The 576,716-nt window shown below is 42.4% G+C and overlaps 5 protein-coding genes and 2 long non-coding RNA genes across 18 annotated transcripts; 3 read left to right on the top strand and 4 right to left on the bottom strand.

Annotated features, from left to right (window-relative positions):
- Positions 1 to 23,712: 23,712 nt before the first annotated feature.
- On the top strand, positions 23,713 to 24,576 carry LOC136010883 (uncharacterized). The gene is made up of 3 exons (XR_010611045.1): positions 23,713 to 23,777; positions 24,366 to 24,407; positions 24,504 to 24,576. It is a non-coding gene; the product is annotated as an uncharacterized LOC136010883 (long non-coding RNA).
- Positions 24,577 to 116,869: 92,293 nt separating this feature from the next.
- Positions 116,870 to 124,499, top strand: LOC136010882 (uncharacterized). Of its 2 annotated transcripts, none has more exons than XR_010611043.1 (3): positions 116,870 to 117,031; positions 117,196 to 117,321; positions 122,360 to 124,499. It is a non-coding gene; the product is annotated as an uncharacterized LOC136010882 (long non-coding RNA). The 2 variants fall into 2 exon arrangements; XR_010611044.1 differs by lacking the exon at positions 122,360 to 124,499 and adding an exon at positions 119,465 to 119,895.
- Positions 124,500 to 133,026: 8,527 nt separating this feature from the next.
- FGF12 (fibroblast growth factor 12) lies at positions 133,027 to 363,448 on the bottom strand. 4 transcript variants are annotated; one of them, XM_065674239.1, is made up of 6 exons: positions 363,358 to 363,448; positions 363,097 to 363,254; positions 215,505 to 215,615; positions 207,428 to 207,531; positions 142,206 to 142,404; positions 133,027 to 133,538 (listed from the first exon to the last, which is right to left on the bottom strand). In XM_065674239.1, exons 2-6 carry the CDS (start codon positions 363,107 to 363,109, stop codon positions 133,420 to 133,422), a joined length of 546 nt encoding a protein of 181 aa, XP_065530311.1. In that variant the 5' UTR covers positions 363,110 to 363,254; positions 363,358 to 363,448; the 3' UTR covers positions 133,027 to 133,419. The 4 variants fall into 4 exon arrangements, with proteins under 4 accessions (XP_065530311.1, XP_065530310.1, XP_065530309.1 ...); XM_065674238.1 differs by lacking the exons at positions 363,097 to 363,254; positions 363,358 to 363,448 and adding an exon at positions 278,516 to 278,870; XM_065674237.1 differs by lacking the exons at positions 363,097 to 363,254; positions 363,358 to 363,448 and adding an exon at positions 235,727 to 237,002.
- Positions 363,449 to 388,602: 25,154 nt separating this feature from the next.
- Positions 388,603 to 451,790, bottom strand: MB21D2 (Mab-21 domain containing 2). Of its 2 annotated transcripts, XM_065674236.1 has the most exons (3): positions 414,863 to 415,360; positions 413,871 to 413,970; positions 388,603 to 392,303 (listed from the first exon to the last, which is right to left on the bottom strand). In XM_065674236.1, exon 3 carries the CDS (start codon positions 392,299 to 392,301, stop codon positions 391,039 to 391,041), a length of 1,263 nt encoding a protein of 420 aa, XP_065530308.1. In that variant the 5' UTR covers positions 392,302 to 392,303; positions 413,871 to 413,970; positions 414,863 to 415,360; the 3' UTR covers positions 388,603 to 391,038. The 2 variants fall into 2 exon arrangements, with proteins under 2 accessions (XP_065530308.1, XP_065530307.1); XM_065674235.1 differs by lacking the exons at positions 413,871 to 413,970; positions 414,863 to 415,360 and adding an exon at positions 451,580 to 451,790.
- A 32,562-nt stretch (positions 451,791 to 484,352) lies between these two features.
- ODR4 (odr-4 GPCR localization factor homolog) lies at positions 484,353 to 501,646 on the bottom strand. 4 transcript variants are annotated; one of them, XM_065674232.1, is made up of 14 exons: positions 501,471 to 501,646; positions 499,726 to 499,860; positions 499,172 to 499,300; positions 498,700 to 498,795; positions 497,486 to 497,592; positions 496,769 to 496,805; positions 496,487 to 496,627; positions 495,787 to 495,882; positions 494,845 to 494,910; positions 493,055 to 493,183; positions 492,354 to 492,444; positions 490,604 to 490,789; positions 486,547 to 486,639; positions 484,353 to 485,473 (listed from the first exon to the last, which is right to left on the bottom strand). In XM_065674232.1, the coding sequence occupies exons 2-14, from the start codon at positions 499,822 to 499,824 to the stop codon at positions 485,406 to 485,408; spliced, it is 1,338 nt and encodes a 445-aa protein (XP_065530304.1). In that variant the 5' UTR covers positions 499,825 to 499,860; positions 501,471 to 501,646; the 3' UTR covers positions 484,353 to 485,405. The 4 variants fall into 4 exon arrangements, with proteins under 4 accessions (XP_065530304.1, XP_065530302.1, XP_065530301.1 ...); XM_065674230.1 differs by lacking the exon at positions 501,471 to 501,646 and adding an exon at positions 501,327 to 501,433; XM_065674229.1 differs by lacking the exon at positions 501,471 to 501,646 and adding an exon at positions 501,236 to 501,320.
- A 96-nt stretch (positions 501,647 to 501,742) lies between these two features.
- TPR (translocated promoter region, nuclear basket protein) lies at positions 501,743 to 543,977 on the top strand. 3 transcript variants are annotated; one of them, XM_065674226.1, is made up of 51 exons: positions 501,743 to 501,911; positions 503,506 to 503,610; positions 504,036 to 504,109; positions 505,576 to 505,672; positions 506,020 to 506,123; positions 506,776 to 506,940; positions 507,733 to 507,825; positions 507,946 to 508,026; positions 509,417 to 509,504; positions 510,000 to 510,140; positions 511,359 to 511,450; positions 512,288 to 512,485; positions 513,000 to 513,107; positions 513,731 to 513,957; positions 514,642 to 514,805; positions 515,198 to 515,337; positions 515,436 to 515,584; positions 515,872 to 516,034; positions 516,442 to 516,576; positions 517,312 to 517,452; positions 517,604 to 517,772; positions 518,207 to 518,373; positions 519,365 to 519,517; positions 520,253 to 520,369; positions 520,957 to 521,160; positions 521,254 to 521,438; positions 521,944 to 522,091; positions 522,491 to 522,628; positions 523,340 to 523,471; positions 523,740 to 523,870; positions 524,236 to 524,446; positions 524,818 to 524,964; positions 525,405 to 525,603; positions 526,294 to 526,499; positions 528,278 to 528,339; positions 529,252 to 529,460; positions 529,765 to 530,037; positions 530,870 to 531,018; positions 531,879 to 531,962; positions 532,389 to 532,589; positions 533,856 to 533,987; positions 534,526 to 534,613; positions 535,080 to 535,264; positions 536,666 to 536,734; positions 537,851 to 537,945; positions 538,583 to 538,689; positions 539,512 to 539,607; positions 539,812 to 539,968; positions 540,633 to 540,751; positions 541,227 to 541,325; positions 542,409 to 543,977. In XM_065674226.1, the coding sequence occupies exons 1-51, from the start codon at positions 501,761 to 501,763 to the stop codon at positions 542,462 to 542,464; spliced, it is 7,104 nt and encodes a 2,367-aa protein (XP_065530298.1). In that variant the 5' UTR covers positions 501,743 to 501,760; the 3' UTR covers positions 542,465 to 543,977. The 3 variants fall into 3 exon arrangements, with proteins under 3 accessions (XP_065530298.1, XP_065530297.1, XP_065530296.1); XM_065674225.1 differs by having other exon boundaries at positions 534,526 to 534,616; positions 537,854 to 537,945; XM_065674224.1 differs by having other exon boundaries at positions 534,526 to 534,616.
- On the bottom strand, positions 541,114 to 560,451 carry PRG4 (proteoglycan 4). 2 transcript variants are annotated; one of them, XM_065674227.1, is made up of 12 exons: positions 560,388 to 560,451; positions 559,702 to 559,800; positions 557,684 to 557,806; positions 555,113 to 555,232; positions 553,695 to 553,799; positions 548,013 to 551,960; positions 546,913 to 546,999; positions 546,482 to 546,621; positions 545,545 to 545,701; positions 543,974 to 544,153; positions 543,649 to 543,774; positions 541,114 to 542,766 (listed from the first exon to the last, which is right to left on the bottom strand). In XM_065674227.1, the coding sequence occupies exons 2-12, from the start codon at positions 559,793 to 559,795 to the stop codon at positions 542,663 to 542,665; spliced, it is 5,184 nt and encodes a 1,727-aa protein (XP_065530299.1). In that variant the 5' UTR covers positions 559,796 to 559,800; positions 560,388 to 560,451; the 3' UTR covers positions 541,114 to 542,662. The 2 variants fall into 2 exon arrangements, with proteins under 2 accessions (XP_065530299.1, XP_065530300.1); XM_065674228.1 differs by lacking the exon at positions 557,684 to 557,806 and having other exon boundaries at positions 560,388 to 560,450.
- Between the last annotated feature and the right edge of the window lie 16,265 nt (positions 560,452 to 576,716).

Below are 576,716 nucleotides of genomic sequence, written 5' to 3'. Positions count from 1 at the left end.
TTAGACTTGAAGCTCCCTTTCATTCCACCCTGTGCCTGAATTTGTCTTTCGTATTAACTACTGAGTTCAGAAAGTGCCTAGAAAAGGAAGCAGGAATAACATATAGATCATCTTAGAAAATTCCCAATATTTTTCCCCATGTTCCCATATAATTGTTGTGTAGACCAACAGGAGAATGCTATTCTGCATCCCTTTGCATAGGCAGGGATTGTTCCATTCCACCCCCACTATGTTACAGGTCAAAGTCCAGAAAAGGTGATGATCTGTGGAAGTTTGGGAGGTGGTAGTGTGTTCTAGCAATGCAGCAAGCAAGTTGTTAGGACTGTGTCCAGCTGTGGCTTGGCCTTGTCCTGTGATCTCAGTCAATCATTTTACTTTGTTTTGCCATTTATATTTTGTTCTTTATATTGAGACCATAAGTTCTGTATGTTCTTGTTAGGGTACTAGATACTAGAGAGTATCTAGTGCAGTGATTTTGTCCAGAGCAGTTAGATGCTCGTGTGACATTGCTAACATGCCACACAAAAGACTCAAACAGCATCTCTCCCGAACTAGGAATAAAAGTAGCTTGGACTATAACTTTTGGTAATACTGTGTATTCAAAATTGAAAGTTATGGGAAGAAGAAAACTTCTTTCCCTTATCACTCCTCATGGGTGTCCAGACAAGCAGATAGTCTCTGTTTAACTGTCTGTATGAGTACATGAAGGATGTTCCATACTGCCATTTCCATTAATTGTTCCTAATGCAAAGAGGAAATGTTAGTAGTCTTTCCTCTCTGGCGGTAAGGTGATGCGTGACCTTCTGTTGAAGGAAGGAATGAAGGAGAAAAATGTTAAGAGAGGATGATCTACTGGGATGCTGTCATTGGTAATAGCAGTGACCTTTTCCCTGTGGTCAGCAGCTGGCATCATGAAGACAAATTACTTCAACTTGCAAATTTAAAGATCTTCTTTATACTGCGTGAGAAAATCTAAAAAACCCACCAAACCCTCCAGTCACCAAACAGTATTTGCAACTTCAGTCAAAGTTTTCCAATACCTTTATGAAAACAGTTGTGCATTAAAATGTGAGGCACCTGTTATAATTTGACACCTGAAACTGGCTGGTGATGGATGCATTGTAGAGGATTCTAATTGCAGGGTTACAGCAAAATCCTCTGTCATTCTCGTGAGAATGAGAGCTACTGGGAGGATCCAGGCACTCCTGTCCCTAGGGGTCACTGTCACTCAAAGAATACAGATTGTTTTTCTTTTCTCTTTTTTTTTTTCTTTTCTCTCTTTTTTTTTTTTTTTTTTTTTTCACTGAACCTTGGAGTCTCTTTAGGAAGGATAATCGGTGACAGCACTTGTGGCTCCATTTTATCCGGACCCATGTTCACTTCTAGCACTATACACTCATTAGTACCTTGAGGTCAGTGTAAAATAGAGTCTGCAGGATTGCCATGGCAATAGCTGCAATTCCTCCCATGTGGTTCCAGGTGACCTGGAAGGGCAGCTGTGGCATGTTCTTTCTAATTTATTGCTCAGCCTCATTTTCTGCCTATAGAGTTTATAGGAAAGGTTACTCTTCACATCTCATTTCTTTAACCTTGTCCTTATTCTCTTCATTGCAAAGCAGAAGCGGGAGCAAATGGTCAGGTAATGTGCAAAGAGAAAGAAGAGCAAATATTCTTGAGAAGCTATGGACCTTCTCTTGTTTTAGATGTTGATACTGGATGCCTGTTAGGAGGTTTCTATGGGAATGCAAAGGCATGGAAAGTAGGACATGTTGTGCTCAAAGGTACACATGGAGTACTCAAAGCTAGCTCGAGACCAGAGCAGTCCCTACCATTAGCAGCTTAGCAGCTGGCTTTGATCTCTAAGGCACAACATGTCTGCTCGTAATTAAACTGTGGTGTGTGTAAGCTGTCACTGGAGTGGAGCTGACCACACCAGATCCGTCCTAGCTAAGACTGCCACTGCAGGTGTACATGTAGCTCTGAGTGCACTAAGCACAGACCTGCACCATTCTCCCTGCACATGGGGCAAGCCAAGATCTCAGCATTCAGCTCTAGGCTACTCTAAGAGATCACACGATGTGGTAGGCAGAATGCTCAATCTCTGGTGTCTCATACTGCGAGATGATAGTGTTGCAAGTGCTTTTCCAGGGTCAAGACCTGCCTAGAAATACTCCCTGTAGAAAGCATCCTGTTAATTTCACCAATGTGACTCATGAGTAAGAGCTACCATTGCCAAGCTGGCCAGGTTACACGGCTGGGATGCATGTTTCAAATACTGTGATGTGTGTTCATCCAGTGGCTTGAAGGGATGAACCTCTCTCAGGAAGGAAAAGGATCAGTCAGCAGTGTGGTGCTTAGAACAAGCTGCAAAAGAGTCCAGGTGGGGATCCATGTTAATTCTCTTACTTTTGTACTCCCCCTCATTTTGCCTTTAGCCTTTAACACTTTTGTATTTCTGGGTTTATTAGAATCAGTTGCCTTAATATTAAAACACTTTCCATAGCTGAAGGAGTTAACTGTTTACATTGAGGGATATTTTAAATCACAGGGAATACCCTGAGAGTCACAGAGTTGATATTTAGCTGGTCCTAAGTACTGAGGCTTAGGAAGTCTCCAGTGCTGGAGCAGTCAGTAAGGGTCGCAATGGAGACAGATTTGATTTTCAGGTTTGAGGTGAGACACAGGTGATTTGAATTCTAGCAACATAAAGTGCATGGGAAAGAAACCCTAGTGTTTTAAGGGCTTTTATATGAGAAGACAGAGCCTTGACAGGACAGTCTAGCTGGCCACAATGAGGATGATGTTCTCTCCTAATCAGGCACTGGTCAGGGGTATTCACCATCTGAAAGTATTTACTCTGCAAGTGTACTCTGCAAGTATTTAATTTAGTAAACAACCTGAAGGTGAAATGCAGGCAGAGGTGAATTATGTTAGTCTTCATTGCTGAGTTGTTTCCTGCCACCCAGGGAATTATTTTTCTTATAGTAAAATAACTGATCATTCCCAAATGCATTACTTGAAAGGTCTGAAGCTATGTGCCAGGAAGTTGGAGCTAGTAGAGATCTCCAGGATGGGGAAGGATGGGGTTCTCTGCAGGATGGAGATATTTATGTGTATGCACTTGCATTATTTCAGAGGGAGCAATGTTCTTTGCCTAAAATTTACCATTGAAAGGCTCTAAACCGAATTTCAAACTGGCAATATTGTTTAAAAGGCCTTGCAGTCCCTGGGGTGACTCAAGTGAACCTTCTCCCTCCCCCCTTTTCCCTGTCTCTCACATCTCACCTTGACTGCAGGCTGCTGGATGTGACTGTGCAGGGAAGAAGAGGAGAGCAGGGGATGGCTTATGTGACAGCAAAGGAAGGCTGCAGCCCTGGGGCTTCTCATCAGCTCTCCCAAGGTAAAAGGACTGGTATCAGCTGCAGGAACCCCAGCCTCTGGGCTGGGAAGGGAGCCTGGGGACAGAGCTGCCGGGCTGTACCCTTTTGGATGATGCTTCCTGCCGTAAGCTGCGGCTGTGTGCACTGCTCAGTGCTTGCTAACTTTCTTTCAATGAATGTTTGTGCTTCAGTGATGAGAAAAGCAATTTCTGTACAAACCTGTAAAGCGTCTTGAGGGACCGGTTATATCGAAGCATCTCCTGGCACTGCAAAAAGTAGGACAATACTCCTTTTCCTGTTAGATTTTTTTACTGTGAATGGATTTTGAAGACAAAAGCTGTAAGTGAGCCCTTTTTCTTTCCTGTTTAGTATCTAAAGATCTATGCTGGTGTGAAAGTCCGGTTTGTGCAGGATCCATTCCAATGAAGGGAACTTGGCATAAGTACTGCAGTATCATCCCTGTTCTGCAGTAGACAATGCTGTAAGAAAGTGAAATTCATTGTCTGCTCCCGGCAGGAGCTTGTCCATCCATCTGCTACCTATTGTTGTCTGTCTGTCTTAGAAATTTAAACAGCCACCTTCTCTGTACTTGTCACATAAAGGCAGTAATAATAGTAGCCTTTGACATGTCCAGCCTTTTTCTCTCTTGCTTTTCAAGGCTTTGTTAAAAGCAGGGCTTTTCTGTCAGGGAGAAACTAGAGTAGACAGAAACTGTGTTTGGATTGTGACACGTTTCAGGGAAAAGGTCTTTCACATGGGGGAAAATCCAGGGCCATCTGTGGGAGATGGTCATCTTTGGGGGGTCAGTCCCCACCTGGCCCCCTGGCTGAATAAGCCTTTCTGCCCATCTCCCGTGGGTTGCACTGGGGGCCTTGGGGTCTGCACTGCTCTAGGGCAGCAGAGCTGTTGTGAGAGAACAGTGTATGTTTCACAGGGGGAAATGCAGATGTTGACATAGCCATAGCTGGGTCCATGGATTTTTTAGAAAATGAGGACCAACATTTCCATATGGTGGCAGGGAAGGGGCCCTGTTCCCAGCTCTGGTGTTCTCAGGGCTGCCCAATTCGTGGAGTGGGCACACAGCTATGCTTCCCACCAGCTGCCACTCATGTGTCACAGTCACTTTGGACTGCAGCTACAGCCTATAAGAGATGGCTGCAGTGGCCTGGCTTGCAAGGAACAGTCAGCAGTTTATAGCCCTGCTGGGAAAAGTGATGCTCAGTTGCCATGAGCCATTCATGCCTGCATCTCCTTATGCCAGAATACATGGCAGGGTGAACCTGTGATTTGACTTTATGCTTCCATGGCAGAGACCATCTCCCACTTCATTGCTTGCTGGTAGGGTGTGGCTGGACAGCAGCTGCAGGGTTGCAGTGGAGAGTACCAGGGGTGCCAGGGCACAAAAAAAGAGGTGGGAAACCAGACCTTTAAAATGGGAGAAAGCAAATCTCTCCTTAGCATGCCCCAGTCTCTATGGTGAATCCTTTGCTTGGAATGAGTGTTTTATTAGATTCTTGTCTCCGAGGACAGGAAGATGGGGGTGAAAAAACACAAGTCAGAAATCAAGGCTTTCTGCTCACTGCCTTCAGCAGAGAGTCTTGCTGAACCCCAGTGATCCTGATACTCTGACCTGTGGGGGATCTGACCTCCCTAGGGAAAAAGGAGAAACTGTCTTGGCTGTGTCTCTGGAGTATGACCTACAGCTGACCACAATCGCATCAGGCTTGTAGGGGCTCAACCTCAGCAACTATTCTTTATCAAAAAGGTAATTTCCTGGGTTGTTCTGTCAGTTTAGAAGTGGTTGCATCACTTGTAAGTGAGACTTGTGGCTGAATTTTGTAGGAAGAGTGCTGGCAGCTTGCATCTCTCTCATTCCTACTAGAGGCATGCAGAGAGGCAGGGACTGTACAGATCCCCCTGGGAGCCAACAGATGAGCCCTTCGCTCAGTGTGTTGCCTTTGCTTTCTTTCCAAAACCTTGAAGCGAGCACACTGGAAGGAAAACTTGCTAAAAATGTGGCATCATAGAACAGCTGCAAGCTTCATGGGGAGGCTGATGGCAAAGGAGTCTCTTAACCATTGTGGTCTTGGAGCTTAAGACACAGAAAGAGACTCAGGGCTCCTGGGTTTACATCTTGTAAATTACTGACTCCAAGTAGGCCTCCTAAGAGACATGTAGTCTCTTTTTATTATTGAAATATAAAATAAGTGAATTATAAGAGTGGTTAGAAGATTTAAGAGAAATTATGATGTTGGCTAATGAATAAACAGTTCATCAAAGAAACTGACTATTGAAGAGGTTGGATAGACTTGGTCTGGCAGTGCATGTATCAGACAATAAATACTGGCCAAATATAAAAAAAAATCCTTTAAAAAGCTTGTTAAAGCTAGAAACATTGATACAAGAGGCTTGGTTCCTTTGTGAGGTGGTTAATCCTTAGTTTTTCTGAACGGTGCTAAATAAAACTAAAAGGCCTAGGCAGTTTGGAAAGACAACTCCACTCCAAAGGATCCAAGAACAAAATAATACCAGTATTTCAGCTTACTTTACAGGAAAACATCAGTAATATACTGCATTGTGACAAAGTGACAGTCAGAAAGGATATCAGATGGAATAAGAAATATGCTGACCCTAACTGATATTCTTACTTTTGGTGAGGTCTTTCCCAGCAGATAATTTCACTTTGCTCCCCCTAGGAACAGCTCTTCAATAAACAGGATTGCAGCTTGGCTCTGGCTCCAGTTTTCAAAGGGCTTCTAAGACGGTTTTGTAAGAACTGGGCTTTGAGGAATTGCAGCCTACAAAGAGCCATAGGCAGATACAGTATAACACCCCATGGTAAGCCAGGTCATAGTGAAGCTTCTGCAGCTGCAGGTGGTCCTGAGTGTTGCTTTATATACCAGAGAAAAGCTTCATGCTGAACAAAGCTTGCGGTAAGTAAAGCTTCCTGTGGTGTTTTGGAGCCAAAAGACCCCAGTGGCTCCTGTCTCTCAGTTTTCACTGCTCAAGTAATGTGTGACTTTCTCACAACTCCCTGTTTCATTTGCTTCTTACCTTTGGGAAATTCAAGTCACTCCATGACAGATCTTGCTCTAGGTGAGATCTTGGCCTAAGCTTGGGCCCCTTTTGCAAGACCCAACTGTTCTTCATAATATCCCATGATATCCTTTGGATGGGTTCAATTCATAGGCAAACAAATGTGTTTGAGTGACCCTCTTTATAGCGGCCAGTAAAAATGTGGGTAATATCCATTATTGGAAACCATGGGACATTGTGTACCTGGGGGTTAACACAGATTTCACTTCTTTAGGCACTAAGACAAAAGCTTTACAAGGATCAGGCATTTTGCTGCCAAATGAAAATTGCTTGAAAAATATACTTAGGACATTTGAAGAGTTTTGGTAATAAAAAAAGACATTTAATAAAGAATACTTTGCAGTTCTGTAATGTCTTTCAGCAGTGGAGATTTACTGTCAGGGTGCTGGATGGATATTACAAAAAAGGTTTACTAGAAATACAATAGATAATAAATTAAAGAGATTAAATCTCATCCCCGTGTATATGTGTTAATAAAAGATCCTTGTAATACTCCTGAAGTATATGAAGTATAAATAGCAAAGGTATGCAGTGGAAATAAAATATTGTGACTAATCAGTGGATTAATGCATGACCAGTGTGAACAGAGCCCTTTTGGCAGCCCACATGAATCCCATCAGAGCTCACTGTTGTGAGAATAAAACTGACTTTGATATGCAGAGCTACAAAATATCTGAATGCTATTCCCTGAAATACTGTGCATAAAATCAATTCCATTATTAATAAATGACCCACGTTTTCCACTCTGAACCCAACTAATTTTCTGGGAATCCACTGACCAAGTAGCAATATAGTTTCCAGAACAGAAAGGGAAAAACAGGAACTGATTATATTGGTACCTGTTCCCTCGATACTAAGAGGGTAAGGGTAGGTCCATAGCAATATTAACCTTTCTGGGGAACTTGACATAACAAAAGATTTCTATACCTTACTACCTGTAAGTACCTAGCTCCAATGCATTGTCCAAAATAGTTTTAGGGGATAGAAAGCTCATGCTTTAGCCTCTAACAACTTTTAATGCTTGCTTTGTAATTCCTCACATAGTAAGTCAACTGGAGATTGCCCTGCTTATTTCTGACAGCACATGCTTTCTTAGCAGCCTGTTTTTCTGTGGCTTTCAGGCATTTGTGAAGTGTTTCTATTCTTAACAATGCAATATATAGAACTGGAATGGGTGTCTTCCCAAATTAATTCTTGAAGTCACTGCGAGGCTTTTCTTCATTTTCTTCTATGTCCTTTTGGATAGATTGTCTCTAAAAGATGGGCATACGCACATGTACGTACACACTTGTATATACAGATTCACAGACACATATATAAAATTCAATATGGTCAAATGCAAGTTTTAAAAAATATCAAGTCTGTTACTCAGAGATCATAAGAGGATTGAAATTATAAGGCTTTTTTAAACATATGTTATTTCTAATGTATACTTGCTTCAGGCTGCTCTGCGCAACCATGGAGATGAGAGAAGTACGAGAAAATGAAAGCCAGAAATTTTTAAACAGGATAATTCTAGTAGCTGGGGTTGTAAGTGGCATATTAGGAAGTCTTGTAACTTATAGACAAATTTCACAACAGTGAATATGAAATAGATTTGCAGAATGCTGTTGTGTGACCTTGGTTAGCTCTTCACTGGTAGCAGGCAAATGGCTATGAGCTGGCTGTATTTCTTATGTCTCTGTCTTATTCTGTTTATGATCTTGTAGTTCTTGCATAATGGAACAGAAAAAAGGTGTCAAGTTTTCTGCTTTTGAGAGGCACATCTGCAACAGTAATTCACTGATGAACAAACCAGGAACAAACCAGGATAGCCTGAAATGAAACAGGACCAGAGCAGTGATATTTCACTGGGGTCTGACTGCAGACACCAAGTGTTACATCAGTCTTTTAGAAGAATACAGATCTAGGAAACTTGGACAAACATAGGCCATAGGACTTGAGGAGAGGGATATGATTTCAAAGCAAGGGTGTCTGGGGTTAATACTAGAGGCTGTCAAGCTTTGAAAGAATATATTCGGGCACCTAGAGAGAGACTCCGAGATTTGGTGTTTAGGAGGTGTTTACTTCATTATTCTGACTGGTGGGAGAGGACTCAGAGATCATCACCACTGTAGCAGGTAAACCAGAGCACAGACATGGATAAAGGGTGTCCTACCCTGAATCAGGGCAATTTTTTGTGCCAGGTAATGGCTAATTGTGTTTAGAAACCTCCAAGTGTGTTATGCTCTGCAGTGCAAGAGGCTAATGGGCTAGGAAAAAGTAAGCTTAAGACACTGATGAACTGGAAGGATCATGGAATGTCTTTACCATCTAGTCCTATTTCTGCAAAGAAGGCAGAGCAGCCTTCAGAAAACATGCCTGAGAGAACAGGCTGGTGCTGGATTCTGGTGCTTCCCAAGGAGACCCATGTCCCTACCAGCACCAAGGTAGCAACATGGGCTCCCAGCCCATGCCAAAAGCTTTGTGGGTGACTCAGTAGCTGTGCCAGCCCCACACCAGCTCTGTTCATTTGCTGCTGCTCTTTGGAAGGCTCCTGCAGAGCTGAAGCACGATGGTGCTGAAAGCACCAGCTCGCTATGAATATATAAGTAGCTCAGTGCATTCAATTAACAGAAAATTTGGTTTATCTCATTGCTGAACAATTGCAATGTGGAGAAATTTAATTTTATGGTGGCTGAGATCCTTTTGTGTGCAATGACAAACTAAGGAAACCCCAGCAGTACAGTTATCTGTCATGGAGCTATTTTACAATTCCTTCTACAATATAAATGACATAGTGAAAAATGCCGTTATTAGTTTAGACGGCAACAGTTCTCTTTCACCAACAATAATGGATTGAAAATAGTTGTGTAGTCCGTGCAGTGCCTGGTCATGACAGAAGGTCTCCCTCTCAATTAAGTGCAGATAATTCCATAAAAATCCAAATCTTCACATGTCAGGATGTCAGACTCTCTCTGGCCCCAGTTCCCAGCAGAGAGAAGGATGGAAGTTGCATCTAGTGGGGTGGTTTGTTCTCCTTCTTCTGTTTCCAAGACACTGACTGGGAGAGCTTCAGTTTCAGGGAAAGAAATGTGAAGTAAAAGCCTGGGGTGGGGTGGGGTGGGATGGCCGAGGTAGCTAAAGGCACAGAAAAATTTTCCTGTTTGTCTGGTTCAGCTGTTCTGTCTCTGGAAAGTGCTTGCCTTCAGTCCTGTAGTTCTGGAAGAAAATAAACCCTTTCACTCCAAGGCTTCATCAAATCATGTAGTGGGAATGATGAAGCAGCTTGCTTTCTCTGCAGTTCATTTCATTAATGTCTCCCAGAGTTTCTTCTGAAGTTATTGGTACTGACAATTGTCCTCAGCGCTTATATTGGTTGTTGTTAAAGACTTCATAATGTTTTGCGGTTACTTTTTTCAATACTATTACAGTATTACTGCACCCAGGCAGGAAAAGTGATGAGGATACTGGGAAGATTTTCCCAGTATTTTGTAAGTAATATTTGTAAGAGACGTTACCCTGAATATCAGCACCTAAAAGGAGAAATTATTTAATATTTCTTCACTAGTGGCACTGTGTACAGAAAACAGCTCTGATCAGAACCAATGGGTTCTCCTTCCTGGAAACCTTACTTTCAAGACAAGGCCACAGACATCAATCCAGCCTGTAAAGTTTGGATCTGAAGTCTGCTGTCAGGGTCATAAGTTTTGGCTCTTTTTCTTATTATCAATGGACCAGCCTCAAAGTTTGTCCTCAGGAGCTGTTGCAGATCTCAGCTTCCCCTGACGCAGCAGTCATGCAGAGCTGGTGTCCATCCACAACCAGAAAAAGAGACAGAGGATCAGAGGGCTGTGCCCTGGGGGTAAGATTTGTGAAAGAGGGGGAAGAGATCAGAAAAGCTCTGTGGGGAGTGTCCGTGTAGGTGGAGTTTGTTCTCACTGATATCTAGCATTTAGAAATGCTATTTCAAAGACAGTTTGTACAAAAATACAAGCATTCAAATCTGTCTCAGGCTTAAACTTTTCAGAAAAAGAGGTCAGAGGCGACATTCTTGGAGCTGAAATGGGAAAGAGATTTTTTGAGAACAAAGGCATCACTTACTGAATGATGTAATATTTGGTAACTTCAACTAATGTTGAAGACATAAATTCCTGGTTAAATGAAAACTGTAAGCTCATCGGGGAGATTATACAAAATTTATCTGAAGATGAGGGGAATCTTAACTCTTGGCAGTATTACTTAAGCTCAGTTATGAGACACTGGCTAGTCACAGGTATTCTGAATGTTTTACAATTCTGTTGGTCTGCAGGTTTGGCAGATGATCACAACAGCTACTTCTGGCCTGGGAGTTTTGTGCTGTAATTGTTTACAATGCAATGACTCTGTGGAGAGATCTCTGAGTCTCCATGGCTCTTCAACAGAGCACTTCTGCCAAGCAGCGAAGAATGTCCTTTAAATATGCGTTGAAGAACAATGAAGGTGTCTTGTTGGCAATGCCTGATATATTAGTCTTTGATAAGGGATGCAGGTCCCTTAAATTATTTAGATTAAAAGGGCATTTAGTTTGTCTGAATGTCAGATCTCCTGGGTGAGAGCAACTGATTTATTTATAAAAAGAACTGCATTTAGTGTGTCTGGAGGGAATATTGATTAAAGGAAATGTTGTAAAGGAGATACAACACAGGACAGGATGGGAGATGACCGCCAGATTAATATAGGTTAATTCTGAAAGGAACAAACAATGTGTTCCAAATAATGAACAAGGATGGAAGAAACCAGAGAATGCTTGCAGAGCTGTTATATGTGTCATTTGTATCTCAGACATGTTGGACTTTTCCTTCAGAGATGTGACACTCAGAGAGATGTGAGGGGGAAATCTCCAGCTCTGTGGGGGCTCTTTGAGAAGCAGCCACAAGAACCTTCCTAAGCTAGGCTTAACCACTTGTGCCAAGGCTTGCTTTTGGGAGGCAAGATGTGATTAAGTGTGGGGTTACGTTGTGAGGGAATGCAAGAGAGGAAAACATGAGCATGCAGAATATATACCATGATATTTTGGAGAAACTGGGTCAGCCTCTGAATCTAACTTGCATGATCCCACTAACTGTAGGCTCTAAGGACCTCCAATGTAATCTTGTGTTCATCCTTCCCACACTTTCTTGGAGAAGCTGTGAAGTGGTGTCATCCTGGGGACCTGAATGGGGATCTGTGGCTTATGCCACACTGGTTTGCCCCATGTCTTCCACCTGATAGTTTTCTGAGCTGTGAGTTAGACAGTTCTAAGTTCTGGTAGTTTCAGGTGTGCTTCTTATACTCTTTGGACATCACTGGTTTATTACCTTTCCCCTAACACTGTCATATAGCTCATAAGTGGCAAGCGGGATGGGACAACAGGTGTCATATGTTTGCTCATTTTTTTTCTCTCTGGTTTCATGATCTCTGAAACTTTAGAAGTCTAAGGAGCTTTTTCTTGACAGCTTGATGGAAATCTCCTTTCAGGCAACTATACAGACAGTAAAATGTAACAGTAAAAAAACCTTTTTTCAGTAAAGATCCTTTCCTTCTAGAGTTTTCCATTTAGTTCCATTTTTGAGCTAGTTCTAAGCATTTCTAGATTTTCACTGCATAGAAGCCATATTTGTAGAAATATTCCTATGTGAATACTCTTCAGGGAAATAACCTTTTACTCTGAGAACTCCATACAATGGTGTCCTGAAGGTGCCAAGGAAATCCTGACCTTTCAGTTTCCGGCAAGAATAACTGCGAGGCTGAGACATTAGTCTGTTAGCTGACACAAGTTTCATCTCTGCTGCCTTTTCTACGAATTTGTGGTCCTGGAAGTTTTTATCATCCTGTGTATCATTTATGCAGTTTTGCAGTAAGAATGTAATTTACTGAACCTACTTCTTCTGCAGGGTACTACCTGTTCCTGCATGCCAGGAAAGAGTAATCTTTATGTGAATTACTTTGGAGGTTGTCAGGCTGTGGTTCATGGAACCCCGTCGATCTGAGGATTAGGTTTTACAAGACCATGGAAAATAACTTGGAAAAACAAAAGCTTCCCATCTGTAGACTGAAATTTGTATCTCCAGGGGGCCACATTTCCATCTGAACATTTTTAGGAGTTTACAGCTGTAAAGAATTTGGAAACTTCTCTTGAAGAGTGATCAAAATGGAAGCTTAGCAAAGCTGATTTAGAATTTCAGGAAACTTGTTAGAAAACCTCTAAATTCCAAGCTCTGAAAAGCTCTGGTTTACATGTTTGGTAAAGCCAGGATGACTGTTGTGTACTGATGGCCTAATGAACAGAAGTAAGTGTAGAAGCAGCTACATTTTTCTCCTGAAAATGCTCCCGTAACATCTTTTCAAGAAATTGAATAGCAACCTTTTGGTAAACAGGATGAAGGAGGTTTTGAGAGAAAGGTCTGATTTCCCAGAATTTGTGGTCAATTCTAAGTACCTTCCACAAGCAATCGGCCTCAAAGAAAGAAAACTGGTAACACTTTGCTTCTGCTGGGAATCATTTACTCAATTTGGGTACTGGTTATAATGAAGATGCTACTGTTAAGTCAGGTAGGAGATTCCTGATCCATATGCAAGGGACTGGATCTTAACAATTTAAAAAACAAAACAAAACAAAACAAAAACCCAAAACCCCAACCAAAGAAAAACAAAAACAAACAAACAAAAAATAAACAACTAAAAAGACCAAACCCCAAAAAACCTTCTTTCACCTCCCAGAACAGCAGTTCCTGAGGCAGGCCATACCACTAGTGTCCATGCATGATGGAGAAAGTATAGCTGGGTATACTGTCATTATTATTTATGGTATGGGGTGATCTCACAGCACCTGGAACATAATTATTGGAGCAACTTTGATGGGATATAGGCGTTTGCTGTCTTGTGGAACAGTACATTGCACACACTGACACATTCAATCATCAACATCTAAGACATAACGTGTGTGTATGCACACAATCAGTCTGCACTTGTGAATAGAAACATATTCTACTCTTTGAATTCTGATTCTTCATATATTTAAATCTTCAATAACTCGAGATCTAGTTCTGATCTTAGTGACCAAATATGAATTTGCTCTACAGATAATTATGAAGTTACTCTGGTTTTAGATTAATTTGACAGAAGAATCAATTATAGTGAAATTGCTTTGTGAGTATTTCTTGTTATTTGCAGGGCATATTTTCAGTGAACAATATACCCAAGCTATGCAGAATACCAGAAGCACACAAGAGCATTTCTAAACAGAATAAATGGGCCCTGGTGAAGCACTGAACTAACATTCCATTTCTGCTTAGATCCACCTAATTCACTGCATCATACAGTATATCTCTGGATATATGATGAAATTTTTGAAGACATACATAGAAGCAATTCTAAAGGTGATGTACATGAATCTTCAGCAGAGTCTGGGTCCTTAACTGATATTAAGACCTTTGAAAATTGCCTTTGATATTCTGAACAGAAAGTCAAAGAGGGTATTTTTACTTATAACTATCAAATGACAGAGCAGGTATAAAGATATATTGGCATTAGCTAAAAGGGAGACATTTGCCAACAAAGCCTACAAAGTCTTCCTTTGGTTTTTATTTATTATTTGTCTTAAAGGTTGCAGGAATAGATGGATAGAGGATGAATCTGTCACTTTATTACCTGAAGTTAATCAGATTGCCCTATCTCACCTTGAGGAAAGCCTGTTAGCCAGCAATGCCAGACCTTTGCTCTTCTGTTTCTGAGTGTCTGTAATGTGGTGCATAAATGCCTGCTTCATTTTCCCAAACCTATGAAAACCAGCTTGATGAAGGTGGTGGGGGGAAAGACAAAAGAAGGAATACAGATTTCCTTATTTTGTCCTTCTGAGGTAGAAGCTTTGCACTGCCCTGCAAGTCAGCTGGACAAGCTATTGGATTTGTGACTTCCAAGGGGTGCTGGCAGCTGGTTTGAAATATCATTAAAATGGAATTGTGATGTGAGGTCACATATGGGGGAGGGTAGATAACCTTGTGAGTACGGCATTGAAACAGGTGGGGTTGGTGTGGCTCATGTGAAGGCGGCATGACTCCAGGAGGGAGAGCTGTCATAGGAATCATAACAAGCTGACAGTTTAGCACTGACCTATGCATCTGAGAAGGGTTCAAGACCCTCTGAAGTGAGATAGCATGTGTATATTAGAGGGTATTATCCGCATGATGATCTAAACCCTTGGGTAAGTGGGTTTATGTCTTCTAAAATGCTTGGTTTACAACAACCGTTAGAACCTGGGACTTCTCTTCATTATAAACTTCCATCCTTTCTTTGGATTTTACTTTGGTTCTCGACTTCTGTCAAGAAGTCCAAGACTTATAAAAACTGACACGTTCCTCTTCTATAAAAGCCACCAAGATGTATGCTTTGATCTCTTTTCACTTTGCTCCAGCCCTTGAGTGAGGGTCATACTGGTTTTCTGTATCTGTCTCCCAATATCTGAACTCTACTTGCAAATACGCTATTTTCCTCTGCATGAAAATTTTCAATTCAGATAATGTGTCAGCTTCCTCTCTTGTGCCTACTTGGTGAGCTGAACACCTCCAACCCTCTTTAGGAACAATGGGTTTGTAGTTATAGTCCCTGTGTGCAATATGGAAATCCAACAAGGAGTCAAAGTCTTAGCAAGGATTTTCTTATTCACAACCACTTTATTCTTCGAAAGTATCGAGGAATTTATAAATGTGTATGTGAGGGAAATAACCAGTCTTGAGAATAGCCTTCCACTTTGCCTCTGAATTGTGCTTCCCATCATTGCCTGTAGGTGAAGAAGTTCTTTCCTGATTTTGCTTCTGTCTGGCTTAGTATTTTAGTGTGTTAATGGTATGGTCTCTATCAAAAGGTTTTTAAAGCTCCTTTTCTCTCCAATTCTGCCATGTGCTTGAAAAATGGAAATTTCAGCTTTCTGCTTGTTTGTGTGAAGACATGAGTGAGTGTGCGGCTGAGCTGCCTGGTGGCCTCTCAGAGAGTCCATCTCAGCAGCTCAAGCATGAAACACACAGGATAGATGGATAGTACCTGGCACAGTAGATTAATAATACCAGGTACTACCTGGAGGCCATGTTTTGCTAGTCTAGCACTATCAGTTAAGGATATGAAAAAAAACCCATACTTTATCTGATGTCAAAATATCAGCCAAAACCTAGCAAGGATATAGGTATGCCAATGGGAGATTACACCAGCTATTAAGTAGGGAATTGATTTAATGAATCAGTAGTGTGGCATTCCTGTCCAGGCTCAAGATCAGCAGTGCTGTGAAGATGAGGGCTGCTTTAACCTTCAACAGAGGTCAGCTCAAGACAGGACTGATACACCCTGTAGAAGCAGTGAAATGGGGTTTTCTCCATGTTTTACTTGATCACATTTGTGTTTGGAGTAAGGACAAGGCCTTACACCTTGATCTAGCCCTTACATCTAGTAGTAATACTTTTTTTGTTGTTAGAAATATGTCGCGTAAACACATGGAATCTCATCCTAGCTGCTCCTTACTACAGAAAAATAGATTAGTGATCTCTTGAGAGGTCCTTACTTGTCTATTTTACTACTGACTGACCACTTCTCTTTTCTACTGAATATGGTTGCAGCTGACATTTATCTGGAAAGGAATAAAGCAAGCCTGAAGGGACAGGGCAGACAGCTTTCATCTGCATTCTTCATAGCATATTTCTGTGCTCTGAAGGAAGGAAATAGGCACTGAATACAACAAAAGTAGGGAAATGCAAATCATAGCCTCTGCTCCCAAACCCTTCTCCCCACCCGGTGAGAAAAGGCATAGGGCTCGAACCAGCAGAGTCACAAAGAGATGGTTCTTTAAAAATGTCTTACAACTCTCATCAGAGAATCTGATCTGATCAGATCCAGAGAATCTGGATCTCTGCAGGAAAATGCTGGTATCAGATCTCTAGAGGATGTTTCATTTCTGTAATTTGGCACCTTCTGGTGACTACTGCAAAATCGTACTGTTTATTTTTTAATAAAGAAAACCCCATGAAAAAGGCATAGGGCAGAAAAGCAGCTGTTCTGCAACCCCTAGAAAGTGACTTCACTTGGGTTCTGTGTTGGTTTTTTGTTTTGGGTGTTTTTTTCCTCTTTCAGTGGGAGCAAAAAGTCTATACCATGAGGTATTAGGAGAAGAAATTATAAGCTATTTTAAAATGAGATACAAGAGTCAGGAGAAAACAAAACCAACCAACCAACCAACCAAACAAACAAAAAAAAAACCACACAAAAAAATAGAAAAACAACAACAACAACAAAATTCCAAACCAACTGATGGAACAACTTATGAAGGTTTGAGGAAGGAGGAGGGAAGAGAAGGAGTAAAACCTACAAGATGGTCCAAAGACATGGCACAATCAGATGAGCTTTGCTTCTTTGCTTAATCTCGAGGCTTAGCTGGGAACATTTTGCATGTGTATCTCCAGCTATATTTTTCCTTTATCACTTGTATGGTAGGACTCAAACAGGCCACTCTAAGGTAATATGTTTTTAAGCTAGTCTGGGACCAGAGCAGGGCTGAGATACCCTGTTATTCACTAGAAAGTCTCATATTGGTGTCTGGAGCTTCTGCCTCTGTGTAGAAGTTATTTAATATCTGTAAGGTTCTTGCAGAGCTATTTGATCACGGACACACCTGAGTCACCCTGCAGCCACTGGCATGGTCTGTCCCTGAAAACCTCCTGCTGCTGAAACAAGCCTAAAGGTGTGTTTGTAGATCATTGAGTGCCAGAGCTGAAAAAGGGGTACCTGGTGGGAAAGCAAAGGGCTAAGCGGAGTGAGGCAGTGTGGACAAACAGCAAACAATATGGCAAAACTCTTCAAATCCCACTGTTGACATCCTCAGCACTGCACTCTGGCTAACTTCCCAACTCATGAGATCCAGGGAGCAGCAGGACCAGGGGAACTGTGGATATCCCTAGAGAGATACAGAAAATATCTCACAGCCAGAAGCAGCAGGGTGTCAGGACAGGATGTGAAGATTAATCAAATGAATATCAGAAACTGGAATGTTTTAAGTCAAGTCAGTTGTTTACAGCTGAAGTTAGAGCCTCTCATCAATTCTCTAATCTGGGACAAAGCCAGAGCATGAAAACCTAATTGTTCCCTCTAAAAACATGCTATCCAAAAAAACAATTCAGATGCTATTAGTAGGTATAGAGAACAATAAATAATTAAGGCTGTTGATTTTAATACTTCAGACTTGACAGCTGGAAATAGAGTGTTTACAAGCTGAGTGAACTAATATCCTTAAAAGAAAAGACATACATATCCTCTGTGCAGTGTAATTTTAGGCTATTTGCATATTTTGTCTTAAAGTAATCTGAACAGAGTCAAATATGATGCTCATCTCAAAATCTGTGAGGAAAAAGGCAAAGTGGCTGCTGCTGCTGCTGCTATCTTTTACAAACACCAGTACCCCCAAAGCACTTTGCAGACCACATGCCCACAAATCTTCTGGCAGATAATGAAGAAGCAATATGCAGCAGTAAAATGAGCAGATGTCTACAGTACTGAGAAATTACATGAAGTTTAGTAAGGTGTCAAGAATAACTTCACTCACTGTCTTGCAGACTGTAATTTTAGGCAAGTACAGCATAATTACTGGACAAAAGTTGCAAACTAAAAAGCACCCATTCTTTAATTTAAAAATGCAATTACTGTAGCAATTCTTATGAAACTTTCACACTCATATTCTGCTTGACTTACAATAAAGCCTTACTGGTATAAAATTTTCAGTAAAGTAAATTTTAGAGTTACGTATACTACTAAACTCAAAATTTCCATGAGGGTGATTGTCATCCTCTTTTCCAAGACACAAAAAACATATTGTGGGTGGTTCTGTCTAGTTGTTACAAAACAGCACATCAGAGTTTCATGAATTTCAAGCCCTTATGGTTACTTGCAAGTCAACCATAAGCCACATACCAATAAATAAAATATTTTAGTGGATGCAATGAATAGAATTGAATAGTAGCTATACATACAACTATCAATATCAGACCACAGCCCTTGAGAAGGAAATAACTAATTATTGCAAGTTATCAGCTTGTGAATGATTAACGTGGCTGCAACTTGGATAAGACATTATGTTTATTATTAAGAAGTCTTGCATTGGTGATTATGGCTTTGGCACTGGAGTAAATCATTCTTCTGAAGTAACTGCTGCTTTATCAAAAGTACTCTTCAGTATATAAAATAGCCTAACAACAATGCAAAACATGTATGAGACAAATGATACCCTGCATCCAGAAAGTTAGAAGGATAAAAAGTCTTTCCTTGCCAAAAGTGCCAGTAATACTTTATTGACCACTAATCCCAAAGAAGATTACTATAACCTCATTTTGCCACTTGCTTCCATACTCAGTGTTCAGCTGGTGTTTAGGGAGCCACATGTGAATCATGGTGTTAGAAATGAGCAATACATATAAATCAAATCCAACAAGGACACATCCTGAGCAAAGCCCAATGTTATCGAGTCATGGATGATCCAAAATTAAAAAAATTCATTCTGGGAAAAAAAGCCCTCATAACTGGATGGGGTTTCTTCCTTCATGTTTGAGGAAAAGAAAATAGAAGTGTGACTCTCCCATTCCCCATGAATGGACATAGGTTTCAATTCTGTCAAAGATTATCCTACGTAAGAGAGGAAAGGGTAACTGGATTGTCTGACCTGTCCTGATTTTTCTAGTGATTCTCAGGGAAAACTGGCACATATGAAGCCACTACACTGAGTTATTCCATCTGCTGGGGTCTCTCTAACCAGCGCCAGGAGTGGCAAAGCTAAATCCTTGTCTGGAATCAAGGATCCAAATGCTTGCATTCCTTTCTAATGGAAAGCAAGGTAAAATATCTCTTTAGTTCAGGTCACTAAGTTTAAATATCTAAATTAAAGTCAAAGAGATCCCAATCTAGCAGTAGACACGTTCCCAGCAAGAAACAGCCCTTCTTTTTCTGGCAAGCTTCAACGCCAGAAAAATAATTGACTACAAAAGCTGCAAAACCTATTTGAAATGATTTCATTTCAAATCTGTTGAGAAATCCTTTCAGAAAGACTGAGCAGGTCAGAGTTACAGGGGCAGAAATATCTTCTCTCAATAAAGTCCTCCCTATTCTTCAAGACCTTACATATGCACCATTATATACTCAATTTGCAATTTAATTTAATTTACATGCCTAACGATCCGGAAACACAGGAACACAGTTATAGGCAAATAGAAATTTTGGCAACATTCACGAAATAAAGAATGGTTAATCAAGCAGATGCAGAAAAGACAAAGAAGATAAAGAAGGCAATGAGTGTTGTTTCAGAAGCAGAGCATAGACCACTCTGAGAGTAGATACTTGGTCAAAAGGATGAGAGTCCAAGTAACTTCTGAAAAGCAATTTCAGATTCCAACCTTACATCTGTTGTAGGTTTTCAGTATAACAATGACTTTCAACCCTGATTGTGCTTCAGTTGCACAATTTGAAAGGGAAATAACTATATTTTTTTATCATATCTGTTCCAAGTCCTAGTTCAAGATTTTTGTCATTTGGTTGGTGTCTTTGTACCATAATGCAAACAGGGTTCAAAAAACTTTATACATAGCCTGACACAACTCTCCTGTTTTCTGGCAAATTTTGCAATGATGCAAAGCAGTTAGAAGTTTAGCAGCATGCCCTGTAGAAACAGTTGTAACACATTGCATGAGTCTGAAGGAATCTGGACTGTAAAAGAAGACACTGAGTAGGTTGCTCTAATCAAGCCATGAGGGACTGAAGAGTCATAACATCTTCTAAATGAGATCTGGAACAAGGACACATCCACAGAGCACATCAGCACGTGCAGAGTGAGTAACTCAAGATGATTTTTATTCACTTAAGAGATATCCAGAAATAAACATCAGCAAAGACTGACAATTCTGTTGCCTACTAGATGGCTGTTGATGGTGTGCTCAAATATAATATTGCAATTCATTACAGAAGTATTTTTTCTTTAATTTCCCACTTGATTAAGGGAGAATTTAAGTTTTATTTTGTAGCTTTCACGACTGGGGAGAGAAGTTTTTAAAAGAGAGTACCAAAATCTGAAAAGCCAGGAAAATCTTAAAATTAACTAGTGTTTACTGTTGTGGCAGTGTCATAATTTTTCAACCTAACTTCATGTACACTAAAACACACTTTTGGGGTAGACAACCCTTGCAAGAGCTGGAGTAAATCTTTGTAGTATAAACGTTCACTTCTCAGTACAGAGATCTGGGGCCTATTAATGGCTTCACCAGGACCATCAACTCACCCAAGAAAACTTGCTCAGATCAGAAACTGAGGATGAGATGGTAAATCCTCTAGGAATGACCCCTGAAGGACAGTACCAAGGCATAGGAAGAGGGACCCACACTTTATCACCGCTTTCATGTACTGAATCTGACTTCTCACTTACTGATTTTAAAAAACAAAGTCCTGATATACTCCAGGCTAAGTGGGAAGAATAAAAAAGGAATTCTTACAGCTATGGAACTGCTATGCTGTAATTTTAGGAATGCTGCAAGTGTTTATTTGGCAGCATAAAGTTACTCTTTATTGCATCCATCATCAGTTTCTTGTGCAAATGAATTGCCTTTGCTTTCTTGGGTTGAGGCACATTGTTGGTAATTATATCTGCAGGAACAACTGCAAATAACATGCAAGCTCCCTTTCTTCAAACCTCAAATCATTTGCTGCTCTAGGTTGGTTGTAATGAGGTTGCTTAACTTCCCCTTTGTTGTAATGTTTTATTCTCCCCCTTTTCTATATCCTCTCATTCCAGGGGAGAAAGAAGGTAAAGGGAACCAAAGGGAGAGATTTCAACAAGATCACATCTGTTAGTGGGAGAAACATTACTGGAATATTGTCTTGTCATTTGTTAGATGGTGCTAATGAAAACATTATGCAATTTGCTGTGGGATAAGAGAGGCTCGTTGCAGACACAAACAGATGTTTCAGTACCAAAGTGAAAATGCTGGAAATAATTTTAGCTGTAATTAAAGTAGTGCACATTATAACATATTTGTACTTTTAAGAGTGTCTTGCAGCATTAACCTTGAATTATATGATTACTTTATAATATGTGGAGCATTGTGGGTATTTACTCTAAGAAGGGTGAAGACACCACAGTCTGCTTGTCTTCAAAGGGTTTTCTGTAACTATTCAGTGCCATTGCTCCTTTTTAGCCATGGCCCCACTGCATGTTTTAAAACCAGTTTCCCTCCCTGCCTTACCAGTGCCATGATCTCCCTACAGTAATGTTATGGCTGAGGAGACATTCCTTTCTGCTTCTACCTGGTGATTGTTTCCTGCTCTGAAGCCTTGAGACTTATTTGATGGCCCTCATAATTTCCATCCTGCCTAGCAGTAGCGGCCATTTTCTAAGATATCTCATGTATCATGAGGGATGAGTAATGCCATTTAGAGGTTTTTGCTGAGAATGAAGACATTAAGAAATTAGTCCTTTACAACAAATCACTCTTCACCTGAGAATGACGGTCACTGCTCGGTGTCTGAGCCCCATGGTCTGAGTATGGCTGTCCTATGTCGAGAGTGCACCAGCCTCAGTCATGTCTACAAGAGATGCTCACATTAATAATCCCAAATGATATACAGACTCTGCCAAAGCAAAAGGGGTGTTCTTTTGTGCTGGGAAACAGCAGTGTGAGTTATTGTCATGGAGGGTATATCCTTGTCAGCCTTAATGGTAATTTATGTTCCTGGGTCAGGCATTTACAGGAAGTCAGCAGTGTCAGCAGCAGATGAATCAGCAGAAGCTGCATTTTGGGAAGTAACCTCTGAAGCAGGTCTGGAACCCAGAGGCTGTTATGCCTTCTGATGGACTCAGAATGATGCTCTGACATCCATTAGTGAAAATGGGGCAAAACCATCTCTCTAGTTTGCAGGTCCAGGGCTGGGAGACTTCTGCTTGGCCCAGGTCCATGCAAAACCCATGCTGTTGGCAGTGCCAACCGCAACAAGCAGCGCAGGTGGGGAACCAGTCACAGTGGTTGTATCTGCAGTGTAACACAGCTGTGGGACTCTTCATGTAGTCCTCACTGGGGCAAAATTGAAGAAAAATAGGATTATGTACTGAATCTGGGACTGCTGAGAAAAAGCATTCCCATCCTCACCTGAGTATGGATATGTCAGCAGTGCAATATCTGAGAATAGTTTGCTGACTGCAGAGCTTACCCTTCAGGGGCACCACACTGCACAGGGCAATGCCCAGGCCATAGCATCATGAGAATAGATGCTTTCAGTTTAAGATCATTGTTCACTGCTCTCCCACTAAACCTGAAAATGCTTTTCTTCCTATTGCTGCCTGTGTAATAAAAGCCTGAGCACTATCCCAGCAAATGGAAACTTCTCTCCTCTTGTGTTGAGATATAGAGCACAAAATCAAAATGGTTGAACAGTGAGTATCCAGAGAGCTGAAATAAGCAAAAGGGCCTGTGTAACACATACAACTTCACCCTGTGTTGGTGTGGGTACTAATCTGGTCTAGGTTTGAAGAGTATCTTCCAATTTCTTTCTGAGGATATGTAGTCTGTGATGATGATGGCATTCTTTTTTTTTTTTTTTTTTTTAAGGTAACATTTTTTTACTTCATGTCAGCTGAATATTAGCAACTCCACTATGCCCCGTTTTAATGATAACGGGTGGTATTTGCTTCCAGCATTAATGGGTCAGTTCCTGGTTCAGTGTTAAACCCAGAACCGCTCCATTGAAGAGTTCCTTCACACCAATACTTCTGCCTTGTGGAGGAAAAATTTGTTGTATTACAGAAAAAGGTAGAGAGGCAAAGGACAACTGAATTAGAAATCCTGATACAGGGGAACAAGTTGCATGAGATGCCTGTAATGTATTTACCAGCTGATCTGGTAAATTGGGAGAGGAAAAGAACTACCTTTCTGTAAATACTTTTCAAAATAAAAATATTAAAATGTCTTTAGAAAATCTGGCATGTGATTCAGAAATAAAAAAAAGTTCAGAAATAAAAAAATAAATAAATAAATAAAAACCCAAAACCAGTAATCAGTAGGTTAATTTTGATGTTGATTGTTTTGTGGGGAATTTGTGCTGGCCAGGGATGGATCCTTCCAGGTGCATGTGGTTAAAGAGCAGGCATTTGGGTGACTGTACTAATGCTAAACTGCTGGCCTTAATTTAAGGTGAGGCTGGGGGCTGATCCTTAGGTTAGTGATGAATAGCTACAAATATGACCTGATCTTTAAAAGACAACAGCAGAAGAAGGACTAAAATGCAGTTGTTCTGGTAAAAAAGTGCATGGGCTGGTTAAGTGTACCATAAGTGTAGTAATCAAAACTTGGGTTAAGGTGTTGAATTTTAAGCTTTTGTAGGCTTTCCTTTTTTCTCATCTTTGACTGTCATATTCTTCTTTTAAAAGAAACAGTTACTCCAAGTTCTTTCTAAAAATTAGGAATCCTTCATTCATCTATCTGCAGTGACAGCATAGATCACTGAGTTCCTGAAGTCCAAGATAAATAGACAAGTTAGTGTAAAGAACCAATGTAGCTGCTAAGCCAATTTGCATACATCCATACATCCTTGCATGCTGAACTCTCTCCTTTCCTGCATAATAACCCTGCACAATGCAAACTAGAAAACTGGCTGCAACCTGTATTATCCTTACTGTGCTTTCAGGTCTTTCTAACTACTACAGTCCAGCAGATCTGCAAATTCAGACTTACACAAATGCTTCATGTAATTGAAAATCAGTCACTTAAAGGCCAGTGGCCTTAGTAAGAAAAGAAAAGTAGAACCATGTCCCTTCAGAGTTCAGTGTGGGGTTGTTCATTCACTTGGCTGTGCCTCCTCAGCTCTTTTCAATTGCCTCTGCAGTCTGGAAGGCCTCACAGGCTGCTTGCTTTTCCTGAACAAAAGGTAATAGCGCTGCTCAGCCTTTCCTCTGTATTTTGAACTTGGTTGGTGGTGATATTTTACTGAGATCTGCTCGATGTGCTGCAACTTTGCTGGCAGGATTTGTCCTCTGCTGTCCAGCCTGGCCATGACCCTGCACAGTTGAGAGCTCTCTAGATGAACTGAGTCAGCCAAAGGTAAGAGGCAATCCCCATAGGTGGTCTAGGATGTTGCATACAAGAACTCCTGACAACCTCCTTTTCCTTCTACTAGTCGTTCAAAAGGGAGTGGGACAGAGGATGAAGGAGGCTGGGAGGTATAGAGACTGTCAAAAGTGAAAGGCTGATAGAGATGGCGATTATTATTTGATGGAGAAAACACTGAGGAAGAAAAAAAAGTGTTTTGCAATGAGAGACAGTGTTAGTATAAAGCTGGGAACACATTTAGGCTAGGAATTGCAGGGAGGTTTGTGTGTGGAAGATGAATAATCTTTCATGCCAGGTTAAGTAGAGCATATGACCTTGGAATGCCTTGCACTTGAAAGATGTGTAGTAGAAATAGCGCACAACTATACCTACTCACCAGGTGTAATAGATGCTAGATACTTTCCCTTCAAGCTGCCCTCCAAGTAAAACTCTGTGACCAACTGTTTGTTCCAGAGTAAGTGTAAGTGAGGCAAATGGGCTGGTTGCCAGTCAATATAAATCTGAAGAGATTACCTGAGAAAAGCAGAAATCTCAGTTGAATGTTTGAGGGTCTAGCTTGCTGCTGATTCTTTTCCCTCCTCTTAATATGCTCCAGAGCTAAATATTTTCTCTCTGAATATGGGAGGCTGTTTGTAGAGTACAACAGCCATGAGTTGTTTGGCTTATTGACATAGGCCATCTTCTCTATTGCTATGACAACAGTGAGGCTGAGAGAGGTGTCAGAGCATGCTCCAGAAGAAGACACAGGTATTGAAGCCTCCAGCCTGAAATCATCAGAGATCTGGGACCCAGTCTGTGTGTCCTGGCACAGCTGACTTAATACTTTCTGCTCCTGTTACACAACCAGGGCTTACCATGTGTTTTCATGCCTGTGGATAATTGTTCTGAGCTTTTTTCAGTTGGCATTTGTGATTTCTGAACAGTTACTTAACTAGAAAGCATCTGCTTGAATGCTCTGTTAAAAATGTCTTCTCTGTTGCTTCATTGTTTGCTTCTACAATTGCCAAACTTCACTTGAGACTTCAAGAATTCTTGTAGTCATCTCTATTTGATTTTTCGATTAGTGCAGCCTAAGACTTTTTCAGGTGCTGTGCAAAAATAGTTATTATTGGAAAGTGTGTGAGAACCAAGGACCTTTTCTTTCCCACTGCTGCTACTAAGATGAAAAGAGAAATTAGAAATGTTAAACTGGAGCGAATGTTTCCCCTGGACAGCATTTTTCTTAATTCTTTGTCAGCCTCATTTCCTATTTCCCAGACTGTTCCTCAGTGATTTGGCTTACTCAGAAACCAACAACAACTTAGAGCAGCTCCGTGTGCACAGCTTGAAATAGGTTTTTATGATACAAGGATGGTCTATGCATTCTTTCCTCTGAAAAACCAAGTGGAATAGGGAGACTGTGTAGGAGGATGCAGCCAGTCACTGTTCCAGTGTCAAGGTTAGGATCATTGAATAACTGGGTGGTGTAATTGGTTGCAATGACCCTGGCCTACCAGAACTCCCCTTTTCAAGACACATAGTCACCATGCTATCATGCCCTTTCTTAAAGGGATGCAATCCAGCACATTGTTGCTAGCAGGGATCTGGTTTACTCAGAAGCCAAAGAACTGTGGGAGGAATGAAATTTAAAGCAGGGAAAGAAGAAATGCTGGCAAATTCCAGCATGTGTACTAGAGATGCAGCTAGTGTCAGTGCCTAAAATGGATGGCTTTATTATTCTGCCTATTTGAGAAAATCGGAGTCAAGTCTGGAGCATTACTTCTACACCCCAGTGTGTGGCTCTGGGTTAGACCTGGAGATCTAGAGTGTGTCTGCAGCAAACTGCTGCTTCTGGGAATGTCATGAATTCCTCAAGAGTGATGGTGCATGTTGAAACATTCCCTTCTTTGCCTCTGAGTCAAAGGGAGCCCCTAACCTGTTCCTTCATTTGTATCCATATCCAGATGATGAGTAGACAGTGTATTACAGACAATAATCATAGGGGGACCAAAGCTGATGATTATTGCCTTATCTGACCAATTTCTCCTAGGTTCTCTGCAATCACCTTCTGTCCACTGAGTTTCATTTTTGTATATTTCTGCAGTGCTCATGACCAGCAAGCAGGACCTTTATCCTAAATATTTCTCTTTGAAACAGAGTTCCTTACTGGCACTCTTTCCCACCTCCTGCATTCAGTCCACCATCTTCCCTGCTGCTTGTTACCCTTTTTACAGTATGGCTGAAATATCAAAGTATAGCTTCGTGTCAGAGACAACTCTTTGTTACTAAGGTCATCCCTTTTTCTGTCTGAGTAGGACACGGGCATGAGGAGATGGACTTTAATTCACCATGCGAGGGCTGAGTTGTGCTAGAAGAGGTCAATGCATTTCAGGGCAAAGGTATTCCTAGAACAGCCTCTGCCTTTGTGTTAAAGCTTTTCTATCTCTCCCGAAACTTCAGGGGTTTAGCCAGGAGGCTGTTAGGAGAGCAAAATACAGAGAAGCATTTCCAAAGGACTGGTTTCTTCTGTACACAGGCAGGGACACTCTGTGTGTTCAAGACCTTGCTCCTGGACCAAAATACAAGACAACCTAGAGAGATGTGGAGATCCAAATTCCTTTTCCTCTTATTGAGACAGCATGAGAATCATAACCATTAAAACAAAACATGCACCATCCTTTGAGTATTGACAGGGGCTCTGAGCTTTAAAATGGGAGATAAACTAAAGGGAGACAAAGAGACAAAAGTAGCAGTCTGTGCTCTTGTGATAACCAGCCCTACTCTTCAGCCTCCAAAGATTTGGCTACCTTAGGTAAGTAGCTCAGCTCACAGTGCGCCCTCAAACAACCCTTCTTACTGCATGCATCACATTCCTCTCAGGAAGCTGTTCGAGGGTCAGTCAGACTAATTTTTCCCTCATCTTTCCTTTTCTTCTTAATAGAGAGGGAGTTAAACGGCAGAGTGATAAGCAGCAGGTCTGGCTGGATATAAACATAAGAGAAGGCTTTGAGACTGGCTTATCTTATCTCTCTACACTCCCACAATGTCTAACAAACCACAGAAATGAAAGCAGAACCAAAATAGCAATTTCCCCCCCCCCCCATGTCTTTTGTCTAACGTTCAGGGATTTAGAAATACACTTTGAAATGTAAGGTTAACTCTCAAGAATGAAGATCCCTGCAGTAAACAGCAAGCTGCTTGCAAAACGGCTCTTTTCAGTTGTATGAGTAACTGTTGCCTTGAGATGTTTGATTTTTGCCCATTTTACTACCCATCCTAGCAAGATACTTTCTAACCCTTCAAACCTTCTGCAGGTTTTGCCCCTGCCGTTGGTGACAATTTGAACTAAAATCCCCCAAAAACAGATCTTTGAGAAGAATTCTTTTGGGTGAGGAAAGTGCGTGGCTTTTAACGTTACTGTGATACTTGCTGGTTTTATTTTTCCAAAACTTGACTTCTATCCCACTTTCCCCTCCCCCTCTCTTTCAGATTTTACCCCTTGTTCATGCAAGGAACAAGTGGAAACATGAATAAAGTGGGTTATGGAAGATTACTGCAACTGACAAAGAACCCAACCTGTGCTGGAGTTTAGTTAGAAAATTTATAATTTCAAATTAATTTCATTAATTTAGAAGCATGACTCAGTGTTTTTGAACACATCTTAGTTCAGCAATAATATATTGTTCAGGTAATCTGCTAATAGCATCTATAGATTGTTGAAACTGAAAACAGCCTGTTTTGAATCACTCCCACCCTGCCCCCTTATAATATTGCACTGGAGGTATTTGTCATGCTGTGGGAGAGGAATTCACAAAATTGTATTTCATGCTGTAAATTACAAACATGATAGCAGCAGTTCAAGATAGCTGTTTTGTGAAGAGTGTCACTGGGAGGATTACTTCAGGTTCTCACACAGCCTGATTTTGGTGCTAGATTTTTTGCCAGTCATTCACAGACTGATTTAAAAAAAAATAATAAATTCTTAACAGAAAAGGAGGATGGAATTTGAAACTAACTAACTTTTATCTTATTTGAAATACACATGCAGGTATTGATAACTATTACATTAAGTGTCTCACTCCTCCAACAAACCATATGTTGCAGAGAATCTACTCATCCGCTTGCCATGCCTCCCACTGTGAGTAGGAAATCTTTCAGGCTTTATATTTACTGATAGGAAATGTCAAATACTCCAGGCTTCCCAGCAACAAGCAGGAGCCCAAGAGGCTACCTCCACAACCAGCTAGCTTGATATCTTTGTCTTTCAGGTGTGTTGTATCTGTTAGACAAAAACGGTAGTGCACATCTAACATACTATACTGCTCCTCTGACAGCAGTCGAGCAAGGCCTTTCCAGCACAGGCGTCTCTTCTGTGTTTCTTGTTCTTTCTGCTCTTTGTAATCTACAGTGAAAAGAATACATTTTTAAATATCATGGCATTATTTAGACTTTCACCCTTTCATCACTTTTTTTTTTTTGTTTGTTTGTTTGTTTTGGGGTGTTTTTTTGGTTTTTGTTTCGGGTTTTTTTGGGTTTTTTGGGTTTTTTTTTTTTTTTGCAAGGCATATTCACGTTTCTATTACTTCTTGCCCCTGTAAATATCTAGCCAAATGTTTTCATAGCCAATATTCCACTAACATATAATTTGTGGGTATTTCCTTGGCTTGCTACTGAAACATTTAAACTTCCAGGCCTGCTAATTTGAATCATCCCATAATCGCACCTTACATGGGATACAAGAAGCACTACAATTTGCACTGTCTACTGTTGTGTATTTATGTAAAACTTCTGTGTTTTCTGAGGGTATGGTTTGGATCCAGATCCTCTTCTGAGAAAGAAATTCCCTTCCCTGCAGTTGGAGCATGTTGGCCCTGGTCCATGTCCCCTCATGAGAAAGGGCCTTCAAATTTGTGAAAAAACAGCATTTCACATAAGGATTTTACTAAAGCTGTGGAGTTCTGCAAAACCACCACTCTCCAAGGGGCAAGAATTGTGGTTGGCCAGATCTGAGTAATACTGAATTCTAAACTGATAGATTGATTTAAATATGCCTGTATTAAATAACAAGTTTATAGCCAGGGCAGACACATGAACAGCACGCAAATGTCACCACTGTCTTCAGCAGCAATAAGAGCATTGCTCTTCCTTCCCTTTCTCCCATCTTAATCCTTTAGCTCTGACTCCCTACTATCTCTTGTTTTTCTGCTGTCAGTTTGCTTAGGTTGTTTTCTGTTCCCAGAATCTTCAGCATCTACACAAGACTGTATTTCTCCCAGTAAAGGGTAAAGTTGTATGCTTCATAGAGAAATGAGGAAATGCTGCTCAGGTTTGACAGTAAAAGCAGTTTGGACAATGGGAGAGAGCAGCCTTGTTGATCACACCAGAACAAAACTCTTGAAAGAGGCACTGACTTAACTGTATAGTCTGTTGCTGATCATGGATGGTTGCCCGTGCCCTGTTGGGAATATTTAATATATCTGCTTTAAGGCTGCATGGGGACCTGAGGTTGGTTAGTCCTATTAATAATGCATGGGATGGCTGGACTTAGGTAATAATTATGCACAGAGTAGAGTGCAGTGACATATTGGTGCAGAAACGATTCCTGTAATAGGCTTGTTCCTTTTGGCTAGATCCCTTAGATAGCTAGTTTGTTTGTTTGACAGGTTTATGCCTTTTTTCCCTTTAGTTTTTCATTAAAGCCAAACACTTTTGCTGAGCACCTGTACAGTGTTCAAGAAATATCAGAGCTTTCAAGGGGAATGGGGAGGTGACGCACTGCCCTGAGGACTGTTTTTGTTTGTTTTTTTGGCAGGAAACCTGTCCCCACACATCCTTTAAAAGAGTGGATTTGTTCAAAGATACAAGGTAGAATACATTACCTCCACATTTAACAAGTGTAAATAGGAGCCCTTCCTGCTGCAGGGGGACCCTGCAGGCAGCTCTAGGAAGAGGAGGTGGTGTTGGTGCCCACTTTTTTTCACCTTGTCCCAAGTGCCCAGGGTGGATGGAACTTCCCTATGTGGGATATGCAGGGAGCCCCTGTCTTGCATGCTCTTACATGTAACAAGGTTCCCAAAACCAAATTGAATGAAAAGACTATACTTTTTAATAAATTGGGGGGGGGGGGGAGGCAAGTGAAAAGTGAGGGATGGCAGGGCTGGTATGGTTTGTATTTGAATTCTTGGAGGTAATTATTGACATGGGAATAGCCTCATCTTAAGCAGGGTGGTTTCTTTATTTGCAAGTTTCATGATAACTCTGTTGCTTTATTTATTCATAAACTGCTGACTTTAGGAGACAGCTATGTCTTGAAAGGGTGTGATCCACTGTAATGCATTCAACCATTTTTTTCTATTAGCCAGCTGAAGTGGTTTATAGAGAAAGGGGATTTTGATCATTTAAATGATCATTTTAAAAAAGTCTATATGCTTAAGCATTGACAACAGTCTCACCACTGTGGGGGGCAGTAATCGCTCAGTAATTCATTTTTTATTTTGAAATTTTTGATTGCATAAAACACATTTTGCTTTCTCCTACAACGTGTGCTGTTTTTTCAGAGCATAACTTTCTTTACAAAATATATTGGTGATCAAGAGCTCTGGCTTATTTGACGGAGCTCCTGATATGACACACTCTCCAGGTACACCAGCTTTTGATGTTTCTCCTTCGCATTAGCTTCGTCATCAGTTAGAGCACTTTATCTAGAGAAGAGGATCTAGGAATCCCATGATAGTTTGTCACAATCTGTCAATCTTCACTTAATTAACTTACCACTAACTCTTAGCAGCTTGTCAATTCTCTTTTTCAAACAACATTTTCATGCTGGATCCCTCAAAAGCCCCACAGCATGTTTAATTGAAGATATGATAATTGTAAGTTACTTTTCTGCAGCTCTTTAAAAGTAAAAAGAGAAAAATATATTAAGGCTGAGTGATATCACAGGAAAAATGTCCACTTTTTGTTATATATGCTACCTTTAGGTTGAGCTAAAATGCTACTTTCATAGCTCAGCTGAGGGTGGCTACTTGATTTTTTTGTACCTCACTGATTTTTTTCTGAATGCTTCAGAGATAACATTCTTTCCCAAGTCAAGCAAACCAATAGAATCATTGCATAGGCAAGTAGAAGGAAGAATATTTTATTCCTTTTGAGCTTTAGATTCATGGCATCTAGAGTATTTTGACTTAGATGCCAAGTCCCTGTGAAATGGTCAAGAGCAGGGAGCTGACAGTAGTGTGTGGATCTTGCAGCTTGTCCCAGGATGTCAGGCTCCTTCTGCCCTTGCAGTGAAAGACATGGTATGTCCTTTGCTGAGCACTGGTGCTGCACTGTGTCCTCTTCCCCCACATCCTTGCCTATTCTGTTGGTGAACCTGTTGCTGATCTATTTTTTGACCAGGCAGGAAGTAGGTTTGTTTGTGAAAAGCTAAGCACAGAGAGTCAGCCAGAGAACTCTCAGCACAATTGTACCCATCAGACAAGTGAAGGCATCTTGTAAAGTGGTGAAGGCAAGACACCAGGCAACACTGAATGTCCCTAGTTTTCCCTGGAGTCAGCAGGTTTAAGATAACTTGATCCACAGGGTGGTTGTTGGGCTTAGTCTAGATATAGCCTCATTGAGAGATACCCTGCAGGGGGAGACTGTGGCTTTGGCTTCTCATAATGGGAGCTTGTTGCAAACTGCTAAGTCTTTTGTTTGAACAGTAGGACATGCCCTAAAGCTCTAATTTATCCCATTATTAAAGGCAAAAATACTACAACATTAGCAGGGGATAAAGTTGTGTGTGTGTGTGACTTTTTCATTAGGCAATTTATTCTCATAGTAGAGATTGCTGATAGTAAACAGATGATAGTCCTGTTGCCTCTAGTTAGATGTTAGCTCTCATCCCTTCATTTATAAAGCTACTTTTTTACTGAAATCCACACCAATATACAGCTACCAGTAGACATGGAATTAAAGTCTTTACTGACATGAGCTCTGAACCTGTTAGATTTCTATTTCGCAGGACCCTGGTACATATCTATGATATCACTGCATTTATTTTATTATTTTTTTTAATCCTAATTTCTATCCTATTCTTTAAGAATACTGTTGAATAGAATTTAACTCTGAACAAATTGGTAGGTGGAATAATCTCCATTGGTCTCCAAGTGATTATACATAGATTGGGTTTCAGCCACTTGCTACTGGAATATCCCATAGAGATGTATCCAACCTCCCAGGAGCTCAACTTTATTGCAGTTACTCTTTGCCCTCTGCCTAGTAAGCAACCCAGCAGGAGTAGATCTGTAGAACAATATGGTGCTGAGGAGCTGATGTCTACTACATGCATTTTGTAGCATGTGTGCTGCAGTTGCCTTGTACTACCTCTGACCTAGTCCTGTACTAGGAACACCTATAAGCAGGTGAAGAACACAAGTGTGTACCTGGAGCACATTTTACATTCTGGTTTCATTTGAAAGGAAACCCGTTCTTGCACTTAGACACTGCTCCATGGTACAGACAAAAGTGTGGTAAAGAAGAATGGGCGGGAGATTTGCTTCTAAAGCGTATCCTTTCTCTGACTAAAATATTAACGGAGAAACTTCAATTATGTTTTGAAATGTTCCACAATGAAAGAGAATCCCTGTGTACATGACCAGCTGCTGCTTTTTACCTAGAATAAGAACTATACTGCTTCTGCTTCATTTATTTGCATGCTGCCTATTCTTTGAGCTCAAGGACACAATGCCTTTGCTTACAACTGAATGACCAGGATGGCTTGGGAGCTTTGAGAGGTTGTAGGTGAAACAGTTTGCTGTATTATGACCGTAAGAAAATGTGTTTTGTGTCCAGAACAATTACTATTAGAAGGAGGTGTTTGAGGGGAATGTTCAAAACCTTCTTTTCAATGACAATGAGGTGCAATGAAGTAGAATGTTAAAGTATAAACCATCTTGAGTGAATTACACTGCTGGGCTTCGCTGGGTTTTTTGTTTGGTTTTTTTTTTTTTTTTCCTTGCCCATAAGAGTGGGGCATAGGCTCTCCTCTCATCCATTACGAGTTCCTCAAATGACAGCCATTCCTATGGGATTAAAAGTGCACTGAATCAGAGATGGCTAAAAGTTTTTATTACAAGCCCTAAGGAATAGCTCTTCTGAATAGAGTTTGTTTTTAGACCAGCAATGTGTGAAAAATCAGCCTTGGGGGCTGTTTGCAAAGGCATTACAGTCTGTGAAACTTTTCTAGCTGCTTGCATTTGCATTTCACACCCATAGAATACAAAAACCTGGTCTTGTTTTTTGGTTTTTGGTTTTGTCTTTTTTTTTTTTTTAACATTCTTTAAGGGTAACAGAACTTAATGCTGGATCTGGGTTGTTGTGCTAGGCTTGATATTGGGCTGAAGAAGCTGTCATTGCACTTAACCTCATCCTTCAGTGCTTGTTGTTTTGGGGTTTAGTGGGTTGTTTTGTGGTTGGGGGGGGGGGTGGGGGGAAGGTGTGTGAGTTTATTTGGTGTTTTGGTTTTCTCTGTCTCCACACCAAAAAAAATTATCTGAGAAATTCTTCTGCAGCCTACCAGACCTGTGTGCCTTATGGCTCCTCTGAAGTAGCTGGTGACCAGGAACTGTTATACTTGCGCTGACTCCCATTCCACAAGCACAGGCACAAAGCCCTGTGTACTGAGGTGACCAAATCAAGACTTCCTTTGCCACTGCTACCACTAAGTTACATCACCATGAATCCCAGTAACTTAACAGTACAGCTGCATCAGCTGTTGTTCCTTGGAACTATGATATGGGCTGATACAAAGGGTAGCCCTTATGATTTACAGTGACATCCAACCAAGGCAGTGTTGCTGAGCCATCATTCTTCAAGAGAAAACTGTATAGAACTTTTTTTTTTTTTTTTTTTTTTTTTTTTTTAGGGCAGCTCTTTAAGTGCTCTTCTCACTTGGCTCCATTTTCTCCAGTGCTAAAATGCAAGTTTAACCTGACATGGTGTGGTGAGTGGAAAGGGTTTTCAAGATTAAATGGAAATGCTTGCAAAACATGCTGATATTTCCCCAGAGACCTTACAATAGAGTGCTAATGCCAGGCAAGAAAACCCTAAACCTGTGACTTGTGATGCCATGTCCTCTTTTTACTTTTTTGCTTTTACTTTGCAAAGTCTCATTCGGTATTTTTTAACATCAGGGACTGCCTAGGCAAAGATTTCAGTGAGCAAATTGCCTGCAAAGCACCTTTTCTCCAGCAGTAATTGAAAGCTGAGTGCTGACATCCTTTAGGGTTAATTCCCTTCAACTTACTTTGGGAATCTGGAGAGTTTGGAGATGTACTAAGTACTGAGCAAGCCATCAGAAAAATCTCACGTCTAAAGGCTCATGGAATAAGAATGGAGCAGGAGTTACAAAAACCTTTTACTTAGGACAGTACTGTGACCTTTGATTTCTAAAGTAACTTTCCAAAAGGAAGTTGTGCTCTGAATTACTTAAACTGTCTTCTTGCCTCTCTCCTGGCTTAGCCAAAAGCCAAAGCATGCTCTGATGTTGGCAGTCAAGCAATAGTAATATTTTTTTAAGGCTGATCTGTTCTTGAAATTTATTCTATTTTATTTAGTATACTGGGCACAAATAACCTCTTAATCAAGGTTAGTACATGGACATCTTTTGGTCTAGCCATCTTTTTAGTGGAATGGATTAAGAATAGTGTCAAGCATGATTTATCTTGCATTTTTTGCTGTCCTTTTTTCTCCCAGTGAAGGAATACAGCATTCTCTTTTGCTAGTAGAAAAAGGATTGCCAAAAAATAGCAGCGTCCGCAGAACCAAAGCATCTCTCCAATCTTTTTCCACCTAGAAGGAGGTGGGTGCCTCCTTCCCCCAGGTGCCAGTGCGTGTCTAGCTGAGAACCAGGTGTATGCCTGCTCCTAGCCCCTGCAGCTGCTTTGTCTTTTTGAAGAACCTGTTTCTTTTGAATCCATTTCAAAGCCCCAGTGCTCACAGAGACCACCCTTCTCTGCCTTAGCTGCAGTTACTTCTAATGAGCTTTTTGGCAAATTAACCACTCTGCAAACCTTAGGAGATAATCATAGCTTTGCAGCAGTTGCCAGTCTTTTGTTGATGTAACCCTTGTATTTTGCTGAAACTCTTCCATATGTATAGAGAAGTTTCTAGAACATATTTTAAAACAATGGCAGCATAGTCTAAACTTAGCCCCTGAATCTGAAGTTCTCTGAAAGCCACTCTACAATGGATAAAAATTGGGTTCAGATTTATCAGTTTTAAGCAGTAGCTCTAATTCTTTCTTACTACAGTAGTTTCTGATTTTCACTGTTGTTTTTTCGTGACAGAACAAATAAAACAGTCTTGGCTCATTCTGAGAATTGTGCACTATGATGTACTAGTGTTATTGAATATTTAGGGCTCCATATTACTGTCAACACTAGTTTGTACTGCATACTTGAATGGACTGCAGCTACACAATCCGGTCCCAGTAGATTTAAAATCCCCTAGCTTGCACACAGCTCTAGGTCAGAGTCACGCGTGTGGGCAACAATTATGCTGTGTTCCTCTGTGAGCTTGGGAGAGCTTAGGCTGTTTAGGGATGAGGCATCATCTATGTCTCTGTAAATTGTTTAGCTCTTTTTTGCTTTGAAAGAACAATATCATTTGTGAGTTTGAGTGTCGCTATAGAAAATAGCCTTTGCTGCTCTGGGGTTGCAAGTTGAGATATTCTTCCATGTAGGGGTGGCTTTGCTGGGAGAGCTTGCTGTCAGGTCTGTGTGGCAGAGTAGCTGCTTTATGAAAGAAGATTTATCTGCCTCTATGCTACACTTACAGATGTCCTGGTGCCTGTTTCTGTGCCACTGGTTCAAATTGGCTTCAACTCAGAAGGTGAAAGGAGTTGGGGTTTTGGATGGGAAGATAAGAGACGTGGATATTGCCAAGCTTAGAGCAGGTGGAACAGCCATCCTGCAAACTAGTGAGGGGAACCAAAGCAGTCTATATGAATTCTGAGTTTTTTCCACTAATTATTATTATTATTATAAATAAGAGGAGATAGATGTGCCTATATGAGAAAAGAAATACGATACAATCACCCCTGCAGGAAGAGGGAACTTCTGCTCCTAAGCATGGTCTGGTGCACTGTATCTGGTACATGGATGTCTCCTGATTGCAACTGCATCAGTAAAGGCTGAATGCTGAAGAGGCATTGAAGGGTTCCTGTTGTGTTCTTGGTGGTGAACTGGCGGTGACCCAGGAACTGCTCTATGAGTTTAGAAATTAGAGGATGTAAAGTAGTCTTTCTCACTTAACGTATTTTTCAAATTCCTGATGGCTGCTTCAGTAAGAACTACAGAAATCCCATTTTAGGAGAGGGATAGATTTCTGGGGATTGTTGCAAGAAAAATTTGGGAATAGCATTTGAGCTCATAATCAGCAGGTACACAGATCCTCTTCAGCAGTGATGAATGGAATGTTTCAAGTTTCACCTGGAAAAGGAGAAACTAGGGACTGCTATTTTGGAGACTGTCACTAAAAAATATTGATCAGGACTCTGTTCTTGAAAAGTAGGGCCGATTCGGGATGACTCAGGCTTTCCATTTACCTTCTGAAATACAAAGTACTCTTTCGTAAGTAGAGCCTTGGGAACTGTCACACCTTTGGCAGAGACTTCCTAACAGGCTATCTAAGTTCTTGTTTATAAAGGTGACATTTTTATAACTACCTCATCCCCATCCATCCTTCTACCTCTGTGGTGGAGCCTTGCCTAGGTGTGGCTATAGGGTAGATCTTAGGAAGAGCAGCTTTCTTGTAGGCAACTAATGTCAACAAGTTCCACTGCAAACTAATTTCACCACAAACAAACAAAAAGTAAACTATGTAACTATATTAATGGGCAGAAAGCATGACTTTTTCCCTTTTTTTTGGGGGGGGGGGGTGGTGTGGTGTGTGTTTTGTTTTGTTTTTTGTTTTGTTTTTTTTTTGGTGAAAGTGCTGAAGATTCTTTTAAAATGGATGCAACACGTCTTCCTAAAATTGCCAGTTATCCACAGACCCCAGCCACACTCTGTACTCTGGCTGTGCAGAACAAGGGCTGTTCATTCTCTCAGTTCTTGATGTCTGGGTAACACTTGTCCTTGAACAAAAGGTAAGACTTTCCTGCTTTAAAGGGAACTGTCTGCAAGCCCATCCTTGAACAATAGATTTCATACAGAATTGAGATTTCTGTCAGTCACAGGAATCTGTGTTACAGCAGCACATTCAGAGCTTTTGCTCTTTTCCCTTTACCAGAGAAAGTTGTTATCTTTTCTTTAACTTCTTGCTAAAAGAGCAAATTCACTTGAATGTGTGCTACTTATAAGGTCCTTTAAAGTTGTTATGCCAGTGAAAAAATCGGGCAGTGTCCAGACCTGGATAGCATTATTTTTTTCCCCTTTTTGCTCAGAACTTTAAGCAGAAGTGTCAAGATTTATTAACACAGCCTTACTTATGGCAAGTTTCATCAAACTTATGGCTTAAAAATGTTCTCTAAATTTTCAGGAAAAATCTACAACCAGTGATTGTCAAAACAAAATATTCTGAACTGTTTTATCACTAAGACCTTTGAAAGTTTTTGTTTGTTTTTTCTTGTTTGCGAGGGAGCGTTTTTCGTTTTGTTCAGTTTTCCCCTCCAGTTTGACTGAGATTAACTTTTAAAGGCCAGGGGAACTCTGAGAAAGCTGAAGCCCTCTGATAAAATGTCTACATTAGCAGTACTGGGAGCTATGATACAAGAGGAACAGTTTAAACTCTGCGAAGGGTAAAAAGTAATTTTTTGTACAGTACTCTGTAGTGCATGTGGCAAACCTGTTGTTGAAGTTTTGACACTGTTTGATTTTTGTGTTAGCCCTTGTGGAATTAAGAGCCAGTGACTGTGGTCCATGCTGCTGCACAAAACAAGACTGAAGCTGACGGTGAAAAATGTAACCCTGAATGTGCAGAAGTGTCAGTCTTCCCAGTGTCTCAAAGTCTTGGTCTTTCACAAACACAACTCCTTTGAGAAGAAATTATTAGTGACCTGAATTACAGATGGTAATTACCTAGGGTCCCAGCAAGGAGACTATGTGGATGAGGGTGAGAATTGGGGTCCAAATATTTCTCTAACAAAATTCCCATCTGGCACTGAGCTGCTTTGCCTGGAGGTGCCTGCTGAAAATTTCAGTTCCTGATTTTTCTTTTTCTTCTATTCCCCCTGTAAAACCTTGGATATTTTAAGGATTTTTCTTTCATATGTTTGCAGATTTAAATCGTAAGAAGAGAGATGCAGTTCATGAAAATCTCTTTAGCAGCCTGAGACCCATAGCACAGAGACACGATACCTTTCTTAGAAAGGTGTCATGGGAAATCCTCTTGCTGAGTCATCTACTGTTCAGATGTGATTTATTATGCAAGTATCAGTGAGGTGTCAGAGCCAAGGCTTTCTCTTCATCTAATAGCTTCAGAAACTGGAAAGCCCAACTCATTTCATTAGCAAGGTCTGGGGGAGTCTTCGGCTTCAGCCAGTACCCTCAGTCACCTCATCCCTTTGTCTCTGCCCTCCCTTTTATCTGCCTGGTTTCCTGTAGATGGCATTGCAGGAGAAAGGGAATTCAGATGGAAAAGTAGATTTATTTATTTATTTGTTTATTTATTTATTTACTGCTGGAGAAGTTGTAGGACCTGTTTTGCATTTTGATGGTGCTCAATTCTCATCCACTAGATGAGCACATACAATATTAATACTTCCCATGTCAGTCTCAAACAGGATGCAAGTAAGTATTTCTTCTGAACAGTTTCATTGATTAGTTCTTCATCTAAACAGCTTTTCCAGCTTTTTGTTGTTTTTTTTTTTTTGTTTGAGTAATTTGCCAATGTTTTCCCAGTATATTCATGCTCATGCAGGGGGGAAAAAACCTCCCCAATCCTATAAGTGTGCCTTTAGGTATAAAAGGACGGTGGAAAATTCAAACAAGACCAAAAAAAAAAAAAGAAAAAGCCACTTTGCCCTTCTCTCTTTTTTATCTCCTGGGTGTTTTGCTTGGAGTTTTTTCTTTAAATGTTACTCATTTAGATTGCAAGAACAACTTATTCTGCTCTATTTTTTTTCTAGTTTATTTCCCTCCTGCATTGGACAGTACTATCTGCATAATCAATTTCTCTTTCAGTGTAGTAATTCCTCTTTTTATGGGCTGGCCAGGCAAACTGTGAAGAGAAAAAAAAAAAAAGAAATGAAGAGAGGAAAAAAAAGAAAAAAGAAGTAATTGCTTTTAAGGCTGCCCACACTGGCTGCAGGACTGTGATGAGAATTGTTGTCTGGGGAATTCAGTAACTGCCTGGTAGTCCTCTTAAAGTTCAGTGCACTCTCCAAATGTTTTCTTTTTAAAAGGATTTGGGAACCAAGGCCTGTGAGCAGGTTTCTCTACCAGCACAGGCACATGGTACAAGCCTTTTGACAAATGATCAGGCTGTTGCCAGGCAGACTGGATTTTCCTTTCACAGTTGTACCTAAGCCCTGTTCCTCTGAGAGCTAAAACCTGCCTTCTGACTTCCAGCACAAGTGTATTCAGTGTCTCTTTCATACATCATTGTGTTTTAGCTCCAACAGTTGTTCTTCTCTTTTTACTGTTTAATCCTGAAGCAAAGGGATTGCATCCCCTCCTAGCCTTCATTTTGACAAGCTGAATCAACCCAGCTCATTGAGTTCTTATAAAGCAGTTTTTCCATTACTTAAACCATGCTAAGAATCCTCCTCCTACTCTCTTCTAGAATGAGCTCATCTTTTCTAAATTGTGCTTGAACTACATAAATCTTGCATAAATATACCACAGGTGCTTTGTATGAGGTATCTAGCACTACTGTGCTCATCTAGCCCCTGTACTTCCAGGGGCTGAACGTCCTCTGAAGGTCACTGTGATCCTCTTCTGGGATCCCAGTGACCTTTTCTGTGGCTTCATTATGATAATTCAGTTGTCATAGGATCCACATCTCTTCCTCCTCAAACATTTCCAACTACAAGCTTGTAGCTTATAATGGAAATTCAGTTTTTATCCCCAAATGAATCTATTTTTGTTTTAAATCTAAATTTCGCTGCTGTTAATTGACTACTCAATGTCATCCATACCCACATGATGCTCCAGTCCTCTGCTTTCCTGTTAAAGCCGACAAAGTTGGTGTCATTTGTAAATGTCATCTATGTACAACTGTTCTCCTTGTTAGGAAGTAATTGGAAGTTAGGCTGGGAAGTAATCATTGCAAATGCAACCTACTGCTTTGGTAAAAGTTGCAGCATCCGGCTCTCCTTTGCATTTTTTGACAGTGAAAGATGTTGGGTCGGTCAAATGCAAATTCCCTGTGGTTAACGTACATTGTTTTTTTTTTCAGTCTGGTCTCCATCCACTCACAGTACGTTTTGCTTCAAGACCTATTCTTAAGACCTGAAGGTTATTTGAGTCAGCTCAATAGATGTCATGCCACACAGATTAGTGTGTTTTTCCTCTTAGTTACTTACACATAGACGCTTTTCTGCAGCTATAATGTTATACCTATAAATGCAGGAACTTTTGGAAGTTGTTATAAGATCTGCTCCTTTTTCTGCTGCTGTTTCTGGGAGGGATGGTTGTCCTATGACAGTAGAATATTAAGATTAATTTTTAACATTTTTTTACAGCAATTTCAGCTGTGGTAATTTATTTGCACCACCTCTGCCACCCCTTACCTTTCCATGTGTTTGCATGGTCAAGTTGTGTGTACAGTGGGTTTTTTCTCCCTGCTATCCAACCATATAAAGGTTGGATAATTTAAATTCAATTTAAATAATAAGGCTTTTGTTAAGAATAATATTTTTTTTTTAGTCCTACCTTTTAAAAAAGACATCAAAGTGGGACTTGTACAACACAAAGTGTATTTCTGTGATGATGCGTTTCTAAACTCTTCAGGTGCTAACCTGTGTGCTCTGACTGCCTTATTCTGTCCAGGGTGAAATGCAGTTAAAGATTTTATGGACTTAGCAATCTTTCCTGTTAAGGAGGCTTTATATAGAAATTGAACTGAAATTGAATAGTCCCACATGCACAAGGTCAGAAAGACTTCACTAAATGGCTGGCTGCTCTGCATTGAAGTTTTTGCTTGAGGGAGCTGCATGAAAATAAGTATCTGCTTTCACGTAGCTTTGTGAATGTGATCTATTATCTCTGTGAAGGCTAGTTGGTAACAACAGAGCCACTGTGTGTCTTGCCTAGTGCAAGTCAGCTGGTACTCTAAATTCACCCAGTGGCTCATTCTTCAACACTCACAGTGTGTAAAGGTGGGTGGACAAGTGGTACAGGTTGGTCTTGCTGTGTGCCACCCCTGCGGGGACAACCTATGCAGGGTGACTCCTGGAAGTCCAGGGTTTGGCCATACCTGGGGTCTGGCAGTGACATGCTGTTTCAACTCTGGGCAATAATACTGCGTGTGCTAATGTATGGATTTCAAATGTGCTTGTTTGAGGTGCAATGCTTTGGGACAGGAGAGCCTGCAGAGACTGAAATCTTTGTGAAATATAGTATTAATTCCTCTTGCTCCAAGAGCTTTAAAAGTCCAGGCTTAACTCAGGGTCCTAAGGTTTTAAGTATGTCACCGATTATTCACGCATGTTCCACTAAAGGGAATGGTTTTGACAGTTTAATCTTCCACATTTAATGCACCTCTAACACAAGCTCAGCTGTGCTGCACGAAGAAGTTGTTAGCTCTTCTCCTTATTCATCTTTTCCCTTCTTTTTTCCCAAGTGATGGCACTTAGGGCTGGTCAAGCTGTGACTTTAAACCAATATATTAGCAAAGACATGGGAGTGAAGTTTAAATGAAACTCTTGATATACCAGCAGCACAGACATAAGAATAGGCAGAGGTAAACAACATACAACCCTACTGGTTTAACCCCTCAAGACACTCTCCTGTAGGTACAGTCTCACTCAGCGGTGGGTAAGAGAATTGACCCTGACTTCTTTAGAAATAGAAATTTGTCCCTAGATGTGTTGTGTGTTAAGATCTGTGACAGGTTTATAATGTGGTCCAAAGAATAATCAGCTCTCTTTGAAGAAAGCAAGAATGCTTTGAAAGTAGGAACTGGTTATTAAAATTAAGTTTAAGAGGTTTCCCATAAGTCTTTCATGTTTGTTTTCGATGGTTTCATTCTGGTTTCTGGTTATGTCTTTCAAATAAAAATTATTTATTTGATATATTTATTGGTGCTCACTATTTAATTAAATCTGTTTTCAAGAAACACTAGACTTTGAGTAATGCTTGCAATAAATTCTCTTCTTGCATTCTTTGAAGGTTTAATTTGAAAAGATTCGTTTGAAAAATCAAGCAAGGTCCAATGCTGACACTTTGGACAAAGCCTGTTTGTTTTCTCTCTGATTGATGACATTATCTTTCCAGAGCTGCTGCAGCTCCATAAGGAATGCTGCTTGTTGTATGTAACATACTCTTAGCACCCTTTATTATTTGGTTGCCATTATTGAAACAACTAAGAAAAATAATGGCAAAAAAAGATTTTTTGCTCAAACATGTTCCTTGATACAAATTTTCAAATCCCTAATTTCAGGCTCCTCTGTTTTCAGCAGACCTTATATGTGGCCATATAACTGTGGAGTAATACTGAGCAGTAAGAGAGAAGAGCAATTTAGGCAACTTGGAAATGGTGCATACTGGAGCTAAGCTTCATATTAACTTTATCTTTCTACTTCAATCTCCTTTTCATTTGAACTTGGCAGCTGCTGCTTCTTCACCTTCTATATAGGCATTGCTTCACTTTCCCAGCCTTGATCCACCTCTCTGCATCTTCTGGTACACCTCTTCCTTGCAGTGTTTTGGAGGGTGCACTCAGGTGCTGGAAACTTCTGATGCTGTGCACCCTGCTTGAAATTGCTTGATTTTTTTTTTTTTTATTTTTTTTTTTTCACCCCAGATGTATAAAATTCAGGCCTGGGGACCATTGGCTTCATTACCAGTGGGAAATCTCCTGACTTAAGCCAACTAAAAGAAGCCCAATCTTCTTTTATGTTAATCAACAGTTTGCTTTGCAGCCTGGGCTGAGGAAGTAGTGTTGTGGTTTGTGCAGAACTATAAAAAGTCTCTATGGAAACAAAATATATGAAATCTGGGACAGTTCCAGCTTTTGTACTTTGTACAGAGAACACTTGCTATGGATATCAAAGTTCAAGTTTTCTTCATTTAATTGCTCACAATTCAGACTAGGTAACTTGGCAGATTCAGCTGTATATAATCTTTGGCCAGGCTTTGCTTGGTACATTGTGTCTTGATTAAATTTAGCATTGAGAATGGGGACACTTCTTCCTGTGGTCTTCTCAAGGCAGTTGAGAAGTTCCTGTTGAAGCTGACACCTGATATCTTTCATGGAGACTGATACTTGTAATTGTGACTCTTCCTATGTTTAAGGCTTTATTGCTGTCTGTATGGGCAGTTTGTTTCTTTGAATGAACAATACAGAAAGCTTACAGATTCAATGTAAAAGCTTTAGTGATGCAACATTCTCTTTACTAAAGAAACAATCAGCAATGTCTTGGGCATGAAACACATCTGGGTTCCTCTGACAACAAAGTCAGTTTTCTTCCCCACCAGATTTTGGTCTGTGGACCACAAGTGCCAATCTGTGGAAGTCTCCTTATTGCATGTTCTATGTGGAGCTGGTAATCTTCCATTTACACTAATGTTCCCTACTCTCCATTGATTTGGGGGTTTGGATTAGTTAGTTATAATGGTATGATCTTCTCTTTAGATTCCAGGGGTGGATTTGGGCATCAGTCACCCCTTAAAAAGTAATATAAAAAAGGTAAATCTCCCAACTTCGTCACAGTGAAGGGACTGACACCTAAATCGAACCAAAAATGTCTTCTCTAACCTTTACCTTACCCAGAGGTTGACTTAAAAATTTCAGTGTTCACATGGATAAATGTGGTAGTTTCTTCACATCTGAGTTTAGAGACAGTTCTTGAAAGGCAGAAGAGGAGGATGTCTCCTGTATGGTTTTGGCGTTTCTGTGTGTGTGTGTCTGAGTGCTGCCCAGGTGAATGGTCTCTTCCAGGGGGAGCTGGGTGGTAATTGGCATGTACGTAATGTTACTTGTGCTTGACAAAATTCTGGCAATGGTGTGCTTTGCGCACAAACCAATGATGTAGGAGTCCCAGCTTCTTTCTCCAGGTAGGCAGCAGTACTCAGTGGCGTGTTGGTTATGGGTGCTTGTGTTTGTATCCTGTGTGAATCCGTATGAGGAGAATATCTGGTTTTGGCATTCACATCTTATTTTCTGTCCTTTCCCCACTGCGAATGTACATGCAGATAAAAGAAAATGCTAACTAAAACATTTTTCTGACCAGCATTAGTCTTTTATTTCTGAAAGGCGAGAATGAATGAAACCCCATTCCAAACTTCCTGACCAGATGTTGCTTTCATTCCTTGGCAACTGCTGTTGATGTTGCTCAAACCAGTATTAACAAAGAGGAAAGTCTTTCTGGGTTGTTTAGTCTGTTTATTAGTATGCTAGGTCTGGCTATAAGCTGCTTTCTTCCCAGCCTGTATCCTTCCCATTTCCCTTTTTTCCTTTTTGTTGGATGGGGATAAATTGGCAATTGAAAAGTCAGAAATCAATTCCAGCTCTGTGGACCATGTGTTTTACTAAAAATGTCACTTAAATGCAAATTCTTTTGTTTTTCAGAAGGCTAAAAAAGATTTAAAAGGCACTTGAATGGAAAGAGTAGGTTTTTTCATTATCTTTATCAAATCTTCTATTTTTTTGTGGGGTTTTTCTGTTTTCATTTGAAAACACTTGAAACTGAAAACTCTTTACCACAATTAATGTGCCTTAATCATTCATCTTGGCAGCATCTGTTCTAAGCCACTGCTCCTTCAGAAAAATGTTATTCTTTCATTGAAGGTAGATTTCTAGTACTGGCTGTAGGGGATTTCTTTTATTTGGTTTGGTTTGGGTTTTTTTTCCTCTTAAGTTTTCTTGCTTAATCTTGGAAAATATGGAAGTGTTCCCCTCAAACCTACAAGCATCCTACAATGACAGAGATTCCAGTGGATCATGCTAGGGACACATCATTAATATATATTAGTCAGACCATGTTCAAATTTTGGAAGTTGAAAAGCATACAGTTCAATGTCAAATTCTAATACTAATGCAGCATTAAAGCTCAGTGAATTCATTTGATAAATGACTACAATTAGTAAATATGAGTTCCATCGAGGATACACGTTAAAGCTGGTTGCTTTGGGGAATTATATGTCAAAGATATATTGACCTGGTGTTGTCTCTGAGATGCTCATTCAAAACCCCTTTTTAAGACCCACAGGGAAACTAGAGGAGCATGCCCTTCATCGGAAATGTTTTTTTGTGAAAGACCAGCTTATTGAATACAGAGGGCTCATTAGTGCAGGTCAAATACTGCAAAGCAGCATTTGCAAACATTCACTTCTATTCAGCAAAGCTGTTTGCTCCAACTATGTTTATCCTTGTTGTTTGCTATTCTTGAATATTTGCACATATGTTCTGGGGAAGCCTGCTGTTCCTGCCGATACCCGATCTGCATGCGAACCAAGGGATGTGTCAAATGAGCGCATCGCCTCCCGATTATTATTCTCCAGGGTAAAAAAATAAGCAGAGCTTTCATCTTCTAGTGAAGCAAAAGAATGAAGGACTTTGACTTTGCTTACTTTGTTAATGGATTAGACTGCTGTCAAAGAAGCCTTAAATCCCTGGAAAAAAATAGCTATGGCCTGTTAATCAGTGTTGCCCTGCTTCCTCCTTCTGAGTGCTCTGGTCCTGGTCATCTGTGGATCAGTGGTGGCTGACAGGATTGTTTGCTGTGGGGTTATGTTTTGTGTCTAAAGAAAGCCACAGTGAAGTATGGAGAGCTGAGGAGTAAAATAAGAGTTTTGTCAGTGACACTTCCCTTAGGAGTGTTCTAAGAATGGGGTAAAATGACCTGGCAGATTAGACACAGACATGGATTTTTCCTTCTTGCAGAGTGTGGTCATCCCAATAGCAAACTTGAGAGATGGTGAAAGAAAGACCAAATATTCTGGGGGGAAAAGATATGTAGGTCATGTCTGCTAAGTGGTACACTGCCTTTAAAAATGTCGAGACTGGAAAAAGAAGTCTCAAAGTTACAATTCAGTATTGAGTAAGATTATTCTTTTGGTGTGAGGTTGTGGATGTGTGGTCTTGTGAATGTTGAGCCAAACTGCAAGGTGCTGCAAGACCATTATTGTTTCTGGTTCTTGTGTCCATGTTCCTAAAGGATCCTGAGAAGCTGGAGAACATCTAGAAATGTGGTATGCAGGTGATCCCAAGCTGATGAGTCCCCAAAAGTGATTTATATGAAACTCTGGGGTTTATTCTTTATTCAAGAACCTCAGTTTACAAACTCCTGTAGTAGAAGATAATGCCAGATGGTGGTAGATTTAACTAGGCTCTTAGGCAAAACACTGGAAGCTGGCAGTTGAATCTAAGCAAGGAAAAAGCACAGAATGTTAATGAGTCAAGTATTAGAACAGTTTACTTAAAGCCATATTAGACACTCCAACACTTGTCATTTCTACCTAAAGCTTTACTGCCCTTTTCAAATAAGAGAAGTGAGGGACCTTGCATTCAGCACTGGGAGCTGACAGTGGTGTGCTCACTGTTGCAGGAGCTTGTGGCTGATCTGTGTTTCTGGGCTTGTGCTTTAACACAGAAGACAGGGTGAGATTTGTATTATGAAGGGGAAGTATGATAGAAAAGATAGGAATAAGCAACAAATCTTGTTTATTTTAAGAAAGAAAAATTATATTTCATAAGCCAGGTAAACACTGTGTTTACTAATTCCTCAGAGAGATTGGAGATTGCTTTTAATCAGTCTTTGACAGCTATTTCACTTTTTATACATACAGTTTTCCCTGTTTTCTGTGCTAAGAAAACTTCCACTTAGTTAAATGGGGTGATTCATCTCCTGCATGTAGGATTTTTTTCCATAGCTGGAGCTTGAGAGATGTTGTGAATGTTAATTGATCTAATCAGGAGCTAGGTCCTGATCTTTAGGAAAGAGGCCTCAAGAAATTAAAGTAATGGGTTATGCCTACAAACACAGCATGTGCTGCAAGTCAAGCAGGTATTCAGGCAGTGACCTGGTAAAAGGAAAGTTGTAATCTGATTTAATTTCTTTCCAGGCAGTTTTAAACTCCAGCAGGAAAGGTGTATGAAGCATTTTTATTTCTTATTTTTATGTTTGGAACAGGAACTCACTGTAGAGGTAAATATATTGAAGGTATTGATCTGAAATAAAATCTTTCTAGTGAGAAATGGAGAGGGAGGGGGAAGATAGACAACATCAAAACTGAAAAATGCAATGTTGGCCTTGAGCCCATCATCCTTGGCTTCTACTGAAAAGAAAAGCTTTCTGGATAGCCATGCGCATGGCTTAACCTGATGCTGTGTTTTAAGTCCAGTCAGTAACTCAGAACCACATAGCTGCTTGCTCACTCCCCACCTTCCTTACCCGCCCCCCACCCCCCCAGCTCCTGGAGGGAGGGGGAGGAGAATCACAAGAATGTAACTCCCACAGGTTGAGATAAGAACAGTCCAGTAACTAAGGTATAACACAAACCACTGCTGCTGCCAACAACAATAATAATAATGAGAAGGGAAATAACAAGAGAAGAGAATACAACCGCTCACCACCTGCTGACTGATACCCAGCCTGACCCCAAGCAGTGATCTATCCCTTCCCGGTAACTGCCCGCAGTTTATATACTGGCATGACGTGCTGTGGTATGGAATACCTCTTTAGCTAGTTTGGGTCAGGTGTCCTGTCTCTGCTTACTCTTGGCTTCACCTCCTCCCTGGCAGAGCATGAGACTCAGAAAGTCCTTGGTCAGAGTAAACATTACTGAGCAGCAACTAAAGCCATCAGTGTTATCAGCGCTGTTCCCAGGCTGAAAGTCAAAACCACAGCACTGCACCAGCTACTAAGAAGGAGAAAAATTGACTGCTTCTGCTGAACCCAGGACACCTGATTTTATGAGAAAGCTGTCTTCTGCATGTTGATGAGAATTGTATGTAGTGGCATTTCGATATGTGTTCCTTTGTGTAAACTGGGAGTAGTTCAGTTGACACGAGAAGTGTCTTGGGAAGAACAAGTTGTGACATCAGATGAAACATTTTGAAATTTTTAACTCAACATTGCTTAGGCTGGTTCAGTTCAGAGTATGTCAGAAGTTATCTTCAAGGCAACAAGTTTTATTTAAGCTCTGAATGAACACTCAATGAAGCACAAAAACTATTCCCTACAGTTTTCCCCTGTAAACACCTGCAGTCTGAATGGAGGAGACTGATGGAAGAAGGGGAGGGAAGCTGTAGAGGTGTGATCTTAATCAAGGCTGTCCAGGACCCCAGTAGCAGCTGGGGGTAGAATCATTCTCCTTGGTCCCAGACTAGCATCTCACTCAGCAGAACAAATGCCCTCTGAAAATTGATGCATTTGGTGGATTGTTTGGGTTTTTTGTTTGTTTGGGTTTTGTTTTGATTTTATGGTTGGTTGGGTTTTGTTTGTTTGTTTGTTTGTGGTTTGGTTTGGTTGTCTTTCCCCAGAATACTTTAACAGACTTATTAATAGAAATCTCTGGTTTATCCACGTAAGATCAGTCAAAGGGGCTCTTTCCAGACAGCCCTATTTTTTTTTTTGTCTTGATAGTGAACCCCTGCACAGCCTAGCTGCTTGCTTGAGTGAGTGAGGGGCTGCATAGCCCAGTGAAAAGACAAAGTTAATTGCCTTGAAGATGCACCACATGCCAAGTTTAAGGCTCCTTGTTGATGCCGCAGCTGGGTCAAGGGCAAGTGACTCCTTGTGCTCCCAGTTGTGACACAGAGTACAATGTGCCTCATGGATGTGAAAGCCCTTGTGCACACAGACATGCCTGTCCCTGTACTGGCACCTAGAAAGTCTAGAAAAATCTCAGGTTTTGCCCCTCTCCAGCTTGTGTGATGCAATGGAATGCTGCTTGGCAGACTGCCTGCGCACACACTGGTCTAAATGCTGCCACAGATGCCAGGATGAGAAGGAACCACAAGCTGACAGGCCAATTTTGACCAGTGACCCATCTTGTCCTGCCTTCTGGCCCTCCTGGTGCACAGTGCTGTGGGCTCAAGGCTGGCACAGGAACAGGAAATTTTTCTCTTCATTATACATATTTAGTAGCGCATTTGTGTAAGGGGTGGTTTAAATTTGTTTTTGTCCAAAGACTACTTTATTGTTCATCTAAGCAAGTAGCCTTTTGGCTCACTTAAGTGGTTTATATCATTACCTATATAAATTTCGTAATTGTTTTTACTTCACAAAATTGTGTGTCATGATCTTTGCAAAGATTTATACTTTCATCCAGTGATCTGAAGTCAAGGCAGAACTGCTAAAAATTCTCAACTGCAAACACAAGATTATAGCGTCATAGAATGGTTTGGGTTGGAAGAGACTTTAATGATCATCCAGTTCCAACCCCCTGCCATGGGAAGGGACACCTGCCACTAGACCAGGCTGCTCGAAGCCCCTTCCAGCCTGGACTTGAAGTTCCAGGGATGGGGCATCCACAGCTTCCCTGGGCAACCTGTGCCAGTGCCTCACCACCGGGAATCCCCCCAACTCCATCTCATCTGTTTTTTTTGCCCATCAAGGCATGATCAATAATATGTAAGCCCTCCCATACAAATATTCATCTGTGTTTTAAAACCTCATATGAAGGATATGTTGCAGCCTTTCTTGTTTGTCTTGTTCCCAACAAGGGAGAGAGGCCCTACCAGCATGGGTGACTTCCCCAAGGGTGTAACAAGTCGGCATTAATGCAGAGAGATGGAGCAATAATCTTTCATTCCCCGACCAGTCCAGCCTTTTATTCCTGCCCTTTCTTTGATGTTTGGGGATTTTTATATAAATTTTACAACCAGTGATGCTCCATTGCTCTGGCTTGGACATACGGTTTGTTGTTATAATATTATGATTATTTTCCAGGCAGAACTACCTTTCTTTACCTAAATGCATTTACAGGTAGAGTGTGCAATTTCTGTGGATGGCCCTGTCTTTAAAAGAAATAAATGAGTTCATACTTATTTCAAAACACTTCTTTGGAGAGGCTGAGGGGAAAACTTTATTGTAAAGCACCTTTCTTTCTATGACGTAAAGGAAATGAGGCGTAAAGCAGTACAGTAGCTTATATAAAGGCTTATTTGTGTGTGGAGAAATAATGTACAAGAAAAGTTACTGATTTCCCAAACTTGCAAGAAAATTCTTGTCTAATATCCAAGACTGAGTGTGCATAAGTGAGAGCAAAGCCTGTATGAGGTTTTACACCCACCTTCAGCTACTCAGGGATTTGAAAGCTAAAGTAAAAAAAACCCAAATCCTTTATAACAGAGACCCTACAGATATTGTTGCTCAAATATGAAGATATGCGATCCTAAATAGAACTAAAGGGAAAAAAATTGAACTCTACTTTCATGGCATAATGATCAAAACTGGTGACTCTAAGTCCTACGGTGGGGAATGGCCACTGTTAAACTGACTTCTCCTCACAGGCGTGCTTTGCAACACCTCCGCAGCCCATTTGCTGCTTGCATCTCCCTGGGTGGGTTTTGCTTGGTGCTGGTGTGAGTGGGCAGACTTCAGGCTCTACCCACAGTTTGCAGCAGCAGGCAAGATCTTCCGGTCTTTTCCTACACAGGGATTCATTGCCAGTCCTGCAAAGCCTCCAGCACTTCCATTACTCTGTGCCCTACACCCAGCCTCTCTCTGCGTTAACCTGCTCCACCCCCACCCCCCACCCCCCCCAAGTCTACCTTGTGCTGCATCCTCTGCAAGCGTGAAAGGGAACGTGCCAGCATTCGCCGGTGCTGCAGGCGGTGTAGGGAGCAGCACAGGGTCTTGCTGCGCTGTCCCGAAACCCCGGCAGGGCTGTGGCAGGGTGGGAAGCGCGGCCGGCCCCGAGCTCTGGCTGCGGCTTCCGCGGCGTTAAGGAATTCGCCATCGACACGTGCTGAGCTCAGCTGGTGCACAACACTGATCTAACCTGTGGAGTGGTTCCCCTGAGCTGCGGAGATCACCTTCTTCAATCTCGGTTCTTTTTCTTTTGCCTTGCAAAGAGGGGAGACCAACAAATTAGAGAAATACCCTACCTCTAGTTGTTACAAAGAATTGCAGCTAGCTTCCCCTGCGGGAGGGGAGACGGGAGGCATGCCTGGCTTTGCGAAGCCTGGTCCATTGCGTTCATTAGTGTAACTCCTTTGCTCCCAGACCGATACAAGCAAGCATCTGTTGTGAGACAGTCCAGTGCTTTGTTAGAAATAGATAGCTATGGAGTGACATGGAGAATGGGTCTTCCAACTGCTGTGTCATCTGTAGACCTAAGGCTTTAATTGTTTTCCCATGCCTTCTTTCTGTTGGTGACTGCTGCTGGGGTGCAATGCTCAGAGTCAGGGTGGAGGGGTGGCAACAGTTGAGTTAGAGATGTGGGAACTTGGATTTCTTAGGAATAGGAGCCATTGCTGCCCTTGGAAAAGTACTGAAGTTTACACTTTCCTCATTGTTTCTATCAGCCGGTATCAATGTCACGGGGGACAGTTGAAAGAGACCTCTTTACAAAATACTTACTTACACTGATTTTTATTTTTTTGTCATTTGATATGTGTTGAACTTTCAGAAAGTTGAGGAACAACTGTAGCTCAATACTTAATATTAGGCTTATCAGTCAAATTCAGGTCAAGTCTCCTTGGAGAAACATTTTTAATTCTGAGCCACCCTATACCCCACCACACCCCCTTTTCAGAGCTTTTGCAACCAGCATCATCATCTCTTGGACACTGTGATTAATCTGAACCCTATTTCTCTGTCAGTGACAAGCAAGATTATGTTGCATTTTATTTCTATTTGGTATATAAAAGGCAGAAACAAGGAAAGAATAGTATCGCATATTGTTAAAATTTTGAAAACACACACTACTGGGGTATCTTATTTCTGTATCTGCCAGAAAACAGTTCCTATATTAGCACAGCTTTAGTAGACCTGTGTGTCAGTTTGGTGGGGAGGGAGGTGTATACACAAATTGTGCTAAGGAGCCCTGAAATAGTCTTAGTTTAAATGCCGAGAAAAGTCTGCCTTCCATGCCTGGATGTTTGTATGCAGGATTTTGGCTCATTTGTCTAATTCAGACCGTGCTGGTGGATCAAATGCTGAAGCCTACTTTCACTGAAGTTCTGTGCTTTCAATTTGTGCTACCCCAGAAACATAGGAGATGTAAAAACGGGTTAAAAGAGACTCTTGTCCAGCATTTTAGTTATGTTTACATTTAGGGTTTGGGTTCATTTAAAACTGATTTAAATGTAATTTATAAATCTCTTGTACTATTATTCAAAGTAATGAAACCAGCAAAATGCAGATCTCCTGTGCTAGCCCCCAGAATGATTCAATAGTTGCCTCCTTCGTGGGTAGTTTTTAAATGCAAGGATTATTGATTTGGCTGGTGGGATGCCTTGCTGTGAAGTGTGTACAAGCAGGTACTTAAGCTGTATCTATAAAGGCTGAAGCTGTGAGCTGCAGCAAATGAGTTGGGTTATATTTTTGTGGGTTTCGTTTTGTTCTACTGGTGTATAGACAGTGAGGAGACTTTTCACTGATCTGAAGATAACATAATCCTTGTCTTCATGAGTTCTTTGGACCGGTACACAGCTGGTGTTCCCAGTGATGGATTCAGGAGGAGGGAAGAGGAGCTGTGCATCTTTACAGCAAGAGGGGAAAGTAAGCATGGGATGGAGTAATCATGCCATAATCCAGGGAAAGTGGTTCATCTTGCAGTGAAAAAGATGAGACTGTGCCACTTATTACCTGTCATTACTTGCTAAAATAATTACTTTTATTTATAAATGAGATTCAGAGGAATTCAGCTATGACTTTAGTGACTTTATTTAAAGGCATGAAAAGGACTCCGCAGAGAATGCAGTTTGATTTTGTGTTTGCACACTGCTAAGCCTGGTGAAGTCCTGACCCACAGTCAGGCTTCTGGGTCCAATCTCAGTGGTACTAATTCAGAAAAGCAGAAATGAATTGTAGCTTTTCATCTTGGGCATCATCTTCCAACCTCTGCAAAGTGCCAATCTGACCTAACCCCATCACCACAGATAAAGCCTTATGTGTAACCAAGTGGTTCCCCACCTTGGCTGGTCACCACGCCAGCAAAATGTGGGCCATGCAGTATAATGTGGGCCATGCAGCCCACAACTCTGGGCTACTTCAGAAGCTGGAAAAAATTTTGCTGGTTGAATGAAGAACACCTTAACTTCTTGCCTTGAAGCCAAATTATATTGATTCTCATTCTAAATCAGTTCCTCTACATGCTCTGACATAAACAGAGGCAATGCTACAATACTGACAAGCAGTAATACCAGAGCATCCAGCTCTGGAACAGGACTCTGAAGTCTCTACTCAGCTGTACATGACACAGAAAGGGATGATGAAGCCTCAGGGTCATCTTCTTTGATATCCCTAGAGCATGCTTTATTTCAAGGGACTTGCCTTGGATTTAGTTTCTATGAAAATAAGATGTAAAAGTATTCTTTTGGGGCCCTCGGGCTATCACTGAGGTTTGACATGAAGCTAAGGAGCTTTCTTTGGGGTGCCAAGAGCCCTGGACTGTGTGGTTTGTCCAAGACTGAATATAGAGTTCAAGCTGAGTTTCATTAAAAAAAAAACAAAAAACCAAAAAAAACAACAAACAAACAAAAAATCATGTTTGTTCTTACGGATTGCTTTGGAAATCAGTTTTCTGGTTTTCCTTCAAAAAAACCCCTAGTTCCTGTATTAAAGACTTTTGAGATGTTTTCTTTTCACTGAATGACAGAAAAATTTGCATTCCTTTATTTTTTTTGGTTGCTTTTTCCCCCTTCTCTAAAAACAACATCATTTTGAGCCAGCTCTGCTCTTTCCTCTGTCACAAGGAGGTATGTTTCAAGCACTTGAGGTAAGAGTGATAAGGGAAGTATGGGTCATAGCAATTGCTCTCCTTATGCCAACTGTGTCCTGCAGGAGATCAGGAGCTGAAAAGCCAACAGTGTGTTTATTTTGAGATTGCACTGATATTAAATCAGTCCCAAGCATACCCATCTAAAGCTGCCAAGCAGGCTTGGTGAGGTCTTAAGTGGAAATTACATTAATATCAGTAAATGAGAGACTGAACTATCCTCTTGACCCTGGCAATAGGAGTTAACTTCACTTGAGTGAAGGGGACTGGTAGTGGTTTAAGACTAATGGCTGGGGTATGTGAAGACGGTGGCTTCTTTACAGAGTGGCTGAAAAGTGGAGTCCTGACTCTTTTTGCCCTGGAGAAAGTCCTTGGGAATTTCTGTGGTTTTGAAAACACTTTCAAACTTATGCAGTGTGTGCTTCAGTTTGATGGCGAAACCCTGGGATGCTCCTTTCCCTTGGGCTACACCTACTTGAGCCTAATAAAACACTCCTACAGTCAAGAGCCAAAACAGCTACTGTAACTGCCCTTCTTTAGGAGCTCATTTCAGCAGTAGTGAATCTGTGGTATTTGATAGGTTTGGTAGAACAGTGTGAATGAGAATGTCATACGAATGGTGTTATTAGTAAAGTGCTCTCACCAAGCTACAAATGTCTGTTTTCTCGTCCAAGACTTGCAAACTTGAAGAAAACTTTTTACCAGTCAAAATGTCTCCAACGTATGACATAGAGCTTCCAGCAAATGACTTCATCTGGAATGCAATGAAGTCCTGGATGACTGCACCATTTACAAACTGTGAAAAAGGCAGTAATACACGTTTAATTTTTTATCCTGTTTTAGTTTTGTTCTATAAAACTAAATGTGCTTCATTTTTAAAAACCTCAGTAATTCTAGCTCTCCTATCTGAAATGAAGAATAATAATAGTATTGAAACCTTGTAAGCCTGTGTTTTTACCAATTTATAAAATTGCATTAAAAATTATGAGCTTTTCCAGAAGATTAAAATGTTTTCAAAAATACTCTAACCAGCTGGCAAACTAATTTCGATATTTGCCCAGTCATTTTATTCGTTAATAAAATTGGATTGGGGAGGGGATGATGCCAAAACAGGGGAGAAATTACAAATAGGTTTGGGGTTGTTTCCACATGAAGTCTGTTTCATCCTGAATTGGGCCACTCAGTACTAGTGAGTTGTGCTTCCTTTCTGGATGCTATTAATAGCAAAGACTAGTCAAAATATCTCCTGTAATATACCTGTACAGCTATAGCTCCCTGCTTTCTGGCCCTCGGACTCAGCACATCTTCTGTCCCCAGATCTAAGACGTAGCCCTGAGACTAATGCACTTGCTTCCCTCTCCTTCGGGGCACTTGTACTTGGGTGTTCTGGCATCACAGATGCAAGTTGCCAGCTGTTATTTTCTCTAAAATCTGTATGAAATCAATATGTCCCTCAGAAATGCTGTTACTCCTGACATAAAAACAAATGCCATTCTGCTGCTGTGGGAAGCTAAGATTCATCTTTTGAAGAGAGCTGTCTGCCAATAGCATTTTAATACCCAGAAGAGGTCACCAGGATTGGGATGATTGAAATTTTCACTTTCAAACGCGTGGGGTTTTTTTCTTTTCTGGTGTTAAGCAAAAACATTTCAAGTAAGCCTTGTAAATTTTTGCCAGCTTGAGGCAATCAGCTCCTTTAAACTATATTTCCTATTTTTAAATACCATAAAATAGAAATAAGCACATAGGGACATATACAGTCCACCCACTACTGATGTATATCTTCGTGGTATAGGCATACATTATATACAGTCCTATTCATCTGCCAACTACTCAGTTTAAAAGGCTGTCAGACTTTCCTTTCTAAATCAAATTTTGTGCAGAGAATTATAAAAGCCCAGCTGAGATATGAAAATAGAAGGATTTTGCCAATTAAAGAAGAGCATCAAAACCAGAGACAAAAGGACACGTTTCTGGCTCTTGTTTTTAAAACTTAAAGCTTTGAAGCCTCTAGAACTTCTAGAAGAGAAGGATCCCAAAGGTTTGGTCCCTTTTTACAATTTCATAGTTCTTGCCAGTCAGAACCCCAGTGCCAAGCAGAGCATGGTGACCACGGGCCTTAGTGCAATGAATGAAATTAATCCTTTGGCCAGTTAATTGACATCAATTTTGACTGTAGCTGGACCCTTCGGTCCTGGTGCCAGCCTGTTAGGGAGGAAGTAGGAGGCAGCAAACAATAGGCTGAAAGTAGACCTGGGGGAAGACCTGCAATACCTAAACCCAAGCATTAACAAAGATAGGATTAGTTACGGGGAGCAAGGTCATTCCTGCAGTTTTGGAGCAATTCCAGCAGGAGATTCTGCTGAATGCTAGTGGCAACGTACAGACAAAATCTGTGATTTAATGGCCATATTTACTGCCTTTAATTGAATAAAATTCTTAGTAATGCTGAGAGCTCCTGATTTGGAGATCTGGAAAATACTCAGCCTTGCCTCTGGCTATTAAATTAACTCACAAATATATCTTTCATCCAAAGAATGCCATTGTATTATTTACATTCCAGTAACACTGCAGTCCTAAATAAAGCTTGGGATACTGTTGTGTTGGATGCTGTATGTGCTTCTAGCTAGTTTTATAGAAACACAGCAGTGACATAGGCATTTTAATGCACTGGTAGAGGGTGTGCCACATGCACAGTGGATATGGAAGTGGGGCCTATAATGAAAGGGTGCTAGTGCCAGAGAAGTGAAGGGCTGAAGACAGCATCAGAGACAGATGCATGGTTATTCCTGGATTGGGGGAGATTAAAAATTGTCCAAAGTCAGGAACCAGGACAGCGACCCTTCCCTTTCCCCCTTTTTTTGGTAGGCTGCTGAACATTTTCTGTCTTTCTCTAAATTCTTGGTTCTGCCAGAAGCTGGGTAACTTTGGAGTCATGCCACATCTGTAGAAATAAGGTCTGTTGTTTCAGGCTGCTAGATTGCCTGTAAAAGGAAGCTTAGCAGGCAGTGAATGGGGTGTTAGGCAGACACGGAAAAAAATCAAATCAGTGATGGCTGCAGTTGGTTTCATGCTAGTCAGAAGATTGCATGTCATAACTCCCTATGGAAGCAGCACAGAGAGCAGCCATGAAGCACTTGAGAAGTGTTAATTGCTTTGTGTTGTCCTGCATGCAGGACAATTAATATGTCATTATCTATAATGTGTTTGGTAAAATAGGGTGAAAGTCATCAGATGGGAAACTGAGGAAAGTGTTTCTCATTATTTTTAGTATTGCACTAGCAATTATATTGGTATTATAGAGAATTTGGTATAGACCCTACACAAATTCTCTTCCGTCTGCATGTTCTGTGTCTGTGCCAGTAGCACTGGGGGCCTGTCTGGGTCTCAGTTGTGTGGCATTGGGCACACAAAAGCTTTACTTTTTTGCAGTCCGTCCCAAACCTAGCTGCAGTTACTACAGGTTCCTACCAAGTTCAACTATCCCTATGGTCAGGCTCTAAATATCAAAGAAAGCTTTATGCATAAATTCCAGAGGTGAGCTCGGGGAAGATAGATCCAGGCCAGCAGTGATCCAGCTTGTAGAGTTTACATGCTTTGGTTTTGCATATTAGACAAGAGGTGATTGAATATTTATTTCCTGGCTGGTTTTGGATTTTAAGAGTGTGCTTCTGGCCTGCCTCTTCTGGCTGTGTTGTGCTGCAGAGATAATTAGGTAGCTGTGGCATTGGTCATCTAGGTCAGCATGTCACACACTGCATCCTCTTCTGTATACATCTATATGTATTTTCTTCAGGGTTATCACTGGAAATTGTGTAGGAAATCTTCTGGGTTATCACTGGAAATTCCTGTAGGGGTGAGGATAATCCCTGTTTTTTCTGTCTGTTTCATATGTAGTATTGATGTTCAAAAAGCACTGGCTCAGAGAACGTGGCTCTGTGCAGCATTTTTTGTACTTGTCAACAAAGAAACAAATGGACATTTGTCATTAGCCTTGGGTGATGTGGTCTAGTGTGAGGTGTCCTTGTCCATGGCAGAGGGGTTGAAACCAGATTATCTGAAGGTCCTTTCCAACCCAAACCATTCTATGATTCTATAATTTACATGTTCAGTTTCATTATTTTGAAAATCTGATGGTGTGTGCGGTTGTATTTTAAATCTGTGTCTATAGATCACACTTTAGCCCATTGAAACTGAGCTTTTTGACATCCCTGCATCTTGTGCAAAGCATTTTTCAGTAGTAGTCAACTTATCCTCGCTCTTTCTTCCCTCTTTCAGACTCAAAGTCCTGAAATAATTGGTTTCATATATATTAGCAGACATATGCCTGAACGTTTTTTAACTTGTAACATTGTCTTAATGGTAGAAGTGCTAGCTTAGTCAGTGAATACTGTTGATACACATCATTGGTGCATTGCATTGGTAGTTTCAAATACTCTAGTGACCAAAAATAAATAAATTTTAATAAGTGAGACCTAATCAGAGGGTGTTTTCTTATCCCTTTTATTGCTGATGCAGCTTGTTTGTGGATGCATGTGCAATACTGCAACAGTGATCTTTCCTACTTCAGTCATTGTTTATCATAGAATCATAGAATAGTTAGGGTTGGAAAGGACCTCAAGATCATCTGCTTCCAAACCCCCCGCCATGGGCAGGGACACCTCACACTAAACCATCCCACCCAAGGCTTCATCCAACCTGGCCTTGAACACTGTCAGGGATGGAGCACTCACAACCTCCCTGGGCAACCCATTCCAGTACCTCACCACCCTAACAGGAAAGAATTTCCTCCTTATATCCAATCTAAACTTCCCCTGTTTAAGTTTGAACCCGTTACCCCTTGTCCTATCACTACAGTCTCTGATGAAGAGTCCCTCCCCAGCATCCCTATAGGCCCCAAATCATAAATCTACATTATTGTCCCTGCCCATTGCAAGGAGGTTGGAAGCAGATGATATTTAAGGTCCCTTCCAACCCAAAAGAGTCTACGGTTTATTTTAAATTAATTTGCAATAAACTCAATAAGGTCAATATGTGCTTTCCTGTTTTATGTCGAGCCCAATGCTACAACATTGGAGCACTTTCCACAGCTGAAGAAATTTATCTGCACAGTATTCTAGAGGATGGAAACATCCCTGTTCCATAGTAGAAACCCGATTTATTAATTTCTTCATCTGGAAAGCCAGGAGATTTGAGTTTTGTTTGGATGTTCTCCCTGGCTGGAAGTTTTGTTGGTTTGTGTTGTTTTGGTTTTGGTTTTTTTTTTAATATATCAGTCTTGAGCTCAGCTTTTCTGTTTGGAATAAGTCAGAGCACATAAATACACTACCTTCATAAGATCAATCTGACTGTCTTTTACAGCAGTGTATGTATCCAATTTATTGAGAGAGGGAGAGGATATGACAGACCTGTTAGCTTCCTGGAAAACTCCCATCGGAAGTAGCCCTTCTAAGGAAGAGCTGGAAGTGCCTGCAGCCTGTGGGTAGCTAAAAGAATGAAAAACAGTCTGGAAACCACCTATGAAGAGTGAGCCCCCAGTGATAGGGGCAAGCCTGCCTGCCCTTAATAGCTTCTGTTTGATTCTGTCACTAACAGTTTGGCCCTTGTATGAGAGGAGCTCAGTGAGTGATAACCTCACATTTTGCATAGCACTGATAGAGAGAGATTATTTCTACTGGGATAAGAATAATTCTGACAGTCTTATTGCTGTCAAGTAAAAATTAGAGTGGCCCTGAAACTGGAAGTCTTAGCCTGAGGTATCTACTAATTGATGCCCAGATGGAAAGGAACCCTCCATGGACTGTAACTCTGTCAGGAATAAAACAACTTACCCAAAGTAATTACACAACTCAAAGCTAGACACAGGCCCCTGAGAATGAGATGATCTGCTCTGCTCAAGCAGTTTTTCAGTCGCAAAGAACTTTAAAGGGCAAAGATGGTACAGGTGAGTTTGGCATTTATAGAAATAGCTTTTATTCTCAAATTCATCTTTAATATACAGTGCCTATAGCTATAAAATGGTTTATAAAATTGCAATACATGTATATCAAATATTCATCTAAGAGTCCTTACAGACACATAATTGATAGATAAATTTGGACTATCTTGCACCCTTAAACCCCTTATTTTCTTAGGAAAGTCGATTGCATCTTTCCTGGTTTTGGTAAAATTCTCAAATAATATAAATGACACTTTCTTTAAATTTTAGTAATGCTGAGCATGAGACAGACTGCTGAGTAACTAGTTCTCTTTGAAGGAATACTCTGCTGTATATAATAACTATAGACACACACACCCTTGAATAGATTAACTCCTTTCAGTCCCAGTATGTGATAGAAAAGCAAAGAGTTTAGAAAGGTTGTAGAGAAGATTATCGACTTTCATGCTTCAGTTGAAACTGAAGCTTATTCTACCAAAGTTATTCCAGCAGCTCATTTACAGGAAAATTTGTGTGTATTTGCTGAGATATTTTATTTTCTATCTTTCCTATACCAAGGCATTCCCTTTTCCACCCTTCACACTGAGAAATCTCTGGAATGCAGATTGATCTGGCTTTCCAGTACCTTTTTTCTACTTCTAGCATACTAATTAAATCCTTATAGAGCTTGTCTTTTGCATTTTACTTCATTATTTAAGAGTTTATTTGTGCTATCTGCTTCTGACCAGTTTCAATGACTTTGGGAACTGGCATTTCATCCAGAAGTGTGCATCATTGCAACCAGTTTCTGTGCATGCTAGGGGTTCTGGCTGGTTGTGTGTTTGGTCCTTTTATTTCTTTTTCCTGAGTACTCTGCTGCCAAAAGTGACAAATATGACTAAATAGTGACATTTGAATTTATTGGTACCTATGCCCTCAGGCAGGACAAATTATCTCTTTTGGGGAAATTGGGACTCTAGGAATCCAGAACAAAATGAAAGAGAATTGAATTATGGATGAGAGGCTATTTGACTTACAAATCCTAAATCCAGGGCTGCAGGCTATGAAACTAGAATCATGTGTCTCATGAGAGCTGCCCTCACACTTCCTGGCTCATACTGGGACCTTGTTCTATTTTTGTCAAGACATCTTTTTTCTGGATTGACTTTCCACACTCATCCTGTGAAAGCTTTCAGTAAGATCTTCCAATCAACCTGGAGTTTTCAGGTTTCAGCACGGCAATGTATTCATACCACCTCTCATTTCTATCCCTCAGAAGGTTAAAGCTCACAGTATAAGAACTGCATAATAGATTAACAGATGCCAGAGGACAAGGCCACAGGCCAAAGGGAACAGTGCTAACTGAGATTTTAGGAGCCAGTTTGGGAATGAATACTTTACAGGACGGGGTGAGATAAAGCTCCAAGAAGTCTTTGTGGTGCTTACCAAGGCTATGTGTCCTCCTAGTCTTCCCTGTGTGTTTGTCCCTGAATCCGTCCCCATGAAATTGCAAATGAAAAAAAAAAAAACCAAACCCAAAAAAACCCAGCAAACCAAACAGGCTATTAAAACTCGCTGTACGTGCATTAAAAACAAATCAGACCATCCCAGCTAGGGAAGGTAATTGACAAACTCAGAGTGCATGAAATCACTGCAAAGCTGAGAGCAAAGTAAGAAATGATGAAAATATCATTCTCCAACCTATGTGTTAGTGATGCATTCTGAGCCATGAATGCCAAATACTGAGCCAACAGCTGTAAATCGGATTTATAATTCAGGGCTGAAGCACCCTCTTTCACCCTCTTAATAATTAAATAAAAAATAAAAAATATTAAAGAATAAAAGATCTCTTCGACCTCCATGAACTTGAAATTTTGCTTGTCTTTTCACTAGTGAATTATCTTTACCAGATATCCCTTAATTAGACCCCTAAACCAGCCTTGTCCAACCTTTGTTTGTCCTATAATCTGCTATGCTGTTATACTGGTGGTGCTCTACAAGATCTTCTCTCTGCAGGACTCAACTATAGTTGTCATGTCTGAGAAGAAGCAGAGGAATTGGGATGGAAAGATGAAAAATAAAATTAACTTTCTTCTGTAAAACAATGTTAAAAGGATGTGATGGTAGATATCTCTTCGTGTTGTGCTCCTTGACTACTGCTTTTCCCAGAGTCTCACCTAGCATAGTATTTTCAGCATGAAACTGGTGTTCGTTAGTCTTGCATAAAGCTCTTTGGAGATAAGGATGTGAGCATGACCACACTGCTTACAATAAAAATATTGGTCTAAAGGGAAAAGTCTGTCTGTAGCTTCTCCTTGCTTTCTCACTATAAATAACTCCTTGGTTGGGCAGCTTGGATTTTGTGCATCCGAAATCTGGATTTAAATGTTCGACCAAGCTTTGTAAATGCTGATAAAAGTGGTTTGTAGGATATACAGCAAGTAAAGAATGTGGTTCATTCAATACGGTGCTGTATTAAGCTAAGCAGCAGCAGTATACACTGTGTACTATCTGTGTGTTTGAATCTCATCAACAAATAGTCAGCAAATAAGGTTTATTGCCAGGCTAATAAACTGTGTCCCTCAGGCATTGATTGAAGTCTTCATTACCTCAGCTCCTTCTCAGTCCTTTATGTATTTGTTTACCCTGATACCAAGACAGTGTCTGCATTTTTATAGCATTGCTTATTGCTCATTTAACTCCTATCGCCCTCCTCCAAGAGCCATTACTAACTTTGGAGCTTGCTCACTCCTTCCATTTTGTTTTGCCTAATTTGACAGTGATACAATGCCAAGGTTTGCATTGTCATGTTTGACTCCTTTAGGAAAGCAAAGACATCAATTGGGCCATCAATTGCTTTTCATCAGGTCTTTTCTCTACTATGTCACCTTGCTAGTCAAGAAGACTTCCACCAATGCTTTCCAGAATGGTGTGCTGCTTCATAGCTTCCAGATGAAACTGTAGCACTCTAATATTTCAAGGCTTGGTGACTGGGCCCTGAAAAGATGCAGAGTTATCCTCTGCCTTCAGACACATATGATGAGCTTGTTAATATTTGCAAACTCAGTGAGCTGCAGTTTTAGTGCATGAGGAGCTCATTGCCCATATTATTCACTGGTAAGAAGGAGGAGGATCAGTTTTCTTTGCAGAAAATGCTGGTGAAAATCCAGACAGGTGGTGTCTTCTCTTGTGTATTTGGTAAACCATTGTAATTCATCTGCTGAAGCTTTCTATCAAGAATTGACAGGTTTGGGAAGTTAATGTTAACTTCCAAGAATCTCAAACCTAGATGGTGAAACAAATAGAAGTTTTACCAGGAAAAAAGTCTCCTATCATAGCAAAGCATGCGTATGCATGATCTGCATATGCAAGTTTTTGTATCCTGCTGGTTTTCTTGCTGGGAAAATCCTATCCCAGTGGAAAATGATTCACAGGTGGTAGTGACAACTCAGATTACTCGTTGCTGAAAGTGGGTGATTCATCCTTAGAGGTGGATTGGACAACAAAGTTCTGGGGCAAAGCTGAGCAGCATTTCCAAAATGGAGGACCAATTTCAACTATGCTGGAGGTTGGATGATAGTGGCACCCACTAACTGCAAGTATTACTAGTTCAAAAAGTCTCTTGTGTCTTTCCCAAACTGAAGGTAAAATTGCTCATTAATGAAAAATGTTTCTGCAATGTTCATACCAATGGGACTTTTAATATGGATGATTAAATAAAACATCTTATAGGGTGCAGTGCGCTTAAGCTGTTCTCAGGAGTGGACACGGTCCATTGTGTTTTACAAAACTAGAAAACTTGAAACATTTTTTTATTGTCTTCCATAATACAGTACATTTAAACTCTCTCAGTTTTCCCCATGGTCTTTGCTCTGCTGACTTAATAAAATATTTGTAACGAACAGAAGTATGGATGAATGAAATAGTCAGGAAATGTCTTCCTAGTGCTCATAAAAATGGAGAAATAGGCATAAAAAAGCCCATAATGCAAAAACACATGTTTTCTTGCCGGCCTTCAGCTATGCATCCATGTTGTATATCTGTGGGCTTGAAGAATGCAGATTTTGTTTCCTGATCAAAGCTGTAATGGACAGAGATGACAAGGTTCACAGGCCAGTGCTGCTGATGGCCTCCTTGTCTGCAGCACTTTGTAGTCAGAGTTAGCTCTTGACTTACTGCCAGGGGAGAGATGGGTAGTCAGCTCTGCCAGCCTAAGCCTTGAATGGGGTGGCTGTTACTCTTCTCTGTTGAAATGCCTTGCTGGTTGAGTATCTACATGAAGCAAAAACTTTGGAGCTGAGAGAATCCTAAAATTTTGCCTCCTCCATATCAGTTCAGGCACTGCAGATATCAGACAGATGGATGAGCAGAATGGGTTTATGTTTGAAGCAGTAGATGAGAAAGAGACCTCAGTTAATTTCCTTTTTCACTTGTGTGCCTAGATATACAATTTACTTGTAACCCAGTTTCTTCTCTACAGTATCTATGCCTCGTTTCCTCATCTCAGCAGTCTCCGTAATCCTACTTACCTACTCCTTGGGGGTCTTATGGATGTTAATATTGATAATGCACTGGGTGATTCATTGATGATCATGGACAAGTATTTGTGTCAAATACCATTAGCTCAGTCCTTCTTTTAAGTAATGTTTCTCCAACTATGAGCACTGATGATGGGACTCCGTATGAACACAATTTCTCTGCCAGATGCCACAGAGATCTTTAATGAAAAGCTAATGACTTTTTCAAATGAATTTAAACAGCCTAACAATGAGATGTGACAGAGAAAATTAAGAATGTCATGTTCAGAGGCTAAATGTATGTAGGATATATAATAGGAAGTATAAATGCATCGTTAATTTCAGATTGCACATTCAGATCCAAACTACATCCAAAAACTTCATTCAAATAGCTAACAAAGAAGACACAGAGGTGTGCTTTCATCCTTAACAAAGATGGAGGATATTTTTGCTTAGATCATCTGAATGCTTTCATCTTCAGATACTGCTGGGTTATAGCTATGGTTTGATTACTTCTGTGAATTGAAAATAAAGTGTTGTTTTCTAGTTGTGGATGTGAAAAGAGTCATTACCTGGAGCTGCTCAGTAATCAGCGCTTTTCAAACTTCTTGGGGCATGTTTTGTTACAGAAAAAAAAACCAGTATACATGAGCTCACAGGCTAGACAGCAGTGTAATTACTCTCTCTCTGAGATTTTTTTGTAGGGGGAGAGAAGAATGGGGGATTTTACAGCATGCTCTCAGGAAAGGTGACATTTTACTATGGCTACTCGACTTCCTTTGCTACAGGAAGTGAAATGTTTCTGACAAATGAAAGGTGCTGCAATTTGAATGTTGGTAGAAGGAATTTAGATCTGATACCTCATTCAGGTAAATGAATGTCATTACTCCCTCCAAAAGCTGTTGCTACTCCTGTTCTGTAACCTAAGCTTGAAAATATATATGGACTAGGCAGCACCCTGTAACTTAAGCTAAAGAAAAGTACACAGGTGAGCAAAGAGTGAGTCTTCTCTGGAAGTAACTTAATGTCTTTTAAAGTTTACTTCATTAAAAGCTGCCAAATGCTCCTTCAAGAAAAAATCAGTCTAAAGAAATAAAATATATAGAAAAGATGTAACTAGGAGGACTTAAAACCAAATCTATTCTTTATTACCTACGTCAGATGTTAAGTATAGGATGGTGTAATGCAGGGTGCCCAGTGGTGCCTTGTTTGTGGCTTTTGAAAGACCAAAACATCATCTTGATTTGGTTTTTTTCCCATTACCTACAATAGCCTGGAATTTCTTTTTCTGTCTGGTATCGCTTAAGTTAGCTCTGAAACTCAACCTGAAGGTGGGATGTCAGATAAAGCCAGATGTGCATCAGCACAGAAAGCAGTATGCATTTGCTTTGAAGGCATTGATTGATTGCAAATACTTTTATTAGAAAATGTGTGGGAGTAATTTTCTTAAGATCATGTCCTTTTGGTTATATTTTACTTTGTTGGTTTTAATTTTTTTTTTTTTTTTATTTTATTGGGTAAGAAGTGAGAATGACCTCTATTGATTCTTATTAATTTAATTTTTTTTACCTCTGCTTCAAGCTGGCTTCTTTTATGCTTCTCTGTTTTCTTTTTTAATTGTTTGAAATAATTTAAATTCAGATTCTATGTTGTTTATTCAGCTTCTGTTCATTGCATTGTGAGCTTTTATGTGTATACCCTACACTGGACTTATCTTGACAGTGGTGGGAATAAAGGAGATTTTAAAGTCACTCAACAATTTCTTAGCAGCTGTTAAGACAGAGCGCTGCTTCTGCTCTGAAATCCTCTAGTTTCAAAGTAATCCTGGCCCTGAAGATGTATTCACAGATAAAAGCTGCAGTGAGATTGAACACTTTATCTCTCTGAAGTAATGTACTGGCTATCACTTTTCATGTAGGTTTTTTTTTTTTTAAGCTGGCTAAGCCTTTGCTATCTATTTATTTATTTATTTCCCCAATGAAAATGGAAATGCATTTAAAGCAGCTCAGAAAAATTTGATCATGGATGAATTCTGGCATGTAGCTAAATCCAAATCTGGAAAGAGGGTGTTTCTTTGCTGCCAAGGATGAGGTGTTTGTGCTGGCAGAGGTGGATCATTTAACAGCAATGGTTTGTTTGGCTGTTGACATATGGAGTATGATCTGTTGATGTACACTCTTGTTATGGTGTAAAGCACTGTCGTGCTCCAGGGGCTGGTTAACAAAAAATTGTATCCAGGAGTAAATAACATTAGAGCCTTTGGTTTACCCATATGGCTGTTTGTTGTTGGGTGGGACATTGTGTGTCACAGAAGCAGAGCCCTTTTCCACAAAACAACACTGACAAAGCCAAGAGAATTTGTTGGCCATGTGGTTTTTGTCCACAGTAAATGCAGGGTAACATGACACATGAGTTACAACCAGACATGTTTATATTGCTGACAATCAGCTAATATCAGGCTGTTTTGTTAAGCTGACATACCTTATCAGTGTGCCTTGATTCACACTAAAACCCAGCAATATTTACACTTAGCCAACTTCTAGATGAAATGCACAGTTGATAATGTCATAGATCTGCTCCCTCTAATGGAAAATGGGTGATCTTTTACAAACCCTAAAGCTTTTGACTAAGATGCTAGAGTGTGAAATCGATCATCCCAAGTTTCAGGTGAATTAATTTGTCTCTGAGCCACATACAAAAGTGGTCAGCACAGAAGCTCTCTGCTTGTGTTATCTGAACTCTGCTAGTTAATGACTGGAGGAGTGTAAGAATGTGGGAGAATCACAACAGTTGTGCCTGTGCTTTTCTTTCTGGGAAGTAAACCACTTCAGTTTTCTCTGAAGACCTAGAGGTACATAAAAATGGCATAAAAGCTGCAAAGAATGTGCCCTCTCATCCACTCATCCCTCAGAAAGGTCCAGCTCAAGCCACAAACTTTTAATCCTTCCCACTGGCTTAATTTATGGTGCAATCATTAAGATGTGAGGGATTTAGAAGGGCTGGGTCTTAGTGGGGATTCCTATTCCTAGGGTACGTAAGTTTAGTGCATTAATGGCTCCAAGTCTTCAACCCTTATGCGAGTATACATCTATGTATAAATTCATCATCCTGTGGACACAGGGGGAGCTACTTCCATGGACAGAATCCTGTCTTAAACCACCTGTATTGAGAAAAAAAAAAAAATCAAGATATTCTGCAAGTATGAAGAGCTGTACCCTTTGTTTCAGTACCTAATAAATTGCTGAAAACTGGGGGTTGAGCTCTCAGGCACTTCAGCCATGACTAAAGAAAGCAAAGGCTCTGTTCTCTTCGTCTAGTTACACTGTTATTGTACCACAAGGCTCTGTGAGCTCCCTGACGCACTAAAGCATCCTTTCTGCCCTGTCAAGGTGACAGAATCATTACTGCTAAAAAATTCACTTCCCATAAGATATTTAAAGGATATCCAGTTCATTCAAATGTACCAGATTTAAATGTATCTTAATTTATGACTGTGTTCTAATCACCAGAAGATTATGAATATAATTAAAGATAATGAATGGCTCCATTAGTCTTTTGCTTGCTTTGATAATTCCTTCAGACAGACACTTCCTTTGTCTATGTGGTCTGGAAAGATACCCCAGCAAGGGAAACTTTTGTTGAAGCAGCTCCTCACCCTGGAGCTTAAGAATTGTATTTAGTAACAAAACTGGGACCAAAGAAGAAAGAAGGAGCAGACCTCTATGCTAAATAGTAAGCAAATAAATGCTGAAGATTCAGGCAGAAAGAACCGGTCATGTCCTGCATGGAAATCTTTCAGCTCTCTCGCTGTATGCTGATATTTACATGTCATGCTTTCTAAGCTCCTCAGAAAACGTACCCCAGAAGACATTCCTGGCAGCTTTATAATATTTAGTGTCCCTCCTTTACTTTCCAGCCATTCCAGACTGCTTGAGGCTATGCAGTCTGTTTATTTGGCACTTGGAGTTTCCATCTCTCATCTAGTTACTGAATAAGCCTGATACTGTGAAGCTTATATGTTTCAGCAGCATTGCAGACTTCCACCGGCAGGGCTGCAGTCAGCTGAACCAGGGCTGTTATGACTACCACGGGCATGTTGCATTATACATGCAAAATGTACGTGCTGAACTACCTCTTTCATAGTAGTATTTTGCTTGTTGGGGAGTGGCATGATGGTAAAAGCAGGCATAAATTTGAAGTTTCTTGTTGAGGAAATCTGTTGAGCACTGAATTGGAAGCTGTCTCCTGCTGTGGTCTGCAAGTTTCATGATTTTGCTCTTTGTCATGACCCACATCATGAATGAAAACTTGGAATAAGACTGTTCTGGAAGGACTCACTTGAAGGAGGGAGGATGACAGCAGAACCTCAGAAGCTGTCACAGGCTTTGCATCCATCTGGTAGTGGTTTTTCTAGCTCACCAGGGCAGCAATGATGAGCCAGCACTTTTGCCTTGCTATACTTTTATGAGACTAGCAGAAGATTTTCATCCTCTGTGCATTTTCCATCCTCACAGCATTTTCACTCAGGCTGGGCTTTAAGTGTGTCTGGACACTGGCACTGCAAAAGCTGCCACTAAAGGCCTTTCAAAATTTTCCCAATTACTCAGGAGTTCAGGCCTGTATGACCGTCACAGTACAAATGAAAGGCAGACTGTGTGCTGCACCCATGTATCTGCTGGGGCTGCCCTTTGCTTCTGTCAGGTTATTGAAACTCATTCACTGGACTGCAGATCCTATCCAAAACACAGTCAAGAGAAAGAGAAAATGTAGCCCTCGGGATGTGCCTGAGATGGAGCATTTCTGGTACCAAATAAAAACTACGCCAGGCCAGAGAGCAGGAGGTGCTGCTAATCTCTCTTTTGACACTATCCCTTTTGGGCTGTGCTCAGCAGATGTTTATGACTTAAACCTGTCAGCTGCGGTGATTCAATACCTCAAATCTCTTTCAAGGCCTGGCAGGAAAATTTAATATTTCTGGATTAAGGGGTGTCAAGTTTGTTCTCCTTGCACAAAGATAACAGATGTGCTGTGAAACCCAGAGCTTCAGCGATACGATTCCTGGCTTTTGATTTGGCAAGTTCTTGTTATTAATGCAAATGCAAAGAGGTCTGCTTAATATTATAAAAATATGCAGGAGATATCTGTTCCTATGGCCATGCTGAAATCACACACTGGAGTCCTGTTAACATCAAGGGAGTAGGGTTGGACCTGCAGCAGTGGATATTAACTGAGTTAACAAGCTGGGTTAAGTAAGTTCCCCAAACAAAAGCCGGAATTTAACATTAACATGTATTGAGGTTTTCTCTTTGCTGTTCTTCAAAGGGGAATTTTGAATATGAATTTGTCTTTAAATAAAAAACTTCGAAGTTTTTTCTTCGATAGTTGTATCTATCACAGACTATGTTATTTTAGCACACCACTGTTCGGAGTCTACAGGCTAGTGGGGATGCTACCTCCACCTCTCTGAGGACAGCTACAGATGTGTGAGCTTGGGGAAAGATGGAAATGAATGGTAGGAAAGAGTGAGTGAGGCAGAAACTGAGACCACTTTAATAATGATCTGGGATGCCACATCTTTGACCACAGAAGCTGTCTTGAGCTTGCATTCCATGGGTTTTGTTCTGTATGTGCTAATATTTTTGAGGTGTGGGGATCTCAGCAGTTGAGCTTTCAAAGGAACAAAACTCTTCGTGAAATTCAGTGTTGCAGAATAATTTCTCTTCTTCCCAGAGTCCATCATCAGCTGTGGCAAAAGTGACTACAGCTCTGTCATCCTCCCTTCTTCAAGACTTTTTCAAGTGAATAACCATGTAATTTCCGTGCTTATAGAGAATAAACGTTATTTATGTTGCAGTATTTTTTTAATTCTAAAAATACTTAATTTTTTAAAAAATATTTTTTAAAGGTATTTTATAACTTCAAAATGCAATTTTAAACAAACCAGAGACAAAAGCATTTAACAAAACAGAGGGGGCTGGAGTGAGTGTTGGGCTTGACTTGCTGGTGAACTTTTCTGCTGATGGAGCTGGAGTCACATTTGTCACAGCTGATAATGGACTCTGGGAGGCAGAGCAGGGCTTGTGAACAAATTTCTCTAGAACGCAAGAACGAGTGAGTGTTTTCTCGAGGAAATACTGCCCTGCAAATTGTCAGGACCGTTCAGTTGTTGTGCATAGCTCTACCTACTCCCAGACTGTTTTCCTTCCACAGGAGGTGCCAGAAGCGGGGGCCTCGCTTGCAGCATGGTGCCCCGTTTTCCAGGTTTGCCTGCCACACTGTTCAGCTGCTCTGACAGTTGATTAATGTCTCAGCTGTGGAGTGACAATTCTGCTTCACACCTTCATCCATCATCACTGCACCATTTCCTAGGGGCCTCAGGACCCTGGCAAATTGTCACATCACCTAGCGGGGACTTGCTGTTCTTCCAATTGTCTGTCTGAATAAATGTCCTGTTTTCTCAGAAGTTGCATGAGGGAGAAAAAGAAAGGGCTGGAAAACAGCTCAGATGGCTTCCACCGGAAAAGGAGACTGGCATGATTCAGGAAGATGGCTAATTGGCCTTTTAAAGCTGTTATCCCACCCATGTTCCCAGGGAAGTTGCTGGGAGTGCAAAGGCCAGTTCCTGACTCCCCATTCATGGGGATGGTCTGAGGTGATTTTTCAGGAGAACTTTGGCAGGGCTGGGACACAGGTGTGAAAACTGAACCCTGGTGCAGAACCCATCTCTTCCTTTGGACTTCTAGGGATAAGAAAAAGGTTGATCTTTTCAGGCTCATTTTCCCATTGTAAGTTGGGGGTGATGGAGAGCAATCTGTCTCCACTGCAGGAGCTGGGAAATGAGACTGAGTCCCCTCAGGGCAGTCCTGGTAGTGTGAGGGAGTTTTATTTGCTCGCGGTGTAAGACTGGCTGTGAGTTCCTCTGAGCCACTCAGGCTCTGCTGTCTGTGCAGAAGAATAAGCTGCTGTTAAGGTCTGGCATTTATTTTTTTTCACTTTAAAAACAAAAGGAGCTCCCCCCATATCCTTCACAATGTCACATTGTGATTTTACCTGGAATTGCTGCTCTTGCCTACTGAGAAAGCAAGATGAAATCAAGTTGAGAGGTATTTATATTTTTGCCTTTTGGGCAGATATGTGTGGCTGCTTGTTCAGCTTCTTTTGTTCTGAACCAACAAGGACCACTTCAAAGAGGGAATGGGAACATGTTAACAAGAGGCCCTTGTCTGCTGCCTGCTCAATACAAGAATGCTGCCCGCCTGGGTGACAATTTCCCAAGGGCTAAGCAGACAAAGGTGACTTGTTCTCAATATAAGTGCCTCACACAGACCTGTTCTCCCTTTATGCCAGGATCAACTTAAGCACATCTCAAGTTTGTGCCACTTAGTAGCGCAGAGTTAGGGGACGATCAGTCTCCTACCACCCGACACTGGTGAGGAGCTGCTTCTCCAGGTCTGCTCCCTCCTGAGCAGAACCACACAGGAGCTCACCCACCATGTAGCTTGCTCACCACTTCAGCATGTGATTAAGGAAGGATTAAGGAAGAGGAGCCCTGAAGGAACAGTCCCAGAGCCATAAACCTCTGTGTTCGGAAAACAAGGATCAATTTGTGGTATCTGAAAAAGAAACATTCAATTTTCTCTGATTTATGGCTACAACCACCAAAGTATCCCCCATACAAACAGTTCAGCTTGTCAGTTAAGAAGGAATCAGTGTACGTGCACAGATAGGTGAAGTCACAGTCCTCCTGACAGGTACGTCTTCAAATATACACAGGAGCAACTGACCAGAGCTGCTGAAGCATCTCATGCTTCAGGGGAGGGACTGGAGTTGGTTTCAGCTGTCCAGGCAGACTATGCTGTCCTAAATTGAAACTGCCGCATTTGGGTGTTATGGTGATGAATCATAATTAGCACTAATACCGAGGATTCAGTCTAGTTTGAGGCAGATTCAAGGGAACAAGAGTATTTTATGTGCAGATCTGTATTAGATGCATTTTAAAACTGCATACAGTATTTTTAAATTGATCTTGGATACTGGCAGGCATTCTGGTACCCATCTCCTTCTGCTTGGAGATTGCTTGTGACCATTGACCTATTACAGGTCTGTAGCGAGACGTGAATTAAGTAGCTCAAGTATTTCTAACCTTCTTCAGTGTGTCATGTGCTTCCCTGGACTATGGATGTACGTAAGGGAGAGCCTTATGTGAGGTACCAACCACCTATGCACAGGTTGGCCTCAGGGGTGTCTGGCTGTCTGGGAGGATTTTCAGATCTAGGATTTGCCCAGGAATACTTTTTTGCTGGAAGAATAGAAGAAATAGCCTCTTTAATGTTTGTATCACTCAGAGTTGTTGAGTGATTCAGCTAAAGGTGCAGAAAGCTCTCTCCTGACAGGGCTGGTTGGAAAGGGGCAGTTCAGTGTGGGTGTGGTGGACTGCACCTGCAGGCATTGCTGTCTGATTAAACCGAACTCTAACTGCTATTAGGAAGTATTAGCTTGGTTTACTTATTTTGTTTAATTGTGTGCTGTAATACCTTGAAGTGAGCCAGTGCAGACTCGTGGCATCTCCAGGACCTGCTGGTACTGTGTCTCCCACACAAAGAGTCAGTGTCGCTGTCAGCTGAGGGAGCTTGTAGAAAGGAAAAGAGCCCATCTGTTCCACCTCTGAGTCCTGCCTGAGCATTACTCAGCTGGGGAGACTTCCCACTTAGGGGGAGGTGTACTATGAATAAATAAGAATAAAATCAAGCATCTTGTTTTAGGATGGTTTGTACAACAGATCAGACTTCTTTGCAAAACTTACACCTTCCTCTTTCATCTGCCTGGGAACTCTCTGAAGGAGACAGTCCTAGAAGGACATGTGCAGAGCAAAAGGGAAAAGTTAATTCTGAGCAACCCCATTTGAGCACACTCAGAACATTTTTCCTGCCTTCAGACAGCTCCCCTGCACTGCCTGTCTGCTCCATCTCTTGGTCTTTCAGCTCTGCCAGAACCAGTCTGAGCCAAATCTTTTCCAGAGAGTGGATTTAATTTCTTTTCTGATGCCACAAACTATTACTTCTGGCTGTCAGATCCAAGCTGGGTGTTCCTCTAAGCTAAGAAACTTCCTCTCTCATCCCTCCTGTGGGGATGGATGTGGCTGTTTCTTCCTCATCAGCCTGTAGCTGCCCACAGAGGAGAGTCTTGGGGGTTGCAACTCTAACACTACCTTCAGTTCTTCCGTGCCTTCCTTTCCTCACTCCTCAGTCATCCTCTTTAATGTGGGCAGCACATCCCAAAGCAACCACTGGGTGGGAAAGTTTCCTTACCAGGACATCAGCTGAATGAAACCCTATCTCCCCAACAGGTTTGCTTCAGGGCACACCCAGCATATTCTTCCCATTTTATGAGTGCAAGTGCCAACAGAGCTGCAGGCAACAGCTGGACAAAGCAAAAGCAGTGTAATTCTTTCGTAAGAAAACTTCTGTCCTTTTCTCAGCCAGTTCTCTATACACTCCCTTTTTCCATTAATAACAAGGTTGACATTTTTGGCGCCTTTGGAACTTCTGAAGTTTCTGTCTTCACTTTCATACTTCAACTGTTGTTTGAAATAATGAAAGCCCTAGAGTCAGCTGCGTGTCTGAAGGGAGGTGTCACTTGCGTACCAGAGCAGAGTATCTGTATTGGGGTATTTGTAATTTGTTCGAACTAGTGCCATCTACCTTCATTTAGAAACAAATCGGAGCATGTAAGCATGCTTGGTAGGTTATGGTGATTCCTTGGCTTTATTTTAAGGGAATGCAGAAATATCCTCTCTGATGCCTGATATTTTTATGTGTATATTACAATGGGATTTTTCTAGAACAACTGCACATGCTCTACCTGTTCATTCCTGGAATCAGTGGGGAAGCAACAAACATCTGTTGTCCACATAGGAAGGGAAAGCTCCAAGCAATCCCTCTCCCTCTGCAGAAAAGCTCACTTGTGTTCTGTGCTCCTCTGATCAGGCCTGGGACTGACAAACTCTGTTGCTGGGTTTGTTGCTGTTGTCATTTCTGTCTGTGTTTTGAATTCAAAGGCTAAACCTGATTTAAATCAACCACAGTCATATGTAATCAAAGCTAAAATGCAGGTTCCTATCTGCATTAAAGCAAGTAAATAATTCAATGATTTTTAAAAATCTTTGCCAATGGGTCACTTCGCATTTGTCCAGCCAGGGATGATACTGTGAATCTAAACGAAGCAAATCAAAACATGTGTGTAAGCATTCTGAGTGGGACTCACATGAGAGCATATACCATCTGGAATCACAGTTGCTCTCACAGCCAGAAGGGGCAGAAATATGCCATCAAACAGGAGATGCAAAAGTGAGCCACAGGAAGCTCTTTGGGCAGCAGTGTAGAGGTGGCTTCTTAGCTTTTCCATCTTGTGACCAACCCTCTGCCCTTTGCTCTCTGTGCTGCTTTTGTCTTGTGCCAGGTCACAGTCACCGGTCCTTGCCTGCATACATGTGACAAGCATGCTGGCAGAGGGTGACAGTTCTCCCCATGTCGGTGGTACAAAACTAAGGTCTGTCTTGTATGGGCGGCCAACAGGGTAGATGCCACAGCCTTTAACTTCACCCATGGGCACCCCTACTGCCTGACCTTTGGAAGTAATTCCATGTGCTGGCAGCAGAGGCAGGTAGCCACTGCTCTGAGCCCCACATGTGCGTCTTGCAGATCAGAGCATCTCGGTTTGACCTCTAGCTGGACAGGGAGTATATGGCAAGCTGGCAATGGGAGCCTGCCCATCATCTGAAGGCACTTTCATATCCAGTCACCACATGGCACAGAAGACATGTTGTGCAGCTTCAGTGGTTTGCTGAAACAGCATTCTTTAACAAAGTAATTTCTTGCGCACAAAATGCTAAAGAATAGTGAGTGTAGGCTGGGTTTGTTGTCTTTGTTCCAAACAGTCTTAATATCAGACTCTCCTGGGTTATTTTGGGGTCCACCTTTATGGGTCTGTTACCATCCCAGACTAATTCTTGTCTGTCTGAGTCACAACCTATATGATTTTGGCTTCCATGTGGCTTGTTTGCTAGCACCACTACTGAAAGATAATGAGGTGGGTGCCTTGTTAGACAAAAAGCCTTGATGAAAGAATACTGTACTTAAATAAGCTGAGAGCATTATCACCACTTAGAAAATGCTTGGAGGAGTGACAGCATATGCTGTTCTGTCATTAAAACAAAAGCTGTATTTCAAAAGCTTTTTTTACCCCAAAGATATTATGCAGATAATGCTAGTCTAACAGGAATGCAAAGTAGAACAGCTGAACAGAATAGCTGCCACCGAGAGCGGTGGGGGCAGGTGACTGACAGGGAATACAGATTTCAGTGGGATGCATTCAAGAAGAAAGGTGGCAATATAATTTGCCAGAGGCCTCCTGGAGATAGTTAATAAGCGCACAGAAAACTTCATTTGCTGCAGAAATAAATCAGTACAGAGCAAGGTGAGGAGTACCAAAATTCTTTTTTGGCAGAGAGATATTGGAAGGTGCTTTGGTATATCTTTTCTGTGCCAGAAACATCCCACCTTCTTGCTGGATTTGGATTTTACTTGCTCACTGGAGCAGGTTGCTCTCTCCTGTGTACCCCCAGCTCTCAAGGGAAAAGATGAAGGAGCATATGGGCAGAGCTGTCCCAAGGAAAGATCCTGAGGCAGAGCCAAGCCTGGTAATCTCTGAGCTGATCTTTGTTCATAAACTCAAGCTGGAGGACAGAATAAAGTTTGAGCTTTGCAACTAAAATGTCACAAATCATACAGCATAGAAAACATTTTTTCTCAGAAAGCTTTGTAACATACAGTATTATTTAAAACAGAACTTGGAAAACTCAGTGCAGCTTAGTCCACTGCAGCCCTATGAGATGGATGGTTCCAGTTCAGACTATCCTGATAGGAAGTTACTTCGGCTTTATCCAGATTTGCATGCAGTGCATGAGTAGCTTTCAAATCCCCATCAGTCTCAGTGGAGTATGTTGTATGTAGTGATATCTTGCTATATCCAGATTTTCCCTGACATAATTTTGCTTTTAAGTCACACAGGATAGAAAAGGTTTGAAAGTTTACCTTACCTTGATTCTCACAGAAGACCTTACATGATGTTAAGCATAGAATGATACTACACACAAATAGCTGATTGCATAGTTTTCCCATTGCCGAATTACACATGATTTCAAACACTTGTGACAAGAAAAAATGGGGAGACCCATGGGGAAGAACTGAGCTACCAGGACTGTTGTGGTTGACACAATGCTGTGCCCTGCAGCTCCCAGAAGCACATATGTGTCCAGTACCACTCCGTTTTCTGTAAGTTTTCATGAATGATTTATATGGAGCAGGGTCCTTTGAAAATGTGTCTGAGCTGCAGCTGAACAAAGGAAATGAGAGTTTTGTGGGGTTTTGTGCTTATGCTGGAGCTGAAAATGAGACAGCATTGTGTTAAATGTATGGGAACTAGGGCTTTTCTAATAATCACCTCTGCTTTGTTATTCCCATGAAAAACCTTGCCATGGCATTAATTTGTTAGAAGATTCACAGAGCCAAAAGCAATAGGGGATTCTACCTCAGCCAGCATGATTTAAAATAAGTAATCATTATCTGAGGGCATACTAATGGTAGACTTGTGTTAAATCAGATCTAAGGGGTTGCTGCACTCCTGGCCAATCAGAACTGACCTGCAACAAGCTGTTCAATCTGAATGAGAGTTTGGGTCATCTCTCTTTTTGCTATCCTTATAGGTGAGATTTTCAGCTTAGTGCTAGCAGTGTCCGTGTGCATTCAGATGACTAATAAGCACTACATAACTTGTCTGCTATGGGCTAATTTGGACGGCTGGGGAGAAACTTGCACTGGATTAAACTAAGCATCTCTAGGGATGCTGAGTGTGGAAAGAATTACTGATAAACACTGATGGCACAGGCCAAGGGCTCATGTGCCATGAGAGCAAGGGTGTCCAGAGCTACTCAAAAGAAAAAGCTTTGGCAGAGCTGAAATTGCAAAACTGCTGCAAAGGAGGCAAAGGGAACAGAAATATGAGTTTAAGGAAAGCTTTAAAAATATATTGTTCCCAGCAGTGCAATAGCTGAATGCAAAGGAAAAAGGTATTTCTCCTTTGCAGGCTTGCTGCTGAATGTGGCTTTCCAGCCTCTCCTCTTCTCCAGATGCCTTGACAAATACTGGTGTCAGTAATGAAATAAAAGAAAAAATTAAGCTAAAAACTTGAAGTCCACCCTGTTTGACTCGTTCTGATTTGCAAGCCCAAGTAGCTCTGAGTGGTGAAATTAGACAGGAAAGTAAGAAAGTGCTTTGTGTGATGCTGGAAGAAACACTTTCATAGCTTCGATTTAAAACATTCCCAACTTGTTTCACTCCCACAAGGACATTTCTGATCTGCAATAAATGGGGGTAATGTTACAGATCTTCAAATTGCTCCCAGCCTTTTGCCAGGTGAGAGACAGTTAAGAAGTCTGTTAAAGACAATTTAAAAGCCATGGTGGATTTTTTCTCTTCCAGAAGATGACTAATACATCACTGTTTACAGCAGAAGAAAAGTGAACATGAGAAAGGCCTGTGCAAGTCAAACTAAACCATGAGCATAGTCCCTTTGACTTGTCAGGCATGTTTACGTCATCCTTCTCTCTGAAGAGTCAGGAGATCAGACCTATGGAGTGTACTGAAACCAAGACTGCTCCTTTCCTCTTTCCACAGGGAATCCATTTTCATACCATTTCTACATCCCTTCAGCTTTCCTAATTCAGGAGTGCTGGATATGCAGCCTTTTCCTCTCTTGAACCCCTCTCCTCATGCCTCACCTCTAGACTCTTAAATGTGTTTGCATCTGGAAGCCCCTGTTTTTAAATTTGATCATAAAGGGGAGGAGAAAGAGGAAGAGCATGAGAAACTTGTTAAATGAAGAAGAAAATCAATTTTGCATTTGTCACGTCTCAGCAAACATTTATCCAACCCTGTCCCTCCCCTGCCTGTCAGTACAAGGCACTGTGGCTTTATCCTTTCTGCACCTTTTCAAGCTGGTTGCATCAGGAATGTGTTGCTTTTCCGTGCGCCTGACCTCTGAGTGTGGACCTGTGTCCTTGAGGTATAAGGCAATTTAAAAACTCCTCTCTGCACTTCACAGAAACCCAGTGAGGTTTGTATCAGCTTAGGCACCAGGCTTGATGAGTAACATCTATTCTCATCATGGGTGACACTATCAATGTTGCACACTGACACAACGCGAAACAAACCAGAGAGGGTTTTGTGAAGTGAGGTGGTGAGCAGCAGCACACTCCCTTTTCCCTGCTGTGCTATGGCCAGGCAGGGCAGCCCCAGCAAACAGGGCTGGAGAAAGGCACCATCTGATGCTGCTCTGGTTGTGATTTGAGCTCCAGGGGAAGATGGTCTGATAAAGGAGATTAGGGGGCTGAGAATGAGCAAAGGATAGCTGGGAAAGCCCAAGCATGGCATCTGCCAAAGGAGCTGGAATTTTGGGACCCAGCACCCATGCAGGGTTTCTTCTCCATGACCTTGCTCTTAGCCCTTCTTCTTTATCCTCACTGAAATTGTCTGAAACTGCTTCTTTTCCTTTCTTTCAAGGCTCCCCTCTGTAAATGCTTAGCGTTAGAGGAGGTGTGTGCTATTGTGAGTTACAGATGACTTTTAGCTTATGCTTGAGCTGCCAAAGGGGTTTCTGCAGGGATTAAACACTGGCCTCCCGTCAATCCAGATAAGGTAGGTCTGTGTAGTACAGCCTGTGGGTTCTGGTTTCCTTCTATAAAACCCCACATGTGACACAGGGAGCAATGTGTGCTTGTCAGAAGGTGGAATATAGCAAGGTGGAAGGCAGTCCTACGTCCCAAATTTCACCCATGCTTGCTGGGTCTCAGTAGACTGTTGTGGTATGATGCTTCCAAGAAATCTGCCAAGCAATGCAGCTAAAGAGCCACAACCAACTAAAAGAAGACCTAAACTTTCGTTAGTGTCTGCTCACTAAAACAGAAGTCTAAGAAAATTTCCATTTTGGAAGAAAAACCAAAGAGGGTTTTCTTTATAAAGAGATTTTTGCTACATTTATGAACTGAAAATGTTTTGGGAAAAAAAAAAAATCCTGAAAAATACATCCATCTCATTCTAATGAGAAATGTGCTAAACCATGAGAGGTAAAGATAAACAACAACATTAATACTGATTACTCCTCCAGTTCTGGCATGAATAAGATATTCCTCCTAGATGGCTGGAGTAACAAGAAATACAGCCATGAATGCCTTTTTTTCTAGTATTAGTTAGCTTGTTTAATTTGACTTGTCTGCATTACCAATAGCTATTCATACGTTTTACATGGTTTGAAATTGCTTTGTAAGCTTCAGTTTTTATCAATGCTCAAACAACAGCAGAACAAAGGATAACTCTTTGTGGTTTATTCTTCTGCCAAACATCAGTTCCAAAGTATCAGGGCACTTAAGCAGTTCCTGCCAGAGTTTGTGTTTGTAGCTGTGTTATTTGGCTGATACACAGCTGTAAATGAGGCTATGAGAAATACTTCGTCAAGATGGCTTGGTTCAAAGCCATCTTCTCAATAGACGATGATTGTTATACTTGGGCCCAGTGCCCAGAGGATGCAATCTTACATAAGTAAATAAATATTGTGTCTGCTTTTCATCAGGGCAGAATGGCCACTGGATGCAAAACTTTCATAAGGACTTGATTTATTTAGAGCATAAGTAAAATTTCTAGAGTTAGGAACATCCTGGGTCATTTGAAAGCTTTGTCTTAATGCACTAGAAAATGATAAGAATTTTGGCTCTCCTTAAACTTCTGAAATTCAGAAGCATTTGTAAAGGTGCTCACCAAGATTGAACTCTTTGGTTCCTCCTCCCCAGAGAAATGAGAGTAAGACCTATATGCTTTGTCTTCAATGGATTTATTGGTATAAGTGTCTGAATTTCTCACGTTGTGTCTTGATTTAGAAGGATGTTCCCTTGTCGTCTTGTTATTTAGAGAAAGCATCCCACTCATGCAGATTTGATAACTAGAAAAGCAGGATTTTATGCATAATACTTTGCACAGGTGAAAATGTCAAACAAGGTCTGATGTGGTGGCAAATCCAGGTCTCTGTGTCCTGTTGATATGCAACAGTACCTGTTCTGGATGTACTGTGAGGCAGTAGCGGATGGAGTGTGCTTGCTGGATGCTACTGTCTTTGCAGCCTTTAACACCATCAGGTCACTGATGTTCACTGGATCACACAGCAGAGCATGGACAGGTTGCTGCTTCCATTGCCGAGGCATTTGCAGCAGGGCTGCAGGTATGTGATCTTCAGCCTTTCCAGCAGCCTGCTGTCCAGCTCTGAGATGGGCAGAGCCACAGGAGAAGCAGAGTCCATGTTCTCTGAGACACCTCTAATGTTTTATCCCAACCAAGAATATCATTATCAAAGAAATCCAGGGTCAGACTAGATAATAAAAGTGATTGTTCCTACCTGAAAGAAAGGAACAACCATTTTTACGACATGGTCTGACCTGCAAACCAAAGGCAGGAGAAACCTTTAACTATTTTTACCTTTTTCAAGCTCATAACTTTTTTTTCTTTTTTAGCTAAACTTGTGTTTGAAGTAGCTTGTGTTTTTTTATGAATCTCTGCAGTTCCCACTCGCAGACTCCACAGATGCTCTGTTCCCATGGTTATTTACCTGAACTCTTAATCATCTGCATCTCATCTCAGTCTGAATTTTTCTTCAGTGACAACAGGATCTTATAATTTCTTTGACTTCTGATCATGCAGTCGGATGTCTGACCCCAAATCTAGTTTATCTGAGCATTCAGCAAAACTAAATAGCCCATGGTCACACATTCCACTTGCTAATACATGCTGTTAGGTGACTATTTCATGAGATACTCCTTAGTATGTGGTCCTGATGAGCCACTTCTTCTCTGTAAAACATTCAAAGCCTAGCCTTTGAACAGTGGTCCTCCAATCTCAGCATAAAAATATCCACCTCTAGAAATATTTAGAAACACTGTAAAGGAAAAGGAAGGGATCTAAAGGCTTGTTTTGCAGTGGAAGGATGTTGGTACTGTGTTCTTTAATGCCACCAGTCCTCGTAGCTATTATCCCCCCAGGTTACTGCTGGCATTTCCCTCTTCACATCAAGGAGTGAGTGCCTTGGTGCTTCTTAGCCACATAAGCCCAAGTGCTTCTGTGATTTAAAGAGAGCATCTTTATTTACTTTTCTTTTAAAGCAGACAGATGGGGATTATTCTCCTAACATCTGAACTATTTCCTTTGATTGCTTCTTGCATCAAAACCTCCTCCGTCATAATCTGGGAAGAAATGAACCTCCCAGAGATTCCTTTGAGGGGAAGAGAGGCAAGGATGCGTGCTGGGGCCTCATGCTGGGAGTCCCAGCTAGGTGCTCAATGTCAGTGTGGCTCTGATGTGCTGGCTGGGACCGGAAGGTGTCTGTACCTCAGCTCTGACTTCCTGAGGCTGTCTGCTATGTAAGCTTGTTACATGAACTGTCTGCCACAAAGTGTCTGCCCCTTTCCTGTTCCACTCTATCGCAACTGTTAAAAAACACAGGTTAAAAAATAACTACAGGTAATTATTTGAGAAGTGTTTGCTGCTGTAAAAACTTTCAGAGAAGACTTGCAGAAAGGCCTTTTTTGGTTCTTGAGAATCCAAACTGCAGTCCTAGCTCTAAGGATTAATTTATTCAAAGACAAGAAATAACAGCTCCAACTGTTGTTTCTCACTCAAAGGTCAGACTTCAAATACCAAGTCCTAGCTACAGACTTCTTTCTTACTAACAAGCTGCAAGGCTGTCATTCTTTGAAAAAAAGTCAACAAATAATTTTGTATAGAGTGTCTGAAAGAATGGTATTCTTTACACAGGCACTTTCTGAACTGGAAAAGGTCACATTTTGCCTTCCAAATTATTTCTGATTTATTCAGTTGCCTATACACGTAATAAACAACCCCCAAAATAGAGTGATTTTAAAGGAAGAAGTAGTATTACGACTGTATTGAGTAACATCTCATTAAAAAAAAAACCAAAACCCCACAGCCCTCACTGTGTAGGAGCAACCAGCAGAGGCACTAGAAATTGAACCACGTAAGTTGCTCTGAAAACACTGATTGCAGCCTGCTGAAGTTTGCTGCATCTCTGTTTCTGTGGTATGATGACAAGCCACCTACTCGATATACATCAGCTCACTTGGAGAAAGCAATTGACTGTCAGAGAAGGATCATTATTTAAATGAGTTCATTTTCTAAGATTATGTCAAGACAGGAAATTGCCAGAAAGTGTGAGTGAAAAGCAGAGAAGTTCAGGTAATCTACATCTGCAGGCAGATTGTTATCTGCATCTCTTAAGTGCATATTCCCCTTTGGTGTGGGCTGTGACAGACCACAACTGCTCTGGAGCAGATGCAACAAAAGCACAAGACCTTCCATGCACACAGAACAGAAAATGAGCCCATTAACAATATGAGGGCTAATCAGAGGAATGATCACCTCGCTGAAGATTTACCTTTATAAAACTATTTTATTCACTGGTTATATCTCGTTCTGTCCCATTTTGGAAGTGCTCTGCTCACATATGTGATTATCCATTTTGCTATGATATTCAGCTCTATTTGAGGTGTAGTCTTAAACGCAATGATCTGGATTAAGCTATTAAACCTAAGAAAATCAAGTTATTTCTTCTGTAAGTCATAAACTGACCTTTGATTCTTATTTTTTTGAAAGACTCAAGCTCCCTAGTCATACATTTACAATACAGAAATTCCTTTTTTTTTTTAACTAATGATTTGATTTCCTTTGCTGATATAAAAAAGTAGTCTGACAACTTCTGTTCTTCTAAGCACTGCCGTGTAAGCCTCTTTAAGTGTAACCCCTCTGAGTCACATCAAATGAGAATAATTTAGAGATAACGCCAATGAAAACAGACTCTTGTCAAAGGGTAATGGTCTCCTGCTGTTACATGAATGCAGGGTATTTATCAGAAATAAGTATCAAAGGGAAGTGAAGGAGCTACATAATGCAGGGATGTTGAAAAAAGATCAGAGCTCTAGTGCAATCACTGCCTTGTGTTTGCAAGGGGAGCACACAAGCGACACAAGATTCACTGGTGTCTATGGTGCTTGTGAGCATGAAGGAACTATGCATCTAACTGCATATCCAGCATAATGACTGTGTTTCATGATGAACATTTTCAGGTTTTGATGTTAGGAGAACAGCTATGGGTCTCTTCTACTCTGGTAGCATGGTACCAGAGTAGAATTCACCAACCATGTTATTCATATTTTTCTTTTTTCTTAGGACAAAGAAACACAAATGAAATTCCTGTTAGAATGCGCAGACTGCTGTGAGGACAAGGAGGAATACAATAGAGCTTCAGCTAATAGAATCTTTGTGGAGCTGGTCTTTCTTGACACAATAGTCTTTCGTAGAGGCACTCCATATCTGTTAAGTGGCCCAGCAAGGGTCGCAGGCAGAGGGATGTTGCTACTTGCCCTTCTATCAGACAGTCAGCAACAGAGTTGTTGCTATCACTGACAGGGCCAGGAGTCAGTGCTTTAGGGGGCTTATTGGGGCACGGCTTAGCATGACACATCTGGCTCTGAATGTGTCCATTCAGAAGAGAAATGAAGGAGCCTGGGTTTCCTCCAGGAACTCCAGGCAGAGTAGCTGATCCTGCACTTGTGCGGAAACATTAGCTACCATTGTTTTGAAAGCTGTGTTTCATCTCTCTTGCCAAGCACCTGTCATTTTTGGAGCATTAATAACTGTAATAACAAGCAGAAATGAAACTGAGAGGTCCTACATTGGCAGACTTTTAAAGGCAATTCAATTCTGTATAGTGACTTTCAAAATTAATTTATAAATATTTAAAGCTATGAATATTTCGGTCCTTTCATTGTGTTAATTATTTAGCTATAAAGCACACATCACACTCTTTCAAATGATACTTTTACATATACTTTTCAAATACTCTTCAAATTACACTTTTAAAGTATTTTAAAACATTTTGAAAGCCTTAGTCTGCAGACTGCAGCTGCAGCAGCTCAAGATCAGACTGTGTTTTGCAAGTGTCTTTCCCTTTCCAGGGAAGAAGGATGCATTCATTTTGCATGCTGTGTTTCTTGCATCTGCGAGCTGGGTAACGATTCCAATCACACAGGCACTGGCTGGCCTTCTGCTTTTGCAAACCAAAGCTCAGCATATTCTCATCTAGTGGCTTAAGAGAAATGCATATTCAGGAAACAGTACCTGCCTCCTTGCTAGAGACCACATTTTATACTCATGGCCAGAAGCAGTGACAGCCTTCCTTTGCAAATAGCCAGACCATCAAAGATTTAGCAAAATTTAATTAATATCTTTGTGATAAATGGGCAGTATCACAACTCAGACCTTCTGATTTTCTCCATCACTCTTGTATTAGGAGAATAAGTAGGTCTTTCATAATCAATCTGCTGGAGCACAGACTGAGGTTTTATTTTAGGCATGTGGAGTATCAAAACCAGAGGTATGCAAGTGCACCCATAATAATGGCATTGCAGCCGGTCCATTTGGAAGCATTGTTGACTCCATAAAAAAAAACGATGTAGTGCTGAGCTAGAGAAAGCTGAACCACAAAATCTCTTAGAAATATGCTTATTATTACATTTGAGAAAGCACATGCCACATCCAAGAGGAAAATACATGGAAAGAAGAGACCTGGGGCAGATACTGCACAGCCATGTTGACACAAGTTGCTTTATTTCTCTTCAGAGACTATAGAGGAAAGTTATGGCAAATAAAGGCCTAATTTAGCTTCTGCTAAGTGCCAGAAGTTGGATAGGGTGAGGATAAATTCCATCTTCCTTTTCTGTATTCCAGGTGTTTCATGTTCATGTCTTTAACAGAATTCTCTGGTATCAGGCACCCTAGAAATCGATGAACCTTACACATCTCACATTTGGGCATCCAAAACAAAACTGTAGTGCTGTCTGCATCTTTGAAGTATGTAAAACAACAGGGGGTAATACTCTGTTATGATAGAGCTGCTAGCAAAGTTAATTCATTAATTTTTATGAAGCATATAAATCCTGTAGTGGGAGAGTCCTGCAGGAAAGCTAATGAGAAAATTTAATATGGCTTTGGGGCCAGGCTGATGGGTAGGGAAGCAAAACCTTAAGTCATATACCAAGTCTCTCTTCAAGGAGAAGATAAAGATTATATTAAATAATGATTTTCTTGCTAATGAGAATTGCCATTGTGTACCTGAAGCAAACGCTGCAATCAGGATTCTCTTTCTGCAGCTCATTTTGCTGTAGACTCTCTAGTAAAAATTACCTCCTGTGCCTTGGATCCCTGCTTTACAGAAAGGGGATCACCTTTAGTGCTGGCTTGATTTGTCCTGTACTGTTCTTCCAATCAGAGAATGCTGCTTTCTTGAAATCAGGCATTTTCCAGGAATTTTGTAATTTCAGGGGCCTTTCATCTAAAGTAGTTATGCAGTGCAGATGACCTGAAAGCCGGTTGCTTTGATTATAATGTGAAATAATCAAATGCAATTGCAGCCTTAATGATAAAACCTTCAGCCACTTTCACCAACAGCATATAGTTCAGTGCCCGCCTGGACAGACAGGGTCCCTGTGCACTGTGTTCAGTGCAATTGGAGCTGTGGACTTGAAGTGCCATGGTGCTTCAGTGAGGAGAGAAAGGAGAGCTTATGTGGCTGTGACACGTGTCCCACTTGTGCTGCTGCTCCATAGATCAGGTCTGCATGGGCATTGTCATTGTGCTGCTGCCAGCGGTATGTGGTGTTTTCTGCAGCATTTCAAGTCTCAGCAGCAGTCAAATTCTTGCTCTGCTTAAAAGTGACCTTAAGAATTCAACCCAGAGCCAGATGCTGCTATTTGTGCCTCTGCAGGGATTCCCTTCTCCCATGAGAAATGCTGGTAGCTGCAGGGCACTGTAATCTGCAGAGTGATGGAAATTTTGCTCACTCCTGTTGAGCTCATTTGTGGGATCAGGATGATGTTGTTTTATGCTTAGTGTTTGCAGAATTTTTCTTTTTCTTTCTATTTGCTCCCAGTTCTTTCCAAATGTGTTTCTCTGTTAGATGTGACTTAATACTGCAATTATCTATGCTCTGATTTGTCTGGGGTTACTCTGGGGTTTTGTAATGGGGTTACTCTGTGACGATGAGTGTCTTTTCTCAGCTACCTCTTAAACTGCCCTTCCAGGTTCATTTGTCACTGTTGCAGGAGCCCCATGGTGCAGCAGACTTGCCCAGCTGGATTTGACATGTACTGATCCCATTCTCTTTTTTACCAAACAAGTTTTGCTTGGCTCTGTTTCAGTTCTCATTTTAATTGGTTTCCAACTTTTCTGGGAGATTTTCACACCACCATCTGTGGGACTTGCCTGAGAGCAAAAAAGAGTCTGGACAAGTAATGGCCACTTCCCAAATCCAATCCTTATTTTATCCCTGTAACTGATCATAAGGACAGTAAATCAGGCAATTGTCCTTGAGTTAACAGACCGATTCCTAGGAATACAGTTCAGAAACTTCTGGCTATGATGAGGTTAATGTAGCAGGATGTAAACCAGCAAATGTGAGAAAAGCTTTTGAGGGAGAAAGAAGGATGTATTTGTCTTTCCATCAAGATAATCCTTAGCTCATGTACGCAGTACTTCAAACTTCAGAATGCATTTCATCCCAGGTCTTTTAAAGTCCCTATGTGTTTAAGAGCTGCCTTTAGCAGAGATTCAGACTGCTCAAGTCACCTTTTTTTTCCCCCTCTTTATTGTAACAGTTTTGTGGCATTTCCTATGTCATCTGAATGCATGTCTCATTGTTGAAACACTCCTTCATGAAGAACTTGCCCTGATAAGCCAGGTATTCAGCAAGGGAAAACAATGATCATGAAGAAAAATAAGAGTAAGCAAATTTGCCACCTCCTTGATGATGTTTCACCTGACTCAGCACTGTACAAAGGGTTTCTGACAGGAGTAACTCTATAGCACTCAGGTTACGGAGGCCTTGGTAGAAATGTGATGCAGCTATTCATGAAACCTGTGAAGTCTCTGGATTCTAAGTGTCAGTCCCCCAAAACCAGCTACTTTTCAAGTCTTTCTTTTGGGATGCAAATTTTAACCCCAGGGGCCATGAACTGCACACAAGTCAGATGGCTGAGCAAAGGAAAAATACTTCAAAGGCTTGCAGTCCTTCTTCAGGGGAATCTGAGCTTCTTCTGCTGCTCCCTTTCCAGATCTCAGCAATTTTAACTGGCTGCTTGAACTTTATTTTCTAATCTCAAATCCCATGTGAACTAGGGCCAAGTGTAACACTTCAGAGTAAATAAAAACAGCTATCTGCCACGGGCAAAAGAAGGATATTTTGTTTTAAGAACTGCCTCATGGCCACCACAGTGCAACTTTGCCATGTAGGGAGCACCTTCCAGGCAGAAGAAAAGAGGGGAGCAAAATCACATCCAGCTGTTAGGGTTTGCACAGAGGTAGTGGTGTGAAATCATGGCCTCCTTCCCATGTTTGAGGACTGGTGATGGGAGACACAGGAGAGCCTGGTCACTCCCCTGTGGTGGTAATGGTGCTGCATGGCACAGCTGACAAGCATCAGCTCCAGGGCAGCTGTGGGAGCAGAGGATAGGCCTGGCAGCTGATGACATTTATTCCCTTGGACCACGTGTATGCTTATACAGAGCCAAGGTTTCTTCTGTTTTGCCAAGGGGTGCATAATGCCACCACAACCCCCACATAGCTTGTTGCCTAACCAAGGATGCAGGCTTTTCTCCGTCAGTCTTCTCCATCAGTGCTCATTCCTCCCTTAGCCTTCATAGCCCCATCTTCTGCTCAGCAGAATCTTTGCTGTTTGCAAGCTTTTGTGTTGTGGAGGACTGAATTTCTTACTCCAAACAGTCCCCATTCATTGCTCAGGAAAGAAGAGAAAACAGGAAAATGGGGAAGTGCTGGGAGAGCTGACAGTTACAGACTCTCAGCTTTATGGGCTCCCGAGCTCAAGGGTCTGTCACTGGGACCACCAAAACATCTATTTTGTCCCAATCACAGGAGGGCGTATCTGAGCAGAGTATTACTGAATGTGATGGAGGACAAAGAAGGATAGGGTCTGATTCACACTTTGCTAGTTATTAAGGGTGACTGCTGTCTTGAGGAGAAAAAGAGAAAGCCTGGCACAGCTCAGCTTTTTCCCCTATTTTTGTTTCACTGCTTTCAATTCACTACCCAGGCTGCTGGAAGCTGATAATAAAAAAATACCTTCTGTTCCAGGTACTTGTTTTTTTATCCATTGCCTGTGGTATTGAATATCTCACCCACACTTTTGAACATCAGGCAGGTTGTGATACCTAGCTGCATACATGTATTCAGTTGGCACCATTGCAAGTGTTTAATGCCATATGTCTCCCTAAATATAACACAGGAAACTATGTTCATGTTTGCAATAAGTGGTTATTTTTTTCTTGGTAACGTGACAGGATCAGGTTTTAAATGAAAGAAAGCTGATCACTTGTGGACAGAGATGATGTTCTTCAGAATTGTTTGTCCGCTGGGTGTTTGTTATCATAATTACATTTGTTGTTTGAGTTAAACAAAAGCAAGCTTTTCCCCAGAATTAATTAGTCTTCATAATTAGAAATTGTGTTTCAAGAATACATTCAATTTATATGATAGAAATTACCTAGATTATGTTTTGCTGACAGCTATCGGAGTTGGCCATGCATACCTAATGTTCAGAGATATTTTAATTACCTTACTTAACTAGCATGCTCAAATACTCTAATAATTCCATGCCTTGGAGAGCTGCTGTTGGCTGAAAGCTTTTTATTGAGCTGCATGTTCTCATGAGCAGAAAAGTTCCTGCTCCTGATATTGCTCATGGATAGACAGAGTTGCTGAAAACAATCTGAAGGCAAGCTAATAAGGTTGGAAGCCCTTTCAACTAAACCTGGTGTAGATGATTTATGTATACAACTGGAGACTGGTTTATAGACAACTGGAGACTAGTGGAAAGCAACAGATTTCTAATATTAAACCAAAACATGCTTAAAATAAGTGTTCCTTCTTTAAAAAGCACAGGATAATGACATTTTCTCCTACTCCTGGCAGCTCTTGCCCTCTGACTTGCCTTTTCTCCTTTTGATCAAGATGAAGTAACTGCGGCTTTTGTTCTTCTTCCATTCTCTGCCTTTCTTTGGTATGGCTGGAGTCTGACTCCAGCTCTAGTACGCACCTGTATCCTGAGCAGAAGGCCTCATCTTGTGGGGAAGCTGCACCAGCCCAGGCTCCAGCACATGTGGACAGACCTGCTCCAGCAGCTGTTCACTCTGCGTACCTGGGCAGGCAATCTGGGAGAAAACTGGTATCTCAAACTCAGCCGGTCTATTCCCAGTGCTGCCTCTTTGCTTTTGCCAGCTACACCATGAAGTAAACTACATTCTCCCATAAAATGTATCATCCTCATTACTGCATGGAAAGGCAGCCATGGGACAGTAGGATTACACCAAAGAGCAAACAAAAAGGTGACATGAAACACACAAAACTCCCTGTGGGACACACTGGTGGTTTGGCCCCTTGCACTGAAAATCAGAGGGGCTCTCCTGAGCACCCGTATGGTGCTTTAACCTCATTTTTCTAGATCAGAAAAGTATGATTGGTCTTAGACATGAGAGTATTATTCAGATCTTGAAGTGCTCCTGCAAAGTTATTCTAATGTAAACAAGAAAGAAAGGACTTCTAATTAATTTCAAGCTATGAGAGACACTGTGCATCTAATTGTCTATTCTAAGGTTTTTTCTTTTTCTTATATATTTTTTCTGGATCTGATAACTGCTTTCTTATTTAAGCTTATGTCGTATCAGAAAGATATCTCTTTATGCAAGGTATATCCAGCAACATCTCCCCTTATTAGGTTTGATTCTAGTTTGGGAAGAATGCAGCTTATACGGTGAGCTAAAAAGCTCCATTTTAAGCTTGCTCATTCCTATCCAGTTAAGTACTTTGCCTGCAATTATCAAAAAAGGGAGGGTAAATTCCCCAAATCCTGCTGAAAATCATTCAGCCCTGTGATTAGTCTAGCCTTAGATCTAGCCTACTCGATCAAAATAAACTTAAGCATAGGCTTATATACCTGACGCAATCTGTCTGTCTGTATAGCAAAAGACCACTGAATATTCATTGACATTGTACTGGTACACACTGTGTTTTTTAAAAACGACCTTCCTACCTCAAAAAAAATATTGTAGTATATTTTAGTTGATTCAATAACTATTGCATTCAGCTGTATATAACTCAGTCAAGGTGCTATGAATATACATACAGTGTAAACTGAAGCCAAGGTAGACACAGCTGAGAATTGAATTCCCTGATGAAGCAACTTGTTCCTAAAGTCCTTATTCCTACCCATTTATTTTAATTGATTCCAGCCTGTGCTAAGATATTTTAATGGTCTCATTATTCTGAACTTCTAGTAACTGACTTTTAAAGGGAACATATTTCACAAAGACAACTTCAATAAATAAGATCAAAGCTATTCTGGACTGACTGGTTTTGGTTTTGTCCTTTGCAAACAGAGGCATACACCTAATGCATTTTTCAAGAGTAGGGATTAAGGGAAGTCAGCATTAACATTAAAGGTAGGGAAGGTTGGACCATTCAGTAGTTTGCTTTCCAGATGTCAGAAATACCATGCATCTCATTTTCAGTTGTGGGACAGAGGTTTATTAAAAGCACAGGTGGAGCTTTAAGTATTTAATTCTCATTTTGAAGACCTCTTAGATTATAGTACAGCGTCTCCTTTGCCTGTTTTGGAAGTCTGACCTTTATTAGGAATACAGCAACTTGAAAGTACAAAACAGCATAGGAAAATGCCAGGCAGTGATAATGTTGGGTCCCAGAGCTACTTTTGTAGCACCTGTGAACAGCAAGGAGCACCAGAGAGGCTGGAGAGAATGGTCTCTGCAGTCAGGAGTGTGCAGTAGTGACAGCTGGAAGGACTAGGCAGGAGAAATTACCTTGTTATTTTCCTAAAGAATACAAACAGCACTTGTATTGGTGTGTGGGAGCTCCCAGGAGCACAACACAGTTTTGCAATCAGGCGTTGGAGAGGAACACTTAGAAATAGCCTTGCAGTGCTGCAAGTGTTTTGATAGCCTACACGGGAGAACTCATTTTTCATTTTTCTGCATAAAAGGAGTCATTGGGCAGTCATGGGAGGCTGGGCTTTGCCAGTATGCTAGTTTTTAATCTGTCCTCAAAATAGGCTTGCTACTTGCAAATGTGATACTGATGGAAAGGTTTCTGGAGGAAAAGGTTTCTGCACAGTCTTCTATACAGTTCAGGGACTGACACAAAAGTTGCCCAAAAAGTGATCTTTAAACACCACCTAGATACTTGATTGCTTCTATTTTTTTTTCCTATTGGGATTCTGAGCAAATTGCTGCAACATCTGATACTAATAAGCAGAGAGATCAGCAGGATATCAGAAATGGGGTTTGTGCTATATCAGATGAGATCTCAGAAATTCAGAATTCCTCCTTTTTTCCTAATAACAGATCATATCTCTAATAACAAAGGGCATATCTCCATATCCCGTTGTGAGAGAACAGAATTTAATATAGTTTGTGACCAATACTTTTGTTTTATCCCAGTATTTATAGGTTTATGTCTCAAGTGCACTTTTCCTGTTACTCTTATTATGTTCAGCCAGGTCTGTGGCTACTCAGCCAGTGCTGGGAAACTGGGTTCATGAAGTCTTCAAATTTCCCCTTCTGTAAGGTAAGAGTAATGTTAGTGATGTGGACTACCCACCACAGGAACTGGAAAGCTGATGGTTAATTTTCATAAATAGCTCCAAGGCTATAAAGCACCCTGTAAGTGATAAATACCAGTGTTTTTAACATGGCATTTTTGATGGCCCAGGCAGTTTCTCCACTGAGAGGTCCAGCAATGTCAGCCATCAATTTAACAACATGAATCTATCAGTACAGTAATACATTAGCTTCTAGCAATGCTATGTCCTCCCATTGCCATTACCTTGACAAATCACTCAGTTCGAGATGCTGCATCAGACATTATTTCTCTGACGGGTAAACCAGGATGCTTCATAAATGTGTGTGGAGGTGGAGGTAGAAAGCTCAGTCCAGGGAAAGACAAGGTAACCCAGAATGCCACAGGGAGGGACTGTTCCCTAAAGTGATTGCGTGGTGCCCTGAGACATTGCCCCATCTATCTTAAGAGGGATATATGCCAAATGATACGCTAAAAAAAGTCTAAGTTAAGAGTGGGCTGTGTGACCCTGGAAGCTAAAGGAAGTGGGAAGGACCCCAATATTGCTTACTTACTTTAACAGGTTAGAAGAAAAGGCTGCAATTTTAGGTTTAGGGAAACTTGGATTTTTCAGAGTTTGGAGGGGGGCAGCCTTTGCTGGCCTGGGGCTGGGAAGTAGTTGTTTTGTGGTCTCACATGGAAGGCATAATCTCTTTGCTAAACCTGTGCTGTATTTCCCTCCTCTGGTGGAGGAGATGCACAGGTGCCATGAGATGCACAGCTGTGCTGAGCAGTGGGCCACTCTAACTGTCCATAAGCAGGGGAAGGTCAGGTAGGAAGTATTCCCGTAAGACTTAGCACAGAGAAAGATTCAGATCCTTGTGTCCCGATATTTCTGAGTTTATCAAGGGTGATGGCCAGAAGCCAGGCTGCATGTGTGGCCATGCTACAAAATCTGGACTAACTCCTCCATTAGTGAACAAAGTTTGGATGGAAATTAGCTTTGCAGCACAGCTAATCTCTGTCATTGTGGTTAACTCCTACAGCCCACTGCAGCTGAAATAATTCAGCCAGTGTGGGACCCAGACACTGGAGCGGCTTGAACATCAGCCAAAAAACCTGACAGTAAATCTCTTTCAGTAACTTATGCCATGGACTGAGGTTTGATGTGCCCCACAGCCTCGGTTTTTGTTTAGATGGTGGTTTAGATGGTGGCTCAGCAGATGGCCAAGGACCACAAATATATTTTTCTCTAAGCACATGTCCAGTCCAAAAAACCTGAAAGTACCTGGTTTTCTGCACAAATCCCAACACAGTTCAGACCGGATTTTTTCTGAAGCAAAGGTGTAAATACATGAGAGCCATGACCTCCTGTGCTACTTCTTTCCATCTCTAGTCAAAGGATTTTTATCATAGGATGAAACAGAGCTATGTGTATGTGTGTGTATTTGTGTAGATTTATAGGTACCTGCTTTAAAATAAAAGAATCTGGGGCCATGTTGTGTCCATGGAACACCATGTCAGTAAACTTCTTAGTTTTGTTTGCTGCAGAGCCAATTTCAAAGCCAATTTCAGTGCTGAAAAAAGTGATCAGGGTTGGTTTGATTTGCAAGTTGTTCTCTTGTGTTCAAGATAATACTTCAGGTTTCTCTTTTCAAGTCATTTTTCTATTTCCTAAGTGTTATCTCTTATGTCTTCACATCAGAGCTTGAATGATATTCATTCTTTTGGTTCAGGTTCAGATCCTAGGAGACTTTGCAAAACCTGAGTATGTGTGAAGATTGAAGTCCTGGCTGCTTGTGATGTGGCCAGTGTGATGGTAATGAAAGTTTCTCCCTCTGCCTGGAAAAGCTTTATCTTTTCTGCAGGTGAAGGACTAAAAAAAAGATCTAAGTTGTGAATTTAAACTGCAGCAGTGTAACTTCCTTCTCACAACCCACATTAGTGTGGACATTTACACCATAGACACCGCAACAGTGTTTTTCCTGGCAAAGATGTATTCATACTGACAAGAAAAAGAGCTATGCTGAAAAATATCGTACATTAGAATAAAACACACATATGGGACTTGTTCCTGGTTTGATGATAGGCTTCCTGGGTTGTGGAAGGCAATGTGTGTAAGACAATGAAGAAACAAACTGTTCCTCCAAGGATGGGTTTTGACTGTCCTGTGCTTTTATGATACCCTCTGTGAACACCACCGTACTTCACAAGAGTGCAGGAGCAACACCTGGCACAGCTGGCAGCACTGACTACCTCTGCCTGCTCTTTGCTGGCAGACAGTTTACTCTGTCATCCTGGAGCTGACCAGAGCTGTTGTGGGTGTGTTACCACAGTGCCAAGTCGGAGTTAGAGCATGCTTATGGATCCCCTGGTGCAGGCAAAGCCAGTTCAGATCAATCAGCAAGGTGCATGGGCTTACATGGGAAAAAGAGACTTGCACAACTGTATCCAATATGGGGTAGTGGAGTATTACACCAATTTAGTGAATCCCAAAGAGAAAACATGGACTTCATTCTGCAAAACTTGAAAACTTGTTTAACTTGAGCCTCCCAGATCGTCTTCCTGACTTTAGCAGGTCTGCTCTCTTGTATGAAGCTGTGGAGGGAGTATTAATGTTTGTAAAGATGAGCAGTTTAGGCTAAAATCCAGCTAAATTGTATACAGTTGAATCCCAGTTAATGAGCACATGCAATTTTGTGTATGATATTCTTTCACCTTTGTTTAATTACCGAAAGCACTTTTTACAGGGAGAAAACCTCTTGAGAACAGGAAGAAAGTTTATTTTGCAGTCATTGCCAATTAAATATTTTGGTCAAAATTAGATTCATGCTACATTCAAGTTGTGCACAGAAACATTTTTGGGGGAAAAACCAATTACAGATTTTTTTCCAGTTTCCTCAATCTCTCAGCATAACAGGGAGATTAACATTCTGAGTAAAGAAACCCCAAGCTAAAATTGTAATTAACTCCGACATTGCATGTAATATCAAGAGAAAACTTTCTTATTGTGTATGTTGTCTTTAATCATAATTTAAAGGTTCAGAAAGGGGAAATTAATTATTGCTTTTACATTGAGATTGGCAAAACTCAAAACATAAAGCTGATAGAGAATGCTCTGGAGAATGCCCTACCCACCATTCAATTTAAACATCATCTAAAAGCCCAGCCTCCTGATGAGTTGCTAAGATTTCCAAATCATGATATTCCCTTGTCATTAAAAACACAGTGTGAGACCAATTTCCAGACCTTTTGCAGATGATAATATCCTTCAGTAACCTGAAATGGAAATGCTCAGGTCATCATACCTGTCATTTTAGAGTAACTCTCTTTGGGGTGGTCTGCAAATGTGAATTTATCTTTTCAGGATGTGGGTACTATTGTGGCACAGGTCTGAAAACTGCACTTTTAGGCATGATCTGAAGCTATTTTGGCGTCAGTGCTTGTACGAGCAGGCCATAATCTTTGCATCAACACTGTGTTACCCTTAATGCCATGCTGTAGACCCTTTAAGCACTTTGGCAGAATAGAAGAGAGTAAGAATGCAATACACATCCTAATCAGAGACTTGCAGATCTAACTCTGTGTTTATAGTGTATCTGCTATTGTTTCTTTAGTAAACAGAAACCACTTTTAATAATTATTCCTTATCAATAAGCTTAAATACATTTTACAAGTCATAATATCCATCACATGCTTAATTAAATGAATTAGGATTTTTTTTCTTGTTGTTGTTGCCAATTATAAGTGATCTTCAGAACATTCTTGAAGTTACTAATTATAACTTATCATTGTCTATTTGTATAATGTCTAAGCATTGTGGCACTGAAGAACAAACTAATATAGTCAAATAAAGCTTGTATAATCACATATCCTTAATACTGTGGAATTAATAAGGGTTATGCAAGTCAAGGTTTCCAATTAAATGAATCCTGGAGAAGAATTTCTTGAGCCCAGGAGAATTTTATTTCAGATTTGAAGAAGAAAAAAGGGCATTTATCCTGTGGGTCTCCCATTTCAAAATGTATCATTTTTTAATAGAAAATACATGTCCTATGTTCTGCGTTCTGCAGCAGTTTAAGATGAAAGACAGGAATAGCACCCGCGAAGAAGTGATCTGTAGATGCTGGGAAGATGAATATTTATTATCCAGTTGAGGGAGCATTATAATGTTAGACCATTTCAAATGTTCTAATTCAATACAGGTGATCAGTGGTATTTTTGTGGGGTTTTTTGTTTGGTTGGTTGTTTGCTTTTTGCGGGAGGGTGGTTTTCGTTTTGTTTTGTTTTTTTCTTTCTGCTTTTTAGTGAACTTCAGAGATTAATTTCAGGGTCAGTAGAAATTTTCTCTCAGTCTTAGCATGATTTCTAGGAGAGAAGGGGCCATATCATAGGAGCTCACCTCTCTGCTGGCAGCCTTTTGTGATACTGAGCAGGTTTATGTTGCACTTTCAAGTACGACAGGTACCTCTAGTCCTCCACACTACAAATACATCTTTACCAAGGTGCATATTTCTCACTGTGAACGCAGGCATCCCATCATGAAGCCAGGGATTTTGCTATTATATAAAAAAAAGAGGGGAAAAATAATAATAAAAAAAACCCGCAAAAAAAAAAAAAAACAGAGGTATGCAGCATCTCCAACCATTAATAAGCAAGACAGTCTGTGAAGTGGTTCTGAAGAAGTGGTGGTCTGAGCTCCATGTGTCATGTCAAATTTCAGCTGCATTTAATGTTTTTTGAGAAGTCTTTCAGCAATGCTGTATTATGTGTAGTTTTATGAATTTCTCCCATCTAATTGTGCAGGCATTTTGAGAGAAATGCCTGTTGCCTTCTGTGATGCACTTTATTACCTGAATATGCATCATTCAAACCTGTGTTTCCTTTCTTTTATTATTATTTTTTCCAGTTCAGGTTCAGAAAAGCTAAAGGTAGTATCAAGTGTTACTACTGTATCATCTGCTCTGACTGAGCTGCCTCAAAGACAGAACCAGTTTCTCCTAATAACCAATGCAGTAGCATTTTAGCCTGGCTTCTATTTGCTATTTGGCAGTATCTGCTTGTGCCATCACCAGCTGCTTTTGTTTCTGTCCTATTTAAATTGATAAATTGAATCTTAAGCGGTTCATTCTAAACTCCAGATGTAATGGACTGAGTTGAGTGTTGCCCATTGCTGTTGAATCACAGGCATATGCCCAGTGCGCGGAGGTAAGATTATGCCTCTGGCACCAACTGCATCCAGAGCAATCCTCTCATAAGGGACAGAAACCAGACCACATTCAAAGAGCTGTGATATTAAGCGCATGGTCAAAATCAGCTTTTGGTGTCCGTTATCAAGCTATCAACTATTAGCAGGGGCAGTTTATTTTTAGGCATGCCAGGCAGACAGTGTAACACAGAGCTGCTGTCACATGGATCAGCAGGGAGCACAGGTCCTGGGTCTGCGTGGGACCAGTTGCTTCTGCCTGAGAGCAGTCTGCCTGCAGGGAGCGCAAGAGATGGGCAGGTCTCAGCTCGGGACACTCTCTGCAAAGATGATGATGTAAACTGTCCAAGGTAACATTTTCCATCAGACTGGCCATAGCATTTCCACGAGGGGTATCCTTGCTGCAACGTGGTATCCCTGATGGGGGTGTGACTCCAGACTCAGGCACTGCCACCACCTCTGCTCTCACAGTTTATCCAGACCTTGAAGCACCTTATAAAGTTTTCCCTGAGTGCAAATGATCAAGGACACCTCTAGCAGTAGAGCACTCTGGAAAGCACAGACTTTCAGCATTTCACCCTGGGTAGGGTGTTGTCAGCACAAGTTAATCTCTTTCAACACAACTAGCACTAAAACCACTGCAGTCACCAGCAGAAGCATCAGGAAAGGATACAGCCATCTAATGCTACAAGCTTTCCTCTACTTTCACCCCCTGAATAACAATGCAATTTGCTTAAGGGGAAATGTAGATTTGTGCTTGATCCTTAGCATTATTATCCAGGGAAATTTATGATAAAGCAAGGGAATGGTTCTGTGAATATTGTAAGCCCTGGGAAGGAGTTTTCAGTCTGTAGTTGACACAATTAGTTTCTGGTGAGCTTGAGGAACTCGTTGTTTCCCCCACTTCCCTCTCCCCCTTCTCCTTCATGTTTAGGCTGCATTTTTATGTCCTGGTTGGGTGGGTGACTTCCTAGGAGAGATATTATTTCTGATTAAGGATAGAAATGCTAGGGTGGACCAAGGTCTTACTGTGTCAGAGCAGTGGTAGGGCTGTGCTACATCAGTGTGCGTTACCATGCTAGTGCACAGTCACTATCCTGCTTACTGTACCTGCTGTAGAACTGCTCCCATGTTGCATGACAGATTTTTTTATCCATGGAAAAGTCTGTCTATTTTCATTGATTATTGTGATATGCAAACATTTGCAAGTATCACCTATAGAAGCCATATATAATGTGTTTGCAGCAGCCCTACATTCTGTTTACAGGCAGCTTTTCAAAATGAGAAAGGACATGCTCCATCATCCCTAGTGCCAGATGCTGCAGGACAGAGACGAAGAGCAGGCCCCAAGCCCTTGAGTGTGCACCCAAAAATCAGTATAGTAACAGCAGCTCTCAGGCTCTTCACAAGTTGGAAGTAAAGGGACTGTATCAGATTGTTTTGATTTCACCTGTGGTGAGATCTGAAATTGATTCTGTTAAAACAGTAAAAGTATCATTTGAATAGTTGCTGTCAAGAAGTAAATATTGGTCCTTTTTTCCTAAACCTCTCCCTACAGATGCTGAGAGAAATTAAGTGAGTCATGAAATACAGAAAAAGCTCTTGGATGGCTGGCTAATGAACATGGATACCTTCGATCAGCAACTTACTCCAGTGAAAGGGAGTAAGGGAGTAGGGAAACATCCCTGTAGCTAGCAATCAGTACAAATTCTGACATTGCACAAAGCTAGAAAATACTGTAAAAAGCAGAGGAACCTAGAAAGGTTTGGCAGAGCCCTGTGAGAAGAGATGTGACTCTAGGGTGGTGGTCATTAAAATTTGGTCCACAGGTCTCTCAAGTGTCCTGTTAGTCCTAAGGATGTGCAAAGAAGACTAAAGACAGGAATTGGTCTTGTATTTACCATCATATTCCTCACCTCCACTGGGGAATAACTGCAGATCAGTAAATCTCAGAAGCTGAATGTTCAGGAGTTGGCAAGGAATGTATTTCCTTTTTTTCCCCTATGGTCTTGCTCACCCCAGAATCAGTCAAGAAGAACCTACGTGAAAAGGCAATGAGAAAGGGGAGAGAAAAGGAGGCATTTAGCTTGGATCCTGGCCAAATAGCATGTGTGCCCTGCATCACCAGGGCTGAAGTTCTTCATAATATGTATCTTATCCTCCCTGGGGCAGTGGCCGCTTTCCCTGTTTTCTTAATCCTTTTGAAGACTAACTAAGCACATTATTTGTGCCAAGCCCTCAGAGGAGGAGTGGAGCCTGGGATGCCACTTCAAGCCATAGGATAAAAAGGGCTGAGCTTAAACAGTTGGGCTACACTGAAGTTCAGTGCCCATGGTCATTTTCTACTCCCTCAGTAACACCACAGCTGTAGGAATGCACAGCAATCAAATTCCATTAATTCCTTTATAATGAAGCTCTTGATCTACAAGCCAGGAGCCTGGTTTTCACTTGCCAGGACTGTGCAGGCATTTGTCCTGTTTTCTAATAGAAATGACTAGGCAAACTACCCCAGCCATCCCCATTATCATTTTTTCCTACCACATCTAGCTCTCTTCCTATTGCTTAGCCACAGTTAATATTTCATTCAAGCTGAGATGTGCAGCTTATACATGTTTAAGCATATATATCTACATATATAATCATTTCTCTTGGCAGGCAACAATTAGAAAAGTCTCATGGAGAGTCCAGAAGACCACTGCTGATGACATTAGCTGTGTTACCTAGCAGTAAAGGAGACCAACTCTGTCTTGAGCTAGGAAACAGCTGACTCAGGTGCTGTTTTGAATGGAGCCAAGCTCAATAGGCACCACAGAAGAGAGGAACTAAACAACAGGAGACAGTCTAAGAGATGCAGATACATCCTTTGAGGACACTGTTTTGAGCTAAGGAGTTTTTGTTTGTTTTCTTAAGGCACTGGATGAGATTTAATCGTGTAAGAGTCAGTGTCTTACTTAAACTGAGAATCAAATCATCACTGGCAAGTTTGTTATTTTGATGGTCAATCAATATTTATAAACAAGAATTGTCTGTAAATTAAGAGCTTAATTATCCAAGAAACACCAGCAGCAAATTTCTCCCCAATATAAATACATGGGGATTCCTGAGCTAATACCCCCGAGTTGTATTTTGCCCATCTTGTTATGAAAAGAATACTTGCAAGTCTTCTCATAAAGCAATAAATTACAAATCAATTACATAATACCCCAAAAGAACAGAAATGCAAACCCAGGGGAAATGCCTAGACAGAAAATGGTAGCACTGGCTTCCTTCCAGTATGCTAACAGATCCGACGACTCAGGGTCATGCCACAGCAGCCCACTCTGAGGGAAACCTTAAAAATCCTCAAAAAGACAACAGAATCTGCAGAAATGTTGCTGTGAAAGATTCAGTAAAATATGCAGTATTTAAACCTTAATGCAGAGAATTCTGCAATGACCATTATGTAAAGAGGAATGTATAGATATGTACAGTGATTTATTTTTTCCCCATTATTTTATTCAGAATTACATATTTATGAATATAAGGATGGATGGAGGTCAGAAACTCTATCTGTTGTACGCAAGCAAGTCAAATGCCAAAGCCAAGCTAGGCACATTGGGATGCCAAGGGTCTTCTAACAGATTCAGGAGCTGTAGTCAAGTCACGGCTGCCAACTGTTGGTCAGGGAGGTTTGAGCTCTGGTTTGCTGGATTTATTTTTCTCTTTGAGCACAGTTTGGGTTGCATTGACTTGGTGGGGCTGCAGGCTGCTTATTACAAGCTCACACATCATGGTAGATAAGTAACAAGGTAATTCTGAGCGGATTGAAGTTGCCTGACAATCACTTGGACAATCTCTGATGATCTTCCATGTCAGGATGTATTTCAAGTGTCCTGTTTAGATCCTCTGACTATCCAGTGCGACGGGGCTCAGTTGCTTATGACTGGGATAGATAAATAATTACTGCAATTACACTCAAGCCTATGTGCTGCAGTTCTAATGAGACATATTTGCATCTACAGTAACTGAGAAAGCCACCACAGATAAAGGCCAACTACAATTAGCAGCTCACAGAGCTGCCCCTCAAGCTGGTGTAGACTATTCCTCTGGTTTAAATAGTTAAGTAAATTTTCCTGCTGGCAGCCTCAGCTGACAGACGATGCACTATCCTGCTGTTTTCTCTTTCTAAGCTGTGTATTAGCAGAGTCTTGCAACCACAGGTGAGGTGAAGCTCACTGATCTCTCATGCCTCTCGACAGGACCAGGTACATGAATGCGCAGGACTACTTAGAGTGAAATCTGCATTCTGTGAAGGAAAGGATCAAAATGTCATCAAAGCCAAAAGAAAAAAAAATTCAGGGAGAAAACTCCAATTTAAATGAAATTATAGCAGTAGCCCTAGATAAATGTGAGGGTGGGTTGGCAGTAAGTTTGGAGGCATTCCATTTACTGATTAAATTTGCTTTTATACGTATAGCCATGCTAAACCCCAATTATCGTTATTCAAGTAAAGCACCCTGATTAATCAGACCTGCCACATTCATCTTTTTCCAATGCCTATTCCACATTTATCTGACTGGCAGTGACTCCTACAGAGGAAAAAATCACCAACTGATTTAAAACACTGATTAGTTTTACAGCTCTTGTACTTCTAACCTGCATGTAGAAAGCGTTAAAAGCAGGCCTCCCCATTTTGATCCATTCCCTCCCAAACAAGAAAGAGCAAGCTGTGAGGCACTGTAATATGCCTTCTCCCGGGGCTCCTGGGAGCACAGGGCCAGGTTTGGTGGCATGCCCATGGCACAGGTCCAAGCCGGGGTTTCTTCCTTGTTCCATAACTAATGTTGTAAAAAAGTGAGATGCCCTAATATCACTAATTTTAATGTGGGTGACAAAGCCTAATTGCAGGGGTGCATGGTGAGATCCAGTGTGGGGATGAAAGCAGGAATCTGTCTTGCGATGTAGGACTATGCAAAACATAAAGGCACAAGGGATAGAAGAGAGTTTGAGTGTCGCAGACAGACATGTAGCACCAGAGCTTCTTTGAACAGGGCATGCCCCTCCATGGGGAGGTTACTGCACAGGAGAAAATGAAATGAGAGGAGAAGTTGTTGGGAGCAAGGCTGTGTCTGAGCTGGCCAGCTGTAAGTTATAGGCAGTGGAGGAGCAGCTGGAGACCAGCTTATTTGATTGATCTGCACTTTATTAGCACTCCCGTCCCCTCAGGTCTGTCATGTCATCCTGCTCATATCCAGTGATAACCTTATGCCAGGGGAAGAGAGGATGTTTTTTAATAAGGTATCTCAGAAAGGCAGTTTTGGCTTTACCAGCAGTGGTAGCCAGGCTGAGTGATGCAGGCTGAAGAAACACCCAGCTGAGCTCTTTAATTGTTTCTGGCCACTGATTGAATATAACAGCCTGTGGATTCTCAGGCTATTCCCTGCCGGCTGAAATGCCTGTGGAAGTACAGACTTTGCCACTACTCAGATTTCTCTCTTGAGCCAAAGGAAATCTTTCCTTTATAGTTTTCTTCAGCAAGTGAGATGACATCAGCTCTGTGGGTGGACAAGCGTATTGAAAACCTGTCAAAATTCATAGTATTTTCAGAGATACAGTGATATTCAAGCTAGAAATGCTTTTATAATCAGCTAGTCTCAACTCCTTCCTTTCACAAATGTTGGAGAATCTCACCCAAGCACTTCTACAATTTCCACAGCTAAAAAAATTGAATCTAAAGAAGAGTTCAAACATTCAGCAAGAAAGGAATTAGTACTGGAGCAGACAGATGAGATATAGAGTAAATTCTCCATGGCTTATTATTTTTTTCTTACAACTGTGTGACTTTCCTTATGATAAACTGGTACTAATCAGAATTATTTTACTGATCTAAGATGTGCCAACTGGCATCCTCTGGTCTGTATTGCACAGAATATGAATGCTTTCTATGTTCTACATTTGGCATCCACAAATCTTTAAAACCTAGGATGGGTGGGAAATGGGTTTGTGGGCTGCATTTTTAATGTGTGACAAATCTGCTCACCAGGATCCTAGCAACATACTAGGGAAAGTCTGGATGCTTGTATGCATAAGTTTGGCTACAGATTAACTATTGGTCATGAGATATGTCCGGAGAACATACATAAATAGGTTTCACAATAACCAGTCTGCAGTATGAAGAATGATTCAGAGGAGGCCAAAAATTGGTTTTTAGTCTGCCTTTGATCTTTGGCTTCACTGTGTCTTCCTCCTGCAAGTAAAGAGCACAAGGTTGTGTGCTTGCTTTATTAAACAATTCCAACTTTCTTTACTTCATATACAGAATGATTATGGCCCTCCTGCCCTCTCTTGTTTCCCAGAAAATTTTCTTCCTTCAGGTCCAATGGACCACTTTCCAACATTTAGACTCAGTGCTCCAAAGCTGCCCCTATATTTAACAGTTATGCAGCAAGATTTTGAAAGTTAATAACACATTGTTATGGAGAGTAAAAGCACTTGAAGAAAAACATGAGAAATTATGCACAGATCAGAATTTCTGAAAGATTTTGCAAGTTCATAAAGCCTTATAAATACAAAATGGGCTTCTCAGGGGAACAGACTGAACACTTCCTGAAGCCAAGAAAATCACCATGTAAATAGTCTGAGCACAGCAATGCAAATGCTAGTAGCCCTCTTCTCAGGGATCCTATCTTTCTATAAGCAACCACCAGCACAGCTTGTATCTTTGCTGGATTTCCCAACCTGTTTTTGAAGAGCTGCTGACTTCTACAACATGCACAGTTTTGCAGTTCCCTGAGTGTCAAATCTGGGATGGAATTTCCATCCACCCTTTACTGCATCACTGCCAACTCCACATGGTTTTTGATCTTTCCCCAAGCCAACCTTGCTTGCTACACAGCTTTTCTTCTCACACTCTGAGCTGGGTTCAGACTGCAATCTCAATCTGTTATTTCCTTGAGGGCAGACAGCCCAGCAAGGGGAAATATTTTAGGACTTATTCCTCCTTATTCCTTTCCTTTGTTTCAATCTGGTATCAAAACCTCTCTTCAAAGCATCTCTCCTGCCCTTGGCAAATATTCAGAATAATTGTACTTTCTCCCTCTACTCTGGAAAGATTCTACTTTTGTCTCTGTAACTCAGACATAGGCAAATATCTAATATTAGGCCTGTTGAAAGCACTTCTGTTATGGCTCCACAAAGAAATTCGAGGTAATAAAGTCAGTAGGACTGAGGACTTTGTGACGGTGGTGAGTTTGGCCAGGTGCTATGTGCCATTATGCCATGTGTATGTAGAGAGATTTCACTTCAGGATAAATTAGCTGTGACAAAACTATGTGATCAAGAGATGAGAAAATCTTGACTTACTCAAGACTCAGGTAGTAGAAAGTCCTCATTAACTTATGGGAATATTACACAAAATATCCAGGGCCAGATCAGGAGATGAGGGTCTTTGGATCCTCCTGGTGAACATTGTGTGAATAGTAATGCTGCTAATTAGTTAAGGGAGATGCTGTTATAAATAGAAGAGCCAACTGATATTTTTGTGGCAGATAAGCTGTATATGAATTTAGTAATTTCCTGTTTAAGAGCATGGTGACATTTATTAAGCTATTTTTAATTGTTCATTACAGATAATAACTTGGTAAAATAAAAAAAAAAAAAAAAAAGAAAAGAGACAGCATTATGGATGAATCAAACTATATGTTTATCAGAAACTAACATCAACTAAAATGCCCCCGTCAGGCTGGCTACCAGGGAAGATTGCCTAGGTAGCAGACACATGTACTTTTAACCAATGCAACAGTGGTTTTCTGGCTGACACAAATTTTGAGCACTCACATTTCTCCTCTCATCATGTTTTTTTTTTACTGTAAAATGACTTCCTTTACCTCTGTCCATGGGACAGGGACAGCGGGACTTCGCTTTAGACAGGGAAAAGAGATCCTCTGCAGAGCCCAGACTTTGTTTTGAATTGCTGTTCTCACTAGAAGAGTGACACATGATACGTGAAATAAAATCCTATGTCAGAAAAATCTCCTGATCTGTAGCACGTGGGGAGTTGCACCAGGCTAACAGCTAGTGCTTCATTGCTTGTGTCCAAATGTTGTTGCTTGACAGTAAATTAGCTGATACTAATGGATAGCCAGACTCTTCTGGAGTGAAACATTTACAAGAACCAACGTGCTGCCAAGTTTAAAGCCTGGGAACACAAGGCAATTTCAAACCTGTCATTTCCTTACAGAAAGGGGATTATTGCTTTGTTATCAGTAACAATACTATGTTTCTTGCCCCTTGAATTATGTAGGCCATATCGGATGGCCACGGGTTATATTGAAAAATGCATCTTTTGGGTCTGTGTGTTTATATAATGTATATATGTCTATAAACTTCTAGAGTGGAATTCACTGGTTATGTGCATACCTAGTGCAGTTCACAGACCACATACATACAAATGTCAGTACTTACAAATTTGCCAATTGTCTTAGGCAGCCTCTGTAACAAAGATTTATTGTTAGTTCAGTTCCCACTCTTTTCGTCATTCAAGGTGCTTCCCATGATAGGCATAAGGAATCAATGCAGCATCTGAGGCACTGATTGAAGGTAAAGTAGGCAAATACCCTTGATTTATTCTTTTGCAATGAGCCTTTGGCTTGCATAATTGAACTTTGCTGCTTTATTCAGTGAAAGGTGCTCTGAGAGCCATCTCTGTAGTATCTCTATAGCTTGTGCTTATTTCTGTTCATCAATACATAAAAAATCTGGTAGATGATAAAGTTGCCAATTCACATAGTGCGGATTGTGAGGTTGCATCAAGGAAGAGGAAGTTGATCCTTCTTTAGCTGTAGGCAAGATGTCTCATGCTTGCTATTTGGTTTTGCAACATTCTGCAGTTCCTGACTCCTAGAGTGTACATACTGGTGGTTCAAGAAATGCATTCACATGTCTGTACTGAAGTAAAGTGAGAGGTGCAGGTGGGTTGGACCTAGTTTTTTAAAGTACTTGGAATTTTAAATCAGAAAAGGTGTCTCAGCCATGATCTGGCTTTTCAGTAAAGCCGTGTTTCTGCTGCTTAACATCCCTTTTACTATTTAAAGAGCAAGAACCATAGTGAACAAATTCATAGTAAGATACTGGTTTGTAGAAGAAACCATCTGCAGTCACAGAATCATTTTCAATATGACATTGAAGTGTACAGTGATAATAAAATACATTAATGTTTTGTTCCTATATGATAATCAACAATATAAATATTCTCAGGGTGCTCTGCAGTCTTTTCTTTTGCACATTTATTTCCTCTGCTTCATGGTTTTTAGTTACACTGGCCTGAAAAATCACATTATTCAGAATGTGCATATTTCTCAAGGAACTGTTTTGACTTGAATGTAAGTTGCTTTCTTGCAGCTCCTCAAAAAGCTGAGAATGTATTCAGAGTATCCAAGGCTAATATTCTGTAGTTTTCCAACAGAGGTTGTCATCATGATCTACAGAAAACAGCATCCAGCCTTACATGAAATATTACAATTATTCCATCATCTTATGTAGTGAAATAAATGTGTGATGTATCTACACATCTATAGTATATGCCTATACATACATGTCTTTGGCACTTCACTTATATGTGTCAGTTAAAATAATGTGTTTGAATATTTAGACTATAAAATTGTAAGGATTCGAACTTTGAATAAATTCTTGTAGTTAATATGCATATGCATTTACCTTTGCAGGGCAGTATCTGCTTAATAAGATGGTGTTCTACTGCAGAACTGCCTCTGATTTACAGCAGCAACAGTGTGCTGATTGACTCATAGCAATTGAGACAGCAGGTCTGGTTCTGTCATAAGATCTAATGTATTTCTTTTAACCGTTTCTAAGTGCAAGACAGCTGCATAGGTCAGGAGGCATTGGCATGTTTTAGAAGGGCATTCCCTTCATAAAAACAGGTTTAAGTAATGGAAAATCCAAATTGCTTGCTGCAGAGGATAAAGAGAGGCTGTTTGGAAGGGTCGTTGTTTGAAAATTTCTTTCAGGAAGCATTTCATCAGTGAATCTTAAACTTCACGGCTTACTCTAAGCCAAGCAGGAAAAAAACAAAATTTTTCCTGTCAACACCTTGGATTAAAAATAATGAAACAAGAATTTGTGGCAGGTTTGATTGTTCCTCAGGTATTTGTAACCTCTGCACAGAGTGGTTCTGGACATTAACTCTGGCAAGTAGCAGGCTTACCACATGGGGAGGCTGTGCTAGCCAGACATATATGGTCCCCAGTAGGCTCCCTACCCAAAAAGCCTGTGCATGGCAAGGTCGGTTTGACCTTCCTTAGCTGTTAGCTGAATCAGTAAATACAGCATTACAGAGCTCGCAAAGCAAAGTAGCCACACAGCCTGCAACGGAGGGAGAGAAGGAAAATAGGTTTGGAGTAAAACTATTATTCTTTAAGAAGTCTGTAACAAGTCCTACCTATAAAACCATGACACAAAAATGTTTAGTAGATGTTTTCATCTCCCATATAAATATCAAACTCACTTGTCTATCACACAGACACACAAACACAGCTTCTCTTTTTCCCAAAGACCTATGTTCATGTTAAAGCAGATGTACCAACATTTGGATTCACTCAAGATTAGCAGGAATAGCATAAAAATTACCAGGATAATACACCATCAAAGCAAGAATTGCATTTTTATGGCTGCATCTAAATATGTCAATCTAGCTGATTGTGTGATTTTATGTGTTCTAGGGCTTTTTCTCTTGATATTTCATTTTGCTCAGACCTCCAACTCTCCAATCATGTGCGTATCTGGAAATGGGGGGAAGTGCTGTAAGAGAAGTTATAGCAGAACCGAAGAGTGGCTAGGGCTTGTCTTTCCACTCAGGTCCCAAGAAGAGTATTGAAAGGAGGCTGATGTGTCTGCTTTTTGACTCTCCAAGAGGCTGTCAGATGTGAGTACCACTTTGATAAAGTCACATTACTTGGTCTGGTCTAGTAAGTAAAGTTAGAAATCAAATGTGCAGTATTCTTTCATATTCATCCAATCCCTCATTACTCTCGTGCCTAATACAATTGTCAATTCAGTTATTCTCACAGTGCTGCCTTGGGGCAGAGTGATTCTGTAATCCTAATCTTGCAAAGAGAGAACTGAACTTCAGTCATGCGGCAAAGGTCAGACAGGAAACCCAGAGATAGAAAAGGGAGCATGACAGCTTTTTAAAATCCTTAGAGACATTCCTGATCATCAGACTAATACTGTAGGGACTGAGGATTGAGCAGGGCAGGCACACAGGCATGGAGCTATGACTCATTCATCCTTTCAGTGCCTTATGTTAATGGATATCTGAGTGTGAACCAGAGGTGACAGTGGTACCAGCTGCATTCCTGGGGTATGTATAGGTGACACTTGCTTTTCAGTTTAGGCACCCAGGATAAGGATGAAGCCTAAGTATTCCCTTGGGTTTCATTTCAAAGGTACTTCTGAGGGATCCAAAGGAATTGTGGTGAGAAATGACAGCAGGGAGGGCAGAAAGGAGAACACGTAAAGAGGGCATTCGTGAAGGAAAGCACAAGGTTTTGGAAGGAGGCATCCAGCCTCACTTGATGTTGGAAGAAGCTCCCAGTGTTGCAGCTGTAGCTCCAACAGCTCAGGAGTGAAAATGCTTTGCCTCTCTGGCACTGAACTTGCTTTGGATTTATGCTGATAAGTGCTGAGAAGCAGAAATGACGCCATCTTCTACTCTTCATCTCTCTTGAGTCAAAGGATAGAGTTACCTTGGGTCTTTTTCCCAGCCCACCCCCTTGCTGCTGCCTTGTGTTGCCTGTCCTGAGGCTCCTCTCTTCCCAACCATTTTGAACCCAATGGCAGATGCTGACAAGTCTGGATGATGACCCATCTTCTTTCAGGACACACTTTCACTGGAGAATGCCAAGACATCTTGGGCAGCACTGCCAGTCATTGTCGTGGTTTAAACCCAGTCAGCCATAAATCACACAGTCACTCTCTCACTCCCCCCACTTTTTTCCCTCCCCCTACTCCTGCAGGGATGGAGAGGAGAATCGAAAAGAACGCAACTCCCACGGGTTGAGATAAGAACAGTCCAGTAACTAAGGTATAACACAAATCACTACTGCTACCACCAGTGATAATAATGATAAAGGAAATTACAAGGGAAGAGAATACAACACCTCACCACCTGCTGACCGATAACTTGCCCCACCCAGACCGACTGAGCACCGACTGACACCTCCTCCAACCCCGCAGTGAACTAGCCCTTCTGGGTAACTCTCAATTACATCCCGGGCATGATGTGCTGTGGTATGGAGTACTTCTTTGGTCAGGTGTCCTGTCTCTGCTTCCTCCCAGCTTCACCTCCTCCCTGGCAGAGCATGAGACTCACAAAGTCCTTGGTCAGACTAAAACATTCGAGCAGTAACTAAAAACATCGGTGTTATCAGCGCTGTTCCGAGGCTGAAAGTCAAAAACACAGTGCTGCACCAGCTACTAAGAAGGAGAAAAAAATGACTGCTACTGCTGAACCCAGGACGGTCATCACTCCAGTCTGTCATTAGCAGCTTAGCTGATTCCAGCATGCCTCTTTGGTAAGTGACAAGGTAAGCAGACAATGCCAAGATGCATCTAGTCATCTGTGATTTCCTCAGCATTACATTATCATTGCTTTGTACCCCATTCCATGGTTCTTACACATAGATATCTGATTTTCACTGTTTTCAGTTTTCTTTGCTGTTGTCAGGAATCAATGTAGCTTCTTGTGAATCCAGCTAGACATGGGGCAGAGCTGGGAGGTCATGTCATAAGATTAATTTTTTATTTTGGTCTCATTCCAAGTTCAAATTTTGTTACCAGGATGGAAATCAAATATGAATACATAGATCTTGAGTCTGTCTTAATTTTTTGAGATATCTTAGTAGATATGCTCCTGCTTGACACTACTATGTGAAGAATTCTGCAGCAATTCTGTATCTGGATTTAACTTCACCTTTTAGCTGGATTTAGCTCCGTGGCCCACACCCCATCTTCTTTTGTAGATGAGGGGAAATGCACGTGTCTCAAAAAGTAGTCAAAGGGGTAAGTCTTGTTGCAGTGACTGTTCAATACTTGACACAGATAACTAAGTGCAGTGACATAGCAACAGTCCACAAGCTTTTTATCTCACTTGGTCCACCAGGAAAGTATGGGGGCTCAGCAGGGTGGGCTACAGCCAAGGCCATTCCCTGGGACATCCCCCTGCCCTGCAGGTAATTTCAGGGTCTGCTCCCCTGTAAAGCTAGCAGAGCAGATGTGTGAGTGTGATAGCACACCCTGAAAGACATCAGTTTTGTTCCTTTGCAGGTGTTTTCTTTTTTCTTCCTGTGCTATTTTTACTCTGGTTTGAGCCAGTGTTTAATTTGCCTCTTTTTATTTCTTGTCTCTAATGGCAGCTCTCTCTTCATCTCACAGTTTCGCCTGATCACTTTTTCTCCTTCTTTGTTAGATGTCTGGTTTCTCATGTTCTACTTTCTTCTCCCCGGTGTATTCAGCCTTACGCACTTCTCTGCACATTTTCATGTGTTGTTTATCTGCAGAGCTCCCCAGGACATGTTCATTGGGTGATTTACAAGGTAGGGAGAAGGTTCCAATCCTGCTAGCTGCTTGGACATGTGCACAGGGAGAGCCATTTCCGTGAGCAAGGAAGATCAAGAGACTAATCTCTACTGAAGAAAGATACCTTAGTTAACCCAGCAATGCTGAGCAGTCAGTAAATGGAGCCTGCTGCCTCTGATGTTAATTGTGCCCTTTTAACAGCTACCTTTTCGCCCTGCAACCCTGTTGTTTTATTTCCACTGCAGCAGCTTTTTATGGTATCTCCTAAGAGAAGTCTCTTGAGCAAGGCACTGGGATAGCAGGTAGGAAAACTGCACCTGTCAGTTCAGAGCTAATGATGTGATCTGGCTGATTGTAGGAGAAGGGTCTGTGAGAGGCCACACACAACCTCCATGGCTATGCAAGGGCTTGGATCCAGGTCACGGGACCCAGTGGACCACTGTTTTCCTTTTAATCAAGCTGTTGTGAAGGTCCCATGCCTTATTCTTGAGCTTCAGCCTACCTTCTCAACCATTGAACCTTCTCTTTGGCTGGCATGTCTCCGTCCTGTTGTAAAGTGTAAGGATTAGATGTTAGGATTCTGTGCATGAGAGTTGGAAGGAATGAAGTCTAGTTCCTATGGGCTTTGCCATGGCTGGCTTACCACGTTCCTAAGGAAAAAATGACCCAAATCTGGCTTTTTGATTGCTGTCTCTCCCAGTGTCCCATTTCTGACACCTCTGTCCCTGTTTGAATGGGCTTTTGAGGTCTCTTGTACCCAGAAATTATTTTCAGAAGATTGATAGGAACTCACTTACCCACCTGTCCTTTACCACTCCAACATAGTCGGCTGAAGTAAGCACTGCCTTTCAGCCCTCTAGCAGCAAGCAGACTGAGCAAATTCTCCCCACCAATTTGCAATTAAACACCCAGGGGACCTTCAGCTAACACGCGGCTACGCACGCTTGTCTTCAGCTGTGGCACCTCCCAGGACAGGTTGTCTTAGCTTTTGAAACCTTCTTCAGACAGTAGGTTCCTTCAGACAAGTCTGTTCCTGGGAGTCTGCAGGACCATCCTCAGTCAGTTCCCTGACTAAGGGCTTCCTGTTTTCCCGGAGGCTCTTACTGACCTGCTGCAAGGCTCCAAATTAACAAAATTAGATGGAGGGAAGAAGGAAGGCTACACATAAGTATATTGCTGGGTGACTACATACAGCTGGGATTTAAGTTCCTATCTAGCCAGCTCACTCATGCATGCATGTATTTTGGGTTTTCAAAGAGTGGGAGTAGCCTGGTCAGATTTTCCTTTTGCATTTTCAATTTCCTTCTCTCCACCACCACCAAATGCCTATATCTAACAGAAAAAGACCAGGACAGTAGTGTGTGCCTGGCAAAGATCTGCCTGATGAGTGACCCCCTGCAGACTACAAAAAAAAAATAGTAAATCAATCAAAAGCCTGTTTAGTTATTCTTTTATTGTTTAAAAGTGTTGAAAGCTTATCCCAGAAGCAGCCATTTAAATGCTCTTCCAACCCCAAATCCTGCCAGGCCAACCCTGAAGGAGCTTTCCATGCCATTCCTGGTGGTGTTGGATCACCCTTCAGTGATGTTGTGTGCTGTGTTGGCATGGGATGGTGCAGGAGGAGTTGCATGGCACTGCAGCCACCTTTCTTCAGTAGACGTTAGTCTCTTGATTGGCCTTGCCTGTGGAAATGCATATCTGCGTGCATATGCTCCTGTGTGACCTGGACCTCCTGCTGGAGGAGTCAATGCAGTCCTATCACCTGTGGGATGGAGCTGGTTCATGCCCTCACTAAAGAGGAGGCTGGGGTCTGACCCTCAACACTCATGAGCTGGAGCATAAACACTAGCTGTCCAGATGGTTAAGTGGGAATGTTTTTTCCTATTTCTGTGGGAGTTTTGAAGAATTTGTAAATTATATTCTTGCTTGCTGTTTTGAAGCAGAAATTAAAATATCAAATGGTTGATGGCAGATTTGGAAAAGGAAAAAAAAAAAAAAAAACCCAAACCAGGACAATCTCAATATTTCATCTTTGATTTTGACTTTTTAATATTTTGTTTACTTCTTCAGAAGCTAAGAAACCAGTTAACATACAGAATTAAACTGTTTCTTATGAACAGAAAGGAACAAGTTTCTTCCATCTTCTCTTTCCCACAAAAGGCTTAAACTTATGGCAAATAAGCATTAAAAAAAAAAAAAAAAAGAAAGAAAGAAAAAAAAGAAACAAATTGATGTGTGAGAGAAATCACTGGTGACTGAAGGGGGCATTGGGAATGTGTTGTTTATATATCCACTATATCATGAGCCAAACCTAAGAGTCAAACTGAAAGACGTCCAATTAGTTAACAATCTGTCCACTTAAGTACATTTGAAAAAGTCAAATACAAGCAGATAGAAGCTGGGCTCACCACCACCTCTGCCCCAAAATATCATTGTTCATTCTTGTAGCCTGGCCAGGGGCCAGCTACTTTTGGGCTTTTAGCCACAGGGTGCATTTAAAAAACATTCTGTGCTCCTGTTTTCTCATCAGTTCAAGCAAAATCATTGTAAATAACCATTTTTAAGTGTGCCCACATCCAAACAGAGTTTGTTGTTGGGTTCTTTGGGATTGGTTGAAGCAGGGAGCAGAAAGGATGAGTAGCTACAGAGCAGAGCACTCAAGACCCTCCAGAGTCTTCCCCTGTAAACATCTGCTCAAGCCTGAGGGTGTTTATTCCTGCCAGGATCAGGCACTTCAGCAAATGAGGAGGGGAGGTTCTTTGAGGTCTGCACATACACTAATTTATTTCTGGTCAGTGCAACCACTTGACGGTGTCAGTTCACCACAGCTTGCTTGGGGTTGTATGAAACCCCAAGAAAGGACAAAGTTGTTGTACAGAGATGTAGAAATACCCACCTGAGAGAGGCAAATCTCTAAGGAAAGCCTCTACTTGAGATTGTTTGACCATTGTTTTTCCCATGGATCTAGGGACAGCTTTTTGTGAGCTTCCAAGCTAACCTGAGTGCTGTAAGGCAACATATTACCAGTGAAGTCCTCTTTTCTTTCTTTTAAAATGTCTCTGCAGGAAAATAATAAAAAAATAAAAGTAAAAAAAATAAAATCAATCACCTTTTTTTCCTCTATACAGAGGTAGCAAGGAATAGTTTGGGTGCTTTCTATATGCACGAGTGTTTTCCCTTGAAAACAGTGAAGTAAGACAGTAAGCAAGCAGTAGAAAGCTAGCTCTCATTAAATCCGAAGCCTCTCAGCTGTTAAATTAATTTCCTTTGCCCTCTTTGCTTCCTTACTCTCTAAAAATCTTCTGCATTTTGCAGGGCCCTTTTGCTGTGTATGGAGGGGGAGGGGGTAGGATAGAGGTGGTGGTGACTGCTGAAGCACGGCAACTACTGAAGCCACTGCACTGCTCTACTCTAGTGCTTGCTCCCACTTACTGTCAGTTTCGTAGCATCTCTTGGGATTTGGTACCCCTAGATCCACTGGCATATTTGATCAGGAGGAGAAATAGATACCAGATCCCTTTTCTGTGCTTGTGGTATTTCTGAGCAAAGGACCACCCGCAAAGTATATCAGGTGCAATCAGAATGATCCTACTTCATTCCCTGCAAGGCTTGTGCTCCTGCAGTGTTTGTGTGCTCAAGCCTGATTTCCTCTGCAGGCAGAGGACCTGCTCCTCAGAACAGAAGCATTTCCAGGCTTATTTCTGTCTTCTCATGTGTGAGCTATGGGCTGGTTTGATCATATCTCAGTACTCATATATATATATATATACACACACATTTATAGCATGTCTCCATCTCTGCCTATGAATGTGTGCACTCATATGCATGCACTCGCACAAACTGTAGGTGGCAGCTGGAGAATTAGCAAAGACGTTGCTGTGGTCTGTGCTGGTAACACTGTGCACACCAAGCCAGGGGGAAGGAGGAACAAAAAGATGGATCAGTTTCTAGAGAGGAAGGTGGAGAGAGAGCAGAGGCTCTCTGGAAAAAATACCCCTCTCATTCCTCTCACTCATGGGGATTGCAGTATTCAGCTGCTGACAGCCCCCTTGGGAGAGACGTGCCAATACCCTGTACTTTTCTTTATGGTACATTTTATTTACCTGCGTCAGAAGAGGAGGTCTGCTGTACTTATCACCCCAGGGGTTCAGCTGGATACAAATGTTAACCAACTGGAGGAGAAACAGCTTGCTCTAAAGGTTTTATCGTTGTTTAGTACATAGTAAGAGAGTGCCAGGCACAGATTACGCATTTACTGAGTTCCTGGCCCTTGCCTGCCTGAATTGTCAGGAGACAAATTCAAACCACAGTGTGATCAATTTGCTGTCTGTCAGCAACTGGGAACTGAAGGGCAACCCTAGATCGATCCATTCTTGGAGCAGTGTCTTCGTTTCAGAGATTAGCTTGTTTCTGCTGTGCTGTTTAACACTTCAGGTACTGGCTGTTAGAAAGCGCTGCATGTGCATTTGGGCATCACCTTTGCCTGATATCTTACAGAGGGGCATATGAATTTTCCACAAAACTTGCTCTGTATATGTTTAATGCAGCTCTGTATGAGACGGGAATTGGCGACTTCAGTTGTGTGTGCCGTAGCTCTACAATACACAAAGGGTCCCTTCTTTCATTCTAGGCAATATGAGCCTAAATTGTGGAGATTATTCCATGCTTGCCATGAAATCCTGAATGTCCCTGGAATGTACATCCCTACGTGCAATACTAGAAGATGACAATGGAGAAGAGTTTGCTGTGGTCCACATGCTGAGAAGGCAAGAAAAGCTCCTGAGCCATCTTAAATGGCATTACATAAAAACTTGCAAAGATTCTGGTGTTTTCAACATCTGGGAGAGGACTTGGGAATGACACCATTAGTTTTTAAAAATTACTGTCTTTAAAGTCTATAAGAGTAAGAAGATGATGTGAACAGTTTTGATCATTTGTGGTTTGGAAATTGCTGCTTTTTGCTCCTTGGACATGGCCTTAAGGTCAGCAAGACACCAGACTTTTAGACAGCTGCTCTCAGCTGGCCTGATCTGGACCCCAACAGCACCTGGAAAAGCAATCATGGAAGCAGAGTGCCATTTCATGGGCATGTGGTATATTCTCAGTTCTTTGCAGAGAGACTTAGCAGCCGAAAAAGTAGGAGAGAGCTGGGGCCACACACCTGGAACCCACTGGCAGAGGCTTTCAAGGATATGCATAGTTAGATAAGCAGGGCCAGGACAAGTCCTAGTGCAGAGATCAACTTCACCTGGTGCTCCTGCTTAGCCAGTTCTTGTTTGCACCACCTGGGAACTGGATTAGGATCCAGTGTCAGTCCCCTCTCTGCCAAGGACTAGGAAAATTATTTCAATTTCTCTTTTCTTTGTGCACTGACTGCTGCAAGCTTGGGTGGAGCAAGGTGAGCAGATGGACTTCTTTTTGCTTCAGGCTACGGCGCTTATTTATCATCCACCCTGGTGCTCGTGAGACTGAAGGTCTCTGCTTAGGGAATTAACCTGGAGGTATGTACAATGTGGGCTCTACTTTAGTCTTTTATTTATTTTTCTTCCCATTTTGTTTCAGATAGATGTTTTGAAGATGTTGCTGTGTTAATCAAGGTGTTTAAAGTGGAAGACTGCATCTTGCTTGTATCAGTGCAAATGAATGGATTTGTGGGCTAGCCAGGACCTTGTATGAGCACAGTCCCAGGTAAACTTGCATTCATAGTCTGAGTTATTCCTGGGGAATGTTTGTCTAAGAAGGCTGCATTTCAAAAAGATATCAGGACTGAGACACCCCCAGAATCACAGCTTCATCCCCTCCTACCAATACTTCTCTGAAGTTTTCTAATGTTAATAAAAACCCCAGATGTGTAAAATCCACAGCATTGTTTCTTCCTCCCACTTCTCCCCTCCCACTGCCCCCATTCCCTGATGGACCCCCTCAAGTATGACATCAGCTTAAGCACTGTTCATTTAGGATCTTCAACTTTCATTGCCAGATGACAGTGGAGCCAGTGAAGTGTGCTTTGTTAGCTTTGATTATGTTCAATGTGGTGTAGCACAACAGCTGGAATAATTGAGATAATAGCTCATGGTGGGCTTGGGGGAAGAGCTGAAGCAGGGGGGAAAAATAGGCGAGGAAGGAGAATTGGCAGCGCAGGAGTGAGAGTGCTGTAGTGCAAGGGCATTTTGGTAGCCAGCAGGTTTCAGCAATTCTTTGGAGTTCTTGTACCAAGTGGATCTGGTCCAGTTGTCACTGGAGCGCAGTGGTAGTTACATTATCACAGACTGTCTGAAACTCATTTCCCTGTATATAAGATGACACCAATGCTTTTGTCTGTTTGCAAGGCCCAGTTCACTGCAGTGTGAATCTGCTGGTGAATTCCACATCGAAGATTCATGAGATACTTTGAGCAAATTCTGTCCCAAGTCTTGGTCATAATGGAAGTTGCCAGTGATGGCAGCTCTGAGCAACAACTTCTTGAAGGTGGCAGAGAATAAAACTTATCTGAAAAGCACTGTGAGACCTGCCCATGCACACAGGGCTCTGCTACTCTAGAAGCACTCTGCAGGAGCAGCCATTCCCAAGTATCTGTACTGCTTTATATTATTCAAAACCATTTATCGGTATTTGGAGTAAGTTGAAGCCTGCACAGGTTTACTCTGCTTTGGATGTAAAGGCTGTTTGCAAAACCAGCTAAGAAACAGTGGATCCTCCTCTTAGCTTAGGCTAACTGTATGCAGTGCATACAGTTGTCGCTCCATGCTTCCATGACCAAACATCTGTGAGACTATTTTGAGATTTACAGAGGAGAAAGCAGTAAGTTACAACCTCATAACCATAATGGTTGTAGAGCCTTGGAAATCAGTGGTGAGGCATATACTTCAGGGCTCTCAGCATGGTATTATCCCAGCATCCAGTTACATCTAACCTGGCAGTTAGGTTTTTCTGAATGGTTATTAGCCCACTTGCAGCAGTTACCTTCTGTTTCCAGCATTTGTCACCAGCTCCTTAAGAAAAGATGAGATTTGCCTTTTTGATCTTTAAAGGCCTCTTCCAACCCAAACCATTCTGTGATTCAGCTTTTCTTCATCTCTCTGCTGCCTTTCCTTTCCCTACCAAATATGATACACCTATTTAAAGTGTCTACAATTTCAAGCCAGCCTCTGGATCTCAAGTAACTTTTGAGATGCATTCGCATATTCTTAAAGGAAAAATAACAGTCTGAATAGTAACCTGGTTTGGGTGCAACATGTATATAAATATGTATTACAAAGCCCCTAACATGCCACAGTAAACTTTACTTAACAGACTGCCTAATCTCTACAAATGTTAACCTCCAGGTTTTTATTTACTGAGCTGGTGTTTTATGATGCCATTGCCTAATTGAAATGTGTTCATTCCTTTTACAAGTGCCACTGCTAAACATTTTACTGATATATAGCAAGGGAACTTAATGGGATTTGCTTGCTTTCAGAGTAAACTTGGGAGACAGATGGTGTTCAGATAGTACAGATGTGACAGCTTCCATTGCTTTCTTTATGGAGTCTTTCTTGCCAACTAAGCACTTTTGTTTTCAGATAACAAAATTATAACTTTCACAGGCATCATAGAAAAACAGGCAGGAGTGCAGAAGGAAGGAGATTTAGATTTGTGAGTCTTCAGCAATGAGGGTGTTTGCTTCCAAAACAGATCTGGAGGTAGCTGAAGCTCAGTTCTCATCATCTCTTGAGCTCAGGTCATTACATAGAGAGCAGCAGTTTAGATAGCCCCAGTCGTTTCCTCTCCCTACTGCATTGCTTACCTGGAGCTTTCAAAAATAAACCAATGGCTCACTCTTTTGTTTCAGACAGGAACGCTGAAGCTCAGAGAAGGGACCTGAGCTGCACAGCAACGGGAAGCAGAAGAAGGTCTGGGAATAGAGCCCAGATTGCCTTTGTCTAGAGTCAGTGAAGTGCATACCAAATCAAATAATCCTCCAGAGGGTACAGGCAGACCAACCTGATGCTGCTGGTAGAACCAGATAGCAGAGCTAAGTGGCATGTATTGCAGCAGTCAAATCCTTGCAAGGTTAGGGAGATTTAGAACCTCAGATTTGTTTGCAACTTTTTCTCCTTGTACAGTTCAGGTGCTTGAAACAACAGGAAAACTGATATTCCATTTTACCTCATTAATATGCTCTTATTTACTCTGGGGAGAAATGGCAGTGCTATTTTGCATGGATGATAACTAGTTCTTTGAAACTCACTATCTTGGTTATCATGAAGGTGAAGAGCTCAGTAGACAAACTGTAGTTCAGCTCCTTCCCTACAAAATATTTCATGGGCAGTCTTACTGTGATGTTATTGTGCACCTCAGCCAGGGTTGTCCTAGGAGATGGGTTGAAGCTTTTGCCTCAGACAGTCCTTGGAACTCTGCTGTTACTGTGGATACTTTTCACCACCAGCTAGCCACCTGCCATTAGCACTAAATCCCCTGGGAAACAGTGATAAGGGAGACCATGTATGGCACTAGCCCATTCCTTCGGAGCTGTTCACCAGCCAGTGCTTTTGGCAGCATGTACGAGTTAGAGAATGAAATCAGAGCTGCCCTGAAACCCACAGGACTTGCGCCAACTGGGCTGGAGCTTCAGTCCAGAACACTCTCTGAAACACTGCAAAGTGCGACATTTTGGCCACAAGACTCTCTTACTTTTGAATAAAGAGATTTATTTACTTATTTATTTTTGCAATAAAAGAAGCCAATTTCCCTCCATTGGAAGACAGCTGAGTCTGTGCTGCCTGCACTGGAGACTAGGGGCCACTCTCCAAACTCGACTTGCTCCCTGTACTGACAGCAACCCGGCAGGATGGGCACAGTTGGAACAGGGTCCCTGGTGCACCCAGAACAGAGCTGAGCACAGCTGGCAGCTTGGCACAACGCTGCTATGAAGTTTAGGCAGATTATTTGCTGTCATGCAGAGCAGGCAGGCTATCAGCAGGCTGCCATCATATATTTCTCTCTGCAGACTACCTGTGGACACATGACTGGAGGATCTCAGGGTCTGCTATGGTCTCAGCTGCTTCTGGTAGGGTTAGTTAGCAACAATGCTAGAAATACTCAGAGCAGCCATCTGTGGTGAGATGACTCTGTATCTGTGTATTTAATGTGCTTATGTTCATGGGTTGTTTTTAATTTTCATTTCTAACACCAGGCACCAGGGAAACGAAAATCTCTTGTTCAGAGCAAAAGCCGGTTTAGGACTGAGGCTTTTGTTAATCTGACAGTGGCTAGAAATCTTCCACAGTCTCCTGATCTTACTGTTCTGTCTGTGGTGAGGACAGCAGGCACTGAGGACATGGCTTGACACTATGGGTACAATGATGGAGGGGCTATCTGCTCCCCACAACAGTGGACCTGCTGCCAGCTGTTGACCTCACATGCTCCCATCTTGTCCCTTGTGCCAGTACCGGCTCTTGGCTGGCCTCAGAGGAGCCTGTGTTGGGGCTAAACCAGAAAATCACCTTCTTTTGGTTCAGTGCTCTGAGCTGGGGTCAGATAAGGGGTGTAATGAGCATGAGTGACAGCCCCAGCCCTGTTCTGGCAGCAGGCATCTTTGGTTGATGCAAAGACATGGCATGAATTCACTCTGGTTTCAAAGGAAATGAGCTGTCTGAAGTAAATCAAGCAGATTTTGGTTACAACTCTTCCTGACAGTGCAGTCTCTTGCAAATCGTTCTGCTGTTAGAGAGCTGTGGTTTCAATTCATCCAGCTTCTAACATATTTTGTTGTTTATCAGTTTAATTGCACTACAGAGTGCCAATTTAAGTGTCTACAACCCTGAAAGTGCTGTGCCTATACTTCCAGGCCCAATTCCCTCTTCCTCATGCGGGCATGCTGTGTCAAACTAGATAAGTGGGTAAATGCTAAAAATTTAGCAATTTAGCACGTGTACAAAGCAGCCAACTGGCAAGAGCCTTCAAAGCGATAACATGAAACATTCCGAGTTACAGAAAGAAATGTCTGTGTTGGGGTGCTGAAATACGTGTATTTAATGTACTGTTACTGAGGTTTAGCAGCAAACCAGAATGAAAGCTATTTAAACAAATCCTTGCTTCAAGTAATGTTGCTGTAGTCCAAGTTATTGCTCAGCACATCACAAAAGGCAATATTATCCAGCTTTTGTTCAATGCCAATTACTTTTCTGCTTCGAATAATAAGGAAGATATTAAAAAAAAAAAAAAAAAGGGTTTTGGTTAGACTTTAGGGAAAATAAAGTTAACAGACTTCAGAGCACTGTTCTTGGGAAATTCACTGTGATGAAGGCACAAGTACAACCAAAGTAATTATATGTGAATGCTGATAATGTATTTAGTGGGATAGTAGCACTGTAAGAGATGCCAAAACCCTGTTTTATCTGCATCTGTACTAGTATGCTTTTTGAATGAATTTCTGTGTTTCCAGTAGCAAGACTCTTGCGTTTCTAATGAGGCTGTAAGAAGCATAAAGACTTCTCCATTGCCGTGGGGAAGAGGGCTCACGTTAGGGTTTGGAAACAAGTGGTCTTCATTTGAGGTGTTCAACAAGAAGGTCCATGTCAGACTGGGCTCCTGTGTGAATGTGTGAATCCACTGTCTGTGTTGCATCATGTAGGGATGGCCATGAAAGGTTTAGTTCATCAAGTGACTTTTAGAAAATAACTCTTGTAAAGGAGACAAGGTGAGGGGCAACAGACCTAGCGCTCAGCCTACCTTCCTCTGGCAGGTTAATGAGGAAGGTGGAAGTTTGGAGAAATACCTCAGATTGCCTCTGGCTTCATCGCAGGCCTTGACCCTGCAGGGAACAGCCTTCAGCAAGAAGCTTCTGATGGAACACCAGCTGATGCTTCAGTCTGAGGGGAGGTGAATGCAAAATGTGACATCTCAACAGCCCATGGGGCCCACATTCTGGGCAAATGTCAGAGAGGGAGAAGTCAAAGCAACCTCCATTCCTGTGTTGCAACTGGCCAACACATTGAGGGCACATGATACTGTACTGCTCCATGTGCTGAGGCAGTCAGGGGACCGCAGCCATATGCTTTTAGTCACAGCCTGTCACCTCATCAGTTGCCCTGCAGTGCTGTGGGTGAGCTGAAGAGCCAAATACCACCCTCACACCTTCCAAAAAGGGTGTGTGGAGCTGCTCCTTGGAGGCAAGCCATACCAACTCAGCGATCCCTGGGTCTGCTCCAAATCCCAGCGAAGGTGCAGGACAGGTCCCTCACTGAGGGTATCATCACAGAGCGCACTATGGAGCTCACTGCTGCCACTTAAGAAATCTTATTCTAGCAGGAAGTTGCACTGCCTCCCAAAGCAACAAAGTATATATGTGCTTAACAAACTCAAGCTTTGCTCCTTTCACAAGCCAAAATACATTGTTTCCATGCCTGCCTGGGTTCTAAATTAGCGGAACAAACGTTCATTTAAAGTGAATGATTTCAAGTCAGAGGGTTACAAATCAGAGACTGTATTTCTCATTAGAAGAATTCTGTTAACACCAAAACCTACTACCTAGATTTTCAATCTCCTATAGACTGAGCCAAAGTTCTCATTATAAAGTGGTCAACAGACAGTATAACCAGTTCTGGCTCCACATTATACATGTCTAGACATTGCCAGAGCTCACATCTTTACTTGGCCTGGAAGCAGCTGGACTCAGAAAGAGCTGTTTCTCTGTTCTGCTGCACACTGCAGGGACCCCAGCAGCTGTAGCAAAAGGTGCCATTCAGGTATTGTCATAGGGAAATGCAGACGTAGGAGAAATGGAGGAAGGAGTGGCTGTGGTGTCCTGTCCTGAAGGGGAAATGGAAGAAAGGGACCAGGCAACATTAGCTGAAACTTCACACAAAGCTATTTAGAACCTTTCAACTGCTCTGCCTCAACTGCTCCCAACTCTTTTGAGTTTCTGCTATCTTTTTTGCTATCCTGCCAGCCATGCTTGCTTTCATCTGGGCCAAGAAACAGTTTTTGCATGGAGGTGATCCAGTCCATAGTTCTCCTGAGGAAGTGTCAAACCAGGCAGGACAGCTATTTGAAACAGGTTATAAGAGGTTACCTCAGGCAAGTACAGATGTGTGATGAACACGTTACTCCAAAGGGAGTTCATAATTTGATACAGACCTTTGGAAGAATCATTACAAGTTCCAGGCGTGCAAATTAAAACTCTGGATGCTTCAGATCTGATTCAGACTGCTGCACAGTCAGCAGGAGTCTCTCACTGCCTCTAGTGGCTTTTTAATGTGGTCTTTATTGAATAAATAATGAAGAAATAAACCTGTACAGAATCTGATTACCTGGTCTCCAGCCTCTGGATGAACTCTCTGCTGCACCATGGAAATATAACATTGGCATGTGAAATTCCAGCAAACTAGATCAGCATTTGCATTGCCCAGCTGGGTACCTCTAGTCGAGCTCGTCTATGACTTCTGGTGATCCTAAGTCTCTAGTCTCTGTTATGTAAGAGCTAAGACTATGATTTACAACTGTCCTCTCTGCTTTTAATAATCCACAATGATATCTTTTTAACATGAATGCTAAGCAGCCGCAAGTGCCTGCACCATCTGGCAAATCTGCACCACAACCACTCACCCTTTCCACAAGTCACTGTGACACCAAGACTGCCAAGATGCTGCCTTGAGATGATCCAAAGGATCTCTTTTATTTTAGTAGCACAGCTGTTTGTTATTCTGTCCAGGAGCAGTAAAGCTATCAATTGCACAGAAGGAGAACATTTTGAAGCGCTCTGAACAGCAAATAATCCTCTGCTCAGGATATTAAAATATCACAAGCCACAAATTTCCTAGTGTTATTACTTTGTAGCTGGCATCTGTGTGTTTTAGCACCCCAGTCTATAGGTTGAGAAAGTGACATGCTAAGCCTCGGATAAAAGGTACAGATAGCCTTTTGCAGTCTGCTTCTGGGCAGGAATTGCTTTTGCAGACCTCTCAGATATATTGACCTACAGTTCACTTCCATGTTTGAATGGCATGCATTCTTCACCATAATGAGACTGGATGTATCAGGTGGAACCTTGGCCACCACATCTGACACAGGCCGTCTTGTGACAAAAAGGGTATCTGCAGCCAATCCTTTCTGCATTTTTTGACCCATCTGCTTTTTTGGACCTTGCAGTAACTGCAACAACTGCATGCTCACACTAGGTCTTTGTCCTCAACTACTCAAAAGTAGTTTTTAAAGTGCTGACCAAGTCAAGGTCTAAGGCAGCCTGACCGCAAGATGCTCTGTTGTTATCAGAGGTCCCTGAAGAATCAGATCCATGCAGACATCACATGTACTGGTACAAAAGGTATTTCTGAGGAGGCAGGAGAAGAACATGGCTATAGCTATATATAGACAGGCACACTCTCCCTCAAAAACAAAAAGTTATGCTTATAGTTTGTCCTTCTCAGTACTTCAACCAGCAGAAAAATGCTGGTCACACTGCTAGACAGATCCCACAGATGTGAAAAGGAGCTTCCCTTAAATTAAGATAGAGGATGAGTGGCATTATCAGGCATTAAGGGAGTGATTTTGGAGACAAAGGAAAACAAAGTCCTGCACTGCACTGTGGACAGATACAGTAGACGGCTTTGAGGGATACACAAAAAGTGGCACATAGTGGATACAAGGTCTCTATTTTAACACCAAAAGTCTTCACAGGTCTTCCTGTGATCCTCTGATACTGTGCAAACATTTTCCAGCCCTGAAAATAGTGGTCAAGGTTTGATAAAATGTGTAACTCATCAGTATGTGCAGAAGCATCTGCAAAATCCAGATGGGAAAATGACCTTGGTTGCTGCAGTTAAAGAGAAAATGAGGCTTGGGCCAGATTAATTCCCAGGGTTGCACATTGATTTCATTGGAGTTGCCTTGAGGACGAGTTTGATTCTCAACTCCTTGAAGTTTCTAAAACAAAGCAAAATCCAGGTGGGTGGCAGTATGGAACTGATGAGGCTTTTCTTTTGGCTGCTTGGGGTGTTTTTGCCAATTGTTTTGCTGCAAGCTACCGTAATGTAAAATTCTTTCCTGCAGATCTGTAGGAGCAAGCAACAGTTTTACAAAGAAAAGGAAAAGCCTTCAGCTGGAACCAGCTCATGCTGCCGTTGGAAAGATTTTATTTCATTGATAGGCTTATCTTTCTATTTAAAGTACTCTCAGCTCTGACTCTCAGGAGTGCATCTACTTGGTCTCTCTCTGAAGCCACCACCTGCTGGTGTGTTTGCAGAAGCTTCTCCCAAGGAACGTATTTCTGAACAGAAAAAATGTTACACTGAGTTAATAATAGATGGGCTCAAGCTGCAACAGTTAAAGCTAAATTTCTACAGTGATGTGAACTCCAGCGTTTGTTCATGTCTAGAACTAGGTTACCATGTTCCTTGTTAATCAGATATATCCAAACCTTTACTTTTTTCTTGTTTTAAATGCTACCACTTCATAAAAGGCCTATTCAGTCCCACAGATGGAATAAAATTCTGAAACAGTCCAGTGTTTGTATTGAGAGATCCAAGAAAACTGAGATGATTTAGAAGTTGAGTTTGTTTTTATAGGAAAAAAATACAGAAGGGGAATCCAAAGGTGGCAAATTTGAACTAGATCCTCTTCCATGGCAAATTCAGGTCTCCGAGGTCTCACAGGGAGCTTTCATTGGGAACCTCTGGTTCCACACACTGACTGCACAGCCTGAATTCAGATTAAGGTCCTACATTGCAGCCCAGTGATCGTGCCAGGAGAATCACTTGAAGTTGCTGGTGAAGGGCAAGCCTTGCAGTGCCCTAAGTGTGAACTTGTGGAAGTTTATTATATATTTATATGAAAATGACCCATCTGAAACCCAGAGGAACTTTTGTAGATGTATGACTGAGCTGGGAATCACCAGAGTATCCATCTATTTGTGAGATAGTGTTTCCTGCTCGCACACCAGAAGTCGGTCTTCTCAATATTAATTCTGATTTCTGTTCTGTCTGATAGCAGGAGCACACAAAATAGTGGAAATTAAAAATGAAATGCAAAGTTAAACCCACCTCTTTTTGAGCTTCAAATTGAGTTAATATCAAGTAAAGTTTGAGCTCTAAGCCCTGGCTTGCCTTTTTGTTTAACAGTGAATTGAGTGAAACTATTTCAGTGCAGTAAGTTGGAAAATGAAACTAGTAAGGGGCAATGTCAGAATCGCAGCATGCAAGTGACCCCTCCAAGTTGAATAGAAAGCTCTTTGCCTTTGCAAGGTCCCGTTATGATTCCCATATGATCAGACCAATTTATAAACCAAAAGGTTGTGATCCTTGTAACACCCCTGCAGCAGGTGGAGACTTCTGGTGCTATGACCATGGACAAGAACAGTGTAACAGGAGGGCTGACATCTCTGCATCTCAAATTTTGGAGTTCTTGATATGATGTCTGCACAAATTAGGGTCTTTAGAAGCAGAATCACCCAGGCCTTGTTTCCCTGTCTTTCATGGTATTCTGGAAGAGGTGTGTGGAGGAGCCTCTCTAGGTCAGGCCATCAGTTGAAAGCTGATGTACTTGTCTTGGGATCCCACTGTGCCCAAGTAGAAACTGCTCTGCCTTGTTCGGAGTGGGATGTGGTGGGGACTCAGCAAGGATGATCTTCCAAGGAAACACAGACCCCTGCGAAAGGACAGCATCAGTGCATGTAGGTGCCAATCCAGGACCTGGATATAGAGATTTAAATGTCACCAAAGTCCTGGTGTAGGGACTAATACTAAGATAGAGCCACTGATTACTTTTCTTCTCACAATTTTTCCGAGAGCTCAAGGAATTAAAATTCACCAAAGCCTCAATTTCTGAACAATATTAAGTCTGAGACACTTTGACCTTCACAATGTCATTTAGTTTGTCTGTCTGATCAACATATTCCTTCTCCCCTGTACTGCCCCTTCATTTTTACATCAAGCAATGAGAAAGGTAGTAACCAGCTACCTAAGGTTCAGATTACACACAAGATTAGCACAGCAGAAGCATACTGCTTTCTTTTACCAGCTCTGCTCAGTATTTAAACTGAGATATTTAGTTCCCATGGGGAAAATTGTACTAGAATAGAAAAAGGCACAGCATGCAGCTATTATTGGGGCAGTGATTGTAATGAGCAAGGAAAATGGAACAATATATAACCCATTCTTAATAGACTCTTGGGAGGGTTATCCTCAGATCCCACACTCAATTTTATTTTTTTTTTTTTAACATTTGATAATGGTGGGTTTTCTTTGTTTGTTTGTTTGTTTTTTGTGTTTTGGTTTGTTTTTTTGGTTTTTTTTTTTGGTTTTTTTTGAGAGAGAGTGGGAGCCCAGACCCATTTGTATTGCTCAGTAAACATTAATGGCATTTCCCAAAGATTAATCATCCCCATGCCTACACCAGAGTAGGACAGGTCTGAATGAAGAAAACCACACCCTTCTCTCTTTCAAGCAGCTGTTTGACCAGAGATCTGTCCTTCCCAGAAAGCCATAACAGGTGGAATCCTTCTGCACTGATCCTCAAGTTACCTCTGCTGGGAAAGCTCTGGAGCCTGTGCATGCTTTTCTGCACTATAACAATCCCTAGCGTTTACATGGGTGAGATGAGCCCTGGACCTCCTTTGCCAAAGAGAAAGTTCCTTGAAGTCCAAAAGAGAGGCAGGCTGGGAAGATGTCCAACTTTCTGTGTATGTGGTAGCTACACATGTATCATGAAAAGAAATGCTCTGTCTTGAAATGGTAGTTACTTAGCACCATGGTTTAGCCCCAGCCAGTAACTGAAGTTTAACTTTGTGGTCACAAAGGTTTGAGCGCTTTTGAGATATTGACAGACTTAAATGTATCAGGTATAATCAAGGTGTCAAGAGAGGAAGTTGGTTGGTGCTATGATTGTTGCTAAGCAGCTGAAGCAGAGCAGTCAAGCTTTACACCATGCTGGGGTGGGGCCTTGCTGCCTTTTACTCCATGGAAACAGCCTTCAATCACCCTGGAGGCTGAAGGTTTGGTAGCAGGATAGGGAAGATATGAATGCCATGGAAACCCCTACCTTCATGGAAACCACTGCTTCACTGAGAAAGTGCAGTAGTGTCTCTTTTGATTTTATTCCGAGGTGTGTGTAGTGGGTCATCCCACAGCAGTAGCTAAGATTTTGTTTCAGTTTTTGGAGAGGAATCTGTTGCTGAAGACGCTCACTTGTATCTTTTGTTGTTCTTTTTTATTTTCCCTTGATGGAAAGTGACATACAAACTGAGCTCTGCCATCTAGGACCAGGGCTAAGTTATGCCAGTTCATAGAGTTCTGATGCTAGGCATGTTTTGGTGATGCCCATCTTAAAAGTAGTGTATTTTAGCGTACGCCCATTAGTAAAGGTTGGTTTTGTTTGCTGTAACTAAGGAGAAATTTGTGCCTTCTTTTTTAGGAACTTTAGTCCTCAAAAAGTGTTTTTTGAGGAGGTACATGTATGCTGCAACTTTGCCAGTGTGAAGCCTGGAAGGACACTCTATTTCCTGCTAGTTCTAATCAGTCTGGGAGCTTATACCACCACTTGCTTCAGCTTTGTTCAGAGAGTGTAGCAAAGATGTCTTTCTGGGGCAGTAACATTCATGGTATGTAATCAATCAGCACAGTTTAAGATGTAAAAGTGTAAAGTGAGGCCCGTGACAGCTTGAAGGATTGCATGGGGCTTTATCAGCGAGACTCTATCACAGTGCAAACAAAAAAATGTTCTTGATGGAAAACTTTATAAAGTTGCTTTGCTGAGTGTCAGCTTCACTTTATAGCACATTGGCACATGCCAGTGCTAACACTTGTAGCGTAACTTGCTGGCGGAGTATGGTGTGCTTGTCGTCTGGTATCTTTTTCTGCATTTTTTCCTAGTAAATTCTTGATGGTCCAAACTAGGGCCATGTTATCAGGCTGCGTTCTTGATGTGTAGGTGACAGGAGCAGTGTTGCGTAGCATGTACCGCTAGAAGTGTGCCTACCTCACAATTAAATAAAACAATGGTGAAACAAAAGGAACGCTTTAGATGTACCCGTATTTCTGTGCTGTTAAGTGTTTGTAGCTGCTGGACTTCTAACATTCAGGTTCTTCTATAGCAGCATTCGTTATCCAGGGGCAAAAGTTTGCTGCAGACTTAGCAGGGTTAGCGGCTACTATGGGCAAGGTGCAATGACAACATTCTCGTTTTTTACTGTTTACTTTTCTTAGCCATTTTTTGTGCTAGATGTTTGCCCAATGCTATTGGTAGGAATGGAATTTGTCCTGGTAGTATCATATTTAGGCTAGACAAAGGTTGTAGTCACTATAAATTTAAATCGAGCCACAGAGCTCCCTATATGGTTATGTTACGTATGGCTAAAGAAAGAAATCAAAGAAACATCACTCATCAGGACTTCGACACTGAGCGGTAACAGAATGAAGCAATGAAGAGACTGTAGGAACAGCAAAGCTTGAAAACAACCCCATCTCTGTGGACACACCTTTTCCCTGAAGATCGGGAAATGGCAAATGGATAGTCAACAAAACCCTCAGCACTTTCTTGACATTCGGCCTAGGGAGAAAACTTCAAAGCACTTAAGAAAAAAAAAAATGCACAAAGCCCTATGTGGTACCTGCGAGCCATGGATCTCTTTGGGCTACCCCAGGCATCTGGAGGGCGTTGAGGTGCCAGGACCAGTCAGGAGCTGGTGCATATGGACGCTGTGGAGCTGGGCTGTGCAGCTTTACTAGGTTTTGGGCTATGCTGATGTCAGGAGTCCCTGCATTACACCACAAGCTGACTTTTGCAGCTTCCTTAGAGGTCAAGAAGCGCACAACACTAAGGTGTGTGGGAGGGTTTTATCACGGTTTATGCCACCATAAGTGACTCATTTTTTGCGAGGCCTAAGTAGGTAGCAAGGAAAGCCCATGCTTACTCACAACACATGGCAGAAGACCTGCTGTGAGTTAGCACAGACCCTGGGTGTGAGCAGGATTAATGAGCTCTCCCTGTAGGTCAGCTCAGTGAGTGTCACATGAAGGTGACATGAAGCTCAAACACAATGGACCAAAGGAGCAGATTATTTTGACATTTGGGCCTGAATGTGGCATTTCCAGGGACACTTGCAATGATTTGGCTGGTTTGGGTTTCTCGTGCTGTATCTGCTCTAGATTAGATTACATCATTGACCTTGGTAAGTTGCCCATGGCTGAGGCCAGAAGAAGCTTGTGCTACTAGGGTGTGCTGTGAATGTTCTTTTCCACTGTAGGTACTGGGCTTTCCCTCCAGGACAGCTGAGAAAGGCTGTGGCTCAATGTCTAAACCATGGCTGGGGTGTTTGGTGCCTTGGTTAGTTCAGGGACCTGCCAGCTCAACATGTGGGTCTTAAGGCTCCATTTCTATGAACATACATCTCTTCGGTGAGTCAGCAGCCCTCTTGCTCCCCTCCTTAATTTGGGGTGCTCTTCAGTTTGTGAGAGAGCTGAAATGTAGATACTATCAGGTGGTGCCGGGGTATGTTCCCAATATGAACATGCATTAGTGATTTTTCTTCTGTGTTGTGGGATCAGGGACTCTGAAGAGGGCAGGCATAAGTCATTCTGACATGACTACCAGCCCCAGATAAAACTTTTTGGTGTTTGCTGTTGGCACATGGGCACCAATGCCCTCTGTGCTCCTATAGCATGGAGAGGCTGCCTGTAAGTGCAGCATTAGGCAACAGAGACTCATTATTTCAAGGTTTCAGCTTTTCAGAATACAGGACATACTTGAAATTCATTTCTTCATGCTGATCCCGAGATTCTTCCATAACCTTGACATTTGGCTCTTTCCTTAGCTTTCCCTGCTTGCTCTGTGCCTGTACAGAGCCGCTCACCAAGCCCTGCCACATATCAGAGCTGGCACGTGCTGTATGGCTGGAGGCACTGGGGTCAGCAGCCACTTTGCAGGGAGCACCAAGGCCAGCACAGGCACTCCCTATCTCTTGCAACCACAGCAGCAAAGTCACTTCAACAATTAATGTGGTATTTGGTATTTCATGTACACCCATAATTAATGAATGACACAAACACTCCCACCTGGCTGTTTCCCCTTATATAAAGAGCCACTATGACCTGTTACCTCTCTCCAGGCCCTTGAATGTTTGCTTATTCATCTCTCACAGGAGCTATAACCACGGCCTAAGCAGCAAAAAACTTCCCAGGCACCTCAGCCAGGGCAATACCTGGTTTTGTAACAGGAATTGTAGCCCCTCTATGATTTGCTTCTGCTTGCAGGCCCTGGAAGCCAAACGTGGTCAGAGACCAAAGGTAAAGTGTGTTGGCATCTGTGCATATTGTCCTGTTTCAGGCTTTGCCCCTGGGAGCAAGTGCATGTGGCTCACTGTTACCCCCAAACTACACGAAGACAAAGCGCCAGACAGGGAGAGCTGTGCAAAGCCCCACTAATGCCCTAGCTGCTGCAGATGGGCTCAGCACTGAGCATCCCTCAACTCATAAACCTCTTCCTTGCCTTTCCCCGTCTGTGAATTTGTCACCTCTGAAGCGCTTCTCCAGCATCTGCAGCCCCAGCACTTGCAAGACAGGTACTCATGCCCATAGCCAGGTTGCTCCACCGTTTCAGGGGTTCTCATCCCATAACAAGCTTAGCAGTGGTAAGGCTTTGGACTAGAGGTGTTTATAGTCTCGGCTTTGAACATGTGTAAAATGAGATGAGATGTGTGTGGAGCCTTAACGCTTAGGGAGCACCCAGCTGCTAGAAGGAAACAGCAGCATCTCCTCGCCCCGGCACATCCAGACAGGCACAACCACCCGTGTTCCTGTAGCTGCCCCCTCCCCTGCACACCCCACCTACTCCCTCCCCACACTCCTCTTCCTGTTGCTGAAATCCCTGCCGCCCTCTCACATGCCCCTTCATCTCCATCTGATAGCAAAGATTTCAGTAGCATTTCTTGCTCTGTTTAGTATTTAAAGCAGTCATCCCTCCTTTCCTTCAACTCTCCCCTAATAAATATGATCATTTAATCCTGTGAGATCTGAAAACCCATTTCTGAAATTCCCCTGATATGTAATACAGTAAAACAAGCCTATAAATATAAATAATTATGATAAAAAGGGATAAAATGCCATACTTGGGTCAAACATACTCACACAGTGACACTAGCAACAAATAACTGTGTAGTGTTTGAACGTAGATGGAATGTAGAGTAGCTAGTTGTTGCTCATAACTGTCACACTCCTAATTTGGACAGGCCATATTTTATTGATAGCAGAGCAAACACAGTCATGATCCATCCCTACCTTTCCTGCTTTATGGAAAATCCCATCCATCCCCCGTGAAGTAGGGATTTAAAAAACAGTGGCGTGAACATGAGGTGAAAATATAAGATGGAAGCACAGTCCCAGGCTGCGTTTCCCAAGTGTTTCTTGCACATCATATGCTAAGTTCAATTTTCCAAAAGCTTTGTTTTATTTTTAAAGGTAACATCTTTATTATTATTATTATATTTATTAGTTATTATTATGCAGAGATGAGATTTTTTTTCCCCCTTTGATCACAGAGCAAACAGTTTGCTTTTGAAAATGTTAATGGAGTCCTGATTCAAAACTTTTTTTCTTCATTTTTTTGTTGTTTTTGTTTTTTAAAACGTTGCAACAGGCAGGATCTGGGATTTGATTTCCTCGTCCTACACAACGAAAGATTCTGGAGTTCGGACTCCTAGCCACTACCAGTAGGTCCTGCCTTGCTCAGTTGTTGTAGTCTCAGTGTGGTTTCACCAGGTGGGGTGGGTAGGTGGGTGGGAGGGGAGGAGTTGGAAGAAGGGAGGGTATTTGTCAGCTATGTCGAGTCTTGGTTAACAACTTTGCCTCCATTCATGGTTGGTGTCCCTGAACTTTTTCTTGAGCGTCCTTGTTTTTCTCCAATTTCATGCAGCGATGGCTCTCTGTACATGCACACTGCAAACAGAAAAGACACTCATTAACAGCTCTGAAGTCACAGGCATTAGTGACCATAATGAACTATTTCTTTGTATCTGAGGCCGAAATTCCAGCCTCGATGCAAAACCATACACACTTACAAAAACCTCAGTGACCCAGCAGGAGAGCCTGTTATCAAGCAGGATGTCACATGCCCTTGCTGCCAGTCAGACCTCTTTTCTGTCTCTGGATTCTTCCAAAGGCACAGATAGAAACACAGGATTCTCACAGAGAAGTCTTTCTAGGCTTTTGTGCTTTACTGTTTTTTTTCATATTATATTCATACATATAAAAGAAATCTTCCAGTTCACAGCACTGTGTATTGTCTTGAGATACGGCTAATGGGCCCAAGAATTACCCTGTCCCCACCTGTTAATCTCCAATAGAAAGCCCTTGAGAGTCTTGAATCAAAACTATCCTTGCATCTGAGCCACCTAAGCCTTCTGGGTCTCAAGTAAGTTCTTGACCTGGAAGTGGTGCTCAAGCCCATTTGGCAAAATCAGCCAAGAGCTGAGGTCTCTTATTGGCACTTCTTGGTTTTCCCCCTGTAAATGAAGACAGTCAGCAAAGGCAAGGCTGTGAGCAGACACATTGAGATGAGTTTAGTGACAGCAAGCCAGGAGCCATCCCAGCTCTGTGTGGTCACCTGACAGCACCTGAGAACAGGGTGGAAGGAAGGCATCTTCTCTCCAGATGATGGGTAAGCAATGTGTGTCCTTTAAAAATGTACTCACTGGAACCTAGACAGCAAGGACAGCAAGGTCTGTCCAAGCCATAGCATATCCCCCTGTCCTGTGCAGCATAAAGCATTTATCCAATTCACCATGTGGACTAAGTCCTTGTGGCTGTCCTCACGCTGTGTGAGGTGTGCCAGAGCAGGGGCACACACTGAGCAGCTCACAACAAGGGGAACATCTCTGATGAGCTCATTGCAAATGTGGTGGGGTGAGGATGTGACTGAAACAGTGAGACATCTCAAGGGCAGGCACATTGGAGCTGAGAACTTATGGCAGGTCCAGACTGCAAACATCATTCCCAGATCTTTGCAAATGTTAGGATAGAAAGAAATGATTGTTTACTGCTTCATTTTGAAAAGCCATCAGGTCACAAATAGCACAAAGCTCAAACACAGGAGATAGAGCTCATCAGGTTTTGTTCCAGGTAATCAACAAGGACAAAATTGCAAAAATTATCTGAAGAAACAAAAAAATACCCCATGTATGAATCTGTCATGTAAGCACTTATATTTATAACCTCCCCTGATTTGCAAATAAATCCTGACAATTAGAGGCAGGTTGCAAATGACATTATTGCTCTGCATTTCACTTCTAGCTAGATAAACAGTTATAGTAGTGTGCAACAATAAAGGACAGAGATAAAGTGCAGTCAACTGTGTATTAATAGGAGGGATATTGCATTGAATACATGAGCAGTGAAAAAATATTACTTTTCCCACAGAGCATTTTTCATGCAAAGCTTTCAAAGCAGTTTAAACTCACACACGCTAGCTAAGCCTCCCAGCGTGGCTGCAAGGCAGGCTTGCTCTGCAAACTGTTATTGCTACTGGAGCCAATTTTTTATGAAAATGAGAAAAAACAGAAAATGAATGACATCCCATGGGTCTAGGCCTGGATGGGCAACGCCAGGCCTGCCCATCAGCTGGCCGGACTATTGATGCTGTCTGCCTGCTGCAAGGAAAGTGTGTAGCATGGTAGCAGCAGCAGAAGGAAAAGGACTCTCACATCCCCTTTCAGCGGCTGAGCTGCCCCTCACACCTTGGTGAGTGTCACTCAACAACCTGGCAATGGTGAATTTGTCTGTTATGGCAAAGTACCTAAGACCATCTCAAAGAGCAGTATGAAAAGGTTAACAACTGAGGAAAACATGTGTCCTTGTGATTTCTCAGCCTGAGTTGCAGAGCCTTTTGTGACACTGAGGATGCACATCACTTCTGTGACTGAACTAATTCTCTGACATGACATATGCCCAGCAGAGCTGGGTATTTGTGCCAGCATTGCCCCAGTACCCCTAACATTCCATACACAAATTCCTGCCTCTGGTCTAGCGCTGTCTTCACAATCTCTCGGGTTGCAAGCTGGAGCTAGGGGGACCATCATGATTATCCCTGCACATGCTAAGTTCATCTCACCCACACCCATCCCCAGTACCCTACTGAGCTGGGCCAGATGCTTAGCCACAGCAGTTGAGCCTGTGCAAAGTCCCTAGCAGCAGCACCACAGCAAAATGCCTTTCCTCAGCTCCCTGCCTCTCACCACAGCCTTTGGGCAAAAGTGTTAAGCTGCTAACAAGGCCCATAGAATAACAAATATAAATCAGGCTACAGAAGTAAACAACATTTGCAGCTAAAAATTAAGGAAACTCTGTACCTAGCAAGCAAATAATCCAGGAATTGTAGGTTTATCTTCCAGTCTTGTGCATGATACAAGTACCGACATGGGGCACGGCTGGAGGCTGCTCACATAATGCTTTTCAGTCGGAGCTGTCAAAGCCTCTGTGCCAGATAGGCTGTGCCAACAGACCATGCCAGAAAATCTGTAGCAGCATAGGACAAGCATATTTACAGTATTGATCTACACCTACAGTACCAGTGTACACAGTATTTATATGGCATCATGCACAAGATGGTGCCTGGATATTCTCCTACACAAGAGGCATGTGCTGAGCTACGGTAATTGCTCAGTGATGGCTGCAAATCTGTGCGCACTGTGACATGCAGGCATGTGCACACCAACACACAGGTGTGTATGCACACAGCTGCACACGTGGGGTTTTAAGGACAGTTTGATATGTTGTACAACACAAGCTATTGGACTGCAGTCTGTTACTCCTTGTACTGAGGAAGCTTCAGTGTGACTCAAGCATGGAGGTGTTAGTCATGGACCAGGAGGCGGGGGGTGTGTGTGTTTGCAAATGGATTGTTGTGAGTGCTCAAGTCTTCTCAGTTTAAAAGAACATCTTGGTGGTTCAGGACTAGCAGCACTCACTGGCCGGTCTGTCTGGGGTCTCTGTGGGTATGTGAAGACACACTGCCCGTGTCACCTGCATCAAGGTAAACTAGCAGCAGTGTGCCTGTCAGTATGCCCAGACGCTTGGGAGGTCTGCTGGTGCACACAGCAAAGGCAGCTTTGGAAGGATGAGCAATTTGGCTAGAACAAGAGTCTCCTCCCTGCTTTGCCTTGCTTCTCCCACCCACCCACACCCACACACCAAGCCAAATACAGCCCTTAATGTCTGAAAACCAAGCTAATGCTTTGGAGCTTCAATCAGATAATCAGCTCCTATGTCCCAGATTCTAATCAACACATCCATATTCATGCTTTAATTGGAAAGTGTTGTTAGCTTGATCTGCTGAACAGCCACGGGCATAAATGGAAGGGGGTGAGCAACAGTGGAGCTGTGCCCATATCTGGTTCTTGAGGCTTTCAATTCCCTGCTTCCCTGTCAACCAGCAGTGCCTGCCATTCACATGCACAAGGAAACAATTCTGCACAAAGAAACAACTCGCAAAGTAGGCAGGCGGTAAATGGGGGGTACAAGTGAGGGGAAAGAGAGTGACAGGGAGCATCCTTCCCAAAGGCGAGGGTATGGAGTGGGCTGCCTGTCACCGAGGAACAGCTCAATCTCTTGCCTATGCGCTGGCAAAGGATCCCAGCCTTATTTCTGCTTCCCAGGCACGGCACTGGCACACCACCCACACAGTGAAACCAAATTCACCCTGTGCTGCTTCCCTGGGTGTCAGCGACTGCCTGAGTTTGGAAAGAACACACCATTTGGTGTCCTGATCCTAGTATTTCTCACTTGGCAACGCTGCAAGTTGAGGAGGTTCAGGGGATGCAACAAACTCGATTTATTTCCCTTAGAATACAAGGAAAAGCTTATTAAAGGACCTTAGATATATCCTGTCCACTTAGCTTCACTCCTGCCTTTTCCTACCCCAGATCCTAGTGAGTTAGAAGGAACCAAATTTTTATGAAGTTGCAGCTGAGCAGGCAAGCAGGTTGTTAGGCAGGATCACAACACACCCCGATAGCATCCTGGGCTGGGGTCTAGGCAGGGCTGGGCTGAGAGCACATCCTCTAGCAGGCAGCCTGGGAGACAGGCTCTTTCCCTTGACAGATGTCACAGCTTTGGGTGTCGGTATCTGCAGTAGCGGCTGCATTAGCTAATGCTTCGGTGGAGAGAATTAATTGTCTGAGCAGCAGCTAGGAGCAGGAGGGAGCAAGTGATTATGTACCCTCGTTTTCTGCCTCTAATTACTCTGTTCTAAACCCAGTCCCAGCTGATGCATTTCAGAGGCATTTGAGCTCGTCTCTATCTGGTGGCTAAATGTGCAGGATGCTGCCAGATGGAATCACAGTTTGTTCAGATAAGAAACGCAGCACAGACAAAGCACAGGATGACAAAAAGCCAAGCAAAAGCAGGTTAAAATATATTGTATTTGCCATCTAGTAAGATTATTAGGAGTTTGATAGATGAACAAGCGGGTGTGGGATAGAAAACATATCAAAGCCTTCCCCTTTGACCTCTTTTGGATGTGTCTTAAAAAACAGATTCAAAAGAGGAGCTGTGCTAGCAAAAACTGATAAAGACTGTGCAGCTCTATTGGGGTGTGTTTTTTTTTTTGGGGGGGTGTTTGTTTTTTTTAAAGAACACTTTCTAGGATGCTCTGTTCATTAAGGTGATACCTTTGAAGCATTTTCACTAGGCCTACCGCATCTTCCTACTCAACAGTGTCTCATACTTCTTTACAACATCCAAGGACTCTGCTTTAACAAAACTGGCATGTTGCATCCCTGGGAAAACACACTGGGAAAAATCTGGCTGCTATTCCATGCACAAGGGAACACGCATCAGTGGTAATGAATGGATCAGACTAGTCATTGACAGGTGACCTTCATATCTGAGGTATGTTCACATCATGAGGGCTGAAGCATCATGAATTTGGAGCTAGGGGCAGCTCTGTTAACTCAAAGGAAACGTCTTCTACTTTCTGTGGCCAGATTTGCCACCTCAAAAGCATCCTGGCCTGGGTCAGGTGAGAAATGAAATGTAGCTCTTTTGGGAGAGCTATCTTGAAATGATGTCTTCAAACGTAAGGAAATACAAATAACAGAGCACATCCACAATAAGTATCTGATAAAATTATCACCTAAGTGACTGGAAAGTCTTCCGTTGTTTGAGATGGGTTTATATATTTAAAGGAACAAGAAGCACTGTGGACCACAGTGTTTGTCCAGCACTAACCCCTACAAGCAAGCACTTAAAGAGACTGAAATAGGTTTAAAAGATTGCTAGTTCTCCAAGTGACAATTATATTGAAGTTAATTTCTTGTGCAGTCTGGTTCAACCTATACATTTGCACTTCAAGGGCTCATTTAGCTCAAATGATCAGTGATCAGAAATAAAAATATCAGAAGAAATGTGTTGCGTATGTGTGTTTTTAACCAAAACTGGCACCACACAGTACATTAACTGCTGCCTGCCAGGCTGTTTGTCTTGGCTTTGCCTGTGCACAGATGGAAGAGGAACTTAACGTTTCCCCTGTTATTACTTACCAAGTTTTTTTGCTTTCATATTGATTAAGCTTAATGCTATTCCCCAAAACAAACAAATCCTACCTAAACCAAACCAAAAATCCCTCCTACCAGCCAAACCCCAAAACTTTTCCAGTTGGTAGTTAGCGACTTTTGCACAGAACACATCCAGTATCCTGACAATCTACAGGAGTCAAAACAGCCTGTGGGATTAACACAGCATAAAGCTGTAGCTACTAAAAGCCACAGATAGCACACATACATACCATTGTATATATGCACATGTAAATATATGTAGTTCTTAGAAATTATAGGGGAGGATATTTCGTATTTATTCATTAGTTTACTTCCCATCTGTAATTTTGAGGAGAGGACTTCTGAATTCAGAAGGAAGTATGAAGCAAAGGGAGTCAAATGAGCTTCAGGAGCAATGTCGGCTGTTTTGTGTTTTCTTTCCCTGCAAACACTCTCTCAGCTAAGCTGCTGCATGATTTTTCTGCACATGGCAAACAACTGGGAAGTATCATCTCAGAGATAATTGCCTTTGAAGTGGTGGGTGAAGTGATTCCTAGCAATGTCACACCTCTCCTTCCCAGGGGACCAGATTCCCCCTTGCATAGATTACTGTGTCAGCCATCATGTGGCAGGGCTACTGCTGGGGGTGGTACAGAGCAAAAGGAAACCTGGGCACATTACTGCAGACAGAAGCTGCAAAGTACTGGCCTGAATAAGCAGCAAAGCCCACATGCTGGGGCATGCCACAGGATTTAGCAGAAGGAACATGCAAATATAGCCGAGGAGTGCTTTGAATACTTCATTAGAGTCATGACAAAGAGAAAGAAGCTGTTAAAATAGGGTAGGAATTTCCCCTTTTCTGTAACATCTCTGCTTGCAAGATCTGTTCTCAGAGACTTTGATGGATGCAGCACAGAGAAGTCACGTGGAGCTGAGAGCGTTTTACTCTAACCATCCCCACAAGCCTCTGCTACCTACAATGAATCTCAGGCTTGGGAACAGAGTCCTCTGTCTGGAGTCACAGTCCCAGACAGCTGAATGCTTTGGGAAGCTGACACGTGCCTTGCCTTGGGAGACTGCCAGCCCTTTGATGCAGCAGTGCTCACAGAAGCTGACTGCAAAGATGTGGAGGAGGGAAGGAGTGGAGGAGCCCTTAATTTGGCCGCCAACTTCCAAAGCGCTCACTCGCTCAGGAGGTTGTGACAGCTGTGATTGAAGCAAGCGTAGGAGGATGCAACTGCAGGAAAGGGAAGCTCTTGGGCTGGCCTGGGTTTTTCAAAATGAAAGCCAGAGTGGCATTTGCTGCAATGAGAACTCCACTGTGGGTTAGGCATCTCCAGTAAGCCAAGGCTTTCCATGAGGAGAGCCAGAGGAATGGCCTAGTTTAATGCATGCAGAAGACAACTATTTGAGCTATTTAACAGACACCACACTACATCAAAAAAGAAGCCTGGATTCAAAGGAACCCACTGATCAGTGCCAACACTCAGCCAGGCAGCAAAGAAATATCAGAAGGAGCTGGAAACCCAGTTGTGACAGCTAGCACTTGCAGAAGACTCTCCTCCCTGCCAAGGAAAGAGATGAGCCAGAAGAGAAGCTGGTGAATGACCCCATGCCTGAAATAAGCCCCATTGCTTAGCAAAACTCAATAAGGGCCCAGGGCATCAAGCACACTAATGCCTCAGATAAACAAGAAAAGTCTCCCAGCTGCAGAAAAGCTGCTGAAAACAAGCATAGGACAAGCGACCACAGGCCATTCTCCTCTCCTCCAACATCTCCATGTCCTCTGCAAAGGCCACAGACACTCTAGGAATGCTGAGCTGAATTTCTCTCATTGTATTCTGTTTCAGTGGTCCAAAACATGATTTCAGCCTGACTTCCTGAACTGGCCTTTCACTCACACATGCACACTCATCTGCTCCTGCACCTTAGCTGGGAAGCTGTTAAAAAAGCCGCTAGTGGATGGACTTAGCTGTGGCTTCCACCTCCTGTGAGCAGTGCCTGTCAGTAAAGCATCAGTTCACTCCTTCTCTCCGCATGTCCAGCCTTGACCCCACAACCAACATGCGGTTAGTGAGAAGGGGCACACAACTTCACAGCTGAAACCAGCCCCAGCTTGATGTGCCCCTGAGGTGGCCATGGCAGGACTGAGTTGGGGTCAGAAAGACATACGTATTTTGGGGATCAGAAAGCAGCGCTTTTTCCAAGCAACAGAAGAGATCTCCTTGTTTCCAAAATCAAGTTAGTGCTTGTTAAGTAAGTACTAGGATCATCACACTACATCTCTCCATTTGTCAGCCCATAGAAAGCAAAATACCATGGCAGAAGCCTGTGACACATTTCAGTAGTGTACAGTCAAGCAGCAGGAGGGCAAAACTTCTACTCTATGGCTTTTACTGAAGCCTTACATGGTGATAAAGACATACATCATGACAGCATTTTATCTAACTTTGAACATCTATGATAAGATTTCTCTACCTCTCCAGTCTTTGCACATGAGAAAAAAAAGATTCAAGTCATCTTAGGGTAGACATGCAAAGCACATCCACATCTGTGCTGGTAGAGCCCATTTCTCTTCTGCTACATCAGCAGAGCGTCAAAGTCTAAAATCAGATGAGATAAATCCTATTTCTACTGACTCTACATGGGACTTGAAACCCACTGAATGACATTGAGAAAATTCTCACAGAGAACCCACTTTATGGTTACTGCTGGATCAGAATCCCTTCAAACCGCTAGCCACTCCAGGGGCTACTTTCCCAGTAACATCTCAATAACTTTCAGTTACTCAGTAACTTCCCAGTAACTTTCCCAGTAACTTGCTGGCATTTTAAATTCATCCTTTAGCACCCCAAAGCTGAGAAACCCTTTTGGGATGATGTGCAAAGTTTATTATATGGGAAGAAAAGCATATGAAATATAAGAGTGCAGCCCACGACCTTCCTGAGATGTTACAAATATTGTCCTTGCTTTCTGCTCTTGCAGCCAACACCCCCATCCAGAAAGCCCCGAATCTGAAGTTGCAAACTCCCCCTTCCCATGCCCTGCTGATGGAGGGAGTGGGCAGATTCCATACCTTCAATGGGTTTGGGTACAAAATGTGATGAGGGTTTGGTTTTTTTCACTCGGTTTCCCTTCATAATTTGACCTTCTTTATTGAGTCCCAGGAACCATGCTCGTCCGGATTCTTGCTGCCGGTACAGCGTGGAAGAATAAATAACGTAGTAGTTTTCAAAGACAGATTCCTTAAATTTGCACTCTGGTGTGAAAACATCCTGCAGTGAGTGAGAGAGAGAGAGAGAAGAGTGATAGAAGGAATTAATCACTGATCTCCTAAATTAGGCATCACTGAATGATACACGATGGTCATGCATTGCAGTTAGTTTAACAATGGAAAACAACAGGCATCAGCAATACCAGTTACCAGCAATAACACATCTAGAAAGCTCCCCACTGAAAGGGAAGGCTCTCCTTCACCAGCAGAGCTGTGGTTCGCAAAACATTCTACAGTGAACAGTCATAAAAAATGTGCAGGAAGTCAGAAATTTTCCAGGATTTAGACTGAATACTAAGCAAAATTAAAGAAGAGAGCAGAGAAGCAGAGACAGCCCTGCTGTTCATTGGCTGTTCCCACTGCCTTCCCCAGGCTTTGCTCTTACCTTCCCTGTGATGTGCAATTGTTGTCTAAAATATTCAGGCTTCTCCAAACTCTTAAGGGCAAAAGGCAGTTTATTAGGAACATTTAAGTGGATTTAGAGAAACAGGAGTGCAAAAGCTAGTAAATTATTTTCAAAAGTGATGGGAGGAAATGCTGGCACAAAGCCCAGAAATCATTCAATAAAGAGCAAGAAGTAATTTCAAAGATCTCTGACCCAAATATTTCTTCTGATACTGAGAACTGGTCCCACACCTGCCCAGGAACAGAGGACACATCCAAGTCATCCCCAAAGTGTGTGCTGGCTGTGAGAGTGGCTGTGCCTTTGCCATTTGCACTGGCTTTGTATAAAGTCTCAAGAAGAAAACTACACTCATCTACGGACCAAAATTTGTCCTGTCTCAGTAACTTTTCATGATTTAACAACAGGGAAAAACTAAACCTCTTGTAAAAGAGCTAGCTGGCAGGGGAGCTCTGTGACAGTGGGCTCCCAGACCTTCACTGAGTCAGATTTGGTTGTTGGTGGGTTGTTATTTTTGCTTGGACTTTGATTCTAAGCAGAAAATTCATCTTAGCAAAACAAATTTTCCCACTGGGTTCCTTAAAGCTATGACATTATTGCAAAACAAAGCCCAAGCCACAATGAAGGAAAACTGTTTTAACAGAAAAATTCTTTCTTGTAAAACCCCAACTAGGTGTCTCAGAGCCCCATGAGAGAAGACAGGTGCTGGTACAGGTAGGTGATGCTCTTTTCCAAGCCCTTCCCACTCAGAAGTCTTTGGGAGCTTCTCTAACCTTGCTAATGGAAAACCCATGACCAACATCTGAGCAAAGCATTTGGAGTAATGCCACCTACCTACCACAAACCTCATTTAAGAGTGAATATTTTGAACATTCAGCAACACCCAGGTATGTTTGCGGGTTATATAAATTGTTGCTGGTCTGACAATAAATCCAGTGTGCAACAGACCTACAGAGCCAGGCAGGCTTTAAGCCACAGAAGACAAAGCACAACAGAAAGTGCAGAACTATTCTGCACATGTGAAATTTCCATCCCTCATTAGTGTCACACAAACACTGTCAGCCGAACAGGTCATTTTGCCCTATCTGAGGGAGTCTTCCTTGCTGGAGAAATAAATATTTTAACAAGAGAGTGAAACAAGTTAAGAGAAATCTAGATGACTTAGAACACTACAAAATAGTGTTTGACATATCTTCCCAAAAGATCAGTGTTTAAGCCCTCCTTAAATCTGTTCTTTATCTCCAGGCTTTGTCTTGCCTCTGAAGACAAAGCCAGGCAGTTTGCTGCAGCTGCCTAAGAAGAGCTGGCTCAGGGACTCTCCTTGGCATCAGGCACAGCCAAGCAGCATGTCCTGTGATGAAGTGCATCTCTAAAACCAAACCGACCTACTCAGTCCCCTTTTCCATGCCTTCATTACCCAATGAATATAGACTTATTAAGAAAATCCCCTTTAGGGGGACTGAAAAGTTAGTAAGCTGTGAAGGACAGCTACCAACCTGACCAAAACATGGAATGTACTGTGCATGAGCTAGATACCCAAATTTTTAGCATGTGTTTTAAATTCAGTGTGGAAAAGAGACTATTTTGTATTTTCAATAAAGAAGAAATATAAAAGCCAATGCATTTTGAAAATGTAATTTCAAAAAGAAAAAGAAAATCTAGATTTTTATCTAGAAGTTATTATAAATCAAAATTTCAGATAAATATCTATTGTAAAATACTGCATTACAATATTTTACAACAAGCATGTTCACAAAAGCAGCTGCTGTACTCCATATCCACTTGTATCAATAAAACATCAAAATTACTATATTATTGTAAAGGAAATGTATTTAAAACATAAACATAATGAAGATTTAAGAAAAATAAATTAAAAATAGTGATTTCATTTAAATGTTTTAAGCTCCTCCACAAGCAAGCAAAACTATTCCATTGTTTTTGTGAGTTGGCTGGTTGATTCCTCATCCCCCACAATTCAGTTGAAATAGCACTTCAGGACATTAAACCATGGCAACACCACCAAGAAATATCCCATCTCTGTCCATTTGGTAGTTTAGAAAACTCACAGATTTGACAGCTAAGTTCTAGTTAAATGATGTCATTTTTATTAATTATTATTATCCTTCTTATGTATATCGCCTTACCAGCAACAGCTAGAGTCTCACTGTGCTATGTAGGGACAAACACATGCCAGAATGCAATTCATCGTCCCACCAAACTGACATATCACTAGGTCTCCACAGGTTTGAGCACCAGAAATCTCTGGTGTGGTCACTTCCACGTGCAGAAAAGACACAATGAGCAAGAGGATGAAGAAGGAAAAAAATGTTGACCAGAAAGGAGATGGGACAGACAAGCAGAACACAGGCTACTCTCCCAAGCACCAGCTGGGATATTGGAGTGTCTCCTAAAACATGCGAACATTTAAGCTTTTCTTCATCAACATCTTTGTGGTAGCCAATGTCAAGCCTTCAGCTACATCACGTCACTTAGGCTTTTTGCATATGTCTTTTGTTAATGGCTTTGGGGCTACCAATAACAAAACCCTATTGAGATATTAATGGCGGAACCTCTGCAAGATTTACAGTCAAAACTAATTCTGGCAAATATGTCAAATTAGGTGGTTACTTCTGTTTCAGTTGTCTTGGGCTGAGAAGAGCTGGGAAGAAAGAGGAGAGTGCAGGTGATCATAACAGGCTTCACACTAATAAAGTAGTTCATAGCAGCCACTACTGGTTAGACTGAAATCTGAGATAAATGCAGGTGGTTTGGGAAAATCACTGGTCTGTTGGCCAGACCTCTGGGACATGCAAGCTTTTTGCTTTGTTTTCTTTTGCTTTTTAAAACGAATTTGGTGTTGACAAAATGTGTTGGATGGGCAGACCTGGAGTCCAATATTTCCTCTTTATCCCACAAGCACAGAATGAGTAAAACCAGCAAAGGAATCCTCAGACTGTGTCCCCCTCGTGCTTCTGACAGGACATATGGACATCTTCCTCCAGGGGTAGTGGTATGGTAAGCGCTGGGGTCAGGAGCACCCACTTCACCTCACTTGGTACAGGGGCCTTTTGAAACAGGCTTTTAGAGAACCCCACCCAGTTATGTTTCCAGCTCTCTCCCTGATAGAAATAGCATGACTACATACAAGTAAGAAGACAGATGGCTTCATCTTTTAATCACTGGTCTTTTATCAGTCTTTAAACAAATAAATACATCATGACTCCCTTTTTCTGCACAAACTCCGTGGAGCCCCTGGCCCCCTCTCAGCACCATCATGCATTCAGCTCACTCAGAAAACCCAGTTATCCTCCTTAAAGAGCATGCTTGGAGGGCAAAAAAAAAAAAAAAAAAAAGAAAAAGGTAATTTGAATTTGTCTGGCTTTATCTTCATGTGAAATACGTGACTTCGACTAAATCATTTTTAACACAGACTAAACAAATACATTCATTTGTTTACTATTTGGAGATCTAGAGCCCAAGGTATTGTGTCAAATGTCTACAGACATTAACTGAAATCAGTTTGAAAAAACATCTTTTTTTTTTAATTCTTAAACTAAAAATCTGTATGAAATATTTGTAAAAGAAATGTTGGTAATTTACACGCAAAATGATTAACATCTGCCTTCAACCTGTTTCTGTATCTCAATCAAATCTCTTGAACAAAAGGCAATTCTAGTAAGAAGAGTAATTAATGTGCTTTGAAAAACAAACATAGGTTTGGTTTGTGTTAACTCTAATTTTATCGGAAATTGAAGTCTAGAAAAAACGGTAGGTCTCATGCAGAAAATAAGGGAGACCACATTTGTTCATACTTCGAATCAAAGGGAGCTACATAGATGCAGCTGCTACTATGTGGGGGGATTCAGTGTGTCAGACGTGCTCAGGGAGGGTGTAAGGTACCATGGATTGCCTCAAAATTTTAGAAAAAAAACCATGTTTCACTTATCCTTGATCCCAGTAATGTTTTCTGCATCTGTAGATGGAAATGTGGACAGCATTTCAAGGCACAAGTTAATCTCTGTATCACTTGGGCCAGTCTGGTTCTTCAGGGAGGTATTGGTAATGTCTGGCCTCATCTGCCCCTTCTCCCCCGCGGCACAGCTTGAGAAGGCTGTGCTTGACAGTTTGTGAGAAGAGAGCCTTTTTTTTTTCTGATCTACCTAATCTACCTCAGCTTTAACCCATCTTGGTCAGGTAAATCTAAACCAGCCTCTTGGCCTTGAACACAGTAAGTTTGGACTCTCTTTTGCATTTCTGCAAAGCTGGAAAAGCTCCACAGACATCACTGAAGAAGCACCACTGTCAAACCTGTGGATGGGAGGCATGCAGAGTAATCAGGAAATGCACTGCCACCCTCGGACATCTCAGCTCCTTCAAGAAAATGCTGAGCCAATGGTGCCACATCCCTGTCACAGCACTGCCAGAGCAGTGGACAGCACTAGTATTGCTCTGAGCAAGAGAAAACAGTGTCAGCCCCTGCCCATACCAGGCTGGGAGCATCACTGCCACTGGCACCCTAAGCATCCTCAGCTGGGAGGTGCGAAGTAACAGTCCCCCATAAGCAACAGTATGGTGCTCCTTGGCTCTGATTGCAAGAGTGAGAAATCTGCTTTCTTGTTTGTTTAGTCCAAGCTCTGGTGGCACAGAAGCCCCCTGATGTCCCCAGACCATGGCAGAAAAGGTGACAGGTTTCCATGTGCAATGCTCAGGGACAGCCAGGAAGTCAGTAGAAGACTGTTACTAGCTGCTGCATTCAAACCCAGCTGCTCACTCAGTGTCCCCCTGGACTGGACCATTTGTTTGTATTGTTTGCCATTTCCCTACAAACATTCTCAAAATTGTCAGATGAATTAAGATATCTTTTTCTTTTTCCCCTCAATATTTCCTTTTATTATAAGCCAAAGGAGAACGGTAAATATACACATCCACATGCAAATCTAATGACTTAATAAATTTAGTCACCGAAACTAGCAGCAATAAAAGGAAAAGCCCATTCTGCAAGTATTTTGTGCCACGGTTTAGGAAAGGGATGTGAATTATGAGTGTTGAAATATCTAACACACTCCCAGAGTAACAGTTTTCCTTTGGTTACAGCACTTACGTGTTTCTCTTTTATGTTCTGCACAATTACTGAGCCAGATCTTCAGATACGATAAAACTGCACCAAAGTCTATGGTACTGCAGGGCTTCCCTCCTAGGGAATCTGGCTCAGGATACTTACTGGTGTTAGTGTTAACACTTAGAGCTCATAAAGTCATTTAAAACATATTAAGTAGGAATCATATATATCAGCACAGCTATCAGCAGTGGCATTTCATTGTGGTTGTGGAGGCAGATCATGGAACAACTGATTCGTATTCACTATGTCTGTACAAGAGCTGCTCAATCCCAGTGGAAAGGATGGCAACACAGAAGAGCATCTGCTTTATGGTGCTCTTAAACTGTAAAGCCCATTCTACATTCCCCACTGACCTCAGTCAGAGCACAGCTTAATCAACACCCCTCTGATGCCAACAGCACCGAGGTTTAGAACTGACATCAACGTACATAGACCTGTGTGGATAAACAAAGACATTGTATTCTTGAAGGTATTTTCTCTTCCAGATGAAATGCAAATTCCCAACTCCCATTTAAACCTGGGAAAATTCAGGATCCGAGAATCTGTGACCACAGACCTCACACAAGTGCTACTTATTCACAGGACAGGTTTTTAACCATGTACATTCTGTTCACAAGACAAGCTCTGTGCTGATCACAACAGCACCCCCACAGGCAGCGATGCCTTGCATACAGCCCGATGAAGTTCAGTGTCCTCTTGCCTCTGCATAGCTTCTTCCATGACCTAGGGTTGCCTCTGTCTGGAAATGCTTTAAAATGATTGTAGCTGAGCTCTCTCTTGGCATGTGATCGAGAACCACAAATGTGCATCCAAACTTTACATCTCATCACATCTTTGTCCAGATGGCAGGTGATATTCTACTGTTCACACTCCATTTTTCCTCCCCCTTCTAGTTCCATAAGAGATTGCTGACAAGTCTTCTTGGTGGCCTTTTTAGAAGTAGGAGAGAGCAGATACGTTTTAAAATAACAAGCTGCTACATGGGAGTGTACAGCCCTGTTGCAGAGCAGAGATTCACTTGATGAGACAATATGGTATCTGCAAGTATTCTGTATCTGCCTGGACCATCTGTGGGCTGGAGGGAGCACATTTTCAAATAAATCACCATCCCTGCAGGTCTGGTTCCTACCTCTGGGAGCTGAGAAGCAGCATTAGCAAGCAATCTAACTTACTGCCTCTGAAAAATATAACTAGAGGGCTACCTGCCTTCACTTTTGTGGGAACTCTGTGCTCAAGGTACATATTTGTTCATCTGGCTTCACTTTAAACTACCCAAGCAAGAGGTAGAGTGCAGGTCTGCTAAGTCTTGTGAAGTGACCCAATACTCCTAGACAGGCAAGCCTTTGTAATTAAGCTGTAGACCCAATATTCAGTGCTGGGCAAGCCTCTGTAATTAAGCTGCAGAACTTTTATATGTGGACACAAGCTGTCCCAAAACACCTTTTCATGCTCAAGGACTGAATAAATTACTCCTATCACCACAAAGAAAGTTTGTGAATGCTAGAGACAGAAGTGTGATTGCAGTGTTGACATATCCAAGACATCTGCCTGGGCACATAGCAGAGTACTGACCACAAGCCATGGCAGGTTCTGTAAGACACATTGAGCTCCATTCTGCCCCAGCTAAGCAATTACCTAGATCAAAATGAGCTCATACAGATCTACACAAACCCAGGCTCATACCTGGCTACAAAGCAGATGAACCTAATGAGTTTGGGGAATGTAAATTCAGACCTGTCCATACCACCATAGCTCAGTATTGTGGTGGTCTGTTTTCAGATCTTGGCCTCTCTACTGTGCAGGCACATTTTTATCAAGGAGTTAACAATGATAAAAATGTCCAAATTCACTGTTTTGGCCTTTGGCATGCTGCTCATGCAATCCTGATAGTAACACAGCTTTCAACTTAATGAGTGCTGACAAGAACATAACTTGGGATGACTCTTCAAGCTGGGCTGTTCACTTTCACACCTCCCTGGAGAGCCTGGGTAGGCTGGGTGAGAGATCAGGCTCCAGCAGTAAGATCTGGGTACCAACGATTGCATATCTCTGTGTATGATGTTATCCAGGAAGTCTGCACATTGAGCAACTCACCCATGCGGCAAACAGAGCAAGTGACATATTTTTTCTTTCATTTCACTTTTTCTTAACGTTAGACTCAAACTGAAATTCACGGTTGGATGGAATAAATTTCCATCCCTTCTTTCTAAAATATAAGGTATATTTGGATTTTAACTGCTTTTTAATTTTGGATCTTATATTAAATATTAAAGCCTTTTATAATTTGGAGCTGTTATGAACTGGAGCAGTGATCACAGCGCAGCAAATTCACATGGCACTGGGCCCATCCAGTTCAGCATCACTCTTCTAGGAAAGCAACTGCTTCCTACAGGGGGTGGCTGGTGGTGGTTCTGACAGCATTGTCTCTGGTATTGCTTTCCTGGCAGCTTGGGCATCTGCTGAAACCCCAGGATAATTTCTAACCTGGGAATCCCAATTCATCCATTGTCTTCTCTACATTCTGTTTTTCTGACAAAGTGTCTGAAATTGGTAACAATGTTACTAACTCTGCTTACTCCAAAACAGTATCCAGAAATACATGTTTGCATTCAGACAGAATGATCATGAGACAAGATGGGCCAAGATGAAGATACGTTAGTTGTATACAAGAAAAGCAGTTTTCCTAAATTAGCACCATACTGCCTCATCTACTAAAGCCTGAAATAACTGTGAAGAAAAATAATACTGTAAGAACTCTAGAAACACAGCCAGATGGGATGCTTTGAACCTGTGACCTCTCTATGGGGCAAGGAGAGTTTCTTGGCATGAATTTGAGCCTGAGCACAAAAAATTAATTTGTGGCCTTTTGTTACTTTTGTGATTATTATGGTTGATAGTAATAACGATGTATAAACTAAAATAATTATTATGTATTTATAAACATGATATTGTTTTCTTGTGATAATTAAATGAAACTTCTTAGTGGAAAACCAGCAGTCAATATTAGATTTATCATGCTACTGCTTTTTATTAAAGTTATCCTCAAAGGCTCAAAACACAATATGAATCTTTGGGCATATAATAAAAATGTCCTCACCATGACAAGAGTACAAGGAAGACCTCTTATTTTCTATATTTTTGTGCTGAGATCCTGGGTACTGAAAGACCAACTGGTTTGCCAGGTCTTCTGTAAAACAAGAGGTGTCAGATCTAGTAGAGAAACTTATTTCCCCTGGGTTCCAGTTCAGTTTCTTAGGCAAACGCCCTCTCTTTTTGACATAAATGAAATAATACAGTTATAACAATGTCAGGGAGAAGGGGACTTCAAGTGAGTCCCAGTCCTTGTAAAGCAGAGTCTCTGGTGGATGGTGTTTTAGCACACAGACAAAACCATGCCCTGCACAGAGTTCAGGTCCAAAGAAAGAAAATAGCCTCAGCTCAATTTTCTGTGTAGTTCATTTTTTGAAGTAGCACATCACAGGGGCAGAAGATAAGAGGACTTTCCAAGGAGCTCACCAGGCCTATTACAACCATAGGCTGCTGATGTCCTGAGATAGCCTCTTTGCTTTGACTCTTAAATTCAAACCGTGAGACTCAGTGGAAACACACCATGTCCAACACTCTCCCTATCTTTCCTAATGCTGGAAAGATCTCTCCTGCATTAAACCAATTTTGAAACTGTCATGACCAGGGATGGAAATTCAATTTCTTTGCTGCTAAAACTTCCATCCTGAAAATGAGTGGTGCTAGATTATTAATATTTTGACAGCTTAGTGACAGGTTAGCTACAACTGGCCAATTAACAGAAAGCCCTGTGGTCTAAAGCATCAGCTGGGGCTAGGTTGAGCTGGTGTTGGACAGGCAGAATCTTACAACCAAGATTAAATGTTATGAAGTGTGACAATTTATGTGGCTTTTCCCTCCCTCTTGTAGCAGCTGCTGCAGTGCCTACACAGAGAAAAGGAAAGATTCATGGCATGTTCTTGGGTGGAGGCCAACTCTGCTGCCCACTGGGAGTCAAAGGGAACCCACTGAGATCTGTGCTTCAAAGCCTGGGTCCCAGAAATGTTTCTACTGAGAAAGCCATTGGAAAAGGTCAATGGTGTTTCTTCAACATCTGCCAGATTGACCTTGAGGTGTCTTCCACATCTCTGCTGGGGGCTGCTTTACCACAGCCAAGCAAATGACATGCCCGGCACTTCAAACTCCTCTGCCCATCATTCCAATCACCAGTGAAGGTGGGTATGTGCTATAAAGGACTGTGAAGAGAGGTTGCAGGCACATTTCTCTTGGTCCTGAGCATCATTTTCTGCCAGGGGAGAGAGCTTGTTGGTGAACACCTGTCATGTAACTGACGCATTGGATTTTAATTTCTGAAAGCAGGATCCTCTGCTAGTCCTGACTCCTTCAGGCTCCATGCCCTTGAGGGATTCGTGTCCCATCTGATAGTCTTCATACTGCTCATTGTGTATTAAGATTCTGTCTTTGGTTGTATACAGTAGAGGGATATTTAGCCTAAGGAATGAATGAGCCTCCAGAGTCTCAGAACATTTTTGGGGGAGAAAGAAAGAAGAAATAAAGTGTTTGGCCATTTGTTCTATTTTCTTAGAATTTCAGAAATCAGCCAATTTGACTGTGATAGAAGTACCGTCCAGAAACTGACCACAGTAACTCTGCATAGCCTGAAAGAGTTGACAAATCTCACAGCTAAAACAACTTCACAGAGAAGATTGGTTTTATTTATACCTTGAATGGATTTCTATGATACGTATGTGCTGACAACATGACTTGTTGTTTCTCTGTTAGTTTCCTTTGATGTGAAATAACTCGTGGACAATGCACAAACATTTGGAATGGACCCAAACTATGCCACAGCTTATTTCTGACTGTTCCAGTATATGCAGCCAAGTAACCCATTGTAGCTGAAGCTTTGCTTCCCAGGAATCAGACAGATGGAATTATATCATCAGGGATTTTGCAGTAGTGGCTATAGTGAAATTTTTCACTCTGTTGCACACTTTGCTAGAGAACTCAGATTAGCTTTGGCATACTGATCCTGTTCAGAAGCCAGCTAATGACTGCAACTTCCAATCTAAGATAATATAGTCACTCTAGAGAGAGTAATATAATACACCAACTCTGTTTGGCACAATACACAGTAAAGCAGAAGACCATTTTATTGTGTTACTAGTGTACAGAAGACTGTGCAACTGTCTTTAAATTATATGACCCAAAATACACCAACAAAGCCATCCAGAGTTGAAATTGTTACTTCTCATTTGTAGCTATGTCCTGGGTTCAGCAGTAGCAGTCATTTTTCTCCTTAGTAGCTAGTGCAGTGCTATGTTTTCATTTTTTGGCCTGGGAAGAGAGCTGATAACGCCGATTGAGCAGTTGCTGCTCAAATGTTTGGTCTGGCCAAGGACTTTGTGAGCCTCACGCTCTGCCAGAGGAGAAGGGGAGGCTGGGAGGAAGCAGAGACAGGACACCTGACCCAAACTAGCCAAAGCGGTATTCCATACCACAGCACGTCATGCCTAGGATGTAACGGGGAGTGACCCGGAAGGGCTGGGACTGCAGGGTTGGAGGAGGTATCGGTCGGTGCTTGGCTGGGGGGAGTGGGGTGAGTTATTGGTCGGCTGGTGTTGAGGTGTTGTATTCTTTCCTCTTGTTATTTCCTTTAGCACTATTATTATTGGTGGTACCAGTAGTGATTTGTGTTATACCTTAGTTACTGGGCTGTTCTTATCTCAATGGGAGTTGCATTCTTTTTGATTCTCCTCTCCGTCCCTCCAGAAGCAGGGGGAGGGCAAGAAGGGGGGGAGTGAGCAAAAGAGGTTTGTGGTTGGGTTTAAACCACGACAAGCTACTTACTGCAGCAGCAGTCTCAGTGAGATCCAGGATTTACAATTGGATCTGCTGACATTTGATTTTGTTTTACAGAGGCTGTGTCTATAATGCAGAAGCAAATCTCTAGAGTAGTGGAAAGAGCTGGACACTCACACTGTACTCATTTCAGGATGAGTTTGGTCTGGTCTGGTCTGGCTGTCATGTGGTCCCATGATCTGAATATCTGGCACTCTAGGGGCACACCCAGAGGGTAGTTTAGATTTATCCAAACAGAATCTAATTTGCACATCCTAAAACCACTCTCTAGTGCAAACCAAAGAGCTGTATGTGAGGGTGACAGGAGGGATTGCTTCAAAAATGCAGTCCTGGTCTGAACTAAAACACTAATTCCAGTGATAGCTGGGGATGGATGGATGGATGGATGGATGGATGGATGGATGGATGGATGGATGGCTGCCTGCCTGCTATGGGGTAGAATAAAGTAGGCATGTGATAGATGTGAAATTGGTGATCTTTAAATGAAGCCAAGGGCCCTGTGCGCATTCTGATCAAAGCACACCGTGGAAAGAAGGATGTGAGCAGCATGCTGTAACCTGGGCACTGCCTGTACAAAAGGTCATCTTCTGCCATGCGGAGTTTGCACTTCAGATTGTTCCTTTATGATCTGAAATGCCTCACAGCCACACATAGGAATGAGAAGTCTTCCAAAAGCACTTACCACTGACATCCACAAAGTGAAACAGCTACATTAGCAATAATAACAAAAAAGGTCAGTTTTTAAGCCTGCATATTTGAATCTCAGTACCTTGCTTGTAGAAAGCCTGGGGTTTACTACATGTCACAGCTAGATCCCTTAGAAGTCTGAAAATACTTTTCTTAGCATGATAAATGTTAAGAAATTTTGTTCATCTGTTCTAGCAAACATATTGAGAGGTGGGAAGGAAACCTCAGGGATCTCCTGACTATACCACTGAAGAAGGAATGTGTCATTACTGCTGTCTACTGAAAAAAAACCAAACAAATACCATGAAGGAGAAACCATTTGTTCATGGGCATAACAGTCCTTTCTTACAATCCACAATATTTTAGAGTTTTCATATGTTTTCATCAATGTTAAGTCCTGAGTCATTAATGCAGCAAGAACAGAACCGAATCCTCTAAAAATCATTAAAGCCGCACTACATATTCTGTTCAAGGAATAAACACTGATTCATTAATGTTTCAATTAAAATGGATATGATCACTTTCATAACAAGGGAAACGAAGGAGAAGATTATAAGCCCTGTGGGAACTTAGCATCTGGTGCTAGGAGAAAAAGACATGAAGAAAACCTGTGTCTGATTTAACTCAACCAAAGGCAGGGACTTCATGCAGGCAGAATTGAGCGAAACTCTGTTATCTGATGATGTGCTCATACTAATGGACCCGAACAATCACTTCTGCTCCTATAGTTTAATAGTGCTGGGGTCAGCAACAGACACAGTGTCCCACCCTGTCCAAATTTGTCACACAGGGCAACAACACTGTAGCCATGAATGGCTGCCAGCATACTTCACAACACAAAAGCATTTGGAAGATGAAAACCCACAAAGCAAAAATTCAATCAAGCAAGTGGCAGAATGCTTATAAAATCATTGGACCTTATTTACTAGTTTTACAGTACTGCATCTCTACTGACCTAACCAAAGCATATTAGCAAACTGCCAATATACATAGAAATGCATGCAACAAGCCTCTCCACTTAGAGGAACACAGAGAAAGTAAGAGCACCATGGGGATCGTTTTACTTAGAAGAGGGTAGTAAAAAAGTATGAGACGTGAGGCACCAAAAAAAAAAAAAAAAAGCTGAAGCTGTGAGATTTTGCTTTTTAAGCCTTTAACAGACACAAATGTTTTCAAAAGTCCACTTTCTAAATTTAATTTTCTATAGAAAAGTCTTGGGTTTTGTTCTTTTGGGGTTTTTTGTTAATGTAAATTTGATAAAAAACGAGGTGTGATAATCCTGGCGTTACACATTTTCAAAAGCTATTTTTCAGCTCTAGCCTCTTCAGAGGGTGCAGATAACATTTGCATGGATACAAAGCCCTTGCAGAAAGAATGTTCCTTAAGGGCAGAGCTGGCGGTAGGGTTTAATGTGGTAGGAATTGAGATTTAAAATCAGCAGCATTCACATTAATAGCCATTAAATTATTTATTCATATCAGGCTCTGGAAGTCTGAAAGACTAGGTTGTTCTGAAGGGCTCCTGTCTCATAAACTTTGTTGCATGACTTACTTTCAGCTATCATTCTGAGGGATGTACATTCATTTTTGCAATTCTTGACCTACACTAAAGCCTTTTGTTCCTTCTTTCTCTAGTTTTGTGAATGGGGAAAAAAAAGTCTGTGCACCCAAGTAACATTCATATCCAGGAAACAGCTGCCATTGTGTGGCACAGCCCATGCTTCAACGCAAAAGGACAGAGAGCTTGCAGTGTGGAAGAGGACACCTGAATTATTCGATCCAGTCCTTGCCATGGCACAACACCAGTTCTCAACAAAGCTTCATTTATAACCTTCAGATTTCTTTCCCCCACAACTCATACTACAAAGCTCTTTTGGAAGCCAGCTGCAACAAGAGCTGTGTATCTTCTGCTTTCCAGCCAAAATCTAGCCCAAAGCCCCCAGTGACACAGGCATCAGGTTCAAGGGTCTCAAGGGGCTGCTGTGGAAAGACTCTGCAAGGAACACAAGTGGGCTTTTCAAACAAACCAACTGCCTGCACCCCACCAGCCAGCTGACCACCATGCTGCTGCTGGCCTTCTCATGACCATGGGAAAAGCAATGGGAAAAGCCCATGCCTGTGAGGCCACAGGGGCAAGCAGCAGGGCTACAGAAAACTAACCTGAGCTGCAAAAGACGCCAACAAAATGGTATTCTGCAGTAAAAAGTTCTCAGCCTTTTTTCCCCCCAACTCGTGTCCTGAGCCCTAATGTTGACCTTGATCCATTTAATTACCTCCATAACCAAATTACACTGTAGCAGAATGTAATTATGCAATCAAGTAATGAGCTGTGGTTTTGCTCTTGGTCTTGTATGCAAAGCCACCTTTGAAGAGGGTGATAAAAGAAGTGATTATTATAAAAAGGACAGTACAACGCCATGTACCAATTACTGGCCATGAAGCAGGGGACAACGTCTGCTGACAGCACTGATCCATCAGCTGCCTTTCATAGGCAGCTGGCAACCTTTTGCATGCGGCAGCCTCTCAGCCAGCACTGTGGGTTTCATCCCAACGCCAGACATACGCTCACAACAGGCATGCTGTGTGACGGGGCAGCATTCCCGAGGATACCGACTTCTCCAGCACATCATCTCTGTTTCAAACACACTTATTAAAACTGACTTAAGAACAGCTATACTGAGCCAGTCCAGCAGTCTGGAAGTGGCCAGCAGCAGCACTGAGAGAAAGATGTAAAAGAAGGGCAATACTGTAGTGAAAGCTCCTTGCCCCCAGCAGTGGGGAGCTTGTGCCTGCTGGATCCAGTGACAGTATCCTGGTGCTTAGGGAGAGCATCCAGCTTCCCATGGGAGTGCACAAGTGTGGCAGGCCTTGTATGTTCAGAGCAGGGTGTGGGAGCTGGTGTAGCTCCCCAGGGAGAGGCAAGAAGGGTCAGGTCTGAGCCAGGAGAGGCTTTTAAGGAAACCTTTACTGGAGGAAAGCTTCCTGAAGGGGCACAGCTTGGAAAAGCAGCTCCAGCATTGTACTTCACTGCCCAGCTCAGGGGAGGTTGTACCCCTGTCAGATCCTGGCCTGTAGAGAATTCAGCTGTGTTGAGATTTTGAGGTGGGTGGGAGGAAATGGCAAAAGAAAATAAATTGCCAAACACAATTTTGACCACACTTATGCTTGTGTGTGTCATGTTCGACTCACACTTACACAGGCAGCTCAGTAGGACAGAAACAGGATCAACCCCATAAATGCCAGAAGTAAGGGTGGAGGTTAGTTCCTTTAGGGAAACAACTGGTGCCTAACAGCAGAGCAACTGAATATTTTCATTTTCCTCACTCATTCAAGGGTCCTATGAGGAACAGAGAAGGTCCCACCACGGTGAAGAGGTAAAGGATACAGAGAAATTAGGTCAGTTGCATAAGGTCCTTGGAAAGGCTGTGTCAGAGTCAGAATCTGGATTTTCTGAATCCCAGCCCAGTGCTTTTAATGTAAAAGCTTTTCTCTTCCCCGTTCAGGCCAGTATGGGAAGGCACTGTCATGACAGACAGAGGAGGATCCGCTGTAGCCACAAAACTGCCCTTTACATCCAGTCTGCAGGAAAGCTCCACCCGACAGCTCTTTCTGAACCCAAGAGTCCTGGCACTGAGGCACAACATTGCCACGGCCCATCTCTTTTTTCTGACTCTAGCAGTAGTAGCATTAATGTTTGGGAAACACAAAGTCTTTCAGCAGTGATGCTGAACACACGCACATCAAAAAGCCCCAAAAGGTCTATGGAAATGAATTCCCTATTGTCAGCAGCAGCTTCTCCCTTTGCAAAGATAAATAGATTTTTATGTATGCAGTATATGTGCCAGCATGTACTCTATAGCTGACAATGTTCAGCCTCCAGTGTAACTTGTCAAAGCCTGATATGCCTTCCTTTAATCAATGTGGCAAGTTCCTGAACACCATGTGCTTCAAGCAGTGAGCTGTTGTCCCTGTAGGCAAAAGAATGAAGCGCACTGTCATTCTTGCTGCTGCACTTTGACACATGCATCTCCTGGTGATCAAAAGCCAAAACAGAGCTGGATGCAGTTCACAGCTTCACCAGCACAATCCCTCTAAGCTGTGGCTTCTCAAAAGGCCTCGAGAGGAGGTGTTGTAACATCCTTTGGCTCCATGTGAAGACATAAACGAGAGAAAGTGATGACAGGCAATGTGGGATGGCCACAGTGCTTCAAGGGCTTCTTCTTGCCCCAGTTCTAATTGTGCCATTTCTGGCTGTTCATTTGGAATTGAATAGGATGAGGATCATCCCAGCATGACTAACTCATAAAGCAAATTCCACCTGTATAAGCTACTCCACACCCCTGTGCAATGCTAGGACAAAGGATGAATCTGTACAGACAGGGACTAGAATATTGTGGGGTTAGGAGAATTTGTAGCCAGCTACTCAGGAGTATTTATAAGGGGAATTGCTGAAACCAGAGAATTTAAGAAAATCTGATGACCACACAGCAGCCAGGGATACCGGAGGTGTGGCATGCAATCCTGCAGCTTCAGAAGCCATTTGAAAGCTAAAGATGAGCACTCAGGGACAGGGCACCAGGGAGATGTGTTGGCATTCACAGGTCGTGCAGAACAACTGCATTGATTGCAGTTTTGGGAGAAATATGCTGGGGACAGCAGGGAAGCACAGTGATCTCATCTTCATCATACCTGACGAAAGACCTCTCAGGGATGACCCTGCAGCGTGTTTCTGCTTAGTGTTGTTTGGACTGGGAAAAGGATGTGCTCTTTCCCATGCTTTTCAAGATACCAGTTTGATCTAAAATTCCCAAAATTGTCTCTCCAGTCTCACAACATGAGTAATGCCACATCATGCCACATCATACCAACTTCTTCCCCTTCCTTTGATTCATAACTTACATTATGTTTTCCCACTTCTAACTCCTCCTTCTTTACCCCTCACACTTTGTTTCACCACAGCAAGCTTCTGTACCTGAGCCACAGCTTCAGACAAACAAGGTTGCTCAGATATTCAGCTGCTCTGAAGAGTCCTTCAGGCCCCAGTCACATACATTATTCCATACTCTATAAACATTTAGACACAACTTCAACTGGCTGTAAGAAGCAGCTTCTCATTGGCAACTTCCATCATTCAGAAACGTAAGACAGGGAAAAAGATTTTTAAGTGTAATGAAGAAAGGGACATATGATTCTCCCATAGGAAGCTGGCATTAGGAGCTAGAAAGTAACAGAACCAAGGCTGCTGTCAACATTTTGTCCCAACACAGAAAGCCTCAGCCCTGCCTGGCCAGCAGCAAGAGATTTCCAAGTGCTGCACACATGAAAGTAGTCTCATGCAACTGATTTCAGTACATCTATTATACTCACTCTGCTGCAGCCCTGCATCATGGCACAGAGCAGTAACAGCAGAGGCCCCTTGGCTGGCAGCCTAATCACATGGGAAAACACTGGAGCTAGGAGCTGTGAACTGGTCCACCCTGAGCTAAGAGGGCGTCTAGACCCCATTACGAATGGCACAGGGGGTTTCCCATCCCTGCCTTGCTCACATACGTGCAATCCACAATACATAAGCAGGCCTCGTCACCTCCCTATAGCGTTAATGGCAGGAATTTGGGAAGGAGCCCCTGCAGAAGCAGATATTCAGGCTCTGCTCTTCCTAAAACACCCTGAAAGCCAGCAGGGATCCTTCTGGGGGCTATTACACAGCCCTGATCCACCTGCAGATGAGTAGAGTGGTCCCAGAGCTACACCATCTCTACAGCCTCGTGGAAAGTGGGAGTTCTTGCCACACTGTGCTAAGACTTATCCATCCCCAACACTGCCCGTGGGGCATAGAAACACATGAAGCAGGCATATATATTCAGCATGTTCTTGTGCATTGGTGCTGTACAGGTACTGCATAAAAGGGCTGGATGAGTCCAATGCAGGCTGCAATTTAGATACACCAGGCTGACATTTTAGACGCAGCTGCTGTTTGTGCCGGATTCTTGCTACCCTGGATGAAACCTCTCTGCTTCTGCCTGGAGGAAATTTCAGTGTGAAAAAGGAGTGCCCTGACCTGCTGCTGCACTTCTACAGTCAGGAACATTTGGGTCTACCCCCCAGCATCTCCACACCGCATATGACCCTTGCAACAGCTGGTAAGTGGTGCAGAGACATGGCTCCTGCCCAAACACATGACAGCTATTGTTGCTGTCAACTCACTCTGTTGAAAATAATCCAAATGGCAGCAGTAAGAATCTTTGGCCAAACTAGTTAATTTCCATGAAAAAGCTGTTTCCAGTGAAGGGAAGAGTTAGAGGCAGCATGCAGTGATTAATGGTCATAATGCACATAATGGCCCCAGTGCAAGGAGGCCGTCACTGTTCTTAGCAGAAAAGAGCGGAACAGCTCACATGCTGTGCCCTGGCTGCTCTCCTCTGCAGCACACACTGATGGCAGACCCAGAGCTGAAGAGCACTGTAGGCAGCCCCATGCTCACGTGGAAACAACAGTCTTGGAATCATTACAGAATCACAGAATGGTTTGGGTTTGAAGGGACCTTAAAGATCACCCAGTTCCAACCCGCTTGCCACACACAGGGACACCTTCCACTAGACCAGGTTGCTCAAAGCCCCGTTCAACCTGGCCTTGAACAATTCCAGGGATGGGGCAGCCACAGCTTCTCCAGGCAACCTGTGCCAGTGCCTCACCACACTCACAGTAAAGAACTTCTTCCTAATATCTAATCTAAATCTACCCTCTTTCAGTTTAAAGCCATACTCACTTGTCCTATTGCTACATGCTCTTGTACAAAGTCCCTCTCCAGATTTCTTGTAGGCCTCTTTAAGTATTGGAAGGCTGCTATGAGGTCTCTGTGGAACCTTCTCTTCTCCGGGCTGACAAAGCCCAGCTCTCTCAGCCTGTCCCCATAGGAGAGGTGTTCCAGCCCTCTGAGCATCTTTGTGGCATCTTCTGAGCTCGCTCCAACAGGTGCACATTCTTCTTATGTTGTGGTCCTAGAGCTGAACACAGTTCTGCAGGTGAAAGGGAAAGAAGCGTGCCTTGCAGAGTCAAAGCCTCCATGTCCCATCACACCAGGATGGCTCTGTGACAAAGCAGGGGACCTGACAGTTCTAGGAGAAAAGCACATTTTTAGTAGAGGTGCTCTGCACATACAGCAACTTTGGTGCCAGGAGATTACATCATTTGTGCTTTTAGGTTTGATTTTGTTCAAATTCACGTGCTTGTTGAGAGAACGAAAGTGGTGTTGCAGCTTGGTCTGTCTGTGAGGATTCATTGCAGCATGTATGTCTCTTCCACACTTGGGGGCCCAGAAACCTGGGACCAGACCCTCCAGGGAATTTACGATGTCAAGTCATCCCTCCTGTAAGTAAGTAAGGGAGTACCTAGGGCAACGATTCCCAAAGTCTAAATATTTTATTGATGTTGTAGAGAGGAAAAAATAATACACACGTGCACTATCTTCATCTTGGAAGGAAGTATTAAAACTTCATCAGATTTTGAATGTTCACCTTGGTCTGATGGTGCGAATGTAAAGTTGCTACCACTTTGCTGTTTTGTGAAGACACAAGAAGTTGTTTGTGGAAAGTTTCTACTTCTGTGAGGGAAGGGATAGGTTGTGGCTGGCGGTGCCTGATAGCAGGATTTCCCTGCTATTCTGTCAACACAGGTATAATATCAATTGCAAATTTCTATACCTTCAAAAAAACAATAATACACTAGCAACAGATGGGTAAAACTTTTCTGATCTTCCCTGACCTTGAAGATCCCTTGACAAAACTTTCCTCTGTATTTTAAATGCTATTTCTATATTATTGATGAACCCTTCAGTCACGCCTAGTGAAAATCCTTTAGACATTCAGGATATCGGAGATTGGCTATTTGGACAGGTGACAAGCCCATTTCTGCTAAGCCAATATTTTTTAAATCAAGAGTCACCAAGCAATGGCAATAAGAGTGAAAGAAGATGGGAACTGGAGATACCACCCCAGCTCCCAGCTGATTTCCTGAGAGTCCTGACAGCCAGAGTGTGCTCCTGTGCTTGATTAATTTAAATTGGGAGTTTCTGAAAACAAAAATGTCACACTCAGCTTCTAATCAGAGCGTAAAGGTCCTGCAACTGATCAGCAGGCAGGGAACGCTCAACTGCACTGCAAGATACTCATTCTCCTAAGACCTTTGCCAATAACTATATTTTCACTGTGCAGCTTTTTAAACTGAGATAAATAACCTCAACAGCACAGCAAATAACTTCTCACAAGTGGGGCTCCCTACTAGTTACTCCACGGACCTCTGTACTGTGACAGTCCCACTCCAGCACAGCCCCTGCACTGGCTCTTCCTGTGGGACAGAGGTGTAACGGAGCCTGGTGCTGTCTGTCTGAGCATCCCACTGGTCCTTTCAGCTGCTTTCCAGGGTCCCTCTACCTGAGTTTCCATCCAAATTTGGAAAGATGAACTTTTCTTTATCTTGCATGTTCCTGGCCCCAGGCTATCCAGCTACCACAAAAACACAAAGCAGTGGCTAACAGAAATGGTTATTACTAAAAGGTTTCTTGCTACATTACTTTTTATGCAGACTCTCATTTTACATCGAAACAGCCACCTTTTTCTAACGCATGCATGCACACTCAGTAAGCTGTGAAAGTACAACTTTATTACCATGGACTTACCTCAAAGGGCAAAACTGAGCCAACAATCAATTTGGGTTTGCTGACAAAAAGCAAAATGCTAATACTGGTGTTAGGGAATCAAAATGTCACTCCTTAGCACCTGCATGAATATTAATCACCTCATTTTTTATATAACATTTTCCTTTCTCTTGCTTCACAGCTACTTTGCAAAGTAGTTCAAACCTTTCTAAGTTTGGCTGGAACCAATCTATGACATTTTCTGAGCCAGATGTGGTTTCAGGTTTGAGGGTCAGAGACCCTTCGCATTAAAACTAATTGATTTTGAGTAATTTCTTAAATTTTGTCAGCAGTTCAGTAATAAGCCCCAGATCTGTATATGCTTCAGATCTGTATATGTAATATCACTGTGGATGGCTAAAGTAGAAATCTGGTCCTGGATTTTTAGACCTGAAAGCATCAGTCTTTCCTACTTTAATTACTGTCATAGACAGACTGTACCAGAGTACAGTACGTGCTTGGATGCCCATCTCCAAAGGCAGATATTTAGCAGTTTTGACATGCAGTTCATTTACTTGCTAAGGCTATGAAACAGCTTTGGCAACTAGCTCCCACTGAGCTTCAAAGGGAGTTAGTCACCTAAGTAATTTAAGCACATCTGTAAATCCCACAAAGCTTCCATAAGCATCTTTTGACATCCAAATACTACTGGAAATCTGTGCTGTAATGCAGATGAAGTAGAAGACACATGAAGATGCACAAGGAATCTTTTAGTGCTATTAAAGACTTATAAGTGGCTATGATACGTTATACACACAGGGTTCATTAATAGTTACAAGATATGAGATGAGGCTTGAATTCTAATACAAAAAAAACCCATACAGTAAGCAAATTGCTGTGTGCAAAACCAGATCATAATTATTATCCTGGTCCAAAACCATACAAAAATCTTCAGCCTTGTCTGAGCAACCAAAGTGACTACAGGAGAGCCAACCTGCAGAGGCACTAAGCATTTACATCTCTTTATTCACCTGGTCCTGATGGCCCTGCAGCGAAGCCTGGCAGCCAGGGCCAGGAGCACATAATCTCTGCAGTGGAGGCATTAAACTTGGCTGTGCTCTCTCCCACTGTTTGAACTCTTTCAAGGGGAAATGTGCTTCTGTGATTAACTGGGGTTATTAACACTGCTCAATGACTTGTAATTGCCATTGGTAATCAAACAGGTTTCAAAAAGTGGAAGAAGAGGAACTGAATAGAATTAAAACACACACACTGTCTACAGCACACCACCCCAGCTCAGCAATATGCCTGTGCCTGCAGGCTGCTATGCATACACAGAATTTAATTCAGTGATTGCAGATGTACAGATTAGGATAGAATATGATTCCAAACGTCTTTGTTTAGGAGATATTCAAGCAGTCAAGCATCATTTTAATGTGAAAATTCTTGTCATATAACTCACTGACTCCAGGGCCAGGAAGTATCTCCAGAGACCTCAAATCTGTCTATCTGCTCTGAGGTAGGAGCAAATATACCAAAACCAATCCTTACAGATATTTGCCTATGGCCTTACATGTGCACAATAACGTCCAGTGCTCTCTTAGCTACTGAAGTTTTTCCTTCCTTGGTTGCTGAGAGTTAAACCTGTTGGGTTTTGCTATTCCCACAATGGTCACACTGAACAATTAGTCACATACATCCTAAGAACATTTCTGTGTCTGTGAATGCTGCTCTCATACCTATCTGTCATCCTTTATGCCGTTGTGCCATACTTGATCTCTCATCTAAGAAAAAAAACCCAGAATAAATGCACTTCATCCTCCCAGTATTTCATATTTTCCCTCTAAACCTTACTGTTTTCCTCTGGACCCCTTTTTTCTCCTTGTCTTCTTTCTTTCCAGTGCTCCTGTGGATTTCCTAAACACAGAGCTGGCTCCAGTCCTCCACCTGAGGAGCAGAATAACAACCCCTCCTCTCCAACAGCATTCATTCACAGACAGAATGAAATGTGCCTTTCTTATAAGCCTCCCGTGCAGTCTTGACTGATGTTCAATTTGTGGTCTGCTGTAAGTTCCTGTTTCTTTCCTGCAGCGTTGCTGCCTTCAATATTTTTCTTTCTCTATCTGTGCACTTAAGTTTTCTTTCTAGAGCATAACTCATGAGAAACTCATCTTTACTCAATTCTACTCTATTGATTTTGGACTACTTCTCAAGTGTACCAAGGTGATACTTGAATTCTGACTATATCTTTCAAAGTAAATCCCAATTTGGCAAAATCCACACATTTTTTCTAGGAGTACAGTCTCCTATCGCATACACCATTGATGAAAACTGCCTTGGACCGGATTCAAAACAAACTACTCCAGACTCCTCAGAATCTGTTCTCCATTTAACTGCAACACGCTGCTATGCAGAGGGTGATTTTTTTAAGTGAATGTCCTCCCAGCTTACATTAATTAAACCCAGCCCCTTTTTCCCCCACAGGAGTTCCCTGTGGAGAGCTTTTAAAAGGTTTACTAATACAATAGTGCATCACATCACCCTTCCTTCCCTTTTGTCTGTTAGCTGTTCTTCCAAAGGAGGCAGTTGCACTGGTTTAAAATGATCTGCTGTAGCATCTTGCGCTTTATACTAATGCAAGATCACAGTCCTGGAAGAAACAAGGAGAGCTCATCACCCTGCATCCTGACTGCAGTCACTGCATAGATGCAACGGGACTGAGAGCAGAGTAAGGCCTGGGGTTTTCAAACTTATATGCTTTTTAGATACATAAATCTTTTCTGTTCAAAAGGATGGGTTCAGGCAGTTAATAATGGCACTGGAGTGTGAAAAAATCAAGGTAAGTCTATAGAAAGTGGATGGACTTTCATGCAGCTAATTCTTTATATAGAGCTTTCTTTGCTGTATTCTCCAGCTGCTTAATAGCTATTTCCCCTTGAAACAGCTCCTCTGTGTCCTTGCTTTCTCTTTTTGTTTTCTAACCCATCTTCAGTTAGACCTTCCCAACCCAGCTCTCCTCAAAGGAGGTTTTGAAAGCTGCCTAGCTAAGTGATTAGCCCAAAGCGCTCCATCTGACAGAGGTGGGCTATGAGACTAGGAGGATGGGTAAGCCCTAAGGAGAAGCAGCAAGCAGGTCCCTGGAACTGGTTCAGATTTTGTTAATGAGCCTGGCAGGTGAATGGAAGAAGCCAAGTGTCTCTTTGGCTTATCAGCAAGGACCCTTTGCCACCTCTAGTTAATTGGCATTTATTGATTTTTCTGGATAAGAGAAATTTCTGTGAGATTCTGAGCAATTTTATGCTGGGGACATGATAGACTGCTGATCAGTTCGGATTCTCCTCACCCGCAGCACCTAAGATTCCACTATTTGCATTTTTCTGTCTCCTGGGCTCAAATTCCAGCCCTCTTTCCAGGGCTGAAGACACACATGTGGCAAGGAGAAGGACTGGAGATAGGAGAGAGATGCCATGTTCTCAAGAGCTTCGTAAAAGAAATCCGAGTGAGCATTCAAGCCCAGGCAACAGACAGGATGTTACATGTACTCGGTCCACCCATATACGCAGAGATGGGCTCACGTCCAAATTGCTGTGGCAAACCCCTGCAAAGGCACAGCCCCTGGTCCACAAGTCTGGGCTGTGGGGATGTTTTTAGAGCACAGGACTGAGCATTGCCTACCCCTGGGTTGTAGCTTGGAGAGATGTAAGAACATACAAGACCTGCCAGCATAACTTTGCATGACTGCATGAGGACTGGAAAAAAACACACCTGTCCCGCTCTCTCCTCCTTATTGCCTCCTGGGGAACAGTTGCTACCTCAACAGCCCTGGGGGAATCAGGTTGTTTACTCAAAAAGAGAGCTTGGGAGCAAGCTGCCGTCTATTCAGTAGAATAACTGGGGAAACTGGGCAAGGGAGCACCATGGAAAGCTAAATTACCTGGCAGCACACAAAATGGGGTAGGGTTGGCAGATCATCCCAATCCTATCTGCTGGAGAATATTCTGGAGAATATTCTTTTGTCTACTCTGAATGTGCAAGCTACAGATGAGATAAGAATACAGGGATGACCCACTCTGGTAGTTGCTGTGCTTTGTTTTTTTATTATCACAAAAGAGCTGATTTTTGCTGTTTGCCACACTAATGGTGCAAGAGGCACCACAAATAACTGAGTTTTGTGAACTCCAAAGCGAGGGTTGACATACAGTAACAAAAAATAAAAAGGCAAAGGAGGAAGCTGACAAGACAGGCTCTGTTCATTTGCTTGACACAAGTAGTCTGGTTTTTAATTATGCATGCCACTGCTTCACAGGGTGCTGGGGACTGTTCCACTGCAGCTTATTCTGGAAAGTAATTTAATTCTCAGTAGCAGGAATCCTCTGCTACTGCACTGCTGCTCTGCCACAGCTGCTAAATCCTTGTTTGAGATTGAAACAGGAACTATCACTGGCATATGAGTGGACAGGCTCTGTGCAAGCTAGGGAAACATATATGGATATACGTGTGTGTTACACGTGTTACACAGTGACATTTATCTACTAGTCATGAATGCTGATTAAATGATTAAACCAACTTCAACCACTAAAATTTTCACCTGTAAGTGCATGTAAAAGCGTATTTGCACAGGCAAATACATACTACAGTGTCTCTGTTCAGCATAAGTCTTGTGGACTGAAACAGTAGATAAATAATGCTATTAAATAAGAGCTGCAGGCTGAGGGCCCTGCAATCAGGGATCCTGTTTCTCATCCTCCAGCAGTCTCCGCTTCAGCTGGGACAGCAATGCCTGAAGCCAGACAGACTGTCAGGGCAGAACAGAGGAAAAAGCATGCCCTTTGAGCTTTTGATAATTTTTACCATTATCTGCAACTAATATTTGGACTTTGTTGAGACTGAGAGGCTATTGATTACTGAAGCAAGGCCAGGTGAGGAAGGAAAAAATACTTGCAAAAATGTAGTGACCTGACAATTCCAAATCACTGCCTCTGGGTGCCATGCTAATGAACGATGGTGTGACCAGTTGTGTAGAGCTCAGCTCAGTATTGATCCTCACAGATTAGAAAATCTTTGTTATGTCTAAAATCACAAACTGTCAAAACCAGCAAGGATTTCTTCAGACTGCATTTTCCCATTTTTATTTGCCATTGGCAAGTCCTAGTTAATATTTGTATTGGACACAGACAACTCCAGCCACAAATTTCATTTTTCAAATGCAAATTTTCTTACTATACCTAGAAGTTGCCACAATAGCTATGACCTGGGGGGTGTCCAATAAAACATCCCCTCCCCAAGCAGCATGACCAGCAGAAGAGCGTGCAAGGTCCCCCACCATGGCAGTAACGGCATTACTTGCCTCAAGAAATATTTGCTCTGCAGGCTCAAAATTTAAAGGTTGGCTTAAATAAGAATTCATTGCATCAGTTCAGCTCCTGGGGAAGCTAAATCCACAGCTGCAGAGTATTTGAACCACCATGTCCTACCACAAAGGAGTACATTGCAGAAAAGGAGATTGAAGTGATGCATAAAAAGGTAATAGATTTTTAAGTAATAGAAGGGAAGATAATGTGGCCTATAAAGGGCCATCATAAAAAACGTCACACACTGACCAAAACTGGAAAATGCCATTGGCAGACCTGCCAATGGCATGTTCCAGCTGCAAGGGTAAAAAAAAGAACAACAAAAGAGAAAGAAAGGAATGTTACCACCCCATCAGATCTTGCCATTTGGGTCCATGTGACTTCCGTGGCTCCATGTGGACATCCCTACTGCAGGGAGGCCCCACTCCTGGAAAACACGAGGCTCTGCCTGAGGAGTTTCTCCCATCCCTCCCAAGCAGGAGTGGGACAGCTGGATTAACCTCAAGCAACACATCTGATGTGCATGGAAACCCTGCCAAGGCAGCCTGTCACTTATTAAGAACATTTGTCAAGGTTGTTTAACAACCTTGACAACAAACCCACAGGCAGCAGCAGCAGAAGGGGCCCTGCAATGCTCCCTGGATTTGCTTTATTAAATGTAGCCTCATTTGATTCAAACATCAAATGAACTGTGATCTCTCCTGTATGAGGGCTGATAGGAAGGGATTGAGAATCGCAACCTGCCCAGGTGGCTGATTGTCACCCATGAAAAATCTTCCCAAATCCACCCCAGAGAACAACCACGTGTGCTGGCAGGGCCCCTGGTTCCTTACTAGTGCCTTAAACCTTCCCTTCTAGCCCCACCCAGGTTGCACTGGGGCTTTGCAAGGAAGATCCTCCATTGCTTTTCAGTCTTTCCATCTGCTGGTGAAGACAGCCCAAGGGGCAGCTCCCAAGATGTGCTCTCCCAGTTGGAGGCAGCAGGGCTAGACTAACTTGGCAAGAAGGTAGGTTGCACGTGGCAAGCCCCTGCAGTTGACGCTCCATGCCCATGCACCCACCCTCTCATCTCTATCAGCCCTACCTGCCTGAGAAAGGGTAATGTGTGACTGACAAAATACCTGTGTCTTGCACAGAGTTCCCGTGGAAAGTCTGAGGTTTGGGTCTGTGCCCTCACTGGGTTTGGGTACTCCAGTGGAGAATGGGCACCCCAATCTCATTGGCTTTCCCCAGCCTATTCCCAAGCTCTTGTGCTACTGTGATACCAACAGCTCCACAAAACAGAATGATTTTCTACTCACTCCTTACGCTTCACTCACTGAAGTCTGGAAAGTGGCTCAATGACAAGCAGAAGGAGCCCACAGAGGGAGATTTTGGATAGCACAGATACTCTAGGCAAAAACCTAATTTGACTTACTACCTGGAAGACGAGGAAAGAAAAACAGAGATTAAAACAGTCCTGACCACCTGAATAACCACTGGACAACAGCTATTCCCAAAGGATTGTCCCTATGTATCACACTGCTCCTCTTCAACACAGACTGTTATTTAAGATGATATTTTTGGTTACTCTTCCTTACTCTTTTTTCCACTTAGCAGACAGTTGCTGGGAATACCCATTAAGAGGCTTTCCCACTACAAAATAGACCAGCTTTACTTACCCTTTAATGTTCCTGTCAGAACACTATCATGCATAACTTGTTGGCAACAAGTAATGAATGGTGTCCAGTCCATTGACAGTGCAGAGGATTAGGAGTCAGAACATAGGTTATACACATGAAGCAATAATTTCCCTCTAGATATAGAAGGTATATTGAGAGTTAATCAATTCATGATTCATAAGTTTTTTGCAGTGTCTGGGTACATTCAGCTATTTTATTATAAGGGATTAATATGTATTGTAACAACAGAAGGCTGGTAATTACTCTACTGATTAAAACACTAGCATAATTTTTGTCCATATATAGGTAGTTTAGCTGCATTGCTAGAAAATTCTGGACATTAGCATGGTTTGAGCTCTGTTCTGTTCCCTCACACATGCTTATCTTTGTTTCTCCTCTCAAATTTACCCTGAATGGAACTATTTTCATCAACCACAGACAAGGAAATCAATGTGATAATGTGTACGAATGATGACTGAGGAATTATTAATTTTATGAACAGAAGAGGTGGGCAAGTGGATTCTCTGATGGATAAATTCTTCTAGATAAAGGATCTGTGTTTAGAATATCCTGTTTGGGAAAGAACAAGAGCTACTAAATAATACTTGGTCAAAATGTTCTGAGCTTTGGTTTTCATTTATATAAAAGTATTGTTTCTTCATGCAGAGTTGAAACACAATGTCTCATTTTTATCCCCTGTAGTCATGAAATTAATACTATTATTCTGGCCTTTGGCTTTTCTTATTATGTCCTTGATCTTTTTAGAGAAGCATTTTGTGGGACTCAGCATGGATATTCTATGACTCTATATCTAATAAGAGTCAATTACATAGTTATTTGTAATTGTAGAAGAGCAGACAAGAAGAACATGGTATAGACACTTCCTCACCATTTGTTCCTAGGCACATTGATACCTCATCAGAGGTGATACTGAAGCGCCTTATGACTGTATTCCCAATTTTGAGATAAGTCACACTCCTGTTTCTAAATGTCTTACTCATTTCTGCCTGGCTAAACTACCATGGTGGTTAATCCATAGTGGTAATCCATAGCTTCCATCAGACACAATAGTTGCAGGCCAGGTCAGGAGATCACAATGGAAAACAGCTAACTCTCTGAGATTTGTGGTTAACATTCTTGGAAGACTTTACATTATGCCAGTTTTCATCCTGACATAGAACACCAACACCTGTGTGCAGATACGTGTAAATCCACCACAGAGTAGGAAGACCTCTAGAAGGGGGAAGAAATCAAAACCTTTTGTCAAGTTAACAGGCAGCTTGATACAGAAAAACCTGCAGAACCCTTCTCAAGATGCAGATAAGGGTAAAAAAAAAGAGAGATTATGGACTTCTGAAGGCTTTTCCGTCCCCAGACAATCCAGAGATCAAAGACTGAGCTATCTCCTCCCTTGGCAGAAAAGGAAACAACGTTCATGTCAGTGATGAATCAGCCTTAGCACACATGAAAAGAGATATTGTTTTGTTTTGCTGAGCTTTATTATGTATGTATTGGGAGAAAATGCAGATTGAAACACTATTCTTCTTGATGTGCAACTAAATAAATATCTTTGTGTTTAAAACACTTTTCTTTATACTTTTAAGCTTGGATAATTTAAAACTAATGCAGGATGTATCACAGTTGGAAAATATTCTTGAAATGCATGATGAATCTTAATACTGTCCATCTCAAAGCAACAGAACTTCACTGGTGGCTGTAAGAGGTACCTGCAAAAACAGGTGCTTCAGAAACCTGGGGGTTCAGCATCTGGATCTATGTTCACATGCTATACAAGCTCTGTATAGCAACAGCTCTGCAGAACCTCATCTCTCTCAGTGTAGACTAGATCAATATCACTATAATGGAATGGCAATGCTTTAAATCGCCTTTGCATTCTCAAAGATCACAGATTTCACTCCCAATCCTGCCCTGTCCTCTTCTCCCCCTCCATATATTTCAAATCCAGGAGTGTGAGCTGACTACAAATGGATATATGCAATCCAGATGCTTAAGTTCTGTAAGGTGCTGAAGGGTGGCCCAGTGACATGTGAATTCCCGTCTCTCAGAAGTGCAGGTGAAGCTCACATTGTAGGCAGAAGAGGGAGGGCTCTTCCCAACTGGCACACTGTGCCAATGACACAGCAATCCCACATGGGAGGCCCGCACACCACCACACCGTGGAGCAGAGATGGAGTGATGGGCAGGTGGAGTCAGTTCCAGTATGGACCAGAGACAGCAAGAGAACAGATATCACGGGTCCTTCATAAGTCCATTTGGGGTATTTGGTAAGACTTTTTCCATGTCACCTAAACAAAAACAAGCTTTTCATACCTCTTCATCTGAAAGTCCATAACAATGTGATCCCCTCCCTGTCCTCTGAACATCTTCTCAAACTCGAAGACTCTAAATCCAGTGACTGTATCAAGCCTCAGGAAAAAAAAACTAATCACTGATCATTCAAGGTGACATCTTTAGTACACTCGAGGCCACTGAGGCTTTTTTGCCTCCCATTTTGTCCATTCACTTTAATGCTCCGCATAAAATAACTCCCATTTTCACTGCGTCTGACCAAGTGGTAGTTCTAGGCCCTTTATGACTTCTTTTTAACCTTGTATTTTAAATAAGAAAAGCGGTTATAGTGGAGATTTGGGATTCTCAGCTAGCAGTGAATGAGAAGGAATAGAGTAACCAGTGGGGCTGGTAAGATGGCAAAGTGGGGAGCAAACACATGTCCCATCCCAGAGGTCAGTCACTGGTACTAAGTATGTGGATTGCAGTGGCCCCTTCTGGGAGCAGTAAGGAAGTATGAAGAGATCTCTGTGGAAGTTATAGGTATTTATGGTTATTTAGGCAGTAACATTGGCATGTATGGCATTGAAGAAGGTATGAAGAGACACAGGACCTGAACTACAGTTTATCCTGCACCAAGACAGGGAGGAGAGCTAGCTGTCCTCCAGGCTCAGCAAGATGGATCAATGGGGTGGTGTAGGCCCCTGCCAGTGATTGCTTCAGGCAAAAGCCATGGCCAGCTTACCACGCCAGGACATGGCAAGTGTCCTGCAGCTGGGACAGAACTTCACTCTGTCACTTGGCTTTACCCTGGAGGGGGATGGAGCCCTGTGCTGATGGGAGAAGAGTCCATTGCAACTGCTTCTGCAGTCAAGAATGATAGTTTAAAATAATGTGTAGCTTTCACAAAACGATGGCTCACTTCTGTGGTGCTCTGCTTGGAAACTTCAGCCAGATACTGCTCACAGGGTGATTAAAGATTAACTGCAACAGTGTTATTGAGACCAGACTTCAGGTTGCGTTTATCCACCTCTCTAGGCACCAGCGAAGGCCATATTTGGGGGAGACAATCTAGTTCCTACAGAACAGTCAGCATATTTTTCAGTGTTTCCTTCTCAGCCTTAACTTTAGGTTCTCACTTTCTCCCTTTCTGACATCATCTGACAGCCGGATCTGCAGATAAAACTGGCCAGCTTTTTGCCATAAGTACAAAGAAAACTTTAAAAGTTCCCTTCATACTTGAATTTTGATGAGGAAAAAAAAGTAGTCTTTGAATGAATGAGGATAAGCTGTTAGGGAAGGAAACAGGAAAGTAATCCCGAAGAGTATTCAAAACCACACTGCTTAAATTTCCATTTCCTTGCAATGAAAAAACAGAAAAAACATTCATTTAATTCTCCTTTCTGACAGCCTAATATTGATTTTAGACTAATTCTCCATATGTAAATGAAGTCATTAAAATCCCCATTCTTTGCAATTAGTCTTTTATTGTATTTTTCTAATAAGCCAAGCATTTGAGATGGGCAAGAATAAGAGGAGATGGACAGGAAAGATGAAGAGGGTTTATGCATTTCCTCATTGATTCAGTGAAGTATCTCATACTGAGATACAATGAGATCCAACTACAAATCCTCAGCCACATCTCAAAGGAATCTGATCTCAACTAGTTTAACAGCTCTTCTTCCATCCAGCAATTTTGCTTTTACACCTCTGTTTCACTATACTCTTTAGCCTTAAGAAATACAAAATGCTGCACAAGATTTACTCACAATAATACTTTAGTTCCAAGGATGTGGTCTAGCCAAACTTTGCCACTGCACTGCTCTCCAAAAGAAACAAAATGGCAAGATATGTAACCACAAGAATATAACGCAGCACTGGGTTGCAGGGCCTAGGATCTCAGCCTGAACAGCCACATACATGATGGTGGGAGTGAACCACCAGCCTTGCTAGGAATATCTGGAACGTTACTGGCTCAAAGCAGGACAAGATACTGATGCATTAGCAAGTCAGAAGAAAAACAAAACAAAACCAAAAAAAAAAAAAAAAACCAAACGAAAAGTGGAAATTAAAGTGAAATCTTTTGTTGTGTGATTTTTTTGTTTCAATTAATTTAATTGAAAAATTATAACATCTCGTCAATTTGTCATTCTCCCCCTGAAGAAGTCTAGTTCTGTGAAAATCAGATTTGCCAACTATAAATTGTATTAGACGGAAGAGTGGAAGTAGCTGCCTGCATCACCTAATCCAACCTGTGGATTATGCTCAGCATGGCTTCACATGGCATTAGTGCCTGTAACCTTTAGACAGTTCCAGTTCTCGTGGGCTTGCTTAAACTGGGAGTTTAAAACATGGGTTTGCACTTTTGCAGCATCTTTCACCCAACATGCCTTATAAATTATACACCTTTTAATGAAATGTGTCCCTGCTGGATGAAACATGACACTAACATGGACTATCATCTATGATCTGGTTCCTCGTACCTCTCAGGTCATTTATATTTGAAGGTGAAGACCCAGCTAGTAAGAAATGCTTTGGACATTTACGAAAGCTGGGACAAGAGGGCCCCTCTGCTTTAATCATACTCAGGATAATACGACTATGTTCTGTGAATATGCTATATTCTATCTGTGTCCCTTACTAAACCAAGACTGGCTTAAAAACAAATGGGGCCTGTGTTAATATTGTATGACACAGTACATTAACTGACAGAGAACAATTCCAGTATATCCTATACAGACTGACTCAGAGATTAAGTTCTCAAAAGCCAGCCTGGCAAACACAACATCCTTTTAGTGTGTATTGTAAAAGGACAATAAATTACAAACATCAATATGGGTAGTAGAAATCGGAGCCTGTGGGGCAATCTTGTGCTGAATTAAAACAAGTATCTCCTTGACTACAGCTGAGGGAAATGGCAGCGGCATCATATTTCATTTTAATAGACTGCAGAGAGGTTTGCCTGGGGAGAAATCAAAGTGACTTGATTATCCCATCATGTTAACTAACAGTTTATCACATTTAGGCTCTGTCCCTAAACCTACTTAAAACCCTACTTATAAGAGGCTTTCAAAAGGGAGAACTGGGTTAAAAAGCATTCAGGATAACCCCTCTGCTTTTACCCCTTATCCTGTGGTGCTACAAATAAATGTCCACATAGTTTTAGGCTTTGTAATAGAAAGAGAGGGAAAGCATTAGAGTAAGGCATGATACTGCAGGACCTGATGCCAGCAGACTGAATTCAATCAAAATTCCTGTTGTTTGAGATCCTGTGAGGACCTGGGTGCAGAGTTCAATCAAGGCTCTGTCCAAAAACATGCCTTTGCTTTCTGTATTCCAACATCCCTTGCAATCCCAGGTGCAATTGTAAACCTGGAGGAGGAGATGGAATTACACAACCTCTGGACTGCTTACCTACCCGCTTGCCACAGAGAGAAACTACTCTGCAGCTCACCATGTCTTCAGTGGAACTCCCTATAGCTTTGAGTTTTGATGCTTTTGTATAGAAAACCCAAGGAAGTGTTTTGTGATTATAAGAAACAGTAAAATAGATACTGCTAAAAACAAATAGCATTTCGAAGCCAGCTTGAGAAGAGCACAGGCAGTGTTATGTCTTGGTATTTCTCTCCAAGAGGGAGAAGGAAAGTTTGACATGCTCAGACGTGGATATTTTTCATTCCCTACAAATTAGAACTCAAGAAATGTGGGGTTTTTTTTTTCTAGGAAATTAGCATCTTCACTTGTCTATTTTCTCCCACAAAATTTTCACTGAGAGACTTCTCTCATTTTTCAGACAGTTCAGATTCTTTTGCTGTCTCCAGCAGTCAAGGCCAAACACATGGCTAGTCCTGTCTTTGAGGGAGCAGGAGGGAGCCAGGACACAGGTGGTTCCTCCATGCTACATCCTGTCAGCTCATGTACAGAAAAGACAGGATCTGTGCCAGCTTCTCTCACTGTCTTTCTATACATCTATTTTGGTTCTTAGGCAGCATCCATAACCATGACAACTGCCTGCCTGCCCAAACTATCAGACATATGCAGAAGCTGTCTGGTTGTCCAGGAAGCAATGCTTCTAAAGAATAGATTGGCTAAAAGAGAGGTGGAGAGCTGAACTACCTTAACCACACTGCACAATTCAGCCCATCTAATGAGGAAAGTGAGTGGAAACAACTCTGCATTTCCCACTAATGTTATCCCACTGCAACACTGGTTCCCTGCGGCAAGAAAAAAGCCATAAGCTAATGTCACAGCAAAGCATTTCCAACGCTTTCTTTCAGGCTCAGCTTATCACCATGACAAGGATGACTCATGGAATCTCCTCCTTGCAGAACATTTTGGAAAATATGGGAGCTGGCCAGGTCCAAGGTCTCTGTCAGTAATCAGAAAGTACCGTATATCTGGTCTCATCCTGATCTCTAGCAGTTAAAGCACCTTAAAGCTCAAAGCACTTTCATCTGTCTACATGTCACAGTAGAGCCTCTTTACTTTGCTAGACTCACTATCACTTTTCTATTTTCATGTTTTTAGATGCATCCTATTGGAACAAACTCATATTAAGCCAATGTTATCTATAACAGGGCAAAGCAAGGGCAACAAAACAAACTGTCAACAAACTGACAAAAGAAGGTAAGCACAACTATGAAGTGTATACTCTATTTGTCCCATGGTTTTTCTCTTCTGTCTATTCAGCAAAGATAGGCTAAACTGACACACAGGCTCCAGGATTAATCTGTTCATTACACTTGAGCAGAGAACAAAGTTACATAAGGAAGAAGCCTGCTGGGGATGGATATCTTGTACTCCTGGTACTGACACTGGGAGAAGTTAGAAATTCTACCTTGCAAGCCTCAAACTGTATTGATAAATGGCCTGGAGTTGCTATCCTGGACTTTCTCAGTTAGATTTGTTGGCACAGCCCGTGCTGTCAGGGAGAGTACTTTAGAATATGGGATGGCTATCCATCAGCTTGGCACTGCCACAAATCTTGCTCAATTCTGAGCTATGAGGTGGAAACATGGGACAGGTGATGAGGCTAAAGTGTGACACAGTACTGGGGACTACCCGCAGCATGTTTTTTGCTATGTGCACATCTTAGGAGTAACAAGCTGTTGTCCCTTTTGTTCTTATCCTCATATAATACAAATATGAAAGTAGAACCACAGCATTCAGTGCCAAGATACTAGTGTTTTGCATTCTCTGAAGTCCCATTTATCTAATGGCATTCATCTGTGCAGTGCTGATGCCTCAGAAATACTGAATTTTGCTGTTGTAGGTGAAACTATTATTAAGGTTCTCCGACAAATTCCATGATAAACCCTTGTTTTCAGATGCTTATAACTTTGCCACGTTTTAACCATTTGACTGATAATTTCAACTATTTCAAGATGAATTCACCTGAAACTTTCAGCTACGACAGCTCATACATTTTCAGTAAAAAAAGTAAGAAAAAATATCCTAACTCTGCTTAAGTTTTCTTGCAGAAACATCCCTCATCCTCATCCTTCAGAGTAAAAAATATTCACCCAAGATTTAGTTAAGCTGATGATCTGTGAAAATGAGCAGTTCACACATGAGTACAGGGGAGATGTGCTGTAGTTCAAGAGCTGTTATTTCCTACTGATTCTGTCCAAACTGAATGCATTCCAGTGAAGAAATTCCTGGCAATTTCAACTCTGGATGGTTACAGGCTGTGCCAGGACTGCTCTGAATTAGACAGCAGAGAGGTTTCTTTTCATCTATCTTCTCTGCTGGATCCTGACAAAATGGAGGAGTTGGCCAATTTGAATACAAATCAGAGAAAGTTGGACCAGCAACCAGAAAGCAAGACAAAAGGAAATGTGGGAAAGGGAGGAAGGCAAGAGGTAAACTAGGACTGACTGGGCAGGGATCAATGAAGGGAGCTGCTGAGATTATTCAATTTCAGAGGGTAAGATAACGGAAGAATTAGTACAGAGACTGCCAGGATAAAAAAGAAAAACAGGCCAGGAAGAAAGCAGGGCTGGGTTGGGAAGGAAAACCACTGTCTCTCAAGTAGTTAAACTGATGCTTCCTATGAACTGGAACACTTGCCCCAGGAGACACCGAAACAGCCCAGTCTCAATACACTATACTGCCTCTTGGCCTGGACTACTCTACCGCAATTCCAGAGGCTTTTGTTCAAGACCCTGATCCACTGGATATTTATTTACACAAAGTGGAAGCATGCAATCAAAGTACTGGGTTCAGCACTTTCAACTGCTGTTTCACATGTTCTGTTTTGAGATTCAAGTATCGATGCTCTCAGCAGAATAGGGTCTACCATACCCTGATAATGAGCTACCCAACAAGAAGTGAACACAGTCTCTCCTCCAGGATTTCGGCTTTAATCTAACCTTGTAAAATCCTTTTCCATGTCAGGTAAACCAAGCAACACTGCCTGAATTCCCATCGATTCACAGAACAGCAATAAATATTGAAGAACAGAAGGATGATTTTTTAAAATCAATATTCACGTTTAAGAATGACATCTAGCCCTCATACAAGCTTCTGCGGTGGAAGGCCACAATCCATGCATGGCTTGCACTTCCCTGCAGTCAAACCAAGATAGCTCAGGACAGAGCACATTACTTCTGCTCACAATTCAGGACTGTGTCAAGGGAACATCACTAGAAACAGCTTCCTCTAGCACAGCAAACTTTGCCACTCAGCCTCTTACAGACTCCCTTCTCTAATGCACATGGGTCTGAACTGCAAAATACTCCCAGCTGAGCTGATGTAATGTTTTTTGCATTTTCTGTCTTCTATGGATGCTTTCCTACACAATTAACTCACCAGGTGGATATTAGCAAGAGGAATTAAAACAAACCAGGGTTATTTAAGTACATTAAGTAGAGCAGGAAATCACTGGTATCCATAAGCTCAACAACTTGCAGAATATTAATCACTGAGCCACAAGTGAGCTGAAAACATCATAAACATCTGTATCTCTCAGCAAAGTGCACAGAAACAATGGGAGATGCAAAGAGATGAGCAGGTGATTAACTTCATTTGACTTTGGGAAAAATTAAGTTTTCTAAAATAGTGTTCAGGTGGAACTGCCAGCACAGCTCCCAGCCAAGAACATAACCCCTTATAAGTCTCTCATGCTATATGAATAAAAGGTGTGGCACACATATGAGGTCCCACAGGTTTCTTGCTGAGGGGCTCTAACAAGCGGGTTGGGTTCAGGTACCAGGCCTGGCAGGACACGGGACTCCACTGTGCCTTCACCTAACAAGAAGAAAGCTCTCCCCATATGGCAGACTGAGGAAGGATTCACAAACTCTTTCCCAAAGCTGCGGACACACCTGATGGATCAACACTGCCATCCACTGCTTTGGCAACAGCTGTGCCACGTGAGCGCTTACTGTGCACCCAGATGTGTCCTGTATGCAAAGGCAGCCTGGGCACGGTTGGGAAAATTCCCTCGGTGTTACGTATGTTTAAAAGGAAAACAACATCAGCCATTTACAGGGGCTTACACTGCAACATCCTTTGGTAGCACTGTGAGCCACGTTTGGCAGTTTCCTTCCTTTTGCGTGTTCCAATTCACTGGCAGCATCAGACAAAGGTGTATTTATAAGCACTTTTGCAATTTTCCACGGGAATACTTACAGGGGTTTTGCCATTTTTTATTTTCTCCTCAATGTCATTTATAAATTACTTCAATTTAAAATAAAACAATCTCACCATAATTGGACTTCAAGCTATAAAAAATGGCTATTCTAAGACAGAGGAAAATTACTAGAAAGAAAGCACCTTCCTGGTTCATACTCTCCAGTTCCTGGCAATATCTCATCATCCCTTTCACAAGTCCATCAAGTTTCACTTTTAAATGAGTTATTGAGCTGGATTCACTGCCAGGCAGTGACCATTTGTTCTTGTGCCAGCTTTGGCCTTCAGCACAAACATTGCTGGTATTTACCCCCTGGTGTTAATTTATACAGTAATTACAATGCATTTTCGTCTTCCATTTTGCTGGGGACTAAACAAATCTGTTGAATGCAGATCATATGAAAAGACCTTCTTTGAACTTGCCCTGCTCCATCTTTTTTAATACAAATAATCAGAAATGCATGCACAAGTTAAACCGGGTCTCTGTGATGACTTCTTTATCATTTCAGTACACCCTTAGCTCCCTATGGATAATCTGTGCCTATTACTATTTGCACAGTCATTTGGCATTTTCTGAGTTGCATTTCACTGATGGTTCACAGTTGCCTGATGCAAATTATCATAGAATGGTTTGGGTTGGAAAAGACGTTAAGATCATCTAGTTCCAACCCCCCTGCCATGGTCAGGGACACCCTTCACTAGGCCATGTCACCCAAGGCCCTGCTCAACCTGACCTTGAATAATACAACCAAGGTTTAAGCTGTTGTTTTCAAATTCTTATTATTAGGCCAATTTTCTAATATCCACTTAACATGACAGGTTTCTGTGTAACCGATGCTTCTCTAACTCCAATGCCCAGAATTACACTGTTCTTCCTATGCAATATTCCAGCAGCCCATTGCAGTGACAGCATCTCACAGATCTGGCTTCAGTATGCGCTGTCCTCACTCAAATTTCATCAGCTTTGCAGCTGGGCAAGACTCACCCTTGCAGCACAACCTGTTGTCATCTCCACTCCAGGCATCCTTACGTCCTTTGCAATCCGCTCTTCTATTAATCTTGCCCTTCTCAATTGGACTAATAACGCGTGTGACATGATAGCAAATGCTCTGCTGAAATCCAGATAGATCTACTGCATTGCACCTATATAGAAAGTCAGTTATTTTACAAAGACCAGTATGACAGTAATCTGTACAATCTACCTTTATTAAACTCTGGTAACATTTTCCCTCATTATCTCCATCGTTATTTAAAATCATTTAAGATTCTTCCCTTTTGGGATAACAATGAAGTCAAAGGGGTGAGCCTGTATATGCCCATAATGCATATTTTGCTGACTTTTAAATAAAATTCCTGTACTCCCCAGTATGAATTACATTTCAACACAGCCTTCATAAAACTGTACCTCAATAGAGTCGCAATTTGGTTTGTCAGATCCTTCAGCAGTCTGATGCACCATTTCCTACTTAGATGCAGTTGCTTGATTTTTCTTCCCAGGTACTCATTACCTCCACCCTCTCTGGCAACACCTTCCCTGCCTAGCAATGAAAAGCGCTATTCCTTCTGTTCACATATTTGGGGATCCCTTTAAATCACTTTCAGTCTCTACTGGCTCCTCCTCACAAATTAGGTCTACTTCTTCTTTCTTGCTGTAGTCTTAATGGCTAAATAGCATTTTACTCTATGTTGGTTTTGTTTTTTCTCTCACTCTCCTTTTTACACTCTAAAAAAAAAAAAAATTTAAAATGTAACTTCTCTTTATATTTGCAATGCTCATTTCTCCCCTATGTTTTCTGGCCAGAGAGTAGTAACTTTCTTTGGTGAATCACATTTTGTATTTTTGTGGACTTCCTGCCTGCATCAAATATCCCCATTTTTAGCTTTCTTTGTATGTGGGGTTTAAAAAATTTGTTAGACTAAGTGTCTTTAGAAGATCCTTCCTTTGTATGGCACATTAATTCTACAGGTTTTCTTCCTTCTTTCATGGAGAAAAAAAAAAAATCCAAGCCACTTTTACATTTAAATCCAAGGCTCTACACCCTAGTTTGCCTCTATAACTAGTTTCCTTCACTTTAATGAAATAATAAATCTTAGTTACAGTTCTATGTTTAGCCTTTCATTTAACTTAAATTGAAACAATTCATGATCTGTCAGCTGAAGGCTGCTTTCTATGTCTAAGTCTTATAAAATCACCTCAATATTTTGCAAATCTGCATTGCTTCTTCTTGGTTTAATAACTGTTTGGAAAAGAAATCTATGACTTATCACATCCTGGTATATCTGGGCCCACCATTAGGAGCAATATTTGTTCTCCAACATCTATTTGGAGAATGCAAATCTCTCAAAATGACGTAATTCCTGATGGCTTTTATCTCACCAATAATATGAATGAGATTTCTGAGTCTCAAATATTACTTAATACAATGAAGCACCTTTGTTTTGTAATTGAGTTTAACCTAGAATAATTTCATCACAACATTACAGACAAATCTCATTAAAGCAGGCTGAGTACGTATCTCTGCACCTCCACCTTCAGCAGAGCTCATTTTAAAAGATACTGACAGTCCATATCCTGCTTATTCCTGCTGAAAGAGGGAATTATTTTCCCTGTTAATTCCAATTAAAATAATTAAATTGTGCAAGCTATTGTGCCCTAGCAAAGTTCTCTGTGCAGTAATACTATGGGTGCCTTCAGCTGCTGAGACTGGGAACCAAACAGTCCCGCTAGGAGTGGAGGGAGGGGTACCCACCCCATGACAGAAATCCTTGTCTACTCCTTCTCCTGACGGAAATCTGCTCTGAGGCTCAGGGCAAGGACACCTGTTCCACAATACAACCATCCTGGTCTGGAAACAAAGCAATTTGAACTTCCCTTCTTCAGTGCAACTACAAGCCCGTTTCAATCACGCCGATATAAACCCAGACTGACTCGTGCAGTGCTGTGGTGAGTAATTCTCACTTTCCCCTGGTGAAAATAGAGCTGGGGTTGTCCTTTCTGCCTTCCCAGGGAGATGAAGAAGGGAGGTGCTGAGGCATCAGACTGAAACACACTGCTTGCATCTGTTCTGATGGGTAGCTGACAAGCTGGGACAAATCCTTGTCTGCATTCCTGATGCTTTTTTTCAGATTCCCATGTGTCCTAAACAGAGAAGCCCTGTCCCCCAAAAGAAAGCAGGAGGTGTTTGCAGAGCAGTCCCTACTACCTCAGTCACCACAATGCTTTAGCAAGAAAAGCAGCAGCACAGAGGTAAGTAGCAAGCAGTAATTGAGTAGTAAAAAAACCTAATGTGAAGTCATAAATGGACGCCACAGAGCCAGCACCCAGAGCGAGCACAGGGAAACAGTCATGACCTTCATCAACAAATAGAGCAAAAGGAAAACATCCACATTCCCCTCCCTGCCACACTGGAGACCAATAGTAAAAAGTCAGTATGATGGCATATTCTGTTACCCTAATGAGCAAGGAAAACATCAGCATCACCTCAGAGCCAACAGTCTAGAAACTCCTTTAACTTGTAGTTTCTAAGATCAGATGCACCTATATTACACATGAACAATGAATCCAAAATCCAATAGCCTAGAATATATGCAGCACAAACTAGAGAAGGTGCTTGCAGGAAAATCCAACAGGTATAAAAGGTGTGTTAAAAGAAAGCTGTCATTGCTACAGTGAAAAGCTGCCAAGAGATCTAAACAGAGCTAAGATGGAAATGCTGCCAGCATCCTTGCAGGAGGATTGCTGCAGGCTCTCCCCAGTTCCATGACTGGGCTTCACAGCAGATCCAAACATTTTTTTCTGGAGAAGATGGTTAAGAAGCAAAATGGCAGCTTCAGGGCATTTTACTTAAGCACCTTCTATTAATAGTTCATTTGTGAGATAGACAGTTAATTAACACACGCTCACTGGAAAAGAAAAACTTTCTTTAGCTCCCAAATTACTTGTTATCCTTTGCAAATGAGATGGATTTTCCTTCAGTTGGAACAAAACTGTCCCTTGCATGCAGGTACCAAAAGGGAGGGTACTAGTATCCCCTGCCCTTCTCATCCTTGGTTATGAACCAAGTCAAAGGACACACCCCAGCAGCACAAGGTCAGTGATTTAAATCACATATCTGTATTCAATACACACTTGGAAACCTCCATTTTGCAGAGCTAGTATCACTGAACTAATGCACTCCCATCACCAGGCTGGAACTTTCTATATAGCTTGCAATGATTTTTGTTTCCTGAAAACATCCCCATTCTTAGTACAGCACATTACACGCTCAATTTTCTCCCTTATCAAATGCTGATACCTTTTCCTCTCTTAACACACCCCCTGTAACCCAACCCTCAGCCCTGTAACTGTTTCTGTTGCCCTTCTCTGAATTCCTTCCAATCTCTGAGTCATAAAGGAAGATTTATTGGACTAAAGATCCACTTTTAATAATGCCTTCTGCTGTATAATTTCACTGCTGAAGTTAACTCAGGCACCTTCTGTCCTCTTGGACTGTGGCTTGGAACAATCCACAATGGCATGTCTAGGGGAATTTTGCTGAATAAACTCACAGTCACAGAAATGTCAGATATGTAATGGCAGGAAACATCTTTACAGGAAGAACTTGGGTGGCTGTGGAAAATGCCATAGGGGGAAAACAGCAAGATGACACTGCTGACTTTAATCACTTCTGTTGTGAATGTGCCCACAGTGATCAATACACGAATGTGGAAGCAATTACAAGCCATCAGAGTGTAACCCCTGCTCTCCCTCTACTACAAGAATCAGTGGGAGCAGATCTCAAATTGTAATAAAAACTCACAGATGGTTTCTGGAGACCTTTTAATTAACACTGCAGGTTCCAAACTGAGCAAGATAATCTCCCTGGATACTCACTGAGTAACAGCAACAAATAAGCTCCCTTTAAAGGCAGATCATTGGGAATGTTATCTCCTTGCTCTGAAATGAAAGTGCAAATCAAGTGTCAACATTTTTATTATCAATAAAATTGGTACCAATGATTGCAGAATCATCTCAGAGTTTCTGGAGTGCCTGGGAGGAGGGCTGGTGCACACCAAGGGAAGCAACACACATATGAACACATTATTCATTAAAACTTGGTTAACACAAGAACAGCAAGTATTGTCCAAAATAATGGAAGTGCTGCATGGGTAGTGTTGGGCACCAGATAGCTGTACCGGCTCCTAGACCACACACTGCTGGCAGCAAACATTTCTAAGCGCAGAGACACTGGCTTCTCTCCCCCCCCAACCAGCCCATTCAGACTGAATTTCTATATAGCAATAATGACTGATAGTAATTGTCACCAGTGACTAATGATACAGTCTGGATGCAGGCGCCAGCCAATAGGTGGAGATTTATTAGGGTGGTCTTAAGTTGGACAGAGAGGAATCTTGTCACAGAGGTGACAGGTTTTCCATCACATAATGAATCTTCACCACCACCCACTTTCCGTTACCCAGATCTTCTCTACCATTCTTTTCAAAGTGTCCTTCCTGTCACTTTTCTATTACCACTTGGAATATGCAACAGAAAAAGAAAACTCTTAACACAAATGCAAATGTGCAGATTTTTTTGGGGAGGGAGAATTTTTAATTGTTGATTTTTTAATTGTAACCAGATTGCTCCTTCAAAACAACCAGGTCTTTCAGCAAGTTAATAACGTCTATCTATATCTGAGCGCTCTATTAAAATTGCTGTGCATCCCTCTACTTTTTATCACCTAAAGGCTGATACTGCAATATAACAGGCATTCACATAGCATAATGCGTAAAGAGACTCGTACACTTCTGAGACATCGAAGACTGATTATTGCCTCTCCCTTTGATATCTTGCTTCCCCAGTAACTTTTAGTGGTCTTTACAGATGGCTCTGATCCTTTCTGATGGGATAGTTATGTACTAGCTTATTTCAGGAGGTTGCTCTGCTGCTGCACTTGTATCACTGTGTCTAATCTTGGCAACATATTTGCATTTACACTTTAAAGCCATCTGAAGACATTCCTTAGCTTTATTCTATTCTGTGGTCCTTGCTTAGCTTCTACAGCCAGGAAGCCACTTTATCTGAATCAAACAAATGATCTCCAGAGCCACCTGCAAAGATCATTCAAGCATACAAGGGAAGCCTAAACTCAGAGAGGTAATCCCCCCAGGGAGGGAAACTCTACAACCTCCCTGGGCAAACAGTTCCTCACAGTAAAATAATGGTTCCTGAAGTTCAGACAGAACTTCCTGTGTTTCAGTTTATGTCCATTGCCTCCAGCCTTGAAGCCAGCTGAAAATTCCAGCCCTGCGAAAAACATTTACCCTATTGTTTCCCAGGTCTGCAGGCTAATGCTCTCAGCATACATGTGCTGGGAGAAAAGACTACATGAAACATGATAAGCTAGAGAGGAAGGAGAGTCCAATAACTGGGGCAGGAGACTAATGAATATTCATCAGGATTCTGAGTAAAACATAGACTCACAGAATGATTTGGGTTGGAAGGGACCTTAAAGATTTTCTAGTTCCAGCCCCCTTGCCACACACAGGGACACCTTCCACTAGACCAGGTTGCTCTAAGCCCTGTCCAACCTGGCCTTGAACAATGCCAGGGATGGGGCAGACACAGCTTCTCCGGGCACCCTGTGCCAGGGCCTCAACACCCTTACAGGGAAGAGTTTCTTCCTAATATTTAATGTAAACCTACACTTCCAGTTTAAAGCCCCTGTTCTATCAGTACATGCCTTTGTAAAAAGTCCCTCTCAAGATTTCTTGTAGGCCCCTTTAGGCTACTGGGAGGTTGTTATGAGGTCTCCTTGGAACCTTCTTTTCTCCAGGCTGAACAACCCCACCTCTCTCAGCCTCTCTCCACAGGAGAGGTGCTCCAGCCCTTGGAGCATATTTGTGGCCCTCCTCTGGACTCGCTCCAACAGGCCAACATCCTTCTTCTGTTGGGGGCCCAGAGCTGAACACAGTACTTTCCCTAGGTGGGGTGTCTCATGAGATGCTCAGATCTTCCACAGATATCCTACCTGCAATGGTGGACCTGTATGAACTTCCTCTAACTCTGCTGGCCTGCTTTCAAATGAGCCTAGTCATCAGCCTTTTTGTCAGAGGCAGCTTTGCTGATACCTCCTCACTATTTTAGAGTGTGTACCCAGAGGTTATAGAAAGGTAAAGGTTCATTTAGGGCATCATTTTCTGTCTCTTCCCTCCTGCATCCTCTTAAACACTTCTCCTGCCAGAAGTCCACCTAGATGCGTATTTTGTTGCTAGTAGGGATCAGTACTGGATGTACTGGTAAAGGGTGTGGGAACATGACCTACAGCCCTGAATCTCCTCCAATCTCTGGCATCTTTAAGAGTCATCACGTATTATGCAAAGACTAATTTTATTCTCTGTTTTAAATTTGCTAATGTTCTCCTGGAAAATGCTGGCAAGGATGCTCAGAGAATGAGGCTCACCCTCCTCTGAAACTCTTGGCATGGCTGCGTTTCCAAGGACCCACTTCAAGGCTTGAACCTCTCTTCCTCTCTCTTTTTCTGCACTCAGTCAGATGTGACACCTTCACTGACTCTACGGCCTGCGCTTCCCCACTGTGTGCCTACATCTAATTAGTCTCCTCTTTGTTTTGCTCTGTCACATCACATGAAACTTTCCAGGTACCTTCCAAACTGCTGAAAGAGTATAAGCAGTGTACACCGTCCCCCTTGATGGATGGACGAAAACCCTCCAGTCCTGGCCCAGTCACTTCATTAAAATGTTGCTCCAGGTAAAAATGATTCAACCAAGTTTGACAGAGGTCTCACAGCTTGCTTTCCACAGAAAGCCAAACCGGCTGGTTCAATCACACTTTCTATTTTGCAACAGCTTTCTCAAAGAAATCTGGAGGCATTTCAAAACCAAAGGCAATTGGGTGTCCTAAGCAGAAAAGGAGCAGACTGATAACATTACTGAGATGCCATTGTTCTGGGTAATGAAGATCTTCTAGAATAAACCCAACAAGCCAACCCAAACATGAAAATAATTGAAGAGCAGTACTTCCTTAGGAGTGTATATTTCAGTTAGTTGAGGTGAAAAGGGCAGAGTTATTGAAATGCTGAAGGCTAAAAACATCCAGAAACACATTTCTCCTCATTTATTCACCATAATCTAAAAATCAGATTAAATAAATTCTCCTTTGAAGTCTGGACAGTTATTTTCTGCTGACTCCACAGTCATACACTAAATAAATGTCATACACTAAAGAAATATTCAATGGCCCTTATTACCTAGAAACCACAAAAGGATCAAAAAAGGGGAAAAAAAAGAAAAAGAAAATGGATTACAGGGAATACTAAAAAAGGTACCTAATCAGGAAATAGCATCATTTCAAATGCTTTCAAGCCAAAAAATACTGTAACAGGGAAGAAAAACTGTAGATTCTCATTGGATTTGTGCATAATCCTCCTATTTACCAAAAGAATAGCTTCTAAATCTTTATTTTTCTCTAAATATACACATCTGAGGAGTCAGACTATTGTCTTCACCATGTATTAAGCTAATACATTAGCTGATTTATCTAAACGAACAAGAGTCATTTGTAAGCCCACTTTTTCAAATATGCAAATCTGGCTTGTTCCCTCAATATTATCGTTATGACAGCCTCAGACTATTATAATTTACCTACCTAGCATGCACACTGTGTTCTTCACTATACAATCACCCATTCTGACTATGTAAATTAATCTTTGTACTAGTGAATGTGGATTTAGCTTTCTATAGCTGACACTGTAGTTCTACTGAGGCATTCATCCTTCCTTCCTCCTCAATTTTTTCAAAGGAAAAAGTAGTCACTATTTGCATTATTATCACAAGATTAGGGGTAACTGGGATGTTAATTTTAAAAATTACAGTGCAGATGTGAGTGGAGAAAGAAAGCAAGTAAGCAGCTATAGGAAGGCTTCACAGAGCCCACCATGCACTAGCAAGCATTGCATCATTGGCGTCATCATTAGAGGAATCTATTTGGATGGTCAAACTCTGAAGCACAGCCATCCTTTAGTGCTTGGGAAGATTAGACAGACAGATGGCTCCTACAGAGAGATGAGTTAGAAAGATGAAGGGAGGGATATTTTTGCCAGATGAATGCTGCCAAATTTCAAGGGGCACAAGAGATGCCCTGAAGTCTAGATCAAAAGCCAGTCCCCCAGGATCTTCTGGAAGAAAACAGTTCCTCAGTTCAGCCAAGTACTTGACCAGAGGAGTAATTGGAGACACAAAAATTTTCCTTTTGAATTAAGGATGTGCTTGTGTCCTTGACGACTTAGTTATAGTATCAGGCCACTGAACTAGCTAGAGAAATATCCAGCAAGAACTGTGTATAGACATGAAGGGCTCCTGACTCCCAAGTGCTAGCAGTGTATGGGAGAAATTGCAAGAGTGGCCATTGTGGCTTTCTCTTAGAATCATAGAATGATTAGTGTTGAAAGGACATCAAGACCATCTAGTTCCAACCCCCTTGCCATGGGCAGGGACACCTCACACTAGACCATTTTGCCCAAGACTCTGTCCAACCTGGCCTTGAATACTGCCACGGATGGAGCATTTACCGCTTCTTTGGGCAACCCATTCCAGTGCCTCACCACCCTCACAGTAAGGAACTTCTTCCTTATATCTAACCTGAACTTCCCCTGTTTAAGTTTAAACCCATTACCTGTTGCTACAGACCCTTAACAAAGAGTCCCTCTTCAGCTTCCTTGTAGGCCCCCTTCAGATATCGGAAGGCAAAAGCACATTTTCAGTAAAACCCCAAAAGATAAAAGTGAATGGAGAATCTATGCAATGCCAGTGACTTACAAATACACTCAGAAGGCCTCTGTTGGCTTTTTCTCACTTTCTGGAGGTTTCAATGACTTAAGATTCAAGAGTTGTGGGAGGTGAAGTACATTGTTGAAAATTACATCAATGTATTGTTCACAGAAACTGAGAAACTGTTAACCATAAAGAACTTCACAATTTAAAGTGACACTACTAAGAGCAGATTACACCCAAATATTTGAACACATGACTGATGGCTGCAGGCACAAAGAAATGGGAGACTGTAAAAGTGAAGATAAATAAAAGGACATACCAACCTAAACACGTATGCTGCAGATTCTCTTGTAAGATATTTGGAAAAATATGTGTGGTTAATCAGCTTCTTCTCTGAGAGCTGTTTGGCTAAAGCTTGTGCTGCAGAGTGTGGAGGTCTTCACAGCTTCTTGCTGCCCTCAATGCACCCACACCTACTGTGCATAGGAGTCCTCTGCTGCACAGAATAATGGTTTGATTTTTTCAGTGAAGACCCGAGGAAGGAGATGACTCAATACCTTGCCCTAGATTTCAGCATGGTCTATAGCTGCAACTAAAGCATCTATGCTAGTTTGGTTTCTTATGTCCCAGAGACTTCCAGTACTCAGTACCATTAGAGGAAACTTTGAAAAGGTCTCTCGGCTATAGAAAATTTTTTTCGGCCTGTCTGCAAATGAATGTCAGGAAACAGAGCCCTAAATGATGAGCATAAACTTGAGCTTTTGAAGTCTGTAAATAAAAGGGGAAAGAACTGTGGGGATGGTGATTACTTTGAAATCCCACTGAAACCACAGGGAGCTCTAAGTATTTACAGCACCACTGGCAATGAAGTAACTAGGTGCCAGAACAGTGATTTAGCTGAAAAATAAGATAGCTAGTAGCTAGGTTCTGGGTTTATTCTCCCAGGTGGTGCAAGGTCAATTTATTTCATTTTGAAGTCAAATAGTGATTTCCCTACCTCCCTGCACCATTCCAGCTTGGCAGAACTGAAAACCAAGAGCGTCTTTTTGACTTTTATGAAATGATAGAGATATCCGAAGTGAAAGCTGCCTCCAAATACTGCTAAGGTACATCCACATTTCGTTGGTCAAGTAACATGGGGCAAATAGTTCAAACAGGACCACGATAGCTGGAGCTGGAGAGAAATGCAGCTAGATCTGGAGCAATGTCAATGTGGGAAAGCTTCAAGTCTGAGAGGCTCATGTGAGCTCATTTCTATTTCACTGCATTTACAACCCAATAGGAAAAGGACATGTGAAGGAGAAAAACTTTTGAGGTAAAAAAAAAAAAAAAAAAAAAAAAGGGGGCAAAAAAACCTCATGCTGCCATGTAGTCACTCTCTTATCTATTCAAGCTCTTACACAGTGCCCTCAACATAACATCCGAGTGCCTGTCAATCACCTATGCACTTATCTTCACACTGTCTCTGTGGGAGTAGGAAAGAAATCTTATCTCCACCATATAGATGAGCAGCTGAAGCAGAGAAATTAAAGGCTTGATCTAGATACCTAAACATAAGCTTCCAGTGCTATCTAAGATGACCTGAGGCATGCAAGACATACACAGGGCTGGCGGGGGGACACATGACCTAAGGGAGATGCATGATCTTCTGGAGGCTAGGCAAGATACGCCGGCACACTGCAGAGGGAGACGAGTGTCTAGGTTTAGGCAACTGAACTGAATCCTGCCGTCAAGGCATTTATGACAAAGCAGGGAGATGAAGTCTACAAACTGCCTTGCTATCACCCTAAATACAAGACTTACTTTCCATCTGCAAAGAGGGACACAAACTTTTTTTTCACATTTTGAGCAGGCCTGTTCTATTACTGAAGCTAAGCTTCATTTGCCTAAGACCTCCAAAATAACTACTGCTGTCAGCAGCCTGTGTATTGTCTTTTTCCTGGCTGATTGTGAACACACATCCACATAATCTTTCAGTCACTATCAAGAAGATTGCACCCATGGAATACAGAGTTATTATCTGTCTAACTCAATAGAAACACTTAGAATGTAATACAAGGAGCCAGAGTAACTTTCAGAGTGGCCTTCCTCCACCCCTTCCACAAGTCCAGACCTGATGCTGAATGGTGAATCCACCTCCCTGTGACACTATTTACAGAAAGACACTTTCATTTCAGCTCATGGCAAAACCCTGATGACAATTTAAGAGCTTAAACTGAGCTTACCAAGAAGAATGGAAGGATGGTCAAGGTCATCACCCCCATAGGATCGCTATCAGTCTTGACATGTACAGCAAATAAGGTTCCCAAACAGCTGCCAAATCAGAAATAAGCTGTATGCAGAGAAGCTGTGCTGGCCTTGCTGCAGACTGTTATTTTGGTGCATTAGGCTGAGGACAGATTTGCAAAGCCACTCGAGCAATTCGGACATTTGGTTCCCCTTCGAAACAGCTCAGTGAAAGAGGTGGTGACGAAGGACCAGCCTGGCAGATCTGCTTGCTAGAACAGCTTCCTGCAGTGTAATCTACAGCCATGGAAGCATCTCATCTCTCCTATTTGCCCCTGTTGGTCTAGGCTATGTCCACGTGCCTTGCAGGTCCACATCCCAGCTGCTACCCAGAAAAACAGGCTTTAACCAAACAAACCCCAGGGATAAGGCTGGTTTCGATCATCCCTTCTGGCCTCTCTCTGAAGATAAAAGATACATCAGACACTATTCCTTCCCCAGCCACAACAGGTAGCCTCCATTGTATTCACAGCTGCAACAGTGAGCAGAATTTGCTGAACATCTTAATTTACTTAAGCCTCCCAAATACTTGAAAGAGTAGAATTATTTTTATGTTATTATTTTTTAATATATGAAATCTGATTAGAATAATCCTGCAAGGCAGAGAGTGATAAGCAAGTAGAGTAGGTGGAAAAAGGTAATCTTAAAGGAGGAAATTGATTTCCTTCCATTCCTCCAAATTTGAATAATAAACTTGCACAAAGAGCTTCTTTACAAGAAATTCCTGGAGATGCAACAAATTGTGATTAAAATACTTTAATAAATTATTTCTCAGAGCTCCTTACAAAAACAGGTAGGTTGTGACAGAGTAAAAGGTTTTAGACATTCACACTTGGAATTCAGTGGCAAACACTTTCGTGGGGGTGCAGAGAAATTTGAAAACCACTTGAAATTAGCCATTGTCATGCAAGAAACTGAGGCTATGGGAATCTCAGTGCTTCATCCGCTTTTGCAACTGAGGTGTTACAAACCAAAGAGAAGTATGATCAACAGGCATCTTTCATAGAATCATAGAATGGTTACGGTTGTAAATGACCTTAAGATTCTACACCTCTGTTTTCTTGAGGAAAAAAGTGGATAATTCTCTCCTTTATCTGGAAACTTCTTTGAGCTCTTTGGCACAAAAGCAGATCATGCTTTGACTTCACAGAAAGACATGATGACTTATAGTTTTCAAATCAGGCACCATTTTTAACGAATTATCCTTTATTCACCAAAATCCTAAAACATTCCAGAGAAAACTCATTGAAAAATCATATTTTGATGGCTCAGAGAGGAACTGATTTCCTATATAAGTAGTAGTATGAGCACGCACACATTCACTGGACATGACCCAAATGACTGAGCAGACCATGATCTCAGGTATGCTGGGGTAAATACACTCATCTCAGTTTTCTGACCATATGAACATCAACAGGTTTGCTCTAGATATAATTCAGTGGCAAAGACATCAGAAACTGAAATAACTTTCAATACCACAGAAATTGTACCAGTCCTTACATTGTTGCCTTGCTATATGATGCTTTACAGTAATGCTTCCACCACTAAAAGAAATGCGTGGAACAACATTTTCTGTTGAGTCATACTCAATCTACCTCCAAGCAAGAGTTAGGCCCATAGCTCTCATGAAGTCCTTGGTCATGTCTGGATGGGACAAGACACCTTGGAGAGAGGAAGACACAGTGTATGGCACCATACAAGGGCTGTAAAGCATTACTGAAGCACTGTGAATGCTAGACAGACTGCCCAGCAATCCATCCAGATGGTTTTTAGTACCCAACCTAGCACTGAAAAAGAGGTATTTCTTCACAGCCTAAGGACATGTATTCTCAGTGGTCAGATAGCTTGCTAAGCTACCATCTCTGTTACTGGTTTCTCCTAGCTGTCCCTAGGAGTGGCATCTGTGGGAGCTGAATGCTAAGTTAAATGGATCCACAAGGATCACCCTTATGGTCATCTCGGTAAGACCAAGGTGACGTACTGGGTGCCCAACACCTCTGAAAGCAAGGCTTTCAACTGTCTGAAAATCCATGCCCAATTTTGTCACTGCAAATGGTTTTCTTGCAAGACCTGACTGTTCAGCTCCTAGGGGCATCAGGACCTTACAAGTGCTTCTTTTCAGAGCACTGCTGCAACCCTGAGCTTCTCAGGAGCTGATTCCAATTCTTCACCTGCCATCCTGTGAAGCTGACACCATAAACAGCCCCAGCTCCTTGGGTGGCTGAAAAAGAGATATCTTTGAAGCCCTGAGCAACTGCATTTGACATATGGTATTAAGATGTGCAAGGGAAGATGGCTGGCACAGTACGACTCTCCTGTGGTTCTTTTGCCTGCTCCCATTATCCTCAATGAAGATTGCTAGGGACGTAAATGCTGAGGAGCCAGAAAAGAGGTGAAATGGGAAAACAGAGAGAGAAGCAAGCCCTGCCTACACAACACACAGCTTTTAAAGCAAACTGGTTTGCTTGGACACAAGATACTATTCAAACAAGTTGTGCTTCTGCTGACGCATCAGTTCACTGAATAATCACAGTGATACAAAAGAAAGCTTGTGATTAAGGCAAAGAATTAGGATCAGGAGGAACAGAAGGCCTAATCCAGTCTCCACACATGACCTTGTCACATCACTCCTCTATGCTCAGTTTCCCTAAGTATGTGACGAAGCTTCCCAGCATGAGTGGAAAATTATCTGAGAGCGTGGGAGAGGCCAAGAGCAACTCACAGGTAAGTGATAATAGGCTTTTTAAGGGGCCCACACCATTAGCATCTGCAGCCTCAGCTAAGTTTATTCCTCCCACTGCCAATGATCTAGGTGACCCAGACACCCTGGCAAAAGAAACGCATTTTAACAGCTCTCTATCTACCAGACATGTGAGAGCCACAGGCTGGGTCCTGCATTACGCTGACAGTATTTACGTGATGCTCTCATCAGAGATTAAAGTAACACAGCACCTCTCTGACCTAGGCTGCCATCAAAAACTGGTGTTCAGCACGAACCCTTGCTCCTCCTCCTAGTCCAACACTGGCAGTTATCACCAGACTACCCTGCTTCTGATTTTACCTCAAGTATTTCTAGAGTCCTTCCCTTTGCTCTGTTCCCTTCCTGCTCACCACAGTGTATTGGTGCTACAGGCAGTAAATGTAAATCATAAAGCAGGTGACAGGGTTTAAACTGGAAACAGTCTGAAGTGCAATAGGACCACCAATATCACAACAGGGTTAACCAAGCTGCAGTCTGTTCTTAGAGATGTTTTATAGATTTCTCTCCCCTAAAAAAGCTGATAGATGTGACTCCTGCAGCAATCCTCCACTTTCTCCTGCCGGAGACACTATGTCTGCCTTTGGGTTCAATGTTTGCAAGGGCAGAGCACCACACTGCATTTGAGGACTGCAAAAAGCAGGAAGAAGGGAAGCCTTCATTCAAGGTCTCCAAGTTGTTTCCACATTAAGCCAGAAAAAGGGGATGTCTGCTCCCAGACAAGTCTACAAGCTGAGAAGCATTGGATGGCTGTGTCATTTTAGATGCCTTCCTACCATACCAGGTGTCTACGGGACATTGTCATGGTTTAGACCCAGCCAGTTACTCAGCACCACACAGCTGTTCCCTCACCCCCGGCCTCCTTCTTCCCCTCCCCAGGGTGGGATGGGGATAAGAATTGAAACATACATAAATAGACATCCCCTGTGGACAAGATCCTGCTAAGCCTCAGTGCAGATACAAACAGATAAGTAGGAGCTAAGAAGGACATGGAACACCACTCAAGACAGCAGAGCCAGTGCTCTTCAGCTACAGCTCCCAGAGTATGCCAGGAGAGGCAATGAGGAAAAGAAAGGCTTTTGCCCAGCCAAATGCCCATAGTCGCAGTAAGAGGCACAATAAGATGGAAGGTGCTTTAGACAAGCCAGCATAATAGCTGTAAGACTTTTTCCTCTAAAAACTAGGAAGGCAGCAAGTGACATAATGGATCCCAATGGCAGCTGGTTGCACACCTACACAGCACTCATCTCCTGAGCTGGCTGGATCTCTGCCAAAGGTCCTTCCTCCACCCAGAGTCTGCTCTGCCCTATTGGAAACCAAGAGCCTCACTGCAGCTATCTACTTGACATGGGAACAGGCACAGTACAGAAGAGAGGGGGCTGCAGGAAATAGATGGTATCCCCCAACTGCAGTTGGTGACTGTTCTCCTTGGCACTAAGTACAGTTCAAAACTCAAAAGCCATTAGCTGCCCCAGCTCCACCAACAGTGGTTATCCAGTGTCAGGAGGAAAGGGGAACCCTCTGCAGTGCACATGAATCAACTCAGAGCAATATGGGACAACGTGGTGGCCCCTCAACCCACCAGAAACAGGGAAACAAATCACTTTAAAAGGCACACGATCTGTCACAAGTACATGGGCTTTGAATACTGCATCAGAAATACCAAGAACTGCCCTTCTCAACCCCTGCTTGCTTTAGAGAGATTCCTGCTGGGGAAAGCAATAGCCAGGCACAGCCACTGCACTTGTGGTTATGTCAGAACTAGGCTATATCTTGTTCTTCATATAATTTTGCACGTGCCTAGAAAGTTGGACACTATCTTTCTTGGTGCCTCCTCACCTAATGGCCTTGTTCAAAATCCCTGAGGTTCTATTTTCCTTTCTTCTATTTAATGCTTACCATGATCTATCTAGAGGTGGAAGAGAAAAGGCTATGCAGGAGATTCATGCTGATTTCTGTCTCAGAGCCTTTAGAGAGAAGCAGACAATCTTTGTCCAGCTGCAGTATTTCCTCTGCAGTGGTCTGGACAGGCAGCAATTGGGAGTCTGTATCGTGCGCGTTTGTGCATGCAACTCCCAACTGCTGCTATCAATAATGCATTTAATGCTCAGCCTTCAGAGGAGCTGACCAAGGAAGCTTCTCATAAAGAGAAGCCAATCCTTCAGCCTTCTCAGGAGGAAAGTGGTGAGGAGATAGGAAGACTCACCATTGTCATGCCACATCTTATTTATGTCAAAAGGGAGTTAAAATTTCAGAAAGCTTTTAGAGTGGGGCTAGTGCCTAGGTATGTATTTGGGGGATTAGAGAGCACATTGTGAATATTAAAATACTTTCAACTTTCTGGGATTCATCTAACTTATAGAATAGAACTGAACGAAAATTCAGTGTTGCTTCCAAAGCATAACTCCTCTGCACCTCGGATGACATTGGCTATGTCAGAGATGGCAGGACTCCCTCATACTGCCTCCTTCTCACCTGCAGTAGTCTCCAGCTCTGGGTTCCCCAACACAACAATATGGACCTGTCTAGAGGAGGCCATGAAGATGCTCAGAATGCTGAAGCACCTTTTCTATGGAGACAGACTGAGAGAGTTAGGTTGTTCAGCAAAGAGAAGGATACTGGAAGACCTTACACTAGGCTTCCAATACATAAACAAGCTGACAAGAAAGCTGGCAAGACATTTTTTACCAGGCATGTAGCGATAACACAAGGGGGAATGTCTTTAAACTAAAAAAGGTCAGACTGAAATCAGATATTAGGAAGAAGCTCTTCCCTGTGAAGGTGGCAAGGCCCTGGCACAGGTTGCCCAGAGAATTTGTGGCTGCCCCATCCCTGGCAGTGTTCAAGGCCAGGCTGGATGGGGTTTGAGCAACCTGGTCTAGTGGAAGGTACCCCTGCTCATGGCAGGGTGCTGGAACTAGATAATCTTAAGGTCCCTTCCAACCCAAACCATTCAGTGATTCTTGATGGCTGGGATGTTGACCACCAAACTAATTTGTGACTTGCATGTGCATACAAGGAATATATTGATTTCAGAGAGAGACAATTAATTTAATGTTGTTTAAAAGTTTCAGGGCTTGCCAGAGTTTTCCATGGAAGAGCAATCACCTCCACACAACAAAAGATGCAATCTGGAGTTTATCAGCAGGGAAGAAGGTCCCCTTTTTAATTATGCAAAATCTGCAGGGGATGCCACAAGCGTAAGCCTATATAGTGTCCACCCACCAAGACATATCTTTTGGTCTGCCTATGTTGTCTGAAACACACTGATGTGAGATTAATAAAGAATGGTTATGGAAAAGGGAAAAGGACGACAGCAACCAGGCAAGCAGTAGAAGCTGTTGGAAGGTGTAACTAAAGAACAGCAAAACTGCACACAAGTGAAATTAGTTACAAGAGTAAAAGATCAAGCATGTAACCTAACTGCAGGCAGGAAGGCAATGATACACCATAAAGGAATTAATGAGTACCACTCCAACCATGATTACTTGGTTTTCTGGTCCTATATGTCTACAGATGGCTGCTGGTGCTGCAGAGATTAGAAAGCTTGGAAAAATATGGCTACGCAGGCTCTAAACCATTCCATCTGGGCTCAGCCTCCAGCCAAGTAAGGATTCCCTCCTCCACAACACAGAAGAGGCCATGACTTTACTACTGGAATTCCCAAAATCTCCTGTTTTCTCATAATCCTGCATCAGTTACTATGCCCTCTACTCCCAGCCCCTGTACCACCTTGTGAGGCAGGCAGGCATTAGCCATGGGCAGGTTGGTGACATACCCATTTCTCCTGTCCTGGTCCTGGTCCTACAGAGCAATCAGAACCACTTAAATGGCTCCCAAGCACCAAGTGAGCTTTGTGTGCACATTTGAGTTTAAGTTATTGTTGATTTGTAAAACAACCCACTCTGCAGAGGGTCTATGATTTTGGTTTAAATGACCCACTCTGCAGAGGGTTTCGGATGTTTATTAAACCAACCTGCTCTGCAGAGGAACCAGGTTAAAATAAAGCTTTTATTGTAATGATGATGCCAAGGATCCCTAAAGATCCTTGGACACCTGTCCCTGTGGTGTTGGGTGGCAGAATCTCAAAACTCCATGAGCCCAGTCCTAGAGCCTCTTGTACTGTTCCAGAGAAAAAACCTAACAAAAAAGAAAAAAGCCTTGCAGCAGATATACTTTCATTGAAAATTTAGAAGTTGAATAATATAATTAAATGCCCCAGCAATAAACAACCAGCAGATCTGAAACACTCAAGCTGTTTTCCCTTGAGGCTGACATTTCCAACCTTCCAGGAGAGCCAGGCATATTTTTAAAACCAAGTCAGCCCCAGCATCAGCAGACACAGCGGGTAGGGAAGGATGGGCTCTGCCTTGAATGCACACCGCTTTTCTGCTGCCCTCTAACCCACTGTCACAAGGCCAGAACTGAGCTCAGCCTCAGCCAGCACATACAGAGGACAGACCTTGCAGAGCCTTTTTGGTGCACCTCATATTTACCATGAGACCAGACACAAGGACCGGGCATGGTTCAGGAGACCCTGGAGTGGGTCCAAAGCCGTGTCCTGCCTGCCAGCTCTGCTGCCAGGATGCCTCTCGGCATCGCTGCTGGCTAGGTGCCCCTACGCTCCTCCCTGCTCGCACACAGATTGCAGGCTCCTTGGCACAAGCACGCCAGCCATCCCACGCGCTCTGCAGAGCTAAGCACGCTGTCAGCATGCAACACATCACAGCAGTGACTGGCTGCCAGTAGTACAAACAGATCCATTCCACCCCACTCAGATGAATTCACAGCAAGAGAAGTTGGGTAGGTTTGGAGTTTTCCTTGCAGTAAGGAGTGGCTCTTTCAGAAATGATGCCAGAAGAGGCAACTCAAAGTGGGTGGTAATCCCCAGGGGCTGCATCCCTGCTGCAGGGGAGACCAGGGAGCACAGATGTAGCAAAGCATTAAGGAGCAATTTCAGCAATTTGCTGAACTAGAGCTTGTATAAGCACATTTCAGGCCGGGTTCATAACTCCCACCAAGCACATTTACTCCACCAATTTCACAAGTGTCCTGTGAAGCGCCATGCTATGTAACTATAGGTCCATAAACCAGCCCTATATCTTGTGGCTCATGGAAAAAAAAATAAAAAAATAAAAAAAAAAATATATAAGCTTTGGGACCTGAACTGGGTTCCTGTAATTCAGACACTTCAAGAAAACTATTTTTGCTTTGCAGGTGCTTAGTCAAGACAGTACCCTTTCACAGCAAAACAGTGATGGCTCAGGCTCCCATCCAGGCTTTTCCACTACAGTTCACTACATTCCCACTGATTCAGCTAGTCTGGCTTGAAGTTGCCAGGTACTTTGAGCCCCTTTTCCTTCTCCTGGAAAGCCACATTACAGTTCAACAAAGTTTCCCATTTTTAAAGTTTTCTAACACTTGGCTCCCAGTGATAATTATATGCACAGTCAATACGTTTTTTTCTTGGGTTTCTTAGCCTATGACTGTCCTATCTCCTGCTTTCACCTCCAGAGCCATTAGGTGCTGTTTGGCAAAGGCATACTATTCACTAGTTTTATCCATTCTATATTTGAGTTTGGTGTTACCAGAAATGAGATCCGAATCACTTAATTAACATACACCTGACCTCAGCCAAACAGGTCTTCACTCAGAACTTCCCTCATTTCGTATCAGTCCTGGACCCAAGAATAACAGTATTTGTCCTCCCTTCACTACAAAATAAGATGTTAATAACAGTCCCACTTTGTGTCCTAGAGTTTTGCCTAGGTTTCACTTGTGGAAAACAGACAATGGAACTATTTATGGACAAACAGACACTGAATAAATAGCATTAAAAACCAAGCAAAGCAGGCTGGAGAGTTTGAGGAAATGCAAAATATTAACGCAGGCAGAGGAACTCAGCTACTGGCCACTCCTGCATCCCTCAGCCAGCAGGATGCAAAGGAAAAGCAATGAAAGGGACTTCTGCCATGACTGCCTCTCCAGAACAACATCATGACAATCACCTTTTGGTTCTTATTTGCTGGAATGAGTGCTTCACTCATGCATCACTTCTACTAAGGGCTTCCCCACACACCAAAATCCAACTCAAATATTGTACTGCCATTGACCATTCTGCTTTAACCACATCATTTTCCCCAGAGTGGTTAATTCATCACACACAACACACAGGAGAAAATTAGGCAAGCTCTATGCAACACTACTGCTGCTTAACACCTGCTCCAAAGAATTTGCCTTTCTGTTTATCTAAGGTTAGGCCTGTATGTTTGGCCTCAAGGAAATCAGAAGGAATGCTGTGCAGAAGATGGAAGCTACAACTGATTCATCTCTGTAATTTCTACTCTTACCTTTCACACAATTTAGAGCAATCCCTCTCTGCTGGTGTTTTGCCCTCCTCCCCCTTCCAACATTAAGGAAACCATGTGGGACCAAAATGCTCAACCAGAATCTAAACATTCGGTCTGATTTTATTAGGAGCGGTAAAGCAATATAAAGCACTCTGAAGTTCTTTCAGAATGGGAATATGTAATGTTTCTTTGGGGAAGTGTCAAAATGAGATGGGTCAGCACCATTGGAGCATTTTCCCCCCATTTTCTTCCAAAATGAAATTTCAGCAAAAGATCATAATGCATCCCAATACTAACAGACCACCCCTCACAAAGGGAAATGTGCCGTCCCTGTGCCTCCAGCTGGCATTAGGTAGAGCATAGGACATTACTAAATATCCTGTGCAACCAAGACTAAGAAATGGCATTTTTATTGAAGCATACTCATTCTTCATTATTTGCACTGCTATTATTTAAGACAAGGAACAGCCAGCTAGGAAAACAGGATTAGATCCTGCTGTTACAGATTTGTCCTCTGAACTGTCTCTTGCTTGAATAGGTGAAAGCTAAGTCTGACCTAACTCATTCCAGATGTCAATACAAGGTGCAGAGCAGCAGCCTGCCTGCAGGAGCCCCACTGTGGTACTGTGCTAGGAAAGCTCAAGAAACACAGGTTCCTCAACAGGATTCCAGATAGTAATCCTGTCCCCAAAAAGCCACAGCTTGTCCCAGCTCTCCTCATCTGACAAGCGGTCTGGGGAGCCCCACCAAGTGAGGTCATACCCATTTCTAACTCTTACAACATCCTGAATAACCCCTGGACCAGTGTGGGCTAGCACTGGTCCTGCCCAGCTTGCACCAGTCACACACAGGAAGGGAGAGCTTTGCTGTGGTGAAAGGAAAGCTGGACCTTTGAAGAGCTTCTGAGAGCCAAGCAGAGCAATGTGGATGGCAGCACGTCTCCAAGGAAAAACGGACCACTTTGTAATTGGTAGCCATGTTTCCAAGTTTCCATGCTACCAGGGTGGTATGCCAGAGTGCCAGCCAGAAGCTGTATTATAGGAATGTTCAATGCAAGGCAGAAATCTGCTCCCAGGGGCTGGCACTCCTCAGCACAGCTGCTAACCTGAGCATCCATTTTGTTCTCTCCGTATTTATGAATAAGCCAGGAAACAAGAGAAGTTTTACATCTCCCAGTTAATGCCTTCACTCAGTGAGCCCCTTTGTCTACTCTTCCTCACTGTTTACTCTGGAGGGAAATTAAAGGCACATTACATTGCGTGTTCCTGCTGCGCTTTGCCTTTGGAGACATTTCTCTCTCTCCACTGACCCGACACCCTAATGATGCATGTAAACTAGGGAATCCCCCCAGCAAGTATCCTTGCTTGCAAAGTCTGCAGAAGGGACCCATCCAGGATACCTGCCTGGCCTATGTGTACTTCTGACCAGATCGACTAGCTCCAATGGAGGTCAATTAGGAATTAAATAAATGGTATGGGCTGGAGCAGGTTGAACACCCCAAGCATATTAGGGGAGAGAATGCAGCATTATTGATTCCAGCCCCTGACCTTGAAACAATGTAAATAAGAGTGCAGCAACCCTAGAGAAGTTCTAGCAAAATAGCTACAGCATTTCAAGCAGATTAAAAAAAAACACAGTTAATATACATACTTCCCCAGATGCTTGTTTATTATTATGCAAGACATGTTTATTATGCAAAATGATAGAGCAGAAAAAAAGAAGAGAAAAAGAAAATGCAAAGACACACTGAGCTCTTAAAGTGACTTGGGTTTTTTCAATGCTGTTTAGATTTTTTTAATTGTGCATAATCATTCCCTTATTAGCAGGAATCTTTGAAGTGATTCAAGCTCCAATTTCAGCATTTCAAACTCAGAGGTTTGTACTGTAAAATCATACTGAGCTCTCATAAGCGACCCATTTTTTTCTCTGTATTCTGTATCTCAGCTAGGGTTTTCTCAGTCTTTCCAATAAATTATGTATCCCATTTTGCCGTTTCAAAAATAATTAGAACTCTGAGCTAAACAACAAGGAATATCTGAGAGCAGTACATTTTAGAAGAAAAGTGTTACGCACTTGGGGCAAAACCAATCCCAGCTGCAACACCACTGAATTATACATATCGTCATATTGAGAGCTGCAATTTCAGTGTACCTGGAGTGATTGGGTGAGCCTGCAGAGGCTCCAAAGCCCCATGATGAGCCTCTGCTCCAGGAGAACCAGGTTTGCTTCTCAGATGAAGCACTTTGCATGCACTCTTCCCCATGCCCCTGTGAAGCTGGGGTGAAAGACAGAAAGCTGGGTGCCGAGGAGAGAACCTTCACAGGGAAAGGTTATACAGGAGTATAAATTAATTTGGTGTTGGAGCTATTAACTCCAGACAGAAACAGGAGAGCATATTCTGTCTTGTCCTGTTAAGATTATGCCGTAAACTCCCTGCAGCAGGACATACCTCTATTGTGTGCTTCCCTGTCCTCTGCAACAGCCAGCCTTTGGTCTCATCTTTCCAAGCCACTGAGCGCTAAGACAGTACAAGTAATACCCACTGCCCTTCATTCATTCTGTATATTTTTACATTTTAAAAGGCTAACAGTGGATCCTCAGAAGAATCATGTCACTCCCTAGAACAGCTGCTGATAACACCCTTCATGCACTATCAGGGAATTTACAGCTGTTCTACATTACTAGAAATCAAATGGGAAGACACCAATGACTCTGCAAGCTTGCTATGAAGACAGTGTTTTGCATCCTACTGTCTGCAAAGCCAGGTGTCTCATATCATGACCTGATTTTTTTTTACCTACTAAGCACCTCCCCAGCAGACCTTAGAGATAGCAATAAGCTAGTCTGGAAAAAAGCCCGAGGTATCTACTGTAAGTAAACAATGCACAAAATTCACAAACAGCTGCTTCCCAAGCAAAGAGGGGTTGGCACCTAATGCATTTAGGCCTCTGAACCTGGCTAGGGATCTGTGACTGGCTGCAACTAAGCAACCCAACCCCACACCATCCCTACCTATCCCTAACTAAAGAGGTGAGGAAACTCACTGCTAAAGGTATCAGTGTGACCAAGCATTTAGGAAGGTCTTGCATGCTTCTGAAAAGAGCTTTCTCCATAAGTTTGGCTTTAGAGGACCTCACTCTGTACTGACTGGCACCAGAAAGACATTTTCCAAGGGCTGGTTATTGTAAAGCCATTCAAGAGCCCATTCACACAAACTCAGAAGGAGCTGGCACAGACTACTTCTGAGGCCAGGCTGATAATAGCCTCTGGTTTGATCCAGGGCAGAGGATGTCAGCCAAGGTCTCAGCTGACTCAGACAGATTAAATATCACCAGAAAAACACCAAACAAAAAACAAAACAAACCCACAGTGCTGATGTGCTCAGTTACAGCAGCCATAATCTGGGCTCAAGAAAAAACAAACAAAACCAAACCAACCAACAAACAAAAACCTCAAACAAACCACATTTTCCTGGACATCTGCGTTTTATCTGAAAGCAGACCTGGGCTTGAGGGTGTTATAAGGAATCCTAGCAGGGCTAGGCCTGGGACAAACAGCAGGGAAGGCAGCCAAGCAGCAGAAAATATTCATTTATCAGTGGATCTGCATGAGTGAACAGTATCTATGGGGAATACTGACCTTTTTGGTTTTGTATTTTCTAGAAATGGAGAGAGAAAAGAGAGGTGTATGCACAACACCAAAGGAAACTGGCCTGAGACAGAACAATGTGTCCTTTGGTGTGGGCAGCAGTCAGGTCCAGGTAGCAGAGCCAGGGGTCCTGCTCCCCCCCAGAGATGAATAGACTTGAGTCCTGACAAAGTAACTCCCCAACACAGTCTTCAAGACTGACACAGCTGTGCCAAATGTGGGGTTGGACTGGGATCCTGGCCCCACAAGGAAACTGCAGCATACAGAAGAGACTACTTGAACAGTGTTTTGGTTTTCAGCTAAATCACAGCAAAAAGACTGAGGCTCTTCTCAGCCATATCCAGTTATTTTATAGGATCCTGGTCTCATCCCTTGTTTTTGATACTATGGATGATTTAGCCCACACTCCCTGCTCCTAACAGGCTTTATCTACAAATTTTCTTTTTTTTTTTTGACTTGGGTTCTGCTCCAAAGCACAGTGAATTCATTGATATATTGCTGTGAGACAGAGACACTAGTCAATAGAAGAAGAAAACACTGTCCAGCAAGTTCCATCTCACTGGAGTAGAGATGGACCAGCAGCATCTATTTACTGAAAGCAGAAACCCTGAATCATATTGAATAGTTTAACTTTTACTAGTTCAGAGATGAATGTCATCAAGCTGTAGCACGTAAAAATGTCCACTTCATTAACCACTGGCCATCAGTGTGTCCTTACCCTTCCCAGATTAACCTTCCTACTTAAAGCAGGAACACTTGCTTGGAATAAGCAGGGCCCATTAAACCACCCTCATATGCATACATGTATGATCTGGTGCCTAACAGGACACCTCATATGACTAGCAGATGTGTTTCCTGGACACATGGTCCTCCTGCTGCCCACCACCTATTCGTATGTCCCTCCCACCCTCCCTATTGTCTCACTATTGCTAGCAAGAGATAGTTTTCCTCTGCATCATCTTTAATCTCTCAGCTGTCAGCTTCGTATTTCCAACCTTCCATTTCTTCTCTTCCCTAAGCCTCACACCTTTCCCTTCCTTGCACTATTTGTTTAGAAAATGCTGACCCCTCATTGCTCCAAAAAGATCCTCCCAGGCTGGATGTGGCTGAGTCACACGGTGCTTTCCTGCAGTCCTCATTTACAGGGCACCAGTGGTATGAGGTGTCTCAGTGCCACGCCAGGACCCTTTCTGCCCAGCACTGCACAAACACAGGGCAAAATATCAGTCTGGACCCTCCTGACTATGTGCCTAAAGGGAAGCAAGAATGATAATGCAGTACCACACCACACTTAGTATTACCTTTTGGGCTCTGATAGCTTTACAAAAAGAGGAAGTTTTCATTGTTAGTAAACTGATGTAATTTATATAGCAGCAGTCATTTAGGTTTATTGGGCTATGAAAGAACAGGAAGCGTCTGGCATCCAGAGAGATCCAGATTGATCTCTCTGTCTCTTCTTGACAAGCAGCCAGTTTTGAGACCTATCTCGCCAGGCATACTAAAACATCCACTTGCTGTTTTCTACCCTGAGCCACTGGGGAGACAGAGCTTTGTTACCTCCTGAAGGAAAGCGGAAAATCGCAACCATATGAGCATGTTTAAAACTGACCAGAAGCAAAGATGGATGGTAAGAGTTAGGAAAAATCGCATACAAGCAACTCAGACTGTTGTCCTTTCAGTGGTCCCATCTCCATTCTCAGGTATGCTTTTAATGCTACATAAATGCCTAGACAACAGCAGAATCACTGCACTATAAATTTACACAAAAGCAGATGAGATTAGAATCTCAGCTATACACTTTAAAGATATCATAACTACGGAAATGAGAAGTGTATTATTAACTATCACTTTTTACTATGTAGAACTAGAGCAAAGTTATTTGAAGCATAAAAAATTCTGGCAAAGGGCTGCCATATTTAATAAATCACTGAATCAATTATTCACTGTGAAAATCAATTACTTACTTCAAATAAGAATCTTATGAATAACCTCATGCCCTTTCATGCCATTTAAGAAAGTTATAGGGGAATTAGTCAGTAAAAAAAATGTCTCACTTATCTTCTATGTGCATTAAAAAGACCACACAAATACAGGGAAATTCTGCCAGTGGAATAGTCCAGAATCATCTTAATGAAGTCAGAGTATTGCTGTGGATTTACACTGCAGTAAAAACCCACCATTGGGGCACCATCTATGATCAGTTATGCAGGCACAATTCAGAAGAATTCTATTCAGTCCATGCCATTTTGCAAATGTGAAACCAGAATATAACCAGCCAACCACACAAACTCCTCTACAACATGAACTACATTAAGTAACTACTCAAAGAAACAAAGTGTATCTTCACAGGTCAGGAATTATTGCCATGAGTTTCCGTGGAGACACTTTAAAGTGAATACTGCATGGCCTTGCAGCAGCTCCCTGGTTCCTGCTTTTGAAGATTTGCTGGTAAGTGACCATTTCCAGAAGACGCTGCAACTCCCAATGCAGCCTCCTTCCTCCCACCTACAAAACCAAAGCACTCCAGGACCCCAACAGTGCAAAGTACTTACTGAGCTGTAGAGATATCCCTCAGCATTCATGGCAACATACAGACCTGCCTTCACCCCTTGAATTGCCACCACACGAAGACCCACAGGAATTAGATTGAAAAGGGCTGTGGAAAGAAAAGAAAAGCAAAGGTTATGGAGACACCACCTTTGTGTGGCCAGTGCTGCTTTTTGCCCCAGGGCCAGCCCACCCCACTGCTGACATTTACCAGAAGATACTGGACTAGAATCAAAAGTCCTGCTTCCAGGTACAAGAAAGGCCTGCAGCCATGGGGCCAGTGTTGAAGGGAAATTTTTTAAAGTGCTGAGTTTGGCTGCTTCCCAGAAGCTTTAACACACCCATCACTCTGATCACTGCCTTTGCAATGCCGAGGACTTACACGTGCACTCAAGCTAGCACATCTCAACAGCTTTCCATGGGCTAGCTGAGCTGTGCTGCCTATGACAAATGCAACAGCACAGCTTAGTGTAGTTCACCTTGAAACACATTTAAACCTAGACGTACTTTCTTGCATTTGCCATATGCTGAAAGAGTATACAGACAGCAGCCACAGCCAGAAGGGTAAAAATTAACTTGACTGTGTGTCTGTGTGACCTCTGCTGTCAAGGGAATGAAGAAATTCAGGAAGAGACAGTGCTCCACCCCAGCACCTGAGCACTGTTGCTCATTTAGAAGCCACACTAGACAGGATGGAAGAGGGTAAGACTTTGCAAGACTCAATTTTACTTCAATCTTATTGATTAAAGCATTGCAATCACTATCTCCAAATTTATTACTTTATTGCTTAATTCCAAGTAGATCCTGTAGCTCACTGAAAGACCTTTCCCAGGAGCACATGCATTAACGTATTGTCAGGCTTTTGCTACTTTTCTGACAGAATGGGCTCAAAGAGGAGAGGACTGTCGGTGTTGATTGAGTACTGAGGCATTAGCAGGGTTTTTTTCTACTGAGATTTCTAGGACGAAAGTATCCAGATGTTGTAGGACCCTATGTGTTTCAGCTTATGAATAGCTAACTAGACCTTGTCCCATGTAGCTCAGGATATGGAAAGACTGTCACAGGGCCAGGCAGAACTGTGAGCACAAACACAATAGAAATACTTCACTCAAGGTCTCTTCCCACTCAACTACCCTGAAACAGTAATATTTTTTCTGGTTCCCTAGTCCTGAGGTCAGACTGCCCCTTCCACATTCATAAAGCATTTCTCATGGCTTTTTTAACACACTCACTTATTTACAAAAGCCTGCTTGAAGCTTTGAGAACTTTGGGGTGCTCAAATTAGCCCAGGGCAGATCTGTGAATGGGCAGAGTGCAGAGGAAAGACTGAGTGACAGAGCATGCAGTGAAGCATTCTTTTTTTCCAGCTGACCCTTAAGGACACTGTCCTCTAGCCGATTCATTTTATAGATCATTTACAAAGTTTTATGCCTGACACATCACACTGCAGCAAGCATAGCACAAAGAGGTTTTCACATAACAGCTGTAGGAGAAACAGTCCTTCTCACTGTGCCATCTTACAGCCGTTCCTTCCCTGGGAGATGGACTACTGCTGATTTAACACCAGCCCTGAAGCATGAAGCTTTCGCTGAAACGGTCTATTCAAAATGCTATAGTTCCTCAGGCCAGGCTACTGTCAATCCTGCTATGACAGGAGGGAGCAGAGTCCAGTTCAACAGGAGACTGGTTAGATGTGCATGTGCTAAGTAATGCATGTATTTAACTCAACCATAAGATGCTTCCCAAGATCCTCCCTCATGTACAGCCTGCGAACTTCTGCAGACAGGAGGAGACGGAAGTTTAAGCTAATATAGAGAAAAGGGGGTGATGGGAGAAGAACTGAAACTGCAGCTTCATTATTTCCTTGCTACACAAGCCTGAACCAAACTACAAAGTCCGATCTAAAGTCCCAGGATTTTTTGCAGAATTTCTTAGAGAAAAAAGGAGAGCCCAAAAGGTCTGTGAAATGTAGTGGGAAACTGGTTACATTCAACTTGAACTCTTGCTGGATTTGCTTAAAGGTCAGAGGTGGATCTCTTTTCAGAAGTAAAACCTCAAGAGAGCACAAGAGACAGAAAGCTACTTTGCTTAAGATATCTAACAGGTGTCTTGACAGAGCTGGTTTCAGGGTTGTCCCCAAAAAGGAATTCACAAGCTCCAGATTCACATCAATGCCCTTTTTTCTCACTCAATTCCCAAGGACAACTTCTTAGCTCCCCTTAGTGAGCTGCCTAAAACGAAGACACCTTGAGTCTAACAGAAACAAATTTAATCTCAGTCCCTTTTTATGCTTTTAAGCATCATATTCAGTAAAATATCAAAACGTGTGCTGAATTCTTACCAAAGCCAATGGTAATTTTTGTGATTTCACGGGAAGATGTCAACAGATGCATATGGCAAATGAAGTCCATCCTGAGTACTGATCTAAAGAGCTGGAGTCAAGGACAGTGCTGCTTTGATATTGTCCCCAGAAGACACAAACACACCCCAGCTACTCAACACTAAAGAGCTGTGTTATAGTGCATTTCTATCATTGAAAAGCTCACTAAGCAAAGTAAGCTTATATTTCTATCACTTCCTCACTACCATGAAGGTCTAAAACCCTCTGCAATTAACAAGTCTATTTATAAGCAATTCCCCTTCCTCAATTTTTCCTCCCACTGAAAAAATGGAGCATATTACTGCTAATAATGAAACAAAATGGGCATCATCATTCATTCCCTACAGCCAATTTATCTTGTATAGAAAACTTGTGACAGACCATTCAAAGCATTCATTAGGCAGCAAGGTGGTAATACCCAGAATTAGCAGGTGAAAAGTTCCATTTGGAAGCATCCACATCTCCAAATCTCTCTTTCCACCTGTACATGCAAAGGGAGAACAGGAACAATCCTGCTGTGCTCTGTGTTACAATATCAAGACCACTGCCACTTCCCAAGCTCCCTGAGACCCTGCTGCAGACCATGGGAGCAACACCCACAATCACAGCTTTTAGGCATGAGCATCTCCTGCAACATAGCACAGAGTAGAGGAGCAAGTGAGCAGGCAGACAAGCAGGATGACATGCGTCTGACATAGGTAACTAGCAGCTAAAGAAGTTTCAGATAGCACATATCTTCCTCTATTAAAAAAGCGGTTTGGGTCAATCAAGATTTTGCAAATACTTAAGAGTTGTTTCTGCACTTCAGTCTAGAGATGTGTTTGAAGAAATTGAAGCCTTCTGCTATCATGCTTCCAAATAAATATTTTATCTTGTTTTAAAATAGATTTAAAAGCTTATAAACTTTATTGTAAGAATATAAAATGAGGGAGGAAAAACCCTCAACCAACCTCAAAAGCAGTATGGCTCATTTTTTGTCAGGAAAAAACCTTTGGTTAATGTGAAACAGCAGAATTAGAAATGGGAAAGAGGACTAGCAGTGGTAAAGTAGGACTGGACACATGATGTGTTGATGTGAAAAAGAGAAAAATTAACAAATGCTTTCAAAACTCTGCTGCAAATGGTACATTTTCTATGCCATCTGCAACTTCATAGAATGAACATACTCTTACTTCATGAGCAGAACACACAAAAAAAATAGGACATATTCAATGTCTGCATATTTTCCTTCATTACATCTTACCATTTTCAGCCATTGGCAGATTTACACCTGATTCTGCTTATTGATTATATTACTTTTAGCATGCTACAGTCCTATACCCTTTGGCCATGCTGTTCACCATTACATTATGGCAGTTTATCAGCTGCATAACACGTTTTTAAAATCTGAACACATACTTAGCTATGTGTCTGGACTAGCTTATTTACAGAAATAGATGAGTAAGGTAAGATGTGCTATATATAAGATGTGGGCTATACGCTCAGCTGATATAAGCAGTAGTAAGTCAGAGGACCTAAACTAATTTATACCAGGTGATTTGTTCTGGATCAAGACATTTATGCTGGACATGAATAAAGAACTACCGAAGGATACAATAGGCACCAGCAGCCTTGGTGCACCATGAGACAAGGAGGTTTAAGATCATGAGACAAATGAGGAATGCTGCTAAGATGATCAACAGGCTGTGGTGCAACATGTGCAGTATTTCTCTCATGCAACATGAGAGAAGAAACTGGGGGAACTGTATTTATTTGCTTAGCTCAAAGAAGGGAACACAATGAAACTTCTCAAAGGAACACAATGAAAAGACAAGAAGCACTAGACAAAAGCCTCAAAGAAATTATGACTGGTTGCATAGAACAATTTGTTACAATGAGAACAGTGCAGCACTGGCATCAGACAGGTTATGAAGCTATGGAACAGCTCATTCCTGAAGACATTTGAAACAATCAGACAAGGCTCTGTGCAGCTGAAGATAACCCATCTTCAAGGAGGATGCTGAACTGGAGACCTCCATAGGTTTCCCAGTCTTAATCTTTTTGTGTTTGTTTCTGGAAAGCCTCAACAATATCCTAGACATGCTGGTCTGTTTCCACTTGTTCAGTATAGTTGACCTATCGTTTATGTACTGCCTATTTGCTAAGGCTTTTCAGACATTCAGCAGGATTACGCTAGCAAACAAAGAAGCCCCATTGCTGTTACAAAGAAGGTTCATTACCTTGGTCAGCCCAGGAAAGAGCAATAATGATGTAAGTACAGCAACAATCAGACCTGAAAGACCATTTGAGATCACTGATGTTGGAAGGAAAAGATACTGCCACAAATAAAAGTGCATATATAACATTACTAAGAACACAAACAAGGGCCTCGTACACCATGGAACTGTGCTCAGATTAAAAGAAAATTATTCATATATCCCAGTGCAAGTAGGCAGAGGATCTGTCTTCTTGCTTACATTAAGATGGCGTGCCTTTAAATGCATGGTATAAGGAACAGATGTCCCAAGCGCTTCTTTCGCGGGAAACTGGCTGGATGCCCATTCAAATGCCATTAGAACTTGGCTTCTGGGGTTTTTGTTGGCTTTTTTGTTTGCTTTTTTTTTCCTTTTCTTTCCTTTAAGTGAGAGGAGGTGGAAAATAAATGCCACCAGCCTCTCAAGAACACACATAAAATAGGCACCAGATAATTAATTTAAAAATTGCTGAAATATTAGCAGTTCCTGGATTTTTATTTGAACTTTTAATTGCATGAGATGTATCTGAGGGACATGTCGCGTCTCATTTCAAATGTTGACTTTGCCAGAATAAACCAACCTAATGTATTCCACAAAAATTAAGCTTCCTTTCATAATGCTAATTAGAATAATCAGCATGTGGCTACAGAACAGACAGTAATGTATAGAAGATGGTGCTCACCACGTATTTAACTGTGCTAAGATGGCTTCTGCATGGAGAATAGATAGCTATCCAGGGTGGGAACTATCCTGATATGGCCATCCAGATTGCCCTTCTCTCCCAGTTCATGTGAGTTAACCAACCCTCTTCAAGGATATGGAAATATTTATCTACTCTTTGATGAGTTCTGCCCTTGCACAGAAATACTGCACAGATTTCAGACTGGCTGACCAGGAATCTTCTGGAGAAGTATTTTAAAACAGAAAATATCAGCAATGTAAATCTGTAAGATGCTCACTTCGACAAGTGAGCTTTGAACTTTTTCTGGTTAAAAATTGAGATGTTTGGAGGAATAGAAAAAGGAAAAAAAAAATAGTGAGTATGGTTTATTTTGGCATTTCCAAAATAAAAAAAAATGTGATTTTGTAACTGGAAGCTTCATACAATATAAAAAGCTGACTCAAAGTGAAGATTTATAAAGGAGAATGTGTGGTAGGAAGTTAAATAAAACTGAATAATGCACATTCTTAATTTCATTTTCAGGAGCCAAACATTATCAAGTTGAATTTCTCTCTTTTGGTATCACCTGAGATCAGGGGATGGGGAATTCTTTGTCTTCAATCTTCTTTCAAAAACTTTACTAAAATTTATGACATGGCCCATGACTTTGAGCAAGTGGCTTGGCACACTTCAACTAGACACCTCCTGTCCTACCCCAGCTGCCAAGGCAGAGCTGCCACCTCACCAAATAAATTTGCACTCTAGATGTGCCCTTCAGCCCATCTATTTCCAGCCAAGATGACTGGATGGAAGTAGCTTACAAGTACTAAGCACTTTGACAAACTGATCCCTAACATTTCAATGAGATAAGAGCTGTTTGGGGCCCAACCTCAGTCATGGGCAGCTAGTGGCAGTTTCTCTCATCTCCCCTGCCAGCCTAAAATATTGCAGAACTGCTCTTACATTTTATTCCCCTGCTGTTTACCTGAATTCTTCCCTGTTTCAGTCTGAACTCATTACTTTGTTGATCAGTTCTCAATGACAGATGAGGGTAATGAATCCCTGTCATCTCTAGCAGCTCTTCCCGTGTCATTGACAAATAGGCCTCCAATGGGATTTCCTGCAGACTGAGAACATCCTATGTCTTTTGTAAGAGAAAGCAGCTAATATGACCCACATTGGCTCATCACCCCCTGACTAAAGCCCACTGAAATCATGCCATGTGTTGGTGTCTGCCTGGCAAAACCAAAAGGCCAGACTTTCCTCATAGGAAGAGACCTGCTCAGTCTCTAATGGAGTAAAAGTGTGTGTGTGGAGGTCCACAGATTCTCCTGCTCCAGCACAAATTAGAAGCTCTGTCATTGCAACTTGCAATACTTCATTTGTTCAACACAAGCATACGAAAGAAACACGAGTAAAACCTGACACTTGCATCTGCCTCAGGCTAAGTTTCAAATGTATGCAGCTTCTTGGGTCATTTCACAAGGGCTTTGCCAGTCTCCCACTATTTCAGTTGCCATCTTCCCAAAGCTCCTCTCATGCATGGGCCCCAGCCTTGAGCTAGATGCAGCAGAGCAGCCACACCACACACAGTGTTCCTGTCACAGCACTCTGCAGCATCTTGGGGACAGGGCAAACACCATAGATGTGGGGCTGTAGCCAAACTGCACCTTTGTCCAAGTGCAACTTCACATGACAACGTGAATCTCCTCTATGTGCGTTGCATCACTTCAGACACCCCTCACATGCAGCCCAGATGATGTCTTCTTAAAGAAATGATGCCTTCAATCCAACCAAGAGCTTCTTTCAGTTAGAACAAGATAAGCCTCCAAATTAAGTAGGTTTCTCTTTCCTAGGAGTACATGCAGTTTGCTTCCATCAGTCCTACCACGCAGATGAACTCATGTTCATCTCTAGTAGTGACTGGGAAAATATCTTCTATGCTGTCTATCTTCTAGGCTATCTGTGATGTCCTACATCAGTGGCACAGGAAGCTTCAAACCAACATAGGATGACACAAATCAAGACTTGAGTCCTACTCTGTCGATGCAGGATCAGAGCTTATCACTGTCCACTCAGAAGCATCCATCTAATGCCCATGAAATGAAGAGAAGCTGTAGAAAATATCCTGCACCTTTTTTAAACTTTGAGAAGTTTTGGTATTGACAAAATCACTTTTGCAAAAGGAAGACTGGCTGTTGCTTTGCATTTGTTTTAACCAGTATGGCTCCTGCACAGAGCATCATTTTTAAACCAGCATGGCTCTGCTGCCTTTGTTGGACTTTGCTGTCCTTTATTGGACAGCATGAACACAATCCCTTTGAACAGTATTTTGGAAGATGACCTCCTTTGGAAAGGTCATATGATGTCCTCAACCTTTACATTAGCCTCAAAGCACTATACTTTAGCGAACAGCTGGTTTTCTCCAGCTTGGAAATTCCTGATGATTGTTGAGTTTTTCAGTATAAAATAGTGAAAACAATTTTCTCCTCTTCTCCTTGGAGAGAGAATTCCCCCTATCCTTTACCCATGTGGCATGTGTATAAATATAATCTCCTTTCTCTTCTGGAAGCAATTCAAATCATGGGTTTTATTCTCCACCCCACCCAGATGGCAGTTACAGAATCGGGGCAGGAGGGAAGAAGATTGGAGAGGAAACATATGAAATTATACAGGCAAGATTTAAAGGGGAAGGATAGATAGAAAAAAATGTGCAGAAAACAGCTGGCTTCTTCGTAATTTCATCTTTCAAAGCCAGGTGATGCATTTGATTGTAACAGGGTTGCAAACAGGGTAATTTTTCTTACTGTAGTCACTGTTTTCGTCCTTGGTCCCATCAATTGTACCATCTGGGTGCATCTGCAGGAAGTATTCCTGCTGGCTGAATAACCTTGTCACAATTCCTTTCAGTTGGGGTTCTGCAAAAAAATAATAAAAATTATTAGATATACCAAGTAGCAAGAGTCCCAATTTGTTTGGCCCCCATTAAGCCCTGAGTAAATGTAGAAGTGCTTGGCAGATAAGACAGCTTTCTGTGATTCCTTTCAAGCATGGTTGTAAAATATTCATATATACATAGACATACAGGCAAATAAAATTGAGATCCGATGAGCAGGTAAAATGCAATGCATAGCTGGTGCAACAGAAACATATTTATGGAACATCGCTTCACTGAAAGTTACGTACCAAATGAAAGTCTTTAGACAGTTTATGTATTCTGAATATGCCACTCATTCAGAAGAATATTTGCTAGCGGAGCTGCAAACAATTTGTCTTTTGTTTCTTATTTTGCCTGTGAAGCCAAGATCCTTATTTTCTCTATGGCTGATTCACTATCGCGCAGTTCCAGTTTTATGCCAATGAAAATCTATTTAAATCACTGGTATTATAGTGGTGTAAAACTAAAGTAACCAAGTGCTTAATCAGGCTGCATGAGTCCAACTGTGTGGGACTCAGGAACAAAATCCTGAAAGGAACAGATGCAAGACACCTCCAAAAATGACCCCTGAAGCATTTATGGGCACCTTAAAACGCCTCTGTTTTAAAATCTGCATCTTCCTCCCCCCTAAAACATGTACTGCATACTCTGGTAGATAGGAATCACTCTTTGCCTCTAGCAGGGTCCTTTCCCGTCTCATCTATATCATGAGCCAGCAATGGACTGGCTTGGGGCTTACCTACTGCTTCTGCAACATTTTATACCTGTGTTGAAGAGGAAAAGGAAAACACTAAAAAGGCAGAAATTATTTGAACTTCATGTGACAGAGGTCTGCAGCATAACAAACAGACAGAAAAATGCATTTTTGTATTACAAAAATAGATTCAATTTTAATCATGCAAGTCTTTGTCACAGGCATTGCTTCTGGAAAGCAAGCCAGCTGGCTACATGTAAACAGATACACTAGCAAGGATGGCAGAGATCTTGCTTGTGTGATGAGAGTTTGTAGTTTTATGTGACCACCCACCAAAAGCAAATAAATAAGACCCAGTTATTGCTGGCTCAATGGACAGGAAAAAATCCAGTGTAGCATACCAAAAATCCTGTCAGCCTCCCGTCTTTCATGCCTCTAGTGAGGCTGTTTAATAAGCCATGGTCATTACATAACCAGTCACGTTGAGTGTTAAGTGTTTCCATTAGGAACCTCCGTCTCCAACGATTTTGCACTGCGCTGCACAACTTCCACTTGAGGCTGGCACTCTCAGCCAGCGCTTCTGCACAGGCAACACCCTCCCCGCAGCAGGCAGGGACCTTGGATGCAGACGGGCTGCAGGTGCAAAGAATTTCAGCTTCAGCAACCCCTCCACCAGCTCGGGGAGAGTCAGGTGTTATTTCACAGCTACAAACCCCACTGAATAAATCGGGATCAGCTGGTTTCTACACTGCCTCAAAACAGTGATTTCATAGCAATGAGAATGTTGTAGACTGCAGGCAGGCTTTCTCCCAGCAAGACAATTCTGGGATGGTAAAATAAGTACAATTGTACTGGCTATCTACTAAAAGCTAATGTCATTCAAGCCAAATGTCAAACTGAGACTTAGCTTGAGCTAAGTGTTTTGCTTTCTTCTTAACAAAATGAATTTCTGTTTTGTTGAATGCAGAAGCTTGATTTAACTTGCTTTTCTAACACGTATATTAAAGCTAGAGGAAATGAAAAGCTGTATTCTCAGGTACAGATGATTGCACCACCCTCCTCAAGCCTGTACCCTTTCTCTCTTTTATCTAATACCACAATGGTGAAGGCACTAATAAGCACTCTCTGATACGAGAGACCTATGTTTTCAGTCTCTTGAATGAGTCTTAGCCTTGTTTTTACTTTCTGGTTAAATTTTAATGCTTAAGTACTTTGCACAAAATGGAAGAGCTCCCAGCAGGAGAGATTTAGGAGATGCTCCTGCAGCCTGAGGCTTTCTGTGTGCTGGGGAAGAGCAGGAGATCTTGTCTGAAGCATCTCAAGTATAAGAGGAACGGACATATAAAACAACCCTGAACTCGTCCCCTTTCTTGGGAAATTTCTTATTTAGCTACAGGATAGAAGGTCCTTCCCTCCTTCTTTGGGGTGCAAACTATACTTCGATCATGCAGAACATTTTGGAACAACATGAGAACCTCTCCCACTTTTTCTAAATAGCTTACCAAATTTATCAGAATAGCACCTGAGATCCCTTGAGGTCACCCTGAACCTTTGTTAGATGCAAACACCAATGCACCAGAAGTCTAAGTGTCACCATAGTAAAACACAGGATAAAACCCCAAGGTCTTTTTTTGTTACTGATCTGACATAGACACACAGTCGGGTACAACTCAAGCTTTAATGACTGATCCTAGGCTTTCCTGCCTAGATTGGAGTAGGAATCTTATCTTACATGTGCTTTTTTTTCTTGACCTGACCTGGTTTTGCTGAGGTTTGAGGCTCACACCCAAACTCAAACTCCAAGCAAACGAAGCGCAGAGCTCTCATGTTCCTCCTGGCCCTAACAGAGTCTGACAGCAGCAGTGTTCCTGCCTCTCCTCACACCTCTTCTGCAGGAGCATCCGTGCTACCCTGGCTCATTTAGAATGCCCTGCAGCATCACCAACCAAATGTCTTCTCCAGACACCAAAGCGTCAGAAATCACTTTGGAGACATACAGATTTCTCCTTCCCCTGTTTCTGCATTTCCTTTTGTCTCTTTCAGCGGGAGAGAAGAGCTAGTGAGCATCTGCACCTTTGAGTATCTGCCTGAACTAAATGCAAAAGCAGCACAGATACATGCACAGCCAGCATCAAGTTCTCTTTTCTAACACAGAGGATGGTTAAAGGGATATCCGAGCAATGGGTGATTTGTCACATCTTGTACAGCCATGTTTACATTTGAATTGGGCTCCCTTTCCGTCCCAAAAATCAACAGCCAGGCCAGGCCCATAGGATCCTAAATCCACACACATCTCCCCACCGACAGCAAAGGAACCAGCTTGAACATAATCAGCTATGCTACAACAGCTGGCAGAGTAGCTGCTTCCCACTATGGAACCTCCTGCCTCATGTCTGGGCATAGAGTGGGATATTGCAGTGTGTTATTCCTACAGCAAGCAGTGTGGCCGGGAGGCCTACAGACAAAATTTTAGGTGAAGGCAGCTTTTAAGAAGAATAAAGGTTTTACCCATCTTTCTCCCCAAACTTCACTACAGAGTTATTACCTGAAAAGGGGAGCGTATAATCACAGAACAGGAGTTTTCCTGCTACCCCAGAAGCAAAACTCTGCACGTGACTTTTAAGAGACTCCCTACTTTTGTCATATCATATATTTTAACATCACTTCTTTCCACTTACAGAGCAATTTTATCACAGCCTTCCAGCATTGCTATCCATTACGCTGTAGCAATCATGTTGAAAAACTCAGTTTGTAGAAAAATCTCAAAAACAGTAGGTCTCCTTGTCAAGTAAGGATGGTGGAACACTCCCATAAGCCAGAACAGAAGGCATAAAGGCAAAAAAATAGACTGAGACTTTCTCACAGTTTTCCAATTAAAAGTGAAAGAGAACAACCCTCCCCAGCAGGCAAGATTCCCAGTGCTTATTGAAGCACTGGGTGGGAGATTAAAACCCCACAACCTTGATATGATACTTTTATTTGTCTGAAGTTCCCTCAATCCTGCTCCAGGCTATAATCAATAAGAGATAGAAGCACAAACAAGCTTTTCTTTCTCTAACCTCCCTCTTGTGTAGCAAGGGGAACTCAGATTCCCTTGCTTTTAAAGGAGCAATACTCAGGATAAACCTATTCCCCCCACCCAGGCTGCTCCATACACTCTTATATTTTGCTGTAGGAGCAGCTTTCCCAGCAGAAATAGAACTGATGCAGACAAGACCTCAGTATCAACTTAGTGTCCCCATAAACACAAAATCAAGTACTTCAGAACAGATTTAAGAAAGAAGTTATAACTGCCTTGATCCCAAAGTACAGGCTAAACACAAAAGATTTCCACACAGAATGTATTCCCAGGGCAGATTCCATGCTACTAGAATTTCCATGCAATATGCAAAGCAATATTTTTACCCTCATTTTATACACAATACTGGCTACTTTAGGATGCTTACTTTGAATAGCCTGTTCTGGTTGCCCTTATATAGCTGCTCAGGGTTGAGGGAACACTAAAGAAAAGCTCAATGGACCTTCTTCTTATGCAGGTGCAGTGAGCACAAATCCTTCAAATGTGGGGCTTCCAAAAGAAGACCATTATGCCCAGGAAGCATTCCCACTGGACACAGCCACAGGGCAGAACAGAGCAATAAGAATAACAGAGCAAGAGCTAAACCACGGTTGCGTTCTTGGTCTGTAGCATCTACCAGTCTAGCTTTACCTAGGGTGAAGACACAATTCTCAGCTGATAACTCTTTTCACATCAGTCATCTAGTGACCAACTCACTACACATATCCCCTGAAAGACATCCTGTTTACTCCCCTTTCCACAGGCCAAACTCACTAGCTCTGCCTGCCCTGCTTTTAACTTTCTGTGCCCTTTGACACAGCTGAGGCTAACTAAATCATGATCTGATTGCTAATCTCCTTGTCTCTACTTACATGGTAATGCGATGCTGCCATTATTCATTTCAGCTATCCTGCTGCTAAGCCTTAACGTCATCTTAGCTCACATCAGCTGCTGTGTTTCCTTCCTTATTGTACAGCTATATGACAATTTTCATTCCCCTGGGGCTTGTCAAGGACATGATAGTTGCTGGGTACTCACACATACTTTGTTTGATCTCCAGAAGGCCAGGGGATCATGTCCAAATCAGTTACTCTGCAGAGTCATATCTCTCACCCTCAAACTGCAGATATTGCTGAAGGTATCTGCTGTGTGTTATAGGAAAAAGAGCAAGATCTCTGGCAGGGACACTGGCCAAAATGCTTCTTATCAGAAATATCACTGGCTCTATAGTGACCTTTTCTTTTAGTTCTGCTCACCTCATTAACTGGAAAATGGAGAACATGCAAGCAGAGTAATTCCCCTTAACGAAAAGAGGAGCTATGAGGTTATGCACCAATGCTGCATTTAGCAAAGCCCCACTGAGGACACTAGCTCTTGCCTATTCCCATCAGCAAAGCAGGAGCACAAACATGATCAGCTCATGTGCAGCAGCATAAACCCATGTGTGAGGAACCCTATGCTCTATCAAGCACCATAGTGTAGCTCAGTTCAGTCCAAATCCTGAGCTCTGGAGGACTAAGGAATCAAGCACAGGACTGATTTCCAATGAAGACTCCATCACGGAAGGGCAGTCTGTCACAGCCTCATTTTTTGCGATTCGCAGAACACCTTTCGTGACAATACAATGACCTGAGGCTGCAGCAAACCAGACCCCGCTTTGCCTTGGGCTGGGAAATCTGAAGGGATTCATCGAGACCCTACTTACAGAAATCACTTTAATCTGAACCCTCCGAGTCAATGGTAGGGATCTCAGAAGGGCTGCTTTGCAATGATCTCCAGAAAAGATGAAGGGCTTAGTGACCTTTCCAGGATTTAAGCCACTAGCTCCAAGGATTCTTGCAACTCATAGCAACGCTCTGGTTGGCAGGCCAGAGGTTGAGGTTGCTGGTGCAGAACTGCTTTTAAATCCGCTTCAGAAGTTACTGTGTTGGGTACCAGCAGTACTCTGTGTTGGTTATGGTATAAACTCTGAAGCTCTTGGGACTACTCTTCTTTGAACAATGAGCTGTCAAACACAGAGGACTCTGCTAGCTCATATGGTAAGCAGCCATTTTACATTCAGCAACCTGCAACAAGGTAGAAGGAAGGTACCTACTGTGTGATTTCAACAGGAGACTTGCCCATTTATTTGCTCTGTTTTTCTGCAGCAGGACATGTTCTGACTCAAAGCCTCTGCCTGGTCTTAGCACAGCAAGGCTGTCAGAGATGCCAGTGCTAAGCTGGTGAAACAGTCCCTCTCGTACCTGCTAAGGACATAGGATTGGCAAACGGAGAAAGCATTTCCAGCCCTGATCTGAACCATGGCTGAATTCTCTGCTGCTGAATACTGCTGATTCTTTTCTGTGCCTGCGCAACAGTTTTGCTGAGGACGTGATGGGAAACACAGGAACTGTAATATATCTCAGGAGCATATTTCACCTTAATGTTCTTTAAACATTTATTTATGGCAATTAAACATTTTAGCCTGGAATTTACACATTCCATTATTCTTATTTTTCCCCATTCAGGATGCAGCTGTCATAATGGGATGCTGATTTATGACTCAGCCAACCAGGGCTCAAATCCTTAACACACCAAATCCAGCATTCAAGTCAGAGCATAAACTGCTCCTAATTTACTTAGATTAACTCCACATTTAAAGTGCCACTGCAGAAACTGCAGTTCCCCTCCCCTGAAAAGGATGGGTTCCAGAATACTCAATAAGCCAAATACTGCAAATACATGCAGACAGAGAAGGGCACCTAAATCCCTCCTGCAGAAGTACAGTATTAATGAAGGCTTGTATTAACTCGGCACAAAAAAGCATCAGTGAGCTCCATGCAGATTACCAGGGTGACAGGCATCAGCACAGAACTCAGGGATAAAGAGAAGATGAATCGCTGAGGGAGAAAAATGTTCCAGACAGCAGCTACTAAGTTCTCCAGGGTGTTTGGAGTTAAGATGAAGTAAGCAGCTGTCTTCAATTAAATGCATCACTGTCGGCATAAGTTGAATAGCTCAACTCACTACAATGATTCACTGAATCTACCTGAACTGGGAAGCTCAGGAATAACAGCACTCGCAGCTGTGCCAGAAGCTGCTGTCCTTGAAGTCTAGGGGTGCATTTCCTCTTGCAGAACACCTTGCCAAACTCTTCCAAGCTGTGACCACAGCAGAGTGTGAGCCTTTAGCAGACAATGCACACAGGTGCCTATGTAGTGAGCCGTGCATGAAGCAGATGGAAACCTCCTGAGCCACAAACAGGGATCCTGGAGGACACTCCAACTGTGCCACTAAGGTGCAGAGACAGGAAATCCTGCTGCAAAGTGCTGAGCGTTTGCAGCTCCCATGGGAGTCAGTGCAGAAAAGTACACAGGCGGAGGCAAGGAGGACATTTCCCAACCGCACAAAATGTTTTCCATGGCTTCTGTGGCTTAACTCCGCAAAAGTGTTCAGAGAAGAAGGACACACTCTGCCCAAGGAAGCCTACAAGCAGGTGGCCCAGAAGGACTGGGCAACGCTGCCTGTAGCATCCTGAATAACACGCAGGGAGAGGACAAATGAGCTGCAGAGCAGAGGGAGGTGAACAGTGTAGGTGGGCATTTGCATTTGGATGCCTCCTCAGGCTGCCTGCACAGAAGTCACATCACCGTGGGCAACAGCAGCTGCTCAAGCATTAGCAGGGGCTCTGTAGAAAAGCCAGGCATCCAGCCCCACCACACAAAGCTGTCACAAGCCCCTTCTGTTTAGATACAGCCATTCAGCTACACAAGCACATCACCCAGCCTGTGAGTAGGATGGAGAGATGTAAACAGACCGACTGACACTAAGATCTATTGCCGATGTTTGTGACTGGGGGCACCGAACAGTTGATCCCAGCTCCTTTACCAATGATGCAGAATGAGGCAATGCCCAGTTCCAGTTCAATGTGATTACAGGGTTGGTGCCACCCTCCAGCTACAGGGAATTTCTTTTGAGAAGAAAATTACTCTAGGACAATAGGGCTGCAAGGCACAGGTGTGCATTTACTTATCTCAAGTGTGCATCTCCACCCAGAGCTAATAACTACAGAGAGACAACTGGTGCTTCCAGCATGCATTACATGAAATAACAGGCTGTGCTGACAGGGATGGCCTCTGTTTGAAGGACAAGCTTCCAAAATGACATTCCCTAGCTCGGGATGGATGACGGGCTCAAGCCAATGACAGTACCTATCAAAGCAATTGCCTCCTGTCACCGTCAGTGAGTCACTAGAGCAGAATGGCACCTTGTAAGAAAAAAGAGCATCCAGAGGAGTGCTTTCCTGTGCTGATGCCTGCAAGGAGGAACAGTAATTAGCACTGAGCACAACTGCCTGCCTGCACCCCCTACCAAGGAGCAGACATGTGCAAAGCTCTGTACTACACCTGCTTTGCTTTTACAAAGATCAGTCCCTCCAGGGAAGTCTTATTTCTCACTTGCTGAGTAGGTGGCACAGCACTGGCATTTATGCAGGCCCTGTCATATCCAGGGATTCAGTTTTACACAGATGTTATTACAAGTCCGAGGTAAGGGGCAGAGAAAGGAGTCATAAAAAGCATTGAAAGTTGGGTGCAACATGGGACAACTGCTATAGGTCTCTCCCAGACCACCCTTTTCCTAGGAGCCGATGGGTGTTAGGATTTAGAGAAGCCATCCTTCAGATCACTCGCTCTCCAAGTGCCAGATCCCATACGACAGCCACCTAAAGTCCAGGACTCAAGGATAAGAAGGTCCAAAGTCTTGGATGAGTTTTCCTAGGAGGCAAATGTCAAATAGCATACATGACACATGAGCTACCCACTCTGCACACAAGCTAAGGACAAGACAGCCATTTCCAGCACTTCAGGGACAAAAGAGGTCCCCAAAAATCACTGCAGGTGAAAACAGTGGGATGACCTAACTGACACCAATTATTTTGGCAGAGGACTGGGAAAGAAAGGACATCTGAAAAGAGGACAAGTTTGGGTTTTTTCTTTCGAGACAATGCTTTGTTTAGAAATGATGTTAAAAGACTTGGAGATGAAAGACAAAGTTTCATTTTAAGTAGAATGAAATATTGTATTGGATCTGAATCCCCTCCTTCCCAGAAACTTCTTTTATTTGACCATAGAACTGAAAAATCGATTCTTCATACAGCTACACTCCTGGGTTTGTCTTTGCCTCCCCCAGGACATGGTTTGTATTGCTCTGTTGGTCCACTGTTTTACCGGCAGTCAAAATTTCAAAACATTTCCCTTTAAAGAGCAATCTTCTACACCAGTATTGACTTGAGCTCGAATGAGGAGAAAACCAAAGCCTGACAGGAACGGAAAGCACGAAGAAGAGATGTAGGGCTTTTCCAGACTTTATGCAGGGTGAGCTTTTTCAGGTAAGGGAATTAAACAATGTGAGAAGTTTAATGGAAAAGAAGCTGTAGCTCCAGCTCCTAAACTGTCACTTTCCAGCAGTCAATGCCTTGGCTGATGAAGGTTAACACATGTTTATAAGTATGGGTAGCAGATATATTATTTATTCTGAGGAACACCCTGCAATTATTCCTGACATATTGTGTAATTAGCCAAAATTACAGCATATTCACCCAGAGTGAAACAGAGGATAACATAAATATTATGTGTAAGCCCACAGTCACAGAGCACATTTCATTTGGGTGTAGACATGACTCCATGAACCATGTGAGTGTGTGTCCCATCATGGGGGTTTCTCTCTGGCCCCCATGGGCTGGACAAAGGAGAAATATCAGAAGTAAAACCCAGACTTTCCCCATGCCAGCAGTGAGAACTCGAGCGCTGCATGAAGATTGAGCAAACAGGTATCCCCACACTGCAGAGCTTTTGGGTCGAGGAATGACCAAGTCCAAAATTCCCACCAGCAAAGAAGAAGCCACAACTTTGCTACCTCCAGGGTGGAAAGGCAGGCTTGGAGGATGATGCTTGGAGATGCCATTTGCTAAGCTTTGCTGCCTGGAGCTGCCAGGAGTGAGAAACAGAAAAATACCTCTGCCTTCTCCCCACACTTGCAGCACCTCTCATCCTACAAACAGGGATGGAGCAGGAGAGGGTTTCTTACAGGGCCACACATCCTAAGGACTTTTTTGATGGATCAGAAATCCTGGGCAATCTTGTGGCTGCACTTCGATGCTTGTACAGTTAGAAAGGCTGTGTTTTCTTTTGTTCATTCCAATGTGCAACATAAAACATCTTCACTGTCAATTAAGCAGATTTTTTCCTGATTTCCTACAAAGATTCAGGATACCAGGAAATTCTTTCTACCTAGAATTTGCTCCATGAGAGGATATAAAAAAAACAGGTTAAAAAACATCTGTCTGGAGAATGTACACCTTGTGTGAGTGCAGGGCTAGGGTTGGACTAGTCAGCCTCAGGGGTCTTCTCAGCCTTGCTGCTAAGTGGCCATAACTTGGTTATTACACTTCTGTGCCCCAAGTTTTTCAAGGGCTCCACGACAGTGTCCTCAGCTTCCCTTACCTTGAAGTGCCCCACACAAAACACCAGATCACTAATAGTCATCACATGAATAGAGCAAACGCCATCCCTGCTGATCACAACTGCCACAGCACTGTGATTTGTGCTGTTCTCAGATGCTAAATGTCTCCACTTTCCCCATCAGTCCAACAGGCCTGAACACTGAGAAGTCCCTCACACAAAGAAAAACATGATACAGAAACAACTGCATCAATCTTCCACCCTCTCTGCATGGCCAGAAAAGTAAACTCATTAAAACAGAAAATGGACAGAACATGCTATCAACAAGCACTGAGCAGAAATTAATCATTTAAGATGCTATCGGTCTTGGGGAGGGTACCTGGTCCTACCAACACCAGCTCTTAGAAGAGCCCTGGGTAATCACTGAATAGCAACTCAGAATAAAATTTGGGTCCCATCATCACTCTGAAAATGTTCAATAACACAGGCAACAATGTAACTTTTTGTTATGGCATTCCTCATGCACTCCCGCAGCATTTTCCAAAGGGATGAGACATGTGAGACTTCTTTATTTAACAGGCAATGAGACTGTGATGTGGAAAAAATAAAGCCTGAATCAGACAGGTTGTATTGTAATGATTTTTTTTGCTCACTGTACTACTGTAGCTTAAGCACTCCTGCAGCAGTTTGCAAGTATTTTTTGACACAAAATTACGTTACTGAATTTTGACAAATCTTACACAACACCCAAATGCATAAAGAAAATGTGCTGCTTGTGCCACTCTGGTTTGAAGAAACATTACACTTCAAAGAGCAAGTTCATGCTAAAAATGGCGAAACCCCACCATGTGGCTCAAAGTTCTTTCTGCTTTCCTTTTGCTTTGTGAAAATACACCTTTTTTACCTTCAGAATAATTCTAGTTTTGCATTTGAGCCAGAAGTTTCCTTCAACCTAATGAAAACACTTGCAGTGTGAGAAAGCCACCAACTGCCTCATTCCATCTAAAGCTCCGTTGTAAGTAAGGATGGTGTTTCATGGTTCTTGTCTCACTACAAACATTTAATTCCCGATATCAGGTGGCCTCGAGGACTCCAGCAAGTCAGGCAGGTTTACCAGCCACACCACTGCCATCCCGGGAAAGAGCTGCAAGCAGCGAGCTCCATCCCTGGGGATGCGTGTGCTCAGGATGACATAGTGCAGATGGAGCAAAAATGGAAAATCTGCCTCTCTAACAGGGCTCCAAACACAGCTCCAGCTCCTCCAGCTGCCCGAGAGCCACTCACTGCCTGAGGGCTCAGGGCAAAGGAACTCTCAAACATGGTTTCTAACCATTCAGGAGCCACTATCGGGCTCTTGCTTTAAAAACTAAAATTTATTTAATGGAAAGTAGAGTTGTGCTTTTGAAGAAACAGAAAGAAAAGTAATAGAAAGAATGTTTAAGGAAGCTAGGAAGATAGGAGTGGCACAGAAGGAAATGAAATAAAACCCAAAACAAATGTTTATACATTTTTAAGTAACGATGTTGTGTATCAGCCAGCAGGCAGACCCCATGCCGAAGAGCATAAAACCAAACTATAAAAAACCAGCAGAGAACTGGTGGTCATATCGCATGCTCTGCCAACTCTTTTAGCCACCATCACAGAAATTACTCACAAAAGCAGGATGTCAGTCACAAGAAGATGCCCACACAAACGTCTGCAGATCAATAACTGAGACGGAGGTTACAGGCAGCCGGCAATTCAAACCTGGATCCGATTACAGGAGCTGTGCCAGGGAAAGACAAGCTCAGGAGTAGATGGATGGTCTAAGCCCCTCACCTGCTAGTGTGTGATCCCTGCACTTCCTGCAGCCCAGCAGCCCACAAGTCCCTGGGGAGCATCCTTCAGCACCCACAGTGTGCTTCCCAACTGCAAGCCAGTTCCTGGAAGCCAAAACCACTGTGTCTTTCTGCTAATTTCTACTGCTTTTCAATTTTCTGGAAGATGTGGACTGGCTGTTTGAAGCCTGGCTTCACTTGCAGCAGTCCCATAATGCCTGACCTTTTGCAAACAGTTTTGCTTTGGAGAATGAAGGAAATGTATATATTTGGTAGTTTGGGCAATATGAGTGGCAACTGCTAAGCAAAAAAACTATCTGTGCAGCCAACAAGGGGAGGGGACTGCAAACTATGCAGTACTAGATAAATATCAATTAAGTAAGCATTAAATATCAATTTATTGATATTGATAAATTATCAATATTATATTGATATAATATTGATATATTATCAATCAAAATATCAATTAAGTATCAATTAAATATCAATTAAGTAAGCTTTAACCCCAACACATGGCTCTTTTCTTCATTCATTTCAATCCAAACTGCTTAAATATTTCAAGAAAATAATATTTTGGGGGTGGGGGGTTGTCTGTATTATGACCACAATCAGTTTTCAGCTGGGAAAGAGGAACAAGTAATGGAATTATATTGCCTCTCCGTGGGTATTTTGCCAGTTCACAGCATGTAACTGTCCACTGAATGTAACACATTCCCTTACCAGATCACGCTGCTGGAGCAAAGGTGAGACAGGAGTGCCACAGGGAGAAAGCTCTGCACAACATGCTTCATGGATGCTGCTGTGGGATAAGGGAGAAGCTCTGTGCTCTCCACCACTGTAGCAGATGTATCTAGCCCTGGATCTTCATCTTCATATCTAGTTCCCACCACTGGAGGCAACCAGCCACATCACATCTCCCCTTTTTTGACATCTGTTAGTGGAGTCAAGCACTCCAAACATGAACTGTCACACTGGAAAGGCCCCAGAAAGAAGGACGGAGAGCGCAGGCAGGCAGCACCATAACCATTCCCCTCCTTTCACCATGGCTGTCCATCTTCTGGCCAGAGAAGGGCCACAGGTTCCCAGCTGAGAACTTCTCTTTAGGAACATGATAGTACCAAGCACCACCCAAACTAGAGTTCATCCTTGTGCTCCCTAACACTGAAGGAAAAGGGGGCACCAATGCAAGTCAGACTCTGAAGAAAGTGTCCCTTGAACTAAATCCAACCTTCCTCCCACATACAACTTCAGGTACAACAGATGCACATGGCTGAGCAGGGAGAGGAACTGCTATTGCTACCTCCACCCTCGCCCTGATCCAAGCCAGGGTCTCCACAAGAGCTCAATACTCCTCCAAACTTAGAGCTCTGCCAGAAGCAGCACAGCCCAATATGGCATCTCCTCAGTGGGACCCCAGGCACAGTGGAGCAGTCATCTCCCCAATGATACTGGGGGAAAGGGACAAACCGAGAGCCATAAAGCAGGTGCAGGAACAGAGATGCAAAGCCCCATTCAGTTTCCAGCACTAACCCTCATCTTGCAGCCCAGCCCATTCCATTGGGAAAGGGTAGAGGGAAGAAATGCCCAGAGCTGCTGCATGGAACCAGCCATCAGCTCAAACTTGAGAATGAGAAGGACTCAGGCCACCACCCTGCCTTCAAGCCATGGCTTTGTCCCTCTGTCACCTTTAGTCAGGACACCCTAGAATGAGCACAGGACAGCAGAAGTGTCTGACAGGTGTCAGTGCATATCCACCTGAATTTTCTCAGCAGCCATGTAAGCTCCATCAGGGTTTCAGAGTGCACCAAATCAGTGCTTGGAACAAGCACACAGTTATTTGCCTATGCTGCAGCATAGCAGCGTGGGGGCTGGAACAGCCAGAGTGGTCTGCTTGAACAGTCATGTTCCACAGCTCTCTAGAAAACTGCCTTCTGGTTTACCATTTAAAAATATGTTGCAGCTGCTATTTTCAGAGACAGTACTGTCAGGACGCTGTAGGCCTACAGTCCTGCTACCATGAAGCAAAATTCAGAGTCCACATTGACTCCCCTCAAAGCATAAACCCTGCTTTAAAAATCATTTATTCCAGGAGTCCTTACTATTTGCATTTACTTTGGGGGGGGGGGGGGGGGCACAAAGTGTGCCTGTGGCTCTACTACAGCTTTTAATAGAGATGCAAAGTAAAACCAGCCTCTGTACAGGACAAGTTATTTCAGGTTTCTGCTACATATCAGAATAGGGCAAAGGTAAAACTGCAGATGTAGTAGTTGCTTTAAGCTTAGACATGATAATGTATTATTATGAATAATATGAAGTTAGCTAGGGAGTAGAAACGAACCATTTATTGGACAGGAGAACAACGTATAAAGGTACTGTTCCCCGATAGACTGCAGCGTGTGCAGCCCAGGTACAGAGTCAATGAGTTTTGGTACAGGTCTCTTCACAAAAGACTTCCAAGATTAAGGCACAGCAATAATGCAGCCATGGCAATGGTGCTTTGACAGTACATGGAACATATAAAAATGTATGTTTATTTAAAAGTTAGTTCTTCAGAGCTGCTTTCCTAGACCTCTTCTGCATTCTTGGTCACCTTCTGCAAGCCACAGAACTTGCAAATACGAAAGGGGTGTCAATCTCTTACATGTTTTGCTTGTAAAAATTCTTGCTTTGATTTTAATAATAAATCATAGCTTGGCTTCAACTGTGCTGGAGTAGGAAACTCCCAGAAATACTGTGCACATGACTGTTCAGAGGGATGGATCAAATAGAACAAATGCCAGAGGGATGAAACAAACGCCTACCTGGCCACTGTGCTATCTGGCATTTCATGGTGTGCCCATGTGCGGAGGGGAAAGAAGGGAAGCCCAAGCGAGTTTGCACTTGCTCCTCAACACAGTGAGACTCATGATCGTGCTTGTGTCTCGCAGAAGTGAGATTGTTACAATCTCTTCAGCTCCCATGGCAGCTCTGCTCTCCACACTGCCCGAGTCAAGTTGTTGAAATTTTTTTGTAATAAATAGCTTATCTGTTAAAATATGTAGTATCTGGTTCTGGTCTGGAAAATTATTCTAAATTCTTGCTGAATTCAGCAAAGCAAGGAAGGAAGGAAGAAAATATTGTCTTCATTTTAGTATTTTTGGAACTGAAGCTTTTGGGGGGTTTTATTTCAGTGCAACATTTCATTTAGAAGTATACCTGAAAGTTAAAGAAAAATACACACGTCAGAATCTTCCAAATGAAATTGTACCATTTTCCCCCTCCAAAAAACAGGTATATCAGTCAATGATAAACTGGTTTATATGGATCTCTTATGGGGAGGAAAAATAATCACTCACGAACCTCTTTTCACCCTGACTTTTCGATCTGGCTGGTGATCGAAGAATCAATCATTTGTATTGCTATAATGGTGAACCTCCTCAGCTGCCTAATGATTTGCACTGCTCCCACAAGCACAGCTACCCCTGAGGCCATGGGGAGAGAAGATATCCACCCCTCTAGGAGCTTGGATGACTTCCACAGATTATTTTGGCATCGACCATATCCAGTCCAGAACTCTACAAAGTGGCTTACTGACGTGCTCACCCACAAGCTGTGTTGTGAAACAGGCTGGTAGCTGAGCTCTCCATGCTTTGGAGAAAGCTGGGAGCCTGCAGTTCTTCACCAGATTTTAGAGACAGAGAGCCCAGGGTTGCTATCTGACACGTGTGTCGTCCCCCCCCCAGTAACCAAGCATAGACACACACCGTGACAGTCACCACATCTGCAAGTCACGAACGCGTGCGATACCACCCCCATGGATCAGTTTGATAAAATGAAACCCATCTGCCAAGCTGTCAGGAGCAGGAGGGAGCCTTTTCCCCCCTCCTGGTTATTCTGGTGCTCATTAGCACTGGCAGGTGCAGAAGGCACTTACAAACACCAATGGCTCACTGATGCCAGACTGCCCCAAATAAGAAGGACATGTGCCCGCAAGGCTGTGTCGCTTCCCTCTGATATTATCTAGGCTCTTGTTTGGTGAGCTACTTGGCATACATGCCCTTATCTCAGCTAGCGCTTCTAAGAGCTCTTGCTGGCCAGGTGATACCAGGATTTCCAGCCATTTCCATTCCCTCCAGCCACTCCTTAGAGATGGGACACAGCACCATATTCTGCACAAGAGCAGGTAGAAGATGTGACAGACACCCCCCCACACACACACACCTTGGCTGGATGCACACCCAGATATGCATATACATCCTATCAAAAAGTGCTAGGATCCAGCCTGAATCCTACTACAGACAGCAGCTATGCACAGAGATAGTGTAGCTGGCATGAGGACAGTGCAGCAAGGTGGGGAGAAGGGGGAAGGAGAGGCGCAAATTCCACAGGTTAGGCAGTATTACAGCTGTTCTGAGACGAACAACTCCATAAAAGCAGGGAAGGACTAGGACAAATTTAACAGGGACCTAAAAAGGTGGTTTTTACCATGAGCTTCAATCATCATTTTCACCCTGCATAAAATCAGAAAGGACTTCAGGATTTAACTCGGGGAATTTAGCAGCTTGCAGAGATGACAGACTTCTCAAATGCTTTAAATCAATCTCTGAACAAACTAAGTCCTTCTGCGCCCTTCGTCTAAAGTTGCTCTTGTATTTTGCTTAATGCTGCTGCAAAAATATCTACATACATATATTTTAAATTCCTAGTCTCCATTTATTATTCAAAATGAGAAATACTGCAAAGGGAAAACATGTTTTAAGTTACTGCCTTTTTTTTTTTTTCCTTTTTTTTTCTTAATGTGTGATGTGTGAGCCATCTCCTTCATTTTAGAAAAAGCCTTTGGATCTCCTTATGAAAAAGCATCCTTTCCATGGAGGAGCACAAAATATGTATCAAATGGGGGGGGGGGGGGGAGGGTGAAAGGTCTGGGTGGGAGCAGGAGAAAGGCAGACTTTTTTTTTCTCCTGGGCTAAAAAACATGTTTGAGACTGAGCTCCACATTCCAAGCTGGAAACTCACCTACGAAAGCAATTCCTGAAGGGGTGGAAACAACGCTACGCAGTGCCTGGCACTGCCTGACCCAAAGCTGCCTGAATTCAAATATGATTTCCCCAAGTAACAACACCAATCAGTGGCTCCATTCAGACAAAACTTCCACCAACCCCCACAGATGCTGTGCCTGATGGTCCAGCCTGTTCACCTTCCTGTAAGTACCCCAGACTCCTCAACTTTGCTGTTCAGTTGCCCTGGCATGATGGAAGGCCACCTCCACCCTGAAACACAGCATCCTGGAACAAGCATTGGGAATTAGGTCTCTGTGTCAGTGAACTGCTTCATCCCTTCATATTACCTTCTATAAAACAGGAGGAATCCTCTGCATTTCATAGAGCTTGTTGAGTACTACAGGTGAAATCACCTTATAAATGTGAAATATTTTCGCAGTTTCTCCTCATTGCCATAAAATAAGGTCATGTTTAAAAAGGTAAAGACAGTTCCCCTAGCATCGTACCATTTCCAAATGGGATTATACCCGGTTTGAACATGGCTGTTTCTCAAGTTCCTTTCACTGACTTGCAAACTACTGAGCCAGCATACCATTAAGTACACAGTCTCTGAGGTTGTGGGTCACCGCACAATGTATGCACATTTCTCTAAACCAGTTTCACTTCATTTGCATGTCATTTTCTATGCCTCTGTATTTCTACAGGTCTCTATACTGCAGAAAAGCCTCTGTAATGAGTAACTTATCTGGGTACAATACGCTCCCTGAAAAAAACAATCAGAGTAGCAGCAAAGTTGATAGCATGCTGCCTTCTGAGCAGCACACCAGGAATGAGTCCAGGAATAAGATGTACCAGTGAAATAAATCTCTATTTAAAAGATGCATAATGGGAACGAAAGCAGACACAGTCCATAGCCTAGGAAAGGACACTTGATCTTTTTTTCAAAGCAACTTAATTCATCTACGCCTTTAATTTCATGAAATGAACACAGTACTGGTTACAAACGATTGACAGTTCTAAAGACTGAACAGCTCTATTTTTACAGCACTGAGTAGCATTGATCCTTCTTATAAGTCAATAAAAAGTCTTCTTTAAGTCACTCTGGTCTGTAAGTTATTGAACAACTTCCAGCATGAAAGTCCATGCAAGTTGAGGGAATTCTTAAAATTCATCAGTTCTTGACAGGCGTTTAGTGAGTCCAAAGGAAGCAGAGTTGAATCTGTGTAGCTGGTTGTGTTGTGATAGGACCAAGAAGCCTCACCAACCTCACCCTGCTGTAAAAGTCACTCAGACTTTAGTGAGACCAAGCATCTTAAAATCTAGTTAACAGGCTTAGATTTCTCAGCCTTTTTTATCCCTTGAGGGACCTCATTCAGTAGCAGATGGAGATGGGAAGGAAAGAAGAATGAGGAAGGATTTCATCAATGACACTCCCAGGTTCCATTCATGATCCTACAAGGAGTGATTCCTGAGACAAAACGACCACATTTCTGGGGCAAGAGCCGTATTTCAGATTGGGCTCACAGTTTAACTAATATTTAACTAATATTTAAACTAATATTTAACTAATATTTATAAACTAACATTTAACTAATATTTAGTTAATATTAACTAATATTTAGGTTAATTAATATTAATTAATAAGCTAGCACTTACCATAACTTAAGAAAATGAAAAAAAGGGGGCAATTCTTTCCCTTTGAATATTTCAAGTCATGTTACATTTCAGATATTTTGCATCCTCTTTGGGTAACTGCTTTAAAACAGACCATTAAAGAGTCTGTTTTTTCCAGCCTAACCCATGCATTGTCAATCTTGAAGCATTTTGCTAGCTAAATATAGTCCCTGCCCCACAGCCTACCTACCAAGAGTGCTGACAGCTAATACAAAGTAATTGTTCTTTCCCCTTTGTTGACAACAGCAAGTGGCATTCTACATGTGAGAGGCTTTGCCCCTATTTCTTTTTGTTCCTCACTTGAGTACAGGTCCTGTATCTCAATCTACAGACCAGAAGAGCAGCCCCCAGCTAGTTCTGACACCTTGCTGTAGAGTCATGACTGGCAGACTTCAGGTGTGGAGAAGGGGCTTCACGAGAAGACTAATGAACAAACAAAATGCATATATGGAAAACATGGGAGGATTACGCAGGTTGATGGTACATCCCAAAGAGATGAGTAAACGAGCATCACTCTTTTTTTAACCATGATACTAAAGCACACCTGAGAAAAGTCCATGTTCGCAGCAGCTTCTTAATGCAATCTCTGTTTTCTTACCTTAATGGTATTCATAGCAGTAAAAAGATAAAGGAAGAAGCCAATAATAATTCCACTGAGAAATCGCAGAATGCTCTTGCCAGGTACTGAGTTCTCACACCTACCAAGGATGGATGAGAACACAAAGCTCCACTCAGAACTGAAACTGTGGGTGCTGGGACTTCATCGTGGAAATGTGAGCAACACGTACAGTAGAGCTGAAGTTTTCTACAAGGAACCAAGTCTGAGCACATACATGCACAAAAAGATAAAGGAAAAAAGGGGGGTGCGGGAGAAGACTACCAAAAAAGCATTTCTGGGTCCTTGCAAGCTCAATATTAAGTGTAACAGCTGTACAAACTGCTGTCTAGTTAGCCTTCTAAACTAATGAAATTGCCTATGCAACTCTGCTTTTGAAGTAACACTTGATGGATCTAGTTATCAAATAACCACCATTCTAATTGTTCCTCAGTTTATCGATTTCCTTGTCACTACGCAGAAAATAAGAGGAGACTGTTTATAAAACATACCTACAGAGAGGTGGAAAAATACAGTTCTGGGTTAAGCTAGCACAGACGAAGCCACTGGGTCTCTTCCGCCGGAGGACCCTCTTTGCTCTCACTTCACAGCGGTGGCCGGATGCTGCTGCAGGCGGGTACCCACCCATCCCACCAACCGCGGCAGGGGAACCACCAGGACCCAGGCAGAAGTTGCGTGCGAAGCAAGCCCGTCCCCAGACGGAACCCAGCTGTGCCGGGAAAGCCCCGGGCAGCGGCAGCCATCCCGGCAGGTCCGCGGCTGCCCCACCCCGCGGAGCCGGTCCCCACTGCCCCGACCCGCCGTACTCACCCGGTCTCCTCCTCACCGGCCTTTTCCTGCCGCTGCAGAAGCGTACTTTGCTGAAGACCCCTAGGACGTGCCTCTCGCAGAGGGAGCGTCCGTCCTTGCTGGGGCTGGAGCGGCGCTTGGAGGCGGACACCCGGTCGCTGTTGGACTCCCTCGCCTGCCGCTTCTGCCGGATCAACGAGCTGGCGATAGCCGCTGCCATCGCCGCTCATGGGCCCCCCTGCGCCGCGCCGCTCCGCTCCGGGGGGCGCCACCCGGGCGTTGGGGCCGAGCCGCGGCCGCGCCCCGCGAGGACGGGGGACGGGGACGCCCCGCTCAACGCGCTGCGGCCCCGAGTCCCGGCGCCGGGGAGGGCTCAGCCGGCCAGGCGGAGCAGAGCGCCCGGGCTAACAACCATGGCTGGGCGTTGGACCCCGCCGCCCATGGGTCTGTCCCCGGGGAGCGCAAATTCCGGCGCGGGCGGCCGTCGGCGAGCCCCCTGGCCGGTTGGCAGTGCCCCGCGGCTTGTAAATCCGGGAGGCTGCTGTCCCACTTGTAATGGTTCGCCAGCGGCAGCTGTGTCCAAAGGATAGGGTGTGAGGAAAGGGGTTCGCGGAGGATCCGCGGGTCCCTGCGGCGCGGTGCCGCTCCTCCCGGGCGCAGGCGGCGGCGCTTCTTCCTGCCGGCCGCCCTCCGGAGAGGAGCCGTGGGGTGAGTCAGAGTCCCCCAAGCCCGCGGCCGGCCCTGGCCCCAGCGCGGTGGCTCCGAGGTGCGGCGCGGCACTGCGCGCACATGGACGCGGCTCTGCTCCGCACCCGCGGCCGGGCTCAGGGCGAGCCGCGCTGCATTTCTGTTTGCACTCCTCCTCTTCCTCTATTCCCCCCCTCACCACTCCGCTCTCAGAGAGGGCGGGAGGGGAAGGAAAAAGCAGAAAAGCAGCCACGAGAAAAAGCACCAGGTCAGCAAACAGGCAGAAAAAGAAGGTATGTAATTGAATTACATTAAAAAATTAAAAATTCAAAAAAAAAAAAAAAAAAAAAAAGAGTCTCCCGGCCGCTGGAACGGGCTCACATCGCCGCAGCTCGGCGCCCCGGGCTCACAGCGCCATGGCTGGCGAAGCTCTCCCAGCCCTGCTCTCCACCTCTGCCCCGGCAGCGGCTCTCCCCGACGGCAGCAACCCACATCGTCCAGCCCGGCGGGGGGCCGCGGAGCTGTCGGCCCCGGGCTCGGCTGCCGCGGAGGGACGGAGGCGGGAGGAGCGATGAAAGGCGGGGAGGAGAGCGGGGGTGGGGGGGTCGGGAGGGGAGGTGCGGAGCTCAGGATGCTCCGCGGTGCCACCCGACGGCGGCGGGGCCGGGAGGAGCCGAGCCGCGCCCGCCACCCGTCTGCATCCTCCGGCCCTGCCCTGGGAGAGGAGGGGGGAGCGAGGCGAGGCGAGGGGAGGAGAAGGAAGGGAGGGGCCGGGGAAGCCCCCCTGGACTCCCACGCCGCGCTGGGCTGCTGCCAAGGTGGCGGGGAGCCCCGCAACCGCCGGGCCAGGCCGGGCCGGGCGGAGCTGGGCTCGGGGGGAATTGCAGCTGCTCCCGCTCGCCCTCCTCTACGCAATCCTACGTGATCGAGGTTTGGATGAGAAAAATCGCGCAGGCAGAGAGAGGCAACTGCAGCTTCGCGGCGGCCCTGCCCCTCCGCCCGGGCAGGGCAGCCCCCGAGCAGGGGAGCCGGGCTTCCCCGGCGCCGCAGCCCCGCCCGGCCCTCGGGGGAGCCGCCTGCCACTTGTGCAGCCACCCGTCCACCTCCTAGGCTTTTGCTGTAGGTGCCCGAGCACCCAGCCTCAGCTGCCGACCTCCATGGCTTTCCCTGCTTCTCCGTGCAAGCAGAGAGAGGACGACAGCCCCGGCACCCCAAAGGCTGCGCTGCCGCGGGGCCGATGCCTCGGCTGGGGAGTCTGCAAGGCGACTGCAGTGGTGGGCGCTGCCGCGGAGGCTGTCGTCAGAGCGGTCCCACGGCAGCCCACCAGTTTATCAGCTGATGCTCTCCTCGGGCTGACCCGCGGCAGCTGGGCGGGCTCCCTCCTATCTCCAGCCACAAAGCTGCACCGAGCAAAATTTAAGGTGCAGAAAAACATCTCTGGCTATCCAGATGAGTAACTGCTGTTGCTGCCCTAAGAATGGTGTTCTACAGATTTCAGGTTCAAGTAAGAGCTAACGAATGTATGTGCAGGAAGTGATGAGCATCTTGCATCTCAGGGGAGCATATAGTGGTCGGAGTGGAGGGAAAGGAGATCTCAGCTGGAGAAAGGAGACCTGCCCCAGGTACACTTTGGTGAATACCAGTGGCAGGACAAGACTAACTCAGTCCTGAAGGTGTACCTTTGAAGCTTGTACCCAGCTGAAGAGGACACTTTAAACCAGTTGGTGACACCCCCTGGGAATTACAAACTTCAGCAAAATAATCTTTGTAACTACTTCATTGCAAGAACTTTATCTCTAAACTATTTTAATGTCTTGAGGAAAAAATGCAACTGAAACAACCGCCCATTATGTCCATAAAGATTAACTAAATTCCAGCATTACTTCCTGATTTTCACTCTTACTCCCTGTGCATGCCAAAATGAAGTGGAATCAGGTTCCCCAGGAGAGAACAGAGGAGGAAGATACTCAGAACCTTTTGGGAAATATAAATATTAGGCTATTGATCTTTTTTTTAACTGCTGCCAACTTTTTTGCGCAGATTTCACTGTCCCAATCAATCAAGATTTTTCTCCCCTTTCCTGCAACTAAAATGCTTCATATTTTAATTTTCTTTGCCAGATTATTTCACCTGACATCAAAGAATGTTGCAGTACAAGGTACAGGCATGGCCTAAAGAAAGCTGTTTGATATCAGAGAATCACTGCCTGAAATGCCAGTGAATTATCCAAAGCCTCACCTTCAAAGGTTATGAGCAAATCTGGTATCTTCCCAGGAAAGAGGTTTTCCATATATATATTAAGATACTTTTTTTTGCCTGTAGTCTTCAAAACACTGGTGAAAGAATGCTGGTTTATTCCACCCCCACATTAGATAACTTTCAGTTATTCAGCATGTGACTAATTTGTTTTCTTGTGTAGCTGTAAACTAGAAGCAGCAGCTCTGCATTTAAAAATTATCCTTATCAGTGATAAAGTTGGTCACGGTATTTTTTTTTTTCCTAGTGATTTGTGAATGTGAAAAGAGAGTCAACTGTAAGAAGAAATCCTTCTCCCAGGTCTCTCTGCTTCTGCAGTGATGGAATTAAAGCAGAGCTTGTGAAACTGAATATAATGTTGCATTTCCCAACAGGCAGGGTCTGTCTGTCTTTAGAGGTGGCCAAGGAGTCCACAGGTTTGGTTCTGAACGCAGGCACAGTGCCATAAACTCCTGGTGACATTACTGGCATATGCATCTGTTCTGCACCACTGTGGATCATGCCCCAGCTTCACCAATGAGAGCCCATGCTTTCATAAACACCAAGCAAACCCAGAATAGTCTTGAGGTGGGGAGCTGAAGGGCAACCTCATAATGCACCTGCACTGTCATTCTTTAGAAGTTACATGATGCGCACTATGAAGCGGGAAAGAGAGAATAGCATTGATTCATAAAACAAACAAGCAAGACAGCATTTTGATCATGCTAGAGAGACACGGCAATGCCCGTCCTGCAGTTTGTGCAGAAAGGCCCCATCCTTCACACAGGAGAAAGCAGAGGGTCAGACTCACAATGCTTATTAAATATCCCTACTCCACCCTAAACATACAGGAGCCTCTGTACTAGCCACTTGCTATTGAAGGAGGCTGATACAAACATTTCAAGACACTGTAATTTCTGAGGTTTTGTTCACTTGACAAATAAACTCTTCGGTCCTCAGTTCTGAGGCTTAAAATGAAGGGCTGGCTGAATTTCAGAGTTTCGGTGGCTTGAACAGAGAAGTGATCTAGAATTGCATTCCCTTACCTTCCTAAACAGAATGATCTATCTAGGTCAAAACGGAGGTTATTGGCATCTTTCCTTAGTGAAGTGTAATAATTCCCGCAGGGTTGCTAACAGAATATCCTGTTTATTTTTCATAGAGCCTTCAAAAGCCATGGGCTATATTCTGTGGATTCAGTCATTAGGCATATCTCTGCTTTACTAATTCTGTATGCACAGAGCAAACTACAGATAGAAGCATATGCAGGTTTTTTGCTGTTTTATCTGCATAGCTACTGAAAATATATGCATGAAAGTTGAGGAAGAGATTTAAATTTCATACCACTTTAATATATATGTGTGTATTGCTGTGGTTGAGTGGGTAAAAGAAAGACACCCATCCCTGGCCAATAATTATGAATGGCCTAATTCGCCATTCTACAGCAGCATAGCAACAAATCTCTTCCAATAGGAAGGCACTGTTGAGTTTGAAAGTCTGCATGCAGACACCTCTTAAGAATTGTACCCGATTTCCATGCTGTGTAAATTACATCTAAAATGTGCATTTCCAGGGCTGCTTATTAAGCAGAATTAAGCCCATATCCATGTTTTATTAACTTATCCTTTGCAGGGGAGCCCCTTGTTGCATGTCTAGCATAATTAAACCTCACGCAGCTTTGGCATTCCCCAGATTCTCTGTGTGGGTGGACGTTTGAAAAAAAAACACGCCTCGGTAACCTGATAGAGGAAAGAAAAGACCTTGCAATATTTTGCCCGTTTTGTGTGCAGGGTAATTCTGTTTACAATGCATGGGTTTATAGCTATGTTTGGATGCCTAATAAGGATTCACATGTTCACTTAAAAATATGCTATTCGTGGAGAAATCCAGCCCTAAAACAGCAGTGGAGTATGAAAACTGGCTGGCTTTCTGGGCTTTTCTCACACAGCTGAGCTCTGAGCTGCCTAGGCCTTTTAATAAACACAGAAGAGCCTGCATCATATGATTGCTATATTAAAATAATTTATTTAATGGGCCCCTCACCCCCTTTTTTTTGCTTCAAAGATTCAATTAAAATTTGCAACTCATCATGAGGAGTATTCATTAGCTTATCCGGTGTCTTTAGAAACAGCTCTAGCCTAGAGAAAAGTGGGGCTTGTCTGTCTTAAAGCAAATGTCAGGTAAGCATTTATGCAGATTGCAAAATGAAACCACTGCTGCATAAACTGGTCACAGGCAGCACCAACACTATGAAACCAAATGGAGCCCAGAAAAAATAAATATTTCTACTTGGATTTTATATGTACATCTACATTTTTTCCTTTTGAAGAGAGGGTTTCTAGTTAACAGATTTTCTTTCTCTTCAGTGACCTATACCAGATGGAGGCAGGGAAACACAAGAAAGCTTTGCTAGAAGGAAATCATGGCTGTCTAAGAATGAAAATGCCATTATGCATTTCTCTTCAAGGAGCCTCCTGCATGACTGAAAAGACTTTGTCTCCTGGGTTCTGGAAGGCCCTGTGGAGAACAGCAGGAAGGTACACTGTCTAGGGTAGATTCTGCTGCCTACGCCTTGCTGCAGAAGGTATCTCCCCAGAATCAATCCTGACAATGAGTAGCAGCAGGGGGCATCTGAAACTGTTCCCACACATGGAGAGAGACCTCCCTGCAGACCGGCCAGCGCCTATCTCACATGTCAGGGCAAGAACTAGGGCTTCTTCAAGATGGGCTCATCTCAAAGCTGCTGTTATTACCCCAGCAGCCCCATTCATAGGCCCTTCTACCATTTCCTTCCCCAGTGGGATCAGTCATTAAGGTTACGCAGGGAGGAGGCCCCAGTGGGGCTTTCACCGTGGAGCAAAGAAAGGATTGTTGCTCTGCTTGCAGATAACCTTGTGCAAGGCAGAACTAAGAGCCCTCTCTTCCTGAACAAGGGACACAAAGCTAACCAGCTGCTCCAGGCTTAGAAGCACCCATCTAAACATAGAATCATAGACAGGGACACCTCAAACTAAACCATGTCACCCAAGGCTCTGTCCAGCCTGGCCCTGAATACTGGCAGGGATGGAGCATTTACCACTTCTCTGGCACCCTCTGCCCGGGACTTGCTGAGAAAACTCAAGTATCTTCTTGTCTGTACTACAGCCGCTGAATTTAAAAGACAGGACAGAAAACTGCCTCCCTTCCTTCTACCCTCCACCTCTTCTTCCTCACTGGGTTTCTCCCAACATCCAGCAACAACCTCCATCCACCCCCTTTAGGGACTTTTTCATATGTGACAACCCATCTAATAGTCCTAAGCCACAGGAACTGCAAGGAACTGGGAGGGAAGGGAGAGCATGGACTTGAGATTTCATCCCAGGTCTTACATCTGCATTCACAGCACGGAAGAACGAGGAAAAGCCAACATGCAGCCTTGTACTTTTAGTGTAAAGCAGGAGCTTGAGGCTGAAATGGGTGAAGTGGCCACCCCCGAACAACTCCTGTTGTGAGCATGGGACTGAATACACACACATCCTGCCCTTCTCTGTCTAAAGCAGAGACATAGTCCTCAGACCTCAGGCTAGCAGCACTTTCATGAACAAGACAGCTCCTACAACCTTCCCTTCCCTAGGGGAGGTCAGCCATCCCCATTGCTCTCTTTGAATCCTACTTGATGACAGCCAGTAGCCTGTTTTGGCCTACAGTTTCAATATTGCAAGAGGTGCCCAGTTTCCATGGACAATGAACCCGGTTGTGTCCGGATTTACATCTCACCCGCTTGAAGGTGATGTGGTCTGGGTGGAGGGGGAAGTGTGACTCCACAGTACAGGTTGAGGCCCTGGGCCCCCAATCCCCTGAGCTCAGGAGGTCTATGGGACTGCCATGCTTCCCCCTCCCTGGGAGGAAGGAAAACTGCTCAAGCTGTAAAACCTCCTCACGTTGTAACCATGTAGCCAAACACTGATTCCAACCAAAACCATTTTCAAGCATGTCAGGAAAAGCCTTTCAATTTAAAGTTTACATCAAGCTGACTTTGCTGAAAGTCAACCAGATCCTTCCTGATTAGATCCTGGCTGAGGCAAAACAGCCCAATTATGTGATTCAGAATGATAAAAAGAAGGGAGGGAGAACAAAACCCCTATCACGTTCCTCCGGCAGGGCTGTGGGACTGTCTGCTCCACAGCAGGTCAAGGTTTGGAGATTGGAGACATCAGCCTCCTTAATGCACCTGTGTTGCACTGGCATAGGCCAAGATGGGAGGAAGGGAGAGGAGCTGTCAAGGAGAAATTACAAACTCCCTCCAGACCCATAAATCTCTCTATCTGCACATAATGGATTCTGCCAGACCTAAAGAGGTCTTGGAAAGTTCCCTGACCCAAAACTTCTCTTGTCCCTTCATCCAGCCTCCAAATTCATAAGAAGTCCAGCATTTGCAGCCTGGGCCAGGTCATATCTCAAATCCTGCTGGGTCAAAAGAGCAATGCTTCAAAGCGCAGGCCATTGCTCTGTCACCCAGCAAAGGCTCCTTGCAGTTCGGAGAGCTTGCAGGAAATGCAGTGACTCTGACAAAACCTTGTACTCCCACTGCCATCAAACTCCGCAGAACAGGAGTGCTGGGACATTAATCCTGGCCTCAGGATGCCTCTGAAGTTACATGCATCCAGATTGCATCTTATTTAACCAAACCTGTTTATTTCTCCCACCTACTGCAAGGGCATACTCAACACTAAATGTAAATATGAGATTACAGCTGTTGTACAGCTAGGAAAAAGTTTAAAGACTCCCTCATCCCCTGCTGACCTAAAGCAATGGGTAAAAAAGATCTGGGTGAATAATACATCACTTCCCCCACACACCGCTGGCCTCCAAACACACATCTTGCTATTTAAATAGTAGTTTATTTCCCTTCCCAGTAATATATCAACTTTTCTATCTCCTCAGTAAAATTTAATCTCATACCCACTCTCCCCAGATTCTCACAGCTGCTGCAATCCTGTAAAGGTACCAGTAGCCTTGAAGAAATCTAACTTTGCCGAGGATACAAAGATTGGTGCAGTAGTAATTAATGATCACAGCAAGTCTGGTGATGAGAATAAACTGAACTGACATGGAAACAGGGCTCATAGAAGCAAGTTTCATTTTAATGCAGCTATATCAAACCTCTGGGGATAAACTATTTAGTCTTTATTACTTCAAGACTCAGCACTATTTTTTTCCCCAGAAAGCAGTGACTCTGGGAATTGGGAATCATGAGAGAGATACATCTGAACAGGACCTTTCTCCACAGAACTGTAGCTAGTAGAGCGCAAGCCCAAGCCCATGGGCACATATGTGGAACAATAGGGAGCAGAAGCAGAAATGCTCTGTCAAGTTTGTACCCAATGCAGCAAACACAAGTATAACAAGAGGCACAAAGTCTGGTTGCCACACTTCAAAATTGTAAGGGATCAGAACATAGCCCCAGAAGGGTCTGAGGTCTACAAAGAATATGAATCTAGTGAGACATTTGAGCAGTCTTTTTCATTGCAGTAATAAACACATCTACAGGGATTCACATGGGGCTACCCTGCGAATATGCTCTTGGTACTCAGGGTATTTAGCCCATTAATTCTGTGATCACTGATAGTCTGCTGTTGCTGAAAATCTGGCCGCAGAAGAAAAATGGTCAAGACCCTCTGTATCCAGAGAATGACAGAGAAGAGTTGGCCCTGACTGATAGATCTCTCACCACTCAATAAGAACATTTTCAAAAGGAGGGGCTCTTTCAGTCCAGCAAAGTCAGAATGAGAGCTGGAGGCTGAGTCAAGGCAAGGCTCATGTTTATTGTGAATAGCAAAGGTAATTCATCAAGAGAATGATATGGCAAGAGTTGTGATGGATTCTCTATCATTTCATCCTAAGAGTCAACCTCTTTCGAAAATAGATGAGCTGATATAATTGTGCACAGGGTACGAAGGACCCTGGAGAGGTCACCCTTTTACTATGCCAGCAGTACCTTCATCATCTCTGACAAGGTTGGTCTGATCCCTGCTTAGGGACCTGCACCAATGGAAATCCCACAGCTCCCCTGGGAATGCAGCTCTGCACCACCCTCAGCTGAGAAAGCATTTGATCCAAATCACACTTGTCTAGAGGTTTTTTGCCCTATTGATATGCCTGCCACAGAGGACTTATTGGGCTTGCTCTGTGCAGCTCTGACTTAAGTGAAATAGGTGACAAGACTGTGCAATCACAAATAGTCCCTTCCAGCTAACTTCAGAGACTCACCCAGAAGTCAGTATTAGAGGTAATATGAACAGAAATCCACTGTGCAGAAAATCTTGGGTTCAAAGTTATGTTTCTTCCCGACAAGGAACGAAAACAAGACCTTTTGGAGCTCACAATGTAATGCCAGAAGAGCAAGAAATCACACTGCTGTGGTAGAACTGGTAGTCTTGCCACTTTCAAGACCAAGACTCAAGTATTTGCTCTTGCACAAGGAAATTGTAATAGCTGCTCTAACCACTTTGTAGGGCTCTGCTGGGGCTTTCCAAGGTTAGGTTTTGGACATGGGCAACCCTGTTTCCTTCCTTTATTCATGACCTCTCTGCAGCTCCTGTCTTGGACAAGGAATTCCTGTACAGTGTGATTTCTTTCCTCCTCTCTGGCCCTGCTTGCTTATCCTCCACCTTCATATGCATGTTTCTTTTCCCACTTAAGGGAAAGAGGTAGTTTCAATTTGGTCTTATTCCATCATGTAACACACACACAAAAAAAAACATTATTCAGTTAAAGGGCTGTTGGAGCCTGCTACAAACGAGTCATTGATTGGACCTGGTGTCCAGAGAATACCCCAGTAAAACAGTAAAAATAAGCAGAGAGAGCAATGCCTTCTATCAAGCATGAAGAAACAGGCAACAGAACCTGCTTAGCTTTCAAAGTCATGTCCTAAAGCCTTCCCTTTTGAATGCAGCTGGGTCCTTCAGGGTGAGGGGTCAGGATTCCTGGAGTTTCCCCTTCTAAGCACACAAAGAAGGCTGCAAAGTTGAGAATTCTCCTTCCCACTGCCCCAGGGACAGTACTGGTTGGCCCTCCTGTGGCACCTAGCACGATGACCATGGCTCATCCTTGCCACCTGCCCCATGGCATTTACAGGAGCTCATGGGCACTCCTGGGGCAGCTGTCTGCTCTGTGACACTCCTGCCCCAGCACAGGGGCAAGGGGCAGCCTCCAGTAGCGAGATGAGCTGGGAAGGCAGCCAGCAGCACTCCAGCAGAAGGTCCTGTAGTGTTGCCAAGTGTTGTTGGATGTAGGAAAATTCACAAGAGCAGTAAGAGCTTTCAGCTTTCATTATGACTGAATGCTCCTGCTCTAGCCTGTTGGAAATATAATGGACTCACCAAAATTCAAGCAAGGTAGTGTAAACCAGGGGGCAAGTTATGTGCACTTTCTTCTGGCAGAAGCTCATACATAAGAGTAGCGGTGCTTGGCAGTTAGAAAATGTACGAGTGTGGGGATGAGGAGCCTGAATTAAAAGCCACTTAAGTGGGTACTTGAGTAATTATCGGGAGGCTTCTGAAGAGACATTTTTGTCAGCAATTAAGGAGAATATGGCTTTGTGCTGCGTACAGGTGGCAATACAGCAGTGGAGATCATCAGCACCCCACACAGAGATGACCAGCTATCTGTTAGCTTTAGAGGCATGTTGGGATTTTCTGCCCAAGGAGCATCCTTCAGAGTAGAAAGAGGACCAGGGCAACAGAGGGACTGAAAACCTGATGCACTCTGCACCAGGGAGAAGGATGCACAGAATATATTTTATGAACCCACCTAGCTCCTGAGGTCCCTCTTCCTCAGCAGAAGTGGGTCCTGCTGGTGTCTCTTCAGCAGCCCCAGAGGCCCAGAATTCCTGGAAAACCTCCCCACCCAAAGCAAGTGAAGCAAAATGTGCTGGGCTGTTCCAGCCTGGAGGATGCCTCCTGTCAGTGGTGTTGGCAGATTGGTTGTGACCTCACTCTCTCTTCCTTGACTGGTTTTCATAAGCCTTATGCAAGCTTTATTTTCCATCTGTTTTGTTTTGGGGATATTTGTTAAAGAATGCCAATAATACATGCTCCCTTCTTAGTGTTAAGAAGCAAGTATATTATTTCTTCAGTTCATTATAGCCGGATACTAATGTAAATTGGTGCCTCTACTAGCCACTCCAGCTCACCTCAAATGCTGTAAAATGTGGGGTGCAAGAAGGTGCCCTCACATTAGAAGACTGATTTGACAATGAAGTCACTAAGAAATAGAGCTACTTTTTAAGTCTGCAGCATCTTCCTCATGACAAACTCAGGCACTTAGTAAAATTAAGTGTGAACCTGTAGCTACCAGGGAAGTGTCTGCCTCCTCATTAAAGATGCAGCTAAAGAAGCTTGAAGACTGTAGCAGTAAAAGGAGCATATGCAACACAAACATGTTTCACAGACACTTCATTACCTTCAACAATTTCCAGGTCCTTGCTTATTCATCAGCAAGTCTTAACTGTTGTGAGCCAAAAAACGTGGGCTGGGATTATTGAAATGGACATAAATGAACCAGACTTTCAGATCTCACTGATGCTCCAGAGATCCCCACTCAAGCTCCAGCCTTAGCCCCTTGGGCTGTGCAGAACATGTGGTGTGCAAACATGCACCAGCTCTTGTCACAATCGAACATGCCAGACTGACTCCTGCAAAGTTCCCCTTCAAAAGAAACAGTTGACATGAGTCAGACAGCAGACAATTGTTCTACAAAAGCCTACGTGCTACTACCACCCTTAGTACTTGCACTTAGATGCCTCCAGTAATGAATGCAATCCTCTCACTTTTCTTTCTTGACCCCTGCCATGATGTAGGGTCTGAAAAGTCTTCTTTCTGTTGATATTTAACCATTTCACAGGGACTCTTGACAGCTTGATTTGGGCCAGGCTTCTCGATTTTGTGGAGGGATAAAAAGAAACAAAACCAAACCACCAAAAACCCCCCAAAACCAACCAAACCACCACACCCTAAAAAACCAAACCCAAAACCCCTCAACATTCCCCCCGCCCAAAAAAAAAAAAAAACAAGAACAAAGAAAAGAGCATAAACTTTCAATCAAACAGAAAATATACCCACAATATTGTACAGCCTGAATGAAAGCCTTTATTTTTAAAACAAAGGATGCTCCCTTGTGTTGCCTGAAACCCTGGCACTGGAGCAATTAAGAAAGTGAAACTGGCTACAAACTAAAGCAGAATGGACATGTTTCATAGATCTTCATTGCCCAGGCAGAAAGAAATGTAAACAGGCATAAATTACAGCAGCCAGAGGACAGATAAGCTGAAGGACAATGCTGGTACAAGAGCAAACGGGTAGAAACTGGCCAAGAATAAATTTAGTCTAGAAATTAGACATGGTTTCTAGCAATCAGAAGAGTAACACGTTTCCAATAGGACCAATGGGCACATTTGTGCTCTCATCCTGCCCACTCCTTTCCAAGGAGAATTTTTGTATGCCTTTGTGAAAATACTGCGTGATGCAGCCTGCAGTAACATGAGCCAAGAGACTCTTTCTCTCATCTGTAGCACCAATAATTTTCGTATTTAAAAAGGTCCCTTTTTAATGCTCTAAGAATGGGAGACATTTGATACACACTCAGTAGTGTTTTTAATGAGCACTGTCCCTTTATCCTTTTCTAATTGTTCCATCTTAAAATATATCTATCCTAATAGCCACACTCATTTAATTGATGATTTAAAGTATGCAACAGCGATTATTGAGTGTTTTTATTTAGTGGTGTCATTAAATAAAGTGAAAGAAGATAAGATCCCATAAAATACAAATGGTCTTACGCAAGTGTTGTTAGGGATGCAATGACAGGAGGGCGTTCAGTCAAGTGTTTATATTGTCACTATCATTCAGACATCAGCTCCAAAGCTTATCCGATTTAAAAGCCACTCCTGCAGATCTTTGCTATTGATTGGTGCAGTCTGCAGAAACACCATTTTCCACAAACTCATTCCAAAATAGGGAAGCTGTCAGCTCTCGCATGTGAGGTCCCCTGGCCAGCTGGTACCCACATCTGTCTGCATGTGTCTTTTCTGCTTGCCCGACACTTTGGGGATACCCAGAATCATCTGGCAGGTGTGTATGTGTGTGTATTCTGTTGGCAGGGTGAGTTAGGCAGAGGTGTACCTGCAGCTCTTCACCCCAGAAGATCACCCCTACCAGGATTGCTGATTTCTGAACTTTGCTGCTACTCAACCTAGTAAAACTTATGTTTATGCTTGTAATTTCTGCACTGAACTGCTACATTGCCAGTTAATGTTGTTTAGAAATGGATTGCTGCTGCATAATGTGCAGCAGAATAACAAATAAATCTAAACATTAGATACATATCACAAATCAGATAATTACTAACCAAGATATTCTTATGAATGCTCAACCTCATACAATGTAATAGGATTCCATCAAAATAGAGCTTGCATTACAATGACAGTTCTGGCTCCTAGCACTTTGGCTTTTATTGTAATAAATTCTAATTTTCCAATTTTTATCTGATCCTCCCCCCCTGCTCCTAGTGGCATAGGAATTATGATTATGCCAGCTCTAAAACTAGACTGCCTGTTAAAGCAGTCTTTCTGTCCAGTTCCTGAGCACAGCAGTGAAGCATTTGAGAATTGAGACAAAAATGTTGCAGATCATCCCCAGTGCCAAGAGCAAAGCACCAAGCTGACAGGCTTCACTTTGACTCCCATATCCACCACTAACCCACAGAGTGACCACAGATGCATATCCTGCTCCCCAAACTCCAAATTCCTCCCATCCATAAAATGGGGGCAATGATACTGGTTTTGTGAGCCTTTCCCATAAGAAAGCTTGTAAATACTTTTTTTTTTTGGGGGGGGGGGGGAGGAGGAGGGGGGATCAGATAGATTTCAGGGTGGGATTTTATAAAGCAGTGCAGGAAAGGTGTGCCAATGGAGGAGCCCCCTCTTCCTCCATGCCAGCACGGGTGGAGCTGTCAGGAAGGGCCCCCCCTTCCTGAAAGGACCAACACACTCTTCAGCGGACATCTTTCACAGCATCCCCTTGGTGTCCAGCTCAACTCCTGTCCACCACAAACTGAGACCCTGTCCTCTCTTACCTCTCTCTGTTAGGCCATAGGAAGAGGCTTGGCACCACTGCTGCAGAGGAGCCTTGGCCCCACCCTCTCCCCTTCACTAGCTCCTCCATCACATTTAGAACTTGCAGGATTTCTGTGGCACTGCTATAAATGACAAGGTTCCCACCTTGCTCCACCAGGACTTCATGTTTTAGCCTCACAGTCCCTTTACATGCAGTACTGTGAGATACATGACCTTGGCATCCCAGAAGCAGGGAAGAAGATAGAGGTGCCAGGCAAGTCTAGGGCACACTTGACCCTATGCCCCAACAACCTGGGTGACCAGCAGGGACCTGCTAATCACACCCAAACCACCGGGGGCCTCAAGGTTGCACCAGCAAAACAATTTTGACTAGTAAGAGATGCTGTTCACGAGTGTCATGGAAGCCCTGTCCTTCCAGCATGCTGAACAGGGCTCAGTCCTGCAGCCTCCCTCTAGCTCCTGAGAAGCACCAGGACTTCACAGTGATGTTTCCTACTCCGAAAGTTCCTTCTCTATCTTGCATAAACAAGTCAGGAATCTAGCTACAGCAGCATAACTGCACCCCACAGAGTTGTGTGATTAAAGCTCTCAGCATATTCCATTTCAGAAGTCTTTCAGGTTTGGGTCTTTTTTTTGTGCATGTGAGATCAGTGAAAAATAAGAAAACTATGTAGTGTTGGACTGAGTTGTCTTTTCTTCCTATGATGAATTAAAAAGCCCAGAAAACAATATTGAGTTCACAGAACTGTTTTGTTTTATTTGAAATTAATCTTGTTTCTTTTCCACATTATTTAACCCTTAAAAGTTGAAAGTTGAGGAAAACCCACAACTTTTAAAACTTTCCAATGTCTTTGGGGGTAGATTGAAAAGTATCTTGGAATTTGTCTCTCATGGAAAAATCTGAAGTGCAATTACATAATGGTATGGAACAAAGTAAAACTCCCCAGGTCATTATTTTATGGTTTGGTTTTGGGGTGTTGTTTTATTGGGGTTTTTGGGGAGTTTTTTGTTAGGGTTGTTTGGGTTTTTTTTTTCCTAAAACTGGGGAAAGATCTCATTTTGCCTCTAACTCCAGTATTTGTTTTTGGAGGCATTCTGCTCACCACTGCATCTAAGCCAAAACTTTCCCAGTTTTGTTGCAGGTGATCTGTGGGTTAGAGCAAGCCCATTTTTGTCTTTTTCCGTATCAAATAGTTTGGATCATGTATTCATAATTGAGACTGTAAGGGGCTCAATTAGTGCCTTTTATAAGGAAGGTGGACAATCCCAGGGCATGAGGATCCCCAGGCTGACATGCAACAGAGGATGACAGCAGAAAGATATGGGAACTGTAGAGAGCTTGCTGTGCAAGGTGAACGGACCACACCAGTGTTGCTGCTGACGCAGAGCAAAAATACAAGAATCACCAATGAAATGAGGACAGAACAAGTCTGAGTTTCTTTTCACCAAGCTACAGCACTGTCCTCTGGGGCTGACCATGTACCACATAGCTCCCCTGCACCAAGAGATGATACAAAATGCCTGCTACCTTGTCACTGCCAGCAGACCAGTCCTGTAGCCTACAAAGTAGTGTGCACTCTATACTGTACAAGATGTTGCAGTTCTACAATCAAACCCATATGGATTAAAGAAAATCAGGATAAAAATCACTATTTATGTCAGCCCAATAGGTACCTGCACCCCTGGATTTACACAGGAAGAACAGCACCAATAATTTTTACCTTAAGCTATGCCCTTTTTGAAGCATCCCTCTCCCATCCTTTCTTTAGTTCCATCATTTTTAATGCCTGCAAGTGCTTTCAGAAAATGCACCAGTTATCAAACAGCATACATGAACAGGATATAAAAAAGCACACAGGCCGGCAAGGCGGGGGGGCCGGGCGGCTGCGGAGCGGCAGTGCCGCCCAGTGGCTGAGCCACCGATGGCCGCCACTGTCGCTCCGCGGCCGTGAAGGCACCGCCGCCCGGTGAGGAGCATCCTGGCTGGCGGGGTTACCTGCGCCGCAGCCCTCCCCGAGTCAAGCGAGAAGGGAAGAAGGAAAGCAAAACAAAAGGGAGGAGGAATAGGGGGAGGGAGAAGGAAAAATGATAAGGAATGAAAAAAAAATAGGAAGAAGAAAAAAAGAGGAGAAGGGGGAGAAGGGAGAAAAGGAGAAAAAGGAGGAAAAGGGGTAAAAGGGGGGAATAAAAGCAGGGGAAGGAAAAAGGGAAGGAAAAAGGGATAAAAGGACAAAAAGGGAAGGGAGGAGAAAGAAGATGGAAAAAAAGGTAAAAAGAGAAAAAAAAGGAAAGAAGGGGGAAAAAAAATAAAAAGGAAAAAAGGGGGAAAAAAAAGCCCAGAATGTAAAGGCTGAGGTAGGGTTTTTACAACTATCTGAAAGACCTTTATTCATTCAAACTGGGATTTCTGCACACCAAGCCACACTGGAAACTTGGCAGCATTCATGTTTCCAGCAGTGTCGTAGCACAGCTGCTGGGCCCAGACACCCCTCTGCTGTCTGCCTGCACTGCAGTAAGTAGTTGGGTCTCACGCAGGCAGCAAAGCCGCCCCAGGAAATTTTACCAGGGGCCAAGACTTGTTGTAAGGTCAGCTGGAGGGAAATGGGGCTGCTGGCAACTAGGAGCTACTCCTCTAAACACCTGCGCGCAAGAGGAAGGAGGGAAATGAGGGGACCGAGTCCCACGGGGCTAGCCAAGGCAGAGGTCAGGCAGCTCGCACTTCCCACCAGCAGAATATGCAGCCCTGTCTTCAGCAAGTCAGCAGCTTTGCCACATCCCAGGTAAAAACCCTGTGATCTGGGTGCTTTCTCTTGAGCAGGAACCCGAAATAAACAGTTTCGGCCCACAAGAGGGAAATGCCCTGGGAGTCAGGGACAGGAGGGCGAGACGCCCAGCACTTCCAAAGGAGGGGCTGCGGGGCTGCCGGGGAGGCGCGCCGCTTGCCGAGCCGGACACCCTGCCGGGAGCCAGCTCCTGCCGCCACGGCCGCGGCTCTGCCTGCGGCAGCACTGCCACCTGCTGCTCACTGGGACACGCTCCCGCTGCGCGGCGCGGCCCCGCCTGCAGCCCATCCGCAAACCACGCGAGTCCTTGCCCAGAGGTACCCACCCAGCCTAGGCTGTTTTGTAAAGTCAGAGCTCTTCCAGCAGTACCGCGGTTCGTCCGGCTGCCCGGGGCCACCACTTGCTCCCGTCGAGGGGTACAGCTTTGCGTGGTTCTAAGTGAGGCTTTTCACTTTGTGTATCAAGCAGCTCGAGCTTCTGCACTCTTGGCAGCTCTCTGAGAGAATTAAAGGTGCCCTGTGCTGCATGTGACAGGTCAATGAGGTGATCTGTTGCACCAACTCCGCGTTACAAAAAAAAAAAAAAAAAAAAACAAAACAACAACGGGGAAAAAAAAAAAAAAAAAGCATCTGCATGTAGTTTGAGTAGAATATTTGGTGAATTCGTGCCATGTAAAAAAACTTCATAGAGGTCAAAGGACAGAAAATGTTTCTCTTTGCAAGTCAAATGCTTGACTATTCTTTTATTCAGGGTGCTTTATTCTAAGCATTTTTAACATGTTAGAAACAGAGCATGTTTCTTTCTGTCAGCAGTTTGGACTAAATGTTTAAATCTCGTTCTTTTCCTCCAAACTTTTTGGCTCTGCACAAGCCCTCAGATCTGTTGTTCTTCCAGCACTAAGTTAAACCACTTCTCCCCTTCACAGCATGCAGCCCTTGTGCTCCATACCTAGCAAATCTGAGTGCAAATTCTAAGCTCAGTTACTTGCTGCTAAATGCAAAGCTCTAAAACTGACACTGAAAATGCCTACTCACCTCTGCAGATCTTGCTCTGCTTTACAGACTCCAGAAAACTAAGTACATACCAAAGTCACCTTCATTCCCCACCGAAAATGCAACCAGCAACAGGGTAGAACAAATCATCCATTTAACAGTGCAGAGCAACACCCTGCAATATCCCTGCCAGACCAGGCAGCGGACAGCACAGGAGAGAGAGGAATTTTCCAGAAAGCAACCATAGGCAGCCAAGTCAGAACCTGACCAGAGCCTTGGAGTGGGCATCATTAAACACCTTGGCCCTGTTATATACCTGATCAGAGAGGGCACATGAGTTTCAGTGCTCTTTTCTATCCTGTAAAGGGTACCAAACAGTTTCTTACGCATCTTCCTTCCTGCCTGGTCTTGGTCGCTGCAAGCCAGGATTCACTCAGAAGCAGGAGGCAGCTGCCCAAAACTGGGCCTGCAGTTGTTTCATACACAAAATATACAACAAAGGAGGCAGCTTTTGCCCCTTTATCACCTGTTTTAGCATAGTCGTCCTGTACAAATGACAAGAGCTAGAAAACTTAGATTTTGCACTTTAGCTGCCTGAATATACAACTAGCAAAAGCTGGCAAGTGCCTTTAGATATACCACCAAGCAATAAGAGACACCACTCACACAGATGTACTACCACATCAGCTCTGGATATTATAACCTGCAGCATAATGTAGGTGCGCATATTACAAAGAAAAACATTAGTTAACTAGCTTGGCCTTAGCTGTATTGCTTGTTCATTTGTCTGCAAGCAAGTTGTGAAAGTCCCTGCTTGCTCTGTTATTCATAGCTGTTTATGTTGCCTTGAGCAGTTCTTGCTCTGCCAGTCATGCAAGCCCAACATTCGTAATTTGTCCTATAAACCAGGAAATTAAGAGAGGCTGCATACAGCTTTCTACCACAGCAGTAATGTCAAGCACTATATTCCATTTTAAAAGGATAAAATGTGTTTGTGTTGTATGGGCTAGTTGCTCGCCTGGGAAAAGGAAATTTCCACAGTCCCACATCCTGACTCCGCAGCAAGCACTGAGAATAGATCATAGGGGCACTTTTTTCTTTTTCTCACAGGAAACAGATCTGCTCTTCAACAGAGATTTGTTCTTCAACAGATCTTCAAAACTTGCAGAAAATGAAGAGAAAAAGGCCACAAACACAGCTATTCCTCTCTGAATACCCGTTTCTCCTACACAGAGAAATGTGTCAGGGTTTGCTTTAGTTCACCACATAACAAGAGCTGCAGAGCCATGGTTTAAATAAGCAGTGGCTTTACTGCTAGCTGCTCTCTGACTGGCAACTGTATTACAAAGTTAGAATGTAGCAGTCACCCACATCTCTGGCCTATTTAAATGGATCTTTAAGGTTAGCTTGCCCAACAAAATTGTATTGATAGAGCCCATTATTTCTAATGCACCACTGCTTTCTCTCCTGGGTACTATTTTCCTTCCCAATACTGCTTGTTTATATAATTAGGCGTTTCCTACCCTGGGAAACAGCCTTTGCAGTGTCATTGATCACAGCAAATAATAAGTACTCGCAGGATGCTGCAAAGTCTCAGTTGGCCCACACTGAGCTCTCCTCATAGCATTTTTTCCAGTAGATTTTGTTTTGAACAGGGTACAAGAACAGCCAGAACAGCCTCCTGTGTACCTGCAGCACAGCCCTGGGCACAGCACAAGTGTAAGATTAACTCCACTTGGAATAAAATGACCTGAAAATAACAGATCTACCTTGTTAGCTTTATGCTTACGGAAGTAATCATGGTTTCTATGGGATAGTTTCATAAGACTCTTCCAGTTTTCACTTTACTAAGTAATTAGAAACTTCCCAGCCAATGCCTGCTACACCAAAGTGAACAGTAGTAAGTGCAGCCACTTTGGCTTGGGCAGGACCCTGGCTCAGGCACGTGGTGCTCCACCAAAAGTGAAAGAGGTGCAAACACTGCTTCTGCTTATGCTGAAGTCTTGGGAGTCACCCAGGACTTACAGAGGGGCTGCAGGGGACAAGCTGAGCCCCACTGACAGATCTCATGCTATTGGGTCTGGCTCAGGCAGACACAGTGCCATGAGCTACTGCATGCTTGCCAGGATGCTAGCAATGATCCCAGCATGCAGCCTGCAGCTCAGCCTAGGCTCCTGGGTTGATGCCACCCTCAGCAGCTGGGCTGCAGATGGTACACAAACCACCTTGCCTGAAACTCATTCAGGTACAAAGCACAGTGGTGTCTTTATCAGATCCTTTAAGAGAAGTTGGCTGTGGGCTTCCTGCTCCTAACCTTACAGTACCTGAGCTGGTAGTTTCTGTCTCACAGCAGGTAAAACTGTGTCCTGCAGTGCAATAAGCCCGTGGCTCCTTTGTGTGTCTGCACAGCTGGAAAAACCTGTGTCCAGGAGAGCTTTGCTTTTGGCAACCCATGTAGGCTCCTGGAGTCCCTGGGGTTCATGCTTTTCTGTCAGTGCCTTTGAGAGCTCATGGCAGATTGGCATGGTGCTTCAGCCCCACCAGTCCCTGTCTGCCTGCCTACCTTAGGATGGAGGGTACTAGCCTAGCCAGAGCTCCTGTCTGGGAGGCTCTTGGGGGGCTCTGACCCAGTGTGCCGGTCTAGAGCAGGCCAGTCTCTCTCTGCCATGCTTGTTTTCCTGTGGTCCCATAGGTGCCATCTTGTAGCCAGTGAAAATTCAAAGTGATTTTTGGTGAATAATTAATTGTCTTCATCCTGGATCATCTTTAATGAATGAAAAGGCTGGAAACCTGCTGAGCACAAGAACATGGTTCCATGATTTTGGCACAGATACGCATTTCTGCAAGTGTTCCCTGAACTCCCTAATGAGAGATTCTGGGGCTGCAGCTTGAAGTCCCTGCTCATTGTCTCCTCCTGAGATCTAGAAACCTGAAAATGCTGTAGGATAAATGCTCATTTTCCCTAAGGATGTCACATGCATCACAAACTGGGCACAGAAAATGCATTTCCCTATGGAAAAGGCATTTGGGTGACGGGTGCAGCGGGAACAGTGGAGAGAAAGAAAACAGGCCAGGCTTGGCACAGATGTTAAGCAACTTATTTTTAAGCACAGGTGTTTGGAGCTCCCCAAGCCACGTGCCCATTTTCAGGCTGTCCCCTGCAGGGAGAGGGGACTCTCAGCCGCCCGCCAGCTGCCATCGCTGCACCGATTCTTCAAAAGGCAGTTAATCTGTCCCTGCCGCCATGCCACCAGCGCTCCGCAGAGTGCATGGCCCATTTATCCCCGCTGGGGCTGCCGCAGCGCTGCCAGCTCCGCCGGGGATTTGGCAGCTGATTGAGAGACTAAGGCTTAGGGAAGGGCTGATGAGGGCTTCCAAACCTGCACAGCTTTCTAATAAGTGTGAGCGTTCAGAACAGAATGACAAATTTCTCGCATCATATCTTTAACAAGGAAAATATACTCTTAAGGGCTCACCTTTCCTTTCCACTGATGGGCCTTTTAGGTGATGGCAGCAGCACCTTCCCCAGACTCAGCATTTTTAGGGACAGAGGGCAAACCAGCTTCAGCTCCTACCCACTTGCAGCTCCCTAAAGCCATGTGGCTGAGCAGCCACAGGGAGGCATCAAGGGGATGCTCTGGCTCCTCATTAAACCAGAAGGAAGGAAAGGCTTTGGGCACAAGTAGTTAATGAAGCTGGCAGCTACGCATGCTAACAGCACCTGACATGTGGATTTGAAGTGCAGCTGCACAAATACAACCACCAGCGCTTTCAGACCCCTTAAAAAGCATAAGCACCTAGCAAAGCAAACACCTGTCTGAAAAGAGCTTAGATAGCCATGCTGCAGAGCAGGCAGCCGGTTTTCCCCATAATTAAGCATATGTTCACGGAAAGCACCTGTGCTCTGAGAAGCCTCAGCCCTTCCCTGATTCCACAGAAAGTGGTTTCTCCTTCCAGCAGCTGCCTCCCACCTGGGTAATGATGAGGTGACATTGCCCTAATGCCCAGGAGGCCTGTGTAGTGCCAGCAGTCACAGCACAGACAGCAATCAGAAAGGGGTTGTTTATTTTTTTCTTTTCCAAACTTAAGAAAACACCAGCAACTTGCAGGTAATTAAAACCTAGAAGCTACAGAGGCAAAAGTGCTGCAAGTGTTCTGGAGAGCAGACAGAAAAGGATCCCATGTTCTGCCCAGCATGCATCTTTTGGACTTAGATTTTATGCCATGCACAGCTGCAGGTTAGGATGGGAAGTACAAGCACCACTATAACATATGGCAAGGAACATTTTAAAGCCATGCTTCTGCCACCCTGATCAGGCCCAGTTTGAGATGGAGGGTGCGGAGACTGCTCCTGCGCAGGCTGTGAGCCATCGGCAGGGTTCAATCAGCCTGCCTTGCTGCAGTATTTTTTGCTTCATTACAGAAATGTACCAGGACACGTAATACTCAAGTTCAGTCTGACTCTGATAGGACATTCTCCAAAACCCACTTGATGGGCTTCTCCTCCCTGACCCTCACATGAATTCACAGTAGATATTCACCATCTGCATTTCTGATCCCCATATTGTACTTACTTTGGTTCCCTACATTGATTATGTAGATATTTATATACTGTCAAGAGCACAGAATTTTGCACAACTGATTAATTCAGATAAGCATTCAAAGCACTTTAACACGTATCACAAATTACATAAAAATGCTCTCTTCAGTTCCTTATTTTGCTTCATTCTATGAATATTACAGTACAGACAAAAATAAAACCAACAAATAAATAAAAGATGGAAACATGGGTTGATATTTTTGGATGCCTCCAGGAATAGCTATCAGTCTATATAACTACTTTTCAAGCTTGCTGAGGGTTATCATCAAAATAAAAGGCACATGCATGCATTTAAACTAGGTTATAGTTTGAAAAAAACTATATAGCAGATCTGTATCTGTATTTCTTGATAGTTTCAAGAGTAAGTAGAAATTGAAATTCATTACAGAAGAAATAATAGCTACAAATATAAGAATATGATTTAGAAAATAATTTGGCCATGCTTTATTGTCAAAGAAATGAAAATATCTGACATTCCCTTCAAGTGGTAGAACCTGGGCACATCAGGGGCTTGGCTGAAAATAGCTGGCTGCTCAAAATTTTTCTGTTCTGGGGATGATCGATTTAGCTGGAAGAATGCTAACTATGGTCCAAGACAAGAGTAATCATAGAATCATATAGAACCATAGAATGGTTAGGCTGGAAAGGACCTGAAGATCATCTAGTTCCAATGCCCCTACCATGGCCAGGGATGCCTCACACTAGACCATGTCTCTGGTGCTTCTTACGGGATATAAGTTTAACTGTAAAGTCCCATGGAGGATGGGTGAGAGGTGAAGTGTTTCTGAACTGAAGGTATATTTGAGCTATTGGTAGGCATATCTAACTATAAGGTATTTATTCTGGATAATAAAAATAGCAGAAAAAAATAAAATGCTTGAGCTGCAGCATAACTTGCACCAGCACAATGGCTGCTCTGGGTGTGTGCTTATGTGACACACACATCCACACTGCTATTGCTGATGGACCTAGCTAGATTAAAGCAAATTATGTAAACCTCTGTCCTGCAAGTCCCCAGATTCAGTGCAAATGTCCTAAAGGAAAACAAAATATAAGAAAAAAGAGATAACTACTACTACAAGAAAGATGGGAAGAGGAATGAGTGCAGCAATTGCTAATGGACGCTCCAGGAGATAGCATCATCATGAAATGTTACTTACAAAGGCCACTCGCCCAAGGAAGGGGCAGAGGTGATGCATTCTGGGCTGCAGTTCCGAGCACTGCACTGTGAGGGACTGGTTAGGTTTCAGGTACAAAGCCTCCAAGGAGGCTGTCACTGCTGACCTAAGATCACCCAAAGCAGCATAACACAAAAAGCCTTCCCCAGAGAGAAATATGACCACCACAGCTGCCTCCAGCCCTCTGACAGAGGGGAACAGCAAGGATCCTTTTGAAACCAAGAGGCACAATTACTCCCAGGCAGCCCTCAGGGGCCTGCTGACAAACATGCCCCACTCTCCAAATGGGAGTGCAGCAGTGCTCTAGGTCAGGGGAGGCTCTGCCCCGCCATAACACAGTCCCAAGTCTCTATCCCTTCTCCCATCATCAGCCTCTTGTCAGCAGTTTAAGAGACTCCAGATGGCTGCCAAGAACTGTAGGCCTGACAAACATCCAGCCACTGCATCACTGACAACCCTCTGTACTGTTCAAAGGACACAGCTGTCCTGCTGCAATGCAGTTTTCCTGCAAGACTGCCTGCAAATTTCCTTCTAAGCCCTGTAAAAGGCAGAAACCTTCTTTGAACTGCTGTGTAGGACAGGCCCACATGACCACCTGGGGTGTCCATAGACAGGGACTTCCCACTTGCTGCTGGATCGCACACTGTGACCCCATCCAAATTCCCAGAAAAAAGGAGGAAACTGTGTTTGATCACCAGAGCCAAAGCAATGGAATTATTGCAGCTCCATATCACACAAGACACAGTTATAGGTCACCTGCACATCATTAATCTGGACTGCACAACAGATACCCTGGGCTCCTGCCCTTCCAAAACATACCCCTTCCCTGCTGGAGCAAGGGAGGCATTTCTGCTAATGCTACTGGCCTATGACACAGCTGGGGAGAGCTCACCACAGGCATTACAGGCACAAATACACATACACACAAACGGCTCACCTGCCATTCCATGACAGAGTGGGATTTGTAAAGCACCACTCATTCTACATCCTTGAACACTTCGGGAAAGGCTGTTTAATCAGTAAAAATGCACCCACATTTTGTCAGAGGAGAATTAGATATAGGAAATATCCCATGGAAAGATCCTTCTTTCTACAAGAAATGTCAACTTCTCTCCAACATGCGAAGAAAAAAAAAAAAAATTTTTTTTTTTTCACTTTTCACGTATGTAAGAACAAAAAAAAAAAAAAAAGCCAAACCCAAACCCAATTGTTGTCTTCTACTGGCTTTCCCCTTTGTTGCCTTCACTAAGGCACCAATTTCTGGAGAACTCTCTGAATATTTGGGAAAAAAGCCAGAAAGCATCCCCATGCCCTGCAGACTGCTGGGCTCAAATTACTTAGTGAATTATCTCTTTACGATTAAAGGATTTTAGCTCATGTTCAGAGATGTTGCAGTCCTTCCCATGAGGGGTCCTACTTGCTCAGATGCATCAGCATTTGATGCAAGTGTAAATGCATGGAGAAAGAGGGACTAGCCACCCATTTTTTGGTTTGGTTCAGTATATTCCTGTCCAAAGATACCAGGAGGTGCTGGATTCAGGCACAGGTTTGAGAGAAGGCAGAGGAGAAGCAGGTATGGAATTCTTCTTTGCCTCATGGATGTATTTGTTTTCTGAATTATATAAAAATATAAACCCCCCTCATGTCCAGAAGAGGTATCAGAAATAACTGATTCCAGAAAAGTCATAAAATCATTGAACCATAGATTATGCTGAGTTGGAAGGGCCTCATAAGGCTCATCAAGTCAAGTCCTCAGAGATCTTCAAGTAGAAGGAAAAAACCCATATATTGTATATCTGTTGCACCTTTTCTCAATGCAGCACCTGTTCTGTATCAATACTTGGCCAATAACTCTGGCTGCTATAGAGGCATACAGTAAAATACCACTTAATGAATTAATTCTAAAGCAAAATCAAACAACATGCTGTACCTACTCAGCTTACCAGGAGGGTCTTCAAGACCTCCCTCACAAAGCCTGGAAGAGATAGGGCATGGCTGCCTCAGTTGCTGCCGCTGGTATCCTTCCAGTCTTGTCACAGCCCAGGGACTTACTTTGCATGATACAGAGCATGTGGGCAGCAGGAAGAGGGGGCTCATGCTCTAGAGAGCCCATCTTGCTGGCTGACATTCCTCCAGCCCTAATGGGATGGGATTCATAGCACTGCCTGCCCTGAGCTTAAAAATAAGATAACTGAGGCTGGTTAGAAAGATTTATGCCTTCCAGCAGGTACCTTGCTTCTAGCCTTTGTACAAGAAATCTCCTGACATAGCACAAAAGCATCTTTATTTTATGGACAGGGTGTCATCTCCCTGTTCACAAGGGCCATCCTAAACCTGGTCAGGTGTCTTTGCTCCACTATTTGCCTCAAACGCTAGGCTGAGCCTGCAGCCCCAGTGGCTAGAGAGCTCCTCATTGTCAGGTTGGCCTGGTTCAATCCTCTCATTCATTCCTGTGCGTTTAACCTGATTGCCAGTGCATCAATAGGTCATGCAGCTGCACTTGGGCAGTCCTATAAGAAGCCTCACAGATTTGGCTTAAATAAGTCCTCCAGAAGCCTGGATGAAATCGTCTTCAGGGGCAAGCCACAAATTGCCTTCTCCAAGACTTGTCCTTTCTGCTGTTCTGCTTTACGTGTCATCTTTCTTTGAAGCATGATTTTGCAGTCCCACTTCCCAGAAGATCATGCATGAGTGTAGATGATCTTCAGACCTCCCATGCCTCAGGCTGTGCTTTCTCCTGCCAAGGCACAAGTGCTGTCTAGTGGGTACAGCAAGGGGCTTTGAGTATCAAATATGTTTTCCTTGGACACACAGAGTTGCTTTGGTCTCCCAAATAGCTGGCACAACATAAATCCCCTTAGCAAGGGTCTGTCTGGCAAAACCCGCTGCAGGCAGTCTGATATCTGGGGCAGGGTATTTATCCTGACTAGTAAGAATGGACTAGTAGGAATGGATTCTATCTCCATTAGAAGATAAAACCTCCACAGCCTGCTGCTAGGTGTGGGTCAGGGTCTTGCATGCAAGGACAGGTAAGTGACCTTGGTTTGCTTCATCATGTGGCCAAATGAAGTTACTTATGAAAGGCTCCACATAACCTTTTGCATTTGTAACCATTTTGCCTCTCAAGTGGGCAGACACAGCTTCTTTTAAGATTCAGACAGCACATTGGTGAGTGCTCTGAATGCGCGAGAACTTGCATTTCTAATGCAAAATGAAAATGCCTGAGTCACCATTTTATCAGGTGTTGAATAAGAACAAGTTTATTTTTTCATGTCTATAATTATACATTTGTAATGGGCTGGAGCAGCTCTCAGAATGAGGGGAAAGATGCTTGAGTGAGCTGTGCTGATGGAGAGGGCCCCTGATTGGACAAAGCAGTGGAAAGAGCAGTGCCGGGGATAAGCAGAAACTGATGCTGCCTGGCAAAGCATGCTCTGCATGTTTCTTTCCAAAGTTCTTCCCCACAGTACAATAAATGTTTGAGCTTTGGGAAGGATCATAAGGACTGGGCAGGAAGAAAACAATGGTTTTGTTTGGCTTGGGGACTACTTGGCAATAGCACTACATTACTATAATTAAATCAGTCCAAACCCAGGCCAGGAATGAGCAAAAACAAACAAGAAACAGCTTCCCCACTCAGCATTTCCTAGCTAGCAGTCAGGCCAGGACTGGCACATTTAATATCTCATCCCTAGAAGTTGTTTCTTCTCAACAAAGAGAGAGCAAACAGAAGAAAAGAAGGAAATACACTGCTGGGATAATTCTTGACATATGGCTATATCTGCATGTAATGTATTTGCTTTTGGCAGTTCAATGCTTGCCATATAGGACGTCTGCTCCATCATGCAGCTGTCGATACTGGGAAAATTAAGTTTACTCTTAATGAAACACCACATCCAATAAGCAATCAGATAGTGTGCTCTCCATCCCATGATTAATGATCATGGGGATATTTGTCTTCTACAGCACTGCTGTGGCTCTCCTACAGCACTGCTGTGGCTCTCCTACCTCTGCAGCTATAGGTCTGAGTCACATCCCAAAACAGGAGGGGCACCTCATCTTTAGATTTGACTTAGCTGTATCTCAGGATAGAGAAGATTTCAGGAGCAATGAATGGAACGTAAATGTCATCAGGAGGGGGGTAGTACTCCATTGCTTCAAATCCAGATAAGCATGGGTAGCTGCTAACAGGAGCAATTCCAGCCATTCCTCTCCCTGTCTCCCACTATACCTGTTCAGTTGCTTTTCTCTTGACAGCAGCAGTCCTTGTGTGGCTACATGATGACTCGGGCGGATTTCACTGAAAATTAACCTTTCAAATAATACTACTAATAAAAAGGGTTAGTTTCTTGCTCTGGCTTACCCCCAGCACTAGCACCAGCATACAGAGGGAATGAAAGTATGTACCCACACATGGTGGGAGCACAGGCTTGCCCCCTCTCATATATGGCAGTGAAGCCACTGAGGAGCTACAGCCTCAGTACCAAACTCATAGAAGAGCAACCTCTAAGTCAGTGCAAAGATTGAACGCACCCTGCAGATCCCTAGCCTGAACCAGGTTTTCTCAACTTCCCTGAATACTCTAGAGACTCATCTATCTTATTTTTTCAATTGATCATGTATTTAAAACAAAATCCAACCTTGTCACAAATAAATGTTCCCTGCATGCACAGGTTCCTCTGGAGAGAGAAAGAGACTTGACAGATGAGAGCTGTAATTCTTTATGTGTGCCTGGAAACTGCTTAGATATTACTAAGTCCATTTAAGAATCTATAGAGACACCAGTGAAATCTGACTCTTTAAAGTGCAGGATCAACCACTTAGATGAAAGAACCTCTATTGTGTCAAGTGGACTTGAGAAGAAAGCAGGGGGGAGTAACCATCCTGTCTTTTAGCAAATGTCTGAAAGTGCTGCGGTGAGAGATGAAAGGAGATCAATAAACATATTACCAAATTAAACTTCCATGGGTAATATTTAGACATCAGAGATGCTGGCACCTTAAGAGGAAGAGAGAAAACAGATCAGAAAAAGAGATAAATATTCAGAAGTCTGTTCTCAGAGAGCCATTTCCAGTAGCAATCATGTTAATTGCACACACAAATTAGGCAAACAATCATGAATGCATTTTTCAAAATCAAGCCCCATTTGTGTTACTCTTGCAAGAGTTTCCAATCAACAGTTTTCCGTTGCAAATACCGAACAGTTTAGTCATCAAAAAGCAAAAGAACAAAGAATATACTGAACACGAGAGGAAAACAATCTCTTCCCCATCTTTCCCACGCTTCTGTAACCAATTCCTTCTGAACATTTAAAAGAACATTTTCTAATGACACAGGCCATAAAAGACTTTGGTTTAATGAGCTCCTCACATCTTAAAAATACAGAGATAAAAATGTAAATGCACAATAGTGTTTCAAGTAACTTTGAAGGGACTATTATCAAAGTATGTGCATGACTATCTACCATCTGACATCCTAACTGCTACCAATATCCTTTATAGAAATAAATAATTGCTTAAAAAGTGTAATTTATTCTTTCATCAGTAAAATCATTTAACTGTTATAATTCACCTAGCTTGAGTAATGAAAATACAGTCTGCTTTCCTTCTCTGAATAAGCACAGTTTTAGCAAATCGTTTAAGCACGGGCTTAAAATTAACTAGCTGATTGAGGTCACAGCCCACTTTGCCTATGCATTAACACTGCTGCAGGTGATGTAGAGAGGATAAGCAAGCCCTAAACAGAAAAAATCCTGTTTTCTCTGAAATCTACCTCCTGAGACAGCTTCATTAACATTCATTATGCAGAAGCCATAAGTCTGAGAACTTCAAAATCATTGCTGTTGCTGATTCAGTGTCAGAAATCATCACTGAGTGAGACTTTCTTTGGAGGGATGGAAGGACAGGGCATTTGTTATCCGCATGTCCACCACTGCACTACCCCAGCTGTTGGCTGGCCACTCACTAACCCTGCAGGCCTTGGCTTACAGGTCACACTTAACCCTTTGAAAGCAATTACCTTCATCTGTTTCTCTTAGCAGGCAGCCAGCATATTCTCCCTGCAAGCTGCACTCCTACTGAACCTTAAATACTTTTACGTGGGAAATTTATAGCACACAGGTTTTTAATGGGAGCTTACCAAATGGCTGGGAGTCTCAAATGCCTCTTAAAGCACAAATCAGGAAATTCAGCTGGACTCTAAAAGTACCATGGCACATATACTGCTAAATACTTAAAATCCTAACCCATTCCCCCAATTCCAGTGTCCAGACAGAGTAATATTAAACTACTTTGAAACTTACAGTTCTTTAGTGGTCCATACAGGTCCTGGGTTAGTCCCACAGCTACCTTGCAAAGAAGGCAGTGTCCTCTCCATTGTCAGGGCAACAAGGCAGAAGGATGTGTGGTGGCACCCAGGGTGGAGTTACATGCAGACACCCGCAGCCTAAATGTCCAACTGAGCAAACTCTCCCTGGCTTCCCCTACACTCGGTGGAGATCTTGTCAGTACACTCAATGGGGTTTAAGCTGCAGCTCGTCTCACCATGCAGGAGATGCGTACTACAAAGGATCTCAGCTGTACCCCAGATATTGATTTCTTTCCTCTGGTTGTGGGGCAGGCTCAGATCAGCTGCACAGATCTGCATAGGAGGGGCAGCATCTCATCCTTCATCCCACCACCTCGCATCAACATGGAACTGGCTCACTTGCTCTTGCTCTGATCCATGGACAGCCAATTACCACAGCCCATAAAGCAGAATGGAGTTCAAAGCATCCAAAAGATGAAACTGTGTCTCAAGGTGATCCCCCATGCTTCATCACACACAGAGCTTTTGGCCCAGCAATACTCATCTCCTGATGTGGCTAAATGGCTGACTGAGGCTGTGTCTACATACAGCTTGAGACACCAATTTAATTATATGCTTATAGGAACCGACAGCTACAGAAACTCATAATTTGGCCCTAACAGCCTATTCACCAGCCTTCTCTCCCTTCTGCACCCCACACGACAACTATCATTTCTCCAGATGAACTGATCCCTGGGGATGAGAGCAGGGTCCCATCCAGGCCATCATAAATGAAAGCAAAGCAAATAAATGACTTGCTTTGTTATTGTTAGTGCCTAAGGCAAGAGAAGGAATGAAGGAATAAGACACCTGCCTATGGCCCCAGGAAGCGGATGGAAGAGCACTGCTGTATGAGGATGGGGAGTGTCACTGCACATGGCATGCCACGAAGACAAGTCTGGCTCAGATCCTTCTGCTCTTCAAAAAGAAACTTCTCATTCTACAGGACATGCTGAGCTTATGCAGTCATGGGGACTTGGATTTATCTAGATTCAGTTCCCCTTCATGGTAAACTGCTTATCAGGAGATGTCTACTTGAGCTTTTTGATGGAACTGTAATTCAGAGATGGGCTGTTTGACAGTGCAACCACTTTCCCCGTCAACTCTAGTTCAGCTCCTGTTGGAGAGCTGGGTGTACAGCAGACAGCTGAAGAGAGGGGATAAGAAACAGGGAAGAACATGAACAGTAAACTTGAACTGCCAGTAAACCCAGCTATATTTTTCTTCCATGCAGAAGAATCAGAAAGTAATTTTTCTGGGGGGAAGGAGGCAGGGAAGAGGGAGGAGGAATACAAAGAAGCATAAAAAGAGGTTTTAATCAGTTTTTTCCATTTACCCCTGCAATGTTCAAGCTACAGTTTGTGTGTGGTGGTGTGCTCTTCTCATTGCAACAAGCGCTTACTAGAACTAAGAATTGTTTAGAGAAAGGCAACAAAGTAAATCAAAATCTCTTCAGACTGTAAGAGAGACAGCTTAGCAGAGGTATTCTTGAGGTCCACAAAATCACAGGTGGCATGAGAGGAGGATATTCACTAGCTCGCTCAGTACTAGGTCTCAGGACAGCATCAAGCCAAGCTAGCAGAAACCAGGTTCAAAACAAAGGAAAAGAAAGGCTTCTTCATGCAACAGGTCCGGGGAAATCCTTTCCACAGGACACTACAATGCTAAAAATGTATGTGAACTCAAGGAGAGCCTGGTCAAGTATATGGAAGAGAAATCCACTTAGAACTTCAAAGTACACTGAACCATGTCTGACTGAGAAAAGTTTCTAAGCTGAAAATAGCTATTAGCTAGGAGAGCATTTGAGGGTCACATCATACTGCTGTTTCCTTACTTTTTTCTGTCTGTTTAATGTGGATGAAGAAAGCCTCATGGGCTAGATGGACACTTTATTCTAGCCCAGTCTAACTGTTCCCATATTTTTCTGTTAATTGATGCTGCCTTTCATATGAGGGTTTTCTGGTGACTTTTTTTCCCAGAGAGGTTTCTTTTTTTTTTTTTTTTGCCAAATAATGCTCTCCAGTCTATATTAAACCCAGTGGAGACCTGGTTCTATAACACAGCAGTATTGTGGATAAAGTGAAGCTGAGTTAGGGAGTAAGACACAGTGACTCCTGGTCTCAAGGCTTAAAGAGGGATTATAAAAGCACTAAAACAGAAGACTGTCCCCTTGGCAGTTAGTGGGGCAACACGTGCTCATTGAGTAGCAAGCACATCTTTTCTTTCCAACATCATTCCCAGCAGTGTTTTACCAGCCAAATGAACATTCCCACAAATAAGAGACACAATGCCTTTCTCTTCTCTGCAGCACTGTGCTGTCTTTCCCTTCTACAGCATGTGAGTAGTGGGGAAAAAGCTAGCAAGTTTGAGAGCTGAGCTGAGTCTGGAACTCACCCAAGTGAGCAGTGGAACAGGAAAGAAAGAGAAGTGATGCCTCCAAGCTCAGCAAGCGGGATGCACACAGCACTTCCTCCCTGCTCTGGGCAGGAGTCAGACCCACATCTGCCTTTCCAGCACACTTCGGGGGTTTACATTTTTCTCTCTGCACCCTGCCAGCCCCTGGTCAGAACAGGATTTTCTTATTAAAGCCTTTTTTCCGCAGTGGACATGTACCTAGGCGATGAGTTCTCCCCACAGAACAGGGTCCACCTTGTGCCGGTACTGTGCCTAGCACAGTCCCCAGCACAGTCCCCAAAAGGCAACCTTGGCTATTCTGCAAAGAAATGTACCTGTCTGGATCTTTCTTCCTTTTTTGCCACTATTAACAAAGGAAAGTCTCTGTTTTGAGTATTTTTCTATTTAGCAGACTATCATATAGAAACTGGATCCTGATCTCTGGGACGTTTCAGCATCCCTTGCTGAGGGGAGAGATTGCCCTGCCAGCTAGCATGTTAGAGAAATATCAACCCAAAGGGCATGGGCTGTGGATGGGCAGGAAAGAAACTCTCATGGGAGTGCTTTCAGTAGGACCCACCACCTGCCAGGAACACCAAACAAGTGCAAAACTCGTTCGCTGAAGTGTTTCCTCAGAAAAGCACATGCTCCTGTTAACTGTGCTTCTTATTAGTGCTTCACATGCCATCTGAAAAAAATTGATTGTTCTAATTTACATTTTCTAACCTTAAAATAAGCCCCAAACCAACCCTGAAAAACAAAGTTGCAACACCTTCTTGGCCAAGGTACTGTGAATGAGCTGCAGGGCAGCAGCAGGTCTCCAGCGAGATGTGGAAAGGTATATGTCAGCCATTTACCAGGTTAGATGGGATAGAGAGGTGCACCTCACTTTGCTGAGCAGCCTGCAAGCAGCTGGGAGATATGAATTATATCACCCTGCCTTTTCAGGTTAACAGTGAGAGCAGCTAAAGATTCATCACAGGAACTCCAGCAAACACAGAAACAGAGGAAAACCTAGTTTCTTTGTCTTATCTATAAAAGGTAAATCCCAGTTATTAGAGAGGCACATCTAAGCCTAACTGCAGGATGTTACACCATACGTGAATATTTATATACATATTTGTCTGATTAACTAATCAAATATTTACAAGGATTATAGCCTGCTTGCGCAGTACATAAACACCTGGGGAAATCAAAAACAATACCTAAGAGTCCCTCCAGCCTCACCAATAAGCCACCTAGAATGTCCCTAAGCTATTTCTAAACCCAAGAAACAGGTAAGTAGAGGGCCTGAGCACACATAGCTGGAGCAAGGGGAGCACTGTGTACCAGGACATAAGAAGGTGTCCCCAGACTGTCAGATCTGGGCTTGAACTCCACATACGGTCAGATGCACTTGAAGATGCTCTGACTGCTACTTGATTTTGTTTATGAAATCCCATGGTAATGCATGCTCCTGCAAGAAACCAGAGCCTGCTTTGTCAGGGCTACCCATACATAAAATGAAGAGCTGCTGTCTCCACCAGCAAAAAACAACCACAGAAGAGTATAAGCAATAGGATCAATAAGTCACGGGAACTCAGAAAAGCAGTGGCAGCACTTTGGCTGCCCGGTCCCATCAGCAATGTAATCATTATTATTTTGTTTGGTTTAGTTTTCATTTCCCATTGTGACAAAAGAGGAAATCCAGGAAATTTCAGCATGGAGGACTCAGCAATACTTTTCCAGTGGTCATTTGTAGACACACCAACATCACAGAGACATTGAATATTGTCACTGTGAGAGTGTCATGGACACTTTAGACTTCATTCTGCTTTTCCAGTTTGAAAGCTCTGTTTTAAGTATGTCCAGCTCCACAAGGAATACTGCTATGGCCTGTCCCTTCCTCATAGCATATTTTGGATCCTCCCAGCAGACTTCCCCATCCTGAAAAGTCACTGGACTAAAGCAGAGCGGAGAATGCTGTATTGGGTACTTTTATCCCAGAAAGAAAGCACAGCATGTCTAGCTGATTTTTTTCAGCCAGTTTGTTAGAAGTCCCCGCTTCTCCTTTCCTCTTCCCCAGTGCTCCCAGCTCCTTTTTCCGCTCCCATGCTCATGTAGCCCTCCCACACTGTCCTCTTTTATTTTTTTTTCACCCATTATGTGTCCAAGTTTTGCATTTTAAACACTTCTCCATGCTCCTGTATGCCCACACACATGCTCCTGCACTTTTCTCCTGAAGGAACAGTCATTTCCCTGCAGGAATAATAGTGTGGCAGTGGCGCAATAAAGCAGTCTGTGTGAGAAGACACTCTAGAAGAGGAGCTAAAAACTTGGACCAAACTGACTATATTTGTCACAACCCCAACACAGGGCAGGGGATTTTCTTGCTCTCTTATCCCTTTGTCCTATGTCCAGGAGGACTAGCAACCTCAGCAAGGAGGTACCAAGCCTATGACCCTGGGGACAAGGTCAGTGCATTTCTCAGATGAAAGACTCCTGACCTACAGCAAACCACAGCTTGTCCCTTGCACAGCTGTGGCTTTATGAAAAGACTCACTGAGAAACCAGCAGGACATGCAATGACAGAGAGCAGAAATTCCCCATCTCGGCTCTGTCAGAGCAGTTACTTCAGTCAACTCGCTTCATACCACTGTACTTACTGTTGCCCACCCATCCCCTCAGCGGCACAAAACAAGCAGATTAGGACTAAGCAGTACGATGGCTGGGCTATGCACAAGTGAGTTTTTAAGTGAACAAATGGCTGTGAATGCACATTAAAGCAGGAAGACTACACTAACAAGGAAGCAACTAATTATTTCATGGTTTTCAGAAAGGATTTTGTCTTATTCTTTCCTCTTATCTGGAACAAACAAAGCTATGAGGGAATAAATGCATTTCCAGAGATAATACATACTTTGGATCCTGGAAGCTTTTGGTGTCGACTTCTAGAAAACAAAACAATGATAATGACTCACGCTGGGCTTGTGGGTGGCTCATCGCAAAATTAGCAGCAGCTTCCATGCTCCCAGCTGAGATTGGCTTTGCTGAGTTGTTTTCACAGATCCCCAGGACTGCAATTTAGCACATGCAAATAGTCCCAGCAGCCAATCGCAGCCACCATACTAGAAAGGCATAAACATGCCTTTTAGAAAAATGCTTTGCCATACAAAACATGATTACCTTCTTCCATGCCATTTCAGGCTATGGGAAGAAATGCTATTTTTATTATTAAACGTTACACATCTCTTTTCCTTCAAGGGGAAAAATCTATTTAAAGGCCTTTTAAGCAAACTCCTATTCATACAGTTGAAAACTTTGTGTACTACTATTGCATTTAGGGAAATGATTGTCCTGCTCAACACTGGTGAAGCTGCACCTTGAATACTGTGTTCAGTTTTAGTTCCCTCACTCCAAGAAAGACACTGAGGTGCTGAAGTGTGTCCAGAGAAGGGCAACAAAAGTGGTGAAGGGTCTGGAGCACAAGTCTGATGAAGAGTGGCTGAGGGAACTGGGGTTGTTTAGCCTGGAGAGATGGAGGCTCAGAGGAGACCTTTCTGCTCTCTACAACTACCTGAAAGGAGGTTGTGGCGAGGTGGGGAACAGTCCCTTCTCCCAAGTAACAAGTGATAAGGCAAGAAGAAACAGCCTCAAGGTATGCCAGGGAGGTTTAGATTGCATATTAGGAAAATTGCTTCGTCAAAATGGTTGTCAAGCACTGGAACAGGCTGCCCAGTGAAGTGGTGGAATCACCATCCCTGGAGGTATTTAAAAGAGGTGTGGATGTGACACTTAGGGACATGGTTTGGTAGTGGACTTGGCAGCGCTGGGCTAACAGTTGGACTGGGTGATCTTAAAGGTCTTTTCCAACCTGAATGATTCTGTGATCCTATAAGAAGAAAGGGCTGTGAGAAGAGGAATGGACTGGTCTGAAGAGAAAATTTAACAAACCAGAATTAGATCATTCTCACCAACAAAGCAGAAAGATTTTAGTTTCTTTAATGAACATGGCTTTTCAACTGGGAACTGATAGCTGTGAATACCTCCAGAGGGGTCTGCTAGAAACAGAAAACAAACCATCAATGATCATCAGAGAAAACAGGAAGAATTTTAAGGACAATGCATGTTTAAAAAGGATGAAAGCCACTCATCTAAAACAGTGATTGTGGTAAGTATTCAAGCACATGATCATCTTAAAATGGGACTAGGTGCATGTCGCTCAGTAGCGCTTACCCTGATCAAGGACTTTTCAGTCTCTCATGCTCTGCCAGTAGGGAGGGGCACAGGAAGCAGGAGGGAGCACAGACAAAACACCTGTCCCAGACTAGCCAAAGGGGAATTTCATATCTGAGTACATCATGCCCGGTATATAAACTTGGGGAATCTGGCTGGGAGCCACTGATCACTGTTCAGGGACAGGCTGTGCATTGGTCTGCAGACAGTGAGCACCTGTACTGTGCATCACTTGAGTTTCCTGAATTTCATTCCTCACACTTATTTTCCTGTTGTTATTGTTATTATTCTATTTTATTTCAATTACTAAACTGTTCTTATCTCAACCTGTGGGTTTTACCTTTTTCCAATTCTTCTCCCCATCCCACTGAGGGTGGGGGAAGTTAGTGAGCAGCTGTGTGATACTTAGCTGCTGGCTGAGGTTAAATTGTGACATGTACAGTTATTCATGATACCTAATAGAAAAGCTAGAAAAATCTTTCATTACATTTTTGTTTAATATTTCCACTCAGACTTAACGGTGGCATAATAACATATGGTGTCTAAATGGAGACAAACTCTTCCTGTTTCCTCAGTTTAGTTTGGGAAATTAAGGAAGTTACACTTTATTCCTTTGCAAAACCATGAAAGCCTCCAGGTGAGAAGTGCCATAAACATGTAAAGTGCCAGAAGAAGTGCCATAAAAGCCAGTCTCTGCTTCAGGATAGTGTTTATTATCCTGATTACAGCTATCTAAGAAAATTCAGATTAAGTTTATTTTGCTGAATTTGCTCATCCACTGAAAGTAAAGCATTTGACAAGTATGACTTGGTATAAGCGATGCTGTGGCAGGACCAAGATGAGTTTCAAGACTCAGAAGACTAGGTGAAGATCTGTCAATTCCAGATGCTCAGCCCTGTAAGCCCAGACATCTGGCTGACAACATTGCTAAACCACCTCACACCCTGGACCTGCACTTGCTTTCAAGATTTATGAAATATTGTATTGCAAACTAAACAATAACATCCTGCGTAATGTCAAAGACTTTCCTTTGTATAACTACACAGAACTGGCTCTATGCACTTTAAAAAGTTATAGGCATATAACTGAGTTCATTTTAATCTATATCTCTGAAATTCTGTATGATGGAAACCAAGCAATTTCACCTAATAAAAACTCTATCAAATCCATCACTTTTAGTTCAGCCAGAACAAATTTTTTTACAAAGATGCACAAGCACTATGGGCTTACAGAAGAGATGCTTAGCATATATCTACATGAGAGGGTTACTTCAGAATAAAGGAAAGTATGGATTTTAAATGCTATAGCTATTCTTGAATGATACCCTAGAGAAGTGCCCCTGTTACAATAAAAAAGACTTTTCAGAGTTTTGCTTAATCCGTTTCCCAGGTGAATTAAACTAAATCAGACAAAGCTATTCTTTCCACTAGCATATGAGCGTCAACAATAGGCACTATCCTGGAACAGCACAGGTACGGAATTTCCACTGGTCAGCAAGTGTTACTTTCTCAAAGACACAACAGGAAGAGGAAGCCTGAGCAAAATGTACACAGAAACACTGTCACACTCTGAACAAGTGACTGAGAATGGAAGGCAAAGGGCCTGCTGCAGGAAGGAAAAAGTACAACACCACTGCTTCTCAGCCCTCTGGCCCACTCCCGTCTCCAGTTCAGTGGCATTAAGCTGCCTTTCCCGTCTTCCACCAGCAGTGCACATACCGCACTCTGAACTGCCACAGACCAGAAAGGGTCAGGAATTACAGGTTTTACTATCTGTCACTTATGTACACATAGCTACTGTTTCCATTAATTCGAATCTGACTGTGCAGTATTTGCTACACACTATAATACTCTGTCTGCATGAATAAACAGCAGTAGGAAAATCTTATAGAGCTATTGTAAGTAAAGTGTATATGAATGCATAAAATCACTGAACAAGCAAAACAAAGAACGCCTGTTATGCTCTTAAGCCAAATGGCCAAAATTTAATATGTGTTTTATGTATGTGATTCCATTTGCATCTGCAGATGAGATGTCTTGCATGTGCAGACATTGCAGACATGTTATGACAGTGCCCCAGATAGTCTCAGAACAAATGCAAAGATGTGTAGTGGCAGTAACAGACAAGCTATTAGCAGAACCACAATCTGATCCTGCCTCCTTAGAGTGCTTGTTCCTGTTGCAGCAAATAGCAAACTTAGCATTGTGATGCCTAGAGAAATATGAAGACCACCTGTGCCAGATATCATTTTAATTTGCCATAAAGCCAGTATCAATCACAATTTTTCCAGGAGTGTCTCCAAATTTCACCAGTGTGAGTCCTGGGGAAGCCAAGTTCAGGCTGTAGTTTCTATATGACCTTATTTGTACTGAAGGAATCAATTTGCAGACTAAGAACTTACATTGAGAAGTACTTTTATCTGAGTGTTTGGGAATAGATCAGTCTCTGGATACAACCAGGTCTTTACTACTGAAAACAAAGCTGGAAAAGCCTTGCTGCTGAGTGTTGTTGCTAGTTGATGTGATGTGAGAAATATCTGTGGGTTTAGCAATGATGCATCCCAGAGGAAAGTCTCTACAGCAGCCAAGGGCAGAACAGGCATGAGGCAGAACCACTCACACAACCAAGTAAGAAGTCCTTATGGAGGAAGACCAAAACACTCCCTAGCAGAAATCTCCATTCTGCTATTAATGTAGTCAATTGGTACTGGGTCTTTTGTACCAAAATGCAAACCACTTAGAGGTCACCTGAAATGGGGTTTAATTTTGATGTTTATCTAGAACTTTAGAGTGTAGTAGGTATCTATTTTGCAATGTGGACTAGGAAGCCAAAATAAAAACTAAACAAAACAAAACCAAACCAAACCAACAACATTAAAAAAAAAAACAAACCACAACAACAAAAAAACCAACAACCCCCCTCCAAAAAAAAAAAACCAAAAAAAACCCAAACAAAACAAACAAACAAAAAAAAACCAAACAAAGAAAATCCTGAAATCTGGTGTGGCAAACCACAAGCAAAGGAGGAAAAAGTGTTAACAGAGAAAACAAATTAACTGAAAAATACTTAAAAATAATCATGATTGCACCATCAAGAAGGGAAATATCTCTGCACACGCAATACAGAAATTAAGATAACAAAGTGAAGTACCTGGAAGATGATACAGAAGAGTGCTGTGCTAAAATACTTGCAAGAAAATACATGAAGGACTAAGAATAAATTTCTTGCTCTGTATTGCTATGAATTACTTGCTCTTCTGTGGTGTCTTGAAGACCCATTAAACCTCATTTTGCTCAAACAACCAAAGAAGTCTGTCCCTGCACAGACTGAGATAAGTGCCTGCAGAACTTAGAAGTGGAGCAGAAGAAAACAGCAGGCTAGAGCTACCTATGAGTAAAAAAGGTGGGAGGTCTTACCATAACAATAGCAAAAACCTTTTCAGGATTTTTTCTAGCATCCAAACAGTACTGCATAGTACTCTACAACTATCCTCAATATTTACTGTTTTAATTTGAAGTATCACACACTAATTTCTGTCAGAATCAGGAATGGTCTGAATCTCTAAGTCAACTCAACACACAAGTATGAATCTGTCTTTAAACATGTGCTTACATCCTTATGACTTGTTTGCATTAAAGAAAACATAGACAGGAGGAGGACAAAGGGCTTCACCAATCTGTCATTCAACTTAGATGCACAAAGTGCCAAACAGTTTAGCATAAATCACTTCTATCAGGATAACTCTTCAAATTGGAGAATCAAGGGCCTATAAGCAGCTCACAGCACTCTACATTAGTGCTGCTATAGTCCATTTGTCCATGGTCCTGCCTCTTCTGTAATTTATAACCCTTTTGTTGGTTTACATCTCTGAATGGTATAGTCCCACAGTGCCATGCTGGGCACAGCAGTACACCTTTAGGGCTGTTGCAGGAGAATGCACTTATCTCCTGAGGCACACTTACATTTTGAAGCAGCAGCAAGGAGATCTCTCCTCCAGCAGGCCCAGCCCACAGTGACCTCTTTACAGGTGGAAGCTTTCATTTTTATTGCACATTTTTCAAGAACATAAAGCCCAGCCTTAATGGAAATGGAACTAACACAGCCAAGAAGAAGGAACACATTTTAACAGCCTGATTCAAAGCAATAGATCACATCTGGACTGCTCAAGCTTGTGGTGGCATGGGACTAGTACCTGGAGAACAAGGTTAGTTGGAGATAACAATAGGAAATCATTCCCATGGGCTGCCTCTTTATAGCACAACATCATGAAATACAGAGACCATGCAATGTTCAGTATCACTTCATCAGAGTGGGAGAGGTAAGGAAAGATTCAGTCACCACATATACATCCAGCATGCTTCAACACAGGATCCACCAGTAAAGTTAAACCAGGTCAGCAGGGGAACTATCAGGACACTATACCAGCTTTGAGTTCACTGAAGTTACAGCCTAGCATGTCCTATGTTTATGCACCACCCCATTTTTACCAGTAGGTTATTGTATACTTTAGTGCCCCAGGTTATCAAATGACACAAAACAAATGTTCACATATATCACTACGAAGAAAACTCCTCTGGTATAGTTTTTCACTGAAAAGAGTGTGTTTAGAAGTGGAAGCTTTCATTTTTATGATACATTTTTCAAGAACATAAAGCCTAAAATTATTTGAAAAGGAAAAAATGCAGCTAAGAAATGTGAACGTATTTTAGCAGTTTAGAAACTATGTATGTAATGGTTCCAAGCACAGCCACAATGTATTCTATTTATTTATTATATTGTTCTTCAAAGCAAGGCAGAAAATGCTTTCAAAGGAGCCAAGTCTACTCTCACAAAGATTTCCAGCGTGTCCCCTATTGCCATGAGACTGTCACAGACAACAACTTGTACATGAGTCTCAGGGGAGGGAAGGGGATATGGAGGTATAAACAGGCAGCTATAACCAGTAAAAAAATTTCCTTAGCAAGGCCAAAAGGGAATCCAGGCTACCTCAGCAACAGTGTTTCTCCAAGCACAGCCTTTCTTTTCAATGTACAGCAAGTATTTATGCAGGAGGCATGGAAATATTTCTCCTCTAGGACCAAGTTTTCACATAAGGAAACAGCACAACAACAAGCACTCTAAAAGACATCCTTGTAAGTATCTGATGCCCAAAGATTACAATTGCCAGGGTTCAATAAGCAGAGCTACTCAAAAGCCAAGTAGGATCTGAAACCCAGTTAAGTTCTAAACAGTAGTGTTAGTGCTGTAACTTCTACAGGTCTTAATAACATAGGACTTCTTTCCATGGGCATTTACCCAGGACTGTAGAATGGGAAAGTCATCTCCGAAAACACACATAGTGCAAATAAATTGCAAACACCACTTAAAAAGCTCCAAGAAGATCACCCTAAAAAACAAGAGCAGTGCCACACTAACGCAAGGCACTCATGCACTTATTCCCCTCTTCATTAAGTGCTCAGGTACAGCTCAAGATCAAGATATAATTCAGCCTTTTATCATACTGCACTCCCCATCCTAGTGCAATGCTCCCTCCCCAGCACGCTGGAAGCTAAGAGAGGTGCTGGGAGTCTCCCAGCCCCCCAGCAGGGGCAGCTGGGGATTTCCCTTTGCTCCTTCTAGGGGCATCCCAACTCAGAACTACATTTAACACCCTCCACCAGAAAAACATCGCAACACCACTACTACAAACACCAGATATAGTGAGCAGTTACAGAGGGCCCAACCCTAGAGCTGTGCAGGGCCATAGGCACTCTAAGGAATATTATCTCTATCCTGACCAGGTGGCCATGGTTAGGGACCCCAGGTGGGACAAGACATACAGGGATCCCGTGTGGAGAAGAGGGACCTGTGAGGGTGTGGGCTGCATGTGGGTTACGGGACACTACTAAGAGTCATATGTGAAGTAGGGACCCGCATGGGGGTTCTGTTTGGGAGGGGGCTGGGGGTGGGGTGTGGAACCGGCTTAAGCATAGGGGGCACATGTAGGTGGAGGTCTCGGGTGGGTGGGGGTCCGGGTTAGGGGTGGTGCCAGGGGTGGGGAAGCCCGGGTTTGCGGGATTCCGGGTTGATGGGAACCCGGGACCGGGGGATCCCGGTACGGTCAGCACCGCGGACAGCGCCAGGTCCATCCCGGCCACCTGCGCGAGGCGCCGGCGAGGCGGAGGAAGAGGAGGAGGCGGAGAGGAAGGCGAGGAAACTGGGCCAGCCCGGGCCGAACGGCGCCCGAGCGGCAGGCGAGGGCGGCGGGGACAAGGACGCGCGCTCCCACCTGGGCTGTGGCTGGATCTCAGACGCCTTCCACAGAGACACTGCAGCATATGCGAGCCTTTCTCCAGGAGAAGCCCGAGAATCCTCATGGATTTCACTTTATGGCGCCCCCCGCTCCACGGAAAAGGGACCGGCCCCGGAGCGGCCGGCTCTCAGCGGCGGGGCGCCGGCCCCCTTCGCCGCCAAACTTCCCAGCCCATCGCCGCGGCTCCGCCGCGCCCGGTGGAGGGTGGGGGACCCCGCCGCTACTTCTCGGGACTTCTCTGCTAGGGGAGGGCTGGCTTTGCCGGGAAGCAGGGCGGGCTAGCTGGAAGGACGTCAAGCCCTAGAAACACTAGAGGCCGTCTCCCAGCCCTGCCCCCTGCCGGCACAGCCCCCGCCGGGGCGGGTGCCGCCACCGGGACCCCCCCTCTGCCGGCAGGCTCGGTCGCGCCGCTGGCGGGGAGGCGGGTGGAGGCTCTGCCGTTCTCCCCCGGCAGCTCCCTCCGCCGCGCTGAAGTTGTCCGTATCCCGGCAGGGAGTGAGAGAAGCGGCCCCGCGTCCAGCCCACCCGCCGCAGGCTCCGGGGCTGCTCTCCGGGGCGAGGCAGGCTCTGTGCGCCGCTGATACTCCCAGCGAGAAGACACCACGTGCAGGGGGCACTGACTACGGCCTTTCCAGGGCTCCCTCCCTGCCTGCCTGCCTGGCAGACACCACGGGACCTACAGCATGGCTGGGAAGAAGACACACCTCTTGTCTTAAATCGCCAGGAGGAGCGCGTGTCTAGAAGCAGGGGTGTTCCTATAAGCATACGCTTTAAACGAGCAAGGCCGCTTATTTACAGACCCTAAAGCAAGAACTTCTTGCAGAGGTCGCTTTACTGAAACTGAAAGTGCATTTTTTTTACCCATGTTTAAACTATGGTGCTTATGAGTTGCAGACTTTGTGTTGTGGGCACAACATTGTTACACCTGCAACATTGTCGCTCCTGAAACATTGGTGAACTTGCAATTGTTACACTTGCAACATTGGGTTTTCACCTGCAACATTGTAATTGTGCTGGCACAGAAGGCTCCTCAGAGGAAATAGTGTATGCAAACACCTCGCAAAGACCTCTTTCACCTTAGCAGGCTCCAAAACTCCACTAAAATGCAGCTGTCTTGGCACAAATCTGAACCTTGCACCAGGGTGAATGTCTGACTGGATTACTGTGTGCTCAAAAGCAGGGTTGCTTATTCATGCATCACATTTCAAAGCCTTCTCTGCTTTTGTTTCTCCTGACACCTGGCAGAAGTGATCAGGCCCATGAGATGGACATTTTTCTAGAGAGGGCACTCTACGAAGTAAAAGGCATTTGGCCAACACGGTGGAGGTATGCGAGAGTGGGGACATGAACTTTGTTGTTAATACTTGTTAGGATGTCTCTAAAATTCAAGCAAAAAGAAGAGGCACAGTCAGCATAACACAGGGTGCAACACGGGTTTGCTCACTCAGAATGCTGTTAAGGATGGAAGTAAAAACTATAGAATACATGGAGATCAGAGTACCAAAAGGCATATAAACCAGGCATAGCAAACGAAGTGCTGTTCTAGTTTGAGTCTATTAAGGATGTGTGGCAAAAACAGTATTTGTGAGAGCAGCTACAGTCTTTCAAGCCCTCAGTAAACATCCTGCAGTTCCAGATTTCCTCTAGAATGGGGGGGGGGAGGAAGGGAAAGTGGAGTGGAAGGGGGAGAAGGGGTGGTGAGAGAGAGAGAGGAAAAAAAACAACAAAACAATTAAAATGCTAAATGTTTCATGAAATGGAAGCTCTTATTTTCCTGTCAGCTGTACTTCATACACGGAAAATAGCACTTAGCTAGAAACAAAGCCAGTAGCATACAGTGCAGGACTGCTAAGGGATGCAAGGTATTAATAACTAATCCCTGGGATCCACACTAAATTCAGTTTCTGTTGTCTGCTGTGACTTGTGCTGAAAATCATCACTCTGTGTCATTTTACACAGGACCTTGCATATGCACCAAGTCACAGCAAAAATCTACATGACTGTACTTCCTCCTCCTCTCTACATGTCCCCACTTACCCAGGATCACTGTTCCAGCTACACACCTTAGCAAACCTGCTCTACAGCCGTGACAGAAGACTACTGTGCCATGTCAGCGCAGATACTGAACTGACACTAAAGCTGTTACCTTTCCCCTTCACCCATAATTGTCCTTCAGGTCTCCACTATACTGGATCACAGAACAAGACTATAGCCCCTCTGGAATGAGGCTAGTAGTAGTTTGCACAGTGAAGCCCTAAAACACAACCAGTGGTTCTTCTATGGTAGTACAAAAAATTATAGTCCTCCTTCTCCAAATGCATCAGCAGCATGTTTGAGATGAGAACAATTCTGGATCTGCCAGATCAAGGACAGTACAGTGAGATCTGAAGTCAAGGTGTTCTCCTTGCTTAGCAGCCAAAATGGAGCTGTAAATAAGGGGGCTCCGATTTAAAGGTGCCAGTACTGAAGTACAGCACCAGGTACAAGGAAAGTGCTGCACTAAGATGTTATGCATATTAAGCTAGCTCAGGAACAGGCTGACATTATCACTTGGACATGCGAGGACAAGTGTATTGGACAGCATAAAGATGTTTGCAAGAAGAAAAGAAAATGAGACTGCAACAGGTAGCAGAATTTTGAGACCTCTAAACACAACTGTTCTTGGAAAATCTACACAAATAAAATAATCCCCTTTTCTTTGGGTGGTTTCCACCACCTTGCAGGCAAGTCTGATGATCCAGGCTTAACCAGGACTTTCGCTGATGTGGGGCAGGCTCCAAGGGGTCAGTTCTTGATGCACATCAGAGGAAAGGTGAGCAGAATCAAACCAGTGAAAAGAATGAATGCTACTTGACATTTCCAGAGAAGGGCCATGAGGACTGAAACAAGCACTTGTTAGTTTCAAGCTGAATAGGTTTAAGGAAGTTTAAGCAGCAAAATGGAAGCATAAAAATGGCAAAGGATGATTCTTTAGTAACTGTGATGTGTATGACTCAAGTGTTTACAAGCCACAAAATACTCAGTAATATCATGTACCCAATTAGGTAATTCTTAACCCAGTAAATAAAGCTTATAGAACTCGAAAAGATAAGTGGAGCTGACATAAATCAAGATACTGCTAGATGGGTTAACACATTTTAATCCAAAAAAAAAACAAGGTAAACCAAAATAAAATTTATTTCTCTGCAAAGGGACAGAGTGTACCTAAACAGTATTTCAATGGGATAAGTGGCACATAAATATTGCTATGGCTGCATTGATAGGCTCACACTGCTAAATAATAATGCAAATAACATCTCAAAAGTTACTATTAAAATGCTACAGATATTTAAACTTTATATTTAAACCTTTGCCCATCCATAGAACTTGGGTATTAATCATAGTGTTCCCGAATAAAAGCAGAGATTGCGTTTGTGGAACACAAAGAAAGCTGTGAAAAACTCATTGAGGTCAGAAGACAGTTAGAGGGAATACAGTGTCATGTGTGTTTCTCCCTTATTAAATTAAAATGCCATTGGCCTTCTGAAGCACAGAATAGAAACGAGAATATGTTTGGGATTATGGAATTTAAATTAATACCTTCTACTAAAAAGAGGAATGCACTGTGCTCTGATCAGAGAAAAATAAGGTGATTTAGCAGACAAGGCTCTTTGCTAGGTATTAAAATAGCATAATATGCATGAGTTCATCAGTTACAAAAGCCAAAAAAGAAAGGAAAAACTACAAAAGCTCAAAGAGAAGACTAGTCAGGAAAGGTGATATCCTTATGTTCATACAAAAGCAGGTAATAATCTTTCAAGGTGTTGGGCCCATGCTGTTTCTGTTTTCACCAGTATTGACTGAACCTGTAGTTCTTCAAACATTGTGCCTGGTATACAGATAAACAGCATGTGCAGGTAGGTTTTGTTTGTGATTATTAATTTTTTTTAAGTCTTTGCCCTTGTATTTTCTGGCCAAACAGGGGCGGATATGATGAGAAATGGCCCATTAACCTCGACAGCTTTGCCCAAGCTGGTGCTGATGCAGATCTGGGAACTTGTCCCTCTGTAAATTTACAAAACTCCTGGTGAGCATTTGGTGCTCATTTCTTGATGCTCACTCCATGTATCCATTTGTAGTCAGTGATGTACATTCTTCAGTGGTGGAAGGTAATAATTTCTCAGTACCTTTCTTTGCAGGAGCCATTTGAGTAAAACCTACCCTCGAAAGGGCCAAAAAATACAACCCTTTTCAACGAAAATAAGTACTTACCCCACTGTCATCAGTGTGCTCTCCGAGTATTTCTGCTTGCCCTTTGCCCCTTCTTTAAAAAGCAGAGCATTGCTGACAAGGAGGGATGGCAGGGTTTGCTTCAGAGGCATACTAACCACTCACACAGCTTCTCCTGCATCCAGCTCCACCAAGGCACAGAACACTCACACAAGCACCAGTGGGAGCTGCAGCACAAAGTTCAAGGGTTTGCTGAAGGTCACACAATAAATTTGTGGCCAAGTAGGGAATCATCTGTCAGCCCTCATTCTGGTGATTTAATGAGAGGATTAGCCTCTTCCTGATCAGTATGAAATTGCACTCATTATGAGGCAAAGATTCTGCTGGAAACTACTATGGAAAAAGTATACCACACATAATCTAACAGCAAATAGAGGGGCCAGGGGAGGGGAAGGGGAAAAGACATAGCTTGATTTTGTGCATCAGATGGGAAAGACTAATTTCTCAGCTGCTTTTACGTGGTCAAAAAGCAGTGCTATTACATAGACAAGAGGGAACAGAAACCATTTACTCCAGCCCCTCCTGGAGAGACTGACTCTCAAAAAACTCAGCCTCCTCCCAGCACATCAAAGCAGATTCAGAAAAAAAAAAGGGATGTCACATAGCCTTGATCATTTAATAGGTTTATCCTCAGACACATGGTAATAAGTACTTAGTAGTTGCATTTCCAGATGTGAAGAAGAAATCTAATATTACATGTAAAAGAAGTTTTGTGTATCAAATGACTCTAATCTGAATTATCGAGAAGCAGTTGTTCTGGATATTTTTCAGCACAGTAACACTTCCTCAGAAGCTGGAACTTCTAGAACTTTTCCAAACATATTTTGGTAGTAGTACCAGCGGCTTGGAACAGATGATTCGGAAAAAGGGGCAGCCATACATTCCTCCATCCACCCACTTCCAGCGCCCAGCAGGTTTGCAACTTCATCATCCACAGGATGTCTTGCAATGTGTTTAGGACTCCTTGATGGATTTTTATAATTGTTTTATGAAGCCAGTAATACCGCTGGTCTTCTCACAGTCTTTTGGCAAGAAGTTCTTCTACAGGTTAATCACATGCTGGGAAAAAGATTTTATTAGCTTAAAACTGCTTCTCAGTCATTTCATTTAATGCTCACCTTAGCGGTTATGTAGTGAAATGGTAATTTTATGTTCTCCGTGATAGTCATGGTTTTATATGCCTCTCTCATATTTCCCTCCTCAGCTGTGAAAATGCCTAATCTGTTCCATCGCTCCCTGGGCAGCAGCCATTTTGCATGCTCCACTGACCTTGTCGCCATTTCCTCTGTCTTTCTAGTTCTATTGGTTTTAGGGTTTTTTTGAGACGGGATAACTAGAGCTGCACACAGTGCTCAAGGTGAGAGCGCACCGGGGATTTCTAGCATGGCAAGATGACAGCCCCTATTTGCTCAGTATACCTTTCCCAGTCATTTCTGCTTCATCTGCTGAGCTAGAACTTTCAGATAGATCCACATTGTCTCTGAGGTACTTTTCCAGAGAGAAGATAGATAGCCCCAATAGCACCCCTTACTGTAAGTGACCATAAACGTATGGGGTTTTTTCTTTTGTTTTATCCAGTGGGTGCATTACCTTGCACTCATCAGCTTATACTACTGTTAGTTGACCAGACACTCTGTATCAGGAAATCCTTCAGCAACTCTTTCCAATCTCATGAAGTTCAACCAAGTCAAGTGCAAAGTCCAACACCTGGGTTGGGGCAATCCTCGGCACAGCTAACAGGTTGGGAAGAGAAGTGTTTCAGAGCAGCCCTGAGAAGGAGCCAACCACATCCTGGGCTGTATCAAAAGAAGCGTGACCAGCATGTCAAAGGAGGTGATCCTGCCCCTCTACTCTGCTCTCATGGGACCCTGCTTGGAGTATTGTGGGCAGTTCTGGTGTCCTCAACGTAAAAAGGACATGGAACTGTTGGAACAAGTCCAGAGGAGGGCCACGAGGATGATCAGGGGACTGGAGCACCTCCCGTATGAAGATAGGCTGAGGAAGTTGGGGCTGTTCAGGCTCGAGAAGAGAAGGCTGCGTGGAGACCTCAGAGCAGCCTTCCAGTATCTGGAGGGGCTTATAAGGATGCTGGGGAGGGTCTCTTCATTAGGGACTGTAGCGACAGGACAAGGGGTAATGGGTTTAAACATAAACGGGAAGTTCAATTTGGATATAAGGAAGAAGTTCTTTACTGTGAGGGTGGTGAGGCACTGGAACAAGTTGCCCAAGGAAGTTGTGAATGCTCCATTGCTGGCAGTGTTCAAGGCCAGGCTGGACAGAGCCTTGGGTGACATGGTTTCGTGTGAGGTGTCCCCGCCCACGGCAGGGGGTTGGAACCTGATGATCTTAAGGTTCTTTCCAACCCTAACTATTCCATGATTCTATGATTTTACCCACTTCTGGTTTTCTTACTCCAAGTGATTTTGTCTCCTCTTCATCCCCTTGCTCTTCAAGATAGTTTAGGAGCATGGTGGAGTGCACAATCCTCTCTTTCCACTGGGAATTTCCCTACCAATTTTCCTGACTGTCTTTCTTTAAAGGAAGCATCCAGTGAGGGAATCATTTTAGAAATCCAAGTCTTTTCCTGCATCCCCTTTACACAGATGCTCAGGGAATGCCAAGAGGTTTGCGTGCATGTGTGTGTGAGAGAGATTTTCCGCTGCAAGAGCTATGCAGCCCTTTCCCCAGATGACCAAACCTGAGTGCCAGGTCCCTGCAGGGTGGGGGGCTGTGGTTTTTTTGCAGATGACTGAATTTCAGGACAAACCCTCAGATGTTGCCACATTTGTCTTTTGCATCTGAAGATGGCAGAAACCACCTTCTGGGGCACCTCTTTGGTGGGTACAATTCCCCTGACAGCTCTGCTTACTGTTTCACATCCAACCAGTCTTTGCAGCCCTTCACAAGGGAAAACATGCAGGAAGGCAGAAGATATCCCCTGTCTGCCAATCCCTCCAGGCTCAGGGGTTATGAGAGAGGAAAGCAGATTAAAAGAGCTGTAATGCAGCCAGTGCAGGCAAGAACTGACCCACAGGGCCCCAGTAATTGAGGTTATTAATCCACAGTAGTCAATGATGGCTTTGCCTGAGGCGTGACCCAAGTTTAGAGGGCAATAGCTCACAGTTGTGCCAGGCTTTTGAGGTGGGCAGGCAAGCTAGCTTGCTGGCCGTCAAAGCTGCCAGGATAAGCCCACTGCACAGCACCTTAGCTCCTTTGCTTTCAGCAGGCAGCCACTGAGCCAGTACTGGAACAGGTGTATCTCCCAGATCCAACCATGCTCTTCGCTTTCTCCCTGATTCACTGCATGAAATGTGAAAAGCTGTCAAGCTACTTTTGTAATCTAAGAGTGCAAATAATCCATCCATATCACAGGGAAAAGTTGGAAGGCTTAATAGAGGAATTTTCTGAGGGCAAGTACAATAGATCATCTCTGCAAGAAATCAACTCCCTTTCCCCTCCATCAATCCCTCTCCTAAGATTCAGGAGTGCGTCTGAGGTCAGGAGCAGCATCCATGGAAGTATGAACCTCCCCATCTGCCTACTTCCAGTGATGTACAGAGCCTTTTACTGTCATCCAGATCTGAAGTGAAATTATTCTGGCATGATAATACAGCATGTGTGGCACAGTCTCATTGAGAAAAGCAAGTATGTGCCTGCCTAATTCCCTTCCTTGGGACTGATGGTACAAGAAACACTTTCTGCTCCAATTCACAGCTTCTCCGATCACAGTGAAGCCACTAGCAGGGGACTATGGTTCAGACCTTCACTCATTAACTGTCCGCTGTGGCTGAAGAGCATGTCAAGACATGTTTGAAACACAGATTGCACTGGCAAGACCACTATCTGGGAACATGTAACTCCCAGCTTCTCCAGTGTAGCATTGTTAAGGCATCAGGGTCTTTACCATATCTACACACAGGTTTGTCCTTGCTGGTTCTGAAGGGGGAAAAAAAAATATAAATATATATATATATGACTAAAGCTAGGTATTAATAATATTACAGGGTAGTTATGCTGCGGCTATGTACATAAATTCATGTTTCAAGAGAACTGAATTTACAAGAACTTTACAAGAACATACTGGGTATGTTTTTTCGAGGTGAATTTAGCTAAGAGGACTTTCTGTCTGGGAAGCTTCCTTTTCTGTCTCATGGGGTATAGACCTCACCAGAATGCAAGAGAGCAAAGAAAGAAAAATATATTTTGGCTGACATTGGTGTCAACAGGGAAGAACTTAGCTCTCATCCCATTAGGCCACAACTTCCACATGGCTGCTGCAACCCCTACAGTGATAACATGTACCACAGACCTGCTTCACAGGACAGAGATTTCTGCTGTTCATAGTATCAGAACACATGGTAAAGGCAGCTGATATTACCAGACTCAGACACTGTCAGCTAAAAGGCAGACCCACTTCCTAGCAGAAGTAAACACAAACCTAAGAAACACGTTTGGGGTTCCTTCTTGCATTTAACTCATGATTTAGGGTCTTTCAAGGTTACTGTTAACTTTTCTCTGCAGCCATTAGAACCAGAAAATATCTAAATAGTTGAAGTTGTCATTCTTACACAATGGCTTTGGGATTTAAGTCAGTCCCCAAATCTACTAAGAGTTAGCAACACCAGTCTGCAGTAACCAGTTACCAGTGACAGGTATCATGGCTGGCTCCCAGAGACAGAAATCATTGCTGACTTGTGACATACTCAGTAATGGCCTTACTCTACTTCTGCTGACAACAGGGCAGTGCCAGCCAAGATGCAGCTTAGACCAGCCATCAGCCTCTGGAAAACTCTTCTCCTCTATGAGAATCCTTCTTTTCTCAGCAGCTGAAGAAACTTCACTTATACTGGAAGAAAAATTCCAGTGAGTCCTATTTCAAAACACGCATAATCTGGCAAAACTGGAGAGGAATGAGAAGTTTTCAATTGAAAAATGAAACACTATTCTACAAAGATTGCAAGAGAGAGGAAATCACAAAAGATGGATGACCAACTGGTTGTTTCGAGAGGGAATTGAAATATGGGAGGCAAGTACTTCTGTGTGTGAGCAGATAAATCAGTCAGCAGGGAAACATGCCCACGGCACTACCAAAGGCCTTGAAGGTCAATCACTACAGTGGCTGTCTACTTCCTGTGAACAAAGTTCAAAACCTGGACCATACACAAGGCACATGTGATGGACCTGGCACAGCACAAAATACAGTTCAGCACAAACTGAAGTGGTACCTGCAGTAGCAGAACAAATCAAGGAAGGGTCAGAGGAGAGTGAGGTGGCTGCAAAGGCTTTACCAATAATGTTAGAGAGCTTGGGCTAGATTCAGACCTGCTATAAAATGATACTGCTCTTTGAGGTCTGAATTTAGTCCATATATTTCAGACACTGATTTCTTTAACAGGTTTTTTTACATGCACTTTAAAGGATTCAAAGCTGCAATGATAAAGCTGAGCTGCTGCCCTGTGAGCATGTGCTAAGCTATTTATGAGTCACACCTTTTGTAATTCTCACCTTAGCTTGTGAATGGCATGTGGCCAATGTACCTTCAGCTAGTCAAGAAAAGTCACCACAGCATGTTATCTGCTAAGGCTACCAGCAGATCCACTGCATCAACTCTGCTGCAGGACATGTTTGACCTCCAGCCAGTCATGCAATATTCTCCTGCCTGTCTACATGAGGACAGCCACAGACATTGGCCAGACAAGTGTCACACAATGGCAGCACTAAGTTTCAGGAAATCCATCCAGTACTTCACAACCTTCAGATGAGAAAACCTCTGCAGCATCAAAAAACTCAAGTGCAGACTTGAATCATCCTAAATCCTCAGTGCTGCCTAGCCCCATGCACCATTTCTGTTCCAGCACAATGGTCCTACCAGGTATACTGGGCTCATGAGTGAGCGGAAACACAAGCATCACTTCCCATTTCCAAGGAGCTGCATCCTGCAATTCAGCAGTAAAACAGCAGTTATGATGGGGCAAAATGTCCAATTAAAGCAAAACAGTTCTAAGCAAATTCTCACATGTCATGCGTTCATCCCTAGACCACTGCCAAAACTATTTCCTTGCAACTGGCATTTGCTTAAACCCCTAACACAGAGGCAACCTCAACTATGCAGAACTTGGGTTCACATAAATCCTCCTTAGGTGTTACATCCCACTGAGAGCCATGAAAGGAGCAACGAGGCCTCCCTTTGTTCTACCTAGTTATTTTGAAGGCCAGCCCCATGTTCAAATAGCCGCACTCAAAGGCTTGACTCACCCTTTCTTAACCATTTTGGTTCCTTCACTGTTATCCTGATCTCAGAGGATTCTCCACCTCCCACTCCCCTTGTCAACCAGCTGCTGTGCACAGATTTAGCAGGATGACTCAGATCTATTCAATGCCAGCTCAGTGTTCTCCTGCCATAGAGCAATCACCACCTATCTCCATGAAGGCTCTCATGGGTCTGGACTGGAGCAACTGTGCCAGGAAGAGGAAAGCAATGGTTGTTTCATGAAGAAAACCAGGACTTCCTGCCCAAGCCACAGCTCTTGGAAACAGCCTGTGCATGGTGGCAGAGCCACAAGCTCCTGAGGGCAGTGCCAAGTGCACTGTGAGACAGTGCACAACATTTCAGGGTGTGAAGAATGGAAATGCAGATTCCCAGAGGGTGTCTTTCCTTTTCTCCTGCTGAGTTACAGCTCCTCACCCTGCTCCCTCAGTCACCCTCCTGGTTACAGTGACAGTTGTCAGGCAAGACCACAGTAATTAATTTCTTTCAGGGGTTTTTCACACTGACTAGGATTGATGGAGATAGCATGTGGTGGCTCGGCCAGCCTGCTGCACAGAAGCTGTGTTTGCGTTGCACTTCACTGAGACTCTGGTATTTACATTTGATATTCCAACTTTTCCAACTTCCTTTATGCCACAATGGACGTTTCATATTCCTTCACAATCCCTTTGCAATTAATTCCATGTCCTGTTAAGAACTCATCCACTAGAAAAATCATACTGGAAAAAATAGGATTAAATAAACAGGTTCAGCCCATGGTCAGGGTACTTAACACTGACACAAAATGCGGCACATAGATCAATAGAAGGCTCTTCCCTTAAGGCATCATATGAAGTTGCAGAAGGCAGAGCAGCTGCCATACACTTTCACAACAGCAATAGCCTTGAATGCACTTTCATGCTAGTATCACTGTCAGGATCTTTCCACCTTACAAATGCTCTCAAAAAAAGTCCTTGGTGACTGGGACCAAGCAGGAGCAACAGGGATGCATGCATGCATGTGGTTCAGTACAGCAGTTTTATAGAGTGGTAGGTCCAGGTGGTTAGCATGCCCTCTCCAGGCTTACTTGGAAAAGGGAGAAAAACTTTATTGCGAAGGTTTCGGCTGATTCTTCTTTACACAAACGCTGTGACCACGGTTTAGGCATCACAAGGTTTACAGAAGTTTTCCCGTTCGGTGGTGTAAGACTGAGCAGCAGACTTTCTGCATAGTTGCAAGTTATAAATGATACTGTTTATAAGACTACTAGCAATACTCTTGCATAGTTTAATTTAATTTAATTGCACTGACATGGGTCCTTGAATGCTGGCAGCAGTAGGTGCCACTGTAATGTGTGTCAAGTGAGAGAATTCAACTAAAAATAAAAGCCCAAGCGGAAAAACTCAACACGCTGAAGCATTTTGTGACAACTCACCCCAGAAGCCGTGTGAGGACTGCACTACCCAAGAGCTGGGAGGGAAAAAAAGCTGTCCATTGTCTAACGCTTGAGAGCTCTTCAACCTACTCCATCTTCAGCTGCTTTCCATTGCTGGCTGCTTTTAACCTAGTTCTCAACCTCCAGAACTCATTTCTGGCTGCAGTTTTCATTAGCAGAGACATGCTCCCCATTCAGTTCCTTCCAGAGATGTATGCTACATCCCCAAAGTGCCTTTTGGGGAAAATTGTCTGATGCACTTGCAGACTAAGGATGCAGTGCCCTGGAAAACAGAGAGGAGCATAGCTTCAGGAGTGCATATTTCCCTTCAGTACTGAGGAGCTAAACCCCACTGGTGAAACTTTTAGATGGGATTGTTCTCTCCTAACCACTGTCAGTTTTGTTTCTAAAACTGATGGGAAAGACTATTTTTAAGGACATAGATCCTTCTTTTCTCTTTCTTTCTCTCTTTTCCTCTATTTTTGGAGAGTAGGTGATGCAGTTCTTCTTTCTCTGCTTTTTCACACCTCCATTTTTGATGCCTTTTTATACAAGCAGCTAGGGAAGAGGCTACCTTGCACAAAAAGGGTCTCTCTGTATGGCAGTGCAATGGCTTCCAAGAACTCCCAGTGATCACAGATACACACCCATCCCCAACCAGCAATGATGATCCTATTGATCCTGCTGGAATCATAACATCAGCTAGGTTAGAAAAGACCATTAAGATCATTACATCCAACTGTTACCCCAGGACTGCTAAGTCCACCACTAAACCATGTCACTGAGGGCCTCATCTGCACACTTTTGAACACTTCCAGGGACGGCGATTCCACCACTTCCCCAGGAAGCCTGTTCCAGTCCCTGAGCACCCTCCTGGTGAAGAAACATTTCCTAATATTCAATCTAAACCTCCCCTGCTGCAGCTTGAGGCCATTTCATCTTGTCCTATCACTTTTTACTTGAGAGACCAGCCACCACCTTTCTCCATCCTCCTTTCAGGTAGTTGTAGAGAGTCCCCCCTGAGCCTTCTCTTCTCCAGACTACAGAACCCAAAATCGAGCTTTCCTGAAATCCCCCTGATTTCCTGCAGGAAAATCTCCTGTTACTATGCAGACAGGCTGTATAAAGGAGAGTGCAGCCTAGGGGTCCCTGCTGCGGACATGCTTACACATCTCTGGCATCTCCTTTACTCTGAGGCTATCAGTCTGCATCTTTCCTTCCCGCAGAACTAGCTGTGGTCTGACAGGATCAAGGTGAAGGTTGTAAATAAAAAGTGATTTTTAAAATGTAAAATGCCTCAGCTGAATCCTCAGTTTCACACCATCTGCCATCCACCTGATCACTGAATCCAGGAAGAGGGTATGGGGGTTTCCAAAGCTGGTGTCTGTGCCCACTTTCCAAAAGGGTATACACTCACTTTTGTTGCCATATGAGAAGTTTCCCTGAGAGCGATGGATATAAACTCTCTCCAGTCCCAAAGCCTTGACACCGTGTCAGCAAAACACTACAGTTAGCTAGTGGGAGACGGGATTTATCAGCTCAAACACCAAGATAACCACATAGCCTGCAGCCTTGAACCAGACTGAGTCCAGCCAGCCCAAAACATAGCCCAAACATCTGCATCTGGCTGCAAAAGGTTATGTAACACATACCCGTGTCTACTGGCATCAGCTCAAAACAATCCTTTGGGTTAGAAAAACATCAATGCCAAAAGATAGATCGGGGATGCTGAGCATCAACAGCAGAGCTGCTCCCACAGGAGCTGTGTACATTAACAAATCCTTACAGTGTGCCTTAGCAGAGACATTGAGATTGGCATTTCCATGCCTTCTTCACAAGAAAGGATATTGCAGCAGGACTGAAATAAGCAAGTCCTGGAGCCTCATGCAAGAAGCCCACAAGGCCACACTCACATGTCTCAAGCTCATGGGGGACTTCAACACTCTAATATCTGTTGGGGCTACTGTAGAGCCCTGCACAAGCAGTCCAGGAAGTTCCTCAATTGTGTGGAAGACAACTTCCTCCTGCAAGTAATAGAGGAGCCGACAAGGAGAGGTGCCATGCTTGACTTTGTGCTCACCAACAGGGAGAGGCTGGTTGGGAATGTGATGCTCCAGGGCAGACTTGGTTGCAGCAATCACGAGATGGTTGAATTCGAGATCCCCAGGACAGCGAGAAGAGCGTGCAGCAAGCTCACTGCTCTGGGCTTCAAGAGAGCAGACTTTGGCCTCTTCAGAGGAGCCTGCTTAGTAAGGTTCCATGGGATATAGCCCTGGAGGGCAGGGGGGCCCAAGACTGCTGGTTGATATTCAAGGATCACCTGCTACAAGCTGCATCCTGACTAGAAGGAAATGGGGCAGGGTGGATGGATAAGGAGCTGCTGAGAAAGCTCAGAAGGAAAAAGAAGCTTATAGTAAGTGGAAGTGAGGACAGGAACCCTGGGAAGAATACAGGGATATTTTCTTGGAAGCTAGGGATCAGGCCAGGAAAGATAAGACCTAGTTAGAATTGATTCTGACCAGGGATGTCAAAGGTAACAGGAAAGATTATGTAGCAAATAACATAAATAGGTATGTTGCAAACAAAAGACAGAGTATAGACAATATGGGCCCTCTCCGGAAGCTATTGGGAGAACTGGCTACCCTGAATTTGGAGAAGGCTGAGGTTCTCAATGACTTCTTTGCCTCAGTCTTCACCGGCAAATGCTCTGACCACACCACCAAAGTCTTGGAAGGCAGATGCAGGGACTGTGAGAATTGAGACCTTAAGACCCACTGTAGGAGAGGATCAGGCTCAAGATCATCTTAGGAATCTGAATGTGCACAGGTCCATTTTCTCAGTTCACAGGACCTGATGAAATCCATCTGCAGGTTCCAAAGGAGCTGGCTAATGAAGTTGCTAATCCACTGTCCATCATATTTGAAAAATCATGGCAGTCAGGTGAAGTTCCTGATGACTGGAAAAGGGGAAATATGACCCCCATTTTCATGAAGGGGTAAATGGCAGACCCAGGAAACTACAGACCAGCCAGTCTCACCTCTGTGCCTGGCAAAATCTTGGAGCAGATGCTCTTGAAAATCATGCTAAGGTGCATGAAAAACAATGAGGTGCTTGGTGACAGCCAGCATGGCTTCACTAAGGGGAAATCCTACCTGATCATTTTGGTGGCTTTCTGTGGTTGGGCTACAGAACTGATGGACAGGGACAAAGCAGTTGACGTCATCTACCTGGACTTGTGCAAAGCATTTGGCACTGTCCCACATGACATCCTTGTCTCTAAATTGGAGAGACATCAATTTGATGGATGGACCACCCGGTGGATAAAGAATTGGCTGGATGGCCGCACACAAAGAGTTGTGGTCAATGGCTCCGTGTCCAGCTGGAGACCAGTAACAAGCGGTGTCCCTCAGGGATTGGTGTTGGGACCGGTCTTGTTCAACATCTTTGTCGGTGACATGGACAGTGGGATTGAGTGCTCCCTCAGCAAGTTTGCTGATGACACCAAGTTGTGTGGGTTGGTTGCTACGCTGGAGGGAAGGAGTGCCATCCAGAGGGACATTGACACACTTGTGAGACGGGCCAATGCCAACTTCATGAAGCTCAAAAATGGTAAGTGCAAGGTCCTACACCTCAGTCAGGACTATCCCAGGCACAGCTACAGCTTGAGCAGAAAAGTGACTCAGAGCAGCCCTGCAGAGAAGGACTTGAGGTGCTGGTCTTTGAGAATATGAACATGAGCTGACTGCAGTGTGTGCTCGCAGCCCAGAAAGCCAACCGTATCCTGGGCTGCATCAAAAGGAGTGTGACCAGCAGGTCGAAGGAGGTGATCCTGCCCTTCTACTCTGCTCTTGTGAGACATCACTTGGAGTATTCTGTGCAGTTCTGGTGTCCTCAAAGCAGAAAAGACATGGAGCTGTTGGAGCAAGTTCAGAGGTGGACCATGAGTCTGATCAGGGGACTGGAGCACCTCACATATGAAGACAGGCTGAGAAAGTTGGGGCTGATCAGCCTGGAGAAGAGAAGGCTGCGTGGAGATCTCATAGCAGCCTTCCAGTATCTGAAAGGGCCCTATAAGGATGCTGGGGAGGGACTCTTCATTAGGGACTGTAGTGATAGGACAAGGGGTAATGGATTTAAACTTCAACAGGGGAAGCTCAGGTTAGATACAAGGAAGAAGTTCTTTACTGTGAGGGTGGTGAGTCACTGGAATGGGCTGCCCAAGGAAGTTGTGAATGCTCCATCACTGGCAGTGTTCAAGGCCAGGTTCCACAAAGCCTTGGGCAACATGGTCTAGTGTGTGGTATCTCTGCCCATGGCAGGGGGGTTGGAACTAGATGATCTTCAGGTCTTTTCCAACCCTAATTATTCTGATTCTATACTCTGTAGTTGAGGTAACCCTAATCTACTTAATTCCTTTCCCCTGAAAGGGGAACCACAAAAACTTTTTTTTTCCTTTAAGATGGCCTTCTAGGCATGCTTACTGCCCCGCCAAGCTTGTGGTCTTACTCTTTCTCAGGGCTTTTGTAAGTTAATCTGGCACAAAAGGCACTGGCTGCTCTCCACTCCAAATCTGTGCCAAGCTGTGAGATGGATGGAGCTTGTTTTAAAACATATCATGTATTGGAAAAGTATACAAAGCTAACAATCATTCTGCTGAAGGTAGCAGCCTATATTTCAAAGGACCTCAGCACAGCTGACTGGAAAAAAAACCCCACCAAACAACCCCACCCCAAAAAGCAAACAAGCAAACCCCCCCCCCCCCAAACACCAAATCAAACAAAAAAAAAAAAAACCACAAAAGACCAACACCCTGCTCCCCCTCCAAAAAAAAAAAAACCCAAAACCCACCACAACAAAACCCCACTCCCTAAACAACAAATGCTTTTATATTTCAAATCATCTTTCATGAAACTCAATTTCTGCAGGATTTGCAATTACATTTTCAAATGGAAAATCCACATATATCTTCCCTTACTAATGACGCATTTTAGGTATGTGAACCCTAAAAATATCTAGTGCAGCCATGCAGCAGGAAGAAGTCCACTCACCCTCTAGCAGTGCCCTTGTATGGCTCTTTTGTGCCTTCTGTGCAATGAGTTTGCGATTTCACATCGAACATCAGACTTCTCAGCCAACAACATAACTTTTAATTTTTTACAGCCAAGGTGCCTCTCAGAGTTCCACCTGGTTGACAACTCAATCAAGACCAGAAGTCCCTACACAGGACACAGTTTTGGTAACACATGGCTCCACACAAGAAAACCCAAGGCTGCAAGCTGAAACTAAACAAAGTAAAGTGTGGAAGTATTTAACACTGAAGGTGATAAAGCACTGGAACAATTTTAGAAGGCGAATCTTCCATCACTAGAAAATTTTAAACCAAGAGGGGATGTTTTCTATATTCACTGCTGCACTTCAAGCAGGAGTCAATTTGAGGTCAGTCCTGTGACTTGCTCTCTACAGGGGGTCAGACTGAGAAGATCACAAGAGCCTCACTGACCCCATAACCCAGGAATTAATGTTTGGGAAGAGTTTCCTGTAAGATCTGTCATAGCACTGCCCTTTAAATCCCTACCTACAGCTCCTCTGCTATGAAGCCACAATGTTATCGAGCAGGTTAGACAGAAAAGGGAAAAACCAAGAAGTCACTGAGTAATGGAGACCAAGGTACAGTGAAAGTATGACAAAGGTTTGAGCATTGCCCCTGCACCCGGTTGAATAGGACCTATTTTGGGCTCCTGGAGATCATGGGAGTTTTGCTATTATTGACTTCACTAGTACTCGCTTTGTGTCCTCTGCCGATAAGTAGAGGACACAGGTTTACATTCTGCAGGACTGTGAAGCCAGTGCCATTTCCAAACACTGAACAGTCCCACTACACAGCCAACTTAGGCACAAAGTTAGCATTCTTGATTTTAACCTCCCAACCAAGCTGCCTTTGTGATTATAACTCCAGACCAAAAGAGACTTCATACGAAAAAAAAGGAAAAAGAAAAAAAAAAAAAAAAAGAAAAAGGAAAAACCAAACAAGAAAAACAAAACAAAACAAACAGACCCCCGAACAAGCAACAAAGCTGCATTTCCCATTATCAGTGTACTGTTGCTTTGCAATCAGAGAAAATAAAAACCTCCATCAGCAGACCTGGCTTTCTCGAAAAGTTGGCTGGGAATTGTATGCGGAATGAAAAACAGACTGCACAAATCCTCAGAAAGCCACCAGAGGGTAGCAAAACATTTTAAAGAGCAGCTAACACAAGCCCAGGCAAATCAGCGAATTTGTACGTGTATCTATCTTCCTCCTTACTTTCTGATTACTGTTACGGTTCTTCAGGAAAGTCACATTTTTATTCATGCCTGTCCATGCCCTTTTCAAAATGCTGCCCTGATTTCTTTGTAGCTGAGAAGGAAAATTCATATTCTACATTATTCCTGTCCTGCTCCTTGGGCAGAATTTTGTTTCTCCCTAATTTTCTTCACAGTGTTTTCATTACCCCCAGGCCAACTCCCTCCTGCAGCAGGCGGCAGGATCCAATACCGTGCTGGGATGCCACAACAAAACAATGGTATGGTAGCACGCCATGGGGAGGTGCAAGGTGGGAAAGAGGGTCAGCAGTGCAACAGTGCAACTAGTTGTTTCCAGTGGTTAGGGGAAACTGGACACATCAGTAAATCCAGGAGCCAGGATTACCGCAGCAGTCTTTCTTATGCAATGTTCAAGTAACATCCAGTCTGGATTGTTCTTGGGGAGTCTTGAGGTTTTTGAGTTTCTCAAAGCTGTGCAAAGTACAGAAGAGGGAGACAGACATGATATTTTTTGTAATGCTTTCCTCATCTCTCCAAAAGCTTTCATTCTCTACTTTGCAGATTCCCAACCCAGTTACATGGAAAGCCCTCAGCTTCACAAGCACCTTAAGAAGCCGATGAACCAATCTCATCCTGATCCCTCTCACATGATTTCTGCTGAATGTTAGGGGAGGAAGACTTACAAGAACTTTTCTTTATTATTATTATTATTATTATTATTATTATTATTATTATTGCTGTTGTTGTTATTATTATTATTATTACTACTACTACTATTATTATTGTATCTGTATGCTAAATTCTCAAGTCAGGGTGCAAGGAGTCCCATTGCCTTGTTTGGAGAAGCTTGAATGAAGCAAGGAGACCAGCCAACAGCTCAGGATAGAGAGGAAAGAAAAAAAAAGGGAGGGGAGTAGGGGGAAGGAGTCTGGCTTTTAAATAGCTTTTTCATGCACAGTCTGCAAGAACAAAAATAGCTCCTGAATATTTCAGTAAATCATTCCCAATAATTAAAATTGTGATGTGTTTACTGTCAATCCCAAATGCAATGAAAGCCATCAGATGTATTATTCACTATAAATTATTCAGCCAGCTGCACTTGCAGAGTTGAAAATTTCCATTCACTTAGACTAAGTTCAAAGAAACCCTCAAGCCCTTAAATCAGAAATTGTTTCATATCAGCCCATTGCTAAAGTAAGACAAACTAACATTCCCCTGTCTATCTTTTCAATTTAATACATGTATGTCTCATACAGTAGGTTAACATTGCAGTGCAGCTGACACTTCGCTCTGATTGTCAAGTTATATTTGTTCAGGGCAGCTGCTTTCAGTGATTATTGCAGATGGACAGAAGTCATTGAATACATTTTCCTCAACACATGTCCTGGATTGGAGTATCCTACTGGTTCTACCCAGGTGCTGTGCCACACCTGAGGAACAGCCCTTTGGCATATTGTCAGGAAGCAGTGGAAGGTAAAGAAAATGCTCTTGCAGGCTTCCAGGGAAAAGCTTCTGCCCCTGTAGAGAACTTGTTATCAGCCCTACCCCATCAATAGTAGTGAGATACATCGGCTCATAGGCTCCCTGAAGCAGACACCAAAGCTGAAGACATCAGAAGCATCTCCTTTCTGTAGCTCTATGAAAAATCTGTTGCATCATCTACATCCAGTCCAGAGCTCACTCCTCCATTACATCTTTCACATGAATTACAAATGTGAAGCAGCACACACTCAGGCAAAAGCACATCCCAGGCAAGATTCAATTATAGACCTTCTTAAAGAAAGCATCCAATATATAAGGGTGTTTTCATTTTCTCATAGCTGAGGCCAGGACACCTCAAAGGACAACTTAGTTTGGAAGCACTGAGGATCCCTGATAGGGTACTCAGAGCCTGGGCACTCTCAGATTGCTATTGCCTGTCCACTGTGTCTGGATGTTTTATGTAAATTAATCTGTTATTACAAATTACTCAACTAAGTTATCCCTAACCTTCAGCCTGAGACATTCTGTGACAAAACAGTGAGCTAAACTAGACATGATTCCAATTGCAAAGATCACTTGTTTTCTTCATTTTTCTCCCAGTAATCTTTGTGCTTTTCATGAAACACACAATAAAGTAGTTGACACTCCAAAACATAACAAATACTTGACAAAAATAAGCCGCAGAATCTGTTTAGAAAAGGAGGGCTGCATTACTTTGCTATACATTTGCACAACAGACTCACTGCACTGACCTCACTGCCAGCATTCTTGTCACTGGCACTGCCCCTTCAGTGAGAAGCTACAACCTGTTTAATGTTTTGTTACACCAAAATAAATACACCTACACAAGGTAACTCTCTCCCTTCTCTAGCCTGCAAAAAGCAAAACCAAAGATTTTCCTGAAAGATGGGCAAAGCGTATGATGGGCAGCCCTCAAATCCTCTCCTGGCTGCTGTCCTGTCAGAGCACCATCTGTAGTACTCCTGTCAGTATGTCTTGAGTTCAATCCATGTCTTAGGTTTCTGCCTTCCAAACTATGGGGAGTCCCTTAGAGGTTTTGTGTGAACACCGACAGCAGTTTTATGCAAATTCTGGGAAGAACATCCTGACTTATAAGACCTGAGAAACTGGGCAGCTCACTATGTGCAAACTGCTGATACTTTGCATCTCCAGTAAATTATTTGGGCAGAGACAGCTGTTATCAGCTAACCAAAGCACAAGGATCCATGTGTCATTCTTAGCCCCTCAACTATGCTCTTCACAGCAGTTTAGGTCTTTATTGATGTAGTTCAATTTCCCTGAACTCTGCAAGCCTTAGATTGGTAATGCACCTACATCAAGGAAGCTGCAGATCACCAATTTTTATGCCTGCTCACAGAGTGGCTTAGGAGGATACAACTTCACGATAAAGAGGATTATTATAGGGAATGATGCCACAGGAATACCTGGAGGATTACTAATATCCCCTTTGGAAAAGATTGTGGTGATATGGGGAAACATCACATCAAAGTCACAGTTCCCTGTCGAGCACTTCTTCCCCTCCTCTGTGACGTGTCACACTGTCATTCCTAAATATCACCTTGATGCAAAGAATGACTTCTCAGGAGGAGTCATAAGCTTGAAGCAACAAAAGCCACCTCCTTCAGAAATACACCCACAGAGGTGTGCAAGGCCAGGACAATCATATCATGTCAGGACATAATTAAAACTTCTGAGTAGTTACAGCTCCTCATTGACAGTCTTTTATGTAACCATTGAAATCAATTAAGGTAACAACCTTTCCCACACTGACGTGTTTGCACAAACATAGAATTACAACAGTGATGGAAAGGAGCCTGGCACACATTTAGCTCAGGGGACAAAAAAGCTTGTCAGGAGGTCCAGAGCCCAGTTTCCAGTCTTGCTGCTACTGGCTTCTGCAGGACATTGTGTCAAGCCCTGAAGGCATGGACACGGGCCAGAAGGTGCTTATACATTAATAAACCTTTCTTGCCTAGCAGATGACCTTTCTTGGCAAAACACTCCCTTCGTGTAGAGGATCAAGGGTCTGCTGTTGCACAACTGACTAGCAATTTTATAGCTCAAGCTTGGACATACTGGCTTTCTAGGGGCACAAAGAAATGACACTATGTCTTGCCTGGGATATTCGTGATTTCCTAATGAACACACTTGGCTGTGGTTTCTCAATTAAGAAACATCCACTCTAGGAGCCTATTTTTTCCCTAAACATCTTTCCGTTCTTGCAGAACCGAAGTGGAAGTAGGCAGTAGTGCAGTAGGCAACTGCAGGTAATGCAATACAGGGCAAGATGCTCAAATCTACAGAATGATAGGAATTAAACCTAAGTTTATATAGACAGACGATACACAGAAGTGCTGTGGGAAGACAAAGGCATTCATTTTGAGACCTGAATAGGTAAGAGCTTTATAAAATCTGGACCAAAGGCTAATAAAAGCAAAAGCTGCTAACAGTAGTTAGATCATACATGTTCACATAAACCCTAACTGGGTAGCTGAAACTGCAAGATTTTAGACAAAGAAGCTTTAGTAGAAATGCTAGTATAGGAAAAATGACTGCGAAAAAACACACAGCACTGCCTACACAGCATTGCACCTTCCCCATTCAGCCCTTAGACCCCATCCTGGAAACGGCAACACAGAAAAGCTAAAGCCTTCAAAAAAGCAGCTGAGCCCACACGGGCTAGAGGGTGTGGACATATCCTGAGGGCTAGACCCTTACACTGTAAACTTTTTAAGATGATGAGTCCTCTTCTGTAATACTTCTGAGATCCCCTCATAATGGAAGTTATCCTACTAGAAAAACACCAAAACAACACACAGCAAGAAGACAGTCCATTCAATTCTTTTGTATTTACACCTTTGCATCCCTGTACTAATAAAGATTCTTTGAGTAAACCTCTTACCACCAGCTTAATATCTCACTCCAGCTCTAGATTCAATTTTGACTCATGTTGTTGCAGACCGAATTCAACAGTCTGAAACAGTGGTTCACACTCAGTTATGGTTCAAGGGAAATCAGAACAAAGCTGTGTGGTTTCAATGAGTGTTCAGTTCATTGGATATCCAGCCTCCTTCAGAGAGCTATTCAGGAAAGACGGAGTTTGTTTCTCACCTACTGGCCAGACTTGTGGTGCAGTGATTAGCTGGGAGCTGAGGCTGAGCAAGTGCCCTCCTCTCCTGAGGGGTATTTTCTATTGCTAATATTCACAGACACATTAGCGATAGAAATAATAATGTTCACCCCTGCTTTAGGGGCCATTTAATGTAACCTTGTAAGTGCATCCAGAGAAATATTGAGTGCCATACATGGCTTACAGACCTTACGGAGGAAAGGCTGCTGCATCAGCATGAAAGTGCTGCATTTAAATGGTTTAGTGGGGTTTTACCCATTAGCTCCTGTCATTCTTCTGCAGATGAGCAACCACCACCACATTACTGCTTCTCCACTCAGTTTGGTCCCTCTGGCTCATCATAGCTGTGTAGATGTTGCTGGTGGGCTTTCACAGTCACAAAAAAAAGTGCTCCCGTCTATGCAGAGCTTAGAGATTTCAGCTTCATGCAACAGTTCTTCAGCTCCATTTCCTCTTTGGCCGAGAACTTTGTCAGACATCACAAGTTACTCTAAATCCCAGGGCAGATCTCATCAGGAAGCAAATTGAGATGTACACTCGCACAGTGGCACACACAGAGAAGGGGAACCAATCACCTATGTCACCTAATATATGTATCCTGTGCCCCTTATGGAGTCATAGGATGTCCTGTCTGGTCTGCAAGCTGTTCTAGTTCTACCTGCATTGGTGCTACATCTGCCTGTACTGGTGTGAATATCTTGGGCTTCCTGGGGAGACAGAAACAGCACTAGACACAAGCTTGGCAACTGAACCTCACCCATAAAGCCTTCCTGAACAGGCCTGTTTTCACCAAGTCAGACAACACACAAGAGGTTTTCCCAGCACTGTCAGCAAATGCTTCTGCTCCTGCTAAAAGCTTTGTGTCAGCCTGAACAGTAAATTGTTATATCACTTCTTAGCCCAGTCCCAAACATCTTTAAGAGTATCACCTCATAAATCTATCACCCATTCTCTGCCTCATTCATTCCAACACCTTCCCTCATGAGCCAGGGACATGCCAGATGAGATGATTCAGAGTAATGGCTGCGAGGTACTCCTCAAGACCCAGCACTTGCCCTAACACACTGCAGTTTTCATTCAACTGTTCTGTATGCACAAAAATAGCAATACTGGTAGGGACCTTGTAACACCCACTGTGTACAGTTTCTCAGAGAGAGAGATCTTCTTTCCATGATCACGAATAGTCCAGAATTTCTGACATGGTCTGGCTGGTATCCACATAGAGAACACAGCTTGTGTCTCAGGGCTGGAGTGCCAGGATGCCTGTCTGGGGGCTACACAAGCTGAGGTATAAAAGGACGTGCACTTAGTCTGCATTCTTACGTACCTGTGGGCCAGTGCAGGTTGAATATTTTTAGCCCTGCACACATCTTGCTTCATCGTGACATTCTCTAGAAAAAAATGCCATTTGGCCTGATTTCCACCCGCTTCCTCTACCCCAAGTTTTGAAATGCAGCAGTTTGGCTGAATGGGGAAAAAAGTTCACATCTCCCACTAAGAAAAAACGTGTGGGAAAAGAGCATTTGCAGAGCATGTGGCATAACAGGAAAGGATTGTCAGATTACCTGGAGAACTGATACTTGCCTCCACTAAAGCTCTATTTTTGTTCAAAGCCCTGCTTGCAAATTCTCAGAGAGCTGATCATACAGATTTTCTCTTTCTATTTCAGATTAACTGCTGCAAAAGAAATGGAGTACCCTCAAAATGTGTTATCTCTAAAGCTTCTGATTCACACATTTGCCATTTGGGGATATTAGGTATGTATGCATTTTTAATGAAGATATATAACATCATAAGAAAAAAAAATACCATCCACAATTTTATCTATGAATTTAGTGTGCAATGACTCCAGCTTCCACAATAACCTCATGCTGTGAGAGCGCTTTCAACATCAGTCTTCAATGCATTCACATCATGCAATGGAGAATCTACCAACTGAGACAGATCACACTCCGAGTTCTTCAAATGCATTAAATCCTCTTTGTCTTGAATTGATCCCATCTCAGATTTGCTGAGAGTTCAGTCTCTTCTTTTTCTACTGCTTTTAATATAACTTTCCAACTGACAAAAACATTGATGTGAAGCTTTGTAAATTAAGATTTTTAAAGACAAACTGGGCCAGAAAAATACCTAAATCTAGAATCTGAGGATAAAACATGATGGCTACAACCATACGGCCTAGCACAGTCTCAAACACAGGTAAAAGTCTCTGTATCACTTATGTTTTAAATTACTGTTTAACCTCTGACAGGGGTACTGAGCCAGTCTGGCACAACACATGGTGGGCATAATACTGACCCACAGCACCCGTGGAGAAACATCGTGTTCACAGGGAAGTCAGTCCCAGACCCACGCCTACTTGAATAAACTATGCCAAAAGTCCTCACACATCTCCCACTGCTCCTTCTCCCCAGGTCCCAGTTTTACTTCATACCGTTTTCCAGAATATTATCTTTTCCAATGTCTGCTTGTACAGACATTGGAAAACAACTTATGTTTTCTTATTCAAGGGTGAACTTCAAAGAAAAAAGGTTACTCTTTAGTAAGCATCACCTTGATGAATAGACCCAACAAGGTCCCAATGAAAAACCACAAGCTTTTATTGGTACTCACCAACCTACCAATAAATGCGCAGCCACAGAAATAAGGATCCTGCTGCCCTTGAAACCTCCCTGAGATGTAGTGCACTCCCTTACACCCATACACCATCAGTGGTCTTCAAAATTATTTGGCACGTGAGACAATGGGGACAGCACCTTCAGAAATACATGTCCAAAGTGATTAGGAAAGCTCCATAGCCAAGATTTTCTTTCTACTTCTTAATGGAGACAAAATGAATTGACTTGTATTGGTATAGTACCAGAGTCAGTCTGTAATATTACACCTAGAAAAGTTTTTATGCTGTATGTTAATGCTGTATGCTTTGCATATAGAAAGCATAGAAATGACACTATGAAAAAAATTTAATTTTTTATGGCCCCCAACTCGAACTTTTTCCTCCAGCAGATGTAAGCATGCAAAGTGGGATCCAAATTTAACCAAGAGCCAACCTTGGCATCAAACTATTCCTGATAAAACCATATGGTTAGAAAGATTTTTCTCTCCCTCCGCTAGCTACCACCTCACACTTTGTAAAAGACATGTCTTACAACCACTATCAACATCTATTATAAAGGCATCTGCCTTCAATGATAGAGAACTGGAAGTGGTACGATGAGCTGCAAAGATGACACAGTGCTTACTGCAGTTCCCAGTGCTTGCTGATGAAAGGCCCCAGCACATCTTAAGGAGCTACTTATGCAACTCTGCTGCTGGCAGTGAGGTGTGGAATACAGAGGTGTGTCTGAGTTGCAAGCTAAGCAGGGTTAAGGGAAGGGATAGAGTATTTAGAAGCATCAGGGGGGAAGTGAGGGTGGATTCAGATTCAGGGAAAATACAGGACTGGGGATGCAGAGACACCCCAAACACTTTCCTGGCCTGCTTCAGCAGCTTCCCCAACAGTCCTGCCTGCCCCACATAGCAAAGAAGGGGCTCCTTGAAGCCAAGCCTGCCCAGGTGTCTGCAGCACAAAGGTAAGAATCATTGCAGACCCATCCACAGTGCTTAGTGTCTCATGCTCACAGAAATGTCACTGGGATGCTACCAGGTACAAAAGCACCTCCAAAGCCAAACAGCCATGTCTGCACAGCACTGAGCCAGGCTCTAGCCATGCTGCTCTGCACAGAGCCACCCCAGTGACTGCACTTGAGGCAGACTCTGTGAGCTGATTAAAGTGATCACAGACGATCCAGACTACTGAAATTTAATTGCAGGAGTAAGTAAGTGAAGCCATTGCAAATGTGACATTGAACAAGGTCCACAGACAACTGCCATGGCCCAAAAATGTCAAGTGCCCTGTTCCACAAACCCACTAGCACAGATCATCATTCTATACAAGTTCACCATAAATGCTTAAAACCAATCCGAGATAAACCCCAAGCAGGCTACTACTCCTTATCACAAACTCCCTTAACTTTAAGCCTTTCATTAGTGTAACCCTCACACTGTCACAATATGAGGCCCTATACCTTCTGCACATAAGCATCAAGAGTTGTAAATAATTTACAAGGGACTTGAATATGCTGCTGTCTGCATGCAAAGGAACTGCTCACACTGCAGCACACATGCATGTGTTGCTACCTCTGGGGAAGGAAGCGGGTGAGGTGGGGGCAGCTGTAAGGTCAAGCTGGGAAGTTGTTGCTACATCATGGCTCTTTGGTGACTTAGATAACAAGCTTGATATATCCAATTTAATCTAGAAAGCAGTGGGTGCTAACAAGAATCCCTATTGCATGTGCAACAGAGAGGGCAAGCACGAGCAAAGAGATAAAGAAAAGGGTTTGTCCCAAGAGACAACCCAGCTGCAGGCTGCATGTCACCCATTGGTGGGAGGTGAAGCCCCAGGACTGTCAGTCCACACCTCTTTGCAGCCAAGACTAGCCTAGGCTGGAGAAAGTGAGAGTGGTCTTTCTTTGAATTTTGGGCTCCACAAAGCATGAGGTTCATGGAAAGTGAAAGAGAAACCATGGTACCAGCAACTTCTTACTGCATTGCAGAATCTCATTCTCATATCTGCTTTCAAAAATTTAAAATCAAAACTACAGTCTGTGGAGCATCTGCCTTGATTTTCAAACACAGGGCAAAGAACTACCACCAAGCTGGATAAAAAGCAATGCGCTTCTAAGTGGATGCCACAGGCTAAATTAATTGAGCCACAGATTACACAGACGAGTACACAAGGCTAGTAGGTGTCATACCAGTGGATTGTACCATTTGAATGGCAACCTCAGAGTCTGGAGGGTGCATGAATTCAGTTCTGCAATAATGATCCTGTGCAGAGCTTTGTGGATCAAAGCCATTAGAGAGCTGAACCCTGGAGTCCAAAGCAAGTTGTTCAGCCTCTGACATCTGCAGCATAAAGCTATATCAATCACAAAGTAAACTTTGTACGGTTTATGAACCGTGCAGATGGGAAGATCTACCACTGCAGTAACAACAACTCATTTTTTGCAGACACGCCTTTTCATCAATGGGAGTCTTAACTAAAATATTGATTTTGTCTTGGCCAAATACTTCTGCACATGAAGCAAATAAGTACAAATTATAACTACTTATATATCCTATATATGGTAACACCATCACATGCTTAGTTACACGTACAACTTTTAAATAAACACAATGGTTTTGTCTTGTGAGTAAATTACAGAACTGGTAGAAGGTTTCCATCGAAGTTTTTGTGAAGGCACTTTTTTCTATTCAGCTCCAGTAATGTAACTTACTTAAAAAACATGTCTTAAAATTACTTGCTGCTTTGATAGGGAGCAGGAGTTACAGAAGCACATCACTCTTTGCTGACTTTCCCTCCAAAGGGGTTTCAACAGGATGAGGAAAATGGTAACTAAAGGCTGTAAGACTACTTGTCCACAGGTACTGCCCAGCTCCTAGCACTTATGCCATGTCACTCCCATGCATAGTAAAACAACAGCATCAACAACAGGTAGAAGATTCAAGGGACCGTAAGTTTTGAGGCGTATCCCAGGAGGCTCAGAAATTGCTTTGCTCTTTCACAATGCTAAGCAGAGTGAGGACAGAGGAATGAAGAGATGAAAGACCAACATAAACTTTGGTGCAAAGTGGAACAGGCTGATAACTGCCATTGCTAATTGCTGTTCCACAGGTAGGAGCTTGGGCAGCCCTTAGAAACACCATGAGCAGCTTGAATTTCTTTACTGCTATTTACTCTTCCTTCACCCTTAGTGATTTACACCAATAAGAGATTAGAAGAAAGGAGAGGCAGCAATAGCAGGAGGGAAGAGAAGGGTAATTAATGCTGTCAAGGCTGAGAAGATCAGTAGGGTCCTAGTGATGAGGGAAAAGACAAGAGGAAAGAAAGCTACTGACAGGCATTTAGTATTTCAAGCACAGAAAGGTTCTTGTGGGTAGGGGTGCCAAAGTGAGACTTGTTCATTATTATGACTATGACAAAGCAGAAAAAACAAAAAACACATTGATTAAAGCAGCAGGCATCTCCCTTGGATGTTGAGACTCAGCAAGGGGCTGCAGCTTCCCAAGGAGGCAAGCATTTAGATTTCAGCTATTCCAAGACATGGACCATATGTTGGGGCCATCTGGAGGCTGCTTTATTTGATGGATGTTGGATGCCTCTAAATGCACGAGGGAAGGGAGCTGAAATATTGGTAACTGATTGATGCTGAAGATACTTAACTAAAGATGACCCCACTTCTTTAAAATTCATGCTTTCTCTAGAGGAGAAGCTCAGAAATAGTCTTCCCAGTGGAGATGATAGCTTCTGTGGCTTTCAAAAAAGCAGCAGCTTCTGACGAAGCATGTAGTCATCATTGAACTGACACAGCTGGTATATTCAGGGGGGTGGCCTTAGCTACGCTTTCAGCCAGCAGTTAACAGCTAATCCACGGCACCAAACGGAGCCTCTCAGTCAGCACCAGACCTGAATTGTCACCACATCAAAAGATACATTGTGTCAATGGATAAAGCCATGGATAAAGCCTATGCTTTCAGACCTCCTTGCTCTTTCAAGCACCTTTTGAGGATGCTTGCCAGGAAAAGAAGCTCTACCGGAGCACCCATTGTAGTGCAATACAATGAAGCAGGGGAGAGGACACCTATGCAGCAGCTTCTGGCTGACAACTCTGCAGCACAGCTCATGAGATATTTTTCTTTCATCCCTGGAAGACAGGATGCCAGGGCCCTGACACTAACAGGTCAGCTAACAAAGAACAAGTCATGCTTCTGTCCAAGCCATAGCAAATCCTTACTTTGCAGTTTAAAAAATAAAATAAAATAAAATAGTGAAAAGAAAACCAACCAAAAAGCCCCAATGTAATCACAAACCAAACACCCAAATACTTTTGAAGGCAGTAGTGTTTCTCCATATTTGAATATGATTCATGTCTAGCAGACACCAGAAATACCCAGGCTGCAAAAGGCCATCAGGTAGGAAACCACCTGTCCAACCATAACTAGGCTCATTGCTGGAACCTGTGCAGAGAACGGTGTTTTGTCTCACACCAATAGAAAGCACAGAGAGCTCTGACTGTGCAATCAAAACAAAACAAGCAAAAGAGCCCAATAAACACATCTCTAAGAGCAGCTTCCAGGAAGCAGCTCGATAAACCACCCTGCACTTTGTCCCTGCCCGGAAAAACAACAGTAAACATCTTTTCTTCAATAACAGAGTTTAGGAAATCATCTGAGTACAAATGCTCACTACACTGAGCATACAGTGACCTCCATGACTCACATCCAAGGACAGAGTGTAAAACATGGAGCCATTCTACAGCTCATCCCAGCAGCCTTTCCCTCAGCTTGCTGCACCATTTTGATAGTCCCTGGGATTATGGTGCATGGTGCACTGAACTGCTGAATTATAACCCCCAGGGCTTGGTAACCTGATGCCATCCTGTTGCGTGCTCTGCTTCTCAGGGAAAAGAGAGACCCTTTCAGAGTGGCCTAAGCCTTGGGAGATTGTGTGCAGGTTTCGCACACTGCTTGCTTGGGCTGAAGAGCAAGATTTCTGATGCCTGATTTCCCTGGTGGGGTTCTGGAGACTGGGAGCTGTCTGACAAATCCTGATTTCTCTTGGCTGTTGCTGAGCAGTCTTTTGTGAGGGCAAACTGAATCAGGTGACAGAGCTGTGACAACACTGGCCAAGAGTCGGCCTCTGATTTGCAGTGTCATAGGGATATATCTTTGGAAAGGATCTGGGGGCAGGGCAACTCTGTTGGGGGACTTTGCCACTTAATCTTTGCCCACAGAGGACCTCAGCTAGCTGTGCAATGGAAGCCGATCTGGTGTCTTGGAGTTGGCAGGGTTTGGCTAAGCACAGGTTACATCTCACTGGATGTCTTCATTAGCAGGCAGCAAAATGATGATGCCCCCTTACACGTCTAGAGCTCAAAGTAAAGGCGAAGCAGAGTCCTTCCAGCCCTCATCCCCACTCAGGCTGCAGCTTGTGCTTTACATAGTCAACTCAGACAACGACTGGGATTTGGTAAAGTCAAGTGACAAGAAAGTACAGAGGAAGGGTTATAAATATGCATCAGAGTCTCAGGCTGGAGATCAAGGGCAATTTTATGAGAAAATCATTTTAGAATCAAAGAAGTGGTGGTGAGGGTATATGCGAATGTGCAAAGCTTCTAAATGGCAAGGAAAAAATCCAGTCCTTCTCTCCTGGATGGGAGCAATGGAGAGCACTGCAACTGTGACCTGACACAGGAACTTTAGAGACTTAAATCTCCCTTTGTCTTCCTCAAGCTATAAGCTTTTTGTGATGGAGGCTGTCTTGAGTATACAATAGTTCACCTGGTAAAATGTTGAAGGAACCCACTGCATTTACTGACAAACTAGAGCAATAATGCAGGTTTGGATGCAGCTGCATGCCTCTATCAGGCAACCACAGTCCCATGCTGTGTGGAAACCAAATACTCATCAATAAGTGATAACTCCAAGGATTCCCACTGCTAGTACTGAGGAAATATTGACAATAATACACTGAAACTTTACTTCGAAATAGGGATTTCTTAATCAGGTTCTAAACAGCTTCAAAGTAAAATGCACAGAAAGAGTTCTTCTGGGATAATTTACTTGAACAGACTTTTGATTAGTCAGCAGATCGAATGGTGATTTATCTCCCCTTGGCCTGGGAAACAAAGAATCAGCACAAAAGGTATAAACCGATAGTAGTGCTTAGACCTCATCTACTAACAGAACAGAGAAATAGTGTTCTCCATGCCAGAAATATTCTGGGTCGTGACAGTTACCAGGAAACACGTCAGATACACTTTGCAACATTAGCTTAGTTTTCTGGGAGAGCCACCCGGACCACTGCAATGCACAGGAGAGTATGCAGGGAAAAAAGTGATGCTGCACTCATTTCCATGGTACTGGGACTGTTAACTTTTCTAGCTCAGCATTATAAACCATGGTGAGTCAGTGTCGGCTTTATCTTTCAAGTAGTTGTCCCATTTCTATATACTTGAAAAAAATTACTAACTTGGAGGAATGCATGGGCTGCTTTTCCTACTGAAAATCAGGCAATAGGCAGAGTCCTGCTCGGCCAGAAGTTCTCCACACATTGTGTATATTTCACTATGGCCACATACTAGCATCAAGGTGCAGCACTTACCTGACTCGGTCAATTATTGGCAGATTTGGGTCTTGGATTTCTTACAAGTCCCTCCTCTAAGCCTCCCACTGCTCCAGCAGCACGTGGGCAGGGTGAGACCATGTGTGCACACAGCTGCAGTGCAAGGATGGTTGGGGCAGCTATTCTCAAGACTGAATTGTCATCCTTTACTATCCATGTGTGCAGCTGACTCTCAAGCATATGTGGCTATTATCTGAGCCCATATGTTAAAACAAGTAATATCTGTCTCGCATCAGCAAAAACCTTTCTCCCTACAAATGGTACACCTGGTCTTCACATTGCAAGGGGATACAAGGGGAGCCATTAACTTCTGTAGGTACAGGAACAAAGTCCATTAAAGCTTACTGCATACTAGCACGATTATCTCCACTATTGGGGGGGTAAACTGAGACACAGAAGGACACATTTTCCTTCAAGGTCATACAGCAAAGCTACTGCAGAGCAGAAACAGAAATCAGTGCTTCTCATTTCCGCCCAGGCTTTGACCATAATTACAAGTGAGAGATGAAATTTGGCTCCCAGTCTGAAGGTTGGGGAAGTTCAGGACCCTGAATCTATTCTTGCTTTTGCTTTCTGCTTCAACGTGTGACTTTGGATAGGTCAAATGTTGATCCTGTTCATTTGGGGTGACTGACCATGCTTAGGTTCCCCATATACGCAAGATGTATCCATTAATAACAGGTTAGGCAGTTTCTGTGCAAATATAAGCATTTTCTGCACAGGGAGGGGTGGTATGTGTGTCTCATTTAGATAAGCCATCTTCTGGTAACAACTAGTTCTTTGTCTGCTGCACCCTGTTAGAGAGCAGTAACAGCAGTGTCCCCTCACCTAGCAGACACCTCAGTGACAGATGAGTTCAGGTAAGCCAAGGAAAACTCAGGAACACAAATCCACTTTATTCACTCACTATGCTCTAGGGAACATGCACACTAATTCAAGGAACAACCTTCCCATCCCTGCCCATCTGATCTGCCTCAAACCATCTCCATCCCTCTGAGAAGAAGCATAGTTCAAAGGATCCTCCTTAGCCAGGAGCCATTCTGCTGTGAACAAAAACTGCTTAGGTAAAAATGCCACTGTTCAAACTAAACTGTTTCAATGGAATTGCTGTTTAAAAGTGAGCTTACAGTTTTAAGAAATAACCCCCTCCCCAAACAAACAAAAAGCTCCAAAACCAACAAAAGGGAGACAAGCTTCTTCCTGCAGCAATGCCTATTCAGACTCCTGCTCGGCCCAGCTTGGAGCAGTGCTTGGATGTGTCACCTGCACAGCCTTTCCTCCGAGTTTTACACAAGAACGTTTCAAAAGTTTCCTTTTACAGACAACACACACCAAATTCTCATGTCTTTGTTTGCTTGGCTGAGTGTTTTTTGCAAGACAGACCTCATGTTTTCTGGCCAGACGGTAGGTCAGATCAGCAGCTCTGCGTCAGTCAGAGTGAGCATCACACACCCGGCAGTGACAGAGGAAACAGATTTAACTGCACACACATTTCTGCGAGATTTGTTCCAAACGCTCATTAGGTCACATACACATCCTTGGGAGATGATAGTCAATATTAACTCCTGTTTCACAGGAAACTAGTGTCATCCCCACTGCAAGGATAAAGCAAAACTTGAAGACATGGGTCTTCTTGCCCCACAGTTCTGGAGACATTCATTTTCCCAGCTGACTGCTATATTTTCACTGCTGCTGAGCAAATTCCAGTTGAAATGAATAGACTTTGGAGTGTTCAACACTCTTGAAAGTCAGCATAGAAGAAATCTTGGCTCTGGTAAATTTAGTCGCAGTTTTGTCTCTGAACATCCTAGAGCTAGGACTTCATTTATAGTACTCAGAATTGCAACGTCCCCATTAAACCTGCCCAAAGCAGTACAGTGAATGAATAAATAAAGCCACTACTGTTTTGTTTGGATATTCTACATAATACAGACTAATACATAGTCCTGAATAGATTACAGACTAATACATAGTCCTGAATAGATTTCTATGAAAACTGGAGCAGAAAAGCATTCAATCGTGATTTTAACATTTCTAGTGATGGAGAGTTCATCATAATCATCAGTATCAGATATTGTTCCCATGGCTAATTAGCCTCACGGTTAAGCTTAAATTTATTTCTGATCAGAATGCGCTCACCTTGCATTTCCAACCACTGGATCTTGCTGTACATTAAAGAGTTGTTCTCCATCTAGATACCAGACAGATCAAATCACTCTGATTAATGAAATTCCTGGAGACTCTCATTATATGTCGATGTTTACTGGTCATTCTCATCCTGTTCTTTGACTTCCCTCCAATACGCTTTTTTCTTCCCAATATCTTCTTTTTGATTACAGGTATCAGAAACTGCCTCAGCTATTTTTCAAGAGATCACACCAGTGCTAATTCCCAAGAAAATGTAATTGCCTTACTACTTCTCTGAATTTCTGTGTCTGCTCTCCCACAGACAGCATTTACCTGTATTCAGTTACCAGAAGCAGCTTCCCAGGCTGGATGTTTGCTTCTGGGGGAGCAGTGGGACCCCTATTGAGCTTGTATTCACAGGCACATGGATGGGAACAGTGAGTGCTCAGATTAAATCCCAAGAGCTCTGGTTCAGCTGACTAGTCAGTGGTCCTGCACCTTTTCAGACTCGCTGTTTCTCAGAAATAGGCCACCCTCTCAATTCTCTGTACTCAAGCAGAGAGTACATTATACTGTTTTTACAAGTAACACTTTACATACCATTTGCTTGTACTAATTCACTGAGCAACTCAATGTCTCTCTGTAAATGATCTGCCCTCATTTTCCTAACCCATCTTCCAGGTTTCACATTATTGAGCAGTGAACAGTCCTGGCCTGACCTCAGACAGACCCCAGCGAAAAGCCCCAAGAGCCGAACCCAGTGTCCTAAATTGCACTTTGCCACTCTAACAGCCACATCATAGTCCCATTTGTAGTTTGCAAAATAGACTCTATTTCATAGATTAAGTTATTACTTTTCAAGACTGCTATAATAATGATACTTAATATTCTGGAGCAATTTACATTTTCAAAGAGCTGCAAAAATGTTAATTAATAGCATGCTTATACCAGTCACCTTAACACTGCTGCTCTGCTGCAACATTCACATTCACGCTCATTCCAAAATAGTATCAGAAATCATTTAACTCCCATGTTCCTGGTAAACTTTTATTATACCAATTATTTGAGCCTAATTTAAGGTTCATGAACAGAGTGGAACTAAGGATATTAATAGGAGCCTTAATAAATTCATGTAATTTCTACTTTTTTTTTGAAAACCAGAGAAAAACTTGTATTACAAAAATCTTTGTATTCACTGAATGTGTTGCACAGTACTATGTTTCCCATGTCATTCATAACTGCAGAGAAACCTGACTTGTAACTGTAATGCAGCACTTCTAAAATTCACAATATTTACTCTGCACAATTCAGCTACAATAACCTTTGAAATCCACTGTAATTGTGCATTATATTGGAGGAGACTGGCACAAATTCATAAAGAATCATCTGTTTATAAGAAAGAAACGTCCACAGGTTCTGGCTGACATGTTTTATGAGGAATATAACACTCCTGCTTTAGGGAATAAACCAACAATCAGAGGTTGGGAAGACACTTTTCCTACAGAAGCATTGATCTGCTGCTATTTTGTGAGAGGTGCCTTGTACCTGGTCAGAGAGATAATGGACAAAACCAACAGTAAATCTTAGCTAGGGTGATAGCTTCCATTATTTGGCACTTGCCAGGCTCATAGCTGAATATGAATTTCATAAACCCTTTAAGATATTTAGATCCAAATGTTTCTACATTGCTTAGCCTCTTAAGAGGTTGGCAGAGCTAAACAAGCACTTTAAGAAGTGCTGGCACAAGTGAAAGTGAAATCACCAAAAAATGTGCCTGCCATAGATCTGGAGAAATGTTGCCAGTGACTCTTGAAGCCTAATTTCATCCATCACCAATAGCAATACACAACAGAAAGCAGCTTATACAGTGCCCTGCTGAGCATCATCTGTTTAGTGTGTATACTGCATTTTTTTTAAAAATGTGTGAAAAATGAAAAACTATTCGGGTCCAAATGCTGAATTTGCAGACTCCAGTATTATGCCAGACAAGATGTTGTTCTTTAAGCTTGTCAACCTGAAAGACTTATATTTAAAGGAAGTGGCTTGCTTGCGTTACAATGTTCGAGTGAGACGAAGTCCATCTGGAACAGGTACACAGCAGGGTCAGCAAGATCAGCTGACAAAAGGGGCTGTGCATGACGAAGACTAAAGCAGCTTGGCCCATTTAAACCCAGCAAAGAAAAATGCAAGAGGGAATATGATCGTCCCTGAGGTATTTATAGGACAGCATTGGAACCCAGTGCAGATAAATATGGACACGAATACACATAACCTAGAAATTGGGAAGTTTTGATCGACACAGGGAGGCTCTGAAACAGTTTCACAGCACAACTACAACTTTTAAGAGGGCACCTGAAGTTCAAGAGTGTGGTGTAGAATGTGGTTTTCAGCACTGGGAGAAAGCTAGGCCAGCTAGCCAAGGAGGTCTTTGCCCTTCCTTTTGCAGTATAATAGCAGATTGTTAAAGCAGAGGGGGATTTTAATCAACCTTCCCTCTCCAAACATGGCTCAGTTTCTCACATATGGGCCAGCCACTGTCTAAACATTTTCTATCTTCTTGGAAACACAAATACTTTTGAGGAAAAACTCACATTGATGTTTCTCTTAAGATAATAACGGCTGCTCTCTGTTGGGTATTTTACAGATTTACTTTTCCTAAATGCTCACTCAGCTCAGTGAAAGTTTGAAAGGAAAAAAGAACAAACTAGGAACTCAGGAGTTTGATTAACGAGGGCTATAGCCAAAACGAGCCAACTTCAAGCAATAGCCAGCACTGCGACTTGCATGCATGCAAATAGGAGTAAATTTTACTTATGTAAAAGCTGAGCTGTCCTCAGTCCTGTGCAGGGGGTTGGAACCACCCCCCCCACCACAACCACCAGCCCCCCCCCCCAAAAAAAAAAAAAGCAGCAAACAAAAATCAAAACCACACACACACACAAAAAACAGCAAACAAACAAAAAAAGCATAAAAAACTCCTACTGCTGCATCAGTTAGCAATATTTGTAGGCTCCAGGAAAAATACATGCAGACAGCAGCAAAGCAGCCATGGCTAAGGAGGTCATTTACTGCAAGAAGAACTGCACCAGCCCTTTGCAGCATGAAAGAAGCAAAGACCCAGCTATGACACCAGCCTTACCCATTCAGCACTTCACTTCTAACTCAGGTCAGATGCTAAAGCACTACTGCAGTCTTACCAAGAACTCCCAGAAAGAGAGGATGCCAGCTGCATGGTACGTGACAGATGTCTGGGCGCACAGGCAGTAGTATTTTCTACTTAAGTGCTTGAGACATGAGGGATCTTCCACTTGGAGATTTCACACTATGTTTATTCTCTGTGCTTCCTCAGGAAACAATTCCAAATACCTGGATCTCGAAATCCCAAATATCCATTGCAATTGATCTCGCTGCACGACAGGCTTTGAATTTGCCTTAAGAGAAGCCAACCTGGTTTTGTCCCTGGTTTTGTCCTAACTGAGGACAGAGTGAACTGAGAAAAAAATCTTATTTGACTACTGACATAGGCTGTGGGACTTGTGCTGAGAAACTGAAGAATTTGCCTATTAAGTCTAGAGAGAAATTTCTCTGAAAAAAAAAAATCAGGCAACATTATCTGACTACTTTTCTTACAACTAGGATCTTGCCGTGCTCTTTCCCACCATAGAGTCTGCCCCATTTTCCTAAACAAGTTATCGTATAGACAGACCCTGCCAGGCCTCTGCAGGCATGCTAAGCATGCCTGTCTGTTTCCTGCTCTTCCTCACTCCCAGGCTCACCAGTGGTGCTGGTGCTTGCTGCTCCTTTCACTTCCTAGCAGAAGAGGCTTGCCTCATGAGTAGTCCCCAACAGTTGACTGCACAAGCCATGGTGATTACAGGGTTTTGTGAAACAGAGCTTTAGAAACTAAAATGTTTTCATGGGCTTTTAAAAGGGATAACACAGAGGCTATGCAACAGTTAAACAGGAAGATAGATGCCTTCTAGCATCCTGCTGGAGAGTTAGAGCCATCAGAGTTTCAGGGAAGTTTTTCATACATTTCTCCTTTTACCTTTTGCAATACAAACGTCTCATTGGCTGCATCAGGAATGCACTCTTTCTTCTCCTCCTCCTAGCAACCTTTTCCAAACTGCCCTAGGCTCCAGCAGCCACCCCAAAGTACAGGCACTAGGCTCCATGGTGAAAGCTGCACTCACTAACATTGAAAAATATGAAATCTCTCAGCACTGCCTGATCTTCACCTGCGTGCTGCCAGTAAAGAAGCAATTGCAAGTATATTCAGAACCCCCTGGTAAATATTTGCGAAAGCCATGGGGAAAAGTGCTTCAGACTTCAACATCTTCTGGATCCAAGCAGGTGGTCCTGTGTTCAGAGGCGCAAACTCTGAAGCTAAGAATATATGTACTCTCTGGTTTATCAGCATGCCTTCTGCTCTGCCAACACAATCTAGAAACGTCAGATGTTACATTTAGGACGATTTTTAGGGCTCAAAACTACCAACAGGTTATAATGAGTAGGTCACCACAAACCTGCAAAAACTTGTATCAATAGCACCACTGGAAAGAGCCTTTTCCCAAGATCAAACATCCTTTCAGAGGTGATGTGGAGAAGGAGCAGGGTCTCTGAAGGCTGGTGTTTTCTTTCAGAAAACCTATCACGTGGCTGAAAGCCCTGGGAAAAGAAACCCTCCCTCATTTTCATAAAGTCTGGGACAGACACTATAGCAATGAGGCCTGCCAAGACCACAGAGAGAATATGATGAACTTAGGAAAAAGCAGTTCATATGAAGATCCTTTTTTACCATGTCATTAGAAGGCTGGCTCTGCAACACAAGGAGCATCTAGCAATCAGTATGAAGTGGGATGACAGGTAGGAGAGCAGCAGCTGGTACCAGAGAGGTTTAAGCGCTCTGAGATCTTTCAGACTGGAACCAATCACACCTACAGCAAAGGATATTCAACCAGCCTCAACTGCTGTCACAGCTCCTTCTAGATAGGCTCACAGTGCTTGCCTGACAGAGAAGAAATCTAGGAGGCACAAGGTCCTTTCATTCTCAAACTGCCCACGCAGCATGGCAGGAACAAGTCATTCATATAGTTTGTTCAAAGTCTGACCTTTCTTCATGGTCACCCAAAATCAGAAACCGCTTCTGAAAAAAATGGCCAGAAACCATCCATCCCAATGGAGTTTCAGTTTCACCCACCAAGGACAGGACTGAAGAGCTCAAACAATACTAAAGCCACTCTGAACCATCAAGGCTCAGGGCAGCAAATAATTATTATATTCAACATATCATAGTGCCTTGGCTTGACCTTGCATGGGGTCAGCCAGAGACTTTTATCTTGTATTTGTCACTATCTTTCTCAAGAAACAAATTATTTAAAACGATTAATTGTCCTCAACGGTAATTAATTATCCCGAAGTAGTGAACAGAAATGACAGACTGATATTTCTACTTGAATCCTCAGGGGAAATTGGGTTGTCTTGCTATGCTCTCTAAACCTGACATAAAGTTAAAAATAGGAAGTTTAATATGCAGTCTGTAGGACTTTTTCTGCCTATAAGGCAATCCCAAGGGATGTCTCAGTTCAACTGCAAGCTTACAAAGTCCTGCTGTCCTAGAGAAGGCAGTGACATTTATTTCCTTCTTATGCAGCCCAGGCTCAGTGAAACACTACCAAGAACCAAAGAGCTTTGTCAATACAACTGAAGATAAGTTACAGCAAAAGCTTTAAACACGTAAGTCATCAGCGAAGCCTGCTTAAAGCCACATGCTAGAAACAGCATAAGGAAAACTAGAGATTTTAATTTATAGTGACCGTCAGGAGCAGATGTCATACCTACAGATGAGAGCCAAGTGGGTAGGCAAGTACAAACACATTCACATTTCTGTTATTAATTAGCCTTGGTGCATTGGAAGCTGCAACTTGAAGAACAAATCGGTTTTGTCTTAAAGGTGATTTTCCAGCTCAGGTTTCTAGCCCTGAAATATTTGTTACGTGGTGCATATTCATTACCTTTTTCACACAAATCAAAAATCAAGACTATTGAACAAATATTTTGGTTCATTCATACAAGCTCTTTATTCAAAGTAAAAGTTGTTATAAGCTCATTTCATCAGTTTTTTTTTTTTAATAAATTCTGAAATCCCCTATTTTCCTCTGTTTCCTTAATAAAGCTACATCCTGAAGTAAAAATGGGAAAATTCCCAAAGGATTAATCTAATTTCACTCCCTGCTGAAAAGACAGTGTGTTTCCCTAGTGCAATTCTAATGAGAATACAACTACTGAAAGTGAACCAAGCCCTCACTCAGCATTAAATCCCCCTGTGTTGTAAAAGCCAAGCTTGCTGGTTGTCAGGTGTTCCTTAAAGTACTGAGAGTTTGTTTAGGGAACATCTATTTTGAGAAAGAGGAAAAAATCTAGATCATCTTAAGTAACAGCACCTCTGTCTCTGGTATTTGTACAGCTGTGCTAGAGAAACTCGACCACTTCCACGGGCAGGCTCCTCAGCAACACCAGCACCTCCAGCTCCTCCTGGGATGCTAGTTCAGGTCTGGCAGGGTTTGTCACAACTGTTACGACTTTTGTCCTGAGTTACCAGGTTCAGGAATATCTGACCTGCCTGCCAGACCTCCTGCAGCACTGCGCTAGTTTAACAAATCCTCACAGAACATGGAGCAACGAGAAATACTGCAAAGGCACCCAACTGAGGTTTGGAAACAGAAATCCCTTTACCAGCCAGGTTTATTTAGTTTGTTTGTTTTTCTATTATTCATAGTCTCTTAAATTCCCATTACTCTCAACTATAGCATAGCAGTTCTTCAGGGTAATGATACAGATTGTTTCCATAACTGTAAGTTTATACCTGTAGCCATTTCAGCTGAAAATTCACCCAACTCCTTCAAGCAAAAGGGCTCCCTGGCACAGGCATACAGCTATTTCTCCCACCCAGCTTTCCTCAGCCCACTTCTAGCTGTGTCAATGGTGCTGCTGCAAGCTGTTTGACACTGATCTCTGTGGCATCCCTTACAGCTTTGTTTTGTCAGAGTGAAGATATATTTCCACACTTTTTGCTCTTGTCATGGGGCTTGGATATGCCTGCTTGAAAAACATGCTTGGCTCTCAGCACCATCACACATGCCACTGCACAGTCTGATTAAAAGCTTTAATACAACAGTAAACACGGGCTCTGAGCAGGCTCAGTTTAAGCCACAGCTTTCAATGTTTATTTCCCTGGGAGGATGGGACCCCAGCCCAGCCACAGTACCCCGTGTGAGAGCATCCAACAACATGCTGTCCCATATGTCATTTCCCATGGGTGTACTGGAGCTGCTCCAAAAACACAGCCGAGCTGCCTGCCCGTGTCCAGCCCAACGTGTGTCTCAGTCATGCTGCAAATGCAAACATGCAGTTGTGCAGTGGCAAAACTGACTGTGGTGGAGCCACTGCATAGCACAGACCCCCATGGCACATCCAGTGCAACCCCCTCCCTTTCTGCTTGGCTTCAGCCCCACAGCTCTCACACCCAGATGTACTAGCTGGGAAGCCTGCAAGGCCAGTGTGGCTGCAGCCTCTTCCAGCAAAAGGCGACCCCTCCTGCACACCTGAATTAGCCCTACTCTCTACCTTGTGCTGCCCCATCCTCTGTGTTAACCTCTTTCTGGAAACAAGAGGTTACAGACTTTACTTGTGGTTTCAGGTTGTTTGTTTTTTTTCCTGTCCCCTAAAATGAAAGGAGCTTTAGGGGGCACAAGCCTTCTGGCGAAGTTTACAGATTGCTTACTACATGATAAATTAATTGTCTGTGCATCCCCCAACTTCATTTCATTTCAAAACAGCACTGTTCTTGCTAGCTAACTTTATTGGCTTTCCTTAATCTTATTGAGTTCATGTGCAACAAAACTTTTGTGCCCACAGGTGAGAAATAAGCCTTTTACTAATCAAAAAGCATACAAACCCCTAAGCTTTTACTATTTGTGCTTTTTCAGGGGTATCATACTGCTATTACTAAAACTCTTGCAAGTGACAAATAAGTTTACTGTTTCAGTTTCATGTTAAGGGAAAAAACGTGAGAGCAAAAGTGATGGAAAAGAGCAATCTTGCCAAAGAAGCTGTCATTTGTTGTGTTTAAATAGCTCTGCTTGTGGTATAAAGCAGGCTACTGCAAAAGCTTACTGCCTTAGTGCAACTAGCACTTTGCTCTTCCATCCAAATGATATAAGCTACAGAGCACACATGCGAATAAATATGCAGGGGGACACCCTTTGTATGTGTAGCAGAGGCAGAAAGGAGATCTGTATTACACCTATGGACACTCAGCATTGAGACCACATTCAGCTTGGAAGCCTCAAAGAAGTAATCAAATCCCAGCCCAGGTTTCAAACTCACTGATCCTGCAGAGCTCCTGCATGCGGTGATGGAGGTAGCTTGCATTCACAGGCTTTTGCAAGGAGATCTACTACAAACCTCTTTACAAACCTCAAATCAGTGGCTACTTTTGAAAACCTGGCTGAAAGACATTGATTGCAGGTCACTGCCCACACAGCTATGGGAACTCAGCACAATTAAATCCTTGGACCAGCCAGAAGCTGCTGCTGCTGCTGTCCCTCAAAAGCAGAGCAGCAGCACTGCATCCTTTACTACATATCACTTGCAGCTACTACCAAATATGGTGCTTTAGGGGCATTTATTTTAAGTGCCATTGTTTTCTGTGCATTAACATATCTCCAGTCAAACCCTTATTCGTCACCACCAGATATGATGAGCCTTGTTACAGCCCAAATTAAAGAGTCACAAGACATTCACCTTTTCCAAGAGCAGCTTTTTTTAACATTTATGTTCAAAAATCTGAAGTCTTTTTGCAGAAATCACATTTACAAGGCCCAAGTGCCTTGCCTCAGCTCAGCTCGCAAAGTTCACTGAAGGCCCTGGGTACCATCACTACAAGTGACAAGGGCCAAAGTTATGCACGCAATTACTTCTGCATGCACACAAAAAGCCCCATGAACCGTCACAACTGATGTCACCCTAAAAGAAGGAAATCTAGTTAATGGCACATTAAGAAGTTAAATTTCATTATTAAAATGTTTCCAGCAGAGCAATTATGCATCACCCTTAGAGAAAGTTGCCAGGAGATAGACCATTAGCAGGAGCAGATCTGGTGATATGGTGTTTGTATATGGACTGGCTGAATCACTGCCATTCTGTGCACAGGTAGAAAGTACAATTGCAAACATCGCTTGTGGACCTAATTACTGATCTACAACAGCAGGCTGATAAAAGACCCTATATGGGGGGGGGGGGGGAGGGAATAAAATAGAAGGCATTTGGCACTTGCAGAATTAAAATTACCCTGCCTGGGGGATGTGGGATAAATAAACCAACTCCACACAGTAGTGCCGAGAAAGAAAAATTCCACAGTGGAGGCTGAAAAACAATTTTGGGTTAATTAACATCCATGAGTCAAAATCTGCCTGACAGCATGAGCAGGCAGAGATGAAGCAGCCTCCCAGAGGTAAGTCAGAGCACTGTGCAGCTGTTCTGCTACCTGTGGGCTTGTGCACTTTGCTAAAAAGCAGCTAGAAGCAGGATACACATTGAATTTCTAAGTAGTTCTTCATTCAATATTCCTCTTTCAGGGACAAAAGTGAAACAGTGGACATATCCAGTTGAACAGTTAGACACTACTTTGTGTATTCATTTCACAGTGAAATGTTTTCAGAATTATCACCATACTTCAGCAGGAAGGAACACATCCCACTGCTGATGACATGATGTGCTGCACCTTCTTTTCCATCCTTCTTGGGTGTCCAGGCAAAACCAAAGTCTCCATCATCAGGTGCTAAAAGTACAAGTTCCTATTATCAGACAAGAAGCCAACTCTTTTTCATAAGGGACAAGGACATACCAAGAAATAACTGGCAATAGGTAGTTGTAGCAAAACCACTCTGAGTGAAGAACAGTAAAAGCTGCCTTTGCAGTTGTTTGATGTTCACACTAATGAACAAGTTGGAGTTTATTTCTATCATCTTTTTCATTCATAGTGGCAGGCAGCTGAGGAAGCACTTGAGTTTTTCATGCATCAGCTTGCAGGCATGTATGCAGTTTTTATGGCTAAGCATTATGTCTCCTACTGTTACTTGTGATCCAGACCAGCTTCATGGTTTTTTGCTCCCTCAAGGTGAAGAGTCTAGCTTCAAAAAGTTTTTGTCAAGCAGGTTGTGAACAAAATTGAAATAACCACAACAAATTAATTGGCAGAGAGAGAAGTTCCCTGGGGTGCTACAAAATGATGAAAATACTACAAAACATTCTAGAGGACAAGAAAGATGTACATGTACATATATGACCAAGTATTCCTCAGCCTTGTGTCATATAAAGGTGATTGTGAAAGCCTCAGTCCCGCAGGTTTCAGACTGACCTTAATGCAAGCTAAAAGATGAAATGTACATGGAGAATCCTGCCAGTCAGGAAGAGAACCACTACCACCCTGCTTCGGATCAAGATTCTCCTTGTGCAGCTGACCTTGGCAGTCACTTGGCACTCACTTTGCTGAAGTGCAAACACTGGTGTCTGACCCGGCAATGTTTCCCTGCAGTGGCAGCAGCAGGAAGGTAGGACCAGGGGGTTCAGGTCTCTGCTTCTTTCAAGATGACCCCTGAAATGCTGAGCTCATAATATTAGCATCAGCAAGCAGGGAAGCCAGCCAAGAGCAAAATGTGTTTTATCTTTCCGTCAGTAATTGAAGTGGGCCAGCATTCAACACCACATTGTGCCAATATTTCTTCGAACACCAAATGGGTACGCATCTTTCAAACTTGGGCTGCAGATTGAACAGACTGAACACTGCAGCTTCTAAATTTCTACTTCAAGCACTGCTCAAGATAGTAACCAGTTACTTGCTCTACATTACACAAAGTTTTCCTGCTGTGGACCAGTTTTCACCATTGAGATAATCAAGAACAGGCAACTCAAGTCAAAATCAAACAGAGGAAGCCTGAACCTGCCCAAGTCTCTCTGTCATGGTTTAACCCAGACAAACAGTGAACACATCAGGACAGTCCAAGCTACATGCAGTATTTGCAATCTGGAGAGACAAAAGTACAGGGTTAGTGCTTCAGAAAGATAAAGTGCTCTTCAGATCAAGATACCCAAAAAGAAACAAGCAAGCTTCGTATAAACAGGTGAGTTTAGCATTTTCTGGGCTCTCTTTCAACCCTTTGGATGGCACAGGATGCAGAAAGGAATCCTGTAGGTGTGTGGGTGCACCAGTAAGACCATCACCATCTTTCACAAATAGGTTCATCAGGATGGCGATACTGCTGAGCAGTTCAGTGCACAGACCCCAACCCCACCCATGCTCCTTGCCCATTATCTGGTCCCGAGGCAGCTGTACAAGTGAGGAAAGGACATCCTCAGGGTCTGCAACTTATCTCCCATAGTTGCAAAGCCTTCAGACAGATTGGCAGCCTGTAAATACAGCTCTCCAACAACTGGTGTTCTACTGGCAATACACTTCTCACAAAAGCCCTTACAAGTTTGCAGATCCTGAATGGTGCTCCAGGAAATATTCCCAACACAACCATTAAGGACATACGTGTCCTCTGCCTGGCAGCTTTCATCAGCCTGAGAAGAGGGGCAGCATTATAACATTCAAGTCAAGCAGGAGAGTCCTCCGTAGGTTACATGCTCCAGGTCTATCAAGGCAGCCCTCACATACTTCAACTTCAGCCACAATGAGCTTTAAGCACACATCGGGAATGTCAGTGCTCATAGGCTACAGTCCATATGTTGTGAGCTAAATGGCCAGTACCATTTGTCTCAACAGAGCTGTCACTTCATATTGTAAAAGAGCCAGGTAATACGTGTCTGAGTGTTTGTAGTCTGCAATAAAGGTCTATGTTTATGAACCAAAGATCCCAAACAAAATTATTAAACAGCATAATTGCCCCAAGAATTCCACCCCCAAAACCAAATCTACTTTCATTTCTGCAAAAACAACTGAAAACTGCTCATTTTGAAGGGTTATTTTGTTTAGAAGGGCTATTTTTAGCTTTTTTTGCCTTCTCAGCTATAGTACATTTCTCTTTAATTAGTTTAGCTCAGCCAGCAAAGAGCAGGACTTGAGCAACAAGGGTCTGCACATAAAAGCTTTTGAAATCACTGGCTGGCTAATACAGTCTGAATAGACACTGCAATCTGCCTGCCAGACTTATTAGAGGGTAGTATTGTGTTCTGTATATTACATTACTATTATTGTATTTTCCAGGAGAATGAACTATCCACTGGTAATAATTTCATATACGTAAATGAGGCTTCTAGGTTCACTTCATTAACACCTTTTCTGCAGCTACCAGCATTTAAATTAGAGATTCTTCTGGACCATGCAAAGGTGCAAGTGTTTACTCAAGGGTCTTACCAGCCTACCAACACAACTGCCTCTGTGTCCCACAGTTCCTGCCTCTGGGGCTTGCAGAAGCTACAGAAATGGAGACCTGACAACTGAGCAGCTCCTAACAGAGATAGGATTCAATTCCCATGTGTAGTGTTGTCTCCTGATTGCACACCATAAGGGTCCTCTGACCACGACAGAAATGTTTTTCACATAAACACCCTTTGAAGTAGATCAAAGTGAATACCAAGTATTTATTGGGTGCAGGTAGCTGTACTAATTGCCCTGTGAGCAATTCTGAGATTTCCCACCCAAATCTCATGCTCAAGTTCATTTCTGCCCTCAGACCTAGTCAGACAGAGAAGGACTAGGCCCAGGGCCCATTTCAGATGAACAAGGTGGACAATGCAGGACTATGAGGAATCCCTCCAGGCCCTGGGGGGCACAGTGCTGTGACACTGGGGGCTGGCATTACCCTTCTACCCTCCTGAACTGTCAGCCTTCCACAAGTGATGCACAGTGCTAGCACCTATGCCTCCCTCCATCATCAAAGGTTGGTCATTTACAGCCCCAAAACCCTGCTCGATGAACAGCACAAGGCAAGATGCAAGTAGAATGGGGTGATCCTTCAGTACAGGGATAAGTTACACTGAAATGGGGCAGGCTAACTCAGAGCAGAGGGGCAAATAAAAATGGCTGTATCTACTCTAATGGCTTGGCTGGCAGTACCTGAGGAGAGGGAGCATCCTTTTGTTCAGGTTTTGTCCCCATCTCTAAAGACTTCCCCCATGTTGAGCCATTCATGCTTTTATGAAAGAGAGGGTTTCACTGCTGCTTTGACGGAGCACTAAGTAGGCTCTCAAACTCCACTATCCTTGAACAGAAAGTTGGGCTGAAAATTGCACAGGCATATCGCTTGAACTTTGTCACTAAAAATCGCTGTAAGTAGCCAGAAGACTCCTCTATTTAAAAGTTTAAGCTTTAGAAACAACTTCAGGGCAGAGGAGGGAGACTCTGTAAAACAGATCTTTACATCTAATGGGGCAATAATTAAATATCTAATTTCCTAATCGCACTTTTGATCTGGTGAGCAGTGCTCTGGGTTAAAAGCACACCAAAACCTAGAGATGTAAAATGAAAGAGCTTAGCATAGGGAAATACTTTTCAGTTTCTGCCAGCAACAGTAAGGATGTGTTTCTTCTGTATCATCCTTCTAGCTCAATGATCCACTTTCTCCAACAGATTCAGATCTTCTCCAAAATCACTTGGCTTCAGCTCCAAACTGAACCCTGAGTTTTCAGAAAATTACAGCACAGACTAGACTTGAGATGATTAAGAGCCTTTCCAAGTCCAAAATTCAGGTAGTTATGCTGTAACAGGCTGTTCTGCTACAAAACCCTAAAGACAAAGCCGGTTTCACACCTAGTTCCCAGGAACAGTACACACTCTAGAAACATACTGCACAGTGCAATGTCTATCTGCGACATCACCTTCAAGAAGTCACGCCGATAGTCATGTGCAATCAGTTGTTACAGATCTGACAGGCTTGACCTTAGTAGCTCTTACATGGCCTCAATAACTGCAATATCTCTGGACTTCAATCTCTAAACATTTTGTGCAGTACTTCAAGCATAGCTCAGGCACAGCATGCCAGCACCTGCAACTGTGACTCTTATTCAGACAAACTGGACCATCTTATTATACTCAATGTTCCTGAATCAAGCAGATAGAAGAGTATTTGCCAGATTTAGCCCAGGGGGGGATGAGTTGAGAGCTCAATGACAACAAAGCACCTACTTCTGAAGATGAAGCAGGCTTGGTGCCACCAGTATTGTCACAGCATGCTGTATCGCACCACCACAGCAAAGGCGTGTGCACACACAGCACTGAAAGCCTGACTGATGTGTCAGAGCAAGACAAGATAGCTTCAAAGCACAGAGCAAGGGATGGATAGCACGTTAGCAAGGAATGAGTAAAATTCAGCATAGACTGCAAAACCAGCCTGAAAAACTCATGTAGCTCTAACCAGACTTTGCACTGCTTGGGCTGGGCTGCTGCTGCCACCGGAGGCAGCTCTGATAAAATAAAACTGGGGTCTGACATTACAATGATGCAGTGCAAACATACCCTGCAGACCGCAGCTACACCAGGTAATGGAGAACCTTCCTTTGGCAGCAAACAGCCTGAAAGGGTAATTAGTTTTCACTGACTTATAACTGTGCACAGAATACTCACTTTCCTAATAACAAGTGCTGCTGCAGACACTGTGCTGCAGCTAAGGGAAAGGCAAAGCAGAAGAGGGATTTGTTTGCAGTTGGTAAGTGTTCTCTCCCCTGACTTTGCTCAAATAGCTACAATTATTAATCTCTGGATTTCCACATCAAAAGCAGAGATAACTAAATAGAGGCAAGGCCAGTTGGAAAAAATAATCTAATTATTCACATTATATTAATTTTATCCAGCTGAGATAGTTTTCTTTTTCAACTGGTATTAAGAGCATACATATCTTAAATAAGTCCTACAGGCAACATATGCCATCAGCAGAGTGCAGCATAGCAAAAAATAATTAAAGTATTTGTTTTTAAGGACAAATTATGTTCATCTCAGTTTTGCTAGGATCGCAGTTTGCACAACTGAAATCAGGCATTAAATTCCACACTGAATTTGTTTCCCTGCTACTAGTAATTCTTTGGATTCAACTCTGTGAGGAGAAAAGCTCCAGTTTATAAGGGAGGTGCGCCATGGATATTATTACCTGTGTGTGCATCAAAGTAGCGCAGTGGAATAAAGCCCTACTGATGCTAGAGTCTGCCCACAGGCAAAAAGCTGAAAAACAGGCACATACTCCAGGAGCTACATTCGTTAAAGCAATACAGGCAGGAATATATTCTTAACCAGGAGACAAAAATAAATTGATGTAATTACTCCAAACAACAAGAAAAAGTCCATGACAAAATGAGAGATTTGCCTCTGTCAGTTACAGGAAAACAGTTTAATTTCTCCTGCAGTCTACTTCAACTGAAAAAGGGGAACCTAGATGAAAAAATTCCCCTTCCCAAATCCCAAAACTAAAGATGTTTCAAAACATTAAAATACTTTCATAAAGCACAGTGTCTGAGAACATTTCACACTGAAATCATATCTCTTTCACACTGCAGCCAGGCTGGGTCTCACAACTCTAATAGCAGCTGTAAAACCTTCTCTATCCACCAAATAAGCACGTTTGTGCTGTTACAGAAATCACACTATAAGGATAAATATGTCCCATGATTAACTCCATAGCACTAAAATCCCACCAGGGATGAATTAGCCAACATTTTTTCCAAAATCTTTTTCCCATTCATCTTTCCTCACAGCATGTGTAGCTTGCAAAAAAAGATCCTTTTATCATCTTCTATAATTGATTTTCACTGAGCTGGACAGCAGAAAACAATGCACCCCTGAGGAACTCATGCTTGGTCCACAGTTAACTGCAGCATCACATATCTGAGACCTCAGCATATTCCTTGAATATGCCTCAGCATATTCAAGTGTGCTGCTGCACTGATTCATCGTCCTGTCATTGAACATAACTAGGTATTTATTAAGAATGAGAACAACTGAATTTCATCTTTTACACCAAGAACTGTCTTTCTGAACAAAAGAGGGGAGCCACTAACAAGGTGCTGGGATATTGGTATATTTCAAATGAAAATACAGAGCTGGTATCATGGTATTTCATTTAATGAGGAAAATGAAGTTTAACAGGAAGTGTGAAGTGTTACAGACAACTCCAGTTTGGTTAGATTTCTCCATTCTCAGCACAAAGTAGGGCTGCACATACCAGCATCCCATGTCCTACAGATTATCAGCAGAGTGTCAGGAAAAGGTATCTAAGTATACACCATAAATATTAGCTACCTGTACCTAATATTCTCATATTCATTTTCTACTTTTCAGGGCTTCCTGAAATTATGATTTCTAACAACACTCAGGGGATTCAATGTTCATTAACCCATCCACATCTCCCTTGATAAGTGCAGGTGCCTTGGACAGATGAAGGCACTACCACATTCCCTCCCACTGGTGAGCCCACTTCCTTCTGTGGTGTGGTACCCTCAGGGGTACATCTGAATTTCCTTACTGAGCCATTTTCCAGTACAATTTCAGGACAGAATCTAAGCTCCACCACCCTGTAGTATCAATGATTTAGAAGCACAACAGAGATGAGCAACACAGGAGTAAAGTCACACAGGTCTGCAACAAAAGCCCTGGTGATGCTCTCTATCCAGAGGATTAAAAACTGTTTCACTCCTAAAGTCAGCTGCTCTGCTGACACGACACACATCTTTGGACCTGATAGCTGCTCCAGCAAGAGTCGTCTGAACCTCACAGTTGGGTAGCTTTGTGACACCAAGAACACAGCAGCTTTGAAACTGAACATCAGGAACAAATGCTCCCGCTTGCTGCTGAAAGCAGCCAGCAACCTGTGCCATGCAATGCTCAGCCTCTACCCTCTTCACAGTGGCCACTCTCAGCTCCAGCTGGAAACATCCTAAAAATCTGATTTCAAACATATCATTAAGCACAGCAAAAAGAGCACGGCTCTTGAAGGCAATCTTGAGTCAAGATCATTTACCATAAGTAATTTCCGAGATGATTCAAATAATATCTACCCTGCAACGAATTCACACCTCACTGCTAACAGGGTGTCAGAGACAGACTTGATCATGGGCACAGGGTATGTTCTCCAAAGCTGGCAGTAGCCATCTCTCAGAAATCATCATGCGCCAAAGGCAACATCTTCCGTAACAAATGAGACCTCCAAGAAATCTTTAAAATTTTATGTTTGTTACAAGTTTAAAGCTTGTGGCTATGTTTTTGGTAGAAAAGATTACAACAGCATACTACTGTGCACATCACTACTCAGGAAAAGAAGAGACGCTCTGCTGCACTGCTCTAATTAATAAAGACTCAGTACCTCCAAGTCCATGGCTACGACAGAACAGCTACAGCTTCCCTCCCCACTACTGCTTTGTAGCTTTAGGGCATATTCAGATGAAGCAGAATTACAGGCCAGAAAAAAAAAAAAAAAAGAAAAAGCAAAAGGGGAGAAAAATGCTATTCATAACTCCCATCTGCACTAGACCACAGTTTAAACCATCAGTTCCTAATCACCCATCATCTGAGACTTTTTTTCCAGAGGACATCTTCCCTTTTGCAGGTACACCATGTGCTTGGCAACACCTGCAGTTACTCTCAAGGGTTCCAACTTGAAAGTGCACATTACTAGGCAACATTGTCGAGGGCCTTATATAATTCCATATATATTTTTACCAATTAACAGCTGCATTATAGCAAATGTAGGTTGAAAGCATGCATACCAATAATACAGAACTAACCATCCCACAGAGACCTGAAAGTTCTCATATGTAAGTGCTTAAATTTCCAAGCCTAGGACATTCAGACTTAGAGCTAACTTTCTGCAACATCACACAAGTTAAAAGCAGATAGGTCTAATTACTGAGCTCATATCATCGCAATTCTTCCCAATTCAGGTGGAAGGTTCAAAACAATATGGAAAAACACACGTGGCTTTGAACATTTGTTTTGTCCAGTAGCCTTTGTACAGTTATCTGCTATAGTAACACACATCTTAGTTCCCACAGCATTGCGGCATCAAGAGAATTAAAGGTGTCACATTCGCCAACTGCCCATATTGAAATCACATGGATGCTGTAAACTTTCAATTATGAGGGTGGAGGAGATAATCCTTAAAAGAACTATTTCAAATACAGAGTACAGATGACATTTCAGAAAGGATGTCTTAGAAGCTGTGTGATGTATCTGTTGTTTTGATATCAAGGTTATTCATAACACTTAGAGACCAATTTCTCAAGCCTCTTAAAAATAATTTTCTCTATTTGTTTCTACAAATCACCTGATTCTAGTTTTAAAATCCCATTGAGAGCCACATAAACCATCAAAGAATTCCTTCTCAAAGAATAAGACTGAGACAAATACGACACAACAAGGCAGCAAGATAATCAAGGCGACCTGTTTATGCTGAGCTGAGGAAACCCTGAGCTGAGGAAACCCAGTAAAAGATAACTTCAATCTGTTCAGCTTTCAGTGAAAGAAAGTTGAGTGCCCCTGAATTGCTTTGCCCCCAAAGGCTGCACACATAGTAGGTGCTATGGATTAGATGATTTTTGCACCATGCACCACGCACCACACTAACTTGAGGTGAGCTCAAGCTGTAATAAGAGTACACTATTCTGACCTTGTGAAAGTGTTAAGAATTTTGGGTTTAGCTATTAACTGTGAATAGTGCCCTCCTAATGCATGTATTTGAGAGGGAGTTTCATCCCCTACAAGCCCTCTACACTGACAGCTTTTGAAACCTGGATGGAAAGCATTCTTCAGGGAGGCAAGAGAGACACAGGATGGCCTGCAGTCCTCCCAGATCCAAGACAAAATGCAAATTTCAGGGCCTCTGAAGTTGGCTGGCAAATATCCAGAAGGACTAATAGCAGCGCTTCATCACATACAGCTGCATTTGAGCAATTCGTTGGAAGAGAGCTCCTCACTGTTCTTCAAAATTATCTTTCTCAGCTTGCAAGTGCTCAATCAGAGATCCCTATGGGGTACCAAGGATGTTGACTCTGTGCAATAATGCTTCACCAACAATTAGAAATGTTGTAGAAAAAGAAAGATCTTTTCTTCTGGATTTGGCCAGACAAGTGAGAAAGCGACAGCACAACTTTGATACCTGACGGGGTGGGGGAGGTGGTGGTGAGGGGGGTGGAACGTAGCAAATAACAGTCGGGATTCAGGATTTGCTTCCTCTCTGTATGTATCCTATTAGGTTAATTTGTTTTATCTGTCTCCACAGTAGAAGGAGGACTAGAACAGAGAAACATGGATTACTCATTTCTGAAAACTCCAGTACTTGTCAGTGCTTCATTCTGGCAGACAGTAACACAGCAGTAATGTGGAGACATCAGTGGTTTTAACATATTTGGGAATGGTAAATAGAGAAAAAATGGAACAACCTGCAGTATTTCCTGTCTTTGAGTCAATGACAGTTCAGAAAACAATATAGGTAAGATTTTACTCTTGTTCTTTAACCATCATCAGGAATGGGTAAGAATAAAAACTTGAGGAGTTAAAAGTGGATTTCAGCATGGGAAAACTGGATGTCCCACATGCTACCAAAATGCCCTTCAAATGTTAACACCACCATCCACATGACAACGTACTAACTCAAAAGTGCTGTGTCCAACACTAAGCCACTTAGAAGCACAGGATTAAATACACATCACCCTGGAGAAAGAGAAAGGTGATGACAAGCAGTCAAAAGCTAGGAACTGTATGTTTAATGAAGAAAGGCACAAGGAGTGAATCTAGGTAGTAACATTAAGAACCATTTAGATGGGGTTTAAGCCAGTTAAAGATACTCCAATGATATTTCGATCAGTTCCACTTGGTAGGGTTCAAAAACTTACAAGATTTTTTTAACACTTTTCATTGCACAGGGACAGTAATTAGGTGGTATATTCATGTGTTAAATCATCAGTTCTGCACTCCTTACTCTACCACCAACTAAGCAAAACCTGAAAGTGCAGCTAATTAAGCAGAGCCTAAATTCAGCATGTTTGGATGACTTGCACCAGTTTTAAGAGAACATTCTATTATTGATATCAAATTTAAACATATCTTGGGCACACAGAAATCACAGTGGCTGGAACACTAGCTGATGTGCCAAGTATTTTTAATAGTAAATAGAAAATCCTAACAATGACCTCCAGTAAACTAAGAAAATTATAAAATTAATCTGTATAAACTGGAAATTCTCCAGAATAGGCAGTATCTAATGTTATTTGCTTTAGAATAAGTACAAAATAACAATTAAACTTTTACTTAACATGATCTTACTCATTAAAATGACACTGTTGATTTTCCATACAAACTTTAGCTTCATACTACATGGTGATTTGATTAACACCAGGAAAAAATATGACATGTATTAATGGATGAAAATCATCTCATGCAGTGGTGACTAAGTAGTCACAGGTATACATGTATGTTTCTGCTGAGGACTTAGTGAGGCTGGTCCTTGGCCCTGTGGTGTAAACATGTACGTTAATGAGTGGAAGAGAGCTTAAGATAATTACTTATCAAACCTGAAGTGACAATCAGTGTCAGACTGCCAAATAACTGAGAAGACACCAACAGGCCTGTGTCGCTAAATAAACTACAAAGAACACAATGTTGATTTCAGTAGTGCCACACACACAGAGCAACACAAATGATGGGCACAGCACCCTGTGAAGCCATCAGGATTGATTTTGTCAGGAACTTCCTGGCCAACATGGAAAACCAGCAGCTGAGCACACTGTGCTGGAATGGTCCGTGGTCAAGAGCTCAGAGAGACTTTGGATGGTGGATGCTGAAGTTAAAAATATTAAAAAATAAAAAATTTAACAAAATAAAAATCAGTGTGTGGCATTTCGCATCAATATGTGGAATTATGATAACTTTTAATGCTTGCAGTGCAAGAAGGATATTGAAAAACCGGATCCAGTGCAAAGAACCACCAAGAGGATGATTAAAGGACCAAAAGCTCAGCTTAGAGAAAGGCTCCAGAAGCACCATCTGTTCTTCTTAACGAAGGGAGAAGGTTAATAGGACGATCTGATCACAGTTTGCAAGTACCTACGTAAGAGACAGAAATTCGATCAAAGAGCTCTGTCCTTTAGCAAATGCATTCTAATAAGAGGCAATACAAAACCAGACAAACTTGGGCCCAAAACAAAACACGTGTACGATTGTTAACTCCATAAGTAAATGCTGATGTTGACACTATTACCAGTACTCATACCTGTCAGTAAGGCTAAGTGCAGGACAGTAAAAGGTGTCCTGGTCTCTCCATCACACATTACAAACACCACAGGATGATTTTTTTTTTTTCGTACTCCATTGCAATGTTCTAGCTAAAAAAAGGAATTAATTCGTAACAGCCAGGGAATTATTTGCAGAGCACAGACTCTGCATCAGCAGCTCTGTGTGTCCTATGAGGCCCTTACAGCAGGAGCATTGCTCCAAGATGGGACCTGCAGCATGCAGTTGGGGACAGGCTCTGTCACTCTGGCAGCTCTCAGGAATGAAAGTTAAAGATGGAAGCATCTCTGTTGTGTCATGGGCTGGCCATCATTCCCCACCAAGCTGGTATTTATCACAGTATCTCATCCCTCAGCATCTCCCACAAAACATGGCTACTGTGGGTAGAACATGCACATTCGCATGGAGTCCAAATCCTATGGAGCTTCAGTGCAGCTCACATCCTTCAGGACCCTGGACCATGCAGCAAGGCAACAGCTATAGCCAGGCATAAAGTGAAGCATCCAATTGTTATTTAAAGTAATCCCATTTTAAGATTAAATATTCATTGCTTATTATCTATTATTTGTTTTAGAAGGATTGGGGGAGATAGTTTTCCTTCAAATGTTCTTTGGGTCTGGAAGCTGAGGGACCAGAGCATCAGCTTCAGCATCCCCACTAGTTCTCAACTTGGACCCAAATGTGGCCTTCAGGATAAATGCATCCCAATCACAGGCCAGGCAGCTTATTTAAAAGTCACTTTGTTAATAACCCAGTAGGGTTAAGGAATAAGTAATTTAACCTCTTCAGCATGTTTTCTTAACAAGATCTTTGACTCCTATGTGCCATAGGTTTGTGGCAGGACATTTCCTCTGGGCCAGGAATAAGACCATAGAAGCAAGGGAAGATTTTTGCAGTGTGGTATAATTTGAGGAAGCCCAAAGGATGCATGAGATGCCTTGGGACTCCCCACCTCAAACCCCAGCTGTCTCACCACATGCTATAAAAGAAGTTTGACTCCAACCTTTTAGTAAAGACCTGTTCCTCCTTCTGTCCCTTACACTATTGCATACCAATGCTTCCTGCCCCACGCCTTGTACATGGGGACTGTTTTTAAGGGAAACACAACTATGGAGCAGAAGCTGATAACCTCATTAGATGCACAAGAAGCTGCTGCTAGCTTTCTAGAGACAAGGGCCTGGGGGAGAAAGCAAGAGACAGTTCGGCTAGAGGCAGAAGCAGCCTGTAGAGCAGTCAGCAGGAGGATGGCTATGTGTAATTATTTATTAATCTAGTTTATAAGAGCCATATCCCAGGAATGGCAGGGGGGAGTTGAACATGACTGTGCATGTGGGTGCCTCATGCAGCAGCCTTCACGGGAAAGGCTCTGCTGAAAAATTCCCAGCACCATCCCTCTGCTGCGCCTGCTGCTCTGCTGCCATTCCTGCACAGAGGCACTGATGTTTTGGAGGGGGAGGGAGCCCATCCCTTTCTGGCAACGCAGGCACCTCATGTAAATTCATTGAATAAATGCAGTCATTCCTCTCAGCTGATCCATCCCCACGTGCGCATGCTGAAGCTGCGCCAGACCCTCAATGCAGCCAACTCTCCCACAGTTCATCACTCTTGAAGGTGAAACTGTCACCCTTATCAGCATTTCCCCCTTCCCCTCCCCTGCCTGCCCCAAACTGCCTTCCCTGAATTTCCTGGCCCTCCTTCCTCACAGGAGCTTTCCTCTGCACAAGTCAAAATGCAACCCAGGCAGAGCCTTGAAAGAGACCTTGGAGAGTAAAGGACATTATAAATAGTTATTTTAAGCTGAGGAAAACTGTATTTCCCTTAGAGGTTGACTTTGGTTTCTTAAGCCCTTGCATTTTTAGGCTTAAATCTGTCTCCTTGATAAAGATCCATAGTAGCTGAGACCCAAAGATGTTTCTGAAGCACCAAAAGACATAAATAACTAGAAACAAAACTGGAGCAGCCTCACTGGGTGCTCGCATGAGCTACAGCTTCTGCAATCAGTCCATGTGAGCTTGTTAGTCATCTGAAACAGCAGAACCCTCAGCTCTTCATCAAAGAGGAAGGCTGTACAGGATTGGATTGAGCTGATATTTTTCCCTCTATTTTGGAGTAACCACCAACTCCTAGCTCTGACCTGGCCCAAAGAAAGTACTCTAAATATATGAGTGTCTGAATGAGTAGGACTGTATTCTGGGCCCATTCTAACCTCTGCTGACTGAGATCCATGCAGGTCTGCAATACCTTATCACATGCCACAGAACTGGACAGAATATGAAACAAATCTCCTTCCTCTAATGGATGTTTGTCACCTTTAGCTGCTGGTCTGACCAGAAGCTTCCATACTAACTATGGAAAGTCAGGGCCTTTAGGCTCTGTTTCCCTTTATGCAACATAGCTACTAGAAGCTCAGAACACAGGAACAAAATACACTTCAAAATACACAGACCCTAAGCTTTTACCCAGTTGTGGATGCTGAGGGCTTAGGTTTACATTCTCTTCACTTCTATTAACTTCAGCTGCTATAGAGGCCTCCTCAAACAGGAAACAGGTTTTGCTTCTCCAGTATTAAGCATCTTAGAAAGTAAAGCAAGGGAGGTACTAACACCACATAGCGAGAGATGTGTCAGAGGAAGAGCTGGAAATAATCTATTATTTTAAAGACCATACAAGCAACTGTCCAGCTAAGGAACCTTTTGGAGACATTTTTCCGGCTTTTTTCGATCTGGGGAGGGAGCAATGCAGAGATTTTTATCAGGCCCTTTTCCAGACTCATATAGCTCTAGCTTACATTCACTGCTAATGAGATGAAACATTACTTTCCAGAAGTGCCTGGTGATTGAGGATACCTTAAGTTGAGACTCTTCACATTCCTTTTAATTGCATTTCAAAGGTTCATCGTTTATTGAAACGTTACCTTTCAAAGCATCTTCAACTTCATTTCTTAAAAGAGGCACTATAGTCCCCAGCCACTAGAAAATTCCTGCCCATACCTTGCCACCTTTTCATTGTACGTTTTCACACCCAGGTTACACAGGGCAGCAATAAGTAACCATATGGAGACATAAATGATAGCTTTGGAAACAGGGTAGTTTGGGAACAGGGTAGTTCAGACATGCTTCTTTAAAAAGCATCTCTGCATTTGCAACCAAACCCAAGATTCAAGCCTCAGAACCACCAAAAGTTTGGCATTACAGCTCAGATCCATTTGGTTCACTGCTTGATTTCCTCTGCTCATAGAAGCAGCCTTTTGCTCCTGCTCAGCACAGGCCCTATGGCACATGCAACCTTAACCCATACTGCAGGAGCCAGGACACACATGCCCCTGCCAGTGGCAAGCAGCCCATGTGGCATCTAACTCCTGGGAGTCAGACCCAGCTGAGCTCCAAACTCTAGGGAAACTGAGAGCCAAGAGCAAAAGTAGAACAACTCTTATGTGGCTTTTTTTCCCTTGTCTTGCGTGTTGTACCAGTGAAGATGTCCTTCGCTAGATCTTTTGAAATCAAGACTGGTTTATCATTTGAAAAGCCAGACTGTGAAACCAGCTAAAGGTCTTCCTGCAGCTCAAGGATGCTTTAACATAGCATGTTGACGTAGTAAGTACCTGCAGGTACATATCGTCCTCTAAGCAGGAAAGCCTATGATACACCAAAAAACAGCCCATAGTTAGTTCTCAGCTTGAGAGTCCAAAAGAAACCAGTGCAGTGATCTGGTTTAACTACAAAGCATGGCGCATCATCTCTGGATTCACCAGTACCAGTATTGTAGTTCTGGTGTTCTCAACATAAAAAGGACATGGAACTGTTGGAACAAGTCCAGAGGAGGGCCATGAGGATGATCAGGGGACTGGAGCACCTTCCGTATGAAGACAGGCTGAGAAAGTTGTGGCTGTTCAGCCTGAAGAAGAGAAGGCTGTGCGGAGATCTCATAGCAGCCTTCCAGTATCTGAAGAGGGCCTACAAGGATACTTGAGAGGGACTCTTCACTACGGACTGTAGTGATAGGACAAGGGGTAATGGGTTAAAACTTAAACAGGGGAAGTTTAGATTGGATACAAGGAAGAAATTCTTTACTGTAAGGGTGGTGAGGCACTGGAATGGGTTGCCCAGGGAAGTTGTGAATGTTCCATCCTTGGCGGTGTTCAAGGCCAGGTTGGACAGAGCCTTGGGTAGCATGGTTTAGTGTGAGGTGTCCCTCTCCATGGCAGGGAGGTTGGAACTGGATGATCTTAAGGTCCTTTCCAACCCTAACTATTGTATGATTCTATAATCATACATATTTAAGAAAATGTGTGTTTTGATCCCATTAGCCTGAGATCAGCACAAATAAAGATATTTATCTGACGAGCTCTTTGGAGTTCTCACTCACTAATGTGGACATCCTTCTAATATTGCCCTTCTGCATATGGCTGCATCTGCATGCTTTGGGCTCAGATGCAACACACCTGCTTTAGCATCTGTAGCTACACCATAATTTCTTACAATTTAAAAGGCAGTAATTCAAGATAGCAAATAATATTTGACCAATGAGTTCAGGCTGCTGCAATATAATTGTTTCCTGCAGCTCTAAAGATACTGAAGGGAAGCAGCACATTTGTAAGAAGGAGCTGAGCCATGTGCAGAGCTTTACGAACCACTACTGTTTGTATGAGCTTGAATGAGCCACAGTCACTTCTACTTCGCCTCAGGTACTGAAGTTAACAGGTCTGAGCTATGCCCCATTTCTGGAAACTGAAGTATCCAGCTTTGCCTAGGTGCTCATTGTTTTCTATGCTTCCTTCTTCCATGCATTAATAAGATCAACCTACTGCCTCCAGATTTCCCCTCAGCTTTAGAGAGTTGTTGCTAAACACTACAGAAACATGTAGACCATAAAAGACTTTCTAGAGAGATGTCCCCTGGAGGGGGGATACTTTCCCTAGATGGTCATATTCAATAACTTTAGATACCTGATACTTGGTCATTTCCAGCTCAGAAATGAGCTGGAAACCCTGAAAAAAATTATTAGAATCTGGACAGGATTGAAAGCACTATCATATACAGATACAAAAAGGGATAGTACTTGTCAGGCATTTGCAGTCTTAACAAGCAAATAAAAAAACCTGACTTCACAAAGGCGTATTAAAGGGAGAAGACTTGACTAAGGTCACAGAGCAAACAAGTGGAGAGGCAAGATTACTACGAGGGTGTCCTGAAACCACCCAGCAGTTTGTTCTCCTTCCCTGCCCAGTTACCAGCTTGCTGAACTTGACCCTTATCCACAATTTCTTTTCAGACCTATCTTATTGATGCAAAAATATAACAGTAAGTGAAGTCTGCCCCACAGCTGCAGTCATCAGCAGCAGCTATGAGATGATTTGTCGCTTCTGCATTCACATTTGTTTGGGGTTCTCAGCTCCACAGAAGTAGCCCAAACAGTAGTCACTCATTCACCATTTGATCCATAAATAGACTTAGCTTGGTAAGAAACAAGTCACCAGGAAAATGCAATTCGGTAGATAGAACCAGCACCTATTACTAATTCCAGCAAACCAAAGTTCCCTTGGCAGCTTCAGATGCTGATTTGTTCATTGTAAGTGCACTTCTGCTCAATATCTCACCTCCATCGTTAAGACCCAACTCAAAGTCATTGTACAAATCTTAGGTACAGACAGAAGAATAGATATTTTCTCGCACAACCAGAGAAGATCCAACTTAGTATCTGCTTCCAGGTGGGATTATTTCTTCACACATTCCCCCAGTGTTTATGCTCAATCAACTGATTACTGTTAGACCTGCAATCTCAACTCTGAAGTGTCGATACAGAGGTCAGCTTTGAACTTACTTGTGTTACTTTATAAATGCCAGAGTTGACATAGAGCAAAAAAAGGCATTATTTGCAATATTGCTCAGTTAAGTTCATTTGCTATCAGAGATAGTTCAGGTAACATTTGCCATCACTACACCCCATAGTTTGCATAGGCAGTGTGGTAAATGCCGGCTGTTGTAGCAAAGTTAATAAGCATGTACTTTTCTTATTACATGTGTGTATGTACACATACACACACACAAAAATTGCACAGAGTAGGTATATTATATTCCTTGGTCACTGAAAAAATAAAGCTGCTGTTTGATACTACCAGAGATATCCGTATTATAAGACAACAAAATAAGTACTAGCCTGAAGCAATTCAGGGTACCTTCCAGCAGTGGTTTTGAGCACTGAAACAGCTTAGTGTACTTCAGGTGCACTTGACATCTGACATAGCCAACAGCTGGAACTGCTGGCTCCCAAGTACTATTACAGGGAAGAAGTGCTCCAGCTGGCTCTTGCATTTAAAAAGCAAGATGTTTGGGGTCATAAATGAAGCTTAATTAGGAGCAACCTTGATTAAATTCACTGGAGGAAAAGGTTCCTCAGGTCCAAGCTGGAAGTTGAGACTGAGACTCCGAACAGATGGGAATGCATGTATCCTGATCAAAGATCATTTTCCTCTGTGCAAACAAGGAGTGGAAAAGCATCTACAATAATAATAATAAAAAAAAAAAAAAAAAAAAAAGCTCTGAGGAAAAGAACATTGATTCCTAACTGCCAGTAAAATAACCTACAGTACTTGCCATGTTTGTGGATGTACACAGGCAGGATCAATTCCCAAGATCTTTACTTGGATTTTGTAAAAAAGAGACGGGCATTTGTTTCTCTGCTCACCAAACATTCAAGGAGCCAGAAAACCAAAAACTGCTTCTGTGAAGCATATTGTTATTTTGAGGCTACATTTTACACAGCTGTGCTGGCCAGAATCCCTACCGAAAGGGCAAGTTTGGAGTACTGGCTCCTTGATTTGGTCCCATCTTCCAAAACTGCAGAAATTGGAATGAAAGCCCTCCTGCCAGGCTGCTATGGAGAAAACAGAGATTTATGCTTTCCATGTCCACAAAGAAATCTGGACCCATCACACAGACCAGTGTCTCTGTGCTCAGACGTAGATCATCAACAGCTACATTAAGCGGAAGTACAAAACGTTTCCCAAAGAGATGTTATTGTTCAGGCACTAAGCTCAACCCTGGATTTTACCTGCTACTATTTTTTTTATTCATGCTTACGACACCTCCACGTGATAGCGGTCAGATCAGTATTATAGTTTTGTTTTAGAAACATCTGATTAAGTTCTGAGCAACCCAACATCTCCGTATGTTGTAAACTGAGAAGACGCCAGTGTTCCCAGGTGCCTGCTGTGTCAACAAAGACATTTGGGTACCATTATAAGTGCCTTCTAGAGCAGGTACCACCTAAAAGTTCAGAAAAATTCATAAACAGTAACTGAACCATAAAGCATCTACAGTAAAACATCCCCTCCACCTCACAGATGGACACACCGAGGTTGTGATTTGCTGGCGGGCAATGTTACTTCTATTTCTGCTGCTTCTTCCAGTTTACAGAATGCCCTAGCACAGGTCACTGCACCAAGCACTTCTCTAGCACAGGAAAGCACTTCTCCCCATATTTCCAAAAGCTTGCACTAGGCCTGCTTCTGCATTTAACATGGACACTGCACATCAAGAAAGGAGCACAGCATCGCTAGCTCCTACAATCATTTCCAAGAGTCTGGCATTCTGCAGGGCTTCTCCTGGAAGCCTGGAGTATGGGGCTGTAACTGTGCTTAGCTTTTACTTGACACATCTAGCTTTCTAAGTCAAAGAGAAAAGTTTAAATGCAGTCTGAGGAGACGCATGCACGTTTATGCAAAAGTGTAGCAGAAGGAATCTGCTTGAATTAGTTTTTAAGCCTCTTTTTGAAACACATCTTCCCACTTCCTCTCCCCTCGCCCCTCCACTCCATGTTAACCAGTCTGGTAACACTGCTAGTACCAAACCAGAGACATGAGACATTTATCAGCAATCATTCTTCCAATAACTGAGGGGCTGTATGGAGACATGCAGTTACCAGAGAGGCACTTACCACATAGCAAAGCTTATTTTATGCTCACCAGCTTATACCCAGATCTCTTTCTCTGCTACAAGGTGTTTAAAGGGTTGCTAACTTCAAATGAAAAACAATTCATGGGTTGTTTTTTTTCTTACAGCATTAAAATCACAACAGAAAGATCCACACACCCAGCATGCCAAGCCAACACACACAGAGCAAGACAACCAAAATGCAGCATTTTCTCATTTGACTTTGTAACACCTTTTTGCCTCAGGAGAGCCTTCCTTTACTCCCTACTTTCCTCTCCTGCCTGGCATATCTTTCATAAGCCCCTCAAGCATTATCCCAGCATTGCTGCTTCATTCTGAAGGTCCAGGAGCCTGCTGGAGGTGCTCAAGGGTTTTAGCATCCCCAGAGGTATACACAACTAGCCTGTAGCTTTCACCCTTCCTTTTCCCAGAGACAGATGTTGAGTACAGCCAAAGCTATTAGGGAAGACAAACCAGGTTTCCATGGTTATGGGAGCCTGAGCTTCCCATCTCAGGAAAAATGCAACGCACGAACCACTCTTATGAAGAAGCAGAAACAAGGCCAGACTTACAGGCAGCTGTGTACTACAGCTCCTCGGTGTTTTACATGCAGGCAACAGAAAAAGGGAAAAAAAAACTTTTCTTGACAGCTTGGATATCAGTGGGCTTAGACAGCAGCAGTGCTTTAAATATATTCCATTGCACCTGTGCTGTGACAGTATTAGCAGTATGGATGGGCAGAGCTGTGCTTCTGGCCTTTGCTCACCTGGGTGAGCCTTACTACCCTCTAAAGAGGGTCACTGCTGAAGGATGAGGTATTTAATACCAGCGAGAGCAAACTGCCAATTGATCTGAGCTGCCTGTCTCGTAGGCAAGGTGAAGAAGGTGAGGGCTGCTCTCTGGGGCATGAATAAACAGGTTGGGCACAAACACCCCAGGAAGGTGGAATTTGCAGGTGTGAATTTGCAAATCTGTCCCATTAAGTTAGGTTTGTGCTCAGTGTGCTGCAAAAATACACACGGTTTTCTCACTCCCCTCTTCCAAGCAAAGCATAAAGCACTTTCCTTCATGCTGTCCTGAAAGTAAAATGGTTTACGATCAAAAGCCCATGCTGCTTCAAACTGAAACACTGATGAGGCCAAGGATGCTGATACAATATGGAAGTGACAACTGCAGAGCTGCAGCAGATTTCTAAGGCAGTCACTCTCCAGGGCACAGAACATCACAGCCTCAATCCCACTTGAGGTGGTGGAATAGCATCACAACCATGTTAATTCCGAGGCAAGCATATTCTTTCAGAGCAGAATAAAACAGATTTCAGGCTTATTTTGGGAGTTCAGACCACGGGATCAGTTGATCACCTTTCCTCACCCCTCTCTTATATTCCTCTCTACAGCTACACAGTGGTCGCCTGACATCGGCTGTTTAAATCAGAGGTGCACAAGCTTAGCAAAACTATCCCTGGCAATCTAACTTCTCTGAACACCACCTTGGAAATGTGGAAATCTTGTGCTGGCAGTTTGTCTGAGCAGCAGCCACCTGAGACTGAAGTCCATCCCCTCACCAGGGTATGGTCACTGCCCATGCACCCCTCACAGCTTATTTCACTCCCCAAAGCTACTCTCACTGCATAGTAGCACAGGGATACCAGCAGCTAATGAATGCTGTATAGAGAAACTTGTCCAATACGGAACCAGATCAAGATAAGCCTATTACTTTTCCACTGATTGTGTCTGGCCCTGATCTGCAATTAACAAATCAATTAAAGTATTTTTTCCCTTCTGCAAAAAGCAAAGTTATCACCATCAATAATGATGTACCCTAATCCCCGGTACTTTCCAGAAGGGCACAGAACAAGGTTTGAGGGGAAGAAACTCAGAAGCATACAAGAATGATGAGAACAAATTCCTCCTATTTCTGGGCATCTTTGGCTGGTTTTGACCACTCGGGGATGACTTCACTTTCCAAAGAGTCATCTGTAGAACATCAGTTTATTTGGCAAATGAGAGTCTGTAGGGTGCAAAAGCATAAATGCACATACAATGCTAAGTTAGTGTTCAGATCCACATTAAAACTCCTCTAAAGCACTTAACTGGAAAACAGGCTTTCAAAGACCCATATTCTGCAGGACAAACAATAATATTGCAATTTCTTTGACCATACACTACTGCTTCTTGCAGCAGACCTAAGGAGTCTCATCCTATTCAGACAAAAGTTCAACTGGAGCTCAGCACCTGCCATCAGGGTGTCTTAGGCAAGTTTCTTGCTGAGGCAGACGTTTGAGAATACTTGAAATATATTTGCCTTAACAAGGGTTATTCCTAAACAATTGGCACCACTCTCCAAGGCAGTACATTATTCATTTAGCTCCTCTAACACACCTGAGAAGGATTCAAAATATACGCATAGAAGTCCTACAGGCAATTCAAACTCAACAGTAGGGATTTGGCCTGTTCTTTCTCTAGTTACCTCAAGAATGATTAAAAAGTCATTACTAAAACTCTGCTGGCTGAACACATCTAAGTGTGATTTGTGAGCTGCTCAAGTTGCACAGTCTTAAATACATGTTTGGTGTTTTTTCAATTTGTCCAGCCTACCATTAACTGCAATAACTTGTGTGCCACTAAATCTCGTCTGCTTGACCTTTTCATCCTCAAATCCCTGCAATAAATAATAAAAAGCGCAGTAATTCTTGCTCCTTGCAGCCATGCCTTGAGCCTTCTCTGCATTCAAACCGAAGTCATTTTAACAACAACTCACTGGAAACTGTTCAGCACACTCAAATGCATCTGCTGCAATTTTTTTTTCTTCTTAGGCAAAGATAGAGAAGGAAAGCCACATGCAGAGGCCTTTGAGCACTGCTGCTCTGCGAGGGACTGCAGGTTCTCACTAAAAGGAAGTGTCCCTTCTCTTACTGGTTACAACTCTTAACTCAGGCTTTGGTCTGTAATTTTCAAGACCCTCTGAAATATTCAAAGGGCTCTGGCTCTCCCAAGCTGTTCCCACACCTTAATAAAGCCCAAGTTGGGAAGAAACTGTCTTGAACTGGACAGAATGGAATACCAAACATCTGTGTCCTCATGCCACTACGCATCCCAGCTATCACCTGGCATTCTAGCAAGTAGGATGGCCTACAAATGAGTGAAGGTGGGGGTTATCAGGCTTGTTTCCTCAAATGACTGCAAAGACTGCAAGGAGAGAACCATCTATCAGATCTAGAGAAAATCTATCAGCTACTTCCCAACATAATCCTTCCTTGTAATATGTTAATAAGAAGCAGTTCAAAATAAATCAATAAAGCCAAGTAACCAACAGTGGAAGGGATTTCCTGGTGACAGAAACATCTATTAATAACTTGTTGGTAGAACTTCAGAAAAGGCCTGGCAAATGTATAAATAGCTATATTTAGTGTCTCCTATTCAAAAATACGCACAAGGATGTTAGCTAAACATCCTTGGTGAAGCAAGGCAAGCTAATCTGTAATGCTGGTCCCAATGGTTGGGAGTGCTGGTATGCTCTTTTTTGTCGTTCACATGGGGCAGGAGATTAGAGTCAGTCCCCATGCGGTTAAATAGCTTTGCAGAAGTAATGCTGACACAGGGCAAAAGAGCAACGGAAGCAGGACTCCGCTGTACCACAGCACATATCAGAGCTGGCACTTCTCCTACTGCTCTGCACAGCAGCCAGTTTGTCTCACCAGGACTTTAGACCTGTGAGGAGACAAGCTCTCCAAAGCATGGCCCTGGATCCAGCTCTCACCCAACTGAGAGCTGGACAATTCCAAAACCAAGCCAGCATTGCAGTATCCATTTAAACACACCAACCAGGTACTCCCACAAGCAATAGGATGCTGCCACAGAGAAATACACCTCCAGAGCAGCTAAGTACGGACTACTGCTTCACAACATTCTGGGCTGGGCAAATGCAGTTACAAACCTGGGAAAAAAAATGAGATTGCACCAGCTTTGGGACCATGTCATATCTATGACTCGCTCTGCAGCAGCAGGACCATCCTCAAGCTCTGCACTGACTCAGCTCACTTTGTAGCCCAGGATAAACCTGCTTTTTTTCCTCTGTCCCTATGGAGCAAGGACCACTCAGTGAAGCATGCTTTGCTTTTTAAGATATCACCACAAGCATCCGGGTCTTAAATTAATACTCCATGGTCCTGCCAACCTACCAAGCAGCAGTTTGTGCAGGGAATATACTATGATAACTTTCTTATATCCACTCTGATCTTCTCACTAGTTTCCAGGCCAAACTGAACACTCAACCAGGTTTTCTGGACTTCTACAGGAAACAGCCTGTCACCTTGGTGTAATGCTTGAAGATAACCAACCAGCAGGACAGATTTACACAAACTAAACAAATCACTTATTCTGGCATACATTGCTTTTGAAGAAAGTATACACAATAAAACAGGCCTTATCTTGAGCCTATTTCTTCAAGTGTTGAGAAGTGTCTTCCCATTTGTTTGTTGCATTTCAATACTATCTGAGCAGAGATTAGACAGCAATTGATATAGTTAACATGTTAACATTACACATAGATCTTTGAGAAATGTCCATCTTCCATACAGAGCAATCAACCATGAGACACTGAACAACTGAGAGTGAGCAGTTTGAATTTAGAGTAAAAGCAAAAACCAAAACCAGCCATGTCTATCTGTTATTTTCTGAATGGAGGAAGTCTAGGCTTTCCAACAAATTACTAAACTGCTACACTTCATAAAAACTGGGGGACCAGGAAAGCTGTATTATCTTCTCAGAGTATATTCTTATATGTGTAGGCTACAGAAATAATCACTGTATTTTGATATAGCCTTTTCCATAACAGACAACACTATCACCTACATATAGATACTTCTGCATGCTTCCATTTCTATTAATTTCTTGGGACTCAAGGTCCTAACTACTGAAAAACACACCCTCAAGAACACCTCCAAATCACTGAGCAGCTCACACCCATCTCCAGCAAAAATACACATTTAAGTCTGCATTATGTAACTGTTCTCCTGGACTCCCTGATTTTCCAGCAGGTAAGTTGTGAAGCTGCAGTTCAAAGGCTGGCTTTGAAGACTGGGTTATGCCTCTGAGAACATAGCCTCCATGCTCACTACCCCAAAGACATCACTCCATCCTCAGAACACTCTTCTGTGTCAGTGTTACTCCTTCAGGAAGGCTGATTGTTGGAGGCAGTCGAAAGCTTTGCAGGTAGGGAAATGGACTCTGGTTTATAAGGACCACAGTACTCCTGTGAGGACAGTCAGAATGCTGACATGTGGAAGAAGAAAGTGGACATCCTAGAGACGTAGCTTTGTCCTAACTCTGCATAAAATCTTCATTTAAGACTAAGAACTGCATCCTCTAATCTCTCAATATACACACAGAAATATTTAGCTACCTGTGTTGATAGCAGAAAACATTCCACTTCCTTAAAGCCCCTAAATCCCAGGAGCTCTAAGTGCTAGAAGTAAGCATAAATACTGTGCTGACTTATTGCTATTCTCAGCTGAGCTTCCTACTGTTTCTTTATGCCAAAGGAGGGCAACAATATCACCCTCACTCAGCAAGAAATCATCTGCTTATGAACCAGGTCCACAGATGCTTACCCAACAAGCCCCCAGGCTTCCTTCATTACCACCATTGAGAATTCCCCCCACCCTATTATGCAAGAAACTCCTCTGCATTTTTCAACTCTTCGAGAGTCTCACCAGGGTAACTGCAATGAAGGACCAAGTAAGACTGTTCTGTCATGTTCAATTAACCCAAAATAGTAAAAAAAAGTTATTTTTTAACAAATTCAGCTGCTTTTTCCTACCAACACACTGCTTCAAACTTCAGGTTCATACCCCCATTCCATGATTGAAGGAAAGTCCCTGGAGAACTACATCTCCCACATTGCAAGAGTCTCACAATGTCTTTCATTAAAGGTATGAATTTTCTGACATTCCAGCTCAGAGTATTGTGTATTTTATTGCTAACTGTGCTAGAATGAGAGTTATCCTAGCACTCTAGAGGGTGACCTTGAGCAAGTTCCTTCTACTCTGTACCTCATTTTCCTCTGTAACACCAATAGAGCTTTTGGCTTCCTTTTTGTAGCAGTGACACCTATGAACACAAGGAGCTATGCATTAACTTAGCACTGTATGTTACACAGGCTGCTGTTTCACCATGCAGACTAACTTGACAGGAGGAAAGAATGGAATCCAGCTGCCAGACTCAGCTCTAGAAGCCATGTGTCATTAAAGGAAATACTAAAGTCAGTGAGAATGAAGCTTTGGGGCTCTTTCGCAATACTTTAAATGTCATCATGTCACCTGAACATCCTTGAGATGTTGAGCTGGTTTTGAACAGAAATATCAAAACAAAGCAATTCAATATTGCTGAACTGACTTCTTCCTAGTAGCACAAATTTCCCATTCCATTTTTGCTTAGTCTGGGCAAAATCAAATATTGAAACACTTGAATTTCCCAGGCAACGGCTCTTTTAAAAGTTATTCAAGTCTATATCAGGCCTGAAAGGCCTCACCTTTGCCAATATTTCTAATTGGCTGCTGAGACAGTTGCTGAATACACAAGGTGAACTGTGTTACCCCAAAAGCACTCTAACACTGCAAGAAGCCGACACTGCTTGTTCCTGGCTGGGCTTTGCAAAAGAACAAAACGGAACACTTCAGAAAAGGATTTTTATTTCCTGAGGCTCTCCCCTGTATTGGTGAAAAGGCTACATTATTCAAACAGACAGTGTCAGGTACAGAGCATTGCGGGCATCTTCAGTTGCACCAGCAGCATAAATATAAATGCATAAGAGACCAAAATGTTGACTTGAGATGTGCCAGTTCTATTGACTGGCACAGGTAGGTGTGCCAGGGCAACATGACAGCACAAGTCAAAGGGAACATGACAAGCAAACACAGGAAAAGCACCACTGACACAGATGCTTATTGACTTGGGTCCCTTGTTCCTCAACGGTGGATGCACCTGTTTAAGCAGGTATCTTTAACCAGCGGTGCGTCCTTGGCAGGGTGTGGTGAGATGGACTCATTGATCCCTCTGGAACACTCATAAATGTGTCCAGCACCCACAAAGCCAAGACAACAAGTACCTGAGAAACCTCAAATATTAAAGAAACACAACTCTCCTAAACCCTGTCTTTCAAAATTCCCAATTCCCTTTCCTCATAAAAAGGTGATTAAAACTAGCCAATTGTCAGAGGTACACATATCTACACACAGCCCTGGGTCTTTTCCTCCAGCGAAGAGCCATAAGAAAAAGAAAGGAAACAATTAGACAAAGAATAATATTGTTTGATACCATTTCTCCATGTTGCCTTTTCTATTGCTGCTAATATTTGTCTTTGAAGATCTTTTTCTGCATGAAAAATGAGATTTATTGTGCACGGAAACTTTACAGATTATTACTCCAAATCCACTACACTATTTTAAACTTGATAAAATAAGGTTACTGTAATAAATCTATAAACCACCTCCAGATTTTAAATTAAGAGTCAGATTACATGTGAGATTCATAACATTTTCAGAGCTCTATAAAGATTATCTATTTTTAAAAAGTATTAAGTAAGTTTTAAGTTATGTTTTAACTAAGTCACTTGTACTGAAGGATTTAGATCCTATCAGAAAGTACATATCAATCAGGCCTTATCAGTAGGAAAAATATCAGGATTATCTGTTGGACAGAAGTTTAGTGTATCCTGCAAAACAGTGCAAACAAATGAACAGGTCCTTCAGTTATAGCTAATGGAAACAGCACATATGCACTATAAAATGTGAAGATGGCAGTGACGCACACTGGAGTTCGGTCACATGCACTTGTAACTTCATTTACCATTCAAGGTAAATTTCATCTGCTGGGTCACACAGCAAACCAACTATAGAGCAAATATGGGATCTCAATCTTCTGCCATCCTAACAAATACAAGCTTGTAAAACAGGTATTGGAGCTGGCAGCACAGGAGGAAAAAAGATGTTATGAAATGCCAGATGATCAGCAATTGTAACAAAAGCAACAATTACTTGGGCTGCTACTTCAGTCCCTTCATTCCTGTAAGGATGCCCCTGGGGGATACAGCACACTCACAGGAAGAGTTCTCAGACTGCTAGTTTTTCCAGTGCCTTCTGCATATTCATCTTTACCAGACACAAGATAAGGGCCTTTCTCTAAGACACAGGAGGGACATTACCATATCATACCCACATCAGACTACTGCCTAAACAACAGCTAACAGGAAAAAAACAACAAAAAAAAACCAAACAAAACATAGAACAAGGCATGTTACAATAGCAATCACCTGGAAGTGGCAGAAAAAAATGCCAAATAAACAAAAATCAAACAACAGAACTGAGGTTTCCTAATATCCTTGTATATCCTGACAAGCAGATCTGATGTGCTGTCATCCTTCTACAATCTTTGACCACCATTTAGGATGCTGCAGCATTAAATGCATGCCTCCAGGCCTGACACTATGCTCTTGCCTTCTGTTACTAAACACTGATGCTTTATTTGTTGCTGAAGTGCTGAAAAACTATTAGGATACATCATCCAAATAATAAGTGGTAAACTTTAATTTTGCTAGTCATGATGACAGCTGGCATGAGATGGATCTCTCCAGTTAAACTCATCTGAGATATTTCAGAGAGCACATCTGAGCTCTGAACTTCAGAAAAAGGAAGAGGGAAGGCTAATGGCACCCTACTAGGCTACAGGTAAACAGATGCTTTAGTAGTAAAATTACTTAAACACTTTTGGATTAGTAGAAGAAAACAGGGCTGCGTTACCTTACCCATCTCTATACCATTCAGCAGCACGGAGGGTTTAAAAGGGATTTCAAGATATAGAAAGACAGAGGTAGGATTTAACCCAGGAATCCTGCTGCTCTGTACCATCCAGTTCCTTATCACCACCAAGACCTCCATCTAAAGCCCCATGCTCTCTGGCCAACACCACATCAAAATCTGAATCCAACCACTCCCAGATTGCAAATGCTACCCAAGCAATGTCTAGCAATGCCTCAGATCACCCCTAATACAACTCCTACCTGAGGTAACAAAGACATGCCTCAACTGCAGAGCATACACACAAATACATATATCCAGGCACCAGCCAACCTCCCATTTACAAAGTGCAGAGCCATACTGATATACAGTCCCCAGGAACTCCGTTAATCAAAGATTTTTGTAGCTGTTCTCCCACTGTGGTGCACAGGCATTAAGGGGCTGAACCCAGGCGATTTACAAGCTGGTGTCTTAGGCTTGGCACGTCTATGTGAAACTCTGGCTTCCATTCCCACACATTTTGCCAGGAAGGGCTGAGCTGAGCACCAAGGGGTTTCTTTTCCAGATGAGTGGGAGCTGATTTATTGCCTCATGTAGCTGTAACTAGCCCCTCCAGGAACAGAACTGACAGTCCAATAGGTCTTTCAGTGAAAAAAAAAAAAAGGATCCAACTCCAGACCCATCCAGATTTGTCTTACATCAAGGGAGTTCACTGCCCATGCTCTGCTATTTTGGGACTGCTCTTTCATCATCTGAGGTCATAATTAGAGACAATCTGATTTTTCATTTTCCCCTAAAGGTAGCACATGAGCTTTTCAGTTCATTAGACTTAGGGCATTCAGAAGCCATTGGCTGATAGCCACCTTGGTCACTATTTCTGGTACCCTGCAGCATCTCTATAAATATACATAGTTCATAGCTATTGCTGCCAGCTGGGGCTATTCTGGGACATGGGGTGAAAATTATGTAGTTCACAAAACAATACAGCACAATCTGGCTTGAGTGATGCCTTTTTGGTAAAGCTGCAAGATAGTCCATCCAGGTGAGGCCAGATCAGCCATCATCATGAAGCTAAGCAATTTCACAAGGCCTGGCAAAACATTTAAGCCAGTAAACACTGGCAAATATATGGACAAAACATTTACAGCCAGCATCTTATGCACAGAAATACACTGTAACACTTGCAACTTCATGACCAGTTCTGTTGAACTGCCCTGGGACATATCATGGAAAAATATAAATTTTCAAGTTTTAAATGAAGCATTACTGTTTGTTCTGCTTAAAATGTTTATTGTTCTATAATTTTTCCCTCACAAAGGAAAGAATTTCAAACCCATTTCAAACTAAAACATGTTACTTATGACTGAAATATTTTTTAAAATAAAAATACACAGGCTTTCCTGACTACGTTCACTGTTTCTTGTTTACAAAGGAAACCAAAATGGAAAGCTGGAAACAACCGTATTTTCCCCGTCAACTTAACCTCTATGCTTCAACAGATAGAACAGCTATAAGGTTGATTTGGGAAAAAAATACAAGAAATAAAAACAATAATAAAGCTTTATGGCCCATATGTACCTCCACCTGAAAAGGCCTTAAAAGCATCCCAGGAAATCCACAGTCCCTCAGAGATCGGTAAGAGTTGACTGTTGTGATACCTCCTTACACAAACAGCATACAGTAAAACTGTTTTGCTGAAAAACATGTCTCAAATCTCAGTTGTGTTGTTCATAACACCACAAGTATTGATGGACTCTCATGGATCCAAGGCAGGACTCATTAGTAAGTGCAGAGTCCAGGAAGCCCAAATGCACATAAAAATATTGTGTTCAATACAATTCAGCACAGAAAAGTTCAGGAAATGGGATTTTCTACCAAACAAGAAACCTGATTTTAGGCAGCTCCCTTGCAAGCGGGAGGGAAAAGAAGAGAGAATGCTTACTTCAGTGTTCCTGACAGGCAGAAGAAAGCCCAGAAGTGTCATATATTATCCTTTGCTAGACAACTGACTTCCCCTAAGGCTGAACAGAAGCCCTGACACTAAGAGGAGGGACTGCCCAGAGGCAGGGAAACTGCAGAAGACAAAGCTTTCACACATTTGAGGAGCCAGGGAGAAAAGCAAAGCACCAAATACACCTTACGGATGCTACATCCAGGCTTCAGTGCAAAATCCAACTTCAAGTATTGATACGAAAGTACAGGGGAGGGACAGAAGTGGGACATGTCCACCTACACAGCCCTTCCTAATATTCTCCAAGCCAATAGCCCACCACAGCCACCTTCAAGATAAGACGGAAAACTACATTCAGGACATGTTCTGTCTGGTTTGGATGACAAATTGCTGTGCAGCTTCCAGGTAATAAAGATGACTTCAGCAGGACAGGAGCAGTAAAGTAGCTGTACACCAGCCTTGCCTTTGAGATTACCAAGTATAAACTCATGCTCCACATGAACATAAAATCATTTCAGTGGTGGTGATGCCAGCTTTAATGGTGCTGAGATTAAGTGAGACTATTCTGGACTTACTGCTCCGGAAAACCTTAAATACAAAAAAAAAAAAAAAAAAAAAAGGGAGCTGCCTGTGTTTTCCTATGTATAGCAGTATGTCTATGACAGGCCATCAATCCAAAAATTCATACCATTTGACTGACTTGCAAAGCACAGAGCATTCTTGCACTAGAACATCTCCATACATGCAAAGCTCAGCAGCCGCCTCAATACCTTGTTCTCAGTTTCACAGATAGCAGCATATGAAGCTAAATTCTGCATTCAGTTCTGCTGCCGTCAACATTAGGGTGGTGCCACAGAAGGGACCATTTAAATAAAACCAGTATCTTCTTACTATGAATAATTCAGATTTAAAGCACATTCTGTTCTTTGTCTCTGTATACTGCCTGTGGCTGCCTGCTTGCATTGCTCCAGTAGGTAAGGGTTATCTTCACTATTTCTGGGAACCTTCTAATCAAAGCAGGTGGAAAATTCAATCCTAGCTTCTTTAAAAAAATACACTATAAGTACAGTTCAGACGGTAAGATGTGATAAGATGCATTTCACTAAGAGATGAGTCTTACAAATAAAACTGGCAGGTAATTTTACATATCTGGTGCTATGTTCAGCAGTAACAGCACAGATATGTCTCAGCACAGAGCCACTTGTTCTAAGTGTAAATAATAGACATTTTTAAGATGAGGTGGATATGCTGACTTCGGAAGATAGTATATAGCAAGTTTATTGGAAGTTGTTAACACAAAAGCCTCAAAGCTGTATAATTTGTACCAATAAACTGCCTTCAAAGTGGCAGGAAAAAAGTAAAAGGTAAATAAGCCATAACTATGTGTTATTTTAACATCCCCTCAAACCAATGAAAAATTACTTCTTCAAACCTTTATTACTTCTTTAGTTAGCAATTAAGGACTAAAGGCACTTAAATAGGTATTACACCATGTAATCAGTATTACTTCTATTATGTTTTCAGTTAGGTTAGGCATTAGAGACCTGGCCTTTGCCTACTGACCAATGATGAATTTACCTACACAAGTTCAAATCCAGAGCAGATCCGCAGACTTCATTCAAAATCTTGACTACAACAGGAGATTCAGGACAGTAATTTTTAAACTTCTCTGATGATTTTTCCCTCATTTCTCATATGTTCTCATATGGCAACAAAATGGCTACAATTTGCAGTATGTAATTTCTCTTCTAGGAAACACAGAGAGGAATAAAATGTTTGAAAAATAGCAGATGACTTCATCAATGCAATTATTTGCTAATGGCGCTGGTTAACAGGCAGTCTCAGAACACCAGGAGCACTTGTCAATACTAAAAAGGAATATGAACTTTAGGGTAGAAAAATATCTCAGATTCAGCCTTCAAGGAGATAAAATAAGCTGGAAATATCACAGAAAGCAGATCTTGCTGAGGAAGTTTATTCTACTGTCAATCCAGTTATACTGCAATGGCTTGTTAGTATCAAATTAGGAAATCCAAGTCTTTTTATGTACAATTACTTTTTTCCATATACTAGAAGGTGCTGGATTTTACATTTCTTCCTCCTTTTGTTTATAGTACTGCTGTTTCTCTCTTGCTTACAGTATGTTGGAGCCACTAGCATTCATAAGACTGAATTTGGGCTTATTCTAAATTAGCAGTGAAATGGATACTTTTGCAGCAGAGCAGGCAAAGTGTATGCAAAGATTCTCAAATAATTACATCTTTCCTAGAAAAAGTTTCAGAAAACTAAGTTGAATCATGAAATAATATCACCTATGATGAAACAGTAATTCTGAACGTCTGGAACGTTTCAGCTGTATATGTTTGTTTCTTACCGTTCTAATGCCATTGGTGCAAGTTATTCTTAACTGAAGGTCAGGCAAGTTTTACACTCACTAAAGTTCTCCCCCAAAGTACACATTCAGAACTGCACATTAATAAAGGATGAAGCTCTGAGAGCTGTCCTTCAAGGCAGAAGTTTATTCCACTGCTGAATTTCATGCAAGTCTGATGTTTCAAACTGCATAGCTACCTGTAAACTCCTCCCCCCACCACCAAGAAATCACAACCAAATTCGATCCAGAACATTTGGATGCAGCTCTTCAATACTGTAAGTAATGATAAACACTCAGATATGGGAAGAGGTAAAGACCGGTATGTGAATAGGAAGGGGCAGGATATAGATTTCAAAACCAGATTTAGAGTTCAAGATTCTCAGTAGGATCATGTCAGAGATTGATGTCAGCTGGAAGAGACCTCAAGGTCTCTAGTCCAACATTTGCTTGAGTAGGGACTATCACAGCACTTGAGCATGCCCATCCTACCAATAACCCTTGGCTGGCTGAACCTAGAAAGAAAAAATAAAATCAGTGATAGCACTTCATGTTGGAATATGAACAGCATAAGAAACTTAATGACCAGATAGGCTTCAATCTTCCTGAAGAGACCTTCTTGCCTGAAAGCCTCTTGGAAAGTGTTTTTGCATTAATAATACATTCTCAGTGACTGTGAAGCAATGCAACTTTCCTTGATTATACCGATAAAACATTCAATACTTCTGTCTTTTCTTCATAATTCCTCCAAGTAGCTATGTTCAGTAAATTAACCTTACCTCTTGAAGGCTGATGGCAGACAAAGCCAGTCTAAACCAGCTTGTCTAAACCACAGAGTGGTGAAACTCAAGCAGCAGCAGCACAGCTCACAAACACACACAAAAAGTTTTCGAAATTAGAAATGCTATTCCATACTTTTCTGATTTCTTACTTTGCAAATGCTATTAAAAATAGCAAGTACAATGCCTTACTTCTGAAAGTACACATCCTAATGAATACACAGCCCTCCCTCAGCCACATGGCTCAAGGCACATCGCAGTATTGCTGCTGCGCTCTATTGAGCGGCCATCATCTCAGGCCACAAGATCTCTGCTGAAACATGATGACACCATAAATAGTTTAATTCAATCTGAAGAAAAAAGCCATAGCTTTTAATGTGTATCCTGCATAAGTATCAAATCATAAGGTTCATCCAAACCTTATGATGGGAGAGAAAACTCAATGAATTAGCCTGACAATTTGTAGTCCTATTGAGTACAAAAATCACTTCAGAAAAGCAGGGATACAGGAGCTATATAAAAAGGAAACATCCTTGTGTCACTGACAGGAAAATAGTAAACTCTTTCTTCAATCATTTTAGTATAACAGCATTATTAAAATCTTTATACTTTGAGTGAAAGCATTAATTATTATGCCTACCAGGAATATTTTTCATTGTCAAATTGCCTTTTACCATGCTAATAAACACCAAGATTTGAATGTAAAAATTAGTCATGTTATCTCATTTATAGGTCAAAAGACAGAGACTAAAATAGTTTCTGCAATTCTCCCTAAATAACTAGGTTTTGCATATCAAGTTTTATGGCACATTGGAAATGAAGGCAATCCAGACAGGATTTGAATAGCTGAGTAGATAAGAAAGAGGAAGATAAAAGCAGATAAAAAAAATCTTGTGGTAAGATAAGCCTTTTGAAAAAACCTGCTTAAAAATCAAGTTCCTTTTTTTAGGGACCCTGGGCCCTAAATGAACTAAGGATGAAGCAGCTGTATGCAGGCCACTACTCAAGGTATTTACAAATTATGCTTACAGCCACTGTTTATATAAATGGTACGTCAGAGCAACTTAATGCTTTAAAAAATCATTTTAACTAACTCCAGCATTTCATTCAGGGTAAATGCAACTTCTACAGCTCCCACATAACCTGTGGAAGTAGAGTGGAGGATTTTGACTGCTTCTTGGGTATTTTAATAATAGTCAGATGACTAAGTCCTCCTCCTATTTTTGAAGCATTTAAGCCTATTACTAGGGTCCTCTTCCTCCTAACATTGTGGGCTTGTAGGTATGAAGGAATATGAGCATGGTCACTTATGTTTCCCTGCTCATTATGAGGCCCATTAGAGCACAGATAATTTCAGGGGCACCGTGTCTACTTTCCCCTGCATCACATAGGCTTGGGTCATCCTCTTATCCAGAACCTGCACATGACTACCCGCAATATTTCAGCAGCCACCTACTGATGGTTAATGAAGGTACCAGACCACTATCTCCTCTTATAGGTGGCAGCACATGGTCAAGGTTTGCTCATTTGCTAGTCCCACACATCAGGTGCTAATACTAGTATTATGCATACAAGACATTATTTTACAAACACGTTCATTAATTTGTGTTGCTATTCTGTCCTCACATCCCTCTCTCCACCTTTTGAATTCAGGCTGGCAAACATGGACATTTGCTGAAGTACTGTGCGAAATTAAGAACAGCAGATATCTTCCCCATCATCACCCTGACCCTCAAGATAATGTTTTACGTTGCCAAATACATGAAGGGACAAAGGCTACTGGGAGATGTCACCAGAAGTTTATTTCCAGTAAGAACTGGGAGGCTGCAATTCTGCTATGCGATATTATTTAGCTTCCTAAGCAGAGTGGGTACTTCCAAACTGTTTGCAGTCAGGTCAGAGCAGTACATGTTACATGTGGAGCCTGCCAGCCAATGGGTGAGTTATTATATTTGAGGGACTAGGTCTGTGTCAACAAGCACCAGTGATGCAGAAGAGGCAAGTCACAGATGTCTAAATACCTTGCTGGGCCCTTAAACCTCAGATCTGGTTGCACAAATAGTCAAATTAATTCAGTTCTTTGTGGTAAATAAATCCCGCCCCAGTCATAAACTGCAGCAATTCATGACACACACACACAGGTTTGTGCAAAGGTATGTTAGTTCTTTGAGTCATATGCAACTGTATAGGTGGAGTTATTCATGCCTGAAATAAAAGGTGAACAGTTAACAGGATTTGGGCTCTGGGACAGCTGGACTCCAAAGAGACGTGATCACCCAGACCTAGGACTGCTCTGCCGGGCTGAACACAGAGCTGATCAGCCAGGGAACAGGAGCTGTAGCCATCCCCCACACCTCCAGACCACACCTGACACCTCTCCTGTGCATGCATGAGTGTGAAGGCACATAGGTGCAGGAAAGGCAAACCAGGCAGGAAAGCAAATTAGCCAGGGTCATTTTTACAAACACCACGAAGATACCCCGGCACATTGCACGGGAATTACCCAACGTGCCTTGTTCTTGCACTGTTGCCCTGTACTGTCACGTCATTTTAGACAGAAATACCGAGGTGGGAAACATCTCCTGGAGATTTTCACTGTTCAGCAGAATCCTAAGACACCAATGGAGCAAGAAACTGGAGGACTAGAAGTTCAAGGATCTGGCATACACAGACACACACAAGCCACTGCCGTGCCTGATGCTCAGTATCGAGGTGGAGCAGTGGGACACAGGTTTATGTTTGCCTCTAAGACTGTATCTCACTTGCTACCCTTTCTCACCTTGTCCACAATGCCCATCTGCAATCATAGCATTCACTGGCTCTTGTTGGGGTTTGATCACAAGTTGTTCAAGGTGAAGATTCTGTCCTTTACAGGTATAGCACACAGACAGCTGCATAGAGAAAGGTGGCCCACAATGCTGAGTCTGGCTGAGGCAGCTGCAGAGCAGCTCTGCTGGAGAAAGATGGAGCATACCACCCTGCCCATTCACATATCCACAAGACAGCAAGATGCAGAGAGCTCAGACCTGTTTGCCAGTCCCAAGAAGGGCAACTCTGTGCCCTAGGTAAACTGTATCCTACTGTTGTTTTATTGGCCTGAACATTGCATGTCTATGAACAGCAGCATTGTGGGTTTTTTCTGCAAAAGGAAAAAGCCTGTTCCCAGCCTTTGTGACTGGAAAGAGAACATGACTCAAATTGCACTACTGGGTGCAGTACTGAGTGGTTGTCTCTCTAACCTGACACTACCATCCAACAGGGCAGAACCATGGCTCCGAGGACTGACAAGAGTACTTCCAGAACTCGGTGGGGTGGCCAACTGTGCTTTCGCTTTGTTGTCCCAGTAGACCAGCTGACAAGTCCTTCTGTATTTCCTAACATGATAACAGCATGCATCCCATGCTGACCACAGCTTACCCCACACCCAGGAAGCAAAACCTCACCAGGGCCACCAGTGCCCAGCACTGGCCTGAACAAGAGAGCAACAAGGGCCCTTGCAGAAGGGCCCAGAGGGCAGCATACCACTTGCCCCTATGTAACATGGAGACATAACACCCCCAGACTCTATCATAGACAAGATAAAAGTAGTAATGTGTCTTTTCTCCCCATCTCTAATGCAAAAAGGCACTAAAGTCTTTATTTTGGCAGGTTTGGTTTTTTTGGGGGTTTTGTTGTTTTTTTTTTTTTTTTTGACAGAAAAGGATTTCCTTGTGTCTTTAGGACTACAGAAGAGGGTATAGCACGTTCAGAGGAAGGAAGCCCTCCCTGTAGCAAGGCTAGCCTGCAGTCCTTCTCTCCATCCAGAAGTCCAAGAATAGTTCCATACTGTGCAGCTTGACTCTTGCATGGCTGATTTGTTTTTCAGCCTCCAAGACGGAACATCATCATGTGATGTTACTTCCCCTGCTAAGCATCTTTCTGACTGTGAAGAATCTGGCAAATGGCCAAGTATTCTTTAACCTCCACGTTAACTATTGTTAGCTTTGGCAAAGCCCACCTCCTGGGATGCCTGGCATGGTATTGCTTACTGCTGCAGCCTACAGGAACTGCTGTAGTGGCGAGATTCAGAGAACAGGGATCAGGTAGCAGATGCAAAACAGAGGCCTCACCCACAATGCCCTCCCTTCCTCTATGGCTTAATGTGCTTTGGGAGCAGCTACAACTTCCAAGCTTCTCACTGCTGGAAAAGGTTTAGAGACAGTGAATGTGCAGAAAAGAATAAATACAAGAAACTGTAAGTTGGCTGAGGCCAAATGTTACTTTTAGACCATCGAGGTCTGTTGGTAGCATTGCAGATCCATAGTGCACTACATTTATCTCCTCTCAGCTCCTAGAAGATAGAGATGTTCATCTCTAGCCAGGTTTGACTTCCGGAAGGTGGCTGCACCACCACTTCCTCCACAGCGAACTCCAGGACCCACTCACTTGCACTCGTACTGCAACAGTCCTAACAGCCAAATCCTGCAACCTACTGCACAAAAACTAGGATATGGTCTTCTCACCTCACTCTCATTAATAAGTCCAGCCAGTGCAATCAGTTACGGCTGCCCTGAGCAGCACCAGTGATGGGTCTTTAGCCCTTTTTTTAGATGACTGCAAAGCGTCAGCACCAGGCACGTTCAGACAACCAAGTTATCCTGGGATGGCAAATCCTAGGCAGAAACATCCACAGCAGTCACCAGAGACAGCTGAATTCAGGGACCAGAAGGTAGGTTTTCTTAAACAGACTTTATGTTGCTTAATATAGCACACACTGTTCTCCAGTATCTGCATAATGCTGAGTTTGAAACGTTCTAAGATTTGCACTGAGGAAGACTAGAGGGGTGGGAGAAAGGCTGCAGGAGGAAGCATTTAAAAAGCAAGGGATGACTTCAGAGAAACACTATATACGAGCAGCAACCTCGTAACACTGGACTTGCAACTGTATTACCTTACTAGAGACTCATTTACATGTTATTTTCATTACTGATGAGGCCTCTGCATTGCAAGTCCACCTATGATTAGTCACAAAAGCTGAAGATGTGAAGGATTTAAGCTGGCTCCTACCTTTCCTCTGAGGAGACATCCTGGATTGTGCCTCACTATACATGGAGACAAAATTTGTTAGATCTGTGCACCATAGGCCTTCTCATGTCACTCCAACACTAAAGGAGTTTCAAGAATTATTTTAGTGCCAAACCAACCGGATCCCTGCCGTGAGCAGACAACTTCTGCCTGCTCATTTTCCCATTGAGATGCCAAAGTTGCTTGTGTATTTCCTTTAAAATCATCTCTACTTTGGACCTGTCCCATTCTGGTGCCTTGATTTCTATTGGGTTTGCTCTAAAACAGACATTTTTTCTGTATAGACAGAGGAAACATGGAGAGTATTTGTTCCCCATCTTTACCCCATCAAGGAAAATCTCTAGTAAGAGCAAACTGGGGTTTTTTTTTGGCAAACGAAAACAGAGTAGTGACTTTTGGGGTTGTCTTGCCCTCTGATAACCCTAACACCAAAGCCAAGAGCCTGGGAACATGGACTGCTGTGGAGCCCATCTTGTAACTAATAAACCCAAGTACCAATAGCCTAACAGGACACCTTGTTCAGCTGCTGAATGCATACTCCGTCAGTGACTGCATCATAACAGTTGCTGTTTGCACAAGATAGGAACCCCTTCTCAGGGGCTGCTTTTGCCACCAGCTAGCTGGACACTTTATTTTGTTGCAGATGTTACCTTTCTGCCGCCTGCACAACACCTCCAGCTACATGAGCTCCATCAGAAGTTCCACGGAGAGTCTTTTTCCTGCTTATCCAGTGCATGACAAGGCACATCATATGTTATACTAAAGTCATAGTCTGTTTCACATCAAGACACATACCAGTAAGACATTCAAAAAAGTAAAGGTGTCCCATCCCAGGTTAACAGTGAAAACAGGGTGTATAGCAAAAAAAAAAAAAAAAAAAAAAAAAAAATCCAAGGGTAACTTGACTGCTGCAAGCTTTTAGTCTAAGTCAAGTCTTTGCAGAAACACTTTTTTAAAAGAGATACTTACCTGTCCTCAAGCCCTGGCAATTCTATTGATCACTGCCCACAAGAAACTCTACTTCATAGGACATACTGCCTCCGTATGATTGAAATAGCTTCCTTCCTTAATCAGCATATAATCAGATATTCCCACACAGGAGAACTATAGCCCTGATTGACAAGATAGTTACAAAAATAAACCTGAGGTTTAAATATAGCTTGCTCGGCTCCCTGGAAGGTATGTAGTATTGTGTTATACAAGTCTACCATTATTTTCCTTGAATTAAGATAGTCCATATTCTCCTACTGCCTTCATCTCTATCAATTAAACAGCTATCAGATTTCTGTTCTACAGGAGAGCTGACACTTAGGGTTACGCGGGAATGGCAACTAGCCTTTCCTCTGCGTGAGCTGACTTACCATCAATATTTCATTGGCCATTAACATGTACAGATTTTGAGTTCATGTACCAGTTGAATGTGTGATGTCTGATGCAGTTGTAGAGGTAGATAGGTAAACAGATGTGCAGGACTACATAAGTAGTATGGAAGCAAAATATATATGCCAAACACGAAGGGGTATATTTGGGTGAGGTACATGTCTTCTTGTATGCAAACACACGAGCTAGGCAGGCAATATTATATGATTTTCTCTTTCTAGGGTGGACATACTCATTGCATTTCTCCCAATCTATCACGATGTTCTGATGTGTTAAATATGCAACGTAATGAGGGCAGAGCTCTGTAGCCCTGTTGTTCTTGTTTTGGAAAAGAAATTATGCATTTTTTTAAAAAACCGTTCCAGTCAGGAAATGCTTTTCATCTCTTACAAACCTCCCGATTGCTGACTAAAAAACATCGGACAGAGCTCATGTTCATTATGCAAATCCTTAGCATTAAGAAAACAAATCACCAACTAACATCTGTCTCACCCTAAAGGAAAATAAATAATTTTTTTAATAAAAAGAAACAAACCTAAGTCCAAACCCAAACCCACCCTTCCTTCCCCACACTCCACCACGCAGCTGACTGAATGCCCGTGCTGGAGCGGGCAGGGAAGCGCCTCCCCGAGCCCGCTTCCCCGCCGGTGCTGCAATGTACCCACCACAGCGGCGCGGCTCGGCTGCTCCCGGCCCCGTGCCGCGCACCCAGCCCGGCCACTGCGGTGCTGCCGCCGCCGCACCCCCCCCTCCCCCCGCGCACCCCAACCCACCTTTCCCTTCCATCGCGGAGCTTTGTGAGCGCCGGGGCGCCGGGAAGTTGCCGGAAGACGCGCTCCCTCCTCAGCCGAAAGCCCCGAGAGCCCGGCGGGCAGAGCCGGCCGCCGCTGCTTGCTCCGCGCTGGGGGACCGCGCCGTCACAGCCTCGCAGCTGCAAGCAAGCAAGCACCGGGGGGGTAGGGAGTGAGCCGCCGAGCCCCCAGCCCCGCCGCGGGGGGCAGCGGCGCGGGGTGCGGAGCGGGGGAAGCCGTTACCTGGCGCCGGCGGGAGCTGTCCCTGGCGGAGCGGTGCTGCGGGGGCGAGTGGCTCCGCGGCCCGCCGCGCTGCCTGGCACCGCCCGCATGCGCGCCCCGCCCGCGCCACGCCCCCGCGGCCCGCACCGCGGCACCACCGGGCCCCCCGGCTGCGGGCTCCGCGGGCGCGGAGGAGGAGCCGGCAGGCGGCTGGCCCGGCCCCGGCCCCGCCGCACAGCAACACGGGCACCGGCACCCGCTGGTTCCCTGTGGGAGCGCTGCCGGAGCGCTCCCGGCCGAGCCGGGCACGCAAGCCCTCCCCCGGGTATACGGATATGGCATCTGTGCGCCACAACACCGAACACCGCCCGGCTGCTGCATGCACACCGGCTGGCTTCTGTAGGTGATGGGTGCATCGCACACGGTCTGGAGGGAACCCCCAGACCCAACACAACACTCAAACTGCTGGGGTCAGAGGGATCGCTCCACTCCAGTCTCCCTGTATCAAGTAAACCAAACTGAGCCCACACCACTTGCAGACATGGAGAGGATCTTTCAGGAGATGCCCAGTCTCAGGTTCAGGCCTTCTTCGGAGGTGTTAAGAATAATTATGCTGATTCATAAAACATCCACCTCGCAGCTAGTTTGTGCTTCTCTGCTTTTGCATCCAGCTGCTGGATTTTGTTGTAACTGCTTAATAAAATAAACAGTCCCCTGCTAACGAGAAGTTAATAAAACATTCATACTGTGATCAAGTCATTTCTTCAGGAAACATAGATTGAGGTCCTTAAGTTTGTCCCTTTAAAGAAGTTTCTCTACACTGGGATTGTTCCTGAAGCTCTTAAATTTTTCCAGATTTTTCAACTTCAGTATGTTGGGACTGGTAAAATCCCATCATAAGCATTCTGTGCTTATTTTTACGATTTGTGGTACTCAAAAAGCAGCTCAAGGCATCCACTGTACTGCAAGCTGCAAATGTAGAGGGTAGATGGCTCCAGCACTAGATAAGTTTCTAAATACAGGAACAGTAATTCTCACCCACTGTTCCTTTATACTTCCTTATGTTTGTATTCACCTTCTCACCTACAGCCCAATACTGGCAAAACAGACAGTGGTTATACATGCTTTTTTTACCCTCATGTTCCTCAGACTGAGCTGCTGTAACCCATCCTGCCTACAGGCTTCCCCATTCCAAAGCAAAACCCTGAATGTGGTTATGGAAGTGAACATTGTGCACATGATCCCGCCTTAGTACATGGTCATTTCTGAACAAAACCTGCTCCAGTCTCAGTTACCACCCCACAAGCTGGCAGAGCAATGAAGTTAGAGATGGCATATTAATCCAAGACTATGTCCCTGCAAAACAAATAGGAACAGCCCAGCTAGATGAAGACCCACCACGTAAAATTAATATATTAAATGGCTTCTACCCATTTACTAAGTCCTATGTTACTGTTAATAACAACATTAGGGTTTTTTTATTTCAGGACTGAATATTCAGGTTTGTAGGTGAGCTTTGAGTCAAAATACACTGTGGTAAAACAGACTTCATGATTTTACTAGAAGGTCAAAGTAAATTTCTATTGTTTCTTCAGTTTCTTTCATTCACTGGTGGGATCCCATTTCCCCATTGCTATGCCTTCACCCACCATCAGTGCCAAACTGATCAGACTACACAGAAAGTCCACGTCTGTGCTTTTTCTAAAAAGCACTGAAACGGTAACTCTTTCAAGGTCTATTAGTCCTTGTCAATGTTCCAAAATTCAATCAGAATATACAAAGTGCTCAATAACTCTTTATCCTGTTCTTTTAAAACTTCTGGACTCATGTTCTCAACTCCCACAGGTTTAAACAGGCAAACTCTCAGAGGACATAAAGGTTCTTGGCATTCAAGTTCAAGAACAACTTTCAACAAGATGAAATGAAGGCAAAGAAACACTGTCAGGTCTACCTGTTAAGGTGCAACTGCACTAGTTACCAAGAACAATCTGAGGCACCATTTGTAATACCAGGCATTGGACCAAGGAACCAAGAAATTCTTTTCAAAGCTGTGCACTCCCTGAAAAGCTACTAAGCATCAATAATTCAGCTTCGCAGAAAAACCTGGGGAACAGGTCCTAGCTGCAGGCACCAGGCTGAGCTCCACTGCCATGGGAAGACTTGAAGACCAAGTTTCCCAGACACAGGAAATACATTTTTCCAATGTCCTGAAAGGTACAGCCATAACACGCTCCCCTTTATCAAAGGTAAGTTGCTTTCTTTTAGTGTTTCCTTTCTTTGTGGAGGTTGTCTCAATGGAGAGGGACATGAATGAGGAATTCATGGGGCTTGCCCTTGGGGAACAAGACAAAAGAAACTTTTCTATTAATTTTTGCTTTGCTTTTGAGCTCTAAAGCATTTCTTCCTTTGAGGTAATAGCAGGCAGGAGCATCGTTCAAGCAAAACATCCAAACCCAGCAATCCACACATTCATTTTCAATCACAGCTTAAAAGATCTCTGCATTACATCCAAGATATCACTATTTCCCTTCCAGATCCTGAAACCAGCAGAAGCCCTTAAGATATATGTTCTTAAAATAAGAAGTCTTGAAGGCTTAAAGAAAGCAGACCCTACCTGTGCAGAACAGAGATGAAGCACCTTCAAGGCTTCTCTCCTCAATACAAAGAGGTAAATTTAAGGGAACAAAACCATCGTCTATTTCCCCTCCCTTGCCATTTACAGGTCACCTTTCAAAATGCCTATCAATAGAAAGGAATACAATATTCCCTGTGCTCTGCTGTAGGTTTCAACTGTGCATCTGCATTAGTGTCAAGCAAGCTGGACTAACTTGAGTTAGATCGCCGTTTCTCCTCTAGCCCCTCAGGAAAGTCATATCTGTGTCTACTGTGGCCTTGCAAGTAACAAGCATCATATGAGGACACACACATTAATGGCATCTCAGTAATGCATCAAGATCTTCTCCAAACCACAGTGAGACAAAGCATTGTGGCACTCAGGAGATGCAGATGTGCTGAAGCTGAATTCCTTCCCATTAACATCTTTTGGGCCAAAGTAGGAGAGCTTCTGAAGCACCACTCTCCTGTACCAACGTCCACAGGGCTGCCATGGGTGCTTCCCCCACTTGTCAGCTGTTTTCCTTGCATCTTCAAGCTTTGGGAGTAAGCCGGAGTCCCCATAAATATAAGAAGGTGGCTCAGTCTAAGCACAACCACCCTGTGCAGACCCTCCTCTTCATACTGCTTCAGTGTGTCCTTGGCTCCTGTCATGGCAAGAAGATAACTAGACAAGGGAAAGGCACGGTTTTTCACCCTTAATGTTAGCACTGAGTAGTTTCTGTAGGGCTGCCAACAACCAGCCTTCTTCAGGGCCATCTCCACTGTTGTGTAATTAGTAGGGCATCCACTACTGAAGACTTGACCACCCCACCAGACCAATTCAGTTCAGGAACAGCAGAGCCTAGAGCTACTCCTCTCTCCAGCAGTGACCAGACAGTGGTTATGGAGGTAAGGCTTCTACCTGGCAGAGAAGAGCTCAGCATGTACAGATGAGAGGGTGCAGCAAGGGCTTAGCTTGGCTGCTCTCACATGATGCTCCAGAGCTGAAAATACTACCCAGGCCTCCAGCTCCCAAGAAACCTGCTGCTTCCCCCATAGATGGTGGATGCTGAGCAGAGCCCACTGCCCGCTGCAATTGGTGAAGCGCACAGACCTGGTAAAGCAAAGTGGCCATTTTGGCGTTGCTGCAGACAGTAAACCCACATGATGATCATACATGGTTTCCCAGCTGCTGCTGCTCCTACCCATCTGCTACCCTGGCACAGTGCCTCCTTCTCCAGAGGGAACCTCCATTCACAAGGGCAGAGGCACCAGTCAGCCTGCAAGGTCATGCACACACATGCTGCCATGTCTCCATAGGGAACTCCTGCAAGAGGCTGGATGTGCCAGGAGGCAGCAGATCACTAGTGGTGGGATTTCATCTGCTCAGTGCCAGTTTCTGGTGATGACCATCCAAAATGGCAGCAAACCCAGGCACACAGACATGATCTCAAGCGCTAGGGGACCTAGTTTCTGTACCAAGCTCTGCACAAAACTGAGCACAAGCCATTTTCAATTCTTCAGTTTGATTTCAAGGGAGTGTTAATCTAGGTGCTAACATCTCAGCCTGCTTCCACACTGCCCAGAAGCCAACTTCAGCACCCAGATCAGACTTCCCAGCTGGAGAAAGAACTGCTTTCACTGCAGGTGACAGGAAGGCACTTGTCCTACCCAGAGCTAAAGACAATGAAGCTTAATCAAAAAGCAGCTGCACTGAGTTCTAGCCAAGGGGGAGGAATAGCTACTGATCTTGATGTTCAGTGTGGGTCTTCAAAACCTTCAAAACAGTGCACTCCTTGAAATCAACTGCAATGGGGAGGCAGGACTCAGCCAAGTGATTCTGGAAGTCCTTTTTTGGACTCTGAAGCATCTATTCTCAAAAGCCAATGGGCATCATTAGCTGTCCATTAGCCAGCAAAACAGATTCCTTTAGGACAGAAAACATAACAGCTCTGTACTACATCAGGCTAAGATGTCCTCGTGCCATGAGTTGTGCTCAAATAAGTGCAAGCCAAAGCAGCAGGTTCCAAGAAAATAGGCCATGACACAGCAGCAGGAAGGACCTCTAATACTACTGAAAAAGTAAAGAGTGCAGCGGGGGGGGAGAAGGGAAGTAAACAGAGACTAGAAGGCTCTAATAATGTAAGTAGAGTAAAATACAAAGAACATTCTACAAGCTTCTCCTACCCAGTCAGCCAGCCTGGATGGGTAAAACAGATAGACATCCAGTCTATCACCGTGTGGATGATGTACATAGCTTCTCATTACAAACAGGAAAACCAATAACTCCTACATCATCAGCTGATGTAATTTCCTTACATCAAGTAGTTTCTAGAAGCATAACATTATTGTATTAAGAGCCAGCGTGTGGCATAAAGACCAAAGCAAGCGACAACCTTTGCACAAGCACAGTAGATTTAATTACAGAAAATTATTGATCAGATGATGTTGAGATAAATCCATCAGTATTATATTAATAAAGAAAAAAGCATTAACAAAGTCCAGAAAGTAGCAAAATGAGGGGGTATTTTGCAATTACTTGCAACTAAGTCAAAAATTACTGGGGAAGAAAATAATGGATGGAGGTAACCATCCTTGTACTGACATAGAAGAAAGTCCTTCTGGTAGAGTACCGCCAGCTTTCTTCTGCTACTATTCTCCATAAACATCCATTATATACACCCATGTACATTAACAAGGGTCTTGATGTTGATGTTAATGATACCTGGATCTGACCGAAACAGCTCAACTCTTAATTTTAGTTTTCTGCGAGGTACTGAGCACCCTGAGTTCCTTGAAGTCCAGGAGCGCTGGCGGCTGTTCTCAGACCTTGCACCAATATGTTTTGTAGTCAGGGCTAGCTCTCAGACTCTGAGACCCACCACAGACTTTTAGTTGTTCAGTTTAATAAATAAATTTGTCATCTCCTCTGCAAGCTGGGGATGGGGAGGAAGCTGTCTGCAATTCTGGTGTCCTCAATATAAGAAGGAAGGACATGGAGCTGTCAGAGCAAGTCCACAGGAGGGCCACGAGGATGATCAGGGGACTGGAGCACCTCCCGTATGAAGACAGGCTGAGAAAGCTGGGGCTGTTCAGCCTGGAGAAGAGAAGGCTGCATGGAGACCTCATAGCAGCCTTCCAGTACCTGAAGGGAGCATACAGATGCCGGAGAGAGAATTTTTGTCAGGGACTGTAGCAACAGGACAAACGGTAACAGGTTTAAACTTAAACAGGGAAAGTTTACATTGGATATAAAGAGGAAGTTCTTTACTGTGGGGGTGGTGGGGCACTGGAATGGGTTGCCCAAGGAATCTGTGAATGCTCCATCCCTGGCAGTGTTCAAGGCCAGGTTGGACAGAGCCTTGGGTGACATGGTTTAATGTGAGGTGTCCCTGCCCATGGCAGGGGGGTTGGAACTAGATGATCTTAAGGTCCTTTCCAACCCTAACTATTCTATGATTCTAAGTCAGGTTGTTTTACCATTATTAAAGTTCAAGACTTTAATATAAAAGTAGAAAATATGAAAATAAGCTGTTAAATGGTGCCACTTAAGCACTAGCCTCTCTTTGTCTTGATTTAAAAAAGTAATTATGTTTGGAATGCTTTCACACAAGGAAAAAGCTTCACAGGGCAGAGGCAGGAAGGAGCTTCCTGCTGGCAACTCAACCTTCCTAAAAGCCAGGTGTTCAAATGCTTGCAAAGAGTAGACTATCTTAAGATCTGATTTGCCTATGCCTATTTCTTACAATAAAAACTACTAGCTCATCTCTACTCCACAGCCATCAGTGGTGAGTAACATTCATGTTCTTTACCTGCTATTTCAAGAAATTTTAAGACTGACCTCTGCCAAGGCACAAATCCCAGAAGTCAATTTTCTTGCCTTATTCCTACCATGTAAGAGCCACTTCTAGAGCACTGAACCCTGTCCTCTGACCTCACAGTACCATGAGATTGCCACTAAGAAGTCTATTCAGTGTCAGTGCAAACCCATCAAAATCCTAAGCATGTGCCAGACTGCTCCAGTGTCCCTAAGGTAAGGGACAGGCAGAGCCTTAGGCACAGTCATCTCCTATCCAGCTCCAACATTGTTTTCACTTGCCTATGTTTACCCTGTTCATTTTAATGCTGTTTTCCAGAACGCTAGAAAACAACAAATGCAATAAAAATCTTCAGAGCCAAGACCATTAGCATCAGTGTATTCATAGCACAGCTTTCCCATGCCTTAGGGAACTGGATCTTTTTGTGATAATTCAAGCTGAAACACAAGAATTTGTCCAGATACAAGAGGCACATAAATGCTGCTTGATATCAGCATCACTGATAGCCATGTTACTAGACCAGTTCAGATCTTGAGTTCCTCTTGGTAGATATGAAAAATATTAAGAACAGAAGAGAAATTTAGAGTAAGTGTGAGCTATGTAATGGAAAACAAGGGCTACAGGAGTGAAGAAGGGAGAATGACAAAAGCAGAGGGCAATCCTACCTGAATCAGCTCACTCTCAGCTGCACAGATGTGAAGGCAAACCCTTACATGTGAGGTTATTTACCTGCACACTAGATAATTACATCAGGCGGTGACATAAACCTTGAGCACTTGAACAGCCATTGTAAAGACAAAGAAATATTCACATGCTTAACCTGAAGTACAAACTCACACATTTTGCTGTGGAAAATGAGGAAAACCAAAAAAGCTGGCTCAATTCTCCCCTGAAATATCAGGCACAAAGGAATAGATAGAATCCACAGAGCACCTTTATCCTGACATGGAAGACTTTGCAGGCTAAGGCTCCTCATACTTGTAGTAGAAACTTGACCCCTGAAGTGAATACTGTAAGTTTCACCTTGTCTGGATGAACCCTGACTCCAAAGCCACTTTAACCCACTCTAGCTTCCAGCAGCCTAACCTAGCCTACCAAGACGCTGCCTGCTTCTACTCTGCTGAGGTCTTACTTACAGAAAAGCATGTATGGGTTGCTTGATTTGCTTATGTACGTAAATAGCAGCCTCCTTGACTCTTGCTTTCCTTGATTGACGCAGTCTCATTGAATCCATCACAGGAGTTTGGGCTGCAACTAACCCAAATGGTATGAAAAACAGCACGCCTGAAAGGCATGAAAAATGATTTTCATTTGCCTGAAAGGATCAAAACCATTTGGAGGCTCTTGCTTGCTTCCTCCTTGGCAGCTGTGGCCACAGTATGGCCCAGAGGTGCAGAGGAGTTCAGCTACATCACCCATCTTTAAAACCTAACTATACACCTTTAACCCTAGACTTGCAAAGCATGACTCTCTAGAAGGAGCTCAGATCTACTCGGTGAGTACAACCCTCCTTTTGCCATAGGTGGAGTAGTCTTAGTATTTTCTAAACATTGCATATTCTAAGTGACAGTTAAATATAAATGTAGAAAATAGTGGAGATTCAAGGAAGAATCTGGGATGGCACTCAATGCAGCCAACAAGTTACTTAAACCCTGTTCACTCTACAGCAGCTCTCCATCTCTGCTCTTGTTGCACACCTCTCAAAGGATGAAACAAAACTTGTATTACAGAATTTGTAACCTGCTGCCAGTTAGATGGTCAAATGGACCACAGCAAGCATAGCACTGAGTTAGAAGAACCACATACTCCTGTATTCCTTTATTCTAGAGTCCAGTATATGTTAAGTATAAAAGGTTGGCTTTCCCCATCATGGATATCAGTCCAAGTTGGGTTTTGGAGGTTTTCTCAAGAACCAAGTCCAGAACGTGTTCAACTTACCACCTAGATGGGATCAGAAAAACTCATATTTTTCTGCCTGTAGGCTTAAATTATAGGTTTAAACTAACCATAGTGTGTGTGTGACTTTCAACTAACATAGTAAAGTACATCAAACTGTTCTAACTTGCTAACGCATAGGGAGTCCGGCTGACGGTGAAGGAACATCATGGGACTGATAACTAAGGAGGCAGTAAGTAACTCCAAGGATGCTAACCTTCAAGATAACAGAGACTGCAATAGAACAGAAGCAAGGACATACCAACTGCTAGCATGGCACTAGGACCTTGTGAGCATGCACAAACACTGAGGTCCCTCAGTAAACACAGTGAGGAAGGCTATCGGTGACCATCAGAGACCCCCACTCAGCAAGAAAGTGAATGAATAATTAGAATGTAGATATTATAATTAGTTCCTGGAAATCTCATGAGTATGTAAATAGTTTCCTGGAAAAGCTGTGAATAAGCATGAATATGCATGAATATGCTAAATGTATAGATGCTGTCAGCAAGTAATGGGTGTGCTCACCTTTGCAAAACTATTTGCATGTGCACCCAGTGCTGCAGTAAAGAATGCCTGCTTTCTAAAACTCCAAATTCAGTCTTGGAGAGTTTTGCAGTAATATGCCCATCTTGCAGCCTTGCCCTTGAAGATCCTGCTCTGTCCCAGAAGCCCTGGAATGGCAAAGTTTTCTAGCTGTGTCAGTGGTTCACATATCTGCCACACAGACCAGAGCTGGCCATGACAGCCAGCTGAGAGGCTATGTCAAGGAGCACACACCTGACACTAGCCATCCCAGCCATGCTTAAACCTGATCTCCATGTGCTTCAGGAGAGTCAGAACAGAATCACTATTGCCCTTTCCCAGGATCTCATTTTCTACTGCGCATAAAATTAGTCTTTCCACCCCTGCATTTCTGGAACCTTTTTCTTAGCTGACTGATGAGGTAAAAGGGTATTTCTGTTTCTTATTCAAAGTGGTTATCTTTCAAAACTGAAATACCAGAACCAAGCTGCAGCTTTAGCAAACAGTGCTAAGAGGACATTCCTCCTGTCAGAGGAGCAGCTGTGCAGAGAATGAATGGTGGAAAGAAGAAAACAGTTCCTTGGGTTTGGTTTTTTTTGTTTGTTTGTTTGTTTGTTTTTGTGGGTGTTTTTTGTTTTTTGTTTTTTTTTTTTTTTTTTTTACAGTTTTACAGAATTTGATGCATTTGTGGTTGGCTTTGCAGAAACACCAACCTTGCACAGTACCATGCATTAAAATAGCTGTGACCTGAAAATCCAGTGACCTATCCAAGGCAAGTGACATGCAGATTGAAGACCTGATGGCATTGTCCATTGTCTCTCAAAAAGCAGGAATGGGCTGTAGATAAGGGGACACTGAAGAGGTCTGCTTTATACTGATTGAAGCCAATAGCTGGATCTGCATAGAGATCTTCAGGATAGACCAGTTTCCTCCCGTTCTCAGATTAGGGAGATACAACAAGGCATCCACAAAGGCAATTTACTGTTTGGATAAGATCAGTCAAGTAAGATGTAAAGGGAGTAAAGAAAGAGCCCAAGGACAGAGTGATATGGGACACTTGCACAGTTTTAATTGGAAAAGGCCGAAGGGGAGAATAGCATCCTCCAAGGGACTTTGCGGAAGACAGTCTTGGTGGAAAGGGAAGAACAGAGGAGGAATATTCCAGGTGGTAAGAGTAAGGACACGAGAGGAACGAGAGGCTGACTGATGAAGGCACTTTGCAAGTCAAGGTGAAGAGATGGGCTGTATTTAGAGAAACATGTGGGAGCTTGAATAGCAAGTTTGTTTTGTAAGGCATAGCTGCCAGAAGAGAGGGTGGACTGAAGGGGAAGAATAACAGCATGGATAGGAATAGATACAGGGAGTCTAGGAGATGGGAGAAGTGTGTCTGCACTCACATCCAAGGACAAGAAAGGAGAGGACATCATCTTGAATTTCTTTTTAAACTTAGAAGAAGAGAATTTGGTCAGAAAGAGAAATGAAGCCAGTGGAGGAAGGTTTGGACTGACTCAAAGTGGCAGGAAGCCAGTTGTGACTGAATCCCATGAAAGCAAGAAAGCTGGAGAAGGAAAACTATTTAGTCAGGAAGGTGGCAAAATTGGAAAAGTTTAGCGCTATCAGTATGGCAATAGGTTTTGAGACCCTCCAAGTGACAGAAGCAGTGGAAGCCATGGGTGGGGTGAAGCAGGCAAGAGATTCCGGATGACAGGGGAATCAGCTGTAGCAATCAAAAGGACAGACAGCAAGGAAACAAGAAGATGCAATGTCAAGGCTGAGAGCAGCAGAAACACCAAGCGATGGGATGTTCAGCCAACTGGCAACAGCCAAAAAAAGCCGGTAGCAACATAAAGTGGAAAAGGAATGGGGTTGTTTTCCAGTGGGAAGGTGTTTTCCTGCCAGCACCAAGAAAGCACTAACTGGCAAACAGCTCCAAAATAAAAGCATTTGCTGGAAATATTTTCTGCTTGATCCTGAAGATTTCCCATGCTGTGAATATCTAAGCAACAAAATTACATTCTCAGTGCAATGCTCAGGATGCCACCTCAAAGGTGACAGCACCAGGTAGGAGTAATGTTGAACTGAAACACCCAGGGCCAGTGCGTGTAGACTCCTTCCCTAAGCAGCCCTCAGTCTGTGAGCTCCAGCTAAGCCATCTCCCCCATTCCCTGGCTGCAGCCCTCCTACACTCATGAAACATTGCAATTCTGGCATCTGCACACAGACATGAGCCATGTTTGCCACATGGAAGAAAGCTCTCATCTCCCTGCCCAGCACCCAGGCTTGCCACTGCCAACTGCTATTCCTCCCCTCCCTGCAGTACCCATTCTCTCCCTTGTTTTTTTCATTCCTTCTTCCCCTGCTTTCAGCTTCTTCTCATCCCTGCACTAGGATCAGCCTCCTTCCCCAGACACAGCTGAGCACTGTTGTCTCGCAGTTGCCTCATGCTTCCTCCAGTGTCGTGATCTAGGAGGGGTAGCACCACCTTAGCTGTAGGTGCCTAGCCCCTTGGCAGGGACCATTCGATACAGTCAATTAGGCATCAGCAGCCTCCCGAGGCCACACGCGGTTGTGCATGAACCTCTGCCCTCTCCTGGCTGGAACCAGAAATGTCGATCTCTGTTTTCCCCCCCCATCCGCAGCGCTGTACACAGCCTGAGCACTTCCGAAATATTTACACTCCAGGCTTATTATAACAGTCCTTGCAAAGTTGTGGGTCTGCATAGGATACATTTTATACCTCTAAGCATATTAGAGTTTCTCAAATGCCTTTTCCATAGCACACTTATGCAGTGTGGTGCCAACATAAAAAAACCCAACATAAATCATGACACTCAGCTATGCATGGAGCTGCTCCAAGTGCACCTGTTATCCGCTAGCCTCTATCTTGCAGCATGCATCCCAAATGCTAAGGCACAACTGATCATCCTTGATTAGGAATGTGCTTATCTACTAGGGTCAGGTTCATAGAGTTGCTCCTTTATAGTCCCTTTAACAGTTCCTATTCCCATGTGCACATGTTTAAGTGGGTCTTAAGGTCTTAATTTCAGGTTTTGGGAGTCTGGGTATACTGGGTGCCAGTTTTTCTGTATGCTCTGGTGCTCCAGGTGTCAGGCAGTCTAAATCACTGCCTTTTGAACCAAATTAGGTAACATGAAGAGAGCCCTCCTTTAGGCACTTCTACAAACACAAGCTCAAGCAGCTTCATTCCAAATCTGCACTGGGGTAAGCCCTTTGCCAGAGATGGGATCAGGACATGGATCACCTCACTCAACTCTCCCACAGCAGTAAGCAAGGAGCCCTGCCTTTGTGTGACAGGCAGGTTAACACCATATGTTGTTCTTGCTGGAGTACATCATTCTTTTTGCCATCCCAATTTGTGTAAATTGGCATCATATATCAGTCCCCTCACGCACACACTTTGTATGAATTCAAGCAAAGCAAATGCAGGAAGCTGTCACACCAAGCCACTCAATAACTGACTTCTCACCTACAGTGAGAAATAACAGGAGACTCCAGTTACAATGCCCATGGCAACACAGCTTTACCACATGTGTGTATTTATTTAAATGCATTACAGATATTGCCATAAACAAGGAGTTCCAAGTACCACAGATGCACAAGGGGGCATTCGCTCATTATTTCTGCCTGATCCTGGCCCTGCAATCCCCATCCTGATTAAATTACTGAGGGTAGGATTACCAGCAAGATAATCAGATGCGGTGTCTAATCTGGATAACCCAGTATTACTGGGCCTCACAACCCAGGATTTCACTGACCACCTAACCAGGGCATTCCAGAGCATTACATCTCATTTCCACCACTTAAAGGATTCAAACATCTAAGAGACTTGTGCAGAGGGAAAGGCTAAGGAGCATAATCACAAATTTCAGTTAAATGCAATAGTTTGCTTAACTACTGTGATTCTGAGAGCCCCCAGATCCAGCACAACCAGGATTTCAGAGCAATCACTTATCTGAGCATCTCCCTGCATATTTAGAGGCTCCAGAATCTACACCTCTGTTTTTTTAATAAAGCCTTGAGATCAAACCCTATCTGTCAGGAGCAGGTGGGTGCAGCTTCATCGGTCTCAAAGCACCAGCATTGTCTAAATAGCTCTTTTTGATCTGAATACCCACCTTGACCCTCCTCCAAGCTTTCTACTTTATTGGCTTCAGTCTTGCCAAACAACATATGTGCTTGTAGGTGGCCATGATGTCTTTTGAGAAGGAGATTCCAAGGACAGGTACAAGATCTAGAAGTAAGGATTACCATGTGCTTGAAGGACTTCAACAACTCAACAAAAAATTTGTCAAGACTTCTTGCCTACCAGCTGCAAGTAATTGGTCATCCCCACTCTTACCTCCCTTCAGCTGAGACTTTCCTCCCCATGTTTTTGCAGGTTTGTCATTCTGGATCAGAAGGCAAGGGCTCAGTGATGCCCTGAAAAGAAAGTCCAGCTTTGGGAATTGGAAACTTGGCTAGCTGCTAGGCTACACAGCAAGCAGGGGTTTGTTCAGCAACGAAATGGCCTCGATAGGGCGCAAAGACAGAAAATGAATCTGATCTTTCACCAAGTCCCTCATTGTTCATAGACAGCATGAGAGGGTATTTTAAAATCTCTCCTGCAGACCTGCACAGCCTGAACTCCTGTTCTGTTAAAAAAAATGAATCACTCAGATGCTTTCATCACCTTATCAAAGTCCTTGGTGGCTCCTGCCTGCCCTCCCATGAAGAGTTTGATCTCCTTTCAGGAAAAGGATAAAGCTGTCCTTTGGCAAAGCTGCTTTTCAGTGAAGTATTGTGCTGGTTTTGTAAGAACATCAGACATCTCCAGGTGTCCCTCAAACAAGTGCCTATCAATAGTTGAAGCTCAGATTTTTTCCAAGCAGCTCGCAGAAAACAGACTGTGGGCATCTGACTTCCATTTGAAGGGCATGTTAGGAATGTGATTCACAGAAGAGATGTTCAGATTACATTTCTGATGCTGCATAACTATGTGGGTCCAGCTTATCTCCAATTACAAAGGCAAACAGGGAGAAGAGCACTGTGAAGGAAGAAGTCAAGCTGAGAACAGATGAATGCGTTGCTGGCTGCCATCAGTCCATACTCACTGCCAAAAGCAAGGTCATGTAATGCTATCTTTCTGCATTGTTAAAAATCTCAAGGGTAAAAGGGCACAATCATTTCAAGAATATAAATGGCTGCGTGAAACAATCTTATCTCCCACCAGAGATGATGACTTGTTACCCAGAATAACCAAATCCTTCAGCAATTATGAAAACCCACAAGATCTGGAGCCCTCATTTGCTAAGCATCAGGGACAGGAAACAGGCACAGCAACTGACCACCCAGTAGGTAAGATAAATACCCATAAGGAAGATCAAAATTTCACAAAAAAAAACCAACCCAAAAATCTTTAGAGACAGCTGCTAGAGCCTCATAGGATGGAGGGTACAGGAGAAAAAAGATGGTGAATCTTGTTTTCATACTTTACCATTAAAACTATAAAGTTGTGAACTCCAGCTTCTGCCCATCTCCACTGATGTGCTAATCAGGCTGTACAGAAAGCGATGATAATGCACCTACTGCCTGTGCCTTAGGGACCTGCCTGAACTTCTTATCTCAGGACCAACAGAACCAGTCTCTCCAACACCTGTTGGATTTACCTCTCTGGGGTTTTGTTTGCCTTTTTAACAAGTCACTCATAGGGAAGCTCTCCCTTGGGCCCACACCCTTAAGACAGCTCACATGAAGGCTTCACTAGGATATCAGACAGTGACTGCTCTCACCTCTATGTGTAGGCTAGTATAATCATACCCTTTAGCTATGCTTATAGGCAAGCAGAGTTGTAATAACAATAGGATAGACATCGAGTTCTAGACAATAATCCTCCTCAAGAGCAGGACATGGCTTTTCCAGGCTAGATTTTTTACTTTAGAAAGACAGGTAAGTGAGGTGCTGTAGCACGGTGAAGAATTGCAACCTTTAAAACACAATAAGCCAAAATCAGACTGCACTGGGTAAGCACGCATGAGCAATGGTAGACTGAAGAGCATATTGGTACATAGTTTCTGCTTTTAAGAAGCTGGAAACTTTGTGGAGGCAACAATGACTTTGAGAACACAGTCTAGGACACTGATGCATTAGCATTAAAAAAAAATTGCACACTTACGCTCTGCTGACAACTCTCATGCTGTTTCAGTCAGTGAAGCCACTACTGCGAGCATTTCAGCAGGGATAATCCAAAGTCAAAATGCAGACAACACTCATCAGGTAAGGATCTAACCAAGCTACTGAATTTGCTTGATCACAAGAGCTCAGCTATTTTCCCAGCTGGGGCAGCCTCCTAGCTTCACAGCAGGCAGCTTTGCAGGGATAACAGTGCTGCAGTCCAATGAACCCAGCACTAGCAGAAACATGGCTCTTCATGCTTATCTGCTCCCAGACTGTGCTCAGGTGAGCACCCCAGAGGATATGTACAAAGTGCATGGGCAATAAGACTTAGCAGGTTTTTGCTCCATCAACTCACAGTGTAAAAGAATACTCCCTTTCTAGCAACTCATCATATAAGCCAAGTAAACATTTCACCTTCCCTCTAAGACACCTCATAAGGGTTTACAACAACTGATAAATATCTGTTGGTATGCAGTTTACTAGTGGTAGTAGTAAAAAATGGTGACTATGTGCCAGGACACATCCTTTCTTTGCAATCTGACCACTTACTGCCCCACAGATGAACAAGGGCAGGTGCTGCAGGCTGAGCCAGTGTTATCACACAAGGAACAAAGAGACAACTTGAGGACATCAGCATTTCTAAGGCTTCTTGCCTTCAAGATCAAGCAGATTTCTCCTGCTCTTCCCAAACCAAGCTCCTCCAGATATCACATGTACAAGGCAGTCACACTAACAACTCCTTGTTTTGTTACCTTGATCCTTTCCCAAGGAAAAAGCGGGCAGCAGGACACTTGCTGCTTCAAAAACTCCTAATATTGCCTCAGACTCTCTAGGCACCCCAACTCCTGGAACACACAAACAAACCCTAGCCTTTCATCTTACTCAGCTCACAAGTTTACTTGCAGCTTTGCTGTAATCTCTAGATGATAAGAAGAAATGGCAAGGTGAAAAAGCTGAGTGCACGCATGCCTCAGAACAGAGGATCACCTTTTCCACCATTTCACAGCTGAGGATCTAGCTCCCTTCTGACCTCAGGGTTTGTCCCCCTGAGGAGCTTTGGGCAGACCCAGCATGCAGAGTTGCTTCTTACTTTATGAACAGATCCATACTAGTCCCACATAAAGGCTCACATACTTTTCAGTCCATCTCTGCCTTTCCACTGATTGCAGCGCCCATCCAATCACCCCCAGAGCACAGAGCCCTATCAGCACAACCTCCCTAATGCCTCCCTTCTTTATAACCTTCCTTTGCCACATGGCTGCTGCTGGACGTACCCCTGACCTGCACTGCTACTGCTGCACCCAGCCTTCCTAAGCAGTCAGCTGTGTGAGTGTACAGCAATGGCCAGGTGTGCCACGAAGGTCAGGGAAGAAAAATAAGCGCAGAAAGAAACAAGAAAACTAAGTTGGTTTTCTCCTTCTATTCCACTCTCCTGTGTTTCACAGAAGGGGAGGGCAGTCATAAAGCTCAGTCATCATCACAATTACTCCAGCCTGCAGATGGAGTAAGAAGGTGATCCCAGACCCCCAGGCTGGCCTGTTGTAACAGTGACCTCCCTCCATGTTATCAGCTGTGTGCTTAGAGCAAATGAATTGGCTTTTTCATGAACAAATTCCAGATCCAGCCACTGGCAATCCTGAGGACATGCAGCTCCTGTTAATCTGGTGAGAGCAGCAGGTGCTCAGCTACTTGGGCAATCAGGCCCAGCTGCAGGCTGAGTGGCTGGTTAGTGGATAACAATGGATGGAACAGGGAGGCTGCCAGAAGTTGTGTAGAAAGATGTAACGCACGCACTAGTTCTGCCTGAGAGCCAAGTCAGGGATATGTGTCCCCTCTTTGGTCTGCATCAGGATAGGAATTTGTAGGGACTAAGCAGATAAGGGGGACAGAACCCAGCTAGCTGTGTTCTGATGTGCTTGGAGATAGCCCACCTGCCTTTGAGTGTATGGTTACGGCACGTTTGTCCCAGAAAGAGTGGTGTTCTTTCCTTAATTTTGGCTGGTAATACCCCCTGCAGTTTCAGCAACAGTTGTTTTCATAAGGTATGCAAACCACAAAAAAAAAAAAAAAAAAAAAAAAAAAACCAAAAACTAAACAAAAAATATTCAGAATCATTTAGCAAATAGAGCAGTTAATCTTGTTTCTTTGCTCATCTGAGCAGGTGTGCTCTCTGGTGAGTGTTAACATTTGCATAGGGAACATTAGAGCAGCACTTAACAGTTTCAGGCACTGCATTTCCTAGTATTGATTGCTACCATTCAAGCCCAGATATAATACGTGTCAGGAGATATAAGCTAGGAGGCAGCTATATCCCCACTGGGAGCAATGATATATTATCACTCTCTTCAAATGAACCTGGAGAAATAATGTATATATATTTTTAACAGAAATCCCTGGCTCTGACAGCAAAGGAATTTCAGTGGCTACAGAACTGCAAATCAACATAATCTCCCTGTGACTAGACTAAAAATCAGGTGCTAAAACTGTGTTATGCATACAAGACATTATTTTACAAACACGTTCATTAATTTGTGTTGCTATTCTGTCCTCACATCCCTCTCTCCACCTTTTGAATTCAGGCTGGCAAACATGGACATTTGCTGAAGTACTGTGCGAAATTAAGAACAGCAGATATCCTCCCCATCATCACCCTGACCCTCAAAATAATGTTTTATGTTGCCAGACTCATGAAGGGACAAGGCCACCAGCAGATGACACCAGAAGCTTATTTCCAATAAGAAATGGGAGGCTGCAATTCTGCTATGAGATATTATTTAGCTTCCTAAGCAGAGTGGGTATTTCCAAACTGGCACATGCCATGCAGTTGAGAGATGCCTGGGTTGGCTCTGAAAGATCTCTTCCCAGAAACAGGAGCTGCTTTTGGTCTAATTAGTGCCACTGAAGGAATGAGTAAATCAGCTTGTGTGAAGAGCTGCCTTGCCTGCAAGCGCTGGATTGATCCTGTGTGGGGCTGTGCCATACATGTGCGTTAGCTCTGCTTGCTGAATGTCATCAGTGCAAGACCCAGGTCTTATTTCTAATCCAAGCTCAGGGTGCTGGGAAGGGGTGACAAGATGCATCACATCTCCTCCTGGCTGGGGATGGCCCTTGGCTCGGGGTCATAGCTCTTGCAGTTCAGAGTATCTTGCCGAGAGAAGTGCTCAATGAGAGAGCGGTGACTATTGAAAGAGAGGTGGTACTTGTATTTGGAGGACCTTTTTGCAGTCAGGTCAGAGCAGTATATGTTACATGTGGAGCCTGCCAGCCAATGGGTGAGTTATTATATTTGAGGGACTAGGTCTGTGTCAACAAGCACCAGTGATGCAGAAGAGGCAAGTCACAGATGTCTAAATACCTTGCTGGGCCCTTAAACCTCAGATCTGGTTGCACAAATAGTCAAATTAATTCAGTTCTTTGTGGTAAATAAATCCCGCCCCAGTCATAAACTGCAGCAATTCATGACACACACACACAGGTTTGTGCAAAGGTATGTTAGTTCTTTGAGTCATATGCAACTGTATAGGTGGAGTTATTCATGCCTGAAATAAAAGGTGAACAGTTAACAGGATTTGGGCTCTGGGACAGCTGGACTCCAAAGAGATGTGATCACCCAGACCTAGGACTGCTCTGCCGGGCTGAACACAGAGCTGATCAGCCAGGGAACAGGAGCTGTAGCCATCCCCCACACCTCCAGACCACACCTGACACCTCTCCTGTGCATGCATGAGTGTGAAGGCACATAGGTGCAGGAAAGGCAAAGCAGGTAGGAAAGCAAATTAGCCAGGGTCATTTTTACAAACACCACGAAGATACCCCGGCACATTGCACGGGAATTACCCAACGTGCCTTGTTCTTGCACTGTTGCCCTGTACTGTCACGTCATTTTAGACAGAAATACCGAGGTGGGAAACATCTCCTGGAGATTTTCACTGTTCAGCAGAATCCTAAGACACCAATGGAGCAAGAAACTGGAGGACTAGAAGTTCAAGGATCTGACATACACAGACACACACAAGCCTGGTGCTCAGTATCGAGGTGGAGCGGTGGGACACAGGTTTATATTTGCCTCTAAGACTGCATCTTTGCAAAGTTATCAGAGCTGTACAGCTAGACTAAATCACCTTCCAGAGCACAATACTAAGGTTCCTTGTCAGTTGGCAGCTGGGCAGGGAATCTAAGTCTGTTTGGATTATTTAAGCTCATCATGTGAAGCTCCTTTTCACTCTTGGCTCTTTTCTGTGGAAGGGTTGTGCATGATGTACTCCTTTTTAGATGGCCATCTTTTGGGGAGGGGGTGTTTTTTGAGCTGTTATTCAGAAGTGGCTTTCAAGCTCCAGCACTGACTGTGTTCAATCAGTTGCACAACAGTGCATGGTAGTGCAACCACAGGTGCCCATGTGCAGGTACAGCAGCACCAGCTGAGAAGCCCACCAGCCTGCTCATGCTTATACTGCCCCCATGCCCTGCAGCCTCATTCCAGCCCTCACATTACAGAGCTTCCACCTGCTCAGTATGCTGGGAAGTTAACAGGCTGGAGGATTTTCTCAGTTTTCTCCATAACTTGCTTTTACTTGGAAGAGCGTGACTTTTGCTAGCATGCCCTGGCAGCCCTGGGTAGCACTGTGTACCAGAACAACAAGCCAGTGCTTCTGAATTATTTACTCTAACTTGCATGAACTTGCACTTCTCTTCCTTTTCTGCACAGTCACCATGATGCTTGTGGCTCCCTGAATAACCTGGAGGGACAGATGAGGTTGCTCTAGGTGATTATAACAACATACATCACATCACTTATCCAGCTCCTTTTAGCAGCATTTAATTTCATTTTAGTTCATCAATGTGTAGCAGAACAATTCTGGAGTTTATTTAAAGGTGCTCTGGAGAAGGCCATGGGCAGGCTGGGTGCAATAGAGAAAGAGACTAGAGGAACCAGTTAAGCATTTCTTTCCATGGATCCTGGGTTTTACATTCTGCCTTCAGTGGGTTTTGATGCTGAATAGAGCCATGCCTTGGGGAGAAAACAAGCGGGGAACTAGTTTTATACTACCGACCTGGTAACATATAGCTTGGTGGATTTACCAGTCATTAGCCATAACATGCTGGTGGGATTCAGAACGTTAGGTTCCATTTCTACAGATTCCTTTAACTGGTGGCCTCATGCATTTCCTGGATACTTTCTGTAGCAACTCCCACCATCATTCCCTCCATTTTAATGACTAGCAGAGATTATATCAGCGCAACCAGTTCAAGTATTCAGCAAGATAACATCCATATGTACTCATAGCAGTCCAGGGGTTAAAGACAACACCTGCCAATCCCAGTGTTGCCACCAGCAGTTAACAGAATAATGTAATGACTATGGCACTGTGTAAAACAACCAAGATGAGACAGAAACATCAGCAAATAGAAGGGACCTCTGGGGTAAGCTAAATGAAGTTTGCAGCGTTGAGGTTTTTCTTGCTACAGGCTTTTTGCCTGTTACAGTGTTGAGTAGTGAGGGGCTAGGGGTGGATTAGACACTCTCTAGAGCCTAAACATCAAAACCACCAGTGTCAGTGGTTTTGACTGCAGTGATGGCTGAACCCCACAACTGAATAGGTCCCTCTGAGCCCTATATCAGTAATTAATAGTTGATGGGGACTTGGAGGATCCTTACAGGACAATCACAGCTGAATGCATATGTACTGGACACCATGGGAAGTAGAGAGGAAATGTGTCCTTCACAGGGACACTGTTGCTCAACTCTCCTTCATTACTTTATGCAGGTGCGAAGAAAATGTAAAGGCCTTGCAGGCACTCAGCACTTCCCTGAGTAGGGAGGCACAGAAATCACTCGGCTCACTGCAGGCTTTCCCTGAGTGCCATCTTTGCCAGGTAAGATCCAGCCTGCTCCTGAAAGCTCCACAAATAGTATCTTGTCATAGAAGTTGCAACTAGTTGCTGCAGATATGGTGGCATTGCAGAGATTGGGGGTCAGAGTGAGGGGAGAGTGTGCCCTCAACCACTCCAGCTTCTCCTCTGCTGTCCTTGCTGGGGTCATCCTAAAACAGTCCTGGTTTCCATCCCACATGGTGGCAGGAGGCAGAAGAGCCCCAATACCTCTCAGCGATAGTGGCTGCTGCGTGCCAATCAAAAGCTCTTACACAAAGGTGCCTTTATGGTACCAATAGCCACGGAGTCTTTTCCTGGTCACTACAGAAATCATAGTGCTGGTGGGAAAGGTTGGACTTTGCAGTGGCCTCCCTGCAGGAACGATTTTCTCCTCCATACTGTTTCAGATCAGCCAAGTGGAGTTACCTCTTGATGTGGCAGTTGTAGGAAGCTGTCCCCTGGCCTGCCATCAACTGCAGACACAGACCCAGCCTGTACCCTGCAAACACAACCCGCTGAATTTTTCTCTGAGAGCACAGACTCAGCTAAGAGCACACTTGCCCTGCAAGGGATGTCAAAGGCTGAGGAGTGGCTAGGTTTGCACAGAGCACCTTGGCTTTTATTCTCTGGTCAGCTGAAGCCTTGAGAAGTGGCTATTAACATAGCAGGTGCATGAGCCTTGGCACACAGGAGGGAGGAGAAGGACACAAGGTTGCTAGCCCTTCGTGAAAATAGACCATTCCTTTCTTCACACAGTTCTGTTGTGACTTGGCTGAACAGATCGTAAAAACCTCTCCCCATCTCACCAGTGTCATGGTAGGGCATAACGCAATAGGGAGCCCTGGAGGCAGATCATTAATGAAAGAAGTGTCTAACATACTAAGCCAAAGCTATGATTTTTACCCACTGAAGTGGACAAAAGTAGCTCATCTCTCTCCACCTCCCCAAAAGAAAGCTAAAACAAGGGGGTCAAAGGGGTTGAGAATCAGGGAGAAAAGTGGCTGTTTGGGCTCAATTCTGACTTTGCACTAGAGTTTGCCTGACGTTAGAATCATGTATCATGTTTTCTCTGTGCCTAGCAAGACCTCAGTTACGTCTTCCATGTTGATGCTCCTAACACAAAAAATTGAGAAGGAAAGACGGACAAATCAGTTTAAAAAGAGCCTATGCCCCTGAATATGCACCCACATCTCTCTGCTAGGCAAATCAGGCTGTCTGGAAACTGAATGAGAGTGTGTTGCTCTACCACAGAAGGTCAGTAAGATAAAAATAACCCCCAAAAGACTACATTCAGCTTGGAAGTACAGTGCTGAGCCAGGGACAGTAATAGGAAAACACAATAATTCCCCATAGTAGCCCTAGAATAAAGTATTATAAATGGGAAAATGGGTAGAAAGGATGGAGGACTATTTTATCACTATTCTAAAAGCACTCAGAAAATAAATTGGGATCCATTTATGGACAGTTCTCAAAAGCCAAAATGTGCTAAATGTAATATCAGCAAGAGTCTCTTGGCCAGCAACTTTTTAATATCTGTGCTTTTTTGCCCCCCTCCCCTTGCTTAGTCTCTGCCCCATAATAGTTATATGCCTTCCTGGAGAGCTTAATCAGGAGCTATTAGAGAGTCACTCTCAAAGTTTTATAATGTTAAAAGTCCATTAGCTCACCCCAAGCAAGGCTGGCAGGAGGGAGATGATGTACTTGCTGAAGATGAACAAGCTATTTGCATGCCGAATATTTCTAATCACTGAGCAATGGCAGGAGGATCTGAATATTATCACACTCAGCTGCCCAGTGACCTTTTGAACACATTGGCTTTAACACGTAACAATGTGGCAAAACATATCCAGCAAACCTGCAAAAAAGGACAAATGGATGTTTTTAAGCAATTCTAGGCACCAACTATGCAGACACTCAGGAAAAAAAAAAAGCAAAGTCTATCTTCCTTTTTCCCTCTGCCACATTTACTTGCATTATGCATGGTTGCTTGTATTATGCATGGGTTAATAAAATATGACAGATGTCTGCTTACTTTCAATCTGATCACAATCAGTTTGATCCAGCAAAGCATGCACACTTTGTTTCATGCACATTTTCAAGTCCCAAAGGACTTTAGTGGGATTTGGGCCCTGCCCTATGACCCTCCAGCCCCAGCCACCACCTCTGGGGCCCTTTTTGTTCAACTACCGAGCTTCCATAAGCATTCATCACTATACAGCAAGCAGATTGGCGAGACACCTAAATAAACCTTCTTTACAGAAACGTTTTCAGAGGCTGCAGCTGAGTGGAGCCAGGTTGAAGCACCAGCCACAGCCTCAGGAGAGCAGAGCAATAAGACCTTCAGGAATCTCTGGCTTTCTAAGGCTTTTAAGTAGTCATTTTTCCCTGTATCCTCAGATTTACCAGAAAATTGAAACAGCTGTTTGGAGACCACTAGCTACTGGTGGATGTTTCATAACGGGACAGCACCTTGCATGAGGCCAACCACCCTGTACTTGTTTCAGAGCAGAGCACCCCCAGGGACAGTTTGGGGATCATTTCATATGGCCCACTGTCCAACAGAAGTTGAGCCGAAGACACATCTCACACCAAGAGCAACTATTGTTTTCAATGCCAGTTTCAGTCATCAAGCTGGCAATTTGTAGCATGCACAAGCTTGTCTCACAGCATCCTATATCCTCAATGAGAAGACCAAGAAGTGGAAGGGCACAGAGCTTGGGTGGCCCTGTCGAGCCCAGAAGCACCATAGCTACCAAAACAAGGCTGCTCTCTACTGGAACAATGCAATCAAGGGAAGTCTAAGAATTTAGATGAAAATTGGAGCTATTTCACAGTGACAAAAGGACAACAGAAAAAAACAAGACTGTTAAAAACCACATCTTTCAACAGCTTTTGGGGACAGGCTTCTATTTTGGACAATGGATGGTTAAAGTCGTGCTGGTATTTTGCTGAATCTCCTGCAGAGTGACTCTGATGCTCAGCTGTGGTTTTCTGGTTAGAGCACAAACATCTCTCCAGGCTAGAGTATTGGAAAACATAGAGAAACCGATTTATCACAGCCAGCCAAAAGTGACTGAGGTTTCACATAACATGCTTGAAGGAGCAGAGACCGCAGGCTCTCACAAAGCTGTTGGGCTGTTCTTTCCTTCTGCTCTAATTTGCGTACCCCCCTCAACATAACACAGAGAATAACCCCCCACTGGCTGGTGGTTTTGTCAGCTCTGGTGTCCCCCTGAAGAAGTGACACATTCTTCAGGGTCTCCCAGAAGAAGTCACAACAACTTGAATCAGCCAGATTAGTTGCTCCCCGCATTGTGCTAATGGCTAGAAGCTTTATGGAAAGAGCAAAAGCAAAGCTTGTCCTAGCAGTAGGACCACAGACGGGATGTCCAAAAAGGCTCACACTGAAAAATGGAGCCACTGAAGGGCACTGTTTCTTCCTCCCCACCTTTCTGATGCCTCGAGGCCAGACCCTCTTTGCTGGGACTCCCCTCCCTTTATAATAGTGTAGGAGGAAGTAATACACAGACAAATAAAGGAGACTTCTGAATATTCTCACACATGCACCAGTCCCTCACTTATTGTCCCAGTCTCTTTGTAACATCCCCTGCCTACAGGGCATAGCTAATGTGCAAAAAAAAAAAAAAAAAAAAAAATCTTATTCCCCATTGTATGGGTGCAGAAGTGAAGCTCCCATTAAGACACAGGCTCACAGGACTGACTTATCTCCTCTTTATGTCAGTAGGGAAGATGACTACATTGCTAGTTTAAAGCAAATCCCCTCTTATTGCAGTGTTTGTCATTGGCCAAATCTTTAACCCCATGGGGTTGGGTGCTCTAAAGTGTTTTTGTGAAGAACTTTCAAGAACTCCCTACTAGGAAAAGCGCTGCAGTCCCCTTGAAACTTGCAGTGGGTAGTGAATAATAATAGGTCATTGATATCTAAACCTACTCACTACTTTGAAATCCCACATAGAGAGGTATGCATTTTGCAAGTCTCTCTCAGCATATACTCAAAGGCAAGAGAGGACAATAGCAGGGGAAGAAAATACAGGCTTCAGTGTTCTCTAAGATACAAAGCACACATCACCTTTCTGGGCTGGCAACCTGCTTCATTAAATTGAGCTATAGTATGTGGAAAGGAGCAAATACTAGACTGAGATTCAAAACCTACTGGAGATTAGGATTCTGCCTCCTTGGAAGACAGACAGTTCAGACAGAGGATATAACATTCTCCCAGACCTACCTGGGAAATTGCTTTCCAGTCCAGTAGAAAGCCAAGGCTGCTCTCCCCACAAAAAAACCCAACACACACATTTTCCTCAGAATGCAGGAAGAACAAAATGGATACTTTTCAAAATGTTTTTTAATTAAAACCAAAAAAAAAGGAGCACACACCAGAGCTTGACATGGGCTAGCCAAACTGCTGGTCATCAGGACGTTGAACTGGCATGAGGAAGGCTGTGTTTCTGCATAACTCAAGAGCACCGGTAAACACTGGGACTCACGGGCAAGTACTCTGCCTGCCAGGATACTGCTGCTTTGTGCTGAGCAGACCTCTCTCATATGGTGACGGGAAAACTTCATCCTGCAGCCCAGACTCTTTTTCCAACAAACAGAAGTCCCAGAGACTGGGGGAAAGACCATTTCAATGAATCTGCATTTTCCAAGCACTTCTGGAGAGGATTCCCAGTCCGTCCTTCCGCCTCCCTGGTAGGTTACACAGGCTTAAATGCAGACTCATCTTTGGCAACAGCCACAGTGGTAGGACACAGTTCCGGTTCCACTGAAGTCAATACATGTGCTTCCCTGGACCATAAGCACAGCTGCACCAGGGCCCAGGATCATTAGCCAATTGTGCTTTAAAGTTAAATCCTCATCCACTCCATCTAGCCAGCAACTTTTGAGAGCTTCTTCAGGCTCATGGAAGTGTGTACCAGTAAATTCAGGTAAATGTGAACATCCTGGCTACAGCAATGGGTGAAGTTTTCTAATATGCCCAAGAGATGGAGAAGCCAAAGGTTTCATTTTAAGACATGACTTGAGCACTAGATCAGGTATTGAAATCTCCCTGCCATCTAATAAAGCAGTTTCCAAAGCTGCTGGTGTGTTGCTCCACCAGCCTGGTTTCTTTACCAAAAAGGCTGGGCTAAAAATGTGACACATTTTCCATACACCATTTTTATCCATTAGAATTTACTAGATATGTGTCTCATTTGTCTGTCAAATATTTAAAAAATACTTCAACCTGCTCTAATAAACACATTGTAAAACATGCACCAAGTTTGGATCAGAACAGCTTCTCTGGGATAATCAGTAAGCCCAAATTGCTGATTTAAGGCCTAAATATCAGTCACTGGCCAGCCAGCCACAAAAGATAACTCTATCCTTGAACTCTTGGAACTATTTTTTGGCTCAGACTAACCCTTGTTACCATACATCTTATCCTACACACAAAAGGAAGGTATATGTGTTTTTCAAGGCTACTGTTGCGCCACAAGTTTACATACAAGCACAACTTTTGCAACTTGAGACCAAAGTAAGATCTCATATGTCCCAGGGCAAGTCAGAAAGTCCACAGGAGTCAAGGGAATGGTAACTGCCATAAGGGATCAGGCCTAATACATGCATTAGAGAAGCAAGGTAGCTCCTTTGCTCAAGGTCTGGCTCATTCATTTTGCACATACCACTGCTTCAGCATCACATCCTTATCTAATGGTAAACCTGTTTCAACAACATGCAATACATATTAATGCAATATGCACTGCAACACACAATATGCATCCAAAGAAATACGCCAATGCAAAAATCTGACTTCTCACACATAGCAGGGCTAACAAGGAAGAGCCTTTTACAAAAAGACAATCAAGAAATCACCTGAAACCATGAGACCTGAGGGGCCTCAAGCAATCTGCAATAGTGAGACCTAATAACAGATGCTAATTCATGAAAGAAACACAAACAGTGGGACTGAGGTAATGGCAGAGATTTCATTAGTGCAATTAACATTTATAATGGTATGTTCTTTAATAGAATTTAAATAAGGCTTTGAATAATTACACACACTAAAACTAACATTCCATAACCTTATTTTGCATGAAAAAGCAGCAGAAACAACCCTCTGGACTGTACAACGTCCAATTACGAACAATTACATTCAAAAAGTAGATCAAAACAGAAACAACTCATCCCCGCAAAAGCTGCATCATCATCTTTAAAGTCAACTTTCTCCTCTAGTGTGAGAAGTGTGAAGAACAGATGAACTGGGCTTCAGCCCAGTAGATTTGGCCTCGTCAAACTACCAGTAGTGCCTTCCAGGCCAGAATCTCTCCTTATTTCTTTAGGGTGATGGAAGCTCATGAGAAAAAAGTGAATTTCCAAAGCAACGGAAGGTGAGTTGCCCCTTCTCCAGGCCCAACAATGTACATAAATTATGGAAGTTTGAAAAAAAATTTACATTACGCTGTGGCATGTGTGTTTACGGTGCATGTTGTCCTTTAGAAACTACTCACAGACAACGGGGCTGGGTGGGTGAAAAACAAAATCAAAGCAGCATACGAAATAGTAATAGACTGTTTCAAAACCTGCACCGTCCTGCAGAACCAGGAATTATAATTTATTCAGATTGTTCTCAACAGATCCAATTCACGCTGGATATGTAAAAACCAAGAGACTAATTCATCAAGGAAAACCAAATGGAAAAATCTGCACACTGCAAGAGTTTTTAAAAATGAAGCAAAAAAAAAAAAAAAGGAACAAATTCCCAGGAAACATTGATAAAAGCTCAGAAAAATTTATCATCAATTCTGAAATGGGGCCTTGTGACATCATCTGGGTTAATGAAGACAGAGATGGACTTCCCGGGATTCTCAGTCACTAGCTGTTGCAACTTTTTGGCTAATCGGTCATCAGGCTGGTTGATGTCCCCTCCATCTGACTGCGGGGAGGGGATGCTGGTGGTGCTGCCCCGCCGCTGGAGCTCTAGCGTTAACCGGTTGGCTGCTTTGACATGTTCAATGGCAGTTCGAAGGTGTTCGGCAGGGTCTGAGCGGACTGAGGACAACTTCCGTGCATGCAGCATGACTGTTTCCTCAGAGAGGTGCTCCAGCATATTGCACTGGGGGATGAAATAGTTAGGGCACATCTTGTTGACCAAGCAGTGCTGGAGATCATCAATGAGACCCAGGAGGAAATGGGCGGCGTAATCCTCTTGGGCTAAGTAGCTGGCTGGTAGCCTGTCACAAGCCCACAGCATCATGCTCCGCAAGTGATATGGACTAATGGCTTTGGGGCGGGACAGCAATTTGATGATGATAGCTTTGCAGGCCTGATAGGCTTGCATGAGGCTGCTGGAGATGCACTTTTTCAGCTGCACTTCACTTCTGGCAAATGAAAGCCTCCATTCATTGTCCTTCTTCCCCTTGTAGGAACATGCAGGCACTAAGTAAAACCCACTTATGACTTCCTCCTCTGTGATTTTCCCATCCCAGAAGTGGTTCTCCATCAGCCAGCTCTGGGCCACAGCTGGCCAGCCTTTGAAGGACACCACAGGGACAATGTCGTACAGCATGCGGCTGCTGCCCACTCCCAAAATGATGGATATAATAGTCCCATTCTTTTCCACCTTCTCTACCTTTGGCATCCCTCGCTGGGGTTTTTTCTGGATCTCAGAGAGGACAATGCTAATGGAGTCATAGAACCAGTCTGCCACTTTTGTTGGAGAGAAGAAATAATTGGTAGCTCCATTGATATGGTCCACTATTGTGCAGCAGTCCTTCCATTTGCTGATAGTTCCTTCATCAAACAGACGCAGGCTCAGCCAGGAGTGGCACAAAGCTGAGTGGCGCATGTCCAGCGTAACTGGTTGGTTGCGGTCATGCAGCTTCAGTGCGGGCACAAGCAGGGTGAAGTCCATGTCATAGTCTGTGCCTCGTGCATAAACATTCAGCTCATCAAGATCAATGTCCACCACACCTTCCCGCACACCTCCTGAAAGCAGCAGGTACTCATTGGCTACAGGCAGCTTCTGGTCAAGTTTCTGAACCATGCCTGCAAAAGAAAGAGAAGTTCTTTCAAGAGAAGGCAAACAGACCTGGATTTACAGGATTTAACCAGGATTAAAACCTATCCCATACCCAGCAGATAAAAAAAGCAACCAGAGGTATCCATCCCTGTTTTGAGTGACACAAATGTACACCACATGCAGCACTCAGGAACCTTAAGCCCCACCTGACTCAGAGCAGAGCCTCCCCTGCATTCCTGTACAGGTGAATTCCATCCTAAACATCATACTGGAAACAATGGAAAAAAGCAGAAGCCTCTAGTAAAATACAGCAAAGCTACTTTGAGAACTAAATTTATTATCTTAAATACTTTCTAAACCAGTTTTCCACCATATTGTCATTCAATTCCACGGTATCCAAATGCTTCCCCAACGCTTCAAAAAGGAAAGAGAATATTAATTGACAGTATGATCTTATTTCAATCTGGTATAAGGAAAAAGCTAGACTGGCATCAGGGGGTTGGTTTGTGCATGAGCAAATGAATTGCTACAAATGTTACTTCAAGCAGGTCTGATTTTACAATTTGCTTTACATATACTGATGAACAAGGCAATATGAATAAAGGTGATATATCCTCCTCTTAGGGGGAAAATGGAGACAGGTTAAACTATCAGGCAATTACAGAAGCCAGCTCTGAAACTGGTTCTTCAAGCTGTAATATGGTATCGTGCCATAAAATATCTGATCAGCTCCCCAGAGCACAGACATGAAGACAGATTTCTAATTTCGTCACCAAAACCAGACACTTCCCTTCACCCTGCACTGCCCGCACTAGTTGTGCAAAGCCATTTTTTTCACTGTGTGTTCTATATATACCACTCTGCTCACAGAACATGAGCAGCAGACTGAGAAGAGACTCCTCACAGTAGCTGAGATATTAGCTCCTCATTCAGTGTTCAAATCAGTCTTAAAATTGAGCTTTTCACTTCAGCTGCTCGGTACTCTGATTCTGCTGGTCTGGGCTGTTTCACTACTGGTGTTTGTCTTGTGGTTAAATGCTCTTGCTTCTTTCGCTGCCTCAGTTTAGACAACACACCTAGGCCACGAGGGAAGGAAGGCCAGTGAATACAAATAGAGATGCTGAATCTCTTGCAAGCACTGCAAAAGGGATATATCATTTCTTCCAAGCACAAATGATAAAATTGTTGTTGGCACACATTACATACTCTAGCTTTCTAAAGGCACTCTAGTTTGTTTATATCAAAAGCGGTTAAATGGGACCTTCCATTACAAGGAAGCAAGTCTTGGAGAGACATTAGTGGGAATAACAAGCCAGAGGCATGCTGAGGTGAGCCAGAAAACTGCCAATCACACTGTCAGCCCAGGAACTACTGACAGACACTTTAGGGGTATTTTTTTACTGAAAGACTAGCACAAATGATCAGCACTAGAGTCTGAGCACCTATCTTGGCTTAGCTCCATTAATGCAAAACTTTTCCTGCATTAATGCATCCCCACAGAATCACAGATACTGCCTGAACCGAGCAGCTCTCCCTAGCAAAGTGCAGCAGCAGTACCCCAAGGCATGGAGTGTTGCACTAGGCTGAGTAGCACTGCAGTGATTTCAGAGACTCATCTTTCCATTCCTGTATGCTAGGACAGGGGCAAGGAAATGCTATCTGCATGCACACAGGTAAGCCATGACCGGAGCAAAATCTAAAGCTGTGCTGACACTGATTCCTTGGAATAGCCAAGAAGACTCTAGGAAGAGGCCAGTGTGTGAAGCAGAATGTGTCTTGGGGCAATATTCAGGGTAACCATGCAATCCCCCATGTGAAATTCCTTGCAAAATACACTCTAGCTATTTCATTGATTCCACGAGTACTGGACCCAGTCCATTTTGCTACACTGACCTGGGATTAAATTCCTGCCAGGCAGGCAAGTACATAACCCTTTCCATTTCATGTGGCTCCAGAGGCAGCAAAAGAAGAAAACAGCTCTGGAGGAATGCTAAGAAACTCTTCCTGCTAAGTCCTGAGCTAATACCTCTCTGTGATCTTGCCACATGCTGCCCCATTCAACTTTGAAGGGTAATAACCAAGAAAAGCTTTTGTCAACTTCAAAAACATTTTCTGGTGCTTAGATAAGCAGTGAGCTATGTTACCCTGATCATGGAGTGGCAAAACCTTGCACAGGGCTCTCCATCCCTCAGGCCAAACAAGCAGCACTCCCTCCTTCACTGTACCCAGAAAAGGATTTCTAACCAGTGCCTAAAGTGACATGACTTCTGGAGACACTATTGAAACACTGCTTCCAAATCCTGCCCTTGAACCAGTGCAAGCAGCCTTGGTGCTTCACACCGAAGTTGTAAACTGAGTCCAAGATCCACAAAGTTGAATCCAGGTCAATCACATCACAGGGACAGGGAGCAGTTACTTTTTTCTGAGCGTATACATCAGTATCAACCCTTGCAGTGGGGCAGCATAGCTACTATCCTCATGGCCCATTCTGCCTCTACACTAACCCAAAATTTTCCACTCAGGATGGTGATCTGCAGCATCTGTCATGCACATTTGTGGGTGTTCCTGAGAAAGGCAGATAGAATGTAACTCTCCTACAGAAGAAACTGTTCAAACCTACCAAATTCAATAAAGGGTGCATTTTTCTAAATATTTTTGAACTTGAAGGATGAAAAATGTCCTGTGAAGTTCTGCAGTGTACCTTTTGCATCACAACTTCTATCCTATGGGACAGCCAGAGCACCTGACTGAAAAAGAAAATATGATTTTTCTAAAAGGTAGAGATTCTCCACCTTGGCATCTACTGTGGGATCAGTTGCTCTTTTTGGCCTGAAGAAACTCTCTGTCATTATGTGCGAGCAACATTGTTGACAGACTGACCCCATTCAATCCACAGCAAATGGAACTCAAACCCTGCTTTCTAAATGCCCCATATTCATCTGACTGGAAAACAACGGATCAGTCTCCAAAGCCAGACAGGACAGGAACCATTCCTGTAGTGTTAGTTCTATACCATCTTAGAGCACTCCCACCTTCACTAACACAAAGCAAAGTTTGCACTGGGTAAAGCCTGCATAGCTGGCTCTACTGCCAGAGTGGTTACAAAATGCCAGGTAGAAAAGAGGAGACTTCCACTCCTGGTGGGTAGGTAACATTCCAGAAAGAACCATCCTGTAGAGTCAGAGGCACAACTCCCCAAGCACTGTCATGGAGGTAGTCTCAACAGAAGAGATACTTCTCTTCCCTGTAGCAGAGAAATAAAACACCAGTTTCAAGCATCCTTGCAATAAGAAATGCCTTCTGCCCACAGAACACTCTTCAAACTTCCTATAGAAAGAAAACATTTTGTGTGCTCACCATTAAGCCTAGTTTGCAAGGTTGAAGACTCCTGAAAGGGAAAGGTGCCACACACTGCCAATTAAATCACTTGTTTTACTCCTCTCCAGAACTCTACACCTGCCAGCAGAGGAGGAATATTAATGTAGCAATGGCTACAGGAAATGACCCAATATATCATTAATGTTTCTATACCTGGCTGGCTACAGAGTTTAAAGCATTAAGCTCTGCCTAGCACAGAATTTCCCCTTTAAGGTCCAGACCAGCAACATCTGCAGCTCTGCCACAGAGCTAGAAGGAATTTTTCCTGACAGATCATAGCAGCATTGCTGATCCAAATGAAGCTGTGGAGCAGGGGATTGAGAAGAGGTTCCCTTGAGGAAAATATATTTAGAATAGGCACAGAGTGTTCTATAAATAGTTGAGATGGCCAAATTCAAGTTTCACTAAGGCTTTAGGGGTTTGCAATGTGTTCAAACTGCCCCCCTTTTACATAAATCTATTTGAAATGTGAATGGATTTCAAGGAAACCTATTAACCAACATTTCATAGCATACATTACCCTGGCACAAAGCTTTCATCCTTAGTTTCAACAGCCCAAATGCAAGCTGAGAGAACTATGTGTACATACAACAGAAGCAAGCACTCCAGCTCAGCAAGCATGGAGTGCAAATACAAAGAAGTAAAACACCAAGATTCGTACTTGACACAAGTACTTAAGATAATAGCATCAGTGGGCTATTTGAGTTGTCTTCTTTCTCTCTCAGCACCAGGACCACAAGGGAAGAAGAAGAAATAGGGGTCACAGATAACCTTATGAAATCTGTAAAAGTCCTGTGGAGTAGTCTGTAAAGACCAAACCCAGAACTTGTCAAAGGGTTAAACACAAAAAAATTATTTCAGCTGAAGGTCCAGTTCTCATGGCATCAAAGCAGGTCCATTGATAAATCTCTTGCTGCTATCAGGCAAAACATAATTTGCAGTCGTACCTTGCGTGACATATTCCTTTAGAAAGGTTGTTTGGCAAAGCTGGTATTTTGCCTAGAGGTTGGTGTTCAGTTACCACTTCTGCCTAAAGCACCTTAAAGGAGTTCTGTTTTCCTAGTTGTGCAACTAGTTCAAAATCTTCCCAAGCTATACAGCATGGCATTGTAACAGTTAAGTATGCTTACAAGCATGAGAAAAGCAGGGAATGTAAGAATTAGGAGCAGCACTTGTAGGCCAAGCTTGCTGGTTAGTTTACTAAACAGTTCAGAGTAACATAGGTGTGCAAATGAGTTCTACAGGCAGAATTTCACTCCATTGTTGTTCCTTAAGTAGCAGGAAAACAGGATTTATTTCTGCTCCAAGCACTGTGATACAAGGAGGATAAAGACAGAGAAAAGAGATTTTACTTTTACGTAACACCCACATTTGGGATACATCCTTGAATGAACTCCGATGCACATAACACAGAGACTATTCTTCCTATCAAAATAATAAAAAAAGGCAACACAAAGATGCTCTTCATCCATTACAGAATTTCAGTTGATTTCGTGAAGATTACAGTGCATGCTGGGATCTGCTGCTATTTCATGACCAGCTTTGTATAAATAAGGAGGAACACACAGCACAGACCTGTCTTTGAAGAAAATGACCACAAGAAAAAAAAATACACAAAACCTTATTTCTAACATACATATTTCCTAACTTTTGGTTCCTTCTTGAAGCCTTCCTTCCTGATGCCTTAGATACGCAACCATTACCACCAAAAGGAAATGTAAGCAAAGAAAAATGCTCTGTTAGTCTTAACTTTGTCTCATCAAATTGAACTGAGTGATATTCAGGGCAGTTACTGAATGGACACTTCTGCTGCATGGGAACTAGAAAAATCTCAAAAGACCAGTGGGTGCTCAGAAAAGATCCACAAAGGAGGATCTGCAGAATGTAGCATGCAGTAGAAGCATGTCAGGGGAGTTCTTCTGGGAACCAAGCCAGACACAGCCTCTAGTTCTGCACTGCTCCTGTTCTCCAATTTAGACCACAGCGTCTGCAGTAGCCTTGCTCACATTCCACATCAGCATGGTGTGGAGGAGACAGTCCACACAGTGCACAGACTTGATTTTCTTTCTTGACCCTTGTATCACCCACTTGTCTTGCACAGCCTGCAAGGAGCCTTGTAGGCTGCTTGGGACCATAAGTTACTGTAATATCCCTCTCCTTAAAGACTTTCTGTGCAAGGAAGGGTTTGCAAGCTGGCTCTGAAAGCTAATGTGGTCCCTCACAGATCATCTTCGACTTCTTAAAATCCCAAATGTATTCTCTACATCACCAGCACAGAAGGCAAGCAAGAGGCTACTAAACCACAAAGATACCATGGCCAAGCTGCCAAAGACCTTTAGAGGCATGATTATCCCCAGACATGTGTAAATGATGAACCCAAGCTTATCTGTGAGGTATACAGCCAGAAACTTGCCCCTTCTCTCCAGAAAGAAAAGACCTCAGGTTACATCACAGGGCTGGCTGCAGCCTGCAGGCAGCACTGCAGTGCAATTCAGCAAGTTATGGTGATGTTAGCTGCTGCTCCTCATTACCAAGCTTCTCTGCTCACCCCTCGACTTTGCATCTAATCTGACTTCAGAAGCAGCATAAGTCTGTGTAACATCAGCTTCTAAAAATAGCTGCAGCATAGAATAAACATGCAGAATAAGTGCCCTTCAGCCCCACAATGGAATTCAGAAGATGCCAGAGTACCCTCTTCAACCCTGTAGAAAGACCCCAAAAACCATGAGTTCAGCCTAGGGACAGAGTGCTCTCTGTGAAGAATAAGAATAACTGGGACACTTGGATGCTTTGCACACTTCAACACATGGACATGGACAGAAGGGAGGGAAAGAAGAACTGGACAAAATTAGAAGTGTCCTTCTCCCAGCTCCTTTCTCTCCCCCGCACACCAGTAGAAAGCCTACAGAATTAAAATTGAGATTTTCGCTAGAAAAATCCAAAATCTGAGCTGCATTCTCATCAATGTCTTCTTCCCCCTGTCCCTTCTTGCTCTGCAGGTAACTTAATCTCCACAAAACAAGAGATTTAGATGTTCATTTCCTCAATCAATAACAATGATGTGGTGTTCTGGCACTGAACATAGGCTGACCTTACATTTAAAGTATGCCCTCTTCAAACCATTAGCTTGTGGCCTAGCAAAAGTCTCCTATTACTTGCAGCCAGTCTTGCACAGACCTGATTATTGTCTTAAGCAACATTTTTTAGTAATCATACTGAAAGAAAGTGAGCATCATGCCTTTGCTATTGCACCCCCAGCACCTAGGAAGAAACACAGGTACATACCCCTCATAAAAGAGATCATAAAGTCCCCACTGACATCAATAGGGCTGTATGTTTGAATTCTTCCACAGACCCATCCAAGTACCTGGGCCAAGGGAACTCCCACACAGGGAAGCTCTCCAGAGGTGTCCCAGGAAGCAATCACATCTCTGAGGAGACCAGAAATATTGGGAATTGCTTTTGATTCAATAGATGAGAGTTGTCCTCACTGTTTCAGCACTTCCAGCAAGAAGCAGCAAGAGCCCCTGCAGAGAAGCTTGCCATGTGACACTGCATGCCCCAGCTCCAGGCATGCTTTCTGGGATATGCAGAAATGTGTCACTGTGAAACCAACCACTTTGTGGTGACGAAGAGCCTGAGCCCAGGATCTAAGACAAGTTGAGCCCCCCAGGTTTGCAGGATGCTGACACACCCGTTATTGAATGCTGCGGTAGTGCCTATTCCTCTCACCAGGGTGGCCAAAAACCACTATGCTGGGTGTATGCCCATCTTGTGCCCCCCGGCAGCCTAGGGAGAAGACATAAAAGGGGATCTTCCTTACACACGTGATGTCTTCAATAGGGAAGGCTAGGAATCACCCACGTATACCACTGCCTCCCTCCTTTCTACTGCTTAATCCTTCCACATAACCTGACATAATTAGAGATCTTTATTTTCCCCCCCCAGATCTACCCAGTTTGATGCATAACCTTGGCCAATGCCTTTTTTCATCTGTATAAAACCATTACCCCTTGTACTGCTTTGGCCAGGCAACTTTTACACTTGACGGCTACAAAAAATACACAAAACCCCACGTTAATAAAAAAAACCCAACCAAAAACAAAAACCCAAACAAAAAAACAAAGCTTTCATCATTTTTCATAAAGACACTAGCCAGGTACTCTGCGGTTCTTTAACAATTCTGCTGCAAACGGCAGATCCTGCAGAACAGGAACGTTGTTCAAAGGAAAGATCCCTGCAGAGGTCTCCCACCTATGCTTGAGTGGCGTGTGTTGAATTTCATGGGCTTCTTTAAGACAGAATGGAAGGCCAGCTCTGATGCAGCTGGGTTGCACTTATTCTTCTGTTTCCCTTGGTAATTGCAAATCTATTTATGAGCAGCACAAGTTTTTGTTACACAGAAGAACTGAAAGAGTCAGCTCTTTAGGAGAGTCTTTAGTTACCAAGCACATTTTGAGAGGACTGTTGGCGGAAGCAGGCAGGGGGGTGGGAGGGGAGTGGGGAGACTGAACCGTGTGATACAAGTTTAGTTAAGTATGGAAGGCGAGGGAAGAAAGCTGCTCTTTGCAGACTGATACACCAGTGTCCTACTGATTCTGCTCCTTTTAGAAATCTTGTGACATGGTGACAGAACACACTGCAGGGAACCAGCACCCCCTTGTAAAAGAAATCATCTTTCTCCAAAGTCTTTTTTAAATACAATCTTAAAAGTAGTGTCCCAGTTTTCTTCCAGTTCTCGTGTGCCCTGGTATAAACTACCCAGCTAGCTTTAATCCTCTGTGCCAATGGAGAGGAGTATTTCGCAGTGCAAGGAGAAAAAGGCAGTAAAAAAAATGAAGAACAAGCCCAGATTCAAAGGGAGTGCCTGTATAGCAAAGGGCAGTGCTGTCACAAACCCACAAACACCCAAACCCACCCTGGCACCAAAACCAGCAGTGGTGTTACTGTAGTGACCTGCTTGGCTAAAATACCCAGCTCTTGGAGACCACAATAGCAGGGCTAGACTGCTTTCAGAGCTGGAACCAGCCGTTTCAGAGGGAGTCTCTGCATCATTGTGCATTTCCGTTTTGCCTAGTGGGGAGTTTAAGAGTCACCCTCCAAACTGAAGCTGAAATTTCCAGCCTGCCAGTCTGCTTATCCTATGGACTTATATTAGTCATATTAGCCAACCTAAGATAAGAGTGTCTGAAAGCTTACAGAGAATATGAAGTGCAAGTCAAAGAGATGCTTTAGGGTTTGAAGAATATAGGTGATAAGGTCTGAGAGCAGCTGATGAGCAGGACAAAAGGAAAAGGGCACAAAAAGGGAACTTGTAAGAACAGCTTGCTGCTACACCTTGCTTAACACTGTACACTGTGCCCATACGGTGTCCATATGTATGTGTGTAAAATAAAATTCCCTCTGGAAATGGCATGAGATGCCATTTATCCTGGAATTGCAATCCCAGAAATAAAATCTGCTAGGGGACAGATTGCTTTATCAGTTCCACCCTCTGGCACTGAGAGTACACATTTGGTAACGGCTATATAGGGTCTAGGTGGGCCATTTCTGCTCACACCCTTACAGAGCACTGCTAAGTGTTCAGCAAGATGTTACACTGATGGAGACTCACCACAACTCCTCTTCCGGACCTGCTTACAAGGTAACAACAGTGGACACAAACCAGATTGAGCTTCTTGAGTACAAACATGTAGATTCTTGGAGGAGAGGCCATTGTGTCCTTGTTTTCCTAGTCCCTTCACTATTATGCTCTTGTTACACTTTTTACAAGAGCGTAACAACCTCAGTGAGGTACATAACATGTCCATCTACCCTAGCATCCTGCCTCAGGCAACTGCAGCAGACTGATTTCAGGGGAAGAGCATAAGAGCAAGAAAAGTACACCACAGTAACTTTCCCTCTGCAACCTTCAAGCAGTCTCTGGCTTTGTGATTTTCCAAACCAGAGGCAGTATTTGCAGCTTTAACAGCACTGATGGACTTATCTGCTAGGAATGTTTCTCACTGCTTTCTAAATCATTTAAATTTTAGGCATAGTCAGTGCCTTGCAGCACTTTGTTTCACACAGTACATGTTTTGCCAAAATGGATTTCCTTTTCCGGGCTTACTAGGAAATAAGGAAACTCACCTAAACCATGGCATCTTCCACAGATCACTCAAGATTTTACAAGGCTTACCCAATTGTCTTTCTTCCACATTGAAAATGACAACTTATTTAAACTTGGGATACCCAACTGTCCTCCTCGGCACTTGCAGGGGCCCTGTTATTGTTACTCTCAGTGCAAAATGTGGTGGTGAACACTGCATATCACATAAAAAGGTGACTTCTGTGTGGATGTCTGCTAAATTAGCCCCACTCCACTGCTAGTTTGCTCAATGTAATGGAGTCCTCCTCCCCAGAATTTAATTTCACCTTCAGGATATTCCCCTCAAACAAACCAATGCCACTTTACAAAGGGCACTGATGACATTGGAAAAGAACAGTGGAAGTAGGACAGGAGAAGATTTTGGAGGCTATACAGAAGAAAAAAGTCCCCAGCCTTCCTCAGCCTCTCATTGCAACCTGACTAGTCAGCGCCAGGTGCCTCTCACAGAAGACACGTGGCAGCTCTCCAGTGATGAGCAAAGCCGTTCCCTTCTAGACTAGGGAACACGCTCCTCTCCTTGCTCCAAGTCAGCCAGAGGACCACATGTATATACGTTGGTCAGAACTTGACTCCAAGGTTACAAAAGCACTTTGGGTTTCACTGTGATGATTTTCTGGTTTCAGTTATGTTCTGGTGTCTGCTTGCCTGTCCCAAAAGGCCCAAGTTCCTACACCACTTTATGTTCAGGTGCCAGCCAGAGGGCTGTGCCCAGAGGAATGCCGCCACACCCTCGTATCCTCTAAGTAACACAAGAGTATCCATTGTAAATACTTTGAGCTGTTCTGCCAAACCTTCTGCTCACAGTTATCTAACATGCTGGAAATTCTCTTCCCAGCTGCCTAACTACCAGCTTGTTTTCTGTTCCCACAGCACAGCTGTTTTCTACAAAAACAAGTCACAACCAGAGCAAATCACAGCACTATTCTTTATGAACAGGGCCTGAACCGACACTGTCCTCGGTGCCTGCCTATTCTGTAATAACAGCTCTACCTTGCTGCAGAGCAGCAGGAGGTTTGTCCTTGTCTCAAAAATTCTTCACTAAATCATCCAGTAAAGCTGAAACTTACACGTGTAGTACACATGGCAACTACTAACCATCAGAGGGCTGATGGACAACCACAGCTGTAATTCAATCTAAAGTTCTTAAAAACTGTCAAACTTGGGTCCTGCGGTCAACAACATGATCAGAATGGCATCCCCCTCGATCACTTTCACCCTCTTTAGTCATTTACCAATGACTAAATCGAGCTTTATGCCATGGGACAGGCCAGAAGAAGGGGGAATGAAAGATGATTCCAGGAAACCAGCCAAGCTCCAGAAGAGCACTGGACACACGGGAAATTAGTTCTCTGAGTGCAGAAGGAAAGCAGGTATCTTCAGAAGCCTTTCTGAAGCATATGGTGGAGAAGACAACATGAAACAAAGGGTTTCTCCAGCCCCCAGAATTCACTGGACTCCATCCATACAGCCCTGACCTGGCCCCTTTGGCGGATCCTATATCCAGACACTGGGGAAATCCAAGACAGGACAAATATGGCTGAGACAACCAACGCCAGAACCACAGTATCATTTTTCTCTCGCATAGATGAGCTTAGATTGGACTAGAAAGATAAGGCAGGTACTTGTTCAGAAGTACTGAAATCAAAGATGCTTAAACAATACAGCTGTGTCTTAGATCATTAAGCTAAAAGCAAGCTTTCCTGTAGTCCTAACCAGTTTCCCACCCACCACCAAGAACAGTGCAAAGTCATGCAGAGCTTTAGGAAATATATTTGTTAAGACTCCATGTTCAACATCAGCGCTGGTTGGCTTTGACAATCAAGCAGAATTCTTCTTCATTCACATCACAAGGGAAAGAATTTACAGGCCAGGTTTTCTGCTAGCAAAAAACAGAGCAGCTCCTCTGAAGGGAATAGGAACACTTGGCAGAAATTTCCTTTTCCTTTTCCACAGAAGACAGAGGGAAACCTAAGCCCTCTAAACCTGTCTGTCCATGTTCCATTGGTCCAACTGTCCTGCTTCATTTTGCAGAGATCGTATCTGACAGTGCGCAAAAGCCAGCCTAAGTTTCTAACAGGGACTGTCGGTCCCTAATTTCTCAGATTTTATAGTCATTTATGTGCAGCTGGGTACTGTCATCTGTTAAATAGCATAGCAGGAAGCACTGTGCTGATTCGATCTCCATCAAGTGCCAAGCCCACTCTCTTATCCCTGCACCACAGGCAGTGGCCAGGAAGCACACAGGCTGGAATGAATATCGTAAAAGAGAAAGGGAAAAGCAACCACTGCTACAGCAGAGTAGAACCTAGGCCACCTTGCATGAAGACATGCATCAAAATGCCATGGTCACTCTGGCACAGGACTCCAAAGGTGAAATGCTGCCACCTTAAGAAAACGACAGTAAGAAGTATGTAGCTACATGGCTGTGCAAGATACAGGTATTGAAATTGCCCTCCTTCCTGTGTAAGGTGTGAATTGGCTGGTGGGAACGAGGAGCTGGTGGAGCTCTCAGACAGGGGATGGCAGTGCTTGCAGCTAGCTGATGTCCTGTAAGCATTTGCAGTGAAATGAGGGCTGTATTTCTGGAGCAGTTCTGTGTTACCAGACACAGGGCTTGAAATGGTAGTAACTGTTCAGGCATGAAGCTCTCCTTTGCACAGGACTTTCATCCCATTTTACCTGTTTTGCTCATTCAGGAGAAATTCCAGGAGACTAGCCGCACATCTGTCACAGATGTGCTATCTGGCATGAAAGAGAGCGTCACACACATTTATTTAGAGCAGACCTGGTGATCTCTCAGCTCATCTGGATGACAATTACATTGTGAGGTAAAAGAAAGAAGAGAAAGCAAAACTGTTGCTGATCAAATATGAAATTCATAAAGTATGTTCCAGGAAGCCATTCTCTCCAACAGTCTAGTCCACAAGTCTTTCCTCCTCTAAAACTCTAGTGGAATACGGACATAAGCAAGATTTATGTCCAGAGCACTGTTAGAAACTAATGCAAAAGACTTCATGAAGTAGGATCTCAAAGTCATCTTGTAATGGAAAGCTGATGACAATCAAAGCTCATTCCTCAAATCCCATCTCCTGTCAGGGACTGCTTCGCCCCGGTGACTTTGAAAAGCTCATGGGAGTAGGTTCATGTTCACCAACTCCCCCAAGTTTTGGGAGGCAGTGTTCCCAACCCAAACATCCACGAAGTAAGAGACAGGCCATGAAACCACAGCAATATCTTCAAGTTTCATTTTCTCCAGGTATTTTTGCAAGGAGGACAGAGGAAAGGCAGCTACCTCTGAAAATTCAAACCCAGTAACATGGTAAGTTCAGCTGGCTCACTTGGCTTTCCCCTGAAAATGAATGAATAATACCCTGTTTTACACTCTGCTTTATTAAATAAAGAACCTCACATCACTCCATAAGCCTTAAGGAAAACCACAGTATATAGGCAGATTTTGTCCTAGCAGATCTGTTGCATTTGAAGTTTCACTCTGTCTTATGCAGTGCATAATCTTGAATTTTAATTCTATGAATTCCCTAATATGTATCAATAATGAAAAATGCTAAAAAGCTTTGTTCACAAGTGCTGATACAGAAGTTAGGTGTGGAAGATACAGGTACATGGAGAATATAGACCCTTTAAGTGAATTCAGTAATTAGAAATCTCACCTATATTTTATAGATGGTGCTGTGAAAACACTGCAAAATTTCTCTGCGGATGCTCAGCTCCTGCCAGGCTTGCTATGCATTGCATGAAAACACTTTCCAGCACACAGGAATAGATACTGTCTGAATACAGCCCAGCTACACAAAAAGCAACAACTAACACTGTAACCACTAGTTTCCCACTGACAGCTGTCCCCCACCTCATGATTACAGCTGAACGAAGATTACAGACCTCCTAAATTTGATAACACAGTCTGTAGAATTAATTGCACAAGTTAGAAATGGGAATATGAAGGCATGAGCTGGCCCTTTAACAAGGATGTTCATCCTGAAGTCAAAGGTGATATACAGATAATGCCTAGAAGACACCAGAGCACTGACCTGGCTGCAGCTGGGGAAGGAACTGAAAGTGAAAAGAAATACTGATTTGTAGCTGAAGCCAATCGGCAACAAAGCACAAGTCATATCTGAGCTGCACTGCCTTTCTGGCTGGGGTTGTTCTACTTGTGCTTATGTAGACCTACCATGCCAGACTGGAAGGGCCCAGACTTGGGGCACCAGCAAACTTTTCTATCCACATACATGCTGGTCTGCTTGACCTGTTGAGGAGTGTTGCCATCAGGCAAAAAGACCTCTCAGATCTCCTTCCCCACAAGGGATGGACAGGTCACGCTGAATGAGGTTTGGGGCACTGCCGAGCTAAGCTCAGACATCATATTCCACATGACCTCAGACAAATATTTCACAGAACTTTGGGTCTGAGGAAAAAGCAGCTTTTTACCCCTTCCCAGAAAGATGGCTTATGAAATCATGATGCTACCACAAACATCTCTTTGATTTTCCAAGTCTACTTTACTGCTGGTTCTTTAGATCATAATATTGAGCTTCAAACATATTTCAAACATTACTGCCAGTTACACAGCCACCTTAACAAGAAGACGGGAAATATTCCCCCTTGCTATGGGTATGCTCATTTTCTCTCTGTCCATGAGATCCACACAGAAATTGAGAGAAACTCCAGCAAAACCAGTACATGCAATTATCTTTTCTGACAGCAGATGGCACGAACGCATCAGTGTGTCTGGGCTGCAGAGCTCAGCAGGCCGATGGGATTTCTGAGCAGAGAGAAAAAGAACCGTTCAAAACAAAAGGCAATAGAGTTTTCACACTGCAGTATGGGCAACGGACGAAGCTACATGCGGACATACAAATATCTTTCCCCACCACCTGCCTGGGTTTACAGTGGAAGCCAGTTCTGATAAAATTATTTCTATGAGAGGAAAGAGACCTCCAGTAACACACTACCTTCTACCAAACCAGATTTCATACATAATTTTCATCTAGTGTATGTCAGAAGTGTCTGATAATACACAACATATAGGGTGGGAGCAAAATGCAAGTTTAGGAGGGGATAAGACAGAAAATAGACACCAAACCTGTCTACAAATCCTATTTAATGCCAGATTTCCAGCTTAGGATGACTGAAGGGAAAGGCCAGCATTTGTCCAAGCCATCTGTACAGTGCTCCTTTTGTGTCATTCTTCTTCGAGTATTTATGCCACTTTACACAGCAGCAGAACTGAGCAGGCAGTGTGCATCAAGCTTCAAAGCAGAACAATTGCTGTTTATAGAAGCACTGTTAAGAATTTATTGCTAATGCATTTTAATAAGCAATGAAAAGAGCAGTGCTCTGAATGAATCACTGCAGGTAAATTTAGTTCAAAATTGAGACATTCTATTTCTTCATTGAAAAGCAAGCAAACTCACAGAAAGCACACACCTGCATACAGACAGAGGAGCCATTCCTACATTCGATAGAAGCAGGTACTTCAGTTTAAGGGCAGAGTTTCTGGTGATTAAGACTAAAAGCGAAGGTGAAATCAACAGATAACTGATCCATTCCCCTTATTTATTTTCATCCTTAGAACAGAGTGAATACAACAAAAGTGATCTAGAAGAATTCAACATTAAATGCAAAGGGGGTCATCTAGTAATGCACATATATCCATGCTATATATTTGAAGAGCAGAACTGGGCTTTTGGAGCTGTTTCAGGGTAGTAATCTACCCAGAGATGGGGGAGGAGAAGAAAGCATTAAGGAAAAAAAAAACCAAAACCAAACAAAACCAAAATTAAAAAAAAAAAAAAACAAAAACAAAAAAAACAAACAAAAACCCTCCCCCCCAAAAAAACCAAACCCAAACAAACAAACAAAAAAACAACAAAAAAAGCAAACAAAAAAAAAACCCCACACAACAAACCATGTTCTTGTAAAGTGGTATTTGCATGTTTTAATCCAGCATATAAAATCTCTGAACTAAATAAATTTAAAATGGACCTAAATAGCAGATACTTTTGGAAGTCAAACCTAGCTTCTTTCTCTAAGCAATTTTATTCCTATTTTGTCAGTGTGACTCCTCAGAGATTTGAGACACAGACCCTCTGCTGTGAGGAATGTGTTGTAGAACAGGTAGGAGGTTACAGCATGACTCCACCAGTAGTACCAAGATCCACCAAATTATCTGTGTGTCAGCTGAGTTACGGGTAAAGGAACAAGTCCAGGGTGGATAGAGGGTGCACTTAAAGCAGCCTTAGACATGTGTGCTCTAACACAGATAGTTCTGAACATCAATGCCTAACACATCTGGGACGAAGGAGGATCAAAGGAATAAAACCAAGTACCCTTTGAGTTTACAGAAACAGCAAAGTAGCTACTGCAAGCAATGTGTTAGTAGCGTTGCCACCGCAAGCACTGCAGCACAGTGCCAAGCAGCAGCAGTCAGCGCTCAGGGGATGCTGGGTATCTCCTACTAACACTTCTGAAGCTGCATTTAAATGGCTATTGTCACACCCACACCTTAGCTGCAAGTCAGCAGAAACGTTAATGGATGACACAAACACATATTTCTCATCAGCAGACATACCCCAGAACACTCTCCACTCTATAGAAACACTGCTCAAAGGCTCTCATGGGAGATACTGCTGAGATACTTCTCTTGCTGGCTCAAGACAAACATCCAGAAGCAACCTACCAGTGAGCCCATTTCAAGCTCCAGAACTGGTCTCCAAGTACTGGAATATAACCTCTGGACAGCACTCTATGTGGCGTAGGTTCACTGATACTATAGGGCAGGATGCAGGGTGTCCTGACATATTCTTGTTCCCCTTTGTTCCCCCAATCCCTCCTCAGTCATGAGTTTGAAAAACAGCGAGATGGACAGATAACTCTGAATCCCCATGCCAATTTTCCCATTCCACCCCAGTCAAAAAGAAAGGGGTGGTGTGTAGGGCATGTTTGCACAGCCCTAGCAGTCAGTGTGAGGAGCAGTTCACTTGTTGCAAGGGGGGTAGGTGGAAGAGTAGTTTACAGAACACAGGAGGAAATCCTCTTCTTTGGGGAAGTTGGGGTAGCAGGCACACATCTGCAAAACAGCAGGGGAACCAAAAGTGAATGAAGTGCCAAACAGAGCCCACATGTGACCACAAAGCTTGCATATTCCTCAATGAATAATTGTTGAATCCAGTGGAGAGCGGTCTGGGATTAAATCAAAACTGTGGCAGTTCAGAAAACACACATGGTTTTAAGCATTGAACAGCAACACTCACTAGCTCCTCAACTTTGTTGCTCACTCTACCAAAGATGAGCTGAGCATGCAGCAGAGAGAAGCCAGAGACTGCAATTCAGAGTCATGCTTTTGAAAGCCCAGTATTTTAGCTCAGAGTCCTGAGACCAGAGTTTGTGTAACAGGAGAAACAAACATGGAAACAAGTGAAGTAAAGACTACTTAAGGCAGGGAAGAAACACAGGAATTGGGCTTCAGAGGATCCTCTGTTGCTAAAGAGTAATCGCTTGATTGCATAAGGGCGAATGCTGGGAGATGGCTGGCTCTCCCACCTGCTTGAGATGCTCAGCATGTAAACAGCCCTGGTTCAGTGAGCACCCAAACCACAGCTGCATTTCCCACACCAATGGCTTAAGTGACAGCAGCCTTTCTCACCTACTTCACCTTCTGCTCAGCTGAGCTGATCTGAGTATGTGGCTATCACGCAAGCCTTCTATCCTGCAAGTAAAAGCACTCCTCCAGCTTTTCCCAACGTGCCGGCTAGATCAGAGGCTGCTCAGCCAACCTTTGTGTTCAAAACCTGTAACAGGTCATATATGGACTTGGCCCATGGAAACATGGAAGGAGCACAGGTTCATTGCCACCTTTGCCCCTGGGCTACAAGCTGTTAGACTGCCTTTACAGTTTTCCTTCGCCTGCTCAGAGACAAGGCTGAGATTCTCACAGCATCATCTACTGGCTCCAGAAGCTGGATCTTTAATGACAGTATAAAATTTCATACCACTCTAGAATTTAAAACTAAAACAAAAAATGTAATTATGAGCTGGTACCACTGCAAGGCATTCAGCTGGTATTTTGACCCTGCACTGGAGAATGGCGGGGCATGCTGTAACAGTTACAGACTTGCACCAGCTCAGGTGTAAACCACCTTGGTCTCTGACTGCTCAGGGCAGAATTGGTGTGTGATGGTGGAGAGCCAGCTGCCATGACAGCAGCACGGCATGCCAGCAGCCTCCAGGGTAACAAGGAAGGCAGTTTTTATCACTTCTCGATTACTTCAAGTTTCTGTCTCCACACACCATCCCACTAGTGGCCCTGTAGACACTGATGCATACCCTGCAAGGTCACACACATGCACCACCCAGGCAATAGCTGGGACAGCCAGCCACATACTGTGGGCAGCATGCATACTCTTCCCCTGGATTACTGTCTTTTAAAAGCTGTTAAGTTGAAGGGGGGAGGAAAATAATCGATAGGGGAGTTGCAATCTCTTCTGAGTATCTTAAGAGCCTGGCTTTCAGCTATTTTCAGCAAATTAGTGTGGGGCTCTTACAGACTTTCTTCTGCTCTGTGAGGTGAAAACAGGACCACTGCCAGCTCCATGACTCACACAAACACAGGGAAGCAAACATAAAGCAAGCCGCCTGCTTGCTCTTTCCCAGGGCTTATTCACACCCTTTGTAACTATTTAATGTGCCTGTTACAGCGCATCCCAAGCTGCAGAGTGAGAACAAGCAAGGCTGGGGCTGGTCTTAGACAGCTCTCACACAGAATTGCTGGCCAGGTCTCAAACTTCCCAGTGTACAGAAAGAAGAAAATGGAGACCTGTCTGCACCTTCAAGACAGTAGTTATCAACAGTCCTTGCCAGCTGGGCCGCAACGACTGTTATGGTTTTTTACAAACCATTTTTGGCTATGACAGAGAAGACCCATTCTCATCCATCACCTCTGCATACCAACCTAACAGACACCTACAAATCTGTGCCTCCCAAAGCCTCAAATCCTGAGCCACAAACAAGTATATTGCAGTCAGGTCCTGGCACTAAGCAAAGATGTGCTTGCAGTACTTGTCAACCGTTCAATACTCAGCACTTGGCCACACTGCCAATTCTTACTTGTCTTCTGCATCTGTCTTTTTTCTGAAGACCCCGGTTTCTGTGGTCCAAAGACAGGGCGAAAGACTCAGCTTAAATTTATGGAAAGAGTTGAGCAACTCCTACTCATCACAGCTGCAAGGCTCAGAAAGACTTAAAAAGCTGAAGAGAACAGAAATAAAATACACCAAGAGTTTTAGATTCCAATTCATAGACTGTGAGTGCCTCAATTTTAGCAAACTAGCTACTGCTCTTCCCTTTGAAGTTCCCTGTGGATGGCTGACATCAGCCCTCTCTACAAATTTACCAGGCAAAACAATTGCAGAGTAAAACCCACTGGGCCTCACACAGGGAGATGGAAAGGTAGCAGTACTAGGAAATGGATAACATGTACTGCTGCCTAGGACAGTGATGTCATGGGAAAACACTCCAAAAAGTGATCTGTCTGCAGCCCTAGGGATGGCAAGGGCAGGGCAGATTCTTCTAAGGGCAGAGAGCTCTTCTGGAGGGCAGGGATGCAGTGTATCTTTTCCCTGCACCTTTTCTCAGCAAGGCCTTGCTATGATACTCTAGATGCACGCTTTCACACCAGGAATTCTGCTGGATTTTCTAATACCCTTTCACATATCTTCTACCCAGCCAAACTCTCTTCAGACTCAAAGCAAAAGAGCAGCAACTTGTACTAGAGCAGTTAGAAATCCATAGAGCGTAGGAGCAAAAGGCTCTATTACAGGGACGACTGCCTGCCTGCCAGGTCCTGCAGTGCAGCACAATTTGGGTGCCTCTGCCAAGGACAGTGGCAAGTGGCTTCCAGAGGCCTGGAGAGCCCTCAGTTGGCTCGCCAGCTTTACTGCTGGGCTCCTTGCTCACTTCCCTGCTCAGTGTGAGTCAATCATTCCCACCAGAGTGCCCCACTTGCCCACTGGTGCACTGGGAAGAAACATTCAAGCAGGCACTTCACCCAGCTCTCAGGGCTGGCAGACTTCTGCTGATGCCCACAGCACAGCAGCAGAAAACCTCTGCAATGCCATGCTGTAACACCAACAGCTGCAGCCTTCATCGCCGCTCAAGGATTATCCTCCTCTGACCCTCCTCCAGCTCCTCTCTTTGATCTGCCCACCCCACTCCACAGGCTGGCGTAAGGCCAGGCTCCCCCCTTCCAATCTCCATTACTCCATCTGTCCAAGTCCTGGCCTTTTTCAGCACTCAGCTGATGCATCAGGGGCACAGTTGCTCAGTGAGCCTTCCACCCTTCAGACCTTCCCAGAAAAAGCTCCCCCAGGGGCTCACGGTTTTGAACACGATGCTCCTTGAGACCGCTCATTTTTCCTTCCCCCCATCTACGTGCACAGAGGGAGCCAAGAGCCTCACTGCCTCGCTATTTCTGGAAGTGGGAAGACCCTCCTCTGCCTTTGCCATTGAAGATGTCTAACATAGCACACAGGCTAGCTCCTGGCATTTGGTTACCTTCCAGGCTCTGTTTAGCTTCCATCCAGTGACAACAGATCCCTGCCAGGAAACTTAGTTGTCAAGGAGACCCCTTTCAAACAACAGTTTGGAAGAAACAATGTTATTATCTAGGGTAGCACATCTTCATGGTAGAGCATTCTGGTTAACCGCCGGCTACCTCTACTTAGTTAAAATACAGGCTCAGAGACAGAGGAGAAAGCCAAAATGGAGCTGGCAGCATAACTAAACCCTGGAGTCTGTAATTTCACATACATCCAGGATGCTTTGGAGGCAATGCAGAGGTCACCAAAGAGGTCTCTACTCCTCCTAGTACCATAGCTCAGTCTCCCGCTCACTCTTCCACACTGATTTTATAATCCAAATTCAACCTAAAATGCAAAGAAAGAGATCCTAGCTTTTTACTAACATTGACTGTCTCCTCTGGGAACTGTATATTTCAGGTGGCAATATTTAACCTAGAAAAAGATGAAAGCAGAAGCACCTATATGGAGATAGCACAAGACCAGACAGGTGGGTTGGAATCAGTGCTCAGCAGAGGGCTGGCAGATGCTTCCTAATGAAAGACATAGCCAAAGGGCATGCAAAGAGTTTCACTCTATCGATGCACGTGTTTCCTCCCAGTCCTAGTAGAGGACAGATCTCTAGGACAATAAAAGCTGCTTTTTGTTTGCTCTCCCTTCAGCAATAACAACTTCTATTTTCTCCATTTCCTTCTTCAGAGACCAGGTTAACTAGGGGGGAGAAATTTGCCACTTCCACCTGTCTTATGCTACAAATAAAGCTACCTCACAGCAGCATTAGTAGCTACCAAAAACTTGACCAACAGCAAAAAAGCAGTCAGAAAATTGCAGCTGGAAACAAAGAGTGCATGTGGGTAATGAAGGAGAGCTACCCTGCATGTAATCATCAAAACCAGCCAGAAATGAAGCAGTTGCAGGAAAGCAAGGTACTTGCAAAACTACCAGGTGTCAGCTGATCTATTTCTAATTGCCTAAAATGACAGTTCCTGACAGCATCAAGCTAATCTTTCATCTCTTGGGAGGAGTTTCAAAGGTAGGAGGCATTTCCTGGCATGGGGAAAAAGCTGAGCTGGGAATTCAGGTTATAAGGCACACAACAGAGTGGGAGCCATTTTAAAGTCCGCAAGCACTTACTACAATGAATAGCTTTATTTGGTGCAGCCTCTCCCATACAAAACATGTAAAAATAGCAACTGGTGAGACATGAAAATCAGACAGAGTGAGCCTGTGCCAGAGACATTTAAAGGGGATGATGATCTGATGTTACAGCTCCAAGCAGTGATTTAAGACTCCATAATTTATTACTTGCTCTACAGTAGTCCTGAATGATGGGGAAGTATCAAGGTTTATAGCTCCATCCTCAAGATAAAGCAAGACTGAAAACTCACTGGATGTAAAGGAACAAAACACAGCAAAAGCTCAGAATATAAAGTTGAGTTTCATTTTCATACAAAACTTTTTGCTCAGTTTCCTACCATCAAAAGACCTAGACTGTTAAGCTTCTCATGCAGTTTGTCTTGTAGATGAAATTCAGCACCAGTTTATCACATCACAAGGTCTTCTCTGAAGAACCTTCTAAAAGAGAAGAAAGTATTAGCAGGTATATTGGTAAATCCTTTTTACTACATATGCTTATTGAAATCCAAAGACTGAATTTAGCCTACAGAGTGAAACCAGAGAGTTACAGCAAAATTTTAAGCTAACAATTTCTTTTCCTTTTAGGAAAGACTGGTCGCTACATCTTCATACTTTCCTCCCAGTGATGTGCATTTAGGATCTCTGCCAAATTATATAAACTCTACAAGTTATCACACTGAGAGGCACTTTACACCCCCAGCACCATGATGGATGCACAGCGAGTCCTCTAATTCAAGTGGCATGTTCTTATCCTGGGAAAATGGGTTCACAGCCCAGCACCAAAAGCCCATTTGCTCCATTCGCAGGCCACTGGAAGCCCCAGAATTAGTGCTGTGTGGAGGGAGAAAGTAACCTTAGAGTAGGAAAGTAATTGCAGAAATGTGACTCCAGTGAAAGGGTGGCTCCTACCAAAAAAAAAATGGAAACAAAAGGTCCTCCTCTGTGGAGGATTTGTGCTCCTCTGTGCTAAATTCTGTGTTTGTTAAATATCAAACAAATCCACAGAGCAGTACAGAAGTCAGAAATACGTTATGTCCATGACTGAAACATTCCGAAATTTGACTTCCTTTTCAGTTGAAACAAAGGACATAAAACTACCAAAATTATTCACAAGAGGAAGAATCTAAACGTATTTCAGATAGTTGGGCACAGGAACAGCAAATAGAAAATATGCAAAACATTGTTAAAAGCCGCCAGTTTTTTATTCCAGAAAAGAAATGTCAAAACTTGTTATTTTTCCTGTACAATGGAAAATTGAGGCAAAGCAGTTTTGTGAGTTACTCCCTTCAGATGGAAAATGATCAAAGGTTTTTGCAACAGCTCTGCTTACCAGGTGTTTGGAACAGCCCCACTCATAGCCTTTGCCTTCCAGAACAGGATACTCTCTTGACTGAAAGGCCAAACTGTTGGCCATGAGCAGAAAGGGAAGCTTTTTTCTCTTGTAAACCAGTGGAGGACAGTCGTGTAGCTTCCCCTTCCCTCCTTTTTACCCAAGGGAGAGGTTGTGCCCATGCAGATGGACAGGAATGGGATTCCATCCAGCAACACCAGAAACCCACAATCAGGCTTGGCTGCCCCAACAAATACAGGACAAAGGCGAACAAGCTGGAATCCAGCCTGGAGCACTCTGCCAAAGCTGTTTGCCAGGGGGAAATCCCAAAAGACTATGGCCTGGAGCCAACAATGTGGGGAGAAACAATTAAAGAAGTCCGTCTGAAGTTAACCAAATTTCCTTCTCCTCCAATTGCTACGTAGTGTCCTCAGGACTGACAGGAAGTAACTACAGGTCTTTCTGTGGAACAAGTATTAGGACAAGGAGGGGACCTCCTTTGGAAAAAAACAAGGAGAATGGAACAGAAATATTTGTGAGGGTGTCTTACCCTCAGTGCAAGTCATTCCTTGCTTTCACGCTGGATGACCACACAAACCACTGTTCCCACATGAACAAACTTGTCAGTGTCTTGTGCACCTGAGCAACATATGAGCAGGCAGCACTACAAAAGGACTTAGCAAGATCTGGTACTGAGACTGACACCAGGAAGCTGGTTCAGGACCACAAAACAGAATTGGATTTTTCCACAGAGCAGGAAAAGACCCAGGCAATCTGAGTAACTTCTAATCCTGGAATGTGTGACAAAACCAGAGTTTGGTATCCATAGCTCACACCAGGGTTTGGCCCTCTCTGCTCAAAAGAAGCCCTAGAGACACTCAGACAGAAAGAAGTGAGACAGGGAGACCAACCAAAACCAATTAGCAGACTCCAGCCAGAAGGCAGAATTATCCTAGCCATTACTGGCATGCTAAATTTCAGCTGCAGATGAAGGCTGCAAACTTGACAGTAGAGGAAAATCAGCTTCAGGGCTTCCAAAAGGCCAATCCCAAACCATATAGTTAGGTTTATTTAATAAATAAAACACACTACAACTAGCCTTTCCTCTTATCAGTCTTAACTGGGATTTGCAGGGTTGGGTTTTTTTAACTATTTGTGGTTTGCTGCAAAATTCTGTGGGGGCACTGACTATTTTCATGAATTTATAGCCTCCAGTGAGCTTGTTTCTCCCAGCCACTTTTCATAAGCCCTGGAGGAGTTGAATATTCTTCTTCAATTGAACTGGGCTGAATGAGGAAAATGACAATCAGCAAAGCATCAACATGTTCTCAGGGCTCAAAGATCCAGAGGGGCAGGGCCAGAAACGAAGAGCTGAAAAGGATGCAGCCTATGCATTACTGGCACTTAACTGATGTTTCATGAGATACCTCTGCCCTTTCTTTAGAAGTCCAGTTATCCATACTCATGTTTGTGTGTGGGCAAATACCAATCCTCTTCCTCAGGACGCAGAGCAAGTAGTAACCCCAGAATAGCTCTACTGACATCCTAGAGATTTCTCCAAGAGTAAGAGCAAGGACACCAAACATAGCCTTTAGCAAGCCTGTAGCTCTCCCTCCCTGGATCAATTTATTAATTTCTTCTGTGCTGGTGATTATAAAGAGGGGGAAGGGGATGGGGAGACAGAGACAAGGCCCTCGTGTGCAATGAAATTAAATGCACAGCAGCAACCATCATTAATGATGCATTATGGAGTAACAAAGGGAGCCTGGTTGATTGACAGTCCCTAACAAGTTGTGTATAATAAACACTTCTCTCTAGACAGAATGTTCCTGATTATGGGATATGTTCCCCCTCATGTTACTGACGGATCCATTGTGATAGACGCACCCCACTTGAAAGGGGAGAGACACCCAAAACAAAAGGAGGATTGACTGGGAGATGCTTGACTGAAGGAGCCACAAGGCCACCTTGCTGAGGTCTATACAGAGAAAAATGAGAATAAGACTCAGAAGACATTCAGGAAAACAAATGGCTGCAAAACAAGTATGAAGATCAGGGGCAAATATCATCCAGCAATACCAAAATAAACTGTTCAAATGTCACTACAGACGCTCTGGATTTAATTTCCTCAGAACAGGATCTGAACCATGTCTTTATGATCTTCTCTAAATGGAGGAGTATTAGTGCAGATTCTTGGTTCCTCACATCCCATGTCAGCTTCTATGTATAGCACAGAAGCTGCCTAGGGTAGTCTGTTCAGGGATGCCAGCAGCCCTGCATACCCTCATCTAAAAGGAGCACCCCAACAGAGGAGACAGGCTCCTTTCCTTCTCTCAGTACCAGTCTGGCTCAGGGTGCCAGACTGGAGCCTCAGCACTTAAACAGGACTGCCCACACTGAACTGGTTATAAATCCAGACAGCTCATGCTGACATTGCTGGATCCCAGGATCTCATTTGTGCTCAACAAACCAAGTCCACCTCTCCTCTAAATTAAACTCCTAGCCCAATCACTGTTATCTTCTTCCTGCATGCTTGTAGTGGTACTCTTACCCTCCCCGTTTGACCCCAATGATTAGAGGCTGCACAGAGCTTAATGAGGGTTCACCAAAAAATGTCCTATAAACCACTACTAGTTGGGTTCAAGCCACAGCCCCTGAAGCAAGGTTTAAGCTGCACGGGCAGATTCCATCAGCAGCACAGTCCAACCAGAGGGCTGTACGGCCCTTGCAGGGCTAGGACAGATCCCAGGCCACTCAAGCTATGCAGAGCTGCTCCAGTTCAGACTTTTCGAACCCTATCCCACCAGTAGAGGGAATACCTGCAACAGAAACAGGCTCATCTAGCAGCTCCTCAGTTACTAGCATTAAGGCTACAGCTCAGCTTAACTAGAGAAATTGTGTTTCCTAGAGGGGTCAGAATTCCTATAATGGGAGGGGTAACAACACTTTGGGTTTTAAACATCTCTTGCTCCTCAGGACTGAATCCAAAATGAAATGGGATAGGAAGGACACAAGCTCAAGAGAAGCAGAGAGAGCATTCCTAGCCCAGAAACGTTCACATTCAGAAAGGCACCTGAGCAAGCACCCCAATCAAGCCTTTTCCCAGGTGGTGCTACAAGTGAGAGGTCATGCCATGTAGCATATGTTGAGAAAGTTTAGTGGCAGATATTAAACAGAGGGTGTACACTCAGAGTTTCCCAGAAAGAGATGAAAAGAGAAAGGCAGGAAATTTGCAGCTCTGTAATTAATGCCAGCGAGAAGTCAGAGCAGAAGGTGACATCACCACAGCTAATTACAACTAGAGTGAAGGGCAGGACTAATCATTATCCTGATCCTGTGATCCATATCTGACTTACTCCAATTGTGCTCCTGACCAGACTTCCCAGGAAGAGTGTGTTTCCCATGCTCAGAGGCACGTTTCTGGCTCTCTTCATGCTGAGCACGTGTGAGGCCAGACCCCACATATTTCATGTGGATGTTAAAAAGGAAGAGTAGTTAGGAGTGAGTCTGTGGACAGATCACAGGGCTGCCCATGGGTGTTGCAGCAGGACACCCAGCTCCTTAAGCCTTCTGCTGTGAGAAGAACCTGTAAGGTACTGAGGAACAGACAGTGACACCTCTCCCCATCCTGCTTTCAACTCCCCAAATCCCTTTTTCCACACCCATCCCAGAGCTGGCATTGCTCCAGTAGCCAGAAATAAGCAGACATCTGGCACCAAATGTGAGTTAAGCACTTCCGCACTCCTTGTGCCAAGACAATTCTCCCCAAGCTGTCACCATCAGTGGCCTGGAAGCTGTTATTTCCACATCCACGGGATGGATGGCAGGGCTCTACAGCTCATTGCCATTGCTGGGTAGGTGGGTCACTCCGAGCAACAAAAGCCAGAAAAAATAGGCACTGATTAAGGAAGGTGTGCTTTCATCTGCCAGCAAAGGCCTGGGAAGACACTATTGACACCTCTTGTTATCCTGATGCTACCAGCATACTGGGATGAGCCCATAAAAGGGGCTCTGTTTCACCATAGGAAAGAGTGAAAGGTAGGTCCCCTTCTGAAAAAAAAACATTGCTGTAGTGCTGCACAAGGTCACTAAGACTTCAGGGTACCAGATATTCAGCTGCCCAATTCAGCCATTGCAGCTGATCCTTACTACCTGTTTGACCCTCTGATTTGGTGGCATTTGGCTGCCCCACTGCCATGCAAATTGATACAGAAAGGTTGACAAGTGGTCAGCAGAAATGCAACACTACAGCAAAAAAAATCCCTCTGAAACAGGAACTAAACCAAGGCAGCCAGCACACTGTAGCTTGTGCCCTCTACCACCCTGAAGGGATATGCATCCACTCTGCCATGTAAAGAAAACTATTTCCAAAGTTGTTTCAGAGAAGTGACACTTCAGTAGCTGGAGCTGTCAGTTCCAAAGAAAACTAAATAAGGTTAAAAATTAACCAGGTTTTACAGACAGAAAAAGAAAAGCTATATCCAGAGGAAGGGGAAGTTGCATGGTCTTGGTTTTATTAAGAAGATTGTTCTTTACAGAAAATGTGACATGAGTATCTGCAGCCACTATTTTGACACTGCATGAAAGCAACAGGCTCGGTGCAGAAGCAGAGAAAGCAGATGATCTCTGATGTGTTTCAATAATGCTACAAAGATTAAAAACATGATAGAAATCTACAGAATGGGATCAAAGGCATCAGTTGGTTTATACAAAAAAAAAAAATACACTAACAGACCTGTAATACCTAACTGTTTGTCTGCAAAGGTTCATTAAAAATTCCTTTTAAAAATCTTTCTCACATTCTCCTCCCCTTTCCCTATCCTAGTTTTCAAAAAGACTGTAGGAATCCCCTGGATTAAGGGGGAACTCACAGTACAGGAGCATGCAATATTCAATCAGTCCTAAGGCTATTACAGCACAGTGTTCCCATGCAGAGATAAGCAATGGTTTAGAAAAATATCTGAGCAGTTCCAAACATCAAGATGATTTCACACCCTGATGGAAAATATGCAGGCTAATATTGCAGCAGTGATTATGGCATTCAGCATACAGTCATGCTAAAATTCACACAAGAATACAGCTACATTCCTTCATAGGATTAGAAGACTGATCCATACGCCACTGAAACCAATAAGATTTCTTCCATTAAGTGGGAACTGGATTGGATTCTATAAAACATTTACTCTGTGAGCTTTCACAAGACACGAAGCTGCAGAAGAGCTACACAGGCAATGCTGAGATACATAAGCATGCTCGCAATTTGTAACTGCAGTATGTGCTTATTTTTTCCCCTATTAGACAGGAAAAACTGATTACAGAATAAGGTAACCAATGAGGTTACATGTCTGGGCATTGCAAATAATAAATAAACATGAATAAAGAAATGAACTTCTGACTAGCTAGGGAATAAAGCTAAGGTAAAATGAATAGCACCCCATTTGCACATGCCAGAAAGGCTATGCATGCAGCTTTTGAGAATAGAGTCACATTTTAATGTGATGGTTTGAGAAGGAAGATTAGATGAAACATTCAAGTAGTCCTACAGGAATCAACAGTTCTTCTTAATGAAAGAGCTTTATGTTGCAAATTTTTATAGCACATAGACTAGCGTTGTATTATCTCTGAGCACACAGGCTCACTAAAGACACAGAAACACAGTAAAGTAACCTACACGTATGTATGGCCTTCAAAAAATCAGCTAAGCCATCTGTCTGCCCTGCTGCTGGAGATGTAGAGTGACCCAGTGTGCATTTGAAAGTGTCATCCAAAGCCCCATAGTGGGTGCTAAGGTGACAAGAGCAGGGTGACAGGCTGAGGGAAAGACAAGCGCATGCATCAGAAAGAAAACTGGAATATAAAGCCAGCAATATTAGTGTGCTGTGTTTAGTAGGAGGAAAAAGCCATCACTGAACACTGTCAGGACGCCTTTGCCTAGTAGTCCAGGCCAAGCAGTATCCAACTGCAGCCAATAACAAGTCACAGACCAGCATTTCTAACACAGGAAATCTCTCTTCACCCTGAAGCTTTGCAGGACACCAAAGCCTGAAACCCTGCCAGGAAGAAGCAATTTCAACAGAGATCCAAAGCATCTAATGAATGGCTGACAATATTTCTGTCTACTAAGAAATATCAGATAAGCGTGAAAGCAATTAGCAGAGGGCATAGCAAGCGGAGGAGAGGAAGGTAGAAAACAACACAACCAAACAGGCTCACAAAAAGCTGTTCATGTTTGATCATAACATTTGTTCCAGCATGGCAAACTTTGTGAATTACATATTTTGGATTAAAATCCTTAAGAAAATCTGTGCCCCACACAGTCTGCTACAGAGCACATCCCTGGCTGGTCCCAGACAGAAGGACCTATGGTATACAAGCCATCCATCCAGACACACGTTAAACACTAAGCAGCATCACCTTCCCAGTAGCAAAACTCTTGAGTTTCATATCCAGGCCCCTTGAAAAAGAGAGGCCTAATAGGGGGTTGGACTTTATATTCCATTGCTATGAGTCAGGGCAGTGTAATATACCAGAAAACTGATGCATTTATCTCTTTAACATTTATCTTTTACATACTTAGAGATTCTTGCAGTGATAGTGCCAAAGACAAGGGCTCAGTAAACGAAGGAGGAATGAGAAGGTATCAATCTGCAAATGGCAAGCACATCAGAGAAGCACACATAGGTCTAAAAAACAAAACAGATGATCTGTCTGCACAAATAAACTGCTGTGCCATTTATTTTTAAACACCCCTATTGCTCATGATACTTGCATCTACCTTTCCTCTCTCACCCACACTGGAGCAGCTGCCCTACTTGTGTGAAAAGGGAACTTTTGAGCTCCAGTGCTTATTAAGATGATGCCTCATGCAAGCAGGTTCCAACTGGGATGCCTGAGTGAAAAGTCTCTGGGCAAAGACAAAAATGCCAGTGGTGGGAGAGAGATAGTGACAAAGCAACAGTCAGCATTCAACAACAGCAGAAAAACCATCCTGGGTCACGTCATCTACCACAGACTGTCTGACAGTGACAAGGAGTAGAAATTTCAGGGGAAAGTGTAAAAAGGCAGAGTAGCCTACAGCAATACCTCCTCTGATACACCTTCCCCAGATTGCATCAGTGTCTGGCTTGTTTCTGCATGCAGACTTGTAAATGCTAAATAGCCACCGACAGAAAAATTCTTTCTGGATTTGCACAACTCCTTTTAAACCCATTTGTATTCTGGCCTCCAAGTGTCCTAGAGCAACAAGCTCCATGCTGTAACTATGGGTCATGGGAAATGCTTGCATTTCAGTGGCCGCCTGGTAAATTTGCTGGTGCCTGTAATTCTTCTGCAGCATGGAAGACAACCAGAATTCTTATCATAATCACCCTTTCCATCCCATTCACTGCCATTCCTATCAGGGGGAAAAAAGGAGGTTAGCACGAAGAGGAGACTCCTCTTAAAATGCAGTAGCAAATGCCACAAGTCAGGAGTTCATTATTTTAAGCTGCTTCTTTCCTACAGCATTATCTCAACAATTTGGGCCGCTCTACGGCTGCTTTAAAAGGAAGAGAGAGATTATATTCTGGCCTAGGTCTGATGATGAAAAAAAAAAAAAAATCAGACCTTCTCTACCAGCCAAAGACAGGTCTGGGCAGACTGTTTCTGTAAGTGAAATCAGTATTTATCACTCAAGACAAATCCCACGGCATAACAGAGAATAGGGCAAAGAGAGGAACGCACCAGCACACACATGTCCCTTCTAGCACTGCTGGCTAATAAATCCTGCTCCAGGGGAAAGAACTGACAAACTTTGTCTGGTTTCTGCACTACTAAATTAAAGCTGATTTATAGGAGATAAGTAAGAAGAGCTGTAATAGAAGAATGCCATCAGGACAAAAGGGAAGATATGGGGATTTGTTAAAAGAAAAGACTTTTTCTGTCCATCTGACTCTACAGACAGCTACACATCAGTCAGACTAGAGGTACAACCACCTCACAGTAGAAGCCTACTGAGCCTACCATCCTGCCTGTAAAATCAGCTGTCTGGTTGTTTCAGGAGAGGATGCAAGACCCTGAGGTTTCTTGCAATTGCATGCCCCAAGACACCAGAAAAAGATTATTCCTTGTGGCCTGTGATGTGATACTCCCCAAAGCCTGCCTCTGTCCTGGGTCCCAGGCAGCCTGACAGCAGCACTGAGCATCAACATCATCTAAAGAGTGGCCAAAGGGCTCTATGATTCCCTGCACACTGGCTGTGACATTACACTTTGTGGAGGACAGCAGCTACTCATGTTCCTTAGGAGCCATCTGACATGGGTCCCATTGGGAATCTGGGTACAAGCTCCCAAGGGTGGGCTCTGCTCAGCAAGAAATGTGTGGGCAATAACCTGTGCCCTGATTGGACATTCATATCACATTTCTTTTCTTCTGTTTTGAAGCAGAATGAAGAGATTTCAAGTTCACTTCTCAGGGTCCCTGACCAAGTCTACCTGTGCTGTAGTTCTTTCCTTGAGCAGCTCAGGCCAAGCAAAGTGAAGCAATACCAGAAACAACTCTGGACTCAACACAACTCTCAAATCAGAAATAACCCATCTTCTGCACAGAGCTAGTCAAACAGCTAGCAGGGTGCTAAGACGTCCCTCTGCACACCACACCCTGGGTAATGTGAACAGGAAAACTCACACTTGAGAGCACAATGAGCCTTAATAAAGGGTTTCAGAATCCTGACTTCAGCCTGTTGGACTACAGCAGGGCCAGGCAGTGGCTCCAAGGACACTATTGCAACCCTTTGTTTGCTCTTCCTAGCAGCACCACTCTGGTTGGAACCAGCAGCATCAAACTCTGCCTTGAAAGGCAGGGTGAGGAGAGACCAGAGTGGCATAGAGATTTCATTTCCATGAGGCCAATAGCATCATGGATTATTAGAAGCAATGTTTTCTATCCAGGACATTTCAGGCCCAAGGTTAGTACTTTAAGAAAAGGACAAAGGAGGACTATACTTCACAGGTTCTGTTTTCCAACCTTTCCTTTCAAGTGTCCTCTAAGTCCCAGCACACAGTGGAATCCTTACTAGTGTTGCATATAAATCTTAACTATTGACTCAGTACTGGCTAGGAATCGGTAGAGAAAAGAAAGAACTAGCCTGGCTTGTTCCAAGACAAACTCCCAGTACAGGTTGCATTCCTGATGTTCAGAGACTCACAGAATCATTTAGGTTGCAAGAGACCTTTAAGATCATTGGGTCCAACCTGGCACCTAGCATCAAGTTAACCTAGCACTCTAGCTAGGTCTCTAAGCACCACATCTACATAATCTTTGAAATACCTCCAGGGATGGTGACTCTACCACTTCTCTGGGCAGCCTGTTCCAATGTTTGACAATCCTTTCAGTGAAGAAATTTTTCCTAATATCCAGTCTAAACCTCTCCTGGTGCAACTTGAGGCCTTTTCCTCTTGTCCTATCACTTGTTGCTTGGGAGAAGAGACCAACTGCTACCTCACTACAACCTCCTTTCAGGTAGTTTAAGAGAGTGACAGGTCTCCCCTGAGCCTCCTCAAGGCTAAACAACCCCAGTTCCCTCAGCCGCTTCTCATAAGACCTGTGCTCCGGACCCTTCACCAGCTTTGCTGCCCTTCTCTGGACCTGCTCTAGCACCTCAATATCTAACTTGTAGTGAGGGGCCCAGAACTGAACACAGTATTTGAGGTGCAGCCTAACCATTGCCAAGTACAGGGAGACAATCACTTCCCTGGCCCTGTTGGCTACACTATTTCTGATACAGGTCAAGATGCTAATTGGCCTTCTTGGCTGCCTGGGCACAAGCTGGCTGTCAACCAACACCCCCAGGTCCTTTTCCGCCAAGCAGCTTTCCAGCCGGTCTTCCCCAAGCCTGTAGCATTGCATGGGGTTGTTGTGACCCAAGTGAAGGACCTGGCACTTAGCCTTGTCGAACCTCATACAACTGGCCTCAACCCATCAATCCAGCCTGCGCAGATCCCTCTGTAGAGCCTTCCTACCCTCAAGCAGATCTGCACTCCCACTCAACTTGGTGTCACCTGCAGAGTTACTGAGGGTGCACTCTATCCCTCCATCCATATCATTGATAAAGAATATTAAACAATACTGGCCCCAGTACTGAGCTCTTGGGAGCATCACTTGTGACCAACCACCAAACAGATTTAACTGCATTCACCACCACTCTTTGGGCCCTGCCTCAACCCACTCCCCTGGCTCCTGGAGCTCTGTCACTAAGCAGAGCAGCCCCTCTACCTGGGCACACCCCTCCAGGTGTGCTCACTACCAGGGTATCAGTATGTTCCTACTGGAGCTCTGCCTGGGCAGCTGTATCAGTCATGGGGAGTGCTGAGCCTGGAGAGGTAGTGGCTTTCTGCCAAGTGGATACCACTGCTCCCTGGTCAAGCTGGCAGGGCTTCAGCTGTGCACTGTGCTGGAGTGCTCCACTGCTGCTAGGCAGTGTTGTAACTTCCTCTAAATAAGACTGAAAGGTCTGCTCCCATCTAGTGCCCTGACAGATGAGTAAAATTAGCTAAGTTTTACATTTTCATATTCAGATTTACCTCAGGTAAGCAATGGGCTTCAAGAACGAGAAGAGCTATTGATGTTAGCGCGTATGATCCAACCTTTCCCAAACACACCATTAAAGTCTATCGGTCTGAATTCCTGCTCACTGGGTAGGCAGAGTATCCCTTTTTATCTAACCAGTGTTCTTTGCTTTGCTTTATTTTCTATCTCTGTTAAAACTGTAACTAACCCAGCCTAGGGAATATGTGGCAACCTATTACTGAGATCTGCCACATCCTTGTAATCAACTTAGTGCATTTACTACAAAGGAACTTACTTTGACCTTTATTTTCTTCCTTCCTGCTTGTCTCTGCTTATAGCTTTGCACTGAAACTATGCAAACATGCTGCTAGAGTAGCCATCGGCATAATCAAATCAGCTTCTGGTACTATCATACACTTAATGACAGAGCAGCTCCATCCCTGACCTCACAAGGTTTCCTTGAAGCATCATCCTTCTACTCAGCTGCTCACTTCACCCACAGACCAGTAGACATATGCCATTTTTGTTGGTTGCCTCCCATCTATTACATCCTTGGCTTTGTGTTCCTCTCCTTTGATGAGCTCTTGCACATATTACACCATTTTGTGCTGACATCAAGCACTCTTCTGTTGTTTAGAGGCACTTGTTGCCTCCTCTGGAGCTTAGTGACTTAGGAGTGCTGGGTTTTCCCTCCTATTCCTCTTGCTAAGGGTGAATCTGTCTCCAAAAGCTCTTCCCAGCACCTCAAGATGCTCTATGACATAAGAGAGAAGGGGGATAAAAACACTGGGTAGACAAACACAAGGTTCTTTCTCATGCTTTGTTTTTTAATCCTACACTCAAAGGGTCCCTGAGGTGTGGGACGATTGTGCCTCCTGGGCCACTGCATTTAACAACAGTCTTCACTGCTTAACATTTCAAGTGATTAATTCTGGAACAAGCTCATGTTTAGCTCATAAGATTAATTCAGTTTATCAGCCTCTCCCCTCACCTATTGCTTTACCCATTACCACTGACCTTTATTGTCAGCTGCAATGGGTGACATCATAGTATGTCATCCATTATAGTTTACAGAGGTGTTTGGTGGCTCCTGTACTACTTTCTCACCTCTATAATATAACATGTCTGTCCCTATGGTTTATAACCACAAATTACAGAATGCCATGACTTTAAATCACTTTATCACGCTCCAGTGACACCTACACTAAGTCCCTATTTCTCTACTGTGTGGGTTCATCGAACTTACACCTTGGCAGAGAAGCTGAAAAGCCAGAGAGATTCCTGACTGTTTCTATGAGGCTGTATGAGAATGTTTTCAGGGACTGTGTATCTGCAGCTCTCAGCTGTGCCGAGTCACAATCACTAGGCATGCATTCACAAAGAAGACATCAGCCATTGCACTCAGTGCCCTGGAACTTCTCTCTCATGTTGGATGCCTCTGCTCAGCAGAGTCTGGGTTTCCATCCCATTCACTAATACAGAGATACTTCTGTGTCCATCCTACCCCTAAGAGACTTTTTCTGTTCAACACAGTCAGCTCTGTAAATACCCTCCAGAAGGCTCCTGGTTCACAAGTTTTCACATCATCATACAAAGCCATTTTTCTTCTCTAGCAGCTGCCTGCTTGTTACCTTTGGTTAAGGCAGAACCATTACCACTCTGAACAAACATTCCAGGTTTATAGACTTCATACCGTCTCCCAGATGGCCATTTCTCTGACAGCTCCCCACTAGCTAAGGGAGAATGTCATGGAAGAATACACAGGAGACTTGAAATCTACAAGTTAAGAATGCCACTCCCCATCAACCTTACTGGTGTCAGTGGGTGCCACAACCATCGGTTTATGCCTGAAAGACACTTCTAAGGATCTGGGAAAACTCCCAAGGTACCATCTGCCCCTGCATTCTGCGGCTGAGCTCATAAAAGGATTGACAGACACATTTTATTAGTTTGATATCAATGTATCACCTCCTTGGCAACTTTTAACATGCTGGTTACTACACAGCTTTTGTTTCCAGGTATGACACTTACAGGGAAAACTAATATTCATGCATGCACCTGCTGACACAACAGGAGGAATCTGAAGCAGTAGGTGTTTGCAACCTGATCTCTTACTTACATCAACCACCCCAGGCTGAACAGAAAGCACAACAAACCCAGCCAGGAGCCAGTTAAACCCATTAGAGTGGTCTTCACTGTGACTAAGCAGCACAATGAGATTAGGAAGGAGGAGTAGGGGGATGGGGAGGACCCCACAGCCTTATGGTCACAAGATTTTAAGCACTACATGTAACAAGAGCAAAATGTGGATGGGAGGTAGGGCATGCTTTCAGTCTGAGACCAGGGCGCGAGATAATTTTGGGTTTTCTGCAGGACTCCTGTTTTGTTTGCTGCAGCCCAGATCGTGGTCATATACTGGCAGTGAAGGGCTCATCCAGAAGAGGAGAACGCACCATGTGGGTCTTACAGAAGAGGCACCTACCCTGAGGTGGAGGGGAGAGCGTGGCTACCATAGAGATTTACCTCATCTTTGAAAGGGGCACAAAGGGATTCTGAGTCTTCTGGATTTAAATCCTGGCAGAGGTCAGTGCCAGCTTCTTTTCAATATCCCCTAAGAAGGTCAACGGGATAAAAGCTCACCCCCTCAGTACTCAACAATCAGCGATTAGCAACCACTTGAGCAGCAGCAATAGGCTCTCCTCCTCTCCCAGCAAGTCTGTGAGTGGGTTCAAAGGAACAGATGTCTTCATTGTGCCTTTCCCCCCCTTTTCCTCACAGGAAGAGGTGGAGCAGAAAGAAATTAATTTCCTCGAAATTATGTTTTTTGCCTACTGCATTCTCTCCATTATTCAATGGTCACAGGGATAGAGATGGAACTGCAGACTTCTGATACTGTGGCAACTTATTCAGAATGCAAGTAACTGAAAACTTTTACACTTCGAATACACAAACCAGCCTCTTTATCCAATTAGCACCCACACTGCCATTTAAAATCTTTGGGATAAGAGTTAAAAAAAAAAAAAAAAAACAAAAACAAAACCTTGGTAAATACATTTTGCTTCATCTTTGCATCCACCTGGCCTTGGGTTTATGTTTACTGGGTGTTTTTTAACTTACAAGGCATACCGCAGCCTGCAATACTCAGCATTTTACTGTTTAGCACTAGAGCATACATGCAGTTCTAAGTGAAATATAAGAGACCACAAAGTACATTAAAGAAAATTTGGTAGCAACACAAAAGTGCTGTTGACCCAGCCTCTACTGCAAGCTCTTCAGTCAGCATTGCCAAAAAGGGCAAGAGATGCAGTTCGTGATTAACAAAGAGTTGCCACTGAAACTGCAGTAGGAGCCCAGTCTATCTGCTGCTTGGTGCCATCTTTTGCTCAGACACAGTCAAAGGCAGGAAAGAGCCTTTCTGGGGAAAAAAAACCAAAAAAAACCAAAAAACAAAAAACAAAAAAACCCAAAAAAAAAACCCCCCCAAAAAAAAAAACACAACCCAAAAACAAAAACAAGCATCTTGGCAAGATTTTGCTGACAAGAGCCTCTCCTTAATAACCTGCAATGATGCCAAGCCTCCTGCTTTAAAAGCACCAGACCCTGCACTTTGAGCTGCATGAAAATCTTCAGTGGCTGGGTGTAGAACGGAAGACACAACATCGCAGAAACCCAAGAGGCACAGTTGGAATACCAATTGCCTTATTTATTAATTACATAGAAAGAGGCAAGGCAGACTGTGCAAACACTGTCTCCTCCACAAGCAGCTGGACACTATAGGCGCAGAGCATGGGATACAGTGGAGCACCACCTACCCTTTGAAGGACAACCATCTCCCATGGAACACCAAAGTTACAGGAGTATGGAGTAGCCCAAGCATACCACACTTGACTTCTCCCACATTACCAGGAGATGGACCAGAGGCACTGAGTAGAGACTGCTTTTTTTGCCTGTTCTGCCTGCTGGCACAGGAGATCTGGTTTATAGACTACAGTCCAGAACACCAAGGAACAATAGGGAAGTATCCCTATTTCTAATGGAAGGCAGGTAGGGCTGCTGAGCCATAGAGAGAGCTCCCAAAGGACAGATACCAAGAGGAACTACTGTGCCAAGGTGTGAACAGCTTTTCCATAGGAACAGCATGTCAACTCTGCATTTTTCATCTCCACCCCCTCCTGACTCAGCAGTCACAGAAACAAACCACAGCTCTTCCTACAGTTAGTTCCCTTTATTAAGGCAGAATGTGTACAGATTTCAGCAGAAATCTCTGACAGAGCTTAAGTTTTTCTGGGAACAGAGAGGGCAGAAAATCCCTCCCTGTACACATTTCTTCCCTTTGATATATCCGTAAGAGAGGCTGCTAGCAGCCCATGTTCTGGCTCCTGAAGGCCAGTGGTACCCTGCAATCATTCTGCACAAATGCGATTTCTGTCAGTCATAGACAGAACACTGTAGACTCCACATTCTGCAATGCCAAGACTCACTATTCTGTAGTCAACCATAAACACTCTCTGTGCAGCAAACACCATGCCTAATTCAGCTATTCATCAGTTGAGATTAATACTTCCCTATTATAAGTTACAAATCCACCAGTTTCTGCACTTTGGGCTATATTCCCCAAGCACCAACAGCAGCACACTTCACCTAGACTTCACCCATGTATAAAAGTTTAACCTGATTTAGGGTTAAAGTGCTCCGGTTTACAACATAAGCAGTAAAGTCCAAAGAGCTGCACTGTTAATACTTATTGGTTGAATTTGATCAAGCACTTCTGCTCATTCTCTGCACTTCTCAGTCTACATATAAGCAAGTTCTAAACAACAAATGTGCAGTTACGGTGCTACACTTCCAGGTGGCCGCCCACTCCCATCTCTGGCATAAGCCTGTGTATTCATCTACCCTCAAAAAAAGCTTATTCCATTAGCTTTCTGGGAGACTGCCAAATGTGACTACAAAGGGGGAAATAGGTGAGCTAATTACATTCCTATTTATGAAAACAGAATTTTCTCCATCTCGGCAGAAGGTGGAAGGAAATACGTTTGGCCAAGAAGACCCCAGTGATCTCTATGCTGATGGTGTCTGACAATAAAAGAACACTTGGAGTGGTAGAAGCAGTGTCTGATTTTGGCACAAGCTATGTGTAAGCACCTCCACATATTAATCAAGCCTATTCCAATTGCATTTCTGTATTTCTGTCATGCCCCCAGGCTGGCAGCACCCAGTTTTGGACAGGTATCTCCAGTGCCTCTCTGGTTTCATAGCACAAGACCTCTGTGTGCACCCCTCATCCCATCACCCTGTTAGACCTTTGCTAAATCAAAGGGAACTGTACCTGACATAGCTGCAGTTACAGACACAGACAGCAGAGCCAGCCCAGCATTTCTATCAAGTTACTCCCTTTCTCAACCCAACAGCCAGCTGAGAGTTCTGGAAGATGTTTTGGCACCAGTTTTAGCTGAATCATCTGGTAATGTGAGCCACATCTGTTCCACACACATGATCTGGAAAACATCTTTTCTTTAGCAATTTTACAGGAGGAGAAGGCAAATGTGATAGCAGCTTGGCTCTTGGCCTTGAACGTGCAGTAGTCCAAGGGAATCAGCTTTTCTAGTCCAGACTGCAAAAGGGAAATAAATCCAGTTTATTCTCCGTAACTCACTAAACCAGCTCAATTATTGCTAGAGACAATGAGCAAACCCCTGCCAAGCTCCTCAACCAGGGAACTTCCAGAAGCAAATAAAAGAAACTCTGAAAGGCGATCAGCAGGGATTTCTGCTGAGATGCAGAGGAGCAATCAAATAGCCGAGCAACTGCAAACATGCCAGTCAATGATTAAAACAACCCAATGAAAGTGAAACTTAACAAAGTAGCAGAAGGTACAGGGCTACTTAAAATGCTTCTGCTGCTTATATCCTAAAGGCATCTTCAAAGGAAAGATTACTGTTGTCCTTTAATCTCTGCACAGATTTGAATACTATAGGACTCTGTCCCCAGCCAAGAACTCCTAGATGTACTAGCAATATAAACCAAAAGCCTCTGTTTCAACATGAAATGCTAGTTTAAGTATTACTGCCAGCTGACATTTGTGGGATGCCTTTGCTGGATGTATCAGATGACACAGTACTGACGGTTCATTCCCTGAGAAGACCTTGAAGATAGTGTGGGTGTCTGGCCACAGCTCTGGGAGCTTCATGAAAAAGTCTGTGAGCAGAATACTCTTCTGAGGCATAAATCTTGGGAAGCAAAGAGGGCTATCATGTTGTCTCTTTTTTGAAGCCTGACATTTGGAAATCTGGCAGGTACAACCTCACCTGTGGTAATCATAAGGTGTATGCATCTCCTGACATCATGAAGAAAAGACTAAGAGATGGAGGAACCTGAGCTGCCTGCAGATTGCTCAGTACCAACAGGCACAGTACACCATTTCAGATCAGTGACTGAGTTCTCAGCTTTTCGAAAGGCAGATTCAAACTCCCTACTACACTGGGACAGAAAGAAAAACAAAGTAAAAGAAAAGAAATCTAATAGTTTTGCTTACTCACATTCCTTCTTATAGAAAAGCTGCAAAGAGTCAAGTATAGACTGACTGTAGCTTAAGTTTTGTCCTCATCAACCTTGGCTGCATGTTTTCCATACCAATGAAGACAAGAATTAGAATAAAAATAAAGTGACAACAGGCAGATAAGGGGATTTCACAATGATCCAAGCCAAGCACTGCTGTCTTATGCTGTCCTTGACAAGGGAAGCAAGAGATCTTTTCAGAGAGCACTAGAAGTACAGAGTTGATACATCTAGGAGCACTTTAGACTGCATAGGCCATGTTATCACCCAAGTAATAAAAAAAAAAAAATCAGCCTTTTCTCTGGGACACTAAAAAAAACTAAGCAAGCTTGCAAAAAAAAGTCAAACCTTCCATTTTCTTTTCCCTCCTCAGTCACCATTTCAGTATCTCCTAGATCTAGCCTTCCTTTGTGGCAAGCCAGCACAAAGGGATTTTGCAAGGTGTTGAGAAAACCGTGCCAGTCTGGACAGGAAACAGAATGTGCTCTAAACTGCTGTGGCCAGTAACCAAAATTGCTTCAAGAATGGTCTTAAAAACAAAATCTTTTCTTTAAAAAGGAAAAATAAATCTCCCCAAAAGCCTCCAAGTTCACCCTGTCTCCAGGAATTAGGAATCTGTACAAAGCATCCTTGATCTGACAAAATCACAGTTTAGCAGAATGCTATGCAGCAAAGGTGGACAAAAAGAGTCTATATGCATACTAGATGCCTTATGATGCAGTGCCATGTACATACTGTGAATCACATTCAGCCAAATGTTTTCATAACTGGGCTTGCATATTCCTATCCAAGCAGTGTGCAGCCATTAGCCATCCTTTCCAAATACATAAATACAATAGTTATTTATGGCTAGAGATACTTTGTTTCAAACAGCCCAGTGCAAAATTTGCAACATTGAAGCGAAACAGAAAGATGCTAGTTCGCAAGTAACCCTGCTGGCCTAAGAGATCAGCATTCTTGAGTTATTACCATGTTATTATTGGAAAGAAAAGAGATTTAGAGAAAACAATCATCACACAGCTTGGACAGAGAGCAATCACACCTCCAGATGGATGGAACAAAAGAGGAGAGGAGGATGGGAGAAAGGGTGAAGCCTGAGTGCAAATCTAACCCTGCCTTTGAAATGGAAACAACTGGTGCATTTTCACTGTAGGCTTCAGAAGGACAAGTAAATACGTAGCTTTGTGATCTGCAGACAGATGCCACCAGGGAACATGGAGAATCCCTGTGTGGCAGAACATGCTTGTGGTGTGTTGGTCCAGTGGCCCTGTCAGCTGTAAATGCACTTCAGGTGTTCCCAGCACTTCACTACAAAAGCAGGCTGTAGTCCAGGTTAGCACTGTGTGTGTACCTCATGTAGGAGTGCTTCTGGCAATTCACTGGTAAGGAAAACATGGGTGCTAGGAAAAACAGCCCATAAAAAACAAGACTACTTAAATATAAAATAACATGCAGCAAAGTGCAATCTGTGGCCACAGTAAGTCCCTTAGGAATCCTGAGACACTTCCTGACAGATCGCAGGTAAGCACAGAGTATTTCTCCCTCCCCTAGACAACTAACAGAATCAAGCCCCACCGCTTAAAATTCAATACTCTAAGAGACTGCTGGCTTCTCTGTACATCAGAAGCAATGGGGGAAGTGAACAAAGCTGCTTTACTTTCCTCTAATCTTTGTCCCTTGTGTGCCTGCACCAGATGGTGCCAAGCTGCAGGTTGGAGGGAGATAATAAACCCAGAAGGAAAGGGAAAAAAAAAGGTAATATTAGGTTATAAAACAGCTGACCTTCAAATATGACGTCAGCTCCAGCTTAATTGAGGGACAGGTCCAGGCAGACAGATGCATGCACACGGGGATGTCCATATTCAGCACCTTCCTTTCTAACATGGGAAGAAGACATACACATGGCAGTGCCATTAAGATGGTCTGTTCAAACTTCACAGGTGTGAGGATAAGCAGAGAAAAAGTCAGACTCTGTTTATTTTGAGACAGACAGACCCATGCAGAGAAAGATTCTTGCTGAAGGCGGTTCTGCTTAAACCCCTGGTCCAGTATTACCAGCCTCTACTGATGATAGCCCACCTCTTCCACTGTACGCAAAGTGAAATAATCCCAGAGTTCAAGAGCACAGATCTTCCAGAAGAGAAAAATTATCAAATACAAGACTGTTTAAAACTTATGGCTACTCCAGTACAGAGTTTTGCTTCTAGCTGCAATCATTGAGAACACTGCTATCAAGTATTAAGGACTGGGGTTATCCTGGTTTGGCCAAGCATGAGCTCTGGAAAACTATCACAACATACTGTAAAATTTTTCAGCCATTTTTGATATGCTGATCTTGAACACTTCCCACCTGCCTAGTGTTGAATGACTATTCTGTACGATGTCCAGCTTTGGGATAAAGAAAGCAAAACACACTGTATAGTACTGCTGTTGATGAAAAGGAAAGCGCTGTGCTAGGCCCCTGTGAGGAAGATGGAGCAGTGTGAAATGCATGGGCCTGAGAGTGGGAAGCCCTGGGGAGCTCTCTGCTTCCCCTACAAACACATGCAACACAGAAGGCGGCATCTCCCCCTGCTTGGCAAGGAAATCATCTCCTGCCCACCTGCCACAGCTGTCTCCAAGTAGCTGAAAAGAGCTTTAAGACTATTATGTGGTTTGAAAAACACTGGATTTTGTTTTAGTGCTTTTGGTGCTCTCCAAGCAAAGGTGACAAACAACAGCCTCAGCTAGAAGAGTGAACCTCTCGTGTCATAATCAAGGAAGCACCCTGCATTGTACACTGAGTCACAGGACTTTATGGCTTTGTTTACCCAATCTCAAGGGAAATCTATACAGAAGCTCCCAACAGCAAGGGACAAAGCAACACTGAGTGACAACACTGAACGGTTCAGTATTTATTAGACATGTAGAAAAAATAACTTGTTGCAAGCAGCTCAGTGCCAACACACTGATTTTCAGTTTTCTTTCTGCGTCAAAGATGCTTCAGTCGGGGAGGAACAAAGCCAAGAACAGAGCCAGTCAATCACTGTGTCCCAGTGGAGTGTCTGCACCCAGACACCAATACAAACATCCCTCCATCATACCACAGCAGTACCAGATCTGCCTGGCTCTGATCTCTAGAGCCACACAGCTGTCTGGACATTGGCCAGCATACAGGTCCCTCCCCAGACTACCACTTCCTTGTCCTGTGAACAGCCCTGTAACTTACTGATGTCCTTCTCAGAAACTAAAGGCTGCTGGCAGAGGAAATGCCTTCCCAAGAACTCAGAAATTTTGTACAGAGCTTGGAACTGGGACAGCAGTGATTTAACATCTACCATTAAAAGGAGTTTAAAATTTTATGGTCAGAGCATAATAAATCCTACCCAGACATTTTCAGCTTGCAAGTCAGGTCATCAGCAGGGCAGAAATAGATTCGCTGCAAGGTGACCAGGAATGATTTTAAGTATGTTTTGTAGAGAACACAAGCCCTGCACTGTCTCAAACCACAGCTTTCTTCAGCACCTAGATAAGAAGACACAAGGTCAGGAACAGAGGTACTTAAGCAAGCAGTATTTGCCAATTAAACTAGACGGGAGCAAGAAATGAGCAATAAGGCAGAACAATGCTTAACTGTGGTGCAAAACTGGAGCATTATTCTCCTTGCTGCAGAACAGAATAGTAACAACCCTAAAAATAACCTTACATTTTCCTCCAGAATCACATTGTGTTCTTATTTGGGTCCAGGTTGCTTCTTATACTGCACTTAGCATCTCAAGTAGCCTGACTCACTGCCTAGTTACCAAATGTGGCACTGAACACCTGCATGTGTAGGAACTCCTGTGCTAACACAGTTTGGATGAGACTCCAAGATGCACAGTTAAGCTCTTTCAGAGATGCTGGTCACATGGTTGTTCTGCCATGCTGAGGACACAAATTGCTTTGCCTTCCTTTGTCAGGAGGTCTTCAAAGCAAACTGAAGGACCTTTTACTATCCATCAGAAGCAGACACAGGGACTACAAAGTGCATTCCTTCACCCCATATTACCATACCTACTACAAAACAACCCCACAGACTCAAGCTGCCTTGCTGTACAAGACACACACAGCAAAGACACGCACAGGGCACAGAGCTGTGGACAAAGCCAAGCAGGTGGTGGGGCCTGTATGACCAGCTTGGCACCTAACTTTCTTCCATATGGGTCAACAGTAGATCTCGCACATCCTCCAAGAGGAACAACTCCAGCAGCTGGAGGCTAAAGATGAAGTTGCTTCAGCGTAGGGAGGACATTAAAAGAGAGGTTTGCATTGGTGATACCAGCTCCATTTTCCCACAGAATTTCTCCTCTTACCTCCTTAGATCAATTCCCCTGTAATTTGGGGCAATAGATCACTAACTAAAGCCTCTTTGATATCCCAGTCAGTAAAGTTTTAATGCCTTAAAAACAAAGGGATTGGGAGAGGAGATGGTGAGGAGAGAGGGGTGAAGCTGTGCTGTGCCAGGGAAGGGGACTCTCTCCAGCTCTTTGATGTTGCCTCCTTCTGTTCTAGGAAAAATAAATCTCTAGTTAAACAATGCAACAAATAACCACAATGTGGCTTTATGCTGGTAATACCAACCCCACCACAGCTGCTAAAGCTCCTGGTTGAACAGAAGGTGAGCAGCAGCAATGCCAGACGGTGCTGAAGTCCACATTCCTAGAATTCCCCAGCAAATGCAGACATGCTCAGAGAAGGCAGTTTTTGAAGTGTATTTTAGAAACAAATATGGCACACTAACACTAGGGAAAAGCAGAGTTGAAAGGTGGCAGGGAAACCTGGACATAAACCAACAAAATATAAGAGTGAAAGAAGGTTTTTAAATTCCTTATGCTTACAGCATAGGAACACATGGAGAAATTGGAGAAAATTAAATGTGAAGGTAGAAATTTAATTCCTATTACCGGGTAGAAGTCCTCTGATAAAGCAGTTTCCAGCCAAATCACACAATCTTTTTTTTTTTTAAGCAATTCATTTGCACTGTTTAATAGGAACATTTTCAGCCTTAGGCTATGAGCTGTTATTTGGCAGCTACAGTGCTAACAATAAGCTGTTAAAATATCTTGATCTTTCAGCTCACCAGCTCCCTTAAAACGTCTTGTGGCAGAAGCCAATGTGCTGTTTGACCAGGATGTCTTGGAGACATCTTCACATACAACAGCAGCTCAGTCAGTCACTTTGAGTCACGCCACCTAGCAATCTGCACATTAACTTCAAACAGAAAATAAGGATATCAAAGCCACTGAAAGAGAAATCATTACCAGCAACAAACATGCTGTTCTTCTCCTATGCACTGTTGGCTGAAGGGAAACCTGTAGCAAGGTGAGTTTTGATCTCAAATTGCGCTGCTACCTTTCTGTGCAATTAGGTCACTAAGAGGCTAATGGTGTTTCTGCTCATACAGCCGTTCATAGGAAAATGATAATCTGTGCCATTCATTCAGAATCAGTTTCAAGTCAAACCGGCAGGCATCACTTCTGAAAAAGAAAGTTACCAAAAGATTAGGCCAAGAGGCAATCCAGAAGTGCCACTACCTAGTTATAACTAAACCTCATGGATTAGAAAGAGGCTTATAACCGCAAAGCATGCAGGCAGTTCTACAGCACCAGGCATACGTTTACAAAGACTATCAGTTATTTCTAAGGTAAACCACCAAAGCCAGGGCATGTAACCTGATAAAAAAAAAAAAAAAAAGAAAAAAAAAAAAAGATGCTTATCTTCTAGTCACTCTAATGGAATGCTAAAAACAGATGCTATTCTCGCAAATAAGAAGTAGAACTAACCCTGTCCAGCTCAAAAATACAGAGAGAGGTGTATCAAACTCCCTCTTACCAGCTCTAAAAACACACAGAGAATGCCAAGGCAGAAAGCGACTCAAATGCTGGATGAATTAAGTTCATGCCAATGGATGTATTACTTACTCCATGTTTCAGATTCAGGATTACAATAAGACATAATATCTTCAATCACCCTCAAAACTCATCTCTTACCTGGCAATAGGCCTTCTGTTGGGCTTTCTCGTGCCCCAAATGATAGATGGGTGCCCTAGCAAGTACTGGATCTAGTGAAACATGGACCAAAGCCATCCACCAAGCATCCGCAATTCTCTTCAGCACACAATTTGATGATCCAGCATAGTCAAAACTGACAGATGTTTATTTCCCTCCTGAGCCTTGAGGTCTGCTGGAGATGGTCGTTCCCCGAAGGCCTTATGCAAGCACAGAAGGATGCACTTAATGCATCACCATCTTTGCTAACTCAATAGCTTCTGAAACCACAGATCTGTTGATTGTGGGTCTGCATATTTGCAGCACTGAATGTACAGACAAATCTCCTGCATAATTTTCTTAACAGTACCACATATGACTTGGGAGTAGTCCAATTCCTGTGCAAACAGGGGTACATGCAAAGGCTTAAAAACTTCAGGAAGAAAGACACTGCCCCAGTATAGAACATTCCTGCCATCAACAGCTTCAGTTAAGAGGAAAATGCTCCATCCCTGGCAGTGTTCAAGGCCAAGTTGGATGAAGCCTTGGGTGGAATGGTTTAGTGTGAGGTGTCCCTGCCCATGGTAGGAGGGTTGGAACTAGATGATCTTGAGGTCCTTTCCAACCCAAACTATTCTATGACTCTATGATTCTATAAAAAGAAAAGCCTTGTCCCAGCTTTAACGAAAAGTTCCCCTGGGCAGCAAGAAGAGTAGCTTTGCTTACAGTGTTTTTGCATCTCAGCTGAATTAGTTGATATGTGTTGAACACTCTGAAAATTGTGAAGTGGTATATAAACACTAAGGATTGTTATTTATTATTGTCTTGGTGCACAACAGCAGAAACTAGTGCCATTTACAGATGTGAATTAAGAACAACAGGAGGTCTATCAACATGCTGTGGGTCTGCAGATTTTGTTCATTTGTCTCCCCCATTCCTGTCTCCTTCAGGCAAAAATCTCTCCACAGGACTCCTACAATCCTCACTGAGCGGGGCTGGCCACAGCCCAGTGAAGTCTGTTGCAGCGGAACAGCTCTGCTGGGAGGGAAAGAGACCTCTCTGCGTACATAGTGTATAGGTGAAGGAGTGAGAGGGATTGTCTAGTTTTTAAATCAGTTTTTGACAGGACTGTCAGTTTTTAATCAGGAGTGTCCTATGCTTCCAGAACCAGAAATCAAGTTTAATTAGATCAAAACAACTTGGTTTTTAACTCTGACTTTACAGGCTAACTAGTAACTTAACTCTGCAGCTCTAATAATGTGCAAATAGTTTTGCTAAGTGCTTACCTAGCATATATGAATCCCTCCCCAAGATGATTAAAATAACTGCACAGACAGTCATGCTTAGCTATTATAAGCCTCTGTTAAAGTGTTTATTTTCAGTATAACACTGATGCCTCAATGCATGCTTTGAACATTCACAAAATTCACAGGGTATTAGGAAGAATTGGGGGTACAGGGTCAAGCTCTTACAGACAATTTAGCACATAAAATAAACCTTTGACAGATGATCAGTCAAATTGTAATAGCTCCTTTTTCTTAATAATGCACTTAGATGTTGTCCTGGTTTGAGCAGCAGCAGTCAGTTTTCTCCTTCTTAGGAGCTAGTACAGTGCTGTGTTTTGATCTTTTGGCCTGGGAACAGTGCTGATAACGCTGATGTTTTCAGTTGCTGCTCGAATGTTTGGTCTGGCCAAGGACTTTGTGAGCCTCATGCTCTGCCAGGGAGAAGGGGAGGCTGGGAGGAAGCAGAGACAGGACACCTGACCCAAACTAGCCAAAGAGGTATTCCATACCACAGCACGTCATGCCCAGGATGTGACTTGGAGTTACCCGGAAGGGTTGGGACTGGAGGGTTGGAGAAGGTATCGGTCGGTGCTTGGCTGGGGGGAGTGGGGTGAGTTATTGGTCGGCTGGTGTTGAGGTGTTGTATTCTTTCCTCTTGTTATTTCCTTTAGCACTATTATTATTGGTGGTAGCAGTAGTGATTTGTGTTATACCTTAGTTACTAAACTGTTCTTATCTCAACCCGTGGGAGTTGCATTCTTTTTGATTCTCCTTTCCGTCCCTCCAGAAGCAGGGGGAGGGCAAGAAGGGGGGGAGTGAGTAAAAGAGGTTTGTGGTTGGGTTTAAACCACGACAGTTCTTTTTGGCGCCCAACGTGGGGCACGAAGGGTTGAGATAACGACGGAGATGATCAGATTAATAGTTGTCACAGTGCTGATTTACTGGCTCTCAAAGTTGTTTCTCTTGCTCTCAGCGCTTCAGAATGTAGTACATTACATAGAGCCGGTATTCCCTGTGTTCGTGTTTATCAAGTGTGGGGCTTGGGCTAAGGTTTTTGTTTCACTGTACTTTATGGCAATGGCTTGTAATACGGGTGGGCTCCAGCAGCAGGGAGAGATGGACGTGGCCGTGGACTTGTACCGGGCCGTCCCGCTGCTCTTCAGCGCCCTGGCCCTTGTCCTCGCCTCCGTCTTTGTGAAGCTGCTGGGAGCCGAGGGGGAGCGGCCCCGGGAGCCGGCGGCGGCCGAAGCGGCCCGGGAGAGCGGCCCCGGGGAGCAGGCGGCGGCGGGAGCGGGGCCCGAGGCCGGGAGGAAGGCGGCTGCTGAGCAGCGGGAGGAGGCGGCCGAGGAGCCGAGCCCCGCGGAGGAGCCGAGCCCCGCGGCCGAGCCCAGCCCCGCGGAGGAGCCCAGCCCCGCGGCGGCCGAGAGCGTCCCCCGGCAGCCGCCCGCCGAGCCGCAGGAGGATGCAGGAGCCCAGGCAGCATTTCCCAGCACGGCAGAGGAGGAAGAGCTGCACCCAGGAAGAGAGAAGCTGGTGGTGGGAGAGCCGGCAGGCGCAGCAGCTGCACCAGCCCCAGGGGCAAGCACAGCAGCGTCATTGGAGAGTTCTGAAGGGTTCGAATGGCCTGTGGGTACCCTTGGGACCTGCCTGCTGGTTGTGATGGGGATCAGCATGTTGGCACACACACAGAGGGTGTTCTACCCACGACCATTTTGTCTGATCTCAGAAGTTAAGCAGACTCAGGTTTGCTTCTTGTTTGGGGTTAGACAACAATATGGGAGGAACAAGAGATCTTCCCCAAGGCTGGACAGCCATGAGTGGCAGTGTGTGTGGGACAGTATGAGCGAGTACCTGGTCCACTGGGCCCCTCCAGTGCTTTGGAAGCGTCGGAGATGGAAGGCAGCTCTATGGAGTCCCCAGCAACAAGCTGCAGAAACTGCTGAAGGGGACAGTGAATTATTTCGAGCCTGGTGGGCCCATGGCACTTCAGGCCATCAGGGCAGAGATGCAACATAGAGATGGACTCATGATCGAGGGGTGGACTTAGCAATGGACAGTATTGCCCAGGTTATTCATGAGTGTGAACACTGCACACAGCCTCTCCTGCTCTGAGAGACTGTAACAAGAGATGGAGCCTGACATCATGGACCAGATGGACTCAGCAGCTTTATAGGTCCATGCACTAAGAAATGATGTTTTTCTCTGTGTATATGTAGATGTATATATATATGTAAGAGTGATGGCATATTGAAGATGTGGGATCTGAGCATGACGTGAATGGTATGGAATAAGGGGTGGATAATGTCCTGGTTTGAGCAGCAGCAGTCAGTTTTCTCCTTCTTAGGAGCTAGTACAGTGCTGTGTTTTGATCTTTTGGCCTGGGAACAGTGCTGATAACGCTGATGTTTTCAGTTGCTGCTCGAATGTTTGGTCTGGCCAAGGACTTTGTGAGCCTCATGCTCTGCCAGGGAGAAGGGGAGGCTGGGAGGAAGCAGAGACAGGACACCTGACCCAAACTAGCCAAAGAGGTATTCCATACCACAGCACGTCATGCCCAGGATGTGACTTGGAGTTACCCGGAAGGGTTGGGACTGGAGGGTTGGAGAAGGTATCGGTCGGTGCTTGGCTGGGGGGAGTGGGGTGAGTTATTGGTCGGCTGGTGTTGAGGTGTTGTATTCTTTCCTCTTGTTATTTCCTTTAGCACTATTATTATTGGTGGTAGCAGTAGTGATTTGTGTTATACCTTAGTTACTAAACTGTTCTTATCTCAACCCGTGGGAGTTGCATTCTTTTTGATTCTCCTTTCCGTCCCTCCAGAAGCAGGGGGAGGGCAAGAAGGGGGGGAGTGAGTAAAAGAGGTTTGTGGTTGGGTTTAAACCACGACAGATGTGCATTACAGCCTGCACACTGGGAGGGGGGGGACACACACACAACCACAACAGGAAAAAAAACAACCCAAGAACAACAAAAAACTCACACAAAAGCAGGCATTTAATTCAGAAGGTGCTGCTTGCTCAGAGGCATACTGCACTTGCAGACAAACTTACATTCCTCTTATTTTCCTCAAATTACTGATTGCTTAGCACATGGTTCCCCTACTGTCTATGAAATACAGACACTTCAGCAGCTCAAGCTTTGAGGGCCTAATATCAAGGGGCCAATATCAATACCTGATCTGCCATTAAGCACACTGTATGCAACTTTCAAAAGGCAAATTTTAGACAGAGAAGGAAACAGAGCCCCTGAAGTGTTGTTACAGTGACATTCCCTCCTCTATCTGCAGAGCTGCTGCCATTGAACTGAAAGTTTAAACAGCAGTTCACTGTCCACGCTGGAACAGAAGTGAGCTGTACTGGCTGTATCACCAGGACTAACCACTGGAGAGTAGCTGTCCAGCAGATATGCATCCATACACAGGATTCAGAACCATATGCAACAAAGAGGAGTGGGTTTAGGCACCTCTGAATCAATATAAACACTGGCAAAGGAAGAAGTGTATTTAGAAGGAGATTAAGGTATTTCCCCCTTCCGCCCAGGACGACCCTTATTTCATTTGAATGCAGTCAGCTAGCTCCTTTGTTTGCACTCAACTTCAGATTCTTCAGTGCACCATGCAATCCTGTACAATCACATTCGAGAGTGGCAATGTACAAAAAAAGTTTACACAAATTGGTCACAAAGTACTGACAAGAGCTTGCAAGCTCCTGCAAAATGCCCTCTAGAACAGGTTCCTGTCACACTAAACTAGGGACAGAGATGAGATTAGAGTTATCAGCTTTGACACTCAGCAGGAATGTGTCACAAAGGATTAAATCATTATTTCATGAAGTGTCAGCAAACGCAGCTTTCCTGCTGTTCTACCACTAAGTTATACATTTATTAGTGAAGCACAAAACAAACATGAAATATCTCTAAACATCTGCCTGTGCATCAGGCCCAGCCAGAGCTATTAGCACAGGATTCATTTCCAAGAGGAGTCTCCCAAAGCATCACCAAGCTCTTCAAGAGATCCATTAAAATGCAAAGAGTAGAAGAGCTGAAGGAAAAAGCACAGAGGCTAATTGCAATGTTTGTCTTAGCATTTTTGATAGCTTTTTAATATAACTCTTTCCACACAACCGCAGCACCTGATTTTCTAAACAAGGTCATATATGCACCGCTGAATAAAAACATCCTTGCCTGACAGAGGTGTGGAGCAGTGTCAAAGGATCCTATGACATGAACAGGACAGTTGAGAGAAGACATTTTAGAAGAAAGAAGAACACGGCCTAAAAGACTATGCAGTAAAGCAAGAACCAACTTGGTTAAAGTGCTCCCTAGCTGATTGGCAGCTTTGGACCAAATCAGTTATGAACTCTCACTCTGTCAATGGGTGGAAGAAATTCAGCATGGTCTGCCTTCAAGCTGTAGTAGAGAAAATCTAAGCAGACCAATGACATCCCACATGTAAACTTTACCTCTAAAAGTTAGAAAGGTGTCACTGGGGGGGGGGGGGGGAACCAACCAACCAAAAAAATACACACACGAAAAGATAACAACAATTAAAATAACCCACAAAACACCACAAAAAACCTGAACCAACCAACCCCCCCCCCCAAAAAAAAAGAAAAAAAGAAAAAAAACCAAAAAAAACCCAACAACAACAACAAAAAAATCTCTGCCAGTTCCTTATGGATACCCCAGCAGGATTTCTAGCTTCAGCCATGTCTTGTATTTTTCCCTTGCTTTCTGTCCCAAATTGTTGCCTTCTACTGTTTGGCATTGCCTGACTCTGCCAAATTACATCAGCATGCAGACTGTAGCCAGGATGCATTCCTCAAACTAATTTGTCCCAGCTTTGCTTTGGGATTCCTTCAGTCTAAAATAAGGTTACTTGCTAGAACTACCTAACTGGGTCAGATTGTAATCTCTCTCTGAGGATGAACTGTACTTGAAGCCACTAGATCAACACCCAATGACAGAGCAACTTTTTGCCTTCACTATTTAAATACTTTCTGAGGCTAGACACTAAAAAACAAACTTCCTTTGCATTGCATGGTTAAACTATCCTATCATAAAGAACAGCAACACCACAATGTTCCTCTCTTCTGGTACCACCCCACCTTCCACAGGTTGCTGAAGCACAGGAGATGAGGAAGGCTTCTGGTAGTACCAACGTCCCATTACATATCATTACATTTGGGGGCAGCTCAGAATGGAACATAGATCCTGAGTCAGTTTTTTTACCTACAGTGATTTTCTTCAGGTGAAATGGATGCCACCCACCTCCTGTTCTACAAGCTGAAGCCACCCAGTGCTGTGCAAACTTCTGCAAACAGCCCTAAACATAAGTGTGTGGAACTAGCTACCACTGCTGTTTCAAAGACCCAAATATTATGAACCTTAAAGTAATTAATCACCTCCACTCAGTGGTATGCAAATTGTACTTTCAACACCAGCATGCACGTATCAAAATGTATTAACAACTTTCTAATTAAATGCTTTAAATTAGATTAAAATCATACTGTCTGACAGGTGAAATATAACGCATTAACAAGATTTTTGTAAATTCCTTAGCATCAAGTGTTTATTGAAAGCTCAAATGTAAAATATGTTGGGGAGGGGAGAATCTATCCTCCTCAAACTGAATGCTACAGCACATTTTGATTCCCTTACAACCAAAGTCACTAAAATGGTGCTTTCAAAGAAATGCAGTTTACTTAATGCAGAACTACATGATTCAGGGACCTGTCAGGTTGGCTGAAGTACGAAGGCGCAGATTAATCCACTCAGTCCAGGACAACTGCTATTTGCAGTAAAAGTGAATGTAACAGAATGGTAAAAATGAAAGCAAACAGTGGAGTTCTCTTTACTAAAGAGAAAAGCAAAATCCATAGCAGCATCTGTCAATTGGAACATTAGCTGCTGCTGGAAGATTTATTTTGAATGTCTCATAAACTGCTTTCCAGCTGCATTAGCAAAAAAAGAAGCCAACTCTCATACTTTTGCTAGTCAGACAGTAAGATAGATTTGTGATAAAAGAAGTCATAAACCTCCACTGGATATAAAATCCATAGTTAGATGGGGAACCTATCAAATATGGCTGCAAGTTCCAAAAAAGTTCTAATCTCCTGACCTCACATGACACTACCGTTGATCAGAACAAGATCTGGGCAAATAATCTGAGACATTCACCTAAAAGTTATTCTTCACCCTTGCTCTCTCACCCTTGCTCCCATGCATGCACACACCTTTCTTCTCAATGAAGGGCATTCTGTGAGTACAACATCCAAAGCTGCCTTCTGCTTTAGCTCCCATGCTAGGTCCTCTGCTTTTCCAAGGACAAAAGCAGGGCAGATACCTTTCTTTGCTCCCCCAGAACTTCATCTATTCTACTCTGCTCGTTTCAGACCCCAAAGATAGGCAAATTAAAGAAGGTCTAAATAATATAGTAACATAGTATGTTGTGCAGATGAAAGGACTGTTAGTCTCAGAGAATTTTATCTCCTTCAGGCAATAGCAGACAAAACTACCAATGGGCAGAAATTAACGGCTTTCTTTTAGGATATGGAACTGAACCCATCGCAGCTGTAAGACCCCTAGGGAAAACCTGGCTCAGGAGGTATGTCACCTACACAATGCATTAAATTCTTAATCCTCTCTTTTCATAGAAAATGAGCTACAGCTCTTGCTCAAGTTAGTTTCATACACTTGCATCACCCAGCCATAGCAAGTGGACTCAAGGGCAGGTCATTTTTCTCAGAGAGAGTTAAGAGTTCTACACCAGAGCCTCTACCTGTGACTGCCACCACAGGGTCTCACACAGACATGCATGGAAATGCAGTTGTCACCTTAATCACTGTTCAGTGTCATGCTGAAGCAGCCCATGTAACTGAAGCCCCCTTGACTGGAGTCAAGACCTAATCTCTTGGATTTAACCACATTTCTTCCTGGTGCTTTCTTACCTAACCTATCTTGCATAGTACAAACAGGTAGGGTCTGACCAGGACAGAGTAAGGAACACACAGAAAGGTTTCAGAGATGTGCTTGGGAAAACCACCTTTGCAGCAAGAGGACCGGGACATGTACAGGGGCAACAGCGTACATGTCAAGGCCCAAGAAAAGATGCAAAACTTTCAGCTGTACAAGAGAGTTAAAGCCAGCAGGAATTTGTCGTTTGTTAAACAAAAATTAAGGAGGCCAATCCCAACTATCAAAAAAACTCGCACAGCTTAGAGGTTCCCTTTGGGAAGTTCAGGCAGGACTATTACATCCTGAATCTCCTAAAGAATGGACTCTGCCTATGATCTGCTCTAGGTCTCCAAGCATATATCTGTCTTACAGATTATCAAAGCTACAATAAAACATGCCCGCCAGCCTTCCTGTGCAATGTTGTACTTGTCTTCAATATGGCTTCACCTATAAAAATAGCCAGCTGCCTAGAAGAAAGTTGAACAACTGGTCTCTGACTAGAATTGCTCTGAATGTTTCAGCATTCATGCAAAGTCATGTGGAAGAAAAAAGTAAAAGTCAAAACCCCAAACCTCATGTATCTTAGTTACTATCCTCCGCTGTAATTATAAAATTGCCCTTAAATGGGGTTTGGCAAGTATTCACCCAAATTTTTTACAAGTATTTCCACGACTGAAGAAACAGGCAGGGGGCAGTCTGAAAAGCTTGCCATGAGAATTCATGCCCTTAAGACATGTTCCTAGCTATTACACTAAATACTTTGCATCACAACCTAATGTTTCAAAACAGTAGTTGAGCAAGAGTACCAGCATTTCAAAACAAATTGAGAGAAAGATTTTCAACCTATTTTCACTGCACACATACTTGGAGCAGCAATACCTTTGGATAAAGGGACAGAGGAGGCTACTGATTCTTTTTGACTAGTTCCACAGCAAGAATCCCCAATTAGATTAAATTGGTTGACTTCTGGTAGCTATAACCAAACAGAAGCTACTGACGCCTTGCTAGAATTACTTTACCAGCCTAGCAACCTGCAACTTAACAAAACACAATACAAAACCCCCTCAACCTCAAATGCAAATACAGAAACATGTGGCATGCAGGGAAAGGAGACCCAACAGAAGCCAGAAATGAAATCTGCAATACAGTAAGGCTGTTTTTAACAGCTGTGCATTATGCATTCAGCAGCACCGGGAATGCCAGCAGGGAGCCCTTATTAACATAGGCCTTAGAGTACAGTGAGCTCCTATCACGATCGGCCTCCCTAGAGAAAAGGCACACACACACACACACACACACACACACACGATAGACTTAACCCTAGAGAGATCACTCCAATCCTGTTGCTATTTCATCAGCTCCACAAAACAACAAAAAACAGAGAATTTCCATGATGTTTCACAAACAGATAACACTTCCAACAATGTCTGAAATCTAATCTACAATAGGTTTCATCAGCAAGTTATGCCAGGTAGGAAAAGGGAGAAAAAATGCTGCACAAGCCCACACAACAGAGTCCCACTACCAATGCTGTTCTGCTACACAGACCTTGGGTACAGGGGAGGACCATAAAACGCTCCTCTTGTAGAAGATGCTAATAAAAGCAAGCTGTTGTCAGAACACCTGTGTTCTCAGCAAAGCAATCTGCACCTCTACTGCACATATTTTAGGGGCCCGTCAATCCAAGAAACAGCTGGAAGCCTTGCTACAGATGCAGGAGCCCAGCAGGGTAACTCACTCCATTCGGGAAGATGGTATTGGCAGCAAAAATATTTTGCTGATGCCAGCTCTGCCTCCACTGTGAGACTTGCCTCTATCACAGAGACTTGCTAGTACACCCAGCTCAGCACTGGGCAGGCACCAGAAAGAAGGGAAATGCTCTCAGAATAGGCTCCCCACCTCTCCTATATCAAGTGCTGATAGAAGCTCTCTAGAGGTCTTGTCAACAGCTCTAAGTTGCAGCTGGCTGCAGATCCTCAAAGTGTGGCCTGTCCTGGTGGGCAGCTCCTGCAGAACTGAGATGCAACAACCAAAGTAACAGAAAGATACAATTAGAGGCTTTAAAAAAAAAACAAAAAACAAAAAAAGGCCACTTTAGTCCCTGTCCTTCCTCTGAACTGTGGAGAGAGGGCAATGAGAGGAAAAAGAATGGTACGAAATACCCTGACCATTCCTCTTCTGACTCTGCAGAGAAGAAAATGTCTCATGATAGGAAAGGGAAACAAAATAACCAACCTGAAGAGCCTGAGAAGTGCTTTAGATGACTGAACGCCAACGTGTGCCTAGAGTGAAGGAAATAGCTCTGTATAGTCTGCATTTATTCATACCTCCTTACTTTTTTGTCTTCTCTTGTTAAGAAGTAAAATGCAAGAGTCAGTATCCCTAACAACATGCAATAGCAGCAGCAATAGCACTAGAAATTTCAAGGGGTTATTTAATATGTAGTATTCTGGTTCCCAAGAGCATAATATATGGCTTTTTAAGCCTAGCACATCTGTGCATTACCAATCCTTTTTCACTTATATGCTGAACAGAAAGAGACAGGTAGTGTTTATTAAAGAAGTTTCCTGGAAGTACTTGTACTGCAGGATCAATACGCTCTAGGTCAGGTACCCCTAAAAGGTTTTTAATATGAGTGCTATGCACCTCTCATCACAATAGCAGCAAATGCATTAGAAATCAAAATACCATTGACTGTAATATCATCACTTGATAAAAATACTCCTTTATCACTCTTCAAGCACAAAAAAACCCCAAACTGAGTCACAGGGAGAATAAGTAGTTAGCTCTTTTCATGGCTGGCAGACAGAGACTTGGTCTCTCAGTTACTCCCAGCCAGCCCGCTGCCCAGAACACAAGACTGTCTTTTCTCCACTATTCATGATTAATACAGCCTTCCCTTCCTTTGAGGCTCAGTTATACCTATGTCAGACACAGGTAATTGTCAGGCACAGCTCAGTGTGAGTACAGGAATTTACCTATTAAAGGCACCAAAAGACACCTGTTGTTTCAGCGTAGGTGTTACCAAATGGGATGACCAGGAACTGCCCACATCCAGAAAATACTCACTTCCCCCACCAGATACATAGGTCATTTGCAGTCCTAATGCTTTAGGCACAAGATTTTAGACAAAGGAATGACAAGCAGTACCTCTCTCTAATTTTATCATAGCCCAACTCTTGAGATCTCCTAGAGTTCGGTCACTAATAGCCAGAGGAAGACAACTCAAGCGAAAAAGAGTTAATATAAATAGAAAGCAAAGATCTGACCTAGAGGGCAAGCCATGTAGAGTACAAACATCTGAGAATCTGCACACTCTCCTCGCCTACTATTCATCCACCAATTACACACCAATGTAATTAAATCAGGAAAGCTATGTTTAATTTTCCTATCATCACCCGATGAGATAAGAGCAGTACGTATGGGAGACATCAGGCACAGGGAAAGAGCTATTTATTAATAAGATAAATCCTTTTAGATTTAAGAGCCTCTCTGGCTAAGAAGGGTCTGATCCACTAACAGAACTTCCGTGTTTAATGCAGAGAAATCAGACATCCTATCTCCATTTCTGTCCCTGGCTTGGTCCTCAAGTCTCTTATTCAGAAACAAGTCCCATTGAAAATTGACAGGCATAAATTAAAACGGAAATACAGCTTTTGTTTAAACCCCTGTTTTACTCTACAGGTTTAAAACTGAAGAACACTCATCTCCCAGCCATTATATTGACAAAGACAGCCACATTAATTTACATTATCTCTAAACAGCCTAAGGCTCCCTGTTTTCATGAAAAGCAAGGCATTAGGGTGTGTTTGCAGAAATACAAGGCACACTTCAGCCATTCTTCCCTCTTTCTTGTACTGCCTTCTCCCACAGTCAGGAAGAAATGCTGTGGTCCCTGTCCCCTGCAAACATTATTAATGCTTAAACAGGACCATATAAAGCTTTCTCTATGTGCTAGCTACACACCCAGAACTGCTGCTCTGTTTTCTCTCCACTCTTCCTTGCTTCATCCCATTCAGCCCTGCTTTCTCAGCTGCGATTTAAAAATGTATCAGATCATAATAGCAGATAACTTCCACAGTATCAGGTTTTCAATAATAAAATCCTACAGCCTTTAATGCAACCATGGCTTCACCACATCATTTTTTTTTAACAGGATGGGAAAAATATTTGTAATAGCAACTATAAATATACACGGTACTGACTTTTCAACTTGTTGTCCTTGTTCTCAAGCTAAATTTAGTCTGCTATATCCTGTCCAGCCCTTAGTGAAAAAGTGATACTAAATCGTGCAGATCCCACAGCAGGCAATTATACTTATCCAGATACCTTACAAAACAACCAGTTGGACAGGTAGAGTCTCATTTAATGAGTGCAGATACGTTCATGGCTACAGAGGAAGTGGCCTATTATAATGATTATCCCCCAATACAGAAAATAATTATTATTGCATCAGGACAGCTCTCTGCTCCTGAATGAGAACAGTGATGTAGGTCATTCACAGTGTACTTGTAGACCACACATTTGGTTTATGCCAAATACACTTCAAACACCTCTGAGCTACAAAGAACCGTTCACTAGCCACACCTGCTGTTTACCCATGTTCTCATTTTACATGCAAAAATGTTTGAGACTTTGAATCAAACTTGGATGGTTGATTCCAAGGTCCAACCTCTACGTTAAGGAGCATCTCTTCATGCCCTAAAGGCTCTCATTCCTGTGAGCGATTCCTTAGTCGAAACAAGGTAAATATTTATCAGGAACTGACTATCTAGAGAATCAGAGTTGTTAGTCATTCCACCGTTAATCTTGAGAAGCCTTAGTCATGCCAGAGCCCAGGTGATTTCTGCAAGGGCCAACACGTGTTTCACCCTGGTTTAAGGATCCCAGCCCGCAATTCAAAGTTTCACACAGATGAGGACTCCCCCGCCACAATCTCACTCCACTAGCAGCAAGTTTTGCAACCTAAGCAAGAAATGCAGTTCAGAGGATGCTCCTATGCAAGCATCAATTGGTCTGATAACAAAAATAAGCGGTCCAGAAAAAAATACTTGATAGCTGGGGGGGAAGAAGTAAAGGGCCGGGCTTGCTTTGCCTCCAGCTCCGCTGGCTTAGCGTGCTTCTCGGGCACCGGCCAGCTCTGGAACCCAGCCTCTCCTCTGTGCTTATAAATACACCGCTGCTAAAGGCTAGGTCAGGAAAAAAAACAGTTTCCTGGGACTGAGACCCGCCCTGTGGCCGGGGACCTCCAGCCCGGCGCGCCCGTGGCACAGGGATCGGGTCCGTCGGTGCGGCGCCGCCGCCGAGGGTCCCTGCCCGTGGTCCCCTGCCGGCACCTCCGCTGGCCGCGCCCCGCCCGGTCCTTGCCCTACCCAGCATGGAGAAGATGAAGTCCTTCGCCGTGTGGATCTCCAGGGCTCGCTGGTCGTCGTACTCCCTCTGGTCGTGTTTGGTGAATTCCTGGATGAGTTTATTCAATTCCTCCACCCTGGCGCCCGATCGGAAATCCAGCTCCGGGAAGGGAGGCTTGCTGGTGGTGCCGGCAGCCCCTGCCTTGCTGGCGAGCGGCGCCGCCATCTTCATGCAAAAAAAAAAAAAAAAAAAAAAAAAAAAAGGGAAAGAAAGGGAGAGAGGAAAGAAACCCCAAACCAAACACACACAAGGAGGGGTCTGCGGTTTGCAAGGTAGCAATGGCAGAATGCAAGGGCGCCGCAGCCCAGCGGCCACCCGGGGCGAGAGAGCTGCCTGCGCGGCGCCGAGTGGGGCCCGGGAGGCGCGGAGCGGCGCTGGGCGCCGCGATCAACAAGCGGCCGCGCTGGCTGCGCCCCCGCCCGCCGCCGCGCTGGGGGCCGGGCCGGAGCGGCGCGAAGCGGAGCGGGGCCGCCTGCAGCTGCGGCCGGGGGCGCGGGGGGGGCTCGCTGCTCTGGCGGCGTCACGGCGGGCGGGCGCTGAGGCTGGAACCAGACCTCTGGCTCGGCATAAAATTCACCCTTTTCCTTTTCCTTTTTTATTTATTTTTAAACTTCAGCAGAAGCCGTGTCCTGAAAGTTGATTAATAACCGGCTGGGAACTCCGCTCCTCCCACATGTTCCCCAGGCATTCTGCGTTTATTCTTTATTTGCCCCAAAAGGCGACCTGAGATTTCTACATATATATATACATATATACACGTACACGCACGAAGTAATTTTATCGTATGTCTCAGAAGCAATAACCAAGATAAAGCATCCTCACTGCTGCACCTGAGAGCAACCCTGCCTAGGAGCTCCTAAGGCCTACACAAAGGGTAGGAGGGGAGATGGGGTCTTAGGAGACTTGCCTGAGGCTAAGCAGCCTGTGGCAGGGAGCCCAGACCTCTTATCTCCATCCATTCCCCCATCGTCAAGACTACATGCTTTTCTTCTGTATTTTTAATGCCTTCCACCTTCTCAGTCTGGAATGGTTTTCTCCCCTTAGCCTGATCTTCTGTGCCTCGTCCCATCATTGAACATATATTCGATATATACCCAAGTGCATCCACCGGAAAGATCTGAGTGTCTTCCTGCCGAGGGAGTGTACAGATATATTGTGTTAGCCTTCTACAGTGCATTTCAGGTGCTATGGCAGTGATACAAACTGCTGGGTTATGAATTATCCTCACAAGATTCTTGGGAGGAAACAAAGCTTTCAGCTCAGTCCCACACTACAGTAAAATGTGTCTACCAAAATTAGGCATGAGGCATTTGGGGAAAAAATAGGAAGGTGAAACAACTAAGCTCAGTGTGAAGAGCTTACAGGCTGGCTTCCCCAATACATAGTAAACACAGATGCTAGTGTTTAGACCTGATCTCAAGGATGTGGCTTGGTTCCTCTGGACCACTAATGTTGATGAGAAATGGGAGTTCGGCACCTTTCACAGTAGGACCTTATCTGAATTTGGACCCTGTAACAGAAACCACAGCCTGTTCAATATAGAACAGCTGATGCCTCTGGCTTTGTCCTCTAAGTACTTACACAGCTTTTGAGAGCACTGATATGCTCATTATCTAAGAAATCATGTCCCGAAGGTAAAGGTAGGAGTGATGGTGTGTGCATATACATGCCCTCTGCTGGGTACCCAGGCCCTATTGTGTTCAGACACTGCCCACAGCTGACTGACATGAGTGGACTTCATTCACCGCCTTGGTGAATCACCACCTTGGTGGTCAGCTGCATTGTCACATAAACCTCTGACTGGTACTATGTTTGGCTTTGACCAAGCACCTTTCCTTCATCTCCCTCCCCAGCGAAGCCTACAAATAAAAACAATTAACTGATAGCATTGACATAATGCAGGATCTGACTTACAGAAGAGCAATTAGCAGTGTGCAGTGTTGGTGGCCTGCCCTGCAGAATTATATCTGCTAGCTGTCTCAGCCCGTGGTCTCCCGTGCTAGTGGGCTGCAGTCGCTGCCTGTCTGAGCGCTCAGGACCTCTTACCTCTTGTTCTGTCAGGATTTGAGAACCCTGTTATTTCTCCACAGTGTGTTTTTGTCTGGGGTGACAATCTCATACAGGCGGACAGCTCCCTCTTGTGCTAGCACCTCTCCCGCAGAATTTACAGTAGCTCCTGAGCCCCAGACCTCCTCAAGATCTTCTATTTTGTCCTGTCCATCTCCGAACAACAGTAAGTCCTCCCTGTGCCTGCCATAACCATTTCTAGTTGCGTGGGTATCTGTTTCACTTCCCCATGATGCCAACTGCTAGCAGCTATGATGTATGTACCACTGGCACCACTTGGCAAAGTAGCTGGACTTTTTTGTATCAGCTACACTTTAAATCCCCAGCCCTCTCACCTGATCTTTTTCAAGCTGATGTTCACAGACATCATGGACTGGGTAGCTTTCTTTCCTAACTGTATCTTATTTGCTGCATCATATTTCAATACTGGGACTTCCAGTGGTTTCTTCGTGAGCATTTAGTCTCAGATTCTGTCTTTAGGCGGGTCTCCAAAAGGTCACACTGACTCTTTACCTACATCAATCACAGACTTGCATGATTGTTTTTCCACCTCTTCATTTAAAATGTTTAAATCCCATCCAGTAACAGCTTCATAGTTAGCTTTGTCTGAAGTCACTAAACACCTATTGGAAACATAGAGAGTTTCAGAAACAGCTAATGTCAGAAGCAATGGAGATTTCAAATTGATTGTCTTTTTTAATGGCACTGCTGCCTGCAGTTATAGTCACCTTCATATTTGCAGAAAGTTTCTGTTAGATCAGGGTGTTAACTGCTCAAAGCTTCTGGCTCATCTGGAGTTTGTTTTATTCCTGGCACCATGCATTATTGAGAAATTGCTCAGAACCAAAGAATGTGCTTCATTTAGTTTCTGAATTCAGATCAACACTGTTCACCAAGAGCAACATCAAGCAAACAGTTTCAATTTTCTTCAAGAGTCATGGACATGTACTGCACCTCTGCCTTACACCAGTACTAAGAGAAATTCTCCTTCATGAAAAGCAGTTGTACTTGCAAAAAAAGGAGACTTTTTAACACCTTCTCTGGAAATCTTTGAGTGGGCTTGGGACCCTCAGTGGCAAGTGGGATCTGCCACCCTGTCATATGCTTGAAATTGCATCCACTTGCCCTTGAAATTGTAGCAGCTTGCAATTTTACCTCATTACATCAGTGCAGTTTAAGATCTCTGAATAAATACAGAGTTAATTCAAGTCTTATGTCAATCAAGCACTGGGGATTACTCGAGCAAATAAATGAGAATGAGATTGAAAGTACGGTTGGCCAGGAGTTTTGCTACCAAATCTTTTTTCTTTCTGGAGTGTAACTCCGTGGAAGCATTGCAGCATCCTCAAAGCTCCTCCTGTAAACGTTATCTGGGGACTAGGAGGAGTCTGTGGCCTCTGCCATACTGGGCCCAGGACTTACCGATGGGAACATTCATGTTATTTGGGATAAGGTTTGAGCACCTTGACTCCTAAACTGTTCCTCACCTGCACTAGGATATGTGCCCTCCCTCTCACGTGCCCTCTTCCTTTCTCCCATGTGTTTTCTCTTTCCTTCAAAGCATCTTCCTCTTTTTCTCCTGCAGAACAGATATCCTCTTTTCTGCCCAGCACCACTTCCAGCATTTAGAAATAGAACAGGCCACAGAGAAATGAAACGAAAGAGAAGAAATAACTGTTCTCACTTCTGTAGCATGACCTAAGACTTCAGAATGCTTTTCACACTTGAATAGGCTGTCTCAAAAAAATATGGATAGCAAGCGAGTATTAACACCACCATCCTAGGATTGGCAAAACAGTTCTGCAGTATTTATGAGGAGCAATTGGCCCGGTATACCAAGAGAGGAAGACCAGGCAATCCAGGGCCTGACGCTCAGTGCATCTCATTTAGATGCTGCAGACTGGTAGGGGGAATTAATTAAAAATTGGAACAAGATCCAGAAATAAGATGGAGCCTCAGATACATCATCTTAGGATATTTCACTGCAGCTGGTAATTAGAGTATGACGCAGAGTGAGCTAGTTTCATCCCTCATTTCATAGAAATTGTACCCAGATTTTCTGAGGCTAAAAGTAGACTCAAGAAACATCTTCCTTTTCTGTACTTGGCAGTGAAGCAGCTGTAGCTCAAAGCTTTGTGTGGCAAGGGGCTTCACCAGGCACAAAATTACTGTCTGGAACTGCTCAGTTTTTCCGATCTGGTGGCTGCAAATTCTGCTTTGTATTATTGCAGTACCTTCAAAGCTGTTCAAGGGTCCTTCATGCTTTGTGTTGCAGAAGCCTGGTCCTGGCCTATAGAACAGGCTATCTGTGCAGACGAGTAACGCAGAGCAGGGAAGTGAGCCACACAAATGGAGGGAGTCTCAGCAGCAGACCAAGGATCCTGCTGTGCCATCCTTCTCCCTCTCCTGCACTGGCTCTGCCCTGTTCTTCCCACTGATACCTGAATCCCTGCCAAGATTTTTCTCCTTTCCCTTTTCTTCTCCCTGCACACTTTCTCTGTGTGGCCTTAATTCCCAGATCTTCCCAGGAGGAAGGAGCACAGAGTAGCACCAAACCTAGTTTCACATTTACCAGGACCTCACTTTCATTAAGCTGCCCCAGTGATATCCTTATGTACTTCAGCTCCTTCACTACACTTCAGGTCTTTCCCTCCACTAACACTCCCTAGTCTGGCTCTGAAGTGAAGTTTCTGGGACTCCTGGAAACAACTGGAATGTCACAGCATTCCATGATGTTACCAAAGCACTCCTTGTGTCTGCATCAGGACTTCTCCTCATTCTGGCTCCAGAATCTTTGCCCCTACTTCATGCACCCCGAAAATGTCTACAAAGCAGCAGCTACAGGTGCAGTCTTCGGGCTCCACAAGGCTGGGATCAAAAAAGTCCATGTTTAGTGCAGACTCAGAGCAAAAAGAGTCTTTCAGATGAAGTCTAGACTCATGATCTCCACTGGCTCTATATTCAAGCTGCATGCTTCAGAGTGGCAGGACTTGAAGAAACTGTAGTGAACATAAAGTCACACAGCCTCACCAGACCATTTCCAGACTCTGGGGATCTGGAGCTGGCAAGGAATTGAGCTCGTGCTCTGTACCTAGGGCTCCCCCTTGCCTTCACCCATTTATAAGGAAAAGCCAGTCCCATTCTCGTCCATGGACCCCATTAATTTCATCACCTGGAGCTGTCTCCACGTGAGGATATGAGTGGTACCAGCTACAAAATCTGCCAGCCAAACCAGCATGGATTATACCCAACTCTGTGCCTCTCTAAACACCTAGTGTGTCCCAGATGTCTCCCAGAGACCATGAGAAGCTCTGCCTGCCCTGCCCCACAATTTCCACCTGCAAAGGATTATGACAGATCAGTAGTACCCAGCGCACACCACAATCTTCAGACAGTTTTAAAAAGGGGTGTGTTGCCTCCTTGACAGACTGAAACTTTTTCTCTAGATTAAAAAACCTGCCTCGCCCTGTGAAGAGTTGTGATCTCCTACATCCTGTCAGCAGAACACAGCATCGAGCTGAGCCATCCACATGGCAGTGGAGCTGTGCTCATTAAAATCTTTTGAAACAATGGCATTTCATCTGTCGTAGCCAGCCTCAAAGTACCCACACTCAGGATGTTTATAACGTTTTCTAAAAGAATAGCAGATGCTTAGTGCATATCCCAAGCTAGAAATATATCTAGCTTGTATATCCATCAGGGCTTTTGAAGTAAGGTTCTAAGAAGCAGACTCCTGATTCTCAGCCAGTTTCAGGCACTAACTAGTGAAAGACCGCAGCCAGATCATTTACTATTCTTGCCTCTGTGCCTTTTTACCTTTTGGGTTTTAGGGTTTTTTTTGGTTTTGTGTGTGTGTTTGTGTGTGTGTGAAAATATACTGGTCATCTGTTTATCTCATTGTTGTTAAGTGTAATTAGAATGCATACAGACACCTTTGAAGTTGATCTGATAAACTTCATAGTCTGTATATGTGTTAGCCTGGGACCTCTGTAAGCAATGTTTAGAAGTATTTCTGCTGCTCATTTCCTGGGCTTATATGAATTTTCTGTCATTAGTTTCATTTTAAAATTGGAATTATCTCAAGTAGTAGAATTTGGATTCAGATCTGAGCAGTGCTGCCACACTGGAGATAATACGCTGGTACAGAGATATGGCCAGAACATTAAATACCTGATCAATGTGCAAATTCCCCCCACAGGGAAAGGATAAAGCTTTGGTGTTTGGGTTTGTTTCCATATATAATAAACAAATCCTGGTGGGGCAGAATGGAGAATACAAACAGCAAAACATGCTCCCTTACACATTTACGTGCATTATGTATTGACTACATTCATTGCTGTTGTTCATTTGTAGCTAATTACTTGTATTACAGTAATATCAAAAGCCACAAATGAGAATTGAGGCCCAATTGTACTGGAAACTGGATATAAACATAATGAAGAACTGGTCATTAGCACTTCTGTTTATTTCACTGTATGCTCAGACACCTCACTCAGCAACTCTCTTTCTACCCAGGAGCTTAGAAAAGTTACCAGTGGGTCTGTGCTTGCAGTGATCTATAGATCTAGGATGAGAAGAACCAATTACACCATTTCTCCTATGCCAACCCTCTGCTTTCAAGGTGGCTACCAAAAGCAATTTAACCCCCACATTGTATTCTGCAGCTCTTGAGCAGATTTCAACACAGCACTTTTCATGAAAACTTAAAAATAGCGACGGTCCTTGTGATTTAGACATACCTGCTGTTTGAAGCCTTATAATGTACCAGTCCCAGCATCATTTGTTATTAAAAATACCACACTGAGTTCACAGGTGACTCAGTTCTCCGGACCATTGGGTAGTTATTGTAGCTGTGAAAAATGGATATTTTTCAAAGTTTGAAAATAAGAAAGGCTCCATATCTCAGATTCTTTCATATGCAGAACACGCCTCTTACAAGTTGTCATAAAGCTGTGGGAAAAAGGAGTTTTGCAAGAAATACCTACAATTCCGTCTAGCATCATCCACACAAAGAGAAACACAGCCCCTTGGTCATATGTTGAAAGCCAGTAGTCCCTTTTCTCTGCCTTTCCCCATATTATGCTTCCTGTTAGAATATCCTAATCTGTAACTGATCGTCAAACCACTGACTTCTGCATCAATTTCCCTTTCATTAGCATGAAGATCTAAAAGCTTTCTGAGTAGCTTTTTATAAAAATATATTAACATACAATGAAATCGAGGAGGCCTGAGCTCTGTACTGTATTTAACTGCCCTACTCCGCTAAGAAACCTTTCTGGCCACTGCAGACAGATTTTTTAAGAGCTGGTTTTTGCGTTGCTGGGAAGCAGCATGTGACACAGCTCTGGCTGGCAGGTAGGTTCATGTCTGAGGAAGGGAAGACCTGAGATGGATACACAAAAGGTAGCAACAATCTGTAATAAAGAAATCTCTTTAGTGCTTGTGACAGACCGCAAATGTGTCAGATGAAACATTTTAGTGGTCTGTAATATGGAGTAGGAGTTTGTGTCCTGAACACAGGACTTGTCTGTCTGCCAAGACAGACAATTGCAAGTGAAAAATAATGAAGAAAAAAGGGGGAAGGGGGATAAGAGGAAAGTTGTAGAAAATCAAAGGAATTGTGCTTTTCGCAAAAGAAATATATTAGTGAACCATGATTTGGCCAGAACTGCATGAATGTGTTTTTCTAGCTTTGGTTCAACTTACAAATTTATTAACTTTTCTGCCTTCATATTGGGCATGCTGGTTTCCGCTTGCTTGAATGGCTGTTAAGTGTTTTCTGCTAGCAGCTGGCATATAGATAACCTGAAATAGAAATGAGTCCCTTGGAAATTAAAAACATCCTTTAGTCTGAGATTATCAAACACCTTTTGTCATGTGAACTTGCAATGCATGAGTATGCAATGTTGGGATACCTGCCACAGAAGGACCTTTGTAATATTTTCCTAATTTAATTTTTCTCAAAAAAAGCCACAATATCCTTTGGTGCTACAATCCCTCTGTGGCTCCTGTTCTGAAAGCTTGGCATGTTGTCACCTGAGAAGAAAGTCACATAAAATCGCTGTACTTGCTCTTCCCTCCTCAGCTCTTTTGCAGATACAAGCTAATCTTGAGGCTTCTGCTGTCATCTTTCCTCCATCCTCCCTGCTGTGAATTTGCAGGAGGTGAATGAGGATAGATGCCTAGACATTTGCTATGACTTCTCTTGTTCTCAGCTTTGCAAACACTGGCATCTGGCAGCCTTAGCTGTATTGCTTAAACTCAGGGGAACTCTGTCAGAGAGTGTTAGTGTCAGGCACTGTTCAGTATGTCCCGCATCAGGTGGTGGAATAACAAATCTGTTGAAAAGCATACAACTACAGTCAGCAAGGTCTTTTCCTTCAAGGTTCTATAACAACAGAGCAAAACTAGTTAGAATAAGCAGAAAAAGGAACAGAAATGCCCATCAGAACTTGAAAAGTACCAAAGCAGATATTGCACAGCCATTAGTTAAGGCCTGTTGACCAGGGAGTTTGGAAGAGGAGCTTAATATCACCCCTAAATATATGAAGTGCATGACAGTACCCCAACATGCTCTGTATGCAAGAATTCCTCAGAAGCTTAAGCATGTTAACTGTGATGCTGGGTCTGTAGCAAATGACTGCACAACTAAGACCCAGTTCTCCTTGTATTTATGTGATAGTGTTGATGTCTGTGAGGTGTGAGTGAGGGTGCAGAGCAGGGTTTGGGGAGTCCTATTCTGTTAGTGTGATAGGTACTTGGGGAGAAAGAAATAGGCTGCGTACAGCACAGTCTGCTCAGAAGGCATATGTAATTGCAGTTGAAAGACCAGGCTGCTTAGCTTAAGGAAGCAAACAAGGAATTGATCTGTTATTGCTGCATTACAAATGCAGTCATGGTTTCTTACATGCAAGCTTCCAGGGCATGATCAAACTCCTTCATCAATTTACAGTGCTAGTCTGTGAAGCTGTAATCCAAAGCAAAGCTCTTTGCACCTCCCTAAAGCTGTGGAATTTAGGTGGGAACAAGGGTCTGCCAGAAGTAACTTCATGGAGGATCAAAACCTTCACTTTTCTCTGCCTTTCTTGGCTATGTGATGCATTTTCATGGGGTTGTAAGTCTGGTCTCCTGTGACTTCACTCTGTCCTTTCTCCCAGAAACCAGATCACCGGTCTCTGCTGTCTAGTTTTGCTTTTCTTACTCTAATGAGTGTGCATTATAAACAGAGGTGCACAGCATAATAGAACCACCCCGAAAGTATTTGTAAATAAAAGGCTTTTAGAAACCTTTTATAGGGAAGACCTATAGACATTAATAGATAGTGAAAACTTTTCTATAGGCATTGTTTTTCCACTAGTCTATACAATTCAATAGCGAATTATATTCCTGCTATCAAATCCCACAGGATGATTCAGAAAACCATTAGAAAGGAGCTAATTCTCTGTAATTTTCTGTAGTAATTAAGATAAAAGCCTTTCAGGGTCTCCTCTATTACAGTTCACGGGATTTTTCCACAGGAAAAGAAATATGGTCAGTTTAAATTCTCCTTGGTTACTCAAGCAAAGTAAAGCCAGTAAATTCTGGAGGTTTATTCAGACAAAATTTCCTTTCATTTCTGTGGGAAATGTACTCAATTTCAGGAGACAGTGAGGGCAAATGTTTATGCTCCCTGTCTGTGATTTTTATAACAGGGAGTCAAAACACCAAACAGTTTCAGTGATTTTGCTGTTTCTTCAGTCTGGGTTGGCAGGGAATGTGTTCTTTGTGGAGGCACTGCACACAGAAGTAGGTTCCACTCCATTAACACATGGAGGCAGTGAACTCGGGGGTCTGAGAACCGTGGCATGCAAAGCGCTGATTGAAACACCATTAGTGTTTTTCCCATTATGTGCTTGGAAAACTATCGGAGGACCAACTCAGCTCTGTGTCTACCTATATCTTGTCCAGGAAGCAAAGGCAATGTTTCCAGAATGTGCTGAGCTCCTGTGAAACCTGAATGTTTCTATGTCCCTTGTCACCACATTTGCTGCCCCAGCAGAAAAACTAACTACCTCTGCAGGGAACTCACTGCAAAGACTTGGATAGAGGCCACACATATGAGAGAAGAATATCATAAATGCCATGGTGATAAATCAAAGAGCTTAAAGGCAAAAATCACTCCTGTGCTATGCTTTGTTGATGCTCCCCTTGTGAGGCTGTGACCTATACTTTGGACTACACAAAGATGAGGGTCAGGCTTTTGCGAAATCCTGACCTTGATGAAAACAGTAGGAGCTTTTTCACTGACTTTGCTGTATTTCTGATATGAAAGATTTGTCCATAGCCCTATCATAAGCCCACTCCAGGTAGTGCCCTCTCTGCCCATCCTAATGGTTTTTCCTCCAGCCTCCTCCACTCCACCCTTCTCCTCCACCACTCTTTGAGGCTGACAGCAAACTGCCCACAGTTAAATGACAACAGTAATAGCTTCTGATGTGCAACATTTCTCATTACCAGGTGTCCTGGGGTCAGCAGGAGCAGTCATTTATTCTCCTTCTTAGTAGCTGGTGCAGCGCTGTGTTTTTGACTTTTGGCCTGGAAACAGTGCTGATAACACCGATGTTTTTAGTTACTGCTCAAATGTTTGGTCTGACCAAGGACTTTCTGAGCCTCATGCTCTGCCAGGGAGGAGGCGAAGCCGGGAGGAAGCAGGGTCAGGACACCTGACCCAAACTGGCCAAAGAGATATTCCACACCACAGCACATCATGCCCTGGATGTAACTGAGAGTTACCCGGAAGGGCTAGGGCACTGTGGGATTGGACTAAGTATCAGTTGGTGCTCGGTCTGGCTGGGTGGGGTGAGTTATCAGTCGGCTGGTGCTGAGGTGTTGTATTCCCTTCCCTTGTTATTTCCTTTAGCGCTATTATTATTGGTGGTAGCAGCAGTGGTTTGTGTTATACCTTAGTTACTGGACTGTTCTTATCTCAGCCTGTGGGAGTTGCTTTCTTTTGATTCTCCTCTCCGTCCCTCCAGGAGCAGGGGGAAGGCAAGAAGGGGTGTGTGTGTGTGTGTGTGTGAGAGAGAGAGAGAGAGACACCGTGTGATTTATGGCTGAGCTTAAACCACGACACCAGGTCTCTTCAAAGCCAAGTGTTTTAATATCACTGGCTTTTTACATGCAGCTTATAGCTAGCTCTTCCTTGGAGAAGTCGGAGTCAAAGCTGGATACAGAATATAGTTCTTTGGATTTATATGTCTTCACTGATTCTTGTATCTGTATGTTTCTGTATCTCATCATCTGCATCCCAGACACAGTATGAAAGGAAGCTATTCCTGTTTCCAGCAGCTGTAGATGGCAAGCCCTAGCTGATGGTAGAAGAATGTCATCAGGGGATAGGAGGGCTGTGAGAAGTCATCCCTTACCTGAGCAAAGAACGGAAGCCTGCAGAAAATGGCTTATCAGAAATGTTATCAACTCTGCTTCCCCGAGGAGGTTTGGAGGTGACTAACAAGACTTCCTGCTGGAATTACTGCATCAATTAGCCACATGAAAAATGTCATCCTGCTCTCTTCACTTCAAACAGATCCTTCCTCTCAGTGCGTGGTGCCCTCTTCATCTTTATTATAGTGTGATTTATTTCATTTAGTGGTGCATTGCAAAATTTTCTGGCCCAGCACTGATACAAATGACTTATTTTTCCTCCATGTACCAAAGTGTGACTTTCATTACATCACTGTCCCAGCCACTCTAAAACCCCACCACTTAGCAGCAAACTTAAAGTAGGTCGCAGTGAGTTCAGAAACAAATGGCTTACAAAGCTAAATCTTCACTCCAACACATCAACGCCAGTATTGTACAAGCAAATAAAGTAAATCCTCTCAGCACCACTAGAAAATGTCATTGTAATACTCCAGAGACCAAAGGAAACAGAACACTCTCTGAATTAGCTGTTTCTGCTTTTATTAATTTCAATGGCTTTTGTTTGGTGCTTTAAGAAATTATCATAACTCATGAATGGTGTTCCTTCTTCATGTGACACTGGGAGGGTTGAGAAAAGGACATGACTCAAGGCTTTTTCATTTTACTCAACTAAATTGTTTTGTGATCTTAGGCAAGCCACTACACTGTGTGTGGCTGTTTCCCCACATGCCAAACAGGAACACTGTCTGCAACACAGGTGAGTTGAGTGCTGCTGACCCTAATTCATCAAGTCCCTTAACAGACAGCCTATTTTTAAGCTCTTATGAAAGTCCTTTGTGGAAACTTGCTGTGGCTGTTGACCACGGTGGACTTTCTGATGCTCTGTCCCACCTTGCTAAACTGGAGGATTCACAGCATCAGAAAGTCCACTGTGGCCAACAACCACCACTAGTAATTTCTTCTCTGTGTAAATTTTGATTAGGAGTTTGCACTTGGCTACAAAGTCCTCATTTCACTATTACGACTTTCTCATGTTCAGAGAGATGGAAGTCAGACTGTACCAGCGTGTTTTTTTCCAGAGTTTCCAGGGGGCTTGTTTGAGCTAGCTGTACAAATACCCATTCAGCTTCAGCCAAAACATCATAAATAATTTCCTGCTATTTTTACAGACACGTGTCGTGTTTCTATGTGACACTGAGTGCCCACATTTTCGAAAGCCTTCTGCCCAAAGGTGATGTTTGTGTTAGTGCAGAAGAGCTGCCACAGTATTTTTTTGGTGAGATTTTTGCTGCACACAAGTCTTTCAGCAACTGCTTTGCATGATGAACTTCATTCAACAAAAAAAAAAAAAAAAAAACCACAAAAACCCTAAAACCAAAATCAACAAAAAATCCCAAAACAAATTAATTTCAAGATTTTGAGCTGAAATGCACTGTGTAAGTGCCTAGGGTTATTTTCAGTTAATAATATCTAATTCTAAGCACGCCATGAATCACATTTTTCTTCTCTCTTTACTGTCTTTAGAGCTAACATGTTAATCCTTTGAAACAAAAATTGCTACATTTTAATGAGAGTTTAAAAGGGTGAAAGTTCTGCTCTGGTACACTGAACATAATAGATTACTTTTGTGATGTGTATCTTCCATCCACTCACTTTAATTTTCAGAATAATATCTGTGGAGAAACCTGTTTTGCCTCTGGTCTCTCCTCATTCACTCCACTTAGCTTTCAGTGGATGTATCACAGTTAATTTGAAGTTGATATTTGTTATTTTTTATGGGCAGTATGTTACAATAACACCAAAAAGATTACAGTGTTAGCCTCTCCAGGCTGGCCTGCACAACATATCTCAGAGAAGTATTTGTTATAACTGTATTTTTCTGCATTACTTCCTGACACAGAACATAAAGAATCCCTTGTTAGATCAAATCCCTAGCTGATGACATGGGGCATTTGTGCGGGAAAGCCTTCCACTGTCTGACACAGACCCCATGCAGGTCTGCAGTGGGTTGGCCCATGTCTGTCCTTCTTCAGCAGCAGCTCAAGTCATATGATGTGGTTTGGAGGGGAAGGGATATCCTTGTTCACCAGTGAAACACAGTAAGGCTAGCTGCAACCTAAGAAGGATATTTCCTATCCCATTCGTGCAAGACACCAAGCCAGATACCTTGTCCATGTGCTTTGCCTGTATATGGTTGTACATACCTCCTCTCCAGTGCAATTCTGTCCCTCTCATAGCCTGTTTCTCTGTTGCTTTAGCCAGTATTCGGGCCAGAGGTGTGGAGAAAAGCAAGGTGTCTAGCGATACCTCTGTGTGCCCTTTTTCCCCATTGTGCTCTGCTCTGGAGTGAGAAGCCCATGCAGATGTTTATGTTGCAGATGGGAAGGGGTGGAGGTACCTGTGAAGTACGTATTGTTTTGGCATACATGGTCAGAGTAAGAGAAAGTCATGAGAAATAGACCCACTTTGCTGTCTGTGTCTTGTACAGACTAGATGACAGAAAGTAAACAAGAATAAATGGATACAGAACGTCACAAAACACTCTTGTACAGGAGCATGCACACTGGAGGCTGTGAGCTGTTGCCTGAGAAATAGCAAATAATTTAGTCTGTCAGTCCTAGCTGCTAGCTCCTAGAGATGTAGCTAAATGACAAGACTTCAATCCTGATCCAGGTTGGGATCCCAGCCCACACACCAGCCTGAATTTCATAAATTTTGGGACCCATGGGACCTTCCCACAGAATTCGTTCATTCTCCTGCATTGTTTCACTATGTGCAGCTTAGAGGAAATTCAAAGTGGGACAGGAGTCCTGAAAGTGCATAAGAGGTAACTACAGAGTAATAGCTGGATGATATATCCCAGAAGGCATCCCAGAGCTGGGAAATTGCCTCCTTTCACCTGTAAGTTGTCCACAGGACTGCTTCCCAATCTATTTTCCAGGTCCAAATGCTACCACTTACAAAGGACCTTGGAAGGTGCTCATGGTTTCATCTTGGCCCGCTTGTGACTTAAATAACTACACGCATGGATGTTTGATGAAATATGATAGACTTGCTTGCCTCTCCTTATTATGAACCTAGATGTGCATAATAGCATGTCTTAAATGTGGACATTATGTTTTGTAATCAGATATCGCCAACACATTCCTTCCTTCCACCATGTGCTTTTCAAGCAGTTGTACTCTGAAAGAAGGGTGTGGCAGGGAAACTGTCTCAGAACTGTCATTGTCATACTGCAGAGACACTTTTACACAGCTATAACAAAAGCTCTGCTAAAACACTAGCTTCAACATCAGGAAATCCACTGGAACAGGTTTATATACCTCAGAAATTTGGTTGTAAATTGTACTGTGTTTTTATGGTTTGCATTAGATTAATGTATGACAGCTAGACCCTATGTACGAAGGAAATAAAAGGTGTTCTTCCTCCACAGAGCTCTGAACTGAAGTAGATGAAGCAGGTGGATGAAACTAGACAGTGGCTGTGAGCCCAGTGTGACAGCTATTCACTGCAGATGTTTGCATTTTCCACTGGTGTATACACAGCTACGATTGACTTTAAACAGTATCTTGAGCTGGGCAAAAATTATTTCTTCGTTTTGTGGGAAAAGGGAGATCTGAGGAAGTGTGTGTAACGTTTCTCCAAGGTTTAAAGAAAGAGCCTACGTTTATGCAGAAAATCAAACTGAATGAACCGTCTGTATCCCCAACTCCTTTGATTACTCCAATCAGGGCACATAAACAACATGCTGATAGAGGAGAAGGAGATGAAGAATTGAAGAAGTATGAACAAGAAAGACACTAACAGCTGCTCATGGAAGGGTAAAATAAAGACAGAAGAACAGTTTGCAAAATGTTATGGATAAAACTACAATAAATCACGCCTTCAGCCAGGCTAGCCCAAGTATATTACGAGCAAAAGTGACTGAGTCATTGATACCCGCTTCATTGTGTGTAACAGGGTGCAGAGATGGGCAGATCCATAGTACAGAGGTATTATGGAGACGGGTAGATGGCTGTCTGACAGCATTTTGGCTGTAATACTCAGTGGGTCATGACTATGGTCATACTCTCCACAGGTAACTTAGCTCCTGACTCCTTGAGCTATCCTGTTCTTCCTTTTTCAGTTCTGCTTAGTTATTGTCAATGGACTGTGACCTTTTTGTTTTAAGATATTTACTCAACTTCCAGCAGCAAAGCTGTAATAGAAACTGTGCCTCACAGCATGTTTGGGAGGTGACACTGATGACTGTGTGTTAAAGAACAAAAGGTTGGTGAGTCAGTTGACTGCCCATCTCCATAACACCAGCACAATTCATTGTAAACTTTGGGTAGCTCTCACCAGTTCTCCCCATATAGTCCCCTAAAATGAAGATGTATGAGGTTATTTAAATACCATTTTCTTGCTGGGAGGTTTCTCTAGCTACATCACTTTGCCTTTTCTTATCAGCCTATCCAGAAGCGACTGTGTTGTGCTGGGAAATTCCACAGTAGTGTGGCCTCCTCAAGCAGATCTGTGTGAGCCTGCCAGAGTAAAGGAATTTCAAAGTTATTCTTCTGTCTACTTGAGGGTCCCCCACTCTTGAAGGTAACATAGTCAGCAACTGTGCACCCTCCAGTGAAAGCAGGGGGTGAAAAGTTGAAATTTAAATTTAAAATACAACTTTGTATGTGCAAATTCTTGCAGACGCAAGAATTTGTACCTCCTCTGTTACCAAAATGAAGGATGGGATGGAACTGTAGCTATGACGATGAGGCAGACAGTGACAACACAAGAGTACCTGCCAATTTTATTCATACCAAGCAGCCATCTGATGTTCTGTGGTTGTATGTGAGGTAAGAGCATGAAGTAAGTGGACACATCCTCCATTAACAGTCTGCTGGAATTTTTAGTCCACTTTGGATTATAGGTGAATTTACAGTCTCTCGCATTACAAGTGACACCATAAAATCACATCCTTTTTTCCACTAGATTTGCAGATGTGCGCAGTCCTCTCCTGGACTGATTCATGGCAGTGTCTCCCTACTTCTGCACTGGCTCACGTCCTCCTGCAATTTCCTTTCTCTACCACAACCACTTAACCTGGCTGCAATCACTCCAGAAGCAACTGTTGTCACCTGTGTCCAAATCAGCTCGGGACAAGAGAGAAGCAGTAGACAGGAAAGGACAATGCTACCAGTGTTAATACACTTATTTGTAATGATGGCTGGATTCTCATGGCTCATTTAAACAGCAGCAAATGAAAAATAATTTGCTAATGGAAATTATAAGCATAACACAGAGTTTGCAAGACCTGATCCTGTTATTACTCTGAGAGATTTCAGATGTAATTTTCCCTGAGTTCAATAGAATTTCTCTGGTTTAACAAGGAAGATCTGTCCTTGCTTTCAGCATGCTGTTTAAAATATACATGAGAATTCTCCTTTCCATTGTGGCAGAACAAAAGCCATTCTCACAGCTCTAGTTGGAGAGGCTTTGGGGCAAAATGCATGTCAGCATGTTACCTCAACTGACTGATTTCTTTGCTGCACAGATGAGCAAACTAGGAGTCATCAACTTCAGCTCATCACAGGAATCAGAGCACCTGTCCCCTTGCACTCTGTGCTGTGCGTGAGATGAAAGAAAAACCAAGTAGATCAGTGGTTGTGAAGCAGAGCAGCAAAGCATAGCACTGAAACAGTCTTGCAACACTCCTGCCCTGGCCTGACCTGACTGGTCGCTGTTGACCCAGATTTGCACCACTGCCAATTCAGGTAATGAGCATCAGTTCAGCACTTCTCCTCTCTCCTAATAAACATCTCCCCTAAGAGCAGAGATGGCTGGATCTTAATAAGTGTGTAGGGGGTTTTATTACTTTAGCAGGGTGAAAGAGAAACAGGAAAGAAGACGAGACTTCAGAGCATCACTTCCAGACTGCATTTCTGCATTTCAGGTGCTTAGCAGCCATACTGGTTCCCACACTCAACCCAGTACTACTGCTGGTATCTATTCACTTGCTGCAATGACTCCCTTTGGTTGTACAAGAGTCTGAGACTTGGCTTAGTGGGCCAGCTGTGAATATAGTTTCATTCTTTAGCCATATTGTTCATCATAAAGCCAGATCAATTCCCTATTCTGGTTCTTAGTATGGGCCCGCAGAAACGGTGGCACTGATAAAACCAAGTGGGTGGGTGGGGTGAGATGTAGGGCATGAGAATTTCCTAAATCATTGCCTTTGCCACATCTTCAGAGCATAAAACCCTGCCCCATAATGAGATCTCAAAGGATGGAGTTCACCTATACACAGAAGCCTAGCACAAGAGAAACATGCAGTTTTAAAAGTCTGATTTGTTCTTAAATAGTGTTCATGTCAGAAATGTTCTATGCTAGCACACGAGAGCTGGTTATGAATTCAAATCTTACTGTGTCAGATGCTCTGCCAAAAAAAAAAAAAAAAGGAGGAGGATCTCTGCTGCCTCAGAGAGCTCTCACACGAGCATAAGTCTGTGAAGAAGCACAGAAACGAGGCAATAATGGCCCCATGACAGATGGAGAGTCCTGCACACACATTCACCCAGCATCACATTCCTGTTGGTGTTGCAGGAAAGGAGACTTCCAAGGAAGTGAAAACCACAAGTTCATTTTATTTTTCTCCCTTCATGTGGAAGGCCTGTAGAAATCTCAGATTTGAATCATCTGTCACAGGCTGACTGATATGATTTCAGTGGATCCTTCAACCTATCTAAACTTTGTGTTGTGAGACTGAAGGCCTCAGGGACATGGTAGGCATTAGCCTGCAGTCCCACTATATTTGAGTCTGATTACCCTTGATCAAACTAGACAACTCTGGATGTATTTTTCTCATCTGTTCTCAAAGTCAAATACTGAAAGCTACAAAAACAAAGACACATTTTGGCCACAGCCAGTGAAAACACACATACACACAGAGTGGAAGATCTAGGAATTTTTCTAGATTCTCAAAAGACTGATGCTTGTCTTGCCATATTTCCAACTGTCATGAAATGCTTCACTTTTACCATAGAGCAGAAGTAAGTGTTGGGATTATGGGCACTAATGATGTGTTTATTCACAGGTCTATCTCCTGTAAATAAAATATAGCATTTCCTTTACTACAGACAACAAATTTCATGGCAAAACTCTGTTCCTGCTGCAAATAAATTTGGCCCAACATTTTCCTGTTTAGAAGACTGCTCCAAACTGACAAACAAGACTATTTAAACTGCTCCAAAGTTTAGAAGACTAATCAGAGACACTTGGGAAGTTTGACTAGTAAAGTTAAGGCAGATTATTTAGGAAGTACACTTTGGAGCTGCTCTAACACACACTGAAGACCTCAAGGTAAATCTATTTATTCGGTGTACTCTGCCGTGTAGGGGTTCTCATGAAGTAGAATGCAAGGTGAAGTAATGGAGTGTTGTTACAATCAAGAGAGCATAATAGAAAAGGATACACATGGCTCCTGGCAAAGCACTGCAGGCAGGATGTAGATGAGTCTGGAGTTGCTTGGAGATGAAAATTAGGCTCTATGTAATAGCCTTGAACAATGTAGCAACCATTTCCTATGACCTTGTGGCCAAGCAGTTTCACAGGACTCTTCCATTGCTCTGGGTCTTTGCTGTTGTTCTGATAACGATGCAGTGTATGACCTCAGGGACTGCTGGAGTGAGATTTTGAAAGGCAGTCTGGAAGATGGTAAGTTGCAGAAAGAAAGTGGAAAAGCCACTCTTAATTCACTCCAGGTGGAAGTGCTGATAACCCAAAAGAAGAGTGTCTTCCTCTGGGCAACCCTGAACCATTTTATGAAGCCAAATCAGAGGAAATTCATATGTGGATACCAACTTGAATCACCTGAATTTAAAGAGGTGCAGCTTTCATGGACAGCCAAGGAGTAATGGATTTCAGAAGGTAAATGTCAGTACATCTTTGGTGAGCAGAAATGTCTTAGCTCAGAGACAGGCTATGGTGAAGAGTGAATTCAGCACAGAAGCATTGGTATTTCAGTTCCTCAACCATCAAGAAGGCTCCTGCTTCTCCTTTCCAACTGATTGATTAGGCAATGAGGTGAAATACTGGGCTCAAGGGTAGCTGTTATTCACAGCAATATCTTGTGTATGTTTGCATTCAGAGGCAGTTCTATTCATCTGTCAAGAGACACGGGTCCAGATAGATTTCAAAACTGTATGAGAGGATGCAGCCACAAAGCACGCAGCAACAAGACCCCCAGCGCAGCAGTCTGGGTGTTGGCCCAAGAAGATGGCAAAGGAGGAGTTGCTTACTGGGGACTGGTTGGACAGGAGCTCCGCTTTGTTCCCTGCATCAGTAACTGTATCCATCATGCTGCAACACTGGCTGTAGAGATTTAATTTTGTGAATTTCCCCCCTAAAGTCTGATATAAAGCAATTCTTGTGTGCTGCTTCTGCAGTTGCCTCATCATTAGAGATGCCTGCTTCCCAGGTGTGCATGTAATTTCCCATTTGCCTGGGTTAGCAAAACGATGTAATTATACAGTGAACTCAAACCTGCTCTGTTTCAGGGTGGGGCAGTATTTAATACACAGCATTTGTAAATGGACATCACTTTGCCATTTCATAGGCAACAATATCAGTTTCTCTTCTGTATAATTTTTTTCTCCATCATTTCAAGAGTCACTTCCAATTATTATTTTTTTTATACTTAAAGCCCAGAATGAACCAGTGCTAGTACGAACTTTGTAAAAAAAGGTATCGCCAGTAGAAATGCAGATAAGTGATCATCTAGCCTACTAACTTTTACCCAAGGAGACAGACTAGTTGCACTGGTGAGCACAGGAACATAACTGCAATCTGTCAACAGATTTTCACTTTCATGCAGGTATTTTTTAATTTAATTTTTATTTTATTTTCACTTTTTCATTTACCCACCTTGCATTTGACTGTGATTTTTCACAGCAGATATCTCATATTTAAAACATAAATCCATGGTTTTACTGTAAAACCATGCAGAACTCCCTTTTTCTACAGCTCGCCCATTAAAATTTCACACATGGGAAATTCAAGCACTAGACTCATGCAGACCTGAGCTATAAACAAACTCTCTGGATTGGAAAGGCCCTGATTTTCACAGACACTTTACTCAGAAAGGCTTTGGGCTTAAAATGCCAATAGTTGAGAAATGGAAATTAGGTTGTAAGTTGCTGGTTGGAGTTATGCCAGGTCTGTCCTGCTTTGCTTCCATTTTGCTGGGCTGGAGGACCATTGACCCGGGATGGCCCTGAATCTGGATCAAGAGCTCACTTCAGCACAGTGAGGTGGCTTGCTGCTCATGTGAAAAGGTGCTGTGTTTTAGGGATTTGTAGTAGTTCAAACCTTAGGCAAAGGTTGAAGAGTACTCCCTTTTCAGGAACCAGGTCCCATTTGGGAAGGCAGGGTAAGCTCCACAATTCACACTCTTGTCTCCAAATTCTGCTTACATCCCAACCAGTCTCCTTTCTTTCCCTACTCCCTCAGGGCAGCCCTCACTGCTTCTCCTACCTCCAGAAAGCAGAGTACATGCTCTTCCCAGCAGCACCCACACTCTTGCCCCACATGTGTGCGCAAGGGTGTTCTGATTAATTAAGAAACATTAAGAAATATTATTAAGAAACAGTGAAATGTCCTCCCTGTGCCCTAGAAACAGTGAGTCCCTGCTAGCCTTACAGGCTTATATTGAGTACCATCAGCCCTGCTGGCTCTGTGGGTAACAGAGCTCTGCCGACATCGCCTAAGGCCTTTCCTGCTGTTCTCTCTGTGCTAATATGATATTTAGACTCCTCTGGCTCTATGCAGATCATTTCCTTTCTCATTTGTTTCATCTCACAGAACCCTGGAGGTCTGCTCACATTTGTTTTCGGCTCTGGTGTAACTGATTTCCCTGTTTCATTTTGATTTACCTTCATACCTAGACAATTATGTTTCCCCTTCTTAGGGAGGACAGTTCTTGGATTAAATAAAACCCACATGTTGTTACTGGTATTATTTTTGTTGTTAGCACTGTACTCCTCATTCACAGGGATGATGGGTAGCCTGCCTCCACCAGCAAACTGGCAACCCATGGAAAGGGTGCCCTAACTGTGCAGACATACATGCTGTGAGGCTGTGCAGCTCAGGTTTGGCTTGTAGGCTCCTACAGAGGTTGAGCTAGAGGATGGATTTCAAACATCAGGAAAATAAACAGCTCTGCTTTCAAGTAGACAGCAGACAGTGTGGCCAAGACATGTTCGCCCTAGCACACAAGGGGTGCCTGGAAAACCACTGAGGGTGGTTCCCCTGCGATGATACTAAGACACAATCCAATCCAGAATGAGGCCTTCTGGGTGAAAAAAGCCTGTCTCATGCCTAATCTGTTTCCTTTGACAATCTAATACAGCAACTAGTTTAGTGAATTCCCAAACCACTTGCATAGCCCCACAGGAGCAGAAAGCCATGGGGTTTCTCCTTTGAAGAGCTCATTTTCTAGCCTTATGTCCATATTCCCTACATGGCACTGGAAGTGCTTTGAATGGAGTAAAGGGAACTGCATACTTACGCAAAGCCTTGGAGAAGAACATGTGCTTGTGAAACTGCCTAGGGGTAGAGAGACAGCACAGACCAGCACAGCCTTCTTTTCTTGGTCTACGTGCATGGCCTGAGCCCTTTCAATCACTGGGTGTGAGTGCAAGGAATGGTAGATCAAATGGGAGGCACAAACCTGCTTCTAGGACTGCTACGGAGCCATTAGAGGTTGCATCTTCAGTCCTTACTCCATTTGCACTGAAGTCAATGTGACTCGGACGTTGCCCACAATAATGTGGACACAGACATTACCTCTCACCGTCTAAGATGTATCTCTGTGATCCATGGACTGGGCTGACAGGAACATGACAAGGCTTATTTACTGGTGGGAGTAACACTTTGCTCCCACAGCTGGAAGGCACAGGTCAGGCCCTGCAGACAGAAATACTGAGCAGAATAATATTCCCTACATATAGCTGTAATTGAAAGAACAAGGGAGAGGTGCTCCCTCCCCATGCTTCAGGACAGGGATTATGGTGTCCAAGGAACCATAAAGGAGAAACTTTCTTGACAGTATTTCTAGTCTTCTCTGAAGCCTCTTCTTGCTATTGTCCTGACAAGTGTAACTCATGTTTTGGTGTAAACCTGGACTCAGTGTACCTGTCAAGTCCAAGTGGCAATGTTGGCTACATTGTTTGTAAATCCACTGAGAATAATGTATTTGTGCTGTGGGATGACATCTCACCATGAGATGGTGATACTCTATAGCCCAAGATTTGCTATTTGTGACAAAGACAGATCTCATAAACAGCAAGACTGCTGGGAGATCTCTGAACTTAGGAGACATTCATAAGCTAGGGATCCTTCTAACCTACTCAGCCATAACTCAGATACAGGGCAGGCAGTATCTAGTGCTTTTCAGACTAACCAGCAAACACCATTAGCTACATATCTGGCCATATATTTGCATTCAAAACACCACACAGCTCAAAATAACTAAACGTAGGAAAGCACAGTCAAGAACTGCATATATTTGAAAGCCAGCCTATCATATTGATCCAACTACACTTGATAGAGCAAGTAGAATAGTGAAAAAAAAAAATAAATAAAATTCCATGTCTAGAACAACTCCATTTATTATCCCAAGATTTAGAAAATGAATCATTTTTATAACGAAATTCTGCCTTTTTCTTTGTTCCCAGCTGTAGTTTATTTATGGAAAGCTTAGAAAAATGTTGTCATCCTTATCTGTGGAAATACACATATGCCATCCTTTAATTCTGTGCTGTGAGCAAAAGTTGTCTATGTGTGTGTTTATACCTATGTACAAATCTGCATGTAAATTCATGCCACTCTAACCCTCTTAGCTAGTGAAAGAACTTACACCTGTTTCCTCTGTCTCATTAGGAATTAATCAGCCTGGACTTAGTAAAGTGGGTGAATTAATATATTTATCTCATTTTACCAAAGCAGCCTCAGAAATCCTGTCTTGTTCAAGGCCAGACAGTAAAAGGACAACTGTTAGAGCACAGCCTCTGTATAGACCCCAGCAGAATTAGGAATTCAGCCTAAGCCTCTTGTGTTTCAGACTTGTTTCTCTGGCACTGAGACCACCTGTCTTGTATTTATTTAAATGCACATTCCTTTGAAATTTCTATTTTATCCTATAAGTTGTCTTACTTCAATTACATGGATACGTGTACAAACACAGAAAAGCGTGTCATGTAAGTTAATAAAATAAAAGAGAAGCCAAGGCAGAACACAAACTTCAAATCCCCTATTCGTGCCTAGCCCAGGGCAAGGGAAGAGTGTGGAGTGATGGCTAGGTTACTGGAAACTGAAGGCCTTCTAACTCTTCTGAACTGGAAGCTGAATTAAAATCAGCATGAAGCCAATGCTGCCTGCTCTACTGGGGAGTAGTACTCAGTGACACAGGGCATGCTCCTAGCCCTAGTTTCCCACAAATGGATCACAGATATTCTATTTTACAGGTGGGTAAAGAAACAAAAATTAAAGTAAAGCAATCTGTCTTTGGTCATACAACATGTCTGTGACAATGCAGTACAGGCCTCAGTGTCTCTCTAACTTATTTTGTCAGCTCCTGCAGGTGAAGCTACATGCAGTCCACCTATGTTGGGTACTGTATGTTCAGACGTATAAGCAAATGTATTTGTGTCATTTATTTGCTCTCCTGCCCACCTCCACATGTCTCCAAGCGATACAGCTGACCAGAACTACAGATGGGTAAAGGGAGATGCTTACACATGAATCAGTACATATTTGAAAGCTGCCACCTCCCAAGACTATCGTACAGATGTGGCCATCTGGAGCCAAGTTCTGCACTGGGAGAAGTGGACAGGGTTTCCCTGACGTCAGCACTGTTGTGCCTCTTGAGCTACACTGCATGCTTGGCTCACTTTCCATAGCCTCAATCAGGCAAAGGGCTTGTAAAGCAGTGTAAAAGAAGCATTGATGGGGTTGAACATAAAAGGTAGAATCAGGCCACTAAAGCTGACCATTTAAATCCAGCAGGTCACTGACTCTTTTGTGTTGATCTGAACTGGCATAATCAAAACCTGGCTGGATTCCTTTTGTGGTCTCTCTATCGTACATTACTTACCATCTGAATTTCTCTGCTTTCAGAGAACACCCCCACCCCACCCCCCTTGCCCTGCTCTCTGAAGGAACAGTTAAGTTTGAATAATGAGATCTCTTTTTAAGAACATTTGCTCAGAAATTCAAAATGCCAGAGACTGCACATCAGCATGTGCAATCTCAGCCATTCATTCACGTATATACATCAGTGATTTTTACCATCTCTGATATGTCAATGCCATTTACAAATTAATACTTGGATGTATTTCTCACCTTAAAAAAATGTAGCATAGTGTGACTGCAGTGACAGCCCCATGCAACTGCAGAGGTTCTGTTCCAGAGGTACTACTACCAAGGGGTGAGCTTGCCTGTAAACAAGAAGGTCATGCAGCCCGTGGGCATGTTTTCTATACACCGTTTCCGTGAGGAGTCCTTAGGTTTTGTAAAGCAGATAACAGAAGGCATTTTCTGTGTGTTTTGTGACCCATACTTCAGGTTTATTACTACCAAAAGATGGAAATTTCCCCTTTCATTACTAACTTTTAGCAAAATGTCATGGCCACCACCACTAAAAACACTAATACCAAATCTACCTTTGGAGTCTGGAAAAATGCCATTCCAGTGGTATCTCCATTTCTATCACACCTGTCTAGAAATTTGCCTGGAGCTGGTTTCTGCTGCCTCGGGGGAGGCAGTGCAGTTGTGCTGGTGCATGCTAGATGACAGAGAACTCCTGCAGTAAGGTTGGCTTTTCGGAACATTTGACCTCAGCCACTGTTTCAGTAAAGAAAAGAAAATGAGGGGGAAAACCTAGAAAATGATCCTGTAATACAATCTCAAAAAATCTGGGATACTGCTGGAGACCTCATGGAGTACTTTGAGCATCAATGTATTTTCCAGCCAGGTTCTCTGATTTCTACATCTGATCAATGCAGCAGCCTGAAAACTAGGTAGGAAATATCTTTGAGAACTGATATCATCTAACCATCTCCTCTATAGATGGTTATCACAAATGACATAATGTTTGGAGAACTATTTTTTGTGCTTTTTATTTATTCATTTATTTACTTTAAACTGGATTTCACTTGACTCTTCCTCACATATTCAGCTTTATGTGTTCTGCTCTCCATGCTGATAGCTCAGCATGGGGCTACAAAAGCTGTCCCAGTTGGAGACAATGGGAACAGTGGGAAGGGAAGGCAATGAGTGCTAGCCAGACTGCCACAGAAGGCAATTTAGGATGTTAAGTAAATTAGATGTTTCTATAATAAGATCAGTGGCAAAACAGAACTGACAAATGCACTGTTATGGTAGTAACTGTAGTAACCTGGTTGTGGTAACTGCATGTGGATGCCTCAAAACTCATTTCCCATGCTGTTTGCAGTACCAGGAAAATAGTATTTGATCAGTGACATATATTCCTCTTAGATTTCTGAAGTTTTCTCTACCTCTATAAGCACTTGTCATACTTCTCCTTAATGATACTTCCCCCTGCAGTGAAATGTCATGTGGCAAGAAGCAGTGAATGAATAGCTGGTCCTAGAGCAGGGCAGCACAGAACAAGCAGGCCTGAATCTTTTAAAAGACTGCTGCCAACCACAGTGGGACCTGCGCTTTCTTGCATCAGCACTTCATTCACCCTGAAAAAAGCCTGATGATGGGCTGGATTTGTTCTTAGTACAACTCTCTTGACTTCAGTTGAGTTTCCCTTGCAGTGAACTCATCCTGACACACTCACATTGTACACCCAAGCCAAGCAACAGAGGCTCTGGCTGGCAGGCCATAATCAAATCCCACTTCAAGAAACCCAGCCAGCCTGCTGCCAGGGGTTAGGCAGCAAGGAGAGAGGCAGCGTGCCAAAGCCATCTCCTGCAGAACTGTATTCTTCCCCGTTATTTAGTCATATAGATGCTGACAAATTTATTTTGAATCTTTAATTTTTACTGTTTGGGGCTACCTCACCAGTATTCAAAGCCCTTCTGATAAGACAGCCAGATCACCATCCGTGAAACAAAACACTCCATCTCTCACAGTGCTTGCTGTGGTTGCAACCAGCACCAGGACTGCTGTGAAGAAGTTTGTGCTGGCTCTTCTCTGGGTGACATTCGCACCAGTGGCTTTGGGAGGCTATGCTGCTCCCCTCTGCAGGGCAAGACTATGTTTCTGGTCCTGAGTGTGGCAGTTTCTACCTCAGCAGCACTATAAGAACAAGCGAAGTCTGTTCTAGTTTGTCAAACAGATGCTGAGGAAGAGATGTAAAGTCATTTACTTCTCTAGAAATTTCCAGCATGAGGACATACAATCATAGAAGAATTAGGGTTGGAAAGGACCTTAAGATCATCTAGTTCCAACCCCCCCCCCCCCCCCCCCCCATGGACAGACACACCTGTCCTGGGTTCACCAGTAGCAGTCATTTTTCTCCTTCTTAGTAGCTAGTGCAGTGCTATGTTTTCATTTTTTGGCCTGGGAACAGTGCTGATAACGCTGATGTTTTTAGTTGCTGCTCAAATGTTTGGTCTGGCCAAGGACTTTCTGAGCCTCATGCTCTGTTAGGGAGGAGGGGAAGCTGGGAGGAAGCAGAGACAGGACACCTGACCCAAACTGACCAAAGCGGTATTCCATACCACAGCACGTCATGCCCCGGATGTAACCGAGAGTTACCCCAGAAGGGCTGGGACTGCAGGGTTGGACGAGGTATCGGTCTGTACTCGGCTGGGGGGAGTGGGGCGAGTTATCTGTTGGCTGGTGCTGAGGTGTTGTATTCTCTTCCCTTGTTATTTCCTTTACCATTACCATTATTATTGGTGGTAGCAGTAGTGGTTTGTGTTATACCTTAGTTACTAAACTGTTCTTATCTCAACCTGTGGGAGTTGCATTCTTTTTGATTCTCCTCTCCGCCCCTCCAGGAGCAGGGGGAGGGCAAGAAGGGAGGGGGGAGTGAGTGAACGAGGTTTGTGGTTGGGTTTAAACCACGACAACACCTCACACTAAACCATGTCACCCAAGGCTCTGTCCAACCTGTCCTTGAACACAACCAGGGATGGAGCATTCACACCTTCCTTGGGCAACTCATTCCAGTGCCTCACCACTCTCGCAGTAAAAAACTTCCTCCTTATATCCAGTCTAAACTTCCCCTGTTTAAGTTTTAACCCGCTACCCCTTGTCCTATCACTACACTCCCTAGTGAAGAGTCCCTCCCGAGCATCCTTATAGGCCCCCTTCAGATACTGTAAGGCTGCTATGAGGTCTCCGCTCATAAGCCCTTCAGGGATGAACACACATTTCCCAGAGCAGTGACTAGACTCATTAGCCATTTGTAAATGAAATTCCTTTAGGATATTGTGAAGAAATAAATGTACACTGCATGATATTATGCCTTGTGACAGGAGATTCTGTGTAGAAACTGTTTGGGACAGGCATAAATTTACCGTAGGCCTGGTATGAATTTCCCTGTTTCTTGGACAATACCGGAAGAAATCACCTCCCTGTGATTCGTTAGAGCTGAGGAATAAGACCATTTCACTTTCCCACAGAAACTGCTCTCAGAATTTTCTGTGAATAAGGTTCTTCCTTTCCTATGAAAAACTGTGACCAGCACTCTCCTTAGCCTTAAGAAAAGAAAGCTGGCCATGGCCAAAGTACAAAATGCTGACATCTCTTTCAGAGTTTTATGAAGAAAGTGAATATTATTCACCAGAAGATAAGCACTTCCATGCACTAAAAATACTTGTGGGAACTTTTACCTTCCCTCTGCGAAGGAGAAAGCCTTCCCCTTTCCCCTCCCAATTAATACCAATGGCAAAACCAAAGTGCTGTGGCATTCTCTTAACAGCCCAGCTGGTGCCCAAGTCAGAGGGGACAGACTTGGTCTAGTGAGGTTTGTCTTTGATGAAAGAGCAATTCCTTGTGTTCTCTGTTTCCTAACAGAGATGGACTCAGAGACTGTATATCTCAATGATTGCTGAGTCTCTGTGATTGTGGAGGGATTGCGTTTGGTCACTTTAGAGCTCCCTCCAGGTCTGTGTGCCTTTTTCAGCTGCTGAAAAATAATTAGGTTTGGGAAACTGAGCCTAGACTTCCTGAACTGTAGCAGTGGGTGTCTAAACGCTACTCATGAATTCTTGACAGCAGTCTACAAATACTCTACCTTGCATGAACCACAAGTCTTAACTGAGACACCATTCAATCTGCTCTGCTATGTCTGATTTGCATTTGGATTTTCTGTGCTCTGTTTCTCATGAATGCAACAGAGTAGTCAGTGTGCATCCCAGGGTGGTGTACTGGAAGCTGTATTTTGAAGCCTGTGATTTAGAAAAAGCCAGTAAAAAACCTTTTGATCTCTGGGCTCAGATTAGATGTGTTTTGCTTTGATAAAGGATACCTATTTCTTTCTTGGTTTTTTTGTGTATTTTCATTTTTTATTATTTAAAATTAAATTTAGCTGTGGCTGAATAGACTGACTTTATACCTGGTAGCAATGTCACTCTTCTGTATTGCAGGTACAAAGATGAAGCCATATAGTAGCTTAGCAATAACTCTATGCTTCCAGAGAAATGCAACTGTGATTTACAAGTTAGTGAATCTTGAAAGTTCTCAATATAATAAAACACTGTGGTTTTGTTGTTATGGGAGTGGCCTTTTAGAGGATATTAACTCCAGGGCCGACTGTTTCTCATGGCAGTACCATAGCCCCTGCAGGTCATCACCTGGATAGATCCCAGCCCAGTTAGCAGGCATTACACACAGCCATCTCCCAGTGTGGTATATAATATTCACTATATATTATACATATATATATTATATTAATAGATAGAGCTATCTACACTTACTATGCATTACATAGTCTAAGAAATTATACCCAATCTAAATAGATTATGAAAATGTAAATAGGTACTAAAGTAAACATTAAAGTGTAAATAAAGATAAGCATAAAGAGATACACACAAGTGTAGCTAGATATGTATGTAAATGTGTGTATGTCTAAATACTGTGTATTACGAGTGGAAATGGATAATTTATATATATAAACCACATATGTTCAAACCGTACACATATGTGTAAATAGATACATAAATGTAAATGTCTATGATAGATAATGCTTTCAAAATGCAAAGAAACCCTGCTCATAGAAAGGCTTTAAACACCCAATGACCCTTCTAAATAGCTACTGAAGACAGAAAAGAGTTTTCAAAAGCTGCCCCTTTCCCCTTCTCTTTTTCCATTTTTCCATGCTGTTTTTGAGCCAATTTCCCCAGATGGGGCCTTTCCTCTGAAGGGCCATGCTTGTGGGGTGGAAGCTGCTGCCATGACATAAGGATATTCCAAACCCCCTGATTTTGATTCTGCAATGGTTTAAATCCCAATTTGGGGCTCCCTGGAAAGCCAAATCCACCTGGTTTTATGCAACAGAAAGCAAAAAACTCACACCTTTTCATGAACAAAAACAAAAATCAGAAATTTCCGTGCTCTGGGTATGCAGTTGAAGAACCCCCAGCTGAATATTTTTTTCAAAAGCAAAAAATTTATGCTTCTCTTCAAATTTTATGTTATGGAAAAGCAAACAAAGAAACCCAAAACAACCCCATTGCTGGGGTGCAACTTTGCCAGTCTGAGGGGCACCACTGGGAGTTATCTGATGTGGGTCAGCTATCTGGAGTGGATTATACATTGCAATTAATCCAGGTGAGCTTTCTGCTGTGGTTTATCCTGAATTCCCATGTATGACCCCCCCTCATGCAGGTTTTACCCACTTACCCACCCCCTGTGTGTGTTGCTCCAAATGCTGCCCCCCAAAACACATACCCACACCATATCCCCTTCCCCACACCAGTTCCCTTCCAGCTCCTTGTGAGTTCATTTTCACGTGAGTTCTTTCTTCACGAGTTTCTCCCCTGCCCCCATCTCACATCCCCCATAACCCCTCTGCATCCAGACCCCAGATGCTTCCTTGCACCCCACTGCTTGCACATTGCCCACCCCACTCTCTCTCCTCCTACATTTTAGAGCTGGAAACAGTGCTGGCCACGCAGGGATATGTTAGCTCCTGCTGAGCAGCACTTGCACTGCGCCAAGAGCTGTTCTGCTCCTTGCAGCAAAGTGCAATTGCAACTGCTGCCAGGAGCAGCAAGGAGTGCAGAGCTATGCTTTGGTCACCTGCTAAGGACACCTGCTATACCAACGTGCCTCTTTGCTTTCCTTGCTCCATGGCCAACTACTTTGCATGCTGTTCTGTTAAGTAACATCATGCAGTGTCTCTTCCCCATGAGACAAGCTCTGCACGGGAAGCGTTGCCTGTATGCAGGACTATGGGAGCAGACAGAGGTGAGGAAAAGTGCAAACGCCACCACAAAGCCCAGTGATCACCAGTGTACCATTCACCTGCAGATCTGCCACTTGCCTGTGGTCTGCCTGGACCCACTGTTTCCAGCTGAATGTAGCTGCCCCTCGCCCACACAGCGCTTCAGCCTCCGCCCTCCTGCCTTCAGCGTGTTGCCTTGTGCTGCCTTTTTCCCCCATTTCATCTCTTGCCAGCATCTGTTGTCTCGCTGCTGTCACTCCCACAACATGCAGATGGATACAGCAAGCCTGGAGGAAGGAAGCTTGTTCCCCAGGTTTCCTGCGCTGGTTCTCCTGCCCAGGTAACGGGGTGGGGGATGCAGGCAGGAACTAGCCCCAGATTTTCGACGCACTCAACTGCAAAGGCCGGGAATGCTCGAGCCACTGGGGGGCTTCCTATATAGAGGCAGTGAACGTTACTGCCTGCCTGCGAGGGGGATAAGGGCCCCACTAAGCCGCAGTTACCGTCTTGGGAGGGTACAAACGGCCGTGGCTCGGAAATAAGCGTTGAGACGGTGCTGCCGCCCGGCGACGGAAAGGCGGTACTGCAGCCGAACCACGGCGGTACCGAGCGGCGGCGCACCGAGCTCGCGGCTGCCGCCCGGTGACCCAAGCACGGGCACTGCAGCACCAGCTGCACGCATGCGCCGTAACGCCAACTGCAGCGCTCGCTGCTGCCGCCCGGTGGTCAAGACGCGCTCCTGCAGCCCGCGTCCACGCGGGTAACGGCAGCGCGTTCGTTGCTGCCACCCGCTAAGGGGACACCGCTACCGCCCGGCCTCTGCGCACTGCCCCGTCCCCACTGCCCCATCGGCGTCCGCCGCATGGGCGAGAGCAGTACAGCGGCGTGGTGGGCGCGGGTCCCCTGCAGCTCCCTCCAGCTGCAGCACCTTCCTTGCAGCCTGCCCCAGAGCACCCAAGGCCTGGCGTGAAGGCGGGGAGCTGGCACTTGATGCGCCTTCAGCAGCCCCTGCGCCAGGAGCGTCCCCAGGCAGCGGCGATCTGCGGTGATCATTGTCGCTGCTGCTTCTTTCGCTCCGTCAGACGCCGCGCTGAAGGTGCGAGTGTCCGTTCTTCCCCTGCGGATGCCCATGATTGCAGCCGCCTCAGGCTTGCCTGGGCTATCAGAGCCCAGCTTCTTGCTCTCCTTGGGGTGTGGAACCAAACCGCGACAGCCGGAGGACGGACTGGCTCCAACCACACTCTACTTTTACACCACAGGTACTAAGCAAGAGCTATTGAATGAGTGTTTATGACAATTTTCGTTCCTGGTGCAAGACATTTAGTATCTCAAATGTTCTGCTTTACTTCTATAGCTGAGTTTCAAGTAACAGGCAACTACAGAAGAACCATTTTGTATTTAACCTCTGAAAGCATACACAGCCCCTATCACCCAAAAAAAGAAGGAAAAGAGACCCCAAGAGAGATACCCAAGACAAACTTCATTCCATTACTGCCCTGCCCCTCCTTCTAACAGACTTTAGCAGAGCAATTTTAAACCAATGAGCTTTCATTTACATGTTACAAAATTCATCTCATTTTCTGGATAGCACTCAACCTTCCCCAGAATCAACTGCTTCTGTATAATACCATCTTGCCTACTGATTCCACCCATTTGCACAGAATGACATACTTCTATACAACACACAGCACCTGGAAAAAGCACCTCCATTACAATGTTCACTTTCCTCTGAGAGGCCCCACATGACTGAGCACAAAAGATCAACATGATGTTCCAAAATACAGTTCCAATGCTAAAGGCAGCTCTTTTTCCAAACATGTAAAAACAGAATGCATAAATGAGGCAATGGTATTTGAGACACATTTCATACAGTTGGCTTTTAATAAAAGTATTCCAGTACTTCATTGATTATGCTTTAGAACCAAAGTGTTTATATTTCTTCTTAGTGTTCCTTATGCAAAGAAAAAAAAATTAGTGATTTTAAAATGCCCTAAAATCTGGAATGCTTTTCTACTGTAGTTCAGATCCAAGTAGACATCACATATTATATAAGAATTACCTTTATTAACCTTACTTGAATTCTTCCCTCCTTCTGTTCTCCTCACAGCAAGTAAACAATAATGTTATCCCCTAACATACCTGGAAGAATATCTCATAATGTTTGTAGTCTAAAAATCCTGATTAGCAAACAATTTTAACAATTTGCATGCATCTACAAGATAATCTGAAAAGGCTGACTATATGTAGCTGTTGCTGAAATACTTAATATTCCAAGAGAGTGATGATTAAATCAGAACTGGACAGAAAAATCCTCATCAAGAGTCACTAAGTAAAAGACAGCGTATACAAATCTCAAAAGTTCTATGCATTTTATTGATTTCTGAGTTCTCCAGGTCTCAAACAATGGTATTTACAGGCTGAATTGGTCTAGTCCTGAAACTACTAGGAACTGTTTGTATACCTGTTATACTAGTTAACCAATAATATAGAAAACAACACATACGGTGAAATCTAATTGTTCCCCAATTAACTTTAATGAGATGAGACTTCTTTAAGCAAAGGAACTCTTAAAGCAATTATTGTCATACCAGGTAATTATGCTAGTCTTGCCAATAGGCTGAAAAATACCAGTAGCAGCATTTTGCATCAAAAGAATAAATAGGAAAAATTTGTCTAAGGGATCTTTCCAGAAAATAATACTATCATTCAGCAACGTATTGTAACCATGTGATTCTAACTTGATGTAGTAAGTGCATGCTGGCACAAGGTAACTGAATCTATCACTACAATTTATGTTGCACAAGTAACTGGTGATATTTAGGCAATAATTCTTAATTACTAATATATTAAACACAAATGCTTCCATGTTGTAACTGGCCAATACTTCCATTCCGCAAAGCTCTGGTTGCTTGAGTTTAATCACTGAAGTAATTGAAAGAGAAGATGGATGCAAAGACTGCAACAGCAGCTGCTATTACCACACCTAAAATAACAAAGGAAATGCATTCAGTGAGTGGCAAGTGCAGCAGTCAGGACAAGCTAGGGTGTGGAGAGCAGGGTCAAGGTGAATGACAGGAGGAGAAACAGCCACCCCAAAAAAAAACTATTTTACCACTGCTTAGCCTAAATCTAAAGCTACCATGTCAGATAATTAAATTGTAAAGGTTCCACATTACATTTCTAATCAGAGCAGGATCCTTCCACCTGTAAGTATGCTCACAGCATACTTCTGCAGTACCTTGGCTGTGTCCTGGCCCCCCAAAATAATGCACTGACTGCACTACTGCTTAATTCTAGGAATCAGACTAGGAAAAATAACAAAAATTTTAAGCTTGAAGAAACAAAAGCTATGAAGTTTTTTCTTTAAAACTACATTTACTCGATGACACAAAAAAAACCAACCCCCCTAAATGATTACATTTACTGCTACTCCTCAATCTTCCAGTTAGCATGTTCTAAGAATTACTAGAAAAACAAATTTATTGCTTTGTTGACCAAAGTGTAACTGTCCTTTAACAAAAAAAATGCACACCCCCCCCCCCCAAATAGAACTGTACTAAGTGCAGGACTACCAATGGAGAAAATGTATCTGAAAGAAGACTGTGGCTGGTGTCCCCTGCATTACCAAGGCTGACAATTAGCACTCAAGCCCACATGTACTTGTCAACTTCAGATGAAGATTAGCGAGTCACTAGCTGATTTATGGATGCCTACTTGACAAAGCCATTCAACTGTGTTTGATTTGGTTGTTTGGTATCTTTTAAGTATGGAATTATGAAAGTGATGGCTCTCCAAAAAAGAAATAAAGCTATATGAGCCTTTTGTATTGATTTGAAGGCTGAACAAATGCAAACACGGCTTTTGTTTCAACAGCGGGCTGTGTTTTTTTCTGCCCCAGAAACACCCTGCACCTACAATACTGATATGGGGACTCATTTTAGAAAAGTATTGTATTAATCTCACTTGTTTGCTAATAATGCTGTAGAAAGTAACAGTACAGAAGGGACCCATTATAGTTTTTGGGTTGCAATAGCAGAAATTAGGGAAGTAACATACCCATATTTTGCTGAAGTTTCAAGAGCAATGTTGCTTTTGTCAGCTGTTTCTGTTGTGTGTCATCCATGCTGTCAGTAACTGGACAAATACGAACTGCACAGAAAGCAAATGAAGTAATAAATACCAGTTCAAAAGCTTACAGTTATGTTTCACAGTTGAATTAATACAAAAGGTCAAGAACTCCGGATCAACTTTGTAAAATACTTTTATGGTAGAGAAAAACAGCTTATTGCAGTAGAAATCATACAGTAGGAACAACATAGAACTAAACTATTCTGTATGGCTGGAAGAGTAAAAATAAAAATACATTTGGGAATGAGTCCCTTTTCCAAAACTCATCTTCCACATCCTACTTCCAGAGTAGGATATCCAACCCCCTTTACATAACTTAGGGAGAATTTGACTACTCTGAGAGGGAACCCACCAAAACGAACCAGGCATTGCCAAGGAACTGGCAGCTCAGCTGACCCAAGCAGCTGATTCACAGGGAGCAACACCAGGAGGGCCGACGGCAGATTTAAACTGGTGATTGTCGTCCACTAATGGTCATTTGCAACAGGTGTTTTTTAGAGAAGAAATTATCAAACACCTCTAAAGCCCACTTCATCTTATATATATAGTTTCATCTTATTTTTTCTATGCGGAGGAAAAAACACCCTCATCTGCTTAAAATATGAGCAGAAATCTTCAACTAAAGGAATTATTAATTATTGCAAGATAGCTTTAACTAGCACAGTAAGAGCGCCACATTCTCTCCAAACTACAATAGTTTTCGATTCCCTAAAATTACATTCCACTTTTAGAAAAGCTGACCACACTTCTTGGGTCACCTTTGAAGTCTAGATCCAGCAGTTTCTTTCTGCTTTAGTTTTGTTGAGCAAGTAGGATAATTTGTGCTCTAACTTTATGTTTCCTTGCACCTTCATAAGAACTGTTGCACTTTTCTGAAGATAACTTGAAGCTGCACATCAAGACAGCAGTGCTTGCTTGCTCAGGGAGGAAAAAAAAAAAAAAACACAAGAGGAAAAAGAAAGGAACATCTTAAAGCTACTTTGTTACTAAAGGCATTTATGCAATTACATTATGGAAGTTTTGCATGTGAAGCAGCACAAATCACACAAAGAGTTTTCAAAAGCAGATGCTTTCTAGTAGCAATTAGATGAATTCTTAATTTTTAATTAATTCTTCAATTTGCTAACAAAGATGACGAAGTATTTACCACTACTGAAGTCTTACTTATGTTTATCCACTCAGAGTATTTAACATATCACCCCCACCTCCTGCACCAAGGAGGCACAGGGATTTAGTAAAGCCTATCATAAAAGCAAAGCTTTCAATTGCTTGTAGAAAAGCACTAAATACCTTGAAACTACACTGTTTGGGCTATTTATATCTTTCAATTATAAGTAGGTCAGTTTTATGTTCTATTTTCCATGTAACAATTTTAAAGCACGACCCAGTAGTGACCTCACTGGAGCATTGTATTAGGAAACAAAAGAATTAAACTACAGGAGACAGCGGCAGAGGCTGGACTAAGTAAGCACATAAACCTGACCTTCTCAAAATACCTTTATTTCACACATTTTGACTAAAAACTGTGTAAAAAAATAAATCTTTGCTATATTGATTATATCCTCCTCAAGTGCATATTTCAAAGAGCAACAACAAAAAAAGGAATTCTTTTAAAAGCCTGTTTATGTCCTGGTATTTTAAACAATTCTTTTTATCAACAAATCTTCCCCAGAATTTCACTATGGATGGCATTTCCAGTTAATTGAAGGTCAGTGCCTAAGACCACAGAAATCATGATACAAAGATAAAGGCTGTTGTCAAAATTCACCACAAGCCCATTTTTATACCATTACTAGATATTGATTAATTATTAATGAAGATAGAGCTAAGCTTCTAGAGACAACAAATGCTACACAAATTGGAATGATGCACTGAAAAAGCCTTTACACAAGGGAAACCCCCAAACTCTCACTGTGTGACAAGAACATTTTTACAGCAATACTTAAGACACTTCATACCAAAGTGCCAACAAAAAAATCGGATTGCAAAATTAATGTTTTTTCTTACAACACAGAATGCCTTTTTTTTTTTCTCTCACAGTTAACAAATCTCATTTCTAAAGCAGCTTTTCTGGCATTAATAAAAGTGTATCAATAACTTCTTTTAATAAACCACAAGTTAATGATGCCATAATAATTATCATAATCAAACAGTGTTGTGCTGATAGTATTATTATTATCATCACTATAAGCAGAACCCATTCTATGGGCATACTTTGTGGTTTACAATGGGACAATGGCAGTCCCATTTTTTCCCAAAAATTGCTTTTGTACGCTTTTCCCTCTCCTCTGCTATGCACTTGCCTTAATTTGCCCTTTTATTCCACACACCTACCTCTCTAACCAGCAAGCCACAAGAACACAGAAGCACATTTTGCCGACATAATTTTACATGTATTAATGGTATCAAATCTTTGTGATGCATCGCTGTAAGTCTAATAATTTTTTTCCTAGCTTCAGATCATACATCCTTGTATGAGCAATAAAGCTAAATTGAATCATCTTCTCCCTCCCAAGCTTATCTCTGCTGCTGAAAGATTAATTTCCCTGAGTTACACTAATTCCTTAAAGCTCAGTAATAATTAGCTTTAAGATTATTAAAGCTACTCTTATAATTCAAGATTTTTATTGGCCTTCTTGTTTTTCTTGAGGTTCTTGAGCTATGTTCATCTTTTACTTTTCAAGATAATGAGTCAGATTAACAGCTAACAGGTTCAGTTAAAGCCAGGGGGAAACTGATTAATTTAGAAAGATGTAAGAATTTACTGTTAGCTCTGAAATCAAGAAACTCAAAATCCCAACTAAACAAGTAGGTCAAGGAGAGTATCAGGAATCACAACTCACCCTACAAAGCAAGCTCATGGCTACATTTCTCATTTTTTGCCCCTATATATCAACATCAAAAAGCGATCACAGTTCTTATCTGAGAATGTGCTATTTTTTCTTTTAAATTATAAAACTGTAACTGCTGCTTATATTCATGCTGATGGGATTTAAAAAATGCATAAATCTCTTCCATAAGATCACAGGAAGTATTAGATGCATTTCAATTACAGATTTGACTCCTACATTGAAATCAAAGTTGGGGAGGTGGGGGGGGGGGGAGCACAACAGGAAATTATATAAACAAGTAATCAGGAAAAGGAAGTCAATAACTAGATTATACCAAAATATCTGTATTAAAGGAATATAAAAGTCTCACAGTCAGAACATAAACTTATAAAACATTCACTAGAAAAATAAAAGCGCTCTCAATTTCCTTTCCAGTTCTGGTGAATCACAAAAGTTCAGTCTGGGGCATTTGATACATAAATTAAAATAGAAGAAAGAATGGTACTTTGCATTTTTGAAAAAGTTTTAGCATGAGACCTTTCTGAAAAACATATTAGACTATGTGCATTTTTTGCTAATAGCACTTTTAAAGGTTTTTTTTAAGTATTCAGTGGAAAAACAGTAGAATTGACTAAAGCACACAGCTTCTAGCTTATTCTAAGTAGTGTAAGAGTTACTCAGCTTTAAAAACACTGAACTACTGAAAAAGTAACCAGAATACAAAGCTTTACTGTTTTTTTTTTTTTTTTTTTTTTTTTTTTACAGTTTACTTGCCAATATAGAAACACTTCTTAACTCATGTGCAGAATAAAGTGAACAAACCTTGTTTAACCATATATTCATGTATCTACTGCAGTTCATGAGCTGCAACCATGGCTGGACAGAAAATGCAGTGAGAGAGCAAAATATCCAAGAGGAGAAAGAGAGGTCTCTTATAAGCTAATCACAGAAACTACAAGCACCCTTGCCATTGTTCACAAATATATTTAAACTGTAATTTGAAAGATCATAAGATTGATATAAACCTTTAGAGCTTTATATGAAGTAAGCAAATTTTAAGCATATCTGTATCTGGATAACTCTGGCCTATGTCATTAGTCAACATTTCATAATCCATGATGCAGTTTGTCCTGGTTCTCAGGTACTATATTTACCTGTATTAATTTCCTCTGCTATATTGATATCTTCAGCTTGCACAGATTGATCCAACATTTCAACAAAACGTTCCTGAATTTCTCCAATAGCTTCCTCACCAAACCTATAATCACTGAGCATCACACTGGATCCAACAACAGGGACAAACAGTCTTTGAGGTAAGACATGATATTCCCTCTCAAAATCTAAAAGAAAAGGGAAAAAATACCACCCAAATAAAAGCTCAAGGTTTCATATATGGCTTGTTTAGTTGTTATTGTTTTATGAAAATTTGGGTGTTATTACATTGATTTACGTTCTTACATTAGTGTCCCTAGAAATACCTGAGAGACCTTCAAAATAGACCATAAAATGTTAAATAGACCTTTGTTTTTTAAGTTTAGAACAACTAGCAAGAGAAGTCTGGGAAAGGCTGCAGGTAAAATTGTACACAGAACAACATACAATTTCAACACCATAAAGGACTGCAAATTTTTGGCTGCTATACGATATACTTAAACCCATAAAGTACAGGTGCCACCTAAAGAGGAAACTGAAAACTGCACGCAACTGGGAAGTACAAATTATGCAGTTTGGATAAAGTTGGCTAACACCAAACGTTCCTAAACTAGGAACCATTTTTCCTTCTGCAATCAATCTGCTTTGAGTTCTACTTTTTAATAAAATCTACCAAAAATAGTATCTTTTAAAATACCTTCCTTTAAGTAAGATTTTCAAATTTTTATTTCAATGAACTAGTAATATTTGGCTTAAAACCAAGAAAAAAAAAAAAAAACCCCAAACCAACAAAACAAAAAACCCAACAAAACAATAGGAAGGTAACTTGATACTATTACACTAACTAAAAGAAGTTTAAAGAATCGTCTAGCATGAGCTAGGAGATCCAGTCTCAGCATATACTGCCTTAGTTTTTAGCATAATCACAAGAGGAAGTTTTATTTTCATTAGATCAGTTTGGATTGCATTTTTGCCACTGCATGGTGCTCTGTTAAATTCAAGTTAGTGCAACACAGTAATTATTCCTAGTGCTGAAATAAGACCTACTTATTTAAAAGACACAAAGCCTGTAAAATAATACTTGATGAAAAGCAGTAAGTTCGGGGGCAGAAATGACACAAACTTTGTAGTTGTATAGTTAATAAAAAAAAAATAATTAAGGATACTTGCTCACATCATAATCACCATATTGTATTCAATGGAGATGAACAGTACTCAACTTTAGAGTTTATGTTCACTAGCAGTTGTAACATAGGTAATACGAAAACATGGAAGGCTACGTCCAACTGGTTCTTTGATCCTACCAAGTTTACTTCAATATTAATAGGAATACCATACAGTGCTAAAAAAAAATAAAATTTAAAATGCGCAAGTTACAGTTAGAATTTCAGTGACAGGAGTTTCAACATGCATTTAAAAAAAAATAGAAATAAAAATCAAAGCAGTGAGAAAGACATAGAAATTGCTTTTTGTGGTCATGAGATCTGAATACAAAGTTGGTGTGAAAGCTGTGGTGCCAAAAGAACATATCCGAACTTGACTGAAATTCTCCAGATTTAAGAAAAAGTCCAGGCTGACAAACAAAAATTGTGCCATGTGCTTGTTATACTGCTCCAACCATACTGGGACTTCAGTATACTAGCAGAATTTTCTGCAACAACCGAAATTCACTGGTTGTTGCAGTGAATTGGGTGGCTGTTGGGCTCTTGTTTGGTAGGGTATTTTTGTTTGTTTGTTTTCTATAATTCATACCTTTTTTGTGAGGTCCTTCATTTATAATCAGATCTTCAAATAGTATTTCACACCTATCACTCAATGTGTTTATTATGTCTCTTTTCAAAGCCTATAAGGACAAAAGAAAAACATCAGTAATACAACCCAAGTTGAAAGAATAGTTTTTGCCAGAAAATTAAAACTGTAAAGAAAATTTTTAAAAGTCTAGTAAAGAGGAAGCCAACATCAAAAGAATTAAAATAAATTTAAAAAAAAAAAAAAAAAGGAAAGCTGAGGAAATTTTTAGTATTGTTTGGATAAGAACTGGCAACTTCTAGCATTGCCATTAAAATAAAACAAAAATAATCACAAGGAATTGATTCAATAAGGGGGGAAATCACTGAAAAAGTAAATATATATTTTCCCCTCCACATATAGAAAAATATATTCTGTAACCTTTTTTTAAGAAAATTCTTCAAAGCCTAATCACTTTGACAGTTTGGGCAAAGATTCACTAGATTCCTGCCTTAGGAGACAAGAGACATACCTGCTAGAAATGAAAAAGGAACCTAATCTGCCACATTGCACACAGATGACTTCTAAAACAATCCCTGTGTTCAAGGGGGTGAACATTTTGACCTCAGTTGAGACCATATCATTTTGGCAAAGAAAAAAAACATATGATAAATCTAATGTATTTCAGAAAAATGTTTCTGGTGAACTAATAACCTTTACACTACCTGAATAGCTTCTTTAACTTTTGGCTTGTTGTTATGTGTGTAGGCTCTGCATTTCACAGCACCTTTGAGATTTACGGAACCGCTGCAGACCTGGACTGTAGCTGTTGATCTACGACTTGAACCCTGGGACTGAAAAATAAACATGTTTCAGTTTTATCTTTTTACCAAGGTACTTGCAGGAGAAGTAGCAAAAAACAGACCTAAGAAATTAATAGCATAGAATCATGGAACAGCTAGGGTTGGAAAGGACCTTAAGATCATCTAGTTTCAACACTCTAGACTATGTCATCCAAAGCCCCGTCCAACCTGTCCTTGAACACTGCCAGGGACGGAGCATTTACCACTTCTTTGGAAAAGTGGTTTCAGCGCCTCACTAGCCTCACAGTAAAGAACTTCTTCCTTGTATCTAACCTGAACTTCCCCTATCTATGTTTAAACCCATTACTTGTCCTGTCGCTACAGTCCCTGATGAGGAGTCCCTCCCTGGCATTCTTGTAGGCCCCCTTCAGATATTGAAAAGCTGCTAGCATATCTTAATATGCTTACACATTATTTGTTTTCCCTTACAATTTATAATTATTTTTTTTTCTTGTTAGGTAAGACTGAAAATATTTCTTCTTGTCCATCATGGAAAATTTATCTACTTTTCCAGTCATTCAGTATCTTGCAATTTAAATACTTGTGTCTTTAAGACTTCTGAAGCTTTCCAGGCAAGTGGCCTGTGGCTTATATTAGTATTACAATCTATAGATCTTTTAAAGATTATCTTTTTATAAACAATAAAGTTTGTATGTTTACCATATAGTCAACATAACCTATGGTATCCTGAAAGCCATCCCATCAGTCAGTACTAAATTACAAATGTGGTCACATTTACAACTGTGTCAAACTGTTGCCTAGAAATAGTTGACCTAATTACCAAACCAACAAGTGTGTTGTATGAAGCACTCTAAAACAAAACCTGGAAACAGAAGAATGCATAACTTCCATGTGAACTGCATAAATTACTTCTGCCAAAATAAAAAACTTTCCTTTCACTGAGGCAATCATCCATTGGAACAATGTAACAAAAGAAGCTGAGATACTCATCAAATACTTAAAAGGGCATTTTAGACATTTCTGAAAGTTTTTGCTAAACATAACTTTAGAGAATCCAGGAACTACCTGAAAAAAAAAATGGGATAGCTTGTGCTGTGCAAGCAGCCTACAAAAACAGTGTCTGGACACATGTGGACCTCAGGACTTAGACTGGGACACCTAATTATGGGTTCAAGTCATTGTAAGCTATGGTAGAGAGGAAACTCCTGACAGACCTAACAGCTCCAGATTATGATTCAGTTTACAGGATCTGTACCTTAATCCAGAACTAGTGATGGAACTTCAGACAAACGCATTCAAGTAAATGTCCATAGCTAGTCATGGCAAGTTGAAGAGGGTAATCCTATACTTCCAAATGATGAAAAGTCACCTTAAAATTAATGTATGCAGGAATCCTACTGTTAAATTAATTAGTTTGCAGGACTTCATTTTTATAACCAGTTTTTCAAATTTTCCTTGCAGCTGTACTGTGCAATTCTTACACAACGTGGTTATCACACAAGAATTTCTAAAGACACAAAATATACAGATCAGTCCACAATGAGTTTCAGAGTCAATATCCATGGGAGAAAACCAAAGTCTTAGGATTAAGTAAGCTGTATTTCTAGATAGTAACTCAGAATGTTATTTTTTTTAATTCTATTTTAGAAGTTAACAGCGAGCCTATACTTGACAAACCTCTAAATGCTTACCAGCTGTGTCAGAACTTTGACATCAGAAAATTGAGAGCTGGACTGAGTGTTTCCTCTTGATTTTTTCTGAGGGGAAAAAAAAAAATCTTTGTGTCATGAAGCAGGAAAAATAAATAAAATCTCCCTGAATCAAAGTCTCCTTACTATGGTATAAAAGCTGCATTTGTTTGTAGCTTTTAAGAGAGAAAATGGCACATAGAAAACAGCCATGAGAAGATAATTACAAAACTAAAAGAAGAGATGAATGCATCAGCTAAACAAGGTGCTTCCACTGCTTGTTACACATTTAGACATACATAGCTCTTAGAAATCTCATCACCTGCATTCATACCTTACTCATGTTTAATTAGGAGACAGCACATAGAAAAATTTTTAGTCAGACTTCACATGTAATTATTGCGTTCATATTGCCAGAGGAAGAAGAGGCAATCTGCAGCAATAAAGACAGGAACACAAGCAGTCCTGCATATTAGTTACCTGAAATAGGCCTATTAGATCAATAAATATTTGTCCTGGGTTCAGCAGTAGCAGTCATTTTTCTCCTTCTTAGTAGCTGGTGCAGTGCTGTGGTTTTGACTTTCAGCCCAAGAACAGCACTGATAACACCAATGGTTTTAGTTGTTGCTCAGTAATGTTTACTCTGACCAAGGACTTTCTGAGTCCTATGCTCTTCCAGGGAGGAGGCATTGTTATCGGTGGTAGCAGTAGTGGTTTTGTGTTATACCTTAGTTACTGGACTGTTCTTATCCCAACCTGTGGGAGTTACATTCTTTTGATTCTCCTCCCCATCCCTCCAGGAGTGAGGGGAGGAAGTGAGCGAGCAGCTACATGGTTCTGAGTGCTTAAACCATGACAATATTGTGCAGAAGATGACCCAGTCAATGCTTTAGCACACTAACTACCTATCTATTAGAGTTCAATTCCTCATTGTTTGGTACTCACCTGCCCTTCCAGTAGTTCTGCATCACCGTCTTTAACTTGTCCATTGATCAGAAAAACACTGTCTTCTATCTGTTTTGCCCATCGATTTAACCCATTCTTTAAAAAAAAAAAGGGAAAACACAAAACTCTGTCAAAGAGGAAATAGAATTTAACAAAAATTGGGTAGTATCATGCTGAAAATGATAGAAGTACATGTTTCCACAGTTGCTCTGAGAGTTTTAAAGCGTCTAAAAAATCTGTCTATATATTTTTCCAAAGCTAAATCTTAAAACCAACATATTCAGAACATATCCATCAAGAAACAGGCATTTCAAAATATTGAAGTGATTTGATTTTTTTAGAAGAGGTATCCAGCCTATGGAACGTCAATTCATACTAAAAGTGCCTCATAACCCTGTTATGCTTGGATTTAACCTTTTACTAAGTGAAGCAGAAGAGACTTTAGTTGGAATACTCATGACAATTGCTAAACAATTCTGAGCAAAGGAAACCTTTCAAAACCAAGTACAGCAGAAGAAAAGCTACCCACATTTTTATACTATGAGCACTTGATAGTAACTTCAGAGGAGTAACTGCCAAACATTCTCTGCTGATTAGTCCTACTCCTCTACTCACCCTATGAAAATTAGATGAGAGAAAGATTTTAAACAGAAAAATAGTGCAAATACCAACTACGAAACTGGTGCAGCCAGTCAGTTACCTTGATATTCTTCTCCAAGTCATGGTTTGGTGAAGTAGCAAGAAGTGGAATGTGAATATTAACATTTACTGTGCAGTCCAAAGCTAACCAGGAAGCAGATAAAGCACTCTGATATTTCCAATCTGCTGGTTTAGCTGAACTCTAAGAATAGAAAAAAAAAAATAATAAAACATTTATAAAACCCACTGTATAACTCAAATGGAGTTTTGGTGTTGTTTTTTTTTTTAACATGATTTGTCATGCATTAGAAGATGTATACGACATATAGGATGACTAACTTACCTTTGGATCTTGTACATCATAGGTTCGGCAAACTACTCTTTGCTACTTAAAGAAAAAGATCCAGCGAAAAGCAATAAACAGAGTAAAACCAATTCACTAACAACTAACTTTGTCTTTACTTCTTTGCTGAGCTAATATATGCTCTGAAGAAAGTTATCATCTTTTATTATTGTAAAAAGTGGAAAAACCTTTGACCGTAAACTCCAACTACCATAGTGATGCTGTCCCATCTCTTACAAATATATTAAGATCAATATGTTTTCACAAGGAGAAACAGCTCTCTAAGGAAAAACCTTGCTTGCTCTCCTTATATTATCTTATTATCAACAGACCCAGCATTCTTCTGCAGCACTAGTAGAGATCCCACATGCCTGTTACTTCCCCACTTACATATAAGTATCGTTGGTAATTGCAAGCTCAAGCAGCTATACAGTATTTTAGATGTTTTCTTCACTTTATGCAAATCAAAACTGTCTGGGGAAGGCATAATTTGATACCACCACACAGACAAACTTAACAGTAAGAAATTATGGAAATTTTGCAAGGATAAAAAGGTCAATAGTCTTACTCATGGCTAATCAGAAAACTTCACGATTTTAACATACTTACTTATGCCTAGCTGAACTCAAACAACTTCCTTCTCCTAATTTATCATTTATACAGAAAAGAATTTGGGAGTAGCAGTCTCCATCAATAAAGTTTGCTCATAAAGGATACTTTTTTGTAGCAGAACAGATGTGAAGAGCTGCTCTCTCCGAGACTTCCTCCTCAGCAGGTTTCCAGAGCCTTCTTTTAGTCAAAGACTTTTCCACTGAGAAGATTAGCTAAAGATGAAAAAAGTACAGATTTTCATAAAAATAATGTGTTATGCATATAATTATAATAGACTTGTACTAAAGTTCTAAATCCAAGTGATAACATAATTATGTATAAATGGGAAATACAGTTTATAGGTCATCAAAATGTCATGTTAAAAGATGATTCTACAAAGATTCATAGGCAACTACTCCAAAGTGAGTTGACTGTGAAATCTTAATCAGCTTCCTTATAATCCTAGCCAAGCAACACACATTCACATATTCACCTTGTATGCATTTCTCCTCATATAATATTACAGCTTTATGCCTATCAGCCGAGTATCAGAAAAGACAGCTGTGCTAAATAGCTACTAATTAAAATAATTCAGTAATCACTGATCACCTGAACACAGCTCACCTTTTTCTGTTGACTACTAGTTTCAGTAACCACAACTGAGATGCAATTGCACTGCACTGCCAAAACTGAATCTTGGACCTTAGCCTTCAAAACCTACTCATGTTTAAATTATTTATCATGTGTATTTATGAAAACGACATATATCTACAGAACAGAAACTAAACATGGCTCTAGATGCCCCAGTACTATAACAAAAACGCATTTTAAGTCTATCAGGCAGTAGCATGTTCTGGGCAGTTTTTAAATATAACTGTACACGCATAAACCAAAGATTACTAGTTCTATACAAGATACTGTTTTTAAAGGGATTGGCTATTTTCTGTATTGCAAGCTTCTCTAATCTGAACAATTTATTCAGACAAAAGCAATAAAAGATAACATTACTAACAACTGTGCCACAAGGATTTTGCTTAATATAAACCCTGGAGATGTTTTCCTTAAGCCAGAATGTCTGCTTTCAGTACATACAGTAAGATTTGCTGTTACAGTAATAAACATCACAAGAAACAGAAAGTTAGCAAACACAGTCCTGTGATACAGTCCTGTAGGACAGTGATTCCTGAGCTTTCTGTCTCAAAACCATACATCAAGCCAGAACATTTGTGCTTTTAGAAATAAAGCAACAAAATAATCATATATACTCAAGTAAACGATAGAAAATTACTCAGCTACACACCTAAAGATATTCCTGTTTTTCCACCAGGAAGTCTACTTACCTTGCGCAAAGCATTTTGACTATCTTTTGACAGTTCTGGATTTGTAATAATAAATACACCGAGAACTAATAAGCCCCCAGGAAGCATTCTAGAAACCTTAAAAATAAAAATGAACATTTGTTAATAGGAATCGGAGATCTAGCAACCATGTAACTTCATGTATAAAACATTTCTAATGAAACAGGTAAGCATTGAGAGCAGAAATGAAATAAGCAAAGTTGGTTTTCATTTGTAGGTTCCTCCAAAACGTAGGAACACATGCCGCAAATTTTTTCTTCCTTCGGTCCTATCAAGTCTGTTTCATAATAAATTTTGAAAACAATACATGTATTCTGGCTTAAAATATCTGTGTCTAGGATGGTTAGGCACTTTCAGAAAAAAGCCTGAGATTACATACATAATGAGATAGTTTTTGTCAATCTTACTTCCCTTGTGTTCCTCCCACCCCCTTCATCAACTCATACTGTGCTACCTGACTAGCGTGTGTAGTTATCCATTCTTCATCAATGGATGCCAGTTTTGAAGGATTGATATCTTCCTTCTGCTCTTCTTTCGGAGGCGTTCGAACAGCCTGAATTACGTAGTCCTTTTGCACGGAACACTTTCATAAACATCAATATAAACAAATATACCATGAGGTTGATATAAAGTAAGAAAATACTGCATAGTAACTATATGGGTTGCTTTACACTAGGTGTTTTTACACTCTATAGTAATCGGTTACTAAAGTAATTCCTTCATGATTTTTTTTTTTTGTTTTTTTTCCTTTGCCTTAAATCCTTGTTTAGTGGTAAGTTTTATCTTTTCTGTGTGTCCTATCTTTCACAAAACTCTTTTAAAAGACTTGAGTAGTTAGTTGACACTGGAAAAGCTTTACAGAAGTCCCTTCTGGTTGTATTACCACCCTCCTGTATTATACAAGCTCAATGTGATGTTAGGAGACTTATCCCAGATGCTTTAAGTCCAAGGGGGGTTTCTCCTATTAATAGGAATGAATGGAACAGTCTTCAAATATTACACACTCACCTGCCCTATTAACACGCCAGTGACATAAGGCTGTACTTTTGTGCTGAGGTTTGAAAGATACTGACCAATAGCTTCCTCAACAAAGTAAGTTCTACCCATTACTGGAGGTTTAAGACCAAATTCTGTAGTTTCAACCTACAAAGCAAATAATGTACAAAGTCAAAGAAAGCATATATACTGCACATGGTTACATGAAAATAAGAGTCTCACACAAAGATTCTGAAGATTTATAGTTTTATCTGTCAGCAAAGGTTAGTCAAGTAGCTTTATTATCTGCAAGCTTAGGGTTGTTTTTTTTTTTAAATGAAGAGCATAATTCTATACTAAAATAAGAAGCATATGGCCCTTATTTGAAGGAAAACTATTTTAAGTACCTGCCACTGGAATGATATGGCAAGTTGTGCAACTAAATGCTAAAAAACCACAGAATCATATAATTGTTTAGCTTGGAAAAGATCCTCAATGACCAAGTCCATCCAATCCATAAACCTAACACTGAACCATGTCCCTAAGTGCCACATCCACACTTCTTCTAAATACCTCCAGGGATGGTGACTCCACCACTTCCTTGGGCAGCCTGTTCCAGTGCTTGACAACCATTTTGGTGAAAAGATTTTTCCTAACATCCAGCCTAAATCTCCCTTGGTGCAACTTGAGGCCATTTCCTCTTATCCTGTTGAGTGCTACTTGGAGAAGAGACCAACCCTCACCTTGTTACAACCTCCTTTCAGGTAGCTGTAAAGAGTGATAAGGTCCCCCCAAGCCTCCTTTTCTCCAGGCTAAAATACTTCAGTTTCCTCAGCTGCCTTTCACAAGACTTGTGCTCCAGACCCTTCACCAGCCTCACTGTCTTTCTTTGGACACATTCCAGCGCCTCAGGGTCCTTCTTGCAGTGAGAGCCCCAAAGCTAAACACAGTATTTGAGGTGCAGAGTATCTCCAAGCAACTATTTCTTGCTGAGACATGTTTCATCTGAAGTCAGAATATAGAGTGCATTTTTCTATTTACATTATATTTGCTCTTTAAAGTACTTGCTAAATTCCACACTTGTACTTAATTATGCCATGCTCAATTTTCATTCCAATTCTTAAGGCATTAAAAGCACAGCATCTGTGGACTACCCAAAAGGCCACCTTTACATCTCCTCCCAGCAGCTGCATGAATCCAGGACACAGGGACTGCTATAGACATTGCTCCCTTCCATGCAGGCTTATTTCAAAAAGTGCTTCATGCACAGCAGACTTTCACAAGAAAAGCCAGCTACAAAAAAATCTGAAGCCAAAGAGTAAGCAAGCAAAAGGCATGCTGAGTCTCCACAAAGGTGTCTGATGGAGAAAGCTGAGCAAGGGATGGCTGAGCTGGAGCTCTCGACCTGGGAGAGGAAGAAGGCTGTCACCCCACCTCAGCCCACACAGCTGGGCCAAAAGCACCTCTGCACCCTCGCGGGCACTGGAGCGGGGCATACAGCTCGCCGGCCGCTCCCGCACAAAGCCCCCCGCGCTTCCCGCACCAGCCTGATGGGCGCGACCGCGTCCAGGACCCCAGGCTCGACCGCCGCAGGCGCTTCCGCCGATCACCGAGGGGGACAACGCCAGCGCTACCTGCAGGCGCCGCTCTCGGACTGGCGCAGAGGGATGACGTAACCCAACCCAGACCCGAGCGCGGGAAAGGGGAGCGCAGAGAGCCAGCTCAGCGCCAGGACGGCCATGCTTTGAATAGCAAAGCAGTAACACCTCCTTCAGCACCTCCTGGGCCTGCAGCGCGCCTCAGAGGAGCGAGCAGCCTCGGGGCGAGCTTCGAGACGAAGCCTTCAGGACCGTCGCGTTGATTTTAGCAGCTTGCTTTCGCACACCGACTGAAAAAGCTCCCTTAGCGGAAGTGCCCGCAGACGCGCCGCTTCCGGCCTGGAAAATGGCCCCGTGATTTGGCGACGCAAGGCTTGCGTGCTCGCGCATGCGGTTCTGTGGCGTCTGCGCTGTTAGGCGCACCACAGCCGGCGCCGGTGAGCTTGGCTAACGCAGAGGCTGGTGCCAAGATGGCGGCCGTGCTGCAGCAGGTCCTGGAGAGGGCCGAGCTCTCCAAGCTGCCCAAGCCGGTGCAGGCGAAGTTGGAGCGCTTCCTGGCTGATCAGCAGAGCGAGATCGACGGGCTCCGAGCTAGGCATGAGCGTTTCAAAGTGGACAGTGGTGAGCCTGAGGAGGGGGAGCTGGGAGAACTGGGCGGGCCCTGACCTGCTCCGTACGGAGGCGATCGCGCTGACCAAGGGCTGAGCAGTACGTGCTCGTCCCGGTGCTCGGCTTCGAGTGGGTGGGCTAGGGTCAGGCTGGGTGTCCCCTTCTCTCTTGCGCTTTTTAGCGACTAGCAGTTTCTCGGTTCTTTCTGATGAGAGGAGCGAGGGAGGGCTGAGCCTCAGGGGTCGTTGTTGGCATCAAAACACTTTCAGGGGACGGTGTGGGACCTGTGAGGTGGGGGGGTGCGTTCTCTGGTTGGGAATGGGCACGGGGTGGGGGGGGGGGGCGTCTCCGTGCAAGGTCCCTTCAGTAGCGACTTGATAGGTTTTTTTCTTTTTCTCTTGTCTAGAAGAGTCGGGTTTGTTTTTTTTCTTTTGTAAAGGACTACTCGGGCTTAAAACTACCTTCAGAACGAGGTCAAGCAAGAGCCTTTCATCAGGTTTTTAGCAGGCATTGATATGTTTCAGTCTGCTTTGGTCATTGTTGTGGAAGAGAAATAGTTGTTCACTCAGCTCTCCAATAGCGTTATGTTTATACTTTTTCTGATAAATTCTGTATTGAAGACCATAACCTTTCTGTAAAATGCTCCTCATAGAAATCAGTGTTTTTATATTAATTCGGAGGTTGCTTTGTCATAGATAAATAATAGCAGCAGACAACTTCAGCAGAAATGGGAGTAGAGTCTAGATAATTGTAAGTGCTGTGGCAGGGTTGTGAATATGAGTTAATGTACTGGGTAGGTGACATATTTCTGATGTAAACTTCCACCTTTCTTTCAATGTTTCTGTTTCTTTAGTGATAAAAGTCTTCCTAAAGTAAAATAGTGAAGTGTAATGTGAATTAAAAGTATCGCACAGATTTTAGCAGATTAGTCTCGTTCTCGTCTAGTGTGGCTGGAGAGGGTGCATTATTTCAAATTGAAAGATATGATAGGAAGTATAAGAAATAAAAATCCCTCAGTGTTTCCTTAGAAGTCCACTATACCCGAGAGAGATACCGGTTTTTCTTTTACTATGTACTTTATGTTTAAGCTCAGTGATTCAGTTACTGTTTCAGATAACCAAAATTTAGATCTGGGTTTGTTGGGGTGTTTTTTCAGTGCTATGGGATATGCAGTACAGAGCACAAGGGTTCATTTTAACATGTGTTAATTAAGATTTTTTTAATATCAAATCCCTTGCTGCCTAGGTTTGTCTGGATTTTATTGTATGTGTATAGAAAGACACTATAGATAAAGTTTTATGTCGATGAGACCACAGTGCATAATTGTGATGATACAGCATTCTCTAGCTAAATCAAGAATGTTAAAGAGCTATTAAAATTAATTATGTTCTTATTTTATGGATCATTTCTGGAAATATATCACTTTCCATGCTAACAAAGTATTTTGAACAATGTTAATTCGATGTGAAAATGCATCTTTTTGCCTTCGGAAGTACTTTTATCTTCATTTCTACTGTAGTCTTATTATTTTTAGATGTATTCTTTATAAATACCATTCTTTATTAAAGATGTTTATTAATGATGAGGTAACAATGTTATTTTGCAGAACAACAGTATTTTGAAGTAGAAAAGCGCCTGGCTCAGAGTCAGGAGAGGCTTGTAAATGGGACACAAGAATGTCAGACTCTGCGTGAGGAGCTTAAAAAACTTCGTAAGTATAATGCATATCCTTCATATTGGCCAGGAGATTCATTCTTTAGTCCAGTGTTGTGTTGAAATGCCTTAGGTTTTAAGTAGGAGTTGAAAATCCATCCAAAACTATTTTTTATTTCAGCAAGTAGAGTGATGTTTTGCTTTTGTGTTTTGTTGTTTTCTTTAACAGGATTTTTATTCTAATGGAAAAAAAAAACCACCCTTGCTTTCTGGTTTTTGTTGTAATAGTAGTACAGTGGGTTCTGTATTGATCTTCACAATAAACGCTTCTGCTCTCAGGATTGCCATAGTACTACCTAGTCCATCCATAGTGAAGTATTTTTAATGTTAATGGAAATTTTGGCTTATATCGCATTTGGAGAGTGAATTCTGTTATTATGTTACAGTGGGGATCCCTCACTACCTTATGTTTTTATCCAACAGATGAACAGTTGAAGTTACTGAATGAGAAAAATAAAGAGCTTGAAGCTGCTCAGGATCGTAATGCAGCCATTCAGGTACTGGAAGAGTTTGATGATAAGCTGAAAGACTGGGGTTCACCTGTGTCATTGAAGCATCAATTTCCAAAGTGGATGTATCAATATTAGTGATGTACATGTTTACATGGCTGTGCATACAAGAAAATTTTTGGGCTTTTTAAAAGTAAATGCTGGTGTTTTAGCCAAATGAGTTACAGGTGAACATATGCCAGAACAGATGCTTTTATTTCAGTTTGGATAGATTGTTTCATTCTCTCTGAAACTTGTTGAAGTGGCTTTAGCCAAACCTCGAAAACTGAACAATGATGTAAAGAAGAGTTCTGTTTTTTCCTCCATCCTTTCCCATGCTCTGGCACAGTTGCTTTATGCTTAAAAGTTGTGGGGTTGCAGGATGAGTCACTTCAGCTGACTTATCCAACAGAACACTAATTTTGTAGCAGGAAGTGAAAACATTACTATTAGATTGATTTGTACACAATGAGAAGTGTACAGTAGTATGTACAGTGACAGTAGTATGATTCAAGACTATTGACTTTTATTTGATTTTTATACTGATTTTTTTTTTTTTTTTTTACATGTGTTCATTCCTTGGTTACTCTGTTATCTTTTTAAAGTAAAACTTTTCCATAGAATCATAGAATACTGGGTTGGAAGGGACCTCAAGGGTCATTTGGTCCAACCTTTCTTGGCAGAAGCAGTCTAGACAAGGTGGCCCAGCACCCTGTCCAGCTGAAACTTAAAAGTTTCCAACACTGGGAATCCACCACTTCCCTGGGGAGATTATTCCAATGGCTGATAGAATTTCAGTTGAGTCTTAACTGTCAAAGCTGTCTTTTGAAGAATATTAAAATTAGATGCAGTTTTGAACGGTTCCTGTTGCTTGTTTTGCATTTCTATTAGGCCTTCAGTTTGTTTCATCTGCTCTAAATTAAACAATTTTCATTCCAATCTTCATTCCAATACAGCTAGAACTAGAGTGAGTCTTGTGGTAGTCTTGATCTCTCTATGCCAATTGAAAAGCCAAGGTATGAAAACTGCCTATTCAGTATGCTGGTCTTGAAATCTGTGTGATACTTCTCTCATCTTTACTGGTGGTATTCTCTCATGCTTTGATAGTGGCATTTCACTTTTAGGCACAAAGGGGCAGCTGGATATCAGTATTGGTGATTTATGGGGAAAAAAAACCCCATTAATTAAAATGTTTTGGCTATTAGACACTAGAAGAAAGAGGTACATTAACCTTCATTTCTTTGAATTACATAGCCCAGGGTGATAGAAAAAATGGAAACAGCCATGCTTTCAAAATTTATAGTTCAGACTGATTCAGCTGCCCACTATAAAAGCCTTTTATCCCATTTTTCACTGGCTGGAGTAACTTACCATGGTTTAGCATACTTCTCTGTGATGGTAAGTATAAATAGTGACTATAAACTGTTAGTGAAAGCAGATTGTGTTTTTTATTGCTCTTTGCATTTTTTTTTCAGAGCCATTTAAGTAGAGAAAAAGAAGAACTGGAAGCTGAAAAGAGAGATTTGGTTCGAACAAGTGAAAGACGATCTCAAGAAGTTGAACATTTAAATGGTATAGCCAAGAACATATTAACAAAATAATTCACATGGGTTTGCTAAATACAAGACAGTTGAACTGATATGGAGTCCCAGTTCGTATAGGCAGCCCCAAATAATGGAAAGAAAACAGTATTTAGAGATGGTAACCAAGGCAGGAAATTACCATGCTAATTGTAGAAAAACACAGCAGTTTTATGCTTTGTTTTACAGGTATAAAAACATATATTTTACAATATCTTATTGTGCAATATGCATTATGGGTTGCCTGTTCTCATTCTTTACAATTTGGATAAACCGAGTAAGTAAAACTGTTACACAATTAGCTCTTTTTAACACTGATTTCACTCTTCATTCTTCCAGAGGATGTTAAACGCTTAAATGAAAAGCTTACAGAAACAAACACAGAAAAGGTGAAACTTCAGTTGAAGTTGGATGAACTTCAAACATCAGATGTTTCCATGAAGGTGAGTAGTACTTTACATGCACCGTGCATGTTAATGTTCTAATAACTAGTTGTTTGTGACATAATCGTAATTTTCTCATTATTGAGTTTGAAAGTAGGTTGAGTGCACTCCTGTTATTTATAACAAATTAGTTTATTATGAAACTGGTGGCTGTGTCTGGAAGAGAGACATATTTATAGAAGGCAAAGGGGCATCAAGTTGGGCAGGCATATCTAAGCCTCATGGATGGCAATGAAGGCTCCTGCTATCCACTAGGAAGGCCTTCAGGTCCATGAAGGCAGGTAGAAAGGAGAAAAGTAATTATTTGTGAACCTGCAGAATTTCTCTGTTGTCAGAATAAGCTCTATAGCTGAAAGTGAGGAGGAAAGGAGGAAAGAGGAGGAAGGCTTTGATACCTTAATTTGTTTCCTCTATCTAGATAATTAATCTAGTTCCCACCTAACGTAAACTTTGAGAAAACTAGCTCAAGCTTCAAGAAATTCTTGTAGTTTTAGACTGATAAGTATTACCAACATAATAAGGAGCACTGCCTGTCATTTTGTGATATTTAGCATATTACAGTACATTTTTGCTACTCCTGATCATAGTTCTTTGATTAGCTGCTTATTTTCTGTGGAGCTGATACAATTATACTATACAATTTTCTTTTCAGTACCGTGAGAAAAGGTTGGAGCAAGAAAAAGAACATCTACAGAACCAGAATGCGTGGCTGAATACTCAATTGCAAGCCAAAACAGAGGAACTTCTACATACTGCCAGGGAGAAAGGCAATGAAATCTTGGAGCTTAAATGTAATCTGGAGAACAAGAAGGAGGAGGTAGTGTAGTTACTGAGTGCTTTTGCCATTTCTTAGAAATTACAATTCCTGATTAACTGTATTAAACAAACCTGAATACTTCAACTTGAGTAAAAAAAAGTATGTTTTGTAGTTAATAGGGAGATGTTTTTTCTTCTAGCTTGTAATTTTTAAGGAATATGTATAGTTACCATTACCTAGAGTAGAAAAGTCAAAGATTTTAATTGTAAGCTATAAATTTCGGAGTTTCTGATAACAAAGCTATATAATGGTATAATGCTGTTAAAATGTACAGGAATACAGGAGCAGAAAGATCTGACTCAACATTCTTTGCAGAGTGCGAAGATGATATTTTTGTTTTCCTGCAACAAAATACATGGCAGAGTCAATGGCTGAGTTTTGAAAATACTCTGCTTCAGTGAGATTCTGTTTGGGTACCTAAGCAGTTTCTTTAACAACTGGCAGTTGGGCAGATTTTCTGTGGCACTTCAGCTCCACTGAGGCTTATGGCTTTATTTGGTTATGCACAATTGGAGCAATTTGGGAATTCTCATTTTTTCTTTTAGCTGAATGCATGGGAGCAAAGTCTGTTAGAAAATGTAAGGATTTAAGTTCTTTCTGGAACATGTTTGGGTTTTGTTGGTTTTTGGTTTTGTTTCTGGGTGTTTTTTTTTGTTGTTGTTGTTCTTTTGGTTTGCTTTGTTTCTTTGTTTCTTTGTTTTAAGTAAAAAGCAATGAGATGGGCAGTTTCCAAAAGAAACTGGACTGGAAAGACAAGCTTATACATGATGTTCTCATTTATTCTTTGAACAGGTTTCTAGAATGGAGGAGCAGGTAAGCAGCTTAAAACAGTCACAGGAAAATCTTCAGAAGCAAGTGGAAGACCTTTTGAATAAACTGAAAGAGGTAAGACAACTTGAAATATATGTGAAACAGCATTACAGTTGCTTATACAAATTACAAATTAAAAATCAAAATGTGTGAAATAGAGTTGAATGCTCACCCACCCTGTCTCTAATTTACTAGGCGAAAGAACAGCAAGCTGGTATGGAGGAAAGATTTCACAGTGAACTGAATGCCCACATAAAATTGTCCAATTTGTATAAGGTGAGTTTATCAATTCTAAGTGTGTTATTACTAATACTTGGCACTGAATCATAGCATTAAGTGTAATGCAGGCCAGTTTTGGTTTTGTTGGGTTTTCTTCCCCACAGAGTGTGAATGTGGGGAAGACATTGGAAAACGTGAAACATACAAAATTTTTTCTTTGCCACCGTCTTAGGCAATATTTGAAATGTTGCATTGCTTGGATCATTTTGTAGATTAAGTGGAATCGGGTTACAGTAGTAACTGTTCTGAGTCACTGTTCTGAGGCTAGACATATTTATGTGATTGTGTTTTATGTTGAATTGGGAGATAAAGGTTTGTTTGTAAGATACAGCTATGCAAGAGGTTTCTCTGAATTTGGGTAATGGAAGCTGATTTCAAGTAACACTGCAGGTATTAGTGGTCTGATTATGGCACAGCTGAGTGTCATGTATTGTGGCAAACAAGCACCGTCTAAACAAATAATTTTTGTTAGTTTTGTCAGCTCAAAGAAAATACCTTGTAGCATATTGATGCATATAAGAAAGCATATAAGAAAAAGTCAGCTAAAGAGGGCACCTAATGAGTTTTGTCTCCTGATTGTTTTTGCTTAGATACCCACATAATCATTCTACCCTGTTTAATTCCAAGATCAAAATTAATACTTTAGTCATTTGTAAACTGATGTCCCTTCATTGAACAGTATGTCAATAGGTTACATTTGTGGAGCATAATGCGTTATCACTTAATTTGTTTTTGTTATGGTGGTTGTTGAGGATTTTTTGGGGAGATTTAGAGTCACTGATTTGAAGGGTTTGTCTTCTGCTTAACATACAGTTTGCTATATACTTTTAACTGTCATTTGTCTGACCCGATACTAAAAGCATTGAGACTGAGTGCCCTTCCGTGGGAATTTATTCTGAGACTTTGGTGATAAGCAAAAGTTGAATCAACTTTATTTCAGTTATCTCTGAACTTGCAGAATTGCTGAAGTGTTGCATTTGTGAGATCTCTAACTGGAAACAAACTTGAACTGTCTGTACAGGATTCCCTAAAAATACCAAATTTTTCAGATTCATCAAAGTCATGGACTCAATATTTCTCCAAATTTGCTTAAGTGAGAGAAAGAACAAAGCCAGTACCAGCCATGAAGTAGCTGAAAGGCCATACATTTTATTTGGATTTCTCATAGCGAATCAGTATCTGATACTTCTTACTCTCAGATGGGCAGTTTGCATCCAAGAAAGACCGAATCCGAGTGGAAAGTGAATTGTCCGGTTTAGGTGAATCTTTCAGCGTTTTACTCAAAACCCCCTGCTTGTTTATGATTTTTAGTCAGTTTGAGCTTTCTTATAAAAATATGGTCACTATTGATATGTACTGAAAGGTTAAATAAAATGCTTCTATTTAGAGTGCTGCTGATGACTCTGAGGCAAAGAGCAATGAACTGACAGGAGCGGTAGAAGAGCTGCACAAGCTCCTGAAGGAAGCAGGTGAAGGTAAGCTGTGAGTGAGAAATAGCAAATGAAATAGAACAGTTGTGCTTCTTTGTAACTACCGTGATGTATTTACGGAAGGAATTTCATTGGTCTTTTGGGATGGTCAGTGTCACTTTGTAACAAAAATTTTATGTGACTAGTTGAATGTATTTGGAGAGGAGTGTGGGGGAACTATTTTCAAATGTTAACTGAAATTTTACTTTGGATTCTGATGAGAGGATCTAATTTTGCAAGATACATCTTCATTTTAGTTTCCTCTTTTAGATTCCTTTTCACTGCTAAAAGGACAGTTTATATTTTAGCACTTTTCTGAACAAAGGTGATAGGCAGCAGTTCATGCTTCCGTCATGTTACTGAGTTTTCTTACAGCATATGCTGCAGGTCATATAAAGTTAAAATAAAATTTAAGGTACATGTGTACATTTTGATCATTTTAAAAGAAAAAATTAAAAACAACCACAACACAGCAAACTGCTTGTCTGATTTTAATTTTAGCAAATAAAGCTACCCAGGAGCATTTGGCTGAGGTGGAAGAGTCAAAAGCTGTAATGGAAAAAGAGCTGAGAGAGAAGATCAGTAAACTGGAAAAGGAGCTGGAGAATGCTAATGATTTACTGTCTGCTACAAAGCGCAAAGGTAGGGATAACACTGGGAAGTAAAATCTTTATATCATCTTTCATAGACTCATAGAATGGTAGAATAGTTAGGGTTGGAAAGGACCTTAAGATCATCTAGTTCCAACCCCCCTGCCATGGGCAGGGACACCTCCCACTAAACCATGTCACCCAAGGCTCGATCCAACCTGGCCTTGAACAGCACTAGGGATGGAACATTCACAGCTTCCTTGGGCAACCCATTCCAGTGCCTCACCACCCTTACAGTAAAAATTAATGAAAATACTCTGCTGAATTTCTATGGGAAGTAAATACATTAATCTTAATTCATCTGTAGTCATTTCTAATCATGGATTCTAGGAGTTTTTCATGTGTCTGTGTTTTTATATATATATGTATAAAAAAATATATATATGAAAATACTTCTTTTTTCTTTTTCTCTGCCACAAAAGTGCATTTCTATTTAAATGTTTTTTGGAAGTTCTTTTGTTAATATGACTTACTTACCTTTAAAAAGAAAAAGGAGAGGAAACAATACCTTAAGGCTGAATCATCAGGTAATAAGAATGATAAACTATAATTATCTTCCTCTTAAAAAAAAAAAAAAGGCAAGAGACAAAGCTCTCTCCTTAAATTTACATTTAACATTAAGTCTTGCTCAGTGGGGTTTTTTTTGTGGGTTTTTTTTTTTTGTTTGGTTTTGTTTGTATTTGGTTTTGGGTTTTTTTGTGGAAAACAGTATTTTGCTTCATGTAAGTGATTTCTAAAGGAAAGAGAGAGCAGAGCAGGGAGGAACAGAGGCATGAAATATATTTGCTAAATTGCTGTGTTAATTTAATTTAATGAAAGTAAACTAGTGTCCTGCCACTCCAAATTTCTGTCACTTTGCTAAGAAATCTAATGTTAAGCTTTGCTCCAGCTGTTTCAGTTGCTTATGTTCAGAAATGATCGAAAGTTTAACAGTCTAATAGCAAAAACTTTAAGCATTTCAGGCTAGTCAAAGATGTTGATAACCTATGATGTGGAATATTTTATATAATACCAGTAAGTTGCACGTGAATATGTATAATATAGGTTACAGAAAACTCTTAAACCAGTAACTTTTAAAGGCTTAAAATAATAATTTGAAATACAGTAATTATAAAGCACAAAGGTGTATGAAGACATTCTTTATATTAGTAAGTTATTTATGATGGGAATTATTGCAGCTTTTTAATAGTAATTGGCATTATGTCTTCAGGAGCCATATTGTCTGAGGAGGAACTGGCAGCGATGTCTCCCACTGCTGCAGCAGTAGCTAAAGTAGTCAAGCCTGGAATGAAATTAACAGAGGTAAGTGAGAAGAAACTCTTCGATCTCAAAGCCCTTACAATGCCAATAGAGATATGCTAGTAATGCAAGGTTGCAGATTTCATTTACTATTTTGGATTTAATATAATGCCTGACTGAAGTCAATGAAATTTTTTTGTTTGAGGCAGACTTTACTAGCTAAGTCACTGGGATATTTTTCAACATACCTTACAGTTTTTCTTAAGTATATAAAAATATTTGTGGGGTCTTTAATTTCTTTTTCTGAAATACGTGCATGTAAACTTATTTTCTGTACGTGTTTTTGGCAGGAGACTTTATTTTTTCTTATTTGCATGTTTGTTTTAATCTGTGCTGCTGTGCATTTGGCTTTTACTTGCAGAAAAAAATTAAATAAGTCAGACATGCTATAGAGCTTTTTTTTTTTCAGTTCTATTTATGGAATTTGTATTTTTATTTTGTCTGTCATTCTGTCTAGATGTTAAAATACTTCTGTGAATGGTGTTTTCTTTTGTGATGCAAGTTTTGATATTTCTATTCTCTTAAACTTGCCCAAGATTTGTCCCTTTTATATAGATTTTTTTTTTCTTTATTGCACACTATTTCACTATAAAAACTTGCCATTTTAAAATTAATATGGAGAACTGCTTTGCGCTGGTATGAGTCCTAAAAACACATTGTTTTGAAAATCCAACTTGTTTTTCTGAATTAACTAATTTTAGAGTGGTATGAAATTATACTGCTGTAAGGTATAAATTGTGTAATTACGGGTGGCCTTTTTTTTTTAAGAGTCTGTGCAGATGTATTGAAAACAAACAACAACAACAACAACAAAATCAACCCAAAACTCTTTCGTTGCAGCTGTACAATGCATATGTAGAAACTCAGGATCAGTTGCTTTTGGAAAAGCTGGAGAATAAGAGAATCAATAAATATTTGGATGAAATAGTGCAGGAAGTAGAAGCGAAAGCACCAATCTTAAAACGTCAGCGTGAAGAATTTGAGCGTTCCCAAAAAGCTGTTGCTAGTCTGTCTGCAAAGCTTGAACAAGCTATGAAGGTCAGTAAAAAAAAAAAGACCGTGTAAAACCATGGGTAAAAATGATTTTCTAAATTTCTTAATAGCTCTTAGTAAATGTATAAAAATGGATCTTTTAAAATCAACTTTTGTTTTGTTGGAAAACTCTGAACTTTCTAGCTTGTGATTTATTAGGCTGTACAAAGGATTTCACAAAACCAACATTTTTCCAGAGTTTTTTATTGTGAAGGCTTAAATATGGTGACTTAAAATCTGTGGTTTTTCTGGGAATATATAATTCCTTATGAGCAAAGATTGGCATTTGTCTGTCCAAAGAAATAAAATTGGACTTAAGTGTTTGCTTCCCATTAATTTTTAATGCATACACTAATACAGCATCAAAGAGTGTTGCTTTTGAATCCTAAATCTGTAGAGTTTAGGCTAAAGTAGTAAAGCACAGCTTGAATCACGAGGCATGTCTCTGATGTTATCTTACTGAAAAAGAATGTGTTTAAGCAAAATTGCTATGTGTTTCTTAATGTTTGTATGCTTGCAGGAAATCCAACGATTGCAGGAGGATGCTGATAAAGCCAATAAGCATGCCTCTCTGCTTGGAAGAGAAAACCAGAGACTGGAAATACAAGTAAAAGATCTTTCACAGCAGGTAGAACCAATGTTGCTCTGGTTAAAATGTACTATTGCAATTTATTTATTAACATGTTGCTGAATTTCTGAAGTTTACTTGGAAGTTGTGTTCAGCCAAAGTTATGTAGAGTTTGGTTGTCATAAAAGCCTTAGTGATGTTAAAAGCTTCTCTTTAGGACAACATAGCATTTACCTTTCTGCTTACAAAATTGCAATAAGCGATGAAAAATGCAATAAGCAATGCTGCTTTAAGATAATACCATTAAACATTTGACATGGAAAGTGTGTGTGTATGTGTATATATATATATATAATATGCAACTTCTTTTTTTGATGGGAATGTTTTGGGATATATGCAGAACTGAACACAGACTATCCACTTCTGATCTTGATACAATTCCCTTTTGCTGAACTGTTTTTTTGCATAATATAATTATCTTACAAGGATTTATTGACTGTAATAGTTTCTGTATTGTAGGAAAAAATACTTCATTTCTAAGTACTTTGTATCTAATATATTGTTTTTCAGAGTGAACTTTCAAGGAAAAAATACTTCGTTTCTAAGTACTTTGTATCTAATATTGTTTTTCAGAGTGAACTTTCAAGTCTGTGCATGTCTTATGCTAGAATATTGTCTTTCAGATTCGTGTGCTTTTAATGGAACTTGAAGAAGCTAGAGGCAATCATGTGATTCGTGATGAAGAAGTGAGTTCTGCTGACATCAGTAGCTCTTCTGAAGTGATATCTCAACATCTAGTCTCTTACAGAAACATTGAAGAACTTCAGCAGCAGAATCAGCGTCTCTTAGTGGCTCTTAGGGAGCTGGGAGAGGCTAAAGAAAAAGAGGAGCAAGAAACAACATCATCTAAGTAAGTTATCTCTTCTAGTAAACTGCTTGTACTATGTAGTAACGGATTTATTCAAATACTTTCCAGATTTTTGCTTCTGATTGAGTGCACATGCATACACAAGTGCACATACACTTATGAGCAACTATGTAATTCATAAAGGCAAATTGTTATTAGCATTGTTTTCAGGTTTAGATTAAAATGGCTCTGTATCAGCATATCTTGTAATAGGTCCTCTCATCAAAATCAAAAGTAAAAATGCACATCTTTTTAGTGAATTTCACACAACAGAGCTGGTTTTCAATAAAGAAAGATAAGCTTTCATTCCCCATAGCTGAATAGAAAATTGAAATGTTCATATAATACACTAGCTGGGTATATATATGTGGTTAATGCCCACAGATAATGTGATTCTATATTGAAAGTTCTTAGTCTGATTCTGTGCTCATGCTAATGACTGTTTGAAGTTACTCGTAAATAGAATTGCATCTATTTTGCTTTTCATGAAAGAGGCCTGCTTTCTTTGGCATCTACCAAACGGCAAGCCCAAAAGGCAATATTTCTGTAAGTTTGCTCAAAAAACTCGGTGTTGCTTAGCTTTCCAAGATGCTATAAATGTAAACTGGAGGACTGGACACAAAATGCAAGGGTATCTTACTATACCTCGCTGATTATGTTACTGAAAATAGGTGTTGTTGGTTTCAGAATTTCTGAGCTTCAAAGTCAGCTTGAGGAAGCTCTCAGTGAGCTAGAAAAACTGCGTGAATCACGTCATCATCAGTTGCAGCTTGTTGAGTCTATAGTTCGTCAGCGGGATATGTTCCGCATATTGTTGGCACAGACAACAGGAGCTATCATTCCTTTGCAAGGTAAGCATCGTGTTTCTGCATCATTGAAGAAGAACAAAAACAAACGGACATTTGTTACAAGTTTTCAAATGCGCTGTAATGGTACCTACTAACTTCCCTTAATCTGGTATTCAACTTTTACTCACTGGAAAACCTGTGAATTCAGGTTTAGACACATGGTTTTATTTTTACAGTACAATAACGTGCTGCAACATAATGACCGACGTGTAGTGGTGACTATGTGTGTTCTGGTAGCATACTGTAGGTATAAAGAATGAATTGCTCAGGAAATCAAGACTTTTCTAGCAATACAGTATTAGTTTTAGCCGTATTTTGGTGTGGTTAGATTATCTTCTGCTTTGGCAAGCGTTTATTCGATTACTGCCTTTAAAATCCTCTTTATCTTTTCATAGCTTCAGGTATGTTACCAGAGGAGATGTCTCTTACATCTACGCCAAAGCGCTCAAATTTACCTCAGGCCATGTCAACTCCTGCTTCAGTGTCAATGCCTGAGTCAGTGGAGACTTTGGAGGCTAAAGCTGCACTTAAGCAGGTACATTTTCTGATAAAGGTTGTAGAAAGCTATCACTGTGGGGCTTTTTTTTTGTTTGTTTTTCTTGTAAGTGCTTTAATGTCTGTTCTTTGATGCAGTTACAGGAAGTTTTTGAGAACTATAAAAAAGAAAAGGCAGAGAATGACAAGTTGCTGAATGAACAAAACGAAAAGCTTCAGGAGCAGGTCACGGACTTGAGGTCACAAAATGCAAAGATATCTACACAGCTGGAGTTTGCTTCCAAGCGGTAAATCAGCAATTTTTTTTCATTACTGTATGTATGTGTTGTCAGTAGGATCGTGTTGACTGCTTGATACCATTTACTTAAGAAGAGTTGCCAATTTAATATTTATCTATTCTGTTAAAGAACACAAAGGAAATAGTTAAGATGGGATCAAGAATACATCTTCTAGTTGAGTGAGCCACATCTATGAAAACTGGTGCACAAGAGTGTGAAATGTAGCTGTGTACATACACTTTTTGCAATTAAGATCAAGCAATTTAATGTGGCAAACTTTGTTGTTCCTTGTGAAGTTACGAAATGCTGCAGGATAATGTTGAAGGCTATCGTCGAGAAATAACATCTTTGCATGAAAGAAACCAGAAACTCACAGCAACAACTCAGAAGCAAGAGCAGATAATTAACGCTATGACTCAAGACCTGAGGGGAGCTAATGAAAAACTGGCAGTGGCAGAGGTTAGTAGTACAGTGTGTTATACTGCTAAATATTCCAAGTTAGGACTAGAGTTTTTCTTACGACTGTCTTGACAGCTGTCAGAAACTGGAATGTGTGGCTTTTTGAGTGCATTAGCTGTTAAATTTGTAAAAGCTTGTGTGCTTGTGTATTTGGTTTATATACTTGTAACATTCTGCAAAATGTCTCAAGTACTGCTTGAAGATGTAAGAACATTCTGAGGGTGTTTCAGTTTACAGGGGAAGACAGTGTGATTAGTCACACTGTTGTGTTCTCACTTGGCTTAATTTGCATGAGTTTTGATTTACAATCTGTAATTTTAAAGATATTTTTAATTAACTAATCATAAGATTAATGGACAGATTTGGGATTGATAACAAGTTGCTTGTTATTATTTGCTGTCTTAAAGGTGAGAGCAGAAAACTTAAAAAAAGAGAAAGATATCTTGAAGATGTCAGATGTGCGTTTGACTCAGCAACGTGACTCTCTGTTAGTTGAACAAAGAGGACAGAACTTGCTGCTTGCTAATTTGCGAGCTATTCAGGTATATGGCATTATTCTCATACAAATTTGGTCTGTCTTTCAGAATTTTCAATAAACGCCCCTAATAAAACAGTCATGGGACTGGGTCTTTTTTTTTTTTTTTTTGTGGTTTTTGGAGGGTGATAATTTTGTTTCCAGTTGCCACTGAACATAAAATACTTGAGCTACTTGTTTAAGCAGGTTTGGTATTCCTATCTTACAATATGATATTCTGTTATTTACTTGGGCAAAGTCCTGAAAATTTTGAGTTGTTGAGAAGGGTTTTCACAATAAAATGGAAATAAAACATGGAACCAAAATTAAATAAAAAGTCTACATATGAATTTTTATAACAGTAAAATCTACTAGTTGCTACCTTGGTAGTTTAGTTTTCTAGTATTTTAGGGTGCATTTATACATTTATATTTCCTATTGTAAGGTATATTGACTCTCAGAGTATAAATACTTAAGGTTGCACATTTTATCATGTGATGGAATTCTGTTTCTGCACTAGATCTTTTGGGTTTCTTTAATCTCAGGAATTACATTGCATGTGTAATAGATTTTTTTATTTTTTTTTTCCCCTAACAGTACTATCAATATTACTAAAAAAATCTTTCAAAACTAAGTCATAGGTTTTAAGTGCTACTTTTTTGTAATTTTCTTTATCTGCCTACTGTTGTTTGCTCCCTACAGTAATTATTTCATAGATTACTGAAGTGTATTACAAGCATTGTGTATTATGGTCTTTTATCAGGGAATACTGGAGAAGTCTGAGACAGATACCAAACAAAGGCTCAATAATCAGATAGAAAAGCTAGAGCGTGAAATATCTCAGCTGAAGAAGAAACTAGAAAGTGAGGTGGAACAAAGACATTCCCTTACCAAAAATCAAGAGGTAAGTATAAATATACTAAAGTTATTTCAATGAAAATAAAGCCACAGTTTTATGGCTTAGTGCATTGTTTTTCATTTGTGAAACTTACAAACGTAGCTGGTCTTTGTGCCATTTGTGAATAATTACAAGTTTAAGAACCTTGTGTTTTCAGGTTCATATCCTTGATCTTAAGAGGCAACTCGAGACTGAGACAAACCGTCACATTAACACGAAGGAACTTTTAAAGAATGCCCAGAAGGAAACTGTGATGTTGAAACAGCAGCTTAACAATACAGAGGCTCAGCTAACATCTCAGTCATCACAGAGGGCTCCAGGGAAAGGTAAGATGTTTTTCTACATTGAATTTCTCTTTATGTTAAATATTTCTGTCTGTAGAATCGTAAAACTCACAATAATTTAGAATTAGGAGGAAAGTACGCTAAATAATAAATCTCATCAATATTACAGTCACATAATCAAGTAAATGATAACCAGGATTATTTTGCTAAAGTGAAATTCATGTCCAAGCAGCCTTTGACAAAGGGGACAAATAAAGCAAAACTTTTATTAATGGATCCCTATTAGGTTCCCTATTTTTAAATAGCCAATTTTATTGTAAGCCACTATTGTGGTTAAGACTGGTAATTTAATTTAGAGAAGCTTTGTGGCAGTGATACTGTTTTCATGTTACTAGATTTTAGTTTTTAACAGAACAATGGTTTAAAAAGCTGAATTAAACTTCATCAGTTAATGAATGTATTCTAATACTATATAGGTCAGCCTAGTACAAATGAAAATGTGGATGATCTTGTAAGTCGACTAAGACAAGCTGACGAACAAGTTAATGACCTGAGAGAGAGACTCAAGACTAGTTCTAGTAATGTGGAACAATACAGAGCCATGGTTCTTAGTCTAGAGGAATCCCTTAATAAGGAAAAACAAGTAAGTAGTTACCATTGTGTATTAGAGAAAAACAAGAAACAAAATGAAAGGGTTTGGTTTTTTGGGTGTGTTTTTTTTGTTGCTTTTTTTCTTTTTGTAGTACTGTACAGTCTGTAGGACTTGAAGGAATTACAAAAAAGCTGGTCAGTTTAGAAGACATTATAATATAATGTAGTTAGACCATATTTTAGAAAGCTTTTAATCATAAAAACGCTATACCTTTTTGCACCATGGTTTTAAAATGCTGGATTGTAAATTGTACTCAAATCTGTATTCTGCCAATGTCCTCCTTCGAAAGAGGGGATTTGACTTTTTAAAACTCTTGCTTGTTATAACTCTGTGATCAATGGTTAAAAATATTATGTAGCTCTCAAATCAAAAGCAGTTAAATTCATACCTTCTTGCATCGCTGATGACCTTACTGATAGCAAAGAACACTGTATGTGGTATTCATGGGAAAAGCTTGGGAATGACCTTCCAATCTCTCATACACTCCACCAAGATAATACAGAATGAAGCCTCTTTTTCCAAGTCACTCAGCATATCAAAATAAGATAGATGGGGGAAAAGAATTCTCATTGTTCACCAAAAATAAAGTGTCACTAGACAGTGGAGTGCTGTTTGTCTAGTATCCCAAGTTCTCTGACTGTTCTGTTACTGTGAAAATTTTATTGTGGTTTGGTATGCTTTAACAATATTAGAGATTCTAGTGTGTAATAGAGATATCCTGGTTACTGCACGTTTGACTGCAGTCACCTTAAACTCCTCTTAGGTGTACTTCATGAGGTATTACAGCTTTGAATGGAGGAAATGGGGGAAGGGGAAAAAAATTCAATGTTATTCATGATTCTCCACATCTTCAGTGTTGTTGTTCTAAATGAGATGCTGAGAATAGCTATTCTGATTTTAAATCATTAACAAGATACTGGGTTTATATCGGACTATCATATTTAAAGGAAAAAATATTGATTTCTTATGGATTTTAATGAAGGTGACAGAGGAAGTTCGTGCAACAGTTGAAGCTCGTCTGAAGGAGTCTTCAGAGTATCAAGCACAGCTAGAAAAGAACCTGATGGAGTCAGAGAAAGAAAAGCAAGAACTGCAAGAGGAGAAGCGTAAAGCTGTGGAGAGTATGGAGCAACAGGTGTGCACTGAATGCCCCCCCCCCCCTTTAAACTCACTTGTAGGGAGTCCACAAGAACGTGCTTTTACATAATTCCATAAGCTGGTTTTTTTGTTTGTTTGTTTGTTTTTCCAAAGTACTGTAGTGTCACCAACTTAATCTTTTAGAATGTACAAAAGGCTAACTAAATTTGTTAGAGGTTTGTAAGGATGAGTAGTGCATTAACCTTACCAATTCATTAGGGTGATTGTGTATTTAAAGCTGTCACTGTCTTGCTGAACTTTGAGCAGTCTGTAGAAAAACATGAGTAAAAGCCTGTGAGAAAGATTTCAGAAAACCCTTTTTCAAACATGAGCCAATACCAGTTGTGTAGCATGCGCATCTTTTAAAATCAGAGTGGACAATGCCCTTACTTGTCTGGTTTATATCTGGGCTTTTATTGAGGTTGAGAGAAACAAGATAACTGCAGCTAGAATTACTGCAGGCCCAACTCTGAAATAACAGCAGTATATTTTTTACCAGGAAAGAATTCTGTATATTAATAAGTCAAAATCTTGAAAGTATTTCCCTTAAAAAAAAATACTAATTTTAATCTAAAAATAATAAAATAACCACCCTTTGGTTCTACATTGTTCTTGATGGTGTGTATTCAAATCCTTGCTGTGTTCAGTACTCTGTAAAATACTTTGCCATTTAGTGTTGGTTTTATTCTTCTTTTGTTTTGTTTTTGTTCTTCTCCCTCTGTCATCACTGTAGCTATCGGAACTAAAGAAGAGTCTGTCAACCGTGCAGTCGGAAGTTCAAGAAGCTCTTCAGAGAGCCAGCACAGCTTTAAATAATGAACAGCAAGCCAGACGTGACTGCCAGGAACAAGTACGGCAGTATTTGTCTTTGTAGTATTTGCCTATTTTAGCTAGAGGTAGCAAACTACTGATAGTTGTTTGGTAGTTTTTTTTTGGTTTTTTGCTTGTTTGTTTTTTATTTAAATGACTGATAGTTTCTCAGTTGAACTCAAAACATTTTTTAAAGGTAGTACTGCTAATCAGAGGCTTTTGGAGATGAGAAGTGCTGGAAGAGCACATTCTTTATTTTGTGAACAGCTGCTTATTTAATGCTTTATTTTTCTACCTGATGAAAGTAGTAATATGAACTAAACTGACTTTGAATGCAAACTTGCGCTGCAAGCACAGTTTGTGTCACATTTAGGAAAACAACAGAAGACACAGTGGATCACTGTTTCTATGGTCTGTTTCGTTATGTAAAAAAAATTGATTGGGGAGTGTAATTAATTGTTTTTAGTGAATTGCTACCTCTGGCCACCCAAAGACCTACTTCAAATTCTAAGTTTTCTTAAGAAGTTAAGGGAAACATTCTGAGCTGGTCTGGGGGTTATTTCTTTGTACATATAAAAAATATAACATTAAAGGTAATAGTCTTATTTTTTATTTATTTTTCTGCAGGCAAAGATGGCTTCTGAAGCTCAAAATAAATATGAACGGGAATTAATGCTTCATGCTGCTGATGTTGAAGCATTACAGGCTATTAAAGACCAAGTTTCCAAGAACACAGCAGTAAGGCAGCAACTAGAGGAAGCTGCTCAGAAAGCTGAGTCTGAATTGTTGGAGTGCAAAGCCTCTTGGGAAGAGAGAGAGAGAATGATCAAGGTATGATTTTTCTTACGGTTTCAGTGTTCTGTTGTTTTTATTTAACAGAAATTCAGCCACAGGCTTCACATCTATTGAACACTTTTGTTGTAGGATGAAGCTTCAAAACTTGCATCCCGCTGTGAAGATTTGGAAAAACAAAATAGATTATTGCACGAACAGCTGGAAAGTCTGAGTGATAAGATGGTGACTTCTATGAAAGAAGCCATGCCAACTGCAGTAAATGTTTCTCTTAATGAAGAAGGCAAATCCCAGGAACAGATCTTAGAAATTCTTAGGTAAATTTATTTCTGGTCTCCTTCCCTCAGTGAGTGTAAATTAGTTGCCAAATCTAATAGTTCTGTATTAGTTTATATTTGAAGGTCACTTCCAACATGGTAGTCTGTATTTCCCTTGAGATTCCTTCCAATCTGGTATTCTGTGATTGATAACATATAACATTTTAGCACTTTTTTGCTAGGCAGTAGGTGGTTGTACTACATCAGTAACAATACAGGAGATTTCTTTCTACTCATAGGAAAAAAACTGAGTCAGTTACAACAGGAAGCTAAATCAGGTTTTAGCAAATGTGATTGGCAAGAAAGTTTCATAGAGGTGATTTTTTTTTTTTTCTCATTGCGGTTTTTAGTGGTTTATGTAGATTTTCAAGAAGATTTATCTAGGATTTTTTATCTTTATGAACCAATTTCTATGCTCAGTAGACCTACAGATAAAAGATGTTTCAACTTATAATACTTTGTCTTGCATTTTCATTGACATGTGTTGTTTATTTTTGTACTGCAGATTTATACGTCGAGAAAAGGAGATTGCAGAAACTAAGTTTGAGGTGGCCCAGGTGGAGAGTTTGCGTTACCGTCAGAGAGTGGAGCACCTGGAAAGGGAACTCCAGGAGCTGCAAGACAGTCTCAATGCTGAGAGGGAGAAGGTGCAGGTATGGTTGGGTATTATTGCTTATGAATTTAAGAAGTAGAGAGGGCTGTTGCGTATGTTCTGGTCTTTATCTTTGCTGCCTGTGCCTAGAAATGAAGTTTTGGAAAATCCAGGAGCTCTAAAATTGGGGCTGCTGTATAGCCAAGTGGAGAATCTTTTTCTGAGTCCTCTGAAACAGTGTGACAATTCCAAAATTGGATAAATAGGGAAAATAAAGATACTTTTTATAATTTTTTTTTTTCCCTGATCCCCCTTTTCTCAAGTGATATTTACTTGTTTTGATGTGCGTGTGAGATAATGAACACCATACTAGCTTTCCAGGGTGGTGTTACACCAGATCCGGATAAGTATATATGTACGTGCAAGCAAAACAAATGATTGAGTTAAATCTTTTCAAAAGGTAACAGCAAAAACCATTGCACAGCATGAAGAATTAATGAAAAGAACTGAGACCATGAATGTACTGATAGAGACCAACAAGATGCTAAGAGAAGAGAAGGAGAGGCTAGAACAAGAGCTACAACAAATTCAAGCAAAGGTTAGTACTGAAGTTCATGTAACTTTTTTAGATATTCAAGCTGATGAGTTAGTGTCTGGATATATTATTGCTAATTACAGTAAGTACATGATTTAGAGTGTCGTTATTCCTGTATGTCATACACAAATGAGGAAGTTCTTCCCTTTAGAATTTTAGAAGACATAGGTCCATCTAGAACACTGGAAAATTTTAAGTTCAGTTTCATTTAAATGAATCGGGGTTTATCCTTGCCTAGATGTATACCAGTAACAGGGATATATTATCAGCAGATAAATTTAAGCGGCACAGGAATACGTATAAAGCAGACCACAGCTTTATTAGGAGTTTAAAAGGAAGATACTGTCTCTTCCTGTTTCTGCGCACCAGTGGAATGGAATCCAGTGCACTGTTGCTTGGCTTCTAACATGTAATTAATAATCTGTTTCCTGTACCAGAGTACAAAGAGTGAGAATCTAAGATTGTGAAGTTACACATGTATTTTTTCCCTCTCTGTAGGATTATCCCCTGCTCTTGCATCTTGTCCTTTTCCCTGCCCCTGGTGGGCCACTGAAAGGCAAAACGTTGGAAAAGAATCTTTATCAGGGCTTCTTGAGGGTTGATTTTGCTCTCTCTGTCCCTCTTTACTATCCTTGTTCTCAAGGCCTACCATATTCAATTTCCTTCAGTCTCAAAAGATCCGGAGAGTTCTCCTGTTGTGTTTTTTTTTTTCAGGTACGCAAGCTTGAGGCAGACATTCTACCTCTGCAAGAGTCTAATGCTGAACTGAGTGAGAAAAGTGGAATGTTACAGGCGGAGAAAAAGCTGTTGGAAGAAGATGTCAAACGCTGGAAAGCCCGGACTCAGGTGGAGAATGCATGTTTTCAAAGAGAAGTTCAGGGGGAAATGAAGTGACTAAAAAAAAAATAATTCTATATTTTGTTAAAAATAACAATGAGTCAAGAAATGTATTTGAATTATAAAGCATTGATTATGCAGCTTCAAAATAGGCTATTCTGATTCACAGGCATTCCAAATCAAAATGCAAAAGCAGGAGCTCTAATTCAAAGACTTTTTCTAGATACAGCTGTATAATCATCTTACAAAAGTGCAAACTATTTTCTCAACCTTTCAGCATTTATTAAGTCAACAGAAGGACACCGATCTCGAAGAGTATCGGAAGCTGCTTTCAGAGAAGGAGGCAAACACAAAGCGTATCCAACAAATGAGTGAAGAAACAGGCAGGCTTAAAGCAGAAATAGCCAGGTGTGGTATGAGTCAATTACTAACAAGTTCTGTGCAAAGCAGAATAGTTTAAATAAGGCTGTATCTGGAATTGTAATTTCTTTGCTGTCTCCATGGAACTATGAAACCTTTGCTGTTCTTATTGTAGGTTGGTAATATGCAAGCAAAATTGTCAGAATTGTTCAGAAGCTGTCTTTTAGCTGAACTTATTCTAAACTAATGTATTCTAAAGTAGTGTGTATTCTACAAATACTCCTTTGTACTGCAAAATCCTAGAAAACATAATTCACTACAGAGAATGCCTGTGATATCACATAAAAGAAATATTGAAATGTGTTGATTATTTGTAACATCTCATTTGCGTCTTCCTCTAATCTCTTGTTTAGAACTAATGCATCCTTGACTACAAGCCAGAACCTTGTTCAGAGCCTTAAGGATGAAGTAACTAAAATAAGAACAGAAAAGGATACTTTGCAGAAAGAGCTAGATGCTAAAGTGGCTGACATACAAGAAAAAGTGAAAACAATAACACAAGTCAAGAAAATTGGTCGCAGGTACAAGACTCAATATGAGGAGCTGAAAGCACAGCATGATAAGGTAGATGGAATTTCTTAGCAAAGAAAAAACTTATTAAAAAAATACGTGTTTTCATTTAGTCATATATAATCTATCTATATAATCTAGCTAATGATCTTTTCATTATATTAGTATAATATTGTACAAATACTTACCTGTGAAAAGCAGAAAATGATGTCATTTATTCTGCTGTTAGCTCAAGCTGCAACAAAACATAAGCAGCATATCAGCTTAATAATTTGAAGTATTCTTAACTTTATGGTTATTAGAATTCCTGGGTTTTGCCCGGAACTTTTTGAACAATCAATTCGCATGCAAAAGAAACTTCTGAAAGAAATTACGTTCTAATCAAATTAGTACCGTTTTGCCTGATACCACTTGATATATTTCAGATGGTTGCTGAAGCATCAACTCAGTCTTTTGTAGAACATCAAGAAGAACAAGTTTCTCTCCAGGAAGTACAAGAGCTGAAAGACACTCTCAGTCAAGCTGAAGTGAAGACAAAGACTTTGGAGACTCAGGTTGAAAGCTTACAAAAGGTGAGATCAGAGTGAACAAGCTAAGAACAGTGAACAATTTCGGAGTATTGTATTCTACTGCAATCTTAAATGCATAACAGAAGAATATGAAGGTATTCTACTGTGAGTGTGTACATTTATGCACAGAAATAAGTAAGTTAACCTATTTGTGCCTCAACCTTGGGAGAGAGGGGCCTTAAACCTCGTTTAAATCCTGTGTGTAGAGTCTCTCACATTATTTCTTGGAATAAATAAGTGGGAAGGAGAATGCTATTTTCTCAACTATACTTTCAGGGAGGACTGGACTCCCCTCTTGTTGATTAGAAGCCTTTTAACCTTAATACAGTGTCCAGCTAATACTAGGTCCTTGGATGTTGTTTGCTGAAGTAGCAGCTAGTTATGGCCAATAGTTGCAACGTCTCTCTTTCAATCTTTCTCTATCTCTCTCCCTTTCTCCCTAGTCTATAGCAGAAAAGGAAGCTGAAGTTCGAAATCTTCAGGAGCAAACAATACAGCTACAATCAGAACTTGCTCGTTTTCATCAAGATCTGCAAGAGAAGACTACACAGGAAGAACAGCTCAGGCAACAGATCACCGAGAAGGAAGAGAAAACTAGGAAGACGTTGCTTGCGGCCAAGCAGAAGATTGCACAGTTAGCTGGTATTATAATATGTTCTTTTTCTGTCCTTAAGGTGTCGTCTTCAGTTGGTGGTTTTTTTTTTTTTTTTTGACCTATGGAAAAGCATTTAGACAGGATGCTAAATACGAAAATATGGCCTAATTCATATTATACTTAAAAATTTTTTCTAGTTAAGGTGTTACAGGAATTGTTCTAAATAATTCTGATTCCTTCAGGAGATTATGATAGTGTGTACTGAGCTGTACACTGGAGGTAAAAAAGTTTTGCTTAGTTTTCACAAGCCAGCTTGATAACACCCATTTTTTATCCTTCTGTTGATTAGAGCAGACTGACCCTACTAACAGCTCCAGTAACTCTTTTCTTCCCTTCCCTCTTGCCTTCCCTAAATGTACAGATGCAAAACATACTGCCTCCTTATTTTTAATCGATGTTGAGAGAAATGATGGTGTCAGAGCTTGCTGAAAGCATCTTGTTCTTTTGTGACTACTACTTCTTGTTTATTTATTGCATTATTATTTCCATTTAATTGCAATTAAATATAAAAAAGGCATGTGAAAGTTAAAATTACATCTAAATCCTCTGTTGATAGCTTAATCGTTTTAACATTTCAAGATACTTCAGGTAACATTAAAACAGCCAGGTATTCGGCATGCAGAAAGTCAGTAGGCAGCTTCACAGTTGCAAGATTGGGTTCTTTCCTATTTAATTAGGTACAAAAGAACAGCTAACAAAAGAAAATGAAGAGTGGAAGCAAAAGAGCAGCTCATTAGAAGAGCAGAAGACTGAATTGGAGGTGCGGATGAGTGCACTTAAATCACAGTATGAAGGTCGAATTTGCCGTCTAGAAAGAGAGCTTAGAGAGCAGCAAGAGCGACACCATGAACAGCGAGACGAGCCACCAGAGTCAACAAACAAGGTACAAAATCCTTCTAGCTAGCTGTGTGAGAGAAAAACCAGCTGCATGTCTTATGGCTGAATGAGAACTTGTAGCTTGTAGCAGCAAGTTGACTACACTGCTTGTAGATGTCACTCAAGCACCACTGTCCAACTTCTGTATTTACAGTAGTTAAAGCTCAGGACTACTTTACATGAAGCTGTTTTCTTTAAGCATCCTGAGTAACTACTTGACGATCAAGTAGTAAGGTGGATCGAGAACTGGTTGAAAGGAAGAAGGCAGAGAGTTGTGGTCAATGGCGCAGAATCTAGCTGGAGGTCTGTGACTAGTGGAGTTCCTCAGGGGTCGGTGCTGGGACCGGTGCTGTTTAATATTTTCATCAATGACCTGGATGAGGGAACTGAGTGCACCATCAGCAAGTTTGCTGATGACACAAAACTGGGAGGAGTGGCTGACACACCAGAGGACTGTGCTGCCATTCAGCGAGACCTGGACAGGCTGGAGAGTTGGGCGGGGAGAAACTTGATGAAATTTAACAAGGGCAAGTGTAGAGTCTTGCATCTGGGGAAGAACAACCCCATGTACCAGTACAGGTTGGGGGTTGACCTGCTGGAAAGTAGTGAAGGGGAAAGGGACCTGGGGGTCCTGGTGGATAGGAGGATGACCATGAGCCAGCAATGTGCTCTTGTGGCCAAGAAGGCAAATGGCATCTTAGGGTGCATTAGAAAGGGAGTGGTTAGTAGGTCAAGAGAGGTTCTCCTCCCCCTCTACTCAGCCTTGGTGAGGCCGCATCTGGAATATTGCGTCCAGTTCTGGGCCCCTCAATTCAAGAAGGACAGGGAATTGCTTGAAGGAGTCCAGCGCAGAGCCACAAAGATGATTAAGGGAGTGGAATATCTCCCTTATGAGGAGAGGCTGAGGGAGCTGGGTCTCTTTAGCTTGGAGAAGAGGAGACTGAGGGGTGACCTCATCAATGTTTACAAATATGTAAAGGGTAGGTGTCAGGATGATGGAGCTAGGCTTTTTTCAGTGATATCCAGTGATAGGACAAGGGGCAATGGGTGTAAACTGGAGCATAGGAAGTTGCACGTTAACATCAGGAAGAACTTCTTTACTGTAAGAGTGACAGAGCACTGGAACAGGTTGCCCAGGGGGGTTGTGGAGTCTCCTACACTGGAGATATTCAAGGCCCGCCTGGACAAGTTCCTGTGTGATGTACTGTAGGTTACCCTGCTCTTGCAGGGGGGTTGGACTAGATGATCTTTTGAGGTCCCTTCCAACCCTTGGGATTCTGTGATTCTGTGATAACAGATGGAAATTCTTATTTTAGGACTCCCAACACTTTAATGATGAGCTCAACAAACTGCGCTTATTCAGGTTCCACTGTCCCCTGGTTTTGGAAATGCACAAGTTGGCTTTAGTAGGGGTTCAGAACTTAATTTAAAACTCATTTCCTGCTATAGTCAGAATTCCCGATGCTAACAAGCATAATGTATCACTCATTGTGAATCAGCCAACTGAACTGTTTGCACTGTTTTTGTATTTTTTTTTTATCCGTGCATTCAGTATAATGGGCTCTAGGTGCTCTTGTCTCAATTACTGAATTGGTTTAAATTCTTGGACTGACTGGTATGATTTGTTTTGGAGAATTTGTAACAACCACAGAGTCTGACTAGGTATTCTAACACGTCTGCTAGAGAAATGATTGTTATTAAAGAGATGTTGCTGACGTATTTTACCAGATTGCGTGCTCTGTTTTGTTTGTATATGGCATGATACTTCTGTTTCTCACTTAACAGGTCCCAGAACAGCAGAGGCAAATCTCACTCAAGTCTACTCCAGCTTCAGGTGAAAGAGGAATGTGAGTTGAAGGGTTTGGGGGTTTTGCAGGCTTTCTGTGGTTGACATTTCTTGGTTTTGTCTTACCAGTTGCTCTTCTTTTTAGTAAACCACTGGCTTTCCACAATTTTTCTTAGGCAACTGTGAAGATACTGATTGATGTAATTGTTACTTCTGTTTTCTCAGCTACGTTTAATCAATAAAAGCTTTAAAGCTATTGAATTGTCATATTAACCACCAGGGATACAGTGTCTAGGAAACATGAAACATGTTTTTTAAATGTTTTCCAGCTTTAAGGTTCTTGAACTTGTACAGTTTTACCTTTAGCCATTTTTGTTTTGTGGTGTGATCTTCCATGTGCAAGAATCTCAAACATAAGAAATGGACTAAATAGATGGCAGCTCTAACAACAGATAAAATAGTCAAATGATTAAGTGCTAAATTTTATTGTGTTACTAAGTTTAGATAACAAATTCCCTTTCAGTTTTTATGGTAGCATCCTTTTGAAAGCAAGGCTTTCAAAGATGCCTCCTAAAATTTGGCTGATCTTTGTCTCAACAAGGAGATGATGTTGCTCAGCGTTGAGTGAATCAGTTCTAATGTAAGATGTATTACTCACTGTAATAAGGACCCAGCACAGCTAATAGTGTACGCTGTGCGCTGCTCCTTTTGATCTGCTTACAGATTTCTAGTTGATTACCTTTGAAGAGATATGTCAAACCTGTAAGATGGACAGATTGCTACTGATGGCATAGTGTGTCTATTTTTAATCTGTAAACAGATTTGGGAAGATAATTCATGATTCCCTTGTCAGGCTTTTAAATTTTAAGCCTTTGATAATCAGTATTCCCAGCTGCGGTAATATATTCACCTTTGGTATTTTTAACATCTGCTTTCTACACTGCCATGTTGAAAACTATATCCTCTTTTTCAGTGCTAGCACTTCAGATCCACCAACAGCAAATATTAAACCAACTCCTGTTGTGTCAACTCCAAGTAAAGTGACTGCTGCTGCAATGGCTGGGAATAAGTCTACTCCACGAGCCAGTATCCGTCCAATGGTTACTCCTGCTACTGTCACTAATCCTACCACTACACCAACAGCCACAGTTATGCCTACAACACAGGTGGAAACTCAGGAAGGTAAGCATTTTAGTATAGTATAAGGGTCTACAGCAATCATAAATGCTATCTTTGCTTTGAAATCTTGGTAATTATTAGTGCGAATGTACCTCAAATAGTTTTCTTGTCCTTGCATCTCTTCCAGTATTGCGCTTTTGTGACCATTTCTCTTGCAGCAAAGTTCATGATTCCTCAATTGAGGATGGGTGTAATTAATGTTAACTTAATCTGCAACACATTAAATCAACTTAATTAGGGCATTCTGAAATGTGAACTGTACTAGATAATATGAAGACAGTTGAATATGTTACTGTTTGCCTTTCAGCTATGCAGTCAGAGGGACCTGTGGAGCACGTTCCAGTCTTTGGCAGTGCTAGTGGGTCTGTGCGTTCCACCAGTCCTAATGTTCAGACATCTCTCTCTCAGCCCATCTTGACTGTTCAGCAGCAGACACAGGCAACTGCTTTTGTGCAGCCCACTCAGCAAAGTCATCCTCAGATTGAGCCTGCTAATCAGGAGCCATCCCCTACCATTGTAGAAGTTGTACAGAGCTCTCAAATAGAGCGGCCTTCCACTTCTACAGCGGTGTTTGGCACAGGTTGGTTTTATTTTATAGGCTACCTTTGTGAATAATTCATTTTAAATAGCTCTGTTAGGACCCTTGTCAAACCAGGCCTAACTTCAGAAAAAGAATTTGCTCTTCTGGGGTTTTGGGTTTTTTTTTTTCCCCCTGTAATTTATTGTAGGTTTTACAAACTTCTGGGATTAGGCTCCTTTCCTGAACTTTCAGAAATGGTACCTGTGAAATGCTGCTGTTGCTGCATTCCTTAAACGTGAGGTTTTAGTTTTATACTTTTTCTATCCAGGGCAGCACTGGGATTTAATGCATTAAACCTTGCTACCTCTAAAACTATGGTAGTGTTAGAGCCAGGTCATGAGGAGTCACAAGTAAGCTACTTAAGCTGGAATATAAAATATACAGAGAAAAATTCTAAAGCTACTCAGTGTGATACACTGTTACATATTTGTTTGCCCTACACAGTGTTGATTTTGGTGTAGAATGTTATTCCCCAGAATACACTTCAGTAAACTGCTTTTTTGTTTGTTTGTTTGTTTCCCAGCTGATGCTCTGTTCAACTTTCAGGTGCACTTGTCAGAGGCAAAGATGTTGGAAAAAATATTTTAATTGTACCCCCAAGCTTATGTTTGGGCTTAATTAGGCTGTGAATCTAAGCCCAAGAGTATAAGCCTTGTAAGAAAAGGGGCTGATCTTTTAATGTCCCAGAAAATGGCACCAGATGATTCCTTCTGATTCCATTTGTTATTTAATGCAGAAAAGGAAGTGATCTTCCAGAGTAAAATAACAACTTTTGATACTCTGTTTTGTGTGGTTTTTTTTGTTCTGAAAATAATTGGGAGGCTTTTTTAAGTTTCAGCTACCCCAAGTTCTTCACTGTCTAAACGTCCGCGAGAGGAGGAGGAGGATAACACTGTGGAAAACTCAGACCAAATTTCAGAGGAAACAGTGGATGTTCCTCTTCCAAAGAAACTGAGAAACATACAGAGAGTTGGACCAGAGGTTTGCAAGAACAGAAAGTGCTACTACTTAATCTGTCCCTTTGGAAAATTTTAATGGGAAGAGCAAGTCAGTTAATTCTTAACGTGACTTTAGTCTGCTGGGGAGGAAGCAATTATGTTTGGGTATCATGAAAGGGAGAGATTATGCCAGTTGCAATGACTGATGTAAATCTTGGTGAACTGTAGGATGGAAAAGAGAGGGCTGTATCCTGGAACTGAGGAGGAAAATGTTCAAATATTTTCCAGTGTGGTCTGGAAGGTCATTATCTACAGTTACTCTGGAATAGAATGCACTATACTTGAGGGTATGCCATGAAGCAGAGATAAGTTCTATGGGAAAGGTTACAGGAGATGCATGCAAAATTGTTGGCGTGAGGCAATTGGGATGTCCTGCAAGGAAGGAATGAACTTGAGACAGAACCTCAAGCAGGCAACTCATGAATAATGTTAAGGAAGTCAAAGGTTTTCTAGTAACTGTACAAGAGGGGGATGTTGCATAGCAAAAAAGAGAGTAAAATTGTCACAGAATATTGTCACTTAATTAGCTGAGAGGATGAAGGTGGAATATGAAACCCTTAAGGGTTCTTTTTTGGTCCTGAGAAGATTTGGAGATAGTGAGGCCCAGTGGACTGAATGGACAAATTGCATTTCTCCAGGAAAGAGAGATGGAGTGCTAGATAAAAGCAGAGCTAAGGAATAATAGTAAAACGGGAACAAAATTTTGCCCATGATCTTTCTGTGTGAAGGGGTTTTATTTGTATTTTTTTATTTATTCTTAAGTAAGAAAACCCTCGTGTGCTGAAGAACCAAACTGTAGGGCTAATAGAGTGTTTTAAACAAGAAAAATACATGTTCTTTCAGGAGGAAGTGACAGCAGAAGAGAGCACTGATGGCGAGGTAGAAGCTCAAACATACAATCAAGACTCACAAGACTCAATTGGAGAAGTAAGCATATTTGAAAATAGTACGATCTTTATTTCAGCAGAAATAACTCCTATCCTTTTCCTTCTCCCCCACTCCCCATTTTTAGAAGTGAAATCTTAAATCAGATTCTGCAGGTTTCCAGTGGAAACCATTTAAAGCTTTTTAAAGATGAGTAAACATTAAGGCACCAGCTGCTTATGGATGTGCAGGCAAATGCATCATATACAAATACAGTATCCCTAATGGTGTCACCCATCCCAGATCAGATTTGAAAGTGAAGGACAAAATATATTTGTGTTGTACAGCAGGCCTCCATTTGGTCGAGGTTGAGAATTAGGAGTGGAAACAAGAAACTTTTAGAAATACAATGGACGCTTTCCTGAAGAACATTTTAAGAATTGTATATGCTGTGTTTAATTGTTTCTTCTGGCAATTTATCTTTTACAGGCTGTTACACATGGAGAGTATGTTGCCATGGAGGATAGTGAAGAAACTTCCCAGTCTATCCCGATAGATCTTGGACCTCTTCAGTCAGATCAGCAAAATACTACTTCATCTCAGGATTGTCAGTCCAAAAGAGATGATGTCATTGTAATTGACAGTGATGATGAAGATGATGATGATGAAGAAAATGAAGGCGAGCAGGAAGTACGTATATTATGGAATTTATTTCTGAACTGCTTTAGGTGTGATTTTTTGATCAAATGTAAAACTCATCTGGAAGGACTGATTTAACCAATTTCTTTCTATTTTTTTTTTAAATAGTCTGTATTTATGTGGCCTGAACTTACAGTGTTCCTAATTCAACTTCTGTTTATTATTATTTATTTAAATTCTACCGTGCGTCTAGATTATCTATGGCTGTTCAACATACAAGGGTGGCCTCTGTGAGGACAGGCTGGAGGCTGCTCTGTGCCAGACACAGCCTCTTCCAGCTGGCTCTGAAATGGCCCCACTGCATAACACTGCTGAGCCCATCAGCTGGGGAAAACATGTGAAAAAAGGCCAAAACACTGCATGGCAGTGTTAGTGTGAGGAGGGGGAGGGAGTGTGAGAAACAGTCCTGGAAAAAACAAGATCAGAGAAGAATGAGGGGAAGAAGGTGCTCCAGGCACTGAAGCAGATGCTCCTTGCAGTGGAAGAGACTGCAATCGAGCAGATAATTCTCTGCAGCCTCTCAAGAGCAGGATATTCCTTGAAGGAAACTGCAGCCCATGCAGGAGTAGGCTTTACTGCCAGGAACTGTTGCCCATGGAGAGGAGCCAGTGCAGGGGCACATTTATCCTGATGAACTGCAGCCATTCAGTGGGAAGGACCCACTGCTGGAGTAGTTCTTGAAGGACTGCAGTCTGTGGAGAAGATCCACACTGGAGGAGAAAGGAGTAGCTGAGAGAAACTGTTGTGGAATGACCACAACCCACCGTTCCTTGTCCCCTTTGCCCTCCTTGGGGTGGGGGAGGAGGAAGAGGAGATAGGAAGAAGAGAGTAAAGTTGAGCTTGGGAAGAAGGGATGGGGGGAAGGTGTTCTAGTCTCTGTTTCTCTATTTTTTTTAATTGATAACACATTAATTTTCCTTGACTTGAGTCAGGTTTACCTGTAATGGTAACTGGTAAGTGATCTGCCTGCCTTCATCTTGATCCTCAAGCTTTTCCATTTTACTTTTCACCCTTGTCCTGTTGAAGAGGGAGTGAGGCAGTGGCTGGATGGGAGTCTGACACCCAGCCAAGGTAAACCTACCACAGCAATCTGTAAATATGTACAAGTACACTGTGGTTAATAAATGCTGAACATCTTCAAGAGAGCCACAGACAGATGGTCTGTGTACCACAACATGAAGTGTGCCACATCAAGATTTGAAATTTTTCCACTATCCTATCCACACTTCCTTAAAGCTTTCTTTTATGGTCCTATAGGACTATGAGGATGAGGAAGAGGAAGATGAGGATGATGATGAAGACACAGGGATGGGAGATGAAGGTGATGACAGTAATGAAGGAACTGGTAGTGCTGATGGTAATGATGGCTATGAAGCGGATGATGCTGAGGTGAGATTTGTACCTTTTATTTCTAGCTTGCTACATTTCTTGGAATAAATTGATGTTGTTATGCATCTGCACTGATCTGGATACTTAAAAGAAAATCTTAGTATGAATTCATCACAGAAATGTGAGCCTGCTAGTAGGTGATACTAATTTCTGTTATAACTGGTGTATTCGCAAGAATAATCAACTTTTAATGTTTGAGAACGGAATGAAAACGCAAAGTGCAGGAGCCAGCTACAAATACTGTTAGTTGCCAAGCTAGTAAGACAGTTTCTTCAAAAGCTGGATATGTCATTGTCTATTATTAAATGATGATGGCTGCATTGTTCACATTTGTGCATGTACAGATATGTAAAACTTCTGAAATGTCACAGTTGTATACATTTGTCTGATTTTTGTAGATATTTCCAGAAGTATTTTAAGATTTTCGTATATTTTACTTTGTTTACTTTCTGAATACTCTAGTACTGCTTTTATATTCTCTTTGCAGCCTCCAAGTTGTTTAGTGCTAAGTCATATTATATTTATGTGGGGGTTTTAGGGTGCTGACGGTACAGATCCTGGAACAGAAACTGAGGAAAGCATGGGAGGAGGTGAAAGCAGCCAGAGGGCAGCAGATTCTCAAAACAGTGGTATGGCTATTCCATGTTTCTTCAAACTTTGTTTTTTCAAAGGGGGAAAATGTAAAAGCTGTTTTACAGGTGTTAAAATACTCACTTAAAAGTAAGAACATAGGGCAAAAAAAGACCGTTTTAAACTGAAAAGTAGATTCTTTTGAAATGTTCTTTTCTGAATTTATTCTACATTTGTTTGAAAATCTTGCAAGCTATGTTTGCTGTGGAAACTGCTGTTGATGGCTCAGTAGATTTATCTCTCTCAATCAGCACTTGAATATTCAATAGTTTGTTTTGGTGGTAGTGTTGATGTAGCAGGCACAAGTCCTCTTTTAAGTGATTTTAAATAACAGTTACTGAGTTGTCCCCACTCTTGCAAGGGTAAGAACATCTCTGTTAATGTGGTAGCAGAGTTTGAAGGCTTGCCTTCATGGCATTTGGAGGGCATGTGTTTATAACTATATACTTCTGTGTGTTTTAGGAGAAGGGAGTACGAGTGCTGCGGAGTCCACTTTTCCTCATGAAAGTTCAAGAGAACAGCAGCCATCATCTGCCTCAGAGAGACAAGCCCCTCGGCCCCCACAGTCACCACGCAGACCGCCACATCCGCTGCCCCCACGACTAACTATTCATGCACCTCCTCAAGAACTGGGTCCCCCAGTACAGGTATAAACTATCTCTAGTGGTCAGAAGACTTTAGTTACTGTATGATTTCTTCTAAGTAAAACCCAAGTACTCTCCCTGTTGTAAAAGTATATTACATATATTTAGCATCCTGAAAAATGGTAGCTGAGGAAACTGACTTAACGTGTCTCATCCTGCAAATTATGGCTGGTCAGGGAACATTAAAGGCAGTAAGGCACTCATTGTGGATTTGGCACTCATTGTGGATTTGTATCTTGAAATTATTGTACCAGTGTTATTTCAGTCAGTGACTGCTGGTTATTTCCACTACAGATGCTGTTCTTGAATAGATTGTAACTCAGATTGCCAGGGGATTTTATTAGTCTCTGCCCCAATGCAGAATGTACAAAAGAATGTTGCCATTCATTTTCTAAGATAAACCTTGTCAGTGTCAGACCCAAGATTATGCTTTGACATAGAACAACATATTTTGTAAATTAAAACATCCCATGATTTTTGCTAGAGTACCCTGACTGAAATGATCCTTTACCATTAACTTGATTTGAGGCTTGGGGCCACAATAATTTCTGTGTTTAAGTTTTTTGTCCTCGATAGAAAGTTGAGTAAAATAGTAAAGTCAGAATTTAAACCTACATGATTCCCTTTCATGGTTAGATCAGTGTTGTGGTTTAAGTCCAGCTGGCAACTGAGAAACATGTAGCCGCTTGCTCATTCCCTCCACTTCCTCCCACCATTCCCAGAGGGATGGGGAGGAAAATCGAAAGAATGTAGCTCCAACCGGTTGAGATAAGAACAGTCCAGTAACTAAGCTATAACACAAACCACTACTGCTGCCACCGATAAATAATGATAAAGGAAATAACAAGGGAAGAGAACACAACCGCTCACCACCCGCCAACTTACACCCAGCCCGTTCCAAGCAGTTATCTAGCCCTTCTGGGTAACTGCCCCCAGTTTATATACTAGGCATGATGTGCTGTGGTATGGAATACCTCTTTACCTAGTTTGGGTCAGGTGTCCTGTCTCTGCTTCCTCCCAGCTTCCCCTCCTCCCTGGCAGAGCATGAGACTCAGAAAGTCCTTGGTCAGAGTAAACATTACTGAGCAACATCTAAAAACATTGGTGTTATCAGCAGTGTTCTCAGGCTGAAAGTCAAAACCACAGCACTGCACCAGCTACTAAGAAGGAGAAAAATGACTGCTTCTGCTGAACCCAGGACAACCAGGCAGCAGATACAAGATGTAAAGTAGCTGCTGCTATGGTCTGTTTAAGGCGTTATGATGCTGTACTGAGTAGTGTTTTACACAGACATGTAATTGTTACACTTACTCATTTACCCACTGTCCCTGGCTCTGAACAATTTTATGTTACTAGAATTCCAGGAAAGCATTCACACTACTTCATTTTTAATTTACTATAAAGAGAATCCAGATGACTCGAAGACAATCTGTGGGGCGTGGACTTCAGCTAACTCCTGGTATAGGCGGGATGGTAAGTATGTGAAAGTCTACTGCTAAAAACCTGCATTGAGGAAACATTCATAATTCTCTTTTTAAAGAAGCCTAGATACTAATTTCAGGGATACAGTGGTTTCTGTAGTCTTGCAGAAAATATCTTGGTCCTGTTAATTTCTGTAGTAATGAAAGGCAAACACTAGAAAATTCCCAGGAAGCTGAAGGTCTTCAAAAGAGTTTGAATTGGTTTTGTCCAAGGCAGTTTTGATTATGTGTTTTTAGAATCAGTCTTTTAAAGACAATATGTTGGTGGAAAAGAAAAATGTTTTCAGCTTCATTCTAAAGCAATAAGGCTAATTTATACTTTCTGTCCGTCTCCTTCAGTTAATTTTTAACCCTTTATTCAACTTCAGCTGTATTTGACAGAACACGTATGAGTTCAGTGAGGGAGGTGAGAGAGGCCGACTGACTAAAAAAGTATCATTTCTGAGGTTGAAAGCATCAGTTCAGATTTTACTGATACTACTTGGCTTGCATGTACCTGTCATTCAATTTCTACTTGGAACTGACTTCAGTACCTACTTCTTTTTGCCTGGATTATAACTGAGCACGTGGGAGGGACCTTATGGGTACTTTGGAGAGAAAAGTTTGAAAGACATGGGAGGAAGACATGGAGATGAAGAGAATGCCTCATGGAGTGCAAGGGAAGAGGGAGCAGATAATTTAGTTCACATTGTGAAAAATCCCATGTGCTAGGTACCTTACAGCAATCCATATTAATACAGATGGTTCTGATCTATTAATGAATGAGTTGTCTTAAGATTCCTTTGTAGTCAACAGGGAGATATGGCAGTTTTATAGAAGGATGATCTCATGGAATAGGTGTCTAAAAATCCTTTGAAAGATGGGTGGCTTGCAAGTATATGGGTTTTATTTCGGTTTGGGTTTTTTTATCACCTGTAAGGGGCAATCTATAACCAGCTCAGATTCAGATGTCTGAAATTGGACAAGAATTTTGTTAGAACTAAGTCTTTGTTTTGCCTTACTATGTGAAAAAACAGACCAACCTTCAATTTGGCTTGATGGAAACTGGAAATACATTGTTAGGCTTTCATATCAGTCTTTTTGGTTTTGTTTGGGTTTTTTCTCCCAGCAGCAGCACTTCTTTGATGATGAGGACAGAACAGTTCCAAGTACACCAACTCTTGTAGTTCCACATCGTACAGATGGATTTGCAGAAGCCATTCAGTAAGTAGATGTAAAGGGGGAGGGGGGAACCCAAACCACCATGACATCTGTTTTTCAGTGGAATGAAAATGAAATGAAATGAACTTGTGATTGGAGTAATGTGCTAAAACTTGGTAGTACTATGATAGATGACTGCATCTACAAAGAAGTGATCATTGTTTCAATTGTATGTCACAACTTACTAGCAAATTAGGAGGCAGATAGTCTCCAGTGTACAGTAACTTACTGATTTAAGATGAGATGAAGTAAAAAAAATAGGTTCTTCTATTTAATTTCCTTCCCTCCTCCTCCCTCTCTTTCCCCCCACCCTGTTAATATAACTGGTAGAAGCAGGAAAAGTTATCCCCATTTTTGGATTTGGAATGGTTCTAGATGTATTTAGCAATCCACTTAAAATTGTGAGAATTCATAGGATGAATAAGTAAAGAATATTCTCTTCAGGACTGTTTTACTGATTTTGAATACAGTCCAAATAAGTTTGAAAAACTGATTGCTATTTAATTAGCAGTAGTTTAGCTGATTTTTATGGTCAGTGTTCATTAATTCTGTCTTATGCATAGTTTGTTCTCTTGTTTAGGTTAAAATGTTGTCCTCTCTTTAAATTCCTGCAAAATTCCTTAAATCTTTATTTCAATAGTTCCCCTCAGGTCGCTGGAGTACCTAGATTCAGATTTGGACCCCCTGAAGATATGCCGCAAACTAGCTCAAGTCATTCTGATCTTGGTCAGCTTGCATCACAAGGAGGTAAACCATTTCTGTACTTCCATGGTTGTTAGAGTGGAAAAAAAAAATAAAAATGCAGCCACAATGCAGCTCTACTTCTGGTACTGGAAATTACAACTTTCAAAATTGCAGTGAAGACTAATGGGAAGTGAAAAGGTGTTTCCTGAAAGCTGCTATATTTCTCCTTGTAATATGGTTCAAAATGTAGAATGATTCTGTGGGTTTGTGAACCAGAGAAGCTGTAGAATGATTCTGTGGGTTTGTGAACCAGAGAAGCTGAAATTTTAAGTAGAACATGTTGCCTGCTAAACACAAGAAGCTTCATGTAAAGAGAAGTGAAATACTGAAGGAATGGTTTTTAATTTTACGGTTGACTGTAGATTTCCTTTACTAAAACATAAGGGGAAAACAGCAAATGTAAAAGAAATCTTTGGGGCATATCCTCTGCTGCTCAGAGATAGCCAAGCAATTTGGTCTGCATTGTCCTTGTTGTTGTCCTGAATCAGTCCCTTTCCCCTGCATCTCTTGTCAGCATGGGACAGTATGCTTTTCTTTGAAGAATGCTCTCAGCAGAATAATGGCATAAGAAAAGAATGAAAGTAAAATAAGTAATGTTATTTTCATCAAGGTTGTTAGCTTTCAATAAATTATAATTAGCCTTGCATTAATTTAACTTAATTGCAGTAAGTCAAAACAAAATAACAAAAATCTCCATATATAAATACTAATTGTTGGGTTCCATCAAGGGTTCAGAAGGAAAAGAGCAGTTAATCTGTTTGTTTTATTTATTATTTTTTTTTTTTAGCTGGCTATTTTAATTGTCACTAAAACTTTGCTTTGCAGGTTTAGGCATGTATGAAACCCCACTATTCCTTGCTCACGAGGAAGAATCAGGTGGTCGTAGCGTTCCCACAACACCATTACAAGTAGCAGCACCAGGTAAGTGGCAAGAAATTTGCAGGCTGAAGTAAAGGGTGCAAACCTTGACTTCCCAGCAGAGAATTAGCTTATTATTGTTACAGTGCTTATTGTTATGTCTGGACTATTCCAGTAGCCCTTTCCCTTACCTGCCTAAGATTTCCATAGATTTTCTGTAGAAATAAAAGCTAACTCAGTGTTAATTAAACTACCTTTCCTGTACAGTGACAGTTTTTACTGAAAGTGCATCAGCGGATGCTTCAGAGCATGCTTCTCAGTCTGTTCCAATGGTTACAACTTCTACTGGCAATCTGTCCACCACTGCAGAGGCTGGAGTGGGTGATGATGGGGACGAAGTTTTTGCAGAGGCAGAATCTGAAGGGTAAACTATGACTTGTTTGGTTCACTACAACTTGATGTCATGTTAGTTTTAATGATTTGTTTTCATCCAAGTATGCGTGTGATTCATTTTCAATTTTAACCTGTTCTGAGAGGAAGGACAGATCAAACAGGATTTAGTAATTTTGTGAAGTAGCACAATCTGACCTTTTCATCTAAAAGGTTTTCATCTGAATTACTCCTTCTGACTTAACATAGCTAATATAGAAGTCACAAAAAAAAACAAAAAGAATCTGTATTTTTTAAGAATACAGAGTGCTCTGCAGTAGTCGAATACTGATGGTAAAGGCCCCAGTTTGAAGGACTAGGGTTTGTATAGTAAAGGGTAAAGTGTTCCTGTTTAACAGAGAAAAACACTCCTCATTACAAGCAAGCATACATAATGAAGTCATTCAGTTAAGGCAATGCAAGTTGCATGAGGGAAGGGAATAAGCAATTTTTAAGAATTTGACAGACAAATGATTTGTTTTCTACTTTCAAGTGCAATTTTAAATATTTACAATAATTTCTGTATTTTGTATTATGACCAAATACTGCAAATCTAAAAGGGGATAGTTTATAATTTTATGCCTTTTTTTTTTTTTTATCTGAGCTTGTTGAAACTATGTGAATACACTTGTATGTTTTTCTTCCCACTCCTGCTCTAGAATTACTTCAGAAGCAGGCTTAGAAATTGATAGCCAGCAAGAAGAAGAATCTGTTCAAGCATCTGATGAGTCAGATCTTCCTTCGACTAGTCAAGATCCTCCTTCTAGTTCATCTGCAGGTACAGACTAATTGCTGGAAACAGTTGATACATCCGATTTCACTAAGTGTGGGAACTTTTTGGACCAGCATCACACACTGCTGATACCCAAGAAATACAAAATAAGATAGACCTCTTACAGCAAGATCATGTTTTGCTGCCTTTAGTCTTAATGGCAAGCAATTTTCACTTGGGCTGCAGTAACTAGAGTAGGCTGTAGTAAGAATAATCCTTCAAGGAGCAAAAGTTACTGATATTTCAGTGATTCTCTCCACTGTTATATTTGATGTCAGATTTAAAATATTTTTCATTCAATTAAGTAGTCAAAGAACAGTAGGTAAGTCACTGTTGAGTTAGCAAGAAGAAAGTACCACCAAATGTGCTTGTTTTGAGGCTTTTATTTGTATTAGAGATGATGTCAATGAAATAAGGATGTTGACAATGAAAAACTGTACTAGACACAGACATTCTTTTCTGCATTTCTACTTCTTCACAGACACAAGCAGTAACCAGCCTAAGCCATTCCGACGTGTCAGACTTCAGCCACCAACATTAAGAACTGGTGTTCGTGGTCGTCAGTTCAACAGGCAGAGGGGCAAGTGTTCAAGGCTGTTCAAATTCGGACCTTTTCAAACAAGTTTTTAGTACTTCCTTTGGGGACCGTATATGAAGTACTACTTTATACGCCTGTGTTTTTTGCTTATAAGACATCAAATAATACAGCATCCCTGCCCTTGCTTTTCAGTATGTTACCCTAAGAGCTCTGCAATTTTATTCAAGTATGTTAGTCTGAGCATGTTTTAGATAGGCAGTCTTTCTACTTCATGTGGCACTTGGTTTGTATTAGCGGAGGGAAAGTAAATTGCCAAGTTTAAGATTTACTGCGAAGTTTTAAAGGAAGATTTTAAAAGGTATTAGGACATAAGTTTAGAAATATTTAGTTTTAACATTATATTTCAAGGCCCACCTGGACAAGTTCCTGTATGATGTACTCTAAGTTACCCTGCTCTTGCAGGGGGGTTGGACTAGATGATCTTTTGAGGTCCCTTCCAACCCTTGGGATTCTGGGATTCTGTGATTAGTTTCCCATTTAGTACATTAGAGGTTCCAGTTACACTGATTTAAAAAAAATATCTTACGGAAGCATTAAATATTTACAGATTTTGTAATGCAATATAGTTAAACCAAAGCAATAAATTATTGTTTGCGGTGTTGGTGTTAAAAATCCTTAGATGAATTATATTCAGTTTGGCACCATTTTAGTATTGTAGAAGACTTGATACAAGCATTGAAATGTAGGTATCTGGCGTTTTAAAAGAAAAATAAAAGTGAGGAGGTGGACCTAGGCATAGATTTTCTTTCTGCCTATCACCATTTCTTTAATGACAAAAGGGAGGGACTAACTGATTTCAAATATTATAAGAATGTTGTTCTTTTGGCACAGGGCCCGAGATAGGATCACAAGTCAACAATGCCCTTTTAAATCACAGAAATATAATGTATCCATATCACAAGGCTCTAGGGGAAGGCAGAGGGGAGAACTTGAACTCTGTCTGAAAGGAAGTGCTCCCTGCAGTAGCAGTTCCTTACAGAAGGATGAAGTATCACAAGTACCAATGGTTGATTAAAAAGGTAAAAAAGATTTCTATTAATGCATTTGTTTTCTTTCCCAACACAGGTGTAACTCATGCAATGGGAGGCAGAGGAGGCCTGAACAGAGGGAATATCAGTTAAATGATCTGTAAAGTAATTACAGCTGTGTATACAAAAGTGCCAGTTTGCCTGTGGTTGTTCTAGTATAATGAAGCCAGAGCTTAAAGCAGTATTTTATACTTAGATTTGTGTGCACACATTTCAATGTCTTTATTAATAAAATTAGACAAAATGTCAACATTCAAATGGCATCTTTTTTGTTAAATCCTCTGCTGTGCATCACTTGCTAGGACAGTTGTACCAGTCTTTGGATACAGTCTTTCCTGTGAGAGCAGTAACAGGTTTTGCTATTCTTTTGCCAACGTCCAAACTGTAGTACCGATCTGAAATGAAGATGTGTCAGAATTAAATTTCAGAAACTGTTTAGTACGTGAAAAGAATCTTGTAAGTTAAAGCCTGCCTTTTAATTTAGGCATGGATAGCAGATTCATTTTTTTCATTCCACATATATATATATGGAGGTGAGAGACTATAACAATGAATTTTTGTCCTCAACTTTTTTACATGTCCTTCTTTGCATTTAGCTAAGTTTTACAATACTGCTAATAATCTGTCCCAAGAAGAGGGAGTAGGGAAGAATACTTTTATACTGCTAGAACGTAGATGTAGTTTTTTTGGAAATCAAACTGAAAACAAAACAATCTTGCATTGACTACAGAAGTGGGAATTCTGTGAATGCGCTTATGTTAAGGTTAGGAGTTAGATCATACATCTCATCAGAGATTTACTTTAGTATCCTGTATTTGGATACGGCTATTTCTTAACATTTTTTTTTTTTTCCTGAATAATACAGAAAATTCTGAGGAATGCTTTCACAGAAGTCAGTGAAAAAACTATCTGTGTGCAGCGGTCCAGGGATTTCAATCTATCATTAATGTAATTCTGCATTTAAGTGTCAGGGTTTTGTCACTTTATAAGCCTGAACGCTTACAGCAATGCATTCTGCAGCTGGCTAGTTTGAGCCATTGTACCTTGTTGCTGCTAGTTGTCCTGTAACTACTGACTATCTTTTTTTTAATAGAAACATCTCCCCATTACAGGCAACATTTTAATTCTCAGGACTGTTTAGTAGCGCTTAAAATTATTCTTGCAGAGCCCCAAGCAATAACCTCACACTTCAGAAAGCCAAGAGATTCATAGGCTTCTTTCTTTCCCATCCCTTAGTCTTTTGAGATACAAAATAACTTGCATTAGCTTTAACTTACTGTAAGAGAAGGCATAATAATCATAGCCATCTGGCTTATTGTGATTGGGTAGTGATATAGTTGAATGAATAACTTTTGGCAGCCCTTTCCAGTAGCCATTCATTTTGATTTCCTTACGCAAAACTCCTGCAAGCAAAAGAAAAGTTAGGAGGTGTCACGGTATGCCTGCTGTAAGCTATCATTTGCTTGTATAATCTACAGCAAGTGAGATTTATTGGATTAAAATTTTTTATAAATAATACTTTAAAAAAACCCCGAATGTTGTGTTTCAGAATTACTAAGATTAAAATGGTTGTATAAAAGAAACTTAATAAACATAAGTTACCAGATGAACGTTGGTTGATTCTTACAGTCTGAATAACGGTTGGCATTCTTACTGCACGTTGGAAGCGTCTTCTTATTACAAGTCTTGGGACATAAGCTGGGTATCTTACAGTAATCTGGGTTCTTCTTTGACACTTCTTCGCTGGTTCTTGTCTGTACACATACTGTTGCATGTTGCCATCTAAAATAGATGTTTGTTTCATTTGGTTAAAAAAAAACAAACAAAAAATGTAAACAAACAAAACCAACAAAAACCACAGTCAAATGAAAGACATATGTCGTGGTTTAAACCTAACCCCAAAGCTCGTTCACTCGCTCCCCCCCCTTCTTGCCCTCCCCCTGCTCCTGGGGGGACAAAGAGGAGAATCAAAAAGAATGAAATTCCCACGGTTTGAGATAAGAACAGTTTAGTAACTGAGGTACAACACAAACGACTACTGCTACCACTAATAATGATAAGGGAAATAACAAGAGGAAAGAATACAACACCTCAACACCAGCCAACCAATAACTCGTCCCACTCCCCCCAGCCGAGCACGCTTGTCCAACCCTGTAGTCCCCACTCCTGCAGTCAGCTAGCCCTTCTGGGTAACTCCTGGTTACATCCTGGGCATGACGTGCTGTGGTATGGAATACTTCTTTGGCTAGTTTGGGTCAGGTGTCCTCTCTCTGTTTCCTCCCAGCCTCCCCTTCTCCCTGGCAGAGCATAAGGCTCAGAAAGTCCCTGGCCAGAGCAAACATTTGAGTAGCAACTAAAAACATTGGCGTTACCAGCACTGTTCCCAGGCCAAAAATCAAAAACAGCATTGCACCAGCCACTAAGAAGGCGAATTACTGCTACTGCTAAACCCAGGACAACATACAAAAAACCATAAACACCAAACCACCAACTCTATCAGCTATGAAAATGTCACTTTCATGTCTATTACATGTGATCCATTATGTTTTTGAGGTAAGAGAAAAAAAAAAAACAAAACCTTCATCTCTAAATCCACGATGAGCTTCTAGATGCACTGCTCATTACAGTTACTGTAGCAAGTACAATGCCAGGGGAATTGTTTTTGCTGCCATCATTCCTTTTATCAAGGACTGTGTAAGACCATCATTTTAGGTTTCATGAGAAGAGGGCTAGAGTCCAAAAAGGGATTTACATTTCATTGATGTATGGTTTTTAAATCAAGGTAAGAATTCTTACATTGGCAGCACATCATTCATATAAGGAAGCACGTTAGTTTGAAATAAGGAATAGGAGGGGGAGATTTCCATACATAGGAACTAGAAAGATTAAAGCCTTTCCTTCTCTAATCAACTTCAGACTGCAATAGTTTTTTACTGCCAGATAAAACTTACTCCCTGGATTCTATCCCTTAGAGCCCTCTCTGTTTTAAAAAGCACTGAAACACAAATTCTTAGATCTTCAGGATACTTTTTACTCCCCTAGCACACCTTTAACATCACTTATTTTTTTGAATTTGAAAGAAACACATCTTTTAGTCAAGAGAAATGTTTTAATTCCTAAGGCAATTAAAGCACCTTTTGATCATCTCTGAATTTCTGAAATATGAAACATACCTTTTTTGATAAAATAAACAGATTCTGGTCTATTATTGTATCTTGCCACAGGGAGGGTTGCTACTATTTTTCCACTTAGCCCTGCAAATCCATTTGCAAGAGGTTTGGGATAGCCTTTATCCATAACACCATTGGTGAAACGCCAGTACAGGGGACCCTGATGATTAAAGGAAAAAAATGAGCTTTAGAGTAAATGCATTCTTGGTAACGGAGTTTCAACCCAGACATAAAAAATAAACACTAGGATTTTGATAACTACACTTTAAAACTGACTGGAACCACTACTACATTTATTAAAAACAGGAAGAAAATGTAAAGAAATACCTTTCCAGCATTTTTACTACTTTTCAGTAGGGAAAGTATCTTAGAAATTAACTAGTAATAGTGGATACTGAACAAAGCAGTTTGCTTTATAAATCTAGATTTTCAATGATAGAAAAAGCTGTTTGAATCCCAGGACTGAATGATTAACTGGGAAGTAACCGTATAATGCCTTTCATGAGATGTGTGTATTTCATTACCTTCTTTCAGGAAGGTAAATGTATTGGGAACAAATTTAGGCTGTTTGGGCAAGGGAAAGGCATGATAAAATACCTATATTTTAAACAATTGGACCTTTTCTGACGTGTGGCCCAATTATTTGGTTTCTGTCAATGCTTTGTCTCCTGGTCAGTTACACGGGGAAAAAGACACTGAATGTAGGTTTTTCCTGATAAGAGCCATCTCAAGGCTGTCAGTGATGGGGAGGGGGAGAGTTTCAGGTTCACCCCCAGAGTTTCAAACCCACCACCCTATTTGCAAACGCCGTTTGTCCTGTATCTATAGCACGGGAAATGCAAGGCCCCTGTCCTGTGGAGCTGCTGTTTAAGGACGGACACCCCTCCCTGGCTGCCTCTTGCGCCTGTCACATTCGTTCCCCGGCGGGCGAGCTCCCCACCTTGATGAAGAAAGTCTTGCCATCGCAGTTGCACCTGGAGAAGACGGAGTCGATCGGGGACGGGATGCCCCAGCCGTCGCTGATCCGGCGGGGATTGGTCGTTGGTGGGCTCCTGCCGTTCAGCAGCCAGTAGTAGTGACCTGCGCGGCGGGAGGACGTACGGTGAATCGCGTGTGAACAGACAGAGGCGGGGGAAAGGCACTGCAGACGAGGACCCCGCTCCGCACGCGGCTGAGGGGGCAAGGCGGCTCCTGCGCCGGCAGCACCCCTGAGGCGCGGCCGGGCCGGGCGGTAGTGGGGAGGGCGCAGGCCTCAAGAGTCTCGTCGTGCGGGGTTTGGAGCTCTTCGGCGGCTCAGAGGGCAGGGATATGGTCAGGTGAAGGAGGCGGAGTCCAGGACTGAAACCGGGACCGGGGGGCCTATCTACCTACCTCGGAAGACGGCCAGGGTACCGTTCGGCAGCGCCACCATGCCGTCCGCTGGCTTGCCGTTGCACAGGTCCTTTTCATCCTTCTTTGCTGCAAAACGCAGTGGATTGGGTTTGTTAAAACATTTAACAATTATTGCGTTACACCCACACCCCCCCGCCCCCGTCCACAGCAGGGTGATGTTCGGGGCTCTCTGTCGTGCAAAGGGTTTAATTACTCGTTTGAGAGATGTTCCTGGAAAAAACTGGCTCTCTCGTTTGGCCCCACGAGTGCAAGAGCAGCCGTTTACATGACTAAGTATGCGTATCTGTGCTTACTGCTTGCCTGAGCACCTGTAATTCAGAAAAAAATCACTTAGAAATGCATTGCATGCTACTTCTTTTAAATCCTTCGGGCTCCGAGATGTTTACTGGGTGCTTGGTAGGTTCCCTTCCCTCTCCACATTTCTTAAAACAGAATTTATGTTTACTCTCAGTTAAATATAAAGGAAGGATGAATCTGTTTTGGATAAAAGTCCAAGTATTTTCCATCTAAAACCCTTTTTTTTTTTTATTTCCAAAATAATTGGAAAACAAATGATCAAGAACCTGCAGGCTATACATTATTAAAATAAATAGTAAGGATGTGAAAAATGCGGCAAAAAGTGCAGAGGAAAGAGAATACCAGATTTTTTTGTCTGCCTTGTATGATATTTTCTGTATGTGACTACAGAGCACCTGGTTACCATAAGTAATGAATATTCAGCTTTACTCCCTTGCAGTGTTTCCATGGGACTTAGAAATTTACCTTCTTTTTCCTTGACTTTTTTTTGTTTGCATCTTCTACAGTACTTGCAGCAAACGTTTTTCAGCAAACAAGATCTCATTCTAAGCTATATGAAGAATTTAATTGACAACACAACTGAAAACTGAGGTACCAGTATTCAGGATGCTGGCAGCTGCAGCACCTTGGTTATGGTTTACCTGGTTACGGTTTACCAGTGGGACAGAAGTAACATGTTCTTGTGACACTGTATATAAAGCACTTGCATGTGCTTTACTCCTGTGTTTTGTGGTACTCTGGTGGAGTTATTGTTGCTTTTGTACCTACTGGAATGCAATTACCTTGTGTTTCTCCAGGTAAAATCGGCAAGTCGTCAGTTTGTATTAAAGGCTTGTTTATCTCAGGCTCCTCTACTGGCAGAGTTTCAGGGTCAGCTGGGTGAGGCTCCTCTCTTGTGTCAGTAACCTCCTGGAAATGTATAGTTGGCTTTGATGTCCCTTTAGAAACAATAAACATTTCTTCTATCGTGTCTTTTTTATCTCTTGTAGTGGTTTCTTTGGTAACTGTAGTTTCCTCTCCTTTGTCAATACTAGGATCCTTTTCGGCGCTGTCAGGCATTTCTTCTTCAGGTGTGACATTAGTTTCTTTGGTGGTCGTTACCTCTTTTTTACCAGCTGTTGTCTCTACAATAACACAAGCATTACTTATGCTCTCTTTAGCTGCTTCTACTGTCTGCTTAGTTTCTGTAGTAGCGTCTTTTTTATTTGTTGCTACAATTTCCTTGGGTTTAGGAGCTGAATCTGTTTTGGCTGTTGTTGTCAACACAGTGGGCTTGGGCAGGGGAGCTGTAACTGCTGCAGCTGCTGTTACACTCTCTGTCCCAGTGGTGCTTTCTTCTTTCTTAGTTGTGAAAGTCTCTTTTGGTATGGGAGTCTTGTCCTGTTTAGCTGAGGTTACTTCTTTTTCAACAGCTGTTATTGTAGTCTTTTTGTCTATGGTAGTTGTTTCTGTTGTAGCTGCTGTAGTGACAGTTTGCTCTGCTGTAGGAGCTGTGTTTGGAATATCATCCTTACCTTTAGGAGAGTCATCTTGTTTAGCTGTTATCTCTGAAGTTACAGTAGTTGTGTCTTTCTTACTTGTTCTTGTTAAAATGTCTTTAAGCACAGTAGTTTTGTCTTTCTTGGGTGTTGTTACCTCTTTGTTCACCATGGTTGTTTCTGTTTTAGTTGTTGTCCCTTCAGTTGTAGGAGTAGTAACAGTTTTAGCTGTTGTTTTGTCTTTTTTGTCAGTTACTGTTATAATCTCAGTAGTTCTAGTTTCTGTCACCACAGTCTTTTGAACGCCTGTGGTCGTGTCTTTCACAGTTGTGCTCGTTGATACTTTGGGTGCAAAAGTTGTAATTTTCTTCTCAGTTGTTGTTTCTAAAACTGTTGTATCTGATCCAGGTATAGGTTTTTCTTTTGTAGTTGTTGTGACAGTCACAGTACTTTGAGTGCTTGTGTCTTTAGCAGTTGTTACTAATCCAGGACCAGTAGCTGTTACTTCCATAGATGTTTTTTGTATGGCAGTGGTGTCACCCTCAGTGCCTGCAGGGGTAGTTCCCTTGACCTTAGGGGCTGCGGAAGATTCCGCTTCTACTTTAGCGGTAGAGGGAGAGTCTGCCTGGATCATTGATGCCTCTGGGGTTATGTCTTCAGGTTTGGGGGTGGTGGGAGATTCTGCCTTGGTTGTTGGTGCCTCTGTGGCCGCCGAGGTTGTGTCTTCAGGTTTAGGGGTGGTGAGAGACTCAGCCTTGGTTGTTGGTGCCTCTGGGGTTGTGTCTTCAGGTTTGGGGGTGGTGAGAGAGTCAGCCTTGGTTGTTGGTGCCTCTGGGGTTGTGTCTTCAGGTTTGGGGGTGGTGGGAGATTCTGCCTTGGTTGTAGGTGCCTCTGGGGTGGTGGGAGAGTCAGCCTTAGTTGTAGGTGCCTCAGTGGCTTCAGGGGTTATGTCTTCAGGTTTGGGGGTGGTGGGAGATTCTGCCTTGGTTGTAGGTGCCTCTGGGGTTGTGTCTTCAGGTTTGGGTGTGGTGGGAGATTCTGCCTTGGTTGTTGGTGCCTCTGTGGCCGCCGAGGTTGTGTCTTCAGGTTTAGGGGTGGTGGGAGATTCTGCCTTGGTTGTAAGTGCCTCTGGAGTGGTGGGAGAGTCAGCCTTGGTTGTAGGTGCCTCTGGGGTGGTAGGAGAGTCAGCCTTGGTCGTTGGTGCCTCTGGGGTTGTGTCTTCAGGTTTGGGGGTGGTGGGAGAGTCAGCCTTGGTTGTAGGTGCCTCTGGGGTGGTAGGAGAGTCAGCCTTGGTCGTTGGTGCCTCTGGGGTTGTGTCTTCAGGTTTGGGGGTGGTGGGAGAGTCAGCCTTGGTTGTAGGTGCCTCTGGGGTGGTAGGAGAGTCAGCCTTGGTCGTTGGTGCCTCTGGGGTTGTGTCTTCAGGTTTGGGGGTGGTGGGAGATTCTGCCTTGGTTGTTGGTGCCTCTGGGGTTGTTGCCTCTGGGGTTGTGTCTTGAGGTTTGGGGGTGGTGGGAGATTCTGCCTTGGTTGTAGGTGCCTCTGGGGTGGTGGGAGAGTCAGCCTTAGTTGTAGGTGCCTCAGTGGCTTCAGGGGTTGTGTCTTCAGGTTTGGGGGTGGTGGGAGAGTCTGCTTCAGTTACTGGTGCCTCTGTGTCCTCAGGGGTTGTATCTTCTAACTTGGGAGTTGTGGGAATGTCTGCCTCAGTTGGTGGTGGCTCTGTGGCCTCAGGGGTTGTGTCTTCAGGTTTAGGGGTGGTGGGAGAGTCTGCTTCAGTTATTGGTTCCTCTGTGGCCTCAGCAGTTGTATCTTCTACTTTAGGGGTTGTGGGAAGGTCTGCCTCAGTTGGTGGTGGCTCTGTGGCCTCTGGGGTTGTGTCTTCAGGTTTAGGAGTAGTGGGGGAGTCTGGTTCAGTTATTGGTTCTTCTGTGGCCTCAGCAGTTGTATCTTCTACCTCGGGAGTTGTGGGAAGGTCTGCCTTGGTTGTTGGTGGCTCTGTGGGTTCAGGGGTTGTGTCTTCAGGTTTAGGGGTGGTGGAAGGGTCTGCCTCAGTTGGTGGTTCCTCTGTGGCCTCAGGGGTTGTATCTTCTACCTTAGGAGTTGTGGGAGAGTCTGCCTCAGTTGGTGGTGGCTCTGTGGCCTCTGGGGTTGTGTCTTCTACTTTGGGAGTGGTGGGAGGGTCTGCCTCAGTTGGTGGTGGCTCTGTGGCCTCTGGGGTTGTGTCTTCAGGTTCAGGGGTGGTGGGAGAGTCTGCTTCAGTTATTGGTTCGTCTGTGGCCTCAGCAGTTGTATCTTCTACCTTGGGAGTTGTGGGAGGGTCTGCCTCAATTGGTGGTGGCTCTGTGGCCTCTGGGGTTGTTGTATCTTCTGCATTAGTGGTGGTGGGAGGGTCTGCCTTGGTTGTTGGTGGCTCTGTGGCCTCAGGGGTTGTGTCTTCAGGTTTAGGGGTGGTGGAAGGGTCTGCCTCAGTTGCTGGTTCCTCTGTGGCCTCAGGGGTTGTATCTTCTACCTTAGGAGTTGTGGGAGAGTCTGCCTCAGTTGGTGGTGGCTCTGTGGCCTCTGGGGTTGTGTCTTCTACTTTGGGAGTGGTGGGAGGGTCTGCCTCAGTTGGTGGTGGCTCTGTGGCCTCTGGAGTTGTGTCTTCAGGTTTAGGGGTGGTGGGAGAGTCTGCTTCAGTTACTGGTTCTTCTGTGGCCTCAGGGGTTGTATCTTCTACCTTAGGGGTTGTGGGAAGGTCTGCCTCATTTGGCGGTGGCTCTGTGGGTTCAGGTGTTGTGTCTTCAGGTTTAGGGGTGGTGATAGAGTCTGCCTCAGTTACTGGTTCCTCTGTGGCCTCAGGGGTTGTTTCATCTTCTGTCTTAGAGGTGGTGGGAGGGTCTGCCTTGGTTGTTGGTGGCTCTGTGGGTTCAGGTGTTGTGTCTTCAGGTTTAGGGGTGGTGGAAGGGTCTGCCTCAGTTACTGGTTCTTCTGTGGCCTCAGGGGTTGTATCTTCTACCTTAGGGGTTGTGGGAGAGTCTGCCTCAGTTGTTGGCTCTGTGGCTTCAGGTGTTGTGTCTTCTACTTTGGGAGTGGTGGGAGGGTCTGCCTTGGTTAGTGCTTCTGTGACCTCTGGGGTTGTATCTTCAGGTTCAGGGGTGGTGGGAGAGTCTGCTTCAGTTACTGACATCTCTGTGGCTGCAGGGGTTGTGTCTTCAGGTTTGGGGGTGATGGGAGATTCAGCCTTGGCTGTTGATGCTGCTGTTGTCGGTGGGGTATCTGTCAGAACATACATATATTAAGACATTGGAATTGCAGTGCATGCACCTATTTCATATTAATTTATTATAGCAATTAGAAATAGCAATTTACCTTTTGAATCGCAATAGTTGTTTTTATGGGTTTTGCTCTAAAAGCTTTCTGTGTAAAATTGCACGAATTAAAGTCATTGAAAAATTTAAAATGGGGAGGATGGGGAAAGGATAAGTGGTAACCTAGGTTAAATTGGTAAATGCTAGTTATGGACTTAGGTAATTGTCAGAAGATAAATAATGTAGAAGAGCAAAGCTAATCTGGACTGTGTTAAATACGAATTCCTTTTGTCTGCATGGGAATTTGCAGCATATCAGCTAAGTTTTTAAGTGATTCTATTGGTTAACCTGTCACAACTCTGAATGCGTCATGGCAGATTTTAGTTTGGTGTTTGTAGGTGGGATCACTTCTTGTTTCCATCCCTTTTCAGGGAGGAGGATTTATGCTGTAAAACATAGTCCTTCTAATAAGATGCTTCTCTTCCTAGTCTGTTCTTTTGATTTATTCCTCTGATCTGCATTATAATATAGCCTGTACCAATGACCTAGACTTGAAGGTAGGGAAACAGGAAGAAAGCAAACTTTCTGAACGCAGACATCTGACTGCATCTCCTACTGTATCTTTTATCTTGGATAATTTTCCTCTTTGTGATTTACAGCTTTAAGAGCCACTTTAATGTATATGTATAGTTACACCGACATGTCAAATTGTTTATATGGCTATATTCTGCAAAAGTAACTGTAAATGTTTCTGCATTTTAATCTGTCACTCTTGTCTCTCTGAGGTTTTGCTGTTTAGTTCTGTTTTCACATAGTTTTTTTTTTTTGTTTGGTTTAGTTTCTGCAGTCTCTCTCCCAGAAGACTGGAAGAGCTTATTATATTGCAGTGTGAGAAATCTCTGTATAAATGTATTGTAGAAATGCTATGAGCACAGAGTTGCAGAATAGATTTTCATTTCATTCAATGTGTCTGAAATACCCAAGTGGATCCTGTTAATGGTTATTTGAATTTCCTTAACTTTGTTTCATTTAACCAACTATATTATTTTTTTTTGTAATGGTAAGTTGCCACATTAGAAAGGTAAGTATTATCAATTTTAAATTAAAAAACAAAACAGTGACTGTTAAAATATTTGCCAAAATTAACTCCTATTTCATTTAATTCTTGTTACTTCAGCTTTAATGTTCAGACTGAACCTGAGTTATCACTTAAAATGCTGGAACAGAATACCAAAGTACACAGGAAAGCAACATATTTTCCATTCTGAAAAAATAAATCATGTGTTTTCTGAAGCAGCATGAAGCCTAGCTTGATTAAAGCTAGAGAAACCTGCTAGGCGATTTTCCTGTCTTGGTCCTGCCAATTCATCACTGTCTCAAAATACAACACCCTTCCTGTTCCAGTCCTGTTTGGACTTTGTCCAAAACTGACAACGGTGTGTAACGTTTTTGGAAGATGTGTTTGAAAATCCAGTAGAGACACAGGATACATCACCCCACTCCAACATCTGTGCTAAGTGAACTCTCCAAAGTCAGTATCCTGAGGCCTAGGTGAGGTAATTAGTTTATAAACTGAGCAGTTTCAAAGCTTGGTAACTGTGGGGTAATGTCTCGCACTGGCTTTCTATTTCTAGAGCAGGAAAATGGTCTTTAATATTCCTTCAGGTAACACCCATCCTGTTTCATTCTTACACTTTCCTACCTTCCATAACTTCATAGGGTTGTGTTACTTCCTCTGGCTTTTCCTCATTTTTGGATGATCTTTTAGATGTTGATTTGTCTTCTAATGGTGACTTTTCAGTGTGTGCTGAAAGAAATAAAATAATCTGTTACTGAGAGCATTTTTTTCATAGGTGTTCAGTCTCAACTATATAAAATGAAAGTGATTACAAAATTTCAGTGACCATCTTCCATGCAGGTTTATTCTTGTCCTACAGGATTCTTTAAAGTGTTATTCAGGGGGAAAAAGAGCAAAAATACTCTTTGGATCTCTAAATGTTTCATCACAGACAGGAGAAATGTCTTCCCTGGCGAGGTGAGGCCTTCTTTGCTAATGGCAATTTTGAGGTGGCAAAAAGATGAATTTTGAGTGGAGTTCTATGTTCTAAAAATTTTAAGATTTTTTTTGGCAGCATAGTTTTTTGACAATAGATGACGTGGGACTCACTATAGTGGACGTCTGAGAGCTATTGTAATAGCCAAGCATTTACTTTGATAACCCCCTGAAGACCTAGTTATTTTGTAGTACTTCAGATGTGATAATTCTATACAAGTGATCATTTTGGAGAGACCTCTTAAAAGCAATAGCTCCCTTGAAAGAGATAGGAGCTACAAAGCAGGCACGGACCAAAGAAGCAACACAAGTTCTAAGAATTATGCTAATGCCTAGTAGGCTGAGTTTTAAGAGAAACGAGGTTTGTGTTCAGATTTTCCAACTCTGAAGGTTGCATAGGAATTCACTTGCATCCAAGTAAGTGCCAGAATTTATCACTGGGTCAGATTGTAGAACTGGGAGCGACACTCTCTCTTCCCGCTGTCATAGCCTTGTAGAAGGATCTTGTGAAAAAAGCACGATGGAGCTTAGGGAGCCTGCAGAATTTATTTTGATCCAATCAAAGGAGCTGGTAGCTGCCACAGGTACATGTGATCAGCTTGTTACAAAAGGAGACGTAGTTTTGTCTCATAAGGTGATGAACATGGTATCAAGGTATTTACTTTCATAGCCAAACTAGTACTCAGAGCAAGAAAGGGTGGGTGTTGGACTATTTTTGTTGAACCACCTTTTTGATGACTCCCATTATATCTACCTGTATGCATCCATAAAATGTTCATGCTTGAGAAAATGGTAAATTTATTTTTTACATTAGACCTTTTTTTCTATTTTGTTTTTTGTTTGTTGTTGGGTTTTTTTTGTTTGTTTTGTGGGGTTTTTGTTTCTTTTCTTTTGGGGGGTCGTTGTTTGGGGCTTTTGTTGGTTGGTTTTTTTTTGATTTTGGTTTTGTTTTGTTTCAGCAGTCAACTTCTTGTGTCCTAAAAAGCCTGCACAGTTAATGTTTTACGATAATGCAAAGCATCTTTGTTTAAATACATCTAAGAAAAATATAATGGTAAATTTCTTACCCTCTTTGCAGTGTTCCACATAGTCTGGGCAACATTTGCCATATCTGCTGCAGTCTGCATCACAGTCACATTCTCTTCCTCTTTCAAAGGCTTCAAAGCAACGTCCTCTGCAGGAGAGTGCTGCTCAAGGCAGAACAAGAAGGTGAGTAATTTTGATTAGCTCACATTTAATGCTGGGACCTTTCTACAGTGAAGTCATTTGCTTCAGCTGATGTAAAGAACAGTTTCAAAAAATCCAGTGGTTATCCTGGTCTGATTCAGAACTTTGTGTAATTGTGTGATTTGGATCAGGCTATACAACCAGAACTGTGCTTTGCAAGTGCAGTAAATTGAGACCATTTAGAATTTATAATGGAATAAAGCGTGACCTCAATGTTCACTTTAGCTAGGTCCCATCATAGAAGGTTTCAGTTTCCCTGATCAAGCAGTAGCTATCTCAAGAATGGTATTTAAATTCTGGGTTGGGTTTCCAAAAACGTGTTCATAAGGGTACCTGTCTGCATTGAGTGATGTGTCTAAGAAAGCATTTCTGAAAATAATTTGCCCAAATAGGTCATGACCAAGTATACCTGGTGTCTGTGGGCAAATACTGCAACTTTATTGTGTGAATGAGTTAACAAACCTGCACACAGTGGCTAATTTTGAAATGTTATCCCAGTCTATTTAATACAATTCTTAAATTATTAGTATTGAGAGAGTACCTAGTGTGTTTTGACATAATTAATAACCATGTGTTTTTAATATTTCGTGATTGGTTAATTTCTGACAACTACAATACTTCTGTTTCATACCAAATAATGTCCGAATTGTTTTGGAAACTGTGTACACACATATTACAGACTCAGCAAAATATGCTTGCTGTATTTTTCAAGGGCAAATTTTGACCCTAAACATTTACATCACATTACAATCTAATATTTATTAACATTCTGTAGCACCTTTAATAGGTACTTAGTTAACTATTAAGTTGAAGTGGTTATGTTAGACCTGAAGTGAATATTTCTTGAGGATGCTTAGCATCTCACAGTATTGAGACAATAACTGACTATCACTTGGTATTTCCAGAATTTATCATATGATCTGTTATTCTGGTCCTGTATCTGTTAAGTAAGTCTCTGTTGAAATCATTGTCTCTGTGGCATGCATGTGGCACTATCTATCAAAATCAGAATTACTGTATAGGCAGATTCTGAACTTCTTTTGACCAATGTAGTTGTGGATTGAGTCTGTTGATGCCAGTGAATTTATCCCACATGCACAAGTGAATATTGTTTTATTTTATGATGTTAGGGCATTATTTATTCATAATCAGTGTCTGGCATTTCTCTAATTTAGTCAGCACTGATCACACACTAGCTGTGCAACAGTCCTTAGAGTGCCTGCATCCTTTTAGGATGGTGCCTACTGTGCTTGCCTGAATTCAGTCATGTAGGATAGAATAGGGAAGACTTTCTCTAGCCTTAAGCATTTTATGAAGTGTTATATAGATGCCAGAACTTTAGAACTGAGCCCACAATAAGGCCAGGTTGGACAGAGCCTTGGGTAACATGGTTTAGTGGGAGGTGTCCCTGCCCATGGCAGGGGGGTTGGAACTGGATGATCTTAAGGCCCTTTCCAGCCTTAACTATTCTATGATTCTATGATTCTAAATAAATGGTCTACATAATTAAAATACCTCAGTATCTACTTTCAGTTATGAGAAATGCTGATGTTCCCTCACAAATCAGAATCAGACTGGGAAGACTGAAATTGAAGGTGCTTCTTCTGTGTGTGTCAGAGTGGCAGAATTAGTATTTCAGAGAGTGGTGTGTCTGCCTTTTAAACAACTTTTGGGCTATATTGCTGGATCTAAGAAGTCTTACACCTGTAACTTACTAGAACTGCAGTGTAGTGTAACAAGCTGCAGTGAGCTAAATTGCTGTATTTTTGACATTTGATTCATAATGAAATACTTTTTAACTCTTGGTAAAACAGTTTTAAATACCAGTACTTATTTACACTATACAGTTTTGCTTATAAATAAGGCATATAAAATAATACTCATCCAACCATCTTTTCAGTGAAAGTCTGGACATGGTTCTGATCCAGAGTGAATTTTTATTGATGGAAGGACACTGACTTTGGATTAGACCTTACAGCCTCCACACTTCTTTAGTTTGAGTTGGGATGTCCCAGAATGTCTTCCTGAAAAACCCTGGATTTGCTTTTTCTTTTTTTTTTTTTTTTTTTTTGTACAAGAGACAAACAGAGACAGTACAAATGCACTAAGGAGAAGAAAGCGAGCAGTAAGCAAACTGGTTCTGCCCCCACCCCCCCTTGCCTCTGTTCTTCTGAAAAACAAATATTTTTTTCTCAGGATAACTTGTGGATACACAATTTTCTTTGAATGGGTTGTGAGAGGTTATCACTGAGTTTTTGACGGGGAGAACAATACGTGTATGAGAGGAGAACAAGGACACAGCAAACTAAGACATTTAAGCATTCAGAGAAGAGACACTGGTGTGGTAGGGGGCTGGAGCAAAGGGGAGGGGAAGTTTTGTCAATAGGAACTGGCTGTGTTTGGGAACTTACCCACTGTGCAGACTTTCTTGAAGTCGGGGCAGCACTCCATGTAGTGATGACAGTTATAATCACATTGGCAGTCATGCTCTCTAGAATACCCTTGCCCACATCTCCCTGTACAGCTTGATAAATCTAAAATCACACAACACTGGTGTAAACATTGCCAAACCAAAATGGTATGTTAGGAAACGTGGAAGTAGTAAGATTTATCTTTTCTTTCTACGGAATGCCATTTCTTCGCTTGGTATTGCAAAAACTGTGGGCCTGATGCAACCCCTCCTGAAAGCGTGCAGGTCAGAGGTTTGTTCTGAGTCAGCCTGAGAACCAGCATCAGTGCACGTTCAGGTTAGAGAGATATTCTGCTGAGGCTACCATATCCTGTTCCTTCTTTAGATCAACAAATCCTTGAGGCCTGGTTGAGTAGTATGACCACTACAGTTCTGCCATCCAAACTAGCTGGTGAAGATTTAACTTAGGCAGTACATCAACCAGGCACTATATTGTTTTGCAGATTATTCTCCATCTTAATTCACCTTATGTATGGTATAACTATAGATGTGCATCTGCCTAACTGTACGTGACAGACCCATTAGGTCTGTCTGATTTTTACTTTTGGTAATGTTCTTTGTAATAATCAAATAAAATCTCCTGAGCACTGTCATAATAAATACAGGTCCCTGGAGCCACTCTTACAATAAATTTTCAAAATCTGCCTGCCCTCTACATGTTTGGGATTTTTCCTCTGAGGTCAGAGTGGAACTTGCTATCAATTCTGAAGTTAGGTACAACTGGGATCCAGTCCTGCAATCTTCTATAAAGTATCTTTTCTGTTTTCTTAATTAGGAAATCACTCATTAGCAGATTAACATAAACGTTCAGCCCACAGTGGCTTTGCTGCTAGACTGCTTTCAGATTGGAAAATGCTAGACAATAATAAATAAATAGTGCAGATTACAACTGCTAAGCAAGACCTTAGGAGGTCTGCTTTCAAACTGCAAGCATTCAAACTCAGCAGCAGTTTGTTACATTCTATTGCCAGATCAGATATTCATCCTGCAACAACTCCCCTTCCTACATGAAATCTCTACTAATGTAACATGCTAACAGCTTCTTCTGGAAGTGAAACATGCAGGACCACAGGGGAAGTGCCCCTAAATACAAACAAAGAAGCTGAACAGTCAGCAAGCTAAAACAGTTAAGATAATTAGCATTGAGGGACAACAAGAAAAAAACAAGAAATAACATGTAACACAGCACAACACCAAAGACAATTTCTAACAGCACACACACTGTGTGTGTATGAAGGAAGACCATGTGATAACAAACAATTATATATATTTTGATTTTCAGCTGTTAGGTATAATGTTACCACTTTTTTTACAAGAAAATGAAAGGGGACACAGTGTTATCACTATAACAACTTGATAGCTACTTGAGAACTATGACACCACAAGGCTTGCAGGGTGCAAATTCTTTGGTTTCTTCATAATGGTGTTATTTTAGTTAGAAACCAATTACTGAGCTTTGAAAACAAATGGGAATCTGCAATATTCAACAAATAATTGCCAAAATTTGCCTCTGTGATGGTAGTAACAGTGCATTTAATGGCAAGGCACTTAACATAGTATAGATATTCCTTTCCCTGAGCGTATTATGTTTAAATAGTTATAAACAAGCTTTGTGGCTACTGTAACTTTAGATTCTTCCTTGAATCATTCTGCGAATCACTTGGGCTAAATATGCCAGAGAGCAGCAGGATCTGTATAATATGTCTACAAAAAAAAAGAAGTAGGTTTCATACACATTTAGTATCCTGTTCATATTTATGTTACTCAAAAAAATAGGACCATGCTGTACCAAGATATATTTATGAAAATATTCATTGATGATAAAGCTGAATCATAATTCCTGTCTGAATAAATGTAAAATTCTAGAACTTAGTATTTTTATGAAGATGCATTCGGAGCATTCTTAGTACTTATCAAATATCCTAGACACCCTCCCTTCAACTTTGTATGTTACAGTACCTTGAGAAGACACTTCTTGAATCAAGGGCAGTGAAAGGATCACCAGGGAAATGCAAAGTATGTTCCATATGACCATTACTTTCAGGTACGACATTATCCCTAAAAGGAAATAATCTCACATCACTACATGCAGTTCAATTAATCAGTTCATAATTTAAAAAAAAATGTAGTATATATCTTTATACATAATACTTGTCTAATAACAATATAAAATTAATACTGAAATTGTTCAAGGACAAATTGCTAATTTAGAATTACTCCATAGATTCTCTCTTATTAGTCAATTAGCTGTTAGAGTTTGTAGTATAACTAGGAAAATTCATTATTAACCAATAATGGAAGTAATTTTGTTTCAGAATTCTATTACCTGAGAAACATAGTCTTTTTTTTGTAACATAGACGCACTTCAATACAATGGTTTTTAAAGTTATAATGCTAATAAATACAAAAGTAAAGCAAGAAAAACTACTATAAATACATTAGTTATTAAGCAACATAATTTTATAAGCCATAACCTATCGTTGAAATATTAGTGTTTAAATATGTCAAATGGAAATGCAGGATAAAAATAAGTCGTCTTTCAAAAGGAAAACTCATCTGTTTTTAATGTTCCAGTTTATCATTTTCCTTTTGAAGAAGTGCACTTCGGTCAGAATGCTCTGAGTAGAGACAGGTGTGACACTTACCTAACAAAGAATATGTCTCCTCTCAGTGATGTTTCAGATGCCTTATATATTGCTTTGTAACTCTGCTGGGGTTAACTAATTAGAGAGCTTGTTAAGCAAAACTGCCAATGACAGCTTATGACAGCAAACTTTCCACAAAAATTGGAAGAGGTCCCAGATGACTAGACTGACACAACATCTGGAAAATACTCCCATTAAGAAAAATGATTACAGAAAAAGCTAAATAGGGACTTAGTAGTCAAAACACATTTTGATTACAGAGTGAAATGAACAAATTGTCCTGAATGCATCTGGAAGGCATTAGATACTATTGCATAGCAATAAAAAAATCATTATAGGCAAAAGCTGACTATATTTTCTTTCCTGTCAAATGTAGCTTAGGTGACAGTAGCCTAAAATCTTGCAGCTTTATCTGCTACTGATGGTGAATCTTCTCCAAAATGTTTTAAGATCTAATTCATACAGTCATTAGTAATTCAACAGTTCCAGACTGAATATATAGTGCTTTTTCCTGAACTGAATGGAAATTTTGCCAAGGTATTGGCTAGAAATCAAAAAATTTAGTTGATTCTCAAATTTATTGAATGTATTATATGTAAAGAATCAAAATGAATTAGAGACCTAAATTTTTTCAGTGGTCATTTTGTTTGTTGATACCGGATTCAGGATACTGGAAATGGTTATTTGTAACTGTCTCGGAGCTAAAGGAGGTTTCTATTTAAACTTTTAATGATCGTGACACTCAGGGTTTGGGAAGGATTTTTTTTTTTTTTTTTATTCAGAAACTACCCTAAAGGCCAGGGGACTTTGATACTTCTGTCTTGTGATATTACAAAGTAGTTCTGCTATCCTAAAATAAGAAGTATGGTATAATGTGCATTCATCTCTATTGAGGAAAGCACTTAAAATGAGCTTGAGTCTCTTAAGGAAAATAATGTAGACACCTCTGAAAAGGAGTGAGTTTAGTTATGCATGTGCTTGAATGTTTTCCTCACTTTGTCCAGTGTTGCGTACTTTGTGCAACTGTAGTATTTTAATGCTAGAATTTCTTTCTAATTTCTGTATTATCCCAATAGAAGCAGTTTCATTCAGTCTTTCTGGATTTCTAATTTTCAAATTTCATATCACAGCCATGTTTCAATTAGTTGATTCCAGTCAATGAAAGAGTGCTTAATCATTGCTCTAGGAAAACATAATTTTTGTGAAGTTTTTAGAGTTATTTAGACAGGTGTTAAGTGGGAGAACCTACATAATGTTGATCTGCTAGTCAGTGTTCTCTGCCCACTGCCAACCTGCTTATGAAGTAACTGTTACTCTACTTTTTGGAAAAAGGAATCCAAGGATCTGAGATTTTATGGAGTTTATTCAAGATAATACATAGAAGGAAATACATATTACATGTCTTATAATAATATCTTCAGTGCTGTCTTTAGTGGAGCTGACTCTAAACTTGATAAAGAAACTCTGGTTTGAGAAGAAAAATACCTGTCTATAGATATTTAAAGCCTAAGGAAGAAGTAATTGTTAGGGTAGCTAAATAGGACCAACATGATGAGAGTTTTTTTAGAAAACTACAAAAATGTACAAAACTTAATCTATAATTTGATCAAGAACAACATTTAAGAGTACATTAGGAGTATATCCTTACTTCGATATCCATGATATTGAAGAGATTTATTGACTCTTCCATTATTTCATAGCTGTGAGTCACAGGTATACTGGCTAACTACCTGAGGTGAAAAAATAAATACAAAGTAAAAAAGTAACAGAAGATCAAAATTATTATCATGCTTCTATTAACATGTCAGTACTAAATTGAGTCATATGAAGACAATTAGGTACCTACAGAACTTGAAAATATGGGTACTCATGATCAGCTGCTGCATTTATTAGGCACCAATATGTTTATTTTGGCAGGGTTGTATTTAATTTCTCTTAAAAATTAAGTTTTTGGATCATCCGGGGTGACAGGTTTCCAAAGTTTGAGTGATGAGAAGATAATAATTCTATGACTGGACTAACAGGACGTGAAAAACACTTCAGGCACCTTTAAATTGTAGTGTGTCATTTGCATTGAAATGGTATCTAAGCAGGCACTTCACAGCATGTGATCAGACAGCAGTGAAATGGGGTTTATAACCTGAACAGCTTCTGCTGGTCTTCCTTCTGTTTTCAGAGATGGACTTTGAAATCCTGCTTTAAATAATTGTTACGGTTTCTGGGAGGCAATAAGAAATATGCTGAAATATAGTCACAGGGTGCTCGTGATGGACAGGGTTTACTTGCTACTGTTGTGCAAAGGTTTGTGTGCCAGTGAAAAGGGTCGTAAGTCTTACAATGGATAGTAAGCAGGGAGCTGCATGGAGGAGCAAAAAACAGATTTGGAGCTATAAAAAAAGGGACAATGTTCAATTTCCTTATTTTTATTTCTGCTGCATTTAGGGAAAAGGGACTTGTTACATTCCTGATGAGTAAATAAAGATACATGGCTTCACATTTTCATTTTGTCTTTGGAACCTAATATTGTGTTTGGTTACTCTAGTTGGAAAGAGATAATATTACTTTTCATCTGGTATTTCATTGCTTCAGGTAGATACCAACTGACCAGTCATTTAATTTGGCAAGTGTTTCAGGCAACATAAACTCTGTATTAAATCTTTCCATGCGTATCCAAAATCTTATCTGTATTTCCCAACTTCATTTGTTGATTACATTTTTTTGCTTTAAAGGGAGGGGGAAAGAAAGAAAGAAAAAAGAAAAGCCTTTTCCTACAAACCCTGCTCTGCTTGTGTAGTGAGATCATCACTGTTACAATTACTATTATTGTTGTTTTTTATTTCTGGATTAATGAATTCCTGACATTGATGCCTGTGGCTCAGCTGTATTCTTAAGCTTTTTCAGGCCTTGGTTTTTTTAGAAGCTCATCAGTCAGTCACACTTATGATAGTGGTTTTGGGATGTGTTCGTATTCCCTGGGGATCACATGGAAAATACAAGCCAGTGAAATCCTAAGCAACAGTTGTTAATCTGGATCTGCTCTGACAAAAGCTTTATTGCTTTTTCAGTCCCATCATTGAACCCCATTCTTAACCCCTCAGTATCCTCACAATACTGTGTTATTTTCATGTTTATAAAAACAAAGTTACATTTGAAATGATCTGAATCTTTGTGAGAGCTTGGCTCTAAGAGCAGATAAATTCTTCCCAGAAGAATTTATATAGAGAAACTGAGCAGAGCAAGAGTGAAGAAAACAGAAGAGCATGTATTGGGTACTGTTGGGTCTGTTAACTACTCACTGATTAGTGTACCTCTTTTTCATTTTTAACCCAGCAGAAATTTAATTGGAAGTGAAGTGAGAGTGCTGGAAATATCACTGAATGATTTACTTAGAAAAATCATGAAGAATCACAGAAAACTTTTGCAGGAAGGACTGACACACTTTCATGTTTATGGTGCTGGAGGGGCAAGGAAGAAGAATGATGGTAGAGGAGGTAAAAGCCCTAGTGTGGGAAGGGCATGGAATTACAATTAATTATGCTGTGAGGCATCTGGTAATTTATTGAAGAATGCTTCTACAATGAGTTATTTTTTCCATGATGGAACTGGCTGCATTTTATTGGCAAATCGTATTTGATTATAGAAAAAAAAAAAGTCTTGATTTTTAAGAACACCTAAATATGCTGACATTTAAGACAAAAGAATATTAATACAATTGTTTTGCTGTGATTTATGAGTAGCAGTGGTATTGCAATGAATTCTGCTGTAGCGAGCTGCTACAGCAGCTTGCAGTAATAAGGGTCAGATGGTCACATGCATCATCCATTGATGTAAATATAGACTCACTGCATTTCCAATTTGTAAAAGTTGAGAGAATTGTTTTAAAGTAAGAATTAGAACAATATGACTTAGAAATAGATTTGTCCTCAGAGGTAATACATAAGCCCATAATGATAGGTGGATGAGAAGGACAGAATCTGCATGTTTGAGTTACTTTAATAGTAATTATATATATAATGTATAGTAACTATATATAAATATGTGACTATTCTGGAAGGGCCTTTAAACAGTACAGCTGCAGACATCACTGAGTATCTTGAAGTGCAACAAAAGTAGAAGCAGAGCAGCTGGCTGGTTACATCTATAGATGTATCTACCTTGACTTCCTCCGAATCCTTGGCCCCAAGACTGTGTCTTTATAGCTGTCATAATATTTCTTCTAACAATTTCCTCTAAAAAGAATTTTAAAGGTTTTTATCCCAAAGCTAAAGCATGGATTTATTTGCACTAGGCTGGAATCTCATTGTGCATGGAATGCGTGCTTTGATTCCTACTGCAGAGCAGACTTTTAGTGACAGAAAATAGTGACAGAAAAGTACAGGAGAAAATCTCTCAAAGAACAACTGGCAGGATAGGACCTGACTAAATCAGAAATATTCATTGTCTTTCTTTCACAGGTATAGGAATTATTCCCCTCTTAACTTTGGTTTAGTGAAAGTGTTATTGATTAGGATCAAGATAGCCTAGTAAAAAGTGATTACTGCCTCGTAAAATGTTTCACAAAATGAATTATATTCCATATTGTTTGCTCATTTTAATTGATGCAGTGTATGGACTAATTCTGCTGACTAGTATCTGGAAGAAAATGGGATTCAACTATAGGAAGAAAAGATTTTCATGCAGGATTTTATTAATATGAAGGATGGCACATGAAAAGAAGAATAAGGAAAATTAATGGGAGAAAGGTTGCTTCAGGTAGGAAAAAGGTAAATCTAGGAGAGCAAGATGTTATATGTGTCCGTTCACAACAAGCAATTATGCTTACCATTTAAACAAGGAATTCTCAGTTTAACAGTAGCAGTCAAATTTGCACTGGCTTCTGGTTAATTTGTGAATGAAAGATGCAGAAAATTCTTCCAGGACACAGTTACTTCATTACCACCTACAGGACTGTTAATAAAGTCACCCAGAAACAGTCACCACTTTTTATATGACTGAAGAATAACAGCCTTGCTTTAGCAAAATAGCAGTGAAAAGGTGTCAGACAGTTTTGGGATGGTTTTGGTGTTTTGGTTTTTTTTTTCAGATTTGGTATGAAGTAATTTTCTTGTAGCATGAAGAGTCATCTGAAACATCACACTCAGGCTACTAGAAAGAATCCTTTTAACACATTATTGAGCTTTCACTTCTTATGTATTCAAGCAATGATGGTCTCAGTCCTCCTGCAGGAGTTGAACACACACAGCATGATTGCAGCAGCTCAAAACAGGGCACTGAGACTCAGCAACCTGTTAGCAGCTTAAATGTAACAGGAAGATTCTGATAACAAGTAAAATGATTGCAGAAATATAAATTATTCAGCAAGGCTTTGGTACATTGCAGGTTGTCCTGCGATGATCTAAGTCTGAAAAAAGAATAATCTGCAGCAAAGGCAGGATTCTGAACCTGATGTGTTGAGGGAAACAAGGCAAAATGAAGAAACTTAACCAGCTTTAGTTGTTTATAATCCAAATATTTTTCTGGTCTATCAGGAAATTTATAGGCATTGGTCTGTTTGCCTATATTTAAGTCTGAGGTTAGAACTGAAATAATACTAGGTTTTAGAAATCTAAAACTGAAAGTTCACTAATTACTTGTTTCCCAAGAGCACAGTTAGCTAGGAGCTCCCTTCCTGCTCAGAGTTCTTTACCTCCCTTACACAGTCCTCTTTCACAGCATGGGCTACCATAATTAAAAGCTACTGTTAGGGCTGGGCAACTGAACTAGTCCCATACCCTTCCTGAGATGCTTGAGCTTGGGATCAAGGTCAAGCTTTGGCAAGACGAGTCTTCAAGAACTCTGTAGATTTTTAAAGCCCCAAGAGTTAAAAGAGGTCTGGCATTAGTAAGGATTGGTGTTTTTCTGTTTAAATGATTCATCCCGCTTCTAGACTTCAAATTAAATTTATGGTTTGAATTAAAGTTATATTGTAAGACTCTAGTGATTCAACTTTGTGGCTTTCAGTTTTAGGAAGGTGTCTGGCAGAGCCTGTTTACTCCCATATACTGTTAGGATTGATTAATATCCATGTTACTAAGCATATTATTTGGGCTCAGACTTAGGGCTTCTGATTTGAAGCTCAGGTACTAAGAGGATAAAAGGAGGGCTTAGGATTGAAGAAGATCTTCTGTGTTATTGTTGGAATTGATCTCCAAAGTAACATCTGGGTTTAGGGATTCAAGTGACTAGAAACCTTATTTATGGTTATATTGCATATATGCTTAGTAATAGCATTTCAGTGTATTTCATTAATGTTCAATTTACATGTTTCAGTTTCAACCTGAATTTTCACGTATTGGTGTGTTTCAGTTGCCCACGTCACTCACTGCAAAGATTGGCCTTATACTGAGTTTAGCATGAGCATGTGGGTTGGAGTTTTTGTCTGTTAAAAACAAGAGGGGTTAAACTATACTTGGGTAAGAAATTGTTTCAGTTTTTAAGTGATTATAATGCCATACTGTATTCCACAGACACTGCATGCTTAAGCAGTTGTTTGGTGTTAGTAGGAGAGAATACCTAATGTACTTAGGGTTAGGGGTTGGAAACTCAAAGGCCAGAAATTTGTGACCTCTATGTAATCTGAAGGCAGAACAATGATGATTGCTTGTAGAATATATGAATCTGGTGCATATCCAGGGAGTAGAAGATCAAGGGCTATCAATTTCTGTGCTCTTGGACTTGATTAATCTTCAGTTAGCAACAGGAAAAGAGACTTTTTTTTATTTTCGTAAGTCATAGCATTGAAGTGTTGGTTCCTCAACAAGTTTTTGTACCTCAGTGTCATCACTGTGAAAGGAAGGGTCAGGATGCAGAATTCCGGCAAGTGTGTCCTGTATTTTCTGGAACTAACATCTGAGAATGAATCACTGCCTTAGTGTCACCAAACATAGTCTGCTCTCTTTCTGTTACAGTATTCTGTCTGCTGATGGCTCCTTAACTTTTTGAGGGACTCTGAGTTGTGGAGGACTGTAAGTAGCAAGTAGCAGAAAGTCTCTCCAGTGGGTAGAAAACTCAGGAGTGTGCAGCACTCTCTGAATGGGGTGGGACCTATATAGGCAATAAATAACTGCTGTCAATAAAAGCTGAGTTTGAAAAACTATTTACTTTCCTTGGCTGGACTGTGAACATTGCCTTTCTAGTGTAGACTGTGTGAAGGAATCTCCTTTTTTTTCCCCAAAAAAATTCTAGAACAGGTTTTGGATGTTAGAATCTGAAATGAGGAAGAAGGTGCCTTTGTAACTGGGATGCCACAAGAAAGTGTTTAAGGGAAGTAGCAGGTCATTGTTATATGCTTCTGTTCTTTCAAATAAAATCTTGTCCTTGGCTTTTGTACTTCTGCTAGCATATTCCCTTGCAGGCTGTCCTCTGCTGGGCACTCTTAAATTGGCAACCAAGATTTCTTGTCTGCCGAGTATTCCTGAGTGAACCAGGGGTTTTTAAACTACTATTGTTTTGTAGTAACATTTTCATAATGTTCAGAATCTATTAGATGCTTTTCAGAACAAAGAAGAAAAAGTCCTCACCCTGTGCATCTAACGACTTAATTTCAGTACATCATCAGAGATGTGTCTGGATGATGGGTCTTCTTACAGGCAGCTTTCTTTTATACTTTTTAGAATGAGTCATATGTTTTTATGAGAAAAGCAATTGGTTTAAACATTAAAATTATAAAAAATGCACCACCCTTATGACAGTTCTATTCCAGAAAGATTAGACTCAGTGAATTGTCAACATCCTTTGCTCAAAGTTGGATTTCAGAAAATAAGAGAAAATCTGAGGGACGCTGATAAAAAATATGTGTTAACATAAGAATATTATTCTAAGAAAGCATAATTTATCCTTTATTTATGGATGCTATGCCTGAGGAAAAAATCTCTATAGGCTTAATCAGACTGCAAATTGAAGATTTTGCATAACCAAAATAATACACTTTAACTATGCTGCTTAAAACCATGACCTTCCAGAAGACATATAATTAATAAAATGTCATTGTTAATTCAGTTAATTATTTCCTTTACTGCTGAGAGTGAACACCTTGAGATAATTGGGGATGAAGTGTAGGTATATGTGCTGAAATATTGACAACCAGCATTACAGTCACTGCTATACTTCAGTAAATGATTCAAACCAATTATTGCTGCTCTTAAGTCCAGAAACATGAGAAATAAACAGGGTGGACGGATCATTTAACGGGAGCGCTCAATCTTAACAGCATGCCAAAAACAACTCCTATGTGAGCTTAGTGACTACACAATGATGGGACATAACAGCGAAAACTGACTGAGATGAATGTGGGTGCTGCATGAGGAATGCCAGACAGCCCAAAGAAAGATGATACAGTTGTTATATCTTGGGGACCTTATCACTGGTTCTTGGTTGTCCTGAATTTATTGAAAGAAAAATGAGTTGAAAAGGGAAGAAGTTTTCTTAGTCCTTCATTCCAAGCTTAATGGAAATTCAGATGTCTTGATGTTTCAATTAATTTTATTTCCTTGATTCTTCAAGTATTCTTTGAGTGGGCATATCGAGTATCTAAGAATGTAGCACATGTTTCAATTAAGGATAGGCTCCAAATTTGCCAGTAATTTCAGGAGAACAGCAATTCTTTCTTAAATGTGTGAAGTAACTTTATGTAAACATTATATGAACTCCACTTTAGGACTAACAGGAATAATTATTTGATAAGGTGTCAGGATTGAGAAGCTAAAGCAGGCCTACATGCCATCTGTCAAATTCTAGGAAATTAATTTCAAAATGCTCAAAAATATGCAGCTTGTATTTGCAGATAAAGAAAGAGCTCTTGTGAAGATAGTGTATTTAAAATAAACCTGTTTTCATGTGGCATTATGAGACAAGTTTAAACCAGCAAGATGTAAACTAGTAATAGAGATAAGATACTCCTTCTAGCTTTTTAGGCATAAGTTTGTGACCTTTTCATTTGGGTGTTTATGCTATTATTTGTTTCTCTGAATTTTTTTTAACTCCATTAAGCTTCGACAAAGGTGTATTTGTGGCTTTGGCTTTGGTAAAAACAGTTTTATGAAGTGAATTGTTTCAGGCTTTGGTATTTAAATTCCAGATCAATTTGATTTTTGCTTTTAGTGCATTGAAGTGATTTTAATATCCAAATATTTAGAGTTGTGAGGACAGGTTAAAGGGTTAAATTTCTGGGAAAAAGAAACAAACCAAATGAAAACAAACAGGTAGGTATTTTTTTAAGCTTATGTCATCAGAGGGGCAGATTACAAATTGCAAGTGCAAGACTACTCCAAAACAGGAACCCAGTGGCTTGAACTGTCTCTATCAGCCACACTGGACCATAGAAAAATGGACAGACAGTCTGATGTAGTACTACACAGGTATGAGCAATACAGAATATCAGTATCACTCTGCAACAGAGTTTCTGGTGGTGTCTTTTTTACTTGATGTAAGACTTTCTAATCATGAAACTATCTCAAACACTTTTGTAAGGAGTTGAGACTGCTTGTGTTTTCAGTATAGCTTTCAGCAAATTACATCATTCTGCAGCTTGGTAAAGAACCAGTATTAATTAAAATCTGCATGTGTTAACATAGTGCAAACCTGTGCTTCATTCAGTTTGATTTATATAAGGAAGACAGACAAATCTGCATTTATGCAACCTATGATGTAGCTTTGACAATTATTCCTAGAAGCATGTTGAAAATGAGTGTATAAATGTTGTGCCTAATTTGCACAGGATGAAGAACAAACTCAGTTATTTGTAGTTATTTACAAATGTGATGATAAATATTTAATTTAGGACCTTGCTACAAGTAATTAGTAAATGATCATAGAAAGGCATCAAGTAGAGAAATTCCCTAAATTAATTATTTGCATCAGTAAAATATACAGTAATATAGTATATTGTAATGTGTTCAGGGGTATTACCTCTTAGTGAAAAACTACAAAAGATCCAAGGCTTTTTTTTTTTTCTTTTTCCTTTGTGTAATAGATTTTTAAACTTTACACTGCTTTGCTTTTAAATTCCTAGGAATTATGCAGAAGGTAAGTATTTTCCCATTCTAAAAGAGTTTCAGAATACATACAAATCCTGAAAAGTCTTGTTGAGATTATTGTGGTGTGTGTTTCAAGTATTTTTGAGGGAAACATGAAAGACAGACTGATACTATAATCTGTCTGCCCTGTTCTGTAGGTGGTATAGATATGGGATGAGCCCTTTTGTTTCACCTCACATTTACTGAAATAAATGATGACTATAGGTTATACTATATTTGATACATAGTATATACCAAATATATTCTGTTTTAACCAGCTACGTCATTAGGTCCAGTGACAAGTTGAGACAATTAAGGTAATTCTAAGCATCATATCAATGAGAAGTTTAGCAGTGGTGTTACAGGCATGCTTGAACCTGGAGCAGTAGGGTTCAAGGAGACTTTAGAAGACGTAACTAAAGACTGAAAACATAAATGAATCCCTCAGTATTGGAGATGATGTATTGGTTTATTTAGCTGACAGGGTGTTGGTGGTAATGGGTTGGGCTGCAGACACAGGACATGTGAGGTGAAGCAGAATTTGGCGTCAGTGACCAGCTACCAAACTGTAGGCAGTGGGGGCTAACTGGAATATACAGTCATGAAAGAAACAGGAATAGCCTTCGCTGCCAGCAGATAGGTTTGTGGGTTTGTCTTCGAGAATCCTATGGGGGTTGTGTGAGATGGCTGTGGAATTTGCAAAGGTTGCAGGAGTTTGGCACCATTTTAGGGCTGATGTATTCGTAACATTCTGTTCCAGGGCTCTGGGCTGATGACTGTGTTACTTAAAGGCAACGCCCTAGATTTCTTCTCCTGAGGGCTTGGGTTACTCAGCAAAGTTAATTATGTGGCCAGATAAAACTTTGTGGTTATTGTGACATGTTGTTGAGATTTTTCTGGTGACATTTAGACCAGCATGCTTGAGAAGTTCAGGGTCCATTCAGTGAAATTCAGTGGATTCAGTGAAATTCAGTGGATTCAGTGAAAGTAGAACAAGTGGTCTAAAAGAATTAACCCAACCCCATGGTCTGATATGGAATACTGTGAAAATTTTTGGCTGTGCATGCACAAGTTACTGAAACTAAGACAGGCAATACTAAATAAAGTAATGGAAAGATGCAAGAGGAAACCATAGAAGAGTTCAGTTTGTTAATTTTAGCAAAGAAAGGCTTTGATTTATGTGTGTAAATGTCTTCAGGCGATGAGAATCGGGGGGGACACGACTGTGTAGAGAGTTACTTAAAGAGCAGCATCCACCAAAAGTCAAGTAGTTTTAAGTCATTTGTAAGAAAGATTATGCAGGAAATTTGAATAAGGTTCTTAAGTATTGTATCACTGATAATTTGAAAGAGTCTTCTGATCAAATGAGTTTTAGGATGGAGTTGGGTACATTTTTCAACTAGGTGAAACGCTGTGGGAGAAGGATCTCAGTGGCGCATGAGTTCCTTACTGGTATCTCTCTCTCGCTGTCCTCTCAGTCTGTATCACTGAAAGAATAGTGAAATTGAGGTTGTATTATTGACCTGTTGTGATTTTTGCAGGCCAATTACTGCAAGGCAGTAGAGCAGGGACAGTTATTTTAGAGACATTACTTCACTGTAAATGGATCTGATTAATTTCCAGTTACTAAGTCATGTATCACAGCCGTCTGTTGAAGAGTCTTATTTGGGCAGCCTGTAAAATTTTGCCATTCCATAATTATATGGAGATGCAACAACAGTCATTTCCCAGCTTCCTCATGCTGGGGCACAAATGTCAATGGCTCTAATATTTTACTGCAATCCCCTTCCTTCTGGAAGCAGTTGTAGCTTCCACAGTGGTTTGTGGTACTTGGGGTAAGGAGAGGAGAACTCCTCTGTTGTTCCTCTAAACTTTGTCCTTCTGCTCTGTGAACTCTGTGTTTCTCTTTCTGGTTTCTCTTGCTAAGCATGAAATGTAAGTAAATTTTGATGAGAATAAGGGTAAAAACCATGGGTATCACAGTAGTAGTAAAAGATAAGGCATATAGCATCTGCAGCTTTGTGTCATATAAAATGATACTCATTCTTTTTGTTCAACAGTTTCCCACACAGTTTTAGTTTTGGTTTTGGTTTTTGTCTTTTAGTATCAGAAGGAATGTTTCAGATGATTATATTATTGTTGCAGGTAATGTTGTTAGACCATCTTGATCACAGTACAAGGCTGTCTTTTACTCCAGTTTTGGAACCAAAGCTAAATTTAAATGTGTATCTTCCTAATGACAAAGATGATCTCTCTGAAAAATATCTCTGAAATACCAGTTTAAGTTAAAACAAGTTAATTTAAATGTAGCTTTCCTAGTACACATATTTTGTAGCAAAATCACATCACTAAACAGTGGAGAGTGAGAAAATGTACACATTTGCCATTTGTCGTTCCTCATAACTGTTGAAGGAAAGGAAATAGTTATATTAGCCCATCCATAATAAAGTTATGTTCTTTTGAAGTCCATTCCAAACTTACATTTTTTAATAAAGCAGTTTAATTCATGAGTCTCAAATTTAGCTGTCTCGGTTAAACTGCAAATAATCATTTGGACAATGAAGACATCCATAAAGCATGATAAATATCTATAGTTTTCTCTCCTTTTATTTTTTTCCTGTGAACGTCATGCATCTTCACCCCCTCGGACTTTTGACTTATGCCAGGACGGTAGTTTGCTCATGATTCATATGTGAACTTCAGAAAATACGGACACTTGGTGATGATTTCAGGGATATGATGTTACTTCCACCCTTTTAAGCTTTTTACATGTCTGTAATCACTGTGTCTGGAATAATATTAAACAGCATTGCAATAACACTGTATTTGGAGTGATTACTCTTTCACAAGACTGTCTGGCAGATTGCAGGGTCTAACCAGATGTTCTGATTCACAAGTACTGTTGCTCATCCTATAAAGTAAACTTATTTGAAAGTTTTAAAGACCAAAACAGCTTAAAATACCCTTCTATATAATAGGTAAATGTAATCAAATGCTTTCTTTACTTACAGAATGTGTGCTGTGGAAGTGTGGTTGCATTTGTAAGTGCTCGCATACTCTGTAAATAGCTGCTCAGGAAGTTGTCAGGAGTCAGTGACAGCTCTCACTTGAACTAAATCTGTATATCCATGGTGCAATATGAAATATGATCCAGTATTTGCTCATGCCCTTTCTGGTTTAAATGTGGTGAAGGTCTGTCTTTGATTATTGGGGGTTTTTGGTATCAATGCGAGACAATCATGTTCACTGATGTTCACTGGTCTATGGAGTTTTTCTTCTCTGTGGCCATCATTTGGTACCTGCAAATGCCGGTGACAGTAGCTGTTCCTTGCAGTACACGGCAAGTCTAATTGGGCCAGCTGCAGCCCAAAGCTTATTGAACCAGTCTGGGTCCTTCCTTACAGAACCAGTAATCTGTCGCTGTCCGCTCCTGTGTGCTTGTACTTAGCAGCAACAAGGACTCATTTTAGTCATACCCTGCCACCTAAAGCTTTTGTTGATAGCAGTGTTCATATTTTCAAAAATGCTTCTTCTGTACCATAAGTTTTGGTGTAGCATCAGTGAGCAAATTTCAGTACATCATTTATATCTAAGATTGTGACCCAGAGGACCTCCCTGACCTTGCCCTAGGAGCACATTGAAGAATAGGTCCTAAAATCCATGCACGCACCATCTTTGGCTTTTTCTGGCTGATGGAACGGAGTTTATCTGGACTTCAGATACAGAGTTTCTAGGACTAAAAAAAGAAAATCAACTCAGTAACCTACCCTTTCATTATAAAAGTGCTCCTTACCAACATGATGTCAAACTGGAAGGTATTTAGTATCTTCCAGAACAAATTTTTTAGATAATTTCTGAAGAAAATTGTGTTACATTCCTTTCCTCATGCATTTCACTACTTTTATCTCTAATGGCATCCTAACAAAGAAGCACTCTGCAGAAAGATTTTAAAGAGCAAAACAAAGTGCTTCTGTGTGGGGGGAACTTCTGCCAAGTAAGAAGTCCAGTATGAGAGGAATAGGAAACATATTTGAAAGTCTAGCAAAGCTGTTTGTTGACGGTAAAGAAAGGCTGTAGAGGACTTGAAAGCAAAGAAGTAGCTTCTGTTATTAAACTAAGGTGAAGATCTTTGTATCAGCAGCCAGAATTATTGGGAAGGGGGGGAGCATTTGGTCAGAGAAATGGTTATTGCCATTATTGAGAGACAGCTGGAAAGTTGATGCTTAGGCATATAAAGCTCATGCTGTAATAGTCATTGCAGCTTTTTTAGGTGTGAGTAGAGATGGCTTTTCCTTCAGTGTAATTCGGAACAAATATCTAACTTAAAGATGTTATCTGGGTTTTGTATCAGAGTATCAGAAGCATTTGCTGAAAGAAACAAGGGCTGGTAGAAAAGCTAGTGAAAAGACAGTTGTGTTTTGCCATGTTGAGCAGACATCCATCCATAAGGGGATGTCAGGCTGAGATTTATTCTAGCTACAAGGAAAAGGTATGGGTTTTTTTTTTTTCAGCTCAGCTTTAAGTGGTCAGAGGTCTTGTCAAAATCCTATCAATGGTTGCATCTTCCATTTTAGGACTCTCTTTGTGGGAAAACTAGCTAAGTACCAGACCATGGCACAAAGGAGTTAAGTAAAGTATGGAATAAATTATTTTAGAGATGTATAGTAACAAGCTGACCAGTAGCCCTCAAGTACTATCTTTTTGAAGATAGTACAGCGTCTATTATAGTGTTGTGCAAATGAAGTGCCCAGACACAGCCAGCTCTCACTCATGCAAACATTAGCAAAAAAATTTACAGATAGTTACTTTATTCATGTCTCTAGATCATGGCAATGTCTCAAGATTTTAGCATGACTGGTTTTGTTTCAGTTTTCAGGCTGAAGACCCAATGATTTTTATTTTCTATTAGTTCTTTTCAAGCACACAAGGTGGGATCAAAACCTGTGCTATGTGATTTATTTAGGTAATCAGCAGGGCCTTATAAACAAACAGTGGCTGGTCTGGCAAAGGCTGAACTTCACTGCTGAACTTGCCTGCTTAAGCAGGTTCAGTGTAATTCATTTTATATAACACTTCTACATCTCAAAAAAGATAGATAGTTCTCAGCAAAATGCAGGCTGGTTTTGTTAACTGCTCTGCACATGCTCTTTTTCATGCTGTGGTAATTCATTCTGTGATGTATACTTTTTGTCCTGTTTATAATTTTCAAATCTCTATCAGGAAAGTTCTTTTTACTTCAGCTGTAAGTAAATCTTTTGCTATTGTTCTTAGTATCTGCTGAGAACTGCTTATATGATTAAAAGGAATGACGATTAGATGAGGTGTTGAATTTTAAGGCAGTCAGGTTTTTTTGGCAAGGTTGTGACTGACTTTGACTTAATGTGACTCGCACTTATGGCTGTTTGTTTGTCTATAGTAAAGCTACCACACATGGTAAAAACATGACACCTTGCTGTGTGTTTCAGTTGGTGAAAACAAACTACTGCTGCGCTGCAGCCTCATCTGTTAAAAGGCAACATCATTTATGTACCCAAAATTTTTTTAAAACATGAACTGCAAAATGTTGGCGGTAGTATTTTGGCAAAGTCTTTGCAGGGTTACACCCAATTTGAGGTTCTCTATCAGTCTTCACATCACTGAGAACACTGCAGAGGAACCCGTAAGCAAACTACAAAAATTTTCTTTGAAACAAGGCCGTAGTGGAGAGAAGCAGTCTGACCTGTATGGTGGTAAATATGTGTAGATTTGTGAGCCAATTTTGTAAGCAGACAATGGTGAAGGATGAATAAATTTGATGTAATCAGAGTTATTTACAAGGTTTGCATTCAAAGTCTAGTTCCTTTAACAAGAAGAGAAGCCATAGAGGTGATTGATAGCTCTGTCATAGATTTGAACCTATTTTCAGCCTATCTCTTACTACTTCTAAGCTCTCTAGCATGTAAGATTTGTTTACAGGTGATGAACTGCCAGGACATTTATGCAGAAACAGTGCTGTTCTGGTGTGAGAATGCCATGCCCTGAGCAGTGTACAACTAAGGCTTCTGTAGTCCCTTCAGCTTGCACTTTTAATGTTGCTTTCTCATGGTATTTTTGCTGCTTCAATTTCAGTCTCAAATGGTTGCGTTGGTGCACTCTGTGTTTTCCTTTTTGGATATGGAGATGTCGTGTTTTTTGACCTAGTTTCAGTGAAGAGCTGGTGCATTTTTGTTGGTTTTGTGGCATTTGGGGACTCACTCTTCTCTCAGCTTTTCCGTCCTCACCTTTTACATCTGCAGCA

This window comes from Lathamus discolor, chromosome 3, assembly GCF_037157495.1.
Source record: "Lathamus discolor isolate bLatDis1 chromosome 3, bLatDis1.hap1, whole genome shotgun sequence".
Lineage (NCBI taxonomy): Eukaryota > Metazoa > Chordata > Aves > Psittaciformes > Psittacidae > Lathamus > Lathamus discolor.
The sequence above is the reverse complement of the archived record's forward strand: the minus strand, read 5'-3'. Positions and strand labels throughout refer to the sequence as shown.

Excerpts from the sequence above, each read along its gene's own strand:
- ODR4 (XM_065674232.1), bottom strand. The coding sequence starts at position 499,824 with ATGGGTAGAACTTACTTTGTTGAGGAAGCTATTGGTCAGTATCTTTCA. Across the intron at positions 497,593-498,699 it reads GTCAAAATGCTTTGCGCAAG|CTAATCTTCTCAGTGGAAAA; the intron begins GTAAGTAGACTT and ends TTTCATCTTTAG. Across the intron at positions 495,883-496,486 it reads ACTTGGAGAAGAATATCAAG|AATGGGTTAAATCGATGGGC; the intron begins GTAACTGACTGG and ends TTTTTTTTAAAG.
- MB21D2 (XM_065674235.1), bottom strand. The coding sequence starts at position 451,790 with ATGAAGATGGCGGCGCCGCTCGCCAGCAAGGCAGGGGCTGCCGGCACC. Across the intron at positions 392,304-451,579 it reads CTTCATCTTCTCCATGCTGG|GCATGGTTCAGAAACTTGAC; the intron begins GTAGGGCAAGGA and ends TTTCTTTTGCAG.
- PRG4 (XM_065674227.1), bottom strand. The coding sequence starts at position 559,795 with ATGTCGTACCTGAAAGTAATGGTCATATGGAACATACTTTGCATTTCC. Across the intron at positions 557,807-559,701 it reads TCAAGAAGTGTCTTCTCAAG|ATTTATCAAGCTGTACAGGG; the intron begins GTACTGTAACAT and ends GTGTGATTTTAG. Across the intron at positions 551,961-553,694 it reads ACCCTATGAAGTTATGGAAG|ATACCCCACCGACAACAGCA; the intron begins GTAGGAAAGTGT and ends ATGTTCTGACAG.
- FGF12 (XM_065674237.1), bottom strand. The coding sequence starts at position 235,925 with ATGGCAGCGGCTATCGCCAGCTCGTTGATCCGGCAGAAGCGGCAGGCG. Across the intron at positions 207,532-215,504 it reads GGACGAAAACAGTGACTACA|CCCTTTTCAATCTAATTCCT; the intron begins GTAAGAAAAATT and ends TTCTTTCCACAG. Across the intron at positions 133,539-142,205 it reads TGTACCCAAACCCATTGAAG|TGTGCATGTACAGAGAGCCA; the intron begins GTATGGAATCTG and ends TTCTGTTTGCAG.
- TPR (XM_065674224.1), top strand. The coding sequence starts at position 501,761 with ATGGCGGCCGTGCTGCAGCAGGTCCTGGAGAGGGCCGAGCTCTCCAAG. Across the intron at positions 512,486-512,999 it reads AGCTTGAACAAGCTATGAAG|GAAATCCAACGATTGCAGGA; the intron begins GTCAGTAAAAAA and ends GTATGCTTGCAG. Across the intron at positions 528,340-529,251 it reads GCTTCAGGTGAAAGAGGAAT|TGCTAGCACTTCAGATCCAC; the intron begins GTGAGTTGAAGG and ends CCTCTTTTTCAG.